Genomic DNA, 496,452 nt, shown 5'->3' with positions numbered 1-496,452 from the left:
TGTCCAAAGTACATCTCTCCTGGTGCAAGTGTTTCTCTAGGGGGCGCTTAAAACAATTTTATGATATGTAAATTATACCTCAATAAATTTGCAAATATAAATATAGATATATATGTATATATATACATATATATTGTCTTAAAAAGTATCTCTAGGACAATCGTTTTTGAATTTTAGAGTACATTAAAATCACCTGGAGGGCTTGTTAAACTAGATTATTGGCCCCATCCTCAGAGCTTCTGATTTAGAAAGTCTGGGGTAGGACTGAGAATTTTTATTTCTAATGCTTGTTCTGCTGGTCTGGAGACTCCTCTGCAGTATCTATAGAGGTGTGGAATTGCTTAGTCATATGATATGTGAGTGCACTCCTTTCTAGATAATGTCAAATTGTTTTCCAAAGTGATTGTGCTCCAAGCAGCAGTATAAAAACATTCAGATTGCTCTGTATCCTCACTAGCATTTGAAATTGTCAGACCTTTTTTTCATGCATACCAACATCATTGTATTAATTTGTATCTCCCCAATAATTAATGACATTGAGCACTTCTTCATCTTTATTAAGCATTTCTATTTTCTCTTCTGTGAAATGCCTATTCACCAATTTCTCCCATTCTGATTGTTTCTTCCATTGATTTATAGGAGTTCTTTACACATTCTGTATAATAATCTTTTGTTGGTTGTACATACTATAAATATCTTCTCCAGGTTCTAGCATAAATGAACAAAAATTATTTAATGTTGTCAAATTTATCCACCTTTTTGTTTATGGTTTGTGTTTTGTGTCCTCTTTCTAAAATCATTCTCTAACCAAAGGTCATAAATATAGCCTTCTACATTGTTTTCTAAAAGGTTGACATTTAGAGTGTTAATCCACCTATAATTGACTTTCCTGTATGGTGTAAAGTTAAGGACCTAGCAGGTATGTTTCTGCTAAATAATTTCTGCTGATTCTCATTCATGTACAATTGCTCCTTAAAAACAACTTTTGAGGATTCTTAAAGGCCTAGTTTGAAGTTGCTTTCTTCCAGAGATGTTTTGCATTTGCTTCTGCCAGGTGCTCAAAGGAACTACTAGTCTGGAACTATTTTGTTTCTTACAAAATTTTATAATAGAGGGCTTCCCTAGTGGCGCAGTGGTTGAGAGTCCGCCTGCCGATGCAGGGGACATGAGTTTGTGCCCCAGTCCGGGAGGATCCCACATGCCGCGGAGCGGCTGGGCCCGTGAGTCATGGCCGCTGAGCCTGCGCGTCCAGAGCCTGTGCTCCGCAATGGGAGAGGCCACAGCAGTGAGAGGCCCGCGTACCGAAAAAAAAAAAAATTTATAATAGAAATTTTAAAACCTGCAAAAGTAGAGAAAATAGTAAAGTGGACCTGTCACCGAGCTCCAAAAATTATCAACATTTTGCCATTCTTATTGTCAGAGAGGTAATTGAAAAGAGATAACCACCAGTTGACCCTGGAGCTGGACCCAGGCAATTGGAGGCCCCTTGCCCCCTCCCCTTGTTAGTACAAGTTTGTGCACCTGACACACAGTGAGGCCAAACAAACGGAAATGTCAGAGTTTGGAGCAGAGAAAGGTTTACTGCAGGGCCATGCAAGGAGACAGGTGGCTCATGCCCCTCCAAAACCTGAACTCCCTGAAGGGTTTCAGCAAAGCATTTTTAAAGGCCAGGTGGTGGTGGAGGGCAGTCTGCAGAGTATGTGATCAGCTTGTGCACAATTCTCTGATTGGCTGATGGTGAGGTAACAGGGCAGTGTCACAGCGGTTAACGTTATCAATCTTTAGGTGTCAGTAGGTCTGGGGGCTACATGCTCATATGATCATCAAGTAGTTAACATCTTCCACCTGGTGGGGGGTTTCCACATTTGTAAAAACAACTCAGGAATGTGCATTAAGATACTGTTATCTAGGTACTTCAGAGAGGAGATAAACCAGAGGATATGAGGGAAGGGCCCATCCTGGGAAGCCCCGTAGGTTCCTGCTCAGTTACCCCCTGTCCTTGGAATGTACAGTTCTACCCTCCATTCCTGCAGTGGGAGCTGTTTCAAGGCTGCAGCCTTAAGAGAGTTGTTGAGACCTTCTGGATAGTATATGTGACTGAACCTACTTAAGGCCTCTATGTAAACGTTAAGATTCTATAAGGCTGGTGCGGAGATCTACCTGTCTTGTGGCCACTCAAGACAAGCCTTGTAAGGAAGTTCCCTTGCTTATTAAACCTGCCACCTGCAATCTGGAGTGGTCTGCCTCTTTCTTTAGTCTCTCCTTGCCCTCTGTGTATGGGGGCCAGTTTGTGAGTAAACAATTTACCTATGCTCCTCCTAATATATTTTTAAGTGTTTTAGAGCAAAATGCCAGATGTCATACATTTTTACTCATAAATATTATACGTCGGCATGTATCTTTAACAAATGACTTTTTAAAAAATCCACAATATCATTATTGTAAGGCCAACTGGCCCGAGGCAGGAGAACGCAATCAGACTCACAGGTTGAAACTGACCTGGAGACTTTCCGGACCACCCAGTTCCAGGAACTGACCTGGGGACTTTCCACCCGGCCCAGCCTTCCCGCCTTTCGAGGGGTGGGACTAACGGTGCCAAGACTGATGCGACCGGCACCAGATATTGCCACGATACCCGAAAAGACCACCAAATAAGGAATACCCTGTGCCCGCCTGGATTCACCACACCCTTTTCCCTTCTTCCCCTATAAATTCTGCCCAAACCTTCGCCCGGGCGCGACTTCTCTGGCCCCTTTCTCTCGAACCCGTGAACCTCGCCCGGGGGCGTTCCCAAATAAAGCTTGTTTAAGCTCTCCTCCGTTTCTTGGTGCCGTTCCTTACAATTATGATACCTAATAAATTAAGCAATAATTCCTTGATATCATCTAACAGCCAGTCCTTATTCAAATTTCCCTGATTTTTTTCTTATTAGAATCCAAGTAAGGTCTACACTTTGCATTTGGTTTATATGTGCTTAATATATAACAAGTCTTTTGTAATCTTAAACAGTTCCCTGTTTCCCACTCTGACTTTTTGTGCCATCTATTTGTTGAAAAAAACTGGGTCATTTTTCTTGTAGAATATCTTTCTGGATTGGATGGTTTACCAAAAAGTGTCAATATATTCTTCTAGCCCCTATTTCCTATAAATTCATACGTAAATCTGAAGACTTCACTGGGTATTAAATTCAGAAGTTCTTTTCAAAGGAGTACTTCACTGATGATGCTGTGTCCTGAATTCATGACTTTTGGGGACAGGCTTGCCTGCATAAGGCCCACATAAGATGGTGCTGTATACTTAGGAACCAGTTTCCCTCCTTTCCCCATCCCTCAACCCAGCTCAGTGCCAAGGCCATTTTCTCTGTAGTTCTCTGTGGATGAGGGGGAGATTTTCGATATATGTCATTCACCCTTACTCTGGGCCCTTTGGTGTCCCAGGTTAATGTGGAGAGGGTCTCCTATTAGACTTCTCCTCTTGGGCTTTGACCTCAGTCCCCCTCACTGAGCTAAGCCATCAAAACCAAAGTTCCGGGACTTCTCTGGTGGTCCAATGTTTGGGACTTCGCCTTCCAATGTGGGGGTGAGGGTTCGAGCCCTGGTTGGGGAGCTGGGATCCCACATGCCTTGCAGCCAAAATGCCAAGGCATGAAGCAGAGGCAGCATTGTGGCAAATTCAATAAAGACTTTAGAGATGGTCGGCATCAAAAAAAGAAAGAAAGAAAGAAAGAAAGAAAGTGACTTCTCTGGTGGCGCAGTGGTTAAGAATCCACCTGCCAATGCAGGGGACACGGTTTCGAGCCCTGGTCCAGGAAGATCCCACATGCCGCAGAGCAACTAAGCCCGTGTGCCACAACTACTGAGCGAGCTTATGCTCTAGAGCCCGTAAGCCACAACTACTGAGCATGCGTGCCACAACTAATGAAGCCTGCACGCCTAGAGCACATGCTCTGCAACGAGAAGCCACCGCCTGTGCACCACAACGAAGAGTAGCCCCTGCTCGCCACAACTAGAGAAAGCCTGTGCACAGCAACGAAGACCCAATGCAGCCAAAAATAAATAAAATAATAATAAAAGAATTGAACTGTAAGGAAAATAAATTAACTATTAAAAAAATATTAAAAAACCCGAAAAACAAAGTGCAAGTTTGCCTGCAACGGCTAATGTTCTCAGGACTGTTTTTTTAGCGTAGGAAACTGCTTGTTCTTCATGTACGGGCAAAACCCAGAAGGGCAAGTTAATGCCCTGGGAGCAAACTTTGACCAGTGGGGAATGTGAGCCGATAAATTTTTCCCTCTTTCTCCCCTACGATGTTTCAGAAATGTGTTTCATATGGCGCCTCAGAAGATCCCATGGGATTGAAAGATTTCCTGATCAGTAACCTGTCTTTACTCTTTTTCTTTCTCTGTTTTACTTCCTTAATCTCTGGGTTCACACTCCCACGTAAAATATTCACTTTCAGGAGGACCCAGGCTAAGACAGTGTCCTAAATCTATTTTAATGTATACATTTATCCTTTTCTCCCCTTTAAATGTATTTATTGAAGACACTGGGCCCATTTGTCCTGTGTTTTTCCACATTTTACTGATTACCTTCCTGTGGTTAGGCTTTATCTGTTCCTCTGTACTCTGTATTTCCCATGATCTAGAGCCTTGATCAGATTGAGGTTCAAATTTTTAGCAAGAATACCTCATAAGTGGTGGTGTATACTTCCATGTGCAATGCACAGATGCGGTTTGGTTGTCTCTGTAATGTTAACATTGATCACTGATTTCAGTTCTTGCCAGCCTGACCCATAATATTCCCCTTCCACTTTTCACCTAATCATTTCCTTCACTTTCTGCTTTATACATTTTGAATACTAAACTTGTTTTAGGCAAGTATTAGGCAATACGAGTTTAGAATTGTTATAATTGTTACAACTGGTGCATTAAGCTATATATCCATATGAAGTAAATCCATTTCTAATGAGGTTTTTTTTTTTTTTTTTTTTTTTTTGCGGTACGCGGGCCTCCCACTGTTGTGGCCTCTCCCATTGCGGAGCAACAGGCTCCGGACGCGGAGGTTCAGCGGCCATAGCTCACGGGCCCAGCCGCTCCGCGGCATGTGGGATCTTCCCGGACCGGGGCACGAACCCTGTCCCCTGCATCGGCAGGCGGACTCTCAACCACTGTGCCACCAACGAAGCCCTCTAGTGAGGTTTTTTTGGGGGGGTTCAAAGTCTATTTTACTTGACATTAACAAAGCTACACCAACTTTATTTTGATTGTATATTTTTTCCATCCTTTTATTTTCAACAACAAGAAGTAGTCAACACACATGAAAAACCTGAGATTTTCCAAACATTTCTCCTAAAACTGTAGCCTTGTTCCTTAGTCCCCAAACACAGCAGATGATAATTTGACCAATTTTTCCACTGTTACCAGCAGCCTAGGAAAGTTGTAGGTCCTCACTGCCCACTATCCTAACCCCTCTACCCAACCAGTTCCATATTTTAAAGCCTCTTGCTTTTAGTACTCCATTGTGGTATTGGATTCTCTAGAGTTAGGAATGCATTTTATTAAAAATAATAGAAAACTCAGCTGAAGTAGCTGAAACAAATTCAGCTGGTTCAGCAGCTAAATGATGGCATTGCTGACATCTGTGCAGTGTTTGGCCTTTCCTTCACCATCACACGATGGCTAATGCAGCATCAGCCCTCCTTCCTGACATCTCTACTTATCCAACTCCCATCCTCAGGACTCAGCTCAAATTTCCCCTCCTCTGGAAAGGAGGTAACTCTATTTCCCCACCCTGCAGTATTAGGACCTTTAAAAACATAGAGATAGCTAAGCATATGAAAAGTTTTCACTAATGTTTAGAATTTTCAAATTTCTAGGTCCTACTGCTTGTGCTGGCAATATTTCTGGAACACCCACCTTTTTCTTCCCTTGTCCATCATACAAACGCCTCCTCACCTCTAAAATTCAGGATGAACATTCAGTCTTCTATGATGTCTTCCTTGATTTTTTTAAACCATTTCAAAATTGAAGTATTATTTACAATTTTTTATTAGTTTCAGGTGTATAGCAAAGTGATTGTTATATATATATAACTTTTCCATTGTAGGTTATTACAAGATATTAAATACAGTTCCCTGTGTTATACAGTAGGTTCATGTTGTTTAACTATTTTATACCAAGTAGTGTGTATATGTTAATCCCAAACTCCTAATTTATTCCCTCCCAACCCTCCATCCCCTTTGGTAACCATAAGTTTGTTTCCTATGCCTGTGAGTCTATTTCTGTTTTGTAAATAAGTTCATTTATATCATTTTTCTTTAGCTTCCACATAAAAGTGATATCATATGATATTTCTCTTTCTCTGCCTGGCTTACTTCACTTAGTATGATAATCTCTAGATCCATCCATGTCGCTGCAAATGGCATTATTTCATTCTTTTTTACAGCTCAGTAATATTCCAGTGTTTGTGTGTGTGTGCGTGTGTGTGTGTGTGTGTATACATACACCATATCTTCTTTTCTTTTTTTAAAATTTTTATTGGAGTATAGTTGACTTAAAATGTTGTGTTAGTTGCTGCTGTACAGCACAGTGAATCAGTTATACATATACATATACACTCCTTAGATTCTTTTCCCATATAGGTCATTACAGAGTATTGAGTAGAGTTCCCTGTGCCATACAGTAGGTCCTTATTAGTTATCTGTTTATATATAGTAGTGTGTATATGTCAATCTCAGTCTCCCCATTTATCCCTCCTCCCCTTCCCCCATGGTAACCATAAGTTTGTTTCCTACATCTGTGACTCTGTTTCTGTTTTGTAAATAAGTTCATTTGTATAATTTTTCAACATATAAGCGATACCATATAATATTTGTCTTTGTCTGACTTCACTTATTATGATAGTCTCTAGGTCCATCCATGTTGCTGCAAATGGCATTATTTCATTCTTTTTTATGGCTGAGTAATATTCCATTGTATATATGTACCACATCTTCTTTATCCATTCATCTGTTGATGGACATATAGGTTGCTTCCATGTCTTGGCTATTGTAAATAGTGCTGCTATGAACGTTGGGGTGCATGTATCTTTTCAGATTAGAGTTTTCTTCCGACGTACGCACAGGAATGGGATTACTGGATCGTATGGTAGTTCTATTTTCAGTTTTCTGTGGAATCTCTGTACTGTTTTTCATAATGGCTATACCAATTTACATTCCCACTGACAGTGTAGGAGAGTTCCCTTTTCTTCACACCCTCTCCAGCGTTAGTCTTTGTAGACTTCTTGATGATGGCCATTCTGACTGGAGTGAGGTGATACCTTATTGTAGTTTTGATTTGCATTTCTCTAATAATTAGTGATGGTGAGCATTTCTTCATGTGCCTGTTGGCCATCTGTATGTCTTCTTTGGAGAAATGTCTACTTAGATCTTCTGCCCATTTTTTGATTGCATTATTTGTTTTTTTGATTTGAGTCATATGAGCTGTTTGTATATTTTGGACATTAATCCCTTGTTGGTTGCATCATTTGCAAATATTTTCTCCCATTCTGTAGGTTGTCTTTTCATTTTGTTTATGGTTTCCTTTGCTGTGCAAAAGCTTTTAAGTTTAATTAGGTCCCATTTGTTTTTCGTTTGTTTGTTTTTATTTTCATTACTCTAGGAGGTGGATCCAAAAAGATATTGCTGCGATTTATGTCAAAGAGTGTTGTTCTCCCTATGTTTTCCTTAGGAGTTTTAGAGTATTGAGTATTACATTTAGGTCTTTAATCCATTTTGAGTTCATTTTTGTATATGGTGTCAGAGAATATTCTAATTTTATTCTTTTACATGTAGCTGTCCAGTTTTCCCAGCACCACTTATTAAAGAGACTGTCTTTTCTCCATTGTATATTCTTACTTCCTTTCTCATAGAGTTATTGATCATAGATGCGTGGGTTTATTTCTGGGCTTTGTATCCTGTTCCATTGATCTATATGTCTGTTTTTGTGCCAGTACCATACCATTTTGTTGTTTTTTGTTTGTTTGTTTGTTTTTTGCGGTACGCGGGCCTCTCACCGTTGTGGCCTCTCCCGTTGCAGAGCACAGGCTCTGGACGTGCAGGCTCAGTGGCCATGGCTCACGGGCCCAGCCGCTCCGTGGCACATGGGACCTTCCCGGACCAGGGCACGAACCCGCGTCCCCTGCATCGGCAGGCGGACTGTCAACCACTGCGCCACCAGGGAAGCCCCATACCACTCTGATTACTGTAATTTGTAGTATAGTCTGAAGTCAGAAAGCATGATTCCTCTAGCTTCATTCTTCTTTCTTCAGATGGTTTTGGCTATTTGGGGCTTTTTGTGTTTCCATAAAAATTTTTAAGTTATTCATTCTAGTTATGTGGAAAATGCCATTGGCAATTTGACAGGGGTTGTATTGAATCTGTAGATTGCCTTGGGTAGTATAGTCATTTTAATGATATTGATTCTTCCAATCCAAGAACAAGGTATGTCTTTATACTTGTTAGTGTCATCTTCAATTTCTTTCATCAGAGTCTTATAGTTTTTGGAGTACAGGCCTTTTGCCACTTTAGGTAGGTTTATTCCTAGGTATTTTATTCTTTGTGATGAGATGGTAAATGGGATTGTTTCCTTAACTTCTCTTTCTGATATTTCATTGTTGGCATATAGAAATGCAACAGATTTTGGTATATTAATTTTGTAATCAGCAACTTTACCTATGTGCTCTGGTAGTTTTCTGGTAGCGTCTTTAGGATTTTCTGTGTAGCATCATGTCATCTGCAAACAGTGACAGTTTTACTTCTTTTACAATTTGGATTCCTATTATTTCTTTTTCTTCTCTGATTGCTGTGGCTAGGACTTCTAAAACTATGTTGAATAGAAGTGGTGAGAGTCGGTATACTTGTCCTATTCCTGATCTTAGAGGAAATGCTTTCAGCTTTTCACCTTTGAGTATGGTGTTAGCTGTGGGTTTGTCATATATGGCCTTTATTATATTGAGGTAGATTCCTTCTATGCCTACTTTCTGAAGAGTTTTTATCATACATGGGTGTTGAATTTTGTCAAAAGCTTTTTCTGCATCTATTGAGATGATCATTTGGTTTTTATTCTTCAATTTGTTAATGTGGTGTATCACATTGATTGATTTGCGTATATTGAAAAATCCTTGCATCCCTGGGATAAATCCCACTTGATCATGATGTATGACCCTTTTAATGTGTTGTTGGATTCTGTTTGCTAGTATTTTGTTCAGGAGTTTTGCATCTATGTTCATCAGTCATATTGGCCTGCAACTTTCGTTTTTTCGTGGTATCTTTGTCTGGTTTTGGTATCAGCGTGATGGTGGTCACACAGAGTGAGTTTGGAAGTGTTCCTTCCTCTGCAATTTTTTTGGAACAGTTTTAGAAGAATAGGTGTTAACTCTTTTCTAAGTGTTTGGTAGAATTCACCTGAGAAGCCATTTGGTCCTGGACTTTTGTTTATTGGGAGTTTTTAAATTACTGATTCAATTTCAGTACTGGTAATTGGTTTATTCATATTTTCTATTTCTTCCTGGTTCAGTGTTGGGAGATTGTACCTTTCTAAGAATTTGTCCATTTCTTCTAGGTTGCCCATTTTATTGGCATATAGTTGCTTGCAGTAGTCTCTTATGATCATTTGTATTTCTGTGGTGTCGGTTGTAACTTCTCCTTTTTCGTTTCAGATTTTATTGATTTGGGCCCTCTCCCTCTTTTTCTTGATAAGTCTGGCTAAGGGTTTATCAATTTTGTTTACCTTTTCAAAGAACCAGCTTTTAGTTTCATTGATCTTTTCTTTTCTTTCTTTCTTTTTTTAGTCTCTATTTCATTTAATTCTGCTCTGATCTTTATGATTTCTTTCTTTTTAGTAACTTTGGGTTTTGTTTGTCCTTTTTCTCTAGTTGCCTTAGGCATAAGGTTAGGTTATTTACCTGAGATTTTTCTTGTTTCCTGAGGTAGTCTTGTATTGCTATAATCTTCCCTCTTAGAACTGCTTTTGGTGCACCCACAGATTTTGGATCATTGTGTTTTCATTTTCATTGTCTTTAGGTATTTTTTGATCTCCTCTTTGATTTGTATCTGTGGCCACAGTAGAGTCACAGACTGGTCTACCCATGAGTTATTGGATCCCACTGACCTCTGATCTTCTGAACCAGCTCCCTGGAGCAGGGTGCTTATAACCTCTTATAACAAGGAGGCAAGTGGAAAGCAGCCTTCCAGACAAGTCTCAATCAGTATCAACATATTGCAATGTTGTTTGGGTTGTAAAATACCTTTACTTCTTTAAGTGTTTTATGGCCTGCATCTTGGAGGACTTCACACTGACAAGATTGTTGGGTTCCTAACACTGCACTCTTTTCAATCTGACATCTTATGGGTTTCTGAGGGCTTATGGCAGCATCACCTGCAAGCCAAACCTGATACAAAATCAAATACAAAAATTAATTTCATTTCTTTACATTAATAATTAACTCTCAGAAAGAGAAATGGAGAAAACAATCCCACTTACTATTGCATCAAAAAGAATAAAATAACTAGGAATAAGTTTAACCAAGGAGGTAAAAAATGTGTACACTGAAAACTATAAAACATTGATGAAAGAAATCAAAGAAGACACGAGTAAATGGAAAGGTATCCTTTGTTCATGGATTGGAAGAATTAATATTGTTAAAATGTCCATACTACAGATTCAATGTAATCTGTATCAAAATTCCAAAGACATTTTTCACAGAAATAAACAAAAAAATCCTAAAACTTGTATTGGACCACAAAAAGCCCAAATAGCCAAAGCAACATGGAGAAAGAAAAACAAGGCTGGAGGCATCATACTTCCTGATTTTAAACAATATTACAAAGCAATAGTAATCAAAACAGTAGAGTATTGGCATAAAAACAGACACATCGATCAAAGGAACAGAATAGAGAGCCCAGAAATAAACCCATGCATATATGGTCAATTAATTTAAAACAAAGGAGCCAAAAATATACAATAGAGAAAGGACAGTCTCTTCAGTAAATGATGTTGGGAAAACTGGACAGCCACATGAAAAAGAATGATACTAGACCCCTATTCTATACCATACACAAAAATCAATTTAAAATGGCTTAAAGACTTAAATGTAAGACTGGAAACTTATAACACTTAAGCCTAAGACCTGAAACTAGGAAACATATGGGATGAGCTCCTTAATATTGGTCTTGGTGATGACTTTTTGGAATTGACACCAAAAGCATGGGCAACAAAAGCAAAAATAAATAAGTGGGACACATTAAACTAAAAAGCTTCTGTACAGAAAAGGAACCCATCAACAAAACGAAAAGTCAGCCTTCTGAATGGGAGAAAATATTTGCAAATCATGTATCTGATAAGGGATTAATATCCAAAATATATAAAGAACTCATACAATGCAATAGCAAAAAAACAAAATAAAACAAAACACAAAAAATAACAAAAAACCCTACAAAACAAAGATAAAAACCCACAAATAATCCAATTAAAAATGGGCAGAGGAACTAAACAGACATTTTTGCAAAGAAGACATACTTTTTTTGGCTCTGTGAATGAAACCTTAATAATGTATAGCAGAAACTGGACAGACTTATTCTTATATGAAAACAAAGGTTTCCTATATTACATCTCATTTATATTTGCATAATGAAGAGGTAAAGTGTCTAAATGGCTATTTTATAGTTCTTTCTAATAAAATGTACAAAAACAAACAGAAGTAGTGAGAATGTCTTTTGGGGGCCTTGATGGTGACATAAGAATGGGCTTGGACTTGATCTGTGAATCCAAAATCCAGAGGTGCAGGTAGCCTTATGAATCAGGGTTAGCCTCAGGGGGTCAAAAACTATGGCTTTAGTTTCTCTCCAAACCTGTAACTCCTAACTCTTGGTGTGGCGGGGCTGGAGTGGAAGCTTCCCCCCAAACTGCTGCAGCCCCATGTTCATTGCAGCATATTCACACTATCCAAGATGTGGAAACAACTGAAATGTCCATCAACAAATGAATGGATAAAGGAATAGTGGTGTGTGTATATATATTGGTTTGGCCAAAAAGTTCGTTCAGTTAGGGACTACGTTGTTCAATAAAGTTCTTCATGAAAATGAAAAATGTGTCTTATTTTTACTTAAAACTGAACGAACTTTTTGGCCAAGCCCATATATATATATATATATATATATATAGGGTTGTGTATCTACACACACACACACACACACACACACACACACACACTGGAATATTATTCAGCCATAAGAAAGAAGGAAATCCTGCTACTTGTGGCAACATGGATGGACCTGAAGACATTATAAGTAAAATAAGTCAGACAGAGAAAGACATACTGCATGATATCACTTGTATGTGGAATAAAAAAAAAGTAAAACTTATAGAAATAGAGAGTAGAAACGTGGGTACCAGAGGCTGGGAATGGGGGAAACAGAGGTTGGTAAAAGCATGCCAACTTTCAGCTATAAGACGAATAATATCTGAGATCTAATGTAAAAAATGGTGACTACAGTTGATGAAAACGGTATTAAATAGAGATTTGCTAAGCATAGAACTTAAATATTCTCATCAAAAAAAAGAGAAATATGCGAGGTGAGAAATGTGTTAATGAACTAGCTAGTGGGAATCAAATGAAAGAAGAAAAACAGCAAAATTCCCACAAATATGTAGATATATATATGAAATAGGAAAGATGTTGCCCGAAATGCACTACCTTCCAAGAGATTCAAAGGAGATTGTGTCCCTATAGGATGGGATGCTGTGTTTTGAAGTGCTACTGAGACAAGCTTATTCCCACTCCTCTGCCCCCATAACACATTGCTTGGGAAACTGTAGCTTAGTGCCAGAGGAATCTTCTCACTTACCTTGCCTCTTAGGAGGTCCATTCTGTCCCAGGGAGATGGAATGGTTTAAAGGCATGTATTTATTACATTTAAAAAACGCGCAAACCCTGTGAACCAAGCAATTTCTTGTTTTGGTATCTGCCTTAGAGAAATGCTCACAACACATGCGCAGGGAGGTATTGTTCAAAACAGCAAAATAGTTAAATTTAAAAATTGTGGGGTATACTTAGAGAAGCAGAACAGTTACAAAACCTGTAAAATTAATTCTCCCAACTGAGAGAACTGGGGTAAGGATTTGGGTCCATAATGCAGGGAATGAAGGTAAAGGGCTTTTCCAGGCCCTTGGGTTCTAGTTTTATTTTACTGTAACTATTATGGAAACTTCTGCATCAAAGTCTAAAGTGTACTATTGAAATTTCGTAGTCCTTATTCAGGCTTCAGTTGCATGTCATATATAGAATTCCTAAGGGTCTCATTAGTTGAAGATTTGGGGGAAATTTTTTGAAGTGACAATAAGCTCAGTGAGATGTGGTTACTGAAATGTGACAGATTTTTCTCTTAGGCAAGAATTTAGGATAACAGAAAAAAGAGTCCCTCTCTACTGTTTGCTTAGGAAACCATGTCTAAGTTGTATTTAATTCTGGCTAACACAATTGGGCTGGGACACTGACACACCGGAGAGTATTTTCAAATCACCATGATGGTGCATGGACTTGAAACCATGTCAATAGAGGCAGGGACTAAAAAAAAAATTCTTCCAGGGAAGGAGGAAAACATCTCTGTACTGTACAAAACGGTATTCACTCAATATATCTGACAGCAGTTGCCTCATACCCGTGTCCTTCACTGTTGTGTCCCTTGCTCTTGTCAACTGCCATGCACATAGTAGGTGCTCAAACAATGTTTGTTGAATGATTAACTTACCATGTACTCTTGAGGGCATGATTGCCTGGTAATAATTTAAATTAACTACTAAATCTGCAGGAAACATTACAGTTCTTTGGGGACGCAGTGCCTGAATCCCGGCTCCCGCGTCGGCGCATTCGGGCATGCTTGGTGCCCGGAGGCCTTGCCAGCGATGACCTTTCTTTCTTTCGACCTTTTCCGCCCCCCCCCCCGTCTCCAGTTTGTAGATGACCCTGTACTCACGAGGTCGCGACAGTCCGCGCCGTCTTGGAGATGAGCGCGAAGTGGAGAGAGAACTACATTTCCCAGCTGACTCTCGTGCGCGCGCCCCTGCCCGCGCACGGAGGAGAGTGCACCCGGCGCTCGCTCCCCGCCGAGCTCTCGTCGCCCGCCGGAACCTCTGCCAGGGGATGAGGTGGGTGGCGCTAGAAACCACTTAGCTACAGCCAACCGCCCAATGCAGCACTCGCTCGCTCCCCCCGCCAACGGAAGCTCCCGCGGAGCACAATGCAGCACTGAGGCAGCGCCGCGGTGGAGGCTGCAGCGCCGCGGTCGCCGCAACACCGGCCGAGGCTGGGAGGGGGCGGCCCAGGCGAGCCGGGGCCGCGGGGCGCGGGATCCGGACGCGGCTGCCCGGGCATGAGGAGCTGAGCGTCTCGGGCGAGGAGGGCTGACGGCTGCACCATGCAGGCGGCGGCGGCTGTATCCGTGCCCTTCTTGCTGCTCTGCGCCCTGGGGACCTGTCCCCCGGCGGGCTGCGGCCGGGCAGGTAAGTTCGCCGCCCTCTGTGGCTCCAGGACGTACCATTTTCCGGGCATCTTTGCAGCCCTCAAGCGCATTCGTAAAGAGGCATCCCCATTTCCCGAGTGCGTAGGGAGATTTTTTTGTTTTTTTAGAAGGGTGGAGAGAAGTGAAGCAAAAATACGGTGTGGATGCATTAGAAGCTTTAGGTCAAATGCCTGTTTTTCTTCTGAAGTAAAAGAGGAATGAGGAGGATGGGAGAGGGGTGCTCTGCTTCTGGGCCCCGATCCTGGATGCTGTCAGATTAGCTGGTCCAAGGCTCTGCGTCTTGTGTCTCTGCATCCTTACCAGATGGGGTCCGGGAGGGGGAGGTGGGATCTTCATAAGGGAGACGTTGGACCGCAGGATGGACGATTGTGGGTCAGGGTAATTATTTTCGCCTTTTCTCCCCAATTCCTCCTTCCCCCTTTCCTGCCTGGAGGAGACGCCTCGTTGACGGAGCTGGAGAGGAGGGAAGAAAACCGGTTCCTGGAGCGCCAGAGCATCGTGCCACTCCGGCTCATCTACAGCTCGGGCGAAGACGAAACTGGGCACGACGCGCTCGATACGCGGGTGCGGGGCGACCCCGGCGGCGGGCAGGTGAGAGGCGTGGTGATGGGGGTGGTCCTCCGCGCGGCCCGGCCCACCCCGACCCCGCGTTTGCTCTCCGTTGCCCTGGAGATGCAATGTCTTGGGTGAAACCAGTGCAATTCTAATGCGAGTCATGCGTGGCGCTCCCTGTGCAAAAAAGAAGAGAAAGGGGCAACAAACCCCAAAAGAGCCACAGGCCGGGGGCTTTGCTTTGTGCGGGTTGCCTCCAGTTGTGTGGCAACCTGAGCGAAGGGGCGGAGACCCTCTCACCTCTGCCAGGCAAAAGCCATGCATAGGCAAGAAGGGATATAATATTTGAGCAGGATTTGCATCATCATTATTGTTGTTGTGGTTGTTTTAATTTTCAGAGAGAAGACTTTATGTGATTTAAGCCAAGATTGGTACTGTAGGAAAATTGGAAAAACAAGCCTAGACATCCCTAACTAAACTCAAACCTTAAAATTAAGCTGAACTGCAAGGTTCTCAGCTCACTCAATTTGTGGACATCAGAGACGTACCCATTCACCTCCACCTTCCAGAAAAGGTGTCCGGCTCCCCCCTTTCTTCATTGGTAGCAGTCCTCTGGGTGTAATTAGGGCCCTGTTGCTTATTGGGCATTTATAAAGTATGGTTTTAAATAAAAATCTAACTGCCGTTTACCCATATTTAGGTCAATATCACACATCCACAGATATACTTGAAAATTATTTTGAATTTACTGGTTAATAAGTAAATATTTGGGGGCTATGTAAGCATTTTTTGTATTTACATGTATCAATCTGGCAACCAGTTCACCCACCTGTAAGTACATATTAAGGTAGAACTTGTTCATGTAGTTGAAAATTTTGCACACTTCACTGAAGCAAAGGCAAGCTGAACATTTTCACATGTATAAATATATTCTTAATATTTTAAAATGTATCTTGATGATGTGATACTCAGTAATTTATCTGTAAGTGTAAAATAAGTAAAAATAGAAAAATACTACTTAAATCTGTATTTGTAGCCAAGTACTTAGTTCTGTTAACATTTTAACATGATAGAAATTAATTTAAAGGGTTATAGTAATATCCATTAGTTACATTATTATAGTAGAAAATCTAATATGCCAAGCATTAATGAAGAATCCCATCATTTGAATTGTTTGGTAAATACCTATTTTATTTATTTTTTATTTGAATTTTATTTACTTATTTGAATTAATGTTTGAATTAACCTTTTCCATTTTGACTTTTTTCCATAGTAAGACTGAAAAAGCATAGGACACTGTCTTATTTTTCAATGCATTAGAATTATTTCTGTAGAGGAATATTCTCATGCTCAGTTACAACTTTTGATTATAAAAAATTTCAAACACACACACAAAAGTAGACAATTATAATGGACTCCCAGCTTCAACCATTAGCATCTCATAGCCAATCTCGTTTTATCCACATCCTACCTATTTTTTCTCCCTTTCTGTATTATTTTGAAGCAAATCATATCATTTCAGTTATAAAATTTCACTATGCACCTCTAAAAGATGAAGATTTTTTAGAAAATGTAACCATGATATTATCATAGCTAATATGTATTAAATATATAAATGTGTTAAATATATGTAAATATATAAAATATATAAATACTATATATATATTTAAGTTTGTTTGATCCGGGACCCAGATAATGTCTATAAACTGCAATTAGGTTTTTTTTTGATTTTAAAGTCTCTTTAATGCATGGTTTCCCCCTCCATTTCCTTGCTTTTTTCCATGCAATTTATTCGTTGAAGATGTGGGGTCTTTTATCCAGTAGAGTCTTTCACAATCTGAATTTTTACTGATATAGACAGTGCTTTAAAACAAGTCACAAGGAGTTTCTCAGAGAGGAAGAAAGTAGAGATGCAGAAAATGCTGCAGGATTGCACCTCTAAACTCCGGAGTCTCTGTCTCATGCTGGTGATGTCTTTAGGTACCCTCTGCCCTTCTCTGTGTTGGTAAAGACCACCACTCTTGGACAACAGGCAGTCAGTCCTCCTTTTTCTCCCCATTTCTGAAATACCACTTCTGTAGATTTTTTGGTTCCTAGGCTTCTCTACTTGGGGCAGAAGATACTTGGGGCCTGTGCAGCTTCTACTTCCTATAAGAATAAACCTCACTATTGAGAAGAATGACTCTGGCTTTTGGTGAGGTGTGAATGAATCGGTAGGATTTAGGTTAAACAGTGTGAGTAGATTATTCATTCAAGTCAGAAATGACAGTGAAGATCCTGTCTTATCATCAAAGTAATTATGACAAGCAATTATCTCACATGGTGAGGTATACATAGTGCATCTGGTTGGATGCCTGGATCACCTGGGAGCTGTAGCAGTTTACCATGCTCCTCAACTACAGTTAGTGATTACTGACTAGTAGGACTGAATCTGGCAGTTAGAGTTGTAAAGACTTAGTTGTCATAAGCCAACACTTCCTACAGTTAGGAAACTAAGGAGTGGTCCTGCAATTTGTCATTTCTTGTTTCGTTGAGAGCTGTCATTGAACCCCAAAACATAAGTTAATTCTGTATGGACCTTGTTATTTCTTTGGTGATTAAAATAGACATAATTTATACTCATAAATATGTTTAGCAACTTCCTTTCTACTTCAGAAATAAAATTAGGATGTTTTTCTATCAGCTCACAAAGGTATATATTGATTTGTTTATTTGTTTATTAAAAAGGCATTTATATACTTGAGCTCATACTGTGTACCAATTTTTTGCAAGACCCTGGGGATTAAGAGATAAAAGACCCAGTTCTAGCCTTTAAGGAATTTGCAGACAGGTAGGAAGACGGATGAATGGATAGGCAACTACACTCTGTACTTGTGTGTGATTTTCTGGAGGTGATCACAGAGAGCTGTGGAAGAGAAAAGACAGTGCTTAACTCAGGTGAGCAGTCAGGGCTCTCAGAGAGAGGTGTTACCTGAGCTGTGTTTTGAGGGTGAGTAGGAAGTGGCCAAATTAAAGGGAAGGGGTGGGCATATCAAACAGAAGGGGCAGGAGGTACATGGGCATGTGACATCAAGACACATTTTAAACTGCAAATAGTTAGGATTTAAGGGACAGATGAAACAAAACAGGAAACCAGAAAATAGATGCTGCAGCACCTTCATGACTTGCTGAGGAATTTGGACTTGTCCTGAAAGCGATTCAAGGATTTCAGTAAGGAGAGTTACTGACCAGATTCATGTTGCCGTGGAATAACCCTAATTGTTAGAAATGAATAATCTTTTTGTTTTGCTGCATTGGGTCTTCGTTGTTGTGCGTGTGCTTTCTCTGGTTGCGGCAAGCGGGGGCTACTCTTCATTGCGGTGCATGGGCTTCTCATTGCAGAGCACAGGCTATAGGCGTGTGGGCTTCAGTAGTTGTGACTCGCGGGCTCTAGAGCACAGGCTTAGTAGTTGTGGCGCGGGTGCTTAGTTGCTCCGCGGCATGTGGGATCTTCCCAGACCAGGGATCGAACCCATGTCCCCTGAACTGGCAGGCAGATTCTTAACCACTGCGCCACCAGGGAAGTCCCAGAAATGAATTATCTTAATTTCAAAGGCTGAGTGAAAGTGGTTGTTCACTTTAATTCATTGTTAAATGCCAATTCACATACTCATTAAGCTTGTAAGAACTTAGTTACTAAGTATACTTTGCTGCTTAGTATAAATGAGTTAATATTTATAAAGCACTTAGAACAGTGCTGCATATTCTGTAAGCACTATATGAGTTTTTGTTAAATAACATTAACTCCCCCAGGCTGCTTGAGTACTGTTTAGAAATTTTATGACATTGCCTTAATGCAAAATGGTGCCCTAATTACCTGAATTTAACACATTCCCAGAAGTTACAAATTACTCGAATTTACATAAGTGGCATCTTAACAGTTGTAGAGATGGAAGAAATGTTATAAGTCATCTAATCTCATTCAAGAATCACTTCTCACCAGGTAAGATAGAGCTATTAACCTAGAACTGTGATGGTATAAGACATCTTAATTTTACTTTTAATGTGTCCTTACTTCAGTTTTCATCACTAAATGGAACTGCACAGTTATATTTTTGGAAAAAATTTTAATATTTTAGTTCTGTGGAAATACTGGCAGTTTGATTGGTGTGAAATAATCATTCTGTTTGTATGAGTCCATATTGTAAAAGATTTCTGTACTATCTGGCCAGTTACTTGAACGCATACTTTATTTTTATCCTGAATCAGATGATCAGCCCGTACTGAAAGCTTATTGTGCCATGAAGGTCTAGAAATGGTAGTCAAAGAAATTATATTTGATTGTGGGTAACCTTGCTGTCCTTCGTCTGCCTAGTCTGAAGTAATTTCAGCCCTGTAAAATAGCACTCAGAGCTAGAATATTCAAAGTATTTCAGTCTTCCTTTCCTCTGACTTGAAATGTTTTGTGCTGAAAAAATTGTATGTTGCAGATAATAGGATAAAATATATTTTTAATTGGACACCCATATGGGCAAAATATCACCTACTGAGTCCTACTGTTGGTTTGATACTGATGATCACATAATTCCTGTTTCTAAGAGTGAGCACCTTAATGGTTACTCCTTCTTTGCTAGCCAGGCATGATAGTTTTACTGTAGCATCAGAGGTTATTTGGCGGTTTACTTTGCTGTGTGGTCACCCCATACATTTTCAATAATTTGTTTTGCAGCCAGTAATTGCTTTTCTCTACAAGTAGCAGAATTTCTTTTTGTCAGAAGTCTTTATTGCCGGTGAATAGAGGGGCTACTTATTTTTCTATCTCATTCCCTGGAAGGTGTTGTAAGCTTCTCAAGTAGTCAAGTGCCAAGAACATAGATCTACCATTTATTATAGTTTTGATAATCAGTAATGAATGGGGAAATGCAAGATGGTCGCAGGATGGCAAGCAGTAGCTGTGCTCCATTCGTTTTTTAAATAAATAATTAATTAATTAATTTTTGGCTGCGTTGGGTCTTCGTTGCCGTGCACAGGCTTTTCTCTAGTTGCGGCGAGCGGGGGCTGCTCTTTGTTGCGGCGAGCGGGGGCTGCTCTTTGTTGCAGCGCGCGGGCTTCTCATCGCGGTGGCTTTTGTTGCAGAGCACGGGCTCTAGGCGGGGGGCTTCAGTAGTTGTGGCACGCAGGCTCAGTAGTTGTGGTTCACGGGCTCTAGAGCGCAGGCTCGGTAGTTGTTGTGCGTGGACTTAGTTGCTCTGCAGCATGTAGGATCTTCCTGGACCAGGGCTTGAACCCATGTCCCCTGCTTCGGCAGGCAGATTCTTAACCACTGTGCCACCAGGGAAGTGCCTGTGCTCTGTTCTTATGAATATAATTATCCATATGCCTAAGCATGGATGAGCTGTACTTAAAATTGGGTTGTTTCACTTGGGAGCACTGAGTCAGCTTAACCATAAGTTGTCTGCAGTACTGCTTCCCTGGCGGAAAAGGACTCCTAGGAATTACAGCTTTAGAAGTATTTTGCAAGGATAGCACAAACATCTTCTTTTTTCCTTAATGTGCATTTGTTAAACCTAAGTAGCTCAATATTGATAAAGTTTGCCACCAATCAAAACTTTGTTCCACTGACATAAATAGGAAGGAGACATTTCCCAGCACATTTTTATTCTCCTGTCAACCTTCTCTTACAGTTAAATAGTTAAAGGAAAATAAAATTTAGAATTGTAGGAGTTTTCCTTACATCTTGCTTTTAGTCTATGAGATCCCAATTTGTATATATTTCTTTTGGGCATCTTTGAAATTCTGCCCAGTGGTTTTACCATGCATTCTGTGCACAGAAGAATCTTGTCTTTCATTGCTTCTTTACAGCTACACATGGAAGACTATGAATGACTCTAAAAGCTTATGGGATGATACAAATTGTCCTTAAGTTTTATTTCTTTCCTCTTATTTCAAAGAATGTCAAGTGTTCTATAATTTTTAATGATTAAAGCCCCTTCTAAAAGTACATGGAGGGAGGTCTGCCTTCTTGTCATATAGGGTTAGTAGTACTCTATAACTCCAGTGGGGCCCAGATATTGCCACATTTATCATTGAGGATTATGCATAAGCCCCAAAGGGAAAAAGGATGTTATTAAAAAGAGTGGGGGGAGGGCAGAAGAAGAGGAAGAGACCTTGAGAATGGCAAGAAGGAGGAAGGAAAGAGAAAACCAGGAAAAGAGAAATACTTATAATAGTGTTGTCATGTTATAGTATACACTAAAATATTTAGTAATATTTAATAAATGGTAACTCATGTGGTTACTTTTTATGTGCTGAACAGTTTTCTGAATACTTTTGATCTGTACAGTCTCATTACATCCTCACAAGAATCATGTGACAGGTAATATTTAGCTGCAAAATCACAAAGCTGGTAGGTAGCAGAGAGGATATTTGAACCCAGACACTTCAGCTCCACTGCACTGCCTATGTGCTGAAGCACTAGGCTAACCTGGCCTTAGCACAGGAGGTCACCAACATTTCCTTAGATATCTTTCAATGGCACTGGGGTAAAAGATGTCTTACATCTGTCCCATTGGAACTATATATTTCTTGCAGCACTTGAAAATGTTTTTAAAAGTTGTATAGTAGTGAAGAAACTTGCGGAACACGGTAGGAATGCTTCATTTCTACTACCTTGAGAATGAGAATGGAATATATAAAGATATTTAACATTTAAAAGGTTAGAAACACCTCTCAAAGGATGTATGTTTTGTTTTGGAACTGCATGTGAACATTGATTGTTATAATCTTCCTTCGTAAATCAAAGATTTCGGGATCCAGTTGCCAGTACCAAAATTATACATGCTCTTCTTCTGCTTTAAGTTTCATAAAGCAGAAACATGAAATGTTAAAAAGGAATCCGTGTTTGTGTATCCTTCTCCAAATGAAAAGATACAAAATATCTTTTGTGTCTTCATAGAACAAGTAGCTCTAGAGTCCCAGATGTCAAAGCATTCAGGTCAAAGACAGATGTAATAATAACCAAAATGATAGCTTCTGTGAACATCTAGCTGGATGTGTTTACTTTGGTAGTAAAAGCATTAGAAAGCAAATATTGAGGGAAAGAGTTAAAAATAAGAATTAATATTTACTGAATACTTACCATGTGTTAGACACTGTGCTGAGCGATTTAAATGTGTTATCTCTCATTATGAGGTAGATATTATTATACCCATTTTATAGATGAGGAAACTGAGGCTTAAGGAAGCTAATTAACCAGCCCAAGGTCATACAACTGACAAGTAGTAGAATTGGGTTAAGAATTCTCAAAGAAAATGTTAGAGATCCACATAAAATAAGCCTCTTGTAATCTTTCTTATTTAACATGTGGTTACTGTGTCATCTATGTATTGGAACAGACCTAACATTTCTTTAAAACTCTTGGCCCTGCCCTGGTCTCCTCCCTCACTAGCTTCATTCAGGGGTGAATTGATGTCCTGTTTCACACTTGTTCTATGTCTTCATTTCTAGAAATGGGTATAATTTCTACCTCTACCTCAGATATTCTTTTAACCACATGGAAATATCTGAATCTTCTTCTAAATGGCAGCAGAGAACATCTGCACTCTGAATACTCGTTGGAGTTTAATCTGCCAGAAATTCACTTAACAGAAACTATTTATGGAGAATTATCATCTATTCCTCCATAGTGCATTCTGGGGTGGGAGTATTTTAAAAAGTCTCTCCAGGGGATTCCAGTTTGTACCCAGGGTCTAGGAGCTCTTTGTATTCTCAAGGTTTAAGATATTTTTTCTTAAATCTTCTTGGATTTCAGTTAGTCACAAGGGAGTTTGGTATCTGAATTGGTATCAGTTTTCTCAGTCACTTCCCTGACCTCTTCACCTTCCAGGCTTTTCTAAAGGATATTTTGAAGGACATTGTAAGAAATATTCCTGAGAAACCAGTTACATTATTCATTGAAGTCTTGGAGAACATTACACATGGTGTCTCAGCGTGACCAAGAGGAGAGATCTATCTTGTAACTGTGTTTCCTTCCTTGACTTGGATGCCAAAAGTTTCAAGGCGAATTGTGTCCTCTTCCAAAGCGGAAGTCCCAGCATAAGTTTTCATAGCAGCTTCATTCCTAGCTCATTGTCCTGTTCTTTCTCATCATCCCTATTTCAATGCAAAAGTCATCTGAAATCTCTCTCGACTAGTGATAATTTATCAACCTGGGAAGTCATAACTGTGCACATTTTCAAGCGCACGTTAGACTAAATTAATATTAGGCTTAAAAAAAGTGATCTCAACAGGTTTCCTCTGTCCACTTTTCTAAAGTATTCCCATTCCACTCCCCTCCTTGTCACCATTAGTCTTTTTTCTTCCTAGCACTTGACATTCTTTTTTTTTTTTTGCGGTACTCGGGCCTCTCACTGCTGTGGCCTCTCCCGTTGCGGAGCACAGGCTCTGGATGCGCAGGCTCAGCAGCCATGGCTCACCAGCCTAGCCGCTCCGTGGCATGTGGGATCCTCCCAGACGGGGCACGAACCCATGTCACCTGCATCGGCAGGCGGACTCTCAACCACTGTGCCACCAGGGAAGTCCCTGACATTCTTTTTAACGATTGACTTGTTTATTGTCTTTCTTTCAGTATGCCATCACTGGATGGTAAACTACATGAGAATAGTGATCTTGTCTGTTCTGTCACCACACATCTCCACTGCCTAGAGCAGTGACTGGCACAGAGTTGGTGCTTAATAAATATTTATTGAATTAAAGAGTTTTCCGTCTCCCCTGGGTTCCTCATCTACTTAAAAATTTTATTTTATCTTGTAATTGTCCACATAAAACAAGCTGAAATCTTTTTTGGAATAAGGTTGGGCTCCATATGAATAAATGCATGAATTTTAGTCTTTTCAGATATTGAATTTACAGCCCCTTTGATAATTACAATTATTTGACACAGAAATGGAGTTCAATATGCTGTATTTTTAAAAATATGAAAACATCATATAGAAAAACTGATTTTAAGCTTCTAGGTGTCCTTCACTTTTTTTTTTGCGGTACGTGGGCTTCTCACTGTTGTGGCCTCCCCCTTTGCGGAGCACAGGCTCTGGACGCGCAGGCTCAGCGGCCATGGCTCACGGGCCCAGCCGCTCCGCGGCATGTGGGATCTTCCCGGACCGGGGCACGAACCTGTGTCCCCTGCATTGGCAGGCGGACTCTCAACCACTGCGCCACCAGGGAAGCCCCTGAGTTGCTTTTAAGGCAGAAATCTGTTTTCCCTAGAGCAGAGTATTATATATAACTTGATTTTGAAGATAAAATTTAAAATGTTGTACCATGATTCAGAAATATCAGCAGTTCTAAAGCTAGACAGAGAAAGAGTAAGGAGCTTTAATCCTTCCCTCCTCCTGCTCCATCCTGTCTCACAATCTATTTGTTGTTTGTATTGAAACGATGTTTCAGAATCATATTCATCTGTAAGGGTAAATCAACATTTTTATTCTCCTTTTTAAAAATCAATTTTGTATGAGGGGATTTTAGCACTTAGCAGTAGTTGCCCTTTTGCTGCATTTTTTTTTTTTTTTTTGGTCCCAAGTAAGGAACATTAGATGACTCTTTGAAGATGGGAAATCGATGATACTTCCCTGAAGCTAGACCTCAAGAGCTCACATTTTGCAAGTCGTTTTAAAATTTTCTGCCCAAGGCAGTAGAACCAGTTGACAGTTTTCTTCGACCTCTTATTCTGTTTGGCACTGAATCATGCCCCTAGCTGGTCAATTTCTATTCTTATGTATTTTTTTGTTTTAATTTGCCTTTTAAGCAGGGTTCTTTGGGAGAAATTGCCTTCATTTCCTCCTCTAGTGAGGTGAGGATTTTGGGGTCAGGCTGGTACACACCAGTTGCTACTCCTGGTCAGAGCTCAAGCTTTGCTCTCAGTGGTTTCTCTTTCTTTGGATTAGATAGCAAGATGCTGCACAGAGAGCTACCCCTTCATAGACCTGGTGTCCATGAATTCCCTGGTGGGTTTTTAATGCCTTTGGACTATCCTGTCAGGAGTCTGGCCTGGAACCTAGCTGTGGATCCTTAGCAGTCAGGTTATGCAGGGTAGTATTAACCTAGAGTAGGCTGGAGTCGTAGCAGTCTGCAGAAGAGTAATCTTGGGTCATCAGGCCATGGGGCAGGAGCAGGCTATGGGTAAAAGGCTAGTGGAAGGCGAGGCTCAGGGAAGTTAAAAAAAAAAATCAAGTCTAGAGAGGGTCCACTGGGTCCACTGTGCCAGCTCAGTCCAGTATCCTCCTGGCTCAGCTAGAGAGAGTAACCTGAAAAATTCTGAGAAACTTTCTGAGTTTTTGATCTCAGCCCATTGAGGTTTCAGGGGTTGGCTCCACTCTTGACTCAGGTCTCGTGTTTTTTTTTTTAACTGTGTGTGTTTTAGCCAGACTCCCTCTAATGGCCCTTGGGATTGTTTCCACGCCCTCAGGAGCTTTAAGTGTTTGGTTCAGAGGGAGGGACCACTTTCTCCTCCTTCTGCCCCCCTACTCCTGTCCCCCTCCCTCTTCCTCCACTTCATTCTCTTCTCCGCCTTTCTATTCTTCTTCTTCTTTATTCCTTATTTTCCCTCCTTCCTTCCTCCCCCAAGATCATATTCTTCACCGGTCTTGTCTAAGGCTCTGCAGGCTAGTGGGAGGGGGCTTTCAGGGGCCCGCTCTTTTCCCCACTAACGTAGTTCAGACTGCAGACTGTGCCTGCCCTGGATCAGGAGATGACACTTACATAAAGATTGATTTCCTAGCTCATGTGACAGCTGATGCTCTGAAAAATCACACTTAGTTTGTGCAAAATGGGCAACAGGCTCATTTTACATGGCATGTGGTACGTGTTTAAAAAAAATGTATGTTAATAATGGAAGAGTGTTTGTAAGTGGGAGTTTGGAAAATTTGTTCTTATTGAGATGGATAATTTTGGTGTCAGTCTCCATTTGCTATAAATAGTGGGTTATTTTCAAGATTAGTTTGGTATCACCTGCAGTTTAGCAATAGTTAGGAGTACTTTGATGTGCTTTTCAAGAAAACTTTAGGGAAGTGTTTAAGAAGAAGAATGGGAAATTTTTTTTTACAGATACATTAACAAATTTGCCATTGTGTTAAGTAATCAAGCCATCATTTCTTAGAAAGAGTTTTATTGACTATGATAGAAACGTAAACATCTTTGAAGGTAATGGAAGTTTTGACGCAGGACAGGAAAATCGTTCTTATGTTTTACAAAAGTATACAGCTTGTTTAGCTATAAATAGCACATTGCTTTTTTTCAAACTGATTTCCTCATAAAAGTACCTGAAAGCTTGGACAGATATTGATTGATAAGAAGGTGGGCAAAATTCAAGTTGTGTTCATTGCTATCACCAAAGGTGAAGCCATTTCTGACTGGATGAGTGACTAGAGACGAGGCTATTTCACCATGGTGTGTAGCAACTTTTGTTGGTCCTCAGCATCCTCCAGGGTAAAAAGAGGGGCTGAGATACTATGAATTTTTCATTTAATTTAATTTCTGAGGTAAGTTTAGCATGATGTCCTTAGAGTTCTTAATGATCTTGCATGGACAATGTTCTCTCATAATTAATGAAGGGAAGGTACTATTCATTCATAACTTAACCAATTTAATATGAAATCTACTTGAGGTCATTGACTAATGAGTTTTTTAGGACTTTTTTTAAGTGTTCTGATTATGAAATCATGAAGTTTGCAGTTGTCCCAGGGTGACGGGGTAAGAATTATTTCATTTTAATTTAGGGAAAAACATGGTGTGAGGGCATAAATAAAAAAATACCCATTTTTATTTCTTCCCAGCGTTGAGCTCAGAGCCTTGTACATAGCAAGTGCTCAAAAAGCAAATGAGAACTGGATGACATCATTGATGCCATGACTTAGAGAGCCCTGTTCCATTCTTATGCCTCTAGACCCCTGTTGTTATATCAGGTTTTCCCTGGTCGATTATTTTTATTCTTTTCTGTCATCTCTTTCTTTTCTCATTTCTCAGTTCAGGCTCTGTCACGTTCCTGTTGCCTCTTTCCATTTATTGTTTTCCTGTGAACATAGCCTTGCTCTGTTCACTTTCCCTATGACCCTTGGTTTATTTTGTATTTTTTCCCCTACTCTCTTTCTGTCAAATGCCTCTTTTTCTCTTAGCAACTAAAGTAAAAACAAGTCTCTGAAAGGTTATTTATATTCAGTGTTGGGAACCATCCCTGTTGCCTGTTGCTGGACTGACTTATTTTGGGATTTGCAAAATGTGTTACAGTTCAACAAGCTTCCCACTCTACTACTTACCTTTAAACCTGTTTTTAATGTGTTTTTTCTTTTTCATTTGTTGTTTCTTTTATTCCCCTTAAATTGTCCCTCACTCATTCCCTTCTTTGGGTGTGGATTGCAGTGAGTTTCACTTCTGCTCTTTGCTGTTGGAATAGTCGCCTTCCGAAAATCATTCTCCTTGTTCTCTCTGCTCATAATCCCCTGGACTTAAACTCTGAGTTATGTGTCTGGTCCATCCTCCACAATTTCTGAGCGTGTCACTTCTCAGAGTCTTCCAGAGGGGTCCATTGCTCCATTGCTGCAGGATTCAGACTCAGCATTGAGCAATGACGAGGCACTTTTACAGGTATACTAATAGTTCAACTTGCCTCACAGGCTTGGCATAAAATTATTCCTGCTCGTGTGTGTTTGTTGGTGCAGGGGTATTGGTGCACTGATCGTTTGGGTGGGTTAATAGAAGGTGTCCCCATGAGATGGACTCTAATGTTGGGCTGGAGCTTTGTCATTCGTTTTCACCATTATTTATTCACTGCTTAACACTCTGCCTGATGGATAGGTGGTACTCAGCCAATATTTATGGTCTGCCTTTGTTTCAATTTTCAATCTCAAAGATGCAGATAAAGTGTTCTGTGACCATTTATGTTCTTCTGATGTATTTCCAACCATCACAGTATTTCTTTCCTCCGGATTGTTAAAATCTTTTGTTGGGATGGGTTCGAGAGGAGCACGGGCCTCCTTCCACATTTATACCTTATCCCTGACCTCTTTCTTCCCCTTCCCTCCGCGTACATTCTTTTTTTATTATTATTGAAAAATTTTTTTTTTTCCCTCCGCGTACATTCTTGCCGGCCCGACAGAGCCACCCTGTCTATATAGAACGCCCAGGTTCTGTGAGGATCCCATCACGGTGAGCACCTGAACTGCAGTAGCTGTCCCCCTTGCTTCACGTGTGAGGCACGGCCGTGAGGATAGGAGAGAGAAGACTGGAGAAAGCAGTGGGAACTTGGACAATGATTGGCAGACTGATATTCTACCATATAAAGCTGCCTTGCTATCTCCCGGCTGCTTTAATCACTGTGACAAAATCATTCATGTCAGTTTCTAGCCCTGTCTCTCCCAACACAAATAAATCCAAGCTATTTAACCTTTGTGTGTGACTTTATTCATCAGACTTTGCATTTGCTGCCTGGAGCTGCATTTTCTTTAAGACAATGATGTCTGTCTTCTGGGAAAGTGACATATAGTATTTCTGATAGTTCTGAACTCGTATGACATATTTAGCTAAGGAGTTTTTCTGATATTTGTTCGTGGAGTTTTGATTTTTTTTTTGAACCAAGGACAGCATCCTCTTTTTCTCCCTGTAACTAAGCCTCCAATACTTTCTTGTCTAATATTTTGTTTTATTTTTATTTTTTTCTCAATCTTTACCTCCCTATCGTGGACTAACAAGTTAATATAAAATATTTACTTTCTGGAACTTCCCTGGCCATCCAGTGGTTAAGACTCTGCACTTCCAATGCAGGGGGCACGGGTTCAATCCCTGGTTGGGGAACCAAGATCCCACATGCCAAGTGGCAAAAAACAAACAAACAAAACTCCAGGGAATTATGCTGAGTAAAAAATATTTGCTTCCTTTATTTCTTAGGTGGTAGATACTACTCTTATAGAACTATTACTCTATGAAACCTCCATGCTCTAAAAGATATGCACATTTGATTTAAATCAGAAAACACACCACTTGAGAATAGCCACTTTGGTATAAGTAGAGACCCTAGAGAGGGATGGCCCTCTGAGCTGTTTTCAAGCATTAATATCATAGTGTGAATGAAGGATTGATCTGAAAGTAGGTTTATAATGAGAAAAGAAAGTAAGGGCTTGTGTCAGGAAGGGGGTCCCATGTCAAAATGTTAAGATTAAGTAACTGGCCCACAAAAATGAACTCTTTAACATGGCTTCAGCTGATTTAGTATAATCTCAGGAACAAAATAATTCATATTTTCATTATATATAGTTATAAGGCCATTATTGAAGTATAATTTGCATACCATAGAATTCACCCATTTAACATTAGTGTACAATTCAGAGTTTATTAGTATATTCAAGCAATTGTGCAAGCATCACCATAGTCAGTTTTAAACATTTTCCTCACCTTGAAAAGAAATCCCATACACATTCCCCAGACTCTCTCCCGCCCTGCCTAGCTGCACCCCCAGCCCTGGGCAACCACTAATCTACTTTCTGTCTTTATAGCTTTGCCTATTCTAGACATTTCATAAAATGGAATCATAGACTATCTGGTCTTTTGTGACTGGCTTCTGTTACTTAGCATGATTTCAAGGTTTATCCATGTTGTAGCATGCGTTTTTACCTCATTCCTTTTTTAAAAAAAGTTATTTATTTTATTTATTTATTTTTGTCTGTGTTGGGTCTTCGTTGCTGCGCCCAGGCTTTCTCTAGTTGTGGCGAGTGGGGGCTACTCTTTGTTGTGGTGTGTGGGCTTCTCATTGCAGTGGTTTCTCTTTGTTGTGGAGCACAGGCTCTAGGCGTGTGGGCTTCAGTAGTTGTGGCATGCGGTCTCAGTAGTTGTGGCTCGCAGGCTCTAGAATGCCGGCTCAGTAGTTGAGGCGCAGGGGCTCAGTTGCTCCGCGGCATGTGGGAATCTTCCTGGACCAGGGCTCGAACCTGTGTCCCCTGCGTTGGCAGGCAGATTCTTAACCACTGTACCACCACGGAAGTCCCCTCATTCCTTTTTATTGATGAATAACATCCATTATTTATCCATTCACTTTGATGGAGATTTGGGTTGTTTCCACTTTGGGGAAATCATGCATAATACTGCTATGAACATTTGTGTTAAAGTTTTCGTATGAACAAGTGAAAACACACACATACACCGAAGATCAAAACAAGTGTGTTGTGAAACAATACTTATCCTTGAAGCATGCAGTGTATGCTTTTCATTCTACTCTGTTCTTTGACATTTTCTAAAAAATCCTGGCATGGTTCATTAAAGTGATCTCAGAGCCTTCTAATGGGTCATGATCTGATCCACAGTTTAAAAAACTGTTCTACAGGATTCCTTACAGGGGAGCCTAGCAGTACCTGTGAGGCAGCTCAGGCTAAGGTTTTAAAGATTGAGTCACGTGCCTCCTGGCAGCTTCCAGCTGTTAATTTTTGTTTCTTATAGTTTTCTTGGCAACAGTATTAAAGACATCTCTGTGGCTGTGTTACTCACCCCTGAGCTGTTATGTGTGGCATCAGTGAAATCAGGCACGTGAAGGTGCATATGAAAATTTCTTCAAGACAACTTTTGTTACTTTTTTTAATTTTAAAAAGCTTATGTTTTGAAATAGTTTAAATATACCAAAAAATAGATAGAATAATGTGACAGACTTTGATTTTCAGTCTCTTATCTTGATGCAGGTAAAGTAATTGAATTCATTCCTTTTTATTGCTGTCTGGCTTACCATTTTATAAACCTACCCTCATCTATGTATTTATTTTCCTGTCAATGGCATTTATAGATTGACCCTGTTTTTTTTTTTTTTTTTTGCGGTACGTGGGCCTCTCACTGTTGTGGCCTCTCCCGTTGCGGAGCACAGGCTCCGGACGCGCAGGCTCAGCGGCCATGGCTCACGGGCCTAGCCGCTCCCCGGCATGTGGGATCTTCCCAGACCGGGGCACGAACCCGTGTCCCCTGCATCGGCAGGCGGACTCTCAACCACTGCACCACCAGGGAAGCCCAACCTTGATTTTTTGATGTTATCAGCAGTGTATGCCATTAATGTATACATGTGCGTGTGTTTCTGTGGGGCATATATTTAGAAGTGAAATTGTTGATTCTTAGGGTTTGTCCCTTCTCAACTTCTCCACATATTGACAAATCACACAACGATATACCAATTTATAGTCCACCCATGGTGCATGAGAATTTCTGTGTATCCCCATCTTTCTCATCATTTGGAATCATAAGACTTTAAAATTTCTAACAATATTATGGGTGTGAAATAGTGTCTGATTACTTTGCTTTCCATTTCCCTGATGACTAATGAGGTAGAGCACCTTTGGTAATCTGTATTTCTTCCTTTGAATGGCCTAGTTATATACTTTTCCCATTTTTCAAGTGTCTTTTTCTTATTGATTTACAGGCATTTTAAGTGTGTTATGGATTCTCTCCTATTGTTTATCTCTGTTGCAAATACTTTAAAAATTGTGGCTTATCTATTCATTCTCATGGTATCTTTTGTTGTAACAGATTAAAAAAAATTTTCTTGATGTTATCCATATCGATTCTTTTCTACATGATTGTGTTTATGTATTACTATACTACTGCCGAATCTACTATAGTTTTAGAATAAGTCTTCATTTTTAGTAAAACGACTCCCTGATATATAGTTTTCTTCTAAGAAAGTATTGTAGGATGGTGATTAAGAGTTTAAGAACCTGGAATTAGAGTGCATGGATTCAAAGCCCACCTTTGCCACTAACTGCACTTAATTTCTCTAATCCTGAGTTTTTACACCAATAAAATAGGAATAAGAATAGCGCCCAGCTTATATGTTGTGAGGATTAAGGAAATAAAATGCATAAAATTTGTAGCTGAGCATTTGGCCTATGGTAAGGGCTCCGTACATGTTAGCTCTTTTTTTTGTTGTCGTTTTTTTAGCTCCCATAATGATTATATCTTGGTATAAAACTGTTTGCCCAGTTTCTTGTGTACACAGATCACTGGATTTCTTCGATTGTTTTCACAAGAGCTGTGATTTGCATCAAATGTTCCAGGAGGGTAGAACAATTTGTACCCTCGTTCTAATTCTGGGTCCCAGCTTTGGTCTCACTGCATTTTTTCCAGGAATTTAACAAACCAAGTTAATCTTGTCCTCCTACTCCCCCAACCCCCAATATAATATTGGTTCAAACATCAGGTGGGATTTTTTTTTTTAATTAAATGAGTAACAATGCAGCTCCATTACTTTGGGATGGGAAGCATCTCTGCCTTAGTTGAGCCCTCAATAGTCTGTATCCTCATAGGGCTGCTCCCAGCTTGGAAGTGAGGAAAGGAAGGGAGGGCACAACATGAAGAGTTTAACGGGCAGTGAGATAAAGCTTGGACTCATAATTCCCAAACTAGGCTGAGTGTTGGAAGCTATATTTTTAACTTTAGTAGAGGATAGGATGCTCCATTTAATAGCTTGTTTTATTTTATTTTTAAAAAACATGTTCAAAAGACAAAAATCGGGCTTCCCTGGTGGCGCAGTGGTTGAGAGTCCACCTGCCGTTGCAGGGAACACGGGTTCGTGCCCCGGTCCGGGAAGATCCCACATGCTGCGGAGCGGCTGGGCCCGTGAGCCATGGCCGCTGGGCCTGCGCGTCCGGAGCCTGTGCTCCGCAACGGGAGAGGCCACAACAGTGAGAGGCCTGTGTACCGCCAAAAAAAAAAAAAGACAAAAATCTAAGAACTTCAAAAGACAAAAATCTAAGGGAACAGACAGTTGAGGAAGAAGGGCTCCCAGAATTTTATAAAAGGTAGCAGTTATTATAACAAAGACCATTCCTCTTCTGCATTTGAATTATGTTTATGACCACAATCTTAATTTTTAATGTAGTTTTTTAATAACAGCTTTATTGAAATATAATTCATGTACCATAAAATTCATCGTTTTAAAGCATACGATCAGTGGTTTTTAATACAGCTTTTAATGAAACTTTTAGTCATCCTCAGTTCTCAGTTTTCCCTTTCTCTTTTGGCTCTCTACTTTTTGTCATTCTATTGTTTTTGGTCCCATTGTAAACCAGTCGTGATAATCAGTTCCTTTGCTCAGCTTCTTGCTAAGCTGACGCAGCTCAGCATTAGATGTGGCCTTCAGCTCCATGGAAGAACTTCCATTTTCTTGTAGTGGATTCCCATATTTAATAAATATTTTAACACTTAATCAATCAACCATGTGTTCCTGAATTTCCAACAGTTTTCAACAAACAGTCTTTCCAAAATCTGTTATTCCAAAGTTAATTGTTTGTGTTATTTCTCTTTCTCAAGAAATAATTGGGTTAGAAGAAGCCCATATGCTTTTCTTTTAGCATCATATGCTTACTGCAGAAAGTGTTCAGCAAGAGCAGCTCCAGGTGCAGATATTATTGTTGCTGGTGGTGTGTGTGTGTGTGTGTGTGTGTGTGTGTATCTGTCTGGAGAGTCTTCGTGGAATAGCCCATCTCCATAGGGCCATTGAGTCTGTTTTAGTTCTCACATTTCGCTCAATGAGAGAAAAAGCTACACTTGTCTCTGCACCTTCTGGCCCTTGTGCAGTTGGGTATTTTAGTTATGTTTGAGCTATTAATCATGCCTTTTTATAGCTCCTGTTCTCTGCAGCGTGTTTTCACTAGAACTAGAGATTCTTGATTTCTCTTTTCTTTGTTCTATCTTTGAATAATGAGGGAACTGAGAAGACTGAAAATATTTAATAGACTTAGATTCCTGTTCCTTTTATGATAAAGTTTAAACTTGCCCGATTTGCAATTAAAATTTTTCCATTGGTTCTTTTATTTTTCAGATTAAGGCTCAATAACTGTTTTGGGCAATTTTAACATTGTGTGTGTGTGTGTGTGTGTGTGTGTGTGAGAGAGAGAGAGAGAGAGAGAGAGAGAGATGGAATTAATTCCTGTGATTTGGTTTTTGAACTGACGTTTAAAAAATTTACTCCCCAAATATTTATTGAGGATCTGCTACAGGCGGGCACTATCTGACTTCTTATGATACATCAATGAATTAAAAAAAAAAAAATTGTTTCTTCATGGGACTTATGTTCTAGTAGATAGACAAAAACATAATAAAGGATAAATTATTTAGTATATTAGAAGGTGGTAAGTACTATGGAAAAGAAAAGAAAAAATTATAGCATGGTAATGGACATTGGGAGTGCCGGGGTTGTAGGGGACATAGGTTGTAATTTTTAATAGGGTGATCCAATAGGCCTCACAGAGAAGGTGACATTGGGAAAAGCTTGAAGGGAGTGGGAAGTGAGCCAGGCTCTTCTGTGGAAGAGCCTTTCTGGAGGAGAGAACAGTTGATACAATGACTCCAAGGCTAGAGCATGACTGTCAAGTTTGAGTAACAAGACTACTACTCCCAAGAAGGTGGGTGATGGAGGATCTCAATGAAAACTGTATTGGGGGCTTTCCCAGTGAAGTTATTTGAAAGTATCCAAATCTCTGGCGGTATTTTCAGTTTCATTATACGTTCTCAAAGGATTGTATTATCTTACCAAAGAAGACCACACAAATTTTCACTTGAGTGGCTGAGTGTAATTCATCTACCACCCCCCATGTATTGCACTTGGATTCTTCTTTGCAAGAGGGTATTACTTTGGTGCACTTAAATGTACTTCTCTTTTATGTTTATACATGCATGGCTATAGATCACTCTTTCTGCAGGATGTTTTATCCTGTGTAGTTGGTAGATATTTTTAGTGCTAGCCTGCCATAAAGCTTACAAAGTAACACATAGTTTCTACTGTGCCTAACAGATGAGAGGCATACTTTCAAGTCATCTTTGAACGTATCCTATTTCACAAATGGAGGAAATAGGTCTAAATTGCATTAAGAGAGTTCTGTTAGCTATTGAAGAGGGGAAAGAAGATGATTCAGCATTGGGACAAACTACAATTAGAGGTTGAGGAACTGTCTCAAAAACATACAAAATAGGCTCAGCAATCATTTTTTCAAGATGGTTTTGAGTAGATGTTTTCTCACAGGTGGGAACTGAATCACATAACTCATTGAGGTTCCCTAAAGCTCAAAGTTCCATCCTTCTCCCTCTGAACTATAGATAATACACATTTCAAGTCATGTAGCCAAGTGGCTACAAACTCACCAACAAATGTTGATTGAATAAAATGAGCACAGGGACACAGGTAAGAAATTTTTAAGGAATAGAGTGCCTATGCTGGTAAAGGTTTTACCCTCTGTAACAGTGATAGTGTTTATAAACACTGGAGAACTAACAAAGAGACCAATAAAATAATTGGTTTAACTGACGGTATGAAAGCAACCTTTGTTAGGGTTATATTCCTGAGAACTAGGAATACTTCCCATTTTGGGCTAATTTACAGTTTGCAAATCCATCTTATTGTCAGGTAAGAGTCGTCAGATTTGTTTTAAATTTGTAAGTGAGCATGTGCTTTGTGTCACACGAGGTACTGAGTGCTGGGAATACAGAGGCACTTGGTCCAGAGTTGAGAATGGAGGGTGGTGTAGCTGTGAGGCGTGGACCTCCAGGAGAGAGGAATAGAGGAACTGTCGTCTGGAAGTGACAAGGGGGAAGCAAGAATAATTCTGACTTCTGGACGTAACACAGAATTCTCGTCACGCACCCTCAGACTTTGGCCGCTCATGTGGTGTAATAATAAATAACACTGAGGGCACTAGACTGTTCTATATACTTTACAGGTATTCAGTCTTCTCAGCAATCCTCAGAAGTTGATACTGTTGTTCCCATTTACTAAATGGAGAAACGGAGGCATGGGGAGCTTAAATGACTTGCCCAAGATTGTTCAGTTTGGGAAGGGGTGGAATTTGAAACAGAATCTGGAATCTGGAGTCTTAGCCACTACCCTCTGCCACTTTTCATAAGTAACTGCTCACGGTTCTAAAAGAGAGGGAAAACTCTTTAGGACAAAAGAGTTTAGTACTACTGGATTATGTTACTGCCTTGTACAAGAGTAACATGTTTTACCAGACCATACAAATCTGTGGGCAGGGGTTGTATCTTTCATAGCATCCGCTATGGTCCTCATGGAGTCCTGAGCACAGGTAGGGTTCAGGACGTGATGGTGGTGAGGGAGGGGATGGGACCTGCAGGGGAAGCCAGAGAAGGACAGAAAGGATGGCTTGGCGGCAGTTTGCTGAGGATGCTGATCTAGGGAACATTTTGGTCAGGAGGCTTTGCCAGGAGGCAGCTTCCCAGAAGCTCAGTGGGGTAGTTCAGAGTGACGACGTACACACTTCTCAGAAGTAAAGACATTCTCCCATTTTCTCCCCAAAAGACATTTCAATTAATAAATGAATTAAAAAGTGACTTCTGTGTTACTTCAAAGTATTCATTTGCTTCAGAGCAACAAGAAGTAAAAAGAAAGAAACAAACAAAAGCTGTTATAAAACGAACAGAAAGAAAGGCTGTGCCCAGAATTTTTCCTTTATAAAAGAGAATCAGGATATCTTGTAGGAATCCTTTCTTTAACCTGGTGTGTCAGAGGCACAGAGGCCTCATTAAACTGCCGTAATTTGCCCCCGATAGAGGCAACAACTATAGAGTTTGGTTTATTCAGCTTTATGTCAAAACACATCAACAGCGTAGAAGCCTGAGTCATGTATGGAACATTGAAAACAGTTCAGTGCCCCTGCATGCTTACTCTTTTGTTAAGGCAGAGAGTTTAAACAGAGGGAAGTATGAATGGCTCTAATCAAGCTATTGGCTCCCAAGCTCCACCGACGCGCTTTCACAAGGTCTTGGCTCCCTGTGATCCTATCTGTAAATCTTTTCTGTTTTTTGGATCCTTTTTTTTGGTGGTGTTGTTTTGGTCACACCACACGGGTTGTGAGATCTTAGTTCCCCGACCAGGGATTGCACCCAGGCCCTCAGCAGTGAAAGCACCAAGTCCTAACCACTGGACACCAGGGAATTCCCTACCCTTTGTTTCTCACACAGAGGAGGTCAAGTTCCATCAACCTTTGACATGATATTGTTCCTATCAAGAGCCGAGTTCATGCCAGTGAAGAAAAGAGTGGTCAGACCTGGATTTTCTTTCTTTTTATTCAGACACAAACTCATAACAATAGTTAGAAATCTCCGAAAGTTTTGTCTTGGTTTTTTCTTGTAATGAAGACATATTTCAGGCCTAAGGGATAGTCTACATTTGATTCTGACTTAACATCACTAGACACTGTTACCTTGTTCTAGGTCTAGAGACCCTCCGGTGAGGATTTATATCCTGTCTCCATTTTAGAGCAGCAGTTATTCCTTCTATTAGATCTTTTTAGAGTTGAACTCACCAGCACTGCAGAGTTTACTTGTTTTAAGTAGTAATTATTTTCTAGGTTACAGCTGACTACAAGCTATTCCTGCCATGATGTGTACACAGGTATGCACACACATGCACGTGCGAGCATTATTGGATGTACAATGGATAATGTGACTTGGTTTGGTGAGGTTTTCTATCTCTCTCAATAGCAGTATCTCTTAGAATTCCTGCTTTAAGAGATTATTTACAGTCAATGTATTTTTAAAAGGCATTTCACTTTTCTAGGGAAAGTGTTTAGTGCTAAGGATTAAGTAACACGATTGATCTACTTATTGCAAGGGGCAGTAGTCACTAGTGCCAATAAATAATGGAAGTGCAAGGAAAAGTAATGTCTAGAGTTTTTTCATTACTCTTGTCCAACAGAGTAATTTCATTATTTTGCTACCCCTTAGATATTTCCTAGTAGCGTGTTTGAAAATTTTTACTCTTTAATTTCTTTAGATTCAGATGCTTTTGAAGTCCATATCCCAGAAAAACTATAGATCTGATACATGTAATGCAGCACATTTAACAAAAATTTTCTCATTGGGTATTTGTTTTCTAATAAACATGCATCATGAATGGATTCTTTCAATTTCCCTATAATTTAAGGGCAAGGAGTTACCCTTCAAAGCAGCTTGGAGACACCAGCTGGTAGTATGCGGAAGCCCATCAATTTAAGAATTTGGGGGGCAGATTCATGTCATACTAAATCTCTGTAGCAGATTCTTGCTATGTTCTAATCTATGCACGCATTGAAAGATTCCATATTTCTGAGACATGGTTTCCTTAGGGATGGCTGGTAATCTGCATGCTTGCTCTTAATTGGTCAAGTTCCCTCTCTCTCTCTCTCTCTCTCTCTCTCACACACACACACACACACACACACACACATATATCCATTCCTTCCTTCATTTCATAATTGTGGTAATTGAGATAACTGGTGTGTTCTTCCAACCAATCTTCATTCTAGCTACTTGGGAAATCCCCAAAAATATAGATATTTTTGCAAGGTTTGTGTCTCATTTTGTGTCCCAGTCTTTCTTTACTGGGACACAAAACCTTGGTGGGTGACTGTCAAGTTACAGATAAAAAAACATTTGAAGATTCTTGATATTAGAGACTTATTGCCTTTTCCTTCTTTTTCTTTTAAGCAGGAGCTTTGCTCTTGCAGTATTTTACTAAGATTATTTCTCGACTGTGTTCTTGGAAAACTCATGGACAGTTGAGATACTAAAGAAAGAATCTGCTCCTTCTAAAGTTTAGTATGCATGTGTATATATGTATATGTGTGAGCAGAAAGTCTTCTATAATTATGTAGTGTTAGTCTTTAGTTCTAGGAGAGAAGAAACTTTCTTACCCTATGTAAATTTGTTTCTTAAAGAAGATACTATGGAATTCTTACATGTCAGCTATTTATCATGGCATTTTGGTCAGTGATAGCCATGATTTTTCTTTCCTCAAACACTGGGAGCTGGCCCTTTCATGGAAGTGAGCCTTAACTCTCAGATGCCTCTAATATCTATATAAGGAAGGTGAAATTAAGCAAGCAAGCAGACAAAAACCCATTGCCTTAACAACTGGGTGAAGTGAATGTTGATGTGAAGAACTCACCATTCTTAATTTTCTTCTTTAGACTTGGCCTATTTCTGATGTTGCCTCCAGGAAAGACTGTGACCCAGCTGGCAGAGATGACACTTATTTCCAGGCCTGCTTTTCTTTTTATTTTTTTAAACAAATTTTATTTATTCATTTTATATCTTTTGGCTGCGCCGTGCAGCATGTGGGATCTTATTCCCTGACAAGGGATCGAACCCACGCCCCCTGCACTGGAAGCGCGGAGTCTTAACGACTGCACCACCAGGGAAGTTCCAGGCGTGCTTTTAAAATCATCCGATTTAGAGCTGAACTGACTAGTTATTCATTTGATAATATAATAGCTTAACTGCTTTTCCCCTCCTCTGTTCTTTTTACCTGTGTTTTATTTAACTCTCAGTAGTTACATTATTCTTTGCAACAAGATTTTATATACTCTTTCACCATAAACAAAAATATAAGGTGTTTTTCTCACAGCATTCTATAATTCATACTATTTTCAGTTCACCTTTGGGGAAAAACAGGATGAAGCATAGAAAGTTTTAGTAACTCCAAAAATCAAATGTCAAGTCAGCAGTGAGGCCAGGAAGACCTGTAATTTTTCTCCCAAGCCTTTCTTGCATTAAGGTAGAGTATCTGTTTCCCAGGGCTGGTTCATCTGAGGGATTTTGTCTGCTGATTTTGTTGCATCCAAACGTTGGAGTTCCTTGCACTCAGATTAAATTACAGCTCAATATGACTACATATGGTATTATTCTCAGGATGCTAAAGATCATAAAGGTCTGCTCCGACTTTCAGGCTTCTGAGAGAAAGTGTTTTCTTGTTCAGGCCCGAAATGAAGGCCTAGTAATGGGCAGTTAATAGCCAAGATGATGGAGAGACTGATGTATCAGAAGATAGAAGAGCATAAATAGGTAATGAGGCTGCCTGACTTCCTGAATGGAGAGGAGAAAATCAGAGCTGAAGCCAGTGTTGGCCCAGCCCCTCCACCTCCATTTTGTTGGAGCAGGGGCCACTGGAGAGAGGGGTCCTCTGCCGCTAGGAATCACAGAGTCGAGGGCTTTCAGTGACGTCAGAACTGGAAACTCAGCAAGGCAAATTCACAGAATGCCTCTCAAGAACTCACCTAAGAAAAGCGTTTTTTTTTTTCTTTTTTTTTTGGCAGTGTATGTGGCTTCACCTAGGGCTCCTGGCTGCTGAGATCTGTATGACATAATCCCTGGCCTTGGGTAATACATCCCCAAACAGGCGCATGTCCACAACAGTGGAACACGTTTACATCAATTGTAAAAATTTTTGCTTCAAATAATAGCAAGAACCAGCATTTGAATTATAGAGCAAGTGTGACTAGAGAGGAATTCCATGGGAATTGGTTACTCATTAGACCGACATGGTTAGCTCTTTAAAAATTCCCGTGGGAGTTACAATCTATTGCTCCTTGTCCTTCCTTTTTTTTCTTGTAGTGTGTTGAGAGTCTGCTGTGTGCAAAATAGTGTGCTAAGGTGCTTGTAGAGATGTTTCTTGGCCCTCACTTAATTTATCTGGGGAAGCCACCAGATGGAATCCCTTTTACCTCCGTTTTTGGCCTTCTCTTGCTCTCCCGCTCCTTTTTTTTTCTTTTTTTTAACTTTTTTTTTCCTTTTTTACATCTTTATTGGAGTATAATTGCTTTACAATGGTGTGTTAGTTTCTGCTTTATAACAAAGTGAATCAGTTATACATATACATATGTTCCCATATCTCTTCCCTCTTGCGTCTCCCTCCCTCCCACCCTCCCTATCCCACCCCTCTAGGTGGTCACAAAGCACAGAGCTGATCTCCCTGTGCTATGTGGCTGCTTCTCACTAGCTATCTATTTTATGTTTGGTAGTGTATATATGTCCATGCCACTCTCTCACTTTGTCACAGCTTACCTTTCCCCCTCCCCATATCCTCAAGTCCATTCTCTAGTAGGTCTGTGTCTTTACTCCTGTCTTACTCCTAGGTTCTTCATGACATTTTTTTTTTCTTAAATTCCATATATATGTGTTAGTATACGGTATTTGTCTTTCTCTTTCTGACTTACTTCACTCTGTATGACAGACTCTAGGTCCATCCACCTCATTACAAATAGCTCAATTTCGTTTCTTTTTATGGCTGAGTAATATTCCATTGTATATATGTGCCACATCTTCTTTATCCATTCATCTGATGATGGACACTTAGGTTGTTTCCATGTCCTGGCTATTGTAAATAGAGCTGCAATGAACATTTTGGTACATGACTCTTTTTGAACTATGGTTTTCTCAGGGTATATGCCCAGTAGTGGGATTGCTGGGTCATATGGTAGTTCTATTTGTAGGTTTTTTTTTTTTTTTTTTTTGCAGTACGCGGGCCTCTCACTGCTGTGGCCTCTCCCGTTGCGGAGCACAGGCTCTGGACGTGCAGGCTCAGCGGCCATGGCTCACGGGCCCAGCCGCTCCGCGGCATGTGGGATCTTCCCAGTCCGGGGCACGAACATGTGTCCCCTGCATTGGCAGGCGGACTCTTAACCACTGTGTCACCAGGGAAGCTCTATTTGTAGTTTTTTAAGGAACCTCCATACTGTTCTCCATAGTGGTTGTACCAATTCACATTCCCACCAGCAGTGCAAGAGTGTTCCCTTTTCTCCACACCCTCTCCAGTATTTATTGTTTCTAGATTTTTTGATGATGGCCATTCTGACTGGTGTGAGATGATATCACATTGTAGTTTTGATTTGCATTTCTCTTATGATTAATGATGTTGAGCATTCTTTCATGTGTTTGTTGGCAGTCTGTATATCTTCTTTGGAGAAATGTCTATTTACATGGTCTTCCCATTTTTTGGATTAGGTTGTTTGTTTTTTGGATATTGAGCTGCATGACCTGCTTTTAAATTTTGGAGACTAATCCTTTGTCAGTTGCTTCATTTGCAAATATTTTCTCCCATTCTGAGGGTTGTCTTTTGGTCTTGTTTATGGTTTCCTTTGCTGTGCAAAAGCTTTGCAGTTTCATTAGGTCCCATTTGTTTATTTTTGTTTTTATTTCCATTTCTCTAGGAGGTGGGTCAAAAAGGATCTTGCTGTGATTTATGTCATAGAGTGTTCTGCCTATGTTTTCCCCTGAGAGTTTGATAGTTTCTGGCCTTACATTTAGGTCTTTAATCCATTTTGAGCGTATTTTTGTGTATGGTGTTAGGGAGTGATCTAATCTCATACTTTTACATGTACCTGTCCAGTTTCCCCAGCGCCACTTATTGAAGAGGCTGTCCTTTCTCCACTGTACATTCCTGCCTCCTTTATCAAAGATAAGGTGACCATATGTGCGTGGGTTTATCTCTGGGCTTTCTATCCTGTTCCATTGATCTATCTTTCTGTTTTTGTGCCAGTACCATACTGTCTTGATTACTGTAGCTTTGTAGTATAGTCTGAAGTCAGGGAGCTGGATTCCTCCAACTCCGTTTTTCGTTCTCAAGATTGCTTTGGCTATTTGGGGGCTTTTGTGTTTCCATACAAGTTGTGAAATTTTTTTTTCTAGTTCTGTGAAAAATGCCAGTGGTAGTTTGATAGAGATTGCATTGAATGTGTAGATTGCTTTGGGTAGTAGAGTCATTTTCACAATGTTGATTCTTCCAATCCAAGAACATGGTATATCTCTCCATCTATTTGTATCATCCTTAATTTCTTTCATCAGTGTCTTATAATTTTCTGCATACAGGTCTTTTGTGTCCTTAGGTAGGTTTATTCCTAGATATTTTATTCTTTTTGTTGCAGTGGTAAATGCGCATGTTTTCTTGATTTCACTTTCAGATTTTTCATCATTAGTGTATTGGAATGCCAGAGATTTCTGTGCAATAATTTTGTATCCTGCTACTTTACCAAATTCATTGATTAGCTCTAGTAGTTTTCTGGTAGCATCTTTAGGATTCTCTATGTATAGTATCATGTCATCTGCAAACAGTGACAGTTTTACTTCTTTTCCGATTTGGATTCCTTTTTTTTCTTTTCTTCTCTGATTGCTGTGGCTAAAACTTCCAAAACTATGTTGAATAAGAGTGGTGAGAGTGGGCAACCTTGTCTTGTTCCTGATCTTAGTGGAAATGGTTTCAGTTTTTCACCATTGAGGACGATGTTGTCTGTGGGTTTGTCATATATGGCCTTTATTATGTTGAGGAAATTTCCCTCTATGCCTTCTTTCTGGAGGGTTTTTATCATAAATGGGTGTTGAATTTTGTCAAAAGCTTTCTCTGCATCTATTGAGATGACCATATGGTTTTTATTCTTCAGTTTGTTAATATGGTGTATCACATTGATTGATTTGCATATATTGAAGAACCCTTGCATTCCTGGAATAAACCCCACTTGTTCATGGTGTATGATCCTTTTAATGTGCTATTGGATTTTGTTTGCTAGTAGTTTGTTGAGGATTTTTGCATCTATGTTCATCAGTGATACTGGCCTGTAGTTTTCTTACTTTGTGACATCCTTGTCTGGTTTTGGTATCAGGGTGATGTTGGCCTCCTAGAATGAGTTTGGGAGTGTTCCTCCCTCTACTATATTTTGGAAGAGTTTGAGAAGGATAGGTGTTAGCTCTTCTCTAAATGTTTTATAGAATTCGCCTGTGAAGCCATCTGGTCCTGGGCTTTTGTTTGTTGGAAGATTTTTAATTACAGTTTCAATTTCAGTTCTTGTGATTGGTCTATTCATATTTTCTATTTCTTCCTGATTCAGTCTTGGCAACTTGTGCATTTCTAAGAATTTGTCCATTTCTTCTAGGTTGTCCATTTTATTGGCATAGAGTTGCTTGTAGTAATCTCTCATGATCTTTTGTATTTCTGCAGTGTCAGTTGTTACTTCTCCTTTTTCATTTCTAATTCTATTGATTTGAGTCTTCTCCCTTTTTTTCTTGATGAGTCTGGCTAATGGTTTATCAATTTTGTTTATCTTCTCAAAGAACCAGCTTTTAGTTTTATTGATCTTTGCTATCGTTTCCTTCATTTCTTTTTCATTTATTTCTGATCTGATCTTTATGATTTCTTTCCTTCTGCTAACTTTGGGGTTTTTTTGTTCTTCTTTCTCTAATTGCTTTAGGTGCAAGGTTAGGTTGTTTATTCGAGATGTTTCCTGATTTCCTAAGGTAGGATTGTATTGCTATAAACTTCCTTCTTAGAACTGCTTTTGCTGCATCCCATGGGTTTTGTGTCGTCGTGTCTCCATTGTCATTTGTTTCTAGGTATTTTTTGATTTCCTCTTTGATTTCTTCAGTGATCACTTCGTTATTAAGTAGTGTATTGTTTAGCCTCCATGTGTTTGAGTTTCTTACAGATCTTTTCCTGTAATTGATATCTAGTCTTATAGCGTTGTGGGGGGAAAAGATACTTGATACAATTTCAATTTTCTTAAATTTACTTTATTTGTGACCCAAGATATGATCTATCCTGGAGAATGTTCCATGAGCACTTGAGAAAAATGTGTATTCTGTTGTTTATGGATGGAATGTCCTATAAAAATCAATTAAGTCCATATTGTTTAATATATCATTTAAAGCTTGTGTTTCCTTATTTATTTTCATTTTGGATGATCTGTTCATTGGTGAAAGTGGGGTTTTAAAGTCCCCTACCTGAATGTGTTACTGTCGATTTCCCCTTTTATGGCTGTTAGTATTTGCCTTATGTATTGAGGTGCTCCTATGTTGGGTGCATAAATATTTACAGTTGTTTTATTTTCCTCTTGGATCGACCCCTTGATCATTATGTAGTGTCCTTCTTTGTCTCTTCTAATAGTCTTTATTTTAAAGTCTATTTTGTCTGATATGAGAATTGCTACTCCAACTTTCTTTTGGTTTCCATTGGCATGGAATATCTTTTTCCATCCCCTCACTTTCAGTCTCTATGTTTCTCTAGGTGAAGTGGGTCTCTTGTAGACAGCATATATGGGTCTTGTTTTTGTATCCATTCAGCCAGTTTGTGTCTTTTGGTGGGAGCATTTAATCCATTTACATTTAAGGTAATTATCGATATGTATGTTCCTATTCCCATTTTCTTAATTGTTTTGGGTTTGTTATTATAGGTCTTTTCCTTCTCTTGCGTTTCTTGCCTAGAGAAGATCCTTTAGCATTTGTTGTAAAGCTGGTTGGGTGATGCTGGTTTTTTTAACTTTTAAGACTTTTATTATTTTGGTTGAACTCAACAACAAAATTCAGGCAGTAAATTGTCAAAAGAACATACATTTTACTTGCAAGAAATATAGGGGGATTCAATGAGTAGATCATCAGTTTCAAAGCTAAACATATTTTGTCGTAAATTGTGAAGATAAGGGAAAGGAGCTATTGTTTATTGAACATCTATCATCTCAAAGCCTTTTACATCCATTTCTTATTGTTTCCAGGGCAAGGAGTACATTTCTTTCATGGTTTTATACTAGTGGTTCTGAACCCTTGGCCACCCCTCAGAATTACAGCGTAGCTCTTTAAAAAATATTGATGCCCAGGATCCATCCCAGACTAAAAGAATTAGAATCTCTGAGTTTGGGGCCCAGGCAGTGGTATTATTTAAAAAGCTTCCTGAGCAAGCCTAATATGCAATGAGGATTGAGAACCACTGGTTTGGAAGTTCTATGGCATTGGGGTTCCAGCCTGTTCTCCCACAATAGATGCCTCACATCTTCTGTCTCAAGAATATAGCATTTCCTATAATCCCTGAGTGTGTTGAGTTTCCCATTTTTGTGCCTTTGTCGGGTCTTTTACCAGGAGTGCTTTCCCCTGCATTCTTGGTCTGAGGAGCACCTCCCCAACTCTCTGTAATCCTATAGTCAGACGGCTGCTGTTATACCTTGTACATATATCTATTATTGGATTTTCAAATATTTTGTAATAATTTGTGTAGCAGCTCCCCATTTTGACTGTGAGTTTCTTGGGTGTAGGGGCCATGTCTGACTGTTCTGTGTATCCCCAGAGCCTGGTGTATTTCCTGAGGTATGGTCAGTGCTCCATAAAGGTTGAGTGGATTGTAACTTGTCCTTTAGTTTTCACAATAAAGCTACAGAGTGTGTATTATTATTTTTGGTCTTTTAGAGACAAGGACTTTCAGTTCAGAGACATTAAACAATTTGCCCTAGTTTGTTCCACTAATAAATGGAACACCCAGAATTCAAACCCAGTTCTGCCTGGCTTTAAAGGCTATGCTTTTTGTTTTGTTTCATTTTGTTTTAAAATGTCCTGTTGCTGGACACTGTTTGGTTCTTGCAATACTAAATATAGAAGGTTGGATTTTAAGAGCCTTTTGGTTAAAGGTAATATGTAAATTAAATGCAATATATGATACAGATTATGACAACTATGGACATGATTGAGTTGACCACATGAAAAGAGGGAGGCATTTAACATAGAGTCATAGATATACAATTATGAATAGAAAACACTAATGCTCTTATATATGTATTGTGCTAATTTATGTATTAGGTAGATCTATTTGGTAGAATCCTGTGTTAAAAAAAGCCATTGTTACACAATTCTGCTTCAGTAAGTTCCATATCGTGAGTAACAGACAGGGGAAAACAATATTGTTGATGTGGCTACAGGAAATTCTAGAATGAGGAATCTTAATAGGTTGTAGTATCAGTCTTTTTGAACTGTTTTGTCAGAAGTCCACATAAGGCAATGGAGTAATTACAGTCAGGTTATGGTGACTCTTCAGTTGCCTTGTCTGATGTAGAAGACCAGGGAAAATATTTAAAAGTAATTATTGGTATTTTGTTTTTTACTGAGCTCAAAGTATTGGATACCAGGAATTACACTTGCATATTTTAAAAAACTAAATAGAAGCAATCAAATGGCAAAGAAGAATTTAGGATGCAGAACAGCTAAATATTCTGTTACATACATTGAAGACTTCGTTTTAATTATGTTAATTTTCAGAATTATCCTGTTGTATAATACTGTTTGACTGGTAATACTCCCACGCCACTGATATTCATTGATTCATTATTCAGGTTGGGCTTAATTAAAAACCCAAACTACCTGTCTTTCTCCTTGTGTCAAAGTTCTGATTCTACCATGACAGTTTTAGTGTCATCTTTGCTTTAAAAAAAGGTTATAAGGACTTCCCTGGCCGTCCAGTGGTTAAGACTTCGCCTTCCAATGCAGGGGGTGTGGGTTCGATACCTGGTCGGGGAGCTAAGATCCCACATGCCTGGCAGCTAGAAAAAAAAGCCAAAAACGTAAAACAGAAGCAACATTGTAACAAATTCAATGAAGACTTTAAAAATGGTCCACATCAACAATAAAATCTTTAAAAAAAAAAAAAGGTTGTAAGTAAGACAAGCTTGAAAAATTCATTTATATCTGCTCTTTGTAATATGTAGGGTTGCTCTAGTTCATGGCTCTAGGAGATGTGAGGAGAAAAAGACAGGTTGTCAAGAAGCAAAATGCATAAGGAGCTTGAGGGTTATATTAACTTCACACTTAAATTTCAGCTGTTGCCCATGGATAATAAACAGGCCTCAATCTGGGGATTGTATCAGGTTCTTCTGGTCCTAAAATTCTGATTCATTTTTGAAATTTAAATTATCCTTATGTAATTATATTGATTTATTAAGTTTTCTTGCCATCTCGATAGTTATTTTATATTTTTGCCTTTTTCTCCCTCAGTCTTTTTTCACAGCTATGATCAAAATCAGCCTCACTGCTTAAAACACACACACTTTACCATACCTGTGTAATTTGTTTCCTTAAAAAATGGATTTCCATGTGTATTGTAAAGTATAATGCTTAATTTCTAAGGTTGTGCTTTGTGTCAGATGTGATAATGTTATTGACTTTTCTGATGAAGTCAGAGTTCCAAAGATTGTTTTTCGTGGTTTGATTTTCTTCTAAATGCTCTAGAAGTGCTCTTTAGAACCCAGTAAAACCTGCAAGCCACCTCCAAACTGCAGAATGATAGCAAAGATGAAGCATGATGGAAGAGGCCTGCCAGGAGGTGAAATGCTGCCCTACTACCAAACAGGGTGATTTGGAAATGACATTTACTCACATGCCTCAGTTTCCTTATTTGTAAAATAAGGATGTGTATTATATGAGCTCTAGGTTATTCTAGGGTAACAAAGCATTTGGTTAATAGATTTTAAAATCACAAGTCATTCTTATATAGTAATTTGAAAAAATGCATTTCTGCAAAATAATAATAATTTTCAAATGTCTCTAAGAGCCATTACTACCTTTTAATCTTCTTAATAATCTTCTTAATAAAAATAATCTTCTTAATAAATATTAGATATCAAATAATAACTAATATTAGTTAATAAATATTAGAATTTGGGGGGTCAATATATGTTAGGCACTCCCCCACCAAAATAAAGAGGAAAATCCTGATTAGACTAGTTCTCTCTTCTTAAACATTTTCTTTTCTTTTGAGCTAAGAAGGTAAGGTCTAAGATTAAGGTGTTGAATAATAAGCTGGATTGTTAATTGCATGAGTTCAGTGTAATTCTACTTAATTTATAATTTCTCCAAGATAACGTAAAGAAGTAAATATGTTTCTTCTCTTCAGCCTACTTGTTAAGTCAGACATTTGGGGATGGCAGGTGCCTGAATGGTAGATGACCATCCAGAATGCAAGGAAACCAAGCTAACATGTATTTTCGTGATTACTACTGCAAATTTGTTTTGGCTGGGAAGTCCTATGTTTGGAGTTTGATCCTTTTGCCTTCATGAGTGTCAGTTCTACTGGTGCAGGTGCCTTGGTTTTAACCCAGCCACGGAGGAAAATGACATTGAACACTGATGCAATCCACTCGTTATTGGAGTTGCTTTTCTAAATGTTCAGGGACATTGCCAGTGATGCTGTATTAGTTTCCCATTGCTGCTGTAACACATTATACCACAAACTTAATGTCATAAAACAACTAAAATGAATTTTCTTACAGTTCTAGAGATCAGAAGCCTGAATTAGGTCTTAAAAGGCTAAAATGAAGGTGTTCTCAGGGCTGTGCTCCTTTTGGGGGCTTTAGGGGAAAATTGTTCCTTGTTTTTTCCGGTTTCTGGGGGCTGCCAACATTCCTTGGCATGTGGCCTTTTCCTAACCTCATTTTAATCTCTACTTCCATCATCACATCTCCTTCTCTGACTCCGATCCTTATAAGACTCTGGTGACTACCTTGGGTCCACCTGGATAATCCAGTATACTCTCCCCATCTCAGGGTCCCTAACTTTATCACATCGGCGAAGTCCTTTTTGCTGTGTGAGGTAACACGTTCACAAGTTCCAGAGATTAGAGTGTGGTCATCTTTGGAGCCGTCAGTCTGTCTGCCATAGATCCCTTCTAATTCTCCAGATGTCATCTCCTCAGAGAGGCCTCCATACCACCTAGAACGCTGTCTACCCTGGTTACCTGTTTACCCTGTTTTATTAAATCTGAGAACAGTGTATTTATATTCTAAGTTTATTTTTCATCTAATTGGTCATTTTCTGTCATTTCATTTGTCACTTTCTATCTCCTTCCACTAGAAGATAAGCCCCACTAGAGAGGAAACATGATCAGTCTTCTTCATCTTGCCCCCCAAATCAGAAGAGTTCCCAGCACTTGGTAGACTCTCAGAAGATGTTTGTTGAATGAATCAATCTGTATACAGTCTAAGGAAGCCTTCCTTACATTAAAACAATATTAATATAATCCCGTTCCTATTACTATCAATAATGCAAACATTTTTCACTAATGGCAGTTAAACATGCTGTCAATAGATTTTCTGTTGAATTTACATAATGGGTTTCTCCTTGGGACATGGATGAGATCAATAAAGTAAAATACCAGTTGTAAACTGAAGCTGCAGGAAAAAGAAAATATAAGAATTAGACAGAATTAATGCAAACAGTAAATATCTTGCTAAAAAAGAATAGTAATGTTATTTTGATCCAGGCTGTAATTATGATGCCGTGATGAATAACATGTGTCCTCTGCCATGTTCACAATAAATGCTGAGAAAGAATGGAGGAGAGAGAGGTTCTTTTTAATTGAGACAGAGCTTTCCCCAGGCTGTTCCCCAAACATGGTTGTTAGCACTTCAGGAAACTCAAAGAGCTTTTAGAGAAAAGAAATTATCCATTGGGGTAGCATTAAGAACAACTTGATGGAAGGATGGCATTTCTGTAAGCAGGTAATTTATAGCTGTGTAATTGTTGTTCATGTGTGCATCCAGGTGATTGATCAAACAAACCCTCAAATGAGTCAGTCAGTCAGGAAATACTTACTGAATACCTGGTGCTGGTCAGTACTGAGGCCCTCATATCAAGATGAACCGTATTGAGGAAGAGGAGAGAAGGAAGCTAGAAGGGTTTGGGAAGACTTCCTGGGAGAGGAAAGTTTGGATTGAATTGTGTCCCCTCCAGAATTTATATATTGAAGCCCTAATGCTAATGGGACTGTATTTGGTGACAGTCTTTAAAGAGGTAATTAGATTAAATGAAGTTGTAAGGGTGGATGCTAATCCAATATGACTGATATCCTTAGGGGAGAGAGAGAGAGAGAGAGAGAGAGACACCTGGGGTACACATGCATAGAGAGGAAACCATGTGGCCATCTGCAAGCCAAGGAGAGAGGCCTCAGGAGAAACCAAATCTGCCAACACCTTGAGCTTGGACTTCCAGCCTCCCGAACTGTGAGAAAGCAAATTTCTGTTGTTTACGTCATCCGGTCTGTGGTACTTTCTTATGGTAGCCCGGGTAGACTAATACAAAAAGGAACTTGATCTAAGTCTTGAAGGATGAATAGGGCCATTTCTGGGAAATGGCCATGGTGAAGATCACTACCCCAGGGTCTGGTTTGGAAAAGCACAAGTGATGAATGAAAGCTATAGAAAGAGTTGGAATGCACATAGTTTGTGGAATTAAAGAGTAGAAGAGAGAACTGAGTGTGAATGGGATATGGGTGGGTCCTTGGGAACTTGTGTGCTGTTATGTCTGGGGTGGGGGGAGGTGATTGTGGAGGATCTTGATATGCAGAGAGAGAAAGTTTGTATTTGATGTAGTAGAAAATACAGGACTTACATTTGGGGTTTTGATAAGGAGTCAGTTTTAGGTAAATCAGGGAGGATATGAACTGTGGCAGATATGAAATGAAGAGTAAAGTGTGGATCCAAGAACCATCATAAAAAGAAAAAAGAAGCCAGAATTTGGTGATAACCTGGGTGTTAATTGGGAAGAGTGAGGAGTTAGGGTTGGATGTTTAATGAGGCTGAGAAGTATCCAGATAGTTCTTCATTCTTGCGGTTTCACGAGGATTGGAATGTGTTAGCAACTGAGGTGTGGCATTCTCCCACTCCCACTTATTTCAAAGATTTTTAAATGGAAAGGTTATCCTTTGTTTCCAGAAAGCTTTATGATTATTAAGCACTCTCCTTTCTCCTGATACCATAGGTTAATGAGTGTGAAAATCCTAGGTATGATTGAGGTGCCCTTTGTGCCCCACAGAATCCTACAATGTCCCTTCCTAAGATGCGCTGGTTCTCGGGGAGCAGCACGACCATCTGCCTCACTTGCTACATAAATACAGTTGCTCAGATGGTTTATATCTCTAAAATAGTGTATGTTTGCTTTTCTCACTGCAGGAATTATACATGTTTATTGTAGAAATTTTGGATACTATAGACAAATATGAACCAAAAAATCAAATAATTTATAGTTCTACTGCTCAGGTATAGCTACTGTTAATATGGGAAGTCAAAATAAATAGTTCTGCTTCCTTCCTCCTTTCTTTTCAGTTATTACATGTGGTTATTCAATACGCTAATATTAATGTTATTGGTAACACTGTATGTTTTTTAGAGTCCCTTGTGATTTTCTCTGGGAGTCCCTAGATTGGCATAGGAAATAGTGATTTTTTTCCCAATAAACTTTTGATGGGTGATGTTTGCAGTAGATGGGCAGAGGCTCAGTTTTTCTCTTAGGAAATTGTGGAAACCTCTATGAAATTACATTTGGTAAATTAGAACTGAACTATTACTTCGAAAGTATGTATTTGAGATAGGATGAAAAGGGTTTTTTAGACGTTTAGATGTCTTCCTTGTAAATAGATCACATTCATCATCTTAATTTACTCTTGTATTGAACATATTTTTCCCTATTTCTTTTTTAATGTACAAAGCTTAATTTTAAAGGAGTCAGTCATCTAAAACAGAATGAAATGTAGTTCAGTCTTCTTGGAAATGAAACGTTTAACCACTTGAGATAAAGCAGAAAGGGAGGGTACTTGCCCTCCTTGATTAAGTGGTACTTTACTTCAGATTAGTGAATAGCTTCTAAGAAGGTGCAAATTTTACTCTGTTTTTATTTAATTTCTATGTTGAACTGTTTTTCTAATTTATATTATAAAACTTTCAAATGATCATGAGAAGTGCTTATCATTTGATCTCTATGGCTGAATAATAAATACCTTTTATCTTTCTGATATTGCAGTTGACTCACGTTGACCAGGCAAGCTTCCTGCTGGGTGCCTTTGGAACATCCTTTATTCTTGATGTCCTGCTAAATCAGTAAGTTTTCCTTGAGCTGCACTCACTGTTTTCAGATACACATTGAATCCAGTTTCTTATCCTGCTGTAAAATTTTTTTTCTTAGTATATTTTACTTTGTTTTCTAATATCAGTTAAATACTATATTTAAAACTATTGTATCTACTGACTGTAAGTTATAAAGTCTGGTAAATAACAGAAAATGGGTATCCACTTGAAATTGAACAACTGTAACAGCTTTAAGAATGTAAAATTGAGGGAAAGATTTACTCCAGTATTTTGCATAAAGATATAGATGACCTAAGTTCCTATGAATGACAATAAATTATGAAAATAATACTTTGAGTATTAAAACATCTTTCTTAAGAACAGCAGAAAAGGTAAGTTACCCTTTTTGCTCAGTGAGTCAGGGGACTGGTTGCATGATAGTGTGATTCCAAATAATGCCATTAGATGCTTTGATTTGGGAGTTGAGTTTTGTAAGGTTTAAGGTACTGGAATTATTCTGTAAATACTATATAATTTTGGAAATTGTCATTACCTAGAATTTTAGGTTTGGGATAGTAGAATTTTAAGTTTGGGAGTGGCTTTTGATACATCACTGGATTTAATCTCTTCCCTCTGGGTTAGTATCTAAGAAGTCTTACAGGACATTTAGTTGTCTATTCACTTTTTAAAAAAAGCATTAGTATCCCACTTCTTTTCCTGGGCAAGCAGGAAGAGACCAGGGCTCTGTCAGCCAGTGTTTCTGAGCTGAGCAGCACTGGACCACAGCTTTGCTGAAATCAGCTATGCAACAACTTAGGAAGAAAGTTTGAGGCCAGGTGGACAGTATGGTAGACCGAGAGTGAGAAGTAGAGCCTAGTTTGTCTACAGTGGGGAATCAGCCAGGTGGAAGACTCTGAGTTAATTAAGAAAAGGATGCAAGAGGCAGTTCTTAGAGCTGTACTATCTGGGTAGGTAGCCACTAGCCTCTTGCGGCTGTTTAAATTAAAATTAAATAATTAAAATAAAATAAAAAATTCTGTTTCTTAGTTGCATGAACCGCATTTCAAATGCTCAGTAGCCATGTGTAGTTAGTGGTTACCTTATAGGACAAGGCAGAACATTTCCAACATTGCAGAAAGTTCTGTTGCACAGTGCTGGTTTGGAGATTTCCTTTGAGGAAAGGGCACATGTGCACTGTTAAGATTATTGAGCGAGGTCAATCAGTATTCAGGAGAATTCACTTCTTCCTTTTAGATTTTAGTCTATGTTTAATAGATTAATTTAATAATTAATTTTACTAGTATCCTAATTTTTCTGGAATTTATTTACAAAGTTGTCATCATACCATAGTTATTGTTTCAGTGTTTAAGTTATATATTAGTTTATTTTTTAATTAAGCTGCCTTGTAGGTAGGTACATTTTGTAAGTAGTGCTTCCCTCTCCCCACATTTTTGTTTCACAAACAATTTAAATACTGAAAAGCATGTGTTAGATGGCAGTCTGTTACTTGGGTGATCTAACAATGGGAGTGTTTTGTTCTTTGATCATGCACATTTAAAAAATGTAACATAAGTTGTATTTCTACAATACTCATTAAAATAGTTTCTTTCTTATTTTTAAAATTTATGGTTTGGAACATAAATATTAGATGTTTTATACCACACTGTATTTTACCCTAATTTCATAGGGCGTGAATAAGATTGTGTTAATATGATCTGTATCTTAGATTCTTGCTTGATGTAAATACCCTAAGATTTACATGTTTGTATGACTCATTTCAGTTTTTCAGCAATTTTAATGTCATAAAGTTTTAAAAAACTCATTATGAAGGAATGCATGCTCCTTTGAAAAATAGTGAAAGAGTAGAAAAACAATCTCATATAATTCTACCACTTAGACACTGATTGCCCTGTTTTAAGTTGTAACCCTCTCTGTGCTCACTTTCCCATACACCCTACTACCTATTCTCCCTTGTGTAATTTTTAAAATATTATCACAATTTAATATAAACGTTGACTCATGAAATTGCCATTTTTGCAGGTCAAAAATTTGATGACCATCATTGTCATATGGTCAACTAATTCTCTGTATTTTAATTTTTAATTTATTTAAAAAATTTTTTAATTTATTATTTTTTTGTGTTTTTCCTCCATCTAGAATTTAAGCTCATTGAGGGCTGAGATTTTTTTTGTTTATTGTTGTATCCTTAGCCCAGAATAGGCACTAAATTCTAGGTTGGGAAGTCATATTGACTTAGAAACTAAAGGCTGGAATAGGCCAGGAGACAGAGGAGATGATGGATGAGGGTGGAGGCTGTCAACTGGGGAAGAGTGAAGCAGCAAAAAAGAAAGAGGGCAAATGTTTGGGGCTGGCTTCTAAAAAAGCTGAGCGTACACATCTAGGTATGATTTGGAAAGTCAGGTTCCTAGGTCTCTATTTCAATGACTCCTTTCCATTCCTTCAAATCATGGTTCTGCTAGATATCCGCTGCCTTGTTTTCTGGTTTCTGACATTTGTAATGCCTTGACTTTCAGTACCCCAAAGAAGAAAGGATATTTATTCATTCTGCCCAAGCCATCTCACTTCCTCTGGAGGAATCCAAGCACTATAGTTTTCTGTTCCTGAAGGGGAGACACATATGGCCATACTTATCAGAGCATGAAGCTTAGAATACTAAGGGTGAAGCAAAATTTCTTTCTAGATACTGGCAAGAACCTCCCTTCTTCTTATTGCAGTACAAAGAAGCTCCATTCTTCTTATTGCAGTACAAAGGATAAAATAATAGCATAAATAGAGATTTCCTGGGCTGAGAAATATGCAAAGTTTTTTGTTTTTGTTTTTTGGCCTGGGATCTATATTAAACATAGATGTCAGGTATCTATTTTCTTTATGCTTTATGGTCTAGGATGATTTGATACAAAGGTTTTTTTTCTTATTTTTATGGAGAATGTTTTTATTTCATGGTTTCACTTTATATATTGTCTAGTGGTTATATTGGTTAAGGAGCAGAAAGATGAAAAATCGATGATGCTCTTTAAGTTTTCCTTCCTTCTTTCCTCCCTCCCTCCCTCGCTCCTTCCCTCCCTCCCTCTGTTCCTTCCTTCCTTTCTTTTTTTTCCTCACTCATATGCTTACTAACATTTATTTAATGTAGTTTGTTGATTGGTTTTTTTTTACTTTTTCTTCTTAAAACGATTTTTTTTATTGAGGTATAGCTGATTTACAATATTATAGTCGTTTCAGGTGTACAACATAGTGATTCAAAACTATACTCCATTTAATGTTATTATAAAATAATGACTACACTCCTTGTGCTGTACAGTATATCCTTGTAGATTACTAATTTTATACATAATCATTTTTACCTCTTAATCCTCTACCCCTGTGTTGCCCCTCCCCGCTTCTTCCCTAGCCCCACTGGAAACCACTAGTTTGTTCTGTATATCTGTGAGTCTGTTTCTGTTTTGACACATTGATTCATTTATTTTATTTTCTGGTTCCACATATAAATGACAACATAAAGTATTCATCTTTGTCTGACTTATTTCACTAAGCATAATACCCTCTAGGTCCATCCATGTTGTGGAAAATGCAAAATTTCATCCTTTGTATCTGGTAGGTTGGTTATGTTTCCCAGTGTTAGAGAAGTGGCCTGTTGTAGGAGATATCTTATACGTTCCAGCAGGTCTGCTCACCAGAGCTATGTACTCTAGGGGTTCCCCCTATGTGGGCTCTGTGGGTCCTTCTGTTGTGGTGGGTGGACTACTGTGGACGTGCTGGTCGGCATGGCTGGCCCCCTGTTCAGCTGGTTGTCAGGCCCTGCCTTGTGTGGAGGCTGCTGGCCACTGGTTGGTAGGGCTGCGTAATGACAAGGCTGGCTGTGGAACCCCAGCGAGTCCCAGGGCTAGTGCTGGCTCACTGGTGGGTGGAGCTGGATCCTGGGGACTCTGACTGAAGGGCCCTGGGGGTCCCAAAGCTAGTGGGTGGGGCTAGATCCCAGGGCCACTGGCTGAGGTGCCCAAGGTGTCCCAAATCTGGAATTGACCTGTTGCTGGGCAGGGTCTAGTCCTGGGGTCTCTGGCTGCAGGGTCCGGGGCTCCCAGAGCTGGTGTTGGATCACTGTTGGGTGGGGCCAGTTCCTGATACAGCTGGCTGCAGGGTCCAGGGTATCCCGAAGTTGTATCTCCCTGCTGAAGAATGGGGTCAGATCCTGGGGCAACTGGCTGAGGGCCCCGAGGTGTCTCAGGGTTGGGGCTGGCCTGCTGGTGAGAGGACTGGGCCCTGCCATGGCAGGCTGCAGGGCTACAGTTGTTTGGGGACAGATGTCCACCTGCTGGTGGGTGAGGCTGGTACCAAGGCTAGAACTGGCTTGCTGATGGGCAGGGCTATAGCCCAGGGGGTTCTGGGATTGGTGCCTGTACACTGCAGGTGGAGCAGGCTCCCCATGTCTCTATCTGAAGGACCCTGGGGGGGTCCCAGATCTAGTGTTTGCACCCTGGTGTGTGGGGCCACATCCTGGAATCTATGATGGATAGGGCTGTATCCAGGATTGGCTATGGGCTCAGCAGGTGTTCAGGCAGCTGGCCTGCTGGTGGTGGGTCTGTGTCTCCTCCCAGCTAGTCGCTTGGCTTGAGATATCTCAGTACTGGTGCCTGCAGGCTGGTGAGTGGGGACGGGGCTGGTTCTTGGAGCTAATAAGCTAGAGGGAGGGTTCCAGAATGGTGCCCGCCAGCACCAGTGTCTCCGTGGTAGAACGAGCTCCCCAAAATGGCTGCCGCCCATGTCTCGGTCTCCAGTTTCCTCCTGCCTCTCTGGAACACTTTCCAGTATCAGCAGGTGGGTCTGCCACAGGTTCCTTTCAAATGGCTACTTCTGCCCTGAGTCCTAGAGTATGTGAGATTTTGTGTGTACCCTTTAAGAGTGGAGTCTCTATTTCCCACAGCCCTCTGGCTCCCCCAAAAGTAATCCCTGCTGGCCTTTAAAGCCAAACATTCTGGGGGCTCATTTTCCTGGCACTGGACCCTTGGGCTGGGGAGCACAATGTAGGGCTCCAACCCCCCACCCCTTGGGAAGAATCCCTGCAGTTATAGCTATTCTCCCGTTTGTGGCTCGCCCACCCATTGGTATGGGTCTGGACTCTTTCGCAATTTTGCCCCTCCTGTCTTGCTGTGGTTCCTTCTTTCTCTCTTCAGCCATAGAAGGTCTTTTCTGAAAGGCTCTGGTCTTTCACATTGGTAGTTTCTTGTATATAAATTTATTTTCATATTTTGGCTGCATTGGGTCTTTGTTGCTAGGTGCGGGCTTTCTCTAGTTGTGGCAAGTGGGAGCTACTCTTCATTGCAGTGCGCAGGCTTCTCATTGCAGTGGTTTCTCTTTGTTGTGGAGCATGGGCTCTAGGCGTGCACGCTTCAGTAGTGTGGCATGCAGGCTCAGTAGTTGTGGCTTGTGGGCTCTAGAGCACAGGCTCAGTAGTTGTGGCACGGGCTTAGTTGCTCCGCGGCTTGTGGGATCTTCCCGGATGAGGGCACGAACCCATGTCCCCTGCATTGGCAGGTGGATTCTTAAACACTGCACCACCAGGGAAGCCCAGTTTCTTGAAAACAGTTGTCATATTGGTGTGAGAGACCCTGAGAGAAGGTGAGCGCGGGGTCTTCCTACTTCACCATCTCGGGAACTCTTTAACCTAAGCTTTTTTCCTTATGAAGCAATTTATAGGGCTATGGACAGGTACAGTTTTTTGTCTTGTTTGAAACTGGAGACAAATTAAGTAAGTCCTTGTGTAGCTGGATTCCAGTTGCAGGATGGATCCAATAATACATATTTTTAGATTGGAAGGAAGGAAAAGTATTATATAATATTCCTTCTGAATGTTCAGTAAACAAGGTTATCTGTAACCAAATTATATACTAATTCAACCTTTAGGTTGTAACTTGTACAGGAGGCAGATAAAGACTATGGGATGATTAAAAATGAAAAGCACAGCCAGTTCCTGTGTTATTAAGACTATGAAGGGTGGGAAGCAGTTCTCAACTCCTTCAAGGGGTCACACAGGTGTGAAATTTCACTCTTTGGGACAGATATGTTAATAAAACCAATCATATGGCCTGGCCTGGTCAAACTAGTCCTGCGGCCACGTTGGATCGTTCTAGAGGTCAAGAACTGGTGTTATACTTTATTGTGAAAGATTCCTCAGAAGGAAAAGGCTCAAGAGGGCAGACAGCAGGAGCGAGAAGAACTACAATCCTGCAGCTTGTGGAACGAAAACCACATTCACAGAAAGACAGACAAAACGAAAAGACAAAGGACTGTGTACCAGATGAAGGAAGAAGATAAAACCCCAGAAAAACAACTAAATGAAGTGGAGATAGGCAATCTTCCAGAAAAAGAATTTAGAATAATGATAGTGAAGATAATCCAGGACCTCGGAAAAAGAATGGAGGCAAAGATCGAGAAGATGCAAGAAATGTTTAACAAAGACCTAGAAGAATTAAAGAACAAACACCAAGAAGAATTAAAGAACAAACAAACAGAGATGAACAATACAATAACTGAAATGAAAAATACACTAGAAGGAATCAATAGCAGAATAACTGAGGCAGAAGAATGGATAAGTGACCTGGAAGACAGAATGGTGGAATTCACTGCCATGGAACAGAATAAAAAAAAAAAAGGAAATGAAGACAGTCTAAGAGACCTCTCAGACAACATTAAACGAAACAACATTTGCATTATAGGGGTCCCAGAAGGGAATAGAGAGAGAAAGGACCAGCGAAAATCTTTGAAGAGATTATAGTTGAAAACTTCTGTAAAATGGGAAAGGAAATAGCCACCCAAGTCCAGGAAGTGCAGAGAGTCCCAGGCAGGATAAACCCAAGGAGAAACACGCCGAGACACATAGTAATCAAATTGACAAAAAATAAAGACTAAGAAAAATTATTAAAAACAACAAGGGAAAAACGACAAATAACATACAAGGGAACTCCCATAAGGTTAACAGCAGAAATTCTACAAGCCAGAGATAGTGGCACGATATATTTAAGGTGATTAAAGGGAAGAACCTACAGCTAAGATTACTCTACCCAGCAAGGGTCTCATTCAGATTCATTGGAGAAATCAAAAGCTTTACAGACAACCAAAAGCTAAAAGAATTCAGCACCACCAAACTAGCTCTACAGCAAATGCTAAGGGAAAGACTCTAAGTGGGAAACACAGAGAAGAAAAGGATCTACAAAAACAAACCCAAAACAATTAAGAAAATGGTCATAGGAACATACATATAGATAATTACCTTAAATGTGAATGGATTAAATGCTCCAACAAAAAGACACAGGCTTTCTGAATGGATACAAAAACAAGACCCATATATATGCTGTCTACAAAAGACCCACTTCAGACCTAGGGACACATACAGACTGAAAGTGAGGGGATGGAAAAAGATATTCCATGCAAATGGAAATCAAAAGAAAGCTGGAGTAGCCATACTCGTATCAGGTAAAATAGACTTTAAAATAAAGAATGTTACAAGAGACAAGGAAGGACACTACATAATGATCAAGGGATCAATCCAAGAAGAAGTTATAACAATTATAAATATATATGCACCCATCATAGGAGCACCTCAACACATAAGACAAATGCTAAGAGCCATAATAGAGGAAATCAACACTAACACAATAATAGTGGGGGACTTTAACACCTCACTTACACCAATGGACAGATTATCAAAACAGAAAATTAATAAGTAAACACAAGCTTTAAGTGACACAGTGGACCAGGTAGATTTAATTGATACTTATAGGACATTCCATCTGAAAACAGCAGATTACACTTTCTTCTCAAGTGCACATGGAACATTCTCTGGAATAGATCACATCTTGGGTCACAAATCAAGCCTTGGTAAATTTAAGAAAACTGAAATCATATCAAGCATATTTTCCGACCACAACGCTATGAGATTAGGAATCAATTACAGGGAAAAAACCGTAAAAAAACACAAACACATGGAGGCTAATTAATACGTTACTAAATAACCAAGAGATCACTGAAGAAATCAAAGAGGAAGTCAAAAAACACGTAGAGACAAATGACAACAAAGATATGATGATCCAAGACCTATGGGATGCAGCAAAAGCAGTTCTAAGAGGGCAGTTTATAGCAATACAAGCCTACCTGAAGAAACAAGAAAAATCTCAAAAAACGATCTAACCTTACACCTAAAGGAAATAGAGAAACAAGAACAAACAAAACCCAAAGTTAGTAGAAGGAAAGAAATCATAAAAATCAGAGCAGAAATAAATGAAATAGAAACCAAGAAAACAATAGCAAAGATCAATAAAACTAAAAGCTGGTTCTTTGAGAAGATAAACAAAATTGATAAACCATTAGCCAGACTCATCAAGAAAAAGAGGGAGAGGACTTAAATCAATAAAATTAGAAATGAAAAAGAAGTTACAACAGACACCGCAGAAGTACAAAGCATCCTAAGAGATTACTACAGGCAACTCTATGCCAATAAAATGGACAACCTGGAAGAAATGGCAAATTCTTAGAAAAGTATAACCTTCCAAGACTGAACCAGGAAGAAGTAGAAAATATGAACAGACTGATCACAAGTAATGAAAGTGAAACTGTGATTAAAAATCTTCCAACAGGGCTTCCCTGGTGGCGCAGTGGTTGAGAATCTGCCTGCTAATGCAGGAGACACGGGTTTGAGCCCTGGTCTGGGAGGATCCCACATGCCACGGAGGAACTAGCCACAACTACTGAGCCTGCGCATCTGTAGCCTGTGCTCCACAACAAGAGAGTCCGCGATAGTGAGAGGCCCGTGCACCGTGATGAAGAGTGGCCCCCGCCCGCCACAACTAGAGAAAGCCCTCGCACAGAAACGAAGACCCAACACAGCAAAAATAAATAAATTAATTAATAAACTCCTACCCACAACATCTTCTTAAAAAAAAAAAAATAATCTTCCAACAAACAGAAGTCCAGGACCAGGTGGTTTCACAGGCGAGAAGAGCTAACACCTGTCCTTCTCAAACTTTCAAAAAATTGCAGAGGAAGGAACACTCCTAAACTCATTCTACGAGGCCACCATCACCCTGATACCAAAACCAGACAAAGATACTACAAAATAAAGAAAATTACGGGCCAATATCACTGATGAATATAGATGCAAAAACCCTCAACAAAATACTACCAAACAGATTCCAGCAACACATTAAAAGGATCCTACACCATGATCAAGTGGGATTTATCCCAGTGATGCAAGGATTCTTTAATATATGCAAGTCAATCAGTGTGATACACCATATTAACGAATTGAAGAACAAAAACTATATGATCATCTTAATAGATGCAGAAAAAGCTTTTGACAAAAACTCTCCAGAAAGTGGGAATAGAGGGAACCTACCTCAACATAATAAAGGCCATATATGACAGACCCACAGCAAACATCATTCTCAATGGTGAAAAACTGAAAGCATTTCCTCTAAGATCAGGAACAAGACAAGGATGTCCACTCTCACCACTATTATTCAACAAAGTTTTGGAAGTCCTAGCCACGGCAATCGGGGGAGAAAAAGAAATAAAATAATATAAATTGGAAAAGAAATAAAACTGTCACTGTTTGCAGATGACATGATACTATTCATAGATAACCCTAAAGATGTCACCGGAAAACTACTAGAGCTAATCAATGAATTTGGTAAAGTTGCAGGATACAAAATTAATGCACAGATATCTCTTGCATTCCTGTACACTAACAATGAAAGATATGAAAGAGAAATTAAGGAAACAATCCCATTCACCATGGCAACAAAAAAATAAAATACCTAGGAATAAACCTAGCTAAGGAGGTAAAAGACCTGTACTCAGAAAACTATAAGACACTGGTGAAAGAAATCAAAGATGACACAAACAGATGGACAGATATACCATGTTCTTGGATTGGAAGAATCAATACTGTGAAAATGACTATACTACCCAAAGCAATCTACAGATTCAATGCAATCCCTATCAAATTACCAATGAGATTTTTTACAGAACTAGAAAAAAAAATCTTAAAATTTGTATGGAGACACAAAAGACCCCAAAGAGCCAAAGCAATCTTGAGGGAAAAAAACAGAGCTGGAGGAATCAGACTCCCCAACTTTAAACTATACTACAAGGCTACAGTAATCAAGACAATATGGTACTGGCACAAAAACCTGAATATAGATGAATGGAAATGGATAGAAAGCCCAGAGATAAACCCACACACCTATGATCAACTAATCTGTGACAAAGGAGGCAAGGATATACAATGGAGAAGACAGTCTCTTCAATAAGTGGTGCTGGGAAAACTAGACAGCTACATGTAAAAGAATGAAATTAGAACACTCCCTAACACCATACACAAAAATAAACTCTAAATGGATTAAAGACCTAAGTGTAAGACCAGACACTATAAAACTCTTAGAGGAAAACATAGGAAGAACACTCTTTGACATAAATCACAGCAAGATCTTTTCGACTCACCTCCTAGAATAATGGAAATAAAAAGAAAAATAAACAAATCTGACCTAATGAAACTTAAAAGCTTTTGCACAGTAAAGGAAACTATAAACAAGACGGAAAGAGAACTCTCAGAATGGGAGACAACATTTGCCAATGAATCAATGGACTAAGGATTAATCTCCAAAATATATAAACAGCTCATGCAGCTCAATATTAAGAAAACAAACAACCCCATCCAAAAATGGGCAGAAGACCTAAATAGACATTTCTCCAAAGAAGACATACAAATGGCCAAGAGGCACATGAAAAGCTGCTCAGCATCACTAATTGTTAGAGAAATGCAAATCAAAACTACAGTGAGGTATCACCTCACACTGGTTAGAATGGGCATCATCAGAAAATCTATAAACAACAAATGGTGAAGAGGGTGTGGATTGTTGGTGGGAATGTAAATTGATACAGCCACTATGGAGAACGGTATGGAGGTTCCTTAAAAAACTAAAAATAGAATTACCATACGATCCAGCAATCCCACTGCTGGGCATATACTCAGAGAAAACCATAATTCCAAAAGACGCATGCACCCTAATGTTCATTGCAGCACTATTTACAATAGCCAGTCATGGAAGCAATCTAAATGCCCATCAACAGACGAATGCATAAAGACGATGGGGTACATATATACAATGGAATATTACTCAACCACAAGAAGGAATGAAATTGGGTCATTTGTAGAGATGTGGATGGACCTAGAGACTGTCATACAGAGTGAAGTAAGAAAGAGAAAAACAAATATATTAATGCCTATATGTGGAATCTAGAAAAATGGTACAGATGAACCACTTTGCAAGGCAGAAATAGAGACACAGATGTAGAGATCAAATGTATGGACACCAAGGGGGGAAAGTTGGGGGGTTGTGGTGGTGGGAAGAATTGGGAGGTTGGGATTTACATATACACTAATATGTATAAAATAGATAACTAATAAGAACCTGCTCTATAAACAAAAAGAAAAGAGAAAAAAAGATAAGGGTCAATAAAGATATTTAACTCTATTATTGAAGTAATTCAGGCCAGGTCTGTTCCTGTAACTCTCTCCTGTCTTCTTCATGAAGTGGATAATTAAACTGCCCAAAGTAATGCAAGAATATTGAAAAAATTTCTTTTCAGAACTCCTTGATTTTTTTACAACTGGTGACCTGACAGAAATAAACCACATATACACATACACACACCCCACACAACACACCATGCAAAGAAGCAAATACTCCACGTGGACTGTAGTTGGTTGTTTTAGAATGTGAAACACATAACGATAAAGAGAGAACCCATCTTTTTTTGTCAATAATTTATAAAAATATTTATTTTATATTGAAGTATGGTTGATTAACAGTGTTGATTATCTATTTTAAATATAGTTGTGTGTATGTGGAAGGGATTCTGCTGTCCAGCTATCAGATCTTGAGATGATCCAATGCTTAAATTTTGGCTTTTTAAAAAATAGATTTTTTCACTTTTATCTTATTTCAATAACAACAAAAATAGTTTCTCTCACTCTGTGATTCTTATATCAGTCTCTTTTTTTTTCCTACTTCACGGGGGCACAGGGATGTAGGGAGGACATCCAGGGACTCAAACGTGACAGCTCTTGGGAGATGGGTTGCCCGTGCAGATGGGAGGTGATGTAGAGCCAGGGGTGGGAGATGAGGATGGGTGGGAGGAGAAGCAGGAGCCAGGTCAGACAAGGAACACCCAAATTCTATTCAAATGAGCAAGTCCATCTTGTCTTCTTTCATTTAGGGAATCATCTGCCAATTAGTCATCTTTCGCTTGCTTTCCACTGGGACTCTTGAATTTGCAAGGAAACTAGGAATCACAATAGGTAAAAGGCAGGGAATGAATTCAGTTGGAATCGAAGGTTAAGTTTGGAAGAGTCTCATTTACTTAGCCATGCCCTATTTTCAATGTGGTAAATAGAATGCTTACAGTGTAGATAAAAATAAGTGACGAGGATAAGATTATAATTAAAAATGATGATATGTGATGATAATGAAAAGCATGAGATCTTTCACTGTTATTAATGAATCTGTAACTATCTTGCTGTTTCAATTCGTTATGGTATTTGTTTATACGTACGTTTAACACAAAATTTTTGTGTAGAACACAAATCTGTGTTGAATAGGTCTTATCAATAATCATGTGCCCATATGTTTATACACGAGCCACACACATGTATGTACACAATGCATATGAATGCAGACACACGTGTACATACATACATACATATGTATACATATATATTCATTTCTTAAGCCTCTAGTAATTTCTAAGAGTTCTTCTACACCCTGAGGTCTCAGGACAAACCAGGAAATAAGTACCCTAGTCTTAGGGAGTTTGCATTCTAGTCAGAAAAGCAATGAACATGTAAACAAAGAATTTCAGAGTGATAGTGCCATTAATAGCAAGTGCCTGATATGGAGGTGAGGGTGCTATTTGAGCAGTGGTTGTCAGGGACAGGCCATCTCTGAGGAGATGACTTTTGACTGAAGGGGCAGAGAGAACAGCAGGTGTCAAGGCCCTGAGGCAGGAACAAACAGTATATTTGAGACACAGGAAGATGGCTTAGGAGGTTGGAATGGAGCCAAGAGGTTATTAAATGAGGTTGGAAATGTAAAAGGGCCCAAATCATGTAGAAAGTTAGAAGGATCCTCTTAGGCCACAGGAAAGACTTTGGATAACAGTCTAAGCAGAGGTAACTGGTATTTTCTGCACCATAAGTTGCATTATTCATTCTTTTCTGCACTGACTTATGATCGTTTATTCATTGTATTTACTTATTGTGTATTTTAATGTCTTCTCAAAGCAATCTCTTGTAAAGATCTATTCATTAGTTATTGGGCCTAGTACCACCATACTATTTATTGTAGCTATATAACTGTTTCAGTATCTAGCATGGAAAACTCTTTTGTTATTTTAGTTTCATTTTGCAAAATTTCTTAGATATTTTTGCCTTTTCCTAGGTGGAAATTTAGGGTAATTTTGTCACTTTCTTTTTGGAATTTTAATTGGACTGTCACTAAACCTATAATTTAATTTGAGAAAAGTCCACCTTTTATGGTACTAAGTCCTTCCATCAGTATCGTGGTTGTTGTTGGGTTTTTTTAATTTAAGCAACTTTTTCCTGTCTATTGATGAAATTTAGTACTTTGGTTTTTGTAGGTCCTGCACATTTTATGTAGAACATATTCATGGGAATTGTATTTTTTTTGTTGCTACTGTGGATATTTTTTCCATCATATTTTATAATTAATTATTGGTGTCATTCTTAATATTGCTAATGATTTTTCATTGTTTCTTTTGGGTTTTCTAGTTTGACAATAACATGACTGGAAAATCGTGAGAGCTTTATTTTTCTTTTCAAGATTATACTTATTACTATTGTGCACCTTAGTGCGTTTTCTAGAAGTTCCTGAACTCTATTATTTGATGATAATAGCATTTTTGTCTTGGTCCTTTCAGTAATAGGAAAATCTCTAGAATTTAGTGTTAAGTAGGGTGTCGATTCTTGATTTTTGAGAGCTAGTCTTTATGTAGTTTATCTAGTTTAACTAGTCTTTAGCTAGTTAAACCAGCATCCTATATCTTGTTTAAATTTTCTCTTTTTTTTAAAGGAATGGGTATTAGATTTTATTGAATGCCTTTTTAATCAATGCAAGTGAACATATGGATTTTCTTATTTGACTTATTGTGATTTAGTACAGTAATGTTTCCTGTTATTAGAAATTATTCTTGACTATAGAGGATAAACTCTATATCATTACATTGGATAACTCGTTCTTCTTGGCCTCTTTCCTTGTGATTATCAAATGGAATCACACCTCCTGTTTTTATCTAAATTACTATGGCACAAGTCCCAGCTGGCCTTACTTCTGTAAATTACCTCCATCTCCAAGTGTTTTTTTCCCTCAACTGTTTGTGAGGTTTGTTCTCTAGTCTTTTATCTTGCCACTCTATTCTTGCCTCCGGTAGATCCCCGGCATTGACCCTCATGACAGCTGCGCTGCTGGGCACAGCTGTCCTCCACCAGTGATGGCTGCTTATATCTGCCAGGAGTGGTCCCGCTAAGAACCCACAAGTCCAAACCCATCCACAAGCCTTCTTGAAGAGGTCATTGATACCGCTGGGAGCACACAGACATATCCTCGGCTCAGAGCCAGGCAGAGAAAAGGGAAACTTACTTTTCCCGGTCCAAGGTACCTTACATTTTCTTTCAAGGTGAAAAGCAATGGGGACATCCACTCTCAGAAAGTGAAACTGAACCCCTGCTTTCAGAGTTATGATCTGACTTGACTCCCATGGCTTCTCAATACCTTTCCCAAAGGATGGCTTATTTAACTTTAAACAATATCCCATGTGGGGTGCCTATAGCTCAGAGCACTGAATACATTTCCTTGTCACAGTTGTTCCTCCTGCATGAAGTGAAGAAAAGATCAGGATTGCACAGCCTTCCTACTTTAACTCGGGCCCCTAATTTCCTCTGATCCAGTGCTTAGACAAGGACAGACAGTTTTTGGGAGTGGAGCAGTCTGACAAGCAACAGACCTGTAGTGGCTTAACTCTGCAATTAACACCTTGAGGTGAGTGTAATTGCTTTTCTCTACTGGTTCAAGCTTTCCCCACAGTTCAGACAACTCTGAGGGTTTTCTAGGGGGACCTGCCCCTCCAAAAAGGGAAGGTTGCCCAATCACAAATTCTAGTTTTCATTTTAGAATGCTGCAACTGACTTTAAGGAGTTTTATAGCTTAAAATTATAAGATCCAGTCTCTTTAGGTACCCCATTACTAGCTACTAAAATAATTTTGCTGTTACATTATTTAGAATTTTTGCATCAGCAATCATAAATGAGATTGGCATTAGTCTTTTTTTTTTTCTTTTTTGGTATCAGAGTTAAAAAGCTGTAAAAAATGGTATTTTTCACTTACAAAAAAATTCCCTGAAACATTATCTTGTGTGTATAGGACTCATACATATATATTTTAATGTTTAAAAGTCCTTATCTTTATCCTGACTGGTCCTGTAACATTTTTAATAGATAAGACATTGATAAGCTATTTTTTGATGGGTATTGATGTATTCATCTACTTCTTGTTAAGCCAACTTTGGGAAATTGCATTTTCCCAAAGAATTTTCCACATCATTGAGCACGGCTTACGGGATCTTAGTTCCCCAACCAGGGATTGAACCTGGGCCCCTGGCAGTGGAAGTGTGGAGTAGCCACTGGGAAGCCAGGGAATTCCCCACACATGCTTTCTAGAAAATAATTTCTAAAATTTCTTCTGTATCTATTATTATATCTTCTTTCCCAATGCTACTTTTATTTGTGCTTATCTTATCAAATATAACCCGATATGCACAAACTTTTAGAAACATTTATTGCATAAAATTAAAGACTTTTCATTAAAATTTTTTATTGAGGGACTTTGCTGGTGGCTCAGTGGTTAAGAATCTGCCTGCCAATGTAGGGGACACGGGTTCGAGCTCTGGTCTGGGAAGATCCCACATGCCACGGAGCAGCTAAGCCCGTGCGCCACAACTACTGAGCCTGCACTCTAGAGCCCATGAGCCACAACTACTGAAGCCCTCGTGTCACAGCTACTGAAGCCTACACGCCTAGAGCCCGTGCTCTGCAGGGGAAGCCACCGCAATGAGAAGGCTGCGCACCACAATGAAGAGTAGCTTGCGCTCGCCACAAATAGAGAAAGCCCGTGCACAGCAACGAAGACCCAACACAGCCAAAAATAAATTTATTTTAAAAAAAAAAGCTTAAAAAATTTTTGTTGAGGTATTTTTACTTGTCATAAAATTCATCCATTCCACATTATACAATTTAATGATTTTTTAAAAGTTACTTTACTGAGTGGTGCAACCATTACCATAACATCAGTTTTATTTATTTATCTATTTATTTAAATTTTAATTTAATTAATTTTTTTATGGCTGCATTGGGTCTTTGTTGCTGTGTGCGGGTTTTCTCTAGTTGCAGCGAGCGCGAGCTATTCTTTATTGTGGTGCCTGGGCTTCTCGTTGCGGTGGCTTCTCTTGTCGTGGAGCATCGGTTGTAGGTGCGCGGGCTTCAGTAGTTGTGGCTCGCGGGCTCTAGAGCGCAGGTTCAGTAGTTGTGGTGCATGGGCTTAGTTGCTCCGTGGCATGTGGGATCTTCCCAGACCACGGCTCTAACCCGTGTCCTCTGCATTGGCAGGTGGATTCTTAACCACTGTGCGTGCCACCAGGGAAGCCCTACCATAACATCAGTTTTAAAACACTTTTCATCTCTCCAGAAATATCCCTCATTTCCATTTAAACTTAATCCCCATTCCTATCTCTAGCCCCAGGCAATCACTAATTTACTTTTTTATAAATTTGCCTTTTCTGTACATTTCATATAAAGGGAATCATACAACATGTGTTCTTGTGTCTTTTTTCTTTTATTTGGCATGTTTTTGAAGTTCATCTCTGATGTAGATGTGTCAGTACTTCATTCTTTTTATTGTTGAGTGTTACTTCATTGTATAGATATACCACATTATATCTCTCCATTGTTGTTTCTAGTTTGGAGCTATTATGAATGATGCTGCTGTGAACATTCACATGTAAGTCTCTGTGTGGATGTAAGTTTTCATTTCTCTGAGGTAGATACCTAGAAGTGGAATTTTTGAGTCCTGTTGTAGGCTTATGTTGAATTGTTTTGAGAAATGCTAAACTGTTTTCCAGAGTGGACTTTTGAGTTTTTAATGGTGCAGTTAACAGCTGTTTCTCTGTAAGCTCTATTTCATGGGCGGGGTGGTGTCAAGTATAAACAGTTGCTAAGCTTTCAGGTTTTCCATTCCATGTCCATGGTGAATCTGGAAAGAGTTTCATACTTCTTGTGATTATGATCTTAAGCTCTTTGGTTCATAACAAAGCTCTACCTTTGAAATATATCTTGAACTTTTGACACTTTTTGAAGGGTAGGATTCCACTATTGGTAGAATACCCTAAGGAACTTTAAGTAGACCTCACAACTCTTATGCCTTAGCTAAAGCATATTTCATTTCCTCTTGTTTATTCTGAGTTGAAAAGTGGTAGTTTTAATCTAGGAATCCTAAAACTAGACTTTACAACTTCCTCTCACAGGCAGAAAGTCTCCTGAGCTTAGCCCAGGGTAGCCTCGGTTGTTAGTGGGACAGCTGCGAAGCCCAGAGTAAGGGGGAACTGGGTTGGAAGTCACTGGAAGGGCCATTGGGTATGTCTGACAAAGAGCCAGAAAGTGACCCAAGGCAGAGAGCCGATCCTAAAGCTAAGACATGAAGTTGTTTTGGAAGGGGCATCTGGAAGGAATCCTAGAGGCAATCGGACCCTAGGGGCTGGAGCCTTTTATAGGGTTTAGAAGGCCAAGCTCATGGGTGAGGAGGAAGCTACTGCAAGGCTCAGGTCAGCCCTTTTATAAGGAGAGATCAGAGCTGAGTAGTGGAGTCAGCTCCCTGTGCATCTTCTTATTAAACTGGTCTATTTAAGCTTTCTGCTTTCTGGCTGGCTTTTTAAAGTACAGCCTTAGTGCAAACACATTGTCTTTAAAATATGACCTTGAGATGTTTTTAGCATTATCTGCTCTTTTAATAGGGGAATCTGGAGATTTCAGCATACTTTTAAGCACATTATTTAAATTGTAAATAAAATAATTACAGAATTATTCAATATAACCAAGACTATTTATGGTGTTAGTTCTTCAAGGAAAATACCATATAAATACTATTTTTATAGTTAAAATGATTAATGTATATTTTTGTATTACAGATTTATTAGATGAGCTGAAAATGTAATTTGCTAGATATAGTAAATAGTCTTAATGTACAACAATGAAACGTGTAATGTTTTTGCATAATTGCATAGAAACTCCTTTTTGTGCTTTTATAGTGATTAGGAGACATGTTGGAGGTTAAATTATCAGCTCACTGCTGTTTTTCTCCCAGGTGCCAAATTACTGAACTCTGTTAAATTATCTAGCAGTGATAGTGGTATAGCCCAACCACAGGGAACTGTGACAGCAGGTACAGCAAATAGGATTCCCTAGATTTATTTAATATAATTTAAGTTTATGATACGATTGTTAAAATATTGGGTGAACAAAATCTTTGCAGTTTGAGTAACGGGGCATCTGTTCTGTAATAGCGATATTTGTTTTATAGTAAAGAGTATGTAGAGTGAGGTGTAAGGTACATGCTTACCCAGGTGACACCATCTGCATAGAGCCTGCTTGTTGCTCTTTGTCTCTGAAATATTTTCTCACACATACAAAAGACATGTAAGAATCTGTTATCACACCCTGTGAAAATACCTGTTGGCATACGTTCTCAGCCAGTGAGATCTGATGTGGCAGGTTGTACTGTATACTCTTGTCCCGTGAGTGTTAACCTTAACTATTCTCAGGCAGAGGGTAATATCTATTGTGTGTCCAGAGGGCCAGTACAGACTGGGTACAACCTTTTATAAAGTCCATATTTATACCATTATATAGTTTTACCCCTTATATATGGATCCCTAAACACAAAGGTACATCTCTATCTCTTTTAAAAAATTTGAACATAGGGTGGTAGACTTGTGCATTTTTATTTATGAAATGTTTACATTCGATCACAGTCATTAGTCTTTGTGATGCTCAAATTATCCCAAAGTTGGCTAGTGGGAACCCTTTCGTTTTGGTTCCTATGTCCTTTTGACATGAACCCATTAATGTTTAAGTGCTTCTTTGCCTTCTGGGCCAACAAGAAAGACTTCTTGGGGCTTCCCTGGTGGCACAGTGGTTGAGGGTCCACCTGCCGATGCAGGGGACACGGGTTCGTGTCCCGGTCCGGGAGGATCCCACATGCCACGGAGCGGCTGGGCCCGTGAGCCATGGCCGCTGAGCCTGCGCGTCTGGAGCCTGTGCTCCGCAACGGAAGAGGCCACGCAGTGAGGGAACCGCGTACCGCAAAAAAAAAAAAAAAAAAAAAAAAGAAAGACTTCTTGCCTTCTGGGACAACCAGGTTCACTTTTTACTTTAGAACTGATTTCTATTTGTTAATAGACTGATCCTTATCTTCATTTTGCTAATTCAATTGTATATCATCATCACCTTATTACATAAAAAAGCCAAGGACTGACAGCTATCACTTATTCTTATTTTTAATCAAATATTGAACCAACACATGAATCAGTAACAAAAGCATTCCAGTTACTTGTCTTTTGGGAGGATTGCCTTACACATAATAATTAAATTAGGTGAAATACAGGATCTCAGATATATCTGCTTTATCAATATTATAATAGTTAGCCATAAGTAGGGTTTGAGGTGATAATCAGGATTTTAAAACATTAGAATTCTAAGGGAATAAGTTCTTAATATCCTTAAGGTTGAAACAATCAATTAAAAAAGAGCTACATTTGTTTCCCTACCCACCTGTGAAATTCTTCATGTCTTTTTCTCTTCTAACCAAAAGAGATTTGATTAGAAATCTGTAAACCCTAATCAGATTCAACTCAGATCAGAGAAATGATCTTGGTGTTCAGGTTACTCTGGACTGTGTGGAGGAAACGAATACCTATCCAGTGATCTATAGTGCAAGATGATCAAAGCTGATTCTAGTGGTATCAATCCAGGGAGGGAATGAATGATCTTGCCCATTAAAGGGCTTTTGATAAAACTTCACAGAAAAATTGATATTTTATTCTGAGTATTAAGCTGTGTAAGACTTTACGAGGACAGGGTTTATCTAAAGCAGAGAAAAGAGAACAATGATGTGGTCATGTGAAAGTGCCTTGGGGCAGAGTTGTATAAAGTTCAGGCAGCTGGGGAACTAGGAGATTAAGCTATTATATTAGGTTGGGGGCCTGACAGGTATGTCTAAGTGAGTTCTTGATTGCCATACTATCTGGACTTTATCTGGTTGGCAATGGAGGACCGTCAAAGTTTTTAAGCGATTAAGTTGTAAATTCAGAAAGATAACTTTGATAGTAGTATGGAAATCTGATTAATCGTGAAAACAAAAACCTGGTGTGCTTTGAGCTACATATTAAGAAGCTTCTTTTATTAGTGGCTTTGATTCTCAAAAATAATTCCTGAATCCCATAGGCAGTATAACTTTTTAGGTTTACTGTAGGCGGTGATTTTATTCATATTATGAAATTGTTTACCTATAGCACATTTTGATAATGAATTAGTTGGGATTTTTTGGGTTAAAAATGATGGAAAAGTCTGACTCAAAGAATCTTACATAATAGGAGATTCTTATCTCACACAACTGTTAGTCCAGAGGTTGGGCAGCCCCAGGCGTGGCTCCAGCTCTGCTGCTTTGCCACTCTCATGTCCAGAGGAGACAAAAAGACCTCCTCCCCCTCTGTCTCACTCTGGGGATCCAGGAAAAGCCTTTTTACTGAAACTTCCAAAGTCTTGTTGGCCAGTATTGAGTCAAACCGCTGTTAAACCACTCCTTGGCAAAAGGAAAGTTGTCTCTGTGATGAGTTGATAATAATCAGGGTTACCCTGGAGATGGGTGAGTTCATCTTTCTCCTGTCATATGGGAGAAGGGAGGATCTCTGACCCATTCAGGGTTCTTCTCTTAGCTAGTGGCATATGGAGTGGATATTGAGCGGTAGCCAGCAGAGTCTGCCAAAGAGAACATTGGGTAAAGGTGACCTTCGAAGAATAGATTGCAGTGCTATTGCAATACTGAGGCTGAGTTCATTCCACAGACTTGCTGACATGAGAACACTCTGATCTGCCAAATGCACATCCCTTTATCCTTGATCCGAGAGGGACTGCCTTAACCAAAAATAACGAGTCACGTGACAATAAAACCTGGGAATTCCTACTGAATTTTATTCATTGGCTTTTGTAATCCCATGTACATCTTCTTCTTATTCATATCCACTGAAACCCTGTAATAAATTGCTTTAACTTTTTTTCATTTTAGTAACTTCTGCTGTAAGTAGGTGAGTGATCAGATTAGATGTATCAAATGTCAGGTTTCCTCAGGAAAGCTCTACGAATGCTGTGAAATTCAGCCTTGCGGCTGCCTGACTCTGAACCCCACCAGAGCCCATCACTTCCCTCTGTAGGAAAGTCAGTATGCCTTAGGCCTTTCCAGCCCTTGCTTTACCCTTTCCATTACCTCACCCATCAAGTACACTCTGTCTTGTCCCCTGCTGGGTATCACCCAGCTACCTTGGTCCTGTTAAGAACCTGTTCTCTGATAAATTATTCCATGATGATGTGTTGCCTGGTTCGAGTCCCCTTCTTAGCCCATGTATGTGACTTTTCAGCCTCTTTGGAGTGACTCCAAGGATTGACTCTAAAATGTGGTATTTCAGGCCACCTAGGACTACACAGAAGGATTTTAAGCACTGTGATGTCTCTTAATTTTCACTGCACAAAAAGCATGGTATGCATAGAAGTTGCCCTATTCAAAGGATGATTTGAGCCCATGAACCCAGATTTACACTAGATTTCACTGAGAGATTCTGAACACTTAAGCAATAATCATTTAGAGAAAAAACAAAATCAAACCATCTTAATAATGAAAGCTTCTAAGTTTTCTGATATAAATAACATACTAAAAAAAAACCCTCTCCTCTTTTTACAAAAATTATTTTGAGGGCTTCCCTGGTGATGCAGTGGTTGAGAGTCCACCTGCTGATGCAGGGGACACGGGTTCGTGCCCCGGTCCGGGAAGATCCCACATACCGCGGAGCGGCTAGGCCCGTGAGCCATGGCCGCTGAGCCTGCGTGTCCGGAGCCTGTGCTCCGCAACGGGAGAGGCCACAACAGTGAGAGGCCCACATACCACAAAAAAATATATATATATTTTGAGTAGTTTTGTATTAATTCAAGTCAATTCCACAATGAAAATGATTGATTGTCATTCTTCAGCCAAACTTCATTGCAGAGATCAGGTACCCTGCTGTCGCTTGAGTAATTCTTTCCCCCAGTACTTTCTGCCTCTCTGGATCTAATTTTGATGCGGATGTAATCCACATCTCTTTTTTAAAAATATTTTTTTCTCACTCTGGTCCCACCCCAATTCCTCTTCTAAAGCTTGTGGCTCAGATTGTAACAGACAACAAAGCTTAATAGAGGTCACAGAAAATCCCATTTCTCACTTTGCTATGTACCTTGCATTTAAAGTGCATAATCACATAAACTTCCTAATTAAAATTTATCATGCGAATAAATATTCTTCAAAGTCAAAGTGGTGAAATGGCTTTGAAACAGCCCTCTGGTAGTGGTTTTTTAAAGGTCTTTTATTTAACTAGTAACACATGGCCATGGATATGAATACCAGAGGATTTTAGAGCAATAGCAGATGTGGATTTACTCCTCCCTCTGCAAAATTGATCTTGGAAATTCCAGTGCCTGGATGGAGACGCTTAGGGTTTTCCCTGAAGTACACTGCTGATTGCTACTGGGCAATGTCCAGAAGGGCTCTCCTTTTGATTCCAAAAGGACTCTTCTCACAGGCCATGAACTAGCCTGCAAGCCCACCCTCAGGGACATCTTACCTTTTTCATCTTTCCCAGTCATGCAAATTCATGCAAAATTTCTACATTAATGTCTTCCTCATTAACAGTTTTCCTAGCCCAGTGATCTCAACTCTGGCTTCATATTACAGTTACTTGGGGAATTGTAAAAACTACCAATGCCTGGGTCCTATTCTAGACCAGCTAGTGGTTTCCCAGTTTCGTCCCTGGACCAACAGCATAGCAGCATCCACATCATCTGGGAACTTGTTAGAGAGGAACATTCAAGATCCTCACACAGACTTACTGAATCAGAACTTCTGGTGGAGTAGGACTCAGGAAACAGTGTTTTAACAAAAGCCCTCTGAGTGATTTTGATGTGTGTTCAGATTTGAGAACCACTGATCTAGTCTATTTTCCCTCTGACACTCACCTCCTGCTATCAGTTTTATTTCTCATGATCTTGATATAGTCCAGACCCCAACCCTGTATCTGTGTGCCACCCATCTCCTTATGTATATTTCAATAGGAACTTTCTGTTGTTATTGTTCAAGGTTCAATAATTTAACTGTTCTCACTCATATTATAATAAACATAGCGTCTTGTGGGTAAATCCTGTTGAAACCTATGAAGATTTTTTGCTGTTGCTGTTGATTGATTTTTTTTTTTTAATTTTTTGCGGTACGCGGGCCTCTCACTGTTGTGGCCTCTCCCGTTGCGGGGCACAGGCTCCGGACGCGCAGGCTCAGCGACCATGGCTCACGGGCCTAGCCGCTCCACGCCATGTGGGATCTTCCCAGACCGGGGCACGAACCCGTGTTCCCTGCATTGGCAGGCGGACTCTCAACCACTGTGCCACCAGGGAAGCCCGTGTTGATTGATTTTTTAAAAAAATATGCTTGGTTATTCCAAATTAGGTGGAAGAAGACTTCCTGCTGGGCCTTGTATAGCTTGCTTTGACCTGAGGTGTTGTATCCTTGAGCTGGAAGATTGTGAATTGATTCCCATGGTGAACTCTGCCAGGCACCATGAGTTTATTTTGCACATCCCTATTATTAATAAGGACACAGCCGTGACACAAGGTAATCTGGGATTTTCGATCCAGTTGTAGGCATGGCTTTGCAGAATTTCACACTATGATAGGAGGAAAGGCAGCAGATTATGCTGGTTGGTTGGCTAGTGTACTGCGCTTCCTAGAGGAAATATTATTAGGACTTGAGGAGTCAGTGCGAAAGTTTGTGTAGAGAAAGATTTAGCCTGTAGATGCCAGGGGAGCAGGTACTTTGTACTTACTGTGCCAGCTGTAGGTGTGTGATTAAATGGTGCCTGTGCCAACAGAGAGGCAATGTAGCCAGGTGGTTAGCAGCAAAGCCTTTGCAGCTGGACTGCCTGGGTCTAGAAACTGTTCCGCTTCCTAGCTGTGTGACCTCGGGCAAGTCAGTTAGCTGCTCGGTACCTGGACTTCTCCACCTGTAACATAGGAAAGGTAGCAGTACTTTTCTCATGGGGTACTCGACAGGTTCAGTGGGTGAATGTATATGAAGAATCCAGAACAGTGCCTGGCTGTCGAGGTGTTCAGTAAGTATTGTCTATTATTAGCTAGCAGAGGCACTGTCCTTTAAAGAGCTACTCTGAGGCCAGCTGTCTTGAAGGGACTGGCTAACATTGAAAGCTTTACAACTAAAAGGGACTTAGGTATTGAGATTATCATTGGAGTGTTTTTCTTTTTTTAATGCATATAGAACAAGGTTTTATTGAAAGTTTCAAAGCCTAGTTAGTATTTATTAACTTGGTAAGCTCACTGAACATATTTAAATCACAGAAGTCAATAGTTCTGAATCCCTTCTGTGCAATTCTGAAACCCCAGAAGTTCTGAAAACGGAAAGGTTTTGCACATTTCCAGCAACTCATTTGGACTTAAAAATCTCACTCGAACACACACATATTAGTTTTGTATTGCTGCCATGACAAATTACCCTACATTTAGCAGCTTAAAACAACAAAATTGGGCTTCCCTGGTGGCGCAGTGGTTGAGAGTCCGCCTGCCGATGCAGGGGATGCGGGTTCGTGCCCCGGTCCGGGAAGATCCCGCATGCCGCGCAGCGGCTAGGCCCGTGAGCCATGGTTGCTGAGCCTGCGCGTCCGGAGCCTGTGCTCCACAACGGGAGAGGCCACAACAGTGAGAGGCCCACGTACGGAAAAAAAAAAAAAAAAACCAACAAAATTGATTATCTCACAGTTTCCAAAAGTCAGAAGTCCGGCTCAGCTGGATCCCCTGCTTAGAGTCTCACAGGCCTCTGTCAAGGTGTCATCCAGGCTCTGCTCCTTCCTGGAGGCTTTGGGGAAGAATCTACTTCAGGCATTTTTAGATTGTTGGCAAAATTCAGTTCCTTGAGATTATAGGATTGAGGTCCCCACTTCCTTGCTGGCTTTTGGCCATGGACTGTTCTTCTAGGGGCTGTCCACATTCCTTGGGCAGTGCCCCCCTTCCTCCACCTTCCAAAGCAACAATGGCCGGTCCAGTCTCTCTCTCTGTCCTCCCCTTCTGGTTCAGCCTTGCTTTGCCATTCTCTTCCACCATCCCCCTTCGACTGACTTCTCAGCCTTCCTCTTCTTCTTTTAAGGGCTCTTGTGATTACATTGAGCCACCTGGATAATCTAGGACAATCTAGGGTATCTCCGTATTTTAAAGTCAGCTGATTAGTAACTTTAATTCCATCTGCAAAGTCTCTTCATGTAGTACCTAGATTAGTAGCATTGACCCTTGAACAACAAGGGATTGAACTGGGCGGGTCCACTTAAGGCGGATTCTTTTCCAATAAATATGCAGTCTGACCTTTATATTTATGGTTTCCCGTCTGCGGAACCAACCACCACGAATTGAAATTTCCATCCACAGTTGGTCGAACCTGAGGATGTGAAACCTGTGAATATGGACGGCCAGCTGTATTCATTGTACTATGACATTTTATGTAAGGGACCTGAGCATCTGTAGATCTTAGTACTCGTGGGGGCTTCTGAAACCAATCCCCCGTGGATACCAAGGGATGACTGTATTCGACTGACTAATCAGAGAATGGGAATCCTAGGGGGACGTCTTGAAAACTGTGCCTATCTCAATGCAGAAAACTATTTAATAGTCTTTAGCCCACTTTGTGTGACTCTCATTTGGTACAGGAATCACAAGCATACCTCAGAGATATTGTGGGTTTTGCTCTGGACCACTGCAGTAGAGCGAATATCAAAATAAAGCAAGTCATACAAATTGTTTGGTTTCCCAGTGCCTGTAAAAGTTATATTTACACTGTACTGTAGTCTGTATAATGCAATAGCATTATGTATAAAAAACAATGTATATATCTTAATTTAAAAATAATGCTGCTGGAAAAATGGTACCAATAGACTTGCTTGACACAGGGTTGCCACAAGCATTCAATTTGTAAAATACAGTATCTGGGAAGCACAATAAAATGAGGTATGCCTGTATCAATATGTTAGATAAAGGGTGTTGTCTTTGATCCTTTCATCTTGCTGGGAGCATTATGTAATATAGGATATATGCACATTGTTACCTTTCTAAAATTAAAACATTTCTAAACTCCAAAACACATCTGGCCTCTAAACTCCAAAACACATCCCTGGCCTCAGGGATTGTGGATGTGTTGTAAAAAGTTACAGGTAAAAGATATTTTTTAAAGCATTTATATTTATATTTTAAACTACTGTGAAATGGTACCTGTGTAACACTAACTTCTTGAGAAAACAGATATTAATGTGTTCTCCAGATTCATACTTAGAGAACTAGAAGGGACTTTCAAGACAGACTCATTATTTTGAAGATTCAGAAGGGGACATCAGTATTGTAGATAAGAAGGGAAAGGTTGGAAGAAAATAACATTTAATAAACACTATGCTATTGGTTTTATGTACATTCACACAAAGTCTTTGTGTGTGTGTGTATGTGTGTGTGTGTGTGTGTGTGTGTGTGTGTGTGAGAGAGAGAGAGATTTAATGTTTACTACCTGTGTGTGTTGTTAGTTTTTCATTTTACACGTGCTGGAGTTAAGAATCAGGGAAAGTGAGTAACTTGCTCAGGGTCACATGGCTGGTAGGTGTGGAACTGGAATTTGAACTTAGTTCTGACTTCAAAGTCTCCATTCGTCAAAGAAGCTCCTATTTGGAAGCTGATCTGGGATTTAAACTCTAGCCTCCTGCTTCACCCTGTTAAGGTAATTGTTTTTAATATGTAACTATTGATTTACAAATGCTTTTTGAAATATTTAAAACGTTTTAAAACTTCTTACAGGGGCAATTTAATGATGCTTGGTTTGTTACCAGAATTAATTTGTATTTAGGATTATCAGTTATGTGGGATTACAAATTTCCTTTTTGTTAGGATTTTTTTTTATCAGTTAAACCTTGAAATTAGAGTTGCAATTGAATATTTTATTCCTGGATGAATTCTCTGTTAAAAATGATTTGCTGTAAATTGCCATCTCTTAAAATGAGACAGTTTACCAATTTAGCAGCCATTATTAAACGCTGGAAACATTATTAAATGTTCCAGTACTGGAACATTTCTGTACATTCATTGTTGTTAAGTAATCCCTTATTGTTCCTTGGATATCTAGTTTGTTATTCCTTTGATGTATTCTCTTTTGAAAAGTAAACAGCTCCCCTGCTGATTTCTGTTTCATTTCCTCCTTGCTGTTTTGGTCTCTGTTTTCTCTATATAGTAAAGTGTTGACGGAAAGCAACTGTACAGAGAGATAAAAATATGCATCAGTTAGAACAGCAAATCACAGTGTAGTTTTCAAGAGAAGTATTTTAACTAAGATACGAGAAACACAGCTGTAATAAGTATCTGAATAGGAACTTCTTCCGAATTGTTACTAAAATAATCTTATTGTTTTTCATTTTATAATTGTCACAGGATTAAAAAAGCTGGAATAGGCATGCATATTCAGGATTGTGCACTGTTTTGAAAAATAAATGTGAAATGAAGACTAAAGATTTTTCTGGTGTCTTCATTGTGTTCCTGTTATTTTGTTTTCATATCCGCAAAGAAAATATTCTAACTTAGCATGATTTATTATGATAAAATATTTTAAATCTTGGCTGTTAGGGAACAACTTTATGATTCAAAAAATAAATTTCATTTTACATAACATGGATTCCTTAACAAAAATAACTTTACAAATGAAGCTTTGTGATAGGTGCCTATACTGAATATGATTATTTGAATATTTGTTCATTTAGACTAAAGGTTAGGAAAATTCGTATTTCTTTCAGTAAGAATAAATACAATTTTAATTAACTGTGATATGTTGGTAAGGTAAGAAACGGAATAATTGACAAGAGACAACTAGGTTTTGTTTTTATCCTGGTCTTAAGGAAGGTTGCTCTCCATTTCTTTTGTTTGTTGTTTATAATTTGCTTTTGCTTTATAGACAAAATGCAGGTCAAGCACTAAGATTATATTATTTTGGAATTGCTTCTATCTTTTTTGGGCTCAGACAAATTGAGATTGGTTACATTTTATGCGATATCATCCAAGGAAGGCAATTTTTACTCTGGTACCTGCTTATCTTTCAGTGACAAGGTATAGAAACATATGCAGAAAAATTATATATAAGCTTTGGGCCAAGATGGCATGACAGACAGCAGAAACTCAAAGATTAAGATATTTAGGAATAAATAATTCCATCTTCTTTAGAGATCTATTATATCATTGTCTCTTTAGAGAGAGGACCGGGGCTCTCTGTTTTCCTGGTTTTATAGTCTTGTGTTTATACCTGGGGAGTCTGCTGCCCACTCCAAAGCCTGAGGAGATATCATTTTGAGCTTTAACGCTGGAATTGATGTGTGGCACACCATGTACTTTCACTTAATAACTTTGTATTTTCAAGGTCCAGCTTATAGTATAGAAAACAGTGATCATTTCCCCTTTGTTTCCCATGGTGCCTAACAACGTCTGTGATTCTCTTAATTACCAACATGTTAGTATTACAGAATCTAGCACTTGGAGAGAGAGCAAGCAGGGTGAGACAGGTGAGAGCAAGCACACTGGAAGTTTCTATAAGAACAATTATGACAGAGCAGGGACTCAGAAGACCCAGGTTTGAGTTGTAGCTCTGTAACTTACTAGTGATGCAACCGTGGCCATGCTGTATCATCTCTCTGGAGATCAGGTTCCTTGGCTTTAAAATGGTAAGTGTTCTTACTGTACTTGACCTGGCAGAGTTGTTGTGAAAGGCAAATGTTTGTAAACTTTGCTGTGTAGTCAAATATGATGTGTATCACTTGGGAACCTTTCATTTGCAAGTGACAAAACTTTAACTGCAATCTGTAAAGGAAAATGAGATTTATTGGCTTATGCAACTGGATCCAGGGGCAGGCCTGGCTTTCAAGTCTTGGGACCCTGTCACTCTCCACTCTCCACAGAGGAGCTCTGCTCCTCTCCATCTTCAGTTTCCAACTCAATGTATACCTCTGGCCACAAGCCCTGATGTGCCTCAAGTTTAGTCCAGTAGGGAGGACTGCCTGCCTATGTCCCAGTGAGTCTCATTGTCTTCCAGCGGCTTTGATTGACTCACATGCCCATCCCTGAACCAGGTACCAAAACCAGGAAATAGGATGTAGCCATTGCCTGAGGTTAGTCTGGACCTACCCCTGGAGCTGGGGATCCTTCCCAAACCACAGGAACTGAATGTGGGGGTAGGTGTGATTCCCCAAAGGACTTTACCAATGTCAGGGAATTCTGTCACAAGAACAACTTTCTGCTGAACAAGATACTGTTGTTTTCTTCTCTGTGAAGAGAATATTTAATGGCTTAAAAGAAAAGCTAAATAGTTCATGTGCATTTATGAAAGCCAAGAAAGGACACAATTTCGAAGGGAAATTTTATTTGATAAACCAGAGAGGAAAAAGACCAGACATGATTGAGGACAGATAAACTCAATGAGCTGGGTGAGGCAGGACCCTCTCCTTTAGGCAGCTTGGAAGAGGTGAATCATCATACCTAGAGAAACTGACCTCCACCCTAGTAGATGACCATTTTTTGAGACTGTTTTCACTTCCTTCTTGATCCTAACCCAAGAAACAATTCATTTTTAGGGAGGTTGAGCTCAGTCCAAAGGAGTAGGATTAGGAAAACTTCACCCTTGGCTGAAATAAGAGGAGGATGTAATTTGTGAAGTGTTGGAAGCTTTAGTTAGAACTAGTAATTCTTTGTGAGAAAAGCACACGTTATTGCCAGCAAAGTAGCTACACGGATTGCAAAATTGATTCTGATTTTCAGTGACTACGTGGGGTCAGAATGAAAAAGAGTTGTAGCAGGAAATTATGAAAACGAATAAAATTTTCTTTGGGAAAGGCAAACAGCTGCAGGAGGCATGCTGTTGCTGTCCCTGTGGAGAACAAGGAGTCTTGGGAGATCTGGAAGAAACAAATTTAAAGCAGCAGTAGGGAGGCAGAAAATTAAACAACTATAACTCAAGAAAGAAACTGACCATTTAAAGTGGTCTTCTTTGTGGATTTCCCTGGTGGTCAGTGGCTAAGGCTCCACGTTCCCAATGCGGGGGGCCGGGGTTTGATCCCTGGTCAGGGAACTAGATCCCACATGCCGCAACTAAGCGTTCACATGCCACAACTAAAAGATCCCGCATGCCGCAACTAAGACCTGGTGCAGTCAAATAAACAAACAAACAAATATTTAAAAAATAAATAAAGTGGCCTCCTTTGTTCCAGAAACTTATGTATATACACCATCTCATTTAAACCTCATGATCATTTTCTTTTACAGATGGGGAAACTCAAGCTTAGGGAAGTTAAATAACTTGCTCAGTTATTACAACTATGAATTATTACATTTACAGCTGCTCAAGGTTAGACATGTGGCTTTACCTGGGAATCAAGTGGATCTGTGGTGCTACCGCTGTAGCTCAAATATTCTATGCAGCTTCCAAAGGATTAGAATGAACTTCATTCATTTGGATTTTCCTTCAAATTAGATGTATCCTGAAAATCATTCTTTGAATTTTTCCAAGACAGAGTTGTAGGCCAGAATTAAATAAGATATTGTAAAATATTTGACTATTTTAAATTTGGGAAACAAATAGAAGACAGATTATCGTGTCCAAAAGCAGAGGAATCTTGTTCAAGGTAGAGAAATCTTGTTCAAGGTAGAGAAATCTTGTTCAAAGTAGGGAAATCTTGTTCTTTAAGAAAAGGAGACTCTGAGTCAAAAGACAAGTATTTTCAGAAACTTTGAAAAAAAATCTTATCACTGTTTAAGGGCAACTGATATTTCTGGAGGTGATTTTCAGTGTTCCTAAAGAAAAGTTTCGATGGTCAGAGAAATTTGGGAAATGCTCTGCACTGTATCTGCCTCTTGGATTTGTATACAGATGAGCGTGTGGTGCCTGGGGAATGACCTTGATCTACCTGAGAGTCTCAAATGAGCACTCAGCAATGTACAAGATTGTTTTTGGTTGCTTGCATCTATCTGGTAGACAGGCAGACACAAGGCCTGAGACACAATAGTTAGGAGGGTCTGGGAAGAAAATATAAGACTTGAAAACCTAAATGAATCTTATACCATTTAAGCAGCACTGCAGCAGCTGGGGCTTTCTTGGAGATTTGAGAGCCTGGGAAGCTGATTTTTCTTCCTAGGACAGATAAAGTCAATGAGCTGGGTGAGGCAGGAGAAGCCCTGAGGTAAAGAAACTTGCTTAATTTAGCATTTCTCAAACTTTCTTGGTCATGTGTTACTTTGGGAGGGGCGGGCAGAGGTGGTGAAAACACCTATTAACATATTCTGGACCACAGTTAGGGATATAAAGTCCCAAGATATCTAGGATCAAATTATGAATTTTGAGGCCGGAGGCACTGAAGAGAGGATGGTGACCATGTAAAATGTCATTTAAAATAAAAGAACACTAAGCTGTAAAATAAGGAGGTCCCACAAAGTTCTAATTTTCTAAATGATGAAAGCACTTACCACTTACTGTGTGCCAGGCACTGTTATAAGCATTTCATGTATATAAATGTGTTCAAAATTTACAATAATAAACCGAGGCACAGAGAGATTAAGTAAATTTTATAAGGCCACCCATGAAGTTGGTGGTAGAGCTGAGATTCAAAACAAGACAATTTAGTGCCAGAGTTTATGCTCTTAAGCAATATATATTCTGCTTCTTTGATTAACAGTTTCAATGCTTTTGCAAACATAAGTTGAATTTTTAGTAAAAGTTTTTTTTTCTCTATGGTGGGGGGGTGTCTTGCTTTCTAGAGCCCTCGTAAGCATCAGCATAGATTGACTTTTGGTTAATTTAGTACTGAATGTGGGAATTTTATGCTCTATTACTATAAAGCAATAATTACCCACTCGCTTCCCAATGCATTTGTATATTATAAGGATAGGAGATTGCCTGGTTGTCCGGTTGGTGTTGCATTTTGTTCTGAATGAAGGAAAATGAATCAGCGTGTTCTGGGGAAATGCCAGAGCAGAAGAGAAGGCCACTCTGGAGGGAAGGCCAAGTCTACATTTGGGTGGATCATTCCCATCTTCAATTGAAAGTCATTAACCAATAGTGTATAATTCAAGGCTTTGGGGATTGTGAATGGTAGGCTCAAATTAAACTGATGACTTGGTGTTAATGAGGAAGTTATTGGTGATAGCGCGACAAGGAAACGGGGCTTGGAGGAAGGAGATACAGGAAGGGCGCAGCTCCTTAATGTATAGGAATACAAGGCTGCCACCTTCTGCATGTCGGGGCCTGGGGAAGCAGGGAAGCTTCTGGGCATTGCAGGGGGTGTAGAAGCTGTCTAAACAAGCAGAAGTTTCCTACTGAGGAGGGAGATTTTGGAGCCTGTGGGCCCAATGCTGTTGCCATCACCATGGGATCTATTGCCTTTGAACAATTTGACTTTTAAGGCACTAGAAAAGTACTCTTTCCAGACCTAACTTGCTTTTGGAGGTTTGTATCAGAATATTAACAGGCTCAGATCTTGATTCTTGGACTGGTTGGATATGAGATCATAGGAGCCAGAGAGCACCTAATTAAACACAGATGCCAGATTAGGTGGGTGAAGGGATCAGGCAGAGAGAGATATTAAATCTGCCACATTAACCTTGACTCATGTAGGCTTAACTTGGAATTTTATTAATATGATACAGGTCTGGATCCATGGTTGGCTCCAGGTTTCCTAAGGCCTGAAAGTTACATAATTTTGATGACTCTTTTAAAGAAAAAAGATACAAAATGATAAATACAAAGTTAGGTATGGATATGAACATTTATATAGAATGAGAAAAGAAATTAATATTTTTAAAGGCCAACAAATATAGGAAACATCACAAAATATGGAAAAATAACATTAAAAAATTAATTGCCTGACACACCACTTTACTACTTTATTTTAATTCTATGTACAGTGGCTGCATACTTTCTAATTATCTCTCTTCATATGATAATCATTTTGAAATATAATTTCAATATATTGAAATATAATTTTCAATAGAGAGAATCTAGAGATAATTCAGTCTTTCCAGTGGCAAGGTTGATTGAAATTGACTTTCAATTATTGGTAATTTAGAATATTTTCTTTCAGCTTTCCATCTTGTCATTAATAATGTCTTGTAAATTTAGGGGACTTTGGACCAAATTTGGGAAAACCTCTGTCATAATAAGCAGCAAGATTTTATGGCATTTCAAGTTCTGGGGGGACCATGACTTATCTTAAATACTCTGAATTAATGACCCTAATTAAATGGTTTGTCATCAGTGTCTTTTTTTAGTGACATACTATGAGTTTTGCATTATCTTCACTCATGTCAGTATTTTGTATCAAATTAGTAAGATATTTAAATCTTTTTCTACTATGATCATATGATTAACTCCTCTTCATAATTATAATTTTTAAACAACTCAAGAACTTATTCATTATTTTTATTTCTTTTTGATGGATTGCTGCCTTTGTTACAATACGAAAAATTTATAACATTTCCTTATCAGTGTCAAGATAATTTCAATTGGTTACATGGCTGTTCTTGGTCGCTTTTGTTTCAGATTCCATTAATTTTTTTTTGCGGTACGCGGGCCTCTAGTTGTTGTGGCCTCTCCTGTTGCAGAGCACAGGCTCCGGACGCGCAGGCTCAGCGGCCATGGCTCACGGGCCTAGCCGCTCCATGGCATGTGGGATCTTCCCGGACCGGGGCACGAACCCGTGTCCCCTGCATCGGCAGGCGGACTCTCAACCACTGCGCCACCAGGAAAGCCCCATTAATTTTTTTAATCTAAATTTTCTTTTAGTTGTTTAATAAATTTAAAAACGACAAAAGAAGGTACCCATTGTATATATACCCAAATCAAGCATCATAATTTTCTCTAGTTTTATTGAAATATCTTTCAAATTGCAGTTAAGATGATGTATTCAAACTTTATAAAATATGCCATTTCCCGTTAAAAAAGAAAAAAGAATAGTGCATTTGTATTGAATATATTTCTGACAGAAGAGCACTTTGAATTTTGACTAGGCATCAGTGATAATGGAATCTTCTGCCTGTAATTTTAGACCTCGGTGACTGGAAAAATTTCCCACAGATTAGCTTTTATTTCAAACCTTCCATCTCCACCACTGGTATCCTTCAGTGTCAGCTGTCACAGGGCACATCCTTTCGGTGATATGACTTTGGCCCTGCACCTTCTTGTCATATTGATGACTGAGTCGGCATAAGGCTGTGGGAGTGTACCTGGATGCCGTCTCTATACCACTAAGACTAGCAATAACTTAACCCTACACGAAAGTGATGGGAATCACATAAGTGTTTTCCCAATTCTACTTTCCCTTTATCTGGATGCCAAAAATGCCCACAGCTATTCCAGCCCATTGTGGTTAAATATCTTTTGCAAATACAAAAAATATATAAGACCATGTGAACATATTGCTGAGGTCTTCTGTAGGACTTGGAAGAAAACTGTGCTTGGAAGGGGTTCTTAGATTCAGGATAAACCTGCCTCTGGCTGTACTTCACTTTGAACAAATCGTTTAGGGTAACCATGAAAGGACAGCCAGTGGGACACTCTGGCTCGAGGGTGCCAGAAACTGACCTACTTTCAAATATATCTCATGTGAAATGATCAGAGATCTCTTGTCTGAATTGTATGTTTATGAATTTGGCTCAAGCCTCTTTTGGTTGCATGTGACAGACACCCAGTTTTAACTAGTCATGGCTTTGGTGGAAAGAACTTACTGTGCAAGATAACAGAACACTGAAAGGTACACAGGTTGGAGCTAGCTTAAGGGTCATCTGGATATAGTGATTTGAATAGCTTCACATCTATTCATTCTGTTTTTTTTTTCTTTTCCAATCTGTTTCTCTATGTTAGTTTTATTCTTCACTCCTGAAAATGATATTTTTCTAAAAAATGATTGCAGGCAGCAAGGGGTGAGGCATTGTGATTGACAAGTGATAGTTGGGAGGGAGGAGCAGGTCCCCTATAGAAGCAGGGTACCATTTTGGTCAGAGAAAACCATAATTGTCACTGCAGTAGCTCAGGCTGAGGCTTGGTGTGGGGGTGGGCATGGAAGTCATACAACTGATGAAGCCCACTGCATAGAGTGTGCCATTCCTCATGTAGAACTGTAACTTATCCCCACTTTGAAGATAAATTTAGGCACAAAATTCACTAATTCTCAGAAAGTGACTTCTCTGTGTTTGTTAGCTGTGTGCCTTTTAAAGCGTGTCATAGTGTTTTAAGAGTTAATTCATATAACCTTTCCTTGATGTACGGGTAAACAGGACGAAATTAGTTCTAAAAATGATTCAAGGCTCAAACTCATATAATTTGGAATATAGCAGCTTGGTTGGCAGTTGGGAAACAAAGAGATTGGAGGGCCAAGGGACTTTTAGAAGCAGCATTGTTAATATTTATACTAAAATGGTTAAAGATAGAGTGTTTACAGAAACGTAGACAGGATGAAAAGGCAGAGGGCTATGTAACAGATGAAGGAACAAGATAAAACCCCTGAAAAACAACTAAATGAAGTGGAGATAGGCAACCTTCCAGAAAAAGAATTCAGAATAATGATAGTGAAGATGATCCAGGACCTCAGGAAAAGAATGGAAGCAAAGATTGAGAAGATGCAAAAATGATTAACAAAGACCTAGAAGAATTAAAGAACAAACAAACAAAGATGAGCAATACAATAACGGAAATGAAAATACACTAGAAGGAATCAATAGCAGAATAACTGAGGCAGGAGAACGGATAAGTGACCTGGAAGACAGAATGGAGGAAGTCACTGCCATGGAACAGAATAAAGAAAAAAGAATGAAAAGAAATGAAGACAGCCTAAGAGACCCCTGGACAACATTAAATGCAACAACATTTGCATTATAGAGGTCCCAGAAGGAGAAGAGAGAAAGAAAGGACCCGAGAAAATATTCGACAACATTAGACCCCTGGGAAAACATTAAATGCAACAGAGACCCCTGGGACAACATTAAATGCAATAACATTTGCATTATAGAGGTCCCAGAAGGAGAAGAGAGAAAGAAAGGACCCGAGAAAATGTTCGAAGAGATTATAGTCGAAAACTTCCCTAACATGGGAAAGGATTAGCCATCCAAGTCCAGGAAGCAGAGAGTCCCATACAGGACAAACCCAAGGAGAAACACGCTGAGACACATAGTAATCAAATTGGCAAAAATTAAAGACAAAGAAAAATTATTGAAAGCAGCAAGGGAAAAACGACAAATAACGTACAAGGGAACTCCCATAAGGTTAACAGCTGATTCTCAGCAGAAACTCTACAAGCCAGAAGGGAGTGGCATGATATACTTAAAGTGATGAAAGGGAAGAACCTACAACCAAGATTACTCTACCCAGAAAGGATCTCATTCAGATACGATGGAGAAATCAATAGCTTTACAGACAAGCAAAAGCTAAGAGAATTCAGCACCACCAAACCAGCTCTACAACAAATGCTAAAGGAACTTCTCTAAGTCTGAAACACAAGAGAAGCAAAGGACCTACAAAAACAAACCCAAAACAATTAAGAAAATGGTCACAGGAACATACATATAGATAATTACCTTAAACGTGAATGGATTAAATGCTCCAACCAAAAGACACAGGCTCGCTGAATGGATACAAAAACAGGACCCATATATATGCTGTCTACAAGAGACCCACTTCAGACCTAGAGACACATACAGACTGAACGTGAGGGGATGGAAAATGATATTCCATGCAAAGGAAATCAAAAGAAATCTGGAGTAGCAATATTCATATCAGATAAAATAGACTTTAAAATAAAGAATATTACAAGAGACAAGTAAGGACACTACATAATGATCAAGGGGTCATTCCAAGAAGAAGATATAGCAATTATAAATATATATACACCCAACATAGGAGGACATCAATACATAAGGCAACTGCTAACATCTATAAAAGAGGAAATCGACAGTAACACAATAATAATGGGGGACTTTAACACCTCATGTAAGCCAATGGACAGATCATGCAAACAGAAAATTAATGAGGAAACACAAGCTTTAAATGACACAATAGACCAGATAGATTTAATTGATATTTATAGGACATTACATCCAAAAACAGCAGATTACACTTCCTTCTCAAGTGTGCATGGAACATTCTCCAGGATAGATCACATCTTGGGTCACAAATCAAGCCTCAGTAAATTTAAGATAATTGAAATCATATCAAGCATGTTTTATGACCACAACGCTATGAGTTTACAAATGAATTACAGGGAAAAAAATGTAAAAAACACAAACACATGGAGGCTAAACAATACACTACTTAATAACCAAGAGATCACTGAGGAAATCAAAGAGGAAATCAAAAAATACCTAGAGACAAATGACAATGAAAACACGACAATCCAAAACCTATAAAATGCAGCAAAAGCAGTTTTAAGAGGGCAGTTTATAGCAGTACAAACTTACCTCAAGAAACAAGAAAAACCTCAAATAAACAATCTAACCTTACACCTAAAGGAGCTAGAGAAAGAAGAAGAAACAAAACCCAAAGTTAGCAGAAGGAAAGAAATTGTAAAAGTTGGAGCAGAAGTAAATGAAATAGAAACAAAGAAAGCAATAGCAAAGATCAATAAAACTGAAAGCTGGTTCTTTGAGAAGATAAATAAAATTGATAAACCATTACCCAGACTCATCAAGAAACAGAGAGAGAGGGCTCAAATCAATAAAATTAGAAATGAAAAAGGAGAAGTTACAAGAGACACCGCAGAAATACAAAGCATCCTAAGAAACTACTACAAGCAACTCTATGCCAATAAAATGGACAACCTGGAAGAAATGGACAAATTCTTAGAAAGGTATAACCTTCCAAGACTGAACCAGGAAGAAACAGAAAATATGAACAGACCAATCACAAGTAATGAAATTGAAACTACAATTAAAAATCTTCAGCAAACTGAAGTCCAGGACCAATTGGCCTCACAGGTGAATTCTGTCAAACGTATAGAGAAGAGCTAACACCCATCCTTCTCAAACTCTTCCAAAAAATTGCAGAGGAAGGAATACTCCCACACTTATTCTATGTGGCCACCATCACCCTGATACCAAAACCAGACAAAGATACTACAAAAAAAGAAAATTACAGACCAATATTACTGATGAATATAGATGTAAAAATCCTCAACAAAATACTAGCAAACAGAGTCCAACAACACTTTAAAAGGATCATACACCATGATCAAGTGGGATTTATCCCAGGAATGCAAGGATTCTTCAATATACGCAAATCAATCAATGTGATACACCATATTAACAAATTGAAGAATAAAAATGATATGGTCATCTCAATAAATGCAGAAAAAGCTTTTGACAAAATTCAACATCCATTTGTGATAAAAACTCTCCAGAAAGTGGGCATAGAGGGAACCTACCTCAACATAATAAAGGCCATATATGACAAACCCACAGCCAACATCGTCCTCAATGTTGAAAAACTGAAACCATTTCCACTCAGATCAGGAACAAGACAAGGTTGCCCACTCTCACCACTATTATTCAACATAGTCTTGGAAGTTTTAGCCCCAGCAATCAGAGAAGAAAAAGAAATAAAAGGAATCCAAATCAGAAAAGAAGAAGTAAAACCATCGCTGTTTGCAGATGACATGATGGTATACATATAGAATCCTAAAGATGCCACCAGAAAACTACTAGAGCTAATCAATGAATTTGGTAAAGTTGCAGGATACAAAATTAATGCACAGAAATCTCTTACATTCCTATACACCAATGATGAAAAATCTGAAAGAGAAATTAAGGAAACACTCCCATTTACCACTGCAACAAAAGGAATAAAATACCTAGGAATAAACCTACCTAGGGAGACAAAAGACCTGTAGGCAGAAAACTATAAGACACTGATGAAAGAAATTAAAGATGATACCAACAGATGGAGAGATATACCATGTTCTTGGATTTGAAGAATCAACATTGTGAAAATGACTATACTACCCAAAGCAACCTACAGATTCAATACAATCCCTATGAAATTACCAATGGCATATTTTACAGAAGCAGAACAAAAATCTTAAAATTTGTATGGAGACACAAAAGACCTCGAATACCCAAAGCAGTCTTGAGGGAAAAAAATGGAGCTGGAGGAATCAGTCTCCCTGACTTCAGACTGTACTACAAAGCTACAGTAAACAAGACAATATGGTACTGGCAGAAAAACAGAAACATAGATCAATGCAACAGGATAGAAAGCCCAGAGATAAACCCACACACCTGCAGCTAACTAATCTATGACAAAGGATGCAAGGATATACAATGGAGAAAAGAGAGTCTCTTCAATAAGTGGTGCTGGGAAATCTGGACAGCTACATATAAAAGTATGAAATTAGAACACTCCCTAACACCATACACAAAAATAAACTCAAAATGGATTAAAGACCTAAATGTAGGACCAGACACTATAAAACTCTTAGAGGAAAACATAGGAAGAACACTGTTTGACATAAATCACAGCAAGATGTTTTAACCCACCTCCTAGAGTAATGGAAATAAAAAGAAAAATAAACAAATCTGACCTAATGAAAATTAAAAGCTTTTGCACAGCAAAGGAAACTACAAACAAGACAAAAAGACAACCCTCAGAATGGGAGAAAATATTTGCAAACGAATCAACGGACAAAGGATTAATCTCCAAAATATATAAACAGCTCATGTAGCTCAATATTAAAAAAACAAACAATGCAATCCAAAAATGGTCAGAAGACGTAAATAGACATTTCTCCAAAGAAGACATACAGATAGATGGCCAAGAAGCACATGAAACGCCGTTCAACATCACTAATTATTAGAGAAATGCAAATCAGAAGTATAATGAAGTATCATCTCACACCATTTAGAATGGGCATCATCAAAAAATGTACAAACAACAAATGCTGTAGAGGGTGTGGAGAAAAGGGAACCCTCTTGCACTGTTGGTGGGAATGTAAATTGATACAGCCACTATGGAGAACAGTATGGAGGTTCCTTAAAAAACTAAAAATAGAATTACCATATGATCCAGCAATCCCACTACTGGGCATATACCCAAGGAAAACCATAGTTCAAAAAGACACATGCACCCCAATGTTCATTGCAGCACTATTCACAATAGGCAGGTCACGGAAGCAACCTAAATACCCATCAAGAGACGAATGGATACAAAAGATGTGGTACATATATCCAATGGAATATTACTCAGCCATAAAAAGGAATGAAATTGGGTCATTTGTAGGGATGTGGATGAATCTAGAGACTGTCATACACAGTGTAGTAAGTCAGAAAGAGAAGAACAAATATCGTATATTAACGCATATATGTGGAACCTAGAGAAATGGTACAGATGAACTGGTTTGCAGGGCAGAAATTGAGACACAGATGTAGAGAACAAACATATGGTCACCAAGGAGGGAAAGCAGCAGGGGCTGGGGTGGTGTGATGAATTGGGAGTTTGGGATTGACATATATACACTAATGTGTATAAAATGGATAACTAATAAGAACGTGCTGTATAAAAAAATAAAATTAAAGAATTTTAAAAAAAGATTTAAAAAATGGAGTGTTTAAATTAAATTATTATTGATTTAAACTAATTAAGACAACTGATATTGAATATTGAAATGATAGACTCAGCATTTTTGTTCTATTAAGTCAACCTGGTAGGGAACATTATTAGGTAATATTTGTGTTTGAATGGAAGGTGATCCCTGCAAATAACCTTCCTTCTATATCAAATATGACTTAAGCTAGACTGCATTATAATTTATTTACATTATTAATTTATAATTATCTCTTAATTATTTGATATTCTTTAGTAATAACATGGTCATACATTCATTTAAAGAAGTGCAGTTGACTTTGAACAATGCAGATGTTAATCTGAGTATAATTTAGAGTCGGCCTTCTGTATCCTTAATTTCTCCATACCCATGGATTCAACCAAGTGCAGACGGTGTAGTACTCTAATATTTACTATCGAAAAATATCCTTGTATAAGTGGACCCAGTGAATTCAAACCTGCATTGTTCAAGGGTCAATGTATAAACTTCATGAAAATATAACATAAATTAAACTTCATTCTTCATGTATTAGATCCATACTCTTGTTCTGGAAGGAATATATTATTCATTGGATGATACCTTTGTGAGAAACATTGTCAGTGGTAGAATATTATAATGATATTGTCTTCTAGTAGAAGAGAAATAGTATCATAACTTTGAATGAGGTGACATAATTTAGATTTTGCTGGGTGTTATGCATTGTCAAAATAGAATATAAAATTTCAAAATTTGATCTTGAAAAAGCATATTTAACACTGTGTATAGACAATTTGTATACTTAACATTAAAAAATATAACTGTTCTTATGGGGGAAAACATGTTTTTGAGTTATTATATTTTACTTAGAGAAAGGGGTTTGTGAAATAGCAGTTTTAGCAGGATAGACCTTGGAGGGTCATGAAAGAAGTTGAGTGTTAGTAACTAGAAAGACATAATAAAATTAATAATAGGCAGCATTTGTTGAACTTTTACTATGTGTCAGGCCCTATTCTAATAGTTTAACATGTACATATCCTAGTTAATCAATGTAATGCAATAGGTACAATTATTACCTCCATTTTTGAGAAGAAAAAATTGAGGCTCAGAGGGGTTAAAAAATTTGCTCATCACCCAACTAGTAAGTGGTGGAGCTGTCTTTGAACTCAATTAACTTGGCTCCAGAGCTCTTAACTATGCATTGGAAATATCTAGAATGAAAAAGATACTTATTTCTAGATTAAAAAAATACATTTAAATTTTGGCCTTATTGTAATATGAACATTACTATATATAATATGGTATATATTATATAATTATTATACAATATCATTAATAAATATTGTTTTGAAATAGTTAATTACTTCTCTGTTGTTGAGTATTTGAGTTTTCTTTTTTTTCTTTCACTGTTAAGAATAACTCTGATGAATATCCTTCTACATAAATATTTGTGCCATCCCTAAAAGTTTCCTCAGGATGCATTCTTAAATGTAGGTTTGCTGGTTAAAGAGTAGGAATGTTTTAAAAGTTCTTGACGGGGCTTCCCTGGTGGCGCAGTGGTTGAGAGTTTGCCTGCCGATGCAGGGGACACGGGTTCGTGCCCTGGTCCTGGAGGATCCCACATGCCGCGGAGCGGCTGGGCCCGTGAGCCATGGCCGCTGAGCCTGCGCGTCCGGAGTCTGTGCTCCGCAACGGGAGAGGCCACAACAGTGAGAGACTCGCGTAAGGAGTAAATAAGCTGCAGAATAGCTGGCTTTCAGGGCAATATTAAGGGTTGGCTAAATAGAGCAATGCAAGAAATAAATGTTTAAAAAAAAAAAAGTTCTTGACGGTTGCTGCGATGTTCTTCAGAAAAGTACAATGAGAAAAACACCACCACAACTTACATGTGGGGAAGGAGGGTGAGAGAACATTCCATGAGTGTCCTTTTTGTACAGATACTTTTTACAGTAGAGAAATTAATTAGATTCTTCACCAATATTTAAAAGACAAAGACCAAAACAAAACCCTCCTAAGGAAGAGTCGAAATGATAGTTCTTTAGCTAAAAGAAAATAAAATTGAGAAAATTTGGTTGAAAAATTTTAAGTTTATGTTAAAAATTTATTTCAAAAGATTATAAACATTTGTTTTTGTTCAGAAGAATCCTTTTTTTCGTTCTCGCGTTTAGACAAAAAGTATGATTTGTGGGAGAATGATGATGATTAAATTTTTCTTAATTCCAGCCTGACATGCCTTGCTTTTCTAGGCACTGAGGCTTTTATTTCTCTCTTATTCACCATTAATGATGATATTTTAAAATGGATTTCTGGAGGGTAAGAATCACTGTTTTTTAGGCACAGTTGCTTCTTATTTATTTTTCAGCCATCAGGAAAGGACTGTTAACGAAACAAATTGGTGGATAGGTTTTCTCCATCCCTTTATTTTTAAAATATCTGTGTCTTGGGACTTCCCTGGTTGCTCAGTGGTTAAGAATCTGCCTGCCAATGCAGGGGACATGAGTTCGATCCCTGGTCCATGAAGATCCCACATGCCGCAGAGCTGCTAAGCCTGTTTGCCACAACTCCTGAAGCCCACGTGCCTAGAGCCCGTGCTCCACAGCAAGAGAAGCTACCGCAATGAGAAGCGCGTGCACTGCAATGAAGAATAGCCCCTGCTTGCCACAACTAGAGAAAGCCCGCGCACAGCAACAAAGACCCAAAGCAGCCAAAAATAAATAAATATCTGTGTCTTTATATGTAAATTGGGTTTCTTGTATACAACAACTTTTTTTTGTTAACTCAGATGATTTCTGTCTTTTAATCAATATATTTAGACCATTCACATTAAAAGTGATAACTGACATAATTGGATTGATATCTATCATGTTTTGAATGTTCTATTTGTTGTACTTATTCTTTGTTCCTTTTTCTCCTTTCCCCCTCCTCTTTTTTGTCATCTCTGTTTTTTTTTGTTGTTGTTGTTTTGTTTTGTTTTTTTGTCGTACGAGGGCCTCTCACTGTTGTGGCCTCTCCCATTGTGGAGCACAGGCTCCGGACGCGCAGGCTCAGCGGCCATGGCTCACGGGCCCAGTCACTCCACGGCATGTGGGATCTTCCCAGACCGGGGCACGAACCCATGTCCCCTGCATCAGCAGACGGACTTGCAACCACCGCGCCACCAGGGAAGCCCCGTCATCTCTGGTTTTAATTGAACTTTTTATATAATTCCATTTTCTCTCCTCTGTTAGCGTATCAGTTATACTTATTCAAAAAATTTTTTTGGTATTTCTCTAGAAATACAGTATATCTTTACAACCAGTCTAAGTTCACTTTCAAATAAAACTATACCACTTCTCCAGTAGTACGGATATCTTAGAGTATTTCTAATTCCTACTTCCTGTCCCTTATAATGTTGCTGTCATTCATTTCATCTATCCATATGGTATATATTGTTATCATTATTACTGTTAGATAAATTAAAAATAAGTAAAATTGAAGATTTTATTTTACCTTCACTTATTCCTTCTCTGACACTCTATCTTTACATAGAGCTGAGTTTCTGGTGTATATCATTTTCCTTCTCTCTGAAAAATCTCTTTTAACGTTGTTTGCAGGACAGGTGTGCTGGTGAGGAATTCCTTCAATATTTGTCTGAGAAAGTCTTCATGTTTCTTCTCTACTTTTAAGAATAATTTAGCTAGATATAGAATTCTAGTTTGCTAGTTTTTTTTTTCTTTCAGCTTTAGATATTTCATTCCACTCTCTTTTTGCTTGCATGGTTTCTGTAGAAAATTCTACTATAATTATCATCCTCGTTTCTCTATAGATAAGGTGGATTTTTTTCCCTGTAACTTCTTTCAAGATTTTCTTTGTCTTTGATTTGCTGCAGTTTGAATATGAAATGCCCAAGTATAGATATATTGGTATTTATCCAGCTTTATAGTCTCTGAACTTCCTAGAGCTGTGGTTTGGTGTCTGTCATGTTAATTTTGGAAATTTCTCAGCCAACATTTCCCAAGTCATCATTCTATTGAGAAATGTGATATTCCAATGACCTCCAAATGCTGATTCTCAGACTGACTACAGCAGAATCACTTGGGGGACTTTTGGAGAAATGATTCCCAAGCCATGTTCCACCCACAGAGGTTCTGATTCAGTAGAACTGTTGGGGAGGACCTGGGAATCTTCTGGCTTGTAGAGCTCCCCAGGTGATCCCCATATAGAGCCATGACTATATATGCTCAGGTCTATGTAGTGATCATTGGTATGGGGTAGAAACATTATCTAATAGTTCAACATATAGTGTGAAACTTTTGACTTCTCATTCTAAATAAAGTACCAAGGATGTAATTAAAAAGAAAAAGAAATCGATTGTGGGTACTGAATATACCATTCTTCTGGAGAGCAAAAGAACTTTAAAAACCATCGCAGAAGGAGTTAGGGGGTTAAAGTTGGTTGAGCTGATTTGAACCCTAATACATGTTATCTGCAGATTGGTATTATGGACTGAATGTGTCCTCCCAAACTTCATTTGTTGAATGCTTATCTTCCAGTGTGATGGCATTAGGAAGTGGGGCCTTTGGGAGGTAATTGGGTTTAGACGAGGTCATGAGGATGGAGCCCCTGGATGGGATTAGTGCCCTCATAAGAAGAGGAAGAGACCAAAGCTTTCTCTCACTCAGCTATGAGAGGATAATCAAGAAGGCCACCATCTGCAAGCTAGGAAGAGTTGTGCTCACCAGACACTGAATCTGTGGGCACCTTGACCTTGGACTTCCCAGCCTCCAAAACTGTGAGAAGTAAATTGTTTAAGCCACTCAAGCTCTGGTATTTTTTTATAGCAGTTTGGGCAGACTAAGACATTGGGAAGCCCTTAATAAACGGTGATTAGCTATGAAGTAGAAACATCTTGATCTCCTTTTAAAGAGCTAGAAAGATAGTAGTAAAATACCTAAACAATTTCTCCATATCATAGCAAAGTAAAGCAACTGTGGATTCTTGCTCTGTCCATATAACTCGGCTGTCTCTGCCATCCCTGACACCCTTCTCTGTACATTTGGAATCAATCATCATAGGCGTGCATAGCTGCAAGCATTTGGTTTCAGGAAAGAGGTTCAGAGAAGCTAAATGGTAAAAGGAATATGTTGGATCAAATAAAAAAAGCTGCAATGATGCAACTTAAGGAGGAAATGGAACCACACCTCCAACCATCACATTTCATCTTAGTGCATTAAATCTTCTTACCAAAGCCAAGCAAAGCCCAGGAAATATTAAGAGCTTGACTTCTGAAGCTAGGCGGCTTGGATTTTTCCTTGAGCACATGTCCCGGCAAATGATGAGGTTTAATATTCTCATGTATTGTTCTTTTATTACTAATCTAAAAATCTCTGTGATTCATTTTGCACTTTGTGGGGTGAAATTTGTGGGGTGGAGCAGAGGCATTTATTGTTTTTTCCCTTGGAGTTTTTATTTTTAATCAAGTTTATATATATGTAAACACACACACACACACACACACACATATTTTTTCGTGGCACCACATGGCTTGCATGATCTTAGTTCCCCGACCAGGGATCGAGCCTAGGCCTCTGAAGTGAAAACCCCAATCCTAACCACTGGACCACCAGGGAATTGCCCAACATATATGCACTTTAAAATGAATTTAATAGTTGTCCACTTTCCCATGAGGCAACCACTTTCAATTCTTCCTTTTTCCTCATATATAATAAATATAGAAGGAAAGATAGAACTAGAAAATGTCTGTTATGCTTTCCCCTAAAACTGTGTTTTTCAAACTCAGTTTTCTGATCACTGTCATCAGTATTAGCTGGGATGATTGTTAAAAATGAGGAGTCCCATTCCAGACTTACTAAGTCAGACTTGCTGGGTTGTGGGACCCAGCCACCTGTATTTTAAATAGGCTCAAAGTGATCCTTATGCAAATTAAAGTTTGAAAGTCACTTTCCTAAAGCTTCTTGATTTTTGCCAGGGGGTGTGACGTTTTCTGATTTTATTTCTGTCTTCTTATCTGTTGTCATGTGGGTAGGGGCCTTCCTAACAAAGATTATGGCTTTCATGTATGATATTAACACAAACAAGACAGAATAGGAAGTTCACCCCTCCTAGAGCAACGGGAAATGGCTCTGGAGACTGAAATCTGGATCCTGTATGTGTTTATTGCTATTGGGGTATTACTTCTAGGCTCTTTTATGGGACAGATTTAAAAATTGTGAGTTATTTTAAAATTAGAATTATCAATAGGTACTTTACAGTGTATTAAATTCTATATCGTACATCTTTTTTCTTATACTAAAATTCATAGTTCCTTAAAAAAAAGTAACCTAATTACTTCTTGCTAATCATAAACTGCTGAATTATGTTTAAAGATTACTTTGTATCTTCTTTGGTGTTAGATTTCCCAGTAAGGAAGTACAGTCAAAGTACTATACTTTAAATTTACTTTAAATCCTTATTTTCTCTGTTTAGTTATATTACCAATTTGGCATATACATAAGTTATCTGTTTCAGTTTGTTTTCGGATACAACCAACATTTTCTCTTTTGATTTAGTTTTTGAAATATCTAAGACATATACATGTTAAAAACTAGGTAAAATATATAAAGTGTATACTCAGAGCAGTTTCATCTACATCTGTTTTTTCCATCCAGTTTCCACCTCTTCCCTTCTTATAGGTTACCATTTTTTTATTAATTTCTCACTTATCCTTTCATTAGTTCTTTTTAAAAATGCAAGCATATATATATATATATATATATATATATATATATAAAGAAGAAAACTGCATAATTACTTTGCAACAAACGATTAGATATATAATAATGTTTACATAAAGCTTGTTTCTCATACCTTTTTACAAAAAGTACAAATTATTGCTCTGTGCTTTTTTCCTCACATTTTTCCCTCCATATATATCCTGGAGATCAAGGAGAATCCTTGTGAACTACCAGTTTCTCCTAACTCCCTAAAGATTCTGAGATGGTCCCATTAAGTTAATGGTTCATTTTGTTCGTAGATCTTCTCTTGTTTCAGATCTCTAAACTAGACCTTTACTTTATAAAGAGTTGTTGTCCAGGGTCAGCATTTACTACCCATGCCAATGAAAAGGACTTAAGAAATAGCACAGTGTATCTTGTTTGTGTGCTATCTCATACGTAGATTATCCAAACAATATTGTTGTCAGGTGGCCAAGAAAGAAGTGGTTTTACTTACTTTTGTCCTCTGAAAATAAAAGATCCAGATGTAGCATCCAGAAACCACCATATTACCTGTTGTTTCAGTTTTTTCTAGATCCCACAGTCTATTGTGTGGCTTTTCTTCCTTAAAACATTGTTGAGAACCATTACAGAGCAGTGCCATTATTTGAGTCCTCTATAAGGGACCTTTTATTTTGTAAATAAATTATATTAGGTAATCTATAGATTGTTTTTTTTTTGCCCATCACTAGACTGTTCTACTAAATTTGCATATTCACGTTAAGTAGAGCAGAAAAACGTGAAAAAATAAATAACCCAAATCTAATAGAATACCAATATGATTGGGATTTGGGTAGAAATACAAAGCATTGCTTTTTTCCTTATTTGCAACATGCATTGACAACAAGGCACATTGTAAAGAAAGAAATCACTCTTCCCAAAAAAAGATTTTCCAATTGAACTCGCTGAGACTCCCAATGGTATGTTCACTTCCTGTTTTCCTGTTTCAGGCACACAAACTTGGAACATGAAAACCCCTGGAGGTCAAATGTTATTTGAATGGTTTCTTAGCAGTGAATAATGGCTTCTTAGCAATAGATAGCTCTGATTCTTACATAGTAATCTTAGAAAGAAAACTGCATAATTACTTTGCAACAAATGATTGGATATATATAATAATGTTTGCATAAAGCTTTAGACAAAGGTGGTATCATTGCACATTCCCTTTGATAGATGGCTTACGAGCTCTAAAACTTTTTGATATAAAAAGATTGAGCTTATTTATAATATCAAAATATATATCATGGTTTATATCAAGGTATACTATATACCATGATATATCATACATATTGATTTTCTTTTCTGAAATCTATTAAAAATGTGTAAAGAATTAAACTAGAAAAAATCATTAACTTTATTCCATTAACTAGCATTCCATTTTTGTATGGTGGGAAAAAACTCAGGCAATTTAGCATTGGGCTAAGGGCAAGATATATTAGCCCTTTTTAAAGTTCAGCATGCTGATTTTGAAATTTTTGTGGGGGAAACTTACTTTTAATTATATTTTGTTCTTGGGGGCTTCCCTGGTGGCACAGTGGTTAAGAATCCACCTGCTAATGCAGGGGACATGGGTTGGAGCCTTGGTCCGGGAAGATCCCACATGCCATGGAACAACTAAGCCTGTGCACCACAACTACTGAGCCTGCACTCTGTAGCCTGCGAGCCACAACTACTGAGCCCACGTGCCACAACTACTGAAGCCCGCATGCCTAGAGCCCGTGCTCTGCAGCAAGAGAAGCCACTGCAATGAGAAGCCCGTGTACCACAATGAGGAGTAGCCCCCGCTCGCCGCAACTAGAGAAAAGCCCGTGCGCAGCAAGGAAAACCCAACGCAGCCAAAAATAAAACAAATAAAAATTTTTAAAAAAATTTCCTTCCTTTAAATAAATAAATAAATGTATTTTGTTCTTAAAAAGAGGAAACCTTAAACCATGAAAAACTAATGTTGTCATCTTCCATAATACTGATGACAGTGGAATAAATGTTAAGTTCCTGAAGTTGACAAAGAATTTTGAAAGCCATCTCCGATGTGGATAGTAAGTTTTTTCTGGGGAACACTAATGATTAATCAGAAAAGGCTGTGCTGTGATACCTGTGACTTGACTGCATTCTCATGACAGCTGGTGTGATATTAATGAGCAAGCATTAAGCATTACCCTTGGTGGGCTCTCCAACTACCAATGGGAAAGAAATTGACAATGAGAATGACAAGCTTGTTAGTATCTTTTCTCCTGGGGCCTCATTCAGGCCAGACCCATAGTGCCCTTTAAACGGAAGTTGGGACTTGCTGGCGAAAGCCTCATAAGTCTTTAAATGCTCAGCCCATGGTGTGCAGAGCACGTGTAACACTCTTCAGGGGGCGCTATACCTCACAATGCATCTTCACCCAGAAAGGAGGGTTCTTCTCTGCTAAGTGGGTGGATTTGTGATTGTACTTCCCAGCTGTCACTGGGAGAGCAGAAGCAACACTCTTGTCTTCTTGTCTGGTTTGTTTCCTCCAATTTGTATGGACCTTGGCCTCACTCCATCCTTCCCTATTCCAAACTACCTTGGCAGTACTGCTGAAATTTTACCAGGTGACTTCTCATTAAATCTTTAACTCCTTCGTCTGCCTCCCAGTGCGATAGGCCCAGGTAGTCACCAAGTCCTGCAGATTTTTTACTCCAAGATAGCATATATTAAAAAATTTTTAAATTTATTTATTTTGTCTTCACATAGTATATAATTCAAAATATGAAAAAGAGTGAATCAGTCAGGGTCCCAGCAGGAAACAGATGGCATTCAAAATAGGTTATTCTGGGAGGGTTAACTTATGATGAAAACTTTTACAAAAGCAGGGGGTAAGGGAACTTAAAGGGATGATGCAGTAACCTGGCAGTAACCTGGTTAGTACCAAACCAGTTGGGGATGAGGGGAGGGAGGGGTATCAGAGCTAAGGGGGTAAGGGAACTTAAAGGGATGATGCAGTAACCTGGCAGTAACCTGGTTAGTACCAAACCAGTTGGGGATGAGGGGAGGGAGGGGTATCAGAGCTAAGGGGGCAAGTCCTATGGTAGAGTGGTCAGCCCTTGAGGAGCTGTAACCTTCTGTGGAGAGATGGCCAACTTCAGGGAAACTTGAGTGGGAGAGCCCAGAAAAAATACTCTGTCCCTACTCTACTCCCTCCCACTGACCTTCTGTCCTGCTTTCCATTGTCCAACCCAGCTGAATCCAGAGGGCAGGAAACCCTTGATGCTACCCCTGCAGGTCAGCCTCCTGGGGCACAAGCACTGTGGCAAGTGGGATCTCAAGGAGCAATTAGAAGATACCTAGCACACAAGCTATATGGGGAAAGTCTCTCTCCTGCCCCGGTGCCCAGTTCCTCAGTGCAAAAGCAACCATTTACCTAAACCTTCCAGAGATCTTAAATCTCGGTATTTTGTAAGTAAACTGAGGGGTGGAGATTCTTTTTACAGATTTGAAAATTTGCCTAAAGCAAACCTTATTGCTGGGAATGATCCCCCTGATGTGTGCCAAAGGTTTGCTGAGGGTTACTTCAGACAATATGACACATATCCTGTTCCTGTGTTCTGGGCGCTTTGAATGGTCCATTTTGGCCTTAAAAATGCTAAATAGGTTAAGGATTTGTGTTATTGCCTTATGTTTCCTATTAGTGATCTGGCTCAGAAATAAAACATGTAAAAATATATTGGCTCTTTTCAGACAAGTGGTTATAGCATTTTTTTCTTAAACAGACTTTTTAATGGATCTAAAGCACAGTTTCATAACCTGCTGTTTAGATGGACTCTGACTTTCTGGAACTCCTAAAATCACATATAACATGTGACATTCAGGACAGCAGGGCCACAGCTTTCATCAGATTCTCACTGAGGACTTTGTGTCATGAAAGACTAAGAACATTGATCTAAAGGAAGTTTTGATTCATTTGGAATTTCTTCTTCCTCTTATTACATATTTTTAATGTGACCTCTGCATTCTTGGGTTTCAGTAGCCTGGACAAAGTGAATGATACCAGATGTTTCTCTTTTTTTCCTTTCTTTTTTTTAAAATTTTTTTATTTTTTAACATCTTTATTGGAGTATAATTGCTTTACAATGGTGTGTTAGTTTCTGCTTTATAACAAAGTGAGTCAGTTATACATATATCCCCATATCTCTTCCCTCTGGCATCTCCCTCCCTCCCATGCTCCCTATCCCACCCCTCTAAGTGGTCACAAAGCACCGAGCTGATCTCCCTGTGCTATGCAGATGCTTCCCACGAGCTATCTATTTTACATTTGGTAGTGTATATATGTCCATGCCACTCTCTCACTTTGTCCCAGCTTATCCTTCCCCCTCCCCATGTCCTCAAGTCCATTCTCTAGTAGGTCTGCATCTTTATTCCATTCTTGCCCCTAGGTTCGTCATAACCTTTTTTTTTTTTTTTTACATTTCATATATATGTGTTAGCATACGGTATTTGTTTTTCTCTTTCTGACTTACTTCACTCTGTATAACAGACTCTAGGTCCATCCACCTCACTAAAAATAACTCAATTTCGTTTCTTTTTATGGCTGAGTAATATTCCATTGTATATATGTGCCACATCTTCTTTACCTGTTCATCTGTCAGTGGACACTTAGGTTGCTTCCATGTCCTGGCTATTGTAAATAGAGCTGCAATGAATATTGTGGTACATGACTCTTTGTGAATTATGGTTTTCTCAGGGTATATGCCCAACAGTGGGATTGCTGGGTCGTATGGTAGTTCTATTTTTAGTTTTTTAAGGAACCTCCATACTGTCCTCCATAGTGGCTGTATCAATTTACATTCCCACCAGCAGTGCAAGAGTGTTCCCTTTTCTCCATACCCTCTCCAGCATTTATTGTTTATAGATTTTTTGATGATGGCCATTCTGAATAGTGTGAAATGATATCTCATTGTAGTTTTGATTTGCATTTCTCTAATGATTAGTGATGTTGAGCATACTTTCGTGTGTTTGTTGGCAATCTGTATATCTTCTCTGGAGAAATGTCTGTTTAGATCTTCTGCCCATTTTTGGATTGGGTTGTTTCTTTGATATTGAGCTGCATGAGCTGCTTGTAAATTTTGGAGATTAATCCTTTGTCAGTTGCTTCATTTGCAAATGTTTTCTCCCATACTGAGGGTTGTATAGTTGTCTTGTTTATGGTTTCCTTTGCTGTTTTAACTTTCATTAGGTCCCATTTATTTTTGTTTTTATTTCCATTTCTCTGGGAGGTGGGTCAAAAAGGAGCTTGCTGTGATTTATGTCATGGAGTGTTCTGCCTATGTTTTCCTCTAAGAGTTTAATAGTGTCTGGCCTTACATTTAGGTCTTTAATCCATTTTGAGTTTTTTTGTGTGTTTGGTCTTAGGGAGTGTTCTAATTTCATTCTTTTACATGAAGCTGTCCAGTTTTCCCATCACCACTTATTGAAGAGGCTGTCTTTTCTCCACTGTATATTCTTGCTTCCTTTATCAAAGATACGGTGACCATATGTACGTGGGTTTATCTCTGGGCTTTCTATCCTGTTCCATTGATCTATATTTCTGTTTTTGTGCCAGTACCATACTATCTTGATTACTGTAGCTTTGTAGTATATCCTGAAGTCAGGGAGCCTGATTCCTCCAGCTCCGTTTTTCGTTCTCAAGATTGCTTTGGCTATTCGGGGTCTTTTGTGTTTCCATACAAATTGTGAAATTTTTTGTTCTAGTTCTGTGAAAAATGCCAGTGGTAGTTTGATAGGGATTGCATTGAATCTGTAGATTGCTTTGGGTAGTAGAGTCATTTTCACAATGTTGATTCTTCCAATCCAAGAACATGGTCTATCTCTCCATCTATTTGTATCATCTTTAATTTCTTTCATCAGTGTCTTATAATTTTGTGCATACAGGTCTTTTGTCTCTTTAGGTAGGTTTATTCCTAGATATTCTATTCTTTTTGTTGCAATGGTAAATGGGAGTGTTTTCTTAATTTCACTTTCAGATTTTTCATCATTAGTGTATAGGAATGCAAGAGATTTCTGTGCATTAATTTTGTATCCTGCTACTTTACCAAATTCATTGATTAGCTCTAGTAGTTATCTTGTAGCACCTTTAGGGTTCTCTATGTATAGTATCATGTCATCTGCAAACAGTGACAGCTTTACTTCTTCTTCTCTGATTTGGATTCCTTTTATTTCTTTTTCTTCTCTGATTGCTGTGGCTAAAACTTCCAAGACTATGTTGAATAATAGTGGTGAGAGTGGGCAACCTTGTCTTGTTCCTGATCTTAGTGGAAATGGTTTCAGTTTTTCAACATTGAGGACGATGTTGGCTGTGGGTTTGTCATATATGGCCTTTATTATGTTGAGGAAAGTTCCCTCTATGCCTACTTTCTGCAGGGTTTTTATCATAAATGGGTGTTGAATTTTGTCGAAAGCGTTCTCTGCATCTATTAAGATGATCATATGGTTTTTCTCCTTCAGTTTGTTAATATGGTGTATTACGTTGATTGATTTGCGTATTTTGAAGAATCCTTGCATTCCTGGGATAAACCCCGCTTGATCATGGTGTATGATATTTTTAATGTGCTGTTGGACTCTGTTTGCTAGTATTTTGTTGAGGATTTTTGCATCTATGTTCATCAGTGATACTGGCCTGTAGTTTTCTTTCTTTGTGACATCTTTATCTGGTTTGGGTATCAGGGTGATGGTGGCCTCGTAGAATCAGTTTGGGAGTGTTCCTCCCTCTGCTATATTTTGGAAGAGTTTGGGAAAGATAGGTGTTAGCTCTTCTCTAAATGTTTGACAGAATTCGGCTTTGAAGCCATCTGATCCTGCGCTTTTGTTTGTTGGAAGATTTTTTTTTTTTTTTCTTTGCGTTATGTGGGCCTCTCACTGCTGTGGCCTCTCCCGTTGCGGAGCACTGGCTCTGGACGCGCAGGCTCAGTGGCCATGGCTCACGGGCCCAGCCGCTCCGCGGCATGTGGGATCTTTCTGGGCCGGGGCAGGAACCCGTATACCCCTGCATCAGCAGGCAGATTCTCAACCACTGTGCCACCAAGGAAGCCCCTGTTGGAAGATTTTTAATCACAGTTTCAATATCAATGCTTGTGATTGGTCTGTTCATATTTTCTATTTCTTCCTGGTTCAGTCTCGGAAGATTGTGTGTTTCTAAGAATTTGTCCGTTTCCTCCAGGTTGTCCATTTTATTGGCATATAGTTGCTTGTAGTAATCTCTCATGATCGTTTGTATTTCTGCAGTGTCAGTTGTTACTTCTCCTTTTTCATTTCTAATTCTATTGATTTGAGTCTTCTCCCTTTTTCTCTTGATGAGTTTGGCTAATGGTTTATCAATTATGTTTATCTTCTCAATGAACCAGCTTTTAGTTTTATTGGTCTTTGCTGTAGTTTCCTTCATTTTTTTCCCATTTATTTCTGATCTGATCTTTATGATTTCTTTCCTTCTGCTAACTTTGGGATTTTTTTGTTCTTCTTTCTCTAATTGCTTTAGGTATAAGGTTAGGTATTTTATTTGATATGTTTCTTGTTTCTTAAGGTAGGATTGCATTGCTATAAACTTCCCTCTTAGAACTGCTTTTGCTCCATCCCATAGGGTTTGTGTCATTGTGTTTTGATTGTCATTTGTTTCTAGATATTTTTTGATTTCCTCTTTGATTTCTTTAGTGATCTCTTGGTTATTAAGTAGTGTATTGTTTAGCCTCTATGTGTTTGTATTTTTTACAGATTTTTTTCTGTAATTGATATCTAGTCCCATAGGGTTGTGGTTGGAAAAGATACTTGATACGATTTCAATTTTCTTAAATTTACCAAGGGTTTATTTGTGACCCAAGATATGATCTATCCTGAAGAATGTTCCATGAGCACTTGAGAAGAAAGTGTATTCTGTTGTTTTTGGATGGAATGTTCTATAAATATCAATTAAGTCCATCTTGTTTAATGTATCATTTAAAGCTTGTGTTTCCTTATTTATTTTCATTTTGGATGATCTGTCCATTGATGAAAGTGGGGTGTTAAAGTCCCCTACTATGATTGTGTTACTGTCGATTTCCCCTTTTATGGCTGTTAGTATTTGCCTTATGTATTGAGGTGCTCCTATGTTGGGTGCATAAATATTTACAATTTTTATATCTTCTTCTTGGATCGACCCCTTGATCATTATGTAGTGTCCTTTGTCTGTTGTAATAGTCGTTCTTTTAAAGTCTATTTTGTCTGATATGAGAATTGCTACTCCAGGTTTCTTTTGATTTCCATTGGCATGGAATATGTTTTTCCATCCCCTCACTTTCAGTCTATTTGTGTCCATAGGTGTGAAGTGGGTCTCTTGTAGACAGCATATATACAGGTCTTGTTTTTGGATCCATTCAGCTGGTCTATGTGTTTTGGTTGGAACATGTAATCCATTTACATTTAAGGTAATTATCGATATGTATGTTACTATTACCATTTTCTTCATTGTTTTGGGTTTGTTATTGTAGGTCTTCTCCTTCTCTTGTGTTTCCTGCCAAGAGAAGTTCCTTTAGCATTTGTTGTAAAGCTGGTTTGGTGGTGCTGGATTCTCTTAGGTTTTGCTTGTCTGTAAAGGTTTTAATTTCTCCTTTTTCATTCAGTCAAATTTCAGTCAAATCTGAATGAGATCCTTGCGGGTAGAGTAATCTTGGTTGTAGGTTTTTCCCCTTCATCAATTTTAATATGTCCTGCCACTCCCTTCTGGCTTGCAGAGTTTCTGCTGAAAGATCAGCTGTTAACCTTATGGGGATTCCCTTGTGTGTTATTTGTTGTTTTTCCCTTGCTGCTTTTAATATTTTTTCTTTGTATTTAATTTTTGATAGTTTGATTAATATGTGTCTTGGCATGTTTCTCCTTGGATTTATCGTGTATGGGACTCTCCGTGCTTCCTGGTCTTGATTAACTATTTCCTTTCCCGTATTACGGATGTTTTCAACTATAATCTCTTCAAATATTTTCTCAGTCCTTTTCTTTTTCTCTTCTTCTTCTGGGTCCCCTATAATTCGAATGTTGGTGCGTTTAATGTTGTCCCAGAGGTCTCTGAGACTGTCCTCAATTCTTTTCATTTTTTTTCTTTATTCTGTTCTTCAGTAGTTATTTTCACTATTTTATCTTCCAGGTCACTTATCCATTATTCTGCCTCAGTTATTCTGTTATTGATCCCTTCTAGAGAATTTTTAATTTCATTTATTGTGCTGTTCATCATGTTTGTTTGCTCTTCGGTTCTTCTAGTTCCTTGTTAAACCTATCTTGTATTTTCTCCATTCTATTTCCAAGATTTTGGAACACCTTTACTATCATTATTCTGAATTCTTTTTCAGGTAGACTGCCTATTTCCTCTTCATTTGTTAGGTCTGTTGGGTTTTTACCTTGCTCCTTCATCTGCTATGTGTTTTTCTGTCTCCTCATTTTGCTTAACTTACTGTGTTTGGGGTTTCCTTTGCAGAGGCTGCAGGTTCGTAGTTCCCGTTGGTTTTGGTGTCTGCCCCCAGTGGCTAAGGTTGGTTCAGTGTGTTGTGTAGGCTTCCTGGTGGAGGGGACTAGTGCCTGTATTCTGGTGGATGAGGCTGGATCTTGTCTTTCTGGTGGGCAGGTCCATGTCTGGTGGTGTGTTTTGGGGTGTCTGTGACCTTATTATGATTTTAGGCAGCCTCTCTGCTAATGGGTGGGGTTGTGTTCCTGTCTTCCTAGTTGTTTGGCATAGAGTGTCCAGCACTGGAGCCTGATGGTCGTTGAGTGGGGCTAGGTCTTGGCCTTGAGCTGGAGATCTCTGGGAGATTTTCACCATTTGTTATTATGTGGAGGTGGGAGGTCTCTTGTGGACCAGTGTCCTGAAGTTGGCTCTCCCACCTCGGAGGCACAGCCCTGATTCCTGGCTGGAGCACCAAGAGCCTGCCATCCACACGGCTCAGAATAAAAGGGAGAAAGAAAAGAAAGAAAAAAGAAAGAAGAAGATAAAATAAAATAAAATAATTAAAATAAAAAATAATTATTAAAATAAATTTTTTTAAGTAACAAAAAAAAAAAAAGGAACGAAGAGAGCAACCAAACCAAAAAATAAATCCACCAATGATAAGAAGCACTAAAAACTATACTAAAAAAAAACAACAATAAAAACGGATAGACAGAGCCCTAGGACAAATGGTAAAAGCAAAGGTATACAGACAAAATCACACACAGAAGCATACACATAGACACTCACAAAAGGAGAAAAAGGGGAAAAAATATATATATTGTTGCTCCTAAAGTCCACCTCCTCAATGTGGGATGATTAGTTATCTATTCAGGTATTCCACAGATGCAGGGTACATCAAGGTGACTGTGGAGATTTAATCTGCTGGTACTGAGGCTGCTGGGAGAGATTTCCCTTTCTCTTTTTTGTTCGCCCAGCTCCCAGGGTTCACCTTTGGATTTGGCCCCGCCTCTGCGTGTAGGTCGCCTGAGGGCGTCTGTTCTTTGCTCAGACAGGACGGGGTTAAAGGAGCAACTGCTTTGGGGGCTGTAGCTCACTCAGGCCGGGGGGAGGGAGGGTACAGAGTGTGGGGTGAGCCTGCGGCGGTAGAGGCTGGCGTGACGTTGCATCAGCCTGAGGCGCGCCATGCATTCTCCCGGGGAAGTTGTCCCTGGATCCCGGGACCCTGGCAGTGGCGGGCTGCACAGGCTCCCCAGAAGGGAGGTGTGGAGAGTGACCTGTGCTCGCACACAGGCTTCTTGGTGGCGGCAGCAGCAGCCTTAGCGACTCATGCCCGTCTCTGGTGTCCATGCTGATAGCCGCGGCTCGTGCCCGTCTCTGGAGCTCCTTTAAGCGGCGCTGTTAATCCCCTCTCCTCGCGCACCAGGAAACAAAGAGGGAAGAAAAAGTCTCTTGCCTCTTCAGCAGCTCCAGAATTTTTCCCAGACTCCCTCCTGGCTAGCTGTGGCGCACTAGCCCCCTTCGGGCAGTGTTCATGCAGCCAACCCCAGTCCTCTCCCTGGGATATGACCTCCGAAGCCAGAGCTTCAGCTCCAAGCCCCCGCCTGCCCTGGCGGGTGAGCAGAGAAGCCTCCCGGGCTGGTGAGTGCTGGTCGGCCCCAATCCTCTGTGCGAGAATCTCTCCGCTTTGCCCTCCGCACCCCTGTTGCTGCGCTCTCCTCCGTGGGTTCGAAGCTCCCCGCCTACGCCACCCGCAGTCTCCGCCCGCGAAGGGGCTTCCTAGTGTGTGGAAACCTTTCCTCCTTCACAGCTCCCTCCCACTGGTGCAGGTCCCGTTCCTATTCTTTTGTCTCTGTTTTTTTCTTTTGCCCTACCCAGGTACGTGGGGAGTTTTTTGCCTTTTGGGAGGTCTGAGGTCTTCGGCCAGCATTTGGTAGGTGTTCTGTAGGAGTTCCACATGTAGATGTATTTCTGATGTATTTGTGGGGAGGAAGGTGATCTCCACGTCTTACTCTTCTGCCATCTTGAAGCTCCTCCCCAGATGTTTCTTGACATGGAAATTCAAATGCTCTCAGTAACCTGCAAAGTAAAATTCTCTAATGTGATCAATTATGTGCTGAATGGTCCTTGAAATAAAACAGTGTGATCTTGGTCAAGAAATCCCACTATGGTCAATTTACAAGATGATTTGTGTTCAGTGAGAATACTTCATTTGCATTTATCCCAGAGAAAAATGTTTTGCTTACGTGATAGGAAAGAGGATTTAGATAAATGAAAAATTACATACTATTTTTTTCTACATGAAATTGTCTAGCAATTTTATAGTATATTCTGTTGTGTGAAAATTGTCATTTTCTTCATATGCATATGTAGATTTGATAAATTCAACAAAGACTTGATAAATTAAACATATTTAAGATGTTTATCGTAAAATTATCATTGCTTTCTCTGAATGATTTCAAAGGTTTGCCATATTTTGGATTCTTGCTTTATGTACTCTGTCCTCTGGCCAAATATTTTTCTGAGAAGAAAAATTCTAATTTAATATTGAAAATCTCTGAGTGAGTTCAAGATATGATTTTCTAACAGCATTTAAAGGGATGAAACTGTTAACGGAGCAATATAATTCCTATTACACTGTAGCACATCGTTAGACTAGATTAGATGTATCAACCCCTTACCTTCCTTATTTCACTTTTCATTTGCTTAGGACTCAGACTACAGATGTCTGAAACCTTACTAACTTAAACAAACCAGGGAATTTCTCTTTATTTACAGGAATTATATTCAGAGCAATGGAGGCCAAGCTGGAGTCAGGCACGACAACCAAAGTCCCAGTTTCATCAAGTCTCTTCCTTTTTATTTCCTGGCTCTTCTTCTGTCTGTATCAGCCTCATTCTCGCTCTCTCTCTTTTTTTTAAAAATACATTTATTTATTTAGTTATTTTTGGTTGCGTTGGGTCTCCGTTGCTGCGTGTGGGCTTTCTCTAGTTGCAGCGAGTGGGGGCTACTCTTCGTTGCAGTGCGTGGGCTTCTCATTGCGGGCTTCTCTTGTTCCAGAGCATGGGCTCTAGGCACGTGGGCTTCAGTAGTTGTGGCACGTGGGCTCAGTAGTTGTGGCTCACGGGCTCTAGAGCACAGCCTCAGCAGTTGTGGCGCACAGGCTTAGTTGCTCCGCGGCGTGTGGATCTTCCTGGACCAGGGCTCGAACCTGTGTCCCCTGCATTTGCAGGCAGAGTCTTAACCACTGCACCATCAGGGAAGTCCCAGCCTCATTCTCTTTTAATACAGTTCTTCTTCATGCTGAGAAAGACATGGTTATAGAAAGATCCAGACTTGTAGCATTCCAGGAGCCAGCAAACAATGTAGGAAGAAAACTTCCTACATTGTCGGAAGAAAACTTTTCTTTCCTCACTTAAGTGTATATAAAAATCCAAGGGAAAGAACTTTATCAGCCTAGCATGTGTCACATGTCCAATTGTTGGATCAAGTGATAGTGCCAGCAGCTTATCCCATGATTAGTAGTCCATTCACTGAATGGTGGAGCCAGTTCCCAAAGGAAGGGGAGGAATACTATTAGCAGAGTAAGGGAATAAGGTTGCTGGACTGACCTAACTAGCATATGTCCAGTGAGTTAATATATACATGTGTCAGAAAATCCTGCTGCTGAATTAGTAACTAGAATGCCATCCTCTGGGCTCTGTGAGCTAAGAATTAAATTGCTTGTTCTGTTTTAAGTATAAAAGCACAAAGTCTGGGAAAATAAGGATCTGTTTCATCTCCACATGTTGTTGATCTTACTGTAGAAGAATGTTAAGTAGATAATACTTAAATATAATCACCACATAATCTTTATTGTCACAGAAGGCTTTTAAGTTGCTGACTAGCTGGTAAAATCAAATATGAATGCAAATGAAAAATAAGTAGCACATTATGTCTTATGCTTCTGAACACATTTGGAAATAACTCCTGCATGAGTATTTTGAATACGGTAGGCCTTCACTGCTCATTTTTCCGTATAATCTTCCTTTTTTTATTTTTGAAAATTGAGAAAAACCTTCACTAAAGAATGAAAAGAATCAAGAGTCATAATTGATGCAAGGTTTATTGCCCCTCCCAAAGTTCAGAAGTCCTCTAGAGTGAATGTCTTCATTCCCTTAAGTATTTTGATGGAAAAAATCAATAATACCTTTCTTATGTGTAGCATTGTACTTAGGGCTAGACACAGACACTAAAAGGAATAAAGATACAAAATATGTTTCACAATCCCAGTTTCAATATATTAATTCATTTCCTCATTATATTTATTACAGTTTATTATCCTTGTGATACAGTAGCAATACATTAACAGTACAACCAGCCATATACACCGCCACCATGGACTAAAGCTGTGAGATAGTTTTCTTGCCACTATTTTGCAGTTCATTGGAGCAAACAAAACTGTATCTTTTCCTCTTCTTTGATGTAAAGATCTCTGAGGCCATCCTTTGTCTCTTTTGATTTTAATAATTGTTCTTTGTCATCCCTCCTTCCCACCTGAATGATGAGAAGTGAATTACAATAAAATGAAAAATTCTCCTGATTTAGTCACCCTTTTTTTTTTAAACATCTTTATTGGAGTATAATTGCTTTACAATGTTGTGTTAGTTTCTGCTGTATAACAGAGTGAATCAGCTATATGTATACATATCTCTCCATATCCTCTCCCTCTTGCGTCTCCCTCCCACCCTCCCTATCCCACCCCTCTAGGTGGTCACAAAGCACCGAGCTGAACTCCCTGTGCTATGCAGCTGCTTCCCACTAGCTATCTATTTTACCTTTGGTAGTGTATATGTCAATGCTACGCTCTCACTTTGTCCCAGCTTACCCTTCTGCCTCCCCGTGTCCTTAATAGTCACCCTTTTTTGAATGATTGTTTTATAAAAGATGCCTACAATTTATGACAACAATAACAGAAATAAAAAGAAAAAAAGACCTCTTATACAATCTTACTATCCAAAGAAAACAACTGGCTTTTCCCTCTTTCTTTCTTTCTTGTCCTTTTCCAGTGAGGGTTCGTGTGTGTGTGTGTGTGTGTGTGTGTGTGTGTGTGTGTGTGTATGTACACACACACATATATATATAGACACACACATAAATATATATATGTATACATATATACACAGGTATTTTATGTCATTGTCATCATATTTAGTTAGAATTTGTATTCTGCCCATTTCCTTTAACATTTGTTGTAAATGTTTCCATATGTTGCACATCCAGTTTGGCTACATATGATCTAATTTGCTGATGTTCCATAATTTGCAAAGGAATTAAGATTTTATTGGACATGTATATTATTTCTGGACTTGAACTTATAAATGATGCTATTATGAACATATTTGTGTATTAGAGCCTTTTGGAGGATTATTTCTTCAAGAAAAATTCTAAGTAATGGGGTTACTGGATCAAGGAGTAGAGCACTTTTTATAATGTAATTTTACAGTGAATTTGAGATATTTTAAAAATTGGAAATATGTAGCTACCATTACAGTGTTTTAAATTGAGGTTCATGTGAGTGTAGTTTTTATTATTCATTGACTCCATCCCACACTTTCTACCAAATTACCTGTTTTAACTCTGTTAATTATGTGGGGAAACAATGAAAACCTAAAGCATAGATTCACATGTGAAAGAAAGAAAAGAGAGAGAAAGGTGAGGGCCATGTATTGATTTTTCTTTTCACCCTGCTGTCTAATTTCCATTAGGTCTGCCCTGATTTCTTTTATCCTTTTTTTGCCCATTGATAAGAGCTTATTTCATGACTGTATCTATGTGTTAACCTTTCAACCCAGTCATTGGTCAGTGAAGAATGATGATTTAATATTTCCCCACCATCCTTCTCTTTAAAAGAAGCTTTTGGATGATTACCCTACCCCTCATCCTTACCATACATATACACACTCTTCTGGGATTTTTTATGAAACTAGGTATTTTTAATTTTTTGTGTGTGGTATAATCATGTATTCCATCTCTCTAAGGCTTTCAGTGGGAAACATTGTGCCAGTATTGAGAAGTCTTCAGTGCCTGTTGGACAACTTGGAAAACCAAGATAATGGATTAATTCTGAACACTGTACCTCATTAGCAGTTTTTTTCACCCTGTGGACATTGGATGTTGTGACATACTTCATCTGACATGGAAATGTTCAGGAGTTGTGAACCACCTGATTGGAGGCTTGGGAAATCAGATATCATCTTGTATTTCATTTTAGCTCAGTCCCTGGCAAGTATGACTTTTAGCATTCTCCACATCTCTTGGAGAGATAAGTATATTCCATCTCATTCTGTGAGAGAGAATATAGACTATAAAGGGACGAGTCCCATGAACAGTTGGCTTATTTTGACTTAGGATAAAAAATTATTAAAAAATTAGTTCATTCTCTCAACATTTTTAATATACAGTATAAATTCCAGAACATGTTAGCTTATGGTTGTCAGACATATTCATTGCCTTGTAAACTACAAAGTCACTGGATAAAAACGTAGGCTAGAGTCTCCATTTATAAGCAAGGTCCAAAAATTTACATGAACAGAAAGATACCATCTTTGTTATTCTACCCAGTAATTGCATGCATACATTTCTTAATCCAACTGGCCATTTCCAAATTTTTTCCCAAGACTATAGATCTTCAGAGGATGGTAGCATAATCAACTTTATGAGAAGGAATTCTAAATTAGAAAACAAATAGTTTCCCATAGGGTAGCTATAATCCCACGTCTTTCCAAATATTGAAGAATTCAAGAACAGGAACAGATAATAGGATTACACTTGAAATGTTTTTCATTCTTCATACATATGTGTATATTCATTTATAGAATGGTTGTGGTGATTATTATCCAGTATTTATTACCTCTCTAAAAAAGAAAAAATAATGAACCACTATTTCCTTTTCTGTCTGGTTTCTGCCAGTATTATTCTACTGAATCTGCTCTCTCCCACATTACCAGTAACATACTCATCTTCTAATTTGATGCCCGTTTTTGTCCTTGGCTTCTCTCTAAGTACTTGAAAAGGTTGATTCTCTCACCCTCAGAACTCTTCTTAATACTAATTCATGGACTTCCCTAGTGGTGCAGTGGTTAAGAATCCACCTGCCAATGCAGGGGACACGGGTTCGATCCCTGGTCCACGAAGATCCCACATGCCACGGAGCAAGTAAGCCCATGCGCCACAACTACTGAGCCTGCGCTCTAGAGCCTGCAAACCACCACTGCTGAGCCCACGTGCTGCAACTACTGAAGCCTGTGTTCTCTACAGCCCCGTGTGCCACAACTACTGAGCCCATGCACCACAACTACTGAGCCAATGTGCCACAGCTACTGAAACCCACGTGTCTAGAGCCCATGCTCTGCAACAAGAGAAACCACCACAGTGAGAAGCCCGTGCGCCGCAACGAAGAGTAGCCCCCGCTCACCGCAACTAGAGGAAGCCCATGTGTAGCAATGAAGACTCAATGCAGCCAAAAATAAATTAATTAATTAAAAAAAATACGAATTCATCCTTCCTTCTCTCCTACTTCTTTAATATCACTTCTTTCTCTAACTGTGGGCATATCCAAGCCTGAGTCAATGTCCTTTTTATTCTCCCACTTATGTTTCTGAGGATACTTCCTGAACCTGACCTCTTTCATGAGTTTTCTCCCCACACCTCCAGTTCTTATTGCTACCTCTCAACAGACCAGGTTTTCTGTAATCACTTCTGGATCAACATGTTTGTTGCTGAAATCGTCTTTTTCAATATTTTCATATATCTGTACATGGTTCTACTACTTCCCCAGACATCCAGGCTTATTAGATATCTGTTGCAGATGATTTGGTAAAGAGAAAATTTGAATTTTGATTAGGGTTAGCTTTCTATTGCTGTGTGACAAATTAAACGTAGAGGCTTAAAAGAGCACAATTTATTATCTCATTGTTTCTGTGGGTCAGGAGACCATTTTCAGATTAGCTGGGTCTTCTGCTCAGGTTGGAATAAAGGTGCTGGCTGGGGAGGTCATTGCATCTGAGACGCAGGGTTCTCTTCTGAGGTCATTCAGGTTATTGGCAGAATTCAGAATGAACTTGAGATTATATGACTAAGGTCCCTGTTTTCTTGCTAGCTGTTGTCTGGAGACCTCTCTCAGCTCCTAGACATCACCCTCAGGTGCTCGCTTCATAGTCCCTTTCATTGGCAGTTCATAGCATGGCTGTTGCTCTTTCCTGGCCTGCAGGAGACCTTCTGCTGCTGCTTCTCGACCTGATTAAGTGCTCACCTGATTAAGTCAGGCCCAAGGCATATTATCTCCCTTTTCATTAACTCAGAGTCAGCTGATAAAGAACCTTAATTACATCTGCAAAATCCCTTTTTCCATATAACATACCACAATCATGAGAGTGATGGCCCACCCTATTCTCACTTCTACCCATACTCAGGGGGAAGGGATTATGCAGGGTGTACACATTATGGGGTAAGAATCCTGGGGGCCAACACAGAATTCTGCTTATCTCGGGATAGGTGGAAGCAAGCATGGTCATGACTGCCATCATGTTATTTAAATGATGACCTTAAAATAGTTACACTAACATAGGTGGTGCCAATATAGTACCAGTTTAAGATTTCACTTGTGTGTGTGTGTCTGTTTATGAAAAATTATACTATTTATATATACATATTGATATGTATTTTTAAAAAGCATACCTAGAAAATGTTTTAATATGCATGCATCGTACATTACACTGTACTAATTTTATCTTCAATCTGTCTTTAATGCTTATTGGTACACATTTCCCACAACTCAACCATATTTGAATGTGAAATTTAAGATTACTTTTGGAATTATTATGTTTTTACTGAGAGATACAAGTGAGTACTTTTCACCCTTATTCTTTGTTATAAAATTCTGGAAAATTATACGTGTTTTTTTCCCTAGCTAACCTGGGTAAAGTATGAGGTGACTGTCTTCATCTGTTCTTCCAGATAAGGCTAATTGCTTCTGGTGAATAAGCAGAGTGTGGCTTTCATCCTACTTCACCCTCTGACCTTTGGAGGAAAAACATTCCTCTTATTTTCATTTGTTTTGCATGTATGTGTGTGAGCCAAACTACATTTGAAATGGTTTTTTTCTTAGCAACACATCTGTTAAGAAAAGAAATAAAAATGTAGATTTCTTATTTGAATAAAGAGAATAGTGTTTCTGCTCTGGTTTCCCAAAATATATTTATAAATAACATCTGTTTCTACATAAATATAGCAATTTGTTGTTACTTATTTTTTGCTTGTGTTGCTAAAAGTGGTGGTAGAGCCTTTCTTTGAGTCATATCTATTTTGTATCCTTTGCTCTGCTGTCTAAACCATTTCCCCAATCTAAGAAGAAGTACCTCTTTAGGGGAGCCACTGTTTTTTGTTGATTTTGCATAAATCAGAGCCTATTGCCAATTTTTGCCTATTTATTCAATAGGCTCTGAAAAAGGAGATATTCAAACTTACTTCTGTTTTACAGAGGCTGGGATTCAAAAATTTATATGATTTTTTACAAATATGGTATATTAGCCAGAGTATTTTGCAGGAAAAAAGAGGAAGAAGTAAACTTTGTTTTATTTTCAAATCAGTGGGTTATGCTGATAAGGTATTTTGCTGAAATGAAATTAAATACTGATACTTGAAGACCTGTTTTGTTTGTTTAACTTGGAGCTTCTATAGGTATCAAGGCCACTATGTGGAACATTATTTTACATATGTATTCATAGATTACTCTGCTGTAGTCCCTCTAACTTTGTACTTGATCTGAAGGCTTTTAAAATGAAATTGGAAATTAATATGCTTATCTCTACCCACATACACATTCAGTCCTCATTTCTCTTGATTGGTTTTGCATTTCTCCTCTCTTAGGGAAGAAAAAAAAAGAAAGATTCATGGCTCCATCAGTAATTGTATTCATCTTCAAATTCAAGTCTTTCTTGAACTTGTTCAGGTCAGGCTGACATTTTGCCACAATTAAGGAAGTCTTGATGATTTTAAGATAATGTCTTGTTCTTGAATGTCACTAAAATGTGTTTCTAACCCAATCTCAAGGTGTTTGATGTGTTTTAGGCCCTGGTTACCTTGTTCATTCATCGGTGTTTCTTCCTATTTTCTGGGTGTTGTACCGGATCTAATTTTGAGGATATTAATAGCCTTCTAAGGAATGGAATACACCACAGCTGTAGAAAGGAGAATTTGTTGCTACTGGTAGCAAGAAGGTGGATGAAACACACTTCTTGGTGCAGTGGTCACTTTTCAAGTAGCTTACTTGTTTTTTCTCTTTGTAAATGTTTGGTGCTGGTTGCATTTTTCAAATCTGCAGTTTCAAACAATAGTGCCATTTCTTATCTGAAACATGCGTATTAGGGAAGTAACTGTTGGGAAAGTAATGAGTAATTCAGTCGTTATTTTATTAAATGTGTACATTAGCACAGATATATGAAAATATGGATGAGGAATGTTCTATTCTTCATGGTAAGGTTGTAGTATTCCATATTATAAAAAATGTACACTTAGAAATGTACATTCCTTTTCTATTTGAATAAAGATATACGCAACCTACTAAGGAGAGCATTTATATTATTTCAGATATATCCGTGCACATCTACACATATCGACACGTGGGTGGACACTGTGGAAAATTTTTCATCAGTATGTGTACAATTTAGAAGTACAAGAGATCCCAGGGAAAATAATTTCATCCTTAGCATCAAAGATACTTCTTTCCATCTATTTTTATGTATGTGCATTATATAAATCAAATATGCCATTCTTTTCATCGCTACAATATGGCTTATATTAAAACCAAAGAGAAGTACTTCTTTTTGAAATTGGAATAGGGAAGTGAAACAATATGCAACCTATTAAAAAGTAAATATTTTAAATATTTGTCAAAATTGTAGTCATATTATGGCCGTTTATAACTCTTAGATATTAAGCTGCAGTTTCATTCTTAGTTAAGCTATTGGTAATTACATTATTTAAAGAAAGTGGTTTAAAATTAATGTAGAAGTTATTCTTCCCTTTTAGATTATAGATAGTGCATTCACATATCCTCTGTGACTATGATGATAATGGCATTTTTTAGAATGCTCATGAGCTACCATGTTATCTTCTCTTTTAGATGTTCTCATAATGATAATACACAGATGAATATGTGGAATTCCACTAATCTAACTTAAATTGGAGAAATTCATTCTAACGCATGTAATAGAGACTTTTTTTTATCATGAATCTCCTTTGCTCACCCTCTACCTACCGCAGTTAGGTTATTTTTAATAGGACTTTCATCTTGAAGAGTCCTTTCATGTTCATTGGCCATCTTGTTGCTAGAGGATAAAACCCTCAGTAGCCTGTTTTTACCCTTTTCCATTAATAGAGGGATGTGGTTGTTCAGAGTGTGGACTCAGGAATAAGACCTACTGGAAATGAATCTGGTGCTGTCATTGACCAAATGGGGAACTTTGGGCTTCCACTTGACCTCTCTAGGCTTCTGCTTCTTACCTACCAAAAAGGATCATATTTATACCTACCTTATTGGTGGATTACGTACTTCAGTGAGCTACTAATGAATGTAAAGCACCTAGCATAGTACCTGGCACCCAGTAAGACCTCCACAAACACTAGCTGTTAGTATTATTTCCTCAACTCTAGTCCTCAGGTCTAGGCAGGCTTATCTTTTCACTACCTCTGGAGTTACTTGCAGTCTTGTCTTTCCCACAACTCTACTTTTGTTATTCCTCTCATTTGAAATGTCTTTCTCCGCTTCTCTCCATCCTACTAACATTCTATCTTCTAAGAATGAACTCTTATCCCCTTGGTGAATCCTGAAATGATTGTTCTAATTCACCGAGATCTTTTCTTTTTGTGGATTCCATGTGCCTACCATCAGTTCCATTTACCGTGACTCTCAATACATAGTGCTGAGATCTGTTCTTTGTATTTTCTTGCTTCCATAATAAGACTTGAAGTTTCATGGGTTCAAGTGCCCTTTAAATTCTCACATCTTCCTGAGAAATGAACATGCAGTCATGTTGCTGAACTGTGTTTTGTCTTAAAAAAAAATAGTTTTGTGTTATTGACCATTAACTGTATATATTTGCAAATGAAAACTGAATATTCTACTAAATATTTTAATTGTTAACAATTTTATTAAATATGTGAGTTTGGAATACATTCATGTAGAAATTTCCTTTGTCACTTATTTTGGCAGGGTCTTTCACAAAGATTTATTTAAAAAGTAAAATTTTAGATTAAACATATGTAGGGCACTATGTATTTATAAATAAATCAATGGATGAAATAAATACATCAAATGTATACATTTAAATAAAATTATGTGTAATACATAAGAAAAAATTAATTTTTTTTTTTTTTTTTTTTTTTTGCGGTACGCGGGCCTCTCACTGTTGTGGCCTCTCCTGTTGTGGAGCACAGGCTCCGGACACGCAGGCTCAGCGGCCATGGCTCACGGGCCTGGCTGCTCCGCGGCATGTGGGATCTTCCCGGACCGGGGCACGAACCCGCGTCCCCTGCATCGGCAGGCGGACTCTCAACCACTGCGCCACCAGGGAAGCCCTAAATACATTTTTTAAAAAGTAAAAGATAAAAGTGGGACTAAGAAAGGTTAGGGTTTTATTTTAGATTCCACATAAAAGTGATAGCATGCAGTATTTGTCTTTCTTTATCTGACTTACTTCACTTAGCATAATGTCCTCAAGGTCCATCCATGTTGTTGCAAATGGCAAGATTTCCTTCTTTTTTATGGCTCAGTAATATTCCATGGATACATTTACATTTTCTTTACCCATTCATCTGTCAGTGGACACCTAGGTTGTTTCCATTCCTTGGAAATTTAAAATAATGCTTCAGTTAACATGAATATATTTTTGATATTCTATTTTTGATATTTTATTTTAATAAAAGTGAAAATGGAAGTCCCTTGAACATCTCTGCCTCCTGGTATTCCTCTTCTGCTATGTTTTCTCGGTTTTCTCCTCATGTCCTGCCCTGTTTCTGGACTGCTGCCAACTGCTAAAACAGAATAATGGTGTTCCTTGTTACATGTGTAAAAAGAACAATATTTGTGCTGTCCTGTTGCCTTTTTTTTTTTACTAACTTTATTTTATAAATATTTCCATATTAAAAGTAGATTCATATCATCATTTTTAGTGGTTAAATAGTATGCCAATATATGATTGTTCTATAATTTATTTAATAATTAAGCTATTAGTGGATATTTTGATTGTTTCTAATATTTTGCTATTATAATATGAATATCATTATTCATGTATATTAGTGTTCTTGACCAATTATTTTATTCAGATACATCCTTTATTTATGATGCATATTGTCAAACTTCTATCTATAAATATTCCCTGGAGGTCCAGTGGTTAAGACTCTGCACTTCCAATGAAGGGGGCGTGGGTTGGATCCCTGGTTGGGGAACTGGGATCCCACATGCCATGCTGCATGGCCAAAGAAACAAAATTTACTCTCTCAATATTAGTCTGTGTTCCTATAACTTCATTAATCTTTCAAAATCCTTGCCTATGATAGGTTACTTTTTTTTGTTCTTTTAATATTCTTTTCTTTATTCTTTGATTCTGGAAAGGTTTAACATATCTTTTGATATGTTTATTGACCATTTGTAGGCATTTTATGAATCACTTCTTCATGTAATCTGCCTGTTTTCTATTGGGATGTTCACCTTTTTCTTGCTGACTTATACATTAAGAATATTAACTCTTTGTTTGATATACAGGATTGTCACCAAGTCTGGAAACACAGAAGAATATATGATGAATTTTTTATAGGTATTATATTATAATTCATGATCAAATAATATTATCTTTGTTTCCATATGTTGTGGCCATCCTATATCTTCTACAAAGAATTCACCTTTCATTCTTTACCCACCAGTGTGTCATTTATCATTAACTGAGTTTGGTGTAGCTTGTCAAAAGGACTACTTAAATTTTTATGTAGCAAAATCTATTAGATGTTTTATTTTCAGTTTTGGTTTTAGAAAGGTCCTCTTCATTGAGGAAATTGAGGAAGTAGTCATTCAAGTTTTCTCCTACTACTTTATGTTTTTATTTTTAATAATTGTCGGTTTAACCCATGTAGAATTTATATAGGTATTAGTGTGAAGTAAGTCTCCAGTTTTACTTTTTGGAAAGACCTGCCAATTGTTCTCATTGGAGGCCTCTTGAAGTTTTTTTTTTAATTAATTAATTAACTTTAGGCTGCATTGGGTCTTCATTGCTGCATGCGGGCTTTCTCTAGCTGCGGCGAGCCAGGGCTACTCTTCGTTGTGGTGCACGGCTTCTCACTGCGGTGGCTTCTCTTGTGGAGTTCAGGCTCTAGGCGTGCCAGCTTCAGTAGTTGCGGCTCATGGGCTCTAGAGCTCAGGCTCAGTAGTTGAGGTGCACGGGCTTATTTGCTCCACGGCATGTGGGATCTTCCCGGACCAGGGCTCAAACCTGTGTCCCCTGAATTGGCAGGAGGATTCTTAACCACTGCACCACCAGGGAACCCCCTCTTCTTGACATTTTAATGGCTACTAACAGGTTACGAGTTCTGGGAAGTCCCTTAACCTCTCTGACTCTCAGTTTTCTTATTTTAATATAGGGAGTTACGTTATTTCCCATCTCAAATCGAAGTTCATGGAAGGTAGATTACTTGTCCAGGGTCTGACGTATCATCTATTCTGGAACAGAACTTTTCCATGTATACTCTTCCATGTGCCATTTGGATAACTAAAGTTTGGGGTGAATTGGGATTTGTCTATCATGACATTGATCATAAATTGAGAAATCTAAGGTTAGAGTTGGTGAGTAGTTGGGACCTTGGTGATTTAATCCATCCAACACATTCACTTTATAAAGTGAAAAACAAAGTTTTTCATCTTAATGTTCTAAATTCAAAAGCAGCAATTCATTGCTTTACTTTTCTTTAAGGGAAGAACTAAAGCCAGTTGTTTTTTACTTGCCTCTGACTCTTTTTCTCTGGGTTCAAATCAGTACCCCAGTACTACAGCCCTTGATGTGGAGGGTTTTTTTATAATGAAATATGCTATTGTTTCTTCAAACTCAGCTAATATCAAAGACCTATCTTTTGCTTCTTTCCATTTTTTTTATTGCTCAATTATCCTTTGTTCTCCAGACCTTATTTGGAACAAGTTTCCTAGGACCTACCCAAGTTTGGAAGCACTGAGAGATAGACAGGAAGCTGGAGAGCAAAGAATCACTGTTTTTTTCTGATAAAAACATCATGTATTAGTGAGAAGGCCAGATGATCCTATTAATGCTTCCTGTCTCCATGTCCTCCAGTAACGTCTAGACTCTGGTATTTAGGACAGATTTTGGTCTGTGGAGTGGACACAGTTTCTCAGAATCTCCATGTTCACATTGGTTGGAGCAGAGAGGAAAAGAAAAGAGAGGAGGTCCTCAGTGTTTACAGTCTTTTACAAGGTTAACGTTACCCAAGTCAGAAATGTGGACCAGTGTATACCTAACCAGGTCAACTCATTCCTTCAAGACAGGGAGAAGGGTAGGAATCCAGGAAAGAACCCAGTGCTGAGCCCTCACATGAAAATGAGGAATATGGGAGGGAAAGTGAGGCTCCCAACATCTTTCTTAACCACTTCCCATGTTTAGTTATGGCTCTTTTTTTTTGCCCATACCTTTTTTATGTGTTTTGGGTTTTCTCTGCTTGAACTGTAATAACCCAGTTTTCTTAGTCTCCAGCCTCTCGCCATGACAAATGTTTTACCTACTGTTTGAATTGCTAGTCATCTTTACAGTCTTTCAAACCCTGATATCATTCCTCATGGCCCCTATGTATAAGAAAACCCCCACATGACTCTCAAGCATTTTGAGAAATGTCCTGTGCAACCTCTAGTTCCCACTTCAATTTCATTTAATTGCAATTTTTTAATATTTATGGAGTCCCTGCTAACTGTTACAGTTTTATACTTCTTAGTAGATCTGAATAGAATATTCATAGATTCTTTCTTCTCCACCCTCTTTATTTAATAAGCAAGAGAAATGCTTAAGTTTTATTAAAACATTCCCTCCAAATGCCTAATTCATTTGATACTGAAACCTAAAATTAGAGCAAAAACAAGACAGTGCCATGTGGGAGATATGTCAGCCTTGTGGCTATATGTTTGGTCTTTTTCATTTGCATGTGGGTATTAATAGAGATTATTTTGTTTCAGGATCTCTGCTTATTCCCCAGTAACTGAACATGAAGCCTACCATTATGCATTGAATTCTCTTTTATAAAAACATAACTTGAAATTTATGAATGAAAAGCAGCACTGAAAACACTCTTTTTCCTTTTCCTGGGTTGGTGGCTGAATTTAGATTGAGAGGCATACAGTGGTTCATCAGATAATTGTGAAAAGAGGTGCTGCATACAAAGGCCTTAGATAATCAATCCCTCTGTGTTTGGAGTATAGACATGCACAGCTGATATATATGACACTTTCTCCTTGGCTTTCTTATCTCCTTTTGCATATTTTCAAATGCAAAAAGTTCAGTAATTTTCCACAAGATAATGCACTCCTAAAAGGTTTCCCTAGAGGTTATTTTCTAAAATCTAAGAGAATAGGAGACCAAAGCATCCTTAACTTTTTTAAAAAAAATTAATTAATTAATTTTTGGCTGTGCTGGGTCTTCGTTGCTGCGCGCAGGCTTTTTCTAGTTACGGTGAGCGGGGGCTACCTTTTGTTGTGGAGTGTGGGCTTCTCATCGTGATGGCTTCTCTTGTTGCGAAGCGTGGTCTCCAGGTGCGTGGGCTTCTGTAGTTGTGGCATGCGGGCTCTAGAGTGCAGGTTCAGTAGTTGTGGCACACGGGCTTAGTTATTCTGCAGCATATGGGATCTTCCTGGACCAGGGCTCGAACCCGTGTCCCCTGCATTGGCAGGCATATTCTTAACCACTGCACCACCAGGGAAGTCCCCATCCTTAACTTTTATGTTCGCAGTTTTGTGTTTTGATTATTAGCTCTTAGAATATAGACACTAACTCTGGGTCAGGTCATAGTGTCAAGATCCTGATTAGTTTTCTTTCCATTTATTGCTCATTTAAGCCAGTTTGAGGAGTGACTATGAGATGATGAAGCTCTTTTGAAATAAGCTTTTCAAAACTTGTGCAGCCAGGTGAGTTGTCCCATTCAAAGTTGTCACCACAGGAAGGCATTGCACTTATTACAATAACAGCTTTATTGCTCAAAGCAATGTTAGATCTTTTGAGGAGGATTGCTATAAAAGTCTATAGGACATTTTGGGAATCTTTTTAGTGGTGACATAACATCAGTAAGTACAGGTAAATTTGAATCTCCAAAGTAGCCAACAGCCACTCACAATCATCTCTTCAGTAGGATGGGTGATTGGCCTATTTATTATTTTGAAGATATGGTTAGGAAATAATGAGACTGGTTTTCTTATGTGTCACATAAATCATCTCTGAAGGCAATTCCAAAAGGGAAAGCTTAACAAAGTTTTCAACCGTTGCAGTATTACTGGCATAAGTGAAGAGGATCTCAAGAAGACAGTTTTGAAAGTGACAGCATTCAGCTGGTTATTTAGTTCTACAATTTTTAAAAACCACTCACACTCATTATTAATTGTAGCATTCTGGTATTGTGAAGAAACAAAGGCATTTTGGTGGAACCAAAACAAAGTAGTTTGACTTGGTGCGATTACCATTTGCACGTTAGCTGGAAATGGCCCTTGGAATTGAAAGATAGGTAAGGAAATGACAGCTAATGGAATAGAATGAAATGTGTGAGAGCAGAAAGGGCACCTTTTAAGGACTTATTGCTAGAGTTTTGAGACATGGAGAGATATAATTTTCTCTCTTTGGTGTCAATTTCATACCCATATGGCCTAGATTTCCTTAGCTCAGGTTTACTCTAATAATTTTCCATCATAAAAATTATATGAGCATGATAGAAAAAGAAACATTTCAAATGCCCTGCATATGTATCTGGCAGATTCAACCCTTACATATATCTTTCCTCCGTTACAATGACAGTGAGGGTGTAATAAGCTTACAAGAAGAAAGCAGACAAGAGGCATCAATAAAATTTTGGAAGATGTAACAAAAATGGACAAGTGGTAACTGACTGAACCAAGTGGAAAAAGCTGACTCCTAATTGCAATGGGAAGCAGAACCTGGGAAAGACTCTGGAGATGGAGGTTCCAGATAGCTCAGAAAACTGGGGTGTGGTGTGGGGCTGAAGAAGGTAGGTTTACCAGCTTAAAAAGATATTAACTCTACAACTTTGTTTTATAGTGGCAAGTCCAACAGTCATACTTTTATTTTGTTTTACATCTATAAACATATGGAAGAAGATGGAAGTGCCAGAGATATTCTTTTGGCTTAACAATTATTTGTGCTTTACAGAAAACAGATATGTCTGTTAAATATTTTAATAGGATAACAGATTACTTAGTAAAGCAACTAAATAGAATTACTGACTTTTTGTTTCTCACAGAATATTCTAGATATTGGATATTGGCAAATTCTGAACTCACAGCACAAGCATGAGTTGAGATGACAGTGCTTTTCCCACTGCTTACAAGAAATACAACTCTCTCCTGCCCCAAGAAGTTTGTGTGGCTAGTAAGGAATTCCTGCCTGATGTTCTTCCCTCAGAAGCCGGGCTCCTGGCCTGGATTCTAAAATAAAAGTCTGTCTCATGTTCAAAAAATAAAAAAGAATTACAGACTTTTTTTTTTTTTTTTTGCGGTACTGGGGGCTCTCATTGTTGTGGCCTCTCCCGTTGCGGAGAACAGGCTCCGGATGCGCAGCCTCAGTGGCCATGGCTCACGGGCCTAGCCGCTCCGCGGCATGTGAGATCTCCCCGGACCGGGGCACGAACCCGTGTCCCCTGCATCGGCAGGCAGACTCTCAACCACTGTGCCACCAGGGAAGCCCTAATTACAGACTTTTTAAAGGTTATACTTACTTTTATAAGACATAGCAACACTTTTTCACGTCTGGATTCTGGATAAGAATCTATTGTTGGAAATCATGTTTTCTAAGACTATTCTATGACTTAGGTTAGTATTTGCTTTCCTACTGCTCTAGAAGAAGGAATGTTTTCTTTTCATCTTGACAAACTTTCTTTCACCAATAGTTGGAAGAGCCTATCTTGTTAAAGCTGAGTGTTGGAATTCCAGTAGTTAGAAAAAAGCAGGTTTGAAATGCATGAAGCTTATAATATGGATTACCAGATATTTAAGGAGAATATCTAACAAAAAAGGAGGCGATCAAAACAAACAGATGAAAAGAATTGAGTTGAAACAAAGCAAATGAAGGGAACAGAAGAAAATCTTTAAAAACTAACTCAATAATAACATATTCAGAGGTATAAGTACTGCATCTATGAAACAAGAAAGTGCTATTTAAAAATACAAAAAAATTTAGAAAAAATATTAGAAACACTAAAAATCAATAGAAGTGTTGAATGATAAAGTTAGGGGGAAAAAGTCTCTCAGAAAACAGGACTAAAGGTGAAGAAATAGAACATAGGAGAGAAAAGATAAAAATTGTGAGAGGATCAATCCAGGAGATTAAACATCTGACTAGTAAGAATCCCAGAAAGAGAGTAGAGAGAAAATAGAGAAAGGAAATTATCAAAGATTATTCTTCATAACTGAAGGACATGAATTTCCAGATTGAAAGGTCTCAAGTGTCCAGAATAATGAATGAATGAAGACCCACATAAAGACATATAATTTTGAAGTTTTAGGATAGTGGAGATAAAAGAGAAGGTCAAAAAAGCTTCTTTAAACAAGAACTAGGTCACATTGGAAGGAACAGAATCAGAATAACATCCGATTTCTCATTAGTAATACTAGATGCTGGGAGACAGTGGAGCAATGCTGTGTCAATTCTGAGGGATCTCTGTACTTACAAGTCCAAACCAGCAATCAAAGGTGAGTTCTCAAAAAATGTACATGCAAGGTCTGAAATAAATGAACATCATGCATTATTTATTTGGAAGGCACTGGAGACTGAGTCCCACCAAAATAAGGGGGAGAAGATCAAGAAAGATGAAGATGTGAGATATGGAAACAGGTTTACAATGAGAGAATCAAAGAGGATTCCAAGGATCATGGTGAATGAGAGATATCAGGATTACAGCTGTGCAACAAGCTTAGAGTCCATTAGTCCAGATATGAGCAGGAGGATGGAGGGCCCCAGGCGGGATGGCTAAGAAAAAAAATGAAATTGATGTAGTTCCTGAGTGTTTGAGCACATTGAAGGCTTTGCGGCTGTGTGGGAAAGTTTGGGCTGATTTAGTAACATACGTAGAAAATTAAATAAGAAGAGAAGGGAAAGTACATGTTGGGGTTGGGTTTCATTGGGCAAGAGGATGAACTCTGGAGTCAGACCATCTAAATTTGAATCCTGTCTCTACCACTTATCACACTTGAGTATCCTTCAGTAAGTTACTTATCTCTCTGTGCTTCCGTTTCCTCATCTGTATGGAAATACTAATGATACCTACTTAACAGGATTGTTGTGAAGATTAAATGAGTTAATGCCTGTGAAGCTGTTAGGTCAGTAGTAGTAGTATTAGTAGTAATAGTAGTAGTAAGGGCTCAAAATTATAACCATTATTTTATTATTGCTATTAATTTTAAAATTAAAAAAAAATCCAGACATATAAGTTTAAGCATACTTCTTTTTGAGAAATGTGGGGATAAATACCCAGAAGAAACTGCTTAACAAACTGAAAACAAAACAAAAAATTTTAATATCCTATAGGGCCATCACTCAAAGGTGAATTTTTTAAACATTTGGTTGCATTTCCTTCCAATTGTTTTTTCTATGCATTGTTTTATTTATATAGTTGTTCCATTCTTTCTGTATAATTTCATGTACTGCTTTTGTGTGTGTGTGTGTGGTACGCGGGCTTCTCACTGTTGTGGCCTCTCCCGTTGCGGAGCACAGGCTCCGGACGCGCAGGCTCAGTGGCCATGGCTCACTGGCCCAGCCGCTCCGCGGCATGTGGAATCTTCCCGGACCGGGACACGAACCCATGTCCCCTGCATCGGCAGGCGGACTCTCAACCACTGCGCCACCAGGGAAGCCCTGCTTTTCTTTTTAACTTAAGAAGCATTCCCCTGTTAATACAAACTCTTATTAAAACATTTTGTTGAATTCATTATTTTCCACTAAATGGATGGAAAAATAATTTGCTCAACCAATCATCTCTTTTTGTATACTGAGGTTGTTTTGTGAATAACTTTGGGATGATGGCTTTGTGAAATACATTTCAAATTTAGTTTTGTTTATTTCCATGAAATTAAATATGTAACATTTCTTTAGTTTCTTAAATGTAAAACGTGTTTATTGTAGATGTTTTAGATAACATGTAGAAGTAAAACAAGTAAAATAAATGTAGCAGTTAACTAATTACCTGGAGATAAACACTGCTAGCATCTTTTTTTTTTTTAACATCTTTATTGGGGTGTAATTGCTTTACAATGGTGTGTTTCTGCTTTATAACAAAGTGAATCAGGTATACATATACACATGTTCCCATATCTCTTCCCTCTTGCATCTCCCTCCCTTCCACCCTGCTAGCATCTTAATGTATGCTTTATTCTCTTTTTCCTTCATACATATATATTTTTCTTTTTTTTTGCAAAATTTGGAACTTTTCTTAAGTAGACATTATGAAAAATCTTTTAATATCTTCAATGACATGTTAGTGTTAGCAGAATATTCAATTCTAAATTGTTGTACCCTATTTACTTAATTGCTTTTCTGTTATTTCCAGTGTTTCTCCATGATAATGTTGTATTGACAATCTTTATAACTAAATATCTGTACACATTAAAAATTATTTTCCTAGGTTACATTCTTAGAAACAGAGTTGCAGTTAAAAAGGATACACATCATAAAGCAGAAACTAACACACCATTGTAAAGCAATTATACTCCAATAAATATGTTTAAAAAAAAAGGATACACATTTAATATGTAGTGTCAGACTGTCCTCCATGAAAAGTCTACAAAACTATGCTCACAGTGTTTGTGCTAGTGGTTCCCTAGTAGCCTTTCAACACTAGGTTTTCTAATAAAAATTATTTATAAATTGGCATAAAACAACTTCTATGTAGTTGTTTTCCTTCATTAGATTCCTGGGTACGAAGAATATCAGAATTTTAAGACGTTTACTAAATTTTGAAAGATTGCTTTCTCAAAAGATGGCAGTAATTGACCATCATTAACAGTGGGTAATAATGCCTATTAATCTGTGTTCTCACTAAGGATGAGACTGTTCTATTCCTTGCACAGATTAGTAGGAAAACATTGACGGGTTGACAGAAAAAGGCATTGTAATAATCCAGGCAAGATACCATGGTGATTCAGAGCAGAGTGGTAGCAATGAAAGTGGTCATATTCTGGATATATTTTGTAAGAGAAATTGAGGAGACAGTGACCACTCCTTGGTTTTTGGCCAGGGTGACTGGAAAGACAAAGTAGCCATTTCTGAAGATGGGAAGACTGTAGGAAAATCCTGTTTGTCAAGCCAGATCAGGGGCTCAGGTTTGGACATATTAAGTGTGATATGCTTATTTGGTAAATGGGAGGAGATGTTGAGTATGGAGCTGGACATATGATTCAGGAATTCAAAGGAGGATTCTAAACTGGAGACATAAATCTAAGGGTCATCAGAATATAGTTGTTATTCAAGGGGAGACGTTAGATGAACTCACCAAAAGAGTGAGAGCAGGATCAAAGACTGAACCTCCAGGCACTACAATGTCTAGAGGTTGGGGGAATGGAAAGAAACTAGCAAAGGGTATGGAAAAACAGCAGCAGGAGAAGTAGGAGAAAAACCAGGAGAGTGTGGTGCCTGGTAGGAAGTCTAAGGAAATATTTCCAAGAGAAGGGGGCGATCAGCTGAGTCAAATGCTGCTTATAGGTCAAGTAATATGAAGATTGAGAAGTGACATTAGATATAACAACATGGAAAGGTAATTATGACTTCGATAAGAGTGGGTTTGGTGAAGTGGTGTGATGAAAATCTGATTAGATGGGTTCAAGAGATAAGGGAGGAGAAAAAGGAAAGATAATGACTATGGGTAATTCTCTTGAGTGGTTTTGCTTAATGGACAGAAGGATATATAGCAGTCGTTGGACAGGAAAATTGTGTTGATAATTGTTTTGTTTGTTTTTGGAAATGGGAGAAATAACAGAGTTTATACAGTAATAGGAAAGAGCTAGTAGAATGGGAGAATTTGATGATGCAGGAGAGGGAGGGATATCTGGTGCCATGTTCTTGGATAGGCAAGAAGGGATGGATTGTGGTGACCAGTGTGGGGATTGGCTTTGAATAATTACATGGACAGCTAATTCCTAGGATGGGAGGAAAGGCTGAGCATATGAGTGCAGATGCTGGTGTAGAGAAGTGGTGATGGGAGTCTATGGAACTTACCTTTTGATTGCTTTTTTCTCAGTGATGTAGGGAGCATAATCATCTACTCAGAACAGATGGGGAGTAGATGTTAGAGGTTTGAGAAAAGAGGGAGAAGGTGTGAAATGGTATTGAGACACAGTTGGGGGAGTAAATGTCCTAGAACAATGGAGTATAATTGCCAGGCAGCTTTAAGGGACCCCTTGAGGTTAGTGGTTTTCCGTGTAAAGTGAGCACAGTCAGCCTGATGATATGCTATTCTTCAGCCTCATTCAACTGCACTGAGCGGGCATGAAGCCAGTAAAGAGTTTGTTTCAACTAGGCTTGGTTTAGGGAAGGGAGAATCAGATGTTAGGAGATGGGTAGGGAGATTTGCAAAGCACTGAATATTAAGATTGAATTTAATCCGAGCAAGGAAGGGAGTGAGACATGAGGGAGGTGAAGAAAGTGAAATAGTAGTAAGTTTGTGGGTTATGGGTCTTATTGGGGTCTGAAATGGGGTTTTGAAAGAGAAAGCTAGGATGGATGGAGTTGGTCAGAGAGTGAGATGCTTGAATTTGAGAATATGTTGGGTGGGTGATGTAGGGGTGATGTAGAATGGAGAAGATCATTGGAGGAGATGAGTTCAAGCAGCTGAGAAGCCAGAATTGGAACAGTTGCCTAAGTAGATATCAAAATCACCAATAATTGTATCAGGGGTAGTGCTGGAGAGTGTGATTGTAAACTAGAAGTTAAAATCTTCAGGGAAATGCGGGGAAGTGACCAGGAGGCAATAAGTTACTACAGGAATCAATGATAGGTGGTACAGTCTGATGATACAGGATATAAAGTGGGGTTGTTTTTAGTGGAATGAGGGAGAATGGCATGACATGGCAATGAGAAGCAAGAAGGATACCCCACCACCACCACCAAACGTGCAGGGTTTGCAGGAGAAGCATTTCCTCCACTGGAGAGCTGGTTCTCAGGGTAAGATGGTGAAGGAAATATTCAAGGAAGAGACTGGAGATAGGGGATTTTGCTAATGGCATGTGTGAGTTCCAGAAAGCATCATCAAAGGGTATCTGGAGATGGTTGGAAAGGGGGACAGAACCTTATGTGGATTAGGGAGCTGGAGATGAAGGATGATTTGGGAGCCTGAGCTTCTTGAGGTGGCAGACATGAATGAGGATAAAGGGCCTCATTAAGTTAATCTTGATGATTTTAAAGCATATTGCTGTGATGAGACTGAGTTTTGATGGTAGGTAGATGTTCTCTTGTCAGGAACTAACAGAATTTGGGACTCCCACTTGACTCCAACTCATAAGGTCATGAAGATGGGGGTGGGGAGCAGTCTTATTTTGAGCCCTGGGCTGTTGATCTCTGAGGATGGAGTCTGGCCAAGGGATATGGTCTCACTCCTAGAATGTGGATGTGGAGAGGAAGGAGTAAGAAGGTAAAGATGTTTATCAGTCAGATGGCAATAGAGAGAATTTGAGGCTAGCTCTGCCTTGCTGATTTTCAACTAATTAATATTATAAAAATTTAATCTTTAATTAATATAAATTATTTGAACCACACCTAAAATTTGCAACTTTATAAAAATACCAAAATCTCCCATTTCTAGGGTACTCACACAAAATTTAAGTAAGTTTTGAAGTAAGTCTGGCAATTGTCTTCTTAAAAAATTAGTTCTTGATTTGGTCGTAATGGAGAGGAACATGTCTCCCTCTGTTGATTATGTGCCATGAGATTTATCACGGACTTCTTTTAATTGCTTTGCTGTAATGTGTTCCCTGATGTCTTTGGCTTTCAGTGTGGTAATGAGTCACAATGATCAGAATATGTCAACATACCATTATATTAATAGAATTTTACTAGAATGTTTGTAGACTTAATGTGATTATACTTTCATGTCCTGGTAACATTTTTTATATATCAGAATAAACTCAGGAGATTCTGATTTGGTAGGTGTGGGGATGCCCAGGCATAAGGAATACGGGTTTTATAAATAAGAGCTTATGTTAATGATAATGCCTATTTCAACTTTCATAACCACATTTACTTTAAGTGCCCTAGTCCTGGCATACACACTGAAAGCGCCCTGAAAATTCTCATCAGATTATGACTTCCTCAGTAGAATATAACTAAAATAGCTTCCCCTGTAGCCACAAGGGTGTACAGAAAATCTCTTGTGTGTGTATAAACAGGAAAGGAATTTTCATGTTTATAAATTGGAAAACAATAAAATGAAACTTTCATCTAAAAGGCAAATTTTGGAAAAGCTTTTAAATCACATTTGTAGTTTCCCTTTAATTTAGTTCAAACAAAATAGGAATTTTAAGTACTAGTTATTACATACTGAGGACATAGATATCAGTTTTTGCACAAAACAAAGCTAAAAACTGGATGATTAATTCTCAGTGGTATGAAAGTTCAGGACATTTATCCATTTTCTGTAGTGAGGATTCTCAGCAAAGACTAGTTTGCCAAAAGGATCTGGAAGGCTAATGCTTGGCTAGACAGAATAAGAAAATAAAGAGAGAGAAGATGAAATGGGGGGAACGATGCATAGAATGGAGAGAATGGGAAAAATGTTTTCTTTTAAAAAACTTTCTAAGCTTGTAATTTTTTATTCCTCTCAAATAAAATAAAATAATGAAATCTGGGTCCTTAAATTTTTCCTTTTCCCAGTTCTGTTCTTCTGAAAAGCTCTTCATGACTTAAATACCTAATGAAATCTCTTAATTTTCCATTGTGACCCATGACCTATGGGGATTTTTATTACTTCACTGGGTGGATTATAGTCATATTTGAAGCTTTTATGATTCTGTTGCAGATCTTCCTCGACTTATGATCGGGTTATGTCCTGATAAACCCATTGTACATTGAAAATATTGTAAGTTTAAAATGCATTTAATACACCTAACCTACTGAACATCATAGCTTAGTCTAGCCTACCTTAAATGTACTCAGAGCACTTACATTTGTCTACTGTTGGGCAAAATCATCTAACACAAAACCTGTTTTATAATAAAGTGTTGAACATCTCATGTAATTTATTGAATACTGTATTGAAAGTGAAAAACAGAAAGGTTGCATGGGTATGGAATGGTTGTAAGTGTATTGGTTGGTTACCATCGTGATTGCGTGGCTGACTGGGAGCTGCTGCTCAGTGCATCGTGAGAGAGTGTCATACAGCACACTGCTAGGCCAGGAAATGATCGAAATTCAACATTTGAAGTATGGTTTCTACTGCATGCATATAGTTTTCGTACCATCATAAAGTCGAAAAATCCTAAATTGTATGTTAATATTATCCAAAACAAATTACATTGTACTCATTTGGAGGCTGCTCTTTTTTTTTTTTTAATGGCCTTGCCATGTAGCTTGTGGGATCTTAGTTCCCCGACCAGGGATCGAACCTCGGCCCCCCGACAGTGAAAGCTCCAAGTCCTAACCACTGGACTGCCAGGGAATTCCCTGTAGACTGCTCTAAGGAAAACATGATGTTGTGCAGTAGAACAATCATTGAATGTTCTAATAAGAAGGCATGATCAACCTATTGCCTTACAGTGTATTATTTTGTACAATTCTGTGGGTTGACTGGGCAGTTTTGCTTCATGTGGTGTTAGCTGGGGCATTCTTACATCTGGAAGTTCCAAAATGGCTTCAGTCACATGGTTGGAAATCAGTGCCAGCACTGGCTGGAAATTCAGCTGGGTCTATCAGCTAGGGACTTTGGTTCTCCTCTACAAGGGTCTTGTTACGTGGTTGCTTAGACTTCCTCACAGCATGGTGGATGGATTCAAATATTCAAAGATGGAGAGTTCCATATGCATGGAAGTGGACGTTGCAGATCTCAGATGTTGTGCAATATTACTTCTGTCTCATTGTGTTTGTTATAGGACCAGCTCAGATGCAAGGAAAGGAGAAATGGTCTCCACTTTACCATGAGAGGAGTCACAAAGCATTTTAAGACATTTTTGTTCAACCACAGTCTATCCTTTGACCACAAATCATTTACATTTCCCATATATGTAAAATGCACTAATTCCTCCAAAGATTTCCTGAAAAATCTCATTCCATTATACTATCAGGCTCAAACTCAAGGTTCAAATTCTTATCATCTCAATCTGATTAAGGCTTTTAGATGAGGTAACACAGGTACAGACCTTTGAACTAAAATGACAAGTTATCTATTCCATATACACTCAGTATACAGTGGGGAGATGAGGACAGGATGATTGCAGTAGATATTCCTATTTAAAAATGGGAGAAATAGGAGGTACCTAGCTATCACTGGTCCTCTGAAATTCTGATATTCAGCCAGGTGTATGTCACCAGTTGCCTCGTTTTGGGAAAGGGAATGTATGTTGAGTAAAGCTCTGTTCTACTTCCTGATACTGGTTGCTTGTGGTTCTTGGTTCCACCCTTTGAGTCACCATTTCTTTTCCATGAGAAATCACCCAGGCCTTAATCTAAGTATATTTCTAGGTCTGCTTCCTGACTGTAAAAGGTTTGAATTGACTTATCCATTTTAATCCAAGCTGGTGGTGTTTCCATTGGTGGGTTTCATGTGAATCTGAGGGATTTACCCCATCAGAAAAAACCACATCCACAAATCGTCTTGAGATAGGCCTTTCTCTACTTTGGACTGTGAGTTAAGATGCCCTTAAGATTCTGAGAAGTCTTTTGTTTAGGTGAGAATATCTATGAGTCATACCTTAAGGTTCTTAGAAACTTTATGGTGTAGCTGAGGATCTATCAATAATAGGCAGGCTCTTAAGAATCTTGGAAACTTTTTTAATATAGATGATATAGTCTAGGCGAAACAGCATTAAAAGTCCTTCTGAGGTCTTATCAAAGTGTCTTACAACCATACCCTTGATTTGATCTTGACCTTGAGGTCACATTTGAATGGCAGCACTTTGGATTAGATCTTTGCCCTGAGGCTATTTCTTTGAAAAGCTATTGCTGATTCAGGTTTCTCTATTCATTTGTTTCTTTGTTTCTTATGCATTTTTAGTGGGAATACTGTAAATGATTTATCCTTCTCAGTGCATCACTTTGGGAGCCCATGATTTTGGTTTCTTCCATTATTGGCAATGTTAACTACGATCACTCAGTTAAAGTGATGTCCCCCAGTTTTCTTCACTGTGAAGTTACTAGTAGGATACATTTTGAGTAGGGAATTGACTATTGCGATTTGGCTGAGAGAGTTATGCATTAACCATGTTGAGTTTGAGATGTCTGGCTGCTCACACCTCGAAAGCCAATACTGGAGAGGCAAGTGTTGCTAGAAAGAAAAGTTTGTTTTACTGCGGAGGCTGGCAGCTGGGGGAGAAGGCAGAATCATTTCCAAAACCCAACTCTCCACTGTTGATCAGTGGGCAAGAGCTTTTAAAGGGGAGTTTCAGGGGTGTATATGCAGAGGGAAAGGGCTACATGCAGAACAGCACAGTCAGCTCTGATTATCATCTTGAAATTAGCCATGTGGTGGTCTGATCGGCATCATCTTGATTGTTTTAGGTACAGTTCATCTTCAGTTGGAGCGTTGGTTTTCTTGAGTCCAGTGCTCAGAATTGTGGCAGCTCATGTCATGGCTACAGTCTGGTCATCCTGTAGTTAACTTCTTCCACCTGGTGGGGGTTTCAGTATCTACAAAACAGCTCCAAGGATGTGGCTCAGAATATTATTTATAGCCCTTGAGGATGAACTAAAGGTCCTTGACTTTTCTTAATGACTAAACTATTATTATTTGCTATTATTTGACTGTTTTCCTTTGCTTCTGCATTTTCTCATTTCTCTCATTAAATTTATTATTTGGCTAAAGTTTTTCTACAGACAAAAGGCGGGCGGTGGACGTGGAGGAAGTTCTGTCCTGGGAAGGCCCCATAGTGTCTTGCTCTGTTTCAGAGACTGGTTCAGAAAACAGGGGTGTTGGTGGATTGGAAAGATGAAGCAGCCCTTTTCTGTTTCCACTTTCTCAGTGGATACAGAAGTGAGGTCATCAGCAGGGAGTGATGATCAAGAAATGCCTTGGAGATTTTAGGAGAGAAAAGTTTGGAAGGGTCTTCTCAGAGTAAATTGTCTAGTAAAATGGACTAGTGGATTTATGGGCAGTATTGTGTTAAGGGGAACCACTTGATATTGTGGTCATAAATTACGTGGTTCAATGTACAACCATTCAGGATGTTCCACTTCTAGGGGGTCAGACTTTGATTCGTAGAAGAGTTAAGTTTTACCATGGTTGAGGTTTGGCCAATGAGCATAGTGGAGAGAGAGAGGAGGAAGGGAGTGATTTTCATGATGAATCATGGACTGTAAGCTAGATTAGGGGGGTCAGAGGGAGGTGAAGGACAGTGAAAAAGTAGTAGGTAGGGTCAATGGTTTAAAAGTCTCCAAATGAAATGGAGCTGGACCCCGTGGGGCCCTCCTAGGTATAAATCCTTTCTGTTTCCCCATTTCTTGTTTGTAGGTGATGGGTTTCATTCAGCCCCCTTGACCTTCCTCAAGTTCCAAATGGCAAACAGTTGCTTATCAGGGAATGAACGGAGGGAATGAAGAAACAAAGGAGAAGCAGTCAAGAAACAATAGTGCAGCAATGCAGGAGGGTTCTGGTTCCTCCTCAAGGAATATAATAACCAATACCTTTGAGTTCATTTGTAGGAACTAAGGCCCCACGCAGGTGGAGGATGGTAACTTCAGGCTGAGCACAAGATTCCTGGAGCACCGCCCTGTTACCTCACTACCAACCAATCAGAAGAAAGTTTGCACACAGTGGAAGATAACGAAGACTCTGACCCCCTCCCCAAATGATTCTCTCTTTAAAAACTTTCATGGTCAAGCAGAATCTTCGGAGTTGGTTTTTGGTCACAAGTCTGCCTTCTCCCCAGGTTGCTGGCCTCCTGATTAAAGCAGGCTTTTCTTTCCAACCAACACGCATCTCTCAAGTACTGGTTTTCCAGCTGAAGCTGGGTTCCGTAACACAAACAGTTAAAGTGCGAGTTCTAGAGAAAGATGGATAGGAGATGATGAATAAGGAGTGGGATAATTGAAATCAGGATTTGGGAGGCCTTTCACATATGTTCTGATTTAATACCGTACCAACTTTATAAAGAAATTTTTATTATCTTCATTTTAGATATGGGCAAATTGTGTTCATAAAGATTAAATAACTTGGCCAAGGTCACACAGTTAGTAAACGGGCAGCGTTTGGATAGGAAATCAGAATATTTGCTCTTTTGTTTTTAAATTCCAAAACCTTTGTACTATACCAGCTGCCTCTGATTCAGTAGCACAATAGACAAAGGATAATCATTATTATGACTGAAAATGTTTACATTGTATTTGTTTTGCTTATTCCAGGCATATTATGGCACGCAAATAAATTTTAAAAAAGGGGCCTCAGAATACATTTCTAATTTTTAAAACATCTCCTTATTTCCTTTAGAAAATGAGAGGGTTTAGAATTTGACTGAAAATGATTTTCACTTCCATCTTTCAAAATTCACAAAGAAGCATTCACACATTAGTTTTGAGTTAGCTGTTAACAGGAAGCAAATTCTACCCGGTCAGATAAAATTTCCCATGTGTTAAGAAGATCCTTCATTTTCCCACACTTAAAATTAAGTAGATTCCTACTTAATGATAAACAATGATCTTAAAAAAAAAAAAAGAACTTAGGGTAATTTTGATTACCTCTACTTTAGGAGGCTTCAGAAATTTTTACTGAGGTTCTAAGTTGGTGGTAGTAAGGATTTTATGCTTCAGTAGAAGAAAAAATGACTTTTTTTTTTACACATCTTTATTGGAGTATAATTGCTTTACAATGTTGTGTTAGTTTCTGCTGTATAACAAAGTGAATTATCTATACATATACATATATCCCCATATTCCCTCCCTCTTGTGTCTCCCTTCCACCCTCCTTATCCTACCCCTCTGATCTCCCTGTGCTATGCAGCTCCTTCCCACTAGCTATCTATTTTACATTTGGTAGTGTATATATGTCAGTGCCACCCTCTCACTTAGTCCCAGTTTACCCTTCCCCCTCCCTGTGTCCTCAAGTCCATTCTCTACGACTGCAAACAATGACATTTTAAATAGAAGGTTTTTCAGCCCAATAATTAAAATAACAATACTTAGCAGACTTCCACAATACCGCAAACAAAACCAAAAATTGCATGGGCTGATTTTGGTTTAAATTACAGACAGCCCTTTCTAGCAATACTTGTAGGTATAGAGGCTTGATTGAAATAGCTGCATAATTCCTGAGCAGAGGCTTTTCTTTGCTGTAATTCATGTGGTGACTCATACTCTCTTAATTCCTAGATTTTATAATTCAAAGAAAAATATTCCCTTGAAATTTGAATACCTGGAAGACTCAAACGCTGTTTGTTTTTTTAAAAAAATCATTATTATTATTACTCCTACTACTATACAATTCTCCCCCCCACCCCCCGCTTTTTTTTTTTTGGCGGTACGCGGGCCTCTCACTGTTGTGGCCTCTCCCGTTGCAGAGCACAGGCTCCGGACGCGCAGGCTCAGCGGCCATGGCTCACGGGCCCAGCCGCTCCGCGGCATGTGGGATCTTCCCGGACCGGGGCACGAATCCGTGTCCCCTGTATCGGCAGGCGGACTCTCAACCACTGCGCCACCAGGGAAGCCCCCTCCCCATTTTTGATCTCACTCCTGCTGGCTCCAGTAATGGGGGTTTACTCACAGGGCAGTGAAGGAGAAAGGTATCCAACATCACGGCTGGGCTGGAGGAAAAGACTAGATATAGGTTTTTGACATAGAAGCCATTTATGATCTAAGCCTGGCCACAGTGCTTACCCTTGAATAGATCTCAGTAATAATGATCTCAAGGGAACAAAGAGTAAGCTGTTTACAGGCAAGAGAAGTAACAATAGCAAAGATAATAAATCAGTTGTAAAGACTCCTAGTTCTGTTTCAGTGGTAAAGATTAGCCTCAAGCACTTTCTTGAGCTGTTTTGAAGAATTTAAATCCCCCTGGAGCACTCAACCACCCGATCGAATGGAACCTAAGGAATGATGATATTGACCTTTTCTGACCCTCATGACTTCAATCAACTAAAGTGTGGACTCTGTTGACCATTGCCCCAGTTCTATGCTGAATTTTCTTCACCTCAAGCCCTTTCATGAATATGCATGTAACCTTAGCTTAAAACTTCCCCAGTTTTGCTCTTGGGGGAGACACTGCTTTGGGAAAGATCCCTGGTGTTCTCCTTACTTGCTGCAAGTAATAAATTCTTCCTTCTCCCACTCTTTGGCTTGAGATCCACCAGGAGAGGAACCACTCTTTGGGTAACAGGATTCACCACTGGCACAGCCCAGTTTCTCTCAAGTGACTGCTTATTTTTGACTTTCTGTTTCTCTTTTCTTCATCCACTGAATGATTCTTTTTTTCTGAATTTACTAGTTCAGATTCCCAAGAGAGGGAATCTGGCTGGCTCTGCTGATAAACACTGACTCTGTAGGGTAATTTTTCGCTCTCACCGCTGGAGAAGTTGTTGGAAACTGATAGCAAGGTTAGGGGGCAGTGTTTTGCAGACATCTTTCTGGTACCTCTCCTGTTGAGGGTATGGTCTTGGATGAAGAGTGGGATGTGGATGGTGGAGCAATGACAGGTTTTGCTTCAGCAGATCTTGACCATGAAGCTTCACTATTTTGTTCGAAACCTTGGGAAATTTGTGAAGTATCCAACATACTCATGATAAAAATTATATTAAAAAAAAAAAAAGACAGCGGCTTCCCTGGTGGCGCAGTGGTTGAGAGTCCGCCTGCCGGTGCAGGGGACACGGGTTCGTGCCCTGGTCTGGGAGGGTCCCACATGCCGCGGAGTGGCTGGGTCCGTGGGCCGTGGCCGCTGAGCCTGCGTGTCCGGAGCCTGTGCTCCGCGACGGGAGAGGCCACAACAGTGAGAGGCCCGTGTACCGAAAAAAAGAAAAAAAAAAAAGACAGCTGTCTGTTGGCTATACAACAGCTATTCTCTCCACCCTGTAGTGTTGTTCACCTCTCTCTGAGTAGCCATGATGTTCATGGGAGGAGGAGAGGGAGGGGGAGGAGAATCTTGATTGTTCAGAGACAAATGTCCTTGTCAAAAGACTCGCTTTGGGGGCTTCCCCGGTGGCGCAGTGGTTGAGAGTCCGCCTGCCGATGCAGGGGACACGGGTTCGTGCCCTGGTCCGGGAAGATCCCACATGCCGCGGAGCGGCTGGGCCCGTGAGCAACGGCCGCTGAGCCTGCGCGTCCCGGCCTGCGCGTCTGGAGCCTGTGCTCCGCAGCGGGAGAGGCCGCAACAACAACAACAAAGAGACTGGCTTTGGCAGGGCCAAGTAATGTAATCCTGGCAAAACATACTTGAGAAGATGAATGCTAGAGGCTTTTCGTGGAGAGTTTGCTGACTCTTGTAAAGAAATACGAGGCTTTTTTACCTTGGGATATCTTTATCTGCGTGAGATGCTTAGATCTGCAGCAGCCATGTTAGGGTCATGAGAGGAGCCAGTTACAAGTACACGTCACCCACCATTCTGATGGCAGAGCAGAAGGATGGACATGCTCCTGGTCTCATTAATGGTGCTGAGCTACCACATGAACCAGCCCTGGAACCGCTGTGATGTCCAGTGGAAAACTACTCTGCTGCAATGGTTGCCTACAAGTATACTAGCTAGCAAGCTATCCCAGAAGTAAGGGAACAAACAGCAAGCCCTCACAGACCAAATTAAAATCCTCAAATCACATAATTTGCTAAATCAAATTAAAGCACACAGTGAGAAGCAAGAGGAAAGAAAAGGGTAGGTTAGCACGCTTAGGATAGGGTGCAGGTGGGGTGGAAGGACCACTCTAGCTAATGTGTACTGGGATACACTGTATTCTTAGGATCTGCTTCTCTCTCTGCTGCATCTGCCTTCGCTGCTGATATGTAGTTACAAGGACCAGAGATGAGGTTTGGGCAAGCTCCACAGATGCAAGGTGGCCTGAGCTAATGACACCCACGTGCTGTATCTGAGAGACACAGGGACAAATATGCTTGGTCAGGAGCTACAGCCTGCCAATTAGCTTGATGAACAACCATGAATTCTGTTGGTTCGGAGAAAACATGGGGCAGGAATGGGTGTCAGTAGCAGTTCTTAACCAGGGTAGTTTTACCCCGCAGTGTACATTTGGCAATGTCTGGAGACGTTTGTGATTGTCATGGCTGGTGTGTGTGTGTGTGTCTGTGTGTGTGTGTGTGTGTGTGATGTGGCATCTAGTGGGTGGAGGTCATGGATACTGCTAATCATGTGACTATGCATAAGATACTCCCCAAGACCAAGAATTATCTGGCCTGAAATGTCAGTATTGTGGAAGTTGAGAAATCCTGGGTGTTACCAATAGGTGGTTGAAATGAGACCTCATAAATATTAACTGTTTATGTATAAGCATATCTTGCATATATAGCGTCTTTTATATATTTGTTATATCATGAACACTGATTACCCAGGTGCCTTAAAAATGTTACGTACCTTTTGGTCATCCATCCCTTTCTATCAATGTGAGGTACACATATGATCTTCTTACTTATGCTTTACACATCTTATGCATTCTGCCCACATCTAACAAAATTTTGCTTAGTAGCTACTTGTCTATATTTAAAACATCTTAAAAAGTGTTTTGCCTATATTTTGTAAACTTTAAATGTATTCAGCTACCAGAATTGAAGAGTTGCAGAAGCAAATTCACATCACACCTGCCCTGGAATTTCTAACAAGAAATGATATCAATGTCCTGATTATTTAAGCCACTTTTAGTTGTGTTTTCTACAACTTGCAGCTTAGAGTATTCTAGCTGTTTCCCGGTAAAGTCAATAGGAAAATGTATTCCAAAGACAAATGAAACAAGGACTTAGACTATAATTATAGGTTACCTAGATAGAAATGTAAGCATCAGATACTATAAGAAACTGACTCTCGTGCCGGCATTAATGTAATGCGTGTTTGATCTTTCTGTTTACATTCCAAGCAACTGTAGGCATAGTGCTTATCATGGTAGCTCTTGTGCTTAGAAATTCACCTTCTTTTATGATTGGGACAGTTTTGGATGGTGACCTTCAGAGCACTGTGAAACACAGTTTTTTAGTTGGGTGAATGTTTATTAATAGAGGGGTAGGTTTAGAAGTTTATATTTTTATTTATTAATGTGAATTTTATCTACATTTTACTGCTTTAAAAATTTAAAGACTTTAAGACTGTTATTGGAGTTGTGCCTTGAGGTGCCTCTGTTAAAGGGGAAATTTTTTCCTCTTATATAGAATTAAAGAGAAGTATATTTAAGATGATGTAAACATTTAAAAATTATACAAGAAGGTGGTGGTTGTTTAGGAGAGATTTCAAAAAAGCTTATTTTAAAATGCTGAAAGTATATTCTTTTTCATTTCTTCTAACTTTCTTTGCCTCTGTTTAATTTTTTTGTGGGGGAAACTAATATTTTGTTAGATAAAATATCACACGTAATATATGAGAAATGGTAAAGTATGGTAGTAAATCAAAAGTGTTTGGTAAAAAGCTAAAGCAAGGATGTGGGGTGTGAGAAGAGTCAATAATTTCAAAGTTTTGGGCAAAGCAGTTGAAATGATGGTGTTGATGTTAGCTGTTGTGGAAGGCTGTGGGCTGAGCAGGTGGTGGGAATGAGTGAGGGTCAGAGAATTCAGCCTTGGCATGTTAAGTTTGAGATGCCTATTAGATATTTAAGCAGTGATGTCCAGTAGGCAGTTACATCTACAGTTTGAGAAAAGGTCTGAATTGGAAATATATATTTAGAAATTGACAACATCTTAATACTTAAAGACATGAGATAGGAAAAGAGCACCAAGGAATGTAGGGAGACTAAGCCTCCTAGGAGTACCCCACTATTCAAAGGTTAGGGGAGAGAAACAGCAAAGAAGGATGTAAGGTATAATAAAAACTTAAATTAAAATCTTCACACACAAAAAAGCTAAAGTAAAAAAGGGAAGAATAAGATGTCTTAAAAATAATGGTAGTTTCCTAGAATTGCTGAACTAGATTGGTGGAACTAGCTCTGCTAAGCAACGGGGTGACAGGTGATTTAGTCAGTTTAGCCTCATATCCTTTCACAAGTACTAGGGTGTGTGTGTGTGTGTGTGTGTGTGTGTGTGTGTGTGTGTGTGTGTGTGAGAGAGAGAGAGAGAGAGAGAGAGAGAGAGAGAGACCTATAAAGTTTTATTTTTGTTTTAAAATCTGGATTAAAGAATCATTCAAGCTGGGCTTCCCTGGTGGCGCAGTGGTTAAGAATCCGCCTGCCAATGCAGGGAACACGGGTTCGAGCCCTGGTCTGGGACGATCCCACATGCTGTGAAGCAACTAAGCCCATGTGCCACAGCTACTGAGCCTGCATTCTAGAGCCCGCGAGCCACAACTTCTGAGCTCATGCGTCTAGAGCCCGTGCTCTACAACAAGAGAAGCCACCTCAGTGAGAAGCCCGCCCACTGCAACAGAGTAGACCCCACTCGCCGCAACTAGAGAAAGCCCGCGCCCAGCAATGAAGACCCAACGCAGCCAAAAATAAATAAATAAATTTATAAAAGAAAAAAACAAAACAAAACAAACAAAAAGAATCATTCAAGCTGGAATGTTGTAAACTTAATGGTGATTTTCAAGGTCCTCTTTCATCATCATTTCTTTCTGTTGCAGTGATTTGCTGTCCTCTGAATATGTGGAGAGACACATTGAACATGGAGGGAAGACTGTGGAAGTGAAAGTAAGTAAAATTTTTCTCTTGGGGGAAACTTTTGAGAATCTTTTAAGTACTGATTATGATTTTAATCTTCAGTGATACTTCCAATGTAGTTTTGGGGTTTTTATATTTCAGAATTTATCAAGAGAGCGTGTCACTGACTTAGGGAAAAATAATTAGTTACCAGAAAATGAATTCTTACTGTACTACAGGAATTGTTGGAGTTATGCTTTGTGGGATTAATATTACTGCAAGTAGTTCTCTTTTAGATTATGTCACAGAAAATAATTTCTGAAATTTGCTCTTAAGGTTAGCACTGAGAATCAAGAGGTGAAATCTTGGGTCCAGGGTAGGTGCCTGGCTTTGCATTCATTTGGGAAAGATTTCTCTGGTAAAATTATGAACTTATTATGTCAACGGGGATGTCCCAGGGAGTTTTAAATCCCTGGAGACAAATCTCAAGATATTGGTTCTTGTCAGGTAAGTTCTGAAAAAGATTACATACCAAAAAAAAAAAAAAAACTTCTCCAGTTATAGGCATAAGAATGTATGTGTCTTTCATATCAGTGATGATGTTGTCTGAGGCATATGAGATCAAACCCCACCCAAGAGTTTCTTTAGAACCAATGTTTAGTATAAAGAGTTTTAGCTAAGTGTTTATTTTCTTCTGAACAGCATTCAGACTGTCTATTCTGCCTTATCAGAATTATAATGCCATATATATATATATATATATATATATATATATAAAGAAAGCAAATATGTATATTTGCTTTCTTTTTCTGATTATTCATTTAATTTGTACTCATTTTAGAAAACTTGTTAGTGGAGAAAAATATATCAAAAAAGGAAAAATCATCCATAAACTCATCACTGACAGATAAACTTTGTTTTCATTTTGTTGTATTTCCTTCTAGTATTTTTTTTGTCCTGTGCATGTATTTATATTTTCATATTTTACAGAGTTGGTGTCATATATATTTACAATATTGTATCTTGCTTTTTAACAGTAAACATTATATTGTAAACATTTTCTAAAGTTACTTTCCTTTAAACTTATGTCTACTGCTTTTCAATTTAAATGTATTACTGTAACAAAGCGTTTTATTTAAATTAAACTCTGTTATCAATAACCAAAATAAATTACATTGTCCTAGTCCAGTGACAAGTGAAGGGGATTGGATTTTGCAATTATATGTTAACTAAAAAAAGAAAACTTTTTATTACGGAACGTCTCAGTCATATACAGAGGTAAAAAGAATACTACAATGAACTCCTACATACCCATTATCCAGCATCAACAGTTATAAACATTTTCATAATCTTTTCACTCTCTACGTGTGTGTAGTATTTTAAACTGTCAGGAGGAAGAAATTTTTCTCTACCCTTCTATGTTCTTCTAGCTGCTCTGTGAATTAAATATACATGAGACAAATTAACAGGACAAAAATCAAGCAAAAGTTTGATAACATGTATACACGGGAGAGACCAAGAACTGAGTAATTCGCCAAAAAGGATGAAATCCTCACCTTAGATACCATCTTCAGCTAAAGACAAAAGATGTTGAGAGTAGTGGTTTGGGACTTCAAAGAGGGGGAAGGCGATTCACATGGAGATGGAAAAGCAAATGTTTGGTAACCAGATGTTTGCTGGGTCACATAGAGACAATGGGACACAGAGAGGAGTTTTAGGAACAGACTTTGCTAGGTTCCTCCCTGTCTACACACCTAGTTCATCCTGTAGTCATCTGTGGTGATAGCTCCCTTCCTGGAACAGGTCCTCTAACCACACTCTTTGGGTAGTTTTAGGGAAGGTCCAAGTTTCTTCCTGAGTCATTTGGGGTCTTGATTATTTTCAGCTCCAAATAATCCATATGCCAAAGAGACATTTTGGGGTGGCAAATTTTCTTCCTCTACAAAAGCAAATTCCAGACATTGGGACATTTTTCCCAGGAAATAAATCTTCACACATCTATACATCTCTAAATGATAAACACTTAACGCAAAATGTTAATTTTTACAAGTGATCTAGATATAATAATTATGCCAGTCCCTCTAGAAAGTTATTCTAAACTTATTTGAAAACTGACTAATTGAATGTTTGATTGATTTATATCACTGTGTTACATCAGAAAGCATATTAGGATTCTTCTTAGTATGACATAAGAAAATGGAGCCATTTTGCTTATAGTTGGAAAAAAAAGTTAACTAGATTTAGAATCTCTGGACCCCTTTTAATCTCATCCTTGTTTATTTGATTTCATTTTCTATTTTGTATGATGCTTTTCAGAATGCAGAGCATATCTTATTCCTTTGCTAAATTAGAGAAGAGAGGAAACAGGCAGTTCACAATTTACTTCCGTTTACGTCTGTCAGTGGAATGATGAAATGCAAATATAAGCATGGAGGTTTGGAGGGTGTATCCAGCAATAGCTATCTGCTGTCTCTACAGTAGTATCCCTTTGCAGGAAACTTATATTAATCAACAAAGCATAGTCCACTCAGATCATTAGGCTCCATGGGTATATATAACACGCAGAACACGGACTTCACCACACAACCACTGCTGATTTTCCAGCCTGAGAATTGCATTTTCTTCCTTGATGGTTTGCCTAACTCCCAAGCCTATCCAACCAGGGAAATGTAAATCCAAACTTCATCCAAACCCTAGAGCCAGAGGAATTTCTCCCGTTAAGAAAACCACTTTGGGGCTTCCCAGGTGGCACAGTGGTTGAGAGTCCGCCTGCCGAAGCAGGGGACACGGGTTCGTGCCCCGGTCCGGGAAGATCCCACATGCCGCAGAGCGGCTGGGCCCATGAGCCATGGCCGCTGAGCCTGCGCATCCGGAGCCTGTGCTCCGCAACGGGAGAGGCCACAACAGTGAGAGGTCCGCGTACCGAAAAAAAAAAAAAAAGCCACTTTGATCTCACCCATCACCTCAATTTGTTTTTAGTCCATTTAAAACTCAAAACTCTCCTCTGGGTTTTTTCCAGAAACCATATTGAAAGCATTGAGTCCTGTCCCATCAAATCAAAGTCAGTAGCCAGTTATTTTCCTGCTGGTTTCCTCATGTCTTGCCCTCTGTGCTTAGCTCTTTGGGTGTTTCCTGTTAGGTCTCCATTCTTTACTAATGACTCAGAACTTTCTTAAGTTTCTCTATTTACTATACATTATGAGTCGAGTAAAACTGTAAAATTATAACATTTAATATTTTTCTTTTTCTTCCCTCTACTACTTAAAAAAAAACCAGAATATTTTATTCCTCCTTTACCTTCTACATTAGTTTGCTAGGGCTGCCATAAGAAAGTCCCATAGACAGGGTGGCTTGAACAGAGAAATTTATTTTATTTTCTTACAGTTCTCAAGGCTAGAAGTCCAAGATCAAGGTGTCAGCAGGGTTGGTTTCTTTAAGCCTCTCTCTTTGGCTTACAGATGGCTGTCTTCTCTCTGTGTCTTCACATGCTCTTCTCTCTGTGTGTATCTGTATCCTAATTTCTTCTTAGAAGGACACCAGTCCAGTCATACTGGATCAGGGCCCACCCTAATGACCTCATTTTAACTTAATTACCTCTTGAAAAACTCTATCTCCAAATATAGTTATAATCTGAGGTACTAGGAGTTAGGACTTCAATGCACGAATTTTAGGTGAATACAATATAAAATTCAGCCCATAACACCTTCCCTAAGAGGCCTATGATTTTTTTTCTAAATTGGCTTTTCTCCTGGCATTCAAGTATTTGAAAGGGTATATGGGATCAAAGCAAAACTGTAGGTAAGAACTTTTTGTTTTTGTCAGTTGGCACAAACATCGTATTGATCTTTTTTCATATAAATTTATTCATTTTATTTATTTATTTTTGGCTGTGTTGGGTCTTTGTTGCTGTGCACAGGCTTTTGTCTAGTTGAGGCGAGTGGGGGGCTACTTTTCCTTGTGGTGTGTGGGCTTCTCACTGCAGTGGCTTCTCTTGTTGCGGAGCATGGGCTCTAGGTACTTGGGCTTCAGTAGTTGTGGCACACGGGCTCAGTAGTTGTGGCTCATGGGCTCTAGAGCACAGGCTCAGTAGTTGTGGCACATGGGCTTAGTTGTTCCGCAGCATGTGGGATCTTCCTGGACTAGGGCTTGAACCCGTGTCCCCTGCATTGGCAGGTGGATTCTCAACCACTGCACCACCAGGGAAGCCCAATCATATTGATCTTGAGGATGCAAAATTAAAATCAAAATAATTATCAAGTCTGATTTAAACAATGGCTAGAAACCAGTCTGGTAAATGACTCTGCTCAGGTGTCATGGAACCTTTATTTGTGAAAATTCAGGTGCAGTGCATTTGATTTAAGGGTGTGAGTATGTATGTAGGAAAAGGAAGACATTTTCATGAAAAAAAAATACTTAATAGCTACTTTGGTGAATCTTTTAGATTGCAATTTTATTTTTAAAATCTTTTTAATTGTAAAATATAACACTGACACAAAAATGACTGAAGGGTGAACACCCGATAACCACTATCCAGTTTAAGAAATAGACCTTGAAGGGCTTCCCTGGTGGCACAGTGGTTGGGAGGACGCTTGCCGATGCAGGGGATACAGGTTCGTGCCCTGGTCTGGGAGGATCCCACATACCGTGGAGCAGCTGGGCCCCTGAGCCATGGCCGCTGAGCCTGCGCGTCTGGAGCCTGTGCTCCGCAACGGGAGAGGCTACAGCGGTGAGAGGCCTGTGTAGCACACACACACAAAAAAAGACCTTGGCCCACTTTTCCATGTGCTGCTTCCCAAGCCCAAGTCCCTCCCTCCTCCTCTTGTAAGACATGTAAACACTATCCTGACTTTTGTGGTTATTTTTTCCTTAATTTCGTTTATAGTTTTATCACCCAAGTGTGTCCTAGAGTTTAGTTTTGTGTGTTTAGGTTTTTTTTTTTTTTTACTAAGTTTTTAAAAGTCTCCTTTAAACCATTGGTTTCTGCTTATCTTTCTCTTTTTATTCTTCCTTACAATTTATTGATATTTGTTGAAGAAATCAGGTTGTTTATCCTATACAGTCTCTCACAGTCTGGGTTTTGCTCTTGATTGCAATTTTATATTTACAGTAAAATAAAATATATTTTAGTGATCTTTCCTTAAGATAATGATTTGTATTATCTGCAAGACATTCTGTGTCTCATGGAAGGTTGTTTTATTCCGATCATAGAGGTGCATAATCCTGATCTTGAAGTTCTATGTAAACCTTTTTTTTTTAGCCAAAGTTTACAAAGAAAGGCTTTAAGCAGAAAAAAACATGATAGATACTTTTTATTTGTTCCTTTAATAAAACATATTAATATCATCTTTCACTTCATTTATTTCCAACTCATTTAAAAATTAAATTTGAAATTTGTCCCCTAGTTGAGGGAGAACTTTTGTGTGTTTGACATAAACTTTAAAAAGAATTTAAACATAAAACCTCTATTAATGAGAATACCCTGGGAACAGAATCTTTTTATTTTGATTGTGGCCAACTATGGTTCTGGCTTCTTAAGACAAAGGAAACTGAAATTGATGAGTAGCAGTGAATGAGTCTAAACCATGCAGTTTGCTGGTTTTTTTTTTTTTTTTTTTTTTTTTCGGTACGCGGGCCTCTCACCGCTGTGGCTTCTCCGGCCGCGGAGCACAGGCTCCGGACACACGGGCCCAACCGCTCTGCGGCATGCGGGATCCTCCCGGACCGGGGCACGAACCCGCGTCCCCCACATTGGTAGGCGTACCCTCAACCACTGCGCCACCAGGGAAGCCCCAGTTTTCTGTTTTATTGTTAGCTAACTTTTTTATCTTGAAGTTGACAACTGCCAATATGCTGGTCGGTCTAAGTCTCCCATTATATAGGCTCTGGTTAATCAGTATTATAATCCTAATAATAGTAATCACTAACATTTATTGTTCATGATGTGACAGGCGTATGAATTTACATATATTCAATCCTCAAAACAACCTCCGATTATAAATATAACTATTATCCCACTTGACAGGAAACTGAGGTACAGAGAGGTTACATAACGCTGAAAGCAGCACAGTAAGGAGGGGTAGAGCTGCAGTTTGAATCTAGGTTATCTAACTCCAGAGCTGACTCTTATACCATATTATCTATATATATTCTACAGTATGTAAAATAGGATAGCTATACAAATTGATAGGTATTTTATGTAGACTTATTATATACATATCTCATTTTTCGGAGGTCCCTAACAATTACTCCTTTATAGTCTTCTCTTTAAACTGAAATGGTGGTCTAAGTGAAGAGCCTTTAGGTATCCCTCTTAAATTTGGTTATGCAGTTGGGTAGCTTTTTTTTTTTTTTGCGGTACGCGGGCCTCTCAGTGCTGTGGCATCTCCCGTTGCGGAGCACAGGCTCCGGAAGCGCAGGCTCAGCGGCCATGGCTCACGGGCCCAGCCACTCCGCGGCATGTGGGATCCTCCCGGACCGGGGCACGAACCCGTGTCTCCTGCATCGGCAGGTGGACTCCCAATTACTGCGCCACCAGGGAAGCCCGCAGTTGGGTAGCTTTTAGATAACGTCAGTTGCCTTAGGCAAAAATGGTAAAGACACACTCTAGTACTAAGTCTGTTTTATTTTTCATATCTCAGGAAAATAGCCATAGTAGGAGTTTTAGAACACTAGGAGAGGAATGGTAAATCCTCTAGATATGTATGGATGGGGGAGGAAGTGGATTTCCTTGGAGTCAAAAAGTAAAAATAGACATCTTGGTAAAGATATGATTAATTGTATTATTACCAATGAAAGATCATGCCCAGTCATCAATATTATTAGTTCTGATAGTGTTTTTTTGGTTAAATTATTTGATCTGTTATGATAATAATCAAAAGTAATAGCTGCTGAGTGTCTTTTTTTTATTAGTTCAAATTATTTCTAAACTGTATGTGAGCACTCCCAACTCGTCCTTGAATCAGGATACCAATCGTTGAGGATGGATATGTAGAGACACACATTTTCCAGTATTGACTTTTGACTGGCACTTAACTGGTTACTATCCATCACTTAATTGAATTGAGTGCACTCAAGGATCATTGTCTCAAAGTCTTAATTATGTCCATAGTGGCAGTAAGAAGATGGATGAGAAGTCAAAAGCAAAGGGTCAAGGTTGAAGTCTGGAAATGGGTGAAGGAATTGGAGAGAGTGTTATGTGTTGGAGAGCAGGTGTCAGGGGAAAAAGTGTCTGCTTAATGGGTGAGAGAGGTTATTGTGACTCTAGAGAACCTTTTACTCTGATGGAATGGTGGTGTAATTTTCCTTAAAAAATATTGTTTAGGCAAACTGAAATGGCCACAGTCACTTCTGGAAACAGAGTATCAGGGATGTTGATATAGAAGCAAGTAGAAAGCCTGAGTGTTTTTTACAAGATAGTTTTTCTCCTGGTGGTCACATCCATCTCCCCTCCCTGAATTTGGAGGTCCATGAAAGATTTTTAGCTCAGCACCATATCATCTCCCAGCAGGTGCTTGTGCTACCAGTAGCCTCTCTAGGAATACAAATTCCTTTTGCATTCATTTTTCTAAGTCAGATTTCCATTTCAATTCTATTTTCTTAAAAAAAGATATACCTTTTTTTTAAAATCCCACCTTAATTTTTTTTCTTCCACAATGAGTGTGTCAATAACAAGCAAAAAATACTAGTAGAGGACAGCTATAAGAAATCACTTAGAAAAATTTATGTATGCTGACTGTCAGGACAACAGATACCTTCCTGGCTCATGCTAACTCTCTAGCTTCTATAAACCTAAAAAGCATCCATAGAAAATTGCTTGTGATCTTGAATTGTATTCACACTTTCTCATACTGTTTTCTAGATTTCTCCATGACGACCGTAATTCTCAATACTTGAATACTTCAAATGTGCACAATGTGTTAAAAGAATAATGTTTCTTAAGGTGTCTTTTTTTTTTAAATTATTTATTTATTTAGTTATGGCTGCATTGGGTCTTCGTTGCTACGCGCCAGCTTTCTCTCGTTGTGGAGAGCGGGGGTTACTCTTCGTTGCAGTGCGCAGGTTTCTCATTGTGGTGGCTTCTGTTGCGGAACACGGGCTCTAGGCACGCAGGCTTCAGTAGTTGTGGCACGTGGGTTCAGTAGTTGCAGCGCCCAGGCTTAGTTGCTCCACGGGATGTGGTATCTTCCCAAACCAGGGCTCGAACCCGTGTTCCCTGCATTGGCAGATGGATTCTTAACCACTGTGCCACCAGGGAAGCCTCAATTAAAGATCTTTAGTTGGTTCTTTGAGGGGCTCCTGCTGCAATGATAGGAATGTTTGGCAGATGCAACTACCCATATGTTAGAATCTGTATTTGTTTTCTTCTGCTGCACTTTCTGGGAGATTTAGGTTAAGGACTCAGAGCACTGAGCCTAAACTTTGAGAGCAGAACCTCTGGTGCAGGATGAAGGAAAACTTCAGATGCAGATGATACAGGTTCTGGGATGGGCTGCAGGTACCTCACACAGGTTCTTTTGCCAGAGCGAAAATTTCGGATGTCATAACTATGGACATGATATCTTTTTACACTACTAAAAATCAAATTAACCACAAATATACACATTTTAAAATTAGATGACTTGGAGAAATTTCTTAAGTCCATTCTCTGAAACAGTTTAGCCATGACTTAACATCAGTATGACTAGTAATAAAATTAGAATGATTAAAAAATATTGATCAATGTATTTTCCTTATACACAATATTTACTTATTAGCTGTAGCTAAACTAGTTTTAAATTGTATTATATTTAATGACTTCATTAGCTCCTAACTGCTGACGTAAATGATTTTTCTTAAACCTCAGGATATAAGAATCCTACAAGAATGAGATCTAGACTTTCTAAAAATAAATATACAAATAGGGTTAAACTTCTAGTAATTTGATAAAAAATTATTGAATTGAATTTTAGGGATGGTGGGATTCAATTCCAGGATCTTCTAATTTAGAGATGACCAGCACAGGAAACCTTGTCCTTTGGGTCCTCTGGGTTTGAGCTACTGTCCATTTTTAAATACTTTCATTTTTAAGTGGTGAATTATATCAGAAGGAGGATTCACTAGTAATTTTCTCTATTACTATTAGAGAAAATAGTACTCTACTAATAGAGAAAACAGTAATTTTCTCTATTACTATTGCAAGACCCATGATATCCTCACAAAAGTATTATAAAGTGTTTTAAATGCTGAACAGAAGTATAGCGGAAGGGCTTCCCTGATGGCGCAGTGGTTGAGAGTCCGCCTGCCGATGCAGGGGACACGGGTTCGTGCCCCGGTCCGGGAAGATCCCACATGCCGCAGAGCAGCTGGGCCCATGAGCCATGGCCGCTGAGCCTGCGCGTCCGGAGCCTGTGCTCCGCAATGGGAAAGGCCACAACAGTGAGAGGCCCGCGTACCGCAAAAAAAAAAAAAAAAGTATAGCAGAAAAACCATATATTTGATGGTTGATGTATTGGAGTCCTAGTGAGCTGCTTTCACTGATAGATAATTACCATATGTTACTGTCTTACTGTACTGTGGAAAGACTAGGCTTTGCTATCTATTAACTCCAAGGCTACATCTTATCTTAGAGGCAAATAACAGCTGCCAGTGGTTTAATGCTAGTCACTTGGAGGAGTTAACCACTTCTCACAAAGCCAAACTCATTTTGGTTCCTTAAGACTATTGGTGGCATGTTCTCTCCAGCTAATGAAACACTCACTTTAACTGAATTTTTAAATATAATGACTTGCTATGATGACTTTATATCATTCTCAAAATTTTGTATTTTTGCAAATAAATAATTATTGTACCCATAAGTGTTCACTTTACCATTCTGGATTTCCCATCTTGTACAATCTCTACCTCTTTGAATAATGTTCATATTTTCGATGGGATCACCGCTTGTAACTGGACTGAGGAGTCATAAGAGTAGAATTACTAGTAGCAGTTGGAGAAATAGCAAACATTTGTATGGTACTTACTATGTTCCAGGCACTAGTCTAATAAGTGTTTTGCATATTTTACGTCATTTAATCCCTCAGTAGTACCATTGGTATCCTCATTTTGCAGATGAGGAAACTGAGCACATAAAGTTTAACTAACTTGCCCAGGAATTTGTAGCCAGGCAGCCTGGTGTGGGAATTCATGCTAATATCCATTATAGTCTATCCTCTCTGTGGAAACCAATAATTATAGTAGCAGAGGAATCGAAACGCAAATATTTAAGTTACAGCACTTCATTTTACCATTTGCAATTATATCTTCCTTAGTAGATGTTTTAGTAAGACATGAATTGAAGATGTAACTGTTTGGTTCAGGTGAGTCTCTTATTCTAAACATAAAATTTCCATTATCCTAAAGAAAAGTAAATGCCTTGTAAGGAAGCCCTGTTTTTTCAACTGTTTTCTCTTGAAGTTTATTTTTAGCTCTTCTCTGTACTCCTTAGAAGTTAGACTGAGTATTGTTCAGTAGAGGGAATTGCTGTGGCTTTTAAACTGTAGCCATATGAAATATGTGGCCATTTTGCACATGGCAAACACATGGCTCAATTCTAATGCCCATCATACGCTTATGTGTACATTTGTCTGCGTGTGGAGGAAATGTGAAGTTTTATGGACAAGAGTAGCGAAGCTGAAACATGTCATCATTCTGCAAAAAGACTAGAAGATGTTTCGTTGTATCCCTGCCAAGGTGCTTCAAAATGCCTGTCCCCCTTCCTTCCCCGCCCGCCCCCCCCCCCCGGCACTCAGGGAAGAAAGTAAAAGATCTGCACAAATCTCATAAACAAACTGATAAAATATTTGTTTCTTCCTCACATGCAACAGTTATTCCAGGTATGTCTCCTAACTTTACTTTTTATCTGCTGGCAATCATCTATTTAGCATCTTTTTGATGAGCTGGACACTGTGCATTTTTCCCCTGGCAGGCTTGTGCAGACATATGTTCCTCTGCCATCTTGTAATCAGTGTGGTTTCAGGGAGGTCTCAGGTTTCATGATTTAGTTCTCTTTATATTATTGGAAAAAATTCTTTGGGGATTAAGTAAATTTTGCTTTCCCTTGGGACCAAAGCAAGGTTGCGCTGGGTCCATCACCATGAATAATGCATCAGCTGCCTTAATGGCATTGTTAAGATTGCAAGTAGTCTTGACTCTGTAGCCTGAAGAAAATATATTGGCCCATTACCAGTTTATACAGGTCAGGTATCTTAGTGCTGGGGGTAAGGAGAAATGGAATGTGACAGCTGGTGTCAGCATGAGTTCTGTTTCTAAGCTCTGTAACCTATTTCAGTAGGAAGTCCTCTTTATTTTCTTTCCAGTGTAAGTTTTTTTTTCGGTTAAATATCTAAAGAATTATTTCATCTGTTAATATTCAAGATGTTATCTATAAACTTAAAAAGACATGTTCAGCCATAAATTTAAAAACATTTGAAGTAGCACTAATAGTATTTCTATATATGGAGCCAATTAACTATTTTATAATAGAATATTGTTCCTATTTTAATTCTAATTACAAAACTAATCTTTGTATTATATAATGTCTTATACAAATATACTGTCAGAAAATTTTTTGAAATTAGAGTGAACTATGATTGAGCAGGAAATTGCGGAAATGTTGTTTTTGACGAATTTGAAACTGGTTTGAAGCACACCCCCCCCAAAAAATCACAAATTATTCCCTGGGTGTTGTCCCAAACTAGTATTATTTTCTTTTTCATTTATAAAAAATTCTTATTTTCTGGTGAATAAGTGGCCACTATAAAAATAAGAAGAGGTAATAAGGACCAGAGAATTAGTACCTTGGTATTGAGTAGTTTGGGTGTTATCAGCCATGTTTGGGAGTAATTGATTAGATTTCCAGTTGATGTTTTATCATAGTAAACTTTTTATTGCATCTATGAAGTACAAAAGGAGGAAGGTGTAGGTGTGCTTGATTATCCCCATAGGAACTCCTAAAAATTTAGGCATGTGGAGATGAAGTGACATTAGACACTTAATGGAGACAGTGGTACAAGAGGGAGAAAAGCTACACTGTTGCTGGGAATGTAAATTGGTGCAGCTACTATGGAAAACAGTATGGAGATTCCTCACGAAATTAAAAATAGAGCTACCATATGATCCAACAATCCTACTCCTGGGCATATATCTGGAAAAAACTGCAATTTGAAAAGATATATGCACCCCTACGTTCATAGCAGCACTATTCACAATAGCCAAGACATTGAAACAATCTAAATGTCCATCGGCAGATGAATGGATAAAGAAGATGAGGTGTATATATATATATATATATATACACACACACACACACACACACACACACACACACACACACACACACACAATGAAATATTATTCAACCATAAAAAAGAATGAAATAATGCCATTTTCAGCAACATGGATGGGCCTAGAGATTATCATACTAAGTGAAGTAAACCAGACAGAGAAAGACAAATATTATATGATTATCACTTATATGTGGAATTTAAAATATAACACAAATGAACTTATCGAAACAGAAATAGACTCACAGACATAGAGAACAGACTTGTGGTTGCCAAGCGGGAGGGGGTTGGGGGAGGGATGGGTTGGGAGTTTGGGATTAGCAGATGCAAACTCTTATGTATAGGATGGATAAACAACAAGGTCCTACTGTATAGCACAGGAACTATATTCAATACTCTGTAATAAACCATAATGGAAAAGCATATGAGAAATTATTAATTCTTCAATTTTATATATATATATATAATTGAATCACTTCGCTGTACAGCAGAAATTAACACAACATTGTAAGTCAACTATACTTCAATAAAATGAATTTTTTAAAAAAAGGAAGAGAAAGCAGGAGTATAACATTTGAGCAGAGCTTCGACCCGAAGAAATCAGGTATGACGTAATGGAAACAAGACCAAGTATGCCTTTGGACTTCATATACTGATTATTTTCTTCCTTTGTTTTCTCTTCTCTCCATATTCTCAAAAATCTGAAAGTGTACCTCTAACTGTCTTTAGAAGGCAGAGTGGTTTCTTGGGTAATTCTGAGTGGGGTCAACAGGTATCCCACACAGCAATGTGATCTTTGGACAGAGTAAGTGCTGTCTTCTTGAGGTCACTGCTACCTTTCTGATTTAAAAAAATTAAAAAAAAATTTTTTTTCCACTAGTGTTAATAAATGAAACTAGTCATTTCTTTTGTTTCTAAGTCCAGGATAAATCTGTAGTTTGGAGGCAGTAAACTTAGAGACCAAGGATATTGTTAGGGATAGATAGACCTAAATTCAAATCGTGACTATGCCAATCAATTTTCATGTGACCTTGGACAATTTACTTATTTCTTCCATGGTTCATTTTTCTCATCTGTTAAATGAGAAAGACAGACATGTAGCTCAGAGCTTTGGGTATGGGAAATGCTCCATAAATATTAGTGTTGAAATCATTATTGAGGTAAAGTGGAAATTTGTAAAGAATTTCTGGCTAGGTCTTTGGTGGCCTGTACTTCTTACTGCTAGTTTCTGATTCTGCTTGAGATACAGGAAGCACGTCAGGATCACCCACAGCACTTCTTCATGCTCTGCTTCACATGAAGACAATCTTCTATGCCCCTAGACTATGTATAGTAACTCCTATGAGAAGTTACTCCAAGAGTAGACTCCCAGGGGAACTTGTACTGAGTTCCTAGCTCTTAGCATAATATATGTACCTCGAAAACAATAATTCAACAATTTTTTTTGTTGAACAGAAAAATTAAGTGAGTGAATTAAGCCGCGTGTTAGGAAATTGGGTAGTTTCTTCTGTTCATCCAATGCTATGTGGGGAGAAGTCCAGTTTGGACAGGTCTGGGAGAGCAGATTATTCTCCCTGCTATGAAAAGATGCAGTGAATATAAACAGGAAAAATAAAAATGTTCCATCTGCTTACCTGATGCTAAGGTCATCCTGTGTACTGAGGCTCATATTCACGTGCTGTCTTTGGAAGGTATATTAGAGCCACTTCTAAATCAGTTTTAAATTTCAGGTCATGAAATACCAGCAATTGGCCTCTGATAAAAATTTCAGTAACTTTGAAATATTCCAAACATATTAAAAATTCTATAAAATGTTGTAAAAGATACATGTGTAGATACATGTTAGCATTTTATTAAATTTGCTTCAAGTCATTTTTGGCTTTTAAAGTCTGATAATTCTGTATCAGAGTATCTCCTGTTTCATTTCTATTATACTTTATTTGTGCCTTTACTTTTACTTGGTTAATCTTGTTTGAGTTTTTTAAGATATATTTTGTTCAAGGAACTAGCTCTACTTCTGTTATTAATGTCTACTTTCTTTTACTTAAAAAAATTCTCCTTTGTTCTTTTCATAACTCATTGAGTTAAAATTTAACTTATTCATTATCAATCTTTCTTTTCTATCAGCATCTAGGGATGAAGAATTTATTCTTAAGTACCATTTTAGCAGCATCCTAAAAGTTCTGATACATACATTTTTTCACTGCCCATAAATATGTATATTTTGTAATTTATACTATGATTCTTATATGACTCGTTCATTATTTGAAATTTTAGAAATAATTTTTAAACTGTTTAAAATTTTTGTATGTAATATTTAAAAATTTTCCAAACACATGAGTATCTTTTGTTGTTAGTTTAATTTTTTTAATGGTAAATGCAGTGTAAAAGATATTAATTCCTTGAAAGTTGGCCTGATTATTTAAAAGAAATAAAAAGTTGGTAATCTTTGAATTTTTAAAAATAGATTGCAAATCGTAGAACCAGAAAGAACTTTAGAGACCACAAAATTCAACTCCTCCTTCATTTTACAGGAAAATACCCCCAAAATGGCAAATGACAATCATGCGCTCATAGAAACATTGCTGAAAGGAAAGCACTTAATTTTTTCAGGTTTAGCATCACTTCTTGTCAGATACAACCCTTAAATACTACTTTGCCTCCCTGAAGGAATCGTTAGAGAAGTTCGTCCTTAGTAAGCCAACCCTTTGTTTGTACCTTTAAATTAATCCTGGGCTAATGCAGAATCATCCACTGAGGAATAAGAATGACCACTGGATGCTGGTGTTGAGTTCTTGAGCACAGTGTTTAAGGTTCAAGTAGAACAGGAGAAAGAGATGCTGCAATGCAGCCTTCTTTTGGCAGCTAGAAGTTTTCCCTGTTTATCCTTCCTTTTTCAAAAACAGAGTGGATGGGAGGATGATAGAATGGAAGTGAAATTAAAGGAGAATAAGTTCTTGGTGGTAGTGGGAAAAAATGTCTTTTTTTCTTTACCTCTAACCCTCATATAGTTACACCTTCTAAAACAAAAAAGGAAGAGAAGAAAACAACAAAAATATTTTTCGTTTCAGATGGAACAGAAATCTTTTCTTCCTTTATTTTAGGGATGCCAAATATGTTTTCGTTTTCTGTAACTGTCTTCTAGACAATTATATTTTTTCCTATTGATATTCAAACACCAACTACAGAAGAAGGTTTTAGGTAATACGCATGTCTTATGCTAAAGCATTCATATAGAGCAATACATTTAAGCGTCTATTATTTGCTAAAAAGATACAGTAATGTAGTAATTTCCTGGAAAGAGTTATAATTTCATGAGTTTATAATTATACAGTCACTGTATGGGGTCCTCATTGACTTTCCATTCTCTCAATTTAGAACTGCAACATAGAGAACCTGCTAAGTACCCTCTCTGCATTACAGTAATTCGTTGCTGAGGAGCATTCTGTGGGAACCTAAAATGTTTTCGTAGTCTGATCAGACATTGTTATATTAATAGGTCTGTAAATGGTTACCTGACAGCTGAAAAATAATTTTTCTTGCCTATTTTCTGGTTAAAAATAAGCAATTTTGGAAGCTCTGTTCGACTTAATAAAAGAACTGAAGATCAGGTTTACCGTATTATTTGTGTAAAATAATGATGAGTATTGTTAAATTAAGCTATGGGAAACTAGAATGTCTGGCTAGAGGTAATTAAGATACGGGTTAATCTTTTTAGATGAGGGCTGCTGTAGTAGACACCTGCAGTTTATTTCACTGAGCCAAGCTTCTTAGAAGCAAAATCTCTGGATTAGGAATATAAAAATTCAATTGGTCACATTGAAAGAGATGAGAAATTGTACTATGTTGAATAGTGTCCCCTCAAAAGTCATGTCCCCTGGTACCTGTGAACGTGACCTTTTTTGCAAACAGGGCCTTTTCAGGTGTGATCATGTTAAGAGGAGGGCCCTAATCCAATGACTGGTGTCCTTATAAGAGGGAAGTGTAGACACAGAGATGCAGAGACAGACGCAGAGGAAGAATGCCATGTGAAGAAGGTGGCAGAGATTGGAGGTTGCATCTCCAAAACAAGGAACACTTAGAATTGTTGGCAACCACTGGAAGTTAGGAAGAAGCAAGGAAGGATTCTTGTCTAGAGGGAGCATGGCTCTGCCAACACCTTGATTTCAGACTTCTCATCTGCAGTACTGTGAGAGAATAGATTTCTGTTGTTTTAAGCCTCCCAGGTTTTGGTAATCTGTTATGAGAGTCCTAGGAAATGAATACAGAAGGCATTTTTATTATAACTGATGTAAAAACAATTAGAGCATGTGCTGGAGGTGCCTGAGCCTACATACAAGAGGAGAGGGAGTAAGTCTTTAACTTTTAAAAATGGATTGCATCTCAAAAAGACTTTAACAATTGTTCAGTTAGGATACTTGTGAGCTTTAACTCCTGGAAACCTATCATCATTTTTATGTTTTGTTTTCCACAGCTGACAATACCCAGGGGAAATCAGTATAAGGAAACACAACTGCACAACAATAAAAATAGATTTTAAGTTCACTGTGTCTCTAGTGGACTTTTTTTTTTTTAAACTTGAGAGCTCATAAGACATTTATGGTTCCTATTTTCTGTGGTGTTCACCATTTTCCAATAAGTAACTTTTGCTTATCACTTTTATTTATATCCAATGGCTGGCTTTCTAGTTCTGTCTCTTTTCTCCTTTCTTGTAGAAACTTTCGCTACAATAATATTCAAGAATATTTGCTGCAATAATATTCTTATATCTTTCCTCTTCAACAGGAACCATGCATATTTTTAAATGAAATTATTTCCTTTTTTGTCAGCTAGATTTGTCTTCTTTTAGTTTTTAAAATGTTTTTCGGTTGATGACTATGCTGCAAGATCCTAGTGCTTATCGATGAGTATTAAAATAGTGGAGAGTTTTTTTTTTTTTTTGCGGTACGCGGGCCTCTCACTGTTGTGGCCTCTCTCGTTGCGGAGCACAGGCTCCGGACGCGCAGGCTCAGCGGCCATGGCTCACGGGTCCAGCTGCTCCGCGGCATGTGGGATCCTCCCGGACCGGGGCACGAACCCGTGTACCCTGCATCGGCAGGCAGACTCTCAACCACTGCGCCACCAGGGAAGCCCTAGTGCTGAGATTTTGAAGGACCATTTAGCTTTCGATGTTGAAATGAGGTGATAATTTTGATACTGCTTGAACACTTGTATCCTGGAATGGGATGGCGAACACAAATGTCCAAAGGTGTCAACTAGTGGTATAAATGAGAGACAGGCTAGCTGTAATAAGATGGACAATGTGTATCTTATTCTTATCTGCAGCTGATTTGTATCCTACAGCAAAATGCAAATGTGGGAATGGAGGCTCACTGTTAACAAGTCTCCTAATCTTCAGGGGAAAATGGAAATCCAAGTTTCAACAACTGTGAGGGTCTTAGATTTTATCCTACTTGCAAGTTAACAAGTTAGCCTGTTGCAGTTTCATCTATGCTGGCGGAAGACAGGAGATCCTGGGTCAAAGAAGTAGCCAGAATAGCTGCATTTTCATATGCTTGTATCGTGAGCCTCGATCCCCAGAGGGTGACAGAGGAAAGGGCCAGGTGACACCTGCACACACAGCATGTTGTGTTACTAGAGAAATTCTGAATTTAAAAAACTCGAATCTTTTATCATAGGAAGTAAACATGCTTCTTTTTTGCTCTAGAGGGAGATAGCTCTATCTTCAAAACTCTTTTCACTCTGCAAACATCCTTGAAAGGACAGTCCAGAACAATTTCAGGCAGTGAGGAGTCCTAGATTATTGTTATAGAAAAGTGTTATTGAGTAACCTTTCAGAAATTATCTCTATGGGTTATATTAAAAATTACATTTTAATAAGTCATTTAAATTAAGCTTGTTTACATAAGGGTAGTTTTTAAAAAAACTTATTTTGAAACCTATAGTGCTAAGTTAGAGTCTAGGAAATATTCATTCATACTCTTGATCCTGGACTTGCATTTCATAGCCCAGTATACTAACAAAACAAATTTTAGATCAATATAGGGTTGCCAGTCTTTTTATTTTACTGTATATGGAAACAGCCCCTTCAAAATACCTAAATTCTATTTACTATTGCTCCCAGTGCAAAAAGAATGACTGTGACAACTAATGCAATATGGTAACCTGGACTGGATCCTGGAACAGAAAGAGGAAGTTAATGGAAACACTAGTGAAATCTAAATGTTCAGAGCCTAGTAATCGGTAACATTCTGGTATCAGTCTTTTAGTTTTGACCAACGTACTCAGGTGACGTAAGATGGTAACAATGGGAGAAACTGAGTGGTAGATATACTAGAACTCTCCGTACCATCTTTGCAACTTTTCTGTGAATCAAAATAAAAAAGCCTATTAAAAATTAAAAATGGATAATTTTAATAAAAAGAAGGCAAGAATAAATCTCAAAACAAAGGACAGTTATATGAAAATTAAATGCATTTAGCTTCATGAAAAACTGACTGAATTGCCTTATTTTTCTTATTTTGGCATGAACTGGTAAAGATTTTGGCATGCATAGTGTAGATCCATGGATCATCGACCATGTGATAGCTTTATTTAATTCAATTTACTGTAAAGTAAGATGAGATTGCTTTTCTGTCTGTTTTCCTTGGAGAGCCTGTAGAATCAGATAAGCTTACATTCTGTAACTGAACAAATGTTTAAAATATGTCCCTTTTATGAATCCCATCTGATTCTATATAATTCCAGGTTATACGTTTTAATCAGGGTAGGTTGCTGGATCCTCTCCAAAATAAGATTTAGCTTTTCTAGGAATTTCCTTGATGCAGATGACCCTAGGGAGACTCGGAATATTCTTGACTTTAAAATGTCATTTCTCACTATTGGGAGGGAGAGGCACGTCATATCAATGCCAATCAGGAGGAAATTGGGAAGAGGCTATTGTAGACAAATGCCCGGCAGAACAGATTCCAGCCATGCAGCCACAAACAGAAGTCTGGCCAGTGCACGTGCCTGGGTGCAGAAGAGTTCAGGGACAGGTCTTCAGTTCCTGCAAAGGGGAAATTGCCTAGAGCATAGCTTCTCAACCTAAGGCAGCATGTTGGAATCATCTGGGCAGTTTAAAATAATGTTCAGCTTCCATCCCTAGAGGTCCTGATATAAATGGCACGGAATAAGCCTTGATCTTTTTAAAAAAAAACTTCCCTCGTGGCAGTAACATGACACTAATGTGCACCCAGGGTGGCGAACTTCTAGAGTGAGCAAGGGTCTCACTTATGGAAGAGGATGACTGGCATAAACCCCAATCTGCAGGGCAGAAGCCAGTCCTGGGACTTGGTGCCCACAGAGGGGTAGAGAGCTATGACTCAGGGAGCAGAGCAGGAACACAAGGGTTACAGGCTGGTGTTTGGGTCTGGAAGTGTCTGCAGTAACCCTGTCCCTTTTGGGGTGACCAAACTCACGCTGATTTGCCTGTGACTTTCATGGATGGAGCACTGAATGACCTGCATCCTGGGAGACCCCTTAGTTCCAGGCTAATGGGATGTTGACTGCTCTAGTCCCTTGAGTCCTGGCAAAGCATCCTGTATGGTACCCTCTTACCAGCACCTACAAAGAATAGCTCTGCTCTTCCTGGCTCTGTACATGGTAAAATTCTCACATAATCTTTTTTTAATATTTTTATTTATTTATTTGGTTGCACCAGGTCTTAGTTGCAGCAGGTGGGCTTCTTAGATGTGGCATGCATATGAGATCTAGTTCCTTGACCAGGGATCGAACCTGGGCCCCCTGCATTGGGAGTGCAGAGTCTTATCCACTGCGCCACCAGGAAAGTCCCTCACGTATTCTTATTTCACCTTTTGCCCTCAATTCTGTTTCTGATAAAACCAGCTGGCTTTGGGAGAAAAAGAGAAGTGGAGAAGAGCTATGGCTGTTTATATCTTTTATGCTTCAGTTAGACTTTGCTCAGGAACTGGTGTAGGATTTCAGGGAGCTCAGCAAATGAGGAGCTTTAAAATGCAGAGGCAGATGTAGCGAAAAGCAGTTGTTCTTAAATTTTGAGTGCCTGGAAGTCACTGGAGAGCTTCCAGAGCCTCTGATGGAGTATGTCTGGGGAGAGGCTTAAGAATTTACATTTCTAATAAGCTGATGCTTTGGGGCCGGACACCACTCTTTGAGAACCACCAACGTAAAGAGACTTGACTCTGCATCAGGCATACCTGGGTGTGAAGGCTCACTTTAAATCTACATTTTCTCACTTGTGAAATGGAAAAATTACTATTCACTTCATCAGTCATCATGAAATAGTACATTCATCACCAAGCAGAATGCCCAGGATGTGGCAGACACTTTCATTCTCTGAAAGATCTCAGTCTTTCTGGGATCCTCTACCTGGGGATGGTTTGGTATTGGGTTGCATATTTTTAGGTTAATAATTCCAAATATGATCATCAAAATCAGCTGGGGAACTTTCTGCAACCCTCAAAAGCCTAGAGCCCTCTCTCCTTGGAGATTTGGATCCAGTAGGTCCGAGGGAATGCCTGGGAACCAGTGGGTGATTCTGGGAGTCACGGTGATTCTGATAGTCAGTTTTGAGAACCCCTGCTGTTGAGCAGTATTTCTTTAGGGCAGGGACTCTCAGACACTGTAGCTTCATTGAATCATCTGGAGCACTTACAAAGATGCTGAGGCCTGCGTCCCGTCTCCAGAGAGTATGATTTAATTGGGTTGGAGTACAGCCTGAGCATTGGGATTTTGAAAGCTCCCCAAGGTGTTTCTGATATGCAGCCAAGGTTGAGGACCACTGCTCTAGTGTGTTCTTAGAGTAAGAAAACCATGGGATATTTGTTAAAATGCAGATTCTTGGGTCTAACCTCAGAGCTGCCTAAACAGACTCTCTGGGCGAGAGACACAGTAAGCTGCATTATTAATTAGCTAATGCCCTGAATTTAACAGTTTGTTAGTCTTAACAAATAAAGTATGAGAATCATAGCTAGAGGGACATATAGAATCCCTCACTGAGTAAATATTGCCTGGCTGCACCTAATTATATAGCAGTTTACAGTGGACTTGACTTTGTATCTCATGGATTCCACTGCATCCTTTTGTGAGGCAGTGTGGGTTGTTATTTTCCCCATTTGATTGATGAGGAAGCTGAGATTCTGGGAGGCTCTCCCCCTAACAGCACACTTGGGGATGTAAATCAGGCACCTGTGCTTCCCTGAAAGGAGACCATAGTTTAGTGGGGGCATGGGACGGAAACAAGAATGCAGGTAGAAGGAGATAAAATATGAAAATTCAGAGAAAGAATGGTTAGCAAGGTTAATTTTATGAGGAGGAGGGAATCTGAGAAGGCTTTTTGGAAGAGGTGGCCCTGGTCCATCTTGGAGCTGATAAAGTTGTAGTTTCCTTTGAGGGTCTGGATGGAGAGCAAATGACCATGGCCTTGCAGCTGTGCTCTAATTAGTTTCTTTTATTGGGTTTCTTAGTTTTATAACCCAGGCTGTGTAACTTCCTTTGCATTATCATCTCAGCATATTTGTCATAAATTCTGCTTTTCTTTTGAATGCTTAATAAAAATGTGGTTTGTGTTTGAATTTTTCAAATAAATGATTATTTCGACTCCCCTAGAATTAAATCTCAGTAAGCTTTTTTTCCACAGGGAAGATAAACCAATATGACATGTGAATTATCATATAGTTCATTTTTATAGAGGTGGGTAGTTTTTTTAGCTACAACTATCTAATTAGCTAAAAATAAACATCTGTACTGTTACGACTGTGTTATTAAATCAAGGAGTATGAAGAAAGCTTTAAGGACAATGGATTTATTTCTGGAACAAGAGACAGTAAGGAATAAAGCCAAGACTGGCAGTTGGATAAAGAGCTAAACTCTGCTGGGATGTGCTGGCTTTTTTCTTTTCCTACAGCATCTGTCTTAGGTTATTTTTTATAATACCTACTTCCATAAAGCATCTCGTTCCTTAAGAAAGTCATGTGAAGATATGGAGAATCTTTATTATTGATAAGATTTGAGAAAGTTGGTTTAAATGGTAGTCTTTATTAAAATATGTAATTTTTAATAAAATGCATTTTAGGGCTTCCCTGGTGGCGCAGTGGTTGAGAGTCCGCCTGCTGATGCAGGGGACGCGGGTTCGTGCCCCGGTCCGGGAAGATCCCACATGCCGCAGAGGGACTGGGCCCGTGAGCCTTGGCCGCTGAGCCTGCGCATCCGAAGCCTGTGCTCTGCAACGGGAGAGGCCACAACAGTGAGAGGCCCGCGTACCGCAAAAAAAAAAGCAACGGGAGAAGCCACAACAGTGAGAGGCCTGCGTACCGCAAAAAAAATAAAATGCATTTTATTATTTTAAAATGCCATGCATCTTTTAAAACAGATATGTGTAAAGAAATACAATTATATTTGTCTTCTAAACTATCCACTAAAATTTTAAATGCACATATTCTTTGACCTACACATCTGGTAATCTATCCTACATATATACTGACAGAAGTGCACAGAAATATATGAAAGAATGTTTGTTGCAATAACCTAAATGTCCATTTGTACAGGATTGTTTAAATGAATTGTGGTTCACCCCTGTGGTAGACTATTCTGCCACAATTGAAACAATGAGGTTGATGTTAAGGTTACCTTAAGGGAAAAACTCAAGTGGCAGAACAGTATGGGTAGTGTAAACTCATTTATGCACTGAAAAGGATGTATGTATATTTATGTATATACACATTTCCTTAAATATGCATAGACAACTCCTGATGTGGTACACAAAATCTGTCAAAAATGCTTACCTTTTAGGAAGCAACTGCAGCCTGGACAATGTGTAGGAAGGGGATATTTTCACTCTTTACCATGTACCACCTGAATTCTTAGGAATTTTGCCATAAGCATTTATTATTTTAAAAATAATGTGTGAAAATACTTATTTAAAAGCAAAAATCTATTTAATTTATTTTGTCTATTTATTTTAATAATTTAACTCTAGATTTATATAAATTAAAGAAGCCCTTTAACATTAAGGCCTCTATTCTGGACTAAGAAATATTTCCAGGCATGTCAAAGGAAAAAAACAATCTACTTTAGCTCTAAGTTGAAATAATTGTTGATTTATGGCGAATAATTCCTGAAAAAAAAGTTACAACACAAAAATTAATTTCCACCATTATTTAGAAGAATTACATATAATGCCAGTTGAGACCCTCAAGATTTGAATTACAATAGTCTAAAATGAGGAGCTGTCCCCCCCCCCCCCCCCCGGTGTTTGTGCTTCTCTTGAAGTGTCATGGAAACATTTGATAATGATTCAACCATATTGAGCTCTTCACTTCATTTGCAGTGTTCGGCTTTTGTGCAGATGGATCATGATCATATGCTGTTTTTGGACTGACTCCTATTTATCAGAATCAGAAATTAGTGAAAGATTGTTTTCTATTATCTAATCATCTATTTAGCCCCTATATAATGGATTGTTTCAAAACATGAATTCTTTGTCCTTTTTTATGATTTAAGATAACATGTTTCCAAAGTTGGTTTTTTTTTTTTTTTTTGCGGTACGCGGGCCTCTCACTGTTGTGGCCTCTCCTGTTGCGGAGCACAGGCTCCGGACGCGCAGGCTCAGCGGCCATGGCTCACGGGCCCAGCTGCTCCGCGGCATGTGGGATCTTACCGGACCGGGTCACGAACCCGTGTCCCCTGCATCGGCAGGCGGACTCTCAACCACTGCGCCACCGGGGAAGCCCCCAAAGTTGGTATTTTAAAGAAAACTTTAGTAATTTATAAAACATGTCTTGTATGCCTTTACCTCTGATGTATTTTCCCCACATACAATGACTTGTCAGCTTCCATTGTTCCCTAACCTGATACCGTAATTCTTGTGATTATCTTCCTGGTTTCTGCTTCTCTTTGTTTCTACTATCTTTCTACCTACTCTTCACTGTGAGTTTTAGACCTCTGAGAGAGATCTGATTGGGTCTGTGTCCAATTAGTCTGTGTCCAATTTAAAGAAATGCTGCTCTGTCTTTCCAGGTCACCCCATTGACTGTTGGCTTTTTGTGTCTGGCCAATCAAAAGCTAGAGTTTTGATTGGTCCAATCAAATGTGTCCAGGAAATCAAGGTCATTTGAAACATAGTAATCTGTCCTCCACAAATCTTTTGGATAGTTCACCAATCCAACAGAGGGAATTTTAAGTCCTGTTAAATATACCCCCCAGCTTTACTCCAAAAATTAAAAACAAACAAACAAAAACAGCCTAGGGGAAGCTTGCATTGCATAACTCACAGGTTCTAGGTCCAACTCATAAGTAATGTAGGGGGAAGGACACAGGCCTCGCATTCACACATTCACACAAAGTCTGCACCCCTACTTGGCAACTTCCCAGGTGGACAGCCTTGACTCTCAGAGATTGTGACCTCCTATGTGAAATAGAGACGACAATATTTCTTTGTAGAAGCGATGTGAGGATTTAAGGAGATTGTGTGTGTAAACTGAGTAGGGCAATAAGAGACACACAGTAATCATAATGGTAGCAAACATTTACTGAGTGTGTACCAAGTGCCATGCATTATTCTAATCCCTTTATGCATGTTAGCTCTTTAATCCTCTGAACAACCCTATGAGATTGTTACACAGGGAGGCTCTGTGATTTGCTTGAGATTACACGGCTAGTAAGTGAAAGAGCTAATAGCTCACACTGTTAAATCCAAACCAACGCTACCCCGGAAGTCAGGAACTGGCTTTGTTTCTCCCCTTAAGTCTATGGCCTTCTGGGTTCCATTGCCTGTCAGAATTACACGTGAAGTACCTCCCTATCTTATCCTCCATCCGATCCAACCCCAGTCCTCAGTTCATGATTCTCAGTGACTCCCTTGGGAATTTGGAGGTGTCAGAGCGTCAGGGCTTGTGCTGCGAGCCATTTTGCCTGCTCTCTGCTCCCTCAGCAAAGCTGAGCTTCACCCTGTCCTGTGGGATTATCTCATGAGGAGCAGCAGGCTCAGGCCAGGCTGCCTTCCTTGGAATCCCAGTGAAGAAAATGTCTTCAACCTTGTTCCATCATTATGTCTTCCTGTTCTCTCCCCTGCCCTTGTCAAGCACTGAGTATTTTAAGTGGGGTTAGTCCTTAAGCCAGACTGTGAAGTAGGTAACATTTGCCCCTTTAAACCACCCATTCCTTCAGTCCTTCCTACATTGCTCTTTCACATATCAGTGAGTCAGTTGAATTAAAAGCTTTCAGCTTCTGAGGAATTGGGAGATTAGTGGGGGAATGGGAAAGGTCATTTAGACCAGTGCTTCTTAAACTTAAATGTGCGCTATGAGTCACCTAGGTACCTTGTTAAAATGCTGATTCTGATCCAGTAGGTCGGGGGTGGGCCCTCGGATTCTGCATTTCTGACGTGCTTCTGGTGATGCCAGCGCTGCTGTTTTCTAGACCACAGTCTGAGTAGCAAGCATCTAAAGACTGGGGTACCACCTTGAGATGCCAGAGGCTCTACCCTGTTACCTTTTCCAGGAACATTTAATCCAAACAAGTGAGTCTCTTAGTGGAATTTCATTAATGTGGCTCACTTTTAGAAGAAACTTCTCAATTTCAAACCCTACCCTAGACTGCTTACCAGTAAAGCCATTCCTGGTTGGAGAAAAGACTAGTGTAAATTTGTCAAGTTTTGATAACTGTAAAAATAGGCATTTTTCTCCATCAACTTAATTTAGTGACTCTCAGATGATTTATATTCATCTTACTTCACTTTATGGGAAAGCACACCATTTTGCTGCTACTCAAGGTTGAGTTTCTCAGGACTGGGGAAATCGCCGATTGAACTTTTCCTGGTGCTGGGGGCCACATATGTATTTCAGAGTCTGTTTCTTTGTTCCGTCTATCATCATCTACATAAAAGGAAAGTTAAGTCAACTTTTATTTCCCTGTCTGTTGATTTGCAGTCAGCTCACTGGGAGTGTTTATGAATAATTCTGTTAGAAATGGTTTGATAGTACTAGCCTGGATAGTGAAACATTGTACAGAGCTTTGCACATGGAGGTGCAGTGTGGGCAGAAACCTGTGAAACGCTGTGGCAGATTCTCTTTGTGATGGCAAAGGCTTATGTTCTCTATTTCTGCTTTCAGGGAGGAGAACACTGTTACTACCAGGGCCACATCCGAGGAAACCCTGCCTCATTTGTGGCATTGTCAACCTGCCATGGACTTCAGTAAGTGTCCCCAAATTTTTTGTATCATCCATTTTGTTTCCAATCACTTATTTTCTTTATTTGTAATGCACCGTGGTCAAAATCTCTATTTTATATCAAGAACTAATTTTAAATCAGTGGTGGATCAAATCTTTTTCTCCTTTGTGGTTTATAAACCAAGCAGATTGTTAAATTAGAGATGCAGAAACCAGGGGCTCTATGATTGTAATATGCATCCTTAGTGATGTTTGAAACATTTTTCTAGTTTCATCCAGATGGAGACAGGAGTGGTTTGGGTAACTTTGTTCTCTGTTTCCATGGGTGTTTAGCCCGTTGGTACCCGTTCTACCCCTCATACTCCTTGATGTTCATTTTTACATTTGTATGGAATAATAGAGATTTCAGGAGGTAGAAACTCCTGACTCCTTGCACAAAGACAAGGGCTGAAGGTGACCTCAAGAGCTCGTGTTTTAGCCCTTTATTCAGCCAGAATCCCATCTAACTCACAGCAAACTCGTGGGAAGGTTCATTTGTTCTCAGAAATCTCTATGGAACGAAGTTCATCCTTCCTCAGGGCCTTGCTTCCTTTTACGTAACCTTCACTATCAAAGTAGGTTTGCTGATGTTTACTGTGGAAATAGATCAGCTTCCTCCATCCTGTCTATGATGGTGATACCCAGGTGGCTGTCTGTCTCTTACTTGTCTTGTGACCCCTTATAAAGATACTGTGTCAGCCCTCAGCATTCTACTTAGACTAAATCATCCAACCTCCTTGTTTACTTTTTGGGGCCCAGAACCAGCTAGCACTTTAGTTTTGTGAAAGTTTTGTTTGGAAGCTTTAAAATACTTCCTGTCTGTTACCAAGTTAGAGACGTGGATTTTTCATCTAACAAACAGTTATTGAGCATCTGGTGTGTGCGAGCCACTTGGAATATTAAGGGGATTAGAACGTGAGCCCTGCCCGCAAGAGCTCCCAGTCTAGTGGGGAAGCTAAATCTAGCCCAGCTTGGTGCTATGGAATGTGGTAGGTACATTTGTTTTCTTTGAGAGAGAAAAAAACCTGAGAAAAACGCAAGCTGAGAGTGGGCACTGAATGAGGTCATCCCTGAGGGCTCCAGAGAGATGTCACCTGAAGAAGGTGGAGTGGGCCCTGGAACAGGCTTTGATAGAATCTTCCAGGAGGAGGGGTTCGACTGACAGGTCCAAAGAAAGTGAGGAAAGAGACCTAATGGGAAAGGCTGGGAAATCTAGCCAGTCTGCCTAAGTGGTGCCTCTGGTCAGGTTCTGGCAGTCGGTACGTGAGAGGCAGGAAGGAGAGAGCACAGGGATCAGATAAATAGCCAGAGAAAGGAGGTCACATGCCTGAGAGCAGGATAGACCTCCATTTGCTTATTGTTTTCTAAAGGACCATTTTACTAATTTTAAATAAATTCTTTGAATAAGGAGACATTTTTACAAACATGGAATCCGTTCCTAATATCTGAGAGCCTCAGCATTCTTAATCTGGAAAAAGAAATGTCGATATCCCCTTCAGCAGTAAAATTGTCATCTCTGATCTCAAGATGAGCACAGCTGTCAGCCAGGAATAGTACACTGGGCTTGCCGACTTTGTGACAACAAATGTCTGTTCTAGGCTTTTTCCTTCCTCTCTCTTCCTCTTAAAATCTCAGTCCAAAGTCACAGTGTAAGTGTCTTGCCCAGTACATGTTCCAATTCCTCCCTGCCCCTCCCCTCCCCCACCCCCCAGTTTTCCAAATGGACACAATATTGTGAAAATAAGAGAGAAGGTATTACTGCCTTCTAAGGACCCTAACAGACCTGAGACCCTCAGACCAACAGCTACTAATCCTACACAGTTCTAAGGATGGAAAGGGAACTTTAAGGATGTTAGTGACTAGTTGAGGAGTTGAACTCAGAGCCTGCTTCTGTTGTTTTAACTAAGTAAAATTTATTTCTCCCTTTAGAAACTTTTTCATTTAAGACTAAACAAGAAGAAACAAACAGAAAACCCACCACGTGTAGGGACACTGTCAGGACTGTGTACAAGTGTATTTTGGTGTTCTTAGACTTTTATGAGCATGTTGAATAATTCACTCTTGTTCCTTTTTGTTATTTATTATTACTTTTCATCTTGATTTTACCTTCTGAACAAACATTGCTGACAGAAATATTTGGGGGAGCTACTTCTAAATATTAAATAATTTATGTTGTCTCAATTGCAGTGACTTAGATATGAGATATATTATTTCATCCATGACTCATCTTCTATAAATGACCAAGTACATGTTGAGATTTTTCATTTTTCTTGATTTACTGAATTCCATTAAAGAACATAAAGGGTAAAATAATCAAACTCATATCTTTTCCATAAAGAACCTGCAGGAGCACTTTTTTTTTTTCAAATTCGAAGGACTGATGGGCAATATTTTGGTCCTGGTATGTCTGATGTTTTGACAAAATCCTCTAACTATGGGAACATTAAAGAATGGAATCAAATGTAAGTTTATTGCCCTCTTGTGGCAATTTGTATGAATGACATTTCCTTTCAAAATCTTGTTTTGATGCAGCCTTTTAAAATTTTAGCTCAATCAATTGGCCGGTAATGACTTGGTCCTAGCTATAGGATTTTATCAATTATAAACTCTGTGATGGACTCAGTATACTATTTGGAATTTATATAAATGTAACAGAAAGCTTTCAATCCTCAAACAAAGTAAATGAAACACACATGCTTTTTAATTGTTAAAGAATCAAAAATGGCATATTTTCGTTTAGGGAACCAGGACTTCCCCGGTGGTCCAGTGGTTAAGACTCCACACTTCCAGTGCAGGGGGCATGGGTTCGATCCCTAGTCCGGGAAGTTCCACATGCCCTGGGGACAAAAAAAAAATAATAATTCATTTAGGGAACCAGAATCTTCATGGATGGTGTCAGAATCTGCTTTGTTTATACGATGTATCATGATGTTTAAATCCAATAAAAAGTAACTGATCTTTGCATTGGATACTAACCTAATTCAAGAGGAAATAGTACCCAATACTACTTAAACAAAACAATCTGCTTGCTACTTAATCAGTGTATCCATGTGAACTTTGGCAAAGGGTGATGGTTTCATACAGCTTTCTGGTTGGGTCTGGCCTGTTATCAGCAGAATGTTCACTGCCATATTTGGTGTCTACTGTTCTGAAAATGCTCCCCTCACTGATTCCTTAGGGATATATTGTCAGTAATATCTTACAAACTGCATCTGTTTATCTTTAAATTCCAAATGCAGTGTCATCCGAATTCAGAAAGTACACTTTGGGTTGAAAACATTACAGATGTGAAAAGGGCATTTCTAATGGTATATGAAAGTAGAGGACATGTGGAAGATGTTACTGCAGGAGTGAATAAATTTGGATAGACACGGAGCTGGAGGCCATTATAATTATAGCTCAGGAAACCAGCCGATTTCGCTAAGTGATCAATGAAAGACACATACTATTCTATGGTTAGCAACTTGGGTATAATGCAGTCATTTCCACCTAACGCTGGAACGTGACTGCAGAAGATCACAGCTTCACCCCCCTCAGACACCTGAGTGGTAACACAAGTTCCTTCAGTATCCGACGGGACCTGATCTTAGTAGAAAAACCACATTACTCTAAAAGGGACGGCTATCGGATCTCTCCGAGTGGGAGCTGAGGCCATATGTAGCTTAAGATGCCCTCCAGAGGATTTCTCAGTTGGCTGACAATCACCTCTAGCCAGTGAGGTCCAGAATTGAACTTCAGATTTGCGCCCTGTTCCCTGCATCCTGCTGCCTTGTGCCCGCCCTGTTCTGCTCTTCCTGCAGCTTTTGTCATATTATTAAATGTATATGATGTGTGTGTATGTATGTGTGTGTGTGAGATACGTGGAGTGAGGTGTGTGTCTTGTGTGGTGTGTGTGTGAGTGTCTGTGGTATGTGGTGTGTATATGTGTGGGGCTGTGGGGTGTAATGTACGGTATAATGGTGTGTGTGTGTGGTATGGTATGTGGGTGGTGTGTGTGTGTGTATGATGTGTGGTGTGTGGTGTGTGTGTGTGTGTGTGTGTGTGTGTGTGGTATGGGTAGTGTGTGTGAGTATGATCTGCGGTGTGTGTGGTGTGTGTGAGTGTGTATGATGTGTGCTGTGGGTGGTATGTGTGTGTGTGGGGTGTGCTATGTGGTGTGTACCCCGTGTGATGGGTGGGACTGGGAAGTGGGCATTGAGAAGTAAACTGGTCCTCCGGCTGCTGCTGACTTTAAAATGATCTTGTTCTGAGGCAAGAGTCAATTGCCAGGCCTAAGTATTTTCTTGTCCTTGGCAGTGGGATGTTCTATGATGGGAACCACACCTATCTCATCGAGCCGGAAGGAAATGACACCTCCCAAGTAAGTGCTCCTTCTGTTTGCTGTGGCAAATGTAAATGTTGATGCTGGGAGCTTTTTTTCCCTCTTTTTTCTCTCTATTTTGCTTTATTTTCATATTTTAGGGTCAGGAATATATGTATACATATATACGTGTAATATGTACACATATACATTTAAATTAAATAGTGAATAAGGCAAAATCACAGTGATCTTTTTTAAAAAAATCTGCCTGTTACTCTTCCATTCAGTCGGAAATACTTTCCTTCTGAGGTGTTCTGAAGCCTTCATTTCTATCTCCACCATAATGTGCTGTGGTCTGTCTTAGTCTGCTCAGGCTATCATTATAAAATACTGGGTGGCTTAAACAACAGAAATTTATTTTCGCACAGTTCTGGGGACTGGAAGTCCAAGATCAAGGTGCCAGCAGGGTCAGTGTCCATTGAGGGCTCTCTCCCTGGGGTGCAGACAGCCACCTTCTCACTGTGTCCTCACATGACAGAGAGACAGTGTGAGGTCTGGTGTTTTCCTCTTCTTATAAGGACACAAGCCTTATCAGATTAGGACCTCACTCTTGTGACCTCTGTTAACCTTTATCACATCCTCAACAGGGCCTGTCTCCCAATATAATCACATTAGGAGTATAGGGCTTAAACATGAATTTTGGGAGACACATAGTCAGTTCGTAACAGATCGAATCCATAGATAATGTGATTTTCCAACCTTTTTCTTTTCTAGATTCCAGATTTTTCTCTATTGCCCATTTTCTTTAAGGCCCCGTGGTGATGAAGTTTAGAGAAATCTGGGTTTTCTCAATTCTCTCTCGCACTTTAGTTGAAACATTCATTTTTCACAAATTAGAAAAGGGTTACTATTACTGACTATAGAGAAACATAATGCACTTCCATCCTAGCTCTGTACACACAGATATTCTTCCATGTATCATGGAACACTGATCAAACACTTAGAGAGGCAAATAATTTCAAGAAACACACATTGTTTTGCCACTCATAAACAGTCTTGTGTGGGAAACTATCTGTTTTGTGTGTTATTTTCTGGGTACCCACTGAGAGTTGTCCTGTCACTTTGCTTGACAGTGTGATTTTTTTTTTAAATACATTTAGTTATTTATTTTTGGCTGTGTTGGGTCTTTGTTGCTGTGTGTGGGCTTTCTCTAGTTGCAGTGAGCAGGGGCTACTCTTCATTGTGGTGCGCGGGCTTCTCATTGTGGTGGCTTCTCTTGTTGCAGAGCACAGGCTCTAGGCGCACGGGCTCAGTAGTTGTGGCTTGCGGGCTCTAGAGTGCAGGCTCAATAGTTGTGGCGCACGGGCTTAGTTGCTCCGCGGCATGTGGGATCTTCCTGGACCAGGGCTCGAACCTGCGCCCCCTGCATTGGCAGGCGGATTCCTAACCACTGCGCCACCAGGGAAGCCCGACAGCGTGATTTTTTTAAAAAGTAATATGAAACTTGACTCTTCATGACATTCTTTCTTTGGTAATTGAAGGAAGCCAGATGAAGTTATTTGAATGTTCATTAAGTTTTCTTAGATGAAACATGGCTTTTTATCTGTTGGTTTTTCGCAGAAGTTTATGTGACACTTGAATGTTGAGGCAGGGTCTGCTTTGGGCGTTCTGCTTGTTCCAGTCATCCGGCTCCCCAGTACAGGGAGACTGTGAGCTCTGCAGTGTGCCTAACAAAGCTATCAGGCTCTAAAAGGGGGCAGGGCTCCGTGGAAAGGAACCAGTTGTAAAAAACATTCACCCATTTCCCCAGGCGTCTTGCTTCTCCTTGGGGGAATAGGTCCATTCATTTCTTTTTGATTACTGCAGGCTTTGGCTTCTCTGTCTGTGAAGGTGTTTTGCTTTTAATGGGCTGCCACTCTGATGCTGGGAGAATACAGGAGTGAGCTGGAGGGGTTGTGCAATGGCTCTTCGCCTTTCCAAACCCAAGAGAATGCGTAGTCAAGCGACGGTTCTTTTAAGGTCTAAGCTCCTCCAGCTATGATTGCCTGAGCCTGGAGATATCTGGTTGTCCCTGCCTCATCTCTCTTGTTTGTGTTGTTTCAGGAGGATTTCCGTTTTCATTCGGTTTACAAATCCAGACTGTTTGAATTTCCCTTGGATGATCTTCCATCTGGTATGATCTTCTTATAGTGATTTAAAAAAAAAAGACTTTAGTAATTCATTTTAATGCTTTAGAGCTAATTATATGTGGAATATCATCAGCCTGTGACTGCTCGTAACAGTTTTAGAAAGTCGAGTAACATCAAGAGAGAGAATAAAATGCAAACCTACCTCATGTTTATAGTGGATGAGTTTGGAAAGATATAGCTTGAACATGATGAAGGAAAACTTTTTAAAATTATAAGACTCAAAGTAAGGTATTCCAGGAGAAATAATGTTAAAGCAAAAATGGGTCTGCATACATAGAATATATAAAATTCATTCTTGGTGAAATACTGAGTTTGTAAACATAGAGATGAACCCTTAATTATTTTCCCGTTTGTTGTTTCCTCATCTCTTTTTGCCCCAGCATTTTAAGAAAGAACTATTGTAGATTAACATTTATTATGATGATGTGCTATTTGTGAAATTGGTCTTCCTTCCCATGTGTGTTTATGGGTCCATCTATTTATAGATTTGATTGGAGGGTTGCATCCATGTCTTGTCTTGGCAAGAAAGGCAGAGTACTCAGGCTTTGGCCTCATTAGTGGAGCAATGATTATGCAGAGTGCATTTATCTTTGGCTATGCTAGACTCATTCATGTTCTCCTTCTAAAGATAGGGCACACTTTGAATATCTGACGTGGAGATGCTTGCTCCCCTATTTAGTGAGCCCTGACTATGGCCATAGTACATTCTAATTTTTAAACTCTTTTTAATCTTTGCAACAGCTCTGTGAGGTCAATATTATCATTCCCATTTTATAGATGAAGAAACAGAAGCTCAGCTAGTTTGTTTTTTCTAGGGTCCCACAGCTAGTAAGGGGCTGAGGGGGGGTTTGGATTATGGCACTACGAGAATGTACCCTGGGAGAGAGGCACAAGGGCAAATGGAAAAATTACTAGACTAAAGCAAACCCTAAACTACTACTTAGGAAAATGACTTAAAGGCTGCATTGTCTTCTCATTGGAAAATGAAATAAGTGTTTTCTAATGTTCCTTCCTCTCTGAAACAAACTTGTAACTCCTTGACCTTCTGCGGTTACCCCGAAGAGAAACAGAACTCACCCCTTTTCTCCTGCTGCCAAAGAAATAGAAGATCCTATTTTATAGAATTCACTATTTGGAAAAATCTGCAAATGAGCATATAGCTAGCTGATTTTACTTTACATGGACACTTTAGACTGTTCCTTCGTTATCTTATGAAACTTATTATAATCCCTATTATGGGAAGAAAATAAATCATGGTTAGCTGCCTGAGAACAAAGTTACAATCTTAGAGACATTACTGGAAACAATAAACATTAATTAATATTTAAAGTAATAAATAAAGAGTCCCCCCTAAGGACTTTATTGTAGGCTTGCTTTGATACAATCTTATAATTTTTTAAAAACTTTGTTCAGGGTTTCTTTACAACAGAAACTTTGGAAGTGACTCAGCAGTTTTGCTGTTATTAAAAATGAGTTTTGAACATATTCTTGGAAAACTCAAGTCTGTCTCAGTTTGTTCCTGGTTTTCTTTTCTTATCAGAAGTTTACAGGGTTGATTTGAGTGTCATTTGTCTCTCAACATACTTAGATTTACTATGACAAATTAGAAGGAAACAAAAAATAGACAAATGTTAAAACTGCAGTTTTTGTGATATAAGCTCAAAAAGAAGCTTTTTTATTTTAGATTTAATAGTGTCACTGAGTTATGGATTATATTATGTCTTTTTTTTTTTTGCTATGCATTATGTATTTGCCAGAGATAGAAATATGATCAGGTGCTCCTCAAACGTGTTTGACTGTGGAACGTTTTGTTTCATTTGACACATCTCTCAGGACTAGTATTCCTAAGAACACATTTTGAGAACAGCTTATTTATTTAAACACTGACCACTTAGCCCTCAGTGTTTTAAAAATTACTACAATAAAAAACAAAACAAGCAAACAGAACAGAAATAGACTCATAGATACAGAGAACAGTTGGGTGATTGCCAGAGCAGATGGGAATGGGGGCCAGGTGAAATAGGTGAAGAAGGTGATGAGGTACAAACTTCCAGTTATAAAATAAATATGTCATGGGGATGTAATGTAAAGTATAGGGAATGTAGTCAATAATATTGTAATAACTTTGTATGGAGACAGATGGTAACTAGACTTACCTAACCATTTCAAACTATATACATTCAATAAATATCAAATCACTGTGATGTACACCTGAAATTAATATGATATTGTATGTCAATTGTACTGCAATAGAAAATTACTATGATGAAATACACAAAACTAGTATACTGTTTGCTGAGTTTTGACACCCATATTCTCCCCTGGTGAGATATAGAGCATTTCTGTTACCCCAGTAACTTCCTTTGTGTCTGTTCCCTATCAGTGCCACCACTTCTGCAGTTCCTTTTCTGACTTTTTCACCGTAGATTAGTTTCTCCTGTTGTAGCTCTTCATACAAATGGAATTATGCATCATGTTCAGTTTCTTTCGCTTAGCACATGCCTGAGATCTATGTTGTTGAGGGTAGCAATTGTTCTTTCTTTTATATTATTGAGTATGTTCTTATTGTATGAATATACCACAATTTTTTATCTCTTCCGTCGATGGACATTTGGATTGTTTCCAGTTTGGGGCTATTATGACTATAACAACTATGAAAATTCTTGTCAAAAATCTTTTTTGTGGACACACGTCTACATTTCTCTATCAAATACCTGGGAGTGAAATCACTGGGTCATAAGGTAGGTATATGTTTAACTGTATAACATCGTTCTGAAACTTCAGCATGCATCAGAATCACCCGGAGGGCTTGGTAAACACAGATTGCTGGCCTCCTCTTTAGGGTTTTTTTTTTTTTTTCCTTTCAGCTGCCTTATTATGGTATAATTGACATACAAAAAGCTTTATATGTTTACTGTATACAACTTGATGAGTTTGGAGATAAATATACACCCATGAAATCATCATCACAATCTCTGCCATAAACATATCCATCCATTCCAAAAGTTTCCTCCAGCCCTCTTTATTTATGATGATGATAAAAACACTTAACATAAAATCTAATACAATATGGTATCCTTAACTATATGCACTAAGCTGTACAGTAGATCTCTAGGACTTACTCATCTTGTATGACTGAAACTTTGTGCACTTTGACTAATAACTCCTTATATCCCCCTCCCCGCAGCCCCTGGCAACTACCATTCTAATCTCTGTTTCTCTGAGTTTGACTATTTTAGATCCCTCATATAAGTGGTATCATATAGTATTTGTCCTTCTGTGTCTAGCTTATTTCACTTAACAAAATGTCCTCTAGGTTCATCTGTGTTGTCGCAAATGGCAGGATTTCCTTTTTTAAGGCTGAATAATATTCCATTGTATGTATATATCATATTTTCTTTATCCACTCATCCACTGATGGACATTTAGGTTGCTTCTGTATCTTGACTGTTGTTAATAATGCTGCAGTGAACATGGGAGTACAGATATTTCTTTGAGATCCTGATTTAAATTCCTTTGGCTATATACCCAGAAGTGGGATTGCTGGATCATATGGTATTTCTCTTTTAAATTCTTTCATGAACCTTCATAATGTTTTCCATAGTGGCTGCACTAATTTCTACAGCTTTTGATTAAGTGTACCTTGGGTGGGTTATGAGAAATTGCATTTCCAAGTTCCCAGGTAATGCTGATGCCACTAGTCCAAGGATCACAATTTAAGAACTACTGTTGGAAGAGAAATTGCAGAACATTTTCCCAAAGTGGTTATACCATTTTATACTCTCATCAGCATTATATGAGAGTTCTAACTGCTCCGCATCTTCACCAGCATTTGGTGTGTCATTCTTTAGTGAAGGTCAATGGTGGAAGTGAAGGTCGAGTGGCTATTCAGACAGTTCCCCATAAAAATGTGATGGTATTTGTAGGAGAATTTGGAGAAAAATTTTGAGATAAATTAGAACAGGAATAATGTTTGAGATTTTTTTTGAATTGTATTCCTTCATGGTATGTTTATTTAGTATTAATATGAATGCAGTTACTTAGATCAATGTTTTGTATTTTCCTTAAGCACAATATTATATATTATAAAATTCATAATTAGTTATAATTCTGTAATTTATAAATTATAATACTCATTGATGATTAAAGAACAGTTATATAATTTATACTAAGAAGGGCTAGTAAAACTTTGATTACCCTTCGTGAAAAAAACCTGGCAAATGCACTAAGTTAAATTTAATTTATTTTTATTTCCTTTTAGAATTCCAACAAGTAAACATCACTCCACCAAAATTTATTTTGAAGCCAAGACCAAAACGGAGTAGACGACAGGTATGTATTCACAGGTATATGTCATGATGTTTTAAAAACGTTTGGCAACTGCCAATCAGTTTAATCTACATGAAGTCTGTGAGGGATAAGAATTAGTTCAGGCATTTGCTATTGTGGTAAACAAGAAGGGTGACACATTCGTAGGAGCAGTGGAGTTGGGGCCATATTATTTCATAGACTCAAAAGCACTCATAGTGGTGATAACATGGTCATTCAACATACAGACGGATTATGAGGCCCCTGCTGTGGCATCTCAGGTTCTTTCTACCATAGGCCTCTTTCCTTGCCTGGGGGTACACCACAACATGGAGTCTACTTGGGTGGTACACGTCCTTGTATTTATCCCCTTAAAGATACCCCCTTAAGAGTGACTCCATCAGGTTTTGAAGCCACAAAATGGTACTTTCACACTTGAGCTATCAATACTTTGTGGAGTCTAGGATATAAAACCCGAATGTCTGCTTTATGAATGTTCAAAGGGTATTGAACTTAATAATAACAACAGTTCATACGGTGCTTTTAACCACATGAAGTAGGTGCTATTATTTCCCTTTCACAGCAAAAAAAAATGATGTCTCTGAAATGTGCAAATGACTTGCCCAGAATCGTAGAGCTGGTAAATAGTTTAGACAAAATAAGAACTCTGGTCATCAGAATTAAGATATTATGACAGTTGTGGTGGTGGTTGGTATGAATGTGTGTGTATGGCATAAAAATAGGATGAGAGAAATAGATCTCTAATAAGATAAAGCCGTTGAAGGAGTGAAGTATCTTCTTTTTAATATGTGTTTAGTAAGTATGAAATAAAATGTGTTTACATACAGATTTCTAATATGAATGATAATTCCTAAATTTTACTGAGTACTCACCATGTTCAATTGTATTAACGTACTTAATCCTCATAACAATCTTTTGAGGAGGGGATTATTATTAATATTATCACTGATTTACTGATAAAGACATTGAAGCATAAGAAGCTTAAGAAGCTTGCCCAGGGTTACATTGGGTTGCCCAGTGGTGGAGCTGGGATTCTGACCTAGAAGTCTGGTCTCAGAGCAGTGCTTATAACCATGTATGCATTGCATACTGCCTCTCAGAAGCTGTTGTGTCCCATGAATTACTACTATGAGCTCTATATGTTTTGTGAATGTACACATATATTGAAGCCCAGTTAAATAGATACAAGTAATTGCCGTCAGGATTTAATTTGAATCAGTATTTACTTTCATGACTTAAGAACCAAGAGAATGGGACGATTTTCTTTTGACATGATCCTTGAAGTTCTTCATAAACATCTGCAACATCCAGTCATTTGCTAAGCAGACAGACCCTTGATTTCTCTTTATGAGAAAGCTGTGGACCCTGGAGGCGAGGTGTTATAAAACCGTGTGGCCAATATGGCAACTCTCTGACACTAAGAAAATACTGGGACTTGTTATAAGTCTACTTGTTAGAAAGGCTCAGGTCTCTACCACAATTAACAAAGCAAATACTATCATCCTAACAACATCCTTTTTTTTTTCCTAGAAATGTTTTATTGTTTATACATTTGTGAATTTGATTTCTAATAATTGATATAAATTTTATTTTAGTATTACATCTGTAAAAAATCCATTAAAAAAACTCTTGTCAGTGGATGCAGTTTATGTTATTTTTTGGTTTCCAAAACCAGAATTATAGTCTATTATTTCCTATTAACTTGATGTTTTAAGGGATTTTGAAAAGTAAAGTTTTTTAGAATTTGGGAATGCATTAGCAATGAAACAAAATCCATGTGGCAGAAATATTTTCGTTTAAATGCAATACTCAAACATTCATGTATTTTTTTAGGTTTGAATGTATACTCTTATAACAAAAATGGCCCTTGGGCAAGTGAACAAAAAGGTTTATTGAAAAACTAAATGTGTGTCAAAGTATGGCACAAAGGAAGAAGTTAATTTTGCAGATCTTGTTAAAGATTGTGCTATAGACTGATTTCAGAGAACCAAAGGATGTGGCTGCCTTCGTGGCTCTTGACAGTACCATTCATTGGTCATGATTTTGAAGGTGGAGAAAATTTGTGGTTGAACAGACAGATATAGCTGCACTGGGGTAACCAAAGACTGCCTGAGAGCTCTCCAAACTATCCTAACAGAGCTCCTATATATCACTTGGGGCATCCTCTGAACCCTATCAGCAGAAGGGGCATGTCTCAGAGCCTGATTTGGAGATTATATAGTAAAAGTGTCAATCATTCCACTCCCTATATAGAACTCTCAGAGATTCTCAGGAGCTTAAACCATATGTTATAATCTCCAAGATATACTGTTAAATGAAAATAGACTGATGCAAAAGAGAAGGAGATAAGTGGAAGTACAAAATAAAATATATCTCATATTTGATTTTATATGCATAAATATTTCTGGAAGAAACCAGTAACTGTGCTGTACCCATTGTGGGGGAAGGAGTAACAATTGGTAGATGGGGGACAGAGGTGAGAGGAGAACTTTCATCCTATACCTTTTCATAATTCTTTAATTTTTGAACCATGCAAATTTATTACTCACTCAAAAACTAAGTAAATTGATGAAAATGAAAAAAATACTAAATAAATAAAAGGGGAGGGCTTCCCTGGTGGCGCAGTGGTTAAGAGTCCGCCTGCAAATGCAGGGAACACAGGTTCGTGCCCCGGTCTGGGAGGATCCCACATGCTGTGGAGCAGCTGGGCCTGTGAGCCATGGCCGCTGAGCCTGTGCGTCCGGAGCCTGTGCTCCGCAACGGGAGAGGCCACAACAGTGAGAGGCCCACTTACCGCAAAAAAAAAAAAAAAATGGGGGGGGGAAATTTTGTTTTGTTTATTTCTCCCATATTTAAAATTTTTTTAATTAAAAAAATTTGTTTCAGCTTATTGAAGTATAATTGACAAATGTAAGATATTTAAAGTATACAGTAGGATGATTTGATATACATTATATTTGTGAAAGGATTCCCCCCATGGATTTAATTAACATATCCCTCACCTTATGTATTTCCTTTTTTTTTTTTTTGGTGAGAGCATTGAAATTCTACTCTATTAGCAAATTTCAATTATACAATATAGTGTTATCAATGTAAGTATCCATCAGTGGATGAATGGACAAAGAAAATGTATATATATATACACAGACACACACACACACACAATGGAATATTACTCAGCCTTAATAAAGAAGGAAACCCTGTCATTTGCGACAACATGGATGAACCTGAAGGGCGTTATGCTAAGTGAAATAAGCGAAACAGAGGAAGACAAATATGGCATCGTATCACCTACATGTGGAATCTAAAAAAAAAAACCTCATAGAGACAGAGTGAAAAAGCGGTTGCCAGGGGCTAGGTAGTGGAGGAAACTTGGTAGGGAGAGGTTGGTAAAAGAGTACAAACTTTCAGCTAAAAGAGGGATAATATCTGAGAATCTAATATGTAACATAAGTTTCCCATAGCCAAGATCGGAGGCTTATTTACGAGCTATTTCCTTTATCATATTGCAGCTTCGTCGATATCCTCGTAACATAGAGGAGGAAACCAAATATATTGAACTGATGATTGTGAATGATCATCTCATGGTAGGATTTGCTGAATTTTGTGTTGGTTGAACTTGTCTGTGCCTGGGGTAAAACTAGTGGGTGCAGGAATATGTTTAGAAGAAAGAAGTCTGTAAAGTTGTAAGTTGGAGAAGGTATATGTATAAAGAAACATGTCTGTTACCCAGCAACAACCTGTAAGTAGGAAACACTCTTAGGTAAAGCAATTAACAGTATTTTGTGAGGTTCCAAAAATATTTCTGTGACTCATAATGTTAACTCTTTGGATTCACTTAGTTAATGTAGGGGCTAATATCTTCTCTTACAAAAATTGCAAGGTTAAAAAAAAAAAGGGAAACTTCCGTTTTATATTGAAAAAGTGAAGCAGCAATAATGTGATTCTTTAGTTTGCAATGTACAGCTTTATCCTAATAAATGGAAAGCAATTTTTCTATTTCTGTCTTGCTATGTAGTAAACCATTTGGAAAGGCTTATAAACTTATTTACAAAACAGAAACAGACTCACAGACTTAGAGAATGAACTTATGGTTACCAGGGGAAAAGGGTGCAGGGGAGGGATAGATTGGGAGTTTGGGATTGACATGTACACACTACTATATTTAAAATAGATAACCAACAAGTATCTACTGTATAGCACAGAGAACTCTGCTCAATATTCTGTAATAACCAAAATGGGAAAAGAATTTAAAAAAGAGTAGATACATGTATAGTATAACTGAATCACTTTACTGTACACCCAAAACTAACACAACATTGTTAATCAATATATGCTGCAATATAGAATAACACTTAAAAAAAAATACCTTATATAGCCAAGCAGTGAAGATTTTTAGGATAAAAACCTAGCCAAACTTCCTTTTTTGTTGAGTCAGGTTTTTTTTAATACTCAATTCATGGGCATGTTGTATCAGTTCATGAGCACATTGTATACTCAATTCATGGGCAGAATTTTAAACTAAAAATATTCAGTGATGCACGTTGCTGAATTTTACTTAATTTCAGGTACACATACATTTTAATTTACTTTGAATTACTTATTTGGGGGAAAATGTGTCATTTATTTAAAGATGATTAAACTAATAACATTGATTATTAATTAATAATGATAATTATTATTGAGTGCTTCTTCCTTGTTCAGGGTAGGACTAAGTTCTATCTTCCTACCGATTTGATTTCGTGAATGTTACTTTTTCCTGAGATTTTTACAGAATAAAAATAAGTTGCAAGAACACATATTTTAGACATTTTAGGATATCATAAATTCAGATGTCTGTAAGCATCTGTAGCAGATAATTCAAATAAAGTGAGCCAGGTATAAAACAATAGGGAGGGGTGAGGCCTGTGGCAAAAGAGAAGTCACATGGTCTGCCCAACGGGAGAGTCTGCTTCTCAGCCCTTGCCAGTGATTACCATGTGGGGAATACTAATTTTGAGTGAAGCCAGAAATCATGATATTTCCTGATTTTTAAAACAGCACTGAGGCCAAACCAAAGATATATGTCATTCACATCAAGCCTATAAGCCACCTCCTCGTGACCATTAGGGCTTTCTTCTCTTTACTGAGTAAGTCTTGTGGAACTTTTTATACTTTCAGCATTATTCACATTCAGTTGTTCTGGCTTTCACCCTACCTTTATTTGTATGTCTTTCAATTTATCAACAACTTTCATGTGTTTTATCATTTTGAATTAACAATCTTGTGATAAAAAATAAACTTTTGAAATGGATGGAATGGGTGTTTTCTACTTTACCTCAAAGTGAGGTAAGGCCTCAAACTTTTAGGAGGCCTCAAACTTTTAGGAGCGTTGCCTCAGGCTACGCAGCATCTAAAGAACTAGGTGTCAACTTGCAGTTTTTACAGAAAGCTTTAGAGGCCTTTCAATTACACCGTATTTCCTCTGCTGAGATGAGTGTTTGCTGATGATCTTGAAGCCCTTCACTTGTTTTCTTTTGCTTTCAGTTTAAAAAACATCGGCTTTCAGTGGTACTTACCAATACCTATGCGAAATCTGTGGTGAACCTGGCGGATTTAGTAAGTATGAACCCGATTCAGTACTGCCACAGAGGAAGTTTATCTCCTGATTGCTAATAAATCGGATAATGTTCTTATATTTTCACTGCCCTAAATTGCACTTTAGCCAAGGTGTCCTGTTAAGTCCCTGGTAACTTTGCCATGAACTTTATTGACTTTGATCTCTGGCTGGGAAAATGATAAAAGGAAGTGGTCAGAGTTACAGCTTTATGCCTGAAGTTTTTTATGCCTGTATTTTTGCCTGTATTTTTATGCCTGTATTTATGCCTGTATTTTTATGCCTGTATTTTTCACACTGGAAAAGAAAAGGTTGAGTCGTAGCCCCTAACAAAGATATTCACAGTGTAGTTCTAGCAATGGAGAAACAGTTGTGCCTCTTCAAAAGAGTGCCTGGTGCCGTGGGAAAGTTGCAACTAAATAATTCTACTGAAACTACTTTCCAAATCTTCCCAACAAGGCAATGCCAGTACCTTCCCCATGAGTTTAATTAGGGCCAGCTAGGGTGTACAGAAATTATCTCCTTCATGAGTGTTCCACTTTTTGCTAGTGTGAATCTTATAGGGTGCCAGAAAATGGACTCTGGGGAAACCTTGAGGAAGGGTGCAAAGATTTGTCAAAAAGCAATATTTTGTTTCTACCAGTACTCTATTCTTTGGTTATGACTTGATAAACAATTGGATTCTCTATTACTCAAGGGAAATGCATGTAAGTTAGAAAAACAATTATCTCCCCTAAAAACAGTGGAATTTCTCACATTTAGCTAAAACTCGAGGAGTTTCCACAAAAGGAGCTTTGTAGTCCTGTTCATAAATCAGTTGATTTTTACCACATGTATCGCTGTGTGTTCATTTTGTTAATATACTAGATATATAAAGACCAACTTAAGACAAGGATAGTATTGGTTGCCATGGAAACCTGGGCGGCTGACAACAAGTTTGCCATATCTGAAAATCCATTGATCACCCTACGTGAATTTATGAAATACAGGAGGGATTTTATCAAAGAGAAAAGTGATGCAGTTCACCTTTTTTCGTACGTAACTTTTGTAATGATTTATTACTTTTTTTTATTCCATGTTGAATACTGTATTACTTGTGGATGAGATGTATTCTTTCTACTGCATAACGCAATTAGGATTTGATGTGGCAGATATATTTGAAAGAAGTTTTAGAGTACAGATTGTTTGAAACTGTCATGAATATTCAATAGATTTAATTCTGAGTTATTTTATTATTGCATGTACATTTCATATAATTTTTTTCAAGAGATTTAATCAGAGCATTTACTGAATGAAAGTACTATTAATTCTCATAAAGAGTATTCTTAACAACAGATTATTATATATTCTTTAAAGTTGCTGTCTTTTAAATGTTAATGTTATCTTTGTTTTTGGTTTAAGGGGAGAGCTTAGTATACCTAGGGTACATTTTATTTTTTATTTTTTCTTACTCTTATGGTTTTTCTGGGGGGTAACCTGCATATTTGATGTAAGAGCAAATCATAAATTGCAACAATTTAAAAACCTACCATCTAAAGCCAGAGCTGTTGAAGAAAGTTACAAATGGAAGTAAAAGAGTATTTTTGAGGTAACTTTTTATTTTACACAATTCCAAATTTACAGAAAAGTTGCAAGAATAATACAAGGAAATACCATATGCCCTTTACCCAGATTCATCAATTGTTAATATTTTATCCCATTTGTTTTATGATTTTCTTCTTTCTATCCTTCTTCCTTCCTTGCATCTATCTATCTATCAGTGTCTTTTTTTGTTTTTTTTCCTGAACTATTTGAGAGTAAGTTGGAGACATTTACTTACTGGGCCTTTACTACTAAATACTTACATATATATTCCCTAAGGATAAAGACATTCTCTTATATAACCACAGTAAACTGTCAAAACCAGAAAATTTAACATTGGTACAATGTTTTTATCTAACCCACTGTCTATATTCAGATTTCACCAACTGTTTCAATAATGTTTTATAGCTACCCCCCAACCCTTGCCCAAATCCAGGATCCAATCCAGGATCACACATTACATTTAATCGTCACGTCTCTTTACTTTCCTTTAATCTGAAATATTTCCTCAGCCTTTCTTTGTCTCTTTTGAGGTTAACATTTTTGAAGAGTATAGGCCAGTTATTTTATAGCATGTTCCTCATTGTGAGAATGTCTGATGTTTTCTCACTATGAGATTCAAGTTATATGCATTTTTGATGGAAATACCACGTAAGTGTACCTCATGTTAGAGATCCTTTTTTCATAGGTATAGTTCTATTTAAGGTATTTATTGATCATGTGGGGAAACATTCCTCAGAAACCTTTTCCTTTGGTTATGCGTGCCAACAATTTTCATATCCCTCCCTTACCTCAGGAGTATATAGTAGAGAAATGTATGTGTATTGAGAAAATAAATGTGGTAACTTAATAATGAGAGGTGCTATGATATGTGGACTGTCAGCAGTAAGCCTTTTTCATTTCCTTTTCTGAAAGGGGAAGTCAATTTGAGAGTAGCCGGAGCGGGGCAGCTTATATTGGTGGGATTTGCTCGTTGCTGAAAGGAGGAGGCGTGAATGAAGTAGGTGTGAACATCTGTAAGATACAAAGTGATATGATGGCTGATGATGTTTTCCTAATATTTAAGGGACAGTTTCTCAGTATTCCACATACTCCAGATATTGTTATTTTATTAACAACCAACATGGTTAGTGCCAGAGGCCAGAATAGGGAAATAAGGAAAGATAATATCGGATAATTCTGTTCATGTTCTACTTAGAATAATTTCCAGGTTTAGCTATATACAGATTAGATAGAGAAAATCTTTACCTTTACCTTTATTGAAAATAAGGCCCTATTTATCATGTTGACTCTTTTTCCAGCGAATTGAGTAATTCCCTGAAGCACTGGGTTACTACTTAAGAACTCAATTGAAAATTGTCTTCCTCAATATTTGGCAAATTTTTGGAGGAAAAAATAGACTAGGTTTTCCAAAGGGTTAACTTCTACCCCTAGGGCACTAAACCTGATGGAAGTGATCTAAAAGAAAAATACCTGAATCTTTGGGAGGCTGCATATCGAAAAAAATATCCCTAGGTCTTTTCAAGTTTCTTGTGGCCAAAGATCGTCACCATTTCCTATGACTCATACCACTGGTTTTCTGAAGCCAAGTTCTATTCAGTTTGGGGATTTTAGGAGTGCTAGTGGACACACAAGGATGAACAAGTTCCAAATAAATTATACATTTATTTTATTTTCTCTTATCTGAAAGACTGGCTTAACTGTGGTACAAGTATTCAGTTTTTCAGGAATGTCACCAGTGAAATTTGGGCTCAAAATTAGATGTAAGTTTCCAAATCTGAAAGTCGATGATTCCCTGGCTTCTAGTCTTCTCTGTAAGACTTAGTCAAACATGGATTTATTTCTTACTACTTCTTCCCAAATGCTTAGTAGTTCAGCACTAGCTATTATGTGTTTAACCTCTGCTAAATAAAATGCTCAGAAATTACTTATTTTCAATTATATTGTGACATTTTCTCTGGCCCATCTTAAATAAAAAATAATTTGCATTTACAAGTATTTTATTTTTGTCTTTCAGTTTGGGAAAACGGATTTAATGGCAGTTACACTTGCCCAGTCGTTAGCCCATAATATTGGTATTATCTCAGACAAAAGAAAGTTAGCAAGCGGTAAGTTTAAGTACATGTGTGGTTTAGTTGTATTTAAAGTAGACTATCTGAAAAATATTTTAGAGAATGAAATTCTTTAATTCAGTTGATAGATCAAAAGAGTTTAAGTGATAATATAAAGATACCCAGGACACAAAATTTTTTTTTTCCAAAAGTAATACAAATGTTAATATTTACATTACAGATGAATTTTCTCCATGTATAATAAACATTTAAAGCCAGGTGATGTTAAATTCACAGTTGAATTTAATCTAAAAAAGGACATAATTTCAGTTTGGTAAATGGTCTGGGCATAAAGGTTTAAGGCATACTGTTGGTTTTTTTTTCTGTATTTTTGTACCATATAAGTCATTTGCTTTTCAGGTTTATTATTTATTGACTATCTCCTGTGCTAGAATGTGAGCTTCCTGAAGAAAGGGCCCTTTATTTTGATTAGTTATGTATCCCAGTGCTAAGAACAGAGCCTGGCACGTAGGAGGTGTTCAAACCAGTGTCGTTGAATGAATAAACTTAGAAGTAAATTGCATTAAGTTCACAAGGTGGGTTATAGAGGTGGGTCTGTGTGACTCCAAAACCCAAGCATTTCCACTAAGCCTATGCTAATATAAGTTATTCATAAGGCATACTACTTTATTACAGTTTATTTAAAACATCTTTTAATATTGCCACAGAGGTAGAATTTGCCTGCCAGGATCAGACCTGATAAAGGGCTTAATACAATATGGGCCTAGTAAAATATGCTAGGTTTAGCATCTATGATGAATATATTTTCCCAAGTAGGTAAAGTTACTTTACCAGGAATGGATAAACACTATATATTTGGAGTAAGTTGATTATAATCATATTTATTGTATTATTTTAGTAATAAATATGATCGTTTATATTAACTACAACTATTACCATTTATGAAGTACCCATTATATAACAGATAATTGAATGCCAGAATTATATACATCTAGATGCTCATCTAATCCTCAAGATAATCCTGCAAGATATTCATTATCAGCTCCCATTTTACAGATAAAGTGACTAGATCTTAAAAGTGTAATGTCTCCAAGATTACACATGTATTAAGTGGCATACCCAGATTTTGAACCTAGGTATTTCTGATTCTGAGGACCTTTTGCTTAACCAATATACTCTACTGCCTTCTACCAGAAGCCTTGGGTGCAGAGGTTTTAAAAATGGATGAGAAATTGTTAGAATTCCAATAAAGGCTTATGAAACCAGAATCCTGTAGTGGTACATCACTATTTCATTGGTATTTGATTGTTAAGCCATTTTAAGTGAGTGCTTTACAAATATGGCCACTTGTTAAAATATGAAAAGATTTTATTTTAGTAAAAATGATATAAGCTCGATAGGGTCAAAGTACAATAGATTTTTGTTGCTATGCTTTACATAAAACAGAACATATACTTTTTAAAATAGTAACTACTCTAATGCATCTGTTTTCACTTTGTAACAAGGCATGTGTATTCATTTTCTCTTAGGTGAGTGTAAATGTGAGGACACGTGGTCTGGATGCATAATGGGAGACACTGGGTGAGCCACTTCTATTTAAAAATAACTCACTGTTCCTTTCTCTGCTGTGCTGTTGTCTTCTTAGGAGGATGACACTCAATAACTTAGTGCCTGGAACCTTACCACAGGCATTTAAAATTGGAAGTAGATATTCTCAGTGGCTCTGTAGGGAATATATTTTCACGAAATAGTCTCTTATTTATGAAAACAATTGCTGTTCTTTAAGCTAGTAGGTCAAAGTTTTTTTTTCGGCTGGGGGAATTTGAAATGTGGTGAGTCAGGGGCATGCAGGATATATGATTCCACCAACTTCAGGTAAATATAATAATTGTTTTAAAGCATTTCTCTCTTTTTTAAAAAATTTATTGAAGTATAGTTGATTTACAGTGTTGCATTAAGTTCTACTGTACAGCAAAGTGATTCAGGTATACGTACATATATACATTCTTTTTCATATTTTTTCCATTGTGGTTTATTACAGGATATTGAATCTAGTTCTCTTTGCTATACAGTAGGACCTTGTTCTTTATCCATTCTATATATAATAGTTTGCATCTGCTAATCCCAAACTCCCAATCCATCCCTCCCCCCGGCAACCCCAAGTCTGTTCTCTATGTCTGTGAGTCTGTTTCTGTTTTGTAGATAAGTTCATTTGTGTCATATTTTAGATTCCACATATAAGTGGTATTATATGGTATTTGTCTGTATCTTTCTGACTTACTTCACTCAGAATGATAATCTCTAGTTGCATCCATGTTGCGGCAAATGGCATTATTTCGTTCTTTTTAATGGCTGAGTAGTATTCCATTGTATATATTACCACATCTTCTTTATCCATTCATCTGTTGATGGACATTTAGGTTGTTTCCATGTCTTGGCTATTGTAAATAGTGCTGCTGTGAACATTGGGGTGCATGTATCTTTTTGAATTATAGTTTTGTCTGGATATATGCCTAGGAGTGGAATTGCTGGATCATACGGTAATTCTATTTTTAGTTTATTGAGGAACCTCCATAATGTTTTCCAGAGTGGCTGCACCCATCAACAGTGTAGGAGGGTTCCCTTTTCTCCACACCCTCTCCAGCATTTGTTATTCGTAAATTTTTTAAAGATGGCCATTTTGACCAGTGTGAGGTGGTACCTTGTTGTAGTTTGATCAAAGACTTTTTAGCCTTGAATTTAGTCTGGAAATGTAAGAAATGAGCAACAACTTTGTTCTTGAAGGCTTACTTTCTAATTCCCTTTCCTTTTATCTTCTTCTATTCTAATTAAATGAGTTATAAACAGAAGTGTGTCTCAAAAGCAAAAACAAGAAGAGAGCCCTGATGAGTAGTTTTCTCAGATTTCCAGCAGCCTTCTACCTTATGTAGAAGCCTATGGTGTAAGTGCTCCCACAGTGGCTGATTTCAAGCTACCTGTGTGAATTAAGAGTGGGAAGTGGTGTGCTCAGTCCATTTCCTAAGAAAAGTTTTCATTTTTATACTGGCATACCCTTGACACACTATCAGGCATCAATCTTTTATTCTTTCTAAATAAATTTTACAGCCATCCCTTTCATGCCCAGCTTATCATTACCACCTTACTTTAAACTTTTATTATCTTGTGCTGTTATGATTTTGATAACATTCCAGCTACTTACACAGCTTTCAGGCTCCCTCTCTCCCCTCCTGAACTCCACTTCCATCATAATTGAAAGGTATAAAGAATAAAAGAGTATACACTTGTATACGATCACCTAGATAAAAACAAAACAAGACACTGTCTGCACCGTTAAATCCCCCTGTGTTCTGTCTTATCGGTTCCCAACCCCGGCTAAGGTAACCACCATCTTGAATTTGGTTTATATCATTCACAGGTCAAATTTGGTTTACATCATTCACAGGTCAAATTTGGTCTATATCATTCACAGGTCCTTTTTTATACTTTTACTGTATATGTGTGTGTGTGTTGGAGTAATACATAGCATGGCGTTGCATGTTTTCAGTTTATATGAAAGGCGTCATACTATATTTATTTTTCTGTGACTTACTTTCTTGATCAGCTTTATGTTTGTGGGGTTCATCCATGCTGATGTACATATATATATATATATATATATATATATATATATATATACAGCTCTAGTTCATTGAATGTGTACAGCACAATTTCTCCATTCTTCTTTTAATGCACATGAATTTTTATGTCAAACAGACGAATCATGTCATTTTCCTGCTCAGAACTTTTGTGTCTCCGTTGTGTAAAGAATAAGGTTCACATTCCTTCCTTCAGTATTTAGAGGTCCATAATCTTTCTTCATACTCATTTGCAATCTCATTTTCTACTACTATTTATGCAGTTTGTTTACCATAATTGTATATGGGTTTCCACCTTTTCTGATTTGTTAACCGTAATCCTACATGGATGTTCAGCCTCTGAAAAATATGCTCATCATAATTGTACATGAATTTCCAGCTTCTTTTGATTTCTTTAATATATTCTCTTCATCTGGAATTCTCAGTTTTTTTTCTATCTAACCACATTTTTAACCACTTGAGATTTATTATAATTTTTAACTCCTGCATTATAATTTGATTCTGTATGTCTTTGTTTCCTCTCACCAATTAAAATTTGTAAATTTTTTAGGATTATATATTGCACTAATTTTTATTTTTGTCAGACCTCACACCATACTCTCTTGTACAGACTTGTTTTTCAATAAATATGTATTGATTGCATTTGAAATGTGAACTCCCAGCATATGCATGACAAGAAGAATAGATGATGGAGGGAATATACATGCAAATATTTTTCAAAATATCTTTGGACTTTTTGTGTTTAAAATATTTTTCAAAATATCTTTGGACTGGGCTTCCCTGGTGGCGCAGTGGTTGAGAGTCCGCCTGCCGATGCAGGGGACACGGTTTCGTGCCCCGGTCCGGGAAGATCCCACATGCCGTGGAGCAGCTGGGCCCGTGAGCCATGGCCGCTGAGCCTGCGCGTCCGGAGCCTGTGCTCCGCAAGGGGAGAGGCCACAGCAGTGAGAGGCCCGCGTACCGCAAAAAAAAAAAAAAAAAAAAAAAAAAAAAAATCTTTGGACTTTTTGCTTAGTATTAAGAAGAAATGATAAAAGTCTTTGTAGTTGTAATTTTCTAACAATTACTAAATTCCATGCTAGAGGTTCTTGTTTTTTAATCTTGTCTGATTATTCTGATTAACTAAAAGAATTATACAGACAATCTGCTTAGCACTAACCATAATATGCAGCAAAATCAATGGCTACACTTGAATATGCGTAGCTCTTTGCATTGGAACTCCTTACATCAAATAGCTGCATACAAGAGAAAAGCTCTTTACATAAAACATTGTCTGGTATGATGCCAGATATGATTTGATCTGTGCCAAACATCACCTATCAGCACTAATTATGGACATATATTTCCCATGGGTAAATTCCCTCCCATTTCTACTTTCCGAAGTTCCTCTGTATTGTTAAATGTTGGAAAGCATTGTTGAAATGAAGACTGTCGGTCCTATTTAAAGGTATAAGAATTAAAAATGTAAGAATGCATTGAATAGATTTGTTACCCTGCAAAAAAGAAGCTTTGGGGCCAAGCTTAGGGAGAGAAATGGTATCTGCTTTCAGGTATTGGAAGGGCCATGGTATGGTAAAGAATTAGTCTCATTGATATAGTTAGCAATACAGGACTGTGTGCGGCAGTTATAGGAAGTCAGATGTGGCATAGGGAAGGTAAGTGCAATGTACAGATTTCAACTCTTCATGTGTAAAAAGAGCTTCCCTATCTGGGAAGAGTTTCTTGTCACTACTGGAGAGCAGACTGAGCTCCCAGCTGTGTAGTGGGCAGGAGGCTGGGCTAACCTGAACCCCCTGATGGTGCCTTTGCAGGGCAGGGGCTGAACTAGACTTTGACTTCTAAGGGTCCAACACTGAAAATCAGTGACTTTCTTCTATAGCAGTAGAGAACCACCTCCGATTTTGACCAGTAGAATAAAGAGGGAACTTGAAGAAATTCCTGTTTAAATTCCATAATCCTGACAGGGATATATACAATGGATTATAGATAAGGCGATAAAAACATTGGCTGAAGTGTAGGCACTGAAAAGCAAAAAGGAAGTAATATATATAAGAAAATTTTAAAATAATAAAGTTTATGACTTATTAGGAAAATGAAGCAAAGGAAGTAAAGTAGTTCAGACAGTTTAAACCCAAGACAACTTTATTTGGAGAGTTTGGCATGAAATACTTGGTAAATGAGTTTAGGGTAAATAATCGTAAATTCCATTAGTCAGTTCACTTAAGCGTTAATCGTTATGCTAGGAAGAAGTAGGCATATAAACGGACAGGCTAGTGGGAGAGACTTTCCATTCTTATCTTAATTGTGTTTTCACTTTTATACAAAGCTCAATGTAAAATAATTTTTGAAAAATACAGAAAATAAAATTTGTATCACCTCTTTTCTCACCATTGGGTGACAACTGTGGTTAATGTTAAAATACTGCTGCTTAAATCTAGCAGTTTTGGGACTTTGCTAGCGGTCCAGTGGTTAGGACTCTGTGCTTCCACTGTACAGGGCATGGGTTCGATCCCTGGTCAGGAACTAAGATCCTGCATGCCGTGTGGCGTGGCTAAAAAATAAAATAAAATAAATCCAGTAGTTTTTTCTCTTTACATGTTTACTGTTTTATAAAATTTGGATTATGTTGCATATAACAGTTTATTCATTTTTTACTTAACATTATATATAGTCAGCATTTTTCTGAGCCTTCATTCTTTAACACTACCATGAATACTAATAAGTACATGGTATTCTATTTTATTAATATATCACAGTTAACAGTTTTCTACTGTTGAACATTTAGATTATTTTCATGTTATTTGCTACTATAAATTGTGCCACCATAAATATCTTTATTCAGACATCTCTGCACACATAGCAAATCAACTCCTCAAGAAAAATTTCTGAGAGTAAAATTACTAGATTTAAGGATATTTCACATTCTGAAGATTCTTAATGCATGGTTCCAAATTGCTCTACCGCGAGGTTTCTTTTTTCTATTGACCCTTGATTATTTTGGGGGGGTATAATTTTTTTTTTTTTTTTTTTTTTTTTTTGTATTTTGAAGCAGTCTGAAACTTGAGGAGTTAGAAGAATAGTTACAAAGAACCTTTCTGTCTCTGAATTGCAAGTTTTTACATGGTGCCTATCACCTCCAAACACCTAACTTTATGTGCCTTTCTGCAAACAAAGGCATCTTCCTATAGGACCACAATACCACCAAGAAAATCATCTAATTCTTATCCCTCATTCAAGATCAGCCCTGTGTTTCTTCCATGTCATTTTAGCAAACGCTTCAGAATCAGGCATCACAGTCAGTTTTTGTTCTCTTCAATCTGGAATAATTCCTCAGTCTTTCTTTGACTGTCATGGCTTTGACACATTCGGAGATTATAGGTCAGTTATTTTGCAGAATGCCCTGCAGTTTGGGTTCCAGCCCAGGTTTAATATTTAGGAAAGACTCATTGTGAAATAAATTATTTCTAACTCTCTTTGATGGAAATTACAGGTACTATAGGTGTGTTTCCTTTGAATGGATATGCAGATAATGAGCAAACCGTAGTTACTATTAACCACCTAATGAAGAATTTAGAAAACTGCTTATTGAATAAACTCTTACGGATTGAATGCAAATGTTATACATAAGTGGAATTTATTATTTATTTATTCTTTTTTTGTTTTTTAGGAATAATGTACAATGTTAACAGTGTTCAGTTTTAAGACTAATCTACAAACAAGGGAGACTAAAATTGTACCCAGCTATTGCTTTTCTTCTCTTTTATAGCTATTATCTTCCTAAAAAGTTCACCCAGTGTAATATTGAAGAGTATCATGACTTCCTGAATAGTGGAGGTGGTGCCTGCCTTTTCAACAAACCTTCTAAGGTAATAAGTGTGATCAGAGTTATTAGTTATTAATCTTTCTAAAGTATTGTAAACACAGATTTTCATTCATTGTGTCTTATAGAAGAAAGCTTTTCAACTAGCTTATATACACACATTCTAGATACACTAAATATCTACATTTCTAAGTTGAATTAATCTTGGGCATTTGGGGTTATTCTGATGGGAATAAAAAGCAGGTAGAAATTAGTTTTGCTTTCTGAAAAATGTCCATTTTCTTTTTATATGGCCAAATGAGGATTCAGGGTTAGCTTACAAAAATGGTTTCACTTTGCCTTTCTTTTTCATGTTCTTGATACATTCCCCCTCCCCTGCCTTTGGATACCGAATCACAATTCATACTGGTAGAAAAGGACGCCTGTCTCCCCTCTTTACTCCCCACCACTGCCTTTCAGAATGAGCAGTATGATCAAAATTACAATACTTCTCAATATAAAAACTATCAAAATTACAACACTTCTCAATATAAAAACTAAGTCTGCTAAAAAGGAGAAGGTCTGTACTTGAGACTGTCAGAGGCTTTCATAGCTTGCTGAGCATCCTCTGGTTACTGACTAGAAAACAGGTCTTCATCATACATTTGGAAGACTTCCCATGTTAAAGAAGAGTGTTTTATCCTCAGTAATTATGTGAACTATGAAGTGCTTCCCTACATCACAGTGATACGTGGCATTGCCTTTGTAATCATTTACCTGGTTTCATTCTCTGTTTACTCCAGTGAAATTTAGGAAATTTCATACTGCACTGAAAAGCAAATTGACAATTTTAAGACTCTTTCCAAAAGCTTCAGAAGGGATATTGGAACTAAATTCCTGCTTCTATAAATGAAAAACAATTCAAGTCTTTTAACCAAACTAATTGATTATTCTGAGCCCAGAGTAAGAGAATAACTGTGTTTTTTCAGCTGGAGAGTTTTAGTTTTGGCTTTCAAAGCTGCCTCAGTCATTATGATCCTTTCAACTAAAAATGAAATCTAGAGATGAGTTGATTCTTTTGTAGGAGAGGAGAGAGTATTTGAAATTAGGTGGGGACTTTTGTTGTTGCTTTCTTGATTTTTTTGTTTGTTTGTTTGCTTGTTTTTTCCTTCTAGTTGGTTAAGAAAGTGTGTGTGTGTGCGTGCATGCATGTGGGTGTGTACTCACTTCCATTCTATAATATGTAAACTTGTATTAACTTTTGAATGAATATTATATATCTGGAACATAGCAGCTATTTACTATTTACTAGTTTTACCTATCACCATAAGATAAATTATACTCAAAAGATAATAAAATCAGCAGAAAGTTAAAAAATATAAAAGTCTCAAAATATACTCTTGTACAGGCCAAAAACTGCTTCCATCTCTGGGGCAAATTATTATTGCTGTTCTCTGCAGAGCTATCTTAATAGGAAGAGTTGTATTTTATATTAAATAAATCAGTAGATTTATTAATTTTTGTGATGTTTTCCTTATTGTCCATGAAAAAACTTTGTTTCACAAGGAAATAACAGTTAATAAAGGGCTTTTCGCAGGTAATTGAACTTGATCCTCATAACAATTCATTAAGTAGATGGGAAGCCAATATTATTATTATTCCTGTCTTAAATACGAAAACACTTGGGCTCTGAGATGGCAAGCCATTTGCGCAAGATAAGTAGCTGAGCCACAATTTGAATCCAGATGTCTGACTCCAAATCCCTTGCGTCCTGTTTGAAATGAAATTTCAGGAGTCCATCTGGCTTGGTTTTAGTCAATGCCAAGATCATCTTTTATTTTGATGACACTTATCAGACCCTGCTTGATAGGTATGTTATATATGAAAATATGATTAAATATGAAATGGAAACAATATTAGACACTATGTTCTAAAGTTTCCAGTTCTAAAATTCTGAAGTCATACTTTGCAGTTTAGGAAAATAAAAATATATTTTGGAATGACTGACAGATAGGCCAGAAGTGTAGGTGTGGCACTTGTGGTCTCTCGTAAGGTCTTTGATGTTGATTTTTCTGCATTTTAGTGCCCTTTTTGGTTTTCATTCCACAGCTTCTTGATCCTCCTGAGTGTGGCAATGGCTTCATTGAAACTGGAGAGGAGTGTGACTGTGGGACCCCGGCAGTAAGTCTCTGGGTGTTGGGATGATTTCTTTAGGTTGTTCGGGGTTATTCCAGGTTCACACACTGAAACATGAAGAGCAAGTGTTATGCCTAGAAATTTCATAAGATTTGTGGAAGAAAGATGCTTACTTTGAGGCTGTACATTGGTTTTAGAAAATATCCTGGTACTTTCAGGAAAATGACACCATTCTCTGACGTTTTGCAAATGTTTATATTCCTTAGGAATGTGTCCTTGAAGGAGCAGAGTGTTGTAAGAAATGCACCTTGACTCAAGACTCCCAGTGCAGTGATGGTCTTTGTTGTAAAAAGTGCAAGGTAAATAAATGTTGAGTAATAACCAGCTGAAAGAAAAGAGGACATATTTGATTAAATTGTTAAGGCTAGGTAAATATAACCAAATAACAATAGTAAGACCTAACATTTGTTGAGTGACTAAGTGCCAGGTGCTTTACAGGAGCCTCACAAACTTTGTCAGGAGTAGTTACTATTTTTATTCCCATCTAACAGATGAGAACACAGAAGCTTGTAGTGATGAAGTAGTTTTCCCTGGGTCTTATACCAAATCAGGAGCTAGGGCCTGAATGTTTGTAATCCCCAGAGTTTGTCCTCTCTCTACTGCCTCTCTGAGGAGCATGCACATTAAATGAAACCATTTAATGTGCTATCATATATATGTAATAACAATAATAAAAATCAAATGTAATATAATTTAAATGAAACTATTTTTTGAATGATGTGTTTCCTTTATTGTAAAGCCAAGTGGATATTCAATAGATCCTTCCCTTCTTGGTGCTCAGCTTGGTATTTCTCTTGCATTAGCTGTTGAGGGAACAAAAGAAATCCCTTTAGACATTAAAACACCTTTCATGTGTTGTGCATGAGAGTTTAATGCATCGTTATCCACCTTGTCTGTTTTCATCCTCCCAACAGTATCCTATACCTGCCCCCAAATATTTAAGCCTCTCCATCAAGACTACAGTTACTTGGGGCTTACCTTGCTCAAAGAAATCTATCTTTTTTCTCTTCTCATATAAAATCTGGTACAATATTCTACATTATTTCTGAGGTTCAATATCTCCCTCTCCCTCAGGTCTGTACATTTTATGGAGGCAGAGCCAGGCACTTACACTGTAATTGGTACAGGTCTTCAGTAAATAATTGTTGAATGAATGAATAAATATGCACAGCACTCTCTTACTGATTATTTGCTGATTGACTAACTTTAATGAGTTACGAGAGGGTGAAATATGAACCTATCTATTAAATACCCTACTGTGTGCCAGAAACTGTACTAAGCACTTTCAAATTATGTCATCCTATTATCCAGGTTTCATAACCCTGGCACTGTTGACATTTTGGGCCAGATAGTTCTTCATTGTGAGGGTGTGTCTTATGTCTTGTAGGATATTTAGCAACATCCCTGACTTCTACCTACTAGTTGCCAGCAGCATCCTTCCAAATCATGACACCGCAATGTCTTCAGACATTGCCAAATGTCCTCTTGTTGAGACTGCTGTCTTAGATAATGCTCATGGCTACACTTTGGGATGGGCATTATTATCCAGATTTTTCCAATAAGCAGTGCCAGTCTCCAGGAAGTGAAATAACCTGCATAGGCTCCCTCAGCAGTAAGGAATAAATGTGCAGTTACATCCCACATTTGCTGGCAGCAATTTCTGTTGTTTCCACGTTACCACTGTGTCTCTGGCAGCGTTTTAATAGAAGCAAAGCGCAGGCAGAGATCTCTGAAAGCGCTCTCTAAAAAAGGAAGATTAAACCAAATGTTAAACAGACATTCTTTCATTTTGGCTACCTCAACTGTTTATTCTCTCAGTTCCACCAACTGCTTTCCAGGGATCCCCAATCATTTATTTTAATTCTCAGTATTTTAAGTCTGCCCATCCATAAAATGCATTTAATTATGCCATTTTTTCTTGGATTTCTACAGTTAGACTCTTTGTGATATAATCATTGACAGGAACAAGTACAAAATAATAAAATTAAAATATACAATAAAATGGCAGGGTTAACTATCCCAGAATATAAGTTACAACTTTACCAGTCAAGTAAGATCTCTTCTGCCAGTTTCTCTACACCACACCCCAACCCTCGTCCCTAAAGGAGTCAGGCAGAAGAGTGAATGGAAAGGAGGGAACGGAAGAACAAGATGAGAAATCATATGTATCTGTTTTCTTCTGGATGTATTTATAATAATGTATCTGTAAGTCAGAGTTGGCAAACACTTTCTGTAAAGGGCCAGATAGCTAAAAGTTTAGGCTTTGTGGGTTATAAGGTCTCTGTTTCAGTTACTCAACTCTTTCTTTGAAAGCAGCCATCGAAAATACAGAAGTAAATGGGTGTGGCAGTGTTCCAATAAAACTTTATGTATAAAAACAGGTAGCCGGGCTTCCCTGGTGGCGCAGTGGTTGAGAGTCCGCCTGCCGATGCAGGGGACACGGGTTCGTGCCCTGGTCCGGGAAGATCCCACGTGCCGTGGAGCAGCTGGGCCCGTGAGCCATGGCCGCTGAACCTGCGCGTCCGGAGCCTGTGCTCCGCAACGGGAGAGGCCACAACAGTGAGAGGCCCACGTAGCGCAAAAAACAAACAAACAAATAAAAAACAAAAAAAAAAAAACAGGTAGCCAACCAAAGTTTGTCCTCAAGCCATAATTTGGGGACTCATTGGTTATTTACTTCTTTACTCTTTTTCTCCTTTTATTTGTATGTAAATTCCAAGAGGGCAGGGATTTGGGTTGATTTATTTACTGCTTTATCCCAGCACTTAGAACAAGTTCTCCTTTACTATGCTTTCTTTCAGAGGTTTCCTGACAGTTCTTGAACATTTACACTCTCACATAAACTCTACCTTAAATCTGCTCGAACTTCTACCTCAGAGGTTCTAGAATTGTAGCTTGCACCAGTCCCAAGGAGGAAGAGAACCAGAGTTTATGAAATTAACTTATCTTGCTTATTTCCTTATTTTTATGGCTTATGTACTCCCACAGAAATGTAAGTTCCTTGCCAGCAGGATTCTTGTGTTTTCTTCTCCACTGAGTCTCCAGTGGCTAGAGAGTCCCTAGCACATTTTAAGTGCCTAGCAAACATTTGGTGAATGAATGAATGAACACAAGTTTTGTTCTGATCTTCTGAAAAATGTCTGTTGAACTCCTCCTTGCAGTTGGCAGTGTGCTGCTCATGTTCTATGGACAGCAGGAAACTGAAATGCCTGGAGGGTCGTGAACACGGGAGAGAAGATGAAAGTTGTATGTGTGTGTGTGTATGGATGGGTGGGGAGGGGTCCCGAATACTGTGTATGTTTATGTGAGCAGAGATAAAAGCATGGAAGGATCCCTCCCCAAATAGTAACGTTTTGGAGCAGGAAAGAGAGTGGGATTAAAGAGGGAAGGAGAAGGATGATAATTTTATAGATCTCTTTGTTTTGTTATAATGAATACTCTTGCAATTTATGAATCCAACAAGTATAAAATTTAGTTGTACAACTCCCACACTTACAAAAAATACTTGAGTTGAAAACAGACAAAAAAACTCTCATACACAAATACAAATAATAGAAACATTAAAAAAGGAATAAAAGACCAAGCTATAGATCTGTATAAAAATTAGGCAGGAGAGAAGATGGTAAAGGAAAGCATGGGAGGAAACAGCTTTGCCAGAAAATCTAACTTTTACAATTCAGTCCAAAATGTAACTTCCAAATTCTTGGCTGATGAGGTAAAAAAGAAAAATATGATAAAGGTGCCAGTAAGAATGAAGGGTAAAGTGTAAATCCAAAAGCTCTTTGGAAGGAAGAATTACTAGAACTTGGACTGACTGTCCTTCTGGTACAGATGTACCATCAAGCACATCCTATTTTAACAAGATCTTGTAAGGCTTATGTGTGATGACTATGCAAATTACTTTATATGTGAGAAACTCTGAGAACAATTAAGTTGACATTTCATGCAGTAACTGTGGTTTTCACAGATTTCCATCTTAAACTAGTTTAAGCTATTCCTATCCAAAAAAATATTCATTTCTCTTTTTTTAAAGATGATACTGTGAGAGCTTTTTTCCTTTGACAGCTTTGCACATTGATTTTTGTTCATTTTAGTTTCAGCCTATGGGAACCGTATGCCGTGAAGCAGTAAATGATTGTGATATTCGTGAAACATGCTCAGGAAATTCAAGCCAGGTAATTTACGAATAATTTCTCTAAACCCGATGGGGGAAAAGTAGGAGTATGTTTAGTGTGCTGACCCCCAGGTGAAATGGAAATGGACAAGATACTCATGTTTCTCTTTCATGTCAACTCTCACCCTCCTTTTATTAATTTTTTGAGAATTGAAGTTTCAGTAATCAAAGCTTGAGCAGATGTTCGGCGTGATTTTGTCTTAATGTTGAACTAATTGAAGACTGTATACATACGTGCCTTAACTATTTTGTTTTTGTTTAAAGTAGAGGGTAAAAGGCATTTGCTTTTTGTCTAGTGAGTGAAGGAGGAATCAAAGAGACTCTTTCCCTTCAGCTGGTTGAAACAGGAGTCAGCCAAGGCAGAGAGACCCACGGGGTATTGGGTTCTGAAAAGGGACCTGTCTTGACTCTTGTTTATCCGACAGAGGTTGCCACTAATAGCTGCTCTTGAGTTTAATATCATTTAGTTGTCAATAGGGAGGATAGGGAAGTTGATAAACTTTGTCAGGGGTTCACAGATTTCAGTGTACATGTATGTAGGCAGTCCTTACTTTGCATATTAGTGCAGGAACACAAATGACCATGCAAGCTGAAACCACGTAAAGTTATTCTAGTAATCAATGGAAAAAGTTACGGTTGTTCTGCGATCTTTAAAAAATGTCAGATGATTAAAAACTCTCTTACTGTTGGTCTTAAATGAATAGGGAAACAAAAAAAAATCCTAACATTTATTTAGCATATTAAATTAAAACAGAAACACTGAAAATTATAGTATTTTATTTCTTTGTTAAAAAACTTACCAAGAGTAGTTTGAGCTGTGCTTACCTTCTCCTGGTCATAAACCTTATGACACTTGGTGAGCATCTTTTCTATGCCTTGTTGAATTGCCACACTCCTTTCTAAGTTTGTATCAGCTTTTGACATTTTATCCTTTGTGCTTTCAATGTCCTGAAATATCTCCAAGAGATGTGAAGTTGTGAATGGGAAGTTTTTGCTGAACAGTGGTATCAACATTCCATTCCCATAGTGATTTTCTTCTATCACACCATTTACATTTGACTTGAATTTCTCTTCCAATGTCATCACTTTTCATTTCTTTGGTGCACTTTCATCTTTGTTGGCCAGTTTCCTCTTGCAATTATTCGATTTTGTAAGATGTCACATGGTATCACCCAGAGAGAGAGAGGTGACAATCTACATTCTCTGTTGTCCGTGCATGAACTGAATGAACAGATGCTCAGCGAGCAATCACCAACAGACTTTGAAAGAAGTGACTAGATGGGTTATTGACTGTGATGGGCATCTCTTGTTTACCTAGTGATCAGTGGACTGAAGAGCTAGTAGCAAAGTTTGTACTTCATGCAATTACTCACAGTTAATCTATTGTGGTAACTGAAATTGGAACTGTGTCCTTGGGGTACTGGTGTTGTTTAACAAAACCACGGTGAGTGAAATTCATGCTCTAGTGTGAGTGAAATTCATGCCAAATGAAGACTGCCCACATCTTTTTTTCTCTAGAGAAGAGGGATTCAGTAGTGGTATATCTACTTTAACCATTAAAAATGCTTTATTTTAAAGGTAGTCATCCTAAGGGATTAAAGATCTTTTGTGTAAAAGTACTTTCCTTTCCTACTATCTAATTAGCATTATGCTTCTAAGCTAACACCTAGTGATGATGGAGATACAGTGAATGGGCTCTGGGAATGAAAGTATATTAGAGCAACTTCTTTGAAATGTGATTATATGATAAGCAGGGATTTTAAAAGAATTCTAAATCCGAAAATGATGTACGTACAAAGATGCTCCTGTTCCGTTGGTTGTAACAGCATAAATTGGAGATAGTTATAACTAAATATTTTAGTACATTGATTATATGGTTTGTTAGCTCAGGGCAATGTGTTACAGCTATCAAGATGATACCTTCAAAAAAGTTTATTATGACGTGAGGAAACTTGTATGATGAAAGTAAAGGGCTGAAACAGAATATAAAACATTATCTATAACTTGATTACACTTATGTTTAAATATATCATATTTTGGGCTTCCCTGGTGGCGCAGTGGTTGATAGTCCGCCTGCCGATGCAGGGGACACGGGTCCGTGCCCCGGTCCGGGAAGATCCCACGTGCCGCGGAGCGGCTGGGCCCGTGAGCCACGGCCGCTGAGCCTGCGCGTCCAGAGCCTGTGCTCCGCAACGGGAGAGGTCACAGCAGTGAGAGGCCCGCGTACCGCAAAAAAAAAAAAAAAAAAAAAAAAAATCACATTGTGTAGAAAATGGTAGAGGAAAAAAATGTACCAAAATATAAAAAATAGTTGTCTTTGGGTGGTAGGAAAGTGAGAGACTTTAATTTTTTCTACTTTTTCACATTTTCTAACTTTTCTCAAATGAGTATGTAATTACTATAATGCTAGAAAAGAGGTATAATAAATTTTAAAATTACACTCTGTTTCTATCCACATAAGAATGCTTTGCAGTCTTTTCTGCAATTGCTACAAGGAAAGAAAAGGGGGTGGGTGGGCTCTAAAGCATGTCTTTTTCTAACATGTCCAGGGTAGACCTTTGCTTGAGAGTCATTTTAAGGGTAAGGGCGATGTTACTTCTCATGGTGAAAAAGAGGAAACCATACCTATGGCTCCATCTGTTGTCATCTTCCTTGCTTTTGTCTTGTGCTCTTGTTTTTCTTGCTCTGAGGAATAGTGTGTCTGTGTCATTGCTGAGTCATTGCTGTCAGTTCTTTTTATTTGTAAATAAGGATTTACAAATCAACTACTTTTGCCTCTGGTAGATCCATATTTTTAGGGGAAAGTGCACCAATTGTTACATTTCCTTTTGATTTCTCTTGATCTTGTTTGTTTTTATTTTCAGATGGTTTGGGAGACTATCCTATATTATCAGACTTTATTTTTAAAATGAAAATATTTATAAAGGGATTAGCTCATCTTGATATTTTGCTGTGCATTTGGTTCATACTTCTGTTTTCTTTTCCTAGTGTGCCCCCAATATTCATAAGATGGATGGTTATTCCTGTGATGGTGTCCAGGTAAGTTACTTCATCTTTACCTAAATGTTTCACGTGTACCAGCGTGAAAGAAATACTGAAGTCTTATCAAAGTAGGAAGATCATATTAAATGTTTTGTAATCAACTCTGAAGATAAAAGGCCTTTATAATACTCATCTACTAGTTTTCCTAGTCATATTTACTTTTTCAGTTATCTGACAGAAGGGGACGTCGTGTCGCTAATGGGTACGCTTTTCCATTTTAGGGAATTTGCTTTGGAGGAAGATGTAAAACCAGGGATAGACAATGCAAATACATCTGGGGGCAAAGTGAGTAAATAGTATGGCTTGATCCTTTTCAAAGTATGGTATCTGGCCCAAAGACATGTGAGCTGGAAATAATTTTTCAACTACTTTATGACTAGGGGATTTTCAAAGCCACTGCAGGTCTTAGCAGGGGCACTTTTGTGGAAATTAGAGAAAAGCACCTTCTTTGAGAAGATAGAGCTCCATACCTCTTGGCTAGCTGGCAGTGTCTTTGGACAGAAAGTGTCTTTGCTGCCAGGCAGGTAAAGTCCACTCTAGTGCACGCAGCTTGGAGAACAGAGCAAACCTGGGTTTTAGCTCCTCTTATGCTGCCTTTAGCATCCTTAGGCAAAACCCATCAGCCACATGGAATGGACATGGACCCTTGGATAAGAACTGTAGCATTTTAGCTAGAATTGCTTTTTCTTCCTTAACTCTCTTTCTTAAACTCCAGCTGGTTTTCCTAGTTATAGGTGAATTTCTGCTGAGGTATTTCTGCCATATCATAAAGATATTTTAATGTTATTCCTTTCAAAATTCATCAGATTTTCAGAGGGAAACATATAACATTTATATCTAAAACGTATTTAACTTGAATGTATATTTAAATGTGATATATTTTCCAGAAGTATTACTGGCCCTTTTGAAAGCAGTTTTTGTTTTAAACTCTTCCAAGAGATGATTTGTATTAGAAAGCAAGCTATAAATATAATGATAATCCTTAATTGTCACAAACAGTGGCTATAATCTTTTTGGGAGGGGAAGTGTATGCTCTCTTTGGAACAACTAGAGAAACATGGGGATGGGAGAAAAATTTAGTTATGTAGGTTTATGCTCTGGACAAAGAAATATGGTTTGTGCTTCTTCCCCTTAAGAAAAATTAGTGGCTGACAGCAAGAAGTAGGAAAAGAAACTACCAATATAATTAGTTTAAAATATATCTATATATACATACCGACAATCATCTTTGAGTAATTTGCAAAAGTCGTTTTGATCTAACTCTTGGATGGCTCCATCTATCAACCTTGGCTTTAGCAAAAATAATCCTGACAAAGATGCTGACATGACTTAAAAATGTGATTTGACTTTCAGAGATTTAACCGGAATTCAAGTTTGTTTAAAAGTAGAGTAACATTTTTCGATAGCTGTTAAGAATTAATAAACAAGGTGGAAATACTGCTGTATCTTGAATCTTTAATTATAGTACATCACTCGTTTAATAAAATTGTCTTTATGATTCATAAAACTTGCTGAGTGAGAAATTCGTGCTTTATATTTGGCACTGAGATTAAAGCATTGAGTATTTATTCAATGAAATATTTGGTAGCATCTTCCCCTAATGACTGGCCAAATTCTGAGGAGTGTTGTTCTTAGAACCTATAGCCTGAGTCCTGTCAAAGATCTAAATAGATTTGTTTTCCAAGTTTCAAAGGAGCAGTTGTGAAAAATGTACCTGAGTGATGGATGCTTTTGATATAGGGAACTCTTGTGAACCATAGCTACAATTTTTGGAATTGATAACATTGTAGTGAAGGAGAGTCCGTCGTGCGTGTTTTCCCCTTACTGCAGACATGCTGAACAACTCATGTGGTGTATCTCTCACTGATAGAAAACTCTATTCTGCTTCAGAGGTGACAGCATCAGACAAATACTGCTATGAGAAACTGAATATTGAAGGCACCGAGAAGGGTAACTGTGGGAAAGACAAAGACACATGGATACAGTGCAACAAACGGTGAGATGGAGAAATTAGCTAGAGTTTATACCTCAGTTGCAGGCACTACTTTTTGAACGACCAGGACTTTCCTGTTTTCTGCATCCTGTAAAGCATTCTCTTCACCTCATCTCTTCCCACAGTTCCAGCATCACCTTTGCAGAAAGCTCCCAAATCTTAACACGCGTTCTGACCTCTCCCCTAAGGCTCAGGCCATGCCTATAGCTGCCTCAGGACTTTCTCACCTAGAAGGCACCTGTCAGCATCTCAAAGGCAACAAAAATGAAAGCCAACAGAATATGTCCTCAGTGCTGGTAGATTGAATTAACTGGCTCTGACTTTTATAAAGGCCTATTTTTGCCAAAGGTCTTAATATCTCACTGTCCTTCTGTTCAGAAGCCTCAGGGTGATCCCTGATGCCACCTGCCCTCTGGCTCCTTGTCCAAATGCCAAATCATGTTCATTATTCTCTTTTACTCCTCTACCCTTTGTCTTTAATGCATCCCTTCATTTCTACTTCTATTGTATTAGCCCAACTAAGACCTATATCAACTCTACAACTATTACAACAGCCTGTTACTAGTTTTCAATGCCAGCAGTCTCTAGCATGCTCGCATCAGAATAATCTTTTCCTGAATCTTTTTGACCATGTCAAAAATTCTTTGTTCAAATTTCACTGGTTCCACGTACCTAATTAATAGTAAGAATAATACCCAACACCTATTGAATGTGCACTATGCGTTCAGCACTGTATTACACTTTACATAAGCTATATCATCTAATCTTTATGGCAGTTTGCCCTGTTTTATGGAGGAGAAAACTGAGACACAGTTAATTAATTTGACCAAGGTCATGTAACTAGGATATAACAGAAGCAGAATTAGAATTCCAGCAGTCTGATTTTAGAGCTCCCTCTTAACCACTTTGCTGAATGTCGTACTGTCTTGCTTAACAAACAAAATCGAACCTTAGCTTGGCTCTCTACCTCTTCCTCAATTTGGCCCCAACCTACATATTTTGTTTTTTCTGCTCTTCCAAAGTCTAGCAAACCTGGCTATTTCTAATACATTTTATTGTCCTACCTCCACGCCTGTGCGTGTGCTATTCATTCCTTAGGAAGCACCCTCTATACTCACTCCTTTACCAGCCAAAAATTTAGCCATCCTCAAAGCCTCACTTGGACAATGCTCTCTCTGTAAATTATTTCTGGATTTACTCTGGAAATAAATCCTCTCCCTATTCTCCACTGAACTCCCACAGCCCTTTGTACTATTTTTATGGCCCTTTTTGCCAACTCTATGTTTTATAATTGTTTAATGTATATGATTCTCTTCTCATGCAGAGTATAATTTCCTTGGGGATAAAAATCATGTCTAATTTTTTTATATATCCTAAAGTATTTAGTAAACTCCAACAAAAAAATGTTCAGTGCATATCTCTTCTATGTTAAGAAAGCATTTTCATTTATGATAGATATAATAAAATGATGATATAACTTAAAAAAATATTTTTCAAGAATGAAATAATACATATTTTTCTGTGTTGGTGATAGATACAAGTCTTAATTTTTCTCTTTTTCTATCTGATAAAGCCTAATATTTCCATATATAGTCTTGCTGGCCTGCTAATCAGTCTTTGTAAGATATTTATTAGAACATGTGTTTATCATTATTCTATTAACAATTAAAATGTGTTAAATATAGAGAATAAGTAAGATAGTATTTAGCACAAGTGAAAATATTTTACAAGTTAAACTAGAATTGTATGTGATAGCTGGGGGAGTAGTGACATATATTGAAAAAGGGATCATGAGCCTATGTTGTTGAGAATCTACAAAGTATATGAAATGTGTAATCTCTTCTTTAATTCTGGTGCCACAGGTTGAAGAAAGCACTGTATTCTAAAAGAATACTCATCCAAAGATCATTCATTCACTTATCAAATATTTTTATAAATGTTTTAGTATATCCAGTGATGTGTTATGGGGAAAGAGATTTGGATATTAAAAAAGTCTATTTCATGGGTAATTTCCTTTAGATAAATACTAAATGAACAATAAAGGAAAGGCTAGAACACAGTTGGGATTTTGGTGTACCAACAAGAGTTTCAGAGAAGACACTTTTTAAAGCAGGGGTAAACTAATTTGATCTCATTTTATTTTGCTTATAATTGGAGGAAATAGTATTGTTGATAAAAAACAAATGCTAAAATTAGATAAGGTTCTTGTTCTAACTTTACGTTATGTCTTTGGAGAAAGAAGTAAAGTAAATACTTCATACTTTTTTGACACAGGGATGTGCTTTGTGGTTACCTTTTGTGTACGAACATTGGTAATATCCCGAGGCTTGGAGAACTCGATGGTGAAATCACATCTACTTTAGTTGTACAGCAGGCAAGAACATTAAACTGCAGGTAATGGTCTAACCATTCTATGAGAACATTAGTCATCTTATTTCCCAGGAATATAGCTTAGGATTACTTCTGTTTTCAGTCCATGTGTATGTTAGTAAGATGAAATGGACTCTAGTCCATAGAGGTGATTAAGGAAATCCTGACAGAAAAGATAGGAAAAGAAGAGAATTAGTTGACTGCGGAATGTTATATGGTGGCTAGAGTTATGTTTAATTGGTCAGTAAAATCTTTCAGGGTTTAGTTTGCATTTCATTCTTACTAAGAGAAATGAAAGAGGATTTCTGGGTAAAATCAGTAGATTAAATATATGCATCTTCTTTTGCTCCCTTCTGAAATCCCACTAAAATGACACCAAATGGATCTTTTTTAGAATTCATTTATCCACAGGGAAGCAGAGAAAGGGAGGGGAAACAACAGCAACAAAATTTTGGAACGTGGAGAGCAAATAGATGTGTGGTAGATGATTATCAAAACTAAGAAAGACAAATATATGATATTGCTTATATGTGGAATCTAAAAAAAGGGTACAAATGAACTTATTTGCAAAACAGAAGTAGAGTCACAGATGTAGAAAATAAACTTATGGTTAGCAGGGGGTAAGAGGGAGAGGAGGGATAAATTGGGAGACTGGAGTTGACATATACATGCTACTATATATAAAAAATAGAGGGCTTCCCTGGTGGCGCAGTGGTTGGGAGTCCGCCTGCCGGTGCAGGGGACACGGGTTCGTGCCCCGGTCCGGGAGGATCCCACATGCCGCGGAGCAGCTGGACCTGTGAGCCATGGCCGCTGAGCCTGTGTGTCTGGAGCCTGTGCTCCACAACAGGAGAGGCTGCAACAGTGAGAGGCCTGCGTACTGCCAAAAAAAAAAAAAATAGAGAACTAATCAGAACCTACTATATAGCACAGAGAACTCTACTCAATACTCTGTAATGGCCCATATGGGAAAAGAATCTAAAAAAGAGTGGATATATGTATAACTGATTCACTTTGCTGTACACTAACACAACATTGTAAATCAACTGTACACCAATTAAAAATAAAATAAAATAGATAAACAACAAACAAACAAACAAAAACTAAGAAAGCTGAAGTCCTAAGTCAGTAATGGGGAAAACCAAGAGATAAGCCAATACATACTGTCAGTCCCGAAAAGCTCAAAAATGGGCAGTGTCATCTACTTCTGGAAGAGGGAGTAAACGAGTTGGAGATTGGGAAAGGAGCTAAAATAAAGAAGATAGGTGAAGTCTGTTAGAGAAGCTGCTAGATCCACAGATTGCTTCCCTGACGCAGCTAAACTGGGGATTGCTCACCCTCCCATGAAAGATTTGAGTGTTACAGTCTGCAAAAAATAAAACAGAAGGTTTCCAAACTGAAGGACAGCAGGAAATATCAATATCAGATTTGTATAGAAGTGGTCCAGCCTCATTGGTATTCAGTCAGAAAGTCCTAGAATTTCTAATCATCTGTCTGGTTCCCCAACTCAAATATGAGCAGATTATCAGATTTGTGAAGAAAGACTCTAACATGAAAAAAGAGAGAGAGAGGGGGAGAAACCAACAACAGAAAATACAGCAACCAGCTATCAACATTTATCAGAGATAAGACATTTCTATCATGAAACAAGAATAGAGTGCTATTTTTAAAAATGAGGAACATTAAGAAAAGAAAAGAAAGGCTGTTGGAAATTAAAAACACGATGGCAGAAATTAAATTCAATAGTTGAAATTATCTCCCAGAAAATAGGGCAAAGAGGCAAAGAAAGGGAACATAGAGCAAAGCTCTCCATTTTGGAATGGAAATAATAAAGAACAGAGAAAACAGCAGGGAGGAAATTAGCAATGAGTACCTCCAAGAGAATTATCTAGAACTGCTGGACTTGAATTTCCATATTGCCAGGCTCACCAAGTGCAAGGTGCAATGAGCGAAATTAGAGACACATCAAAACTTATCGTTAGGAAATTTCAGAACCTTAGGACAAAGAAAAGGATCCCAACTGTTTCCAGAGAGGAAAGAAAGAAAGGATCAGGCATTAGAATGGTTTAGGGTCTATCAACAAGAGCCCTGGGATCCAGAAGACAATGGAGAAAATGATTTCCAAACTAGAATTCTGTACCCAGGCAAAATATGAATCAAGTGTGAGGGTAGAAAATAAAGTCACATTTAAATATGCAAGTTTCCCCCGAGTTTACTCCCCTATGTCCTTTCTCAGGAAGCTATTAGAAATTGTGCTGCACAAAATGAAGAAGTAAACTAAGAAAGAAACACAGGGAATTTAGGAAACAAGATACTCACCATGGAGAGAGATATGGCAATCCTCCAATGAATCGTGAGGGGAAATCCAAGATGTCCAGCTCTGCGCCATTTACAGGAGCAGAGCCAACCAAATCAGATAGGAGCAGAGGAAACTTCAGGTGGAAACTGCAGGAGAGATTATTTCAGGAAGGTGAACTGATGTTCAGACACATCTTAAGTGGAGATTTTGACAGCAGAATTGGACTAATTTTGAGGTAGTGATACTTCCACAAACAAATAAGAGACTTGCTAATCTGAGGGAAAACAGAAAGTTGTACAAGGAAAAGAAAGGGGTTTAATTATGGCGTACTATATCACTCAACTAAATAACATTTACATAATCATAATAATGCACAATTTGTTATTGATTTAACTATCGATCAACAAAATATGTGATGGAAGGTAGGGGAGAGAAGAATTCTCAAATTCCATAGAGGGAAGTCAATTGATAATACTTAAAATGGAAAAATTAAAAATAGTGATACAAACTCATTATTTAAAGATATGTACATAAAAAACAAATGAGTCAATTAAGAGTAGAAACTGGTTTCCTTCAGGGAGGGAAATACGGAGCAGTAGGGGGCAGTGGATCACTTTATTGCATTTTAAAAACCAATTTGTCTCCATGTGCATGCATAATTTTGCTAAAAATAAAAAGAATGGAGATTTTTATAGTAGCACTGACATGGTACCATATGCATAAATTGATGGTGAATATACATTTTCATTTCCCATCCTGTTTATTTATTTATTTTTATCCTGTTTATTTTTTTTTCATGTATATGTGGGCTTGCTATTTTAAATAGCTGTTGCAGTAGTATAGTCTTCTCAAATATACAGTTGATCCTTGAACAACACTGGTTTGAACTATGAGGGTCCACTTTTACGTGGATTTTTTTCAATAAATATGTGCTACAGCACTACACAACTCCCCATTGGTTGAATCTGTGGACGTGGAACTTGGATTTCCGACTGCGGGGGGGGGGGTGGCACTCCGAAACCCCACCTGTTCAAAGGTCAGCTGTAATTTGTTAATAGAACAATCTTTTTTGGGAAATGTAAACCCAAACCAAAAATTCTCATCCTTGTTTGAAATATATTTGACATCTTGAAACCTACTTATTTATCAAGTCAAATGCTAGTAATAATGGCTTACTTGACTTGTACGTGATAGCCAAGGCAAAATGATAAAACCATTTCAATTCAGGCCCTTGTTATAATAATTATGTTTAAATCTTAAGATATATCAATATCTCTGAAAGGAATTAGATCAAAAGATTCAATTTCTGTCTCCATTTAAAGGTTGAAAATGTTTATGCTACTGTTTTTTATTAGTAATAAAGAGAAAATAGAGAAAGTGATATTGCCTACTTTTAAGTTTTTAAGCATGTTCTCAAGATGAATGAATTCACGGAATCCCATTTTCTTTTTGCTCTCCATTTATTTTTAGTGGTGGGCATGTTAAGCTTGACGAAGATGTAGACCTTGGCTATGTGGAAGATGGGACACCTTGTGGTCCCCAAATGATGTGCTTAGAACACAGGTGTCTTCCTGTGGCTTCCTTCAACTTTAGTACTTGTTTAAGCACTAAAGAAGGCACTGTTTGTTCAGGAAATGGAGTAAGTATTCAGTACCTCACCATGGGGAACTATTCAGTCCTTTTATATCACAGAAACAGACAAGACCCTAAACTGCTTATTTCTGTAATGATCGAAAACATGCTTGTCCATGTTTCTCTAGCTGGTACGTGAACCGTCATGTGGTCATAGTCATTTGAATATGTCTGCCGTGTAATCTGTGAAAGCCTGGGGATATGAAAAACTTTAATGTTCCTGACCAAATTCTTCCATCTTCCTCTCCTATTAGGTTAAATTGATCTTTAATATAATGCTAGTTTTCTACAAGTGACTTAGGAGACAAATTTTAACAAACTATAATGGGATAAAAAAGGGAGTGCAAAGCAGGGGCAATGGCCACAATATTTAACAACTGGTATGATCCAGGCACTGACTGGTTAGAACAGACCATAAGTAACTGCCTTGGCCACAACAGTAGGTACCTGCTGAGGATAACTTCTAGAAATAGAAGCAGAATAATTAAGGAAATGTTTCTCAGAAATATATGGAAAGAATGGTGGTATTTAAAAGACCAAATTCTATATGTTAAGTCATATATCTGATAATGTAGGTCCTATATAAGTAAATTTATAGGTTAAATAAACATGCTCTATTAGTGATTCCAGTTTTGACATTTTCCGTTAGGAATTCGTACACTAACGAAAACTTCCTCTTCTTTTTCTTTTGGCATGTGCTATGATTTTCTTTTTATTCTCCTTCTGGATTCTTTGCTTAAACTGGTTATACTATCCAGTTGAGGTAAAGGACCCCTGTCCTGGAATTGTAAGCCTTCAATCCTGGTCATTCCATGTATATCCCTAAGGGATATGCCAAGAATTTCCTTAGGGAGGTATTAGTAATTGTTACTTTTTGCCAAAGGATAGGGATTCTGATGGCACAGGAGAATAGAGAAGACATGTAGTAAGTTGTTCTGCTCCTATAAAGAGATCTGCTAAGCCTTCTTTCCTTAATAAAGAAGAGAATGCTAGGGAGAGATGCTTTTTGGGGGGATGGGAGAAAAGAATAATGGAATTCTTTCTTGATCATTATGCTAATGAATAACTGTATCTTATTCATCTAGAAGTCCTGAGTGTGAAACACAGTTGTGTCAATTAACTATTTGTTTAAGGAATGAGTAAATGAGTGATAGACACAAATAAATCAGGTGGCAAATAGCATCCAATAATTTTTAATAATTATGCATAATTATTATAAAAGTTATATTCTATGTATTTTTAATATAACTCTGTATATGTGACAGAAATTAAAATGAGAAATACAGTAGATATTCTCTATATAGTATACATCAGGTAGGTTAAGAGTATGGGCTTGGAATCAGTCTGAGTTTAAATCCCAGCTCTACTCCTTACTAACTGGGTGAGATTGGGCAAACTACTTAGCCTCTCTGTGACTCACTTTCTTCCTCTGTAAAATGGGAATAATAATATTGCCTAGTTTACAGGATTGTTGTGAAGCATCAATGAATTAACACCTGTAACTTATATGTAATACTTAAAACGATCCTTGTGACATAGTGAGTGTCCAATAACATTAGCTATGACTGGGTTTATTATGATCATTGTACATCGGTGTCACTGTTCTTGTCACTATGTCACTGGTGCTATTGTATGATATGGAAACATACTTGGAGAAACCAGTTGGCCTCGTTATGGTCTGTTGAAAAGATAGTGGTGAAGTGGGGTCTCAAACCCAGGCCTTTTTTTTTCTTCCTGCATGTTTGTTAATCTGCAGAAATTTGCTAATCTGAATTAATTTGAAATCTGCACTTTGTTAATCATATTTTATAGTTACATTTAGATCTGCATGTATGTTGTCTTCTGGCAAATTCAAGCAGACAAAAGACAAACCTATCCAGTCAAAATCTGTCTCCTGAAGCGCTTCTCTGATCTTAACCCTAACTGAATTCTCTCCTACTTCCCACTCCTTTCAAAGTTGCTTTGAATCACAGGATCTTAGGTATAGATTCTGTTTCCTGGCTATATAAATGAAGACATTATTGTCTGATAATTTTTAAAAATTTGGTGCCATTTTATGTGAATCTTTTTCCTAGGTTCTGTTTGAGGGAATTCTCAGTTTCCATGACCCTGGGGTAGCTAATCTCTAGAGCTTGGGCTGAGGTGCCCAGGTTACGGTTTTGTGAAGCTTTCTTCTCAGACCACTGCAAAGCCTCAGGCCTCCCCTCTTCTTTGTCAGATTTCTCTTTATCTCATCTGCTTCCTAAAAGATGAATAAAATTTTGGTATAAAGATCCTTTCTTTAGAAGAAAGAAAACTTTAGGGACTTCCCTGGTGGTGCAGTGGTTAAGAATACGCCTGCTGGTGCAGGGGACGCAGGTTCAAACCCTGGTCCGGGAAAATCCCACATGCCGTGGAGCAACTAGGTCCATGCTCCACAACTGCTGAGCCCACACGCCGCAACTACTGAAGCCCATGCGCCTAGAGCCGGTGCTCCGCAACAAGAGAAGCCACCTCAATGAGACGCCTGCACACCGCAACAAGGAGCAGCCCCCGCTCGCCGCAACTAGAGAGAAGCCGGCACACAGCAACAAAGAAAGACCCAACGCAGCCAAAAATAAATAAATTTATTTTAAAAGAAGAAGAAGAAGAAGAAAGAAAACTTTGTATTGGATAATTGGCAAATGATTATAATTCTGCTTAGTTTTTTAAATCTCCCTCATAAAATTTGAGTTAATGAAATTCAAACCAATCATTTCATTGATTTTTGTTTTAGACGTATAAATTCATTCCTCTGTTAAAATTCACTGTTCCCTCTGGGTCAACTGTTGATCTCTAGAAAATATTTTTTTAAGTACTTGAGTAAGATATAAAGTAGTAGTAGGAAGAAAGTACCAATAAATTTTCAGGACCATCAAATTCTAGGCATATAATAATTAGAAATTAATGTTTATTTTTCATGCCTCTGCACCAGAGACTTGGCATTGACTCTAGGTTGATTTTGGATTTCAGGTTTGCAGTAATGAGCTGAAGTGTGTGTGTAACAGACACTGGGTAGGTGAGGACTGCAGCACTTACTTCCCTTACAATGATGATGCAAAGGCTGGCATTACTCTGTCTGGCAATGGTAGGTACTTAATTTGGTCCCATTATGTTGTCGTTATGCACAAGGAAGGAGAAAACTGCCCTTCTGAAAGTTTCATTTCGATTATTCTTATATAACTCAAATATAAGTTAAATCCACATAATAATGAATTACGATATACACTTGGGGCCCATATTATGAAACTGATTGTTTCCATTAACTTGTAATGATATGAAATATTGAGTATAACTTAGTCACCTGATTTAGCTGGATCTTGTCCTATATCAGACGGAGATTTTCCAAGTATTGTACTCATTTGGTGCTGACAACAAACCCTACCATTTCTTTTCAATGAAGAAAGTAGTCAAAATTCTTAAGTGTCTGATTTTATATTTTATATATTTTATATGTTTATATATTGGGACTGAATAAATGAGGAAAAATTGGAATTGATTTTAAAATATTTTGTTGACTTTAATATTCTTTCTTAAAGAACCTCATCTATATTCAACTCCAGTTCTGTAGCCTGAACTGTAGGTAATTCTAGAAGTAGTAACCTTGGCCAAGGTGCCTGGAAGGGGTTCGACATGTGTAACAAACAGTGGGTGCAGTTCTAAAAGCTAGAGTGGCCCAAATGGAGAAGTAGAAATTAAATGCAGATAGATACCTTGGAGATGAATGTCCCCTTTTAAACTATTTTTATCATTTCGTTATTGAGTATTCTTCTGCATAAAATAATGCTGAAATCCTGACGTCCATTCACCTCCAAAGAATGAGAAAATGATTATTTTCATTCTAATCATCCATACAGGTTACACATCTTAGCCAATGTGACTTTAATAATGAAACTCACAGAATGATTAGGGTTTTGGCATCCTCACTCTTAGCAATAGTAGTGTGGTTCCAGCAGTTAAAACAGAGATGAAGCTATTCACGTCCGTGGATTTAAGTAACTCGTCAAAAGTCATACCATTGCTTAGAAGTAATCAGGAATAGCATTCAGGTTTATTGATCCCTATTAAATCCCTGGAAGGAAAGGAAGGGTACACAGATAGGCTAGGTCTTAGAGTAGGAAAATCCCAATGTCCCGGGGTTCATCTGTACCCACCCATCCCACAGAAGACCTGGGCAGAGTGGAGTTGGCCAGTCTCCTAGATGCCCGAGCCATGCTATCCCCTGTGACTACTGAGGGCTCCCAGATAGAGAGGCTGCCATTTCTGTCATGGGGAATTGGAATCTGCTCCAGTCACCCATGATTACTGACCTTTGATGTCCAGAAGGACTCCTCAGGAGTGCAGCAGACAATGAGATGTATGAGCTGCTCTGGGTGAGAGCCCTGAAATTTAACATGGGGTATAAGTCATTATCAGCAAAACCGGTCTCCTGGTATCAGAGCCAGGCCTTTTCTGCTCTTGGGCTCTCACTTGCACTTATTGTCCAGGCCTTTGACTCACTGGGCCGCTCTCACTGCTGTGATCCCTTAAAGATTGCAGCGCAGCCTGCCTGACAGTGGATGCTGCCAGACACAACAGTGCCATTGCCCAGTCCTGAGCTCCAGCCCTGCCCTGGCTTCCTGTTAGTCTGGTGTAGCCTCGCTCTCACACCTCACCAGCACCAACCTCCAGCTCACCAGACTCTATCTTACCTTTGGTTTTTCCTTCTCTAGGATGCCACAGCCATTACTGTCAAGACTGGGAACTACAGTCTTCTATCATCTACACCCGCTGAGCCCTGATTCTGTTCATCTGTAGGCATGTTTTCCCCCTTTAGAAGCTTATATTTACATAGACAAAATATCACACAAAATAAGGACCTTACACTGGTTGTCAAAATGGAGTGATAGGAACAACAGCATTTCTAGAATTTCTGAGAAAGAGGTCAGGGTCAAAAAGAACATGGATTTCTAAATATTCCTCCCGAGAGGATGCTACGCTATATGGTGATACAGTAGTATCACCCCTCCTTTCTTCCCCTTAACTTTACTCTTCTTTCTTTTAGTTCAATGACCTTATTATATTTTCCAGAAAAATACATGGAAAATAAAACTGTGCAAAATGCACTTGGACAAGAATTAACAGGGAACATACAGAAATAACTATTTATTTTAAAAAAACAATGGATATGGATTGCTAAGTTATGGTCGATTTTTCTTCCCTTGAAAAATACCTACTTTTAATTTCAAGGTATATACGAATATCAGAGCATTGTCATACACCTGAAAGTAATATAATGTTATGTGTCAATTATATCTGAATAAATAAATAAAATTTGAAAAAAAAGGTTCTCTAAAATTAAAACTGTACAAAGAAAAAAATACCCACTTTTTAAAACAAATAATGTTATTAGTGTGATGATTACAGATCTGGAGAATAAAGTTCCTGAAAGAATTTTATATCAAAATTTCAATTATATACACTGATCTTCATTGTTTCTTTTTTCCCCCCAGGTGTTGCTGGTACCAATATTATAATAGGCATAATTGCTGGCACCATTTTAGTGCTGGCCCTCATATTAGGAATAACTGCATGGGGCTATAAGTAAGTGAAATGGCTCAGTATGTTACTGTCAAACTATACTTTAAAGTATTTATCTAAACGAATTAAACATCTAGAAAGTTTTGTATCATTGGATAAATATACCTGCAGTGACAATAAGTCTGGCTTAATATTCAATCAATGATTATTCTTGGCATGATTAGAGGTAATAATAATTTATCATTTTTTAGATTTTGAGATAACTCCCTTCTATTCTAAAAATACTGAGTATTTCTTAAAACCATTGCATGAAGTAAAATCAATCTAAATCGTGTCTCATACAAAGGCCGTGTTGGTTTGCTCTTTAGTGATGCAGGTTCTCTTGACTTAAACCCATTCCCCCAAATCTAGGCAAGATAGTGAATTAGAGAGCATAGCGCTTTAATAACAAAGGTCATATCAACAAGAACAACAGCAGGATCTGCTCCTGAGTGCTTTCACTGTGGCCATGCATCCTGCAAAGAGCAAAACCTCTCCACAACCAGTATGAAGGAGGCATTGTTATTTGTTACATATGTGGGTGTTTTTGTGTGAAGAAAAAACTCCTCAGAGATGTAATTTATTAAAATTGAAATTCAACTGTAAGTTACAACTTTTAGAAACCTAATTCTTAAGCTTCAAAGTTCAACTTACAATTTTTTGGTTCTATTTATAAACTTGAAAAAGTTACACATTTTATAACTTTTGAATATTGGATCCCCTTAGCTAGGCATTTAGCTAAGTAAATGACTTCACACATTCCAAACTTATTTGTATACTTAATATGTTCATTTCCCTTTTCAAGTACTTCAATCTTACGATGTGAAAAATTTCCTTAGTATTCAAATAGCTTATTTATGTTTAATAAAGTAAAACTTAAATGTGACGCACCTTAAGTTTTTAAAATATTTCAAGTTAAAATCATAGTCCTGCTGATCTCTGAAATGTTGTATCAGGTCCCCAGGCTTGGGGTGTTTCTCCTTTTGGAAAGAAGTCCTGCAAATTTTGCTAGACTTTCTGCCTATTAGCCCATTTTATAGTTTTTTTTTTAATTCATAGATCAAATTTGGCTTACTAAAAGACTTGGGAATTAGACTTTTTTAGACTTTAAAATTACCCAAAACCTTTCAATAAACTAGGCATTATATAATCATTTGTTGCTGTTGTTGTTATTATTATTATTCCCTGACATGGTTTTAAGCCAACTGAATTAACAGAAACTTCCTTAAAAGTGTTTGTGGCTCTTGCTTGTTGTGAGATCAAAACCCGGAAAGTTTCTTTGGCTGAAAGGAGAGGGCAATTAGTTGACTGCCAGGATAAACTTTGTATGTTATAAGTATTAAAATGCAGAAAGACATTTGTGCAAGGTTGTATTAACGAATAGCACAGACAGCAGGGTAAAGTTTAGCGTAATGTAGTTAACGTGGCATAGCACAGCGAAGGAGGGCACAGCATAGTGGTAATGCTTTGCCCTAATTAAATGGGTACCTAGCTCTGTACCAGCTCATAGATACTCAGTACCTATATGCCTTTTTAATGTGCAGTTCGTTAGGCACATTGCATACTTACATTTGCACAGGCTGATTTCAGCATAGCGTTTGGAGTATAAAATTACATGTCTGAAAGAAAGGCTTTTCTGTATATATATTGTTTGAGCTCTTCTCACACCTCAGGTGAATTAACCCCATCTTGGAGTCACACTATTTCCTTGACTTCCCTGATACAAGACTTATGTAGTAATTGCCGTCACAACCTTGCTGTTTTGAAGTAGTTCAGTGGTTTCATTTGGTCATGTGAGAGGGAAAGCAAAATTGTTAGTTCTGTGGTGTGTGATTTTCTGCCACCTACTGATGCAAATTGATATTTCATGTTTACAATTTTGGAAAAAATTACCCTTTCAGAAATATGAAACCTAAACATCTACTCCTACTGCTAATGAAATTACCTGTGTCTGTTTGTTTTAATGATTAGAATGAAAAGTACTTCTTTCTGTATATCATTTCTTAGTTTTACGATATTTAAGTGGTTTCACTTTTTTCATTTCTGAATGTATGTACTTTGCAGATTATTAAGGAAAAAGACAAATCTTGTTCATACCACAGTATTCTCTTCATAAATAATTTGAACCTGACTGATGAAAGTTTTAGTGTTACTAAATTTATTCAAATATGTGTAAAAATAGAATAAGGATGTAGAAATTTTAATACATGAATTAAATTCATGAATATGCTGTTACACATATTCTATTTCAAATTCCAAAATGAATTTAGGACCTGAGAACTCATTTTTTCATTAATCCTTCCAATTAAACTTTCTACCCCTTCTCCAAGCCTTGGGGGAATGGCAGGAATAGGAAATGAGGAATACTCATTTGGAACTGGTGGACCACTCAGGTAATCAGATTGAGAGAATAAAAAGTAAAACATGTTGAATAGAAAGATTTTGGCTTATTTTTCTCTTCTATCTTATGGTTTCAGGAATTAAAAATATTAAGTATCAAATTGGCACTTTTACTCTCATGAACTCATTATTAAATGAGATAGACAGTGCATGGAATAGATTGGCAGGTGAAAGTGCTACAAACGAAATCCATATGGAAACATTAGCCTTGATCTTGGAGGAAGGAGCCTACTGCTCAGTTGCTTGACCTTCCAACACGTCTTCAAAATATTAACAACTAATTAGGTCATGATAGAAAGTTTTAAATGGACTTTTTTGATTTAAAAGTTAAAAATCATTGGCACCTCACTACCACACTCTCTAGAACACATTTTTGTTTCAGAATGGTTTATTCTGAAACTAATGCAATTTTATTTTAGGAGATGGCCAAATAAAAAACAGAGACTTTGAACAAAGTGTTTCCAATGTAGCTTTCAGTGAAGCTTCAGTGAATAAGTAGCGATGACTTGGGAGGTCCATAACAGTTGTGAATTCTATTATTATTCTTGTGTATGATAAATTAATTACCTGTTTAGCTGTTATGATAACTAATTTATCATATACAAAATGTTCTTGTGTCCAGTTATGTTTTCCTATTTGAAATTCTTAGGAAGAGCTTAGTTTGGGGTATGTATTCCAAAAAGAATGATTGTAATTTTTATTTGTATGAAAACATAGTTAATATATATAAGTAACTTGACTAATTTCCTGATTTAAATCAATGTACATGTCTGAAAACCTGTATTTGAAATAGGGTTGACTTTAGGACATTACTAAATGTTTAATATACAATTGACATTGAGGAAACAATTACTTTTTAATAACTGAAGCTTTATGCTTTTAAACAATGGTTACTTGAAGATACTGTCACTAACCCTTTGGTGTCACTTCCTTGAAAGATGAAGTGAAATTTGTGTGTGTGTGTGAGAGAGGGAGACTGTGTTTTTATTCCCCATTTTAATTCTGCAGTTAGAAATTCTAGTGGAGACCTTTCAACGAATGCTAGAGCTCTTATGTTTACTGGTCTCTCTTAATGTACTTTTGTAGGTAACTAATTCTCTCTCTCTCTCTCTCTCTCTTTCTCTTCTTGTCCGTAAAAAGAAACTATCGAGAACAGAGGTATGTGATGAGAATAATCTGAACATAGAACTGAAAACTGAAAGGTTTAAATCCTGTTAGCATCTTTGGAATTCATACCTACAGTTGTAAATCAAGTTCACTTTGTTTTTATGCTGTAGTGGTCATAAACTAATCTTGATTTTTCATGACCTTGAAATGATAATTTTAGTAATGTTGCTGTGGAATGTATTAATTTAAAATAGATCTGTCATTATTTAGTTTTCATGGTTCTGTCATCCAACAATAGTATAATTAATAGTCCTTATTTGTGTTACTTTTATAGTAATATATATTTGGAGTTGATTTTTTTTTTCTGCCTAAAACAAAATTCCTTTATGTTAAGGTGTCACCTTTGTTTACATTGGTTGATTGGCTTTTGTTCATGTTTATAACACCCTTATTACCTAACACTTTCTGAGGGAACTTATTTTTTGTTACTGTTGTTATATTAGTAACTTTCATTCATAAATGATAAAATTTATACGGGCACAGCGCTGTGGTCAGGAGACTGTCTTGGCATTTGAAGAGTCTGTTTTAGCGCTGCATAAGAAAATATTTTTTTGTATGGATTAGGTAACTGCACAGGTAGTGAAAGAAATAATTTGCATAGTTGGAATCTCTGATTGCCCAGTGCACTTTTTTTTTTTAATAAAAAAGCCCCTAAAGTCAGGCACTCCATTCATCATAACCTTAAAATCTATGTTTAACCAGCAGTGTAAAAAGAGATACAAAGCATTCATGTAGTCCTGTAAGACTTGCCTATTTTTTCTAAATCTAAATTAGCCCATATTGGGGTACATCCTTCACTTTTTACATTTAAAAAATTATGAATACTATTAGCTATTGCTATAAAAAATTAAAATATCCTGGAAATTGATAATCTAGACCATATCATATGGTACTAGTTTTGTACTCAGGATACCTATGCAGGTTCCTAACTTACTTACCTTTTCCAACTGTTCCATTAAATGCCTGAGGCACATTAGGAATAAGACATAATAAATGTGGTGACGCTTTCTCAGGACCCAGCCACGGCTTTAATTTTTTTTCAGAAATTAGAACTTTAAACTTGTTCTATTTCTTTCTGTGTTGTAATTTAAAATCCCTGTAAGGTTTTATCCGTAAGAGATACCTACAGGGTACCCATTGAGATCCTGGTCAGTTAGCCATAGATATTAGAAAATATTGACCTTGCCCTGGAGTAACTGACTTCTACCATTAGTAGAGAAAGTAAAATTGAAAGAAAATTAATTAAATTTAAAAAACCCACAAAACACTAGACTTCTTTGTGACCCGTTTTAAACTCTTGTGTCCAAAAAGACTGGAGAAGAGCTGGAGCTATTTATGCTTTCTGTTGGGTAGAAGTTGATCAGCCATATCAGAAGTGTAAGTTTGGTGGCTTTCTTCAGTGAAAAATAAAGTCAGAATACCAAGATCAAAAACTGATGATTTAGCTCCATTTCCATAGGAATTAAGGCTATAATGTAATTTAATATTGCTGACTATATAAAAAGGAAAGCACAGTGTCACATATAAGTAACATAAGCAAAGCTGTTATGGTGCTCTAAGATGTGTTCTCACCAGGGATATTCTCCAGAATAAAGTAATTGCCCACACTACAAAAAATGATAAATATGTAAACCTGTGCACCAATTTCCTATTCTAACTAAATATATGCATAGGTACAGTTAAGAAAATTTTTATGCTAGAAATCTCTTTTTTGTGCCTGATGTAATTTCATGCCTCCTGGTATTACTGAGTCACCATTTCATCAGTCTGGCCACTCTGTTGGAGTCTAGTGCATATTTTGAGAGTTGTCGCATTTCAGCAGATATAATTTTTTATATTTTGCTATGTTTCAGCACAACCTTTATTTGTTTACTTTTGCCCTTGTCCATAGCTAATGAATCTCAGGGTTGTATAATAATTCTTAAAATGGAGAAACAGCAAGGAAGGGACTTTAGATCAGGAAGTTGTGAGTGTATAAATATCTTCTGAAGTGTTGTCCTTTTTTAGAATATATGTTAGTGGTTATAGAGAATGTGGTAAGGCCAATAGACCAAAGCATGCATTAGGAAATTTACAATCTTGTGAAAATATCTGAAGATATTCCAATAAAGATGTGCTAGGGAGTAGAAATAAGAATTTTGAGTTTTGAGTTAAATTAAGTTTTCCTTTGAGGTTCCATGGTGGGAGGACCAATTGAAAAAGAATCAGAAATCCACTTGCTAGTATGTGGTCTTGGGAAACCATTTAAACTTTCCTCAACTCTAAAAACAGACAAAAGTTCTTTGTAATCTGTGAAGCATTCTACTAAGGAAAGTTATTAATGTGTGGTCTCTGAAGACTTCGCATTTCTCTAATCTTCAAATGAAAGAGGTAGGTAGGTATGGCTGTCCTCAAAGAGGAAAGCAGCATTCCTGACATGAGTAAGGCTTGTACTTGCTGGTATGAAAGCATTGGTGAACATATGGGTTTGCTTTGACATTGAATGCATATTAAGTGTGTAGCCACTTCTCAGATTCTTACTGATGATACAGTGGCTCAGAAATGCCAAACTGAACATAACTTTCAAATTACTGGAAACGTCAGGCAAGTAATTCTGTGAAGAAACCTGATAACCTGGTAAATTTTCCCACCAGAGAATGTGTCCTCAAGGTTTTCTTTATATTGAAGGAATGTGTGATAGGTTTAATTTCATGTCTGGCAAAAAGATGAGAAGGAAACCCATTTTTTTTCTTTTTGTTTACCAACTGCCTAATAAAAAATAGAAGTCCGATTCGGGGAGACAGAATGCCATACATGAACGGTATCACTTTAAATTTGCCAGTGTCGTCTTGTGAAGGGTAGGACCATGGGACTGTGAAGCCATGGAGAATTCTTAGATGTCATATAGTTGGAAGGATGGCTATTGATTATTTTCTTTAAAATCTCCAGGAACGAAGACCTCCATAATTTTTTTTCAGTTGATGCTATTGTTTCTATTTTACCATAATTGCTTTAGGACTTAGCAACTGTGTACTTTGTAACAAGAATTAGAAATTTGAATTTTGGTTTTCAGGCAGGTTTGCATATAGCAATAGGATAAGAAAACATTCATTAAACTTGGATTTATAAAGCATCCACATTCCTCAATGTTCTCTTCCTTTGTCTGAAATGAATATACATCATTGAACATACATAATGTGAATTAGAATAAATAATTAGATCATGTCTTCCTGACCCATACCTTAAGCAGAAACCCCCTTCCCCAATTCTTTTCTCTCTCTCACCTGTTTTAGCCACTTTACTTTCTGCTTGTGAACCTCCCTCCTTATTTTTTCAAGCCTTTCTTAGTTTTTTTTAAATATTATTATTATTTCAGTGATACTCATGCATCTGTCAGTGTGACTTAGTACACATTACACAATATTTCTTCAAACAGAAAAGTAACAATTCCAATAGCAGACAGCCCAGACACCTACAAAGCTTTGGAGAAATGGCTCCTTCAGCATTAAGGTTAAGACTTAATTTTTTTCATTGTAATCTCATTTTGAGTATGTGTAAGGATTATTAAGTTAAATATCATGGTTCAGTGGACTCTTTAAGGAAACATTAGACTTCCCTCATAACGGGAATCCTTTCTGAGGAAAAAGAATTTTGTTAAATAAGCTTTTATTTTCTTTTGGTCATTATTTATAAAAGAAATTCATATATATGTCTAAAATATTTGCATGTGATATTGGAAATATGAGGTAATTTTTCCATTATAAAACTTAGCATTGGTCAGGCCACCTAATTCCAAAATTCTATTGAAACTAGCAAAATTTAGGAAGAAAACTATAAAGACTAGAAAAATAAATTCAGTTTTAACAGATTTAAAGCTATTACTTAGTTGGTCATTTATGATCTTTTATAATAAATGATGAAATGGTATTTTATTGATCATGGGGACCTGATACTCTCTATCTTCACTAAAGGTTAATCAAGAAGAAATAGGTTTGTAACAATATGTAATTGGATATTGAAAAAAGAATAAATTTCTGGACAGTGAAGGATGTTAAGTATTATTCTTAAAAGATCTTTAACAAAGTTCCTCATCTATTATTAACATTTTAATGCATTTATTGTGTGAAGAAAGTTACATGCATTCCTTGTGGAATTTTAAGGAGAATGCAGAGTAGTTTCTTTATTTTGGAGACTTCACAGTAGAGATAGATAGGAATCTAATCTGCCTGGGATGATAAAAGCAAGGCTATACCCCCAGAGTTCATTGAACTTAAACTTTCCTTTCAACCCTTTGACTGAAGCCCATAGTTTATGATATGTTTAGCATTTAGGATGTTTGTGCACAGTGTAAAAGATGACAATGGATTGCAGAGAAATTACATTGAAGGACTGGTAAAATGTGCTTAGGTAAAACAAACAAACAAACAAATGAACAAAAAATTAAAAAAAAACACCATCCGTTGCGAGAGGCAGTTTGTTTAATCCTGCAGTCTTAGCTAAGTGAGCCCTTGGTAAGTGCCCCAATGTCAGAACCATGTAAAGAGAGAGTAGTTTGGGGGATAGATTAATGGGCAAGATCAAGTGTAGTCAGAATTTATCTTTATTTAATTTGAATTTAGTGAGGCACATCTCATCAATTTATAAAGATTATCATTAAAGGTAATAGTGACAGAAATGACTTGTTAGCCATAAGGATTATTATTGGAAATGTAATGTTGATAGGATGTTCTTTGGCATTCTTTTATAAATATTAATATAATACAAAAGGGAATTTTCCTACCTGAGGCAACTTACAGAATTTTGATTTTATTGAGAGCATTTTTCAAAGAATTGATAGAGTATTTTACTGATAGGAGGCAAGACAGAAAATATGAGTCCAGAGATTTAAAGAGCTCTTGCATAAGCAGATATATCATTTGTCCTGTGTTATTAACACTATAAATATGGGGAAATTGCATTGTTTTTCCTATAAAATTAATGTTTCATAATACACTGGGAAAAAGAAAGATTACATTGCATTGCTTTTCCTATAAAATTAATGTTTCATAATACACTGGGAAAAAGAAAGATTACGATTATGAGCTGAAGTCACTTAAAGGGTTAAAAATATTTTGAAGGAATATGTATCAAAGAATTATAGGTAAAATCAATCTTACATACAAGTCTAATGAGAAATTTGATTTCTTTAAAGGGGAGGAGTAGATTTAATCACACAGATTAATATAGGTGCTTTGTGTCAGTTGAACAATTTTATTTGTAGAGATGTGTGAATATATAGGATTGAAAGAGTATAAGAGAGCATATTCAGTCATTCGAAAGAATGAATGACCAACCATTTTAAACATTTAAAACAATGTGGTAGTTGGCATAAGCAAGGAAACAGCCGAAACATTTTAGGGATTGAATTTAGCATCAGCAAGTAACCATGACTAGTGTGGTAACTAAGGGAAAAATAAATAGGAAGAGGCGTTAGCAAATGTGGGCCTTTGTTGAAGACCTAGTTAAGTACAGCTCTGTTTAAAATTCTCAGTCCAACACTAGTTTGTACCACCTCCAACTTTAGTGCTGAATGGAACCAAATCAAGTTTGAGGTGCAGTTGTTTGTCTGGGGGCCATGCACTGGCAAAGGATCAGATTAGCTACCAAGGTAGGAGGGTTGACCAGGCGGTCCTATCTAAAGTTTTCTACCCTGTTCCCTTAGGAGAAGTGATAAAAATCTGTTCCAATCTTAGTTAATTCAAACTCAGAGTGAGTGGGGTCAGTAATAGTGCAGACTATGTAGATTTTCCCTTGTTGGAGATGAAGAATGGAGATCACCCACCGGCCACCTATAAATACCTTCCTCTAGTCTCAACAAGAATTCTGTTGTTTTTTCAACCCTTTCTTCCTTTTGCTAAATTATCTTCCTTTACACATTCTAGTGTGCAGTTATAGAATTACATTTTTGATTGCCCTTTGAATCTCTGTCAATTATATTTCTGTTAAATGAACAGTGAGGCTCCAAATTGAACAGAAAACTCGATAAGAATTTATTTGGATTAAATTATAGAACATAGTTTAGAAATCAATCAGTTCTTTTAAGACCAAATCAAGGTTACATTATATAATATTTAGAAATTATGAATAGTTTACTCACCACAGTGAGAAAAACGATGCCTTATCTGGGCAAGGACTGTCTGTCTCAACATGTCTCCTTCAGCACCAGGTTTTTTTGTGTGTCTTTTTTTTTTTTTTTTTTTAAGACAAAACAGCAGTTCACATCTCTAAGTGTAATGAAGTTACAGTGAAAAACCTCATCTTTTCCTGTATTTCCCCTGAAGCAAGGATTTGTTCATCCAGACTGTAAAGACTTCAGTGATTGCATTTCTGACCTCTACAGTTAGAATGACTTTAACTTGTCACATTTATTAATAATCTTACATGTTGTTATAGACTTGATTCATGGAGCTCATTATCCCTACCTCTTTTTTCCTAAAATACTATTTGTATATGTCTGTGCTCATGTGTGTGTCTTGTTTTCTGACTCTGAAATGTTTATTATGCCTTAGACAGTTACCCCAGGGAGATTATGTAAAAGAGCCTGGAGATGGCGACTCTTTTTATAGCGACATTCCTCCTGGAGTGAGCACAAACTCAGCATCTAGTTCTAAGAAGAGGTCTGCTTTTCTGTCGCATTTTCAGATTTCTACCTGTTCCATCACACATTATTCCATTAGTCAGAACATTTCATTATTTTGCAGCAGGTTTGATTACTTCTTCCTTCTTTCTTGAATGTTAAAAAAAAATAGTATCCTTTGTTCTTTGATTACTCTACTTCAAAATGCCATATGCTCAGAACCACTGGTTTAACAAATCAGGCCAGAAATCCAAACAAAACAAATCTAACAAATAACAACCCTAAATCTATATAGAAACCCCAGGGTTTTTCAATCTTGCTCTTATACTGCCTAAGAAACGACACATAGTATTTTATCGTATTTTAAATGGTGAGCTTTATGTCATGCTTGGTAGTCAAAGAAAAAGGTTACTGTCACGCTTCAATAAAAGCAGTTGTTAAAATAAATTGGTAATATAATGCTGCATTGAATATTTTTTTTAATTTTAAATTTATCAAGCTAAGCTTGGTGTGAAAAAAAAAGATTGCTTCTCTGTGAATCATATATTTGAATATTACGATTTTGCCTTTCATTCCTGGAATGACTAATTCTAGACTTTATAACTTAGAGCTTGGTTGCCAAATTAATTTAAGCATATTTAATGTTTGCCTGAGTTTTATAACAGTCCAAATAGGGTTAATATATTATTTATATGTCTTAAACTTGGATGCTGTATTCTTGCTCTAGGATCTTAAGGTGTATAAGACCATTTAAAATTCTGCATGCTTTATAACTGCTTAATAAAATAAGCTGACAGAAGAAATAAATAGTTGGAATGTTCTAGGAAATGAGACCTACATTCACATTGAAAAAAGCTAAAATATTCCTGTGGAAGAGTTTCTTTAAACTTATTGGTAGGGGTGTAATGTATAGAAAAAAAGATTTGATAGCCCCCTGCATAACTTTGGGCACAGTAGTTACTTTGTAGACTGAAAGGGAAATTGCTAGTTTATTGAGAAGAAACATGATCTCTTCTGGAGTTCTAAATAGAGTAAATACTCTGTAAAAATTCTGCAGTGGATCTCACTCTTTATAAACATCAGGAAAAAGAATAGAAGGAATTAGTGAGATCTGGGAACTCTCTGTGGAACTGTCCTCGGCATGAAGGATGTTTTTACTCAAATAACATAGCCTAAAGCAAAAGTAAAATGATTAGTTTCTGCATAAGGAGTACAGTTCTATAGTAGGATGTTCAAAAATTTTATTCTTTTAATTTATTGGGGAGTTTTTGGCTAAGAGAATAAGATTTACTTAAATTCTCTCACTATATAATTATTTTCTTGGTCAAGTATTTAATTTTAAATTAAATAATATGGTAAAGAAGTGTAGAAATCAATGAATTCCAGCAGAATTTCTGTTGTTCTTTTGTACAAAATAGGAGTCATTCTATACTTAGCAAATGGTGTTGAAAAATCTAGGGAATTATGTAATAATTGTGCTAAGTTCCATTTATTTTCATTCATCAGTAGAAAGTTCCTTTTAAAATAGACATTGTTAGCAATTAACTGGTATGATATGTGGAAAAGATTTAAAGTCCAGTGCTATTTTCTAAAGTACTTCAAGAAGAGCTTAAAATATCAATTTGAATCATTACCAGATTTTAGCAAAATCTCAATGGGTTTTGACTTTTAAACAGTTAAATATTGTACCAAATTATGTGACTCCTCCTAAGTATATGTAGTTTGTCAAAATGCTTTTCTTATGTGGTACAAGGTGGGTATGTAAATTTTGCTTCTTGTAGACAATTCATTTAAAGATGGCAGGACACAAAGAGCAGAAGGTCTTAACGGTACATGGACTTTGTGAGAGACACCTCCATGACAAACATCTGACTCATTTCAGTTATTGGACAGTTAACCAACAATGTCATGTTTGGGGGGAACATATTTGTGGAGAAAAATGCCAATTCTCAGAAAATAATTTTGTTGTTTAAGAAAACCTAAATATTACTTTGATAAAGGCAGGTTCAATTGAGCAAATCTTAATGAAATCTCTTGGAAGTCCATGTTCTCATAATATTTGAATGGAAGCCATTGCTTTACAATTAAGAAACATCTATGGTGGGACCCCATTATAACTCTGTTGCGTGGGTTATGTAACCGAAATATGTAGTGAATTTGCTATATATGGTTCTTGGGAATGTAATTGGCTTGCCTTGCATCCTGATACTTTTCAATTACAAACTCTTGTAATGGGGTTCCATTGTATTTGACTTTTCTTAAATTGAATGTTGTGTAATTCTGCCTTCTTCATGAAGACTTTCATGTTCTCTTCATTCTTTCATTTCAGATTTTTTCTTTCTTGATTTATTTTAATGCACAGTAATGCTTAGAAATGTTGCTTACTGATTTCAAAACATTCATTTGATTATATTTTTGAACAATATATATACATTTTCAATTTCAGGTCAAATGGACTCTCTCATTCTTGGAGTGAAAGGATTCCAGACACAAAACATATTTCAGACATCTGTGAAAATGGACGACCTCGCAGTAACTCTTGGCAAGGTATAGGGCAGCATTCTGAACCCGTCTGTCCACATAACCTAAAGTCTATATTTTGTGGTTCCTGGTTGTAAAGACTTGTTCTTTTTTGTTAGGTCTTAAGCTCTTCTCCCAACAGAGAGGAGGGCATTTATTATGAGAGAATCCAGTTCTTTTTTCTTGGATGGGAAATGATGGGATTTGGTAGCACCAGCTCACTGGACACATTGAGAAGGCTGCACAATGCTCTAAAGCCCTCTGTTCTGGGCTGGTGCTGGTTGTGAATTGCACCCACTTGAAATACCGTAATTAAACACACAGCGATTGTTTTATTTATATTCAAATCTAGCCATAAACCATCTTTTTCAGGTAACCTGGGAGGCAACAGAAAGAAAATCAGAGGCAAAAGATTTAGACCTCGGTCTAATTCAACTGAGTAAGTCTGAACCTCTAATGGAAAAAGGCACTTCAAGGTCATGTGCAATTAGTGTGAAAAGTTAATTAACCAGATCATCAAAGAACTGTAAACCATGCCTCTTGGTCTTGGTTTTGTCTTTTTAATTCTTTTTTTTTGCCGTTTTAAAATTAACCATGGCTTTTCTCTTTTACATAGGCATCTCCGCAACTGTGCCCCAACCAATACTCCTTGATAGTGGGGGTCTCACCCTCGCTGCAGGCTTTGTCCTCCAGTAACCTGCCATTGTGGTGTTTCAGTTCCGTTTGAAGGGAATTTTGATAACATTCCTTTCTTCTCATCACCCGGGGGTCCAGCCATTTAGAGGGGTCACCCTTCCTCTTGCCAGTATTCACACAACCTAGAAGCATCAGGGGAAGATTCCCACTGTACTAGAGCATGAGAACTGCTCACAGTGTGAAACCACTGCTCCAAGGGCTTCATGGCTGCCATCTAAGCATTCTCTCAGACTACTGGAATATGGTTCCCTTTTAAATTTTCCTTCTGAGGACATTTAAAAGGGCATTTACCTAAACTTGCTCTTTAACGGAATCATTGTCACTAAATGCAACACTATCCATTTTAAATGATAGCCACACTTTTTTTTTTATAGTGGGGATAGGGTCAGCAGTTACATTTAAAGTCACTTATAATGAAGTAAACACCATACACTTTTTTTGTTTGTTTCTCCACTTAAGAAAGTTCAAGCAAAACCAAGCTTCCTGAAACCTTTATCTCCCATCATGGAATAAAACACATCCTTAGTTTCCTTGTGGACCTTGCCACCTGGTTTTAATTAACTGTACTCTTTGTACCCACCTAAAAAAAATTTTTTTTTTTTTACTGATTTCTCACTGCAGTGCTAGTGATGATTCCCTGCATCTCTATTGCTTCTTCATGCCTTAATACTTAAAAAAATCTGAATAGCAGATATTTGTTAACCGCGTGTCAGAAACTCACGTTAGCTTTTCCATCATATACTCTACCTTTTTCAGTCCAGGACAATAACATTGCCCTGAAATTTGGAGCTTCCTGCTGATGGTATTGTCTTGTAAGTGGCTCATCAAAGTTTACTAGAGGATACTTTACCTTAGAAACAATAGATAGGTTCCAGTGATACCACTGCATGGTCCGGACTGGCATCATAGAACTCCATCACAAATAACTAATCCGTTAGAGTTTATCTTATACATCCCCAAAGCGCTTGAATGCTTTAGGGCTCATTGTGGATAAACTCTTCTTGGAATGTTGTTTGATTTGTTTTGCATGAGGTCACCTGGTAAGAGCTTCTTAGCTTATCTCAGTTGCTCACAAGAGTCCAGGTAAAACTGCAGAATGTTCTTCAGAACTTCCTTTGTGTACTGTTTAGTGTTCTAACAGTATTTCCTATAACAAGGCTTTGAAAACTCTTAAGTGAACAACAACCAAATGTCCAATATTGTATTAAAGCTATGAGTTTAGGACCCAAGGAACACTTGGTGTTTAGCAACATTTTCTAGCATAATCACTTATTTTTTTTAAAAAAAATTACGTATCATGTAACAAATATTATGATATATAGATACCCCTTGAGAAATCTTGCCTGTGAGATAATTATTACATTTAATAAGACATTATAATGAAGTCATCTTTATGAAGAAGAAGTGTTCAGGACGCTCTCAGATTTTTCAGACTTTCAGATTTGGTTACATGACTCATGTAACCTAAATGGAGCCAAGTCCGTGAAGGTGATCACTGTTCTCACATTCTCACATACCTTATTGTTCGGACACTATGTTTTATTTTGTTTTTCTTAAAAGAAATCCTAATACACAGCGTATCAAGAATTATGTCGACAGGTTTTTAAAATACTTTCCGTATTTGTTAAATAACCCCATTTGCTTCTGATATAGCAGTATCACTTGTGTAATTATAAGAGGAGCAGAATGACCATGGACAAACATCTCTTTTAAAATTTTTTTTAGATAATGAGGTATTATCGGGTCCCTTATTTCAACATTATTTCAACATTCCCTTTAGTATCCCAAAGGATGATGAAACATCAGGACATGCCCCCCAAATGCATACTCTGCTATAAAATGTCCTTGTTTATTGTACTGTTTTTCCACTCAAAGTTTTGCATCTTCCTCACTGTTGTACATGATGTAAAGAAAGTTTTTGGCTTAGACTTTGTATTATATATTGTGTTTTTACAGGAGGGAGCCCCAAGCACCTGAGCCTGGGCACTCCCTCGCCCAGACAGTCCCATCCCAAGGCATAAACCCAGGGGGCTCTGACAGCCCCCAGACAGGGAGTCTGGATCACAGGTCAGTCTCCACCTGCCCCTTCATTTTGGGCTGCCACTTAATCCGCCTCCAAGTCCCTTCCTTGGCTGAGAACAGGGTCATTTGGTCTGTGACTGACCCCCAGCGTCTGCTCGGAGGTGGTCCTGGTCCAGCCAGCATCAGCTAATTTTCCTCTGCCTTTCCATCCTGGAGAACACAGAGAGCTCTCCTCTCCTGTCGAACGCATTTTTTTTTTTTTTTTTTTTGCATGTTGCGCTACAAGCCAAGTCAAGCCACGTAGGCAGATGTATCACAGTTTGATGAAATCCCATCACTCCAGTCAGCACTACCTAGAGATGTTAGGAGGCCCACTGTGAAGACACTTTCATGGGCACATCCCCAGAGGGAACTACAGTTGAGAGCTCTCTTCAGTGACCTCTAGTGAAGTGATCACAGCTTTCTGAGATGTTCCCGGACACAGAGAGAAAGGTCCACCATGTGCAAGTCAGGCCATGTGGCTGTAGGTTTCCTGGAACATCCATGGCTGTCCCTTAGAGCTTCTGAGATTGACAGTGAAAGGAACACATGCCTCCTCCTGGAAGTGGCCGACTGCCTGTGGGTGACTCAGTTTGCTGTGCGGCTGTGTTTCACCCGGTAACAGCTGCATGGGCTTTTTCTATGGTTTTCCCCAGGCCAGAGCATTCACTAGCCTTTATGTGTGGCTGCACTTGCTTTTTGACTTTTTTCTTTTTGTTTAGAGTCTCAGTGGAAATCTTTATGCAAGTTTTAATTAGCTATCTCTGTCAAAAGCACAAGTTGGCAATGATTGTGGCTAAAGGCAAAAAGAAGTGCGAGTTGTTCTCAAGTCAGGGGACACTGTCTTAGCAAAAATGGTCGTGTAAGCATGAAAAACAATCAAGCCCTTCCCTCAGGAGGGAACTCGTGATGTAATTTTGTGGCGTACATTGGTTATAGCTAACAAGTTGAGGAAAATCACTATGGAAAATAATCTAATTTTGTTTGTTTAACTGTGGAAATGTATCTTGATTTAAATGTATCTACTAACTAAAACTAAATATGGAGGAAAGAAGCAGACTTTAACCACAAAAAAAGCAGTGTTTTTTATCACTTTCCCTGGTTTGTTTCCAAATAACTTTAAAAGTTTTATGGAGCTCGAATCTTTATTGTCTATAGCATCTCCAGAAGTTACCTTTTAAATGAGAAAACTCAGTAAAACCTCCAAATTCTTCCATGAGTGAATTTGTTGAAACTGTATTTATTTGACAAGGGCATATTCTAAGAGAATGTGATTTTGCTTGGCTCCCAGGGTAAAAATCAAAAGAAACTGAAAAAAACCAAAAAAAACCCAAAAACCCTTGCACTCATAATTTTACTGCCTTTAACATTTTTCTTTATGCAGTAATTCTGATGGAGACTTTGGCCAGATCCATCAGGGAAGTGTTAACTAAGGTTGTTGTTATCCTCTGGCAGTCACTCCTTAGTGATCAGACACTTGGAAGGCAACCTGTGAGGGCCATTTCCTACTGGAAACATGAGTGTGGAGTGCACAAAGGGGAGGAAGGGATATCGCAGCTGCACCTAAGTTACTAAACCCACCTTCAAGAACATGGAGGCCTCTTGGGACCACACTTACTGTGCGCTGGGGCTCCAGGATCAGAAGAGTGGGTCCCTTTCTACTCCTTATAGAGCCAGCTGGGTCACCTTTCTCGTTGACTCCAGCTTGGGATCTGCTCTCAGGAGTGAGACAGAGGCCGTGTAAATCTTTCCTTTCATATTGGAAAGAGAACGTGGCCCCTTTTAATTGTTCTTGGGGTGTTATATTCCCAAACACCAGGTTGGAATTGCAGCCATCTGAATATTCTCAAAAAGGCCCATTATCATTTGAAAACCAAGAAGCCAAATGAGTGGTGGCGTGGAAAAAGCCACTTTGGAGGTGGGTGAATGGGACTGCTGACAGATCTCTGAGAGAGAGCTTCTGATCCACTTTGGGAAACCACTGGAAAGGCTTTCCCTGAAAGGTTGAATGCATTCTAGAATGCCTTGAGCCTTGTTGTAGCTGAGTTTATTGCCATGTCATTGTACAGACTGCCTCATAATCACCCAGCATCCATCCTGGTTTATTTGCCATAGTCATTAGTGTTTGGAGGGTGAAGAACATCCTTGCTAAGCTTGTGCTGTGTATTTTCAGATTTTCTATCTTGTTCTGCTTTCTTTGTTCCTTCCATTGCTTTCTGCAGGTATTTAAACCCATGGTTCAAAAGAGACTATAATGTAGCTAAGTGGGTAGAAGATGTGAATAAAAACACTGAAGGACCATACTTTAGGTATTTTATAAATTAATTTTATATCCTTTTCAAACTCTCCCAGCACATTCAAATACTGTAGTGTGACTGGCTCTCTATCTTGTATCTCCCAATACAAGTTCCCATAGGTGGAAAGGGTCCTTGTGTATTTGCTGCCTTTTGATCTCTGTTTTTGGCTTCGTGAGCAAGTCTAGTTCTTTTCTGAACGTTTCAAATGAAGCCATTTGAAAGGGTTGCCATTTAGTGCATGTCCCTATCCCCATCTTGAGCTTTTTAGTAGCTTTCTCTTCACGCTATGCTATGTAGTGTTCTATGGGCATGAAACATACTTTCCACTAATAAAGAAGCACTATTAACCTGAACAATTTAATTTCTAGAATCTAGCGGTTTCATAATGCATTTTTCCTACTTACAGCCTGAAGAGTGCATAGTGCATACAAAAACTCAAGGAAAAACGTGAAAAGAAACCATATGAAATGTGGTGGAATTTTACTTTGAGTAAAAACACTGATTTGATGGAACTTGAAAATTGTTGAGATAATGTTGACCACATGAGAGTGTGTGGAATGAGTTTAGGCTTCATTTGTTCAGTACAAGCATTTGCTATCAGAGAAGGCTATGCTGGAAAAGGGTTTTACAGATGCTCAAAAAAGCATCTAAAGGAATTTTTTATTCCAGTAAGAATGTCGTTGTCTTACCCTTCAGACAGAACAGGAAACAGATCAGAAACACGATCTTGATTCACAAAAGAGCAGACAGAATACTCCTACATTTTAGAAACTAGCAAATTTACTCAGTTCACTGCAGCTCATGTAACATTAGAGGTCAGAGAGAATTTCCACGGCTCTTAATGGCATTTTTTTCACTCTTTATAATATCAAACTGACTTCCTAGATGTCAACATCGACTTTATATCTGACTACTTTGTGGACAACTAATGTAAAGAAGCAATATAGACTCAATTACTACCTCTTCTGAACATAACTTCAACAATAAGCTTTCAGATTATTTATTACCATGACTTGGGTCAGCATTTATCAGCTATCAAAATATGTATGTGTTTTTAACTCTCAGCACCCATATAAGGTGGACTTTCTCTTCCAGTGTACCATTTAGTTTAGACATGTATAGTTTGAGAAAATGATTAGACCTACCTGCGTTTTAATTTGATCCATACATTTGCATATAACCCAAGGGAAGCATAACCCCTGCCTGCTCACAAAAATACCTCCTGCTTTTATACCCCATCTTTCCCTCCTGCCCCGTCCCTCTGCTAATACCACTTTCGCACTGAACCTCATATACATACACTCACATTCAAACATCCCACCCTCACCTGTAGCTCCCAAGATGGCCAGCGTCAGGAAGACAGGTAAGATGATTTTGAATGTTATTTGGAATCTTGGCTCACCTGCAGTCCTATTTCTCTTTTCCTCAGGCTTGTGGGCAGATTATAATTTGTATTAGCCGTGGAACCAAAACACAATGACTTTGGTCCCTTATGGGGTAGGGCTTATATACCTAAATGGACTTAGCATTTTGCAGCAGTAATTTGTGAAATGGTACTCCGGAAGAGTTGATTCACCTCCCTGGGTAAGCTGAGTAGTTTACGTGGCTCCCAGAGAAGAGTTCACATTTCTTAAAACCAGCCCCCAGGTCTGCCCAGAAGCTGCATGACTAAATGTAATTTGGATGGGGAAATGCTTCAGCTCCCCCAGGTGCACGTGCAAAGCTGCAAGGGCAATTGTAGAGGGTTCCTTTATCTCCTCTTGTACTATGAGATGTTGGTCCTACAGTGGACAGTCATAGGAGGAATTCCTTATTAAAAATCCATATATATGTTTAAAGGCTAGATATAATTCAGAGGAGGGTTACAAGTTAACTGTCATTTGGGGGTTAATAAGGGTTATGCCTGTAAGACTTGGAAATCAACATAGAATTTTTGTGGAAGTGGTGAATAATTGAGGTATCCCAGGGCTTGCAACGCAATGATTCTAACGCAACAGAGTGAATTTCATCCACTGTCTGTCCACACCAAGCCTCATGTAGGAGGCACAGAGCACCCACACCTTGGCTTATGCTCTGCCAGCCCTATGGTTAAGCTCAGGTTTGCTTCATCTGCCGCCAGGTCATTCAGGGCTACTTCTCCTGCCAAAACCACCAATGAGGGCAAAGGTCACTTTATTAGTCACCCACGGGATGTGGGGTTTGTGGCATCCTTATCAAAATGCAATGTGGGGACTTCGCAGAAAACTGGTCTGAAATACTGCCCAGTGTTAAAAAAAAAAAAAAAATTGTATCCATTTCACTATGAAGAGCAAAGCAAATGCCAAAAGATTTTGAGCGATCGGAGTGCCTCACTTGGGCTCCCTTAGCCAGTTCTCATAGGACAGCATTTGCTCAAATTGTGGTCAATATATATTCAGATCATCACAAAGGAGCAGGTGAGGTCAGAGTGAGAGCATTATCTTCTCATACCTAGATCCTGGGGGCAGTTCTGTTGGTGACAGTGCTTTACAAGCTCTTAGACGGTTTCCTTACTATTGGGTATTATCCACTGGATTACTCACTTCATCAGCGGTTTGTGAGTTCTCTTCCGTGATCTTGTGGATATGCAGTAACTCTGGAAAGAGACTAATGATAATAACTGTCTGAGTGCCTGCATTGTTCCTTTATTTCTCACAACATCATGAGATGTAGGCATTCTTATTCCCTTTCTATGAAGCAAAAGAGTAACTCGACATAGCACAGCCAGTAAGTGTCAGAACCCGAATTACGAGCCTGGCTCTGACTCCAAAATCTCTTCTTTTTCCAACCGACTACTATAAAATTTGCACATGAGCACAGCCGAGTGAATAGGTGGTAGGCGTGTGTCCCACGTGTGTGACTGGCCTGGTTTTTGCCTGTTCTGGGGGACAGAAGTGAGATTGGCCTTGCCTATCTACAGAAGGCAAACCCAGGAGGTCTGATGTAGCCCCAAGACACACCACAATCCATTGGCACAGGATGTCCCTTCACTGTGTAATTCTAAATGGCACCCACTATGGTTATTACGGTTTTTAAAAACGCAGTAATGATAACGGTTAGCATTTGTCCAAAATTTACTTTGTAAGTGAATGAGCTGGGCTGGTGCCTGGTTTTCAGTGGAAGCCAGATTGGAACCACCAACCAAGTAGCCAAGGTCAGAAAAGAGCCTGGAGGTGGTTTTGAAGAAATGTCTTTCGTAGACATTTGTGAAATATGAAGTTTGTTGTTTTCCCTAAACTGATTTACCCTGCCTTGTTCTCTACTCTTATTTTGACGCCTGCTCTGGTGCTGCCCATTCCCCCCAAGATAATTCCCTTGATACTGTCACACACTACCCAACCTCACACCTGATGCCCCTTGCTCCTCCTAAACTGTGCTGCTTGGTTTCTCTTCCCATTAGGGTCCAAAGTGTCAGTTAAACTAGTGTGTTAGTGTGAGAAGTAGTAAATGTGCAGTTTCTGTGGGGTTCTGGAGGACACCACTATGTTTGTTTTTAAAAAACTCATTGGCTTTGGCCAGGGAAAGCTATTTGAGGGGAAGACTGGACTTCCAGCACCCTCACTGGAATGGCCCTGTATGTATACAAAGCTGGTCACTTGGACCCATGGCCGAGTGAATGGCTGGCATGACTTTGAAGCTATAAGCCAATAATACCTCATCCTATGGACACCCACACACACTGCAGAGAATGAAAAAGAGGACTCAGTTTGTATGATCCCCTAAAGTAAACAAGATTTAGCTGTTTGCGTACCTGACTCGTTTTTCTGAACATGGATATCTTATCAGTAGTGATTAGGCTAAAATCCAAACCCAGGTTAATATCCCTAGTTTTAGAAAGATATATTTAAATCTTTACATACAAAAGTATGTGCTCATTCTACACATACTGAATTTGTTTCCTAAAGATCATCGTCCTATTTGAAATGTCTTCCTAAAATTGAAAATAATCATGAATTTCTGAATTAGAAAAAGATGTGGTAGTACATTGCTTTAATAGTACTTTAAAAAAAATAGTACTTTAGAGGATTTGAAGTACTTACATTCTAAGTTCCAACCATCTCCTCCGCGATGGATAGCATTAATACAGCAGAGGTCAAACAGCTGCAATATTGGGACAGTTCACATTAAGGAGTGAACATTTCTGGACATTTTCCAGAAACAGAGGAAACATTAGGAATTACAGATTTAAAGTAAACTGAATCACTCTTGAGTCTTAAAATTGAGCCAAATCTCAGGGTTTGTAGGAAAAACTATTTTCAAATCTTAGCTTGAATTTAGTGTCCATAAAATAGAAACTGATTTGAAAACTACAGCAGAACCAGAGCAAAGAATGATATATGGATAGGAACGGAAATTTAAAATCAGGGAGAAAAGGACATCTTCATTTGGTGCAGGCAGTACAGTAACTAGATCTCCCCCCTACAGAAGGCTACCACACCACAAGCAGTCGCAGGCTGAGTCAGTCACTTACAGCAGATGCAACGCACCCCACTGAAATAAGTACCTGTGCTTCAGCATGGCGGTGCCACCAGTTCAGTGATGTGGTCATTACCGCCTTGCACCAGGAATTGAGGGGTCATGGATGTGTAGTGGTGACATTTGTGAATGGGTAGCTACTGCCGAATTATCATGTTTATTTTTCATTGACACAGTGTGAATCGAGGCTTTTCACTCTCAGCTGTTTTTTTTTCACTTTAAAGACAAAATAGCAGATATGGTCTCTTCCAGTGCGCTCTGCTTAGTCACAAATATTACCACTGTGCATGCAGAATCAAACAAGAACAGCATAATGTACCAAGAGCTTATGCAGATCTTTCATATGGAATATCTCCATGATGAGAACACATTATCCAAATAGGAAGAAATTTTGTTGTTGTGTTTGGTTTTAGTTTTAGTAAAATTCCAGTCATTAAAGTGTTGCCACCTTATTGACATGACAAGTATACCCTACATGAGTTACCAAGGTCTATGTCTATGGCTTAGAATCCTCCCCTATACAGAAATGATGATTGTAGGGACTAATCAGACCATTTTTGTATGTTCTCATCAGACTCTTTGTTTGGCTGGAACTCTGCACTCCTTACCGCTTGCATGTTTACTAATGTGTTATTAAAACCCTCGTATTTGCCTTTGTTCTTTCACGACTAACACACTGGCCTCTGAATGCATGAGTTTTGTGTAAACTGGTGTGTGACTTAGTAACTAATAAATGTATCAGTTGTACTTTCAGATCTTAAAACTATAATTGGAATTACTGCACTAAAAACATTTTTTACATTAAGTGATAAAAATAAGGTAGACTATTAATATATCGTACACTTAATTTACCACTATGAGCTCTTAGAGTATTTTTTGATCCCTTCTTCATTTTAGCTTTTTAAAAATCTATTCTATAAAAAACCTCATTAGTGGCTTTCTAGCTGAAAAGTATTCTGTGTACTAATATTTAAACAATCCATTGCAGTTTTGAAGTTAGGAAGATAAAATTCTAGCATTCTAGTGTTGTGAATGACAGAGTATGTCCCAGTAGTTAAACCTTTGCAGTAGTGGCCTATGAAAGTAGAAATCAGAGGGTTCTTTCTGAACCCATTTTTCAGATATTTGAAAAGATATTAGGCAATCACATAATATGTATTTCATGTGTTCTCAACGTCTCAGGACTTTATCTCCTGCCAAGTCTCCTTCTTCGTCAACTGGGTCTATTGCCTCCAGCAGAAAATACCCTTATCCAATGCCTCCCCTTCCCGATGAGGAGAAGAAAGTGAACCGACAAAGTGCCAGGGTATGTGGGAACTTCTTCCATATGCTAACATCCTCAGTCATGATCGTTTATCTGTGAGTTGATGTTTTAAAAGAGAGAGCCATTTTTCCTTTTTTTGTTCATAAGAACATGAGAAAAATTGAGTTTGGAAAATAGTAGATTCTTGGGGCTTTTGGGCCCAGATTTGTATTGGCAAATTTGTTTAATTATTGATGAATTCTAGAGATATTTGGCTTATATTAATTATTCACTGCTATATATTTACATCTTTTATTATTCATTGCAGCTACTATATTACAACCTGGAAGAGACAAAACAGAGAGTGTATTTTGCTTTATCAGTTTTTACATATACCTTGAAATGCCAGAGATTAAGTAAACCAGCCTCATTTCCATGCCCAGTTTGCTAACTCAGGCCTTTTGTTGGCTAATAACACCCAGTAGGATTTAAAAAATAGGAACCCATGACAGAAAGTCAGATCAGTGTCTTGGGGATGGGGGTGGAATTTGGATAACTGTACAAGGAAAGGAACCTTGAAAATCTGTAATATTAAGAGTATGGCGGGGGCTTCCCTGGTGGCGCAGTGGTTGAGAGTCCGCCTGCCGATGCAGGGGACACGGGTTCGTGCCCTGGTCCGGATAGGCCCGTGAGCCATGGCCGCTGGGCCTGCGCATCCGGAGCCTGTGCTCCGCAACGGGAGAGGCCACATCAGTGAGAGGCCCGCCTACCGCAAAAAAAACCACAAAAAAACAAAACAAAAAAAAAGAGTATGGCCAAGGGTATGGTGAAATTTAGCAACCTTTTATTAAAAAAAAACATTAAAAACATATTTGGAATTTACTATTTTTATAAAAATGATTCATCAGAAGTTTCATGTAAATACTAAGTCCTCCTTTACATTTAAATTATGATTTTATTTAGTCTCACATAATTCCCAGAACACATCCATTATGTGAAATTTGAGATACAGTCGAGTTTAGAGAGGCAGACCAACCCTCAGAAACTTACGTGAAAGATATAACTAAAGAATAATTACCTTTATTGGTGTCCAGGCTCTGTTGTGGTCAGTTACACTATAATTTTGATCTTCTCAGAAACAATGTTGCAAAAAAATAAAGCTTTAAAAGCCTGGACAGATTTATCTGCTAGTGGGTCCTTGGTTCCTAGGCTTTTTGGTTTTGAAAGATATTTCAGAGCCTCTTGGACCCTGAACTTACATTATGGGGTCCAAGGTAAACATGGATCATTCAGATTTTAACTTGATCAATTCAGAGTCAGTAAGAAAACATGTGCTGGTTAGATCACTATAATCGAAAAGACTTTAAAAACAATCGGTGGTATTTTATTAACCATACAAAAAATTACCTTCATATATTAATATGGGCAATGGTAAAAGATGGAAAGGAAGACAATAACTCAGATTCCCAGCACTCAGCTTTTGGCCTTAAAAAAAAAAAAGACTTGTGAGTAGGCATCCACTTGTTTGTGATATAAGTATGTGGTAATGAAACCTTAGGCTGATGTCATTCCTTCCCTCCCCAGGGAATTGCTAAAGTAGAACACCTCACATTTTCTCCCTGATAAATTGTCTACATTGCTGTTTTGTTCTATCTAACTGGGGACATTCTTTTAACTGTTGTCATGCCAGGGTGCAGGTTTTTGGAGATGTTCCCACATGAGAGCCCATGAAAATGACATCCTCCAGAAGAAATGGCTGGCCCTTGACCTTTTCTCTAGGCTGAGTGGGGCAGCTGTGAAGACTGTAGCCTTGGGGACAGTTGTGTGAAAGGTCTGCTTGGTTCTTGGTTCCCATGAGCAAGTAGCAGAATCCTATAGAATAGGCAGCCCCTGTCTCTGGGCTGTCTTCGTGGTCTGTGGACAATCTAACGAGCAGATCTTTCTATCAGCAAGCCTTCTGTTACAGCTATCCAGACACGGCCAAGGTCATGCCTATTCTTAAAAGCGATGGCTTGGCAATTCTTTGCTCCTTTTTCCTCACTGGGATAATCGTCACCTTCAGATTTCCCCAGTGTCATTCCTTTGTTCCTCTCTTCTTTCTTCGAGCTGTCATTTATTATTTAATCTTCGTAACCATTTGTGAAGAAACTGGGCTCACTGAAGGTGAAGTCTGGACTCTTAACTACTCTGTATCATCATCTGAGCGTCAATCCAGATCTTCTTTCCCTCAGACGCCCTGCACACCTCCTGCTTAACCATTCATTTTCACTTGTCTCCACCAACAGGTGTCATCCACACACAAAGATCCTCACAGTTGAGAGATTTGGTGTCTTTTTTTAATGAAAAGGACATATAAAGTGGACCTAAAGTAGGTAACAGAATATTTCCATGAAGAGTCAAGAGAACATATTAAGAGAATCTGTAGAGAAACATCCACTTAGTCACTTAGCTATTTCTCCTTTTTTTTTTCCTTAGAAACTCATTGGGTATCATACTATGACTGGCCCCAGATTTCCAGTAAAAATGGGATTTGGTTGGAAATTGGATGCAACCTATGTTACACTAATCTTAGTCTTTCTTTGTTCATGTTCATAATAATTATACCCACATGATATTGCCTGGAAACATATTTTATCAGCTTGATCTTTTTTCTTTTTTTTTAATTGGCGTTCCTTCTCTGGTGAACTGAATTGCACTTATATTTGATCATGCCAAACTTGTATTCAGTCCATTAAGGCAATTACTGAGTATTTTAGAAATTAGATATCAATGGGGCTGGTAAAAAGAAATGGTGGCAGAGGCCAGGAGAGGGAAGAGGTGAGGGAATTACGAAATTGACATCCTGCCCTGGATACATCATTCTACTCTGATATGTCCACTCCTGAGAGAGGACAATTGTTTAGCAGATAGTGATGGATTTGGAGAGTGTATAGCCTGACCACAGGCCCAGAGCAATGATTTTTAATTGGGTGGTGGTGGTATTAATGGACTCACACTTTCCTAAGGTCAGTAGTTCTCAGCATTGACTGTACTGAATTGTCTGAAGGACTTTTAAAATATACTGATGCCTGAGTCCTAACCAGAGAGATTCTGATTTAGTTGGTCTGGTGTGCTGTCTAGGCAGTGGGATTTTTAAAACATCCCCAGATCATTGAAATGTACAGCTGGGTTGAGAACCACTGTTCTAGATGGCTGTATCAGAATCCTGGGGAAAATAAGGGTATGTGTAGTTTTAAAAAAATAATATTTTAAATTATTTCATTTGAGACACAATATTTAATTTATTCAAAATTTCAAGTAATATTGGGTGGGCCAAAAAGTTCGTTTGGTTTTTTCCATAAGATGGCTCTAGTAGCACTTAGTTGTCTTTAACTGCTCTCGAAACAGTTTTGTTGGATTGGATTGTGACAGCTGTCATGTCAGCGTGCATTTAAAAAAAAAACTTATCAAAATTGGTGAATTTTTGTGTAGCCATTTTAATTTTTAAGATGGAAGAGAAAAGCAACATTTCAGCATGTTATGCTTTATTATTTCAAGAAAGGTAAAAATGCAACTGAAAAGCAAAAAAAAGATTTGTGCAGTGTATGGAGAAGGTGCTGTGACTGATCGAACGTGTCAAAAGTGGTTTGTGAAGTTTTGTGCTGGAGATTTCTCACTGGATGATGCTCCACAGTCGGGTAGACCAGTTGAAGTTGATAGCGATCAAATCGAGATATTAATTGAGAACGATCAATGTTATACCACGTGGGAGATAGCCAGCATACTCAAAATATCCAAATCAAGCATTGAAAATCATTTGCACCAGCTTGGTTATTTGAATTGCTTTGACGTTTGGGTTCCCCATAAGCAAAAAAAAAACCTTCTTGACCATATTTACACATGCGATTCTCTACTGAAACGTAATGAAAATGTTCCCTTTTTAAAACAAATTGTGACAGGCGATGAAAAGTGTATACTGTACAATAATATGGAACGGAAGAAAGTGTGGGGCAAGCGAAATGAACCACCACCAACCACACCAAAGGCGGGTCTTCATCCAAAGAATGTGATGTTGCATATATGGTGGGATTGGAAGGGAGTCCTCTATTATGAGCTCCTTCCAGAAAAACTAAATGATTAATTCCCACAGGTACTGCATACAGTTAAACCAACTGAAAGCAGCACTCAACAAAAAGCATCCGGAATTAGTCAACAGAAAACGCATAATCTTCCATCAGGATAACGCAAGACCGCATGCTTCTTTGATGACCAGGCAAAAACTGTTACAGCTTGGCTGGGAAGTTCTGATTCATCTGCCGTATTCACCAGACATTGCACCTTCGGATTTCCATTTATTTCGGTCTTGACAAAATTCTCTTAATGTAAAAAAATTCAGTTCCCTGGAAGACTGTAAAAGGCACCTGGAACAGTTCTTTGCTCAAAAAGATAAAAAGTTTTGGGAAGATGGAATTATGAAGTTGCCTGAAAAATGGCAGAAGGTAGTGGAACAAAAGGGTGAATATATTGTTCAATAAAGTTTCTGGTGAAAATGAAAAACGTGTCTTTTATTTTTACTTTAAAACCGAAGGAACTTTTTGGCCAGCCCAATATTAAATGAGGATGTGAGGGTTTTGTGTATTGAAAGGTGGCCGTTGTTAAAAACGTTGAGACTCAGGTTTAGAGGAAAAAGAGAACTAAAAATTAGAGTGTTTATTTTATCCATTATGAGACTTCGCATCCACAATCACATAAGTATAGATGAAATTACCGAATCTTTTTCATCTTTGTAGCTCAGAATATGTCTGTTTCCTGCTTTCGCAGTGTGAAATTTTGCTTTTCTCTGTTGTGCAGCTATGGGAGACATCCATTTAAGATCAGCTGTTTACATGTGATACATCGAAACTGTTTACTTCAACTTTTATAGAAACTCAGCCTCACTGAATCACTGCAAATCTATCTGCTCTTCAAACAACTCAAAAACATCTCTGAATGCCACAGAGGAGAGGAAGCCGAGACTCACATCTGGATACCATTTTCTTTTTGTCATTGGCTTCAGATTTAATTGAACCATGAAAAGAACTACTAAAATGTTACACTATAACATGGAACAACTAAGGTACTGGTATGTTAATGGATAATCCGCATGACAGATACATGTAGAAATATCACTGAAATTAACTCACATGACCCAAATGTAGCAAGTTTCCTAAGGGACAATAATGGATTCAGAACTCGACATTCTGAAGCACATCCTCATTGTAGACAGTAATGCTATGTGCATGAGGCTTCTGTTTATTGTTTTCCACATTTAAGGAAACAACATCCCATAATAGAAACTAGCATGCTGGGCTAAGGCATATAGGATTTCTTCTGCAGGACTTTAAAGCTTGAGAGGCCAATATCCCATATGCTAACTGTAAACATGTATTTTTCTTTTTTTTTCTTTTTTTTTTACTTTTCATATTTATATCAGCATACAAGGACAATTGTACATATGTAAACATTTTTAAAATTTAAAAAAAAAGCAGCTGTTACACACAAGTGTATTTTGCCAGATGCCTAAAAACAATCAGTCACAATCACGTCATCATCGTCCATCGAATGGTCTTTCAAGATTATGACCGGATGATGTTGTAAATATAGTGGTCAGGGCTGTATGTGTGTCTCCCCATAACTGGTATTTGTCCAAACCATGTGCTATCCCTTTAAAGTGTGCACAGTCTAGAGGCAGTTTTATTGAGTAATTAATTGAACAAGAGAACGAAATGTCCAACAGAACTTAGGGCCTCCACAGCTTGCTTACTGCCTCAAGGCACTCTGCTAGCAGCTGGCTGCTCCCTGGGAATCCTCCAGCCTGTCCATCTTCCTTCTGGGGGCTACAGCGCCTGCCTCAGTGGCTATTCTTTTTCGGTGCCAGAGCACATCTGCTAGTCTCACCTGGGGGGTCCTGTGAGCCCCACAGCAGTGTGTCCTGCTGAGTTAAACAAATGCACCAAAGACACAGGAGGCCACAGCTGCTGATGCATTGGTAGCTTCCAACTTGCCAGTACTCTAACCTTTTGTGGCCTAAACTTTTGTTCTTTAACAAAGCTTTTTAGCCACCCTTCTCTGTGACATGAATGACGTGTTTTAATGAAAACAACTTTCACACTGTTTATTGAGGGTATTTATCATCGGTGGGACGTGAGTCCCAGCAGGTCATTCTGCACTGATTTGTAAGTAAGATATGGAAGGTTCTACCAGCTGGGCTGGGAAGCCTCAACAGGTCGCAGAGGGTTCAAAGAAACCTAAAACCCCAAGGGTGCAGCAACTGTGAAGTTATCCAAACAGCCGGCAAGGGGTAGAATCTGATGTTCTGAACTCTCTACGTTTTTAATCCATAGAAAAGTGAGAAATCTATGCTAAATCCCCTTCTTTAAAACCAAAGTTCGATAGCTGTCATCATGCAGCTCTGCCATTCTCAAAGAAAACTTCTCTTGGGAGGCGACCCTAAGTGAGCTCCGAAATTAATGGGATCAATCAGATGCTCTGATGTAAAGAGTACTTCTGAATTTTCTAATTTTCTCTCCTTTTTCTTGAGAGGAATGGAATCTGCAGACAAGGTTTCAGAAATATCCTCTAAATTTGATCTCTGCCAGTAGTGTCCGAGAACAAAACCCATTTCATCTCCGTGTGTAATCATCTTGGAGGCCCAAACTAAAGGGCCCATTAGAAGGCAGTGTTTTCTCCTCTATGTGTCTATGTCTTCCGTAACGGACCTCTCTTCTGAAAGTCTTTGAAAACATTTGAAAAGCAGTTTAATTATCCAAAATGATAAAGTATAAACAGCAGTTTTCATGACAGGAAGGGATGTGATTGTCGAGACTATGATAAAATGATCCATCAGTCTCAAGTTGGGTGATGTTGCCATGTAGCCCAAGCCAAGGACAGGAGGGCAGACAGATTTAAAGATGTAGCAAATAAAGTGGCTTTTGACCAAGATCACTTTAATGTGCACTGAATGTTTTCTGATATAGAGTGTATAAAAGGCTAATGTTAGAAGGTTTATTTTGACTATAAAAGAGTTCTAGATTTGAATGTAAGATACCTTATGTAAATATGCTTCCTAGTTATGGTTACACGTCCCTCATTTGAAAGAATCCACAAATGATTAGCTATGTAGTCAATGGATCCCTTCACCCTTCTGTCTTTCCTCACCTTCTGAATTATTTTTACATGAAGATTATTATTTCAAGTGAAAAAATCATTATTTGTGCCTTTTGGGAGACATGGTTGCTCTAGAGGTATACAGTTTATAGTCATCCTCCTCGATAATAAACTTCACATAGAACTGAATGAAAAGTGCTTTATTTGCAGAGAGACTATGATTTGTGGGCTCTCCCGTTGCGGAGCACAGGCTCCGGATGCGCAGGCTCAGCGGCCATGGCTCACGGGCCCAGCCGCTCCGCAGAATGTGGGATCTTCCCAGACCGGGGCACGAACCCGTGTCCTCTGCATCGGCAGGCGGACTCTCAACCACTGCGCCACCAGGGAAGCCCCAAGAGACTATGATTTTATAGTACCTTTGATGTTCTATTCTAGGTATCTACTCTATCTAGGAATGTGTAAACATTCTTACAGCCATTTGCCGCATTCTTTGACAAGTTTATAATTTCAGTGGCTAGTTGTGAGAAGTACCTATATGTGAACTCATGGTTGGTGTTCTAGATGTATTAAATCTCAATATCTATGACTTTTCATCCACTGAAGCAGGGAGAATGGACCCATGGCACTAAACGCAAGCACAGCATTATTATTATTATTAATTTTTTTTGAGTATCTATTTTGGAGAGCAACTTTGAGGCCACATAACAGTTTGTATCATGAAACTAATATTTATAGCCCCCAGTCAGCTATAGGACTGTTATACTAAGCAGAGAAGAGCAGCTTTTTGGCCTTTGTGTTCCATTGTATGCCTTTTTCCTCTCTTCCTGAAGTTTTGTGCGTAGATTAGACTTCAGATTGACAACTCTGCAGCCTGAGATGTTCCATTTATCCATATTTGTTACAGTATAGTAAACCCTGATTTAAAGCAACACATATCTCTCCCCTAAGAGTGTCAGCAAAGGAGGTGTGGGAAACATGGAGCTATAAAGGAGCTGACTGGTCAGATTAACTGGTCTCTGTGTCCAGCCCCTCATTCTTTAGACAGGAAGTGGCACCCTCCTCTGGGGTCTCCCAGCTAGAAAGTGGCCCCCAGGCCACATGCAATCAGTGGAAAGGAATAAACTCCTCAAACAGTGCAGCATCAGGAGGCCTTTCAATTTGTGGTTGCTGTATTTTTTTAAAGATACCCAGTGCTTTTCCTTAAAATAAAATGTTGACTAATAAAGTAAATGCCAAAGCTATTTTCCAGGTTGATATATAGGTGCTTTATTAAATGATACTACAGTTTCACTCCCCTGCCCACCTCCACCCCCCTTGCTTTAAAAAGGCTTTTAAAATTGTGTTACTGCGTAAAGTCAATCCAGCATAGATTTCTGAACATAAGATTGATAGGGTTTCTAAAAGAAGTTGCTGAAAAGATAAAATCAGGTATTCTGTGCACTTCCACAGAAGGACTATTTATGTTTGAATTCCCAAACAGTCTTAACATTTCTCTATTTTTTCTGTTGATCCCCTTGCAGATTTGCATAATTTAATCCCCTCTGTTGTCTCAGATCTTTTTGTGTCTGCTTTACCTTTTACCTTCTTAGGTTTTCTTTAATTTTTATAGTTACCTATGGGCTAGAGGAAATATGGTATTTCTGTCCACTTTCAGTGTTTCAAAATTGTTCATTTATTAATCTCATCCATTCTTCATTTCCTGCTGTCATGTAGTTCTATTTTAACATATATATTTAGTGCTTTAAATATTTCCTTGTGTTATTCGACATGATAATAAATCCTTACGTAAAGAGAAGACTATTTTATTTTACTTTATTTTACTTAAAAAGGGAATATACTGGAACTTACCGAGTAGCTTGCCGAGTGTATGGGAAGGGAAGCTGAATAAAGGCAGTGAGGGAAGGAAAGGGAAGCAGGCCTGCTGCCCCCGCAGCCTGATAGAACACCGCCCCCTGCTACCAGGACGCCCCCTATGGGCAGCATTTTTTTTTTTTTTTTTGGCCAAGCCGCATGTGGGACCTTAAATTCCCCCAGGAGAGATCAAACCTGTTCCCCCTGCAGTGGAAGCGCAGCGTCTTAATCACTGGACCGCCAGGGAAGTTCCTGGGCAGCATATTTTAAGTACAATCATACCAGTTGGTAAGTTGACATGAATTTTACATGAAACGTTCTGACTCCCATTTGTAGCATAATGTCTACTTTTTTATGCTTCTAATTATTTTTTTCTATCCCGTCTATGTTTCCTCTAAAACTGACACTCAAATACTTCTTTTCTTAAATTGAGTCAAGATGAATTTCTCATTCTATTAGCTTAAAATATATACGAAGCAAACATAGGGCTTAATTGGAGGCTCAAACTTTGAATTTTTCTCCTCTGAGATATTTTCTGAAGGGCTAAGACTTCTGATTTCGGAGGCAGCAACTCTCCTCCAGCCTGGGAGAGCTAAGAACTTTCCTAAACAGCTTCCCCTGTTTATTGGACGCTGAGGAGCCCAGCCTGCTCCTGTGAAAATCAGCTGAGAGGGAGCAGCCTATCTGGCTCTGGGTGTGTGCTGGGGTCTGGGCGTGGGGGTCGGAGCAGCCACACCTGCTGGGAACCTTCGGGGCATGCTCCTAGCCTCTGCTCTGTGGGCAGGTGCTTTTAATTCCAAGAGGAATTTTCCACCCCACCTGCAGATGCGGAGCAAACAAAGATGGAGCCGGCTCTTAGAAATCAGGAGTATTTCTTCTTTGTCAGAGTCCCCCAAATGGGGCATCTTATGGTTCAGTTTGTAGGTAGAAAGACAAAACATTCGGAAACAACAAAAACCTGCCTAGTGTTTTTGTCCTTTATATCCATAGCCTGACAAACAGTAAGCATTCTCACTGTGGGTTTGAGAGATGCTTCCAGACCCTTCCTACTTCCAGAGTCGCTCTCTCTTCAGTAGCTGGCAGACCTTTTCTCCTGACTAGGAACTTTCACTGTCATGGAGGTAAGTCACTTATTCGCCTGAACTGGCACTCGGGGAACCATTGGGGCGTGGAATTAGGGGAGAGAGGCACTTTTAGCCTTCTGTTGGCATCTGGGCGTGGATTATGCAACTTGGGAAGTCACTGAGAGATTGGTTGTCAGGGTGTGTTTCAGGCTGGAGGGGAGATAAGAAACAGCAAGGCTTGGGAGGTCATGGGGCATTTAGCCCTGGATAGGAGCAGAATGGAGAAGCGCAGGGAGAGCTCAGAAGCCAAGACAGTGGAAGAGCACAGGTCGGCCACTGGTGGTATGATAGGGAGAGGTGCTGCGTGCCTAGGGCAGACCTGTGTGCTTTGCAGTTTTACTGAGTGTTGGCTGTGTAAAGCCTCATTGTCTAGTCATAATGGGCCAATGCCTGGTGTGGCTGTCCCTGTTGCATCGTTCATAGAACCTGTATCATACCTGGAGGTGCTTCAAGGCTGACAGAGGTTTGGCTTAAGGACATCATCATTTCATGCTTTTAGGTGTCCCTGAAATCAAAACCAGGGAAAAAGTGTTTTTTTTTTCTTTTCTGTTTTTCGTTTTTTACAAAAAGGCATACAATGAGTCTAGCAATGTTGAGATAATGTGCTTAACAAATTCATCAATACTGCTTTTGAAGAGTTATGAGTTTTTGAAGAAACGCGCGTTTTCCTCTCGTTAAAAAATACATATGCATACAATACTGTACTATACTATGATACGTTTACTTTAGGGCTTAGTCTCTCGTTTTATGAAGTTTCAGATGTGGATTTGTGTTTTGATGGTCAAGCTCTTAAAAAATGCAAAGAGCCCCCAAATCTTTAAACACAGTGGTGCTAAGTTACACTAGATAACACAATACAGAAAGTGCTGATAGGAATTAATATTTATTCAGTAATAATACAAGAGTTCTTGCTAAATTATACATGTGTATCACTGCCTGATGAGAATCCCCACTTTTCTAATCCAGTACAAAATCAAACTGTGATTCTACAGCCAGTCTTTTTAATGGGTAAAAATGACCCAACATCTTTGTTTTGTATGGAAAACTTTTTTTTTTTACACTAACTTCAGAGATGCTTAGCAAAGGTTTATTCAGAATAATAAGCACGTGCTCCTTTTTTAACTTGCTGGAAGAGGCTTGCCTCTCCAATTTAGCATCACAAAAAGACAACTTCTTTTAAAAACTGAGCGTTTTTACCTAAACATAGCAGTTCGTACGTTAGCCAGTGTAGGTCTGCACTGGTGTTTTCCACATCTATCATCTTCAAGGGGTGATGTCCCATCTACAGCTAGTGGAAGACACTGCGTGGGGAAGTGTTAATGGCGGCACCGTTTCACTTTCGGTAACCAGGTAATCAGGTGTATATAGTTTGGCTTCATTTTAACATTATATTCTCTCGGCTACTCTGCACTTCGGGTTCTTAAGCTACTTTAAACATTATTACCGGGTTTTGGCAAACAGCAACTGAAATATATGGCGACTGCCTTCCAGATCAAGTGCGATTTGTTTCATGGCTGTTCGAGTTATAAAGTTGTTATATGTAGGTAAACAAAATCTTGCTGTTTTTAAAGGTCACTGTAACTTAAGGTTCAGATTTCTGGCACAATTTTATTAGTATTCACTTCTGAAGCTAATAAGGTACCACGCTTTTCTATGTTACTCTCATTGTAACATCAATAAAGTGACTTTCAATAAAAGATTTATGTTATTTTGATGCGTGACTCTCTTTAATCCTGCTTTTCTCCCAGTCACTCTTTCTCTTTCAGAAGCTCTGTGGGCATGCTGCTGGGGGTTCTTTCTTTTCTGTTCCACGCGGTTCTAGAATGGACCATCGGCATGGGGAGAAATACCATGATCTTTAGTGAAGCCTGAATGTTTACTTTGTTGGACAGTTGCCCCAGCTGGGTGGCATATGGAGTCTTCTCTATCCACCTGCCTTATTTCATGAACACTTTCTCCCTCACCCTGATAAGGATCAATTTACTATAGTCTGTCCTAGAGCCCAGGCAGTGGTGCTTATTTAATGAGTTCACTTATGTCAGACTGTAAAGCATTGCGCCTTGGATGGGCTCAGTTTGGGTCCATGAATTCACTGCCTAAAGAATTTTTCCACCCGGCCTTTTCATCATCTCCCCAGCAGCCCTTTCATCTACCAGTCTTTACCCTGGCACTTGGAATTTCCTTGCCTTCAGCTCCTAGTCTGCTGAGGAAAAAAGCAGTTATAAGTAAAGTACTGTTTTAATGTGAGAAAAACAGAAGTCATTGACTAAGGGTTTGTACATTTATTATGAGATTAAAAAAAGGGTGATTACATATAGCTCCATTTCTTCAATTTATAGTATTTTAGGCATATAATAATCCACTAAGATAAACACTGAAACAGTAACACACTCAGCGAAGCAAAAGCGAAGTCTAGATCAGAGATAGCATTAGTTCTCGCTCACATGCCATTTCGTGGACTGACGGTACCGCCTGGAACATCACGCTGAAGTGGAGTCTAGACTTTTTGGCTCAATAGGAGTGAGAGCTCTGATTAATATGACTGCTGTGGGGCAAATCTATGCCAACTGTCCCCGGGGAAGCACAGGCCTCTTGCGGCCACATTCCTATGGAAGTGCTCAGAAAGGGCTGTAAGTACTTTATCATCACAAATCTCTTGACACACCATGATAAAGCACTCATCCCCCAAATTAAATTAAATCTTGAGTTGGGGTGATTTGAGGAACTTAATTCTCCAAATGACTGAAGTATTCAAGTTTGAGCTCACAGCTTTATTATGCTCCAACTACATGCTCTAAGAAAAGTAGACCAAAAAAGAGTTTTGAAGAAGGCGGTGAGGCTGCACTGGATGTATATAATGAGTAAAACAGAACCCACCATAAAACAGAAATAAGGCAACACGAGATTCACTTGTAATGAGGATTTTGGCTGTGTTAAAGAAAGAGGATGGATACGTCACATTTGTCAAGGGGAAGGAAACTTTCTAACTGCAGGACATACTGAAGACCAGGCTGTACGCTTTCAGAAAGAAACAGGGAAAGTAGAAGTGGAGGAGATAAGGGTATCAATAATTAAAGCTGAATTATTTCCAGAGACACAGTTTTGTAACACTTTAGCACTTACTCAAAAGCAAATTCAGAACCATGACTGATGCAACACACCTTGGGACCTACCAAAGCAGTCAGATGGTGCAAGAATGGTGCATAACCTTTGGTCAGCAAGGGCCTTCTTCCTTACCACCTTGGTCACCCAGGAAATGACCATTTCCTTAAACTACGATTTCCTCAGAGGAGCCTGATGAATTTGAAGCCTCTAGGTGCTGGGACTCTTAAGGTGAGTTCCTTGCCTCCTGGTCCTCTGAGCCCCCATTAGTTCTCTTCTGTACAGCTCAGGCTCAAGCCAGGCTTTGTGACCTCACAGACAATATATCTGGAATGAAACCTAGGCTCACCATGAAATTAATAGAAAGCAGGTTGACTCGCATTCTGAGATGTAGCCTGAGTGTGACTACATGACAGAAATACATAAGTTAGGGTTTAATAAATGTTTGTTAATGTATATATCTGTGTGTGTGTGTGTATATACATATATATATATATATACATACGGGGAGAGAGAGAGCGTGCATGCAATATTTGAAAAAAGTTAGTGGAATGAGGCTAAAGATGCTTAGAAAATGTTTTATTTTTCTTTCGTTGACAACTAACTGATCATCTGAACGGTTACTCTCACGTTGTGCCCTAAAATAAGAGATATTTTGCTGGCAGGGAGACTAATTTCATTGTTTTATCTGTTAAGCTCTTTTGCTAAAAAGAGCAAACCAGGCCAGCTTTAAATTTAAGAAACAGAAACATTACTGGTGCTTATCATGCCAGCACTTTTTCATATTCAGGCTACCCCAGGAGGCATATATTACCTCCTTTCCAAGATGGGGAAGTTGAGGCTCTGAGTTTATCTAAAATGATCAAACCACGTATTTAGTAAGAGGCACAGCCAGCGTTAGAATCCAGACCTTACTAGTACATGGTTTAAAAATTAAAACAAAAAATGTCTTCCATTATAAATGTAATACTTGCTTGTCAGAGAATATTTGGAAGAGTGGCAGGAAGGGGGAAAATGAGCTCATAATTCTGACTTCCAGTGGAAGCCACATCAACATTTTTATATACTCTTTCCAGTCCTTTTACTGTGTATATATGTATTTTTAACATCTTTATTGGAATATAATTGCTTTACAGTGGTGTGTTAGTTTCTGCTGTATAACAAAGTGAATCAGCTATACATATACATATATCCCCATATCTCCTCCCTCTTGTGTCTCCCTCCCACCCTCCCTACCCCACCCCCCCACTCCCCCACCCTCCCTACCCCACCCCCCCACCCCCCCAACCCCACCCCCCACCCCGCCCCAGGTGGTCACAAAGCACCGAGCTCCCTGTGCTACGCGGCTGCTTCCCACTAGCTATCTAGTTTACATTTGGTAGTGTATATATGTCCATGCCACTCTCTCACTTCGTCCCAGCTTACACTTCCCCCTCCCTATGTCCTCAAGTCCATTCTCTATGTCTGTACTCTGTATATTTTTTAATGTAAGTGTGAACACATGGCATATCAAAATGGATGTATCACCGTTTAAAAATTAGCATCTTCTGATTTTAAAAAGAAAGCACACACATTATAGAAAACCTGGAAAATACTGAACTGCATAAAGGGAATTAGTCACCTAGAATCCCATTAGCCAAAAATAACCACAGTTAATATTTTCATACATTCCTTTAGTCTTTTCCTATCAATTTTCCTTTTTACATAGTTAAGCTCATAATGTTCAAGATTTTTAAGTATAGTTAGCAAAGGTCTACATGGATGATGACAAGAAGGAACCTGATGACAGGCAGTATTTGCCACTCAAATTATTCAACCAGTTTCCATTTATACAGCCATCAAAATATCTGTAAGCCTTTAAGCTGAGTTAAATTTCCACTCAGGAGATTCCTGACATATATTACCAGGTTTGTTTTTTGGTGGTGGTTTTTTTTGCATCCAAGCGGGTCTAAACCATTTACATGACGAGAATACTCCACACATAAAGCTTTCAATACCACGGAAAAGCCCTTCTAAAAGAGGGACGACAACAGCTGTAGTCTGATGAAAAGGTTTTAGTAGCTTACAATGAAAAATACATAATGTGCCTTAAACAATTTGCAACTTAAATTTACATAAAAGAGGCTTAGCAAGAAAATAAGGCATGATTAACAATGGCTCAAGGAAGTTCTAAATGGTGTTTAACTGACCGGATCTGATATTAATAACATTCCAAAGAATATATTATCAAAACTAAAAACTTGAGTTGTACATAAAGTAATAAACCTTTACAACAGCTGTTAAGGAAAAGTGGCTGTGTAAGTTTGCACACAATTACTGAAGGCAAAGAGCAAAGGAGAACTCCAGTTGGAATGAATGTGGATTATCTTCATAGGTCTTCCTCCTGACTTAAACACTCATGACGCACTGAATGAACTGAAAGAGAAAAATCAGCGTTACACTGCAGACCTCAGAACACAGAATACACCCTAGCTTATTTTTAGGCAGCTTCCCTTTTGGTATTCTCATTTGAATTGTGGATTAAAAAAAATCCTTTTCAAAATAGGAGTAAATGATGAGTGGAAAGGTTCATTTTTGTTTGTTTTGTTTTTTTGTGGTACGCGGGCCTCTCACTGCCGTGGCCCCTCCCGTTGCGGAGCACAGGCTCCGACACGCAGGCCCAGCGGCCATGGGTCACGGGGCCCAGCCACTCTGCGGCGGCATGTGGGATCCTCCCGGACCGGGGCACGAACCCGCGTCCCCTGCATCAGCAGGCGGACTCCCAACCGCTGCACCACCAGGGAAGCCCAAAGGTTCATTTTTTGAAGGAAGCAGTCTAATATAAAACCCAATGGGTTTCTCACATCAAAGCTTCTTACAAGAAGCTCATCTTACCCCAATGCACAAAGAATTATTTAAATTCCAAATAATATCTTACTCTAGACATGGTCATGATCAAAGGCACCTACTTACAAATACAAGTAACAGTACAGTTTATACCATTCTATCCCATGGGGAACTTCAGAACTGCAGTTTTACCCCACTGTTCTACCAGACTGCCTTTAAAAAGGTTTATTCCCTTAAAATCTGCTTTATTAAAATAAATTCTAGTGTGCCAGTATATGGATGCACAGAAACAGAATAGCTGACCCTTCCCTTGCAAATCAGAAACCTCAGTGTAGAAGCATCAGTATTTGCTGTGAAATGTTTGCTTCACCACCAAACACACAGCAGTAGACTCTGCCTTTGCTCTCAGTTTTCTTTCGCATTCTTCCAACACCACTGAGGCCCTGGGCACTGCTAATTCCTGCAGCATTCCTGCAAGGCCGGGCTGATTACCCCTCTTTCAGGGAAAATGGAACTTGGGTCAGGACGTTCAGATATTCCTTAAGTAGCCCTTCTGAGGCCAAAGCCTATGCACTTTCTGCTCTACAGGCCAGCTCTCCGTCCTTGGAAACTGAGCGGGACTGTCACCTGAGAAGTTAATGCACACTGAAGAGAACACACCTTTAAGCAGAAGAAATAAACACGTTTACACACAAGCCTTTTTAAAGTGTACTCATAACTGCAGCAACTGCTAAACCGAAAATATGTGCATTTTTGTACTTTGTCAGTTCCAAATTTACTGAGACTTACATCATCATACGGGAAATTCACAACACCTTGCTGAGCAGTATCCCGTCTTCGAAAGCTGTCTGTAAAACACCACAGTAAAATTTATGAGTTTTTTTTAAGCATTTTATCTGAAATTATAATAGTTAATTATGTTGGCACTGGGTTCAAAATGCAGTAACATTTAAATTGTACAACCAGCCAGCATAAACAAAAGACCAAAGCAAAGAAACCAACTGTACCAATACGAATAGATTTAATATGCAACCAAGTAACACAACATGCAGAAGTTGGCCAACTGTCTTTCTCAACATAGAGCTGGAAGGAAACACCTCATCCGAAAGTCAGTAAAAGCTGCACTGACTTCTGAGACCATTCCTTAACTGTGATGGAAGCACAGAATTTCCGACTTCTTAATAACATAGATATTGCTTAATTAGGAAATAGAGGGATGGAGTCCTTAATATGACAAACAGCTGTGATCAGATATTCCACCCATTTGAGCTCTGTCCTATTAAATGAAAAGAATTTACTTTAGTAAGAAAAGCCACCCTCAAATTTGTGTCAGGATGCAAAAAAATCATAAAACCAGATATTAAAAAGGGTAAAAAGCTAAAGAGAGGAACGAAACCAGAAAAAAAAATACAGAAGAAAGTAAAAGAATAGAGGGGAGAGAAAAGTAGAGATTATTGATATAGCTACATTTAAGGACATCTGAAAGAGACCACCATTTTAAATCTTTCCAACAGGAGGAAATAGGAAAGAGCTACCAATGGGTAATTTCACTTTTTTCAAGTATTTCACATTCTGGGGAGAAATCACAGAATATTGCTGATACTCTGATCAAAAACGTTATCAGTTAGCTTGTTATGTTTTGAAACATTTTAGTAAAGTTTAGTTAGGATTTTTTTTGGCCACGCCGTTGGCTTGGGGGATCTTAGTTCCCCGACCAAGGATCGAACCTGGGCCCTCAGCAGTGAGAGCATGGAGTCCTCACCACTGGACCACCAGGGAATTTAGTTAGGATTATTTTAACGGCAGATTACTTAGTAATGTGAAAAAAATTTCTGAGAAAAGAGTTATCCTGCCAGACATGCTTAATAGTGATCTCAAAGGACACACCTGTTAGAGCTCGCAGCTTGACGCAGCAGGCGATGTAATCATCGAAGGTGATCTTTCCATTGGTGCTATATCGTTTTGCAATTGAATTCACAGCCTGGGGACTCAACCTAAATCCTGAAAGGAAGAAAAATCATCCAGGAAAAAAAAAAAAAAAAAAAATCAAGGATTACAAAAAGACAGTTAAAAATAATCAAGCCCCCCCAGATTTTTAGGACTGAGAGGGCTCACTGAAATTATGAATATGTGCTACTTCTACAAATAGAAACCACCTTCATGTAGCACTTAGTTTTAGAAATTAAAAAAAAAATTACTTCTACAAATGAACAGAGAGGTGGAGTCAGTCATACACACCCATTGTTGTCAGGGCCTTCTGCAATTCCTGGGGATCCACTGTTCCACTCCTGTCGCTGTCAAAACTGATAAAGTGTTGTCTCCAGCCGTTTAGTACAGCCCAGAGTTCTTTAAACTCGCTGAAACCCATTGTGCCTGACATATCTCTCTGAACTGTAATCAAGGATTAGCACAACTTTATTTTGCAACATTTTGTAATGATTAAATCAAAGATCAAGGATAAGGGAATTTAATATTCTTTCTGCTGAAAAGGTTAAAAATGTTATACATTCTTTTGGACATGACAGGACAAGAGACTAATGATATAATAAAAAGGGCCTATGGAGAAAAAGCTCTGAGTGCCTATTTCCCCTGGGGAAAAAAGATAATTGATACGATGTGATTACAAGGAAATAAGGAGGCCATTGTGAGCCACCTGTAACAACCAAACTGGGCTGCACTTTCTGGGTGGCCCAGGCTGTGCTGCTTGTCCTTCTGTCCCGGGTCCTCTTTAGCCCTCACACTCCCTTGGTAAGCCCTCCCAGACCCACTGTTTTTACTTTTGGAAAATGAGGTGGGATGAAAGAACCATACCATCAGCACTGGCTAAACTAGTTTAAGAACTGTGATGTGAAAAATCCCATTGCTTGAAGGCCAGGTTTGGATCATGCAGGGCAATCGATGTCACGGTGAAAAAGCCTCCCTGACTGCTCCGGTTTCTATACTTGTTTGTCTTTGATGCTTCCTCAAATTCTTAAATAACGAATGGTCTACTTACTAAACTTCCTTCCTTTTTCACACCAAATACCATCTTGAAAGCTAATGATTTCGGAAAACTTTTTTGTGGTCATTTGTCACTTTGTGTTTACCGGGTATTAATCCTTAGATGAATTCCTTCAGGAAGGATTTTTTTTTTATCCAGAAAAAATACTCTAGGCCACAATCAAGGTAAAGGATACATCCAGCATTGAAACCATAAGCCGGCAAGTCTCCAGGTTAAAAGCTGTTAAATCAAGAAAAGTACATACACATTAATACAATTTCAAAAATTCACATTACATTGGATACATTCAAATTAATTAGGAATGTGATCATTTATACACTTTTATTTTTATATGCTGCTCAATCTACATGGAACTAAATTCATGGAGCTTTGAAGTAGATTTTTTTTTTCCAGCTAGATAGGATTCCTTCCAGGACCCAAATTTGATTTTAACAACTTTAACAGAAATCTTTTAAAAAAGTTTTGCATCGTACTGTTAATATTTTTAGGTGTGATTTATGGTTTTGAAATTGGGGGAAAAATGTGTCCTTGTCTTTAAGAAAAGTATACACTGAAGTTATCTGTAGGTGGAATAAATGTTGAGATCTGGAATTTGCTTTAAAAGAACATGGGCAGGATTACAGATAAAACAAGAATGGCGACACATTGATAACTGTTGAAGCTGAGTGATGGGTATACAGGAGTTCACTGTATAATTACCTCTATTTTTGGATAAGCTTAAACTTTTCTATAACATAGTTTTTAAAAAGTATTATATTCTTTCTTGCCTTTGAAACTGTAATATAGTGAGTTCAATTCACCATAATGAACCACAGTGTATTATCCACCATGGTGAATGGGAGGGTTAGTCTGCTTTGTTCCTACTCACAGTTGACTCTAGCTGGTTTTGCTAGTTCTGGAGTCTGATCATTTGTTTTTCTTTCTTTTCCCTTTAATGTCAGACACTGAATGGTCACTTCCTACCCCAACCAGCGTATGGCCTCTTTTCATAGACAATAAGATAAATAAGCTTGCTAGAATTGTGTGTTAAACAAGAGCATTCTGGACTAAGACCTGATGACCCACTTAGTGATGGCCACTGTTCAGAAACCTTTTTAGTTTACTTACAGTTCAAGGGTGTTCTGAGGGCATTTCCATACCTCACTTAGACAACCAAACTAGAATACACTTATTGGTTAATGGCCTACTGGTACTCTAAGCATTAACAAATTAAAAATAAAGAATTCCTTGCACCTTGCCAATGACTTTGAGGAAGTGTTCTGAGGTACAAAGAAGCGGTAAAACTAGGAAGAAGTGACAATGGTCACGTGGGCAAAGCTAGCATAAATTTGACAAGTTTGTTAAGAGGCACACAGAATTAACATTTTTTACAGCTGTCACTAGCTTCATTTTTATCTCTAACAAAAGTGAATTTAAAACAACTAAGCTAACTCTTATTACTGTAATGTCTCCAAACATTACAAACTATAGGTTTTCTACTTTTAACAGATTCCTCTGTTTGGCATATCCTGGAACCCTGAAATAAAAGGTTGGGAACTGTTTCTATTTTGGTCCTTCAACCTCCATCTGATCCACAGAGACAGTTCTCTGAGGTGAGAAGAGGCAACACTTTTCTACACTTTTGAGAAAGAGTTGGTTGGTTCTTCATTCTGATTTTTAAGTTGTGTGGAGGTATGAAGTCTCTCTAGTGGAGACCAGAGGTTCTCAAACCTGGGTGCTTATCAGAATCACCCAGAGGCTTTAAAAGATCCTGACACCTGGGCTGCACCACAGAACAAATATTATTATTTTTTCAGCTTTATTGAGATATTGTTGACATATGACATTGTGTAAGTTTAAGGTGTACATTGTAATGATTTTCTATATGTATATACTGCAAAATGATTACCATAATAAGGTTAATTAACACATCCATCACCTCACATAGCTACCTTTTGTGTGTGTGGTGAGAAGTTTTAAGATGTACTCTCAAAAACTTTTGTTAAGTATATTCACCACCACCACAGAACAATTAAATCAGAATCTGACTATGGGACTCAGGCATTAGTTTTTTTTTTTTCTTTTTTAAAAGCTTCTCAGATGATTCTAGTGAGTAGTCAAGATTGAGACCACTCTTCTACTCCAAGTGTGATTCCTGGACTAGCTGTTATTAATATCACCTGGGAGCTTTTGTTCTTTTTTCTTTTCCTTTTTCTTTTTGTGGTTTGATGGTGTATGGTCAGGCCACTCAAGATGGCTCTTCTCTTGCTCTCTGTACATCCTCTGCCCGACCAGGGCCTGTGTCACCTATACCCTACGCACAGGACTGACCTTCCTACGTACTTGCCATGGGCCCCAGCTGGTGACAGTTCTTATCAAAGGGGCAGTGAGTGCCCCTCTGCTGGCTTCCCTGGTAACGAACGAGCCCACCTGAGGTAACCCCGCCTTATAACTGGCAGTCTCCCCTTCCCCTCTGGAGTGAAGCCTGCTGCCATGTCCTGCCCACCTTCTGCTGCACACGGTGGGGTGTTGCTCCAGGACCTTGCTTCAGATGTATAAGCTCCCCCATCCATTAAACCACTGATGTCTCTGTGGCTGACTCTGGGCTCTTTCTTTGGTCTTAAAACTGGGCAAGTGCAGGCCTTGTAACAGATGGTTTTCTTTTGTATTATGCTTGTGTTCAGTTCTTTTTGGTTTTTATGAATCTACTGTATGTTTCTGATTTGTGGTTACCCTGTTTTTCAAGTTATGTTAACCCACTACTATATCTAGTTTCTTTAGACTGATAGTCATATAGGCTCAAATACATTCTGAAAAAAAAAGAACACATTTTCTTACTGTCCTCCCCCACATTTTATGATTTTGATGTCCTCTTTTACATCTTCATGTTTATCCTTTTGCTGTTCTTTGTAGTTATCATCGCTTTAAAAACTATTTTTTCGATTTTTTTTTTTTAATCCGGATACTGGCTTATTTAAATGATTTACTTTCCAATTGTGCTTTTCTCTTTCCTATAGATTCTTGCTTCTTTTCTATTTAGAGAAGACCTTTCAATATATCTTTCAGGATATGTTTTGTATTGCTGTATTCTTTTAGTTTTTGTCTGTCTGAGAAATCCTTTCTCTCTCATACTCTAAATAATAATCTTGCTGGGTAGAGTATCCTAGTTTGCAGGTTTTTCCCTTTCAAGACTTTGAATATATCATGCCACTCCCTTCCAGCCTGCAAAGCTTCTGTAGAGAAATCAGCAGATAGCCTTATGGGTGTTCCCTTGTAATTAACTCTTTGTTTTTCCTCACCTGGGAGCTTTTAGAACTGCAGCATCTCAGCCCTTAACATGAACCAACAAAATCAGAATCTGCGCTTTTAACAAGATCCCCAGGGGATATATGTTCACATTAAAGCAGCTGGTTCAACCTGGACCAGCAGGCCCGGAAACCTGTTTAGAGATGCAAATTCTCAGGTCTCACCCCAGATCCTAATGAGAAATGCTAGAGCAGGGCCCGGCAATTTGCTAAAACCAGAGCAGGGCCCTGGTTTTAGCAAACGTTCCAGGTGATGCTGCAGCTGCTGCAGTGTAAGGACTACTACTCCAGAGGGCCTGACACCACAGGACAGGTCCAACTGTGTTTGGATGTAAAGCGAGGCTTTTGGCGGCCAGGAAGCAGCCAGTCCCTGTCTCCCAGGTCTATGAATGACACCATGACCCACTCAGCCCCCTGAGCCAGAAACCTGGGAAAGTCCACAATTCCCTCTCCCTTGACATTTGATCACCTTCCGAACAGCCTTAGGATCCATCCAACTCCAGTCCCACTGTCCTATCCCCAGTGTAGTCAGCACTTCTCTCATCTGTTTGACTCCAAGGGCCACCTAACTGGTATCCCTGACTCTCCACGTTCCCCATACCCATACTCCCCAATTTGGTCGTACAGCCAGGGAAATAGGTGCTCTTCTACTTAAGACCTAGTGGAGGTGTTCCACTGCCCTCAGGATAAAGTCCAAACACCTTAATTGGCATATAAGGTCATACACTTATTTTCTCAGTTCAGCTCCTTTCCTACTGTTCATTCAACCCCATAAGCTACCTCTGGTCAATTTCTCTCAGTTCCTTGATTGAACCATCCTCCCTCTCATCTCTGGGTACACACTGTTCTATCTGTCCGGAACACAGCTTCCCTACCTCACTCACTTCTTGGTCTGCATCATTTCTGCTCAACTTTCATTTCTCCTCAGTTGAGGTATCGATTCTGCAAGGAAAACTTTCCGGATCTCTGTCTGGGCTACTGGCCCCTCTGATGTGACCCCACAGCTTACAGTAAAAGGTAAACCCTTTACCTACCCCAGTGCTTTTCACCGTGTTCCCCAGGCACTGTTGGCGCTTGCAGACCCCAGCACCTACCACGTGGTAGGTGTCCATTAGAAATGTGTTGGTTGGCCAAATGAATGAACACGTGAGACTGAATTCTCATCCCTATGTAGGAAGCTGTATACCCCTCTCAAAGAGCCTAAGGAGGATATGGTTTTTAAATGGACTCTTCTGATTTTCACTGATACTTAAAAGTAATGTATAATCCCTTAGGTAAATATCAATCTTTCTTAAGTCAAAATGCAAATATGGGTATATGATTTTTCCATTTTAGGAAGTCTTCTATACTCATTAATTCATCAAATGCCTATTAAATATTCATTATGTGCAGGGCTCAGGGTACCAGGGACATTGGAGATACAAACGTGACACTAGAACCTGGCCCAGCTGACAGTCTAAAGTTAAAGATAAGTCATGTGCACAAGGTAGAGGATGGTAAGCCATAATGGAGGCACCAAAAACTACCAGATGTTGAGGAGAGGCTCCTTCTTGGTAAGAAAGACTTCGTAGAAGAAGCAGCATTTAAGCCAAATTTTGAACAACAGAAAAGATTTGGGACATCTGGAGACAGCCATGTAGAGCTAGGGGCCTGCATAAGCAAAGAGAGAAGCAGTGAAGTCCGGAAAGGAAAGGGGAGAAATTATCGTTAGATGAGGCTGCATCACTGAGGAGACTGAATTCCTGGGAGGCTGTCTAGCTTTTGTTTTATATGGGCACCATGGAGCTACTCAGGATTTTTAGAGGAGGAGAGTAAAAGGTTAGAGCTCTTTGCCAGGGAGAACAGAAATCTGGTCCTCTTTTGTGAGAGGACTGAGAAGGGAGGGAATGAGGTAGGCAGTGAACAAAACAGAAAAGTCACCATTCTGGGCTGTTCCAATGAGTTAGAACACTGACATCTAGTAAGTTTGGGTGAGGAGAATTCTTGTTCAATTTTAATAGTATTTTTTTCCCCCAGAAAGAGCTTTCACTAATGCTAATCCTATTTTAAATAATTTCAAAAGAATCTTTGTTATAATTTTATCTTGACTCTCTATCTCCTTTCTCCTGTTCATTCTGCTAAAATACCTCAAACAACTTTTCTTCTAGTGGAAATCCACAACGTAACAGACCTAGCAGGAAAATCCCACCTGCAGTTGTTTCTCTCAACCTTACCACAGAGGAACAACTACTACACTCGAGGAAAAAAGAGCAACTTCCCTCATCAGCGCCACCTCTAGGCATGACTGCTCCCTCTTAAACTGGTTAAGAAGGTGCCACGGGTTTCTCTATCCCCACTGCCACCCCTAGCGCCCGTCCGCACTTTCTGGCTTGGAAGCTGGCTTGAAAAGACCAATGGCTGTATAACTTCTGCATTACAACACTCACTCTGACATCTCACAACCAAGATGGTTTTGTGGTTCATTACAGCCTCCATAACCAGATGACAGCAAGCAAATTAATTCAGTCACATGATCCAGATGATTCAGGATATGTCTTTTCTATAACTCAGTGATCTAAGATCTTTAGTAAATGCAGCTTTCGCAAATGAAATTTTTAAAAGGACTGCTCTCCAAGGATATACTGCCCACTTTGTTCGTTGAAAACCAGCCACACCTCTTCTACTGAAAGGGTGTAGATAATAGTCTATGTTGTGACTTGGCTCACTTCTGTAAACCCTGCTATTAGACCTTCTTTGTTCACCAGCTCCAATTGCTTGAGGTTAACAACTAATGATTTAAATGTATTGCCTACAATAGTTAAAAAAAAAAAAATTCCCTAATCTAGAAAAGGGCTTCTTTTGTTTAGGACCAGGGTAGATGACAGAAATGCAAAAGTTCCTCTTTTGTATTAATTCCCACAACTAGGAAATGTTAATTGGATACTGAAGTCATAAAACAAAGGATGATAAAAATGGATATGCAAATAGTTTAAAAAGAGAGCCACCTAGTAACTGTGCCATATCAAACAGTCAAAAATGGCCACTACGGGTCCTCAATTGTGAATTCTAGTTTGAGTGTTGTTTTTTTTTTTTTTCTTAAGGGATCTTAGTTCCCAAACAGGGATCAAACCCGGGGCCACCGCAGTGAAAGCACCAAGTCCTAACCACTGGACAGCCAGGGAATTCCCTAGTTTGAGTGTTTTAATTCACAGCTTACTGGGAAGTTGAGTCTTCGATCTGATGTTCTGTCTCAATTAACAACTGGCAGAGAAGTTGGTAGGTCATGTACATTAGCCAAGACACTATTCTCTATCATGGTCAAGACATGATTTGAAGAGAAGCATGTGGCATGTGTGGGATGCAGCATCTTGGCAGGAGTTCCCTCTCTGCAGCTCATGCAGAGTCAAAAGGCAGGAAGCAGGTGTAAGTACAGGGGCAGTCTGTGAGGAACTGGGGGGTGGCAGGAAGGAGGATTACTGTAAAGAGTTTAGAAATTAGGAAGGGCACGTCTTACTTAGCCTGATGTAGAAAGAGGAAAGACCTAGGGGATGTCAAGGTGAGCGTTCATGCTGCCAGGAGTTGAGACCAGGAGTGCAGAACTGGCTCCCTGAGGACTAGGGGTTGGGGACCAGGCACCGGGGAAAAGGGAGGGTAGGACCAACTACTCAGAACTAGGCATGCAGGACAGGCCACTCAAAGCCCTAAGTGCCACCAGGCTCAGAGACAGAATAAGCTCTTGGCAAACAGTCAGCAGTGAATGTTAGCTCCTATCATTAACAACACCTGACCTGGTGGATTTCATTTCAGCACCTTACCTCATTTTCTGAGGAGGCCATACAGACTGTCATTGGTTTGAACGGTTCCAGATACATGGAACCCAAATCCAAGAAACCCACGAAATCGGTGGGTAGTGTGGAATGATTCAGTAAGAACTGTTTTCAAATTAACATTTTAAAATACAAAAGAACCAACCGAATTCAGCTTTTGAAATTCTTAACTTTGCTGGATCAGAAAAGCTCAGATTCCTTGAAGGCTATAATAATCACAAGTAACATCTGAAATATGAAATACAAGAGTACTTCTAGAGACACTTTGGGGCTCCTAACTTACGTTTGTATCCTCCAGCAATGCCCGACTGTGTCAGGCATCTCTGCAATTCATCAGCATCTATTTGTCCATCCTTTAAAAAAAAAAAAATAGGAAAAGGAATCACAATCGTGATTTGTACTTTCTAGTTCTTTACATTCAGTATTCAGTGTAGCAATAATGGTAAAGAAAATGAATATTATCATGCATGAGACTTTTTTAAAGGGATGCCTGCTAAAAGTAGGCATTCTTTTTCCTCACCCTACTTCCCATAACAATTTAATTACAGAAAGAAAGACAAATTGTTAGGGCCTCTTCCACAAATGTATAATTAGGACCATAAACAAAAAATACATTTCTTAATACCTTAGGTAAAGTGGGCATTCAATGTCAGGCTTTATTTTAAATAATCATTACACAAGAATTAACCAAGTCTGAAAGCTGCTTACACCTATACTTTAGAGGAAATGATGAAAAGGTATTGGTAGTACTAAATTCCCAAATTAGACTTGGCATAAATGTTCGCAAGTATAAGATTCCTCTTTTAATAAAACAGTGAGGTGAATTCAGTTTCTTCCACTGAGATATGAATAAAACTAGTTTCTGTCTTGAACTACTCTCAGTCTGAGCTAGGAATCTGCCAAAGCAAGCATTTTAAAATTATTTATGTAGTTGATTAAAAGTCTTATTACTCTTTCTAGCTTTTTTTTGTCAGGGTGTGTGGAGAGCAGGGTACACAGATGACATCAGTAAATGAAAAGTCTGGTTCCCACAGAAAGCGTCCTCTGTGATCACCTTTGCTTATGATGTGATGAACTGTTTTTTTTTTTGGATCACGATTATACCTGGGAGACAGAGGTTCCCCGTGCTTATTCACTGGCTGACCTAGGTCAGAATTAGATACATGTTATTTATAGGGATTTTAAAATAAAATACCTCAATCCTCAAGTCCATGACTATTATATGTTCTAGACGAGGGGCATGATCAATAATGTGAAAAACGATGGGCATGCTGCTGCAGGCCAGGGCTGCTGAAAGCTAAGCAGGGGGGGTCACTTACATGGCTGCAGGCACAGGCAATCTAAGAATAAGGAGTCTTGAGCTTTGCCGTGTCTTGTGGTTTCAAAGATACTGATCACTAACAGATGAAGCAGATACTTAAGGGGCAGCTCTTTCAGTTTTAGACTCAATTTTCCAGTGTTTCTCAAATGGTATTTCTTAGAGTGCTATTCTAAAAGGTGGCTGTAATTCCATAATAGTCTAAGGCATTTTCACATTCAGATCGTGTTATTTCTAGCTTTTGATCAAAACAAAGCTAAGTTGAATTCATAAGCACAGACACCCCCTCTGGACATGTTTGGGTTATACCAACAGTGTATTTACCATATACATTCACTGACCTGGGAGCTGGGGAAGGGGCCTCCCTCAAGATGCACTACCGCCTGTCATATGACTTAGAATGTAAAGAAGTGAATGGTCTTGGGGTGCTGACCTTAATTCTCTCTCTGGGTCAACAGACCACAACAACACCTGATAAGGACATGAAAGATGTGACCTGGTAACAGCATCTGCATCAAAGAGGAACTAAACTGTTCAGAAGATTAACTTCCTGATAGTAAGAAGAATATAGTACCTTTCTTATTTTGAAGCTGGTGGGTTTTTACCATACATACCTATTTCCTAAGGGGGTAACTGATTAACAATCAAACTCTACCCAGAGGAAGTGTCCCCTAGAATCTGGCTACAGAATTACTAGTACCACATGCTTTTAATTGTACAAAGAAGGGTTTAACGTTCAGCAGATCTGGTATTTCTTCTCTGGAAACCACTATGGACCCTGACAATTCAGTTCTAAAGACATCTTTCTACCTTACATATCTTCAAAGCACATTTATACTAGCCTGTTCTGTTGAATCTGACCCTAATTCAATCACAAGTTTAGTTCTGAAAGTAACATAAACACGAGTAACCCTTTGTCCTTATTTGTTCTGAATATTCAAAAATAACTGCCTGTGAACTTCTCTTTTTTTTTTTTTTTCTTGTGCGGAAGCAAAGGAATTCTTTTCCAGAGGAAAGGCTGTTTTTCTGTGCCACTCGAACTAAGGTTAATACAAATGTAGAATCTGACAGTCCTTTAATGTTAAAGGGAAAAGCTAACCTGTCCAGCTACAGCAGCAAAGTAACCATACAGCGGATCCTGAGTTTGTCCGGGAAACGCAGGCCCTCCGGGAGCCCCTCCATACTGTAAGACAGGAAACAAATGCATCATTCCGCTGACCAAGTTTTATTCTTTCACCACTGAGTGCCTCATGCAAAGCCAGGCAATTGCCAGGCCTTCGCTGTCAGTCGTTTGCCACCCGGAATTCTCTACCTGCAATCACTCCTCCCCTTTCTCCCATTCTCACCCCGTTATAATTTAAAAACCGGCAGCTAGCATCAAAATGAGTAGTCTTGACAGTGACATCAGTGTAAGTGAAGCAACTTTACAAACCCCCATTAACCCGCAGGCTACTGAGATAAACGCAACCTGGGCATGCAACTTACATTTTTCTAGCGTTTACGGTATTTTTAAAGCGTTTTGAAACAGGTGTAGCCTCGGGAGGGGTGAGGTGTGTCAAGGCGAGGGAACTTTCTCTTTTGGAAACAGTTCCCACGACGACGCGCATCCCTGACGCAGGGCGAGGCGGCCTTCCTCCCGGAGGTCTTTGACTCTAACGGACTTTCCCTGACTTTCCTGTTTTTCCCACTTTCTTTCAGAGAGGGAGAAGTGAACCGCAGGACCATTCTAGATTAAAATGGCTGTTGCTCTCAGGGAAGGCGGAGAGGAAGGCAACACCCCATGTGCACGATTTCACGCCGCGGATCCGGGAGTCACAGGGTGGGCTTCTTGGGTCAAAACCACCCGCGCCCCGGCCCCGCGCAGCCAGCCGAGGGGAGAAGGGACAGAGGGAAAGAGGGCGCTGAGACAGAGGCCGGTCGGCAGGGGCCTGGGGAGAGGCGGCTGGCAGGGCGGGGGCGCCCGGGAGCCGCCCCGGCGGAGTCGCCACGTGTGGCCTCTCGGCGCCCCCGGCGTCCAGGGGTCGCACCCCGGCCGCGAGCCCGGGAGGGCAGCACTCACCCCGCCTGCGTAGTAGCCGCCGCCGGCGCCAGGGTGCCCGGGGTACGCCATGCTGCCCTCTGTGCCTCAGCCCTGCGCCTCCCGCCTCCCCACCGCGGCCGCCTCGGGCCGCACCACCGGAGCCCACGGGGGACGCGCTTCAGGCCCGCCGGCCCTGCCTGGCTCCATTTCCGGCCCCTCGCCCGTTCCTGCGGTCCGCCCGGTCTTTGGTGTTTTATGTACTCAGGCCCTGATGAATCGGAGGTCCGGTAAGTGACTTCAGACCTGCGATACAATTCGCACCTGGGACTGTCCTCCCTTCGAAACGAATGGCACGTTCCGACACTAACCCAGTTCCCGGGGTATTCTTTTTCTCTTCCTGCTTGGACATCTTCTGTTACGCTTTTTATTTTAAATAACTTTACTGGACAGGCCTACGGGCTCTAAGCAGAGTGCGGTATTGGGGGAAGGGGCTGAAGGCTTTAGGGCAGCTCTTAGATGCTTCCGGGGAAAGGAGACCTCGTCGAAAAATCAAAATTTGAAAGCGCCCTCGGGAAACTGGAATAAACTCGAGGAACAGAGGGCGGGGGAGCGTTGGCTGACGGTTGCACTTATCACTGAACAATAAGGGCGTGTTTCCTTTCTAGGGGATACTGTCATCTCCTGGCTAAGCTGGGTGTGAGTAGGCTGTGGCCTGGGGAGTATAGAGAGCATTTACTGGGCAGGGCAGCCTCTGCCAGATTGTTATTAGAAATTGAGTTGTTTGAATTATCTGGATGATTTAGGCAAAACAATCCCATTCTCCAAAATTACTCAGCTGCTTTTTATGCAAGAAAAGTTTAGCGCAAGCTGAGAGTGTGCTGGTAAATATTCAGGAGGGTGAGAGAGCTGGAACTTGGAACTTCACTCAGTTGATTCAGGAAACGGTTTTCTTTACTTCGCACAGTTTTCTTTTTCACCTAAACAGTTTGAAGCAATTCAGATGTGAGATTTTTGTTTGGTTTTGTTTCATGTAATTTCAGTCACGCAGAATGTTTTTCTGAATTTTAACGTTTTAAGAAATGCAATAACGAGCAAGATTCGCAGTATTTGCTATGGAGGTTGCACAGAAAAATTGAATGAGTCATGAACATTTAACAAATATTGGAGCACCCGCTGTGCGAGGTACTGTGCTTGTTCACCGTGGTGGACCGAGTTCCTCCGTACTGAGTTCCTGGTTTTTGTTCTCACTAGGGTCATTGTTTTACTCATGTATAAACTTCCCTCTCAAGTTCTCTTTTTGGATACCCAAATGCTAAAAACCAAAGTCCTGAATTGTGAGAAAATTCTAATAGTCCTTGTTGTCTTATATCAAGTAAACTATGTATTACTTGCTTTGTGTTTGATTCAGGAAGTTGATTACTGTTTTCAAATACCACAGCCATCATCAACGTAGATTAGACATATGAGTCCTTTGGCCTATGTAGAGTTTTGGGTTTTTTTCTCCCTACTATTTTTTATTGTGGTAAGAGCACAACATGAGATCTACCAGCCTAACGAATTTTTAAGTGTACCATGCACTATTGTTAAAAGCATGCAGTGTTGTACAGAAGATCTCCAGAACGTTTCCTCTCACATGACTAAAAATCTATACCAGTGAACAACTCCCCATTTCCTCTTCTCAGCCCCTGACAACCACGATTCTACTTTGTTTCTCTGAGTTTGACTACTTTAGATACCTCATATAAGTAGAATCATGCAATATTTGTCTTCTTGTGATTGACTTGTTTCACTTAGCATACTGTCCTTGAGGTTCAATCATGTAAAATATTATAGGATTTCCTTCTTTTTTAAGGCTAGATAACAATGTATTGTATGTACATACTACATTTTTAAAAATCCATTCATGCATAGATGGACATTTGTGTTGCTGCCACATCTTGGTTACTGTGAATAATGTTGCAGTGAACATGGGTGTAAAATCTCTTTGAAATCCTGTTTTTAATTATTTTGAATATATACCCAGAAGTGGGGTTGCTAGATCATATGGTAGTTTTCATTTTCTGAGGAACTTCCATACTGTTTTCATAGCAGCCTCACCATTTCTAACTCCCACCAATAATGTGCAGGAGTTCCAGTTTCTCCAAATACTTGCCAACGCTTATTGTCTATTGTTTTTGTTTTGATAATAGACATCCTGACAGGTATGAGGTGATATCTCATTGTGGTTTTGATTTGCATTTCCCTGATAATTAGTGACATTGAACATTTTTCCATATACCTGCTGTTCATTTGTATGTCTCTTTTGTAAAAATGTCTATTTAAGTTTTTAGCGCATTTTTAAATTGGGTTATTAGTTTTGTTTTTTTTTACCATTGAGTTGCGGGAGTTCCTTATGTATTTTAGAGACTAACTCCTTGTCAGATATACGGTTTGCAAATATTTTCTGCCATTCCATGGGTTGCCTTTTCATTCTGTTGTTTCTTTTGCTGTGCAGAAGCTTTTTAGTCTGATGTAGTCCTACTTATTCATTTTGTTTTTGTTGTTTGTGCTTTTGGTGTCATAGCCATGAAATCATTGCCAGGACCGATGTGACAAAGCTTTCCCCCTAAGTTTTCTTCTAGAAGTTTTAGGTCTTACATTTAAGACTTACATTTAAGTCTTTGAGTTGATTTTGTGTATGGTGTAAGATAGGGGTCCAATTTCGTTCTTGTGCATGTGGATATCCAGTTTTCCCAGCACCATTTGTCGAAGAGGCCATCCTTTCTCTATTGTGTAATTTTGGCATTCTTGTCCAAGATCAGTTGACTGTATATGCATGGATTTATTTCTGGGCTCTCTATTCTGTTTCTTAGCCTCTGTTTTGAAGTCTGTGTTTTCCAACTATAAGGAATAGAGGTGAGGGCTGAATTCAAAGTTGAGTGTAAGTTCCTTCAAGACTCAAGTTTGAAAGAAGTATATAGCATAAAAAATATTTGTAAGAATGCAGAATTAGTTTTGTGGAAAAACATCTATGTTCATTGTCATTTCAGTTGTCTTTAACACCTTCCTACTGCCCCGCTGCTAAAGAATTGAATTTAATGGAGTGCTACAAATGAAATTCTCACAATTATTGCTAACAAATTGGTAAGCTGCTGCTGTTTTAGTCTATGCAAAAAATTGTGGCAACTAATAGTAACAGACACATATATAGTACGTAATATGTGCCAGACCCTCTTCTAAGTGCTTTATATATTTGCTTAATCCTCATAAAACCCCATGAGATGGATGCTGTTATCATCCTCTATATCCAGTTGAGGGTACAGAGGAGGTGAGAGAACTTGCCCAGAGCTGAATTATGCTACCGGGCTGTCTGGCTCCTGGAGTCTGTGCCCCGTATCAGGGGGCAGCAAACTTTGTAAAGGGCCAGATAGTAAATAAATTAGGTTTTGTGGGACGTACAGTCTCTGTAGCAACTACTCAGTTCTGCCCCTGTACCATGCAAGCATCCATAGACAATACACAAATGAATGGCTGTGGCTTTGTTCCAGTACAGCTTTATTTATGGACACCAGAATTTGCATTTCATATAATTTTCATATGTCATGAAATATTACTCTTTATTTTATTTTTTTGATTATTAAAAAAAGTATGTATCATTTAGGTCCCAGGTGTATAAAAGCAGGAAGTGGGCCAGATTGGTCCCTTGTGTAGTAGTTTGCCAACCATTGTTGCAAACCGCAAACACTGTTGCAAACCCCTCCAGGATTCTGGTTTATGACTCTGGGAGAATAGCATGTTAGCAAATGATTGTTGGTTTCAAGATAAAGCTTATAGGTACTGGTGGCTGAGTTACCCTGAGAAATGCTGACCTCCCTGGGGTAGGATCCTATGTATAGAGTGGCTTCCAGTAAGATGGTCAAAAGGAAAACTCTGAAACTCTGACTCATTGGTCTCAGTCTTGCCCTTTGTAGTGGCAGCCAGGGGCGTGCACCATGACAAAGCTGGATGCAAAGCTAGCTTTTAAATGTTATTCATGTAACGTGGATTCTTTATTTATGGCTGAGTATTGCCAAGCCTAAAAAAAAAAATCAGGAAAAAATAAAGATTCAATAAGAACTCTGCAAGAATAGAGGTGAATACAGACAATTTACTTTTATGGTTTTGATATTCATTCCCATGGAAGGGGTGAAAGTGGAGAGTGAGAGAAAAGAGCAGCTCTACTAAGTTCTTGGTTTGTGCCAAGTGTTGGCCTAGGTACTTCCCTATGGTTGCACTTCAAGAACATCACCTTGGAAAAGAGATGCAATTATCCACATTTTATAGATGAGGAAACTGAGGTATAGGTAACTTCCCCAAGGTTACAGACCAGGTCTTGAGCCCAACGGGTTTATCCAACTCTAAAACATGGGTGTTTAAAATGTAAACAAACTACAAAGATGCTAAACCAAGCTTACATTTTCCCCATCATTGTGCCGCTTCCTGAGGAATTTGGGCAGAAGAGGGGCTGCCAGAGAAGAATCTTAGGGGTAGAAAAACCCTCCAAAGTTTATAAGAGTCAGCCTTGGGCAAGAACACAAATCATCAAAGAAATAGTTCAGAGCGAGAGAATCCAATCTTTGTGTCTGTTTTAATTTTGAACCAAATAAAAACCCCAGTGAAATATGAACTCGTTCTTATCTTATTCCTATGCCTTCAAATCACAGAATCCTAGATATGGACACTAAAATCCTCACGTCATTTAAAGAAACTCAGCAACAGAGCACCCGAACTATATAGTTAGAAGAGGGATTCCTAACTGGTATGGACAGTCTGGGGAGCTGGAACACTGTGTTATTTGTCCTAACAATTTACTAAGTCCTAGCAAAGGACTGTGAGAGTTATGCAGCTGTACCACAATGATTGAGGGTCCTGGCAGCAGCGTGGGTCAGGGAGAGAGCTATGGGAGGTTTATATTTATTTATTATTTTTTGAATTGAAGTACAGTTGATTTACAATGTGGTGTTAGTTTCCAGTGTACAGCAAAGTGATTCAGTTATATATATTCTTTTCCATTATGGTTTATTACAAGATATTGAATATAGTTCCCTGTGCTATACAGTAGGACCTTGTTGTTTATCTATTTCACATATAATAGTTTGTATCTGCTAATCCCATACTCCTAATATATCCCCCCCTTTCCCCTTTGGTAACGTAAGTTTGTTTTCTATGTCTGTGTGTCTGTTTCTGTTTTGTAAATAAGTTCATTTGTATCATATCTTAGATTCCACATATAAGTGATATCATACGACATTTGTCCTTCTCTGTCTGACTTACTTCACTGAGTATGATAATCTCTAGGTTCATCCACATTGTTGCCAGTGGCATTATTTCATTCTTTTTGATGGCTGATTATAGGAGGTTTCTAGATAGGCTATGGGTCATAGTCATTTTGGAAAGTCATTGGAATCACAGAAGCCTTTGTGATCAGCTTCCCAACCATGTTGTTTTACAGATGAAGAAACCAAGCCTGGGAGAAGGTACATGGCTCAAGCCGTTGAAGGGCTGGCCTAGCCTGATGTAAATATTTGACTCGTCCAATGAAAGTTGTGGCATTATCTGAATATACCTCTCAGAGAGGGTCTTGAGTTTTTGTGGTGTACCTTCCCCTATCCATCTGTATTCATACTTTGAAGACAAAAGACAACGTGGACACTCTCTGCCCCTGGAGAGAGGTTAACATAAGGTACTGCGTGTGGCATCCAGAACATTCTCACTCCGAGAAGTGGTGAAAGAAATAGTCTAGATAAGTAACTGCCATTCTTTCACCATTTCCTGAAGTTGAATTGCTGACAGGTCTAACATATCAGGAAGAAATGAGCAGTAACCTTTGCCAGATTAAGGTCTCAGCTTTCTTTTAACTCTCATCTGAGTGTGTCACTTCATGATTTAAAAATCTCTGCCTTAGAGAGAACTCAGATCTCCAAGGATGTGGAAATGATTGTTTATAACAATATATATAACTAAGAAGTATTATTTCTATTTTCTTAAGATGGATGGGAAAGAATTTGAAGACTAGAATCTTCACTTGGGAGTAAAAGACACCCCTTTTCTCTAACTGCCCAGAGTAAAAGCCCGCTTAATCGTGTAACTATAGTATTTTAAAGGAATAGTAAATCTTACATCACTGATGTTTTAGTGCTCGCATGTAAAGTGTTTAACCAGTTCCTGGCACATTGTGGGTAATAATGAATTGGAACCACAGCAGTTCAATAGAACTTTTTGCCGTGCTGGAAATATTCTGTATCTGTGTCATACAATACCATACTCAATAATCACATGTGGCTATTGAGCGTGTGAAATGAGAGACTAAAATTTTAATTTTATTGAACTGTATTTATTTAATAAATTTATTATAATTTTAATTTTATATTGCAATGCTCCCTATTTTTACTTATTTTTTTGTATCCCCAGTTTATCATTAGTCATTTAAATTTAAGTTCAGTTACATTGCAAAGTACATTGCTTACTACTCTCTTCCTCTCTTCTTCATAGGCCCGTATTTTAACTATTCTATTCACATTCATTTATTGTTGGGAATCTTTCCTTGAGTCTTTCCTTAAATCAGATATATTTTCTGAATCCTTGCATGGCCACAAATCTATTGATATGTGTGACATGGGATAGTTGGGCTCCAGGACTTTTCTCTCACCGGTCTTTGGATGCCGATCTGTCTTCTAACATTGCAGATGAGATGTTCATTGCCAATCTTATCAATAGGCAACTCGTTTCTCCTTTCTGAATGCTTCCCTTATTCCTTGGAGTTTAGGAATTTGTAGAATGTACCATGAAGTGTGTATATACATACATATGTGTGTGTGTGTGTGTATACTTTATTTTTATTTATTTTTTATTGAAGTGTAGTTGATTTACAGTGTTTCAGGTGTACAGCAAAGTGATTCAGCTATATATATATACACACATATATAGGTATTGATATTTATATATTCTTTTTCAAATTCTTTTGTTATAGGTTATTAAAAGATATTGAATATAATTTCCTGTGCTCTACAGTAGGTCCTTGTTGTTTATCTATTTTATATATAGTAGTGTGTAACTGTTAATCCCAAATTCCTAATTTATCTCTATCCCACCCTTACCCTTTGGTAACCATTAATTTGTTTTCTATGTCTATGAGTCTCTTTCTGTTTTGTAAATAAGTTCATTTGTATCATTTTTTTACATTCCACATATAAGTGATATCATATGCTATTTGTCATTCTTTGTCTGGCTTACTTCATTTAGTATGATAATCTCTAGGTCCATCCATGTTGCTGCAAATGGCATTATTTTTCATTCTTTCTTATAACAGTAATATTCCATTTTATATCTATATCTATATATCTATATGTATATATCACATCTTCTTTATCCATTTATCTGTCAATGGACATTTAGGTTGCTTCCATGTCTGGGCTATTTTAAATAGTGCTGCTGTGAACATTGGGGTGCATGTATCTTTTAGAATTAGAGTTTTTTGTCTTTTCCGTATATATGCCCAGGAGTGTGATTGCTGGATCATATGGTAGCTCTATTTTTAGTTTTTTAAGGAACCTCCATACTGTTCTCCATAGTGTATATATGTGTTAAATCAGTCCTTCCTGGATCTTGTCGAGGTCTTCCTTCAGCCCTGGGAAAAATTCTTCTATTATTTCTTTAATTATAACCTGTTCCTTCTTTTGTTTCTGGAATGTTTGTTTGCATATTACATGGATTTACGCTCTAATTCTCTAATATTTTCCTTCATGAATTTGTGTGTGTCTCTCCTTTTTTTTTTTTTTTTCTTTTTTCTATGTGGTTTGAAAGGTTTCTTCCACTTGATTCTCTAGGCCATGTTTGGCATCTCTTAGGTCTCCATACCCTGCACAGCTTTCAGTACGGATACCCAAGAGCACTAGTTAGTGCCTCTGAGTAAAAACCAGCTTATGTTCTCACTTACCTCCCAAGATAAAAGGTCTAAAGAATGCTATTTCACATTGGAAAAAAACACCCCAGATTACCAAGAATGCCTAGTAGTCATTAACTTTTATGCAGGAACAGTACAGTCTCAGATTTCATGAAACAAAACAGATAGAGCTACAAGGAGGAATGGACTAGTACAGCCTGCTGGCAGTTTTTACACATCTCTCACAGACAGTAATAGATCAATTAGGCAGAAAATAAGAATAGAGAAGGCTAGACTGACGTCATCAACAAGCAGAATCTAATACACAGACTACTGTGCACTCAGCAAACAGGAATGCACATTCTTTTCAACATAGAATATCTTTGAAAATTGACCATGCAATAGACCACAAAGATAAAACAAACCAAAAAATTAATTTGAATTCATTAATAAAATCAGAAGTCAGTTATTTAAGGAATCTAATATTGTAGAAAACTCTTGGGTGTGATTTACCAAAGAGGAGAGAGCGATGGGAGCCCCCCCTGCAAAAAAGAGGAATATACATTTTAACACAATTTATGGTGGATTGTATAATTGTTCTTAATTCTTTACCCCTTCTTAAACCAGTAAGCTTTGTCACGTAAATTTTCAGTTCCTCCTGGTAAAGTAGAGTATATCCACCTCCATTCTTGATACAGGGCTGGACCATGTGACTTACTTAGGTTGATGAGCAAGAACTGACAGTGTTCCAGTCCTGAATCTGGGCCTTAAGAGGCATCACCTATTTCCACTTATCCAACTTGTACTTTTGCCATCACCATGGGAACAACATCTTGGGTAGCCAGTTGGTCCAAGAAGGTTATGAGACATACCCTCAGATATGGAGCCAAGCCCAGCTGAGCCCAGAGATCAGCCAGTGTCCAACTGTCTTACAGGTGTGTGAGCTGGATTAAATGTTGCCTATATCACTAAGTTTGGAGTGGTTTATTGTACAGCATTATTGCAGCTATGCTAACAATAAATTTGAAAAACTAGAAATCCAGATAATTTTTAAGAAATACATTTGGACAAAATAGACTGAAGAAGAGGTAGAAAATTTGAATAGAGGAATTATCACAAAAGAAAAATTAATGATATTGCAAAATTCTGCCATCCTCAAATGACATGTTTCACTAAATCTTCAAATAACAGATTATTCACACTTTATACAAACTATTGCAAAACATGGAAAAAAATGAGATGCTATGCAGTTCATTTTTAAAGAAAGGCAATATGATAAAAACAATGCAAGACTAGAAGAAAAAGAGAAGAAAAAATCATTGACCAAGTCTAATTGAACATGCATCCTCAATTAAATAGGAGCCAAAAGTTATAGTTAAGAACAAAAACAGTATGCTAAAGGATCATATAGTTAGGAGCCAAACGTTAATAATAATGTTTATTAACAGTAAATACTGAGACAGGGAAAATCAAAGTATTCCTTTGTTCACACCATTTTTTCATCAATAAATGTCCCTCCTCATCTATGTTCTACCCCAAACTCAGGTGAACTCTTCTTCCGTGATGACACCTAAGGATTAGTTAAATCTCTTTTTTTGTAATTTAGCTTATTAAGTGTATGTGAATCCTCAAAAATATTATAAAACTTCAAAGGCGATCACTGGAAATTATTCATCTTCTCAAAGTATCTTGCAAAAACTAGACCCTCAGTAATCATTGTTTGCCAGATGCATGCAATGGGCTACTTTAAATTTCTTTCAGACAAAATTCAAAAATAAGTAGACTCATGAGTAAAGATACTAAACATAATACATACATGTTTTTCGACTCCTTGTATCTGTATAATACTTTATAATACATATTTTCTGTTCATTTTCCTAGTCAATATTTTAAGATTTGTGAGTCATGTTTTTAATCCCCATCTTACAGATGATTATATTCAGGCTAATTAAACTGAAGTAATTTCCCCCTGGTCTCTAATAAATAGGAAAGCTACACTTGAATTTAGGGCTGCAAACTAAGTCTCTTGTTTTCTAATATGTTAGTCTACTAAATTTCTTTCCATATTAATTTAATTTTAAAACATGAATTGAGACACAGATGTAGAGAACAAACATGGACACCCAGGAGGAAAAGCAGCGACAGGTGGGGGTTGTGGTGTGATGAATTGGTAGATTGGGATTGACATGTATACACTGATGTGTATAAAATGGATGACTAATAAGAGCCTGCTGTATAAAAAAATAAATAAAGAATTTAAAAAGTGATTTAATTCTGTTAAAATGGTAGTTGGCACACACCTCACAAATAGTAATAGAAGGTTATTAAAAACCAGAATTTTATTTATTTATTTAATTAAAAAATTTTTTTATACAGCAGGTTGTTATTAGTCATCAATTTTATACACATCAGTGTACACATGTCAATCCCAATCGCCCAATTCATCACACCACCACCCCCACCCCCCTGCGACTTTACCCCCTTGGTGTCCATGCGTTTGTTCTCTACATCTGTGTCTCAATTTCTGCCCTGCAAACCGATTCATCTGTACTATTTTTCTAGGTTCCACATATACGCGTTAATATACGATATTTGTTTTTCTCTTTCTGACTTACTTCACTCTGTATGACAGCTCTAGCACCATCCACGTCTCAACAAATGACCCAATTTCGTTACTTTTTATGGCTGAGTAATATTCCATTGTATATATGTACCACATCTGCTTTATCCATTCGTCTGTCGATGGGCATTTAGGTTGCTTCCATGACCTGGCTCTTGGAAATAGTGCTGCAATGAACACTGGGGTGCATGTGTCTTTTTGAATTATGGTTTTCTCTGGGTATATGCCCAGTAGTGGGATTGCTGGATCATATGGTAATTCTATTTTTAGTTTTTTAAGGAACCTCCATACTGTTCTCCATAGTGGCTGTATCAATTTACATTCCCACCAGCAGTGCAAGAGGGTTCCCTTTTCTCCACACCCTCTCCAGCATTTGTTGTTTGTAGATTTTCTGATGATGCCCATTCTAACTTGTGTGAGGTGATACCTCATTGTAGTTTTGATTTGCATCTCTCTAATAATTAGTGATGCTGAGCAGCTTTTCATGTGCTTCTTGGCCATATGTATGTCTTCTTTGGAGAAATGTCTATTTAGGTCTTCTGCCCATTTTTGGATTGGGTTGTTTATTTTTTTAATATTGAGCTGCATGAGCTGTTTATATATTTTGGAGATTAATGCTTTGTCCGTTGATTCATTTGAAAATATTTTCTCCCATTCTGAGGGTTGTCTTTTCGTCTTTTTTATGGTTTCCTTTGCCGTGCAAAAACTTTTAAGTTTCATTAGGTCCCATTTGTTTATTTTTGTTTTTATTTCCATTACTCTAGGAGGTGGATCAAAAAAGATCTTGCTGTGATTTATGTCAAAGAGTGTTCTTCCTATGTTTTCCTCCAAGAGTTTTATAGTGTCTGGTCTTACATTTAGGTCTTTAATCCATTTTGAGTTTATTTTTGTGTATGGTGTTAGGGAGTGTTCTAATTTCATTCTTTTATATGTAGCTGTCCAGTTTTCCCAGCACCACTTACTGAAGAGACTGTCTTCTCCATTGTATATCCCTGCCTCCTTTGTCATAGATTAGTTCACCATAGGTGCGTGGGTTTATCTCTGGGCTTTCTATCTTGTTCCATTGATCTATATTTCTGTTTTTGTGCCAGTACCATATTGTCTTGATTACTGTAGCTTTGTAGTATAGTCTGAAGTCAGAGAGTCTGATTCCTCCAGCTCCATTTTTTTCCCTCAAGACTGCTTTGGCTGTTCGGGGTCTTTTGTATCTCCATACAAATTTTAAGATTTTTTGTTCTAGTTCTGTAAAAAATGCCATTGGTAATTTTATAGGGATTTCATTGAATCTGTAGATTGTTTTGGGTAGTATAGTCATTTTCACAATATTGATTCTTCCATTCCAAGAACATGGTATATCCCTCCATCTGGTTGTATCATCTTTAATTTCTTTCATCAGTGTCTTATAGTTTTCTGCATACAGGTCTTTTGTCTCCCTAGGTAGTTTTATTCCTAGGTATTTTCTTCCTTTTGTTGCAATGTTAAATGGGAGTGTTTCCTTAATTTCTCTTTCAGATTTTTCATCATTAGTGTATAGGTATGCAAGAAATTTCTGTGCATTAATTTTGTATCCTGCAACTTTACCAAATTCATTGATAAGCTCTAGTGGCTTTCTGGTGGCATCTTTAGGATTCTGTATGTATAGTGTCATGTCATCTGCAAACAGTGACAGTTTCACTTCTTCTTTTCCAATTTTATTCCTTTTATTTCTTTTTCTTCTCTGATTGCCATGGCTAGGACTTCTAAAACTATGGTGAATAATTGTGGTGAGAGGGAACGTCCTTGTCTTGTTCCTTATCTTAGAGGAAATGCTTTCAGTTTTTCACCATTGAGAATGATGTTTCCTGTGGGTTTGTCGTATATGGCCTTTATGATGTTGAGGTAGGTTCCCTTAATGCCTACTTTCTGGAGAGTTTTTATCATAAATGGGTGTTGAATGTTTTCAAAAGCTTTTTCTGCATCTATTGAGATGATCATATGGTTTTTCTTCTTCAATTTGTTAATATGGTGTATCACATTGACTGATTTGTGTATATTGAAGAATCCTTGTATCCCTGGGATAAATCCCAGTTGATCGTGGTGTATGATCCTTTTAATGTGTAGTTGGATTCTGTTTGCTAGTATTTTGTTGAGGACTTTTGCATCTATATTCATCATTGATATTGGTCTGTAATTTTCTTTCTTTGTAGTATCTTTGTCTGCTTTTGGTATCAGGGTGATGTTGGCCTCATAGAATGAGTTTGGGAGTGTTCCTTCCTCTGCAATTTTTGGAATAGTTTGAGAAGGATGGGTGTTAGCTCTTCTCTAACTGTTTGATATAATTCACCTGTGAAGCCATGTGGTCCTGGACTTTTGTTTGTTGGAAGATTTTTAATCACAGTTTCAATGTCATTACCTGTGATTGGTCTTTTCATATTTTCTCTTTCTTCCTGGTTCAGTCTTGGAAGGTTATACTTTTCTAAGAATTTGTCCATTTCTTCCAGGTTTTCCATTTTATTGGCAAAGAGTTGCTTGTAGTAGTCTCTTAGGAAGCTTTGTATTTCTGCAGTGTGTGTTGTTACTTCTTTTTCATTTCTAATTTTATTGATTTGAGTCCTCTCCCTCTTTTTCTTGATGAGTCTGGCTTATGGTTTATCAATTTTATTTATCTTCTCAAAGAACCAGCTTTTAGTTTTATTGATCTTTGCTATTGTTTCCTTCATTTCTTATTCATTTATTTCTGCTCTGATCTTTATGATTTCTTTCCTTCTGCTAACTTTGGGTTTTGTTTGTTCTTTCTCTAGTTCCTTTAGGTGTAAGGTTAGATTGTTTATTTGAGATTTTTCTTGTTTCTTGGGGTAGGCTTGTATAGCTATCAACTTCTCTATTTGAACTGCTTTTGCTGCATCCCATAGGTTTTGGATCATCGTGTTTTCATTGTCATTTGTCTCTAGGTATTTTCTGATTTCCTCCTTGATTTCTTCAGTGATCTCTTGGTTAATTAGTAATGTATTGTTTAACCTCCATGTGTTTGTGTTTTTTATGTTTTTTTCCCTGTAATTGATTTCTAATCTCATAGCGTTGTGGTCAGAAAAGATGCTTGATATGATTTCAATTTTCTTACATTTACTGAGGCTTGATTTGTGACCCACGTTGTGATTTATCAATGTTGTAGTTTTCTTACGACAGGGCCGAAAGTAAGCTCATCACACGAGGTGAATTTTGCCGAAACACAGCAGTAGAGGGCTGCCGCTTGCTCAGGCAAAACAGTGCCGTCTGTCCTGCTGTGGTAGCTTTTATTTAAGCATTATCTATTTTTACATCTTAAGACTTAAAATTTTAACATTTCAGAAATGCCAAAGCAGCAACATATGCTTTTATTGATTAGACAAGCAACAGTGGGCTTTCTTGAAGACATGCCTTGCTTCGTCCTTGAGCTCAGAAGCAACACAAGGACATCTCCTTGTGTTCCCATCATTCTGATTATACTAAAGTAGCACAAGGACGTTTCCTTGTGTTCTGATTATACTGAGGTCATTTCATGGATCAGTGCCCAAAGTATCCAGGACTGCCTGCAGTCCTGGCTTATTCGCCAGCCCCCTGGTTTGCCAAGGGGGGGCTCATGGGTCACGTCTCCTTTCAATGTCCTCAGTTATTCCACTACAGTGTCCCATGCGCACTTGAGAAGAAAGTGTAATCTGCTGTTTTTTGATGGAATGTCCTGTAAATATCAATTAATTCTATCTGGTCTGTTGTGTCATTTAAAGCTTCTGTTTCGTTATTTATTTTCATTTTGGATGATATGTCCCTTGGTGTAAGTGAGGTGTTAAAGTTCCCCACTATTATTGTGTTACTGTCGATTTCTTCTTTTATAGCCATTATTAGTTGCCTTATGTATTGAGGTTCTCCTATGTTGGGTGCATATATATATATATATATATTTTTTTTTTTTTTTTGCGGTACGTGGGCCTCTCCCTGTTGTGGCCTCTTCCATTGCGGAGCACAGGCTCTGGACGCGCAGGCTCAGCAGCCATGGCTCATGGGCCTAGCTGCTCCACGGCATGTGGGATCTTCCCAGACCGGGGCACAAACCCACGTCTCCCGCACTGGCAGGCGGACTCTCAACCACTGCGCCACCAGGGAAGCCCCAGGGTGCATATATATTTATAATTGTTATATCTTCTTCTTGGATTGACCCCTAGATCATTATGTAGTGTCCTTCCTTGTCTCTCGTAACATTCTTTATTTTAAAATCTATTTTATCTGATACGAGTATTGCTACTCCAGCTTTCTTTTGATTTCCATTTGCATGGAATATCTTTTTCTATCCCCTCACTTTCAGTCTGTATGTGTCCCTAGGTCTGAAGTGGGTCTCTTGTAGACAGCACATATATGGGTCTTGTTTTTGTATCCGTTCAGCAAGCCTGTGTCTTTTGGTTGGAGCATTTAATCCATTCATGTTTAAGGTAATTATTGATAAGTATGTTCCTATGACCATTTTCTGAATTGTTTTGGGTTTGTTTTTGTAGGTCCTTTGCTTCTCTTGTGTTTCCCACTTAGAGAAGTTCCTTTAGCATGTTTTGTAGAGCTGGTTTGGTGGTGCTGAATTCTCTTAGCTTTTGCTTGTCTGTAAAGCTTTTGATTTCTCCATTGAATGTGAATGAGATCCTTGCCAGGTAGAGTAATCTTAGTTGTAGGTTCTTCCCTTTCATCACTTTCAGTATATCATGCCACTCCCTTCTGGTTTGTAGAGTTTCTGCTGAGAAATCAGCTGTTAACCTTATGGGAGTTCCCTTGTATTTTATTTGTCGTTTTTCCCTTGCTGCTTTCAATAATTTTTCTTTGTCTTTAATTTTTGTCAATTTGATTACTATGTGTCTTGGCATGTTTCTCCTTGGATTTATGCTGTATGGGACTTACTGCACTTGCTGGACTTGGGTGGAGTTCTGAAAAAGGCTGAGAGCTGAACCAACAAAGTTGTTGATGGGCAATGCTGACTAGAGCTGGAAAATTGGAAGGAATGCTTTTCTCCTCTCCTCTTATCTTTCACCTCCCTTTTGTGTCCCTACTAATAACACTATAGGAAGTCAGTGGGCAAGAAGGTCTGGGAAATACAGTGTATAGTCTCAGCACAGAGCAGAGTGGGCTTGGAGGTGAGAGACAGTACATAACTAAGCAGCATGAATAAACATCCCTTCCCATGTTAGGGAAGTTTTCGACTGTAATCTCTTCAAATATTTTCTCTGGTCCTTTCTCTCTCTCTTCTCCTTCTGGGACCCCTATAATGTGAATGTTGTTGCATTTAATGTTGTCCCAGAGGTGTCTTAGGCTGTCTTCATTTCTTTTCATTCTTTTTCCTTTTTCTGTACCACAGCAGTGAATTCCACCATTCTGTCTTCCAGGTCACTTATCTGTTCTTCTACCTCAGTTATTCTGCTATTGATTCCTTGTAGTGTAGTTTTACTTCCAGTTATTGTATTGTTCATCTTTGTTTGTTTGTTCTTTAATTCTTCTAGGTCTTTGTTAAACATTTCTTGCATCTTCTTGATCTTTGCCTCCATTCTTTTTCCGAGGTCCTGGATCATCTTCACTATCATTATTCTGAATTCTTTTACTGGAAGGTTGCCTATCTCCACTTCGTTTAGTTGTTTTTCTGGGTTTTTTTTTCTTGTTCCTTCATCTGGTACATAACCCTCTGCCTTCTCATCTTGTCTATCTTTCTGCGAATGTGGTTTTTGTTCCACAGACTGCAGGATTGTAGTTCTTCCTGCTTCTGCTGTCTGCCCTCTGGTGGATGAGGCTGTCTAAGAGGCTTGTGCAAGTTTCCTGATGGGAGGGACTGGTGGTGGGTAGAGCTGACTGTTGCTCTGGTGGGCCAGAATTTTATTTTAAAAAGGGAAAATTTAGAAAAATTTATGGATGTACTATGATTATATCAGTGCTAATTTCATCATCTCACACAAAAACAGTTAGTTTACAGAAGTTCAGTTTTTCTGATTGACAAGTTGAAGATTTTAATAAAAATTGTATAAATCCACAGAGTATAACTAGAAAACATAGATCATGAATAGGAAAAACACTTTAATTCTGAGAAAAGGTGAGGATCAATGTTATTTGAAAAAAAATGCGGTCTTTAAACTTGGGAAATTTAAAATGACAGTAAAGTGAACTGGAGAAAGCTAGTCTTAAGGAATGATCTAGAACTTAGAATATTCACATTTTCAACTTTACTAGAAATTGCAGAATTCTAAGTTCCAGAAATTCATCTTATAGGTACATAGTTTGAAGAAACTCTCCCACATGTACACAAGGAGACAACAATGATGTTTAACAAAATCTTTTTTGTAACAGAAAAATACTAGCTGAAAACAAATTAAATAGCAAGAGAATGGATAAAGAAGTCGCAGTACATTCATATTATGGAATAGAGCAGTTAAATTGAATTTAAAAAAAAGGAATGATCTAATGCTGTAGCACAAGGAATATAAAAGTGATTTCACCGATTTATATTCTCTGTTGTCTTATGTTTGTTTGTTATTCATTTTTTCTAGCTTAACTAAGACACCTTTTTTTTTTTTTAAAGTTCCCAAATACCTAATATCTTTGGTGTTTGTACAGTATATCTCATATTATATTTCACTGATGCTTAGGTCAGTGTTCTCCTGCCAGTATCCACGAGGTGTCACTGTAACATTATATTTATTTTAGAATCCACGTGGCATTTCCACTCTTAGTAGTCAGCTGCAGTTTGGGCTTCTCAGAGGGATGCCCCTGGAGGCTGCTAGCTGCTCTGAGGGAGACTGCCTAGGCTGGTATTGGGAGTTCTGAAAAAGGCTGAGAGCTGAACCAACAAAGTTATTGATGGGCAATGCTGACTAGAGCTGGAAAATTGGAAGGAATGCTTTTCTCCTCTCCTCTTATCTTTCACCTCCCTTTTGTGTCCCTCTAATAACACTATAGGAAGTCAGTGGGCAAGAAGGTCTGGGAAATACAGTTTGTAGTCTCAGCACAGAGCAGAGTGGGCGTGGAGGTGAGAGACAGTACATAACTAAGCAGCATGAATAAATCAAGCAACAAGACCTTATAAGGAGAAGGGAGTGGCAGCTGGCATAAAAACATTATTGGTCTTTGTGTTATTTAGAAGGAGAGTAAAGACGTTGATTATCTTTAAACTTTTTAAAAGTTAAATACGCATGTTGCAAACTCTAGGATACTGACTATAATAAGGACACCAATAGACTATCATTTTCAAAGTAGGAGAAGGAAAAAGTGGAATGAGAGGAAATAGTCCATCAATCCAGCAGAGGACAAGAAAGGGGAAAAAGGAGTATTACAAAGTAACATAAACAAAAAGAACAAAGTAAGATATTTGAAATAAATCCAAATATATCATTAATCACAATCTCAATCAGTTTAAATGGATTAAATTCTCCAAATAAAATAGATTAAATTTTCAAAATATCTGTGTTATGCTCTTATAGTATATAGTCCTCAAAAATAGAGATCCAGAAAAATTAGAAATTTTTAAAAAAGAGGTAAGGGAGGGAGTAAAAGGCAAAACAAAAAGAAGGCCAATGTAAATGGGAGAAAAATCGGGTTATATGACAGGTTATATATTGGGTTCTGTTCAGTATGGATAGGAACTTAAAAACATCTAATTCCTAGTTGAATTATAATTCCAATCTGCCCTTTTGGGTCTCAGAAGTTGGGTACACATTGCCTGGGGAGACAGAGATAAAGATTCCTTTAATTTTATGGATCAAAGTTCCACAGCAGACAAGCATTTGAATTAGGCAGAAGTGGCTGATACCCTTTCAATTCACTTCTCTCTCTTTTTTAATTTTTCTGAAGTGGTGTAAATAAATAATATCATGGCATTTTGCTCCTTAATGTGTTATTACCCATCTGTACACAATAAGAACATTTTCTAATATAACCATAATACCATTGTCATATGTACCAAAATTAACATTGATTTCCTAATAATTATGAATAATTCTAATACCCAGTCCATATTCCTGTCTGCAGGGAAATCATGAAAGGGCTTTCTGACCTCCAAAGTTGACTTGCTTAACTTTCCTTCACTTTAATCAACAATTTCAACCAACCTGTTCTTACCTTGGATTAAGGGAGAAAACAATCTCTAGGTTTAAAAATTCATAAAGAAGGAAGGTGTTATATGCCTCCTTGTTTTTAATTTCTGTCCCATATAAGATGCTCAGAAAATGTTAGTTAAAATCAAACTATTTATACAAATGTGAGCTGTACAATTTATTATTTGAAAATCAGGTGGCTATAAGTTGATCATTTCTTGTATTTTTTTAATGTTCCCTGTAGAGTATGTTTTCAAATGCTTGTAAGTGGATAGATACTACCCACAGATGTAGAAAACAAATTCATGGTTACCAAGGGGGAAAGGAGGGGGGAGGGATAAATTGGGAGATTGGAATTGACATATACACACTACTATATATAAAATAAATAACTAAAAAGAACCTACTGTATAGCACAGGGAACCCTACTCAATACTCTGTAATGACCTATATGGGAATAGAATGTAAGAAGGAGTGAATATATGTATATGTATAACTGATTCACTTTGCTCTATGGCAGAAATTAACACAACACTGTAAATCAACTATACTCCAGTAAAAATTAATTTAAAAATTTAAAAATATTTTAAAAATGAATAGATACTGCATAAATATCAATTCCTATTTTCAGATTACTTAATATATTTAGACAAGTGTGAAGATATTTTAGAAAAATCATCACGGGTTTTCAGATCTAGTATTGGAATTTTCAGATCTAGTTGGAATTTTCTCGAATGAATAAAGAACAGTAGTTACAGTGGTGTAGATCCCTTCACTCTATTTCTGCTGCTTAAAAATACTTTAAACAAATGATGGAATAGCTTTTTTGAGCCCTATCTCCACTATTTATAATTTAAAAACTTTATAAATTATGCTGTTTCTGATGCTTGGAATCCCTTTATAAAATACACACTAACCTCTGGTGAAACAACATCCAGTGACTTTGAGTTTAACCTCCCCTGAGATGATCCATTCTGTCTTCAGGCAGCAGTAACCCTTATGAAGAACAATCTCATCCTTAAGGTTCTGTGGAAAGTATCTGCTGATGACTTTCACTTATTGGTCCTAGTAATGGCCAACAGCTTCTCCTCGCCCCTTCCACCTACCATGAAAACTCATCAAATGTAACACTGAAGGACATCTATCATTTGCCAAGGTTTAAATTTTGATCTTCCCTTTAGAGTGCTGACACTACACTCTCCAGCTCAGTATCAGTTGTTGTCTTATCATGACTTTTTTTCCCCCCCGAGAGCCTGGATATTTGTCTGGGGTTACAGCACTGGGTGTCTCTTGAGGTACTGCAGTACAACACTAAAAAAAGTTAACTTACTTCCTCTTCATCATTAATAGGCTCTTTCTTTAATATGGGCCATGGATTATGAACCAGGGATAAGAAAGTTGGAAAATAACTGGTCTATGTTTTTCTGTCCTATTGATTAGTAAGTATACTGTCTACCCAGAGTAAGGAAAAAACTGCTTTACTGAAACTGAGCACCAATGTCAGCCACTAGAATTTGATATAAAACGCTCAATTATTTGTCTGGACTATGGCTACAGTTTTTACATTTCATAGAATTTTAGAACTAAGAGACATCTTGGAGACAGTGTAATCTAACTCACTTATTTCCCAGATGGGGATTCGAGGAAGTTATTCTGGTTAAGCTACACTTTCATGCTTTTTTTGTTACCCAGTTCTGTGCCCTCTGCTCACCTGAAAATGTACAGTCATATTACTTTTTAGTGATTGGAGGTAAAGATGAGACATAAAGTGGTCTAGTTTCCAGTCTTTACAGATCATGAGCTCTGAAAAGATTAAATGACTTGTCCAGATTCAGAAGATTAATGTGAGGGCCTGGCCCCAGGTTTCCTTCTGGACTTGTATTCTAGGGCGCCTTCTATAAGTGGGGCTTAGATTAAATTCTTAGGTGATTAGAAAGCAGTAATTATCCGTAATCTAGAATCTTCCATTGTACTTCTGAAAAAGTGACATGAAATACTTTAAAAAGTTGGCAGAGGTCTTTGGGCCAATTCTACTTTTAAAAATATATTTTGAAAATTTAAATATACATAAAAATAGAAAGGATAGTATAATGAATGCTCACATGCCAGGTTCAGTAATCATCATCATTTTACTTCACCTGTTTCATCCATTCTTTTTTTCTTTTTCGCTGAAATATTTTGAGACAAGTCCCAATGTTGTGTTATTTTACCTTGACATATATTACTATGCTCTGTTAAAAAATGGTCTTAAAAAATCATGAAACCATTATCACCCCTAACAAAATTAACAATTCCTTGGTGCAGTCTAATACATTCAATACTTATAATTCTCCAACTGTTTCAAAAATATCTTTTTATATTTGCTTTATTCAGTTAAGTAACTCACAAGGTTCACATTCTGCATTTGGTTAAATCTCTTAATCTAGAGTAGTTCCATACCCTCCTTGCCATTAATTTATTGAAAAAAAGTTGGGTTACTTAACCTGTAGAATTTTTCATATTCTGGATTTGTCTGTCTGCTTCCTGTTGGTGACTTTTGACTTGTTACCCTATCTCCTGTATTTCCTGTAACTGAAGTGAGGAGTCAAGGCTTGAAGTGATTCAGGTTCACATCTATTAGCAAACATTTGTGGTCTTGGGTGCTTCACAGACAGCATATGGTGTTAGTGTCTAGTTATCACACTTTTGTGACGCTGACATGGTACAATTACCCAGCATCTTTTCATCTAGCCATTTCATCTACTGATGAAAGCATTTTCATTAGGCAAATTTGCAGTTTTCTAATTTTCTCTTTCTTGTAACTTTTGTTAACTGGGTGTTTTCTGTGGAGAAGAACTTTCTCTCATCAACTAGGGCTCTTTAGTTACTCTGTAGTACAGAGAAGGAAGGAAAAATGCTTAATTCTTTTCTTTCTACTGTCAGTTTTCAAAATAAGGAAATGTTCTAAATACAGTGGTGACCAACTAGATTTTTGCTTGTGTGTGTTTTGTTTTTTAATTTTCATTTTTGTGTTTTTAGCGATAGAATGAATTCATGAATTCTGATTAATTAATTGCAGTCCCTATTTTTAATTTGTTCTTGTATTTTGCCAGTGGGATTCTTCCCTTATATTTGCTCCGGTTTGTTTATATTTGCTTCTGACATGTCCCATCAGTCTTTGACTTCCTCCTTGCTTTCTGGCATAACTTGTCACAAACCCATTTAATGCATTTTATTCTCCAAATCTGGAATCAGAATTCTACCATAGAGCTTTGGTTCCTTTTAGTGGGAAACACTACTTAGAGACCAAAATGTGGGCACTAGGGGCACTCTTGTTTTTGGGTGGTCACTGAGCGAAGGAATATATATTTTGAACAGAAAAAACAAAACCATACAATAATACTGATGTTCAATAGCAATATTCAATTCAAATTTAACATCATTGAATTTTAACTTTAACCTCTTTTCTCTTACACCAGTAATTTTAGTACTTAGCAACATTGACACTATTATTTGACTTCATGCATAAATGTTTGTGTGTATTTTCATGTTTGACTTCATGCATAAATGTTTGTGTGTATTTGCATGTGTATAAACTAGTTTCAAATTAATAATACTAATATTACTAATAAATACTGAATTAAGTTTAAGATTTATTTGAAGCTGTTTGGAATTAGAATTCATTCCACTTAAGATATACTCTCAAATACTCAAAAGTCACTATATCTATAAATATAAATAAATAAATCTATTCCCTGTATTATAATGTCATGAATTTGATATTGATAGGTCCAATTATTTCCATTTGTTTTAAGTTTGGGGGCAAAGCGTGGTCTTCAGAACAGCTGCGTCAGCATCACTTGTGGACTTGTTAGAAATGCGAATTCTTGGGCCCCATTTCAGAATTTTTAAATCAGAAACTTTGGGAGTCAGGCTCTGAAGGTGATTTTTATGTACACGAAAGTTTAAGAAGCACTGATCTAGTGATAACCATTTTTATTAGATTTTTTTTGCAAATATAATACATTTGTGTACCTATTAACAATCTCTTTTCTTATCTAAATGTTAGAATAGTACATATACTGTTCTGTATCTAGCCATTGGAAAAATACATTTTGCATACAAGTCATTTTGTATTTTTATCAGAATATTTTGGAGGTAAATTCCTAGAACTGAAATTGCTAGGTAGATTGCTAGTAATTTTTTTTAAAGATATTATCAAATTCCTTTGCCGAGGAGTTGTACATTTTATATTCTCATCAGCTGTTTCCTATAACCTTGCCAATGGAATATGTTGTCAGACTTTTGGATGTTTGACAATCAGATATATGAAAACTTGTAGCTCGTGGCAGTATTCATTTGCATTTCCCTGAGTAAGAGCAAGTTTGAGCATCTTTGTGTACATTTAGGGGCCATTTTCATTTCTTTTGTGAATGTCTGCTCATATATTTTGCCACTTTCCTATCAGGTTGTTATTTTATTTCTTCTCAATATGTAGGAGCTCTTAATATTTTAAGTTTATTAACTTTTTAAATACAAATATATCTTCTCAGTTTATCACTTGTCTTTTAACTTTGCTTGTGTTGTTTTTGTGTCATGCCAATATTTTAAGGAAAATTAACATAATTAGATTGATCAATATTTTATCTCATAGCCTCTAGTTTTTGAATTAGTAAGGTTATCTTCAGATCAGTTTATAAGGCAATTTTCCCGTATTTTCTTTTAGTGTGTTTTTAGATTGTACATTTAAATTTTGATTTATTTGGAATTTATTCTGGTATGAAGTACTGACCTGATTTTATTTTTTTCCCAAATTTGTGTCTAGTTGTCCTAATAATTATAATAACCTTTTTCCTCAGTAATTTGAGACAGTCCTTATTTCTAATTCTTGCTCTTTTTTCCCCAGTTCATTCTTGACATTTGTCAATTCTCATTTTTCTATCCTTCCATAATTTTTCCTGCACAACTCCTGGGAATAAGGAATGTTACAATTCTTTAATTCTCTAAATCAGTAAACTCTTTATGGAGTTACCCCTTACCTAGCTAATAGCAGATTAATAGAGTGACTTATTCTCCTTCACTCTTTTATCAAGGCAGAATCCAGGGACTGTTTGGTGATTGAAGATGGTGAGGAGTCTGGCCCTGTGCCCTCGGTGGTTGACATCATTTTGGCTCCTCTGGGTACAGGATACTGCTGTTAAGAATTAGCCCGGTTTAGGCACTTTGCTTTGGGTGGCCTTAGAGATGTTTCTTAGAGCATTTCATTCCAATGGCTAAAGATTCTTATTAAAACCTTTGTGTCATACCCAAACTCAGCAAGACGGCTCACAGCATTTGTCATGCTTCATTCCACAGCCCTCATCCCTCTGTCTGCCTCAGCCTCAGGACAGAGGAGGGGTTAAATCCATACCTTTCTCTGAGACTTGGCCACTTTCAAGTTTTATTGCCCAAGCCTCTTACCTTCTGAACACATAGCCCATCTCAGAGACCATCAGCTTCACAACGTTCAGTGAAATTAGAAACACATTTTTTTTCTTTTGTATATTTGTTTTTAAGGGTATTTTACAACTTCAGGCCTTTAGAAACATATTATCTTCTCTGTTATGACTAAGGGATTAGAGGTTGGGAAAGTAGATGCCAGCTCTATTTAGCACTTTACTAACACACTCTGTGATGAGCGTTTTCTCTCATTTATGCCTACCTTATCTTAATACACAATAGTCAATGAAACTAATTGTTAAAGGGTATATTTGGGTGAAGGACACAATAAATGGTATGATTATCAAGACATATTATCATAAAATAATCTATTTTGCAACTTTTCAGCCAATGATGCTTATCAGTTAGGTCCTCCAAGCAACGGACATCAAGATAGGATTAGAGATATATTGGAGGAAATGCCTTGCGGGATAAAGGAGGAGGGAGCTTTCATATAGCTTTCACACCGCACAAGTCTTACACCTGTGAAAGACAAAAGTAAGGGGAGGATTGGGTAGGAAGAGATTCCGATTGCAGTGCAGTTGTGAAACACACTTGGCTGGCCTGATGGGAAATGCCCAAGCAAATGTTGCTCATTAGAGGAATCTTGCGTGAGGAAGTAATGGTTCCGGTACCTCTGACATGCACAGTCATTGGCTGGGAGTGGTCCAAGGGCAACATGAATCATGAATCCAGTGAGTGAGGTGGTGCATTCCAAGGAGTGGCAGCTGGAGGCTGTCAATCAGCTATGTCCCCATGCAGTAGATTCTCTTGAAGGGACATGTGACTATCTCCATGGCTGCCACTGATGTCTACTTGATGTATTTAGCCAGTTTCAAAGAGATATTTCTACTGTGAATTTCTTTTACAATATATTAAAGCCGGTTGACAGAGTCTCCTTCATACGGGGGGGAGAAATCCTAACAGGGATTAAATAATGGATAACTTTTTGTTGTTGGATATTCCTAAAATGTCTACTAAGAATTTTAATATTATCTCACTTTAGAGAATGTGAAAGGAGGTAAAATAACATTTTTTATTATTTAGCATTCTAATAATTATAGGCCATCTAAATATACCATTAGATAATACTATTCTAAAGTCCTATCATTTTTTTTTTGCGGTACGCGGGCCTCTCACTGTTGTGGCCTCTCCCGTTGCGGAGCACAGGCTCCAGATGTGTAGGCTCAGCGGCCATGGCTCACGGGCCCAGCCGCTCCGTGGCATGTGGGATCCTCCTGGTCGATGTCCCCTGCATCGGCAGGCGGACTCTCAACTACTGCGCCACCAGGGAAGCCCAAGTCCTATCATTTTTTAAAGGTAAAGTAGTTTACCGCTTTAGCACTTACTGAAAAGTACAAAATTGCTAACTAGATCTACCTGTTTTGATCAGTCTGTCCTTTTGATCCTTTTGATTTTGATCTACAACCATTTTCAACTGAATCACTTGCTTCCAAAAGGACTGGAAAAACTCCTAGCCTGGGAATAAGATCATCTGTTGTCTAATTGTGCTTTGTCACCATGTAGCTGTGTGACCTTGTGGAAATTAATTTACCCCCTTGGGCTTCAGTTTCCAAATCTATGAAATCTTGTAGGTGAAGTTGGAGGTTATGGTTAAAATGTCTCTATATTTGTTATCAAAAACTAAAATAAAGATATGGAAGCTATATTTAAGAAATGTGTGGACAGCACATATATTGGAAAATGCAATTAATATTTAAAAAATCTTCCAGGCTGAAATGATAGTTTACTTTCCATAAGATAAACTTTAATAAGGATAGAGTGGGTTGTTTGTTTTTTAAAAATAAACCTTTTATTTTAAGACAAGTTTTAGATTTACATAATTGTGAAGATAGTACAGGGTGCTTATTTATTTTTGCTTTACATAAGTTTAAAAATATTGGTGGCAGTCAGTGTTGAGTGGGTGGTATTAGTGCTGACAGGGGGCAGAGATGGGGCTAGTGGGGCAGATGGTGGAGAGACTGGACTTAACATTTTATGTGAAAAGAATTTAGGCATATTATGTGATGTGATCCTGATATCATGTGACTTTCAAAAAAAAAACCTAATAAATGCTTAACTACATTAATAGAGACTCATGATCCAGAATAAGGGAAACAACAGTCATATTGTACTCTAACTTGGCTACACCCTATCTGGAGTTCTGGTTTTGGTTTTAAAAGGAACATTGAAATGTTTGTAGGAGATCTAAAGAAGAGGGAGCAGGGTGATGAAAGATACAGAAATTATGTAAGAGAAGAGACTGAAGGAGCTGGAGAGGTTTAGTGTGAACGAGAGAAGACTTAGCAGGGACCCACAACCAATTACTTTTTAAATTAAGTTTATTTTAAAAATTGGGTAAATTATTCATATAATTAAAAAATCAAAATGATATAAAACATATATAGTGCTTCTGCTCTTATTTCTACTCCTCTGTTCCCCCATCCTGTTTAGGTATGATTTTTTTTATTAGTTTCTTTCAAATCCTTTCATTGCTTCTTTAGGCAATACCAGCAAATGTACGTATACAAAAGGAATCAAACTTTACATGTTATTTTGCACCTTGATTTTTTTTTTTTTTTTGCTTAATAATATATTTTGGAGCTTTTTCTTTATATGTATAAAGAAGGTGACTCGTTTGTTTTAAACAGCTACATAGAATTCCTTTTTGTGAAATCATCATAGTTTACTTAATCCATCCTGAAGATGAATGCTTGAGTTCTTGCCTATATTTTGTTTTTACAATGTTGTTCTTGAAAAACAAGAAAAATGAATAGCGATGTCTATTTGTCATCTCAGAGGCTTGCAGGCATATCTGTAATGCTCAGGAGTGGGGCCCCTGGGTAAGAATTAACTCTGCATTTTTAATTTTGAAAGATAATGCCTAACTGCTCTCCTTGGGTTAGTCCCAGTTTGCACACCCAAGAGTGATGCCTGAGAATGCGTGTTTCCACAGCCTCACCCACAGAACGTGTGCTCAAACTCTTGGATTCTTGCCCATCTGTGAAGTGAGAAATGATATTTAAATGCAGGCTGAGTCTTCATGCATTTCTTTATGAATGAAGCAGAGTGCCTTTTCATATGTTGACGGGCCTTTTTCCCCCCCCGCTGTGAACTGTTCAGACTGGCTGCACAATTTTCTGTTGGATTGTGTAGCTGTTGTTAGTACTGAACGCTCATCCTCTTGGCATTCACCCCCGTGAGCTGAAAGCTGCTTCTGTGAACACCTGTGACACTTTGCCTGCAGGATTTTTCCCCGGCCATGGTGGCATGTACAGTGAGCATATGGGAAAACTCAAAAGAACCAGAAAGTTAGGGCCCTAGCAGCTTCTCTCATCCAGTAACAAACGGGAATTTGGTATATAAAACCCGCATCTTCCTTTCCCCTTGATGGAGATAAAAGGTATATATGACGCTGTTTCCCAGAGTTTCCCAGTGGAGTGGCTCCCACAATGGTAACTGGCTTGAAAACCCACACTTTATTCCTCCCTCGCTCTGTCTGCTTCCCTACTCCATCCCCAGTACTTAATGATTTCATTTCCAGAATAAACTACACATTTGCTTTAGGATCCTTGCCTCAGAGTCGGCTTCTGGTGGAACCCAAGTCAAGCCAGGTTGTGAGGCCCATCTTTGAGTGCTACTCAAAATGTGGGCTGCAGATGGTTTGTGACCTGTTTGTCACCTGTCTGATAAATTCAAAAATTGAGCTTAAAAGTTTAGAAACTCCTACAGCAATTTGATGTTGCTATGATATTTAAGTGTGGTGATTTTATGTTTTACACACACACACACACACACACACACACACACACACACACACACGTCCATGACGAATTGGAAAAAACAAAAACACTCCACAGTTGGAGAAGGCACAACTTTAAATGATGGCACTAAGACCAGTGGATGGAAGAACAATTAGGACAATTTTGGTTAGATATGAGAGAATTTTCTAATTGCCCACAGTACCTAAAAATGGAAAGATTTCCTGTTGGTGACAGTCAACACTTGGGAAAAGTTAAGCCCACTTGGCTGGCTGGGCTGGTGAGACTGTAAAGAATCCTTGAGTTTGAGGGCAGATCTTTCGTTTTAACAGATTTTACTACTCTGCCTTATGAAACTTGAACAGTAATTCACCTCTTTCTATGAAAGAAAAGATTAGTAAAAATGAAACCAATACCTGGTTTGTATTCCTTAATACATGCTGACTCTCTAAAAATCATAAGGGTTTAATTTTAGTTGATCTTGTTCTGATCATTTTTGATACATTGTGAGTTCCATTCCAACAGCCCTTCATATTTACAAAACTGAAAAACTGGCAACTTTAGGTAGTGGGACTGAATCTTTTTTTTTTTTTAACACTAAGATTTCTTAACTCGTGTTAAAATACTAAGTGAAAAGTGTTATGAGATTTCCTGGTGCGTCACTGGATCTCAAGAACAAATAAGTCCTCTCAGTACACAACGCACTAAGGTGGAACCAGAGAGAAAGAAAACATTTGCCTTGCAGCTTCTGAAGAGCTGTCCTCTCCTTGGCTACTCCTCTGAACCCTCAGGTCAGGGGTTTTTGCCTACCTCTACCTGAACAGAGGTCTCTCTGCTGATTAGGAAAGCTTGTGGCCAGATTGGACTAAAGTGGCAGTTAGAGCTGAGCTCAATGCTGAAACCAAGGGATCACATGTCACTGCAACCTTAAAGGGCATCCTAAAATCAACAGTAGGCAAATGTGGAGTGCCAAAGATGGGGCAATCAGGAATATTTAAAGCTTCCTTTAAAAAGTTTCAAAAAAACGTTGCCAGTGGTTCAGTCCACTCAGCCTAATATATGGATCCAAAGGGACGTTTTGGAGGACAGCGTGAGGGTCCTCCATTGTGTTGTGGTGTCGAAAGGCAATGGCCCTGGACTCAGATGGCCTCAATTCAAATCCCACGTCTGCCTCTTACTAGGCCTCTTACTCAGATGCGCTCAGTTCAAATCCCATGTCTGCCTCTCAATGTTTTTAAGGCTCAGTTTCTTCTGAAAAGTGGGGATAATGAGAGTATTTTAGAGAATTGTTATGAGGAGTAAATAAGATAATGCGTGTCAAGTGTTTATTGTTTGCTCATAGTATCATACAACCAACGTCATTAAAAGCCTTCCAAGATTCCCTCCTAGCAGGAAACAGATAGAACCTTATGTACGCGGAAGGGGTCAGCTGTGTTTGGATGGTCAAATTGGTTTGATGGCTTGGGGAGGGAGAGATACTGGGAGGGATGAAAGGAGGAGATCGGCTGGGCCAGGGCATGGGTGCACGGTCCTACTCGTCCACGCCCCCCTTTCCCCAGCCCTTGCTTTCCCTGCACCCTTGATCCCCCTCCTCCCTCAGCGGGATCTTCTTGCTTCCTTTTATCTGAGAGGTCAGGGCTTCGCCTTCAGCTTCAGAAAGGTAATGAAGAGAAGAGTGACTTATTCTCTCCTCCTGAATTCTACTGAACGAATCTTTGGAAGAGTAGAGGGATTTTCTACATCATAATCTTAACTTACTGTAGAAAAGTGAAGGAGGATCATATAAGGAGAGTTTTGGTATGTGTGTATCAAACGGGTGGTGGTGTGGGTGATGGTGGTGTTGATGGAGAATGGACATTGAGAGCTGTGTGTGCAGCACCTTGACTGCCATTCCACCTTGATCTGGGGAGGAGGTCCAGAACCTTGTGAGCTCCTAGTGGTCAAATTAATTATATTTACATTCATCGTTATCATGGCTCTTCTGTGATCCCTGAACAATAAATGCACGAAGAGCTCTTGAACGCAATTCCTAACTGAAGTAGCTTTCGAATAGGGACTTTGTTCTCTCTGCTTCTAGCTTACTGCAGGTTGCCGGCCCTCTCTTTATTTATCTGTTTTTATTTTGTTTTCAAAAGAATGATAACACCCATCAGGGCTGCAGCTGTTCAGTTGTCCAGGGCATTTCATGTCAGGTCCCACAGGTTGAAATCCAACTTGAAATCAGTCTACCCATTAAGGCATTTGCCCTGTCCGGGTGGCATCCATGTGGAGGGAGGAAGGAAAGCCTTGTTTTTCTTCCACAAAAGTCCAGTGTGGGATAGTCTACCCCTACTCCTGTTTGGCCAGCTGATGCTTTCCCTTCTCTGAGGGTAAAACTGAACCATGCAGGATGTTGAAATGCATCACCCTGCTGGGTGCAAGCTTGTGTCACATGAAGCTGCAAATCCATTAATGTGCTTTTCAACCCCTGTACTGCCTCTCCTTTTCCTTATCTCTGAAAGGAACTATTTTTAGTTCCAGATGCTGGAGCTACTGTGATTCAAAACCTTTCAGTCACTTTCTTTGGAATGCTGAGGAGTCAAAACCAGAATGATTACAAAACTAGAAAGATTTTACAGAAGCAGTCATCCCTTAATATGGGGAAAACATACGAAAATAAAAGGTATATGATATCATAAAAATTTTTCTAGAATACAGGAAACATACCAGCAGTAAGGAAGTTTAGTCTCACTTTTTAATGTAGAATAGTTTGGAACAGTTAAAAGGAATATAGTTCACCCAACACACCTATTTCTATCTGTTTCAAACTCATTCTTTCCACCTTAAGTAAACTGGGGGAGTCAGCTGTGTTAGGATGGGCACATTGGTTTGATGGTTTGGGAAGGGAGGGATATTGGGAGGGGCGAAAGGAGGGAATTGGCTTCTCTGGTCAGCTGGTGGGGCTTGGAGCCCTTGTGGATGAGGCTGAGGGTCATGCCCAGCAATGCACTGTGATGCCAAAACACCAGGGGCACTCTGTAACGTCTGGCTTCCTGGATGCCTTTTGTGAAGTACCCAGGTAGAGCATTTTTACTAGGTTATAAAAGTAGAATCCTTTTTACTCTAGGTAAGCTTTTTTTTTTTTTAACCTAAGAATGGCATTTTCTGTTTTTAGTAATGAACCATGTAGCCAGTAAAAACTTTACTCTCTTCCCCAAAAAGGAGCATGGTTAATCCCAAAGGCTTTTTTTAGATCAGCCTGGATAGTACTTAACCTTTAATCAACCAATTCTCTAGCCAAAAGGCAGCTGCCAACCCTAGAATACTTGGTTGTTTTGCATCAAATAGCGGGATGAGTGGTGACAATTTCCCTGTCTTTCTCACTGATGCTCTTGGGTCAGCACCACACACCACAGCTCTGCTCAAAGTCGCAAGCTTTTTTATATCCTTGCTTGGGTGGATCAAGAATAACGTAATGGAGTATATATTCTGTGTATCTTCTCATTAACACAAATTGAAATAAAAAACAAAATCTGGTAGGGTATAATGAAACCAACACCCTCATTCAGTGCCAATGGTATTGACTTTAGAAATAATTTGGCAATATGTATCCAATGCTATTAAAAGTTCTTTACTTTTTAATCCCAATTCTTTGCAAGTATTCTGAGGAAGTAATTTAAAATATGGAAAAATTGTACGTGCCAAGATACCCTATGAAATGTTTTAGTAAAAAATGGATGTAACCTAAATGTTGAATTAGGGCGGTGGTTAAATAAATGCGTATTTGATGTAATATTATGCAGCCACTGATTCAATACATATACCATGTAAGTGAGCAGACAAAGCCACGATATATTAAGTGAAAAAGGGAGGGTACAAAATTGAATACACAGTATAGGTAGAACGATTTTCAAAAAGTTTTGTAGAAAAATATCCTGGATTGTGGGTGATGTTTTAATATATTTTAATCATTTTGTATAAGGTCATATAGAATATATGATAATAAAAGTAAAAAGTAAAAGAAATGGCCTTTGTGGAGCGGGCAGAAAAATGTCAAACCCGAAGCCTTTTGGTTATTTCAGTGTGGGAAGGTCACACATAAGGCTCCTCTCAGCTCCATGTGTGAGCCAGAAAGGCTAATCCTGCTGAAGGTGTCTTCGAAATGACCTCATCAGCACACAAAAGCAGAGAGAACCATCCTGCCTTCCAGCAAGGATCTGAGAAACAACCAAGTCTCCTATTACAACTACTGCTCACACCTCTCTCCCCTAAGACACCATAATTCTCTCTCATCTATGTATCGGTTCAACTTACACATTCATTATTCATTTAATTTCACTGCTTAAATTGACAACAAACTATGACAAGCTACAGAAGCTACTTTTTTATACTAGAAATGCATTTCATAGGTGATTAATATTGAACAAGATTTGGAATATATTATTTACAAAGCATACCACAAAACCTAAACAATACCAAACCTGATATAGTGCAACTTTACAAAATTTATTTAAATTTTGGTTTATTTGAACTTTTTGCACAAGGGCTTTTATCAGCTCTTCTTTGCTTATTGTACATGGAGAAAATCCAAGTGGGTATCCCTCATTTTTAACTCAATCTTTCCTATACCTATTCCTTTGTAGAGGAAGGATCTATATCTTATGATATAGATTTTTATATATCCAACCCATGATTACTTACAATCAATTGTGATATTTTTATTGTTTTATAAAATAATTCCCCACACTACACATCCATATTGGTAACAAAATCAAAGAGCACACGCAACTACAGAATTCACCATGGCAATATTTATGATAACCTGCACTGCCAAAAACCAAACTAAAAATCTCGTTCCTTTTACTTCCTCGGCCCTCTTCTTCAGACATACCTAATAAACCCTTTATCAGTGGCCACAATCTTACTGTTTTCTCTTTCACTCCTCTCTGCCCTTGAACCAGAGAAGGAAAGTGCATGGACTTCCCCTAGATTTTGCAAGACATTAGGTCATGCATGCTGCCCACAACAAAGAAGCTTCCTACTGTGAAACCACAAAGCGAATCGTGACCTCAGCAACCCCAGCTCCAGCAAAAGGAGAAGCAGGGGCCAACACCGATTCAACACCAGCCTGAGATCAAACGGTGTCCATTTCTCAAAGTCAGGCATGATTTCTTTCTCTGTTCACAAGCTTCAGCCTGTGGTGGGAGAAAAACACTTTCTTCACTGCACCCATTATTATTCTCTAAACATACAACACCATAGTTAAGAAGTCCAGGTGAATTGAACTTTGCTTTAAATATCTGTTTTTCCATTCAATGCTGATTCTGAGAATTTTGGGTTCCTTTCCCAGCCCTTGCGGATCCGTGTAAGGGTCTTGTCTATACATGGAAGGATGAGGATGAACTTGATCACCAGCACCGTGCAAGGGATGATCAGTGCTATCACGTAGGCTGAAGGAAGATACCAGACGAGGCTTGAAGGACTGAGGAATCTCTTTCCGCCGTACACCAAGGTGTGGGCTGTGCACAAGATCAGGGTCAAATAACCCAGTTTGGACTATAAGCAAGAAACAAAAACATATACATTAACACTGTTTACACTGTAAGCCAATGAAGGGTATTTGTCAAAGCCACAAGCTTTTGAAACCTGTAATATTTAGAACACTGCTAAGTCCTGAAAAAGCATTAACTCTCCTTCAAGATGATCAGTATATCATTTAAAAAAACACTGTGCTGGGCTTCCCTGGTGGTGCAGTAGTTAAGAATCTGCCTGCCAATGCAGGGGACATGGGTTCTAGCCCTGGTCTGGGAAGATCCTGCATGCCGTGGAGCAACTAAGCCTGAGCACCACAACTACTGAGCCTGCACTCTAGAGCCCGTGAGCCACAACTACTGAGCCCATGTGCCACAGCTACTGAAGCCCACGCTCCTAGAGCCCGTGCTCCACAGCAAGAGAAGCCACCGCGATGAGAAGCCCGCGCACCACAACGAAGAGTGGCCCCCGCTCGCCGCACCTAGAGAAAGCCCGCACGCAGCAATGAAGACCAAAAAAAAGAAGAAAAAAACGCAGCCAAATAAATAAATAAATAAATAAAACGACTGTGCTTGCAAATGACATGGTGGTTTCATCTTAACCTAACTGGTAAAGATTAGGTTAGGAAAGATTCCCAGGAGTAAATTCTTTTGCATTAGAATAAATAATGTACCTTCTTCTTCAATGGTAAAACTCTTTCCTGAATCACCTTTTCTGGAGGCCAGAGATGAGCAAGATACAGTATGTCCTCAAGAAGCACCACATTAGTATATGTTGCTGACTAAGAGCAGATGCTAGCTACATTCTGTCGCAATAAAGAGCAATTAGCAAACTTTACTTTTGGTTGGTTGTTTGTTTTGGCCTAAATACAAAGCTCAATGTTCATTTCTGTCTTAATGTCTTGAATAAAGGTGTAAACATGAGAAAATGTTGACTGCATTTGGTCCCTGGGAGAAACTGCAAGACTTCTGAAATTCAAATTGTTCTATAAAGTTCAAAGCTGATTTCAGTTACTAATAGTCTGTTCTGTTATGCTGGTTCACAAGGAGCATGCATCAGAATTACCCAGAGGGCTTGTGAAAACAAACTGCTGGGCCATACTTCCAGAGTTTCTGAGTCATTTAGGTCTGGGTGGGGCCCGGGGATTTGTATCTAACATGATCCCAGGTGATGTTTGTGATGCTGCCACTTCTGGTCCAGGTACCACACTTTGAAGACCACTGGTCTAGAAGATACCAGCTGCTTTTAATGAGGTATCTGGTGGTTGATGTGTTTTCCCTCTTACAGACCAGCTTTGAATCTGGTACGATGACAGTCTAGCATATCTTGCTTTGAAGGTTTTAAAGATTATTTCATTATATGCCTTTTCATATCAATAAGTCCATATTCTAAAATTGGTTTTCAGAAGTAGAAATTTTATGTTTAGGTTTCTCTCCACCTTGCACCTAGTACATCTCCACACACAGAATTTAATAGTAGTTGATGCTTTTCACTTTATACTCTTAGCTGTGGCTCTGGGAGTGGTCAGGAATCTTGGCAAGGGATGCCCTGCGAGGAAATTCAGCCATTATGGAATCTGCCTTTTGGTACCAGAGTTTAGCATTTTCTAATTTGAACTTGTTTCAGTTGCTATTTTTATGAGATTGCTAGGGAAGTGATGGAGTTAAATGAAAATTTATGCAGGGTATGAGAGAAAAATGAGAATATTTGTAAAGCCAGAATCATTTTGCACTGTAAAGTAGATTAAATCGTGAAGTCATTTACCTGGACAAATCGGAACTCTCTCCAGTTGACCATGTTGCTAACTGATGGCAAGGAAGTGATTCCCAGGAGTACAAACAGGAAAAATCCAAGCATTCCCATAGCGATATATGAATCGCTGAGCCAGGCAGTAGAGGTACTAAATGGACTTTCTTTCTTGGCTATTGCCTAAGAAAAGTTATAAGCAATTTTTTAAAATTCCATTTTTTTACAAACTGCCCAAACTTTTAAGGGGATGAAGAGTACCTCTGCATGGTTTCTTTGCTCAAAGAAAATTGTATAACATTTCTTAACAATCACTGAAAATAATTACACTTAGAAAAATACACTTAGGTATTATATTTTTTGATAGAAAAAGTAATTGGTTCTATTGGGACTTTATTATGATAGTTGACTCCAGGAGTTGTATAGAGAGTTTTAATTGACCCTATAAATCCTAAAACAAGATAAACATTTACTTAAACCTTCCTTACCATATGGCTTCTTGTTCCCCAAGCAAAAATCGATGTTCTCAAATGATTACATCAGGATTCTGTTTTCCTGCTTTATATGCTGATTATTCACACACATGAAGTTTGAGTTCTTTCATGTTTTTTTATGTTGTAATATGGCATCAAGTCTGTTGCATCACATCTTGAGAGAAATCTGGCCCCTGTAACATGACTCTTACCCAAGGACATCCCATGTATTTGTTAGGGAAATAATGTAGAGAAATCCACAGACCCAGCACTTTGAGACTGCGGTAAGATTGATCAAAATCAATTATTTCCATACGAGAACTGATGTATAGAACTTCCTCTGGGACAGCTTTAAGACTCCCTGAGCTGATTCTCTCTGAATATTTTGACTATGTAGAATATAGTATCTGACATTTGCTCAGAATTGTTTAGTTTTCTAGTTATTGAGGACAGCATCCCACAAGTCAAACATTAATGGAGTTATAAGCACCCTTTTGTGAATTTGTTTACATTCCTATGACACATGTTTGGACAGCCCCCTCACGTATAAGATGGTTGGTTTTGACTTCCAAAATGAAGTAGCATGCATAAAGATAGAAACTTGAAAACACCTTGGCTTCCATTTATTGAAGTAACTCAAGTAGGTTCATTAAGTTTTCCTGAGCCTCCAAATCTGTTAGTTTGTCAGTATCTCAGTGAGTCCTGGGAATACAGATATGGACCCAAGTGGACTGGGAATCTACCTTTCATTCTCAATAGGTGTATGAGATTTCAACCAGATTCAGTAAAAAACAAAACAAAACAAAACAACAACCCCCTGAAAACAAACATGAGGTGTCTAGTTATAGCTACTTTAAAAAATAAAGATGCTTAGAACAGTGATTTTCTATAACTGTGAAGTGGAATATGGTGTAGCAGGATTGCTCTTTGATTTAAAGAATAGGAGAATACAAATGAGTAGAGATTTACCTGGGCAATGGTTCTGTTGGTCCATGTCCATCGTACATAATAACGAATAGGGATCACAAGTGTGTAGAGGACATGAAGGAAGGCAAATCCCAGTGCTATCAAGCCAAGCTGCTTTCTGCACAGCATCCAGTGGTCAAGCCAGTCTGGGAATCGGCGGTATTTTGTACCTTGGTACAGCTGCAGGATGGCCGCAATAACGCCAGGGAGGTAAACCAAGGCCAGCAGTGTAAGTGCTGCTATTGGAAAGACACGATTTGGAATAGAAATAGCCAGGCGGAATGTCCTATCTTTTTTTTCATAAACATAAGGGTAGATTACTTCTCTTATTACACAGTAGGAAAAGAAGAATACACACAGAACAGCAGACAAATAGAAGGGGAACTTCCACATTGGAAACAGTTGCAGTGGGTAGTTTTCAATTTCATTGGCTGCCATGAGAGATCCTTTATCCAATGGAGTAAGTCCAAGACTACGAACAATATCCATTACTCTTTGCTTGGCTTTGCTGTCATTTCCGCAGACAAACACCTGGGTTAAAATAATTCATTTTGTATTTTTTCTTTCTTTAGTAATTATTTTGAAAGTCTGTATAAGCACTGTGCAAGACAATGCCATATGGTAGTTAACTGCTTTTCAAACAAGGCTGTAGAAAGGACATATTTAACAAGATGATGGTTTAGACTTGCACATGTGTGTTGGGTAGTTAAGTACCAGGGTTTTAAGTCGAGAGTGGCTGTAAGCATATCACACTGATATGATAAGACTTGGTTCTCCACAATGCAAACAGTTTGATCTCTCTTCCGTATTCTTGGGTGCCGTATCACTTATGGATTGCTTTTAATCTCAGTGAATAAATGGAACCCATTTCATACAAGGTAATGGGAATAGAAGGGATACCCATCAACAATTTAGCAGTGTTATTTTCTAGTACTGAAAAGAGGGCTCCAGAGACTGACACCATTGGGTTTCATCAAGCTAAAAGCTGAGGGTACAGACAGTGCTAAATAAATCACTACAATTGGTTACCCTACCTGGCCAAGCCCAAGAAAGTCACTCATGGCACATATTAGCAGAATGAAGTGTTTTCTTTTGGAATTATGTTTTGGAATCTTTGACATAAGCACATATTAAAACATTCACTTTTTAAAGATGGAGTGTAAATTTATCATTTAATCTTACCTGCCGACTTGCATCCAGTGCCCTTGACTGGAGAGCCCAGGCTGAGATGGTGTTAAATGCTTTTACCACGTGGGCTCCCGGCACCAACTGAGCAAGGTACTCTGCATTCGACTGTGGATACTGCTTGATTTTCAGGTTGTTGCTGACATCGACCAGGATTTTCCCATTGAGAGCCTCAGTTAATTCTGTGAGAAAATCGTAATGTTCCCTGTGGATTGCTATGATTATAATGTCAGATTTCTGGGCCGCTTCTGAGTAGCTCAGGACCTCTGCACCGTTGGGCAGCAGACTGGACATCTGGGGGTTTCGACTTCCAAAAACAATAGAATAACCACATTGGAGCATTTCAAGTCCCAGTGATCGTCCAAAATCTCCAGTTCCAAAAATACATACAGTGTCTTGCTTCTCTGAAGAATTCGTAGTGAGAAGAAGTACATCTGTAGTTTTCTCCATGACTGAAAGATAATAATGCAAACACCCAACAAAATATGAATGTTCTGGCAAAAATTAATGAGAATTATATCCAGGAAACAGTGATTGACTGATGTTGTTTGAATCTTTTACTGAGTTATCTCAAGCATATTCCCTACAAAATTTGGAAGGAGTAAAAACTGTCTCACATATTCTATGTCTTTGTTTTTTTTGAATTTTATTTTAATTTTTTTTATATAGCAGGTTCTTATTAGTTATCTATTTTATACAAATTAGTGTATATATGTCTCATATGGCTTAGTAACAAAATCTTCTATTGGATAAAGAAATGCAGTAAAAACCCAAGACGCTGACTGGTTGCTGTCTTAAACTATGGACGTGTATCACAATGATACTGCATTTATTGAACACTTAACAGTTCCTAAAGTTCTCAAGAGCAAAATCTGACAAAGAATGCAGTAATAAGGAAATTACAGACCAATTCATTTATGTTTAGTGATACAAAAATCCCAGATTAACCAACAGAATCTGGCAGCCTGTTAAGAGGCAGTGCACATTGATCACATGGGATTATTCTAGGAATGTAAAGATTAGTTCTGTAAATTCAATATTAGAAAATCCTAATAGAACTCACCATGTTAGAAGATTAAGGAGAAAAATGTGGCCATGTTTATGTATGCTAAAAGATCAAGAACCTATATGTCTTCAGAAATTTCTACAACATTGTAAATTAACTATACTTCAATAAAAAAACCTAAAAAAATGATATTTATTCTTGATTCATATTTAAAAAGGAAAAAATAGATATTTCCTTAACATACAAAGTATCTATTTAAATAGCCAAAGTATCTATCTAAATAGCCAGTTGGAAGAAAAAGTTTAATCTATACCTCACACTCCCCCCCCAAGGTAAATTTAAAATATATTAAAGATTTAAAATATTTTTTTTAAATGGAACTATAATAGAGCTAGAAGAGGCCATGGAGAATTCTTTTATAACCTTAGACGGGAAAAGCCCTTTTCCTATATCACAAATCCTTGAAATCATTAAAGAATAAAGGGACAAATGTGATCACATAAAAATAAATAATACCTGCAAAGCAAAAAATCATGATAAGTGAAGTCACAAGATAATCAAACTGGAAAAATATATATATATATTTTTTTGCGGTATGCGGGCCTCTCACTGTTGTGGCCTCTCCCGTTGCGGAGCACAGGCTCCGATGCACAGGCTCAGCAGCCATGGCTCACGGGCTTAGCCGCTCCGCGCATGTGGGATCTTCCCGGACCGGGGAACGAACCCGTGTCCCCTGCATCGGCAGGCGGACTCTCAACCACTGCGACACCAGGGAAGCCCTGGAAAACTATTTTACACTCATACAAACCAATAAAAAATTTGCCCACTAGACAATAGGGCAAAAGACTATGAGATGCTAGTTCATCCTAGGGAAATAGGACTTTTCAATATAGTAAAAGATTTTTTAATCTTACCCAAAGTAAAAGAAATGCAGGATAAAACTAAACTGAGATACTGTTATAAACCATGTGATTGTGTTGCTTTGTAAGGTTTTGAAATTTAAAGATCTTGAAGTTTTCATGATCTAATAAAATAATCTAGGATACTCTCTCCACTTTCAAAGAATATTATTTCTTCCTTCGGTACTGGATTTTTCTCAAAAACTTTTCTCTTCCCAATATTTAGCATTTAGTTTAAACTTTTAGTTAATCTTTTTTTGGGTGTGTGTGTGTGTGTGTGTGTGTGTAGTCTCTTGTGTTCAGTGATGCATCCTCAGTGCTAAAAAAGAGCACTGCCTGTGATAGACCAGGCACTTCTTGGTAAATATTTGTGGGATCATATTAGAAGGGTGGAATGTCGGAGCTGGAAGCAGCGGTTTCCTCTGTGTGCCAGGCACAGCATGAGGTGCATGACGAGGAGGAAGCTGAGTGAGTACAGACTGAGCACTGGGAGTTAGGGAGGAGTAAGGTGAAGCAGAGAAGTGGGGGAAGGTGTTGTAAGGACATTGCTTCTTCCACCCAAATGGGTTTAAAGTAAAACTTCGTGAATTTGATGTGGCGTTTCAAACCAGACCTAGTCATTCTTCCATTCCAGCATATGGTGAAGTTCATGCAGATTGTAGAGCATATGAAGATTGCACCTTTTCAATCGGATTTCAGAAATCTGCCCTTTCCATTTTAGCCCATGGAAAACACCTGTTTTTTGTTTGATTTTCTTGAAGTATAGTTAATTTCCAATGTTGTGTTAGTTTGGGGGTAAGCAAAGTGATTCAGTTATACATATATATATATATGCATATATATATATTCTTTTTCAGATTCTTTTCCATTATAGGTTATGACAAGATATTGAATATGGTTCCCTGTGCTATACAGTGGGTCCTTATTGTTTACCTTTGTTATATATAGTGATGTGTATATGGGTTTTTTTATAAATTTATTTTACCTATTTATTTTTGGCTGTGTTGGGTCTTCGTTGCTGTGCGCGGGCTTTCTCTAGTTGCGGTGAGCGGGCTTCTCATTGTGGTGGCTTCTCCTGTTGCAGAGCACGGGCTCTAGGCGTGTGAGCTCAGTAGCTGTGGCTCACAGACTCTAGAGCGCAGGCTCAGTAGTTGTGGCTCACGGGCTTAGTTGCTCCGCGGCATGTGGGATGTTCCTAGACCAGGGCTTGACCCCATGTCCCCTGCATTGGCAGGCGGATTCTCCACCACTGTGCCACCAGGGAAGCCCAGTGGTGTGTATATGTTAATTCCAAACTCCTAATTTGTCTCCCCCGCCCCTGCTATCCCCTCCCCTTTGGTAACCATAAGTTTGTTTTCAATGTCTGTGAGTCTATTTCTGTTTTGTAAATAAGTTTGCTTGTATCATTTTTTTTTTTAGATTCCACATATAAGTGATATCATATGGTGTGTGTCCTTCTCTGTCTCACTTCCCTTAGTAAAGGAACAAGAAATACAAGACTTCTCTGTACTTCCACAGAAACTCTTTGAATAATTTAATTAAGCACAACAAGTGAATCATTTTATAAACTAGCTAGTGACTGATATCCTGAACTTTATCAGAGTAGGAAATGACCTTATATGGGAAAGTACCTGGATATGATCAGGGCCTATCATAAGGAAACACAGCTGTCCCTTTGAAAAACTCTTAGCAGCATCTACAAATGCAAACTAGTGTAGCAAATTCTATTGTATTGCTAATCAGTTAACAACTAATTGTTATGACTCAAACCCTAAACTGCTGAATGATGCCTTAATTTTTCTACTTCGTAGAACTGGTTTGTGAGTGTACTGACAGAATACCAGTGTGCCTGGCTATTCCCTCACTTTTTCTCCATTCTTTATCCTAATATATTATTTTTCTATCTCCTATATTGGGATGAACATTTGCAAGCAAAATATAGATTTGACAAAGTTGCCTGTGTCCTGCAATGAAATGGATGATGTCTTTACTGACATATTTTCATTTGGATTACCTTAATCATTGCAGAGAGTCCAGACTTCATTTTGACCACGTGGCCCCTACATTCATCTATTCTAACCTGTCATAAAATTTATTTTAAAAAATGAAGATATTAACTACGCTACACTAGTATTTTTTGCTCCACTTACTGGCCATGTGACCTTGGGTGAGTTAAACTATTTGTGTCTCAGTTTCATCAACTTTAAAATGAGAGATCTGTAGTACCTACTCTAGGGGCATTGTGAGGATCAGATGAATTGATGTATCTTAGAACAATTCCTGAGACTTAGTAAGTACTCAATAAGCTGTCTATTATTAGGAGAGTATTTCATATGCTATAGTTAATTAATCAGTCTATTAATGATCTAATTAATGTAGTCTTTTTATAAATTCTATAAATTAAGGGTTAATTATGCTTCTATAACTGTGATTATTGGAATATATAAAATTTACCTGAAATAGTATTCAATAATTCTTGAGAAGCTTCTGCTTTCCCCACTTCTTTCTCATAAATAAAACCTTATATAAAACGGCTTCAGAGCATATGAATTTATCAAAACACAGATGTAAAAACAGCTCAAGTGTGAATCTCTCTCATTTGTAATTCTTTCACATTTTACTTCAATATTTCCCCCTTAAAATGCAGCTTGGCAATCCAGCATAACACACTTGGGCTGTTATCCCAAGCATTAAAATTTATTTTCCCTCTTAAATCTTCAGAGACAAACTGAAGGTACAAAAACAGTAAGGAGATATTAAAATATCACTGGTGGAGTCAATAGAAAGTAATACAGTTATTCCATTGGGCAGTTAGTTACTCCGTATCAAGTTATAAGGTTGATAATTGTGTCACACACATCTTGAGTTCCCCTTCAAATCCTCCTGGTTCTATTTCCAGTCCTTGGGCAGTAACTGGGCTCTGCTCTGTTTCCACTGCCTAACAGAGGCTCACTTTGGGGCTCTAGATCTTTTAGCTCTCGATCCTTGTCCTGGGCTTCTCTGATACCTGTGCCTGTTTGGCACTCAGACGTGTACAGCCCATTGCCCCATCATAGACAACGGGGCACAGGACTCCATGGATAAGTGCTTCCCCTTTCATCTTCTGGAACACAGTTCTGACACATTTCATAAGGCTCCTATGAAAGTCCTAGAGGAAAAGAGTACCACTCATCTGTAACAGTGGCTGATTTAATGGGCTTTTGTCTTTCCCATGTTCCCTGGTTTAAGCCCCTTGCCCCTCACTCCTGTTCCCTGGAATCACTTCCGTAATAAACTATCTGCACACAAGCCTTTGTTACAGGCTCTGCTTGCAAATCAACCCAGGATAATACACTATTTTGATTATTATTATCTTTTCATGGTAGAAGAAAAATGATCAGACCTCAGGTTACAACTGGGATGATGAAATAACATGTAAAAAGTTAAAAAGTTAGCTAATTCTTTGGAAGAATTTGATTCAGCACTCTTGGAAAAAATATCCTGAAAACAGATGTTCATGAAAATGAGATGTATGCACACTCTAAACCACAAGGGAGATCTCATTGAGGGTGTATTTTACAGTAAGTACTAGGTAAAGAAGGAAGTTACAATCATTTCAGACTATTTGTAACTCAAAATAACTCCCATGTATAAACATGGATTTATGGAGGTAGTAAGGTTTCTTGTTCAAAGACTTGTAAAAAAACTTTCCTAGTCCTCTTTTATTCATAGATGTAGGATGGAAGGAATAAAGAAAATAAGAAAGGTGGTAAACAGGAAGCGGAGTTATTAAGGGAAAGTTGGGGTAAGTTGGTTATGGCATAGTGGTCTCCTCTCCTTCCTTCAGCGCTTTCCAAACCTCAGTTATGTAACAGGAATCAAAACAAGACTACCCCCTGGTTTGGAAAATCTCCAGGTTTTGCCTCCTGTGGAAGCATCTCCCAGAGAGGGAGGCCAAGACAGGCAAAGCGACCCTGCAAGAGTGTTTATATAGATTAGAGATTGGCAACCAATGATGCAGATGCAAAGGTGACAGAGACAACTGTGAGGGCCATGGTAGCAGCCACCAAGAAGCGTAAGCGTGAGTGTGTGTGTGTGTGTGTGTGTGCGCACGCATGTGCCTATGTGATGAAGTGGTACTGGTGTGGGTCATGTAGAGTCTCGCCCATCAGGCCCCTCTGTCTGCAGATCCCACCCCGGGTTCTGGGAACCTAAGGCAGCATTCCGCCGGATGTTCCCAGCTAGGTATCCCTTGAGGATGTTAGGGCCAGTCTGGTTTGTGCTTTTACTTCTCTCATCTCCCAGAGGTCAGAAGACAGAGAGGCCCAGTTCTAGCTTTAGAGGATTCTAGCATATGAAAAACATGGAAATGTCCTAATGGAATACAAACATTTCACATTTTAAACGCTTGTATTTAACAAGCAAAGAAACCTTTTTATTTAAAATAATTATAGATTCACAGTAAGTTTAAAGCTAGTACAAGAGGTCCTTGTGCATCCTTTATCATTTCCTCCAGTGTTTACATTTTATATAGCTAGAGTACAATATCAAAACTGGGAAACTGATATCAGGACATTGGGTGTGTATAATTCTCTGTCATTTTATCCCTTGTGTGGGTTCAGGTACCCACTACTGCAATCAGGATGCAGAACTATTCCGTCACTACCCCTTTATAGTCATACTTATCCCCCTCTCTGACTCCAGCCCCAATCCCTGGAAGTCATGAATCTGTTCTCTGCTCTGTAATTTTATCATTTTGAGAATGTTATATAATGAAATCACACAAAATGCAACCTTTTCATATTGGCTTTTTTTCACTTAGCATAATGCCCTTGAGATCCATCCAAGTTGGCACATATGTAAATAGTTCATGTAAATAGTGCGTTCCTTTTTAGTGTTGAGTCCATGGTATGGACTTCTTCATTTGCTAGTTTGCTACCTGAATGTCCTGTTTGGAAATGTTGCAACAGCGTTACAAAATCTGCATGTTTTAAGTGTTTATACTTAACAAGTCAATGCTATCAAATGCTCAGGCACCACCTCCTGAGATTCTGAATCAATTGTTCTGAGGTAGGGCCCAGACATCTGTATTTTTAAAAAACCAGACCAAACAGATCAGTTCTAAAGAGCATCCAGAGCTGAGAACCGCTGGAAATGGGAAAAGATAAGGGTATCTTTTTTGGAAAGAGATGGTGAGGAGGGAAAAGGCAGAGGGAGAACAGGCTGTGGATGAGCTTGTAGGGGGATGCAGAAACATTTCACCTGCTTTACAACTTCTTCCTCTAAGTAACCATTGGCTGGGTCTGATAGCCTAGAATTCCTACTTTTATGAAAACTGGAGGCAAAAAAAGAGTGTGTAGGCCCCCTATGGGAGAGGGTCAAGGGATGCCAGACGCAAGACTTGGTAGGCTTTGCTCTACAATTCCCTTAAGGAAACTTTGATGAGTTGTCTTTTATGAGCCACAAGTTATGGTTTGATCAAATCCAGCCATGAATCTGCTACGGTCACTCCTTCATAGCATCCCGTTTACATTCGGATGAAACCAGTATTAAAGACATTCTGCCCCTTTCTCCCTTTGAGAATTCAGCTTTGAATTCTGAAGCGATTGTTCACACAAGGTTTTGAACTCCTCCTACAGTACCCTCTCCGGACACCCCCCTCCTGCCCTCTGTCGGGGTTGTAGCACACAAGTCCAGTGATCTGGCCTGGCACCTCCAGGGAGTCAGAACACAAATGACACTTTTAAACTCTATACGACGTGACAGGATTTTTCACTTTAATTTGATGCCTGTAAACAGGGATTTTAAAATTTCCTTCCTTCTGTTTTATTTTCCCTTCTGAATTTCAACCTGAAAGCCCTAGATGACTTGACAACACATTTGTAGTGAGCTGACGCCCATCAATCAAATGTTTCTTTTAATTACCAGGCATAGGGGCGGGACGGAGTTCTGCAACTAGGCCAGCCTTCCTCTGATTCAGAGCATTTGTTTTAATATATCCCAGGGACCATTGGAAAGCAAAAAATAGTAAAAAATATATATATATATTTTAAAACCTTACAATAATACATGAACCCATCCAGTTTATTCACTGAGCTATTTCTGTATTTAGTGAGATCAAGGCTCTTTAGGGAAAGCAAGCATGCTCACATTTAAGCACATATTCTTTTACTAACAGGCATATATTACTGTAGCAAAATCAGAAGCTCTTGGTTTAAAAAGACCACTGATTGTAGTTTACAAAAAATGTAATGTGCCCATAATTAATGGAGTTTTCTAATTTTTTTGACAGTTCCATCTTCAGCCTATATATGTTATTTGAAAATATAATAGTACTTTTCTTATTTTAGCCTTGTAGTTAGAAGTAGCTCTGTCAGTAATAGCTATAGACTGACATAAATCTATGATTTAAAGCTCTTAATCTGAATAAAGAAACCACTGCAGGTTGGTTGCTGAAAAATTGATTAATGATTTCAATTGTTTTGGGAGAAAATGTTATGTATCTCATAGCACTCTAATTTACTGATGCTTAGTTTTTATGCTAGCCAATAGAATGACCCAAAAGGAAACTAACCTTAACTTGTCCAGTCTGATTAAATCACAGGAGCATAACTAAATATAACCTTTACATTAATATTCTATGGGGATATATATCCACATGAATTGCTAATAAGTAAAACTAGCCATGACGTGCTGCAGCTAAAATGATTCTGTAACATTTCACTGCCACCCAATGAATACCAGGAGAGCAAGGTAATGCAGAGCTATATTATCGATTTTAATTGTACTTTAGGAGAAAATTTATTTCTTTTAAATGTTGGTTCTTTGGTGAAATTCTGGTCCAACTAAAAATCTTTTTAATACGTGTTTTCACATTTACATCTCAGCTGCATCTGTCAAGATAAATGAAGATTGTTTTATGATTCCCTGGCTAAGAATTTTATCATGTAGGTTTATTACCCCCTGTCTAGGCTAGTTGGTTCATTTGATTAAAGCTGGGGCTCATGACAGCAAGGTCAGGGATTCAGTCATGGCTGAGTTAATTTACCTTGACCTCTGTTTGCATTCTAAATCCTGAACAGCTTATAAATCTGTCGTTCACCAAAGATTCAGCATGAGAATTAGGACCTGGATTGCCACCATCAGAAAAACAACTCTGTCTCACTGACTGGGTGGCATTTGACTTGTACACAATACCTAAGCATTTGCTTTTTTTTTTTTTAAGTAGTTTTTTATTTTTTTAATTTTTAAAAAAATTTATTTATTTATTTATTTATTTTTGGCCATGTTGGGTCTTTGTTGCTGCCCACAGGCTTTCTCTAGCTGCGGTGAGTGGAGGCTACTCTTCCTCGCGGTGCGCGGGCTTCTCATTAGGGTGGCTTCGCTTTGTTGCGGAGCACGGGCTCTAGGTGTGCGGACTCAGTAGCTGTGGCTAGCAGGCTCTAGAGTGCAGGCCCAGTAGTTGTGGCTCACGGGCTCTAGAGTGCAGGCTCAGTAGTTGTGGCTCACGGGCTCTAGAGTGCAGGCTCAGCAGTTGTGGCGCACAGGCTTAGCTGCTCCGCGGCATGTGGGATCTTCCTGGACCAGGGCTCGAACCCATGTCCCCTGCATTGGCAGGCGGTTTCTTAACCACTGTGCAACCAGGGAGGTCCTGAGCATTTGCTTATTGGGTAATTTGGTGATCACAAAAACCCACTTAATATTTAGTATCTATTAGTGGGTTTTGCTTTTCTTGGACTGCTGTAGTCAGAGATATTTAAGAAGTGATTTGATCATTTCAGAATTAACTTTGTTTAAATAAATTTCCTGTGAATAGTTATTTATCCTCACCTTGAGGCCACTGGGAATTATCTCACTATTGATAACTGCCAAAATTAGTTTGGAGATAGAGCAGCTTTGCTGTGGATCTGATCCCATTCCCTGGCCCCCAACCCTGCTGATGGGGTAACTCCAATCTGCTTCAAAGCATCTCCTCAGCATTTTTAGAAATCTCCTAGGGGTGGTTTACATGTCCTGTATATAGTCTCCTTTATCTTCTTTTGGGCACCGTTTTCTTCTATTTCTAATTTGGCTGTGGAGGCAAGGACTCCCAATGGCCAGAGTACGTCTAATGTTCGCCAAGACCCCATGAGCTGGAGCTGCGACCATGATCTGGCCTTTCAGCTGCTTCATTTCTTACCCCAGGAGGGAAAGTACCCTTGAAACACCTTTCCGCCTCCTGTATTATACTCTGATATACAGGCCTGAGGGCAGTGCTGGTTGATCAATATATTTTAGCGAAAGCAGCTCCTTCTTTTTAAGTCCTAGGTATTTAATTTCAGCTCTTTTTAGTTGTGTGGTATGACCAGAGCTGGCTTGCCAGCTGAAAGTTTGAAATCAGCCGTGGTGGGAGTTTTCACACCATGGAAATCAGCAAATGCTGTAATTCAGGACATTTTTTTTTTTTTGCCTTAGAGAGCCATTTACCAGCATACCACTGATTCTTTCTCTCATCCCCTTCTCCCCAAGACTCTGCCTGTGACCATGGAAATGGAGAAATAACTGGACTGACAGGATGATATACTTTCCCACTCCTGACTTTGTACTTTAAGCCTTAAAATCTCTTTCCTTAGAGGCCTTCCTTCTAGGAAGGCTCCTAGGTTCTTAATGATAACAGAATCCATGTGGCTTCCCTCCCTCAACAAATGTTCCAGACCCTCTCCACTGCGCACATGGAGTTAACACGATTTTGGCTGTAAGTCTGACACTGCTAGACTCTTGGTTCCCTCGGGGAGATAGATACAGGGACCTCTTTGTGTACCATCATCCCATAACACATATCTTCTAATTTTCCAGACATGCATTAAAAAAAAAAAGAGCACAGTTTAGGATCTCAGTTGAAGATAACCATTATTAACTGCAATGAACCATTTACCAACTTGCTAATTGCTTTCTCCTCAGGCCCTTCCCATATCTCATACCACCTAAGTCAGGGCAATTGAAGAGGATGAAGAAATCATTTTAGTACTTGGGTACTGGAGAAGAAATAACTAGAAGCATGATCATTTCTATAATAAGAATGATTTGCTGTAACTTAGTTCTTTTGAACTGTTCAATAGGCTTCATTTCTTGTGCCATGCCTTCAGGTATTAAAGAAGGGCTCAAGTGTTTTACTTAAGTTAAACTAATTAAAACCTTTAAAACTTCAATATTCCAACATTCATGACCTCAGTTAAATGCCTTAATCTCATTATATCACTCTTTAAAATGAATTAAACTCCAAAGTATTATAGTTACAAATTTATTATGAACCTTACCCAGGATAGCAACATAATGGGGTTACTAAAATGAGAAGAAATACCAAAGTTGCTGCAATTTCTTTATCCTTTTAAAAATAGTTATAATAATTTCCACTACTTACTTTATATGTACTGTACAGCATACAGCAATCTCATGCTTCTTCCCAAAGGGCAGGACACTTTGACCCTATTAACTAGTACAGCTCAGGGGGCATCCATGCTTATAACCTCCTATGCCCATAATGATAAGCATCTTTCAAAAATAAAATTAGTGTTATCAACAATGTCTTGGTAGGATTGCGTGTTTTTGACAGATTTATTGAACAGCCTCTCTGAGCCAGGCACTGTGCTATACAAGAGGGATAAAGTGATAAACTTTAGACTGACCTGGTCCTCCAGGGGCTCCCAAGTTGGGGAAGATGGAGACACATAATCAAACTGCTGCAATACAACGTGTGAAGATGTTGCATATACAGAGGAGGGGAGCTATTCTGCCTGGGAGGTAGGACAAGAAAGTTTACCAAAGTCTGTGCATAATTGCTCAGACACTGCTTAATTTGGGCTCAAAACTGTTTCCACACCCTGTAAAATGAAAAGTATAGATGAAGATGTATAATCAGTGTGGACCATTAGCCACGCCCTCCTATTCCCATGCTTCTCAGTGCTTGTGCCATCACCAGTGAAACCCTGGTTGGAACACTTGGCCCTGTGCTTGATGCCATTTTTTTTCCTTCAATATTTGGAGCTAAGGTAAAAGAGATGTGTTCTAATAACCCCTCTCTAAGAGGAGTGCTATACAGTTATATTAAGTTACCTCTCAGCTTTCTCTTTTTTCAGAATTATAGTTCCTGACTTTTCAAAATTATCCTTTGCACACATTTACCTTCCTTATAAGATGAAAAGTGAACTTAATTTCATCCTGACATGAAGACTGATCATGTAACCTACATTTCAAAGAAACGTACTTTACTCAAAATAACTTTTCAGAAGGATGCAACCATCAAAGTTCAGTATGATAAGGCTTTTTTACACATGGCAGACTACACTCTTCTAGAACAATGTGGAGAAGCATTCAGATTAGGATGTCATGTCCTGCCTAGGTAACTAGGGTGGAAATGCTTCTTTGAGTAGAACATTGCGTATTTTTTGCAGTGACGTATTTCTGAAAGATGATCTTCATACAGTGCAAGCATTCTTTGTTCCTTTTTCCGTAATGATTTTGGAAGAACAAATTGCTTACGTATGTTGGCCAAGTATGTTTTCTTACCATACATTGTTTTCAGCATTAATTATCCTTTAGTTATTTACTTAGCTTTATTCCTTCCAGGTCTGATTTCTTCTCAAAAAAAGAACAAGTGTTAATTCAAATCATTTTGGAAATGACCTAAAAGTCATTCAAAATTCATGATAGGTTGAATACATCATGTGGAACTGTTCATAGTTAACTGTCTTCATAGTTAACTAGTGACCCATTCTCTTTGGATGTGCAGAGCACAGAAGGACGTACAAAGCACAGAGTCAAACAGGTGGCTTCAGAGGCCTTGTAAACTTTATTTCTATTACTTCTGGCCTAACTACAACTTCAAAAAAAAAATCCCACACAGAAAACTTCACTATCCACTTCACTATCCACAGCCTGTCCGAGATTCTTAGAGTAGGAATTACTCTACTTCCTTCCTTACTCTAATTCCTTCCTTAGAGTAGGAATTACATAGGTAGATGTAGTTGCAGACACTTAACAATTGACAAGGACAACCCAGAAGAAACCTACAAGTTGCCCTGGCAAGTCTTCAAGTTTGAAAGGTGATTATATCTTTTTTTTTTTTTTTTTTGCTAGCAGATTAACTTTGTGAAGATTTTAAAAGGAAATAATTTTTAAATAGCAGTTGAAAAAAGATACAAATGACTTATAAAGATAACTGGATGGTGAGGATCATGAGGAAATGTAGAGTGACTGTTCAGGATTTCTTCCATTTTGGAATTCTATGACAAATGAATCTATTTTTCTTAAAACTGTTCAGAATAAGGCTCAAGGCTTAAGGTCATCAATGTATGAACAGGCTTATAAAAACGTATTTGGTTACTTCGAACAACAGTTAGCAAGCTTAAGCAAGGCAGGAATCCGAAAATCATTCTCAAGTTAGGGGTCGGGCCTCGAACATGCTGGTTTCTGAACCTTCAGTTGCTGTGTGAACTTCAGCAGCACCATAAGTGTTGCCAAATGGACAGAGTGCTATGACCCAATTTCTCCATACACATGTTCCATTTCCTATACAACCCTGAAGCCTGATAAATAGGGAGTGCTTCATCCTGCTTTCTGGGTTGGCAGTGTTTGCCATGCAGGTAGAATACAGGCAGGTAGAATTTCATACTGTGCTAAATCAAAGCATTCTGAAAAACTCAGGGCCTTGCAAAAAAGTTACTGCTTCAAATAAATGTGCCATTTTATAAAATTACACCTACTGTATCAGAAAAAAATGTTCTTTCATATGAGTGACACTTATATCACTCCCATTTATAGGGAATAGGACATTCTCATACAGCAAGGCTGAAGAATTGGTTTGGAAAGCTGAGAGTATTCTCTGAATGATAAATGTGGTACAAGTCTAGATACTCCTTGGGGAAAGACTATCTCTCCACAGCTGAGTAGTTTCCCTATAAAAGTGAAACCTGCATTATTATGAAGAAAGTAATTACTTGGTTACACTTATAGCATTGATGAAATTTTCAGTGTATTTCAAACCTGCAAACATCTTTAGTCATGTGTTTTCACCTTGTTAGAGTTGGATTTTGTGGCTGCTCTGGTCCAAGAGCCTTATATTTTCCATGTGTGGAAACTGAGGCTGAGGTACTGAACTTCTAATTAGAACTAGGAATAGAATTCCCCAATCCACCCCTGCCCTAGTCTCCATCCAATTCACTTTCCCTTACACCAGTCATCTTTTAAAGAAAGTTTCTAAATTACTATCCAGAGGGAAAAACTACCTTCCAGCTGCCTCTGGACAAACAGGGAACCAAAGGCTTTATTTACTCTAAACAAGTACATTCCAAAAAATATTTCTCTGGAAAAGCAATTAATCACTAAACTGCAGAAGGACATTGGAATCAAGATCAAGGATGGAAGCGGTTGCAGATCTCAGGACACATTTTCAGCTCTTGGTCAAGAAGCGGGCTCAGATCTAGATTGCCTTTATCCAGAAGTAAGATACAGAGAGGAATCCAAACCTCCAAGTCCTCTCCTTTGGTCTCGTCTGCACCCCGGGGATGAAAGTCTAGGAAGCAAGCCACTTGTTGAATTGCTTAACTCATCTGGCCACACACTTGGGTGGCCTTGCACCTTCTTCCCAGGGTGAGCAGGTTTGCGGAGTGGGGTCCTGGAAGCAGGGGTTCGAGGTGGGCAGAAGCTGATAAGGGAGGGGAGCCCTGTGGCGAAAGGTACAAGGCGAAGGCCAGCAGCAATGTGACCCACCTGCGGGAGAGGTGTTTCCCAGGCAGCTGTGGTCCAGCGTGGCTGCTGCGGGGCGCGCTGAGTGCCGGGCCGAGAGGGGACGCTGTGTGGCGTTCAGGCTCGGGGCTGCGGTTCGCCGTTCTCGTCGGTATAAGAAGCCGGAGAGCGGAGGGAGGGGCCCACTAGATTGCGCAAGAGAAGCGGTGAAGAAAGCAAGCGTTTCCAGGAAGAGTTCAAGCTGGGAATCCTGGGCAGTTGGAAAGACCAGAAATTCCGGTGCTGTCACTGTCGCTATTGCTTCAGATGTTGCTGCTGATCTCTGGCCAGCGGGGTTTTTAAAGCGTTTTCCCCAAACCCCTTGGGATATGTGCATCCCAGGCAGATTGAGGCTTGGAGAGGCTGAGGAGGACCCCTTTCCTAAGGAGCCAGAGGGGCCGCTCTGAAGAGCTGAGAAAACACCACCTGATTTAGGCACCTAGGCATTTCCCCCTGTGCCACAGTGTCAATTCAGAGGTGACATCTTTCCCCTGTGCCTGGAAACCCTCTTTTTTTTTTTTTTTCCAGGGAGGGGTTCATAGCCTGGATGATCTTGAATTTGGAGGTCTTAATTTAGGTAGATTAAATGGCTCAAAAGAAACAAACCAAGTGAAAGAGAGGGATGATGATACCGTAATACACAATAATATATATTGGACTGATAGTCTTTCTACTTAGGAAGAGCTCAAAAAACACAGCCATGGTGGTTTAAGATTTAACTAACCATGATAATCTGTGGGACAGAGCACTCCTGCACTCCCATGCTCTGTGGTCTAGAGCCCAGAGTTTTCCCAGTCTGTCTCTTACCCAGTCACCTGGTCTTAATGGCATGCTTGCCAAGGCCCAGGATGTTCAGCCACGTGGGGGTCCTGTTCCCTGCACTTTTGAGCCAAACCCCCTTTTGCCTGGATTGCAACTCTCCCCAGAGCATCTCATGGAGTCAGCTCAGATCCCATGTCTTCCAAGAGGTCTTCTCTGAGCCACTTGTTACAATTAATCTTTTCTTTATCCATACAGTGTAGTTCATCCTACTACAGAAGTTAGAATAATTTGTCTCTTAAGAAAGTTATTGTGTATCTCCTCTCATGGTCTGCAAGCTTCGAAGACTGATACCCTATCCTTTTCAGCCTGGAATTCTCCACCACACCTAGCACAGTAGTTGGCATATAATAAGGTACTCAATATTTCTTGCACTCATTAATAAATCTGCCAATTATTATATTTTGCAAAAAGTTCATCTGGTAGTATTCTTTGGGCAAGGAAGAACTTAAAAAGGTATTCATTGCTTTTATAGCATCTAATTTTCCCAGTTTGAAGACTCACAGGGTGAGAGAAGGGGTGTAACTAGGAAAGAAGGCTTCCTGCTGTGTCTCTAAGAGGACTCACGGTTGATCAACACAGTTCCTGTGACTTGCCCCTGGTCCAGCATCTGCAGGGCTTGTGGGCACAGAAACTTGATTCTTAGCACACTGAACCTGGTACTTACAACTAGAATGCCGATTTGTTAGTTATCAATGGAGTATAAAGCAAACAGTTACTGTGAAATATGGTTGCTGAGGGCACCAGGCATTCTGGCCACCACATGCTCTCCCAGTAGGCACATCCTGGGGAAGCCATTTTATGTAGAAGGCTGCTCCATGAACAGGGGAGTGAGTTATAAGGTTGTAAGGTTGCTGGCATCTAGCTGTCCACCGTTCACACCATGGTGACATATATGCCACCAGAAGCAGACAGCTGATGTCTGTGGACCAGGTTACCCTGGTTTCTGGGTAGTGTTTGGATCCATTATGAGTTGACAGAATGGAAAATCATATTCCCAAATGCAGCCTCCAACTAATAACAGGATCATTTCTTTATGAACTTTTAAGATGGACAAAAATTTTTAAACCTGATTTTTATTAGAGGCAGATATATTTCAGTTATGTAAGCTCTTTTCTTTGCCAAAGGCAACTAGAGTCCCAAAAAGGAAAGATTAAAATTAATGGAATATGAAAGATAGAAAAAAAGTTGTCTTTATTAGTACCAAACATAAGAGGTAATTGACTTATTTATCTTGTGGTTTAAGAATTGATTTTTCCCTTGGTCCTAGGAGGGACACACAATTCATAACTTTCCCAGTCTTTCCTTAAACCTTTACTGTAGGGGAAAATTAAGCTTTCAAAGACACCAGCCTCCAGAATAAGCAAGGATTTTCCCTTGGCAGGATTCACTCTCCTCCCTGAAGCCTTATCACTGGAACTCCAGATAAGCCTTCCCAGATGTTGCACAGCATCAAAGAGGTCGTGTTCAGAGATTTCCACATGGACTGTGCCCTGAGTCTTTCCGGCTACATCCTCTCTTGCCAGCCTGCTACTTTCATTTCTCCATATGGTAGAACTTAGGAAAATCGAACTAGAGCCAGTGTTCATTAAGTGTTATTAAGTGATTGGATAAAAGTGTGCCTTTAACTCTTGTATCTCCTTTTTTTCTGTCATTTTCCTCCTCTCCAGGGACCCTCTTCTGTACAGTCCCAGGTCTTGCCCCCTTGGCCCTCACAGTGCACCACACATTTTTATGGGGTGGGGCTTTTAACACGTGCTGGCTCTGGAGGTTACTGACTTGATAGCCTATAACTAGCATGTATTGGGGAAACTTTCACTGACTAAAGATTTACCCTGCAGCTATTTTGGGGGGGGAAGAAATTGGGGAACCCCTAGAGATGTCTCTGCCTACTCAGAGAAATGAGTCTCTGAAGGTGTGGATTTCAGGTACTCTGAGCCATAGTTTTGAACATGGGTATATGAATGTTTTTGTTTTTTTTGTTTGCCCAGCATCCAGGGCCAGGAGGAGGGTGAGGTGAGTGAGGGGCACACAGTTTGAGGAGAAGCTCACTGTCAAAACCAAACTTTCATGAATCAGAAAATGCGTGCCTCTTTAAATTTTGCCCTGTTGGTGCTTCACTGACCTCCTCTAGTCCTAGCCTTGCAGGATCCATTCCCTTTCTGCTAATCATAGTGCTATTTTTCTTTGAGAAACACCCTTGCACGATCCTTGTGGTCCAGGTGGAAGTGGCAGCACTGCTGGGGTTTCAGGAATAGACCCATGACTTAGGCCTGGCCAATCAAAGCACACAACTTTGTCCACAGTGATTGGCTCAGTGATGACATGTGGCCTAAGCTGGGCCAATAGCAATCTTTCCAGGAACAACACACACTCTTTCCAGAGGGCTGTTGAGCTGCTGGAATGTGGCTGTGAGGAGAAAGTGAACCTGAGAAAGAAGCCACCTCAAGGGAAAGGAGAGCAAAGAGATGGGAAGAGACAGATTTCTGAAACTGTTGGAACTCCATACCTGAAGAGAGCTCTATACCCCGGGCTTTTAAGTTATGAGAGTCCATGTTTGTATGGTCTGTTTTTTGTATAGTCCTGCCTGATAAAATGGGATTGGGTAGGATGAGAAGGGCACCTGATCAGTCTTGGTTCTCCAATCATACTGCCTACTTAAGGTACCTTCATCACACAAAGGGATGACATTTGTTGTTCGGAAAAAGAACACAAGAAACAAAAAATCCCTGAGTTTTCTTGTAGCATATCTGTGACATAGGTAAATAATCAACCTCTGTGGCTGAAGCTTCTCAGCTACTTCCTGGTAGACTTGAAATTTAATTTCTTGTCCCAGCAAACTTCTTTTTCTACTTCTTTCCTGCTTTGCCTGGAGGTGGGCTAATTGAGCCACTCACCTCATATGCCCCTGAACTGTAAAACTGTAAGGGGTACAGTAAAGAAACACAGGCCATGGACCTGGCTTTAACCTATTTTTAGGATTCCTGCCAACACACAGCAGGAAGCAAAACCAAACAACATTTTGCCACCCACCTGTACCCAAAAAAAGTCCTGATGGGAAAATATGCCAGACACTGACAGTAGTGGAGACTAGGCTAGGAGATGATGTCAGGAATGACAATAAAGAATTTAAAAATAAAACATGCCCTAAAGAAACTCTCACTAGAAATTCAAGAGAAGGTAAAAGTGGAAGAGTTGAGTGTGTGAGATAAGTAAATAGTTATATTTTTAAAAATCCCTGACTACAGGTGAGGGGAGCTACTTCTGGGAATTGGAAATGGGCAAGAAGTCCCCATCCTCTTTATCTAGTTCTCTGATTCTCCAGGTCACAAAGTCTGTGCTAATGTTGGGGATTCCCGGGCCACTGGCAGGGTTATGAACTGATCATCCCCATTCGAAATCTGGATGTGACCCAAGCCTCACCTGCTGACCCCAGAGGAGGTCACTTAGCTATGATGTTATCAAAGAATAAGATGTTCAAAATAGCTTGAAGAGATGGAGAAACTTTTAAGTTGAGTTAATGTTTTGATAAACACCACTGTTATTAACAGGGATACTCTATTGGTAATCCTGAAAGTGAAGATAAACCATCTCAGCTTCACCACAGCCTCCTGGTAGACCCGCTGACTTATCAGGCTGCCGGAAGAGCTACGATTCAACAGTGGATCACTGTTAGTGCTGCAGGTGTTATTGGTAAAGGCAATTCCAGCCCAGCCAATCTACGCTTGGTGCCAGTAAAGGAAGGTTAGTTGGATTTTCAATTGCTAAAGAGGAGAAAAAAGTTAGAGTGCGTGTAGCTTCATGCACTGTCCTGTTCACCTTCAAACAGAATTAGCAATGGGCAGATCATAGGAGGAAAAGAAAAGGACAAGAAGAATGAAAATATTAGGCATATGTTTATTTCTGCATAATTTTGACTGTTTGTAAAGGTTAATTGCTTCTAAGAGTTATTTTTCTTGGGATAACTAAAACTTTATCATGCTGGTAGGGAAATACCAAATCTAGGTGATTTATTTTATATTCACAGATTATTTGCTAAACCATTGATTTAACTACTATAGATTATTTTGGGTTATATAAAACAACTTCATTTTAAAGAATTAGTTAAAATATTTGACAAAATGATGCACAGGGGCAAAATTCAAGATGTGAAAGGTGTACTTGAAAAAGCATCTTTCCCCAGACAGTGAGTTTTCCTGCGTGGAGGCAACCATGTTGATGATTTATGGGCTCCTTTCACAGACAGACTGTGCATATAAAAGCACACATACTTATTCTTAAAAAATACAAGTGGCAGCCTACTAGTCACACTCTTCTACATCCTACTTTTTTCACTTACTGTAACTCAGAGATCATTCAGAAAAGGGCAGTCAAGTCACTTCTATTTGAAATTACACACATACAGGCCCAGCTCCCTTCCCTTGCTGCTCCTTTCTTTGTGTTGTTTCTATAGCACTCATTACTTTGTAACACACTGTACTTGAATTACTCATTATGCTTATTGTTTGCCTTTCCCCTGGAATGCACGTGCAGTGAGCACAAAGAATTCTTGTGTAATTTGTGCTTTGCTGTATATGTAATACCTAGAAGGTGACTAGTGCATAGTAGGGTCTCAATAAAGGCATAATGGACTGGTCTAGATTTTTGTTTGGTTTTTTTTTTCTTTTTGCGGTATGCGGGCCTCTCGCTGTTGTGGCCTCTCCCGTTGCGGAGCACAGGCTCCGGACGCGCAGGCTCAGCGGCCATGGCTCACGGGCCTAGCCGCTCCGTGGCATGTGGGATCTTCCCGGACCGGGGCACGAACCCGTGTGCCCTGCATCGGCAGGCGGACTCTCAACCACTGCACCACCAGGGAAGCCCTGTTATTTCAAATATTGTTTGAACTATTTCAACAAATATTGATGAATGAATGAGTGAATAGTTTAAAGGGAAAATGATGGACTGATAGAAACCTGTAAAAGAGGGATGTAGAAATTTAAGATCTTTGAAATCATTCATGTCAAAAACATTGGTGAGATTAAACCTGTGCTTCAGCAGCTAAAGTGAAATACTCAAGTAACTGCCTCTGCTGATTGCCAAACATTTTTGTGCTAAAGTTGTTCAGAAAAGGCCAGATGCCTCCGGCTGGTTTATCTCTTGCTATTCCCAGGGTTCTGCTTTTTTTCAGACTTTTTTTCATCTATAATCTTTTCATTTAATTACTTCTTTCCCAACTCCATATCTCCTATGTCTGCGATAGCATTTTGTGAAAATATAATAGAGTTCTTGGACCCTTTTTTTGGTAAGTGTCTCTGTAGTGAGATATTGCTTGCTAAGTCCCAGGAGTTACAGTTGTCAATAGGCTGTGGAATGATGTCCAGGATTCATTATATGACAAGGAATGGAGACCACCCACCTCTTCACATTTGGGAAATGCACAGCAGCCACTGAAAGAGTTTTGATTTCTCAGAAATGTCATCTGTGTTTTTATGTAATAATTGCAGGAAAAAGAGATGTGGACATTTGCTTTCAATTGGCCTAAGTAAAAAATATTTTTATCATTGAAAAAAGGAAGTGGAGAAAAACAAAGTAAATGGCTTACTCTCCTAGTCTCCTTTAGATATCTAATTTGGTTGGACTAGTGGCCATTTGGGAATATTCTTAATTTCTGTTTTCTTGCATTTTATAAAGCAGTGATAGATATTGTACATGAAAAAGGCCACAAGAGAAAGAATCTTTAGAGGCAGTGGGGAGGTAGGTTATAATGTTTTACGTCATTCAAATGTGAATTATATAAAACCCTAGATCAGAACTATTTTAACATTGAACTTAAACCCAGTGCCATTCATAACTTGATAGCTATCCCCCAAGAAGATCATTTATAAGCAAGAGAAGTATTTTAGTTGAACACTAGAAATTTAAATAGAGAAGTTTGTAAAATCTCATCAAAATCCACTTGCTAGAAATAAAAGCTTATTAATAATAATAATTATTATTATTACTATTGTTAGTATCATCCGTTGATCCTGGTGCCCACTCTTCCTCTTTAAAGAATAAAGCATCATTTGACCAGAGGGAGGGAAACCAAGTAAAGGACACCTGAGAAAACCAAACTAATTCAGTCAAGTTCATGGACTTCAATTATAGGCGTGCTTTTAAGACCCTCACTCAAGAATGTTTTAGTTAATTCTGAGAAGTCCAGTTTTCAGGCTACTATGCCTGAAAGGAACAAAGGAAGAGACAGGAAAACCTAAAAAAAAAAAAAAAAAACCTCTAAAAAACAGACTCAAGGACTCCAAATACAAGTGTCAGGAATAATTTATTGCAGGGGCAAAACAATTGGGAAATACTGAGGGAATTATAATATACGTCATAATTAATCTTATGTTGATAACGTATTATGACCAGAAAAAATATGTTTGGCCTACTCCAATAATACAAGGAATTGTGTAAAAACCATCTTAATGGCATTTCTATCCAAAATGTATGTAATAAAAAATTTAAGGTCAGTTTTTGATATTGATCCACCCTCCTACCTTAGATACCACTTATGTAGTCACTACTTCCACCTTTTCATTACTAACAACTGCCACACTTTCACTTCAGACATCTCATTTTCTGATCATTACCTCTTGTCCATCCAGTTCACTTACCCTGTTTATCCCACTCTTGCAAGTTTCTAGCTTCATCAGTACCTCCAGTCCTCTGCCCTCATCACTTATTTTTTTATATTCATCAGTTGTTGTTGCTTCCCCTATCTTTTCACTTAACCTTCTTACCCAGCTGAGATTTCATGTACTACTGTGATCATTTTCTTGCAAAAGCGTCCTGATTCCCTTGGCCATCTCTTTGTCCACTTTCCTTGCCTGGCAAACATCAGCCCTGGTTTCACCCAACTAACTGCCCACTATGCACCTCCAAGCAGCTAAACGTTGCTGGAGAAAATCCAACAGTTTCTGCCGGCTAGAGTCATTTCATAACCATGACCATATGTGGCAAGGGCACACTAACTTAAGTGCCATCCTACTATACCTGCCAAACATATTCAGTTTCTAACTCTCTGAAATGACACCTTAAACCTCTATGTCCCTTCCTGCCCCTGTCACTCACATGTTATGATCTCACTCTAATTCTAAGAGTCCATCATATTCATACTTGACTCTGCCACATCTCTTTGCCCCTCTCTAAGGTCATTCCCTCCAGATATACTCTGGATCCCACTTCATGCTACCTTGATGAAGACTTCACTCCTCTAACTATCCTCTTCTTTCTCCCAGTCATCAGTTTATCTCTCTCCACTGGCTCATATCTGACACCATTCAGGTAATGACTTAATACACCAACCTTGAGCATTTGTTCTTTTCTCAGGATGTTTGCTTGTTGTAGTTTCTATCACTTCTGCTTGGAAACGTCTTTTCTCAGATCTACAAATGACGGCCTCATTATTCTGGTCTCAGCTCAGCTTCTTAACCTTTGAGGATGTTCTTAGCTCAAAGTAGCTCTCCCATCCACCACCTTTCAGGCAGGCAGAGTATGTCACATTACACAATTTTATTTTCTTCATGGTACATATTATTTCATTTTTTAATCACTGTGTTTATGTATTTCTTTTCCCACTGGGGTGTAAGCTTATTGAGGGCAGGGACTGCCTCTTCTTCATTACCGTCTTACTGTGTTACTGGAGAACAGTGCCTGGCACAGCATAGATGCGAGATAAATACCGACTGATGGATTGACTGACAAACAAGACATTGTTCCCCGGCAACGCTCACTAAAAGATGTATTACTGTATTTATTCCTTCCAACAAACCTATTTCTGGAAGGCTAGTGAATAATAAGAAGAATAGAAACACCACTACTAGTAAAAATGCTTATCTAGCACTCTCTACGTGCCAGATACTCTTCTGGATGCTTTCCAAATATTAACTTATTTAAATCTTGCAACACCCCTCTGAAACAGGTGCAACTATTACCCCCATTTTACAAATGGGGAAACTGAGGTACCGAGAGCACCAGCACAATTAAGGGCTGTCCAAACTCAGGTTTTATTGTCGCTTCAGTGGGAAAAATATTCAGCAGTGTTTATCTAATATGAATCCCTTCAGAGAATCACATCTGTAGGTGGTCATTTCCATAAGAAGGAACTGCCATTTAGTATAAAGTATTAGGAAATCTTGTAGCTACGACTGATCACTGATTATACACTAGGAACAGACTATGTATTATGGGAGATACCAAAGAAGAATAAAACAAGGTCCTTTCTAGAAAGACTGGGCTAATCTATTTAGTAAGTCTAAGGACTGTACATCTACAAAGAACTGTATAATATCATTAAACAAAATGAACAAATTGATAAAATACACCTTTGCATGCATACTTCTAATTTTTAGATGATAACATGCTTTCTATTTTGAAGACATGGAAAATATTTATTAAGTTAGATATGTGGATAAAGGCCACATCACCATACCTTGGCACCAACTTCCCAAATCTTAGGATATATAAAGAGTGTTGGATCTAAAAGAACTTTCATATTTCACATCAGACAGTCTCCCCTCTTTGAACACTATGACTGCCAGTATTAGTTGGTTTACCTAGTTCAGATACTACTTTTCTTTGTACTACATTGAGTCTTTTTTCCCACTAATTTCAGACTTTGTGTAAACATAAAAACTTTAGGTGAGTAAAGTTGGCTACGTACCACTAGATGAACTATGAACTTTAAAAAAAAAAAAACTCAGAGGTAATTTAAGGACCAACATAGACAGCATATCTTAAACAATCCAGTCATAGCTCCTGCTTGGGTTGGGTGATAGCCTATTTCACTGAAGAACTGAGAATATCCTTAGGCAACAGTGACTAAGGGGCCATGTCTCTTCATCCTGTTTTTATATCCTACACTGGCCCACACCCTCCAGGGCCAGCCTGGGTACAGCTCGTTTCAGAGATGATTGCCGGGAGTTCCTGGTTTGTGTCTATAATTTCTCAAAGTTAAGTCCCTAAAATATATTAACGTTCTGTCTAAACTACACAGTCTGCACTAACTGTATTTCAATTCCGTAGACCCATATCCTCCCTGTGTTTACTGCACACATCTGCAATCCTATGAATTTATGATGTGCAGTTTTTAAAAAAAATATAGAAGTATCCACTAATACTTGCTGTAAGGAAAAAAATGCTTTATGTTTTGTATTGCCTCTGATCATCTTTTATCAAAAGCCTCTGTATCAGGCTTCCCTGGTGGCGCAGTGGTTGAGAATCTGCCTGCCAATGCAGGGGACACGGGTTCGAGCCCTGGTCTGGGAAGATCCCACATGCCGCCGAGCGGCTGGGCCCCTGAGTCACAGCTACTGAGCCTGCGCGTCTGGAGCCTGTGCTCCGCAACAAGAGAGGCCGCAACAGTGAGAGGCCCACACACCGCGATGAAGAGTGGCCCCCGCTCGCCGCAACTAGAGAAAGCCCTCACACAGAAATGAAGACCCAACGCAGCCAAAATAAATAAATAAATAAATAAATTTATATTAAAAAAAAAAGCCTCTGTACCTAGAATGTGTGGAATTTTAGGCTGCTTCAGTGTAGTAGATTGAATTGTTCCCCCCACCCCAAGAGATATATCCCAGTCCTCACACCCAGTATCTGTGAATGTGACCTTATTTGGAAATAGGGTCTTTGTGGATGTAGTTAGTTAAGGATCTTGAGAGGAGATCCATCTGGATTTAGGGTGGGCTCTAAATCTAATAACTGGTGTCCTTATAGGAGAAAGGAGAGATTAGAGACACAAAGACACAGAGAGGAGAAAGGCAGGTGAAGACAGAAGTAGATAGTAGTTATGCGGTCGCAAGCCAAGGAAGGCCAAAGGTTGCTGGCAGCCACAGAACGTGAGAGGGACACGGAACAGATTCTCCCTCAGAGCCTCCGGAGGGAGCGAACCCTGCCAACACCTTGATTTTCTTCTTCTGGCCTCTGGAAGTGTGAAGGAATACATTTCTGTTGTTTTAAGCCCCCAGTTTTGTGGTAATTTGTTCTGGCAGCTCTAGGAAACTAATACATTTGGTTTTAGGTGGGCAAATAATAAACTCAGGATTGGGTAATGCCATGAAGATCCCTGCCTATTACTGATTATTGCTTCCCTTAGGGTTCTTTTCTGTGTCATATATCATCAAATGTCCACTTTGGCTCTAGTACCTGGGTTAGGAGCTGTTTCTCCCAACCTTTACAGTAAAGACAACCCAATACTAGCAACAATCAACCTACCAACTAAACAAAAAAAAGCTGTACTTCTGTGGTTTTGCTTTTTAAGCATTTCATGTGTGTTTTACATATGCTCTTATTAGAAAATTCCAGTGATGATATTTTTATTAATATTTTAATGAACAATGCCTAACTTAGAATTTTGGTGAATTAAGTCTTTCTTCTGGTAGAATTTTAATCTAAATATTGCAGAGAGAAAGGTACTTTAGCAACGTGATCTTAGATACTTACGACTGTCATTTGCACATTATGGATTTTCAGGATACTTCTTCAGGGCCCTTCTGCGAGCCAGGTTAGTGGTAAAGTGGATTTCTTGGACCTTGCTTCTCAGAGTGTATCAGAGATTCTCCACATCCATGTGTGTACTTTAATCTTTCCCATGCATGCTGGCAGCCTTCACAGTTCTATGTCTGCCCTCTCTGATCACTCAGTGAAGTCTTAGTAGTCGTAGGATTTAAAACCTTAATTTAGTTAATAATCACAGTTGGTGAACACCAATTGTATTTGTACTATTTTTGTTTTTTAATTTAATTTAATTTATTTTTTTATACAGCAGGTCCTTATTAGTCATCAATTTTATACACATCAGTGTATACATGTCAATCCCAATCGCCCAATTCATCACACCACCATCCCCACCCCACTGCTGCTTTCCCTGCTTGGTGTCCATACGTTTGTTCTCTACATCTGTGTCTCAACTTCTGTCCTGCAAACCGGTTCATCTGTACCATTTTTCTAGGTTCCACGTATATACGTTAATATACAACATTTGTTTTTCTCTTTCTGACTTACTTCACTCTGTATGACAGTCTCTAGATCCATCCACGTCTCTACAAATGACCCAGTTTCATTCCTTTTTATGGCTGAGTAATAGTCCATTGTAAATATGTACCACATCTTCTTTATCCATTCGTCTGTCGATGGGCATTTAGGTTGCTTCCATGACCTGGCTGTTGTAAATAGTGCTGCAATGAACACTGGGGTGCATGTGTCTTTTTGAATTATGGTTTTCTCTGGGTATATGCCCAGTAGTGGGATTGCTGGGTCATATGGTAATTCTATTTTTAGTTTTTTAAGGAACCTCCATAGTGGCTGTATCAATTTACATTCCCACCAACAGTGCAAGAGGGTTCCCTTTTCTCCACACCCTCTCCAGCATTTGTTGTTTGTAGATTTCTGATGACGCCCATTCTAACTGGTGTGAGGTGATACCTCATTGTAGTTTTGATTTGCATTTCTCTAATAATTAGTGATGTTGAGCAGCTTTTCATGTGCCTCTTGGCCATCTGTATGTCTTCTTTGGAGAAATGTCTATTTAGGTCTTCTGCCCATTTTTGGATTGGGTTGTTTGTTTTTTTAATATTGAGCTGCATGAGCTGTTTATATATTATGGAGATTAATCCTTTGTCCATTGTATTTGTACTATTTGTGAAAGGGACAACCAGGGGTTCTTAACCCGGATTCTATAATTTTAGGTTCATAGCAAACCTGCTTTATTTATAGTAAGCTCAAACTGAGACTTAGAATTTCTTTCAATTATGAATTTAGGTTCCAAACCATGGAGCCAAGGAATGCTACATTGTGTTCCTATATACCTGTGATTCTGTGACAGTAGAAATGATTAATATTTTTGCATTTCCTTACACATTATAGTATTTCTGAAATGTTGTTCATGCTAATTACTATATTGGAATTATAGTAGTTATTAGCTCCACAACAATGCTGTTATTTAATATATTAATAAAGAAGTTGTATATTACCATATCACAACATTTTCTTTTAATATTTTGATAGTTATGTTTCAATTGCTTTTCAATTATAATTTGATTTCTGTTGCTTTTGTAAACCTGTTTCATTTTAAGCATTTACAAATTTTCTTCTGGGAGGAGTTCATAGGCTTCACCAGACTGTAAAAGAGACATCAATGGCACAGAAAATTTTAAGAACCCCTGCATTAGCTCTTAGAAAGAAAGACAACTGAGGTCTGAGGTCACTAAATCATTTGCTTCCTCAGAAAACTGGGTTATTTAGCATATTTCCTTTGAGGGCATAGACATATAGCAGTAAGTAATATTCCAATTTTCCAAAAATGATCCAAGCACTTGTTCTCCTTAATTACTTTACATTTTATTTACATTTTGTGTAACAACGTGTTTTTTTTTTTGCTTGCTATAATATTTTGGCAAGTTTGATTTGGTTTTCTTCCCCGGGGGGAGTAGGTAATCATCATCAGTCGTTGCCAGTGCTCAGTTTTGATCTGGAACATGTGAGAATCTTTACCCTGACTTACCCATAGACCTTATTTGAGAGAAAGGTTGTGTGAAAACAGGAGTGATGGAATTTCCTCTATGAGGATGAAAATGCTCTCTGTTTATATTACTTTGCCTTTTTTTTTCTCTTACAAAGCCAATATTTATTTTATTTTCTTATGTACAAAAAGTGAACTCCAAATGAACATAAAACGCAATAAACTCCTTTCGGCTAAACTGACTTTAATTGCCCATTATCTTACTGTCACAATTAATCATATAAACACTATATAGACTATCACCACAATGTCACATTTGTTATACAGAAGGAATGAGATATTTGGCTAGTTAAGAATGTTAAATAGAGAGAAACAGATCATAAAGCAACTGGGGGAGTAGGTGGTGGTCAAAGGATTCTGAGATCATCACTCTATTAAAAGAAGTAATCTAGGAACTTCCCTTGTTCTGCTGATGATATAGCTTCGGGGTGTATAGGTATGGCTGAATGACCTTGGATATGACGTGTAATTACATTCCTCTTCTCTGATGTTCAAGACAAGCCAGCTTATTGTTGTTTTTGGTTCTCCTTAGGGTGAAGGACTACAGAATGCTCTCTCTTTTCTGAACCAATTAAAAAAAAAATCGGCAACAAAAATACCTATGCATATATTCACACATACATTTTTTTTTCTCATCTTCATTGGAGTATAATTGCTTTACAATGTTGTGTTAGTTACAGCAAAGTGAATCAGCTATATGTATACATATATCCCCATATCCCATTTGAGTAGCAGATTCATTAATTTATCTGATAGACATTTATTTGCTGAGTGCCAATTATCTGCTCAGCCTCTGCTATGGACTGTGATGTCAGTGCTGGCATCATCCCTCTTGGTAGACCTCTCCTGCGGTGTTACAGAGAGAATGCAAGACATCATGCTCACTTAGCTATATTTCTCTCTAAATCACATTTTCTTCAGGAACACATTGGTGTTTTTTTTCCCTTCCAGGATTTTTTTTTAATTTTGATTTTTCTAGTTTTACTGAGATGTAATTGACACACATCACTGTATAAGTTTAAGGTGTACAGCATAACGATTTGAATTACATACATCATGAAATGATGACCACAAATAGGTTTAGTGAAAACCCATCATCTCATATAGATACAACATTAAAAAACAGAAAAAAAGTTTTTTCCTTGTGATAAGAGCTCTTAAGATTTAGTCTCTTCACAGATTAATAATTAAAGATAATTATCTTTATCATATTGTACATTACATTCCTATTACATATTTACCTTATAACTGGAAACTGTACCTTTTAACTACCTTCATCTAATTCCCCTCCCTGCACCCGCTGCCTCTGGTAACCACAAATCTGATCTCTTTTCCTATGAGTTTGTTTGTTTGTTTGTCTTTGAAGTATAATTAACCTACAGCACTGTAATTGACCTGGTACACAACATAGGGATTTGATATTCCTATACATTTCAAAATGATCACCATGGTAAGTCTAGTTACCATCTGTCATTATACAAAGATATGACCTAATTATTGACTATATTATCCACACTGTGCACTTCATACCTGTGACATTTATTTTGTAACTGAAGGTGTGTACCTCTTAATCTCCCTCACCTATTTCTCTCCTCCCCTCAACTCCCTACTCTCTGGCCACCACCTATTTATTCTCTGCATCTATGACTCTGCTTCTGTTTAGTTATGGTTGCTCATTCGTTTTGTTTTGTAGATTCCATATATAAGTGAAGTCGTATTTGTCTATCCCTGTCTGACTTATTTCACTTAGCATAATACCCTCTAGGTCTATCCATGGTATTGCAAATGGCAAGATTTAATTCTTTTTTATGGCTGAGTAATATACTATTGTATATATATACCACATCTTCTTATCCATTCATCTATTGATGGACATTTAGGTTGCTTAGGTCTTAGCTGCTGTAGATAATGCTGCAGTGAACTTAGGGGTGCATATATCCTTTCAAATTAATGTTTTTGTTTTTCTCGGGTGAATACCCAGAAGTGGAATTGCTGGATCATATGGTAGTTGTATTTTTAATTCTTTGATGCATCTGCACACTGTTTTCCATAGTGGTTGCACCCATTTACATTCCCATCAATGGTGCACAAGGGTTCCCTTTTCTCCACATCCTCACCAACTCTTGTTATTTGTTGTCTTTTTGATAATAGCCATCCTGGCAGGTGTGAGGTGATATCTAATTGTGGCTTTGATTTACATTTCTGTGATGATTAGTGATGTTGAACATCTTTCTGTGTGCCTGTTGGCCATCTGTATGTCTTCTTTGAAAAAATGACTATTCAGGTCCTCTTCTCACTTTTATTTTATTTTATTTTTTTTGATGTTGAGTGGTATGAGTTCTTTGTATATTTTGGATATTAATCCCTTGTTGGATATATCATTTGCAAATACCTTCTCCCATTCAGTGAGCAACCTTTTCGTTTTGCCGATAGTTTCCTTCACTCTGCGGAAGCTTTTTAGTTTGATGTAGTCCCATTTGTTTGTTTTTGCTTTTGTTTCCCTGGCCTGAGGAGACATATCCAAAAAAATATTGTTAAGACTGATGTCAAAGAGCATACGGCCTACGTTTTCTTCTAGAAGTTTAATGTTTCAGGTTTTACATTTAAGTCTTTAATCCATTTTGAGTTTATTTTTGTATATGGTGTGAGAAAGTGGTTTTAAGTAAGATGAAAAGACTAAGGGCTAAGAATACAGCTATGTCTCCCAGGCCTGAGATGGGGATGGCAAAACCACTGGATACTCTCTTTGTGTCTGTCCCTTGCTTCTCTTTGTGCTTCTCCTTCATCCTTCTCTCTGCCAACTCTTCTCCCACATTTGTTCTCAGGGAGGAATGAGGCCCCTCAGAGCTTCTAAGTTTGCATCCTTTATTTCCTGGCACGTGGAGAGAAAAACTCTCCTTATCTTGGTGTCAATTTCCAAAGTCTTCCTTTAGAGAATCTGATTTTCTGGCTTGGTTCTAGGTATACTTGAGGCCAATTAAATGGGCCTGAGTGGGGATGTTATATGGTACAACATGGCTGGGTACACCTATGAGGGTAATGAGGAGGACAATTCTCAGAGAAAAGAGAGGTGGGTAATAATTCATGGGCTGAGAGGAGGTTCCAAAGTGGGTTCAGTCAGAGCTGGGACTCCATTGTGGGATAACAGGAAAAAGCTGGCTTGTCCACTTACTAGGCATGTGGCCTGGGCAAGTCACTAACCTTGACTAGTATTTCACAGGGTTACTGGGGAATCAAATGAAACAATAATCTTAAAAAATGCTGTGTAAATAGTAAAGAACTATGCAATAGATGTTTATTATTATTGTTGACATCCTTGGTCAGTACTGTAAGATGCCTGTAAGAACCTAGGAATGAGGAAAGTAAAATTTTTCTCTTTATAAATAAATTGTAAAATTAGACATTGTAAAGGGCAGGATGTTTCCAAGGCCAGTAAGACTAGACTCTCATATTTTGGATTAACTTACCGAATGGGTGAGTGTATCGATCACTTGGGGGTGAGTCAGACTGAAATCTTGATTGTTTGGTGGTAGATTCAATTAGTCATCCTTTCAATGTCATTTCCTCCGAGAACTCTTTCATTATTGAATCAGCAGTAGTCTCTTCTTCTAAACTCCTATATAATTTGTTCAACTCCTTGCCCAACTATCGTCCTGGAAAATTTCTTTAGCAGGCTTGGTTTGACAGAAAGACAAAGCATAGATACCCTTTGAGCAAATCAAACACATTTTATTTATATTAGCATTGCAGTACAAAGTGCAGTTAGGATAAATGGCGGCAAGATCAGCATCATCATCTAGTACAAAGATGCAAGTTTCTGAGCGCCCCCATCTAACCAGGGATTATATGATTGTGAGTGCAGACTGCACGTGTTTCTGGAAGTATATACCTTGTCCCTTTCCTTGCCCAGTGTTTATGCAGAAGGCTGGAGAAGGCCTACACGTTGTCTAGTCTGGATCTGTGCAGATCCTCCCTCACTTGGTCCAGGTACACCTCATCAGGGTCAGTGTTGTCTAATGCAGCTCAGGCTCTTCAGCGGATCCAACCACGTTCCTAAACTCAGGGTTATAGAAGCAGATTAGGCATCAGTTCCCCAGAATTCTTTGCATTCATTCTGGGAAGCTCTTAGATAATTTAAAGGGTGTAACGTAGAAGCCTTAGAGCATTTAAAAAAACACGTAGGCTTGCAATATTCATTTGTGTGTTATCTCCTCTCCTAGATTATAAACTTATTGAAAAAGAGACTATAATTTATTTTTATAAAAATTACATATTTTATATAAATTTTTATTTATAAAAACCTAGCACAAACCCTTGTGTATACGTGCACCAAACATTTTTTTATTAACAAATGAATCTTCATTATCCAAAACATGGATACCTAGTTACTCCTTCTGTCTCTCCTGTTTTCTGGAAATTCCTACTTGTTTTTAAAAAACTTGGGCTGCATAAAAAGAAATGAAGTTGAGTTATTTGTAGTGAGGTGGATGGACCTAGAGACTGTCATACAGAGTAAAGTAAGTCAGAAAGAGAAAAGCAAATACCATTTGCTAACACATATATATGGAATCAATAAATGGTTCTGAGGAACCTAGGGGCAGGACAGGAATATAGCCGCAGACGTAGAGAATGGACTTGAAGACACGGGGAGGGGGAAGGGTAAGCTGGGACAAAGTGAGAGAGTGGCATAGACATATATACACTACCAAATGTAAAATAGATAGCTAGTGGGAAGCAGCCACATAGCACAGGGAGATCAGCTCGGTGCTTTGTGACCACCTAGAGGGGTGGGATATGGAGGGTGGGAGGGACATGCAAGAGGGAGGGGTTATGGGGAAATATGTATACGTAGAGCTGATTCACTTTGTTATAAAGCAGAAACTAACACACATTGTAAAGCAATTATACTCCAATAAAGATGTTAAGGAGCCTAAGTTTTTGTTTGTTTGTTTGTTTTGTTTTGTTTTTAATCACCTTCTCTGGGGCATCTCCCTGTATTCTCCAAGAAGTTGGTGACTCCACTCCCATGTCCCCAATAGCATTTTGATCATAGCTCTATAAGCATTGTTTCCACTGTGTTGTAATTACGTATCCTCCACTAGAGTGTGTGTTTATCTAGGGCTTGCACGATGATTCATTCATTTTTGTGTTCTTTTCAAGCAGCTAAAGCTAGAATCATTTCATCATAAAGGTTTATCGAAGGAATGAATCCCTAGGATCTCCCTCCCCGCTGAGTGCTTGGCATTGTAATGGAACCCACAAGTGGATGTGGTTAGCAGGTCCTCTAATACAGAAAAGCAACATAACATACTAGGCAAAAATGTGACCTCCAGAATTAGATTGCTTAGGTTGAATTCTGAATCTGGTACTTACTAGCTGTGTGACTTGGGTCAAGTTACTTACCTTTTTTGTACCTCAGCCTTTTTTCTGTAAAGTGGAATGTTAATAGTACCTACCTCATTAAATTGTTGTATTAAATGAGATAATATTTGTAAGGTGCTTAGAGAAATACCTGGCTCATAATAGGTTCTCAGTAAACATTATCTATTGTTGTTAGAAAATTTTTCAATATATGGCCACTGAATTTGGTAAATTAGGGAATGGGAAAAGAATAGGATGAAGTATTTTGCCCTGTTGTAATAATGATTTTACTTGTTTTTTTTCTTCCATTGATTTCCCATATTTTCCCCCCTTTTTTCCTTCTTTTTACTTTTCTATCCCCATTCCCTTTCTTCTTCTTACATGGTAGGAAGTGTTAGTAGTAATCAAAGTCATGATTGGGAGTTGAAAAAGCAACAGTTTTTGGAAGTCACTAGATTGAGCAGAGTAGACTGTGATAATAGCAAGAGTGTGATATATATAAGTCATTTGGAAAGATTTCCTGGATGTGGGCCTAAAAGGTTTCAGGAGGACTATTGAAAGGTGAAAGGAATGTGAATTGGCCAATGTATGAAATGCATTCGATATCCTTCACCCTTCTTAGCTATTTAACAGCTCTTTGTTTAATGCAAAAAAATGCCACTAACATTTTGGGTGAGCTGTACCTCCTTGTTTATAGATTTAGGACTTCAAGGGTCCAAGATTGAGATTTCCTTATTTTTAAAGGGGCTTATACTTGAAAGTGTACATGTATAAATCTTCATCTTTTGCCCATTATGTAAATTTCAAAATCTCTTTTGCCAAGTTAGAAAAAATCTTGCTGTTGATATAATCTTTTCGTTGGTAGTTGTATGAAATATGATCTGTTTGTATTGTTTGTCCTTAAAATTCTAGTTATATTTGACTACCTCCCTTCAACTCCTTGTAGTGTAGTAGTTGTATACTACACAACATAACAGGACTGCAGAATTTTTGATTGGAAACTTTGACCTGTTGTTTTTGTCTAGAAATTCCTTTTAGTTCTAGATGAGGATGGTGCCACAAAATATGCTTTACTTAAGGCCTTTAGCTTAAGCAGAACTGTTCATTGAAAAACAGGTGTTTGTACAGTCAGCCTTAACTTTTAAGTGTGTTTCCTTCAATCTCTTCAATAATACTCTCTTTCCTATATAACCAATTATTTGGGGAAATCAGGAGGGGTGGGCTGGGGCACAGGAGTACTGTCAAGCCATTATGTTTGAATGAGGTAGATTTCAAGATAAGAATTAAGACTGAGATGTTGAATGCATTATTCAAGCACTGTGAAAAAAGCCTAAATGTAAAAGATTTTAAAAGTGAATCTTACATGAAGGGAATTTGTTCTTAGTAAGGAGAATGTTTGGTTTGGGTATTAACAGGAGCGTGAGAGAGAAGCCTATATACTACGGTAATTGGAAACTACGACAAAGCTATCCACAAATGACTAGAAATGGATCCTGATTGCACATTAACTGCAAAGGTGAAGCTTGAGTGGCTTATAAGGCCATCAAAATTCAACAGGAAGAGCATATGCTTACTCAAAGCCTTCTTTTATTTAAGATGCTGGACAGATGCCTCGCAAGGTCAATGAGAAGCACATGTTTAATGAACGGCTCCCCTGGCTTTCTGTAAGGCCTCATTTAAAGGAGGCGCCCAAATCAAATGTCCTTGTTGTCTCTTCAAGGTGTAGCCAAGCAGAAATTTTGAACAAGTCCTCTATTTTCATGCTTTTTAGAACAGCATATTTATATAATTCTTTGAATATATTTTTATTACTTTTGACTGCTCAATTTGAGTAAGTCAGTGGGTTTCTGACCCAGAGCTTAAGTTACTATGTCAATTCTGGCATCAGGAAAAATATCAGGCTATTTGTGGATACATGTTTATTCGGGAGAACTTTTTCACGGGGGTGGTTGTATGTGTGGAAACTTTTAAGTAAATAAGAGATTAAGAGGGATATTTCCGTTTCCTCTGGTTATTCCCCACAACCACAGAGATTAGCAAGTGCTGATGGATGACATTTAGATTTAAAGGTCTAAATAACTAGCTAAATTTTACTTGACTAACAACTATCAAATGTAACACTTGCTTGTATTTTTTCTTTTTTTAGTAATGAGGGGGTGAGTTGGGAGGATTGTCTAAATGTGTAATCTGAATTTGAAAGAACTTCTATTTAATACTTTAAAAATTATTTTTCATGCGTGGTAAAATACACATCACATGAAATTTACTACCTTAACCATGTTTCAGTGCACAGATTAGCAGCATTAAGTGTATTTACATTGTGCAATCCCAATCATCACCTTTTTAGAACTCTCATTTAATACTGTTTTGTGAAGTGAAAGTCTCACATCTCGAATTCAATCCACCAAGTGCGGAAACCAAGGAGTAGAGCTACTTTATAAGAAGTGTATCATGACTAAGGTAGAATGTAGTGCTACACAATTGATATGAGTAGAAAAAGATGAGAGAGCAAGTGGACCATGGTTCAAGTGATTTTGTGGTGGGAGACAATGACCATTGATCTAAAAATATACTCCATCTGGCCTTGTTCCTGCAAAATTTCCATCCCTTAAACCTTGCTATGTGTTTAATAGTCCAGGATTCAACTAGATGCTGTGTTGAGCGCTGCTTTGGCCACAAATTGGATGTGAGGACAGGGACATCATTTCTATTCTGGGGCTGGGAAGAAGTTCCTTACAGCTCTCCAGGGGTTTGATGACCCCCTTCTTGCTGCAATCTTACGCCTCTCACATTCACAGCTGGAGAACTTTGGGTCAGAGAGAAGACCGTCTTTATTTTCCCAGGAAGGAGCAATGATTCCCCACATCCTGCATGTTCAGAGAAGCACTGAGAAGGATGAGTAGCTGATGTCAGGACTAGAGATCAGGGTATTCTGATCTAGTTGGGAATTTTTGAGAAGATCTAGAAAAAAGACTCTGTTTCCCTTTGTACTAAAGGAGAGCTTAACCCTGGTACTACGGGGCAGGAGTGGGCTGAAGAGTGGCCAGAAATGTGAAGGGCACATATGTTTCCAATGAAATTATCTCATGGAAAGGATTGGTTATACAGTATTTTTTTTCAAACATTAGGTCATGAACCATTAATGATGGCGAAATCAGTAGAAGGTTTCTCCCAATATATATATATATATATTTTTTTTTTTTTTGCGGTACGCGGGCCTCTCACTGTTGTGACCTCTCCCGTTGCGGAGCACAGGCTCCGGACGCGCAGGCTTAGCGGCCATGGCTCACGGGCCCAGCCACTCCACGGCATGTGGGATCCTCCCGGACCGGGGCACGAACCCGTGTCCCCTGCATCGGCAGGTGGACTCTCAACCGCTGTGCCACCAGGGAAGCCCTCTACCAATATTTTAATAAACTGAAATAAAAGACAGTAGAGAATATCACGAGTGCTGCTTCATGAAACAGTTTTTAGGTGTATATGTGCAAATATGTTTATATGTGGGTGTGGATGTGGGTATTATAAATGGATGTCTGTGTGCAATGGAAAAGTTATTTCTTACCAAGAAGTCGATGAGAGAAAAGTTTGGATCTACTGAAGTCAGAACTGCTTGCTCCTAATTTTTACAGAGCTTAATCTCCTCAAGGTATTAACTAGCATCTGGGTGCAATTAAATCGTATCTGTAAACTCTTTCCAGCTTACTTTTGTTTTCAAATAATTCTTGTGAACTGAAGTTCATGGAGTACTAGTCAGTAAGTAGAAACGGTAATTCACTACTAAAAATAGTTAATATTCATCATATTGCCCAGTATTGTTCTAAGAGTGTTATTTGTATTGATCCTTACTACAATTCTTTGGGATAGGAAACATTATCATCTTCATTTTACACATAAAAGAATGGAGGCACCGAGAGCTTTAGGGAATTGTCCGAGCTGCATGGCTGGTTTGTGGCAAGCCAGAATTCCAGGCATCTAATTTCAGAGTCCATGACCTTGGCCACTATACTATACTACTTTTCACTATATCAAACAGAAATATATTATAACCAAAAAAAAGTTATGTTTCTAACATCAGATTGTGGATTTGAGGTTTCAGTGACCCCTGATTCAAAGTGATTGAAATAATGTTATCACCACTCTTCTCTGATAACTCCATTTCAGAATCTATTTGCCAAGGACCTGCTCCTTACTCATTGGTGTGATGCAAAGATACAGTGTAACACTGTCTAAACCTAGGCTAGCTTAGAGTTCCTTCCTCTCTGTGTGAAGATGAACAGTATCTGTGAACACTGAGTAGTGATTGTTGAACAAGTTGCCTACTTGTTCAAATTCTATTAGACGTTTCCAACTGGTAGATGGCTGCTTAATGGAGTCCAAGGGCATCTATGCCATTGTTTTACCCATGAATCATGTAAGGGCTATTGAATGCTACTTTTCAGGCATTTTATGGTCTCATGAATTAAAAAAATAATAATAATAGCTTTAGAATTAGAAATGAACTTCAATTATTAGGATAATTGAAGCTATCCACTCTAGATGGTTTGAATCACTTTGAAGGATATATATGTACAGTTTGTATCATTCAGAGACAAGGTCTCTTTATTATTCTGAGGACTTACTATTTCTGGGTGTGCCAGAAGACTCCCGTTTGGAAGCTATACTACTGCCACCAGTGACTAGTACCCTGGCAGAAAATGATAGTTTATGAACTTCTGATTCCTGGTATGTTGCTTCAGCTCCCTTTCTCACCAGAGAGTAGAAAATATACCAGGTAAAACTGCAGAGAAATACTGATTGTTTTTGATACCCTGACAATGGGATGGGAGCAGGTACGTGTGTGTGTGTGTGTGTGTGTGTGTGTGTGTGCATGTACAGGGGAGCCTGCAAGCTTAGTCAGGGTAGGGAGAAATTAAACAAAGGAAGTTACATTTGAAGGATAAATATATTCATAAATTTGTAGATATAATGATTTTCTACCAGCATCTTTTTCTAGAGAAGTTTTGCATTTACTTGACATATAGCTTTGGGACTATTAATATTACTTTGGCTTCCCATTGTGGCACTCTGACACTGCTTCATTGTAAGAGTGGTTGTTATTTATTATCATTTCAGAGTGGCAAGATAGAACTATTATTCTCTGTTGTTGCAATGAACAAATGCTTTTGTTTCTAATCTTCTGCTGCACACGATGTGCATTTCCTTTATCATACAGTTTAAAAATACACAGCTAGTGGGAACCTGCTGTATAGCACAGGGAGCTCAGCTCGGTGCTCTGTGATGACCTAGATGGGTGGGATTGGGGGCGAGTGGGAGGGAGGTCCAGGAGGGAGGGGATATATGTATAATATAGCTGATTCACTTCGTTGTACAGCAGAAACTAACACAACATTGTAAGGCAACTATACCCCAATTTAAAAAAATACATAGCACTTTTTAATAAAAGGAAATATACATTGTAGCTGATTTTTGGAGTAAGGGTATAGAGGAAATAAATAAAAATTATGTGTAATTAAAATACTTAGGAACAACCACTAATGATGTTTGGTATATTTCCTTCCAGATTTTTTCTTTGAGTAAATGTTTGAGTAAAAATGTACATTTATTTTTCAAATAAGTTGGCATTACAGTATATTAAAAAATAGAATACACTTTAAAGCTTAAAACTATATTGTAGTTACTTTTCAAAACCTCTAAATATTTTAACATCTCATTAATGGCTTCATTATGTCTCCTTACATGGATGTTCATGGCTTATTTTTTTTTATTAATTTTTATTGGAGTATGGTTGCTTTACAATGTTGTGTTAACCTCCACTGCACAACAAAACGAATCAGCCATACACATACAGATATCCCCTCCCTTTTGGACTTCCCTCCCATTTAGGTTATCACAGTGCACTAGGTAGAGTTCCCTGTACTGTACAGGATGGTGACATCGGCTGCCTATTTTATACATAGTATCAATAATGTATATATGTCAATCCCAGTCTCCCAATTCCTCCCACCCCACCCCTTTCCCCCTTGGTATCCATACATTTGTTCTCTACGTCTGTCTCTGTTTCTGCTTTGCAAATAAGATCATCTATACCAATTTTCTAGATTCCACATATATGCGTTATTGTACAATATTTGCTTTTCTCTTTTTGACTTATTTCACTCTGTATGACACTCTCTAGGTCCATCCATGTCTCTACAAATGACCCAATTTCATTTCTTTTTATGGCTGAGCAATATTCCATAGTATATATGTGCCACATGTTCTTTATCCGTTCCTCTGTCGATGGACACTCAGGTCGCTTCCATGTCCTGGCTATTGTAAATAGAGCTGCTAGTTCATGGCTTATTTTACTCAGCCCCTTTCATTAGACATTTATGTTATTTCCAAATTTTCATGATTATGATTACACATAGTGCCAACATCTTTGTAAGTGAACTTTTCTGCACATTATCTTAGTCTAAATTCCCAGAAATCAAAGATCAAAGAGAAGTATATTTTTGAGGCTTTTGATGTATTTTTCTCTTGAAGAGATCATACCTATTTTCACTCTCTAAGAGCCCATTTTTATATTTTTGTTGCTTTTGGCAACATGAATTTTATATTCAATTGTCAACTAGTATGATACCCAAAGACTGAGTAAGGATCAATCAACCTATCTATCTATCTATCTACCTATTATCTACCTATCTACCTACCTACCTACCTACCTACCTAAGAAAGTAACATAAGGACACATATATGTCATGTATGTATCCTCACATATTGTACTTTATAAAAGAAAACTGATATTTAGCAGTGGTGTGAATTCATCTCTCCGGGACACTTTCTCCTCCAAGCCCCTTGTAACCTGGTCCTCCACCCATGCCCAGTGGGTTTGGTAAGAATGGCAGGAAAAGGACCTGTCATCATGTGGCTGTATCCCGCCATATTTGTTTAGAGACCATTTGTAACGCAATGCATCGTTGCTGTATAAGCCAGAATGACAGTTGTCCTACTTGCTTCAGCCCGCTTTAAAGAAGTTTAGGAAACTCCAACAAAGTTTATCTTGTGAGACAATAAATTTAATATATAAAAACTTGATTTTTCCTTTGAACCCAAGGGAAACTATTTTGCAGGTGGAGTGAGACTATGGAACAAACAGAGGCGAAGATGCACAATTTTGGCTAGATTTCAAAACTACAAGAGAATGTGCTTAGTTCATGTATGCAGAATTATTCGAAAAGCTGTTTAGCAAGAAGGAAAAGACGTGTAGGAGAAACCGTGCAATTTTCAGAGCAGATGTTTCAACAGTTAGCTAGTCGGACATCATTTTGCCTCTTTCCCAAGTCTTGTTTCTCCTCCTGCACTCCAACCTGGGATTGCCCTGGTCAGTACTCATTGCCAGCTTGCCCTGGTTGCTGCCATTAAAGCCAGCTGGCGCTCTACCTCACAGAGGCCCTCTACCTTCCTAAAGCCTCAAGGCACTCATCACGTGGTCCCATGGCAGGTATGTGCTGAAGTGACATCAGAAGGAGGGCTGCTCCCTGTTGGGCCTCGGCCTACTCTCTCCTCCAGGGGTATATGTCTGCTGTCGTTGTCCGACACAGGACATGAGGGACTGAAGCAAGGTCATTTTTAACCCTGCACATACACTCTTGACACTCTGCCTCCAAATGGAAATATCTCAGTGCTTAGATTTTAACTGTTTATTTATTCATCCAACTAATAAATATAAACTGAGAACTTTCTATGGGTCAGACACTTCTGAGTGGTATGGACTCCACATTGAACAAAAATAAACAAATTCATGACCATATGGAGATTACAATCTAGTAGGGATGACAGATAATTAACAAGCAGGCAGCAGTTTATCATGTGACATTAGGCGGTGACAAGCGCTATGAAGAATAATTAAGTGGCATATGAGGCTAAAGGGAGAGAAAGGCTACCTTTCTGGATAGGAGGTCAGAGAAGGTCTTCCTGAAGAGATGGCATTTCAGCAGAGACCTGAAGGAACAGTGAGAATAAGCCATGTAGATATCTGTAGGACATCTAGATGTCCTGCTGGGGGAAACTGTAAGTGCAAAGGCCCTGAGTGGAGTGTGCTTGACAAGCACAAAGCGGCCAGTGTGTATGGATGGAGTAAGTGAAGGGGTGGGTAGGAGGAGGTGGGCCCCGAGATAGCCAAGGGTCAGGTAAGGTAGGTAATGTAGGGTCCAGCCAATGTACAGGCTGCATTTATTTGAAGCGTGATAGGAAGCTAGTGGAGGGTCTTGAGAAAGAAGTGATGTCACCTATTAACCTTCTGTTGCTCTTCTGGAGTTTTCTAATTCTGCTTGTATGGTCTTGTTCTACGGCGTTGAGACAGGAGGATATTTTTTCAAATTCCCTTTTGCTTTTGTCACCATTACCACGTGGGAGACAGTTTACACAGATAGATGCTGTCTCTCTGCCAAAGGCATAATTAAAATGTCTGGGGCTTTATGGAAAACGTTACAGAGGACCTGGAGTAGTGAAGTTTCTTTGGACTTCAAAGAACAGAATCCAACGCAGATTTCTTCAGCAAACTTCATCAGACCAACGATGGTGTATCTTTCAGAATCCACGGAAGAGGTCCATCTATGCCTTGGGAAGCAGGGCTGTTCCAGGGGTCTTCGCAGCAGCCATCTGTGGCCCCTTTTCTGCAGTTTCACATTACTGAGGCCAGCAGTTTCTGGGTGCCTTTGTTTAAAAGTCCAAATTATTGGGAGAGAGAATTTGATTGGTTCAGCCTGACTGAGCCATCCTCTTCCAAATCAATGAATTCTAGTCAAGGGGACAACGGCAGCAGAAACAAAACAGCTCTGAGAAGACCCGTGTGGGTGAGGGGCATGGTTCCCAAAGACAATGCTGGACAGACAGCTTTCCAGTGGTTTGTGACTGTTCAGGGGGCAAGCACTCAGATGCTTCGCTTATGCACTCTGACGGAGGCAGACCCCTAAAGCAGGGGCTTCTGAGTAGTAGCTATGTCTCTGCTCTCTTCCTCTATGAGGAGCTGATATGCTGGGCAATTTGGTTGCAAAGTCCTTGATAGCAAGGGCCACTTTTATCCCCTTTTGTACCTCCTTGAACAAAATAAAGGGCAGAGGATATTTTCGGTGTTAAATTTTGTTTCGGGGCCCTGTTCTTTATGATCCTGAAGCTGCCCCACAGCTCTCTACAATTACAGGTCCTGCTTTACATTCTTAAAAGATTTGCTGATAACTTGGCAGACAGATATAGTTTTATTGTGAAGAAATTTTTGCCCACTCTCGCATGAACTGCTGTGCCGCGAACGTGGAATTTGGAGTCAGGAAACTATATTAAGTCCGGTTCCTGGGAAACTCTGAGATGAAGATTTGTGAGCAGGAGGTTTATCGGGGAATGTTCTGGGGATCAGCACCTGTGAGGGGTGAGGGAAGCAAGACTGGGCAAAAGGAGAAGCTGAACTGTGATACCGTGACAACAGAGACTCCAGCCCTTCCTACAGGGATCTCTGGAGCTAGGATGGACCTCCAGCATCATCTGCAAGGGAGACAAGGGAACCAGGCCTCTGTACCTGGCAGTGACCAGTATGGGGAGGGGGCTTACTTTGTGGGAGACAGCTACCTTTTGTCCCGAGAGGAATGTGAGCTCCCAGCCACCAGTCCTGGAAGCAGCTGGGAAACGAGTGCTTTGCTCAGAATGTGCAGGTTGGGGACACAGAGCATCTGGTTGGTCCATCATAGCATCTACTCCAAAGACTTAAATTTCAATTCTGCTCTACCGTACTGGCCTGTGAGGCCTTGAGAAAATCCCCTAATTTCTTTGAGTCATCATGTCCTCATTAAAAACAAAAATGGACCCAACCAAACCAAATAAACAAAACTCACTCTAAAAATGGCATGAAATAAAGAGTGTTGTGAGCACTTTGGAGGATGCTTTCATGTAGATTGTATTGTTTAATTCTCTCTGAAAGTCCATGACATAATCTATTTTAGGACAACTGTACTGATAAAGAGACAGATTCTCAGAAAGATGAAAGTAGTTTGCTTGAATTTGTACAGAAAAGGCATATACAGAAAATGCAGTCTCGTGTCTTCTGAACGTAAATCCTTATTTTGGCCAATTCACTCAGCAACAGAAATAACATTAATAATACTAATGCTAGTAATGACAGATAATGCCTAACCTATATGGTTGTTATGAGGATTGAATGAAAGAAGCATAAATCATAAGAGGGACTTCCCTGGCGGTCCAGTGGTTGAGATTTCGCCTTCCAATGCAGGGGGTGAGGGTTCGATCCCTGGTTGGGGAGCTAAGATCCCACGTGCCTCGTGGCCAAAAAACCAAAACATAAAACAGAAACAATACTGTAACAAATTCAATAAAGACTTTAAAAATAGTTCACATCAAAAAAAATCTTTAAAAAAAATTGTAAGTTGCAGAACAAAGTGAGTCAATATTACTGTTCTTCAAAATTGTTTTTCCCATCAGCAAGAGATGGGCATGGTCTAATCCATCCTGAAAGGAGGAGGGAAGCCTTACACAGGATCCTAGAAAATCTCTCCCAGCCAGCCTCTAAAAGGCACAGGGCATCATGTTGTTTCCAAGTTTCTTTAATTGACATTTTGACTCAGCTTCTTCACTCTTTGAGAGCTTAAAAAATTCAGCTCACATATTCTGAGCTGCAGTGTACTCTCTGAGGGTTATGTTGTAGGGTAAGGGAATGACAGAAATGTTGTCCTTCAGAGATAAAAATAAGACCAATCAGTGACAGTCATGGGAACCCCTGTTCTGGAGGGAGAAGGACATTAAAAGAGCTTAGAGGAGGCTAGGAGGTTCTGGGAGTCAGGGCCAGATTGTCAAGGTGACTCACAGCACAGATGTCAGCTTAGGTTTTGAACTTGATTTGCTTTGACTTTCAGGACCCATTTTTAAAAGGTGAGGAAGTCATGGAAAAGAACCAGTCTGTGGTATCTCTACCAACTTGAAAAAACTAATGCAACTCTATATGTAAAGCTTCTTTTCCCATTGACACATGAAGTGTTTTACATGACATACAAAATCCAAAGGAAAATAAGTTGTTTTGAGCACACACGTGTTCACAGATATATTTTAAATCACTTTGTAAATGATTGATATTCATGAAACTTAATAAAAAACTCAACAGCACATTTAAAGTGAAGTTGAAATAGAGTGTCTCCACATTATTGTGAAAGCCCACTTTAGCCTCATCTCATAATTACCTTTCTAAAAAAATTGCATGTTTGGTTTGAATTTTTACATATTCTTCTTTCTTGGAAAATAATCAGAAGTTACTACTAACATGTACTATTTGAACAAAAGTATTACTCCTGAACCATAAGGTCTAAAGTCCTGGGTTTTCTCATGTTTATTTCCCCACTCTGGCTTCATTTAGTAAATTTCAGTTTCCCCAATGTAGCAAGTTCAATAGAGGTCAATGGCCTCTCATGTCACTAGTTTGTTTACTTTTTATCTCCACTTGACCTAGATTAAAAAGTCAAGCCTTTTTGGCAGGAGAAATAATTTGAAAAAGTACTGTAATGTTTCCAGGATGGCTAACATGAATAGGAAGATTCTATCTGTAAGTATAGGCAGATGGAGTAAATCCAAAATTGTTAGTTTGTTTAATCAGAGTTTCACTGCGTGGCTTCAATGGCGATATGAAACATGTCTATTAGGGTTATGTTCATTATCACTCTGTGAACCACAGTCCATGTAAATGACTGACAGTTAATTATGCTTTAGTAGTATAGACTTGGCTAAAGTTTTGGGTGTGATCTGGTATCCTACATCAAATTGTAAAACAATACAGTTATATGTGTAATAGCTAATGACAATTCTTGTGATTTGTAGCAGAGAAGAAAAAATAGTAAAATCTTGAACATGTTTGTTTTCCCCTTTTGTTCCCAAGGCTATTATTGTCTTCTTTTTTTTTTAACATCTTTATTGGAGTATAATTGCTTTACCATGTTGTGTTAGTTTCTGCTGTATAAAAAAGTGAATCAGCTATGTGCATACGCATATCCCCATATCCCCTCCCTTTTGTGTCTCCCTCACACCCTCCCTATCCCACCCCTCTAGGTGGTCACAAAGCACGGAGCTGATCACCCCGTGCCATGCAGCTGCTTCCAACTAGCTATCTATTTTACATTTGGTAGTGTATATATGTCAATGCTACTCTCTCACTTTGTCCCAGCTTACCCTTCCCCCTCCCTGTATCAAGTCCATCCTCTATGTCTACATCTTTATTCCTGTCCTGCCCCTAGGTTCTTAAGAACCATTTATTTTTTTAGATTCCATATAGATATGTGTTAGCATATGGCATTTGTTTTTCTCTTTCTGACTTACTTCACTCTGTATGACAGACTCTAGGTCCATCCACTTCACTACAAATAACTCAATTTCGTTTCTTTTTATGGCTGAGTAATATTCCATTGTGTATATTAGCCACATCTTCTTTATCCATTCATCTGTCAGTGGACACTTAGGTTGCTTCCATGTCCTGGCTATTATAAATAGAGCTGCAATGAACATTGTGGTACATGACTCTTTGAATTATGGTTTTCTCAGTGTATATGCCCAGGAGTGGGAGTGCTGGGTTGTATGGTAGTTCTATTTTTAGTTTTTTAAGGAACCTCCATACTGTTCTCCATAGTGGCTGTATCAATTTGCATTCCTACCAACAGTGCAAGAGGGTTCCCTTTTCTCCACACACTCTCCAGCATTTATTGTTTGTAGATTTTTTGATGATGTCCATTCTGACTGGTGAGAGGTGATACCTCATTGTAGTTTTGATTTTCATGTCTCTAATGATTAGTGATGTTGAGCATCCTTTCATGTGTTTGTTGGCAATCTGTATATCTACTTTGGAGAAATGTCTAGTTAGGTTTTCTGCCCATATTTGGATTGGGTTGTTTGTTTTTTTGATATTGAGCTTCATGAGCTGCTTGTATATTTTGGAGATGAATCCTTTGTCAGTTGCTTCATTTGCAAATATTTTCTCCCATTCTGAGAGTTGTCTTTTCCTCTTGTTTATGGTTTCCTTTGCTGTGCAAAAGCTTTTAAGTTTCATTAGGTTCCATTTGTTTATTTTTGTTTTTATTTCCATTTCTCTAGGAGGTGGGTAAGAAAGGATCTTGCTGTGATTTATGTCATAGAGTGTTCTGTCTTTGTTTTCCTCTAAGAGTTTTATAGTATCTGGCCTTACATTTAGGTCTTTAGTCCATTTTGACTTTATTTTTGTGTATGGTGTTAGGAAGTGTTCTAATTTTATTCTTTTACATGTAGCTGTTCAGTTTTCCCAGCACCCCTTATTAAAGAGGCTGTCTTTTCTCCATTGTATATTCTTGCCTCCTTTATCAAAGATAAGTTGATGATATGTGCATGGGTTTATCTCTGGGCTTTATATCCTGTTCCACTGATCAATATTTCTGTTTTTGTGCCAGTACCGTACTGTCTTGATTACTGTAGCTTTGTAGTATAGTCTGAAGTCAGGGAGCCTGATTCCTCCAGCTCCGTTTTTCTTTCTAAAGATTGCTTTGGCTCTTTGGGGTCTTCTGTGTTTCCATCCAAATTGTAAAAGTTTTTGTTCTAGTTCTGTGAAAAATGACATTGGTAGTTTGGCAGGGATTGCATTGAATCTGTAGATTGCTTTGGGTAGTAGAGTCATTTTCACAATGTTGATTCTTCCAATCCAGGAACATGGTATATCTCTCCATCTGATCGTATCATTTTAATTTCTTTCATCAGTGTCTTATAGTTTTCTGCATACAGGTCTCTTGTCTCCTTAGGTAGGTTTATTCCTAGGTATTTTATTCTTTTTGTTGCAGTGGTAAATGGGAGTGTTTCCTTAATTTCTCTTTCAGATTTTTCATCATTAGTGTATAGGAATTCAAGAGATTTCTGTGCATTGATTTTGTATCCTGCAACCTTACCAAATTCATTGATTAGCTCTAGTAGTTTTCTGGTAGCATCTTTAGGATTCTCTATGTATAGCATCATGTAATCTGCAAACAGTGACAGTTTTATGTCTTCTTTTCTGATTTGGATTCCTTTTATTTCTTTTTCTTCTCTGTTTGCTGTGGCTAAAACGTCCAAAACTTATTATGTTGAATAATAGTGGTGAGAGTGGACTTCCTTGTCTTCTTCCTGATTTTAGAGGAAATGGTTTCAGTTTTTCACCATTGAGAATGATTTTGGCTGTGGGTTTGTCATATATGGCCTTTATTATGTTGAGGTAGGTTCCTTCTATGCCCACTTTCTGGAGAGTTTTTATCATAAATGGGTGTTGAATTTTGTCTAAAGCTTTTTCTGCATCTATTGAGATGATCATATGGTTTTTATCCTTCAGTTTGTTTATATGGTGTATCACATTGATCGATTTGTGTAAATTGCATTCCTGGGATTCCTGGGATCATTTTAATGTGCTGTTGGATTCTGTTTGCTAGTATTTTGTTGAGGATTTTTACATCTATGTTCATCAGAGATGTTGGCCTGTAGTTTTCTTTTTTGTGACATCTTTGTCTGGTTTTGGTGTCAGTGATGGTGGCCTCATGGAATGAGTTTGGGAGTGTTCCTCCCTCTGCTTTATTTTGGAAGAGTTTGAGAAGGATAAGTGTTAGCTCTTCTTTAAATGTTTGATAGAATTCACCTGTGAAGCCATCTGGTCCTGGACTTTTGTTTGTTGGTAGATTTTTTTTTTTTTTTAGTGGTACGCAGGCCTCTCACTGTTGTGGTGTCTCCCGTGGCGGAGCACAGGCTCCGGATGCACAGGCTCAGCGGCCATGGCTTATGGGCCCAGTTGCTCCGCGGAATGTGGGATCTTCCTGGACCGGGGCACGAACCCATGTCCCCTGCGTCAGCAGGCAGACTCTCAACCACTGCGCCACCAGGGAAGCCCTGTTGGTAGATTTTTAATCACACTTTCAATTTCAGTGCTTGTGATTGGTCTGTTTATATTTCCTATTTCTTCCTGGTTCAGTCTCAGAAGGTTGTGCTTTTCTAAGAATTTGTCTGTTTCTTCCAGGTTGCCCATTTTATTGGCATAGAGTTGCTTATAGTAATCCATCGTGATTCTTTGTATTTCTGCAATGTCAGTTGTTACTTCTCCTCTTTCATTTCTAATTGTGTTGATTTGAGTCTTCCTTTTTATCTTGATGAGTCTGGCTAGTGGTTTATCCATTTAGTTTATCTTCCCAAAGAACCAGCTTTTAATTCTATTGATCTTTGCTATTGTTTCCTTCATTTCTTTTTCATTTATTTCTGATCTGATCTTTATGACTTTTTTCCTTCTGCTAACTTTGAGGTTTTTTTGTTCTTCTTTCTCAAATTGCTTTAGGTGTAAGTTTAGTTTGTTTATTTGAGATTTTTCTTGTTTCTTGAGGTAGGATAGTATTGTTATAAACTTCCCTCTTAGAACTGCTTTTGCTGCATCCCATAGGTTTTGGGGTGTCGTGTTTTCATTGTCATTTGTTTCCAGGTATTTTTTGTTTTCCTGTTTGATTTCTTCAGTGATCTCTTGGTTTTTTAGTAGTTTACAGTTTAGCATCCATGTGTTTGAATTTTTTACAGTTTGTTTCCTGTAGTTGATATCTAGTCTCATAATGTTGTGGTCGGAAAAGATGCTTGATACAATTTCAATCTTCTTAAATTTAGAAAGGCTTGATTTTTGACCCAGGTTATGGTCTATCCTGGAGAATGTTTCTTGGACACTTGAGAAGAAAGTGTATTCTGTTGTTTTTGCATGGAATGTCCTATAAATATCAATGTAGTCCATCTTGTTTAATGTGTCATTTAAAGCTTGTGTTCGTTATATATTTTCATTTTGGATGATCTGTCCATTGGTGAAAGTGGGGTGTTAAAGTCCCCTACTATGATTGTGTTAGTGTCGATTTCCCCTTTTATGGCTGTTAGCATTTGCTTTATGTATTGAGGTGCTCCTATGTTGGGTGCATAAATGTTTACAATTGTTACATCTTCTTCTTGGATTGATCCCTCGATCAATACATAGTGTCCTTCTTTGTCTCTTGTAATAGTCTTTATTTTAAAGTATGTTTTGTCTGATATGAGAATTGCTTCTACAGCTTTGTTTTGATTTCCATTTGCATGGAATATCTTTTTCCATCCCCTCACTTTCAGTCTGTATGTGTCCCTAGGTCTGAAGTGGGTCTCTTGTAGACAGCATATGTATGGGTCTTATTTTTGTATCCATTCTGCCAGTCTATGTCTTCTTGTTGGAGCATTTAATCCATTTACATTTAATGTAATTATTGATATGTATGTTCCTATTACCATTTTCTTGTTTTGGGTTTGTTTTGTAGGTCTTTTCCTTCTCTTGTGTTTCCTGCCTAGAGAAGTTCCTTTAGCATTTGTTGTAAAGCTGATTTGGTAGTGCTGAATTCTCTTAACTTTTGCTTATTTGTAAAGGTTTTAGTTTCTCCATCAAACCTGAATGAAATCCTTGCTGGGTAGAGTAGTAATCTTGGTTGTAGGTTTTTTCCTTTCATCACTTTATATATGTCCTTCCTCTCCATTCTGGCTTGCGGAGTTTCTGCTGAAAGATCAGCTGTTAACCTTATGGGGATTCCCTTGTATGTTATTTGTTGCTTTTCCTTTGCTGCTTTTAATATTTTTTCTTTGTATTTAATTTTTGATAGTTTGATTAATATGTGTCTCGGTGTGTGTCTCTTTTGGGTTTATCCTATACGGTACTCTCTGTGCGTCCTGGACTTGATTGACTATTTTCCTTCCCATGTTAGTGAAGTTTTTGACTATAATCTCTTCTATTTTCTCAGACCCTTTCTTTTTCTCTTCTTCTTCTGGGACCCCTACAATTCAAATGTTGGTGTGTTTAATGTTGTCCAGAGGTCTCTGAGACTGTCCTCAATTCTTTTCATTCCTTTTCCTTTTTTCTGCTCCCTGGCAGTTATTGCCAACATTTTATCTTCCAGCTCACTTATCCGTTCTTCTGCCTCAGTTATTCTGCTATTGATTCCTTCTAGAGTATTTTTAATTTCAGTAATTGTACTGTTCATCACTGTTTGTTTGCTCTTTAGTTCTTCCAGGTCCTTGTTAAATGTTTCTTGTATTTTCTCCTTTCTTCTTCCAAGATTTTGGATCATCTTTACTATCATTACTCTTCTTTTTCAGATAGGTTGCCTATTTCGTCTTCATTTATTTGGTCTTGTAGGTTTTTACCTTGCTCCTTCATCTCTGACATATGTTTTTGTCATTTCATATTTTTTTTTTCTTTTTTTTGATGGGTGGTGCTGTATTCCTGTTTTACTGGTTGTTTGGCTTGAGATGTCCAGCACTGGAGTTTGCAGGCAGTTGGATAGAGCCTGGTCTTGCTGCTGAGATGAGGACCTCTGGGAGGCCTCACTCCGTATGATATTCCCTGGCATCTGAGGTTCTCTGTTAGTCCAGTGGTTTGGACTCAGAGCTCCCACAACAGGAGTTTGGACCTGACCTCCAGCCTGGGAACCAAGAGCCTGCAAGTTTTGTGGCATGACTTAAAAAAAGAAAAAAAGAAAGAAAGAAAGAAAAAAAGGAGCAGTACAATATCAAAGAAAAAAAACAAAATAAAATTAGAAAGATTAAAAATATATTAGGAAAAATAAAACTATAATAAAGTACAAAGAATAAAATAAAATTAGAAAAATAAGATTTACTAAGAAAAATAAAAATATAAAAGAGTCAACAACAATAAATCAATAAGGTAAAACAGAACCCCAATCTAAAAGAGGAAAAATAAAAGAAAAGGATATAGAAGAAGCCTTGGCGATGGGAGCAGAGTTTAGGCAGGGAGTGGAACTTAGGCTGGGGTGGGGTGTAGGGCGGGGTGGGACCTAGGTGGGTGAGGGGGTGATGTTTGAGCGTAGGGCCGGGCCTGTGCTTAGGACCTGTGCAGAAGGGGAGAGGCAGCACTTGGAAAGGTGGGCCTCTGGAGTGTGGGGTTCCGGAGTTTGGAGGTAGGGCCCTGAGTGAGGGTATGTGGGTGGGGTTTAGGCCCAGCGTGTTGGAGGGTGTCTCTGAGTGTGGAGGTGGGGCCCTGGTGGTGGTGTAGGGGCGGGGCTTGAGCTCTGCACAGCAGGAAGGAGGCTCCGAGGGCAGAGGATTAGGCCCAGGAGCCCAGCAGGCTCCCCGGTGCCTAAGTGGACAGGGAAAGCCCTGGCTGCATTCCCTTCCGTTCTTTTGTGTCCCTACCCCCCTTCTCCCTCAGGGTCTCCTCCATCCCCGCTGGACCCCTAATTGTGTGTGGGTCCCACTGGGTGTAGGAATTCCTTCCCTCTTCCAGCCACCCCTCAGGGGTGCCCTCCCAGATGTCTGGCCTTTACTTTTGCTCCGCCCTTCCCTCCCTCCCACTCCCTCAGGACCTGTGCAGCTGGAGGGGGCCTTGGTGGGCAGAGGATCAGGCCTGGGATCTCAGCAGGTTCCTGGGGGCCCAAGTGGGCAGGGGAAACCTGGCCATGCTCCTTTTTGATCCTCTGCCCTCCCATTGGTTCCCCAGTTTCCCCCTTTGGACGTGGGATCCCTTCCCCTCCCCCAACTGCCCCTCACGGGCGCCAGTCCCGTTCCACCTCCACTTCTCTTCCCCCTTCACTTCCCCCACACCCCACGTCCTACCTGGTTGCTGGCGTTTCCTCCCGTCCCCTTAGGTGTCTTTGGTCCCGCACCGTGCCTTGTTAGGTGCCCTAGTTGTGAGGAGACGCGAATTCCTCATTCTCCTAGTGCGCCATCTTGACTCGGCCCCCCCATTATTGACTTAAAAAAATTTTTTTATTGGATTATAGTTGATTTACAATGTTGTGTTAATTTCAGGTTTACAGCAAAGTGAATTACTTATACATATATATATATCCACTCTTTTTTTTTTTTGATTCTTTTCCCATATAGGCCATTACAGTGTGTTGAGTAGAGTTCCCTGTGCTACACAGCAGGTTCTTATTAGTTATCTATTTTATATATAGTAGTTTGTATATGTCAGTCCCAATCTCCCAATTTATCCCTCCCCCCCTTCTCCCCTGCTAACCATAAGTTTGTTTTCTACATCTGTGACTATACTTCTGTTTTGTAAATAAGTTCATTTGTACCCTTTTTTTCTTATATTCCGTATATAAGCGTTATCATATGACATTTGTCTGTCTCTGTCTGACTTACTTCATTCAGTATGACAATCTCTAGGTCCGTCCATGTTGCTGCAAATGACATTATTTTATTCTTTTTTAAGGCTGAGTAATATTCCATTGTATACATGTACCACATCTTCTTCATTCATTCCTCTGTTGGTGGATATTTAGGTTGTTCCCATGTCCTGCCTATTGTAAATAGTGCTGCAGTGAACATTGGGGTACATGTGTCTTTTTGAATTATGGTTTTCTCAGGGTATATGCCCAGAAGTGGGATTGCTGGGTCATATGGTAGTTCTATTTTTAGTTTTTTAAGGAACCTCCATACTGTTCTCCATAGTGGCTGTATCAATTTACATTCCCACCAACAGTGCAAGAGGGTTCCCTTTTCTCCACACCCTCTCCAGCACTTATTGTTTGTAGATTTTTTGATAGTGGACATTCTGACTGGTGTGAGGTGATACCTCACTGTAGTTTTGATTTGCATTTTTCTAATAATTAGAGACGTTGAGCATCTTTTCATTTGCTTTTTCGCCATCTGTATGTTTTCTTTGGAGAAATATCTATTTAGATCTTCCACCCATTTTTTGATTGGGTTATTTGGTTTTATTGATATTGAGCTGTATGAGTTGTTTGTATATTTTGGAGATTAATCCCTTGTCTATTGTTTTGTTTGAAAATATTTTCTCCCATTCTGAGAAATATTTGCAAATATTTCTTCCCATTGTTTTGTTTGTGGTTTCCTTTGCTGTGTAAAAACTTTTAAATTTAAGTAAATCCCATTTGTTTATTTTTGTTTTTATTTCCATTAATTTAGGAGGGGGATCAAAACAGATCTTGTTGCAATTTATGCCAAAGAATGTTCTGCCTATGTTTTCCTCTAAGAGTTTTATAGTGTCCGGCCTTATGTTTAGGTCTTTAATGCATTTTGAGTTTGTTTTTGTGTATGGTGTTAGGGTGTGTTCTAATTTCATTCTTTTACATGCAGCTGTCCAGTTTTCCCAGCATCACTTATTGAAGAGACAGTTTTTTCTCCATTGTATGTTCTTGCCTCCTTTGTCATAGATTAGATGACCATAGGTGCATGTATTTATCTCTGGGCTTTCTATCCTGTTCCACTGATTTATATTTCTGGTTTTGTGCCAGTACCACACTGTTTTGATTACTGTAACTTTGTAATATAGTCTGGAATCAGGGAGCCTGATGCCACCAGCTTCGTTTTACTTTCTCAAGATTGTTTTGGCTATTTGGGGTCTTTTGTGTTTTCATACAAATTGTAACAATTTTTTTCTTCCAATTCTGTGAAAAATGCCCATGGTAATGTGATAGGGATTGCATTGGATCTGTAGATTGCTTTGTGTAGTTTAGTCATTTTTACAATATTGATTTTTCCAGTCCAAGAACATGGTATATCTCTCCAACTGTTTGTGCCATCTTTGATTTCTTTCATCAGTGTCTTATAGTTTTCTGAGTACAGGTCTTTTGCCTCCTTAGGTAGGTTTATTCCTAGATATTTTATTCTTTTTTGTTGCAATGGTGAAAGAGTTTGTTTCCTTAATTTCTCTTTCTGATCTTTTGTTGTTAGTGTATAGGAATTCAGGAGATTTCTGTGTGTTAATTTTTTATCCTGCAACTTTATCAAATTCGTTGATGAGCTCTAGTAGTTTCCTGGTGACATCTTTAGGATTTTCTACTTATAGTATCATGTCATCTGCAAACAATGACAGTTTTACTTCTTCTTTTTCAGTTTGGATTCCTATTATTGTCTTCTGACTCAGAATTGTGAAGAAATGAAAGTGCCTCCTAGTGTACAATGCTAAGCCCATTAAACTCAAGCCCATTAACAAATGCAGTCACATTTTCACTTTCTAAAATATTGGAGTCAAGATATACTTAAAAAGACAATTAACTTTAGGAATGAATATGATAACAGCAGCATCCTTCCTGTGTGTGCTCTAGCCAGAATTCCTAATTTAATCTGAGAAGTGTAAATACAGTTATCCCTCTTATAACAGAGGATCTAGGTTATCTCAACCTCGGCGCTATTGACATTTGGGGCCGGAGGTTCTTTGTTGTGGCGGCTGTCCTGTACATTGTAGGATGTTTAGTAGCATCCTTGGCCTGTACCCAGTAGATGTTGATAGCGCCACCAACCTACCCGCTTCCCCCGCTATGACAACCAAAAATGTCTCCAGAAATAGTCAAGTGTCCCAGGGGTGGGGGAAGGGGAAAATTACCCTAGTGGAGAACCCATACACTGAAGACTTTCCTGGGTTTCATGGGTAGGTTTGGTATTACAATTTAAAGCAAATTTTACCTATGGAAAATACTTGAAAGATCCATAGTCTTTTGTAGGAAGATTAAAAAAAGGAACTATATCATACATCTGGCAGACATTGGCCAGTAAAAATGTCTTCTTGTGAACTTTCCAGTGCTGTAATTTAGTCAGACATTTAGAGGAATAGGGATTTCAAGGCATTTCTGTTTTCAAGCCCACAGAATTCAATGGCATGTTTTTTAAAATTATGGTTAAAGTAACTGAAGTGCAAATTGTGTAATTCTCATATTGACTTCATTTCAAAAAAGAAAATAACATTTAGATTTAGAGAGAAACAAGCTGTCAACAGCTTTGGGAAATCTCTAGGTAGGTCTAACTATGCCAAAGTCCATGGGAATAAAATTAGGCCTTTTCTCAGTGATGTTGCCATGGAGAATCATGTTTTCATCCTTCTGTCCACATGATTTTCTAGTTTATAATATGCACATATAGGATTGAGAGTACCAGTATTGTTAATATTCTCCTGTCAACAACTCTTCCTGTACACTCTTTTGTTTTTCCTTTTATGTTTTTGTTAAGCTTATTTATATTTCTATAGAGTTAAATAAAAATTGATTCACAAAACATTGGCTTTAGGATTTATAACAATTGGCCTTACCATTAGACTTTTATGCATATATGAGAGTGTGTATACATGGGTTCTTGGGGGGACCCCCGTTTTGCCTGCCTTTTTATGTCCATTTATAAGCCTCTCCCTCACCATGTCTTCTACCTACAGCAGGTATGTTGTCCATAGGAAAAGGTATTTTCAAGATCTTTCAGTTTAAACTCAGCCAGATACAGATTCTGCATCAAAGTGCATTGTAGAAGTCAGAATACCCCCAAATTACAAAAGCTCAGTCATCCTCCTCTCTCCTGTCAATCTCAGGTAAGATGTGCCTGCAGCAGTCTGGCTTTTCTGGGACTGACTGCTCTGGCCCTTCAGGGTGCCCATTTAGTGCCACAGCTGCTTGCCTGCCCAAGACTCCCTGTAGGGCTGCCCCACAGCACGTCTGAGACCCTGACAAATTCTCTACTAAGTACGTTAGGCTGTGCAGTTTAGTTTCTCCCATTACCTTCAACACCACCACCCCCTTTCTTAAAGTTGAAGACAATTCAAATTTTTCAAAGCTTAAAGGAAACAGTGTAAATCTTACATTTGACTCTTGTCCCTCATCTGCCCATTTCCTATCTTCCTCCAGCCACAGGTAACCATTGTTGTTAGTTTCTTATGTGTCCTTCCAGAATTAATAAAAACAAAACAATTTTTTTCAAGCACATACCAGTATTGTCTTTTCTCTGTCTTACACAAAATAGAAGCCATACATTAAAGTTTACTGGGATTAAAGTTTTACTGAGCTCTGCCCACTAGAGCAATGCCCAGCCCTACCCAGCACCAGTCCCTTCCATCAGGAAGCTTGCACAAGCCTCTTAGATAGACTCATCCACCAGAGGGCAGACAGCAGAAGCAAGAAGAACTATAATTCTGCAGGCTGTGGAACGAAAACCACATTCACAGAAAGACAAAATGAAAAGGTAGAGGACTATATACCAGATGAAGGAAGAAGATAAAACCCCAGAAAAACAACTAAATGAAGTGGAGATAGGCAACCTTCCAGAAAAAAGAATTCAGAATAATGATAGTGAAGATGATCCAGGACCTTGGAAAAAGAATGGAGTCAAAGGTTGAGAAGATGCAAGAAATGTTTAACAAAGATTTAGAAGAATTAAAGAACAGACACGTAGAAGAATTGAACGAACAAACAGAGATGAACAATACAATAACTGAAATGAAAAATACACTAGAAGGAATCAATAGCAGAATAACTGAGGCAGAAGAACGGATAAGTGACCTGGAAGACAGAAAGGTGGAATTCACTACCGTGGAGCAGATTGAAGAAAAAAGAATGAAAAGAAATGAAGACAGATTAAGAGAACTCTGGAACAACATTAAACGCACCAACATTCACATTATTTGGGTCCCAGAAGAGAGAGAGAAGAGAAGACAGAGAGAAAGGACCCAAGAAAATCTTTGAAGAGATTATAGTTGAAAACTTCCCTAACATGGGAAAGGAAATAGCCACCCAAGTCCAGGAAGCTCAGAGAGTCCCAGGCAGGATAAACCCAAGGAGAAAAATGCCAAGACACATAGTAATCAAATTCACAAAAATAAAAGACAAAGAAAAATGATTGAAAGCAACAAGGGAAAAACAATAAATAACATACAAGGGAACTCCCATAAGGTTAACAGCTGATTTATCAGCAGAAACTCTACAAGCCAGAAAGGAGTGGCTCAATATATTTAAAGTGATGAATGGGAAGAACCTACAACCAAGAACACTCTAGCCAGCAAGGATCTCATTCAGATTTGATGGAGAAATTAAAACCTTTACAGACAAGCAAAAGCTAAGAGAATACAGCACCTCCAAACCAGCTTTACAACAAATGCTAAAGGAACTTCTCTAAGTGAAAAATGCAAGAGAAGAAAAAACAAACCTGAAACAACTAAGAAAATAGTAATAGGAACGTACATATCAACACCTACCTTAAATATGAATGGATTAAATGCTCCAACCAAAAGACAAAGACTGGATGAATGGATACAAAAACAAGACCCATATATGTGCTGTCTACAAGAGACCCACTTCAGACCTAGGGACACATACAGACCGAAAGTTAGGGGATGGAAAAAGATATTCCATGCAAATGGAAATCAGAAGAAAGCCGGAGTAGCAATACTCATATCAGATAAAATAGACTTTAAAATAAACAGTGTTACAAGAGAAAAGGAAGGACACTACATAATGATCAAGGGATCAATCCAAGAAGAGGATATGACAATTATAAATGTATATGCACCCAACATAGGAACACCTCAATACATAAGGCAAATGCTAACAGCTATAAAAGAGGAAATCGACAGTAACACAGTAATAGTGGGGGGGCTTGAACACCTCACTTCCACGAATGGACAGATCATCCAGACAGAAAATTAATAAGGAAGCACAAGCTTTAAGTGACACAATAGACCAGGTGGATTTAATTGATATTTTACAGGACATTCTATCTGAAAACAGCAGATTACACTTTCTTCTCAGGTGCACAGGGAACATTCCCCAGGATAGATCACATCTTGGGTCACAAAGTAAGCGTCGGTAAATTTAAGAAAATTGAAATCATATCAATCAACTTTTCTGACCACAATGCTATGAGATTAGGAATCAATTACAGGGGAAAAAAACACAAACACATGGAGGCTAAACAATACGTTACTAAAAAGCAAGAGATCACAGAAAAAAATCAAAGAGCAAATCAAAAAATACCTAGCAAAAAATGACAATGAAAACACAACGATCCAAAACCTATGGCATGCAACAAAAGCAGTTCTAAGAGGGAAGTTTATAGCAATACAAGCATACCCCAAGAAACAAGAAAAATCTCAAATAAACAACCTAACCTTCCACCTAAAGGAACTAGAGAAAGAAGAACAAACAAAATCCAAAGTTAGTAGAAGGAAAGAAATCATAAAGATCAGAGCAGAAATAAATGAAATAGAAACAAAGAAAACATTTGTAGCAAAGATCAATAAAACTAAAAGCTGGTTCTTTGAGAAGATAAACAAAATTGATAAACTATTAGCCAGACTCATTAAGAAAAAGAGGGAGAGGACTCAAATCAATAAAATTAGAACTGAAAAAGGAGAAGTTACAACTGACACCACAGAAATACAAAGCATCCTAAGAGACTACTAGAAGAACCTCTTTGCCAATAAAATGGACAACCTGGAAGAATGGACAAATTCTTAGAAAGGTATAACCTTCCAAGACTGAACCAGGAAGAAATAGAAAATATGAACAGACTGATCACAAGTAATGAAATTGAAACTGTGATTAAAAATCTTCCAAGAAACAAAATTCCAGGACCAGATGGCTTCAGAGGTGAATTCTATCAAACATTTAGAGAAGAGCTAACACCCATCCTTCTCAAACTCTTCCAAAAAATTGCAGAGGAAGGAACACTCTAAAACTCATTCTACGAGGCCACCATCACCCTGATACCAGAACTAGAGATACTATATAAAAAGAAAATTATAGACCAATATCACTGATGAATATAGATGCAAAAGTCCTCAACAAACTACTAGCAAACAGTATCCAACAACACCTTACAAGGATCATACACCATGATCAAGTGGGATTTATCCCAGGGATTCAAGGATTCTTCAATATACATAGATCAATCAATGTGATACACCATATTAATAAATTGAAGAATAAACATCATATGATCATCTCAATAGATGCAGAGAAAGCTTTTGACAAAATTCAACACCCATTTATGATAAAAACTCTCCAGAAAGTGGGCGTAGAGGGAACCTACCTCAACATCATAAAGGCCATATTTGACAAACCCACAGCAAACATCATTCTCAGTGGCGTAAACTTAAAGCATTTCCTCTAAGATCAGGAACAAGACAAGGGTGTCCACTATCACCACTATTATTCAACATGTTTTGGAAGTTCTAGCCATGGCAATCAGGGAAGAAAAAGAAATAAAAGGAATACAAATTGAAAAAGAAGATGTGAAAACTGTCACTGTTTAAAGATGGCATGATGCTATACATAGGGAAACCTAAAGATGCCACCAGAAAACTTCTAGAGCTAATCAATGAATTTGGTAAAGTAGCAGGATACAAAATTAATGCACAGAAATCTCTTGCATTTGTTTACACTAACAACGAAATGTCAGAAAGAGAAATTAAGGAAACAGTCCCTTTCAGCATTGCAACCGAAAGAATAAAATATCTAGGAATAAACCTATGTAAGGAGGTAAAAGACCTGTACCCAGAATACTTTCAGACACTGATGAAAGAAACCAAAGGTGACACAAACAGTTGGAGAGATATACCATGTTCTTGGATTGGAAGAATCAATATTGTGAAAATGACTGTACTACCCAAAGCAATCTACAGAGTCAATGCAATCACTATCAAGTTACCAATGGCATTTTTTACAGAACTAGAACAAAAAATCTTAAAATTTACATGGAGACACAAAAGACGCTGAGTAGCCAAAGCAATCTTGAGGGAAAGAAATGGAGCTGGAGGAATCAGACTCCCTGACTTCAGACTGTACTAAAAAGCTTCAGTAATCAAGACAATATGGTACTGGCACAAAAACAGAAATATAGATCAATGGAACAAGATAGAAAGCCCAGATATAAACCCATGCATCTATGGTCAACTAATCTATGACAAAGGAGGCAAGGATATACAATGGAGAAAAGACAGTCTCTTCAATAAGTGGAGCTGGGAAAACTGGACAGCTACATGTAAAAGAATGAAATTAGAACACTCCCTAACACCATACACAAAAATAAACTCAAAATGGATTAAAGACCTAAACATAAGCCTGGACACTCTAAAACATAAATCACAGCAAGATCCTTTTTGGCCCACCTCCTAGAGAAATGGAAATAAAAACAAAAATAAACAAATTTGACCTAATGAAACTTAAAAGCTTTTGCACAGCAAAGGAAACTATAAACAGGATGAAAAGACAACCCTCAGAATGGGAGAAAATATTTGCAAATGGAGCAATGGACAAATGATTAATCTCCAAAATATATAAACAGCTCATGCAGCTCAATATTAAAAAACAAACAACCCAATCAAAAAATGGGCAGAAGATCTAAATAGACATTTCTCCAAAGAAGACATACAGATGGCCAATATGCACATGAAAAGCTGCTCAACATCACTAATTATTAGAGAAATGCAAATCAAAACTACAATGAGGTATCACCTCACACCAGTTAGAATGGGCATCATCAGAAAATCTACAAACACAAATGCTGGAGAGGGTGTGGAGAAAAGGGAACCCTCTTGCACTGTTGGTGGGAATGTAAATTGATACAGCCACTATGGAGAACAGTACGGAGGTTCCTTAAAAAACTAAAAATAGAATTACCATATGACCCAGCAATCCCACTACTGGACATATACCCAGAGAAAACCATAATTCAAAAAGACACGTTCACTCCAATGTTCATTGCAGCACTATTTACAATAGCCAGGTCATGGAAGCAGCCTAAATGCCCATCAACAGACAAATGGATAAAGAAGATGTAGCTCATATATACAATGGAGTATTACTCAGCCATAAGAAGGAATGAAATTGGGTCATTTGTAGAGACATGGATGGACCTAGAGACTGTCATACAGAGTGAAGTAAGTCAGAAAGAGAAAAACAAATATTGTATATTAACGCATATATGTGGAACCTAGAAAAATGGTACAGATGAACCAGTTTGCAAGGCTGAAATAGAGGCACAGATGTAGAGAAGAAAAGTATGGACACCAAGAGGAGGAAGTGGAGGGAGGGTGGTGGTGGTGGTATGAATTGGGAGATTGCGATTATTGACATATATATACTAATACGTATATAATAGATAAGTAATAAGAACCTGCTGGATAAAAAATAAATAAAATTCAAAAAAATTTTAATTATTATTTATTTATTTATTTGCGTCGGGTCTTAGTTGTGGCACACAGGATCTTCATCGCAGCATGTGGGATCTTTCGTTGTGGTGTACGGGCTACTCGCTAGTTGTGGGGTGCGGGTTTTCTCTTCTCTAGTGGTGGTGGCGCGCAGGCTCCAGAGCACATAGGCTCTGTAGTTTGCGGCAGGTGGGCTCTCTAGTTGAACCGCGCGAGCTCAGTAGTTGTGGCACGTCAGCTTGTCCCCTGCATTGGATGGCGGATTCTTTACTCCTGGATCACCAGGGAAGTCCTTTACTCTTTGTTTTAGCTGCAAATATTATTCATTATATGAATGTTCAATAATTTATTTAATTATTCCCTTATAGATGGACACTTGCATTGGTTCCATTCTTTCACTATCACATTGGTAGTTAAGAACATTTAACCATTATTTTTTGTGCAAGTGCAAGTATATATGTAGGATAAATTCCCAAATGAAACTGCAGGCTCCAGGGGTATGTGCAGTTCTTATTCTGATAGATATTGGGAAACAGTCTTCCATAGGGATAATCTTAGCAGCAACATATGAGAGTGCCTATTTCCTCACAGCCTGGGCAACAGAGTATTAACACAATTTTAAATTCTAACAATGTGATAGATAAAATTGGGACAGTTTAAATTCACATTTCTGGTTTTATGAATGAGGGTGAGATCTATGGCGCAGTCTTGATTGGGAGGACCTTTTGAATTCCTGTTGGACTATGCCCCTTGAACTCTCATAATTTTATGCAATATGAAGTCATATGGGGGCTGCTCAGAAGGTAGGACCCTCCAGCTCTGTGTCTGGATGTCAAGGTTGACACAGCTCAGAGAATGTGCTTAAGTGTGTTTCACTATTTCTCTTAGAATGAGCCCATTATTTATCTGTCAAATTACTGAATTTCATAACTACTAATTTGTATTTTCTTCTGATAGCTTATATATTCTAAGACTAGCAGTTTTATTAAATCACTTGTCTTTATCTGTGATGACAAACACTGTCTATTTCCTGTGTAAGTGCTCTGGAATTATGACAAAAGGTTAATGATTTTTCATTATGGCAAATCTGACATTCTCCCTCCATTTCCATCACATGAAGGACAACATAATGGAGGGGTTTCTTTTCAAAAATTGTCCTCTGGGTATCATCTTTTCCACTGCATTCTCTTCTATACAGGTGGATGTAGAAGATGCCACCAGGTGATTGTATTCATATAGGCATTCAATATTCAGCCAGTATTTATTGAGTATCTACTATATGCCAGGCACTTACTAAGATCTGTTACAGCCCAGCAAAGACAGACATTGTGTATTCATCAAGCTTACTGCATTGTGTGTGAGTAGGAAGGGCTATGCATGGACAGTACATATTGCACTCTATCAAAAGATCAAGACTAGCAATCGGGACACCAAGTTCTATTCTTGGATTTGCCCTTATCTTCCTGTGAGTATTGGGCAAGTTCTTTCGTCTCTATGGGCCCCAGATTTCTCATCTGTGAAAAATGTAATGTTGACTAGAATAGATGATATTTACATCCCTTCTAGTTTTAACATTCTAAGATCATATTGCCCATATGCTACTTTTAAAATTTAAAAAATACCGAAGAATCCACATTTATATACTAACAAGAATAATTGTGCCCCCCCTCCCATTTGTGGATACACCTCCAAGTATTCGTAATTATTCCTTTTCCATCTGGAGGTAGCAGGACATATATTTTCCACAGGAATATATTAGAGCTTGTATGTAAACATTTGCATTAAAAAATCTCTCAGGATATTAACTATTCAACATTTATGACATATTTTTTGTTGAAGTATTTCTGAGTGAATAAAACGTCACAAAATATAAATCTCAGCAAAAATCTTTAACAGTAGACAGACTCTGGAGAAGCCAGAAGTACTCAGAACACGGATGTCAGAAACAGACATTGTGATGTTGGCCTGTGCCCTGTAGGACCATCTCACCCCTCACTCTGGAAGGATCTGGCTCCACTGGAACGGAAGATATTGTAGTCTAACTCTTCATCTAGAACCAGGCTACCTGCCTATGAACCTGGAAGCAGTGGATTCATTTTTGAAAGATGCTTGAAAACATCCCACAATATCATTTCATCAAGTCACCCTTACCTCTGCTTTTTCCATACCCATCTCTGTTCTCTCTTATATTCACCCTGGGGTATTCCACAGGTTAAACAATTTCATCTGACACTCAGTTTTAAAATGTAACCTATTTCAATGATTTTCAATCCAATTTTAAACAAGTGAAAGAATTTCATTGTTTATCTTTAATGCAAAATACTTAATGATATTAACTTATCACTTGTCACTTTGGATAAACAATTAGTATCACTTTATTATCTTCAAGTTAACATGATTTAGTGGAAAAACAATGGATTTTTGGAGTCTTGTTTTAAATGCCAGTTTCATCAATTACTGGTTGTAATTTACCAGCTTTATAATTTATATGAACTTAAGATTTTTTTTGCTCAGATGATGATACTAATAACTTTCAAATTATTATGAGCTTAGAAATAATATATAAACATACAAAACTATCTAAACACAGTAGGACTCAATAAATGTTAGTTGTTTTATCATTATCATTATAAACATTATTACGGCTTATCAGATTAGATATCTGCTAGCAATTTTTCCTCTAAATTTTTCATATAAGGCAAAGATTAGGAAATTAGGTCTTGCTGTTTTTATTTCTTATTGGTATCTGAGAAAAATTTATTTCTTATTGCTATTTGAAAACATCTAGCAACTTACATGATGAACATTCAAATATCGGACATATTCAAAGAGAGATGAATCACTGCTCACATAACTGGTAATTGATCACTGTGTATAGAAAGTAGTGTGTTTATTCCTAAAATGCCAACAATAGAGCTCTTTAATGAGCTATTTTTCTCATGATTGCATTTCTCAAATTCATTATCATGAAAATATCAACATAATATTTTATTTAATGCAATTGGCCTTTCTTAAGTTTGGAGACTTAACGAAGAAAGCAATTCTGTTTTTAGAGGAGAAAAGAAGACTGAAATGCCATAAAGGAGTGATCCAAACAGGGGCACAAGGATTCATTTCAGAACTCAGCCTGGCTTTCCAGGGACACAGCGCCACTGCAGAGCGGAGCCTCTAGATGGCGAAGGAACACCGCGGAGTCGGCGTGGGCTTTGCACCGCCCAGCGGCGATAGAGCTCAGAGCCCGGTGATTTAACAGCCCGCACGCTGACCGGTCAGGATAGCAATACCAATTCACCAAGTTATTAATTATGCTCTCAACATAAAGGCCGAACTCGTATTTTCAGGCCACTGTGTACCTCCGCCTTAAAAAAAAAAAATTGCTGAAATATAAGAGCGCACGATGTGTGATACAGCAACGCATCTTTTTTCTCAAAGGAAAGCGTTTTTAGGAGGTTGGCCTTTCATTGGTTTAGAAGCAATGACCTTTCTGGAGGGGAAGTGCGAGACCCTCAGAGAGCCGCCTGAGAGCAGTGGGTATGGTCCAGACCGGGAACGCCACAAGGTGGGTGTGGGTTTGATTCCCCGCTCCTCCACTTGCTGTGGGTACTTGTCTAAGGTATGGACTCTCTCTGAGCTTTGGTTTGTAGTCTGGAGATAACAAGGGCACCTACAGCATCAGGTGGTTGTAAAGAGTAAAAAGCTTGGCACAGAGCTTGGCATGTGGTAAGTGCCCCATAAATGGCGGAATTGGAGCCCGATGAGGTGCTAGCACGAGTTGGATTGGTTTATTCAGGTTGAACAATCCACATCATGGAAAAGGGAGACATCACGAGAATCTGGAGCAGTGATAGGCATCCTATCAGCTTTTTATACCTTGCTATTTAAATGGAAGAATGTGCCGACTTCTCTATTTCTGGCTGACAGAATGTCTTGGAGGGAGGAGGGGTGGCCGCAAAGTTCTGACAGGAAGCTCAGGGTACACTTAAGCACACCACCCCGACGTCACTTTTTAGTAGAATTCTGGTGCTTCTTAAAAATCAGCGTAAACAATCTTGTCAACAGCTGATTTTCAGAAAGGAGAGGGAAGAGGAAGTGTGTTTTTCCGGATGCCTGGAACCCAGAGTTTTATGCTACCAGATTCTGGTTAAAGTTGCATCAACTCAAGAAGCATCTACCAAAGGAATCATAGAGAAGTCACAGAAAGTGATATTTTGAATGGTTTTCCTGTAACAGTTGAAAGACAGTGTATTACAGCTATGTAAATGTAGGAGGTTAGGGAAAAATATGACACGTTAAACAAGTAAAATTGCAGCAAGGGGTGAGAAGCAATCTGTTTTTAAATCCCATTGTCCTCATCTTTTTTTTTTTTTTTTTTTTTTTTGCGGTACACGGGCCTCTCACTGCCGTGGCCTCTCCCGTTGCGGAGCACAGGCTCCGGATGCGCAGGCTCAGCGGTTATGGCTCACGGGCCCAGCCGCTCTGCGGCATGTGGGATCTTCCCAGACCGGGGCACGAACCCGTGTCCCCTGCATCGGCAGGCGGACTCTCAACCACTGCGCCACCAGGGAAGCCCTGTCCTCATCTTTTTATATTTTGGCCTAATCTTTTCATTCTCAAAGAACTTTCAGCTGTAAATTACCTGGGAAACACGTAAATAGTGATGCCAGAAGTTAAAGGAGGTAGAGATTTAAATACTTTCCTAGGTACCCACGGATCCAATTACCTGAAAATAAATGGAAAAAATAGGCACGTCTGGTTTGTATGCAGAAACAACAGCAGATCTAAATGCCAGTATTTAACTTACACCCTCTTCTCCGTGTCCCAGAGAATCACGAAACAGGGAAATGTGTTCTGCAGGCCTCCCAGAGCCCGCATCCCTGGACAGCGGTGTGTGGCCGCGGGCCAGTCCTGCTTCTGTCCGCACTGCTCTGCTAAAGTGGCCTCTACCCTGTCCTTTCCCTCCTCACCTCCCGAGGTCAGTGGACCTGAAGCAGGGATGTCAGTGGCTCTGTGGGCCTGAAGCAGGGGCCCCTCCTTGCAAAGCAGAAGTTCCAGTTCTTGTCTAGGCCAATGAGGTCTTCTCAGTGCTCTTTGGAAGGTTACACATAATGGAAACAATCCCTGTGTACTTAGGTTTTACTACATAAAACCTAATTACATAGGCTTCCATAGATTCTGCTCTAACCATGGTTTAAATTTGTTCTTTCCACTTGCACTTATTTTGTGCCTATTACATGCCAGGTCCTGTGCTATATGCTGTACAGACGCATAATAGAGTAGGATGTGGTCCCTGGTCTCAGGTGTTAATGGGAGAAACAAGCAGGGAAAGACAAAGAAGGCATTACAGTGCTGGCACACCTGGTATGTGATTAGCCTACTGCTTTTCTGGAGTCTGTCTTTGGGAACTGGGGTGGTTGGCGATGAATTAATTGTGCAGGTGGGGAGCTGGTGTGAGGGCAGAAAAAGGGAGAGGTCTCAACCTTACACATCATGTCAGGATTATCTCAGCATTACATATCACAGAGCAACCGTTCCATCACAGAATGTGGCGAGTTGGACCCTGTATATTATAATCTACTTTATTAGGGAATTACTTTAGAGATGTAGGGGCAATCTGTAGTATTCACGATGACTCAGAATGATGATTTTTTTTCTTTGCCAAACGGTGTCTCTCTCTGTTGGAAACACCCATCGCTCTATGCACAGTGAACTTCCTGAAACCTGAGACAAGGCCGTAAGGAAAGAGATAAAATTATAATTTTTTTATTCAACTGAAAGGAGGAAGAGGGGAATTGGTTAGGATTTGGAGATGTTAGGTCTCTTGATTTCTTGTATGAATACCTAGTGTATGCGATTATGGAACAAACTCTGTTTTAACTCGAATTGACAGCCTTGGAAATAACATATATAAATAGGTTTAATTGTCTTTTATTTTTTTAATTTAATTTTTATTTTATATTATAGTTGATTTACAATGTTGTGTTAGTTTCAGGTGTACAGCAAAGTGATGGTTTAATAGTCTTTTAATGGCACAATCTTAAGATAAAAGTCAATATTGGTACAATGTTTGGAAGTAGGCTTTTGGTATAAGGTCATTTTCAAATGTGAGGGGTTTTTTTGCCATTCCTTTTCTCATAGGTAATCATAATTTTACTGTACACATCAATACTACTGCACTGTGCCATTCAAGTTTCTTTGAATGAAATAGTAACACTAACAAGATGCAAGCTACCATCTGGAATGTAAGTGAGAACTGGAATCATTTGGTTACCATAGGCACATGAATAAATGGGGACCATCCGTCTTTCTTACAGAAACCCAGAGGTTGACTCTTTGGATGTTGAGAGCAATTGAATATGATTAATATGTGTGTATGTGTATGTGTGTGTTTGTGTATTCCAAAATTTATAATGTATTTCTGCCATCTTTATTAAAAGTCTTTAAAATGTAAAAATATGAAGAAACACATATTCATCTGAAACATGAAGCAATCCCCCAGGAAAACCTTTCAAAACTTCATCGTAACACCCAGGAAGTGTCAAGTCATTCGTCATGTATAATTAATACATCCCTTCTTCCCTTTCCTCCCTGAGCACAGACTAGTAAATAACACCGTTTTCAACAATTTGTTTCCACGTGTGGACAGATGTATCGCTTAATTTGTCAATTCTGAAAATTTATTTATTCTGATCCATTTTTGTTCTAGGATGCAAACATATACATACCTGCTACTGCAAATATGGAATAAAAATCTTAACTTTGTTATGTTAAAACCCAGCATTGTTTGTGTATAGCCTTTGCATTTGATTTATCAAAGCATCACAGTACTTAAGTAAGGTGAGATAGTTTTATGAAATGCAGAAAAGTCTAGTTGCAGAAAGGTCATGGGACTAATATAAGCATAGTCTATTCAACTATATATATGTGCAGAGGCTACTGGTCAATGATTTCCCTCCTCCAGGATGGTTTTTGAATTAGAAATAAATTTTAGCATTTATTATGTTATATGATCATGCAGAGTATATGCTCAATTAATACATAGTTATTTAAAGTTAATTTTGGATTATCTTCCGTTAGGGGAAGTAGATTTTGCATAGCTAATCCGCAAATATTTGTTTTAGTGTCTTACTGTGTGGTTAGAAGTTTAATTATCAGTGGTTTTATTGAAATGTATGAGAATTCAGAACTTTATATCCAATGATTTAGTCATCTAACCTAAAACTAACTCAGCTGGGTTTTCTCGTTCCCTGTGGAAATTTGATACTGTCATTTCTTAGAGAAATAAAAATCACCAGAGTAAGGAAAACTTTATCTTTTATCCCTTTTACCAGGTAGGATGGTGATAAAATATTTTAGTTTCAAACAGTAAGCAAAAGAACACAAATACAAATACAGCAGAAGAGTAATTGGCAAATGATTGTAATAATTTAGTTAATCATGGCAATGATAGTAAAACAGATTCTCACATTGTTTACCTTTTTTCCATGAATAATTAAAAGGTAGCTATATTATTTTTAAAGTTTTTCTCAGTCTTCAGGGCAAATGAACAAGAAAAGATAGTAGGGAACTAAAGCAGTTATTTGAGTTACTCTCTCAAAAATTCTAATTAGTTACATATGTGCTACATAATTGAAGCCAAGGCAGAGATTTTAACCGAAATAGATAAATACTTCCTTTGGTTTGCTAATATGATTAACATTTATCTGTATCTGAAAAAGCGTACTAATTTTCAATGTTATGTTTTCTATTAACTTCAGAAAAGCTCTCTTCTTTTTGAGAAAGTTGTAAATTAAATTCAGTGTCTTTTTTATCCTTAAAACACATCTGCAGGCCATCCAGGTGACAAGCATTATCAGCTACACGTTGCTGAGAGATGAAATTGGATTTTATAAGCTGCCTTGAAAATTATGACATGTTGAGTTCCTCGCTTTAGTGGAAGCTCGGCTCACACACTACTGAGTTGAATGGATCTTTATCTTGTCTGTTGGGTGAGTAACTCCTTTTCCTTGGAACTCTCCTTGGTACCCTCAGAATCACAAAATACGAGAGAGTTCTACTTGTGGGAGGTGAGAAGCTCTTTGGTGTTAGGGGCTAAAGGAAGTTCATCCGTAAACTTCTCTGTTCTTTAGACCCATGTAGAGGGATTATACTCAAACTGACACTTCCAACCAGAAGCTTAGTTAAGGACAAAGATAGAAATAAAATATAAAGAAATTACGTTGGTATGCATTGGTTTTATAGCTCCAGGGACTCTAGGAACACAGATAATACATAATTACTCAAAGGATGATGTTTTTGGAAAAAAACTTCATCTCTGACCTGCATAGTCCTGTCCAGTACTATAATCCTTGATTCAGAAGCCCCCCTTGTCTTTCCTTCCAAATGGCCATCTTTGATTTTTCTGCAAGTGGGAAAATCCCAGTTGTGTTCTCATTGGATGTCTCAGTGAATTTATGAGACCCCGATTTTCTGGCAGGGAGTAAAAGAATGCATGCAGTTTGGTTTTTCTCCTTTGAGTCATTCCCTTTGGAGGTCTTGCTTAGAAGTTGCTCACTATTAATTTCAGCTGTGGCCCCGTGTGAGCTTCTGGCCTCCAGTATCCATTAGGATACTTGCCCTTTATTCACAAAGAACCCTAGTTCTGAAATGATGTAAACTCTTCTTTTCCCCCTTCTTTTGAATATATATATACCTTTAAATGTACAAGTGTCAGCTCCTACATTTTCATAACTTCTGAATGGATTTCATAGAGGATACATGCCCAGCATGTCTGTGACCCCAATTTATCCCTCATTCTCTGTTCTGTACTGATACTTTACTGATGAAAGAGAAAATAATGCTGTGGCTTGACAGCTCGCTGCATTTAGGAATCTCAGATATATGGATGAGGTAAGGTCCTAAGGAAAAGTTGCATAAACTGGAGTCATAAAAAAAGTACACTGCTGAGACTGTCTTTGAAAATGTGTACCATGGAATAAAGGGACTGATTTTGCCACGGCAGTAAAATTGCAATAGGTCAGCTCCTGCAGCTTTGATTGCTGCTTAGAAGTTCAGAATTCAGATGTTATGAAAATGCAGGAGCTATCACATGTGCATTTAAAAGACATTTTAAAGGAAAAAAAGAGTTCAGATCACTATTGAATCTCTACTTGCACAAAATGTAACATTCTCTTATTTATATTTCAAATTGGGCTTTCTGTAACATGGCCGCACAAGAAATTGAAAAGCATGGAAATTGCATAATTTAATATTAGGGCTTTTTTTTCTTGCCAAGAATAGGACCAATTCTTATTAAATAGAACAGCTAAATGTTACATTATATAATGCCATACCTCACACAATAAACCAATTTCAACTTAAGAAATTAGTTTTGCATAAGCCTGGCTATTAGTATCGGCTGCCAGGGGACTGACGTGTTCATTATTTGTGTTCTCCCTTGTTGACGTTTTACTGTAGTGGGATTTCTGTACATGAGTTCTTGAGAGAGTACGTAAAATAGTGAAAGGCTGAACATTTCTCCGAGAGGTTTGAGGACTGCAAAATTCCACCCTGACCTCCATGGAGTGCTCAGAGAGGTCAGCAATGATATTTTGGGGAAGCAGACACGATGGCTTCCTCACCTAGGCTAACTACTGAAAAACCAGGAACTTGCCCCACTAGAGAAATACTTCGAGAGGTAAGTAAAAAACAAACAGGCAGACTATTTATGTTTAATGTTCCCCTGAAGAATGGCTGCTCTTTAAAAAAATAGTGTGTGCCCAGGAGAGGAGAATTACTCAGTAGCAATCTGCCTCTTGACTGAGTTCTACCTATTTTGCTCACTGTTTCATTTAAAACAAGCTTTTAATTTGCTGTTTTCTTTTTAAAATATTGCTATCTGTTGATATTACCATGGTAGCCATGCTTTGGCAACCAAGCATGAGTGTTGCCCAAAGAGTACTCAAAAACCAGAGAGTAAAACAGAAATAACATAATATTACATAATAACAACAATTACATAATAACAACGTAATAACAACTGCCCGCATTCTCACCTGTGGAACCTCCATACAACTAGCTGGTAATGAAAAGATGGAGAAATGGAGGGTGTAACCTTGAGTGGAGACAAGTGAAAGGAAAAGGGTTTAAAAAAATGGTGCCCACTGAAGGCTCATGTCTTTGAAGTAATCATGGCATTTTTTTAAAGTTTAACTGGAAGTAATCAGAAAATCTGTGCTTGGTGTGGTGGGCACAGGCAATTTAGAAAGCAATTCCAGTAGACCAGCTAAAGAACTGGCTAGGTTGGGAATGGGGGAGGCTGAGGAGAGAGAATCACCCAGACCATGGTGTTTGGACAGACGCCTTTCCCAACTCAATCGTAAGGCCATCATCTAATGGTAGAATGTGTGCGCGCACACACGTGCGAGTTTGTGTGTGTGAGTGTGTGCGTGTACACGCACACGGGTGCCTGTAGGGAGTGTTTCTCTAGTTGAGTCTAAACTGGGCTTCAAAATCTGGTTGTGTTTGACAGAGCGTTGGTGTCCCCTTTCCTCTCCAGCAAATATTCGTATGTGAGTGTGATTCAGAAGTGATTCAACGAAAAAGTTTGTAAGCCATTTTTTTTTAGTGCAAGGACTCTTGAGAGAAGGCTAGAGGCTCCTGGTTGTTATTTCCTGAGTAGAGTTCTCCAGCAGAAGGTCTGTTTACCTCCTGTGTATCCCTTGAATCCGTTTTCTTCTCTCCGTTCCCACTGATAGTGCTTTTAGTTTTGGTTCTTATCACCTTGTCCTGATGGCAGTTGCTCTTCAGCGTTTTCTCCCTAGAATCCGTCCTTCTATCGTCTGTTGGCAAAGTGATTGTACTATAATTCTGGGTTGATCACAACCCTGTCTTACTTAAAATCTTGTAATGAATTCTGGCCACGTTTAGGAACAAATCCTCACCTTGTCCTTCATGATAAGTATCTGCCTACTTCTGGCCTCGTCCGTCAGTTGATCTCCTCTCCTCATCACTTGTCCTACACCGTTAACGAATCTCCTTCTAGTTGCTGAATCCAGCTGATTTCATGCCTTGCCTTCTCTGTGTGCCTGGAACCCTGCCTTTTCCTCTCCCTCTCCAACCCACCCTTCCCTCCAACTAGCAAGAAGGGAGCAGTTAAGAAAGGAAACTGATTAGCTGGTTGGCTTTATAACTGTGTTTTGAAATGGTAACTGGTCAGAAAATATTTTCTGACTCATTTTCCAGATCAGTTTATGCAAAGAACTTTAGGCTCTCTCTCAATTTTGTTAGGAAATTCAGTTCCATTTATTAAAGTACATTGAGATTTATTGATAAAGCTTTGTTCTTCTAATAATGACTATTATATGCATGAAGCAGTGTAAAATACTAATATTTCTGAGAACAATCCACATTTGGTTTTGCAATATTTAAAAAACCTGGTCAAACTAGGAAACTCTGGTCAAATTTCACTAATCGGCAACAACAGCAGCGACACTAATCTTCATCTTGTGGTTCTAGCAGAGGCATCCACAGTGAGCTAGTTGGGGGCAATATAGCTGTGAGGAGAATGACCAGATTCTCTCAGTTATTTGGGGGCTATTCATATCATAAGAGTGTGTACTGGACAGTATCTGGGTATCCCTTCCTTATGAATTTAGAGAAAACTAGATGATTGACCATTCATTGATAACAGGTCAGTGCTGATGTTTCAAAAAGTCTAAATTAATGACTTAGTCTGGAGAAATGGGATGTTGAAAATGGGGAGAACCTGTCTTGAAGTAGCTCCTAACCTTGGCTAAATCCCCTTACCCTTCAGCCTAAAGCATTGCTTCTCAAACTTCCGTGTACATCAGAATCGCCCGGAGGGCTTGGTCAACCATGGCTGGGTCCCATCCTCAGAGTTTCTGAATTAGTAGGTTTGGGGTGGGGCCTGAGAATGTGCATTTCTAACAAAGTCCCAGGTGGTACTGATGCTGCTGGTCCGGGGCTAGACTTTGAGAATCGCTGGGCTATAGAGTATAAAAGTGCCTGCATTCTACTCCATTAATTAAGGGCGTAATTATAAACATGCCACTGCTCTCTGAGTTATAGTCACTTTTGTAAAATGTAGGTAGGAAATGGTTACAACACACAATTTGAAAAGAGAACTAACATAGTTTGTTAGTCTCAACAAAATTATTTAATACCTTTTCCCTAGGGAGAAACAAATAGAAGAGTAAAAGCAAGAGAAAGTTGTATCAAAAGTTCCCAGCAAGACTTGAGTTTAGGCAGCACACGGGAGGTAGTTTAAAAAAACCATGCACACATACTCATACCGCTTTTTAATCTAGTATATTGCTGCCTCTTAATTGGCTGATAAATAAGCAACAATGGACTTAAGCAGTATCAAATTATAGTAGACACTGCTGTGTGAGTTTCAAAATAGCTGAGAATTACATTTAATTATAGTAATAGAAAAGGAAGATTATTTTTGCTTGTTGGGGGAAATAAAAATATCATGTGTACTAAAATATCCAGCACATTCTTTTTGTCCCTCTCAATTATTCCTCGTGCAATAACACTAACAAGAATCAAACCCATTTTCTTTTGCAGTTCACTTTTTCATAATGGTATAAGTGATAATGGAATGAAGCAACATTAGTATTTTTTTTCAAAAGCAATGGTTAAGCTCTGAGATGAGTACATATCCAACACAATGTCATGCTCGTTCTGTCACTTCCGTTTGCAATACTGTAAAATTATTTTTAATTTCCATATGATCATCCTTTGTATTATCTGTCCTCACACAAAGATTAAAATATGATTTGCTATGGCAAGAACATCTATCAGTATATTTTCAACTCTAGGGATGGGATACTAAACCTTTTCTAGATAAGTCTCAGTTATCCAGAAAATGCAATTAATCAGAGCAACTTATTCCTTGAGATTTTGGTATCTATAAGATGCTTCATAGATGAAAATGAAATTAGTGGTCCCCAATGGTTTTGAGTTATTTTCTAAATCTGATAGTAGATTATGCTGAGATGTCCAAAGCAGCTATGTCTACAGAGCAATTTGACATACAGATCAAATACATAAATATAGTTTTATTAGCCTAGTATTCTAACCAACAGATAATTATATATATTCTAAATTCTGAAAAGAAGTATCATTCATATAGGAAGTGAATTAAAAAAACAAAATAGTTACTTTTATTATTCCCTTTTGTAATATTTAGAATTTATATATAATGCGGTCATATAGAAATTAAACCAACAGTATCTCAAATAATAAAAGCAATAAAAGGAGCATATTCAGTGGTATTGAAATCCGTATTGTCATAGTGAATGTTCTTAGATTTATAAGATTAATGTGTCATCACCAGATTTAGGGAGTGATTTAGATCATCGAAGTTTCTGGAAATCATTTTAGCGAGGAGAGTTCCCTTTATCTTATTGCAACCACACAGCTTGCAGGAGCATCATGAGAGCATTCACTTCAGCTCAAAACATATGAGTTTATTAGCCTAGAAATTCAGACCTCCTGACTCATCTACAATATGTATTTGAGTGAGTTGCTGTTATGAATTCAACCTTTTGGAACTTGCCACCTCTCTTTTCAATTTCAGTGTTAGACTATTCTGTTGCTTACTTCTCATCATAATTAATTAATTTATAAATAATTTATACCTCATCTTCTCCCAAGAAAGGATTTAGGGAGGCTGCATTTCCCTAGGAAACTCCCATAAGTATGTAATGAGGTGGAGTTCAGTATCCTCTGTGTTCTCTCTTGGTGGCTGGAAGGTCACGCCTCCTTGTCTGGGAAAATAGTGCACCACAGCCTCCTTTGCCAGAACCCCTCTTCCTCCCACTCTGCCTGGCTCACTTTGGGGGGTGGGGTGGGCTGATTGTCCTTGTCCTAGTTATTAGGGACACAGACCAGGTTCAGATTCTGTTTCTTCCACATACTAGCTTTGTGGTCTGGGGCAAGGTACTTCATCTCTGAACCCATATTCTATCTTTACAACAGGGATAATAATTGCAGTTATCTTACAGGGTTGTTCAGAGGATTAATGAGTTATTATGCGTAGAATCTAAGAAAAATGCCTGGCAGGTAGCAGGCACCACTGGAGTGCTAGCCATTGTTATTCCACACCCTTCTGTTCTCAGCTAAGATGCTGTTTCTTTAAAGAGGCTTCCCTGAGACAACACCTCAAGCCAATGCTGTAGGACCAGAGGAGCCTGCACTTTTCCTTATGAGTCTCATCATCATTTGCTGTTGGTATTGAAGGCACCATGAAGTTGTAAGCTCCAGAAAGGCTAGAATCTGTCTGCCTCAACACTCTATCTCTGACATTTGGGATAGTGCCCAGCACAAAGCAGTCACTCGGCTACTGTTGAATGAGTGAATCCAGGGAGAACCTGTCTGTAAAAATGCTAACTGAGATGAGGTTACAAGTAATTATTTTGTTAGTTTTGCAAATTTTTATTTTCTAATTTTTAACAATTAATATTTGCTTTCTTTTTTTTTTTTTGCGGTACGCGGGCCTCTCACTGTTGTGGCCTCTCCCGTTGCGGAGCACAGGCTCCGGACGCGCAGGCTCAGCGGCCATGGCTCAGGGGCCCAGCCGCTCTGCGACATGTGGGATCCTCCCGGACCAGGGCACGAACCCGCGTCCCCTGCATCGGCAGGCAGACTCTCAACCACTGCGCCACCAGGGAAGCCCCCAACATTTGCTTTCTTTATGTAATAGTAAAAGAAAGTAAGATTCTGTTATACCACCTTTATTGTGCTATTGTAAGTCACTTCAGTAAGGCAGCAAAGGGGCTGTAGGACGGAATTCATGTTACTGACCTCAGGTTCAGCTGCTCGCCACTCAAAAGCCAGTACTCAAGAGACAGGTGTTGATTGGAAAAGGGAAGGTTGCTTTATTCAGGAGGCCAGCAACCTGGGGAGAAGGCAAACTCATGTCCCAGAATCAACTTTGAAGATTCTGCTTGGTCATGAAAGTTCTTAAAGGGAAAAAGGTGAAGTATTTCATGTATCATTGAGGAAGGGGGTCAGACTCGTGTCATCTCCCACAGTGTGCAGGCTTGTTTACTGCTTGTGATCTTTCTTTAGGTGGTATCTTGTTGACACCATCTGCTCATGAGATTACTAAAGGGGAAGCTGGCCAAAAGATCTATTCATCTGTTAATCACGTATTCTTCATTTCTACTTCTTTAAGGAAAGAATCAATAGGTTAGGCAAGGCATTGAGTGATCAAAAGATTTGAAAGGTGTTCTTGGGATGGAGGTTAGTTAAGCATGGGGGCATCTGGTGTAAAGATTGGTTAAAATATAGCTTTACTAAAGTGACAAGACAAAAGGCCTCCTGCAGAGAGCTGCTTCCTGCAAAGAGCTACTTATATTCACATTTTTTTTGTGCGTGGAACTTTGAAGTTGATTAGTGGTTCTCAATTGGGGTGATTTTGTCTGCTAGGAGACATTTGGAAATGTTTGGAGACATTTTTTGGTTGTCTCAGCTGAGGAGGTGCTATTGGTATCTAGTGTGTAGGGCCGAGAATGCTTCTAAACATCCTGCGATGCACAGGACAGCTTCTTCCCTTAATGAAAACCATCCAGTCTGAAACGTTAATAGTGCCAAGTTTAAGAAACCTTCACATAGGTGGATGGAGACGTCTACAAAAATTGAGTTTGTGTAACTTTCAAAATTGGCTGAGCTAAGTAATAGAACATCAGAATTTTGAAAATTAATACAATTGATTGTATTTTTTTTTAATTGGCAGTTTGTATTTGCTTTGTGGTATGATTTGCTGGTAATTAAGTAGAAATGAGTATTTAATGTAGTATGTTCACCAATATCGTCTGTGTCAGTAGAGAACTTTACAGTGTGCTATATGGGGTTTTCCCTTTACATCCAATTGAAGTGGTTTGAAAAGAAAAGTGTCAACTGACTGCTTGTTTACACACTTCTAAATGACCAATTTGACAGAATTTTTTTTAAGAGAGCAGTTTATGAGTCACTTTAGCTAAAACTGTTGGGCATTGCATACAAATAACCATATTGCTTACAGATTGTTGTTTTATAGCTCTGGACTAATAAAACAGAAATAAGGTAGGGCTCTTTAATGTTTATGGAGCTTGGTCTATTTGAATTTGAGTTTAACATCTGGGAGCGTATCAGCCAGGACAGGCTAGGTTATGCTGCAGTAACAACATCTCAGTGGCTTAACCCAACAAAGGTTTATTTCTTCTTTGGAGTCCACTGTGCATCTGCATGAATCTCCCAGACAATTGACCCTGTTTGACAACTCATGCTTCCAGGCTGAGGAAGGTACCATCATCTTGGAACATACGGCCTTATTAGTCATGTGGCAGGGAAGATAGAACATAGGAAATTGCAGGTTAAATCTTTAGTGTTTTCACCTGGAATGGACATAGGTGACTTCCAGTCACATTTTCTTGACCCAGCAAATTACATGGGCAGATTTAGGCAGTTGGGGAAGTTTAATCCTCCCATGTGGCATTGGAGAAGGAGAAATTCCTGAGTGTGAGCTGACCTAACTAGCTTTCCTATTTGTTTACCTTTATATGTGGTTATTCAGGATGGTTATTAAGAAGGTATTTGCTAAGTGCACAGATGCCATATCTCACACCAAATTATTCTAATTTCATTACGCTCATTTGGGGTCTGTATTTATATTTCACTTAATGTATTTATAATTTGCTTCTAAATGTTTGGGCTTCTAAATGAGAGTCTGTACCAGATGCTACAGTCTCTGGTTTCTCAAATGGGCTAACACATTCCGTAGGGTATTGAATGCTAAAGGATAAAGATGGTGGCCTTTGCATTTTACATAATGGTAAGTAATCACAACATACTTGTTGTGGTAAAACAAAAACAAACACACCTCAGAATGCCAAAAAAATGATGAATTTTTAAGAGAAAATATAAGACCTCAGTGAAATTTTATGCTGAAGCAGGTTGCTTATAGCTATGTCTCAGAGGAACGTATGTCCTTTCCTCTGCAACAAAGATTACTTCACTGGGCAGGGTTAAGAAACGCTGCTTGTGCACCTACTTTGTTATTCAACTTTGATTTGGATATTTCCTTAGTTGTCTACATTTTGGTAGAAATGATCATATCATGTTTTTGAAAGTGGAGCTCCTTCAGGAACCCATTGTTTTATTCATCATGAAAATGAGGTTTTCTTTTGCAAAGAGGAATTCAGAATTTCTATTCTGTGTCCTACTAGTAGTTAGGTAGGAGAAACTGGATAATAAAATCGACCATTGTGTTTGTTATTCTAGACCACCTCATGGAACTGTGGGAAGATACTGAACTATACCCACTCTTCCTCATTTTACCGTGTGATTCTATTTATGGTTCATACTACCTATAGCTATTTGAGTCTGTATTCATTCATTCATCAGACAACTTGGGAGCATCTACTGTGTGTGACTGGCATTGCGCTAGGTGCTGAGGGTTAGGACAAGATGAGTAAGACAGTTCTTACCCTCAGAGACCTTGTGTCTAGGACATAATGGCTACAGGGGTTGTGAAAAATCTCTCATTCATTTCACATATATTTATTGTGCACTGGCATGTGACAGGCATCCAACACTACAGCAAATAAGAAGCAGTAGAGTGTAGTGTAGAAGAGCCAGACAGCCTGGAATCAGATTACATTGTGGGGCTTCATGGAAGCTCTTTAACCACCTTATGCCCCAGTTTCCTCATATGTAAAATTGGGGTGATGCACAATTTACTGATGTTATAGAATTCTTAGGAAGATCCTACGAGTTGGTATATATAAATCACTATGTAACTTTTAGCTCCTACTATTATTCGTCACATTTTTTCCCTCATGCTTTACTCCCTCCTCAAATCTATATTCTTTCCCATCTCTCCTTTCCATTCCCTTAGACCAAGCAAGCAGTCCCAGTAATGAACCATTAATTTGAATATTGTAGTTTATCAGTAACCTGTTAAAAATACTGCCTGTTAAAAAAACAGTGAAAAAAATATAGCTCTAGCATTTTCTATAACCCTTTCTTTTGTTTGTTTCTTTGTAGTCATGAAAAAAGCCATTGCAGATCACATTCTTCAACGGACTTCACCAGGTAAGATGTTTGATCCAAGGGCAAGACAACCCCAATCAGAAGTTGTGTTTTGCAGGAGCCTCTTCCACTTTGCCAGATGCTGAAAGTCTGGAATGTCTCCTGTCTGCCCCCATTACCAGGGCCCTATGCTTGTTCCACGAGCATAGGTGGGCATTCATCAGGGGGGCACACAGTTGTCAACAACCTGCGGGGCTACCTTGGCAGCAGAGCAGCCAGTACCGGCAACTTAAGAATTGTATACTGCCTTTATGAAGTGCTTTGCCAGTGTGGTTTAACTTTGCAAAGAAACAGGTGTGGAGAGAACTCAGTGGAGATCCATTCTTTGTCAGCATTTGCATTTTATAGGCAGCATACATATACATTTCCCATTTCTACAGTAATATGGCTTTAATCTTAACGAATGCCATTTTGGTGGTTCTCTTCAGAGAGTGGAATTAACATTCACATGTGAACAGAAAATGTTAAAGTATTATTAGTCTTCTGAGGGTTTTGCTTCTGGCTATGCAGTTTTAGAGATTTCATCTTGGTTAAGGGGAAGCAAAATACCACCATTTCTGCTTCTTAGAAGGAAACTCTCCAAGGTTTCTGCCTATTTCAGGCCAAGGTTTTGATTTTTCAAAGCAGAAAAAATGTTTTTTCCTGGACCCTGAATATAACCTGAAGTCAAAAATCAATTGAAAAGCCAGCAAAAAGTTGGCCATGAGTGCTGTTAGAATCCTTTATTGGTAACAGCTTTCTGGTTATTACTAACACATTTCTTAATTAACTGCCTATGTCGTTAATATAGTTCTGTGTAATTTTAGAAGCTCTATTTTTTTGGTGCTTATATCTTGCTTCGCTCCACAAAGAGTGTAAGTTGACAAACCCCATTTTGCGCTGATGAGATCTTGGCTTTAAGAGTCATATAAAAGAATGGGTTTAGAGTACTGTTTAATTCCATGCCTTTGCTGGCCATCTTTTCTCTAAAATACGGAGCCCTTCTTGCTCAGCTACTCTCCAAGCCGTGATCGTTTCACCTTATATAGAGATTCTTGCTTATCAGATAAACATGTGCATAGTATCCCAGATTTTGGTTATATAGTAGTCAGTATGGGGGTGTGAAACTTAACTTTTGTTAGTGTAACTTCACTTACACACACATAGACACACATCTGCCTTTCAAGTGTAAAATTTATCTTATAGAATCTAGGTTTTCATCTTGCATACTTTTGTACTTAAAAACAAAGTATAACATTCCAAATCCTAAGGTGGTGTTCAGTCATAATAAAGACAGCCTTCTCACTAAAAGAATATTTATCAAGGGCCTTATTGAACCATGCGGTTATCTTTTTAAATCCTCCCAAGGGCTCTACAAGGTAGATATTGTTATCCCCATGCAAATGGTAAGCTAACTGAAGGTCTGAGATGTTAAAGGACTTGGCTAATGTCACAGCTTTTAAGTGGTAAAGCTGGGATGGATTCAGTCACGGCAAGCTCTAAAGGCAGCATTGAATTTCAGAAGGCAGAATGTCAGTGTGGTCCTTGGACCAGCTGCCTCAGTGTCTCCTGGGAGTGTATTAAAATGCAGAATCCTGGGCCCCAATATCATAGGATCTGAATCTGTATTTTAAGATGATCAGGTGACTTACATTCACATGAAAATTTGAGAAGGGGTGTATGTTTCTTTTCTTTTTTTTTTTTTTTTGCGGTACGCGGGCCTCTCACTGTTGTGGCCTCTCCCGTTGCGGAGCACAGGCTCCGGACGCGCAGGCTCAGCGGTCATGGCTTACGGGCCCAGCCGCTCCGCTCAATGTGGGATCTTCCCGGACTGGGGCACGAACCCGTGTCCCCTGCATTGGCAGGCGGATTCTCAACCACCGCGCCACGAGGGAAGCCCCAGGGTGTATGTTTCTTAAAAAATAACTTCCGGGCAGTTAACTATCAGACATTGAAAGCATTCTATTTAAGACCCTTTTCATCTTTGGGCCTTTGTGATTTTTACCTAATTACAGATTAGATTATAGTTCATTATCCTTCAGCTGTTTTGCTTCTGTATCTGGCTTTGCGCTAGTCTGACAAGGGTCATGTGTCGTGCTGGCTTCTGTGAAGTTTCTTAGTGATCTGTTTTGGTGGTATTATTGTTAGTTTATTATTGTTAGTTGAAATGCCCTTAGGACTATTAAACAAGAAAAATTGATTCTGTCCTAACTGCTTGATCTTTCCATGTATTCAGGTAATCTTCTTGTCACATCCCTTGCCAGACTTACCTTTGCTTGTTTAATTCTTGAAAAAGGTTGACTTTTTCCTTGTCTACTAGTTCACATCATTAGAATGACTTGCAATGATAAAACCTACTTAAAACAGGCAAGATAAAAGGAAAAATTATAGAAACAAGTTTAAGAAGCTGAAACATATTTATATTAAATGAATATGAAATGAATTAGTTGCTGCCATTGAAAACTGAATTCTCCTCTTTCGGGCAGTGAAGTCAAACAGGGGAGTGTAAGAGGCTGCCGAGCTCTCAAAGTAGGATGAATAGAATCATTCATGTTCATCTGGAGAGAAACACATTTTCCTGCAACTGAATACTAAGAGGAATATATTAGGTGTCTCTTTGTATAAAAGGTCGTAATGTAACATGACGTATAATGTCATATTTTTTGAAAAAGAAAATGAAAAGAATTTTAAAACTATACCTTTCTCATGTTAGTCTTCAATAAATGCTAAGGTCATGAAATTTAGATTTTGTGAAGTGATTTTGGGGAGGGAATGAAAGCAGTATGATGATAGTATATTGTTTCTTGATGATTAAACAGTTGAAATAGAGTGACAAGAGCTTGAGAACTTTATCTAAATGTGGAATTTAACATGACGTTTGGACTGAGCCTCCCTCTTGCATAAGGTATATCTGAAGTGGGCTGTTTTGGCAATCAATTCTGGATTTTCAGATGAGTGTGTAAAGTAATAAAATGTTCTGCTATTGGCTCAAGGAGGCTTAGAATACCAGGCATGTCTGTGGGAATGTTGACATCTCATTGTGAAAAGCATTTTTCTTTTCTTTGTGGGAACTCTCACTGTTGCAAACCTCTTCTGATTAGATGATGGAGGAGACCAGTTTTTTGAGAGCATGTCGGTTAGTCAGTCGGCAACCCTGTAACAAAAGAAGCAAATCTCAAGTATCTTTCCCAGAATTGTTATGGATGATTATTAAAGACTATGGCTACACGAATATATATATTGGGTTAACCAAAAAGTTTGTTCGGGTTTGTCCTTAAGATATGTTACGTAAGATGTTATATATTTGGCTGAAAGCAGAGTTTTTTAAAAATGAAAAATCCAGTCAACCATGTTTGGATCATTCAACATTAAACCATTTGGAGGCTCAGTTTTTTTCCAGTTTCTTTCTAAACAGTGGAATAATTATTGAACCAAGCATGACTCAAATCTCAAGGTGTTCCCAAACTGGTAAGGGAATAAAACTCTCTTAACCCTTATATAAGTAGAAATAATGTTTTATACGTTTATATTGCAAATAAGGATACAGCCCTAAAAAAACTGGTTGATATTTTACCCCAGAATCATTGGAAATACTTGCTAAAAGTGCAGAAAGATAATTCACGTGAGTACCAAAATCTCCATTTTAAACAAAACCCCGAGGTGATTCAGATGCAGGAGTCTTTGGTGGACACTTTGAGAAATAATGGATGAGAATGGTAACCTTATATTTAATGGAATGACTGGTCATTTTGGGTACGTGGAGACCCAGTTAAAGTGTAATGACTAAGGTCATCTGTAAAGACTGATCTTAATAATCACCTTACAATTTTATTTGAAGCAAGTTATCCATGTTAATCTCCGGGCATGAAATGTAATGATCTGTTTTATTATTGTTAATTTATGCTCAAGCTTCCTTTCGCTCTTCTTTTTAACCATCGTAACAATTATACAGGCTAACTATTTGCCTCAGGGAGATGCTGTAATAGGACTAATTAAATATTTAATATTTTAAAGGACTTAAACAACCTTGTAAGTAATACGTTAAGAGGAGATAAAATCATGATGTTCCCTTTAGTTGCAGGAATGTTAATGAAGCCCTGGGATCAGGCATCCCTTTAATGCCCATGTCTTGTATCTGTCCGGAGGCAGGAGAGCATAATGGTTAAATTAATGGCTTTGTAACTCATGGCAGATTTTCGACTTCCTATCTGTGAGGCCTAAAGCAAATTGCTTAGCCTTTGTAAGCCAATTTCTTTTTTGTCACCTATAGCGTGGTAATACAATACCGTCTACCTTTCTGGATTGTTGTGATGGCATATAATATATGTGTCCAATAAAAGAAAGTGGTTTTTATTAATATGAATTAATCTCATAGACTACAGATTTACCAAATTTGAGACTCTGTGCAGAGGATGGAGACTTATTGTAGATATGTATAGTCGGTACAAAAATGCCCTCACTGGGGCTTCCCTGGTGGCACAGTGGTTGAGAATCCGCCTGCCAACGCAAGGGACACGGGTTCGAGCCCTGGTCCGGGAAGATCCCACATGCCGCGGAGCAACTAAGCGCGTGCGCCACAACTGCTGAGCCTGCCCTCTAGAGCCCACGAGCCACAACTACCGAGCCCGCGTGCTGCAACTACTGAAGTCCGCGCGCCCATGCTCCACAACAGGAGAGGCCACCACAATGAGAAGCCCGTGCACCACAACGAAGAGTAGCCCCGCTTGCCGCAACTAGAGAGAGCCCATGTGCAGCAACAAAGACGCAATGCAGCCAAAAATAAATAAATACAATAAATAAATTTTTAAAAATGCCCTCACTGACGTGGACAAATCACAGAATCATCAAATGTCAGCGTATAGAGATCATATGGGATATGATTCATTTTCTAGGTCACAGGTTAGTAAATGAATCTAAATTCATAGAATGTTTTCATCATGATTTTTTTAATGGCATCTTAGTTTTTCAAAGTTCATACAGAAAAAGGAACTAGACAAACCAAGATCTAGAAAGTTATCCTTTTGCCAACTAAATCAGAATTAATTGAATAAGCCTTTAAAATACGTAAACAAGTACGTATAACATTTTCTGAAAGCTTGTTCTCTGACTTATTAGATCTTTTTTTGAAGGTTTTTCCTTTACAACTAAAGATGTTTTGTGAACTCCTTTCTAAAGGAAAGTCTGAATGTAAAATTTGCCCATGTGGTTTTTCCTGATGATATGAATTGCAAAATTTGGGGAGGCCCAAATAATGAGATTTCATTGTACATTCCAAGTCCCCCAGCCTTGTAATTAGCTTCATATTCTATAGGCAAAGGAAGCCATGTTCCCAACTCTGTTCATTCATTCAACAAATATGATTGCTGCTGTGTGCTAGGTCATTAGAAAAGAGAGTGGAGCTTAAATTGTCTCAACAATTATGTATTTTTTCTGGTCTTCTTAATGTACCATCACTAAGTATTCTTGATTAATTCTTCAAAATTTATTAGCTACATATAGGTTTCATGAGAACTTACTGCAAAATCAGGGTGAGGTTCCACTTACCTTTCATGCAGGACAGGTACAGTTGATCCATATTGTTCATGGGTTCCATTTTTGTGACTTCTTCTATTCACTAGAATTTCTTTGTAACCCTAAAATCAGCTCATGGCAGTTTTTTTCTGATGGAACTGTCCTGTATCCTTTTTTTTTTTTTTTTTTTGCGGTACGTAGGCCTCTCACTGTTGTGGCCTCTCCCGTTGCGGAGCACAGGCTCCGGACGCGCAGGCTTAGCGGCCATGGCTCACGGGCCCAGCCGCTCCGCGGCATGTGGGATCTTCCCGGACCGGGGCACGAACCCGTGTCCCCTGCATCGGCAGGCGGACTCTCAACCACTGCGCCACCAGGGAAGCCCTGTATCTTTTTTTTTTTAATTAAATTTCATTGAAGTATAGTTGATTTACAATGTTGTGTTAGTTTCAGGTGTACAGCAAAGTGATTCAATCATTGAGTAGAGTTCCCCATGCTATACAGTAGGTCCTTGTTGGTTATCTTTTAATGTATAGTAGTGTGTGTATTTTAACCCCAAGCTCCTCATTTAACTCCCGCCCCATGTTTCCGCTCTGGTAACCATAAGTTTGTTTTCAAAATCTGTGAGTTTGTTTTCAAAATCTGTGAGTCTGTTTCTGTTTTGTAAATACGTTCATTTATGTCTTTTTTTAAAATTAGATTCCACATATGAGTGATATCATATGCTATTTGTCTTTCTCTGTCTGACTTACTTAGTATGATAATCTCTAGGTCCATTCATGCTGATGCAAATGGCTTTATTTCATTCTTCTTTAATGGCTGAGTAATATTCCATTGTATATATGTATCACATCTTTATCCATTCCTCTGTCATGGCAGTTTTGAGGTCATTCATGGACATGTGGGTGAAAAAATTGAGTTGACCCATGTACACGGTCCCAGCTGGGGTTAAACAAGGCTGATGCTCTGCTCTCTTGATTCACCTCTCCTAAGGTAAACACACGTCCTTGACTTGGTCTGTTTAGTGCCATGGTTATTGCATTCTCCAACTTTTTGTTGGTGATTTAAAATGGACTCTAAGCTTAGTGCTGAATGGCTGTCAGGTGTTTCTGTGCAGAAGAAGCCTTTAATGTGCCTTATGGCGAGAATATGTGGGGTAAAATTCATGCAGGTATGTTGGCCGTGATTTCTACATTAATGAGTCAACAGTATACATTTAAAAAGGCATCTTTAAAACTGAAACATACATAAAACAGAGTTTTGTATTGGTTGGTTGATGAAAATACTGTGATCAGAGGCTTGCAGGAATCTAACCCTCTATTTCTCCTGGGAGCACCCAGTGTTTCAGGGTTTTCAGTGACTTGATAAAATACAGTTACCATGAACAAAGAGAACCAATTGTATTTGCCTTTTTTGAGGAGTTTGAGAAATGCTTGTTTACCAATTATCCCTTTTAATGGAAGCCGAGACCATGATTCTTTCTGACCCATAAGCAACTAGTAAGTAAATACAGAGGGATGGAAAAATGAAAATTATACATAAGGCTCAACTATAATTTTTGTTTCTTTCCTTATAAACTGAAAAAACAGATAAGCCTGCTGCTCATGAACAACAAAATGAACCTAGAGGGTTTTGAAGCCTAGAAAAAAGTTTGTAACATGATGGAAATCTCTTAGTGGGTAGAGATTTATCTGTCCTGTTGGTTACTTTATCACCTGTGCCCAGCACAGTTGCTAACACACAAGGAGTGCTCAAGGTGTTTTTTAGAAAATAAGTTAGACATAAATTGACACTACAAGTAGTTTTGACAGTGATTTGATAGGGCAAAATTTTAGTGATAAAAATAAAAGTTGGAGAAATACAAGAGGCATTTATCTGATGGAGACTAGAAGTCAGGAGGCAAAGCCTTTTAGGATTGGCTGGGAGAACCATCTCTGTCAGTGGGCCTGGGCAATGACAGCATGTGTGTCCCCAGATCTACGTTATTGGGCTTTGTCATTAATTCTCTGTGTGATCTGGGTTAAGTGGTTCTGCTTCTTTGGGTCTTGGTTTCTAGTTATTACCTCGATAATCAACTTGATTATCAGACCACAGAAAAAGTCACTTACAAACTTTTGCAAATATATGTGAGAGCTGAGAATATAGTTAGATGTGAATTCTGAGGGTCTATACTGGAGAGAAAAAGGAGAAACACAATTTAAATTGAACTGAATTTGTTTCTATGAATTAAGTGTACTATCTTGAGCAGCTTGGGGTGATCTAACCTGTTTGCTTGTTCGCTGATGGAAACCTGTGTGGCCTACCCTGAATGTAGCTGATGGACAAAATTCCTTGGCAAATATAAAGAAAAGAATCCAAAGTCTTGGGAATATAGGAACGCTGAAGTGGATTTATCACTAGCAACTGCTCACCTTTCATACTATGACCTTCAAGTAGCCTCAGTTTGACATTGATTTAATAGCAACTTTTGGAATAAGAAAAAAAAAAAAAAGGAAGAAAAAAGGAGGAAATGGACTCTAGAATGATAGACCTAATATTTTTTCTTGTATTGTATTACAACCAGAATTTAAATCTAGACCCGGTAAACAACCATCAATCTAAATATAAAATTTTTAAAAATCATTTTGGCCAGCCGCAGTCATACCCAGCACTCCAATAAGCTACTACTCTCTGATGTCAGTGTTTGGGATTATGATCTTTGTAAAGCACTTCTAGGATTACAATAAAGCATATCAAAAAGTACCTAGTATTTCTTGGTGTTTATATTTAGTTAACTTATGGTTTCACTTTTTTTAATGGAACTATGTCTTCTTGGACATCAAATATCACTTGAAAGTCAACTGGAAGCTTTTGCTAAATAAATGATCAATGCTTTGTGACAGGCTTTCTCCACACATAAACTAGACAGACATTCCAACAACTCCTAGCTTAGAATAACTTTTCTACAATTACCTTTTTTCCTCAAAGCTTTATACTAGAGTAATTTTTAGAAAGCATTTTAAGAACAACAAAAGGTGCAATGCCATAAAATATTCAATCATACGCTACCCCCCTCCCAAATAAAACCAGCCACAACCTCAGCTGAAGTGACAATTGGATAAACAGATACTGTAGGTGCCTGGCAGTGACAATTATTCTTCTGCATGGATACAATCAAGTTTTTTTTAATAATAAAAATGTAAAAATTCCAGATTTCAGGAATCATAAAATGTGCAGCCTATTATTAAATAAATGGCAAGCATAAAATATATCATTGTCTTACCTAACCATCATAACAAACCTATAATATGGTATTACCATATCCTCTCCTTTTAAAATTAGATTAGGAAGTGAGTCTAAGGCTAAAAGATGTGAAATAACTTCACCAAGGTCACAGAGCTCATACGTTATGGGGCTGAGTTTCCAATGACCAAATGCCCAAGCTTGCAACCACTTTTGTATACTTTCTCTCAACTAGAAGCTAAGGAAGCGGACTTGGTGATCTTTTCCTGCTCAGAAATACTATGCTTTTCATTTATATTCACTTTTGTTATTTATCAATATATGTACAAACATTATAACATTTCTATAACCACTCTGCAATTCTCTTTTGTATTCTGCTCTTTTTTTACTTAACCTTATTAAGAAACAAAACTCCCAAATAAGTTGTCTTATTTTTCCTAATTTATTTGAAAAAATACATACCTAGAAATAAGTCCAACTGAATTTGAAAATAATGTTCTTTCAATATGTCCTGGTATGATCTTTATTTTCCTGTAAATGGTTAAACATGGAAGAAAGAATCATCCAATGTTAAAGGGCTTCAGCATGGTAGTGAAACTGCCTACCTGTGGCAGATATGGTGCTTGACTCTCTCAATGTCTGTTTTGGTTTACCTGCAGTGCACTTTCCTGTCCTGCAGAGGCTGGTAGGCTAAATACTTCATTTCCCAGATACCCTTGCAGCTGGAAGTCCCCGTGTGGTTTAGGTTCTGCCAATCAGGAGCACCTGCAGGAGACTGGAATTTAGAAATGCAACACCACAGTCTTGGTGACAGCTTATTATTTCTCAGATTATGGCTAATTATGTTGTGATCCTGGGCACAGCTTCCTGGTTCCATCAGTGGTAATAGACTCTTTGGCAGGGCATTACTTTGGCAGTGTTTTGGGCGTCACTCCTCCTTCTTCAACCCTTCTAAAAATGTTGTAAGGCCCTAATATGCAGCATTAAATCCATTCTTAGATGTAAAGGTGCTAGAATGGCTTCTGTTCTATGCAGTTGAGTCCTGATTAAGATGACTTCTCTCACTTCTGACTTTTAGATTTTTTCTCCATCCTTATAAATTGTAAGATTTGGGATAATTTTGGAGTAATAGGTTTCTGTTTTTGTTTTTTTCATCAAATAGGAGTCATATACTAAAATAATGGAAATTTCCCTTTCTTTCTGGATCTACTCAAGATAGGAATAAACTGCTCTCCTTAGGAAACAAACTTAAGCTGAATAAAAATCCAGGATATTGGCCCTGAAGTTTAATTTCATAAATGTTTTTACTTTTCCTAATGTTTTTACCTTAAACCTCTGATTTGTGTACTTATAGCTGGGCTCAACTAATTTCATAAGACTCGCTGTAGGTTAGTAAAGCTAAACAGAAGACTTCCATTCATTATTAAGTTATCTACATGAACTTCCTGAGGAAATAGAGTAAATATTTCTAAGTTCTTTAGTAGACTCAGGAATTGCTGTCTGGACACTAGAAGTGATTTAAAAAAATCATTATTTAGCATACTATTGTGGAATATTGACAGTTAGTACCTGTCAGACATTGTAAAGAAATGGTTATGTTGTTAATCCCAACATGTCATATACAAAATGATTTTTTTTTTGCGGTACGCGGGCCTCTCACTGTTGTGGCCTCTCCCGTTGCGGAGCACAGGCTCCGGACGCGCAGGCTCAGCGGCCATGGCTCACGGGCCCAGCCGCTCCGCGGCATGTGGGATCTTCCTGGACCGGGGTACGAACCCGTGTCCCCTGCATCGGCAGGCGGACTCTCAACCACTGTGCCACCAGGGAAGCCCTACAAAATGATTTTAATCTATTCCTTTATTTTTTTTACTGTTCGAATGACAGAACGAAAATATACAGGGTAACCACGAGAGACCTCATTGTTTTGATGACATTTAGGGTCCTATTATTGTTAGAATCAAACATTTTTATTATCTTCGTATCAAAAATTCTATCTAAATTTACTTATGTATTGGCAATTATAATGACATTAAATCAATTGAAAATTGGCCTTCAGCTCCATTGTTATACTTCAACATATCCATTGATTGAAAAAAGTCAGCGTCCCTTTAAATATGTCACTGTTAACATTTAGCAATGAGCATTTGCAGCCTTATTGTGTTTTCTCTATAAATGCCTTCCTTGTAGCACCTAAGACATGGCTTTATACAGACTCAAAGTCAAGTTGTCTTAAAAGAGATATTCAGTAATGAGTTGATTATGGGTCAGAGCTTCTGAGCAGTTGAATTTTAGTTTTCAGTTTGAAATTTCCTTTACAGATCTCTAAAATTGCTTTGTCTATAGAGGTAGGTAATCAAAGGTAAGGAAGTCTTTATAATCTGCGGAGTACTGTGAGCCATGGGGGTGCTCTGCGTCTTCCTTCCATTCTGTCCTCAATGGTCAGGACTTTTCTATTTCTTACATCAATGTTTCTATACTGTCTGTCCTAGACTTCCTGGAATGGTTTTGGTCAGTTTCAAATGTTTTTCATTGGGTAATTGACACTTCTTATCAGGACACCGGAACAGAACCCACCTAGGCTCCCTCCTTTGCTCTGTCCAGTTTGCTCCCTCAGTCCCCACAGAGAGACCTAATATTAACTCATGTACACATTTTGTTGTTGTTTAAACATGATCTATATACCATGCTACAGGTAACATTTAATCAAGCTTGTATACTCCCCTTTTGTTGGGCATGTGAAATGTGTCCAGTTTTTCACTACTATGAATAGTTGTAAAAAGTCTTAATTTGTCTTTTAGGTTAATTCTTTTGTCCATATTCCCCAAGTGGAATTAACAAGTTAATGGGCAGGAAGCATTTCATTCACTCATTCCTTCATCAAATATTTATTCATTTCCCGATATATACCAGAAATTGTGCCTGCTGCTGGGCATATGATGGTGATTATTAAAAGATAAAAACGATATCGTTTCTGCTCCTAATTTTACAGGTCTTGTCACAGATGCCTGATTGCTCTCCAGAAAGAGTGAGCAATTTGCAGAACCCCCCAACCTTTCTCATTCCCTCCAATCTTTCTAATGTTAGTTTTTAAATTTTATTTCCTTTTTTTTTTGCTAGTTTAATAATTGTGTCATGACATCTTAAATTTATTTTGATTTGCATTTGTTTGATTATTTTCAGGTGAAGATGTGCTTTTCTTTAAAAATCATCAATTCATCTTTTCTCTTTGTTTTAATAGGATAATTGGTAAATTATTTTCCCTTTTACTAAATAGGAATTTCTATTTTTCTCTGTTTTCCTGGACTACTATTCTGAATTTTATATAGACAGTAACCAGACACAGTAGAAGAGTGAAGTTTCACAATTCTAATAAATACTCTTCTTGGAATAGAACATAGAATGAATTTAAAGATCATTAAATTAATCATAATACAGTTGGCTTAAATGATTAAAAAACCCCATGAGATCAAATAACATTTTTGCTTATCCATAAATATATTCACTCTAATTTTATGACAATATAGCTAGAAGAAGAAGAGCATATGAGATAATTAATGAGTCCTTTAGGAAACAAAGCTAAATTAAACCCGTTTTTATTTACTTCAAGAAATCTTAAAGCAAAAATTATCTTTATCAAATCATCATTGAATAGGTTTCTTCTTCAGGAGCCTACAGACACTGTGAATTAAAAAACCTCTTAGTCTGATAGTAACATAAACAGGTTTCCCGACCTATTAATAACAATTTCACAGGCACAGCACGCACATAACTACTAAGCAACTTTAAATTGTGGGTTCAGCAGAGACAGCCCAGCATTAGAGCATGTCTACCCTGACTGGCTTTAGTGAGTCAGTGCCTTTCTTTCCTACAGCTTCCAAGTCTTCCCTAGGCTTCCTCCCCGTTGGAGTTCTGGAACCCTAGACCTCCTCTTTCATGAGTTCTCCTCCAGTAGGTTTTGACTTGCATTCTAAGGGAAAAGGTCGAATATGGAAATCCTTTAGGGGAGCAAAACAACATACACAAACAAGCAACAAACACGAAACTCACAAAACTCAGATCAGAGTAGAAGCTCATCCATTTTTGATTTTGTTTTTTTTAGTTTTAGAAACAGGCAACATAGTGTTTCAGCAGATTACTTCATTTCTCCCTCTGAGTTTCTCTCTCTGCCAATTTTCAGATTTCCGCATCCAATCTCCTGCTCTCCAGCACCCAAACACAAACATACACATCACAGTTGATGATGTGATGGGCTGACATTGATGAAATCTTCAAAAAGAAGTTCTTAAATTGAGCCACATGGGATTACTGATATCTCACTGTTTAAACCAATACCAAGGCCAACTGTGTATCTTTCTTTAGTAGGAATCCTCCTAAGTATATAAATGCTAATGGGGAGCAGCAAAGCAATGTGATAAAATCAAACTGAAACCACTGTCTGTCACCACCCAGGTTGATAGTGTGAAATACACAAAAAGTCAAACAAATCAAAATATATTATAAAGCAGACTTTTTCATTTGTACCTTGGGCATGAATAGAAGCAATTGTTTTCCCTTGTGGTTACTAGAATGCTGGTGCTTCAGAGTAATAAATAGGTCCTTTTGTTCTGTTTACTCATTCATTACTTTAGAAGCATTTATTGAGTGATGACTGCTGGACCCAGATTATGCTAGGATCCATGAGGAATACAAAAGGTGTCATGATTTCTTTCTGCCAGTGAAGTTCTAGTTGAGAAGCCCAAGACAGAAATCATGGAAGAGTTTGAGAAAGATTCCAAGGCAAGCATATGATAGTAAAGAGCAGGATGAATTCCTAGGTGTGGTAGGAATTCAAAGTAAGAGAAAGCATAGGTGATCAGGCCTGGGAAGACTTCTTGGGGAAGACTTCCAGGGAAAGAAGAGCTTTAAGCAAAGAAGCTATCCCAGGTACCCTGCTCAGCGTTAAACACATGTTAGGAACTGGTTTAGAAAAGAGTGTGTGTTTAGGCTTGTCAAGAAGGCTAGTCTGCCCTTTAGTTAGTATACTGATGTTTGCATTTGCAGTACAGTCCCCTAGATACTTTGATTCCATGATGCTTCTCTGGATGGCTGATCATTGAATGCTTTCTGATTCCATAATTGATCTGCCTAGCATTGTCAGTAAGTGTTTTTGTGGGTAAAGTTAAGGACAAAAAAATGTTAATCGTATTTATCAGGACTTTGTGCCAGAATTTTCAGAATGTGTAGGAAAAAAATACTGAAATTTAGCCAAGAAACTACTAAAATTTTCCCTACACACCCAATATTCATGATTCCCACCAAAAAGAGATTGTTTTTTCTAATCCCTACTATCTGGGAGAGAAATTACAAGGCCTAGTCATTTAGCTTCTGGATAAGAGATCAACTCACAAACATAATAAAATAATGCAGTAAATCAAGGAGATATTTAGGGCAGTGCTTTGCATTGAAGAGTGCATACAAATAAGGTTAAGCAAGGGTCTCCTCCCCTAGATTTTTTTTTCTTTTACATAATTGCTTTGGGTTTAAGAGAAAAATAAGAGAAAAACTGAAAACAGTGAAGATACACATGGCATGGGAAATTGCTGGAAGGGGACCAGGGAAAGGTTGATAACTAGTGGAAAACTGGGATTTAAGAATATGTGTCTCTTTTTCCCCCCAAAAACAACATCTATAAATCTATTAAATATCTTCTTTGTGCCCGATGCTATAATAGGCACTTTTTTCTTTTTCATTTTTGAATTTTATTTATTTTTTTATACAGCAGGTTATTAGTCATCCATTTTATACACATCAGTGTATACATGTCAATCCCAATCGCCCAATTCATCACACACACCCCTCGCCACCGCCTGCCACTTTCCCCCCTTGGTGTCCATACGTTTGTTCTCTACATCTGTGTCTCAATTTCTGCCCTGCAGACTGGTTCATCTGTACCATTTGTCTAGGTTCCACACATATGCATTAATATACGATATTTGTTTTTTTCTCTTTCTGACTTACTTCACTCTGTATGACAGTCTTTAGATCCATCCACATCTCAACAAATGACCCAATTTCGTTCCTTTTTATGACTGAGTAATATTCCATTGTATATATGTGCCACATCTTCTTTATCCATTCGTCTGTTGATGGGCATTTAGGTTGCTTCCATGGCCTGGCTATTGTAAATAGTGCTGCAATGAACATTGGGGTGCATGTGTCTTTTTGAATTATGGTTTTCTCTGGGTATATGCCCAGTAGTGGGATTGCTGGGTCATATGGTAATTCTATTTTTAGTTTTTTAAGGAACCTCCATGCTGTTCTCCATAGTGGCTGTATCAATTTACATTCCCACCAGCAGTGCAAGAGGGTTCCCTTTTCTCCACACCCTCTCCAGCATTTGTTGTTTGTAGATTTTCTGATGAAGCCCATTCTAACTGGAGTGAGGTGATACCTCATTGTAGTTTTGATTTGCATTTCTCTAATAATTAGTGATGTTGAGCAGCTTTTCATGTGCTTCTGGGCCATCTGTATGTCTTCTTTGGAGAAATGTCTATTTAGGTCTTCTGCCCATTTTTGGATTGGGTTGTTTGTTTTTTTAATATTGAGCTGCATGAGCTGTTTATATATTTTGGAGATTAATCCTTTGTCCATTGATTCATTTGCAAATATTTTCTCCCATTCTGAGGGTTGTCTTTTCGTCTTGTTTATGGTTTCCTTTGCTGTGCAAAAGCTTTGAAGTTTCATTAGGTCCCATTTGTTTATTTTTGTTTTTATTTCCATTACTCTAGGAGGTGGATCAAAAAAGATCTTGCTGTGATTTATGTCAAAGAGTGTTCTTCCTATATTTTCCTCTAAGAGTTTTACAGTGTCCGGTCTTACAATTAGATCTCGAATCCATTTTGAGTTTATTTTTGTGTATGGTGTTAGGGAGTGTTCTAATTTCATTCTTTTACATGTAGCTGTCCAGTTTTCCTAGCACCACTTACTGAAGAGACTGTTTTTTCTCCATTGTATATCCTTGCCTCCTTTGTCACAGATTAGTTGACCATAGATGCATGGGTTTATATCTGGGCTTTCTGTCTTGTTCCATTGATCTATGTTTCTGTTTCTGTGCCAGTACCATATTGTCTTGATTACTGTAGCTTTGTAGTATAGCCTGAAGTCAGGGAGTCTGATTCCTCCAGCTCCGCTTTTTTCCTTCAAGACTTCTTTGGCTATTCGGGGTCTTTTGTGTCTCCATACAAATTTTAAGATGAATTGTTCTAATTCCGTAAAAAATGCCATTGGTAATTTGATAGGGATTGCATTGAATCTGTAGATTGCTTTGGGTAGTATAGTCATTTTCACAATATTGATTCTTCCAATCCAAGAACATGGTATATCTCTCCATCTGTTTGTATCATCTTTAACTTCTTTCATCAGTGTCTTATAGCTTTCTGCATACAGGTCTTTTGTCTCCCTGGGTAGGTTTATTCCTAGGTATTTTATTCCTTTTGTTGCAGTGGTAAATGGGAGTGTTTCCTTAATTTCTCTTTCAGATTTTTCATCATTAGTATATAGGAATGCAAGAGATTTCTGTGCATTGATTTTGTATCCTGCAACTTTACCAAATTCATTGATTAGCTCTAGTAGCTTTCTGGTGGCATCTTTAGGATTCTCTATGTATAGTATCATGTCATCTGCAAACAGTGACAGTTTCACTTCTTCTTTTCCAATTTTATTCCTTTTATTTCTTTTTCTTCTCTGATTGCCATGGCTAGGACTTCCAAAACCATGTTGAATAATAGTGGTGAGAGTGGACATCCTTGTCTTGTTCCTGATCTTAGAGGAAATGCTTTCAGTTTTTCACCATTGAGAATGATGTTTCCTGTGGGTTTGTCATATATGGCCTTTATTATGTTGAGGAAAGTTCCCTCTATGCCTACTTTCTGCAGGGTTTTTATCATAAATGGGTGTTGAATTTTGTCAAAAGCTTTTTCTGCATCTATTGAGATGATCATATGGTTTTTCTTCTTCAATTTGTTAATATGGTGTATCATATTGACTAATTTGCGTATATTGAAGAATCCTTGCATCCCTGGGATAAATCCCACTTGATCATGGTGTATGAGCCTTTTAATGTGTTGTTGGATTCTGTTTGCTAGTATTTTGTTGAGGATTTTTGCATCTATATTCATCAGTGATATTGGTCTGTAATTTTCTTTTTTTGTAGCATCTTTGTCTGGTTTTGGTATCAGGGTGATGGTGGCCTCATAGAATGAGTTTGGGGGTGTTCCTTCCTCTGCAACTTTTTGCAAGGGTTTGAGAAGGATGGGTGTTAGCTCTTCTCTAAATGCTTGGTAGAATTCACCTCTGAAGCCATCTTGTCCTGGACTTTTGTTTGTTGGAAGATTTTTAATCACAGTTTCAATTTCATTACTTGTGATTGGTCTGTTCATATTTTCTATTTCGTCCTGTTTCAGTCTTGGAAGGTTATACCTTTCTAAGAATTTGTCCATTTCTTCCATGTTGTCCATTTATTGGCAAAGAGTTGCTTGTAGTAGTCTCTTAGGATGATTTGTATTTCTGCAGTGTCTGTTGTTTCTTCTTTTTCATTTCTAATTTTATTGATTTGAGTCCTCTCCCTCTTTTTCTTGATGAGTCTGGTTAATGATTTATCAATTTTGTTTGTCTTCTCAAAGAACCAGCTTTTAGTTTTATTGATCTTTCCTATTGTTTTCTTTGTTTCTATTTCATTTATTTCTGCTCTGATCTTTATGATTTCTTTCCTTCTGCTAACTTTGGATTTTGTTTTTTCTTCTCTTTCTCTAGTTCCTTTAGGTGTGAGGTTAGATTGTTTATTTGAGATTTTTCTTGTTTCTTGGGGTAGGCTTGTATAGTTATAAACTTCCCTCTTAGAACTGCTTTTGCTGCATCCCATAGGTTTTGGATCGTCGTGTTTTCATTGTCATTTGTCTCTAGGTATTTTTTGATTTCCTCTTTGATTTCTTCAGTGATCTCTTGGTTATCTAGTAATGTTTTGTTTAGCTTCCATGTGTTTGTGTTTTTTACGTTATTTTCCCTGTAATTCATTTCTAATCTCATAGTGTTGTTGTCAGAAAATATGCTTGATATGATTTCAATTTTCTAAAATTTACTGAGACTTGATTTGTGACCCAAGATGTGATCTATTCTGGAGAATGTTCTGTGCACACTTGAGAAGAAAGTGTAATCTGCTGTTTTTGGATGGAATGTCCAATAAATATCAATTAAATTTATCTGGTCTATTGTGTCATTTAAAGCTTCTGTTTCCTTATTTATTTTCATTTTGGATGATCTGTCCATTGGTGTAAGTGAGGTGTTAAAGTTCCCCACTATTATTGTGTTACTGTCGATTTCCTCTTTTATAGCTGTTAGCAGTTGCCCTATGTATTGAGGTGCTCCTATGTTAGGTGCATATATATTTATAATTGCTATATCTTCTTCTTGGATTGATCCCTTGATCATTATGTAGTGTCCTTCCTTTTCTCTTGTAACATTCTTTATTTTAAAGTCTATATTATCTGATAAGAGTATTGCTATTCCAGCTTTCTTTTGATTTCCATTTGCGTGGAATATCTTTTTCCATCCCCTCACTTTCAGTCTGTATGTGTCCCTAGGTCTGAAGTGGGTCTCTTGTAGACAGCATATATATGGGTCTTGTTTTTGTATCCATTCAGCCAGTCTGTGTCTTTTGGTTGGAGCATTTAATCCATTCACGTTTAAGGTAATTATTGATATGTATGTTCCTATGGCTATGTTCTTAATTGTTTTGGGTTTGTTTTTGTAGGTCCTTTTCTTTTTTGTTTCCCACTTAGAGAAGTTCCTTTAGCATTTGTTGTAGAACTGGTTTGGTGGTGCTGAATTCTCTTAGCTTTTGCTTGTCTGTAAAGCTTTTGATTTCTCCATTGAATCTGAATGAGATCCTTGCTGGGTAGAGTAATCTTGGTTGTAGTTTCTTCCCTTTCATCACTTTCAGTATATCATGCCACTCCCTTCTGGCTTGTAGAGTTTCTGCTGAGAAATCAACTGTTAACCTTATGGGAGTTTCCTTGTATGTTGTTTGTCATTTTTCCCTTGCTACTTTCAATAATTTTTCTTTGTCTTTAATTTTTGCCATTTTGATTACTACGTGTCTCAATGTGTTTCTCCTTGGGTTTATCCTCTATGGGACTCGCTGTGCTTCCTGGACTTGGGTGGTTATTTCCTTTCCCATGTTAGGGACGTTTTCGACTATAATCTCTTCAAAGATTTTCTCGGGTCCTTTCTCTCTCAATTCTCCTTCTGGGACCCCTATAGTGCGAGTCTTGTAGTGTTTAATGTTGTCCCAGAGGTCTCTTAGGCTGTCTTCATTTCTTTTCATTCTTTTCTCTTTATTCTGTTCTGCAGCAGTGAATTCCACCATTCTGTCTTCCAGGTCTCTTATCCCTTCTTCTGCCTCAGTTATTCTGCTATTGATTCCTTGTAGTGTAGTTTTCATTTCAGTTATTGTATTGTTCGTCCCTTTTTTTTTCTTTAATTCTTCTAGGTCTTTGTTAAACATTTCTTGCATTTTCTCGATCTTTGCCTTTATTCTTTTTCTGAGGTCTTGGATCATCTTCATTATTATTATTCTGAATTCTTTTTCTGGAAAGTTGCCTACTCCACTTCATTTAGTTGTTTTTCTGGGGTTTTATCTTGTTTGTTCATCTGGTACATAGCACTCTACCTTTTCATCTTGTCCTTTCTCTGAATGTGGTTTTTGTTCCACAGGCTGCAGGATTGTAGTTCTTCTTTCTTCTCTGTCCTCCCCTTGGTTTTTAAAAAATGATTCACTGGACCTCATTATAGTTTGTGATGAACACAAATTTTATGCAGATTTTGGAAGAGGAGAAAAACGAGTATGACATTCAAATTTTAATATTGTCTTTTAAAGTATATGACTTGTCAAGATAGGACAGACCAAACTACTTAGTTGACAGTTCCATAAAATGTTCATACTTTTGTATTCTGATGTAGAAAACATCTCTAAATATTTATAGAGAACAGAAGAAGATAACGATACTTAGAGGTTTTCAAAACATGAAATGGACTCAGTTACCACGATGATTAGAAGCAGTCAGATAGGAAGAAAAAGTTTATCATTTGCTATACATTTTCCATATAATTTAATCTCTATGATGTTTATTCTCAGCCCATATACAAAAATACATTTTCATTTACGGTCTCCTACAGGGTAGATATGGAAATTATTTAATTCAAGATCTCTGGATTACTTGTAAATCCAGAGTATGCTGATCAATGGTTTGCTCTCAGCTGAGAATGAAAGTTCCTAGAATTGAAATCTGGGCATCACCCCTACTCTCTTTCCACTTTCAGGTTTGAGTCAGCTTCAATTCTTCCTATCTGTGGCAGAGAACACCTGAAACCTTGAAGCATCTAATAGTTTGGTGAGACTTATTAAAATGTCTAGACCCACCTAAGAAAGCCAAAGGATTACATGAGTTGGCACTTTATATGCTCTCTTATGTCCTTCTCAAAGTGTTTCATGCATATAAATGTGCCCTTCCAAACTTCCAGGCTCCTGGGGGCAGAGATTTTTGTCTTATGTTTCTTTTTCCTTGCCTTCCTCCTTCAACCCATCAATGTGGCCTTTGCTTGTCCTACCCTTCTCCATAACCTCTCCTTAATTCAGAAGATAGAGATCATTCTTAATATTTACTGTTAAATTCCTGGTGAATTTAGTTCAAAATTACACTGACTAGGAAGAGAAAAAACTTGTGCCAACCAATTCAGTACATCTGTGCTTTGTGGTTTATTCGTTGTGCATTTGCATTTCATGGACCTCTTTACCTCATGGGGAAGAAGAGCTACCAACAGAAGGATAGAGCTGAAGAATATTAGGACTTGTAGCTGGAGGCTGCCCCTAAACCTTTGTGCCAAGGATTTTGCAGACAAGTGAGACAGTTTCCTGAGGGAGCAATTTCAGGAGAGAGGCAAAAGGAATCCCATTCAGGTGAAGAGAGAAATGCTTATTCCTTAAGACATAAGTCGAAGGGAGAGGAGGTATAAGGGGCTACCGACCTCTGAAGGAAAGAAATAATTATAGACTCCTGGGAAAAGATATTGTTGGAAATTTTGAAGGCTAAAGTACTAGCTGAGGGCACTGTATTGCTTCCTCTGGGGAAAAAGAGTCCTCGGGGTTCAATTCATTGTTTTGGTCTAATAACAACAACAACAAAAAGCTTCTGGCTCTACCCAGTGATTTTAAATATGAACAAAACATATCCAAGGAGGGAAAAGCAGGCTACAGTATGTGACCACCATTGTACTAAAGAACATTAAATTACAAATCAATAAGTGACTTGAAAGAAGATTAAAATTTGTGTTTGTTAGTCTATTTTTCAGCCTTTCTTTTCTAAGGCTAGGAAAGAAGGTTATATAAAGTTTAGCCAGCTTCTGGTAAGATAATCCAAATGCACCTTTTCCACCTTCTGTTCTCAGATCTGGCAGCACAAAATTGTTCCAATCACTGTTTCTTGAAGTATAATTACTTTGTCAAAAGAAAATATAATTAGATCTGATATTTTAAAATGTACCATAGTTGTATTTAAAGATTTAATAATTTGCTCACGTATGAAATGTTCTCTTAATTTAGCAACAACCAACAGTACTGGAGTCAGGAAATGATCAGACGGTTTTTCCCTTTCCTGTGTTAAAAATACCATCTCTTCTACTCTTTTGTCTATTCAAAGAGATACAGTCAGCCAGTGGATTGAATTAAATGCTTGACACAGCTTTATGGGCATCAGGACCATTTATTTCCTCTGTTCTACTGTACTTTTTCACACGTCTCATACCATTTGCCTCAGCAGCATGACAACAAAAGTACCTCTAGATTCCAGCACATCCTTTCTGGTCACTTCATTTGTAACCCCAATCAGCATAAATCTGTTTCTTGTTCTTGTTCCTCATTCCTGCCCTGAAAACTGTGGAAATCCCCTCCTTCTTTCTACTATTCTCATTTATCACTTAAAAAAAAAGATTTCTTCTATTTGGCAACAATTTGATCATTTGAATTCCCCCCGAATGGTGAGTTCTTGTCGTGTTGCCCACATGCTGATTTGGATCAATAAATCAAAGCTATTGTAATACAATATTTCTTATGAATAAAGGGGCTCCTTTTCCACCAACTATAAAACTGCACACAGGCATATCTCAGAGATATTGCAGGTTTGCTTCTGGAGCACCACAGTAAAGCAAATATCAAAATAAAGTGAGTCACGTGAATTTTTTTTCATTTCCTAGTGCATATGAAAGTTATGTTTACGCTATACTGTAGCCTACTAAGTATGCAATACCATTATGTCTAAAAAAAACTAATGTACATACTTCAATTAAAAAATACTTTAGGGGCTTCCCTGGTGGCGCAGTGGTTGAGAGTCTGCCTGCCGATGCAGGGGACACGGGTTCGTGCCCCGGTCTGGGAAGATCCCACATGCCGCGGAGTGGCTGGGCCCGTGAGCCATGGCTGCTGAGCCTGCGCGTCCTGAGCCTGTGCTCCGCAACAGGAGAGGCCACAACAGTGAGAGGCCCGCGTACCGCAAAAACAAAAAACTTTATTGCTAAAAAATGCTAACCATCCTCTGAGTTTTCAGTGGTCATAATAGTAACATCTGATCACAGATCACAATAACAAATATAATAATAATGAAAAGGTTTGAAACATTGTGAGAATTACCAAAATGTGACACAGAGACACAAAGTGAGCAAATGCTATTAGAAAAATGGTGGCAATAGACTTGATCAACACAGGGTTGCCACAAACCTTCAATTTGTAAAAAACACAATATTGAAGTGCAAAAAAGCAAAGGGCAATAAAATGAAGCATGCCTGTGAAATATTGAGTTTCAGAAAGACACAGAGATACCAAGTATTAGAGTGGGTAGAAAAATTAAGTGAATCTATTATTTTTCATTCCCATCAGCTAAAGTTAGAATTGTCAAAGCCAAATGAAATAGGTGACTTGTTCCTTTTTTTTTCTACTGAGGGCACTCTTCCTACTATGTACTTTCCTACTTTCTGGGACCTTGGTATTGAGATGCGGGTCTAGATTTGAGAACGTGTGCTGTTTGGACATAATTTAGAAGACTGTAAAGAGTGGAGGTCCTGGAGTCAGATGCCCTGACCTTGGGTCCTAACTCCCCCATAGAACCTTTGGTGAGTTATTTACCCTCTCTGAACTTCAGTTTCCTTACCTGGAAAGCAAGAGTAATGGTAGGACCTGCCTTTTTCAGTTGTTGTGAGGCATTTAGAGTGGTTAGCTAATACTATTATCATGCTGGATTAAATACTATCTAGCCAAATACTTTATTTTTTATTTAAAAAAATTTTAAAAAGTCTTTATTGAATTTGTTACAATATTGCTTCTGTTTTATCTAGCCAAATATTTTAAACAAATTATGAGCTAAGATGGCTCCTCTGGGACTGGAATATTTTCTCCTAGCATTTAACTTCTAATTAACTGACAGTGACCCTTAGTTAAAATCACATAAATTTCTAGTTAATTTTTTTTCTCCCCTCTCCCTTCAACCAATTTCTAATTGAAATGAATCCTGCAATGGTCATTTTCTAGTTTTACATTTGAAGTAAAAATCTGTATATAAATTTTATGAATTGTGGAAATTAATAAACAGAAACCTCAATTAAAATAAAGTTAGAATGCCAGAGGGGGAGCTCTCATACTCTTCGATGATAGCAGAGCCCAACAGGAAGAAGAAAGACTTCCTCTTATTGTCTAGTAAGAGCTCAGCCGATGAGAGACTGTCACAACTCAGCCAAAAAAACAAACAAACAAAAAAAACAGGCCACTGTACTTCAAACTCTCAATTCCTCCAATGGACACTTTGTTTACGACAGGCGTCCCAAATTCCTTTCCCCTCTTTAAAGAGTTCTCCTCTCCTTGTGGCATGGGGATTTGAATGTGACTCGACATGGTTGCAGACCCCAAACTGCAATTTTTTGCTGATCCTAAGTAAACCATTTTTGCAGCAGAAGTAACTGGCAGTATATTTGTTTAAGGTCAATGGGATAAAATAGAATTTTCCCATTACTGAGTTTTTGTCATGTGGTCTGAATTTCTAGTTGAAGAGAGAATAACTGGAAGAGCACAAAAATACATCTGAGAAATATAAATTTCAATATCTCACTCTGACTAGGCCTTTCTTTCACATGATCTGATATTGATTTGCAGAAAGGAAATGGATAGAAAAAAGAATTTTAATCAATTTAGGTAATTAAAATAATTGAGCAGAAGGAAATTTAATATTGCTCCATTTGCAATGCAGTAATAAATTCTCATTTGTGACATATACTGTTTAGCATGAAATTGATAAAGAATAGGGCTTTCTTCTTATAATAGCATTTAAGCCATTTATTGACTATACTGCTCATGTCTTTCAGGTTAAAAATAGTTTTAATTGCCAAAAAGTTTGTTTTCTATCAAATTATAATGACATAGGTAAATTTATGAATAACTAATTTTTAAGTATTATTGGATGATACTAGGTCTTTGAGGGTCTGAATTATTTTCATTTGATATTCTAAATACAAATATTCTAACCAGGTAAAACTGTAGAAACTGGACTTTTAAGTGAACACAATATCCTCACCTGGAGTTCAAAGACTAGGGCTTCAAAAATGTATGAAAATGCTTTCCTATAAAACTGTTAGTTTCCAAATAATGCAGGCCATTGAATTGGCTATGTAGATGGCCTTGAAACATAACAGCATAAAGATGAGTGTTTGGATTTAATCTTTTTCTGAAAAGTTAAAAAGTGTTCTTTTAGAATATTCTTAAAGAGTTCCTTTTTGGAAAGGTTAAAGAACGTTTATAGAAGTGGGTTTGGCCTAGCACCTTTAATTTTGGTTAAAGATACAGTGATTTTAGTCATAGAGTATGCAAGCTAGAATCATAATGTGTTAAAAAAAAGAAAAAGCGAAAGAAGCAAAGGATGGCTTTATGTTTGACCCTTCTGACCATTGACAGAACTGTATGGACTCTCTGTCATTTTTATGGGACTAGCTAAATACTCATTGTTGACTAAAGGGAAGTGGCACATTGGTAAACATTCCAGGACCAAAGGGTTATTAATAATGTTGTCTTGGTTTGAATTCCCAGAGGAAACATGAAACTGATTTTCTTTATTTGAATCTGCAACCTTAAGCTGAAGAGATGTGGCCTGCTACAGTATATAATGCTGTGTTTGCCTTAAGCACAATGTGACTGTCATTAAAAACTGTATGCTACATCTCCTTGGGAAAATGAGTTGTATAATTCCTTAAGGAGTCTCTGAAAGCAGTGGGTGTGGTTTCTGAGATGGTGGAGTAGGGAGACCCTGAGCTTACCTCCTTTCATGGGCACACCAAAATTACAGCTATTTACAGAGCAACTGTCCATGAGAATGACCTGAAGACTAGCAGAAAAGACTTTCTGCCAATAAAGATATATAAAGGAGGAATCACAATGAAATAGGTAGGAGGGGTGGAGATGCAGGATAGTTAAGACCCACGCCCCCAGGAAGATAACCCACAAACGGGAGGATAATCACAATTATAGAGGTTCTCCCCACGGAGCGAGGAGTTCGAGGACCCCAGTGTGGGGTCCTGCAACAGGATGACATGCCCCCAGAATGTCTGGCTTTTAAGACTAGCAGAACTTGTTTATGGGAGAGCTGGAGGGCTATAGAAAACAGACTCCACTCTTAAGGGCTCACACAAAATCTCTCATGCTCTGAGACCAAGTGCAGAGGAAATAATTTGGAAGGAGCTTGGTTCAGACCCATCTGCTGATCTTGGAGAGCCTCCTAGAGAGGCAGGAGGCGAGTGGGATTCTCCTGGGGACCTAGATGCTGGTAGCAGCCATTTTGGGGAGCTTGTTCTACCAGGAAGATGGTGGTGCTGGCAAGCATCATCATGGAGTCCTCCTCTAGTAGATTAGTGCCAGGGTCTTAGCTACCCACCATCTGGTCAGCACCAGTCCCAAGGTCCCTCAGGTGATGCAGACAGCCACCCTAGAATGTGGTCTCACCCACCAGAGGGGTGGTACCAGCCCTGGGACCACCTGGGCCTCACAGCCACCTGTGCTGGGACTCGGTCTCACCAACCAGTGGGCATAGAATTTGCCTAACACCAGGCATCACCACTAGCCATGCTGGATGCTGCCCTACCTACGAGCACACCTAAGCAACCATTTGAGGCAGGGCCTGGCAGCCAACTGGGCTGGGGGCCAGCATGCCTACTGGTGCACTGACAGTAGCTGGTCCTGCCATAACAAAAGGGCCCACACAGCCCACATGGGTGCACCCCTAGATCATATAGCACTGGTGACCAGAGAAGAGTATGTTGCTGGGCCTGTAGGACATCTCCTACCTAAGGCCGCTTCTCCAAGATTGGGAAACAACTGATATAGCTAATATACGGAAATAAAAACAGAAATAGGCAAAATGAGGAGACAGAGGAATGTGTTCCAGCTGAAGGAACAAGAAGAAGAACTAAGTGAACTGGAGTTTCAAAATCCTAGAAGAACTAAGTGAAGTGGAGATAAGCAATTTACCTGCCAAAGAATTCAAGGTGATAATTATAAAGATGCTTAATAAACTTGGGAGAAGAATGGGTGAATACAGTGAGAAGTTTAACAAGGAGTTAGAAAATAAAAAGAAGAACCAAATGGAGCTGAAGAATACAATAACTGAAATAAAAAATACACTAGAAGGAGTCAACAGTAGATTATATGATACAGAGGAACTTGAAGACAGAGTAGTGCAAATTACCCAAGCTGAACAGAAAAAGAAAAAAAAATTTAAATGAAGATAGCTTAAGAGACCTCTGGGACAATATCAAGCATACTAATATTTCTCCCAGAAGGAGAAAAGAGAAAAAAGAAGCAGAGAACTTATTTGAAGTGATAATAGCCAAAAACTTCCCTCACCTGGAAAATAGACATCCAGGTCCAGGAAGCAGAGAGTCCCAAACAAGATGAACTCAAAGAGATCCACATGAAGACACATGGCAAAAATTAAAGATAAAGAAGGAATCTTAAACTCACCAAGGGACAAGCAAGAGGTTCCTTATGAAGGAACTCCCGTTGATTATGAGCTAACTTTCATCAGAAACTTTACAGGCCAGAAGGGAGTGGCATGATATATTTAAAGTGATGAAAGGGAAACCTATAACCAAGAATTGTCTAGCCAGCAAGTCTGTCATTCAGATTTGAAGGACAGATAAACAGTGTAGCAGACAAGCAAAAGCTAAGAGTTCTGCACCACTAAACTGGCTTTACAAAAAATGTTAAAGGGACCTCTCTAAGTGGAAAAGAAAAGACCACACTAGAAATATGAAAATTATAAAAGGAACAGTCTTATTGGTAAATGCAAACATACAGTAAAGGTAGTAGATCAACCACTTATAAAGCTAGTAGGAAGATTAAAAGACAAAAGTAGTAAAATCATCTACATCCACAATAAGTAGGTAAGGGATACACAAAACCAAAGGATGTAAAATATGAAGTCAAAGATATTAAACATGGGTGGCGGGAGTAAAAATTCAGAGTTGCTAGAATGCATTTGAACTTAAGATGTCATCAACTTAAAATAATCATCTATCTATGTCTATTTATCTATCTATCTATCTGTCTATCATCTATCTACTATCTATCTATCTATCTAGCATTATATATAACTTCCTGGTAACTATAAACCAGAAGTCTATAATAGACACACACAAAAAAGGAAAATGGAATTCAAACATAATACTAAAGATAGTTATCAAATCACAAGGGAAGAGAGCAAAAGAAGAAGCTAACGAACAAGAACTACAAAACCAACCAGAAAACAATGAACAAAATGGGGAATCTAAAAAAAATGATACAAATGAACTTAATTACAAAAGAGAAACAGACTCACAGACTTAAGAGAACAAATTCATGGTTACCAGGGGGAAGAGTGGGGGGGAGGGATAGTTAAGGAGTTTGGGATTGACCTGTACACACTGCTATATTTGAAATGGATAACCAACAAGGACCTACTATATAGCACAGAGAACTCTGCTCAATATTATGTAACAACCTAAATGGGAAAAGAATTTGAAAAAGAATAGATACATGTATATGTATAACTGAATCACTTTGCTGTACACCTGAAATCAACACAACGTTGTTAATCAACTGTACTCCAATATAAAATAAAAAGTTAAAAAAAATAGTGTTGGGAAAACTGAAAAGCTGCATGCAAAATAATTAACCACTTTCTCACACTATACACAAAAATAAAGTAAAAATGGATTAAAAACTCAAATGTAAGACCTCAAACCACAAAACTCCTAGAAGAAAACATAAGATGTATACTTTTTGACATTAGTCTTAGCAGATATTTCTTTTGGATCTGTCCTCTCAGGCAAGGGGGAAACAAAAGCAAAAATTAACAAACCCCTTCCCTCTGGCAACCATCTGTTTGTTCTCTATATCTGTGATCAGTGAAATAGGTGAGGCAGATCAAGAGGTACAAACTTTTAGTTACAGAAAAAATGAGTCTTAGGGATGAAATGTACAGCATGGAGAATATAGTCAATAATGTAATAACTTTGTATGGTAACAGGTGTTATCTAGACTGATTGTGATGATCATTTTGTAGTGTACAGAAATACTGAATCACCTGGAAATGACCATATGCACCTGGAAATGACATAGTGTTGTAGTTCATTTATACTTCAATAAAAAAGTATTTGTTTACTAAAAATTAATAAATTTAAACTAGTTAATTAATAAAAGCAGTGGGTTGTATATCATAGTAATTCAGAATGATAGTTTTCCTTTCGGTTTCGTTCAAATTTGGTTAATATATTTTGGGGCCATACACTGTGCCAAGCACTTTGCTAGGCAGTTGGGGCTATAAAAATTAATATAACTCAGTCCAGTCCTGAAGGAATTAATAATACATGGGTGACATGGACTCCTAAAAAACAAAACCAAACAATCAAATTAAAATCACAAACTAAAAACACTAAATATAATGCGAGTTACTAGATTGAAGTGCAACTTAAATAAAAAGGCTTCACTTCATTTAGGACGGATTTTTTTTTTTTCAGGAGGAGGAAGGAAAAGGTTTTCCCAGTTGAGAAATATGATGTGTCAAGGCATAGAGTTATGACAGTTCATACTGCAATTAGTGTGTGGTCCAACTTGTGGTAAATTATAACATAGTTTGTTCAACACTTCTGATAAACTCCAAGAACTTGGTTCTCTTCTTTAACTGTCTTTCTACTTTATTTCTTATGAGTACTGCAGTGTAGCACTTGTACCACTCTCTGAATATCTATTTAAAAGATACAGAATTATAATCACTGAATACTGAATTAAAAACTGATCCATGGTGTCACCCAGTTTTTTTTGCTGGAATGCACCATTTGACTTTATAAATGTTGCAACATTTATTAAAGATCTTGGAGTTGGATGGAAGTGCTGTTTATTGTCTAGTCAAAGAACCTCTCTTGAGGATTGATTATACTGTTGAGTTAGAGATTACGTCAGAGCTTTACTTTGAAGCATTGAGTAAAAAGTAGATCTAACTGTACTCACAGATGGCTTCACCTTGGAGGTCAAACTTTTCATCTGTGTAATTTTTAAATACCATGGTTCTCAGATTACAGAAATACCTGTATTGTATTTTTCAGAGTAGGTTTTTGACAAATATTTGTGGAAAGAAGGAAGAGAGGTATGAGGACACCACATCTCCCTTGGATCAGATAAAGTCATAAATATCTGCTTAGACTGTTTACATTTTACACTGCAGATAAATGTCATGATCCTTGGAGTCTCTATTCCAGAATAATAAAATAACCTCCCTGGCAGAATGCAAACTCCAACACTGAACTCCAGTCTAGACTGTGGGATAGAAAGAGTTAACTGTTTAGATAGGAAAGTTTTTAAAAGAGCTGTTAGAAGTAGTTTGTGGTGTAGTCCAGTAATTGTTGATTATAAAAGTCACTAGCTTTTAGTATCTGCTTGTGGTTTTAATTAGTTTTAATGAATGTAAATCATGCAGTCCTCTACTGCCCTGCTCAAGTTCATTACTCACTAGGTTGTCTGCAGTTGGCTGTTTCCGGATTATCTATCATGCTTAGGAAGAAGGGGTCTTGTTACACAGCTTCAAGGAAGGACAGTTTTCTTCCCCGGGGAATGAAATTCAGTACACAGAGCATCTGACTTCAGTGTTTAGCTTGTATGTGTGACCCCACAGAAGGCGTGGGAAGACTCACAGATGCCAGGTGGGCATAGACCCTGGATTTCATGTATAAAGTGAACCCCAGAAATGCCTTTTGTGATATTTGCCTTATTGGTATAATATATCCATATTTATTATTGATTATACTGATGAAATTTGATCTCATTAAAAAAGCTGGGGGGAAGATTTAAGGCTTAAACTCAATGTACCATATCGTGGAAACATTTTACAGGTGAAAGTAAGTTCCTTTAGTTTCATGATTTTCAAGTCTGGTTGTGCTTTTGAATCACTGGGAGAGTTTTAAAAAAATCCTAAATCCAGGTTTCACCCCGAATCAATTAAGTAAGAACTTCTAGGTTTACTGATTCTATAGTTCTGGGATTGGGAACTTTCCTTCTCTTTCTCTAATTTTTGTTTGGAAATAATTTAAATCTTACAAAAAGGTGATAGAACTCAATTATACTCTTTGTCTACATTTAACAATTTTTAACATTTTGCCACATTTGCTTTACTGTTTCCTCTCTCTATGTATCTTGATATTTTTTCTGAACTATTTGAAAGTATGTTTTTTTGACAATTTTATTTTTTTAAACTTTTTAAAAATTATAGATTTTCCCCAGGATTATTGAGATATTATTGATATGTAACATAGGTAAGTTTAAGGTGTACAACCTGATGATTTGACATATGTATATACTGTGAAATGATTACAACAATGAAGTTTACTGACATCTTCATCCCGTCACATCATTACCATTTTTTCTTTTTTGTGGTACTCACATTTAAGACTAACCCTCTTACCAACTTTCATGTATCTAATACAGTATTGTTAATTATAGTCATCATGCTGTATATTAGCTTGTTAGAACTTATTGATATTAATCTTACAGCTGGAAGTTTGTACACTTTAACCAACATCTCCCATTTATCCCACCACCCAGCCTCTGCCAACCACTGTTCTACTCTCTATTTCTATGAGTTTGGCTTTTTTTAGATTCCACTTATAAGTGAGAACATACAGTATTTGTCCTTCTCTGACTTATTTCGCTTAGCATAATGCCCTCAAGCACCATCCATGTTGCTGCAAAAGGCAGGATTTCCTTTTTTATGGCTGAATAATATTCCATTGTGTATATACATACATATATTTTTCTTTCATTATAAATTTATTTATTTCTTTATTTTTGGCTGTGTTGGGTCTTTGTTGCTGTGTGTGGGCTTTCTCTAGTTGTGGCGAGCGGGGGCTACTTTTTGTTGTGGTGTGTGGGCTTCTCATTGCAGTGGCTTCTCGTCGCAGAGCATGGGCTCTAGGCGTGCACGCTTCAGTAGTTGTGGCCTGTGGGCTCAGTAGTTGTGACTCACGGGCTCTAGAGCACAGGCTCAGTAGCTGTGGCACACGGGCTTAGTTGCTCTGCGGCATGTGGGATCTTCCCAGACCAGGGCTCGAACCCGTGTCCCCTGCATTGGCAGGCGGACTCTTAACCACTGTGCCCCCAGGGAAGCCCGATGCATATATATCTTTATCCATTCATCCACTGGTGGACACCTGGTGCAATTCATCCATTGTATCCATGTTTTGGCTATTGTGAATAATGCTGCAATGCACATGGGGGTGCAGATATCTTTTCAAGATATTGATTCCATTTTTTTCAATATATACACAGAAGTGAGATTGATGGATCATATGGTAGTATTTTTAATTTTTTGAGGCTCCTTCATATTGTTTTCCATAGTGGCAGCACCAATTTATATTTCCATCAGCAGTGCATGAAGATTCCCTTTTCTCCATATTCTCAACAACACTTGTTATTTCTTGTGTTTTTGATAATAGCTATTCTGACAGGTGTGAGGTGAGATATTGTCATTTGATTTGCATCTTCCTGATGATTGGTGATGTTGAGCATCTTTTCATATGCCTGTTAGCCATCTGTATGTCTTCTTTGGAAATATGTCTATTCAAATCTTCTGCCCATTTTTAAGTTGGACTATTTGTTTTTTGCTATCAATTTGTATGAGTTCTTTATATATTTTGGGTATTAATCCTGTATACGATATATGGTTTATACATATTTTCTCCAGTTTAGTAGGTTGCCTTTTTATTTTGTTGATGGTTTCCTTTGCTGTACAGAAGCTTTTTAGTTTGATGTGTCCCACTGTTTTATTTTTGCTTTTGTTGCCTTTGCTTTTGGTGTCAAATCTAAAAAATTATCACGAACACCAATGTCTAGGACCTTATCCCTTAAGTTTTCTTCTAAGAGTTTTATGTTTTCAGGTCTTACATTCAAGTTTTTAATCCATTTTAAGTTGATTTTTGTGTATGGTGTAAGATAGTGGTCTAGTTTTATTCTTTTGCATGTGGCTGTCCAATTTCCCAGCACCATTTATTGAAGAGACTGTCCTTTCACCATTGTATATTCTTGGCTCCTTTGTCATAATTTAATTGACCATATATGTGTGGTTGATTTCTGGGCTCTCTGTTTTGCTCCATTGATCTATGTGTCTGTTTTTATGCCAATACCATAGTATTCTGATTACTATAGCTTTGAAGTCAGGGAGTGAGATGCCTCCACCTTTGTTCTTCACTCTCAAGACTGCTTTGGCTATTTGGGGTCTTTTGTCATTCTGTACAAATGTTATGATTGTTTGTTTTATTTCTGTTGTAAATATCTTTGGAATTTTGATAGGGATTGCATTTAATCTGTAAATAGCTTTTGGATAATATAGACAATTTATCAACATGCTTATTTCTTCTTAGTCCTGAGCAGTATTACATTTTCTGGGTGTTCTACAGTTTATTTATCCATTTACTTACTGAAGGATATCTTGGTTGCTTCCAAGTTTTGGCAGTTATGAATAAAGCTGCTATAAACATCTGTGTGCAGGTTTTTGTTGTATTTATTTTGATGATAAAATTATCCTAGATTTGACCGGAGTCCCATCAAGCTGGCTGTAACTTCTGGTAAATATCATATTTTTTTGAGTACTTTCTTTTTTTCTGGCATAAGAAGGTGTTCCAGATGCATTTTGGATTCCAGCCTTGGGATTCAGCCATTTTTCCAAGGACTCATGGTTCTTTTTAGTGGGAGAAGTTATTTGGAAACCAAGACATGGGTGATATTACATCCTTTTAACAAAGTCAAGATTTAGAACGAGCATAGTGATGTGTGATTATGGGAGCACATATTCTGAAAACTAGATTGTTTATTTTGAAGTAAAGTTTGCTCACCGATTGCTGAAACCAAGAAGAATACATTTCATTAAGGAAATAAATAGTTAGACCTTACAGTTGATTTTTAGTTTTAAAAGAAGCATTATTAGAGTCAAGAAAAGGAAACTGAAATTTTGTAATCTGTGATTTTCTTACCAGTAAGCAGTGTTATTTTTGTTACAAGAAACTGTCATAGCCACATGGGAACACCCACATTTCTCCCTGTTGGGGATTGATATGTATTCTCCTAAAAGTCATATGTGGAAGCCCTAACCCCCAATATGATGGTATCAGAGAAGGGACATTAGGGAAGTAATTAGCATTAGATGAGGTCACAAAGGGTGAAGCCCTCATGATGGGATTAGGGACTTTAAAAAAAGAGGAAGAGAGAGATTGCTTTCTCTCCAGCATGGGAGGACACAGAGAAAAGGCTGGAAGCCAGCAAGAGAGCTCCTGTCAGGAACTGAATTGGTTGGTACCTTGATCTTGGGCTTTCCAGCCTCCAGAACTGTGAGAAATAAATGTCTGTTTCTTAAGCCAACCAGACTATGGTATTTTGTTATAGCAACCTAAGCAGACTAATACACCCCTGTAGTCACATATGGGATGCAAACTTGTATTCAAACTGCTTTATTAATTTATCCTAAGATATCTTAACAGAAGGGCTAGAAATACTCGAAGTCCTGTTCTTGATGAATTCTCCCTCCACCAGCAGAGTTACATGGAAAATCAGTTCTTAATCAGACAGTGATTGGGTGACCATGGAATTAGAACAGGAGGCATTAGATGAACTGAATGTTAAATAGATGGCTTGACGATGGTGTTAAAAAATCCAAGGGGAAGTTTTCTCTCCTCAGTAGTTTTCAGCTCAGCTGATCATCTCCTTTATTTTTTGAGCCATACCTCTCTTTGCTCCTAAAACATCAAACATTCCCTGTTTTCCTCCCATCTCTCTGTACCTTCCCAGTCTCCTTGGATAGCAGTCTTTCATTGGCCTCAATATATTGTTGTAAGCAAAACATGTGTTTTCACCTGAACATGTCTTGAATGTTCCTGCCTTTGTACTTTTCTCTTAGTCCTCTTTTTTTCCTCAAATGTTCACCTTCCTCCTTTCCATTCCAGCAAACCAACTACCTTTAAGAATCAGCTCAAGTTATACCTCCATTGTAGAATCTCTATACAGGAGTAAACTGGTTTTTAAATCTCCTATAACTTAACTTTTAGACTGGGGAACAGTTATGGGAAATCAGTGAACTGAATGTATTACAAATACGTGTAACAACATGGATGAAACTTGGAAATAAGTTTGGAAAAATAAGAAGTACATGCAATGCAATTCTGTTTTCATGGAGCTCAGAAACATGATAAATACATATACACATATATGGTAAAACCATAATAAGAAAGATAGGAACTATAAGCATAAAATTTAGCATAGTGATTTCTTCACTATGGATTTGAGGATAGGATCTAGATGTAGCAAGCAGGTGGATGCAGTGGTGAAGGTTATGGTGTAGTTAAGTTGGTGTGGGAATTCACAGATACTCATTTGATGATATGCTTATAACTTACAATGCTACATATATTCTTGAATAAGTATCAAATATTACCAAGTGAAACGTGAAAAAGTTTTATTTGCCACATATCAGTTAAAATATTCATTCAAAACTTAATAAATTGCACTTTATTTAAAAATTCTGCTGCCTAACTTAATGAGGCATCACCTGGGTAGACTGGCTAGAGGCCCAGACAAGGTCTACTGGGGCACAGACCACTTTAAAAGGGAGCATCGTATAGGGCTTAAAGACACAGGATTGGGAGCCAGACTCTGCCACTCACCAGCTGTGTAATCATAAGCAAGTTCCTCATTTTCCTTATCTGTAAAATGGGGCTAATAATAATTCCTACTGTATAGGGCTGTTGTGAGGGTAAAATATATTGATGTATATATAAATTGCTTAGAGAATGTCTGGCATATGGTAAGAATGAGTTAAATGATAGCTATTTTTATTTGTTGGGGAAGTTATAGGTGTGTGGTGCTCAGCTGTGAACTATGTGAACACAGTCACAGTATCATGGTGATAGATGTAAATCAACCCAGCTTGCATGGGAAGTTGTATAAACCCTATGGCTAACTTACTAGTACTCAAGGAGTGGTAACTTTTTCCAATGATAGAATGCCTGTCTCTTATCCAGATCATCTACTTTCGTGGTATTGAGGGGCCTCGAAAATTCAATTTTATTATCAAAGGAATATTTGAGGTCATGGCTTCAGAGAAAAAGGGAAGTATTCATTCCAGGCCAGTGTAAGGCTTGATAAATCAATTCCCACCACCCAGCTAGCTGGATATGCACCTCTTGGTCACATGCAGAGTATTCCTCACCTGGAAAGTGCTGGGAAATGGTGTCCGCTTGGGGTCTTAGAGTTTCTTCAAGTCTCATTTTTCCTTCCACGTTTGTGTTGACTATATGTCTTCTATTTTGTCTTTTTCCTAAAAGGTTAGAATGCAGTTGGTTAGTTTCAGTTCAGCAAAAAGCAATCAGAGTTCTTTTTCCCTGAGGGGGTTAACTGTTTCTCTGTGTTTGAGTTTGGGGTGTTTCTAATCTCACATTTAGGACATTCTTTTCAGCATTCTTCTAACCACAGGCAAAGCAAGGCCCTCCTGTTTTGTGGAAGGGGCACATGTGTTGGGCCTTGGGCCTGAGCGAACGTTCTGTAAAGGGTACGCTTATTCCTCCTGGTCCCAGAACTCCATTTCCCATCTGACTTTTCCAGGAAGTTCTAAAAGATGACATGGAGAAAGCAGATGCAGTTGGAGAGAAAGAGAAAAGAAGATAGATTTTAAATAGATGCAAAGAACAGGACCAGAGTGGTGAGTGAGCTACAACTTTTCAGTTATAGGATTTCAGGGAGAAAAAAAGGGATAATCCCTCCTCCCCCCCAAAAAAGGGATAATCCCTCCTCCAAAATTTCTTTCTGTTTTTTGGATAACATTTTCTAAATAGTTCTATTTTCAAGGAAATAAATTCCTTTTTTTCCCTCTGGGAAAATGAGGGAGTCTGTATCCCTTGTCCCCAAATCATTCCTCATGCTACTTTACGAAAATAACAGCAACAACAGCAACAAACTATTACATGTCAATTTTACTGGCAGGCTCATGACAGTAACTTATTAACAAGTTTTCAGGAGCTATTTCACTATCTCCTCATGAATGGTTTACAGGGAGCATGGGAGGAAAGTAATAAGGAGACTCAGGGCAAGGAAATGGGGTCAGTATTATAGGAGCCCCCAAAGTGCTCCCAGAAAGTCATCAAGACCTGGGAACCTTCATCCTGCTGTTGGCTGATCAAGAGGTCCTCCCCTGGGAGAAGGGAGAGGGACGGACTATTTATGGCGTGACCCAGGAGGTGCTAAAAGGACTGTCGGAAAATAACTTCCTCACAGGCTCGACATGGACCTGTCAGTTTCCACCATTGGAATGACTCATCATGGTCTCCAGAAAAACCTCTGTTAAACATAAATGTTATCTTTGAGGCAGTAGCACATTAGTAAATGCCAGCTTGAGAATAGCGTGCCCAGTAGCTGTACGTTGGAAGGGACTGGGGTGTGAGCAAGGTCGGCAGATTGTGTAGGAAGGTTTGGAAGATGGAGTGAAGTGAGCAGGGAGCAGTAGCTTCCCATTGACCCCACCTCAGCAGAGGACCTTGGATTCTGAGCAGCTGATGAAGGTGGGGAGGTGGGGGGGTCCCAACTCTGTGTCAGGTGGGACAAGTCTTTGCTCCGTAGCCCTTGACTTTGCTTGTATTTAAACGATATTGCATGAGCTAGCCAAATCCTAGATATTTGTGCAGAGCAGACCATCACTGAACTTCAAAGGACATTTTTTTTTAAGTTTTCTAAATTCTACTTGGCAGTTGTTTTCATCTCCTGGGAAGAAAGCGTAATCTATAGCCTGGCCACATTAAACTAGCTACACTTGGATGGCATTCTAAGTCAATTAGGCTGCTTCATTTCAACAAGGCCCTTCTCCAGTTTAGAGGTGTTATCACACAGTCAAGATTACATATTTTTCTGATCCATGGCTTGATAGATCCTGAGTGTTCCTCTTTAGTTTCAGAAAAATAGGAAAGGCTCTCACGGAAGACATCCCAAGTGGTCTTCCGGTCTGCGATCTTTAAATTGGAATGGAGCCTACTGATTTCCAAACGAGGCATGTGGTTTTCTCTTTTTTGGGAAGAAATATCTTTCATTATCTTAAAATTGATCATTTTATGAGTATGTGCATTATCTAAGTATCTACAAGTTTGTAGGAGTGTCTGTTTTTGTTGTTGTTTTGTTGTTAATTGTATAAGACCTAGCCATGACCAGGCGAATTGTTAGTATTTCACTTTCTATGACTCCAGGATTTAGTTCCTGCAGGATTGATAGTATTGTATTTACAGTGATGTACTGTGTCCAAAAAGTAATATATCTCCACATGACTTAAGGGACTTGATATTTGACATAAAATTATGATCATGTACAGCTCTGAAGCTATGTACAAAAAAGCTGAAACAATAATTTCATTGAATACAGTACATTTTCTTCTCAAAGAAATTGATTTTACATGAATTCCCTTCATCTATTCCACCCTGCTGGGCCCGGCTGCTTGCTGTGAGACACAGCTAAACAGGAAGGAGGCTGTTGTTATTTGATGGCAAATTAATTCAACGATTTCAACAAACATTTATCGAATGCCTACTATATGCCAAATATAATGCTACATGCTAGGCATACAAAGAGGAATCAGATACAGTCCTTGCTTCCAAGAAGTTCACTGTTGAGTGAGGCCAGAGAAATGTTTAAAATGAAGCACAGCGTAATGTGGTAAGTGCTGTCTTAGTGACGATGCACAGGGCACACAGGGAAGGAAACGATCTGTTTTCTTGGGTGACATCTCCGCGGGACTTTGACTCCTAGCAGGTGGAAATCACAGAATGGATGTTTCAAGGAGAGGCAAAAAATAAGAACAGCATTCTGTAAACTCTAGGTCACCTGCTGGGTATCTGGCTACAGTGGGCCTTTGAATCTGGGCTAGGAAGAGAGATGAGGCTTTAAACCCTCCCTAAAATGTGTATAAAACTAACATTTATATAATGTCTTATAAGAGACAAAGTACTTTCCCATGAATTAGGTTATTTATGCCTTACAAAAAAGCCTGTGCAATAAGAATTACAAAGTTCCTCTGCTTACAAACTTCCATTTATGAACTTTTCCTAATCCAAATGGAGCTACTCTGCAGAGTAAAGGCACAGCAATTTGATTGCTGCCAACAGATGGTGATGGCAGCTGTTCACTATCTTCGTAGCTGCTCTGGGTCTCTGTAGTCGCTCATGGTCAATTGAAGGTGTTGTCTTTGTGCTTAGTTTTGAGTATTTCGCAAGTATTATTAACTACAGTATGTGGATTAAGTGCAAAGGCAGAGATAATACGGTCAATGTCTGTTAAGGTAAGTGCAGCAGATGCCTCTGGTGACCCTGTCATGTTCCCTTGGTCCACTTAATTTTTTTTAATTGAGGCATAGTCGATTTACAATATTGTATTAGTTTCAGGTGAACAATACAGTGATTCAAAATGTTTATAGATTATGCTCCCTTTAAAGTTATTATACAATATTGGCTATATTCCATGTGCTGTACAATATATCCTTGTAGCTTATTTATTTTATACATAGTAGTTTGTACCTCCTAATCTCCTACCCCTATCTTGCCCCTCCCTCCTTCCCTCTCCCCACAGGTAACCAGTAGTTTGTTCTCTATATCTAGTAGTCTGTTTCTGTTTTGTTATATTTATTCGTTTGTTTTATTTTTTTAGATTCCACTTATAAATGATAACAGTATTTGTCTTTCTCTGACTGTTTCACTTAGCATAATACCCTCCAGGTCCATCTGTGTTGTTGTAAATGACAGAATTTCCTTCCTTTTATGGCTCATATATACTATATCTTCTTTTGTGTAGTGGAGAAGCTCTGTGGTCTTTGTAATAAGTCATGCTTTCCAGTGACCATGTCAGAAGGGAGTCAGGGGTGGTCATCCAGGGATCACCATGTTAGAACTTAGTGCATATCAAGCTTTGCTTCTGGCCCACAGTCATCCACTGCTGCTCTCCTGAACCACCATTAGTAAAACTTTAAAAGGAAAAAAGGCTTCTTAGTTTATATAAGCAAATCTGTGTTTGGAGAATTTCCCAAGAAGCCTAATTTGGGGGAGAAACTCCAAAGTTAGAGTAATTAGAAATAGTCCTTCCTCTCCTGCACTCTCCCTCTAGCTTATACATGACCAAAGACACCGCATGTCAGACTCCACACAAAAAAACACCCCACACACACATACCATTACAACACACACACACACACACACCATTACAACACACATGCATGCATTTGCACACAGCCGTGGTGAGAACAATGACAGAATGCCACTAAAAATATCTTTCTGCAATGTCTATCAACAGGTGAGTGGATAAACAAATTGTGGCATAGCATATAATGGAATACCACTAGGCAACAAAAAGGAATAAACTATGGATACAAACTATGGACAAAAACATGGATGAATCTCAACAATATTATGTTGAGTAAAAGTAACCATACTTAAGCATATGTGCTACCTGAGTCCTTTTATAGTAGTCCCGTTATCCGTGGGGGGATGCATTCCAAGACGCCCAGTGGATGCCTGAAACTGTGGATAGTTCTGAACCCCATATATTCTATGTTTTTCCCTATATTAGTTGCCATGTATTATAGCAGTGGTCCCCAGCCTTTTCGGCACCAGGGACCAGTTTCGTGGAAGACAGTGTATCCACGGATGGGGGTGGTGGAGGGATGGTTCACGCGGTAGTGCGAGCGATGGCGAGTGGCAGATGAAGCTTTGCTCGCTTGCCACTCGCCTTCTGCTATGAGGCCCGGTTACTAACCGCGGTAGTGGTCCGCGGTCCGGGGGTTGGGGACCCCTGTATTATAGCATATACAGTGTGGATATGCTGCACAAAGGGTTGATTCACGTCCTGGGCGAGAAAGAGCAGGATGGCATGAGATTTCATCACTACTCAGGATGGTGCACAATTTAAATTTTATGAATTATGTATTTCTGGAATTTTCCATTTATTATTTTTTGGACCCCCAGTTGACCACCGATAACTGAAACTACAGAAAGCGAAACTTTGGATAAGGAGGAACTACTGTGTATGAAATTCTAGAACAGGGGAAACTAATTTACAGCAATAGTGGATTAGTCGTAGTTTGGGGCTGGGGATTGGCGAACTGAATGCAAAGAAGTATGAGGGAACTTTTGGTGGGATGGAAATGTTCCATATCCGGGTTGGGGTGTTGACTAGTTGATCCCATGGTTGTACACATTTATCAAAACTTATAGAACTCGTACACATAAAATAGATGCATGTTATTGAATGTAAGTTATACCTTAATAAAGTTAATCTAAGGAAGAAAACAGAAAAGATCTTTTGTGCCCCTTTTGACATGGATGTTCTGGCTAAATGATATTGTGTGAAGCTCAAATATTTAATGTTCTGAAGTACTATTGCCCTATATATTGTTATTTGTATAATAGCATAAGATGTTAGAATACAGTAACAATAGGCTTAATCGTGCTCCCAAATTAGAAAACTTCATACATGTAAATTCTAAGTTTGAATTGTCGATAAATTTTGAATATAGTAGCTTCTAAAACTTTCTCAAAATATAGTTTGTCATAGGCTTAAAAACACCCATGATTTGGGGGATGTAAATAGTGGCCCACTCGTGACATTTTAAAGGCACTTCTAGTCATTTTGCCTGCAGGAGAGATGGGTATACACACATTTTCAAATGTTTTTTCATGTGTCTCAACTTCTAATGTTGTTTGTTGTAATAAAGGAAAAAAATGTGGCTCTCAAGCCATTCATCTCTCTGGGTACCAATGTGTTCTTAATAGCAGGTTGAGTGCAGACCATTCCAAAACAAAGGAGGTCCACAAATTAGGTATAGGATGTATCTTCTGTTACATATAAAACTGTCAGCTCAATTCAAGTAACCATGAGGCATAAAATGTGACCTGGTATAAAAACTATCAAAACCCAGGCACTCAGTAGACATTTCTGTTTCAGGTAGAACTTCAGGATCTTGAAATAAATGTAAAACTAGATGAGTTCAAGCATTTTCTCAACTAAGCCCGATAAAAAATGTAATTAGTTAAGTGTGTCATATCCCATTGTGCCTGGGGAACTGAATGGAGTAGCTTGGAAAGTTATAAAGGAATTTGAAGACTCAGTTCCTTCTTGGGTTGTGGTTTAAAGATAAAATTAAAAATAAGAGATGTTTGACATCTACTATTAAGCATTATGTTTGACATTGGAAATCCAGGGTGGGTAAAGGTACTGCTGAAGTTCATTTTCACTGAGTGCTAGAGATTTGGCCTGGCAACTCAGTGGATCCAAAGGGTGGAGGCTGCTTCATATGTTCTGCCTGATTTTCCCCAGCACCTTAGCTTTGAGCCTGGGGTTCTGGTTCCACTCGTCACTTCCCCTGTCTTATTCCCTTCCTACCCAGCCCCACTGCCGTGACATCTGGTAGAATGGTGACATTTGTAAGTGTCGTTAGAACAAGTCAGACGTTTCTTGTTTACGTAGGTGTTCCCAGTGACAAGAAAAGTATCTGACACATAACAGTCATGAAATACATATATGGTGAATGAGTGAGTGGTGAGAACTACAAAAGAACAAGTGTGTTTCCTTCTGAATAATGATAAATGAAAAAATAATGGCTCCAAAGTGACTCACACCATAGGAAACAGTCCAGACATGCAGGAGGGTGGGCAGTGGCAGAGGTGAGGGCGATGTGGAGAAGCTGGGGAGCCTAAACTAGATATGAGACCAGATTAGGTAAGAGTAGAAAGCAGGTACTAGAGAGGCTGAAGTTACATTTTAAATTCCTAAACTTCTGTCATAGAGGAATGCTACCATGAGAGAAGTTTTTTTTTCTTTCTCTTCTGAATGGACGAGTTGCCAGAGAGAATAAACAATAACTATGTGCATCTGTTGTCTCCCCATATGCACACCCCACTTATAGAAGAGTTCACTTTATTTTCAAGGAAGGTAAATGTTGGAGTTTTCAAAGAGTGGTCAATCAGAGTGTCCTGCTGTCCATTGCCATGAAGTACATAAAATATGAATATTTACTTCATTATTTATCGCTAAAATTTGTCAGTAAGTACAAGCCTACATTTCAGTGATGTTACTTACACTGATAACCTAATGTGAAGAAAGCAATTGTACTACAATTCTTTAGATACCTTCAACTGTAATAGGATCATTATTGAATACACAATATTGTGTAGAAGTTGATGACATATTCTGTCTGTTCTGTGAATCTTTGTTCTAATAGAGCTTCCATGTAGCAGACTCTGGTCAGTGACCTTCGTGGGAAGCTCTGGTTCTATATGTACACATACTGAGTATGTAGATATGGCCCATTTGTTTCATGCCGAATCAGTTCTCTGTCCAATTTAGGTTGACCTGCCATTGTGGAGTTTCAGGTGCATAGATTTGATATACCCATTTTAATATGCATACATTATTTATTTCAGTATAGAAATAGACATTACATATATTTCCAGTAGTGTTGTACACAGTTGGTACCTAGTATCTTATTTTGAAATTGTGTGATGAGAACCATACATTTATGGAAACATGGCTGTGTTTTTAAATTGAACAATTAGGTAACACAAATTGCAGATGATGTGTAAGAAATAACTCACTGTAACTGAATATGTCAGTATGTCATTATGCAATTATATGGTACCTTATGTACCCATCAATTGACAATACAGCCAACTAATAACATCATATAGGACATAAATACTACATTTAGACCAGACAATAACCAGGTAGGAGCCTTGTGAAACATGGTATGCGTTCATTAATGTTTAAAATGAAACAACCTTTCTATTATGCTATCTCTCACTGAAATCAACATGATAGGGGTAGTTTGTTTTCATTTTTTATCTAGCTAGTATATTTAAGGATATTTAGTATTTGAAATTTTAATATTTCTTAAAAATCCAGCTGTATTAACCAGTGGGATTGATCTGATGATCAATTGCACAACTATTAAGCAGACTGAGATAATTGATCAGTGGCTTCAAAATATTTTATTTTCTTCCAAAATACTCCTTTTGTCTAGTAGTGTTACCCTTTCTTCTCACCATGTGCTATTACAAGTTCCCTTTACTCAGCTGACGTTGTCACATTCTCATTCTGATAAAATGACCAGCTTCTCTTTAAGGCAGAATATAACAATTCAGACTTGCTCATTTCCCTATCTTTAAATTCTCTGATTTTCCTCAGCATTTTCTTTGCTATTTATGAAGTGTCTTCAGCAATCTATTCTTCGTATGGAATTTCTCCAAGTATGAGGATCTTTTCAGAATGAGATATTTGCATTTGAAACCCTAGATTATTCCTTTAGAATATATTTAATTAATACAGCACACACACACGCACACACACACACACATTTTCTTGCTCAAGGTCCCAGTGTAGGAATTAAATGTGTATATCAATGTTAGAAAGTTCAACAGAATGCAGTGGTAGAATGATATATGTGTTAGAAAGGGAGCAAACTAAGAGGCACTGGTCTCAAAATAAACTTGGGGGCTTCCCTGGTGGCGCAGTGGTTGAGAGTCCGCCTGCCGATGCAGGGGACATGGGTTCGTGCCCCGGTCCGGGAAGATCCCACATGCTGCGGAGCGGCTGGGCCCGTGAGCCATGGCCGCTGAGCCTGCGCGTCCAGAGCCTGTGCTCCGCAACGGGAGAGGCCACAACAGTGAGAGGCCCACGTACCAAAAAACAAAAAAACAAAAACTTGGGATCTATTCTTAACTCACTTCAGTACTTTCGCCCATTAAAGAAAGCCCATTGGACTGCGGGTAGTGCAGACAAGAGGAGCATCAGGACCTTTCAGAGCCCGGATAAATCAAAGCCTGCAAAGAACAGAGGCAATAGCATTTTATAGGTGCTAGGATCAAAAGCTTTCTCCTTCAGGGAAAAATTGCCCTATTATTTTCCATTTCTAGCCTTGGGGTTAGAATTCAGATTGATTCTCCCATGAGTGTAGTCTGGCTGGAGCCTTCTGCAAAAAAGGATTTCACTTACCTGATTCCTTTATGTAACTTTGGCTCTCTAGTGGTGGCTTCAAAATTTAGGACCTCAGTGGAGCAATTGCAGAAACATCCCAGGGATGTACAATTGTCTATTAGAGTATTTTATTTTTCAACCCCCTGAACATAGAGATTTATGGGCTATTATGGAAAATTCTTGAAATGAAAAGTGTGTCTGTGTGTGAGAGAGAGACGGAGAGAGAGAGAGAGATCAGTAAATAATCACCTATGAAAATATAAGTACTTGGCATTTAATTCCACATGTGTCCGTATCTCTGTTTACACTGAGTCAGTGATCAAAATCATGACTAATACAACTGCTATAAACTCCATATATTTACTCATTAGAGACAAAGTTCATTTGCAGCCTATATCATACCTTTGTGTATGTGACTTGAAATATGTTTTCTTAAAGGTAGCAAAATATGAACACAGTTACTGTCTCCTCGCTAAGTTCATGCCTTCAAATATTAGGCTTCTATGTTAAGAACTTCCATAGTACGTTTTCTCCTTTTCTTAATTACAAGGTATCAGACTACCAGGGAAGGAATCTCTTCCTTTTAGAATCTTCTGGATGTAAATGCAGGGGATGATCATGCAGAGCACACAGTGCATTTTTCATCTGAGTGTTTAGAAGAGGATGCTGTAATCAACAAGATTTGAACCAAGCCCTTATAATTGAAAAGGACCTTAAAAATGACTATAGCTCACTTCAAGGTCCAAAAGTAGCAACACAGTCTATAGCTCAGAAATGGAGGAATTGACCAGGTAAGATGTTCCAATTATACCCTCTCTAGATGAGGTCAAAATATATCTGGTGGGTATGTATGGATGTGCCATTTAGTTAGTTTTTTCCAAGTGACAGACACTGTGTTATATTCTGTGAAGTAGGTATCGTGACCTCCATTTTATAGTGAAGGAAATAATCCTAGAGGTCTGAAGTGATTTGTCCAATAACCAATAGCTTATAAGTGACAGAGAAGTAGGTTTCAGTCTTGATCTGCATGTTTCCAGATTTGTGCTCATAACTGCTTTACTTCTACAGACCACAGTAGTTTAAAGTTTGTTAGTAGCTTGCTGATGCAGAAATATTCCCACCTGTCTGTGGAATAACAGACTGCGGTCTGTTATTCTGAAGGCAATAATGGGCATGAATAATCTGTGTGGTTATTTTTACAGGCTCTATAATAACTTTAGATTGACCATATTATAGTTGATTTAATCAATATATTCTCTCAAATAAAATAAAAATAACTTCTCAGCTAGGTTTCTTGGGAAGTTGCAAAATTTAAACCTAATAAGAAGACCTTAAAGATTATCTGGCTAGATCCTCCCATTTTATAGAGGAAAAGATTTCAGAGTTTTTGTTTGGTCATAAAATATGTGAGATTTCCTGAGAGTCTGCTGCTGTGTGTTTGTATGTCTATGTTGGAGGTAAGAAGGAGGTTGTCATATTCATTGGGAGAAAATATAATTGTGTTGCATCTGAGAGCCTCCCATCCAAAGGAAATGGAAATCTATAGTCTGTCAGAGGAATTAACATGAGTCTGCTTCTTCATTTATGTTGAGGCAGTCAAAATCATGACTGAATTAATTTTCTGTAAACTTCATATGCTTACTTAATAGAGCCAGTATATTTGCAGCCTGTATTACACCTTTTTGTATGTGAATTTAATTTCATCATCTTATTCTAGCTCACTATTTTCCAATTTCTTCAAGTATGAGAATCACTTTTTTAAAAAAATCAAAACATTATTGGAATTTCCATACGATAGTAATAGTATTTTTAGCATTTACTAATTGAGAAAATATACAATTTCAAAAAGTTACTTTTAATTCAATAACCCTTTTAAATACATGTATATTTCATGAATGTCAAAAGCATCTCCACACATGTGAATGATAATAGTACATATATGTATGGGAACTATTTCTTCAGTATATAGACATTATCTGATGTGCACATGGAATTTTATAGATTGCCAGAATACCACTTCATTCATTCATTCATTCGTTCGTTTATTCATTCATCACATTAACTTTTCATTTAAAATGTATTGACAGAGCACGCACTACATGCTAAGCACTGTATAAAGCAGTAGGTATACAGAGGCAGCCAAACAGGCTGGTTCCTGACTTCTTAGAGTTCTGAGTATGAAATGTGCAATGGAGGAAGTTTACGTGGTACCAGAAGGGCATTAGTCATGGCGCTCTGCCTAGTTTGGGGGTCAGGGAATACTTCTTGAATGAGTGACTCACCTGGTCCTTGAAGGATCTGCAGGTTTAGGGCGGTTGCAGGAGTATGGCCACAGTGCAAAGGGAGCCATTGGCTGCAGACCCAGCTGCAGTCCAGAGCTGTCTCCTACGGAGTAATAGAAGCACATATTACAGTCTCATTATTCTCCATTGAATGAATCATGCAGAGTAATTGAGACCAGGTTAAAATGTCTAGCAAGGCCCTAGTGAAGGCGTGGGGTTATCAGCGTAGAGGACTTACATGGGAAATTCTTACAATGGGGGAGCCTCAATATGGATTCTTTCAGAGTCTCTGAGCCCAAGGCCCATCATGTGGCTGAGTCCCTCCCACAGGTAAAGGCTAGCCTTCCCTCCAGACACCTGGTAGAACTCTCATGTAGCCATTTATTTAATAAACAAACCTTTATTAAGTGCCTCCTATGTGCTAAGCACTCCTCTGGGCACTGGGGATATATAAAAATCCCTGTCCTAAAAGTTTCTATTTTAGTGGGTAAGAGGAAAGAGATAAATATGAGGCATATAAGACGGTGATAAGTATTATGAAGATAAAGCATATTAGGCAGAAGGGAAAGCTCCATGTGGGGGTGGAGAGGGGTGCTATTAAGTAGAAAGTGTGCAGGTTAGGTATCTCTGACCAAATGCCATTTCAACTGGCGAGAGTAAGAAAGTCCCTTTGCTGCCTGGGGGCAGAGTCCACACTTCCCACTCCCTGTCAAGTCAGAGAGAATAATATGACCCCTCTGTTTCTATTCTAAAGGCCTACCCTCGAAGGTCACATTTTCTGCCCATGATTTGCTGCATCTTAGGATGACTGACAGTGTTAATATTTATTGCATTCAAGAGAAATCTGAAGGGAGGAACTAGTTTCTGAAGGTCTTTTGACCCTGTCTAGCTTCTAACAAATCTCTCAGTTTGGTCCACTAGTTTCAAATGGTTGCTGACGCCTATAATAAATTATTATAACCTTTGCTACTTTAAGGACAATTTTTGGACCTCACAGTGTGGTTTTATTTTGTCTTTTTCAATGTTACAGTCCCCTAAGAATAAGGTGGAACAAATAGAGCATACATGTTAGTCATTAGGGCCTGCTCAAAAATGAAATTTCTCTCACTCTGGGATTTAGTAGGATTGTTTTTCTCTGCCAGTTTGAACTTAGCCTTGGCCATGTGACTTCATTTGGACAGTAAAATGTGAGCTGAAGTGATTGATGTGTGTAACTTCCATGAAGAAGCTCTAAGAGCCGTTGTATAATTCACCATGTTTTTCCCCTGCCTCTGAGATCATGGAAATGATGTGTTGAGATAACAGTCTTCCGTTAGCTGGGTTCCTAAGTGATAGTGTTGAGTAGAGATCCCTGGCTTATATATGATAGAGTGGGCAATTAATAAACCTTGTTGCTTTAAAGCCACTAGATTTTGGTGTGTGTGTTTTTTTTGCTGTTGTCGGCCTAGTTTGCCTTAGTTTATCCTGGCTGATTCAATAGGGCAAGGAGGCAAGTGTTTTAGTCCCACACACAAGGCTAAGAGTAGTCAGTTTGGCATTTACCTGTAAAAGGTTCCATCTGAGCTAGGAGCAGTATTATCCATGGAGAATATGAGAGATGAAAGTGTAGCTAGGAAAGAACTGGAGGTGAAGTCCAGGAGCAATTGGATCTTACATCAAGCTGAAGGCCCTGAAATAGTATCAGTGATCTTCACTGCAAAGACAGGGAGACAAATGGAGTGACTCTTAGGATGCTAATAAGGTCAGGCATTTAAGAAACAATAGGCCTGTGGCAGAAGATTTCTTTTTACAGGATCTGCAATATCCTGCTAGAATTGCGTGGCAGCTAAAACCACCGCTGAGGAATGGACAAGTGCATTCCTTTCTAATGAATTCTAAGTGAATTCCTTTCTAATCAACCCATGCCTTGATATGGGATAGTTTGTTGAGTACTTTACATTTGCTCTTCCAGAAGCATTCTGTATCCTTCTCTATGCTACTCTCTTTGCAGGGAATATGACCTGTATGAGTTGCCTTGATCTTTGGCTTTTAATTAAGTTTGGGCAATGGGAGGCCCCATCAGAGGATCGAGGATGAAAGGAGAATGAAGCAGCTGTCCTTGGTCTGCGGGCTCTACCCCTGCACAGTTTCTGTGAGTTGGCTGTAACCCTCTGCCCAAAGTCACAGCTCCTGACAGCCACCCTCTCCAGACAGACCTTTTCTCAGAGTGCTGGAACTCCTCCCTCCTGTCATTGCTCTGGTTGTGTAATAGCATCAGCCTGCTGTTTCTGGCTTGGGACACTGCACCTTTCCTTGCTGGTTCCCCTAAGCCTTGCCCACACTTTTGTAAATGGCTGCTTTAATGAACTGCCCTTCATGACTCCATCTGAGAGTGTCATCTGTTACCTACCAGCGGTCTGACTAGTAGAGGCACCTATTTTCTTATTCTCCTCTACTTTTTTCTGTTTCTCTACCTTCTCCAGTGCAATCATCAGGGCAGTCCTTGACTTCATGTTTGAGACACTTATGATTCTCAAAGTCAGAGTCATCATTTATTCTGTGGACTGTCATGGTCTTCATAGGACTCCCTGGGTTCTGTCTGGATATCATAAAATTTGTGAGGTTGGAATGCCAGTTATGCCCTTACTGGGATCCTTGCCATTTTAAAAATTTTCATTTATAGTTTTAAACACCTAAGCAAAAAGTAGTCATTGTAGAAAAAATTTCAAATTTTTCTACAGGTAATGATAGCTAGTAATTGCCAACATTTATGGGTAGTGCATATTATATGTTGGGTACTATTTTAGGTGTTGTGCATGTATTAACTAAAAAAACCCCTGAAATACTGTGTACAGAGGCACAAAGAATTTTGTTGTACATCCTTTGATTTTTCTTATGCAATACTGCATAATTATTTTTAACAAAAAAGAGATCCCATTGTGTATGTTATTTTGTAATCTAGTTTTTCATGTAGAATACGTGTGAACATTTCTCTAGGCCAATATAATCCACATCACCACTTTTAATAGAAGTGAAATTTTGCATTTTATATTGTATTTATATATTCTTCTATTGTTGGACATATGAAGTTATTTCCAGTTTTTTGCTATTATGAACAAAGTGGTGATGACCATCCTTGTAGATAAATCTTTGCCACATTTCTTATTATATCTTTAGGATAAATTCCAGTGCCTGGAATTACTGGGTGAAAGAATATGAACATTCTAAGACTTTTGTAAATATTACTAAAGAACCCTATCGATAGCTGTATCAATTTCTCCTTACATCAATAGTGTAATAGTGTTTCTACATATCCTACCCCAAAAGGTTCTCATTGTTAATGTTGATCTTTCTCAATACAAGTTTGAAAAGTATCTCATAGCATTTCTTTAATTGCTAGTAAGACTGAGAATATTTTAAAATGTTAATTGTTATTTATATGTTATTTCTCATTTGGTGAAATGTCTCAATGCCCTTTGCCTGATTTCTACTAGAGTGTTTGGCTTCTTATTTTTGAATTTTAATGTATTTATTTATTTTTATTGTTTTAGTTTCTTTGCGGTATGCGGGCCTCTCACTGTTGTGGCCTCTCCCGTTGCGGAGCACAGGCTCCGGATGCGCAGGCTCAGCAGCCATGGCTCACGGACCCAGCCGCTCCGCAGCATGTGGGATCTTCCCGGACCGGGGAACGAACCCGTGTCCCCTGCATCGGTAGGCAGACTCTCAACCACTGCACCACCAGGGAAGCCCTAATGTATTTATTTTTAATCAAAGTTACATATGCACATAGTTTAAGGAGTCACTAAATGCATAGTTTAAGAAGACAGTAGTCCTGGGAATTCTCTGATGGTCCAATGGTTGGGCTTGGAGCTTTCACTGCCATAGCCCAGGTTCAATCCCTAGTCTATCCTGCAGGCTTCACGGCCAAAAATAATAATACTAATAAAATAAAAAAGACAGTAGTCCCATTTCTCCTGCCCTCCATTCATTTCCTCTTCCCCAGAGACAACCCCTTTCCATACTTTGAGTTGATTCTTCTAGCATTTATCTCTATATCTGTAAAACACTCTAGCTAATTGATCTTCCACTATGCAATATGAACATGCAGCTCTTTTTCCCCATTATTTCCCCAGCATGCATGTGCTCATCTCTCCATTCTCATACTATATTTATACCATCATTTTGGTTAACTCAGTATTCATTGTTTGTGTTATTATGAGTATGTATTTTTAGAGATAAGTCATGTTAAACTATGATTAATTTCCTTTCTGGCACAAATTTTTGTTTCTCCTGGGTTAAAATCTTTTTTTTTTTTTAAACCAACTTGTCTTTTTTCTTTGTTTGCTTAGTTTCAATAGCTGAACTTCAAATTGTCTTCCAAGTTCCTAATCTCATTTCTATTAGGTTTTCTGTCAAATTCACCCTCCTTTCTTTGCCAGAGTTGTAACTACTCCGGTATGGACTGGTGGTCTTCTATACCTGGAACACAGATGGTGTCCCGGGATCTCCCTTTATTCTCACCTATATGATTTCTTTCCTGTTTCTTTGGTATTGCATTTCCTGTGTCCTGTACCTCAGATGTTCCTCTTTTTGTGTTGATTCTCTCTCATTCTTTGTACCCTCCAGGTTCATGGGGTTAAAATTTTAGATTTTAAAGTCTGATAATGTCTTTATTTCTACATACACACTCGACTGGATTTTGCGCTGGATAGAGAATTCTAGGTTGTAAATAACTTTTCCTCAAGAATTTTGAAGCATTGCTTCCATTTTCAAATCTGAAGCTATTTTCTTTCCTGATCATTTGACTGTGATCTGCTTTTCCTCTCTGGACACTTGGGAGATCTCCTTTTAGTGTCCAGTGTTTTGAAATTTTACAATGATATGTCTTGGTGAAAATCTGTTTTCATACAGTGCTGAAAACTTGATGGGTCCTTTTAATTTGGACACATATTCTTCAGTTCTGAGTACTCTGAACAGTTTCTTTAATAGTTTTTCCCTTCTCTGTTCTTTGTTTTTTGATTATTCAATTGTTGGACTCTGTGAACTTTATCATTTTCTTATTTTTCTGTTTCTCATTTTCTATCCCTATGTTTTTAAAAATCTCTTCCAGTTGAATTCTTCAAATTTACCTTCCAATTCTTCTAATGAGTTTTTTAAAAAACATGTTATTACATTTTAAATGTAAACCTTTTTATCTTTTGTTATTCACCAAATTTTTCTATGTGTATGGCATCCTGTTCTCATTTATAGTCCTGGGGATTGATTATCTAGGAGTAATACAGTTACTGGCCATTGCCAGTGAGACTTGGGTTTTCTTTGGCAGTTTGGTTCCCTCGGAAACCTAGTAGGCTTCTAGTCTAGTTGCTTCCAGTAGATTTAAGTGTGAGGAACTACAACAAATCTGTTTAAGTTTGAAGCTTTAGAACTTTTGGCTTTTGGCTTCTGTGTTTTGAACACCTTCATTAGCTTAATGGCTGCTGCTTTGCAGAAATCTGAAATAACCTCTTGGGTAGAATGACTGACCTTACTATGGGCTTAGCTCTTTTGTTTCCTGCCAGAGAACTTTTAATGGAATGTGCTTAAGAAAGCCCAGGGTCACCAACTTCATTTTCTGTCAAGGTTGCTACTTTACAACTTGTAAGAGTTTCAATATGGGGTACAGAAGTAATTGGCTTTTTTACCCTGAAAGAATCCTTACTGGGGACTCTCAGTCAATCTAGATTGCTTGCTGAAGGCAGAGTGTATCTCAGTAATGTTGTATTACTTTCCACTTGTGCAAGCAGAACGGCTTTCTCTAGTCTGAGTTTAACGTTTTTGCTGTTGTTGTTGTTTTTGTAGGAATTGGCTGAAAATTGCAAGAACTAACCATCATTTCCCACATTCTGAAAAGTCCCATTTTAAAACCACATACTGTGTTGAACTCCTGGTTTGTGTTCCAGAATGGGTCACAAATGTTCTGCCTCCACGGGACAAATGTCTCTACATTGCAGCCTGGAATGTCTGGGTATTTGATATTCGGCTGTTATCGCCACCTCTCAGGCAACTCTGTGTTTTAGGTTCTGTTGCTTGCAGTACCCTGCTTTTGGTCTCCAAATTCTATCTGAATCAGTTATTAATTTCTTTACCTGTTAGTAACAGAAAACAAAATTAAGGGTGGTTTAAGCAGGTAAAGGTTTTTTTATTTTCTGTTTTCACATAATGTGTCTCGATATTGATAGTGCAGTTGCTCAAAGACATCCTCAGCATTCCAGGCTCCTTCTTTCTTCTGGACTTGCCATCCTTAATGTGTGTTTTTCACTCTTGTGGTTGTGAGTTGGCTGCTGTGCCTTTAACCGTTTAGGGAGAAGGGGAAAGACAAATACAGGCCACTTGCTTTTTTACCTTTGAGAAAGCTTTCCAGAAAGCCCTACTCAGCAACTTCTGCTTATAGCTTATTGGCTTGCCGTAGATCACATGATCCCCACTTGCCCAATCCCTGGATGGGACAGGTGTGCTGTGGATGAAAGTTGGGTTAGTCAACCCATAGTGTCAGCACAGACATTGTGCCTGAGTTATTGGGACATTTGTCCTAGCCCTCGGCCTGTCTGTGCTGACCTTTTATTTCAACTCTCTTGGATGTGATCTCTCTCCTGACCAAGATCCAATCTGAGTCTAGTTTCACACAGACTAGTGAGCTTTTCAGACTTCTAGTTCAATTGTGCAGAGCTGTCTGGCCTTCTTCCTTCTGTAGGTGGACTTCCCTTCTGCCCTGAATCAGCCTCATTTTCTCTCTATCCATATTCTCCTGTCTCTGCCTTGTTCAGTCAGACCCTATTTATAGGAAGTTTCTTATTCAGTGCTTTAAACTATAATGCATTCATTCATTTAAATGAACTCTAAAGATTTTACAGTGTGGTAAAGTTTTCCAACCTTAAGCAAAATATTCAATGCAAATTTTAAATGCATTTAAAAATACTTCAAGGCATGTAAATAGATCTGTATTTAATTTCTGGTTCTATTAGAGGGAAGATTGACAGTAAGAAAATCCCTTATCAATTTACCTGATCATATATAAATTTGGCTTTAATGAGAATGCAGGGGTCTCTATTTTCACATTATCACTGTCATTCTCATGTTGATCTTTCCTTGTCCTCTAATTTGTCTCTATTAGAGCCCAAAGTCACCTGGACACAGAATTCAGAACCTCTTCAAGTTTCTCTCAGTCATAAGAAAGCATGAATAAGCACAGTAGATTTTACTGAAGGAGACAAGAGGAAGGAGGGGATTTATATCTTGCACCTCACAGAAAACAATATCTATTTTAAACAAAGTCCTTTCTTAGTGGTTCTGCCATGGGAAGTCTCTCTGTGACCATTTCCCAGTAAGTGCTCCACTTTTATGCAACCTCTTCTTTCCTGCTGGATTCTAACCTCTGCCCTCCTTCACCTCACCTTTTGCCTTCTGTTATATGGAACAATTCAGTTCTGACCTGACTCCCACATGGAAAGTTGTACACACAAGCTCAGAAAGGGGCTTATTAAAGCAAAGCTCTGTTCTCTCCTTAGAAGACAGATAAAGTTGCTTTAAGGGAAATAAAAAGTTTTTTGTTACAATATAATCCAGTAATTCTCAAACTAGACTTCAGTCAGGAGAACTAAAAATATATTTTGTGGAATTTGATTATTTCAAATGAGTTGTTATATTTTTGAGAGACATGCTGGTCCATAGACCATTTTGGCTAGGTAGTCTTTGAAATTTTTATTCCAGATAGACCACAAAGGTAGAGTAAGAAGATGATACTAAAAGGGTAGAACTCCTCTGTTTCTCTATATATTTATCGATACATCTTTATGCATTATGACTGAGAGTCTTGGCTGTTCTCTTTTATAATAGAATCCCTGATTCTTTCTTGCAGCTAGGTGTAGACTTTTGAGTAATTTCTCTCCGATGGGATGTTATCAGAGTGTTGTGTTAAATTTACAAAAAGTGTCTTTCTTTGTCCATTTCTCTTTATTGCTGATTGGGATATAGATATGATGTCTGGAGCCCAAGAATTCATCTTGGATGATGAAGGGGAAGCATGTGTGTGGATGGCAGAGGAGTTAAGACGGAAGGAGCCTGATATCCTGGGACGCCAAGTTAGCTCTTGGATGCTTATCTCCAAAAATTTGTTTATGTGAAAAAGAAACAAACCCTGTCTTGTTTAAGCCACTCTATTTTGTGCATTCTGTAACATGCAGCAAAACCCATTTCTAATGACATATGTATATTTGATTCCAAGGATTTGATATATAACCAAAGAGTTGTCACTTTGTAGCTAGACTGACCTCTAAAGACATGCTTTCCAAAAGGAGTAACTATATACTGCAATATGTGCAAGATACATTGGGATATAGGAGGAAAATAGTAGAGCATTTCTGTTTAAAAAAATCTAACAATAGGGCTTCCCTGGTGGCGCAGTGGTTGAGAGTCTGCCTGCCGATGCAGGGGACACGGGTTCGTGCCCCGGTCCGGGAAGATCCCACATGCTGCATAGCGGCTGGGCCCGTGAGCCATGGCCGCTGAGCCTGCGCGTCCGGAGCCTGTGCTCCACGACGGGAGAGGCCACAACAGTGAGAGGCCCGCGTACCGGAAAAAAAAAAAAAAATCTAACAATAATGTAATAATAAAGAATTTAAGGGTTACTCACATTTAATTAATGAATTGACTGCAGTATCTTGACTCTGTCTGGATATTGGATAATCATGTAGCCCAAGGGAAATTCTACAACTTGGAAGGATTGGTGGTCACAGTCTCCATTCTTGGTTTCTTTTTAGCATATTGCAACATTCGGCATTTTACTTGCACTAATTAAGAAGAGTTACAAATCATATTCTCTAGTTTTAACTAAATTAACCCTCACAAGATGGCTAAATGACTGAATAATATTTCAGGAAAGAAACTATAGATTGAAGATAATGCTAACACAAATGAACACCAAGAAAATGACACTTACCCTGTTCTATGATTTGAGGTCACTCTTTGACTACGTTATGGGATGATTGCATAACCCCTATTTTACTTCATTAAGACATTATTATTATTTTTTAGTGTGAGGAAAATAGTTTAGTACTGTTAATAAACACAGTAAACCTCTCAAAAATATTGTTTATTCATATTAATTTTTCATTTATAATTTCTATTTTTGTATCTGTTTATAGTATACATAGTATGAGTAATGTATAATTTTATATATAAATATATATATATGGGGTGAGGTATTCTTTTTCCTGATGGGGTGAATTTTTCAAAAGTTCATTTTTTTAAGTTTGAAGAAATTGAAAAACTAAAAACCTGAATTTCCAAATCCTCTGTAACTGAGATTTCAAAAGACGAAGTGAAGGATGGACCTCCTTCCTGCAGTTAAGTCAGGCTATTTCTGAGCTAAAATTGTGATAACTCCATGACTAGCTTGAAAGAAGATTATGATAAACACATTTTGTTTCTTCCCTTTCTAGTGTCCTAGCAGGTCAGGCCTGAGGCCCTGAATGAAAGGAAATATGGAACTAGGGATAATAGTAGAAATAACCAATGTCTACCAATGAAACTTATCATAATTCTTGAACCATCTTTCCTGGATCAGGCTCACATGTTGACACTGGGCAGTGAAGTCAGCTCATTTCAACTCACTGGATGTGTGGGATCACTGTTTGTAGGGAAAATATTTCCTGGTATTAAAATTGAGAAATTCTCAAAGTGTTGAAAAAATACAGCTACTCTTTTCATCAAGAGCTAAGATTGTAGGCAATACGTCCTTTGTTTTTGCTACCATGACAATAATTTCATGGTATAAATTTCTTTCAGTCTAAGGCTAAGAATACTCATCAACAGAATTTCAGAAGATTTAGATCTGACTAGGGTAAATGCCAGAAATGTCTACTGTTACACTGAAATGCAGAAAAATATCATTTTCCAGAAAGGCTGAGCACTCGTTTCTTTGTCCCCAAGAATGAGATTCAAAGTAGAATCCAAGGTATAAGATATTCAGAGAGATGCACAGTGCAACCCATGTGGATGAATTTTTCGTCAACCTTTCTGTCTGTCCTTTGTCACTCTGATATTGACTAAATGGTATGAGTGACTGGTACTTGATCCTTGCTGGGATTTTCTGAAGAGCTTTATAAAATACATTTCCGAGCTGTTCATCTGTGGGACAAAGAGGAGAGTATTTATCAGTTCACATTCACCCATTTGTCAAGGGTGATCCCTAGGGCATTAACTTCTGAGATATGCATGATGTGTGCCAGGCTGATTTCTGATGGCATCTCATGATGCATTGGAGAAGCCATGGGGTAGGAAGCAATACAGGTATACCCCACAGACACCAGGTGACGGGCTGTCAGGTGGTACCTGCACTCAGCTTGTTGAACCTCCATTGAACTCATTATTGCAGGAGGGGCTGGAGTAAGAGGTGGACCAAGAGGATCTGAAGTGGTGCACAAGTGGCATCTATTCTAATAGGTAACAGAAATACTATAGATTTATGGAAAAGCCAGCAGGCACAGGGTGAAGAAAATATTCCTAAAGATCCCTGATGATTAAGATGAGGTAAACTAGTATTGTGGGTAATTTCTGGTAATAATGTGGTTCATTTGAATACTAATTAGCAGTTCATTGTTTTTGAAAGTATCTCATTTAATCCTTAAAACTCTGAGAGGTGTGTATTTTTAATTCCTTTCTTTGTTTTTACATCTTTATTGGAGTATAATTGCTTTACAATGGTGTGTTAGTTTCTGCTTTATAACAAAGTGAATCAGTTATACATATACATATGTTCCCATATCTCTTCCCTCTTGTGTCTCCCTCCTTCCCACCCTCCCTATCCCACCCCTCCAGGCGGTCACAAAGCACCGAGCTGATCTCCCTGTGCTATGCGGCTGCTTCCCACTAGCTATCTACCTTACATTTGGTAGTGTATATATGCCCATGCCTCTCTCTCGTTTTGTCACAGCTCACCCTTCCCCCTCCCCATATCCTCAAGTCCATCCTCTAGTAGGTCTGTGTCTTTATTCCTGTCTTACCCCTAGGTCCTTCATGACATTTTTTCCCTTAAATTCCATATATATGAGTTAGCATAAGGTATTTGTCTTTCTCTTTCTGACTTACTTCACTCTGTATGACAGACTCTACGTCTATCCACCTCATTACAAATAGCTCAATTTCGTTTCTTTTTATGGCTGAGTAATATTCCATTGTATATACGTGCCACATCTTCTTTAGCCATTCATCCGATGATGGACACTTAGGTTGTTTCCATCTCCAGGCTACTGTAAATAGAGCTGCAATGAACATTTTGGTACATGACTCTTTTTGAATTATGGTTTTCTTAGGGTATATGCCCAGTAGTGCAATTGCTGGGTCATATGGTAGTTGTATTTGTAGTTTATTAAGGAACCTCCATACTGTTCTCCACAGTGGCTGTATCAATTTACATTCCCACCAATGGTGCAAGAGGGTTCCCTTTTTTCCACACCCTCTCCAGTATTTATTGTTTCTAGATTTTTTGATGATGGCCATTCTGACTGGTGTGAGATGATATCTCATTGTAGTTTTGATTTGCATTTCCCTAATGATTAATGAACTTGAGCATTCTTTCATGTGTTTGTTGGCAGTCTATATATCTTCTTTGGAGAAATATCTATTTAGGTCTTCTGCCCATTTTTGGATTGGGTTGTTTGTTTTATTGTTATTGAGCTACATGAGCTGCTTATAAATTTTGGAGATTAATCCTTTGTCAGTTGCTTCATTTGCAAATATTTTCTCCCATTCTGAGGGTTGTCCTTTGGTCTTGTTTATGGTTTCCTTTGCTGTGCAAAAGCTTTGAAGTTTCATTAGGTCCCATTTGTTTATTTTTGTTTTTATTTCCATTTCTCTAGGAGGTGGGTCAAAAAGGATCTTGCTGTGATTTATGTCATAGAGTGTTCTGCCTATGTTTTCCTCTAAGAGTTTGATAGTTTCTGGCCTTACATTTAGGTCTTTTATCCATTTTGAGCTTATTTTTGTGTATGGTGTTAAGGAGTGATCTAATCTCATACTTTTACATGTACCTGTCCAGTTTTCCTAGCACCACTTATTGAAGAGGCTGTCCTTTCTCCACTGTACATTCCTGCCTCCTTTATCAAAGATAAGGTGACCATATGTGTGTGGGTTTATCTCTGAGCTTTCTATCCTGTTCCATTGATCTATCTTTCTGCTTTTGTGCCAGTACCATACTGTCTTGATTACTGTAGCTTTGTAGTATAGTCTGAAGTCAGGGAGCCAGATTCCTCCAGCTCCGTTTTTCTTTCTCAAGATTGCTTTGGCAATTCGGGGTCTTTTGTGTTTCCATACAAATTGTGAAATTTTTTGTTCTACTTCTGTGAAAAACACCAGTCATAGTTTGATAGGGATTGCATTGAATCTGTAGATTGATTTGGGTAGTATAGTCATTTTCACAATGTTGATTCTTCCAATCAAAGAACATGGTATATCTCTCCATCTATTTGTATCATCTTTAACTTCTTTCACCAGTGTCTTATAATTTTATGCATAGAGGTCTTTTGTCTCCTTAGGTAGGTTTATTCCTAGATATTTTATTCTTTTTGTTGCAATGGCAAATGGGAGTGTTTTCTTGATTTCACTTTAAATTTTTCATCATTAGTGTATAGGAATGCCAGAGATTTCTGTGCATTAATTTTGTATCCTGCTACTTTACCAAATTTATTGATTAGCTCTAGTAGTTTTCTGGTAGCATCTTTAGGATTCTCTATGTATAGTATCATGTCATCTTCAAAAAGTGACAGCTTTACTTCTTCTTTTCCGATTTGGATCCCTTTTATTTCCTTTTCTTCTCTGATTGCTGTGGCTAAAACTTCCAAAACTATGTTGAAAAAGAGTGGGGAGAGTGGGCAACCTTGTCTTGTTCCTAATTTTAGTGGAAGTGCTTTCAGTTTTTCACCATTGAGGACGATGTTGGCTGTGGGTTTGTCATATATGGCCTTTATTATGTTGAGGAAAGTTCCCTCTATGCCTACTTTCTGCCAGGCTTTTATCATAATGGGTGTTGAATTTTGTTGAAAGCTTTCTCTGCATCTATTGAGATGATCATATGGTTTTTCTCCTTCAATTTGTTAATATGGTGTATCACGTTAATTGATTTGCGTATATTGAAGAATCCTTGCATTCCTGGAATAAACCCCACTTGATCATGGTGTATGATCCTTTTAATGTGCTGTTGGATTCTGTTTGCTAGTATTTTGTTGAGGATTTTTGCATCTATGTTCATCAGTGATATTGGCCTGTAGTTTTCTTTCTTTGTGACATCCTTGTCTGGTTTTGGTATCAGGGTGATAGTGGCCTTGTAGAATGAGTTTGGGAGTGTTCATCCTCTGCTATATTTTGGAAGAGTTTGAGAAGGATAGGTGTTAGCTCTTCTCTAAATGTTTGATAGAATTTGCCTGTGAAGCCATCTGGTCCTGGGCTTTTGTTTGTTGGAAGATTTTTAATCACAGTTTCAATTTCAGTGCTTGTGATTGGTCTGTGCATATTTTCTATTTCTTCCTGATTCAGTCTTGGCAGGTTGAGCATTTCTAAGAATTTGTCCATTTCTTCCAGGTTGTCCATTTTATTGGCCTAGAGTTGCTTGTAGTAATCTCTCATGATCTTTTGTATTTCTGCAGTGTCAGTTGTTACATCTCCTTTTTCATTTCTAATTCTATTGATTTGATTCTTCTCCCTTTTTTTCTTGATGAGTCTGGCTAATGGTTTATCAATTTTGTTTATCTTCTCAAAGAACCAGCTTTTAGTTTTATTGATCTCTGCTATCATTTCCTTCATTTATTTTTCATTTATTTATGATCTGACTTTTATGATTTCTTTCCTTCTGCTAACTTTGGGTTTTTTTTTGTTTTTCTTTCTCTAATTGCTTTAGGTGCAACGTTAGGTTGTTTATTCGAGATGTTTCCTGTTTCTTTCTTTCTTTTTTTTTTTTTTGTGGTACACGGGCCTCTTACTGTTATGGCCTCTCCCGTCGCGGAGCACAGGCTCTGGACGCGCAGGCTCTGCAGCCATGGCTCACGGGCCCAGCCACTCCGCAGCATGTGGGATCTTCCGGACCGGGGCACGAACCCGTGTCCCCTGCATCGGCAGGTGGACTCCCAACCACTGCGCCACAAGGTAAGCCCTCCTGTTTCTTAAGGTAGGATTGTATTGCTATAAATTTCCCTCTTAGAACTGCTTTTGCTGCATCCCATAGATTTTGGGTCGTCGTGTCTCCATTGTCATTTTTTTCTAGGTATTTTTTTATTTCCTCTTTGATTTCTTCAGTGATCACTTCGTTATTAAGTCGTTATAAATACCAACACATGTTTAGCCTCCATGTGTTGGTATTTTTTACAGATCTTTTCCTGTAATTGATATCTAGTCTCAGAGCATTGTGGTCAGAAAAGATACTTGATACGATTTCAATTTTCTTAAATTTACCAAGGCTAGATTTGTGACCCAAGTTATGATCTATCCTGGAGAATTTTCCATGAGCACATGAGAAAAAAGTATATTCTGTTGTTTTTGGATGGAATGGCCTATAAATATCAATGAAGTCCATCTTGTTTAATGTATCATTTAAAGCTTGTGTTTCCTTATTTATTTTCATATTGCATGATCTGTCCATTGGTGAAAGTGGGGTGTTAAAGTCCCCTACTATGAATATGTTACTGTCAATTTCCCCTTTTATGGCTGTTATTATTTGCCTTATATATTGAGGTGCTCCTATGTTGGGTGCATGAATATTTACAATTGTTATATCTTCTTCTTAGATCGATCCTTTGATTGTTATGTAGTGTCCTTCTTTGTCCCTTCTAATAGTTTTTATTTTAAAGTCTATTTTGTCTGATATGAGAATTGCTACACCAGCTTTTTTTTGGTTTCCATTTGCATGAAATATCTTATTCCATCTCCTTACTTTCAGTCTGTATGTGTCTCTAGGTCTGAAGTGGGTCTCTTGTAGACAGCAAATATATGGGTCTTGTTTTTGTATCCATTCAGCCAATCTGTGTCTTTTGGTGGGAGCATTTAGTCCATTTACATTTAAGGTAACTATCGATATGTATGTTCCTATTCCCATTTTCTAATTGTTTTGGGTTCGTTATTGTAGGTCTTTTCCTTCTCTTGTGTTTCTGGCCTAGAGCAGTTCCTTTAGCAGTTGTTGTAGAGCTGGTTTGGTGGTGCTGAACTCTCTCAGCTTTTGCTTGTCTGTAAAGGTTTTAATTTCTCCATCAAATATGAATGAGATCCTTGCTGGGTAGAGTAATCTTGGTTGTAGTTTTTTCCCGTTCATCAATTTAAATATGTCCTGCCACTCCCTTCTGGCTTGCACAGTTTCTGCTGAAAGATCAGCTGTTAACCTTATGGGGATTCCCTTTTGTGTTATTTGTTGTTTTTCCCTTGCTGCTTTTAGTATGTTTTCCTTGTATTTAATTTTTGACAGTTTGATTAATATGTGTCTTGGATGTGTTTCTCCTTGGATTTATCCTGTATGCGACTCTTTGTGCTTCCTGGACTTGATTAACTATTTCCTTTCCCATATTAGGGAAGTTTTCAACTATAATCTCTTCAAATATCTTCTCAGTCCCTTTCTTTTTCTCTTCTTCTTCTGGAACCCCTATAATTCGAATGTTGGTGTGTTTAATATTGTCCCAGAGGTCTCTTAGATTGTCCTCAGTTCTTTTCATTCTTTTTTCTTTATTCTGCTCTGCAGTAGTTATTTCCACTATTTTATCTTCCAGGTCACTTATCCGTTCTTCTGCCTCAGTTATTCTGCTACTGATCCCATCTAGAGTATTTTTAATTTCATTTATTGTGTTGTTCATCGTTGTTTGTTTCATCTTTAGTTCTTCTTGGTCCTTGTTAAATGTTTCTTGCATTTTGTCCATTCTAATTCCAAGATTTTGGATCATCTTTACTATCCTTATTCTGAATTCTTTTTCAGGTAGACTGCCTATTTCCTCTTCATTTGTTAGGTCTGTTGGGTTTTTACCTTGCTCCTTCATCTGCTGTGTGTTTTTCTGTCTCCTCATTTTGTTTATCTTACTGTGTTTGGGGTCTCCTTTTTGTAGGCTGCAGGCTCGTAGTTTCCGTTGTTTTTGGTGACTGTCCCCAGTGGCTAAGGTTGGTTCAATGGGTTGTGTAGGCTTCCTGGTGGAGGGGACTAGTGCCTGTGTCCTGGTGGATGAGGCTGGATCTTGTCTTTCTGGTGGGCAGGTCCATGTCTGGTGGTATGTTTTGGGGTGTCTATGGACTTATTATGATTTTAGGCAGCCTCTCTACTAATGGGTGGGGTTGTGTTCCTGTCTTGCTAGTTGTTTGGCATAGGATGTCCAGCACTGTAGCTTGCTGGTCGTTGAGTGAAGCTAGGTGCTGGTGTTGAGATGGAGATCTCTGGGAGATTTTCACCATTTGATATTATGTGGAGCTGGGAGGTCTCTTGTGGAGCAGTGTCCTGAAGTTGGGCCTCCCACCTCAGAGGCACAGCATTGACTCCTGGCTGCAGCACCAAGAGCCTTTCATGTACACGGCTCAGAATAAAAGGGAGAAAAAGTAGAGAGAAAGAATTAGTAGATGTAGAAAGAAAGAAAAAGAAAGAAAGAAGGGAGGGAGGGAGGCAGGAAGGAAGGCAGGAAGGAGGGAAGGAAGGAAAAAAAGAAAGAAGATAAAGTAAAATAAAGTAAGATAAAGTATAATAAAGTTATTAAAATAAAAAAATAATTATTAAGAAAAAAAAGAAAAACACACCAGAAAAAAAACCGGACGGATAGAACCCGAGGACAAATGGTGGAAGCAAAGCTATACAGCATAAATGTTGCTCTCAAAGTCCACCTCCTCAATTTGGGATGATTCGTTGTCTATTCATGTATTCCACAGATGCAGGGTACATCAAGTTGATTGTGGAGCTTTAATCCGCTGCTTCTGAAGCTGCCGGGAGAGATTTCCCTTTCTCTTCTTTGTTCTCACAACTCCCAGGGGCTCAGCGTTGGATTTGGCCCCGCCTCTGCGTGTAGGTCGCCGGAGAGCGTCTGTGCTTCGCTCAGGCAGGACGGGGTTAAAGGAGCCGCTGATTCGCGGGCTCTGGCGCACTCAGGCGGGGTGGGGGGTGGGAGGGAAGGGCACGTAGGGCGGGGCGAGCTTGCGGCGCCAGAGGCCGCCATGACGTTGCACCAGCCTGAGGCGCGCCGTGCGTTCTCCTAGGGAAGTTGTCCCTGGATCCTGGGACCCTGGCAGTGGCGGGCTGGACAGGCTCCCTGGAAGGGGGGTGTGGATAGTGACCTGTGCTCGCACACAGGCTTCTTGGTGACGGCAGCAGCAGCAGCCTTAGCGTCTCATGCCCGTTTCTGGTGTCCGCGCTTTTAGCCGCTCGCGCCCGTCTCTGGAGCTCCTTTAAGCAGTGCTCTTAATCCCCTCTCCTCGCGCACCAGGAAATAAAGAGGTAAGAAAAAGTCTCTTGCCTCTTCGGCAGGCCCAGAGTTTTCCCGGGACTCCCTCCGGGCTAGCCGTGGTGCACTAACCCCTTCAGGCTGTGTTCACGCTCCCAACCCCAGGCCTCTCCCAGCGCTCGGACCGAAGCCCGAGCCTCAGCTCGCAGCCCCGCCCGCCCTGGCGGGTGAGCAGACAAGCCTCTAGGCCTGGTGAGTGCTGGTCGGCTCCGATACTCTGTGCGGGAATCTCTCCGCTTTGCCCTCCGCACCCCTGTTGCTGTGCACTCCTCCGAGGCTCCGAAGCTTCCCGGCTCTGCCACCCGCAGTCTCCTCCCGCGAAGGGGTTTCTAGTGTGTGGAAAGCTTTCCTCCTTCGCAGCTCCCTCCCACTGGTGCAGGTCCCATCCCTATTCTTTTGTCTGTGTTTATTCTTTTTTCTTTTGCCCTATCCAGGTACGTGGGGAGTTTCTTGCCTTTTGGGAGGTCTGAGGTCTTCTGCCAGCGTTCAGTAGGTGTTCTGTAGGAGTTGTTCCACGTGTAGATGTATTTCTGGTGTATCTGTGGGGGAGGAAGGTGATCTCCGTGTCTTACTGTTCCACCATCTTCCCGGAAGCCCTAATTCCTTTCTTAAGAGGGGGAAATGGAGGGTCAGAGATGATTAAATCACTTTCTTAAGGCTACACAGTGAATTTTGTTTCTGCTCAGTACTTAGTGGAAGCTCAGTGAGAGAAATATTGATACTGTACTGTCTGAGGTAAATATACTCTATACAATATACTCTGTTTCTCCAGGTGAGGAGTTTCAAACTAATGTGAGTTACAGGGACCAAGCAGGCAGTGCTGATGACTGAGGTGGCAGAAAGGGGACAATGGCTAACAGGATAGCTGATCTTCAGCTTCCAGTGACCTCCTCAAGTTGGAATGGGTTGCCAGTGGGGCTAGACCTACTAAATCAAATCAAACACACACTGGAATTGGATCTTATTTGAAACTCCCAATTTAAATGTGGGAAACAATAATAATAACATTAACAATAATAATACAACCCCAATGAAAATACATTTATGGGCTGGATGTAGTCTATTTTCTGCCCCTTTGTGACCTCCTCTTCAGAAACTTTAAGCCCCCATCATGGGACTGGTCATAACACGTCATTTATTCTTTTTTGTAGAATCGGTTTTACAGCATTGTGCTTTTGGAATATTGTACTTTCGGCTTACATCGAGGTACATGAGGTCCATGATAAGAAACTCATTCTTGCATTTATTCTAAGGCTATTTGGAGGACATTATTCACTGCGTTGGTCCTTGTTATAAAAGCCCAATGGGAAAAATTTCTCTCTGGACTCAGTGTTAGTAATAGTTGCACTTCTCATGAATAACTGTGTTTAAGTCTTATGGACCCTGTAAATTATGTAACTGAGCATGCTTTTTCACTTGTCTTGCTTGCCAGAAGGTTTGAAACCAAATTTGTGGTCCATAATAACAAAAGATTAAGGTAATAGTGACACATTATTTGCATGCTGATCTGACTGTGAATTTTATTTCATTTCCTGCTTTTATTTTATCTTTGCTCAACTTATTCTTGAAAATAACCTTGTATTGAATGCATTTTAAGCACACCACAGGGTATAAATGATATATGTCTAGTAAAGGTTAGAATCCGAATTTAAACTCAGAGCTGCAATTCTAAGTCCAGCCTTCTCTCCTTTAAGACACAATTTACTCTTGCTTTTGGACTCTGAAACTAAAAGTAGTTGGGTTGGAAGGGATGTGTAGTTGGTTATTTCAGTACAGTGCAATGCTTTTTAAAAAAAACATGCTTCTTGGTGTATGAATATGTGTGCATGTGTGTGTGCATGCGGACATGTGGGATGCTGTGAGGTTTGAAGGGGTGAAGGGGTTGCTTGAAATTGATAACTCTTTTATACATTCACAGCAGGGCTGCAAAAAGTTTGACTCTGAGCTTAATGAAAATTAACATCTTCCTTCTCTCAATTTCAGGCCATTTAGATTTATTTGGATAGAAATTGTGTTCTTGAGAAAGCTCTGAATGTGTGTGTGTGTGTGTGTGTGTGTGTGTGTGTGTGTGTGTGTGTGTTACATCTGGCTGTGTATACTCTGTTTGCCTGGAACCAGAGGTAATGCTTAGGGGAAGACAAGATGACAGTGGCAAAATCAGCTCAGGCCGGGGAGATTGTACAGCTGAAATAAAGAAAATCATGTATTCTGCTCACCTACTATCCCTTAGGAGTCACTGCAGAAGGTTAAGATACCACATTTGCTCTCACACACTCCTTCAGTCCTAAAGTTTTTGAAAACTCATTGTGAAGCTTAAAAGGAACACCAAAATTGTCCCTGCCTAGCCCATTACTGTATTATTAACTCATCATCCAAAAACCTATTCAATTTCTTATTCTCCTTTAACTTTGGGCGTTTAATTTATCTAAAACTGTATAGAGCTATGCAAGCTTTCCAGAGGTCATTAGTTTAGCCTTCTGCTACCAAGCAAGACTGCATTTTTCAGCATTTCCACAGTCATAGATTTTATAACCTCCTTTGGAAACACCTTTGGACATTTAATCAGTTCTTGCCTTCTACTTAGCCTTCATCCCTCCAGCTGTATCTTGAACACAGTTCTTTCTAAGTGACAAAGAAAAAAACATCAATGATCTATACCAGTGTTTCTAAAACTTTGTATCAGAATAACCCAAGTTGCTTGCTAAAATGCATATTCCCAGGGCACCAGCATCAGAGGGGTAGATTAAAAGAATCTTGGGTAGCATCGAGGAATCTGTAATGTTCTAAAGCACTGGAGGCAGGCTGCTGTTCCATGCTTTAGGAAGCATTATTTTATGCCTTCAACCAGTGAGCCTCAGACTTTAGAATAGAGTTTGTTAATTTTAAATTTATTGCCTAGCCATCTTCCTGGAGAACCAGATTTTATAGATCAGATATTGGACCTGGGAATTCAGAGAAACTCTTGATGATGTTCAACAGTGTTTGAGATGTATATCATTAGGTCACCTCTCATCTCCTCCATAAATTTAAAGTTATGTAGTTTCTCTTCGCTTAAAGTCAAAACTTCTGTGTGTTACGTATTATATTTAATATTTCAGAGATATTCACACAATATTAAGTAAGGTATAAGTATGCATATGTCATAGTTGTTGTCATCCTGGAGCAAAATTTCTTTTTATAGATACTAAGAAAGTCATATTGTTCACTTACAGGGGTAATTTTGTGTAATAGGTTAAAAACAAACCCAAAACCATACAGGAAAGTAGGGAGACTTACATAACAAATACCTAGATACCTAGTACCTGGATTTAACAAGTGTCGCCATGTTAGTGTATTTAATTCATATTTCTTTTACTTTTAATAAAATGTTATAGATAAAACTGAAGCATCCTTTGGATCCTAACCTCTTCAATTTCCATTCCCCCTGTCATGTTCTTGTAAGTAAATCTTAATCCATATGTATATTATTCTTCCTTAGGCTACATTTCCAGAAATCTAACTGATGAGCCAGCTTAAACAAAGATTTAAGATCTTGACAAAATTGCTCCAAAGAAAGAATGTACCAGTTTGCATGATTGCTGTTTTTTATATATATATATATATGGTTGCTTTTTTCTGTTAGGCCATTGCCAAACTGCGGGTTTGTTATTAACAATAATACCTAATTTTATAGGTGTAGGTAGTATATTATTGTTTGAATTTTTATTATTATTATTGAGTTTACACATTTATGTACATTTTTAAATTTAGTTTTTTTGAATATAGTAATATATTCACATTTTTCAAAACCCAGAAAGTATTAACAGGTATATAGTGAAAAGTCTCTCTTCCATCCTCGATAGCCAATCCCCTCACAGATAACTATTATTTTTTGGTAAATTTGTCTGCTTCCAGAGTTTCTGTATGTATATTTGAATATAACATGTATATTTCACTAGACTTCCATCCCTTTTTCCCCTTGACACACCAAAGTTAGCATATTTATTCACTGTTCTGTATATTGATTTTTCCCCACATAACAGTATAGCTTGTAGATGTTTCTACAATGGCATACAGAAAAGTCTCATTTATTTTTTCCTGCTGCATACTATTCCATTATACACCTGTACCATACTTTATTTAACCAGCCCCATTGGTAGATATTTGGACTGTTTCCTTACTTTTCCTATTACACATGGATTTTACATGTGTAATAATGTATGGCAGTGAATTTGTCAAGTCCAAGGGTATATTCATTTGTAATTTGATAGATATTGTCTTATTGTCCTCCTTAGGTGTTGTACCAATTTACTTCACTCAAGAAATGCATGGAGCTCCTATTTCTTCACAGTCTTACTGAAGTGTGATCATACTTCTGAAATTTTGCCAATCTGATAAGTGAAAAAGTTTTCTAAGTGTATTTCTATCCTAATTTTCTATTATTTTAAGTGAACTGAGAATCTTTTTTTATATGTTTGAGAGCCATTATTTTTATGTGAACTCTGTTCATATCTTTTGGCAATTATTATATTGAGTTGTTCTTTTCCTTATCAATTCTAACACTCTTTTTTTTTTTTTTTTTTTTTTTTGCGGTACGCGGGTCTCTCACTGCTGTGGCCTCTCCCGTTGCGGAGCAGAGGCTCCGGACGCGCAAGCTCAGCGGCCATGGCTCATGGGCCCAGCCACTCCGCGGCATGTGGGATCTTCCTGGACCGGGGCACAAACCCATGTCCTCTGCATTGGCAGGCGGACTCTCAACCACTGCACCACCAGGGAAGCCCTAAGACTCTTTTATGTATTAGGGAGGTTATTTTCTGTTTCTAATATGACTTGAAAATTATTTTTCTCATTTTTCAGTTGTCTTTTGACTTTACTTATAATTTTTATCCCCAAAAATATTTAAAAAAATTTTTGAGTCATTAAATTTATCTATGACTCAAAATCCAAAATGTACATGAAAATCTACCTTATCACATGTAGATTCTGGATTTTGAGTCACAGGTAAAATGACTTTACAACATAATTCTCCCATGTCTTCTCTTGCTACTTTTATCACTTCATTGAAAAAATATTTAAATCTTTGTTCCATGTGTAATTTACCCTAGTGTGAGGTAGGAATTGCATATTTAACTTTATTTTTCCACATGGCTACTGAATTGTCCCAATACTTTATTGATTAATCTATTTTCTCCACTGGCATGAGACTCCATCTTTATCATATAGTGAATTACCATAGGTATTTGGGTCTATTCTGGATTTCCTTTTCTATATCAGTGGTCTATTAATGTCTCACTACAATACTGATTTGATTATTGGTATTTAATAAAACGTTTTAATATCTGATAATTCTAATCCCCCCTTTGATATTTTTTTTTCCAGTTTTTTCCTGACTATTGTATTTGATTATTTTTCTATATGAACTTAAAGATCTACCCATCTAGTTAAAAAAACTAACTTTTAGGGATTGTTAAATTTATACATTTCTTTAAGGAGAGAACATGGTATATATTTCCATTTGTTCCTGTCTTCTTTTGTGTCTTTCTGTAGCATTTTAAGGTTTTTTTCATAATGGTCTTGTTCATTTCTTACATTTATTCATTGGTATTTTATCTTTTTCAATGCTATTCCATATGCAATCACTTATTCCATTTTGTTTTCTACCTGGTTGTTATTTTTACTTATGAAAATATATATTTCCTTATCTACTGTGAAGATTATAGTTATCTATTGAATTTTAAATTATAATAACAATTTTTATATTCACAGAATTTCTATTTAGTTATTAAAGCTCAGCTGGAGCTTTTTTCATAGTTTCTAGTTATTGTTTTAGTTTCTTAATAATTCTAAATAGTTTATTTTATGGTCTTTTTCAGCTCTCAGGGGCCAACTTCTCAGGGGAATCTGTTTTGTCCCTCATGGCACTACCTTTTCTTAGGAGATTTAAAATTTTTGCTCTGAGTTCCTCTTCAGCTGAGCGACTTTTCCCCACAGGAGTCCCTTGAGCTCTTGGTTGTGAAAATATTCCTAGAGCACTTTTGTGGCTGCTTGCTCCAGAGCCTTAACATTTTCAGTGGTTGTGGAGAGGTCTGTATCTTAATTTCTTGTCGTCAGGATGCCTTACCGTGTAATTAGTGTAGGTTGAGACCCTGCCTGCCTGGGGTTTGATGTCTCATGAGTTTACTTTGATCTCCCCTTAGAGCCCTGGACATATGGCAAACTTTTGTGCTTTTTCCCCAGGCTTTTCAGTTTTTTTTTGTTTTTGTTTTTGTTTTCAATGAAAGCAACAGCTCTTCAACACTCTGTATTTTGCAGAGGGCTCCACTTCAGCCTTTCTGCTTGCTGCAGGCAGAGACCAAGCCAATCTTCTCTCTTCCAGAGGGAGTGGTAACACTCCATGCTCTCATGTGCCGTTGGCCTATGTCTTCTTTAAAGAATCTTAGGACTGATAAGGCAAGACTGTCCAAACAAATTTAAATGAATAAGAATGTAACACTGGGAAATATTGGAAAAGAACAGTAGTGTGAACGTGGAGAAATTTCTTCCCTTTCTTATAGGGAAGTATTGGAGAGAAAGTCTGTAGTGCTTTTTCCCCAAATGAATGCCTCAGGGTTTATGTCAATTTGTGCCCTTGCCTTAAGAAAAAGTTGGTAAGGTCTGCATTTTCTTTTCTCACCTTCATTCCTTTTTATGTCAGAAGTTAATTATCCAGTCTCTCTAATTATTACCAGCACACAGAGTCTCAGGGCCTGCAAGAGGTTCAGAATTACATATGGGCTTTTATTTAGCAGTTTACACAGTATGGGCTTTGAGCCAATTTGAGAAACACTGAAAGCCATTATCATCTATCTGTAAAGTGCTTTGCCCTGTGTTTGCTGCCCTCAGAACAGTGGGTTACAAGAAAGCCACAAAATACTGATGAAATAATTGGGCATGCAGTTCTGGGCATTTTGTAGACAGCCATTTGCTAGCTGCACATCCATTGTGTGCTTATTGGCTTTTTTCTTTTGAGAAGTCAGGCAAGTTTTTCTTTTGTTCTGGAGAATCACTATCCTATTCCAGCTAATCATTCCCTTCAGAAGATTTCTTTGCCATAATCCAATCTTCCCAGAAGACAATTGATTTTATTCCAAGTCTATGAGTGCCACATCCTTGTTGGCTGGGTCAGTCATTTCAGAGTGATATAGAGGGTTTTTCTTTCTTTCTTTTCATTGAGTCTAGGGATTGAGGAACTGGATTTCATCCAACAGTTGACTTTCTTCACTGTTCTTTCTCTACTTTCTATCTCAGCATTTTTCCCCCGCCCCCAACCCTGTAGGTATTCATACTAGAAGTTATCCAAGCCTTTGGAAATACTGTTTTTTTACCTTTTATAGTGTTCGGTAGACTGTTTCTCTCTTGTATGTGAACTACTGTTTGGCTATGAAGAAAATTCTTTTAAATTATTTCAGTCTCTTGACAGTGATACAAGATTATATCATCTTTTCACTAGGTAAAAGACAACAGCACTATGCCTTCTTAGAAAATAAACAGCATCACACACCAATCAACAAGGTACCACGGGAAACCTCCAGTCCATGAGTGAGTGGAATAATGAGGGGAGGCCTGAGTTTTGTTGCATTCCCAGACCTCACATACCCTACTGGGCTCAACTGCACATTTGGCTGCAGATTCTAAGAGTAAATCATACCCTTGTGTTGTTATATGGAAAGAAACACATAAGTTACAAAGGAAACACATAAGCCTCAGGGATGCTTTGCCCAGAGCACGTGAGCCAATTTTGTGGCCAGACTTAGCATAAACTGAGATTTGCCAGCAGACCCAGAAATCTGCCTTTGGTGTTCCTAAGTTAATACCATTTTCCCTCAAGACAAAAGACATGCCACCTAGAATGGGGCCTCGGATGCAGAACTGGTTAGAAATGAGAAAGTCCTTCTTTCTAATGACAGAGATTCCATTTGCACTGCACGCTGATTGCAAGAGCAGTTTTGTGGGGCTCTCAGGCCTCACTAGGGATATATTTGCGGGAGAATGTGATGAGGATGGCAAAGCGGTACCTCATTGTCTCCCTGGGCTTCTTGCACAGATGTGCTGATTTAACTCAAGGATATGCTGAAAAGACTTTCTCTGCTCGGAATACAGCTTACAGAGAGAAGCACTCTTGCAGTCCATAAGAATGAGGAGATGACTATTTGACCCAAGAGCATTTATTCCCCACTGGAATAAATGATCTCAAGATTTGATAATTATAATTGTTGTGGTTGGGCTGAAAGTAGGCCTCTCTCTTCCTAGGCTGACTGGGTAAAATGGTCTCTTGGTTGATGTGAGCATTACAAGTGTGAATTTGCTGACGTGGTTGGTCCACGTGATATTTCAGGAGAGGTGGGCACTGTGTCTGGCCTGTGGGATGGCAGATAATTGGCTACATGTAGGGGCAGAGAAACAGTAATTTACTTTAAACACCCACTTGCCCCGTCCCCTCCTTCTTGCAGAGAATTGTGGGTAACATACTTTAAACACCCACTTGCCCGTCCCCTCCCTCTTGCAGAGAATTGTGGGATAATTTGCTCTAAAGTAACTCCTATCATAAAAGAAAACATATTCTCTTGGCATGGGCAGGGCCTATAGTAACATGATGATTTTATATACTACTTTTCCTAAGGAAATTCTGGTTTTATCAAATGAACAACCTGGCAGTACAAAACTTTTCTAATTTTTCTCTTACCTTAATCTCCTATAAAAGGCATTCAAACAGCTTGAATGAACAGGTTCCATTTTATGTCAGGTTTTCTGCTTCATTCAAATAGAATCCACTTTCAGTGCACTTTGTTATGAACATACGATGCTGTTATTTCTAGGGCGCATTGTTTAGGAATTGACAGGTATATGAAAGATATGTGAATCCTTCCACTAGGGGAAGTTTGTTACTTCAGGAAAGGAGTTTTGGTTTTCAAGAATTAGACACACTATTAAAATACCTGTAAATTACGGTGAAATATTACACTTGGCTAGCTACCCTCTCACCAGTCTAGCTTCATTCAGCCAGCTTTTCAGCAACTCAAAACACTTCACAATTTGGCTACAGCTGTTTGAGAAACTTGCCGGCCCTGAGTGTGACATTATTTTCTCCTTATTTACTATTTTGTCTCTGATGCAGAGCCCTTAAATTTAAGGGTCCTAAAGCATCTTTTAGAAACAACAATAAACACAAAATCAAAGTGGAATTCAGTTTATGAAAGCATTCCAACTCACTGGTGCAGGTTGAATCCATGTTTCCACTTATCTTTTCACCAATGTGATGGGTCCCTCTCGTCATTGAACAGAGCTTTACTAAGCCCTCAGTGCTAAGCACTGGCAAGAATGCAGACCTTTACCAAAATGTGTATTTCCTCCCGAGTGTGACCCTCCCACCAAATAATCCTATTGTTTCCCATACTACTGGTTGTGAGAACTTTTTTGAATTTATTTCATAAGAACTTCCTTTTTCTCCCATGTGTAGGTGACCCTCTTCCTCCATGGTGGGAACATGGGTGCATGGGTGGTACCGGGGGGAGGGGAGTAGGGAAGGAAGCTGTCAGTTCATTCTGTGTGGGAAATGAACAGTTTAAGCTTCCTTGAGTAGTGTAGCACGGGTTCTCTGTAATTCTCAGTTTCTCCATTTTGGAAACGTCTTTTCTAAAGTGGAACCACACTGGCTTTAATCCATTTCATACATTTAGAGTTTTACTGAAATAGAACGGCAAGTAAGGGTATGTAATTTGGATTCGTGTATAACAGTGCTCAAATCTGGGCTCACCACTTACAATCTATGTATCTCTGAACAAATTCCATTATCGCTCTGAGCTCAGTTTTTTCATTGTAAAATAAGGCTGATAATCATAGCAAACCTATTACATTGTTTTAAAGATTAAATTGAATACTAAATGTGTACTGTCTGTTACATAGTAGTTCCCTTTCTTTTTTTTTAAATATAATAAATCTGCCGGGAGACTAGTATCTCTATTCAAAATTCTGCATTCACTTCTTGACATCTCAACATCAGATGTTAAATTGGCAAAAGTGAAGGAAATTTAAAAGAAAGGGAGTGGAAGCAATTGATGTCATAAGATTTATTTACACAAGTAATGAGGATAGATGTATTTTTGTATAAACCATGTGGAGAACACACTTCTGCAAATAATTCAAATATAAAAGCATTTTAAATTTAATTTTTAAGTTAATTTATCAAAATGCTTATGCTTTTACTCAAGGATTTTGAAGTCTTTACCCCCGTTTTCAGTAAGTTTTCAGAATCCCATGAGGAAGGTATTATCTCTAAATTGTGGATGGGAGAAAAAAAGATGCATAGAGATAATGTGATGGGAGCAAAGTCACACAATGGATGAGGAGCAGAGACTAGCGCGGGCTCTGGCCAGGCCTTCACTGTTCTGGTCCAGGAGCCTGAATGTACAAGGTCACCAGTAACTATTCAGGAATGTAACACATGCCACCTTGGGTCTCCTTCGCAGAATCTGTTCAAATAGGAGGGATTAATCAACGAGTGACCTGCCACTTTCACTGACCTACGTCCAGCATAACCTCCATGCTTGGTGGCGATAATCCTTCTTTTGTCCCATTCCCTTCATTGTACTCACTTGTACTCTCCAACCACAACTCTGGTTAAATCCAACTCTCTAATTTCTCCAGGCCAGCACCCATATGACTTAAGAAAAATACGTAACGAGGCTGACTAATCTCCTTAAATTCTTGACCTTGAACCTCATCTGGGCTCTGAGTGCCCACCGACAATCATTCCAAACTTTTCCCTATTCTGCTCTGCTTGATAGCTAGTTTACTCTTTCCTGCTCCCCAAGCTTCAACACTTTCATTACCTTCATTTTTACAGAGAAAATTCGGGCATTGGAAGAGCATTTCCACAGCTTCTCATGACATTTACTTTCAAAGCCCTCTAGGGTCTGCACCCACATACTCTGCTGTCCTAGCTGTGACCATGGGTGGGTGTCTGTACCCCTATCTCAGCCCCCCGGGTCCCATCTTCTCTCAGCTACTCAAGGACATTCCTCCAGAAATTCTCCCCTCCCTCTCTGATGTCATTAGGGTTTTGTTTGTTTGTTTTACTGGTCTACTGGGTCATTACCATCAGCATTTAAACATGTGGCTGTTTTTATCTTACTAAAAACAAAAAACCAAAACAAAACCCAAAACAAGCAAGAAAACAACTCTTCTTTGTCTTCACTTCTTCCAGCTCTTGTTGCCCAGTTTCTTTGCAGCAAAACTCTTTGAAGCAGAGTGGTGTAAACTCAGTTTCCAATTTCTCTCCTCCCATCTCTTTTCAATTTGGCTTTTATCCCCCTACTGTCCTCAAACTACTCTTGTCTGGGTCACTGATGCCTTCCTTATCGCGAAATATAGTAGCCATTTCTCAATGCCCATCTTAGTTCTGTAGCAATGGGCACACTGCTCTGTCTTCTCTTTAATAGACTTTCTTCCACTGGCTTCTAGGATACCATGCCCTCTGTTTTCTTTCTACACCATTGGCTCCTCCTTCTCAGGTGCCTTTGCTTGTTCCTTCTCATCTCCCAGACCTCTTAACATCGGCACGCCCAGGGCAGAGTCCTTGGATGCTCTATCTGTGATCTCATACAATCTTGTGGCTTAAATGAACAAACAAAAAGTAACTCCCAAATTTACGTCATCCCATCAGATCTTTCTTACTGTCTCCAAAGTGATATTTTTGATTATTTTCTGCTTAGATGTCTAATAGATATTTCAAATTTAATGTCTCTGAAGCTGAGCTTCTGAATCCATCTTTGGATGACAGCAAATCCATCTTTCCAACTGCTCAGGCCCAGACCAGAGAAGTCATCTTTCACTCTTATTTCTCTCATACCCCACATCCAGTTTATCAGAAAATATTGTTAGTTCTTTCTGCAGTGTATCTCCAGATATGCCAGAATTTGGCCACTTCTCACCACCTTGACTACTCCTACTGGTCCAGGGCTCTGCCACCTCCCCTCTTACTTGATAGCCTTGTCACATGGGCCTCCTGCTTCTGCCCATATCCCTCTGCCCATCTCCCGCTGCTTTACTGTTTACTCAAAATATAGCATCCAGAGTGAACCTTTTTAATGTGTTAGTCATATTATGTCACTTTGCTACTCAAAATCTAGCAGTAGGTGCCACTTGGGATAAAACCCAGTCCTTACACTGTTGTACAAAGCCTTCCATAGTCAGACCCCATGCCCCTCTCCATCCTATTACTGTGCCTCATGTCCACTCCACCCGGGCAGCACAGCCCTCCTTGCTTCTTCAAACTTGTCAAGCAGGCTTCTGTTCTAGGACTTTTGTACGTCTCTCAGGAACCTTCTCCCCCAAATGTGCACATGGCTAAGCACTTAACTTCATTTAATCCTTTGCTCAAATATCAGCTTCTCCATTAACCTGACTGCCCGATTCAAAATTGCAACGCGTACCATCTGCACATTCCTGAGTCCCTTTGCAATACTGGATATTTTTCTGTAGTCCTAGTCACCTCCTGATATCTGTTGTATGATTTGCTTATTTATTATGTCTATTATTTCTTGTCTTTATCCTGCCAGAATTCAAGCTCCCCAAGGGCTAGAATCTCCTGCTTTTTTCACTGATATATCCTGAGTAAGTACAGTTGTATCAGGCAAAAAGTGGATGCTCGAAACACATTTGCTGTATGAATAAATGATTTTAGGGATCCTGCTGCCCTAGGGATGCAGTTATAGACAGGGTTTGCATTGGAATATTTTGGGGTTCGTGGTTTTCTATTCCTGGGCTGACATTATTCTTTGTTGGAAAGAGTCAGGATATTCTGTGGGGCACTATTGTGGAACCCTGACCCAGTATGGATTTCACTTGGAGGACTCCAAAATTCTTTTTTCCTAAGATTTTACAAAAGTATCCCACATGTTTAGCACATTATCTGGTACATTAGCGAATGAAGGAAAAAAGCTCCATTTGTATTCTTGTAAAATAATATGAGTTCTAGAACATACTTCCTGGAGAGCAGGGAACCAGCTGGGTCTCCGTTGTGGCCAGCTCCTTGGGCCTCGTGGCCACTTGGCATATACTGCAGCATTGGAAATCTATTGGACTATGCAATGATTGTTAAATAGTTCATGCTGAGGTGGAAACAGCGCAAGCTTGAAGTCAGACAGATGTAGGATCAGGTCAGATCCTAGACTTAACGCTCCAAGCCTCTTTTTCTTTACTATAAGGTCATTGCAAGGTTCAAATGATATAGTGTAATGTTGCCAGCTCAGGGCAGGCATGGAGCAGGACCACTAAGCGTGAATTTTTTTCCCTTGGAAAAGAACTCTCTGCATTAACTCCTGTTATATTATTTTCTGGGCATCACAAAGGAATTTACCTTGCCTCAATATATGAACATACACCAAAGAGATTAATTTATGAACTGGAAGAAACAGAACAAAGGACTTCTTGCTTCTCTTTTATTAACTCTGAATGCCTCAGATTTACAATAGAAATTACAAGACTACAGTAGTTTTCCAGGGAATATCAGTGAAAAAACCACAAATCATCAATTCTGGAGATAAAAGAACTCAGTAGCCATTTAAATTTCCACTAAGAATATGTGATTGTGAACATTTATTGAGAACCTACTGTGAGCAGTATTAGGTGTCTTGTAGAACCGAACATAGAAGAGATGTTAATGTGCTTTAATAGCACTGGGTGAAATATTTCTATCAAGACTACTGAAGTGCTTCTAAGGGACTTTCTCAGAGATTGTTAGGCACACTTTAGAGGATGCTGTTAGGAAGCTTTTAGGGGAGTTGTGCAAATGCATAGTCAGCTTAAAGCTGTTAAACGCATTAATTAAAGCCAATTATTCTCGTGTGGTGGCCATAGTTTCAATTGAAAATGACTCTACCGCATCTGTTTCCTTCAGGCACAAATTTAGGCTTCATTTGAGAGAGTGTGTAGGAGCTCAAGGATTTAAAAAAAATCCTTAGGAATGGTAAGAAATTCAATTCCTGTGTAGTCCTCTAAAAATCACCTACCCATTTAGTGCTACAATTAATTCACCTGTGAAATAGAAACAGTAACAATGCAAACAAGAATTATTTTTCTGGAACTTCTAATCGAAGTTCTCCAAAATTGAAGTGGGCTGAAAATGGCTTTGGAAATTATAACGCAGTGTAATGACTGAGGAAGCTCAATTTCATTAGAAGGCTAAGTATAGATTGAACCAGTGCTTGTTCCTGTTTCCCTGAAGTTGTTGCTGCTTACACCAGGAATATAACACTTTGGTAGCCAGTGCGAGTAATACCAGCTTTGAAATGAATTTGTCTAGTCTTCCATACTGAGTTATTTTCAGCCATTCAGAAAAATATACAAATGTCATACTTCTAATGATGCAAAACCAGTTTGGACTATTGGAACAACTTTAATTTATTTTCAAATAATTGCAACTAAACAACTGCTGCTTTCTAAGTATTAACTAGGTTGACATAAGCGATGACTTTAAGATACACTTTATTTTTTAAATTAAAAATATTTTTTAGCATCTTTATTGCTTTACAATGGTGTGTTAGTTTCTGCTTTATAACAAAGTGAATCAGCTATACATATACATATATCCCCATATCTCCTCCCTCTTGTGTCTCCCTCCCACCCTCCCTATCCCACCCCTCTAGGTGATCACAAAGCACTGAGCTGATTTCTCTGTGCTGTGTGGCTGCTTCCCACTAGCTATAAGATACGCTTTAAAAGTGCGGCAGTAATTAAGTTACATATATAATTTGGTATGTCCTCATCAACAGCTAGGTGAAAAACCAGAACACAAAATTGAAATCAAAACATGATCTTAATTATGCAAAGATATTTATATACTTCACATTTTCTTCATGTATGTATGCAATAGAAAAATATTGGAAGTAGACATGGCAAATGTTAGCAGTGGTCATCTCTAGGTGATGAGATTACTGGTGTTCTTCTGTTTTCTTTGTATTTTCGATGCTTTCTGGGTTTCAGTGAAAATCTATGAGTCTGATAGTAGTAGAAAAAAGCCATTAAAATTGTGCTTAAATGTACTTTGCACAGGGCCAGGGGCATAGAACAGTAAATGCTGAGTGAATGAATGGGTCGATCAGGAAAGCTAACGAGCTTTACCAATTCTCTGGCAGCTTTGTCCATCTTTCTTGTAGGATGAGAGTAAAATGTCACATCATGAAGGTTTTGTTACAAAATAAATGATGACATGTTATAAATCACTACAGTAAATAATAAGCATGGACTAATCAAGTCCATTTTGTGAAGAGACGGCCCTAATTGCTTTTTTTTTTTTTTTTTTTTGCCGTACGCGGGCCTCTCACTGCTGAGTCCTCTCCTGTTGTGGAGCACAGGCTGCCGCTCCGCAGCATGTGGGATCTTCCCGGACTGGGGCACAAACCCGTGTCCCCTGCATCGGCAGGCGGACTCTCAACCACTGTGCCACCAGGGAAGCCCCCTAATTGCTTTTAATTTCACGCTTTCCCTTACCGTACTTGCTAATTCTTAAATTTGTAATATCCAGTGTTCTCTCAGTCACTAGCATAAATTGGCGATGTTCTACTGTAGGCAAATCAGTTGGCTGAAAAAGTCAGTTGTGTGGAAAATACTGTAAATAACCTCTTTCAACTCAATTAAACAATTTTGGCGTGATACCCCAGGCTTTAAGGAACAAGTAATTCACTACAGCAGTTAAAAACCTCTGGGTCCAATCCAGAAAACCTTATACAGACAAAATTCTCACTTTCGTCAGCACTAATCTTATACTCCCAAGGGTATCAGGATAAGGCCAGATATGAAATCCTATGTGGACAAAAGAAGAGGATGTGAGCTAACACTTACTGAATGCTGCACGCACTATCATTATTCTTAGTTTCCAAAGTAAAAATGGCGTTGGACATACACACTACTATATATAAAATAGGTAACCAACAAGGACCTAGTGTATAGCACAGGGAACTATACTCAGTATTTTGTAATAACCTATAAGGGAAAAGTATCTGAAAAGGTATATATGTGTTTGTGTGTGTGTGTGTGTGTGTGTGTGTGTGTGTGTGTGTGTGTGTGTATCAGTGGTTTTCAATGGGCAATAGTCCCCTCTGTGGGATATTTGACAATGTCTGGAGGCATTTTTGGTTGTCACGTGTGTGTGGGTTGCTACTGGCATCTCGTGGGTAAAGGCCAGGGATGCTGCTAAACATCCTACAATGCATAGTACAGTTCCTCACAACAAGAATTACCTGGCCCCAAATGTCGCTCATGCTGAGAGTGAGAAACCCTGATGTGGATCAGTGGTTCTCAGAATGTGGTCCCCAGACCAGAAGTATCAGCATTAGCTGGGAACTTGTCAGACACGTACACTCTCAAAGCCTCACCTTGGGACTCCTGTTCAGAGTGGGCCCAGCAGCTGTACTTTAACAAACACTGCGGGGGATTCTGATACATGCTAATGTTCAAGAGCCACTGAAATGGATATTTCCATCTTCTTCTTTTTCAGCCACTTTAAAAAATGTGCTTTAAAAAATTCTTGCTTTCTGTTCAACCTTTGTCTTTGACCAGTAGCTAAAGTCTGAAATCAAGACCCTTCACCGACTCCAGTTTCTTCTACCCTCAAGAACCTTCTTGTCTGGTGGCCTCTCTCTAGTTCTCTGTCCCAAAGAAACCCCCTCCCCAGGAACAAGCTTCTCTTCTCTTGCATTGTTCTAAAATACAACAGCCAGTCCTGTGCTTTGGTCTCCCACAACTGGTCCACCACACAGCTTGTCTAAAGCTAGAGCTTTGTCCTCCAGTGAGTCAGTGCTAGTAAGTGGAGGTTTCACGCAGTTGCTCAACATGTGGCATCAAAGGGCTTTTGAGGTTAGCACTCTGTGTCTTCTTTAGTTTTGAACCTGTTACACCCACTTTTTCAGGAGTTTGGGGCGGTATCCCTTTCCCAGTCTGTCTCCTCACACCCGCCAAATCATTTACACATGGGGTTTCGCTCAAAACTAAAATCCACCCTGTAAAATGACTCACAGTGCACATCTCAGATGATGGGGAGTTAACATGGGCTTCTTCATGTATGAACAAGTGCACCACCCTTTCTTCCTGCCTGTAGTACAGGAAATGGAACTTCCAAAATTGTGAGACCAGGAGGTGAATTTTATAGCTTATACCTTTTGGTAACTTGAGAAGGACCTTTAGTCCTTAAGAAATACTGTTAGGAAGGCATTTGATTTGCCAATCTGTCCTTTCTCCATCATGCATTTAAACTCTTATTTCAGTGAAGGGAAAAAATAGGTTTTGAATAAGCTTTTATGATGGAGTGGAGAAATGTAAATCTTATAATTAAGAACTCAGTCTTCATTATGAGCCTGCAAATCATACAATAAAATAAATCTGGCAGACATGGCCAAATGTTCTAACTCGATTAATTTGGAAATATATTCATCTGTTGTGGGCTGCTATTGAAGCTGACAATTTTGCTTTTCTTCATCTCTATTAAGGTTTCTGGCAAGTGGTGCTGCCAAAGGCAGTGAGAACCTGAACAGGGCAATTGTTGCAAATGTGGAGGAGAGGTGGACCATGTCACCACCTGGAGTTTTCTTCCTGAATCACCCCCTTCATTTCCATGAGTGGTGGGAGACTTCTGCCGATCGTAAAGCTTTTCGACCAGGTGATGGCCACAGAGCCACAATGAAGGAACCATTAACATACATCCCACATTGAAGATAAACTTCTGTTCCGACCTGCCACCTTGTCTCCTCACATTTCATTCAGGGTCATTCTTCTAGAATGGAGCGGTAGTCATGCTCTTCATGGCCCTAGACTCCTTTCTTCTTCTTGGTGTCCATAGAGGAGGGGTTGGGATCTGAATTTATTCTGTCAGCTTTTATCTAGTTTATTGACATAAATTTGCCTACTTTCTAAGTAGGCAGGTTTTTTTCCCCTTAAAAATAGCCCCAGTGTGGCTTCTTATGCTTTGAGGTAGCAGAACCTGTTTCTGCTCTTTAAAAAGTAGTGAGGTTGCTGGGTTTCTTAAAGATGATCAATAAGATACACGCAGACAGATTTCTTCATAACAGTGATCACCCATCGGAACAGACAATTTAGGGATGACACTAATCTAGCAGCCTTGTTTTGTGAGTGTGTTTGCAAGGAGAAAGCAGTTTTTAATTCCCTAAATCTGTGCTTTGGGGGGAGGGGTTAGTGTGGGTGGTGATAGTCCTTGTTGAGGGGGTGTGTGTGTCCCTGACTGCAGTAGACAGTCTGGGGGATGGCATGGACTCAAGGAAGGAATAGGTGTTTCAGAGTAAGAAACAGTGGGTTGCTGGGGTGAAATCCTTCAGGCATTTATCAAATGCTTTCTAGGTCAGGCTTCCCTTTTTGGAACCCCTGCCTTAAACACTTTTTTGTCCTTAGCCATCAGTCATTTCTCAATGCCACTGCTAATTCCTTTCCAAACAGACCCTTTCCAGAAGAGTTGCCTATCTGTACTCTGCCACTATCATGCTTATCAGAGAATTCAAGGTTCTGTTTCATGAGCACCGGTAAATATAAGATACATTAATGTACCCGCATAAAATTTAGTTTCCACTCCTAAAACCTCTAGAAAGAAATAGAAGGGATATGGGGCACATCTCTTGCTCTGTTAATATGATTTTACACCATGCCTGTCACATTGCTAGAATGCAATAGTTTGTATCTTGAATTAATGAGTATGCAAGCAAAGATGAATTTGACTCCATTAGAAAAGCTAATATGGTTACCAAGAACCAATAGAAACAAGGGGTGCTCTTACTGGTCACTTAAACCATTCCTTTCTCTTGAAATGAAATTGTACATAATTTACTTCAGGTACAATATGAAAGAGAATTTTACAGTTGCCTTGTTCAACTGAGTTATCCATCCCAAACAGGACAACTTTGCCTAAACTAATGTAGTGACTCTGCTCCCCAACAATAGGCTCGAGCTTGTTCTACTTCTAGACTGTTGCTTAAGGATACAGTGGGGCAGTTACCCAGGTTAGATGAGAATACTGATGGTAAGCAGATTTCAACTCAGTATCTTGGGGGGAAAATAGGAGAGTAAGAGCCACATCTGACAGCCAAGAGAGCTGATATAGGTAGGGATAAATGTTACCCGACCTTCTAAATTCTGCATTGCTCCCTTCATATCTCTCTTCTGGAGAGTTTCTCTCCCCTTTGATGGGTCCCTTCATCATTGTTTTCAAAGTTAAACACCTTCCATTCTTTTCTGGTAGTTGGTAGATGTTTAGATTGTTTAACTTTCTAAACTGACTGACCTATTCCCTTATTAGCTGGGTACCTCGAAGAGCTTGATAAATAGATGGCTTGGCAAAATACGAGATTTGGGGTTTTTAAAAGGTCCCCGCCAGGTCAATTTATCAGGTCAATTTCAACTGCTTATCTTGCTGAACATCATGCTTATTGCCATCGCAGAGGGAGAGGTGCTAGCACGTACTGCTTAAATTCACACTCAGTTTGCTTGAGTTTCAATCCTCCTTCCGTCACTTTCTAGCTGTGTGACCTTAGGCAGGTTACTTAACTCTTCTGTGCATCAGTTTCTCCATTTGTAAAATGGGGTTAATAATACTATATTTAAAATGGATAACCAACAAGGACCTACTGTATAGCACAGGGAACTCTGCTCAATGTTATGTGGCAGCCAGGATGAGAGGGGAGTTTGGGGGAGAATGGATACATGTATATGTATGGCTGAGTCCCTTTGCTGTGCACCTGAAACTATGACAATATTGTTAATCAGCTATTCTCCAGTGTAAAATAAAAAGTTAAAAAAAATAGCTCTATATCAAAAAAACAAGCAGCCCAATCCAAAAATGGGCAGAAGACCTAAATAGACATTTCTCCAAAGAAGATATACAGACTGCCAACAAACACATGAAAGAATGCTCAACATCATTAATCATTAGAGAAATGCAAATCAAAACTACAATGAGATAGCATCTCACACTGGTCAGAATGGCCATCATCAAAAAATCTACAAACAGTAAATGCTGGAGAGGGTGTGGAGAAAAGGGAACCCCCCTACACTGTTGGTGGTAATGTAAGTTGATACAACCACTATGGAGAACAGTATGGAGGTTCCTTAAAAAACTACAAATAGAACTACCATATGACCCAGCAATCCCACTACTGGGCGTATACCCTGAGAAAACCATAATTCAAAAAGAGACATGTACCACAATGTTCACTGCAGCTCTATTTATAATATCCAGGACATGGAAGCAGCCTAAGTGTCCATCAACAGATGAATGGATAAAGAAGATGTGGCACATATATACAATGGAATATTACTCAGCCATAAAAAGAAACGAAATTGAGTTATTTGTAGTGAGGTGGATGGACCTAGAGTCTGTCATACAGAGTGAAGTAAGTCAGAAAGAGAAAAACAAATACCATACGCTAACACATATATATGGAATCTAAGAAAAAAAATGTCATGAAGAACCTATGGGCAAGACGGGAATAAAGACACAGACCTACTAGAGAATTGACTTGAGGATATGGGGAGGGGGAAGGGTGAGCTGTGACAAAGCGAGAGAGTGGCATGGGCATATATACACTACCAAACATAAGGTAGATAGCTAGTGGGAAGCAGCCGCATAGCACAGGGAGATCAGCTCAGTGCTTTGTGATCACCTAGAGGGGTGGGATAGGGAGGGTGGGAAGGAGGGAGACACAAGAGGGAGGAGATATGGGAACATATGTATATGTATAACTGATTCACTTTGTTATAAAGCAGAAACTAACACACCATTGTAAAGCAATTATACTCCAATAAAGATGTTAAAAAATAATAATAATAATTGGGGACTTCCCTGGTGGTACAGTGATTGAGAATCTGCCCACTAATGCAGGGGACATGGGTTTGATCCCTGTCCCGGGAGGATCCCACATGCCACAAAGCAACTGAGCCCGTGTGCCACAACTACTGAGCCTGTGCTCTACAGCCTGCAAGCCACAACTACTGAGCCCACATGCCACAACTACTGAAACCTGTGCACCTAGAGCCCGTGCTCTGCAACAAGAGAAGCCACCGCACCACAAAAAAGAGTACCCCTGCTCGCTGCAACTAGCGAAAGCCCGTGTGCAGCAACGAAGAACCAATGCAGCCAAAAAAAAAAAAAAATAGTACCAGTATCAGCATATAATTGTACTAGTTGGGTCGATATGTGTAACACTCTTAAAACAGTCCCTGGCATATAGTAAGCACTTGGAAAATGTTTTTATTGTCCTTTTTGTCTGTCTCCCTGTAGAATTAAGATGGTTCCCAAACAGAGAAAGACATGGCTTCTTGTGGCAGCCATGGCTACCTCTCCATAGCATTATAGATTCTAACAGGGAAGGAGAGAAGCAGGACTTAAAGACACTTCCCTGGAGGGAACTGTGAGGGAAGGAAACTTTAATTGACATAGTTTGCTTCTCTTTTTTCCCATTTTTATATTGATGGCTAGCATATTTCTAGGGAAATTAAACATTTTTTATCAGTACAATTTGGGTACCTTTATTCTACCTAATCCATTTTTAGGAATGGGTGACAGTAAGATAATGCCTGACAGGTGGAGATTTATTTTTCTCATGACACGAGAAGTCTAGAGTATTGATTAATTGCTCAGTGGCTGAGGGTTTTTATGGTTGTGACTCTAATTCTTGTGGCCTTGTCTTCATATTTGTTACTTTACTGTCTGTCCCCTCCCACCTGAGAAAACCAAAGCTTTCCCAGAACTGCCTCCATCCCCACCCTACCTAATATCCAGGAACTTTCTACTCAGGTCTCATTGGCTAGAAACAGGGCACCCCACAAGCTCTAACTGCAAAGGAGGCTGGGAGAGTGGGGACAGGGTTGTCAGAATAGGTCTAAACAGATCATGATTCACTGCTTGGAATTAGACACTGACTGTGTGCATTCTCAGAAATCTGTTTGCAAAGAAAGCGGGGGGCAAAGATGGGCAGTGGCCGGGCCGTTAGCAAAATGTCTTCTAAGTCAGCATCCATTTTACTATTGCCTGTCTCAGTGGTAAGCACTTTTATTTGAAATAGCTTAATTATTGATCAAGACAAATTTATAAGTAGGTATCTCATCTTGTAGTTGAGAAAAATGAGGAAGCTAGTAGGTGATGGGGACATGATTCCAACTCAGGCCCTCTGATGTCATGCTGGTGCCCTCACCCACTTTTCCATAGTGATTATATTAGAGCTAGAGACAAAGTGATTACCTGGTACCTCCTGAGAAAATGAAACATGATTTGTCAGACTTATTACTAGAGAGAAGACTCCGGAGTTTTCTCCATGCGAGTCCTGAGCTGAGAGTTTCTTGTCACAGCAAGTGACCCAGAATTTCCATGAAGCACAGCCTCTCTTCTGAGCCCCGAGACACTTTCATCTCTGTAGCCATTTCAGGGATTCTATCTTGATCTTTTGTATCCTTCTGCCTGGGATCTCCTTTTTCTGTCAAATTATGGGCAAGTCCCAGGAAAGTATAACTCCTATAGTGTGGGTGACCCTGGCCATTTCTTGATTTGTGTCAATTACCCTTCTGTAATGAAATCTTTTCAAGAAACACACACAGTAAGTGTGCCTCCTTTCAGTGTTGGGGGGAGTTCACAGTTCACCCAGGATGCTGTTGCATATCTTCCACTCGGATGACGCTTACACTTGGTTTGAGGCCCGTCAGCTCTGGCCTGTGTGTCTAGCTGCACAACGGCAGAGGGTGTTGGTACTGGGCTCGCGTGTAAAGGGAGTTTAGCAGGACTCTCACAGAGGAAATCTAGAAGCCTCTTGTTTAGACTAGAGAAATGCTAGGGCATTCATTTTTTACCTCTGCTTTTTGGCTGTGGCGGACCTGGGCACACTGTGGTTAGCACAGTAAAATGCGATGCTCTCACACCTGTCTGTTGGTATTGGGGAAGCAGACACTCTTCCCCTTTAATCCCCCCAATATCAACACATACTCTTAGCACTGGTCCTTCTCCTTTCCAACCTCCAACACAGAAATGAAAAGACATTCCATGTATCTGACACATCATTAGCATTTCAGTGTAAGTGTTATCTGGTCTCCTCATAACCTTTCAGAATCTGAGACAGGTTTGGAGACCTTAGCACCACCCTCTAGAGCAGAGGTCAGCAAACTTTTTCTATAAAGGGCCAGATGGTCAATATTTTAGATTTTGCCGGTCATACGACTTGTCAAAAATACTCAACGCCATCTATAATATGTAAGTAAATGAGTATGGCTATGTTCCAATAAAACTTTATTTGTAGACTCTGAAATTTGAATGCCACATAATTTTCACATCCTAGAATCTCTTCTTTTATTTCTTCCAGCTATTTAAAAATGAAAAAAACCTCCTTACCTCATGGATTGTCAAAAAAAATTGGACTATGGGCTGTAGTTTCTTGAGCCCTGCTTTAAAGCACCTCTGTTTAATAGAATATTCTGTAATGATGGAAATGCTGTATAACGTCAAACACTTGAAATATGGCTAATGCAACTGAGGAGCTGAATTTTTAATTCTAATTCATTGAAATTGAAATCTGATTTTAAAGAGCCACCTGTGACTAGTAGCTATTGTATTGGACAGTCCAGAGCTCTGCTGTTTATCTGAACAAGATTCAAAATTTCCAGTTTTTGTGTCTTTTAGATTAGAATTTTAACTTCCTGGAAGAAAATGTCTGGCCTAGTTAGGGCAAAATCACATAATGTAATAGACACTTGGCTTCTAGGAGTTCCCCTGTTGGTTGGGGTCAAGAGGGGGTGGTTCCTGCAGAAGAGAGCCTGAATGTACAACACAACATGGGTTTGCTACAGTTTCCTGAAGTCTTGCATTTCAAAAAGAGGTCTCTAATGGAAAGGAAAGGAATGATTTCAGAATGACACACTGTTGGTAGAATCAGCGCAGGAGAGAGATTTTGTGGCCGTACCTCATAATTCATACTGCAATGTTGACTTGTGTAACCCCAGGCCTGTTAGAAAATATAACTTATCATTTTAAAAGATGCTATTTGTGTAGTTGGTCAACAAGCATTATAAAGCATCTGCTATGTTCTAGGCACAGTGCTAGGTGCCCTTCACAAACTGTTTCAGATTTATTTTTCATCTCATGAACATTCTCACACAAAATGCTGTTTTATGAAGAATTAAAATGAAATTAAATGACCTTATCATGAAAGTATTATGGATTATTATTCTGTTACAGAGGGCATTTCAAAACTATATTATGAAAAAGTTAAGACTTGAGCCTTATGTCAACGTCTGAAACTCTGAAAAAGTTTATTGACATTCAGAGCTTTGTCTTTACAAATTAATGGCATGTTTACCAACTTAAGCTGCTGGTCATTCTTACCTGCTATTGGGAACCCCTTACCATCTCTGGAATGTCCTTATTTGTGTATGATGGGTGTGTGGAGATGGGGATACTAATTCTGAGTGAGAAATCGGGTAAGGCACCACTGACATTTCATTTAAGACTTAGTAGTAGGAAGGTGCAAGTTAGGAAGGTTTGGGAGTAGAGATTACTAGGAACAGCAATTGTAGAAGCTCTAAAGCAGGAATGAGCTTTCTTTGTTAAAGGAAAGGAAGGTGGCCAGAGGGGCTTGGAGTATAATGTAGCAGGAGGACACTGAGAGGTGAATTCTGAGGGCGGGCAATGGTCAGATCATGACACTAGGCATGTTAAGCACAGACCCAGGAAGGGATCTCATATTAGCATACAGTAGACATAAGTGACATCACTGACTTTGAAGACTCAAGGCTGTTAGTTTATGGCTGAGTTGAAGGTGAGGGATCAGCCTTCATGAATGGACATGCATCCAGCTGAAATAGAAAATAGGTTTATAGAATCATGTCCCCAGTTTCCTTTAAGGTATCGCAGACCAAGTAGTTCAGAATGAAATGTCTCATACGGAATGCAGCAGAGGGATCTGGCTGTCCAGAAACCTCTGACTATGTGTGAATTAGAATGCTGGTAAATTGAAGGACTCAGATGACCAAGAGATACTAGCATATCAAATCACAGAAGATGTAGAGCTAGGATATCTGACACAATTTGCTCTGAACAGAAATCAACAAAAATGCTAAAGAACTAGAAAGTAAAACAACAAACAAATCAAAACAAATGTACAAACCTATGAACTCTCTAGAGCCCCAAAGAAGCTGAATATGCCACTTAGTCTGTAGTCTGGTTGCTGGAGCCTGGCACAGCAAACCAAGGGTTTGAATCAGAATTGGTAGAGGTGCCATGACCACAGTGTTTTAAATTTCTATGAATGAAAGAAAAAATAGGATTCCATGATAGAGATAATTCACTTATTTCATTATTAATGTTTGGAAATATACCTATGAACAAGGAATTTACAAGGTAGTGTTTTCCATGGAGGACATTGAAACCATTTTGAACACATTTATTTGTGGTGGCAAAGTGGGGATGACAATTATTACTGAAAAGGCAGGCATACGTGACTATGGAGACAGAATGTGACTCTAAAGAACCTGTTCAAATCCATCAACCCTGTCGTACAGGCCACTGGTTTGAGGTTTCTGCCCAGTTTTTGAACACTGGCACAAAGGTGGTGTGATGTCACCATCAGATGTAACTTACTCAGTTCATTATGGGTATCAAAGTTATTAGAAATCACACTTTAGAGAATACAGACTTGGTGTTACAAAAAATGTTTTTTAATTTATGAAGATGCAAAATTTTTATTGTTAACAATAACAGTGGCTTAATAGTACGTAATACAGAAAAGTACTATAATCCCCAGAAAATTTTATCAAGATTTTAAGGCCTTTTTATGGTTATTTGAGGGAAGATAAGGCAACAATGCATATTTTCCAAGAACTTTAAATATAAAGCTTAAGAATTCCCAAGTTTTAAGTTGTTAATGAGGTCAGTTAGATATTTTGTGTATCTGATTCATCCCAACCATTCTACTTTACTTTTAACCATTGAAGAAGCTTCTTGATGACATGAGATGAGCATAAATGTGGTAAAGGAAGGGGTTGCAAAGGCAGTGAATGTGGACTTGTAGTGTGGGTGTGGGGAGACGTGATCCATTTTCTAGACTCCACTGTATCTTTCTGTTTCAAAGATATAATTGGAAATTAAAAAATAAGCCACTATACTTAACTCAAGCACAAATGATAACTGTGGCCCAGGGATAAGATGTGATTTTTATTGTATAAATATTAACTATCATTCTGTTTCTAGCGAGGCTATTTCACTGTACCTGCTGAGCTGTATAATTTCTTGTAAGTTTCAAAATAAAACAAAAAATAAAACAAACCCACTTCAGTTCTGCTTCTTCTAATTAAATTATATCTTATATTACATCTTTGCAGCTGAGTAATCACCAGCCATTGCCTTCGGCCCTAGACGGTGTAGCTTAAGAGGACCATTTCTCCTGGCATTGCGATATTGATCAGCCTTGCTTCCTCCCATCAGATACACTTGGCCTTTTCTGGTAAGCCCAGTTCTCATATATCTCTGAGTCCCAAAGGCAAGCCAGGGATGAAAAGTCATTTTTCTGCAGTATGACAGAATGAAGCCCTACATAGAGATACCTACTCTAACTTCTTTTAAAAAGTGCTTACTTGACTGTAAAATAACTCAATTTTAGAAAATGCTCTTTTCCTATTCCCACAATCTTAGGCGCTTTCTTTTAGCACCATGCACATAATAGTAGAAGTAAAGTGTGAACGGTGAAAATACCACCTGAGAAATGAATTATGGTTAAAATAATTGTTGAAGGAGAGCGAAGGTGATTTGAAGCCCACGCAGTTCTAACCCTCTGCTTCCCCCTAAAGGAGGATTCTGCCAGGAACACCATATGATATAATCAGGGGGGAGGGAGGCTTTCCAAAGACCGCTGAGCACTTATATTCTGGTAACCAGGTCATGTCCTATCCTATTCCTGTAATCTTTTTTGACAAACAAGAACAAGTTTTCTTCACCTTTTGGACATCAGAGAAATCTGATGCCCCCAATATTGACTTTTTAATGTAATTGCAATCTCATTTGATGGAATTTCGAACAAATAGGAGTAATAGTCCTGGATGTCAATTCGAATATATGCCCATTAAAAGACTTGGTGATGCAAATACACGTACACACGTACAAATACTCTTTTGGAATGGAATGAAGTGATTCTGATGGTTTTAGATTCTTCTTTAGAAAGATCATCAATTATTTAAGTTTTGAATGCAGCCCTCCAGGGGAGAATGTAATCTATAAGTGGCTGAGATTTTCAATTATACCTAGTCATTTGTCAAATGTTCACTTCACTTAGCATGAATGTTTATTGATAATTTTTATAGTCTCTAGGTTACGATGTCTGATCTTTTTGATCACTTTTTTCTTTTAATATTTATACCTTCAGATATAATTAGTGATTGCTCATCAATTCAAAAAGCTACTTAATAGCCTTTAAATATGCATTTGTAAATGTCCTTGGCTGGTTTGAATGTCTGTGTGTGTGTGTGTGTGTGTGTGTGTGTGTGTGTGTGTGTGTGTGTGTGTGAAGTTCTTCCTAAATAGCCACAATACAAGAATAAAGCATTTAAGACTGGCTTAAATATACATACTGTTCAGTTCAATCCTATGTAAATTATCTTGGGTTCAATTATGTTATTCCACCTGTTTTTATCATCTGTTGTTACAATACTTTATCATTTCTACATGGTATTAAAATGTAAATGAATCTAGAGGAAACACATCTGTGGACGGTTAGTTAATAAAACTACATTCGGCAAGTGAGCTGTCATAATAATTAATTAAATTTCACTGCCCATATACGCTTGTAATTGTATATTTAGTGTTTATTTGCATAATCACATAATGGGATCTATATGATTCATGCTTTGTTGAGCATAATCTGTATACACAAATTACCACTTCCTATACACAAATTAACCACTTCCAAACGAGTTACTGAATTTTATTTTATTTTTATACAGCAGGTTCTTATTATTTATCTATTTTATCCATATTAGTGTATATATGTCAATCCCAATCTCTCAGTTCATCCCACCACCCACCCCTCCCCCGTGCTTTCCCCCCTTGGTGTCCATACATTTGTTCTCTACATCTGTGTCTCTATTTCTGCCTTGCAAACTGGTTCATCTGTACCATTTTTCTAGGTTCTACATATATGCATTAATATACAATATTTGTTGTTCTCTTTCTGACTTACTCTGTATGACAGTAGGTTACATATTCTTAAAGTTCAGCAAAGTAACAGACTGAAAAGACAATTCAGGTTACAGACAAGTCCTGGCTTTGTTCTTTGAAATCCTGCTTTTAAAAGTGCACTGGTATTGTATTTAGTAGTTTTTGATCAGGGGAAGATTTGCTCTTTTGAAGAGGTGGTGTGAACAGGTTAGATTAGGTATTGTTCTGAGCCAGGTTATATTTTAGGACCCCACATACAAGAATTTTTGATTCACTAATATTCCACTTAGTCTAATCCCACAAATAATTGATTCAATTTTTCAAAATGGAGCCTAGATAGTTGTTTTAGGACCATATCCTGGGGCAAAATTGTGCATACTGGCCTTAAATTCTTAGATGTATACAATTTACAACATTTGCTGAAGGTGACAGGGGACACTTTTCAGGAGTGACATACTGTAAACAGCAGGCTCTAGACCACCTCCACCTCCTCAAAACCCAGTCCTCTCCAGTTGCCCTGTGTTGAGCTGATCAAAATAACGCACAGGAAGTTTTGAGTGACAAAGGCTTAACCTCTCAGGTTTATCTGCATATTGAAAATGAAGCTTTTAATCAATTAGATTTTAAAGATGTCAGTCTGCTCTAACCACTCCCATGCCTGCTGCCATTTCCTGCCCCCTCAGTGCATCAAGTTCAAGTTTAAAGTTCTCAGTGCATTTAGCATTGCCTGTCAGGTCCTTCATCATCTGATCATCTTGGCTTTCCTCTTCTGCCTTCCTCATCTCTCACAGTTGTCTGTCTATGACTTAGGAACTGAATTGCCAAGAAACCTCCGGTGAGCACAGGTTGAGTATTATTTTTTTAAAATTGAGAAAATGGTGTCAGAGACTAGACTGTTTCAGTCTCACAATTATATTCTTCCCTGTGCTAATGGCAGATTAAGGAGTAGGTCAGTTGGGTGGCTGTTCCAGGTACAGTCACTTGAAAATGCTGAAATGTGATTGGAACAAATGAGAAATATGGAACCAGTTAACTCATGTATCTAAGTGCAATACCTTTAATAACCGGACAAAATTAAAAAGTGCCCCTTATTCTGCCAAAGGAGATTGTGCCCTTGAGTGAAAATAAAAACGCAGCACATCACAGGTGCTCCGCACTGGTTTATCCACTGAGCACTCTTCCAATGGGCAGAGCAGATTCAAGCTGCAAGTTGAAGAGCTAGGGCAGGCCACCAACCCAGAGAACAACCAGAGGCACAGTTAACTGAAATTCCAAAGGAAATCAAACATTACTAATCTTTAAGAATGAGCGGGTTTGTTTTGGTATTTACATTTTAAACTCTTTTTGGAAAATATATGCTCCCTCCTTAAAAAAAAAAATTCTTCTCCATACAGAAAAATAAGCTCAAAATGGATTAAAGACCTAAATGTAAGGCCAGAAACTATCAAACTCTTAGAGGAAAACATAGGCAGAACACTCTATGACATAAATCACAGCAAGGTCCTTTTTGACCCACCTCCTAGAGAAATGGAAATAAAAACAAAAGTAAACAAATGGGACCTAATGAAACTTAAAAGCTTTTGCGCAGCAAAGGAAACCATAAAGAAGACCAAAAGACAACCCTCAGAATGGGAGAAAATATTTGCAAATGAAGCAACTGACAAGGGATTAATCTCCAAAATTTATAAGCAGCTCATGCAGCTTAATAACAAAAAAACAAACAACCCAATCCAAAAATGGGCAGAAGACCTAAATAGACATTTCTCCAAAGAAGATATACAGAGTGCCAACAAACACATGAAAGAATGCTCAACATCACTAATCATTAGAGAAATGCAAATCAAAACTACAATGAGATATCATCTCACACCAGTCAGAATGGCCATCATCAAGAAATCTAGAAACAATAAATGCTGGAGAGGGTGTGGAGAAAAGGGAACCCTCTTGCACTGTTGGTGGGAATGTAAATTGATACAGCCACTGTGGAGAACAGTATGGAGGTTCCTTAAAAAACTACAAATAGAACTACCATATGACCCAGCCATCCCACTACTGGGCATATACCCTGAGAAAACCATAATTCAAAAAGAGTCATGTACCAAAATGTTCATTGCAGCTCTATTTACAATAGCCCAGAGATGGAAACAACCTAAGTGCCCATCGTCGGATGAATGGATAAAGAAGATGTGGCACATATATACAATGGAATATTACTCAGCCATAAAAAGAGACGAAATTGAGCTATTTGTAATGAGGTGGATAGACGTAGAGTCTGTCATACAGAGTGAAGTAAGTCAGAAAGAGAGAGACAAATACCGTATGCTAACACATATATATGGAATTTAAGAAAAAAAATGTCATGAAAAACCTAGGGGTGAAACAGGAATAAAGACACAGACTTACTAGAGAATGGACTTGAGGCTATGGGGAGGGGGAAGGGTAAACGGTGACAAAGCGATAAAGAGGCATGGACATACATACACTACCAAACGTAAGGTAGATAGCTAGTGGGAAGCAGCTGCATAGCACAGGGAGATCAGCTCGGTGCTTTGTGACCGCCTGGAGGGGTGGGATAGGGAGGGTGGGAGGGAGGGAGACGCAAGCGGGAAGAGATATGGGAATATATGTATATATATAACTGATTCATTTTGTTGTGAAGCTGAAACTAACATACCATTGTAAAGCAATTATACTCCAATAAAGATGTTAAAAAAAATGATAAAAAAAAAAATTTAAGAAAAACCTGCACGTAGAACAAAATCTATAGAAAAGATGGAAATACTTTGTTGCCCTGGAAATAAAAGAAAAGAACATAAACATTTTAAACATATTTTGAAAAAGCCTAATTGGGAAAAAAACTCTCTATAATTCATGACATTTTCAAATAAGTTAAAATGCGATATCACATCAGTGCATTTAACAATTACTTATTTTGAACATAAGGAAGAGACGTGATTTTGATTAAAATAACATGTTTCTCCCTGTCTCTGCGAAACATTGAACCCTCAGTTTCCTTCTGTGTCTCCTTGTCAGCAGGAACAACTCCTCCTCTCCTACGTAGCCTTCTCTCTTTTTAAAACTTTTAATTCTGAATTAATTTCAGACTTACAAAAACTTGCAAAAATAGTACAAAGAGTTCCTCATACACTTCAGCCAGCTTCTCTGTGAATAATGCTTCTGACAGTACACCATTGGTAGACTCATGGATGACTTACTCAGCCTAAAGTGATCCCACACAAGAGCATATCTGACAGAGGAAATCATTTCACAGCACAAGTGAGCCTGTGGGCCACGGAATCCTCTAGTTATAATTTACCCTGTAACCCAGAAAAAGTTGGCTTCATAGAACAATGGAATGGCCTACTGAAAACTCATTATGGCTCCAGCTGGGATATGATGCCCTGCAAATTGGTGATGCTGTCCTACAAGATGCCACGCATGCTTTGAATTGGCAGCTAATATAGAATGTTCTTTCTCCCATAGCCGAATCCAAGGGGTAGGAGTAGGAGTGATTCCTCTCACTGTTATATCTAATAATTCCTCCCTTCCCCACAACTCTGGTCTCTAATGACTTTTGATTTCATTCCCACAACCTTGATTTCAGATGTTTCAGAAGTTTTTGTTACTAGGGGAGAAGGCTTCAATAGGGGTATGGAGGGGTGGCATAAAGATGGTTTCCGTGTGTTGAATTGGCGTTGAAGTTACCACTTGGCCACATTGGGCTCTTCATGTCACTGAACCAGTAGATGGAAAAAGAGGTTACTAGCCTCTTTTAGTCTAGTCTCAGCTAGTCTTAGTCTACTAGCTGAGAAGACTGATTCCAGTTGACAAGGGAAAGTTGGATTGCTCTTGCAATGGAGATGCCTGGGACCCAGAGTATTCACTGGGCACTTAGCATTTCCAGATAGAATAAAAAAAGTTAATGTGAGACCAGAACAATCCAGTAAAGGCTGGACCACTAAAGGCTGAGCTTCTTCAGAGAAGAATGTGTAGGTCACTCTGCCAGGCAGAGAATCTCTACCGCCAAGGTGTTGGCTAAGGGCTAAGGGCAAAGGGAACATGGAATGGATGGTAGAAGAAAGATGTGTTAAAATAGTAACAATCACTCATGATCGGTTACTAGAAGGAAGACCAGAAAAGATATGCATATTTTATATATGTGTGTGTGTATTCATATGTATAATGAATATGAGTTCTGTGTATATTGAGAAAGAAGAAAAGCAGCCTCTGTCATCTGGTAGCTGGTCTGCTGCTCATAGGTAGCCCAAATTATTCTCCTGTTGGATATAAACAGTTTCACAGAACATCAATATCAGACAAGGTTAGTCTGAGACCACAATGAAGTGAGACAAAAGCAAGGCCACTGAGCCAGCCACAAACAACCAAACATCCTCTTCTCCCAGATAATAAGAGTGACTGCTGCTTCTTTTTCGGTTTCAGATTTATCCTCGTTCTAGTTTACCCCCATTATAGATAAGGTTTTTTGAGTTACCCCATCATAGACAGCTTTCTGACAGCGCTCAATCTAAGGGGAACCCCCACTTCCTCAGAGCATCCTCAAATCACCCAGCTAAAGCCCGAGTCCTACCCTGTAACAGGTTATCTTTCACACCACCTTACCAAGTCAACTCTTGGTTCCCATGGCATGTGTTCTCCCTCGATGCAGTAGGTATTAAACCCAACTTGTTCAACTCATTCAACTGATGGCCTTTGGCTGAAGGACACTGACAATATTAACCACTCATTTCCCTTTTCTACTTTTCCCTTGCTCTACTATTTCATATAAGAAGTGTGCTCCTTAATTTCACAAGTAGTTTTTAGGTTACAGAATACCCTGGTAGGATTTTGAGTGAGTTAGATGAGAAATTCACACAGATGGGACATTCTCTCCCTTTTTGAAGGAGAAGGTGAGAGTATGTTAGCTTGTATGAAGGATCTTTGCATCACGATAGGCAGATACAAGTAGTTCCTGTTGTATGAAGGGTAGAGAGTGAAGATGGATGCTGAGGAGCAAACATCTGGTGCTTTACTCTCAGATGGAGCCCCTTTCTTCCTCTACACTGCTCTGTTTCAGGGGGGCCTGATCGCTATAACCCACACTACCCAGGCTTCCTTTCCCACTGGCTTCTGGTTGGGCTTGGCTGAAGGGAGGGCTGCCAGGACATTGGCAAGCACGAGTTTAGAAGAAGCTGGTGGTGCTTCTAGTGATGTTCAAGACAGTGGCTACATCTTTGTGGTCCTGGATCCAGTTATACACACTACTATATATAAAATAGATAACCAACAAGGACCTACTGTATAGCATAGGGAACTATACTCAATATTTGTAATAACCTATAATGTAAGAGAATGTAAAAAAAGAATACGTACATAAAATAAAGAATAAATATATATATAACTGAATCACTTTGCTGTATACCTGAAACTAACACAACATTGTACATCAAGTATATTTCAATAAAAATTCAAAAAAATGGTGTTAATACCTGTGGACATTCACATCCTAATAAGGCCACCAATGACATTGCTTAAAAAAAAAAAATGAAAGAAAGCCACTCCCTCCTAGTCACTTCTGCCTGGTTCCAGCTCACACACGGAGGCCTTCTCAACTTGCTTCTGATAACACCATCTACTCTATCTGCGCACTTGCCCTTAAATGGTAGCAATTTCCTGCTGTTGTCATTTTCTGGTTACCTCATCTTTCCTTGTTTTCATCTCTTCTCACATCTCTGTAAGTAGTTATCTGTACTAAATTTCCTCTCTGTGGATACCTGGATTGAATTATGTTTTCCTCATCTTACCCAAGATGGTACACTCTGTAAGCTTAATTTATAGATTCCTTTGAAACATCTTTATAGAAAATAGATGATGAGTCTTGGCACTGGTTATTTTGATAAAATTACATTTTCCGAAATGGGACAGCCTAATTCTAAGAAGCTCAAAGTGATTTTTGATAACCAAATCCTGTGCAAACACAAACCACAAAAAGTAGACACAAACCCATCTGTTTCTCCACATTCTTGCTTTATTTTCCTTCGTTACATGCAGTTTCACTAACACTTATAAATATATGAACCAATTAAGTGAAAACATTCTAAATAGTCATTTTCTAATTGTTTGAGATTATAAAATAGATATAATGTGACAGGGGTAGGGGGGTTAAAATGAAGCATAAATCTTAATGATTCTTCTGTCCCCAGAAACTGGTAGAAGCATATGAATTTCTCTTTTTGATGCACATCTGCCCTGGCTTTAGCTAGAGTTATACACAAATCTAGCTGGAGAAGAGGATCTTAATTTTTTATTCTCTCAGTGGGCACCTGTCTGGATCTTCTTTCTCAAGGCTAAACGATACTTGAAGGTGCTTTCAAGATCAGAATTGAGTAAGTCTCAAATGCTCGATATGTCTGTAGGAGACTTCTGGGGTAGGTCATCATCTTTGCAAATTGCCTCACACCTAAGCAAGGGGAAATAAAATCTAAGTGTAAAAAAATACAATTAACAAAACACTTGATGTCTCTAAACTTGGTACAATTTATCTTTGGAGTTGTGTTGATTCATCTTTTTTGTTGGTATTTTTTCTTGGCTGCTACAATTATAGTCATATCTGGAAGTTTTTTTTAAACAATATTTAAATTGTGAAGAAATAATTCATTTTAGAATAAGAGTGTCAGTCATTGGTGGGCATTCTGCTTGGCTTTGGTAAAACCAAAACGCAGAGTTCTGCTTCCTCTGTGCTAGTTAACATGCTGCAGAGAGCTTGATATTTCCCACTGGCTCAGGGAAGACTCCTTACCCATCTTTGGGACTCGGGAATTTTGTTTCTCTTTTGGTTTTTCACTATATATTCAGCAAATGGGCCCCTTGTGGCCTGAAAGAATTAATGCACCACCTTAACTGTCCACATTACCTTTGGGGAGTGACTTAGAACTGTGGCAAATCTGGCTCCATGTCTTTGAAGAACTTTGAGCAAGTCGGATGAAAGCAATTGCCAAGAAGCAAGTAGAAATATATGCTATTTATTGAAGTGTTGAATATGTTTATTAGATGAGCCTATTAGCTACAGGGGACATTTCAAAATTTTAGCAAGTAAACATCCAAACCAGATAAGCTTTGTGCATGCCTCTCTTCACATACTTGAGCGCAGAAGTCATTTTATAGACTGACTCTTCCGTTGATTCAGGAAAGGTTTCTTCTCTCCCTTTTCTGTTGTTAAAGAGGCAGGAAAGTGGGTAGAATCGTAGAGCTCAGTAATGTCAAGGAATCAGCGTGAAGGAATGGAGATTTCCACTGTGTATACAGTACACACACAAGTCCAGGGCTTGAGGCCTCAAACCACAAGTCATTTTAGATAAAGATTAAAAATATAACCCGGTAATGTGTTTTGATTCATACCTATTTTCCTATGTCTGAGCCACTTCCCTTTTTTTCTGCCAATCTAAATATCACCTACTTCTGAATGCCCAGTTCAGATCTCCCCTTCCTCCAGTGGGAGTTTTTCACCAACAGTTTAATCTGTAAAGATCTCCTGGGGCTTCCCTGGTGGCGCAGTGGTTGAGAGTCCGCCTGCCAATGCAGGGGACGCGGGTTTGTGCCCCGGTCCGGGAGGATCCCACATGCCGTGGAACGGCTGCGCCCGTGAGCCATGGCCTCTGAGCCTGCGTGCCCGGAGCCTGTGCTCCACAACGGGAGAGGCCACAACAGTGAGAGGCCCGCGTACCACAAAAATAAATAAATAAATAAATTAAAAAAAAAAAAAAGATCTCCTTCCTTTGAAATCTCATAGCTCCTATCGACTGTATCACTCTGAGGCAAAGTATAAGGTATTTAAGCTCAATCGATATTACTGAAATGAATCAATCAGAAACTTAAAATATTTTATTACCTTGCATTGTGTTGGAAAATCACATCACTTGCATGTTATTTTCATTTTCTCTTTGCATTTGCATTAAGATTTATTTCCCTTTCCAGACTATAAACTCATTGAAGACAGGGATTAGTTTTCATTTCAGCTGGGTATTATTCACAAAGCCTCCTGCAGTCCTCAGGTTATATATATACACCTATTTTTTAGTTATTGATGACCCCTGTCATGACTTTTTATGGTTGGCCTAGGGCACTCTGAGATGATTCCAGTACTCTTCGCCAGGGGTGGTCCTCGATCAGGTGGCAAGTGATTCAGCACCTAGAAGCCTGGGTGATTACCTTGTTAATTTCCCATGAAAAAGGCTCACTTCTTAGCACCGATCTGATCTATATTTCTTCAGACATAATGTTGCTCCTCTGAGTTTGGTGGGTCATAATTTGCCATTATGTTGTCACTTTGAAGGACGTAGTATCTCAGACATTCCATTTTTGGTAAAAAAATTTGTTTTAATATGATTTTTTTGCCCCAGGGAGCAGAGCTTCTAAGTGATTTAAAGCAGGTTCACAACCTTTATCGGAAGAAGCATTTTCATTTCTCTCCTTACATCTGCCCTTAGAAATTATGAAAGTTCAGAAATGGAAATAGGCTGTGTAATTTGCTCAAAGGCTGCTGTGAGGCTTGCTACTGCAGGTTTCTGGAAATTTAAATAAATGAAGATGGTACTAATATTTTCAGAAAGAGCTTCTTTGTTAAATGGCTCAGTATTGATAAAGGCTTTTTCATATAGAACCACAGGGCCTGCTGAGATCTCAGAGTTCTATTGTGATTTTGAAGGGAAGAAAAGCAAGAAAATAGTCTTTAAAGGTCTTCTTGAGTCTAGCCAATAAAGCACAAAGAGGACTCAGTGCCTTCTGTGTGCTCCTATGCTAGGTCCTGGGATAAATGCAAACCAGCGACAGGCTCTGCTTACAAGAAACTCATAATCTAATGCAGGAGACAGAATATACTTAATAGCATGTGAAAAACTGCAATAACGAATGCATGTAGAAGATACAGAGATTGCGTAGATCAGGGGATGATTATTTCTCCTCTGAGTTACCAGAAGGCGGGTGACAGTAAAGCTTTTTGCAAGCAGGTTTTGAACTGGATTTTGAAGTTGGAATAAGAATTATCCAGACAGAACACAGGAGTGTGTATGTGGGTTGTTTGTGGCAGGACACGGGAAGGTGGGCATTCCATGAGAGACAACATCATTTATAAATAACAGGAGATGCCAGATGACATGGGCATGTAAACGATGTGGTGCTCTTGAGATGCTGTAAACTGTTCAGAATTGCTGGATCAAGTGTGAGAAAGGAGTAGCAGAAGATAAGTTTGTAAAGTTAGTCCATCCATCTACAATCGTGATGGGCTTGTGATGCTGAGGAATTTGGAATTTGGTCTGTAAGGGACTGGAATCCATGGAAATACTAGAACAGGAAAGAGACATGATAGATTATCATTTTAGAAATTTCTCCTGTGTGTTCAGGAGGTTTGTGAAGGGACACAAATAAAAGCAGGGAGCCCTAAAAGGGACTCTACAGTTTATGCAGTAAAGGAGCACCCACTATATCTCCATTTATAGAAAATTTAAAATTGTTTATTGGTTTTTGACACTGTTCTTCTCGGTGGAAATTCATATTTGCTGGAAAGGAAGATTAATTTCATATTAGCAGAGATGTTTCTGTATTCTCAAATATATCTTACCAATTATTACTTAGGTATCATCCTTTAACCTGTGTGTGGACTTAAGTTTTAAGGTTAGCTTTACAGATTCATATATGATAAATATATTTTTAGTTAATAAAATTTAAAATATTTTAATTAAATTGATTACTGAATATTTATTCTTGTGTATCTGACTATGGGAATCTCTAAAATCCCAGCACTATTTTATTTTCTTGATTAAAATAACATTTTAAAATAACTAGACCAGGCCAAATT

At 38.5% G+C, this 496,452-nt stretch overlaps 3 protein-coding genes across 7 annotated transcripts; 1 reads left to right on the top strand and 2 right to left on the bottom strand.

Annotated features, from left to right (window-relative positions):
* The first annotated feature begins 14,210 nt into the window (after positions 1 to 14,210).
* Positions 14,211 to 258,324, top strand: ADAM22 (ADAM metallopeptidase domain 22). Of its 4 annotated transcripts, XM_073809747.1 has the most exons (32): positions 14,211 to 14,536; positions 14,990 to 15,147; positions 52,468 to 52,544; positions 146,986 to 147,052; positions 173,430 to 173,512; positions 177,823 to 177,886; positions 179,930 to 179,999; positions 184,277 to 184,347; positions 187,857 to 187,931; positions 189,871 to 189,942; positions 190,808 to 190,974; positions 192,437 to 192,521; positions 193,539 to 193,629; positions 195,123 to 195,174; positions 200,995 to 201,094; positions 203,137 to 203,208; positions 203,430 to 203,522; positions 207,318 to 207,398; positions 210,386 to 210,436; positions 210,661 to 210,724; positions 212,330 to 212,435; positions 214,707 to 214,826; positions 218,572 to 218,740; positions 221,725 to 221,839; positions 224,244 to 224,334; positions 227,851 to 227,868; positions 236,919 to 237,019; positions 237,365 to 237,431; positions 239,645 to 239,755; positions 241,972 to 242,058; positions 247,723 to 247,846; positions 252,614 to 258,324. In XM_073809747.1, the coding sequence occupies exons 1-32, from the start codon at positions 14,452 to 14,454 to the stop codon at positions 252,632 to 252,634; spliced, it is 2,808 nt and encodes a 935-aa protein (XP_073665848.1). In that variant the 5' UTR covers positions 14,211 to 14,451; the 3' UTR covers positions 252,635 to 258,324. The 4 variants fall into 4 exon arrangements, with proteins under 4 accessions (XP_073665848.1, XP_073665845.1, XP_073665846.1 ...); XM_073809744.1 differs by lacking the exon at positions 241,972 to 242,058; XM_073809745.1 differs by lacking the exons at positions 239,645 to 239,755; positions 241,972 to 242,058.
* A 4,700-nt stretch (positions 258,325 to 263,024) lies between these two features.
* Positions 263,025 to 277,424, bottom strand: SRI (sorcin). Its single transcript, XM_004323160.4, has 8 exons — positions 277,280 to 277,424; positions 276,320 to 276,403; positions 274,186 to 274,255; positions 266,988 to 267,031; positions 266,050 to 266,197; positions 265,699 to 265,812; positions 264,601 to 264,659; positions 263,025 to 263,400 (listed from the first exon to the last, which is right to left on the bottom strand). The coding sequence occupies exons 1-8, from the start codon at positions 277,328 to 277,330 to the stop codon at positions 263,374 to 263,376; spliced, it is 597 nt and encodes a 198-aa protein (XP_004323208.1). The 5' UTR covers positions 277,331 to 277,424; the 3' UTR covers positions 263,025 to 263,373.
* Positions 277,425 to 303,610: 26,186 nt separating this feature from the next.
* Positions 303,611 to 329,718, bottom strand: STEAP4 (STEAP4 metalloreductase). Of its 2 annotated transcripts, XM_004325171.4 has the most exons (5): positions 329,560 to 329,718; positions 314,926 to 315,380; positions 313,747 to 314,274; positions 312,323 to 312,487; positions 303,611 to 310,582 (listed from the first exon to the last, which is right to left on the bottom strand). In XM_004325171.4, the coding sequence occupies exons 2-5, from the start codon at positions 315,376 to 315,378 to the stop codon at positions 310,319 to 310,321; spliced, it is 1,410 nt and encodes a 469-aa protein (XP_004325219.3). In that variant the 5' UTR covers positions 315,379 to 315,380; positions 329,560 to 329,718; the 3' UTR covers positions 303,611 to 310,318. The 2 variants fall into 2 exon arrangements, with proteins under 2 accessions (XP_004325219.3, XP_033718978.1); XM_033863087.2 differs by lacking the exon at positions 313,747 to 314,274.
* Positions 329,719 to 496,452: the final 166,734 nt, after the last annotated feature.

Source organism: Tursiops truncatus, chromosome 9, assembly GCF_011762595.2.
Source record: "Tursiops truncatus isolate mTurTru1 chromosome 9, mTurTru1.mat.Y, whole genome shotgun sequence".
NCBI classification, from domain to species: domain Eukaryota; kingdom Metazoa; phylum Chordata; class Mammalia; order Artiodactyla; family Delphinidae; genus Tursiops; species Tursiops truncatus.
The sequence above is the reverse complement of the archived record's forward strand: the minus strand, read 5'-3'. Positions and strand labels throughout refer to the sequence as shown.

Coding starts and splice junctions, on each gene's coding strand:
- ADAM22 (XM_073809747.1), top strand. CDS start 14,452: ATGCAGGCGGCGGCGGCTGTATCCGTGCCCTTCTTGCTGCTCTGCGCC. Junction 173,513..177,822: donor TCAACCTGCCATGGACTTCA/GTAAGTGTCCCC, acceptor TGTCCTTGGCAG/TGGGATGTTCTATGATGGGA. Junction 203,209..203,429: donor GTGACTGTGGGACCCCGGCA/GTAAGTCTCTGG, acceptor TATATTCCTTAG/GAATGTGTCCTTGAAGGAGC.
- STEAP4 (XM_004325171.4), bottom strand. CDS start 315,378: ATGGAGAAAACTACAGATGTACTTCTTCTCACTACGAATTCTTCAGAG. Junction 312,488..313,746: donor CCAACAGAACCATTGCCCAG/GTAAATCTCTAC, acceptor AACTTTTCTTAG/GCAATAGCCAAGAAAGAAAG. Junction 310,583..312,322: donor GAGAGTTCCGATTTGTCCAG/GTAAATGACTTC, acceptor TCTTGCTTATAG/TCCAAACTGGGTTATTTGAC.
- SRI (XM_004323160.4), bottom strand. CDS start 277,330: ATGGCGTACCCCGGGCACCCTGGCGCCGGCGGCGGCTACTACGCAGGC. Junction 266,198..266,987: donor TTATGGTTTCAATGCTGGAT/GTATCCTTTACC, acceptor ATTACAGTTCAG/AGAGATATGTCAGGCACAAT. Junction 264,660..265,698: donor CAAGCTGCGAGCTCTAACAG/GTGTGTCCTTTG, acceptor GGTGTTTTACAG/ACAGCTTTCGAAGACGGGAT.